Below are 566,876 nucleotides of genomic sequence, written 5' to 3' on the forward strand. Positions count from 1 at the left end.
AGAGAACAGACTTGTGGTTGCCAAGGGGGAGGTGGGTGCGGGAAGGATGGACTGGGGGTTTGGGGTTAGCAGATGCAAACTACTGTATATAAAATATATAAACAACAAGGTCCTACTGTACAGCACAGGGAACTATATTCAATATCCTGGGATAAACCATAATGGAAAAGAACATGAAAAAGCATGTATATATGTATAACTGAATCGCTTTGCCGTACAGCAGAAATTAACACAACACTGTAAATCAACTATGCTTCAATAAATAAAAGGAAAGAAGTTTTCTTACAGAAGTAACTGCTGGGTCCGGGACTTGATTTTGTTCTATTTACAAGCAAATTACTTAGTCTGTTGCTGTTTCATGGATGCCCGCAGGAGAATGAAACCCCTGAGTCAGCGACAATGGGTAACTCAATTTCCAGCGGCACAGCTGGCCGGGGAGCTTCAGCTCACAGGCTGGTTCTCCCCTTCCTGCCTTGCAAATCCATCAGGGGGGACTAGGTGGCGCCCGAGGGACGTCTTCTTGTGGAAAGGAACCTGGAGCTTGGGAAACCCGCATTTTATAGCAAGCAGTAGGAACACCTGCTCTTCTTCCTAGAAGACCTTTACCTCATCCACCAAGGCTGTTCGCTGCAAACAGTGCTGACAATCAGCCTGTGTAAAAAAGCAGTGAGGACTCTGCATTCTTGGCTTAGCTGGCAAAGCCAGCTGGAGAGCAAGAGAACCTTGGGAAAGGAACTCAAATTCTTCTTACTTTCTTGGAGAAAAGGATTTTAAATCAAACAGGCTGAAAAAAATTAAGAAACACACATAGGAAAAAAGTACCTTCCTCCCTCATTATTGTCATTAGTTCCACTCAGCAATTACTCAGCCATAAACATAGTTACTCGAGTGCTTTTACTACTTTAAACAATGCACATTCATAGTTTGGATTCCCAACCTTTAAGACAGGATCTCTTGAGTCCCTCCACTGCGGATGTGGACAGGAGTGTGGGGAAAGGCAGAGTCTCCCGGGCACAGTCTTTCCACTCCTGCATGGCCACAAAAGAGTGAGCCTGGAACATCTCCATAGATGGAGATAAAGAGCCCTCACAGCCTGGGCAAGCCTATATCTTCACTCGGGAATATCTTACCCTGTTCCGGGCTGGGCGTGTGCTTCTTTGTTCTGCTTAATCGCCTGGCCAGTCCCACTGTTCCAGCTGTTCCCAGTGAGGAGGGTTGGAGTCTGTCACCTGCTGCAGTAGAGGGGTGGGTACAGACCATCTCCCACTGGTCATGGGGACCAACGCTCATCACTGAGGCTGGTCTTACTCTGTCTCTTCTTTACATTCCATCCAGAGCCTGTGTGAGTTGTGTTTCTTGGTGACCTCAACACCTGCAAACCTTACAGGGGGTTGACGTCCTGGACCTGGTGCTTCTGGGGATGGGCAACCAGTGTCACACGATCGACAAGTGGACTGACCTTTTCCTCCACCATGCCTTTACCTCTCCTCTCCAGACATTTATCTACTAGTTTTACATTGTCAAGATTTATAAAAATTATAAATTATTCTATAATTAAAGCTCTTCTGTGATAGCTAAAGGCCCTGAAGGCTCAAGTTACACGAGGAAGGGGCCGAATGCTGCGGCCCCCACTCCCGCGACACTGCCTTCTCCTCCCAGCCCGCACCTAAGGCCTCACGGGGAGCTCCCCGAGATGAGCGGCCGAGGAAGAGAAGCCGGGCCTGGGCTCTGCCTGATGTGTGGACACCGCGCCCCCAGTGGACAGGTGTAGAGCCACAGCCCCTCCCTGGACACCCCTGTAGGACAAGGTGACGGAATTTACACCACAGAATTAAGATATGGAGTATCAAGAGAAGTAAACCTCACATAAAGAATGAATACACACACCCCGTAGGTGCTGTGTCTCTAGAGAACCCTAACACACTGGGCAGCAGTAAGCAGTGTGCTTACTGCTCTCCAGGTGACTGTGACATGCTTCCCAGCTTGATAACTCTGATTTATCAAGTTAAAGAATTAACTTAAATTAAACTTTAATTTAAATTTAAACTTTAATTTAATTTAAATTAAAGCATTATTAATTCATATCAAGAGCAATAGGTTTTAGGGCAAAACTCATTGCCTGCACTCTTTTTAGCAGCCGGCAACAAGAAACAATTATCACACACACAAAAAATCACACGAAAACACCAAAAAGTGTTTTGAAAAAGTGCTTGAGAATTTACTGTACAGTTTTTTAACAATTTATTTATATGTTGGCTTCTACATGCTCTTACATTTGTGTAAAACATTTATACATATTCTTTACAATTTGTACATACATTAACTGGCTGTAACATAAACACTGTTCTATGAGATTTTATAAAAGAAAAATCAAGTAGGGAAAATTTCTTATAAAACATTAACAAAAAACCCGTGATATTGAAGAGCAAGAAGTTCTCATATTCCTGTCCATCTGATCTCCTCTGGTATTTATTTTTTGGTTTCACTTTATTTGTGCTGGCCCAAAATTTCCATTTTCTATCATGTAACTATCAGGTCAGAAGAGTGAAAGCAGGTGGAGAGGATGCAGTAAGGCAGCTGTGCAGGACGCCGACATCTGCAGGAGTGAGACCGTGTCTGCGAGTGTCCAGATTTAAAGCTGACGCTTTGCCAAGATCCTGTTTGGCTTTATGCCATTAAGGGAAGTATTAGTGATCAGGAAAATTCTGTCTGAAGTTTAGGGTACAGTCGGGAATAACATCGCTCTGTGCTTTTTCTCAAACGTAAAAGCTCGGGACGACCGCACATTATGCGGGCTGCCACCCTCCTCAGCCCCTAAACTCCTTCCATTTGGGGGGCCGGGAGAGGTTTGCTAACCTGTGCTTTATCTTTTCAGATAATTCCCACTGGCCCGCTAGTCTAAATCAGATCAAGCGGCAAATCTCGCTTTCCCTGGCATGTTTCACGAGGTCTCACCGAACACCTCGAGACTTAAAAACGAGTGGAAAGCTCGGGAGGTATGTCTGCCCACAGGGCCGGCCCTCCCGGGCGCAGGGTCAGCACGGCCGCTCCTTCCCCGGGAGCAGAGGCAGAGGGCGTCCCCAGCTTTCTCAGTGAATTCTTCCAGCCTTACCGGGGCTCGGGAAGAAGCCTGAGGAGGGAGGCGCTCCTCCCAGCAGACGGCACTTTAGGGTAGTGGGCGCAGGGGCTCTGATCCCGGGGTTCGGCCAAGCTTTGTCCTCTGAAGGGACACGTGCATCACAGGCACATGAGGGGCCGCAGCCCCGGGAGTCCCTCTTTGCTTTCTCTCTCCAGGAAATGTAAGCACTTGAGTCACAAATATCTCAGCGAAAGGCAGGTAGATCTTCCTAAACAGACAGGAATCCCAAAGGGCTGAAAACAGTTATAAAAATATACAAACATATATATTTTTTACTCTGGCATATTTCCTATTTTTAAGAAAGCAATTAGTAATTATCTGACATTGGGTAAGAACTGGAAGGTCGTGGGTGACTCATCGATTACATTTTAATGTAAAATATCCTTGGGGAAACCCCCAATTTTCCACTCAAAATTCTGACAAACTTTAAGTACTTTCCAAAAATAGACAATTTCCTTCCATTGGTTTAAATAATGGATGTGGAAGTGAACAAAAGACTATCCCTAAAGAACGGATGCATTTAGGCGCTTAAAGGAAATGCAGTTTTTTCCAACTCTATTTCTTTTTGGTTTTCTTTCTTTCTTTTTGGATGATGGAGGGAGAAAATTAAATTGCGTTGCCCCAAGTCAGAAGGAAGCACTTCGGCGTTTCTTCACGTTCGTTCTGTTCTACATCACCGGGAAGCGACCGAGGGCCTGCCTCAGCTTTTCCGCAATCTGGTGAAAAACAGAACAACTGTGAGACATCCCCCACCGTGACTTCACGGCACTCTATTATTTCCACGTCTTCTGAGTTAAACATGGCAAAAGTTTCAAATCCTTGAACTGGTCGATGCTCCTAGTCTCTCCAGCACCAACCCAGCCTCCGGGCAGTGGAGAGGCCTTCCTAAACCCCGGTCACGGTGGTGCCGGCTTGCAGGAAGCCCCGCTCCTTCCTTCCCACAGCGCAGCTGCTGCCACGCTGTGCAGCATCGTTCCTGGACCATCCGCCTGTCCTCCAGGGATCCGGTCTCCGTGCTGGCCCAGACTCCCCTGCCCTCGCAGACACCTGTGAACTCCTGAGACTCGGCGGACGAGCGGCTCCCCACGGGGCCCAGCTGCTGCTACACAGTGTGGAGACAGGATGCACCTTCAGCTCGTCTCTGAAACCAACTGTTTCCAACACGCAATGGACAATATGCACAGAGCACATCAGCCCCAGCTCCCTTCCAAGAATGACTGTTGGAGAGACACGTGCGGCCGTGTCCGCCCAAAGATAAGATGACGTGTGCATGGATGTGGGCCTGGGGCTTGCCTATCATTACCCCTGAACATACATGAGATGACACCACGGAAACAGTGGAAAACTTAGTAAGAGACATGGCAGCCAACACACGGTCACCGTAAGTTACAGAACTTGTCTTCGATGTCTGAGCTTCCATTTATTCAATACACGCCAGATCTCTGTTTTCTGTACACTCTGGTAAATAACAGAATTGCTATGCTGAGGCACAAAAGTTAACATTTTCATTACTGGTTCCTGAGTGAAAATATCTATGGTTTCACCCTCCCTCTCGTTTTCGTTTTCTTTCTGAGATTCCTCTGGTACACTGCGAAAACCTCACTCACAAACAAAGCCAGTCTGTGCTGTCCTGCAATGGTGCCAGGCTCCTTCCCCAGCTGAGAGCCGGCAGGGACGGCAGGGTGACCTCATCTCATTCACAGTGTTCCCTGTGCACAGAGGGGCTGGAGGGAGGGAAAGGGACCACACAATAAGGGCTTCTTGGGGCCTCACAACCAGCATCCAATAATCTTCTTAAAAAAATAAACTGCCTTTTTACCCAGTGTTATTCAAAGGAAAAGGCGGATTTGACTAAAAGAGATTGGAAAAACCCCTGCCCGATATTTAGCCACCTTTGGTTTATTAGTTAGGGTTAAAAAATACAAGCAGATTAACTTCATAGGGTCAACGTACGTGAGCAGGAGCCCTGCCCTCCCCGTGTGCACAGAGGCCTGGGAGCACAGGGCCGACTCACCGTCTCGTAGAACTGCACCTGCTGCTCCAGGTACAGGCGGATGACGCTGTTGTAGTCATAGATCCGGTTACTGTGGAAGTGATTCATCTCAGCTACAACCAAAACCAAGACATCAGTCAGCGCCCCCCGGACTTCAAACGACCACAACTGGTGTCTCTGCTTGGTTATGATTAATCGTCAACCGATTTAATCCGGTTGGCCCGTGACAGTTCCTGACAAAATGCTAGAAAGAGCCTAGAACAACAATTTGAACAGTTAATGGCAAACAACGCTTTCCAGTAGATGGACAATTACTGTTGATTGGCACGTTAATTAAATCCTATAAAGCCCAATACAGATAATCACCCAAATGGCAGCTACTGTTTGAGCAGGAAACAGACTTGGCGTCACCGTCTACAGATGGCTGCAGCTCAGAACGTCAAGTCTGTTTACAGTGGACCTAGCGAGGCGCCCGCTGGCTGCCATGTCCCCTCCTGCACAGAGACTGCCCAGGCAGGTCTCCTGAGGGACTCTGAAACGCTGGGCGGAGGAGTGAGACGTGAGCAAGGCCCTCTTCAGAGTGGAGCCTGGTGCCGCTGAGCACCAGGGCTGCCAGAACTCAGGCTCTCTCCAGGCAGAGGGTCACACCCCCATCCTTCCTGTTTGCTGAATGTACGATTCAGCAAATGAACCCCGTCTCTAACTTTGCTTCTCAGCACCCTCACCCCATCACCAACTCTGGAGACGCCTCCTTATCAGGGCTCCTGATCGCCTACCCCCCCGCACCCCGCCTTCTCCCTTACTTATACTCCACACCTACAAAGCCAACCGCCTTCATAAATTCCTAGAAAAAGCTCACTGTTCTGAGTTTTATGTTGTTATCTGAAGTTGTACAAAGCCTCTCGTTTATTTATTTGGATAACCCCAAACACAAGTTCAAAACCAACTGCCCCGTTCAAAACCCTTCAAAGCCCAAAGCTTCAGTCAGGCTTCCCTGTTTACTTCTGGATGTCTTTCACACATTCTTCCCTTCTCCCACACCTTCCCTAGCCCCGAAGGATGTCCTTTAGAAAAGCCCGCAAATACCCTTCATTCTCTCCCCTAGCACCTCATCTTCTTCGGGTTCTCAAAATCTCAGACGGCAGGAGTCAGGTCTCTGGTCGGGCTGTCCGACTAACGTCAGCCCCCGATTTGCACACGCCCTCCCCGGCTCACTAGCAAACCCTCTCCCTTGAGCGGTGCTTTTTTGTTTGTTTCATTTTTCCATCAAAACCTTTTAATGGCTTCTTAATGCCCACAGCAAGTCTAGACTCTTCCGCCTGGCTTTCGAGGCCCCACAATCACCAGAATTTTCCCCTAATACTCTCCAAGTGTGTTTCATTCCCAAAGGCCAATGACCTAATCTGGTACCATTATTTTGTGTGCTTTTGTTCATACTGGAACATCCTTCCCCTTCCTCCTTTGCCCATGTATGTTCTACCCATCCACCAAAAGAGGAAAAATCCATTCACTGCTCCTATCTGCTGGAAAACACTCAAAACATTAATATTTTCTCTTTATTTACAGTCAAACTATGCCAAAAATGCTCTGTTCAAACTCCCTTCACATTCTATGGTCTCGGGCCTGGAGGTTACATGCTGCTGAAAGCTGAACGCTGGAATCTAATCTGGATAGGGACTGATATTAAAGGTTATGAAAGGAATCTTCAAGGTCTCCAAGAAATAATAAAAACGTACAGGTTTAATCAAGCTGTCATTCATAGCTATGTCACGTAACTGCGTGAAAAAGTAAATAAATATTACAGCTTTTCATTAACACTGGGATCCTGCAAACAACAGGCTTATGAAGATATTTTGAATCGGTTCTTATTAATTTTTTTTTTTTTTTTTTTGGCGGCATGCGGGCCTCTCACTGCTGTGGCCTCTCCCATTGCGGAGCACAGGCTCCGGACGCGCAGGCCCAGCGGCCATGGCTCACGGGCCCAGCTGCTCCGCAGCATGTGGGACCCTCCCGGACTGGGGTACGAACCCGTGTCCCCTGCATCGGCAGGCGGACTCTCAACCACTGCGCCGCCAGGGAAGCCCAGTTCTTATTAATTTAACTGCTGTTCACATTTGAGTTTCTCTCCAGCAAGGAAGATAGAAAATTTGCTGAGGAAAAAACCTCCACTAGTTAGCCACAGACCTTTCCTTCTTACCTTGCAGAGCATAAGACATTGTCCCAACACGCTTCACCATGTTCTGTTTGTCCTGTGGGGTGATCTTACTGGTTGCAACGAGTTTATCACTTTCTTTCACTTTTTCTATTGCTCCCTGTGAAATACAAAATGCAGTGGCATCAAAAAAACAAATCTAAAAAGATCAATTATTAGTTTAAAATATAACAAAGCTAACATATTCTATAACTGACTTGCTACTGAATAGGAAAATATCCCCACAAAATAAGAACATAAGGTAAGCATCTATATGTAACTTCCTGTAAGTCACTTGGAGACAAAAATGTTGCTATTCTTGCAAAATATAACTTAGCTGAAAGCTACAATTTTATGCTACCACACAGCAGAAAACTAGACAGCGCTCTCTTTCTGTAATACGTATAAACCATTGCCATGATACGACTAGTACGTGATGGGAAAACAGGCACTAGGTTCAGGAAGTCATCCGATCCAGGTGAGTCTAGCATATGCACTGGGGCACTGCGTCTCCGTTACAAAGTAGAATATTTCATAAGCTGGTGCCTAAGTGGGCTGATCATAAGCTTTACTGTGATTTCTGTAAGAGGCACTGAATTAATTTTAAATTAATACTTAGATGGGAACAAGTGTAAAAGTTGCCGAACATTTCCCACGCCAGTCTCATCGCACTGCTTGCTGGCACTGTCTGGAGAGTGTTAATCAGGCTCCCCGCCTAGAATTCGGATGGCAGGCACCAACTCCTACAACTGCTAACTGTTCTCAGATTTTTCCTGAGATTTTCATTTTATCCCCCTTTCCCCCCGCTGTCAGTTTTACTGCAGTATAATTGACAAATAACATTGTATTAGTTTAAGATGTACAGCATAATGAATTTGATACATATTTATAATGCAAAATGATTACTATGGTAAGTATGTTAACATCCATCACCTCACTGAGTCACAAACTTTTTTTTTTTCTTGTGATGAGAATTTTTAAGATCTACTTTCCCTGCAACTCCACTTCTGGGTATACATCCAAAGAAAACAAAATCACTATCTCAAAGAGATATCTTGCACTCCCATGGTCATGGCAGCATTACTCACAATAGCCAAGATATGGGAACAACCTAAGTGTCCGTTGATGAATCAGTGGACAAAGAAGATGTTCTGAGTTCTATACTAAGCTATTTGAAGTTGCACAAAGCTTACTTACCTATGCTACCCCTTCATGATACTTCAATTATAAAGCCAAATGCTAAAATGCCCACTTGCCAGGACTGTTAGGATCACAGACCGGGCCTTTGTAGAGAATCTCTTAATAAACCCAAGTATATCACAATACTCTATAGAGTACTACAGTTGATAAAATACCCACAGTAATGAAGTAGTACACAGATTTTGAAAGAGAAAAATTAACAAGAATCAAAATCTGAGAACACCCCAAACCAATCTTTTATTTAGGTTTAAAAAACCTTTATGATGGGAATTATATAGTTTCCTTTTTATTAATATAAACATATAAAATTGATATTGACCATTTTGATTTTAACTGGGAGACCCTTCGTCAGGCTCGGGGACAGAATAACTTACTTCATCTGGACAGGAAAGGACCTTTGAGGACCTGCCCACCCAGCACACAGGGTCTCACTGATGAGGGAAAGTACCATTCCTGACACTGACTTGAATACCAAACACCACGATGATTATGCTTGATACCTGACCTAAGTATATCCATAAAGGAGTATTTATCATACTTTAGGTTCTCTCAAAATAATCTTTTTACGGAATAAAAGAAACTAAAAAACTATCCATGTATCTAAACGTGTTAGGACCTCACTAGTTATAAACACTCCAAGCCGTTCCAGCTGGTTCAGAGACCAGCTCCTGACTGGGGGGCACTGAAGGGTCAGCCTCAGGCAGGTGGCGGTGCGCCTAGGTTCTGATTCACCCAGGATGTCATCTGTGAACTTCTATGATCAAGTTACCTTGTGAGCGCCAATAATGTCAGGGAAGCAGCCAAGGAAACCTTTGTATTCATGATTACATTCCATCAGGAAATGGAGATCTTTCTTTGGCTGTAACAAGACACAGACTGGTTATTATTGGCGGAGGAATTCAGACAATCAAGGAAGAGAAAACTTATATCTGAGGACTGTATCAGCCAAATCCACCGGGCACTACATTAAGTTACCGAGTGTCAAGCATTCAGCCTAGTTTTCCTATAAGAAAATAATCCCCAAGAACTATACTCTCATCATAGGTTGTGAAGAAAATGATAAAACAGAAAATTTTTAGGTTGGTTGGTAAAATTAGCTATTTTGAGGTGGCCCAAAATACAACACTGTGAGACAAAAAAAAAACTGGTTAATACTGTACGTTTACATACAAGCAAATAAGACCTTATATAGTTTAATGTCTAAATTTTAGCAGAGAATAAAAATAATTATTAAAAATGTAACCATTAAAAGTGGCAACTTTAAATTTTTCTATTTTTCTAGATTTAATTTTTAATAGTTATGGTATGCACAATTCTAAAAATGTATCTTTTGTTTTTACAAGTATCAGGAGAGTAGTTAATGACCACATGAATGTACGTGCATACAAACATATATTTCAAGTCATCATCTGAAAAAAAGGTTTTTAAATTTAGGGATTTGAAACAACTTGGATGGTCATTCCCCTTAAGGAAACTTATTATCTGTTATCGATGAACATAATGGAAATCAGGCTACTAAAAGCTCCAATGAAAGCCATGTGTCTGTAACAAAAACCTGCTCCATACCGGGAACCGCACCAGGGGCTTTCCCTTTATTAGCTGCTGGATCCTGAGATCCTTTCCAGGTAGGTGCTACCATCGCCATTTACCAGACCAGGAAACCAAGGCTCAGACAGGCTGAGCAAGAGTCCAAACAGGGACCTGAGCAAAGCTTTCCTGTACGTTTTAATCCCCTCATGGCCGAGAATGGATTCAAACCATCAACACTGGAAGGTATTTAGGTTTCAGGATGATGAATTTATTCATCACTTTAGCTTGGCCTAAGAAACACTATTACCCAATGTAATTAACAAAGATACACGGGGATAGAAGAGAATAGCCATTTGGAAACTTTGCCTTACAACAAACAGGTTTTAAATTAAATGTGTGGATGAGGTAGCATAAAGTCTTAACTGCAACTGTGGGGTTATGTTAATACCTGCTCCGCCACAAGACTGGCAATTTCTTCGTAAGTCTTTCCTGCTTCTGTTATTGCGTCATTGAGATCCGTTTCACCTGAAAATCATTACAGTTATATGAGTGGTTATAACTTATATTTCCTTTTCATTTATTTTATTTTAAAAATTTATTATGGAAAACTTCAAACTTTTAAAATCTACAGAATAGTATAACGAGCCCCCATTTACCCATCACCCGATGTCCCAATTAACGGCTCACGGCCAAGCTTTTAGTCTCCTCCCTACCTCTCCCTTTCACTGGTCATTTAACACTTCATCCATACATTTTACCTAAAAGATAAGGACTCTTGAAAAAATAAGGACAGGGCTTCCCTGGTGGCGCAGTGGTTGAGCGTCCGCCTGCCGACGCAGGGGACGCGGCTTCGTGCCCCGGTCCGGGAAGATCCCACATGCCGCGGAGCGGCTGGGCCTGCGAGCCATGGCTGCTGAGCCTGCGCGTCCGTAGCCTGTGCTCCGCAACGGGAGAGGCCACAACAGTGAGAGGCCCGCGTACCGCAAAAAAAAAAAAAAAAAAAATAAGGACGATACCAACCTCACACCTAAGAAAAGAAAATTGTTCCTGGTATAAACTGTCCAGCCAGTGTGTAGCTGCTTGGTATCTCCAATCAAGTTGGCTGCTTGAATCAAGATGCAAAGACAGCCCACATGGCATAGAGCGGATGTGTTTCCTACATAAGTTCTTTCTCCTCCATCCTTTTTTCCTGCAAATTTCTTTTCGGGAGGTGTATAAACCAGGTCGTGTACCTTGGTACCACAGTCTGGGTTTTGCTGACTGAGTCTCGGTGGTGGTAACACAATCCTCTGCCCCCTATATTGCTCTTTTATTTTAGTACAGGTCTGCAAACTGGTGCTATTCTACTTCTATCACTCCTTCTTTATTAGTTGAAATACTTCTATAGAGAGAAACTTCCCTTTATCAACTTTTTGGTTACCTTCAGGTATAGCAATAGGAAGAGCAGGTTAAATGCTTTTTCCTCTCTACAGTTTTCAGAATAGTAAGTTGATTCTCTCCTATCCACCAAATGTAACTGAGATTAGCGTTTTAAAAAAGTATTGCAAAGTCTGAATTTAAACATATTTGATATGCTACATTCCACAGCAGTTATTATTTTCACTAATGCTCAAATTTTCTCTTCATTGGACAGCAAGGCTCTTCAAACTGACATCTGAGTTCTTCTGCTAGGAGCTCTTGTTTATTTCAGGGGAACATAGTGTTTAGAAACCGCCATGTGGGTGGTGCTAGGGGTGCTTCTTGTTACTGGATTGGATAATTGTTTCTAAGCCTTTCCAGTGAACACAGCCAAGTGTGTATCTGTTAATCCCAAAGTCCTAATTTATCCCCTCACCTCTCCCCTTTGGTAACCGTAAGTTTGATTTCTGTGTGTGTGAGTCTGTTTCTGTTTTGTGAATAAGTTTGTTTGTATTGCTTTTTTAGATTCCACATATAAGTGATATTTGTCTCTGTCAGACTTGCTTCACTTAGTATGATAATCTCTAGGCCCATCCATGTTGCTGCAAATGGCATTATTTCATTCTTTTTTATGGCTGAGTAATATTCCATTGTATATATGTACCACATCTTCTTTATCCATTCATCTGTCGATGGACACTTAGGTTGTTTCCATGACCTGGCTATTGTAAACAGTGCTGCTATGAACACTGCTGCTATGAACACTGGGGTACATGTATCTTTTTGAACTAGAATTTTCGTCTTTTCTGGATATATGCCCAGGAGTGGGATTGCTGGATCATATGGTAACTCTATTTTTAGTTTTTTAAGGAACCTCCATACTGTTCTCCATAGTGGCTGCAGCAATTTACATTCCCACCAACAGTGCAAGAGGGTTCCCTTTTCTCCACACCCTCTCCAGCATTTATTATTTGTAGACTTTTTGATGATGGCCATTCCGACTGGTGTGAGGTGATACCTCATTGTAGCTTTGATTTGCATTTCTCTAATTAGTGATGTTGAGCATCTTTTCATGTGCCTGTTGGCCACAAGATGCTTATCTTTCCAGGCCTGGGGTTCCTTATCTCGAAAATGAGGGACCAGGCTAACGAATCCTCTAAACTCCCACCCAGAGTAAAAGTTCCGATCATAAGACACAATTCAGCCAGGCCAACAAGAAATATTCATATATGGGAGCCCCAGATCTTACATTTTGGTTAGAGACTAATTTCTTCTTCCTAAAAATACTCAGATACTGACCTCCAAAGACATGCCTTCTCTGGGTATCAGGATAAACACTACGGTGAAAATACTAAGTCTATCATTTCTGTAAGTGATAGGATGCCCTCAAATTGAATAGGTGCCACTCACCTGGCAAATACTTTTACTTCCTATCTGCTCCATAGGCCAAATTAAGAAAGCATAAACCAAAATATAAAAGAAAACAGCTAACTTCTTCTTATAAGTGTTGTCAATGGAAATGCACAATGAACTCAAAATACCACAAGTAAGACATAAGATATGGGATAAGTTGAGAGCAATTATGAGTTATGCAGAAACATAAAGCAACATGAACTTGTTACTCAGTAAAAATTTTTCCTCCAAATACCTTGATAAGATCTGGCTTTTGACAGTCAGACTTGACTTCAGAGTTTGGCAGAGAGACGAAGCAAGGGCAGTGTCACATACCATAGTGGCCTGTTTTACTAAAACACAAGAGCTATCTGAGCCCAAGAAAGGCAAAGAAGCTAGCAAGAAAAAACAAACTATAACAACCCACCACTTTTCTCAAAAGTAGTAAGGTGGGGTTGCACAAGTCCTCAGTGGAGCAGATTAAACTTCACTGACGAGGGTGCTTAACTGCAGTTCTTGTTTGTTTACAAGAGCCTGAGGAGGCCAGTCTGTGTGGATAAGACACTCAAGGCCCAAAGCATAAATAAAGAAAGATGTACCTTGATAACCACTAGAGCTGAAGACTGTTGCTAAACTCTGTAAGGCCTTGCCTATCTTCTGATATTCCTTGGGTAATGCTGAAAGAGAAAAAGGAATAAATCATTAACTAGTCCTCTGAGCGAAATGAAATGGATCCAATTATTTTCTAAAAGTACTATTACAATAAAAGAAATTTGAAACGATTCAAAATAGTCTGTATTCTTAATAAAATATTGATGTAAAATGATTGTTTTTAAAAATTAATGATTGTTTCTTCAACTAATGTTTTTAGTTTTAAATTAATCAATTGTTCAATTAATGGCGGACACTATTATTATGAACACCACCACCACCCACATTCTCATTCACTGAATGAACTCAAAGTGCACCAGGAGCTCACTTTGAAGATGACGTCTAGGTTAGAGTCCTTTCACGTATACCACCCCAACTTGATCGTCACAACAACCCCCTCTACCAATGCAGGTACACCATCTTCATTTCATGGGTTAGGAGAATAAGGGTCATACGGCTAAATGGTGCATCTGGCACTTGTGATTCCTAATCCATTGCTTTTCCCACTCTGCTATGTACGTATGAATGATTATTTGCAAAACAAAAACAAAACTGAAAGCAATGGGGTGTGCAGAAAAATGGCAGTGGCACCTCACAGGATCAGGGAGGAAGGATTTTAGTTTCCTCATCTGTATAATAATAAGATTAACTAAATCATCTCTAAGGCTCCTTCTAGTGCTAAAATTCTAGGCTTCTGGGATCACTTTGGAGAACTTCCTAGAGAAGAGTCTCGTATCTTAGGCTACCTTTTCTGCATCTATACATAGTCCCCTGAAACACATCTGCCGCCTTTCAAAAGAAACCATTACTTTCATTTGAAGACAGTGTTATATTAATAAAGAAAAATGATTCAAATGTTTCTTTAAAAGAATCTAGGCCAGAGAAACTTGACATATAGTCTATAAGCTGTAATAATCAGGAAACACAAATTCAAACTATATTAGCTTAATTTTAATAAATTGTTCACCCTTTTGTAACTCAGTTTTTGCCTCTATACCAGGGTTAAAAAATACTTGTCATGTGCTTCACCATGTGTGTGCTAGAGTTCTTCTTCACCAGAGTGTGTGCTAGATTTCTCACTTCACAGATTAGGAATTTTAAAAAGTTCTTTTGTGAGAAAAAAGAAATTATGCCTGAATCAAATTCTAAACAAAATACTTCAACCCCCTTTCCCCGCAAAAGAGAGCAGCCTAGAGTTACTATTATTTCATAAATTTGGCCCATGGATTTTACAGGACATGGAGCTGACCAGATGTTAGACATAAGGGATTTGATTCTTTAAAAGAAGCCATAATCCCAGATTTTTTGTGATCTCCTTAAAAAATCTTATTGTAATATTTGCACTCACTTAAATTTTTCTTAAAAACAGGGAAACACATTGTAAAGCAATTATACTCCAATAAAGATGTTAAAAAAAAAAGGGAAACAGCTGAGTTTACAGTTAAAATTATTTTAAAAAATTAAATTACTTTATTTACATTTTCGAGAAGTGTCACTCCCCTTTTTGCCCATGAGTTATTCCCTGTGACCAAAGGCTTGAAACGGATTTTGTTTTCTGCTGTTGCATTTGTCTACGTTATGTTTTCAGGCTCAGTTCTATTTTTAGTACTTCTTTGCCTTGGGAAAGGAGCAACTGTTATTACTCCTGGTGTCTGCCCCTCAAGCATGAACAGCTGGTACACGACAAATGGTTCTGTTGACATAAAATGTCATGTGAATGGTATGGAGGGCCATTCAGTGTAAGGCCTGGCTTTATCCTCCGAAGCGCCAGATAGGAAATATTTTAGGCTTTGTCAGGTGGCAGGTTTCTGTTGAAAGTACTCAACTCAGCCACCCTCAACACGACAGTAGCCAAGGCCTGATCCCCACAGCTGGACACTTGACTGTGCTTCTCTCCCGGCCTATCTGACGCCAGGGCGGCGTGGGTTTGGGGAATACAGGAAACCAGTTCAGCAGAATGACGGTCTGCAAACAAAGGGAAGGGAGGGAGGACAGGAAGTTCTTGAGGATGTGGAACAGCAGGCAGAAAGCAAGGGTGACAGTGCCACTTTCTTCTCAGCAGTGTGCGAGTCTGACCCATGTATGCACTTTCTGCTATCACCTACCACTGGTTTTGCCTAAAAATTAGAGCTTTAGTCAAATATACAACTTACTAATATTCATCCATCTTACCAAACGGATGAATATTAAAAACTAAAATCATGAGATTAAAAATAACCACAGGCACTTCCTAAACATGCAGAAAAGATTAATCTTCCACAGATGACAAACCCCAAATAATTGGAAATATTTAAGTGAACGTGGTGTTTTCCACAGGAGCTCTTGAACTGGCTTTGTTTGAGCCAATTTTCTGTCATTTAACGAGGGCTGAGAAGTGAGGTTCCTCCAAGAGCTGTGGGTATGACGTGACTTTGGCTCACTAAGCGCATTTCTGTTTGACGTGGTCAGCTTCCCCAGGGTGACAAAGGCTGTGGCGGAGGCCGCACCACCACCTACAGAAGCCAGCAGCGGCCCAGGATGGCACTTACGTCCCGTGCACCGCTTCCAGTGCTCCTGCCCCACGGTTAGCAGCTCCTTCACGCCATCATCCATGGCTTTGGTGAATTTACCAACAGCATCACACTTCTGTTCTCTGTGGGGCAAAAACATGAGGAGGTGGGTCCTTGACTTCACTATCAAACATCCAAACGGTATGAGGTGTAAGGAGAAAAGTCCATGTGGTCAGGGGAGTTCACACCAAACGTGACCACAGGTACTTGTTTCTTGCTTTATAACAACTGCACTTTAACTAAATTAGTCTTAAAAACAGGCTGGGGCTTCCCTGGTGGCGCAGTGGTTGAGAGTCCGCCTGCCGATGCAGGGGACGCGGGTTCATGCCCCGGTCCGGTAAGATCCCACATGCCGCAGAGCGGCTGGGCCCGTGAGCCGTGGCTGCTGAGCCTGCGTGTCCGGAGCCTGTGCTCCACAACGGGAGAGGCCACAACAGTGAGAGCCCGCGTACCGCAAAAAAAAAAAAAAAAAAAAAAAAAAAAAATAACAGGCTGGATTTGGTTTTTAAAGAACTACTTCAAAATCTGCCATTTATATTTTAACTCTGCTTCCTTCCCCCTTCAATTCCTTGTGAACTTTAACTAAAATTATTCTAAAGTAAATAAAATCATTTCTTGAATATCTTTCTTAGTGAAATTCAATCACTGCAGGTACCACTGAATCTATAAAAACATAGTACAGGTTGCTAATGGTAGTTGTTCATTCATTCCAACAAGTACTTTAATGAGTCAGAGAAAATACCCCAGACGCATAGCATCTAAGTGATACTGAACATACCAGCTACTTAAGGATGTAAAAAGTTTTCACCAACTTGAAAAAATCATCACAATATACTTTTAAATGAAAAAAGCAGATTATAAAAGAGAATGCATAGTGTGAGGTCACTTTCATTTAAACAAAAAATTTTTCTTTCAGATACAAATGAACAGAGGAAGGTTTGGAAGACCACAGACCTAGGTCAACATATTAGCATTGATTTTTCTCTCTGGGTAGTTATAAGACTATCTATATATTTGGTAACACATAAGCAATGATTTTACATTAAGAAAAAAGCTTCTTAAAATTAAAAAAAAAAAGCCTAATATTTCTTATTAGTCTTTACGCAGCAAAGGAACTACTCCAGATTTTCAACCAAGCCTACGTTAAAAAGAAGATGACAAGATTAAAAACAGGATAGGAAAAAACCAGAAAAATCAGGTTTGGGATTGCCCCCTTCAAGGCGGTGTTCAGAGAGATTTCTGTCTCGTGGACCATTCTGTGGGTGCCACCCTGTCTCATCATACTTTATTGGAAATAACTCCTAACCACAATGTCAACTATGAAATCACTGACTTCAAGGTAAAAGGGAAGCAGACTTCAACTGATGTTATGGTTAGAGAGACACTGTTTCATGTACAAACGATGCTCTCCTGTCATCTGACTACAAGCCCCACTCATTTTACACACTCTAGTCTGACGATTGGCCGAGACCTGTAAGCAAAGGAGGCGGACTCAGTTTGGGGAGAAGGGAAGTTTGGCAGCATCTCTTACATTTCTACTAAGTCCAGGTCAGGTGCCTCTGGTTCCATGGTGGAAAATATCATAACTCCCACCAGCTCATCTTTCTCAGCCTTCCTTTTCCCAGTTTTCCATTCCTGTAAATAGGAACATTATAATGTTAAAGTGGAGAGCAGAGCCACACTGGTCTTTCAAACTTCCCTCCTAGAATCGGCTCACTGTCATCTTTATCCTTCTAACTTTCAGGAAGCAGCGCCCACACCACCTCGCTCTGCAAACGCGCCAGGCACCTATACATCTCCAACGTCATCTCATACATAAACAGTGTCACTGCACAGAACGGTCCTTATGAACCCAAGTCCTTCCAGAGTGAGGTGACCCAGCACCTTTCCTTTCCCAAGGCCCACCCATATAAACACATCCACAAATGTGACGAAGTGCCTCAAGCTTTTAGGTTGTTTTTTAAAAAAGATTAAAGCTTTTCTAAAATATAAGATAGGAACCAATATTATAAACTATTAAAAAATTATTACAAGTTACACACACACACTAAAGTACCCAAAGCAGAAATACGCAGTGCAACGAATTCTCACAAAGTGAATTCCTGTGTAACTACCACCAAAGCCAAGAAAGAGAAAAGAGCTAGCATCTCCGAAGCCCCTGTCATGTCCCTTCCCAATCACTACCCCTTCCGTCCCCTACGAGGGTGACCACGATCCACTCCTTTCTGGTTATCCTTTCCTCACTTTATAGAGTTTCACCATCTGAGCCCCTACACCATGGTTTTGCTAGTTTTATTAACTAGCTAAAACCCTACCCTAAGCATTCTTTCGTGTCTGGCCTCTTTTGCTCAGCCTACGCTGAGAAGCTACATTCACACTGTTGTTACACTGTAGTTCATTCATTTCACTGCTGTATAATATTCCATCGAATGACTGTTCCCCGATTTATTTACCCCATTCTACTACTGGTAGCCACCCCCAGTCCTGGCCAAGTTACGGATGAAGCTGCTGTGTACGTGTCTCCTGGTGCATATGTGCATGCGTTTCTGTAGGCATTTACCCAGGAGTGGAAAGTTGTTCAAGTTTAAATAGATAATGCCAAACTGTTTTCCAAGCTGGTCTCATCAGCTTTCACACCCACCAGCAGTGTGCGTGAGTCCCAGAAGCTCCTCATCTCACCAAGAAGACAATTGGTACAGTCAGTCTTTCTAATTTTAGCCTTCTGGCAAGTGTATTCACTGTGGTTTTAATTTGCATTTCTTATCACTCATGAGATCAGGTACTTTTCTATACATTTATTGGTGATTCAGATTCTTTTGTGAGGTACGTTACCAAATCCCCTATTTTTCTACTGTTGTACCTTTCTTATCAGTTTGTATGGGTTTGCCCATCTTCTAAAATCCAGCCCTTTGCTCGTTATACGTGTTCATATCTTTGACTTGTTTTTCTTTTTTAATGACTTACTGTGATAAACAGAAGTTCCTAGTTTTAATGTAGTCTAATTTGTCAGTCTCTTCTTGTACCGTTAGTCAGTTTTGTGCCTTATTTCAGAAATCCTTCCCTACACTAGGGGTATGAAGATTTTCTCCTACGTTACGTTCTAGAAGCTCTATTGTGTTGTCTTTCACATTTAGACTTGTGAACCACCTGGAATTAATTTTTTTTAAACTTAATACAATGGAAACTTTCCAGAAAAAAAAGTAGAAAGAAAAGTACTTTAATAAACCCCTATAGATTCAGCTTCAAAAAGTATCAATTTTTTACCAATCTTGTTTAATCTAGTCTCCCCCATCCTACTTTTTTTTCTTGTTTATTTTAATGGAAATCTCAGATATAATATCATTTTACCTGTAAATACTTCATTATATATCTTTAACAGATAAGGCCATGTTTTAAAAAGATAACCACAATATCAAACCTAACAAAATCAACAGACTGTTGTGAGGGAGTGACCACATTTCATTCTTCCCAGTGATGCCATCCAACTGACTGAGCACCACTGACTCAACAGGCTGACAAAAGAGGCCCGACACGAAAGAATGCTTAGGGAAGGTTTCTTAGCTAGTTCACAAAACTAGCAAAACCATGGTGTAGGGCCTCAGATGGTGAAACTCTATAAAGTGAGGAAATGATAACCAGAAAGGAGGGGATCATGGTCACCCTTGTAGGGGACGGAAGGGGTAGTGATAGGGAAGGGACAGGACAGGGGCTTCGGAAATGCTAGCTCTTTTCTCTTCCCCCATTGTACTCAGCACCATCTTTGTCATAAATCAAGTGTCCATTCTTTTCGGTTCTACTGGTCTGCTTTTAAAATTATTTTAGCTTTATAATGAATCTTAATATCCAAAAAAGTCCTCTTCCCACTTCATCCTTTTTTAAGAGTATCTTGGCTATTCTTGGAGCTTTAATTTTCTACATATGACATCTTTTCAGTTCTTCAATCCATGAAACACAGTATTGGAACACTTATTTTGGTCTTCTTTTATTTCTCTCAACAGTGTTTCATAGTTTTATATGTAGATCTACATTTTCCTGTAGATTCTTTGGGATTTTCTACGTCCAACCATCTATGTGAGCTACCGTTGCCCAGAGAATCACAATTTCTAATAACTTTCTAGTTTTATACTGTCATTTAGCAGATGAGGAAATTGTGGCCCAAAGAAATTAATAGCTTGGGTCAAGGTCACAGAGGTAGTTAGAAGCAAAACCAAGACTAAAACTGAGTGCCCTGGCCCCAAGTTCTTTCTTTCTTCTCTTGTATCAAAAACACCAAAAAAGGTCTAGATTTATTATTTTTAATAATAATATTCTGCATAAAACACAACCTTTAGAAGTGCTTCCTAAATAGAATCCTTGACAAATCAATCAAACAAGCCCTTGTTAAAGTGCTATGGGTAAGCAGTAAGGCACCAACTTGGACAGGGTTCCCCGTAGTTCTTGTAACTCTATTACTTTTTCACATGTGTCATTCACCACGAAATGCAAAAAGACTACAAATGTTTAAGTGGAATGATCTCTAACCTATAAATTACACCAGGCATGACCAAACAAATGATCACATACAGTGGAAGCCTAAGGTGACACACGGCTATTTTCAAAGCAGATAACATCAGTGAGGTGACAAGTAGCCAGTTTCTTGCTGATTTGCAAAAAAGAACAGATAACTGCTGGCAGAATGACTGCCCATGGGGCAGGGGCAGGGGCAGAGGCAGACTTGGACTGGAAAAACAACGTGGCTCTGAGAAAGCTGGGTCAATTCCGAATCTACCTTTCCCTTCATTACACTATTTACACCATAAGGTCAAAATGTGATCATAAGAAATCATTCACACTATTTCCCTGACTTCACGCTGATAATATGCTACACAGTTTGGGGTCTCTCCTATTTTTAAAAGCATCTAGGAAAAAGTCCCTTATTCTATCATATCCTTCAGCCCTGCCTTCACTGGGCTGATTTCCTATTATTTAGAAACAACCAACTAACCAACACAACTTAACTCCTTTTAGACAAAAAATTGGTGTGAATGTGATAATTCTCAATATCCTCTAAGATTATCATAACAAAATGTCCTACCTTTTCATCTCGGAAATTTAGAAATTGCTGGAAAACCTCACTTTCTGAGATTACTGGGTGACGACACATCCTGGTCATCCACGCCTGAAGTCTCTCCATGCGCATCTTGATAAACTCTTCTTCAAAGCGACCTGCAAGAGACATGCCGAGAGTGATGTGCAACTCTGTCAAAGATGAATCACTGTTACCCCAACTGAAAGACTGTTTATGTAGCTACTGGCCACTTGTAGAGAGTTATTCAGTAAAAGATAAATCATGGTAATTTTTCACTAAGCTAAAAACACACAACATAGTGGATGCTCAAAGACCCACAGGAAAGGTGATCAACAAATTTGAAAGAAAATTTTATCTCAATATGAGAACGTTTCTTTCTTATAAACTAACAAGCCAGTGCCTATGTGGCCATATGAAGCCTTATAGGCAAGAAAGGGGTGATAAAAATGGAAATTAATAAGCAATTCTTACAAAGTACGTGAAATCTCTACATTTATAAAAATGTGTCTAAATGCAACATAATCTCAGATATACAAATTTAAATTTAGTATTTCTGAAAAGTAACTCAGAACTGTAGGGTTTTTTTTCCTGTTTTGTTTTTTAAACTACTTAAATGAAAAACAGAAAAAGCAATTTTTCCATGAATGCAAAAACGAAAGTGATCCCAGAACTTAATGACCATCGTAAAAACGGAGCTTAATGGGTGATATTTCTGTTCTAAAAGTGGAAAATCGGCTTAACAAACCTGACATACCAAACATCAAGTGAACAATGAGAATTTTTATAAGCCTAACAAACAAAATCACTATCAGTTAAAAGGCTTCTGGAGGTGGAAATTCTGGCTACAGCTGAGTGCAGAGCAGGGGCAAGACAGGTTCCACCCACTTTCATGAGTTTGATCAAATACTGGACCTACCCAAGGGTAGAGAGAAAAGGCAACTTTCAAAGAGGAGTATATTCGCTACCAAATGTAAAATAGATAGCTAGTGGAAAGCAGCCACACAGCACAGGGAGATCAGCTCGGTGCTTTGTGACCACCTAGAGGGGTGGGATAGGGAGGGTGGGAGGGAGACGCAAGAGGGAGGAGATATGGGGATATATGTATATGTATAGCTGATTCATTTTGTTATACAGCAGAAACTAACACACCATTGTAAAGCAATTATACTCCAATAAATATGTTGAAGAAAAAAAAAGGAGTATATTATTAAATGAGGCGTTTACTACACTCCTTCCTAAGAGCACCAGGTGGGGAACACGTTTTCTAAACTAGATCTAGGAAGTGGAATGTGGAATCAATCCGTCCTCTTCCCCTTAAGGGCTGTCCAATGGTTAATGAATTAAAAGAACGACTAAATGAAAGCAAATCCCACACACACTCCCCTGCCCAAAAAAAAAAGGAAAAAAAAAACACCTAGATATCCCAGATTACTGGACAGAGTGGAACCCAGGAACAGCTTCAACAACCCAAATTAGTCTGTTACAGAGTCATCACAAGCATGCCTTGCTTTTAAACAAAATAATAATAATAATATTTTTGAAACAACAAAACAAAAACTTATTTAGCTAATTGCTAAACCTAGTCCCCAGAAGCAACTATAAAGCTGGACGAAACCCACCAAAAATAAGGGCTCTGGAAATCAACCAAAGGCAAACAGCCACGTGAGAAGTGTTTACGCTCCCAAACCGCTGAACTTCAGGCCAGAACAGTGGGAATCTGTGGCGTTCTGGCCTGGGGCTGCACCCCTCTCCCTCTATTCCATTCTATTCCATTTACAGGAGAACCCTCCCCATGAAATTCTTACATATTAATCTAGGAAAACACGTGCAGAATCTGTATGCTGAAAACTACAAAACCCTATATGAAAATCAAATATGATATATGTATGTTCTTGGATTAGAAGACTACACATTGTTTTCAATTCTCCCAAAATTGGTCTATAGAATCAATGCAACTCCAATAAAAATCCCAGCGTGATTATTAATAGATATCTGACTAGAAATAATCGTGCTGACTCTTAAATTTACATGGAAAGGCAAAAGAAAAAGAACAGTCAAAAACGATTTTGAAATAGAACCAAGTTGGAGGATTTACACTACCTGATTTCAAGACTTACTGTACTATAAAGCTACACTAATCAAGACCATGTGGTACTGGCAAAAGGACGGATACGTACATCAATGGAACAGAGTCCAGAAATAAACCCACACAAATGTGTTCAACTGATTTTTTAACAAAATGCAAAGTAAACTCAATACAGAAAGGATACGCTCTTCAACAGATAGTGCAAGAACCACTAGATAACCAGACGTATTATAATATATACCTCTACCACCTCACATCTTATACAAACCTTAACTCAAAATGTATCATAGACCTAAAACTACAAAACTTTTAGAAGCAAGTATCAGTGTAAACTTGGGTTAGGCAAAGAGGTCTTAATCGTGATACTTAAAGCACAATCCATAAAAGAAACAACTGACACACTGGACTTCATTAAAATTAAAAAGGTGTTGTTATGCAAAAGACACTGTTAAAAGAAAGGCCACACCTGGGACAAATTATTCGCAAATCACATTATTTGTGAGAGGACATGTTTCCAGAACATATAAAGAATCTTGTTTCAAAATTCGATGATAAGAAAACAACCTAATAAAAAAATGGGCAAAAGATTTGAAAAGATACTTTACCAGAGAAAATTTATGGAAAAGAAATAAGCATGCTGTACACCACCAGTCATTAGGGAAATGCAAACTGAGACCATGAGGAGACAACACCGCTAACATTAGACTATCATACTTACTAAAATAAAGAAAAACAGACACTATCAAAAGTGCAAGTAAGGATGTGGAGCCCCTGACAATCCCATCCATTGCTGGTCGGGATCCCAAAGTGGCACAGCCACTCCGGAAAACAGCCTGGCAATTTCTTAAACATTCAATAGCATACACCTACACCAGGACCCAGTCATTCCACTCCTAGGAATTTATCCAAGAGAAAGGAAAACTTATATTTATACAAAAACTTGTATGTAAATGTTTATAGCAGACTTATAAATGGCCAAAACTGGAAACCCAAACATCCTGCAAAGAGTGAGTAGATAAGCAGACTATGGTAGAGCCAATACAGTGAAATACTACTCAGCAGTGAAAAGAAACAAACTATTGATACTCACAACAAGAGATGAATCTCAAAGGCATTATGCTAAGTGAAAGAAGCCAGACTCAAAAGCCCCAAAAGCCCGACGACATACACACTATACGCTTCCATTTATAAGGATATTCTAGACAAGGCAAAATTATAGGGACAAAGAGCTGATCAGTGTTGCCATGGGTTAGGACTAGGGGGAGGGGCTGAATATAAAGGACCAGCACAAGGAAATTTGGGGGAGGTGATGGAACTTTCTGTACCTTGAATGTAGTGATAGGCCTGTGGTGGTACCTGTTAAAACTCTTAGAACTGCACACCAAAAGGAGTGAACTTACTATACATAAGTGACAAAAAAACACAGCCTGGATTTTCCCTTAGAAACTGCAAGTACAAATAAGTACAAGTTTCCTTTAATGAGAAAAGTATTATAAATCCACATAAATCAAAAACTCCTGTGCTTCCCTGGTGGCGCAGTGGTTGAGAGTCCACCTGCCGATGCAGGGGACACGGGTTCGTGCCCCGGTCTGGGAAGATCCCACATGCCGCGGAGCGGCTGGGCCCGTGAGCCATGGCCGCTGAGCCTGCGCGTCCGGAGCCTGTGCTCCGCAACGGGAGAGGCCACGACAGTGAGAGGCCCGCGTACCGCAAAAAAAAAACTCCTAAAAAGTAGCCATTGGACAGTTTCATGGGTCTAGACCCTCCTGTATACTAAAACACTTCAAATTCTACACTTACCAGGGGTAGAGATTAAGCACTACAGAAGCGTAAGCTGTGCAGAAGATGGCCCACCTCATGGACAGAAAAGACCCTGTAAGTCAGCACGGACCTAAGGGCTATACTGAATTCCCCATTATGAGCAAGTAAATTATACCAAGAGTTTATAACCTACTCATTGGTTGGAATTAATTAATTACTGACTCTTACTCCTCCTGAAGTTTTTTCTGACACAGCTGGTTTATTTACAAACTGTGACTTCAGATGTTACCTTGTGCTTGTTAGGAAATTCCTATCAGGTTCCAGAGAATTAAAAAAAGGGAGAGGAGGGGATTTTTCCCTGGTGGTGCAGTGGTTAAGAATCCACCCGCCAGTGCAGGGGACACGGGTTTGAGCCCTGGTCTGGGAAGATGCCACAGAGCAACTAAGCCCGCGAGCCACAACTACTGAAGCCTGTGCGCCTAGAGCCCGTGATCCGCAACAAGAGAAGCCACCGCAGTGAGAAGCCCACGCACCACAAGGAAGAGCAGCCCCTGCTCACTTCAACTAGAGAAAGTCCGCGTGCTGCAACGAAGACCCAATGCAGCCCCCCCAAAAAAAAAAAAAAAAAATCAGTAAAATAAATAAATACATAAAACTAAATAAAAAAGGGAGAAGAGGGATTTCCATCTCCCCATTTTCTAGGACCCTTACTTAGGTTTTCACTAAGTATGGGAATATATCAGTTTGGCAGCCAGAAATAAAACCAGATTCATTCATTATTATTCCACAAAATCTATAAACAAATAAAAAATCTTAGCTGTAAGCTTTTCATGGATGGATTATCAAGTCCACAGAAATGTCATGACATCATCTATTTGGTATTCCTTTTTCTTTTCTCCAGGATTTAAATGAGACAGGAACCTATATAATAATGATCCTGTGGGCATCTCAGGCAGGAGGCAAACAAGAGAAGGGGGAAATAAAGTGGCTCCTGGGCTTTTCAGTCTCCTCGGCACACGTCCCAGTCAGTGAATCAAAGCTCAACTTTCTTCCGACTGAGGAGCTGTTGCTTCCTTGCTTTTCTATGACATCCTCCTGGCTTCAGGCCTGACCTTTTTTTAAAAAAAATACAAACCTTACTGTGGGAGAACTGTGACTCTATGATGCTTTCAGATAGTCTTGGGTTATTTGATTCCGAATAAACAATGTATTAAAACCTAAAAAATAGGAGAAACCTCCACGACTCTAAGACAGCTCATTAATCCATTTATTTAAACACCACGGGGAACGTATTATGCTAATCAAGTTGATAAAGGAGAGCTTAAAATTCAGGAGACAGTCTGAAATTTGAAAATGTGGAGAAAGGCAGAACTTAAGTTTTCATGGAAAGAAATCTAAATTTTTAAAAAGAAAGCTGTGACTTAACAATAAGGATGACAGAAAGGAGGGACAGTGAGTATCTGAACAGAAGCAGGGGTGGCGGTGACACACGAGTGGCAGGAGGCAGCCATCTACGCCAACCAGGCAACCCCGACAGGGCTGCCACTCAGCTGCCCCAGCTCCAAGAGGGACTGCCTGGGAGTCACCCCACCTGAGGGCGAGGATGTGTCTGCCAACCTGGCAACATAGTCCCCACTCTCCGTTCTGCTACGACACTTTGAAAGTTTTGAAAAGTTTTCTCCACAAAATCAAAATCCAAACAAGTTCTTTAAAAACAAAGTTCCCAGGGCTTCCCTGGTGGCGCAGTGGTTGAGAGTCCGCCTGCCAATGCAGGGGACGCGGGTTCGTGCCCCGGTCCCGGGAAGATCCCACATGCCGCGGAGCGGCTGGGCCCGTGAGCCGTGGCCGCTGAGCCTGCGCATCCGGAGCCCGTGCTCCACAACAGGAGAGGCCACAGCAGTGAGAGGCCCGTGTACCGCAAAAAAAAAAAAAAAAAAAGATACATATGTATACAGGAACTCTAACAGAAAATTTTATGACATATTCTTGTTAGGTGTTCAGGTAACTTCCAAATACATGTACAATACATATATACATATGTATATGGCTATCTTTAGCTGCTGTTTCCAAACCCCTACATCTTGTTCCACTAGAGGATGGAACATGCCATTTCTGATTTACATTAGGGTACTCAAACTGGAGTCTTTTTACTTGTCCTGAGTTCAGTGTCGCACACACTCACCTGTGACTTGCTTATCTGGAAGAGAAGGGATTGGAATGGCTGACCCAAACTTTACCAGTAGACGCTCATATAGCCAGTCAAAGTGCTTATACCTGTGGTTTACAGATCGATTAGTGTTCTACAAAATAAGGAAAGAGAAAAACGTTACCAATGCCAACTACAGGAAATGAAAAAAGCAAATTGTTACTAGCGATGCAAGCATGATTCTGCTTTGATAACTTGGATACTTACAGTAGGTGTTAACTGATATTCAATGTAGCTCTTCAGACCGTACATTTTGGAGCCCTTCCTGGGATCTGCTACCACACAGTCAAATGTAGAGGTAGGATAAACCCACATCGGGCCATAATCTCCAACCTACACAACATTGCAGGGAGAGTTAATTTTGTTACATGGAAAAATAGTTAAGTATAATTGATATAAATCATCAAATGATTCTTTTTAGGACTAGAAGTCCCTAGGAGGGTCATTTTTGCTCTTCTTTGAGAAGTTATTTACATAAATGCTCTCTGTTCCTACTAAGGTTATATTTAAAGAAAACACTTAATGGGAGAAGCCCTTCTGCTCCCATGTGGGCATCGCAGGCCACAGAGAGATGCCGATCTGCCTTTCCTCTAGAGAGATGGAACACAATCTCTCTCTAGTCCAGCTGTCTTAGTTATATGTAATGAGGGGCTAGTTTTTAAAAATTTCAAATCTATTGCAGACTAAGAGTTCTGTGAAATATAAAATTACACACTTGGATGTCTCAGCCATGCCAAACTGCCGTCAAACTTCCTCTACACTTACTCTCATTTTCTGTATACGCTAATTCTTTATAAAGGTGAAAGGAGAAAAAAGGGAGGCGAGGTATGAAAGTTCAGAGGCTACTAGGTCAGGATGGTAACTGGGGCCCAGAGAATTTTAATAAGGGACTAAAGATCTCTGACAACAAGTTATTATGATTCTCCAAGAGGGAGCCCAGATCCAGAAAACTCTCTTAAAGCTGCAGAGCAGGAATCTTTAACAGGGGCCTCTTGGGAACCTCCCTTAATGACTGGGACCAAGAGAGGCGACTCTGATCAACTAGGGCCCAATACCCACGGGGTCACATTTTATTAGTGGGTAGGGGACTGCACCTTAAAAGCAAAGGACCAGGTCTCTACTTTCTCTTGGTTTTCTGAAGGCTCAATGGCTTTCCTCAGCTTCCTTTTCCACATAGGAAGCCCACACAGGCAAGCCTGCCTACGGGTCCAGTTTCACCTAAAACGCGTGGGACAACTCAAACACGGGGGTCTTTTAGCTCTGTTCCAGGACTCTCCTGCTTATGACAAAGTCCCCTGTGAGAATCTGAGGGGCAGGGCCATGGGCTCTTAATTCTGTGGAGTTAGAGAAAAAAACTAAAATAATCTCTAACCTAACTACTCAGAAGATAATTATCCCAAGTTTGCTTTGAGGGAAGAAGGATAAAAGGGCTCTGGGTCACAACCCTTCTCTCTGGAGTTTTCTAGGATTTCAAGCTTTTCAAAGAAGTAGGAACAAGTAATATAAAAAATTCAATATCATTCTTGCAATTTTATCGAGTTTCCCAGGATCCAAAGATTATAGAATAAGACCAGATCTTTCCTCCTTGTTTGAGTCCGTGGTGATTATATTCAAGGCTGCTTACCCTCCTGCCCTGCCCCCAACTTACAGTTACAGGATTAAATCAACAGGGTCAGAAGATAGCTATAGTTCTCTTTGCCAGAATTTCATCTGGAAATATACAGCTAGATAACATTTAGATAGAAAATCTATCAGCAATCAACATTTAGGTGAAACCACAGAGCCTGTGTCATGTTATGTAATAAGCTATTCAAAGACAGATATACTTAATGGTGCCATTAACTCCCAGCTTTTACGTACTAGCTCCTTATCACGACTCGACAGCTGGTTTATTGAAAGAAAACTATTACCAACATAGCGGAAAAGGCAACTTATTCTGATAACATGCATGTACTTCGCCAAGGTAGAAACCTAAATATATGAATTGGGTTTTTTAGCTAAATATGTATGGCTAGTAGAAAAACAGCATGTAAAAGATACTTCAAGATACTTTAGAAAAATTATTAAAAATACGTATGTACTATGGGTGTTGTTTGTTCAATTACTAACAGTCTGAAAGGTAAAAGTAAAGAATATCTAAACAATATAATAATGGGCATTAATTCATGCTATTTATTTTTAGTACTCTTAAAATACTAATACACACTGTCAGTTACTTACTTCGAGCATTAAACGTGTTTAAAAATACCTTCCAAAAACAAAAAACTTTCCAAATGACTAATAACCCTCTTAGCTTTAAGGTATTATAAAACAGCTTAATCCGAAACTAAAGCAAAAAAAAAAAAAAAAAAAAAAAAGAACAAACTTACAATGATAGGAATTTTCTCTTTGGGTTTTGCTAGTTGCTTGGCCAACAAATACTGTTCCATTCCAGGTTTTGCAAATCCAGGAAATCTAATCATGAGGATAAATGCTTGTGAGTCTTATGCTTTTCCTTATAAGAATTCTACAGCTCTCATCCACATTTACTTAATACGACAGTTTGAACTTGTTCTGTCTTTCACATGTACTAGAACTAGGAAACTATGGTAAATGAAACCTAATGTAATCAGATTGTTCAATGGCCAATTAGTCATTTAATTAAGCTTTATCTGGTAAGAGGACAGTTTGACTCCAGAAGGTGTGATATTTATGGGCACTCTATTTGCTTGATCTGAGACACTCTATCACCACATGAAGAGTGAAGGGCAGACTAGAAAATGTCCCCCAGGTACAGAGGTAGAAAGTACTGAGCGCATCAATTTGAGATGACCACATGGGGTGAAGGCCACACGCTGGCATTTTTATATTCAAATTAAAGCTGCCTTTCAACATTCTCCCTCGGGAGGCCACAAATATCCCAAAGAAACCGCCACTGTTCATAAGTACTTGTGCCATTTTCTTTGGGAACTGCCTTCAGAACCAGTTTATGAGACACACACAAAAAAACAGTCTCCTCAGTAAAGAGACTCGAAACATAATAAACTTGGCTATTTCCAGAAATCATATCTACATCTGAAGCGAAGTTCTAAAACTGAAGAAAAGCTGGAATAAATGCATGGCCATCCAAAGCGCTACTTCTAAAGAAGACAAGATTAATCTGGGTTTTAGAATTTTTTTTTTTAATAGACGGGGAAAAAATCTTCAGAAAGCAAAATACCTAAAATAGGAAAAGAAATCTTATTTCTACAAAAACCAGCTGTCTTACTTCTGATTTCATTCCTAAACCAATTTAAAGGCCAATGTGATGCTCTCAGGGGCTCATATCTTTTCCTTCATTCTGGACTGACCTCCCTCCATTCTCTTTTCCCTGGACCTGCTTTAAAACACAGCTCCTACAACAGAGTAAAAGGGGTGTCTAGGAGCTTGATGGCCTTGGGTTTGAATTTCAAGTCCAACACTTCATAGCTATGTGACTTTTAGAGCGTGTCTTCTTATGTGAAGAATGGGACCAATACGACCTACCTTTAAGGTGGTAAGGGAATTAAATGAGAAGATTTAAGTAAAGAGTTATCTATATAAATCTGAAGGCCCTAGTACGTACTCAGAAATTAAAATGATTTGTAATGCCGCCATCGGCTCTGTGGAAGTGCTCCCTACAGCCTCAGGTGCAGCCTTCCCTGTGCTGCGTCAGCGTTCCGAGCACACTTCTGCTCTTCAGCTTATGGTGCTGCAACTGCCATCATCCATTTGCACATCACAGCAGACTAGAAGTGCCTTAGAGAAAGCATTTGTATTTCCAGGACCTAGAAGAATTGTGGGAATATACTAAACGCTTAATGAATGAATGGGCTAACCTGGAACACTTTTGTGAAAGAACCTACACTTTTGCTAGAAAACGCTGATGGAGAAATTGGGGCATTGCACGTAGCAACAATTCCTTGACTAGACTGTAAGCTTCCGAGTGCAGAGAGCACACGTCATGTTTCTTTTGGTATCCTGGTGACCACAGCAAAACTCCAGAGCTGACTATGCACACATTTAATACTTACTGAACAGCAGTGCAATTGATTAATTCTTTCAGTATGATCAAGATGTATTCTTGTAATGCTCAAGTATACTTAAGTGTCTGATCTCTGTTTCTAGCATAAGGTTTAGGCTCCATGACTGGAATATAGCTGTCATATAAAATGGATTAACCGCTGAAAAGTGTTAATACTAAAAAAATGTTTACAACTGTTATAAGTAAGTCATTGATACATTAGTCTAGTTAAATAAAAATATGTAGGGTTTAAACGGCTCCCAGCACCACAGAAAGCGAGGGATGCCTCCAAGGTGCAGGTGCATATTAGGACTCCTTCAATTTGGTTTCAACCTAGACTGAAATTTTAGAGCAGAAAGAATTCTTAATTAAAGCCAATCCTTCACTTTAGAGATGAAGAAAGTTGAGTTTGAAACAGGTCATCCAACTTCCCCACGATCATATAGCAAGCCAGAGAGCAAGCATGGAGCAGTGGAAACCACAGGAAAGTGGAGTCAGAGGCCTGGCGCAAGCCAGAACCTCACGAACTAGCTACGAAAATTCAGCTAGCCGTATTTGTCTCACAGGTCCTGCTTCCTCATTTTTAAAATGGGGCTGAGGGATACATTATATTAAAATGGGTTTTAAATATACTTTGTATTTAGGTTTAAAGAACAACTGAGGGTAAGGTACGTCACTACAGACCACACTGAGAACTTCAAATCTCACTTTAAGAAATAGGATACAGTCAATAAGGACTGACTGTACTATGCATGCAACTGAGTATGAAAATACACAATGGAAGAAACTGGACAGAAATGCAGGAGACGTGTGAGCTAAAAGATAACTCATTTAATTACCAGATGGTATTTAAATACTAAATACTAAAGGAGAACTTGCAGGGCTCATTAAACTTATACACATGTACATCGAGACCTAGAAACTTGGTATCTAGATATATATCAAACATGTTTACAATTTTTTTCCAGACATAGATTATCATTCCTTGATATCTGCTTGGAATCATGAACTTGGAACACTGAGAAAAAGTATGAGTAATTTTAGAAAAACTATTTTAAATATAACTGCTGTAAGAAGAGTACTTGAAGATAAATTGTATGGAAGTCACAAACTACATCTCCTTCAAGCTACACTGGTGTAAACTACAGACGCATCCAGAACTCTCTACTAGGGAATTCCATAGGGCTGTGTCCATATTCACCCTTTCCCACATGCTTTCCTGCTAAGCACTGTTTCTACAAGGACCATTCAAAACATTTTTTTAAAAATATATAAGAATAATCTAAGTGAAAACAAAGTCCTAAACACATTAAACATAGTAGTTGAGAGTGTGCTCAGGAAGCTGAGGGACTGGACTGGAATCCCGACTAGATCACTTACCACCTGTGTGAACTTGGGCAGTTACTTAACCTCTCTGGGCTTCATTTTCCCAGAGAAAACAGAGATTATATGTACCACAAAAGGGATATGAGGGTCGCATGAGAGAATACACACAAACTGCTTTGCACAAAGCCTGGCACATGGTAAAAGATCAATAAACAGTAAAACGTTTAAAAGGAAGCTATCAGGATTATTCTTAGCTCTCCTGTGACATCGGCAATAAAAACCTTAATCTGTCATGAGTTAATAAAGGTAAAAAACAGTATTTAGCATATGATTAAATGGAACATATATTTCACTTTAAAATGAAAACAAGTTTTTTAAAAAGAAGCTTCCAAGCTAGGAGCCAAATAAAAAATAAACATGATCAAATCGCACCCCAAGCTTTGTAGATCACTGAAAAGAGAAAAAGCCTCTTTGTATCTTGTATGTTTCCACAGAGTGTTCACGTTGCCCCAACTCCCTTACACCTACTTGTTAAGCGGCAGCTTCATGGAGGAGCTGCCGGCACGGCTGCTTCCTCGCTGGGCACCGCCCGCTTCCGCTGCCTCTGAATCCTTGAAGTAGGGAGAAGACGACTTGGGCTCATCCCAGTCTTCATCCCAGTCATCATCGTCACCAGTTGCTGGAGGTGGGCACAGAAGATCGTCAGTAAAGAAAGACAAAAGAAAGGTGGGATGACTTAATCTTCTGGGGGCGGTCAGGATTAGAATAAAGATGTGAAGAATACAGGCTCTATAGTCAGACAGTTTGGGGGCTTGACGATTCGGCCTTTTAGCGCAAAAGACAAGTTAGAAACAACTTCAAGAGGGCTGTTAGTCCAAGTAACTTCAGATACATGCCAACTATAAAAACACTCTGTGGTATATAGGGAAGGCCTTCTAGAGGCCTATACGTTGATAAATCTAGCTTTATAAACTTGCAACTAAGCAGATCAAATACCCTTTAAGCCAAGAGACTGGGGAGGACAAAAGGGTGATAAGAGTTTTAAAAAGGAATTGTTGGGCTTCCCTGGCGGCACAGTGGTTGAGGGTCCGCCTGCCGATGTAGGGGATGCGGGTTCGTGCCCCGGTCCGGGAGGACCCCACATGCCGCGGAGCGGCTGGGCCCGTGAGCCATGGCCGCTGGGCCTGTGCGACTGGAGCCTGTGCTCCGCAACGGGAGAGGCCACGGCAGTGAGAGGCCCGCGTACCGCAGGAAAAAAAAAAAAAAAAAAAAAAAAAAAAGAGGAATTGTTTAAAACTACTAATAATAAAGGTGAGAGAAGGACAAGGGGGTGGAGGAGAAAGAGAAAGAAACGAGATAAGTAGTAACTGACCAGCATGAGGAGCCTAATATTCTAACAAGCTCTGCGTCAGATGAGGAGCTGCCAGCTTTCCTCCCTCCCTCCTTTATTCTTCCACTGTTCTGTGCCTCTGTCTCCCACCTCTGATGGCCTGAGGAGTCCCTTTAGCATTAGGCAGGAAATTGCCCTGGGATCTCCGCCCTAAGAGTGCCACCACGAGAAGCCCAGAGACAAATGCCAAAACGAAAAAAAGAAGAGAATAGAAAGTATTAGAAGGATCTGGGCCAAGAGTCCTGGAGCCACGCCAAGTTACTACAGAAGCAGAAGTCAGCAGTCTAGTCTCAACATTTCTACCCAGCCCACGACTCCTGGTCCTGCAGCAGCCCAGCTCCTGTCCATGAGTGGGAGCTGGAAACCAGCACCTGTGCCCTTTATGGCTCCTGCATGCAAGTCTCCTGCTGTTTAGCACGTTCAGTTCTTGGCAAAATCTGCTCATCCAGGGATCATTAAAAAATAACGGGTGGATCTCTTAATTTCAGAACAGACATAAATCGCCTTTCTTAATTCCTGAATTGTTTCTCCTTTTAGAAATTCCTCTTTTGCCTCAGTATTTCCATTAAGAAATGGAAACAGGTAGTTAAGGAAAAGACAGAACAGCTACGTTAGAGGTCACAAACCATGTGACCATAGTCAAGGTAGTTAAGGAAAAGACAGAACAGCTACGTTAAAGGTCACAAACCATGTGACCATAAACCACTGAATGTGGCGATGAACCATATTCAATCCATGTGCACATTTTTTGGGCCCAAATGTGTGTTAGTAGCTAAGATTTTAAAGTGGGAAGATGAGATGAAAATCGAGATTTCTACTCTCTCTGGAACTGTGGTGGTCCAGGAACACTAGCTCAGTTCTCCTGCAACGGCATCAACCCGCCGGCTAGAGCAGAGCTGCCCACCTCCGTCTTCCGCAGCCCCGCCCCACAGGGCTGCGCTGCTGTTCTGCTTTATGAACCTGGCCCCTGCAAGCGTTTGCATTTGTGACTCCTTGACAGGTAACTGAGAGTGGACTAAAGACCATAACTAAAAACTACCTACATTTTGACCCAGAAAAATAAGTTTGCTATTAGTGAATAAGAGCACCTGAGAACAGTTCCTTTGATTAAATCTATTTTAACTCCGATGCCCTTTAAGGGTGGGTGGGCTCCATCACCAGCAGAGCCCTCTTCCTCACCTGGTCCCTGGTAGGCCTGGGGATGACCAAAGGCAGTGTCCCAATTGTTGGAGGTGTTTCTTTGGGCTGCAGTCCCCTCGGGCTTGGCTCCCCAGCCATCCGAGCTTTCCCAGTTTCCAGATTTGGAAGCATTCCAGGCTGACCAGGGGTCATTGCCACTGCTGACCTGATGTTAGGGGTAAAAAAGGAGAGAGTATTCGTGACTTCTAGAAAGCATTACTCAATTCAGTAGGAATCACATAACAATTGAATTGGGGTGCTGAAAAAACGGATAGAAATTTAAAACAATTTACAATTTAAATAATAAAATTTTAGAAACACGTAGGAAAGCACAAAAGACAGGATCAACCGAATTTTATTGTTAACAGTTTGCCATATTTGCTTAGGAACTTTACAACAGTAACAAAGAAACTCCCTTTCTTTTTCCTTCCCCCAAGTAACTACTTTTCTGAACCTGCTCTCATTCCTGTGCCTGTTCTTATACTTCCACTGCGTATGTAATGGAACATGTAACGTATTCATAAATAACAAATGCTTTGTATTTTTCAAACTGACCTGAACACCGCTGTACTGCATGTGTCTCTTTGCAAGCTGTCTTTTTCTTTCACTTAACATTATGTTTTTGAGATTATACTTGCTGGTACGAATATGTTTTATTCACTTTAACTGCTTGATAGTAATCAGCTGTATTTTTAACTGTTTTAATTTTTATTTGAAAAGGTAATATGTTCCCGGTAAGAAAAAAATTCAAATAGTATAAGAAGATATGAAATTTAAAAAATATTCCTACCACCTTAAAATGCCAGTCATTCTCTCAGAGATAATGACTCCTAACAAATTCCTTGTATATACTTAAACATGCCATGCAGAGAGAGCCTTTTTGCTTTTAAACATATTATGTGAGCCCAAATTATACTTTCTGCTCTGCACTTTTCTTTTGTTTTTCTATTTAATAGGCTAAAACATTCTCCTAGGTACAGCAGCACATGGATGACATCATCCTTTTACATGACTCCCCAGAATTCCACTGTATTTATTTCCCATCATCTAAAGAGCATATGCTCATTTATCTCGTTTGCCGTATTTTGCTACTGTAAATAATGCTGCAATGCACAATCTTTCCTCACTTGTCCAATAGATGTATGTGAAATTCCCAGAAGAAAAATTGCTGGGCTAATACAAGTGTGCACTTAGAATGGATAGATTCTGTCAAACTGCTTTCCAAGGAGATTGTACAGTCACATTCCTACACTCCTTCTACACGCCACGGGGTGGTGTCTTGCATAAAATGGGGCTACCATACTCCAAAACTATTTTTAAAATATTTTCTCCCATTATTCCTTAGCATAATTTTATAGTTTGATTATTAATATTATAAAAAAATTTTTGGAATGGGCAATACATGGCACCCAATATCAAGGAGTACTGCAATAAGAGTACCTGTAACCCACCTCTCACCCCTGGCTCACCCAGCCCTGAGGCAACCAGTTTTTTTTGTTTCCTTAATTTTTAAATTTTAAATCTTCAATCTATATGGAATTTACTTCAGTATATGAAATAATATAGGAATCCAGCTTAATTTTTTCCTGTAGTCATTCTGTTGTCCTGACATCACTTAATGAACAATCCACTTTCCTCCACTGATCTGAAATTCACCTTTATCGTATACTGGACTTGGGCCTATTTCTGGACTCTATTCTATCCTAGTAATCTATTCATACTAGTACCAAGCTACTCCGGAGTCCACCAGACAGAATACCATTAGTACTTTACCACAACATCTTCTATTGGTTTATTTTTACACGTGAACTTTAGCATCAGCTTCATGTTTTAAAACTAAAACAATCTTTAGTTTTAGCATTAGCATGTTAAGTTTAAAAAATGTGCTGATTTTCATTTGAATCACCTTAAATTTACAGATAAACTCAGGGAAAACAAATAGTGCCTTTAAAATAATTTCAATACTGAATGTATTTATTCAAGAACATGGAATAGCAAATTTTTCTCTTTACTCAAGTCTTCCTTCTCACATAAAAATTTGGGGGTTAGTTAGAGAGAGAGAGAGAGAGACAGAGAGATTGAGATTTGTAAGAAAATTACCCAAACGGCCTCATACACCTCTCTAATGTTTTAGAATGCTATCATGGTTGGTCTTTTTTTCACTCTTCATCAACTGACATACAGGGTGGATAACTGCCTGCCACCTACCAGAAGCATCAAAAACAGTATATGTTTTACAAAAGGAACTATGATTTCATTCTAACATCTCTATACCTTCAAGAAAAATTAATGAAGTTACTAGTGATTCTGCCTGAAGTCAAATATTAATAGCAGAAAGACATTCATCCTTATGACTGTGGATTTCTCGAACATACGGCTGACGGGGAGTTACTATCAAGCCACTCCAGTGCAGACTGGAAATGAAGGCTGCCGTGCTGAGGGCCTGACAATCACGCTTCATTTAAGAGAAGTCCTTCCTTCCATAGTTTTCTTTAAGTAGGGGTGTTTTATTCAGCAATATACACTCTGTGCTCTCCAAACTAAACTATGAGGTTTTGTTTTTAGAATTAAAAACTTCAAAAGGTACAGAAATTTTGGATAGTAAGATGACAGTAAGTACAGGCATTCATTGTCTAGCATTTCTATAAACTACTGAGGAAAAGGAACAGAAGGGTCATAACTAGAACAACAGGATGAGTAAAAGTTCAGCACTGCCATGACAGTAAGATCATGTTAGCAAATTGTCAGAGAAGGTTTTCATCATATTGAGGAAGAAATGGGATGTGGAATTCATCACCAAGTAACCTTAAAAAATTAAAGCTTATTAGGACAGAAACACGTAACATGATAGTTCTTTTAAAAACTACTTTGTTTATACATTGTTTACAATAATTGCTATCTTATTTGGTTACGTGTACGATCTTAGCTCTCTGCCTGGGTTATGAAATCCTTGTTGGCAAATCTAATAACTTTGCTTCTCTCTTGTTTTTTTTCCTGGAACACTCCTTCTACCTTGTTTCCACTTGACTCCTACTGATAAATCTTTCAAACCCTGACGAACTGGCAATCTCTCCAGCTTCTATCATTGACTTTTTACTCACTCTCTCTCTCTCAGGTGACCTCCAGGGTCCCTCCTCTAATATCAATAACTAACAACCAGCTCACAAAGCCTTCATGGTCTGCTTCTCTCTGAACCCACCACCCTTCCTGCACTTCGGCCTCTGGCTCCTTTGCTTTCAACTCCCAATAACCCTTCTGTCCCTTAACTGCAGGCATCTGGTCACACAATAGTCCACGCCTCTTCTCTACTTTCTTCGAGCTTTCCTTCAATGTCTTCATCCTTTTCTTTCCCCTCCTTTCAGGGCACCAAACCCCTCCCGATTCTATCAACCATTTTAATTAAAAACCGTTCATTAGACCTCACTGACCACAGAATAGATTCCAAACTCCTTAGGCCATCAATTAAGATCCTAACTTTTCCTTCCATAACGTTGCCTGTCCTCACTACTTGCCACTAACCCTCACTCTGAGCTTCAGCCCGCAGTTTCCCAGACTTTCCTGTGTCCTTGCCTTTGCTCAGGCTCTGCTCTCCATCTGCATGCAAAGGCTTCTACCTCACCTTCCTAGATTCTGGCCCAGTCCCACCCCATGGAGGGCGCTGGCCTCCGCCTGCTGGCTGACATTCAGTCACATCCTTCCACTTTCTCCCAAAGTTAGCCTTCCGTTAGAGTTATTGGCGTATCGGTTAGTCATTCCCAGTAGCAAGTCACGGGGAAACATCTCCCCTAAAAGATTCTCAAAGGGCCTTACATAAAGTGGCGAAGACTCAAATTTTTTATTTTTCTTAAAGTGGCTAACTGTGATCCTCTTGGTCATTTGTATGAAGTAGGTATTATTCTAATAATAATAGATTATTATATCTATGATTCTTTAGATATGCACCTAACCTTCATAACATTACTATTATTTCACAAAGAGGGAAATCAGATTTTCCTCATGTATACTGACTTGAGTCTCTTCTAGGAAAATAACCACTGTGGACGACCACAGAATAAGTGATTTTCGGCACTGCCATACGCTCTTAAAATAACAGTGCCTTCCCAGTTGTGAAAGCTTATCAGTACCCTGTAGAAAAGCTGCAAGATGCTGACAGGTACAGATGGACAGAGGGACGGACATATGTGTGATGAAGAACAGTAATATGTTAATGGTAAAATCTAGAAGGCGCGTATATGATTATTCGCTATGAAGTTCACTTAACTTTCCTACGCTTTAAGTTTTAGCAAATGTTGGAAAATCCAACAAACAAAACTTGCACATACAAACATCGTCTTCTGAACTCCATAAGGATGCATGCAAGGGACAAGAGAAGGTCTGTGCCCATCAGGCTCACCAGTGATTTCTTGTTGCCTATGAACATGCGGCCTACACGTAGTAAGTGTTTAGTAAATTACTTGCTAAATTAAACCACTCACAAACACTCACGTGTTTGTCTGGATCTCTATTATGAATGGATTTTCACCTGCCTTGCACTGGAACTGGCTGACTATGTCTGACTTGCCCCCTAACTCCCACTCTAACTAAATTAAATACTCCCTAATGCCAGAAGCAATGTAGTCAACACATTTGCTCATTTAGCACTCTAATTTTTTTTTTTACATCTTTATTGGAGTGTAATTGCTTTACGGTGTTTCGTTAAGTTTGTGCTGTATAACAAAGTGAATCAGCCATATGCATACACATGTCCCCATATCCCCTCCCTCTTGCGTTTCCCTCCCACTTTCCCTATCCCAACCCTCTAGGTGGTCACAAAGCGCTATGCGGCTGCTTCCCACTAGCCATCCATTTTACATTTGGTAGCGTATATATGTCAATGCTACTCTCTCACTTCATCCCAGCTTACCCTCCCCCCACCGTGTCCTCAAGTCCATTCTCTACGTCTGGCACTCTAAATTTAAAAGCTATCCTAACCTCATAAGACAAAACAAAGAAATACATTTACATTGTCTTTACATCATGAGACAATCTAAATGTATCCGCTGAAAGGAGCCTGTAGAGCAGAAAGACAGAGAACGGCGTCTGAGTGGCCATGGAGGGGTGGGGAGAGAAGGGTATTCCTGAGATAATCGTAGCAAAGCTATGCATCTTACAAATACATAATATGGGGTAAAAGGGGGCAAGGATAAGAACATTGGTCCACTGGTTGAATTTTAAATCCCTTACGAAACTGTAGAAATTTGACTGACATAAATTTCTCATGGGTGCAACAGTTAAGAGCTGAAGCTCTAGAGGCTGTCTATCTGGGTTTGAATCCCAGCTTTACCACTTACTAGCTGTATGAACTTGGGCAATGTACTCCATCTCTTAGTTTCCACTCTTATAGAACCGATATAACATCATAAACTTCCTCATAAGATTTCTGTAGGAATTCAATGACATAATGCATATAAAGCACCTAACAATATCTGGCACGTGGTATGCGTTCAGTAGTGGTTATCTTACTACACGGGGGCTCATCTAGAGTATACAGAGAAGAATGAAGACTGGTAATCTTTGAGTAAATCCCCATTAGTTTATGCTTTAAAGGAAAAGATCAGTTATATTTCCAAATGGCTTCAATGACAGATCACATTAATAGAGAAACTTTTGATTAAATAAGTGATTATAGGCACTTAGGATACTTTCTATTTTAGCCAAAGATCTGTTTCCTTCAGATACATGAGAGAAAGAGGAAGAAGACAGAACTGTTTTGCCATGAAGTTCCAAAGCAACTCATAATTCTTGGCGGTCTTGGCACATTTTCTGTGTGCTAAATGGTGAGATCTTGCTTTTCTTCAAAGCCTAACCCCCACTGCAACAAACTGAGCTACACAATGATTTGGTTTAATGATCCTTCGGCCTCTGACTTCTTCGCCGTCAATTTCAAGAACCCCTTTTGTCCCTCACCTGCAGACATTTGGTCGCACAATAATGCATTATGTTCCTCCGCTAAGGTTTCAAACTCTGAGGGAGCTCTCCTATCCTCTTCTCCCAGCCCCCACCCCTCCTTTCTACTGAGCAATGTCATCATTCTCTTCTTTCCCCACCTTTTACGGTACCAAAGCCAACCAGACTCTGTAAACTCCGTGATTAAAAGTCCTTCATTAGGGCTTCCCTGGTGGCGCAGTGGTTGAGAGTCTGCCTGCCAATGCAGGGGACACGGGTTCAAGCCCTGGTCTGGGAAGATCCCACGTGCCACGGAGCAGCTGGGCCCGTGAGCTACAAATACTGAGCTCTGCGCGTCTGGAGCCTGTGCTCCGCAGCAAGAGAGGCCGCGACAGTGAGAGGCCCGCGCACCGCGATGAAGAGTGACCCCCGCTTGCCACAACTAGAGAAAGCCCTCGCACAGAAACGAAGACCCAACACAGCCAAAAATAAATAAATGAATAAATAAATTTATAAAAAAAAAAAAAAAAAACATTGTTTAAAAAAAAAAAAAAAAAAAAGTCCTTCATTAGACCTTGCTGTCCATGGAATAAATCCATCAATCGAGTCTCATCAAAAGTCTCCAAAGTATAAATCCCAATTGCCCTTCCAACTCCTACGTGTGCCACATTCTATGTTGCCATGCCCCCAAGAAGAGCTTTAGTAAGATACTTCAGCTGAAACAATCACCTCACTTGGGAAAAAAAGGATTACTTCTAGGGGTTTTAAATGTTTATTTCCTCTTTCATTCAAGTTTGAATTTTACCTTATTTACGGAAGAAGAAGGAGAAGGAGAAGACGAAGAAGGTGGTGATTGGCTGAGACTTTCAATACAACCGATCTGAGCCAAAATATCCACCTTAAAATAAAAAAAGGTGCTCGGTAAACGAAGGGGAAAAAAAGAGTATATACCAAAGCTAACAACAGCAAATGCACAGCAGGGCTAAGTTCACCAGAAAACTCCAGCATGCCACCCATGCACCAAGATTACATGCAAAAAGCAAAGCCCCTACTGTATAGTAGTGGTTTGTCTTCAGTGCATTAGTATATATTCTGAAGACTCTTGCTGTCATAACACAGTGTCACTGAAGCACTAAAAATAATTATAAGCAGCACAGAAGGAATGGAACAAATATCATGCAAGTCATACAGCCAATGAAAAAGACTCCAGAGGAAAAACACAGCCAAGCTTTTAAAAATGTTAGAATGTTGAACCAGGGCTTTCAAAGCCACCAGACATGTGAGATGAGCAAAGCTTCCTGGAACCACAGAGCCACGGAGAACCTACCAAGACCGGCTAAGAGCACAGAACAGCCCACGAGGTTGTGAACTCTGTGTGCTCCTGAGCTGACTGGCTTGGCGTGCAGTGTCAGCATGAGAACAGATAACTGATACACCCTGTGGAGCTAGGCAATGGCCAAAGCAGCATCGCTATTAGGAGGACAACCTTGGAGCCCAATTTCCAGGCTTCGAATCCCAGCTCCACAACTATCTAGTAGGGAAGTCACTACTATTAACATTTATATAGTGTTACGAGAATGCACTTTTCATGTACAACTTTCTTGTGAAGAAAGTTGTACCATTTGTAGATGTAAATAAACTTGTTTTTGGAAATCAACTAGTAATACACAAAGAAGACAATCAAGATGGAGTAACTGGGATCCAGTTTACGTTTCCACTTAAAACTAAAAAAGACAAAATATATGAAGTTGTCTTCAAATCATTAGACGTCAGGCAATAAAGGACCTGACCTCTGCCTAGAGAGACTTTCCAGGCCATGGATCAGGGACGGGGAACCCATGCAGAGACCACTGGTCTCTGTGAATTAAGAAGACAGAGCTGGGAGTCTGGGGCAGAGTACTGAGAAGCAGAAAGCTGCACAGAGACCTCCGGAGATGAGTGGGGGACGGGACGGGACGCCAGGCCTTAGGCTGAGTACTGATCAGTGGATGCACGTGAGGGAGCTGCCATATGAAAGGTTAAGTAACAACCCCTTAGTAGGGTGGTTCTCACCAGCCAGAATGGAAAACTTCATGACTCATAAGGGTGACAGCAGGTACAGCACTGAAAAGGCTTTTGCTTCAACAGAGAGGCAAAAATACCCCTAGACTGAGCATTGCTCTGGTCCCACTCTAAAAAGCTTAAACTGAAAGAATTAAACTGTTTCTAAGTAACTTTCTTTTAAAGAAAAATAAAACAAAACAAAACACTAGTCTGCAACTGCTGACCACAAAAATGATAGGTATGGTTTTGTTATATTTTGCTACTTTGTTGTTACTTTGCTTCTTATACAAATCCTTGGGCCACCAGGATGAGTAAGAATCAAACTCTTACTTCTGACAACAGGCATCAACGAAAATGCAGTAAGACCTGGGCAAGGGCCTGTTTGGAAACAACAGTCAGATCGACTTGATTCACTGGTTTCCCAGTATGTTCTGCTGGTTTCAGGCGAAATAAGTTCTTCTGGTTTCCCAGTTCTTCAAGACATGGTCTAAGAAGAACTTTCACTGCACACGTCATGAGACAACACTGGGAGAGGCTGGGGGCAGATGGAGAGACGGGCAACAGATGCCTTTATTTCTCTCTGTGCCCACTTGAACTAGTTCAGACTTCAAGGGTGATCTAGGTCTGAGAATTAATGAGAAAGATAACTTATATTTCATCAAGGTTGCCTTCTGTTTGGCGTTCTACCAAACCAGCAAACAAGAGCACAAAGAATACATAAAGGTTCAAAAGATACTGATGAGTAGGTAGAGCTCCCGCTGCCCACCTGGTTCCTTACAGAGGATGCCCAAAGTTCAATACAGGTCAACACGGACCATTCGGTTTGACAAGTCTACCAGGTAAGAAGAGCTGCAAATCATGGGCTCACTACCTTGCGTATTATCATCTCGGGGGAAAGGCTCTGGAAGCATCATTCGAGGGCCCACCTTATCACCACACAAGGAAATCCTCAGTCACATACATCTACACCCTATCGGTTATGTTGCTATGGCCGATTACACTGCCATTCCCTAATATATACGCTTGGAAGGAAAGAAGGAGGGAAGGAACTTCCAGAGTAAGACTTTGGCCAGGGATAAACAACAGAAATGAATGGAAAGTTACTGGTTTTGTGAAAGCTGAGGTTATTATGTTTTTGTTTGTTTTTTGAACCTTATCTGCATGACTGAGGCATAACTGTCTTTATCTGACATTTCTCATTCACGAAATGTTTAATAACCATGTGCCAACTGTGTTAGGAAGTGGGACTAGAAAGCCAATAACGTGATTCCTCTATAAACCGAGAACATTTCAATCAGTTTCTGACAAAGGTTTCTCGTTCTCAAAAAGGCCTACAGAAGGTATTAAATTGTCTTATGTGAAAAGCCTAATTATTTCAGCTCAAAATACAGACAGAATTTGTAGAATTTCCTATTTTGTTATTTATAGATCTTTTGCTAAAAGCACATCATCTAATTCTACAGAGGAACCTCTACTGATTTCAAAAAACCCCTTATAGAAATATAAAACGTGTACATTCTTTAAAAAGTAAGGCTCGATCACAACAACAGATTAGATTAATTTGTAGCCAGTCACATCAATACTACTGACTGGAAATTACTTCCCAAAAAGCTTAAATGACTTAACAGATCCTTTATTAATTCACATTCTGAACCCACAGATGACAATTCCAGGTATTTATTTTTTAAATAGAGAAAACTAAAAGAACAAAATTTGCCTTAAAAAATGGAAAATATTTGTACTAGCTTCGAGAATTTACTTATTTTTTCAGCACAAAGTTTTTAAACAGGTAGCTTTATGTGCCAAACAGGCTGATGCTATAAGTAGCAGAAGACAATTTGGTAGATCGGTCTAATAAAGGTCCACGTGAAATGGGCTTTTATAGACATTCCTCTGATGATGGGTTGGGCGTATAACAATGCTGACTGGCCCTTCACCAGGGCAGTTATAAGGTAAAAACAAAACAAACCCTTTGCTTTTGTCATTTGTTTCCTGTTAGATAAAGCCAAATAGCAACAAAACATCCTAAAAAATAAATTTCGCCAGTGTGTATTTTTGAATGGGTCCCAGATGCACAAAGCTGTCTTATGTAAGGCAAGGGTCTGGGATCAGGAAAGCATGGAAGGTTAACATCACCAGCCCAGTTCAGTTTTGAAGGAAAATGTCAACAAGTCCTGTATACAGATGTGCACAACCCTCCTTACAAAGCCCCGTCACTGAGTAAAAGGGGTTCCTGTGTGGCGGGGAGAGGGGGTGGGGAAACGGAGAGAACCTTCGCAACAGGGGCTTCGTAAAGAGAAAGTCTCAGTAAGCAATTAGGAGAAGTCCACAGCATTACAGACCTTATTTGAGATAATGAAATAATAAGCCTTTGTGAAGGTTTCTTTTGCTGATTTATTTATTTTAACATCTTTATTGGGGTACAACTGCCCTACAATGGTGCGTTAGTTTCTGCTCCACAACAAAGTGAATCAGCTACACATACACACACGTTCCCATATGTGCTCCCTCTTGCATCTCCCTCCCTCCCACCCTCCCTATCCCACCCCTCCAGGCGCTCACAAAGCACCGAGCCGATCTCCCTGTGCCATGCGGCTGCTTCCCACTAGCTGTCTACCTTACGTTTGGTAGTGTATATATGTCCATGCCTCTCTCTCGCTTTGTCACAGCTCACCCTTCCCCCTCCGTGTCCTCAAGTCCGTTCTCCAGTAGGTCCGCGTCTTTACTCCTGTCTTACCCCTAGGTTCTTCATGACATTGTTTTTTCTTCAATTCCATATATATGTGTTAGCATACGGTATTTGTCTTTTTCTTTCTGACTTACTTCACTCTGTATGACAGACTCTAGGTCTATCCACCTCATTACAAATAGCTCAATTTCGTTTCTTTTTATGGCTGAGTAATATTCCATTGTATATATGTGCCACATCTTCTGATTTATTTTTAAATGGACTACAAAATGGCCTAAAAATGGACTTTTTTTTGAGAAATGCGAAAGCAAAACGTAGTTCCAACATAAAATTACTATTTCCTTCCTCATTCCTTAATAAATAAAAGTTTCTTCGTAACAAATACCACCACACTGAAAATCTCTACATAATCAAAAAGACGTTATGTCCCTAAATACTCACTTAACTTTGAGCATTTGTTTAATATCCAAACTGTTAAAAATAATTAACCCCCTACTAAGTACCACGTATTGTTCTAAACACTTCAGAACTTTTTTCCATTTACTCTTTCCAACAATTCTTTGAGGTCTTACAGATGAGGAAACTGAGGCACACAGAAGCTAAGAAGCTCACCGTGAGTCACACAGCAAGTATGAGATCTGGGAATAAAATCTAGGCAAGGTCTGGGATTAAAACCGAGCGTTTTCCTGCCCTTACACATCTAAAGGATGCAGGACACTCCTATCAATAACTATGGCTCACAAAGGCACTCAGGGTTTTAAAGTGGAATGAAAAAGAGATCATAGAAAAAAAGCAACCTTTCAGAGAAACAGAAATGGGAAAGTCAGGAAGAGAAACTAGATTTGTGGGGAAATAATGAGTGATTCTGTTCATGCAGAGTCTGAGATACAGAGGAGACAGGCAGATAGCGATGCTGAACAAGAAGCTGGAGACTGAGCAAACTGCAGAGAAAATTCAACACTGGAGAGATATTTCTAAGGGAATCTTCTGCACGGTTAGAGAGGGTAGAAGAAGGAGACAGGTTGGAACAAAAAAGGGTAAGTGGATTGAGATTGTTCCATGGAGAGGGAAGAGGTGAAAAAAGAAGGAAATATTTCTTAAATGTCTTCCGTGAGTCTGACACCACTTTATACCAGTGGCCTGGTCCTCCGATAGTTCAGGAAGCAGCCACGACTCTTACGAAGTGGAGCCAGACTGTCAACCCAGCTCTAACACCAAACGTTACACCAGGCTTCCCACCGCACCAACCCACATGGAGAGGGGGAAGGATGGGATGAGAAACCGTGAAACAGAAGAACAGAGATATAGCCAAGGGCAACTGAGATACAGTGTGATAAAGAAAGCAACAAGAATTTTAACAAAAGGAGAAGCAGCTTATTCCAAGTGTGTACACCTTTCTAGTTTAAAAAGCATAGAAAGGGCTTCCCTGGTGGCGCAGAGGTTGCGAGTCCTCCTTCCAATGCAGGGGACACGGGTTCGTGCCCCGGTCCGGGAAGATCCCACATGCCGCGGAGCGGCTGGGCCCGTGAGCCATGGCCGCTGAGCCTACGCGTCCGGAGCCTGTGCTCCGCAATGGGAGAGGCCACAGCAGTGAGAGGCCCACGTACGGCAAAAAAAAAAAAAAAAAAAAAAGCATAGAAAAATAAATCCCTCAAGTCAAAAACCTTCAGATAAAACATCTAGGTTTATACAACTTTCAATTAATGTTTAAGCCCCATTGTTCTTTTAAAGGTACAAACAAAAACTTCCCATTAATTTCTCAAAAGTAAGTTCTGCAAAGAGGCAGTAATCTAAGAGTCTTTAAAAAGATCTACACTGAGAACCTTTTCATAATCAATGATATAATTTAAACACTAATAGCTGGGAGAAAACCCAAATGAGGACGGCTATTAACACATGTTTGGTAATAATGTCTGAGATTCATTTCCACCAGCGGGTTAATTCATTCTAGCGGCACAGCTACTAACAGGAAATGCTCCTGAAACTGCAAAATATCAGATAAATGACTAATAATGAAACCAGTAATAACCACTAAAAACCATTCTTCTTTTCTAAAGGTACTGCAATAGCTGTCCTCATCCAACTTAAAATCTGTAATAGAAAAAAAAAACAAGAACCTGACTCATTTCTTGGATATCCTTCAATAATTTTTCTACACAATTTGCATCTGTGGTGTGTATATATTTAAACACAATAAAGATAACATTACACATAGTGATATGCCTTTTTAAAAGCCCATTCATCCATATCTGTATATCTGAAGCTACCCTCATTCTTCTAAAAGCAGTCCTGCTTCCTATGGTGTGGCTGTCCTGTAGTCTATCTGACCAGCTCCTACGGATGAGGCACACATTCTACGCTTTGCTGTTATAAGAGTGCTGCAGGAAACCTCTTCTCCTGCCCAGATGGCTGCGTTCGGAGAGTAGAGCTGTAAGATCAACTCAGAGTGCTGGGTCAAAGAGTAGATGCACCTCAAATATTAATATATATTATCAACCTGTCCTCCAAAAAGCTTCATCGATTTATCCTTTACCAGCTTCATACCAGAATGCCTATTTGAACACGCCTTTCTTCACACTAGGAGTGAAAACATTTTGATTCTCTGCTAATTTGATAGAAGAACTTCAAAATGAGCATTTTCCTATGTTTATTGGCTCTTCGTATTTCTTTTCCAATGAAAAATCTGTTCATATCCTTTGCCCACTTCTTCTGAGTTGTTTACCTTTTTCCTACAGATTTACAAGAGTTCTTTGTATATTAACAGAATTAGCTGACATCTCTGGCATGTTAGAAATTTTTTTCCTAGTTGAATATTACTTTTTAAAAAAATTTTTATTTATTTATCTTTGGCTGTGTTGGGTCTTCGTTGCTGCACGCGGGCTTTCTCTAGTTGCGGCGAGTGGGGGCTACTCTTCGTTGCGGTGTATGGGCTTCTCACTGCGGTGGCTTCTCGTTGCAGAGCACAGGCTACAGGCGTGTGGGCTTCAGTAGTTGTGGCACGCAGGCTCAGTAGTTGTGGCTCGCGGGCTCTAGAGTGCAGGCTCAGTAGTTGTGGCGCACAGGCTTAGTTGCTCCGCGGCACGTGGGATCTTCCTGGACCAGGGCCCGAACCCGTGTCCCCTGCACTGGCAGGAGGATTCTTAACCACTGCGCCACCAGGGAAGCCCTTTACTTTTTGACTTAAATATATCAATTCTTTCCTTAATGGCTGCCAGAAATTGTGCTGTGCTTAGAAAGACCTTCTATATTCCAAAGTTAATGAAAGAAAATGTTACCTATATTTTTTCCAAGTACTTAAAAAAATAAAACAGCTCTATCATTTTTCAAATTAAATTGTTCCAACACATTTAAAGAATAGTGCATTATACTCCTTTGACATTTACAGCTCTAGTCTATACCTCAGCCAAGTGGCTGGACTGTGTTTTACAGGTAAAGGGTTCCCTTACATACTAGAAAGGAAAGAAAAAGATCATAATGGGGGTTGGGATGATGCATCAACATTATCTACCTCTACACCAGTCACTGCACTTACCTCTGTGATTGCTCAGTAAGAAGCTAGAACCAGAAGGTACCCCAAGCAACCTGAAATTAGGAGTTTTAAGAAAAACAAAAGGAAGTGCTATTTTACATATTAAGTTATAAATAAATGTATGAACTAATTACTGTGAAATGCAGTATAGCTTAAAAATACAAAGTCAGTGAAGACTCAGACAAATTAAAAAATAACAGGCTCAAAATAAGTTATTCAAGAACATCTGCAGACGGATGTAACCTTTTAGAGAGATCTCTCTAAAAAGATATGGTTTAAAAGATACAACAGTCAGAAAGTTGGATAACCAGTAGCTGAATGTGAGGCTTTAACCTGCCTGTGCAGGAAGAAGGCCAAACTGAAAACAAGTGGTGCTGAGGAGACTCAAGGGATACTGACTAGAGTGTACACAGTGTACCGAGCTGAAGGGGGGCCCTGCCCGCCTGACGGCAGAGAGGAGAGGCCTGGCTCCTCTGACACACTTATCTCCAAATAAAACTGTCCTCTGGGAACTAACACAACGCCAGACTAACTAGAAAGGCCCAAGAGGCATAGCCCTGGAACAAAAATAGTATTTTCTTACTGACATTCAGAAAATGAAATAACGGGCAAACCTGACAGCCACATTTTTAAAAGCTGCCAATTAATAATGGTATTTATAAAACGTACCACAGTTTTGGCCCATTTAAGTTGTTCTCACATCCCGGATAACTGAGAGCACAGACGGCTGCTGAAAATATTTTTATTCAAATGCTTTAATTCATTCATTATGGTCATGCTTTCTGTATTTTGTTACTCCTTGTTTTGGTTCATTTTTTCCTTTGCTTTCAAAGGATCTGATTAGATTTAATGTCAGATTGGATTAGTAAAACCTAACCTTAAAAAAAAGTCGGTTATATTTTCTTCAAAATAACCTGGAAGAAAAAAATTACACTTATGCTGATCAGTTTATACTGTTACATTTAAATACTGAGGAGTCTTCTTCATAACATAAAATTTGAGCCTGACTTTGAATTTGTGTTTATGAGCTAAAGTACTTCAGTCTACCTTGAGATATTTGAAACAGGTCCCCGAATTAAAATAAGATGAATATTCCCATTTTTTGTTTCCTTCACTTATTCTACGATCATCTCATTATAATTCCCCTTTATTGAAATGCCATTTTTACTTAATGCAAACCCTTTCACTGATGTTTTTGTAAAACTCAGTGACTCTCAGCTGGGTTGACTTTGCGCATTTGGCAACAACTGGAGACAATTTTGGTGACTGGAACCAGGGTTGGGGCAGTGGTGGGGGGAGGCGGGGAGAGCGGTGAGTGCAGGCCGGAGACGCAGCTAGTCATCACAGGGAGGGAGCATCAGGCCCCAAACGTTAACAGCTCCCAGGCTCAGAATCCCTGGTAAAACATCAAGTGAGGCTTAACTACTATTTTGTCACCCTTTATCGTAACGGGGGTTGGGATGATGCATCAACATTATCTACCTCTACACCGGTCACTGGCCAATATTCTTAGGTATTACAGATTAACAAAATATAGGAGAATGCTCAACTCTGGTGATAACCTCGCCTCTGAATTTTAAATATCTGAGCCAGACAATGTGTAATTTAGGATGTCCACAAAAGCTATTTAAAAATGTATAAAATCTGCAGTTAACATATGGTAACAGTACTTTGAAAAACTCTCTAAAAGGTTAAGATATAAATATTCTGTAAGCAAATAATCATAAGTGATATGATTATTAGGCTTTACCTAATTTAAAGCCTTTTATGTAGTTAAAAATGTCAAGAAGTAACATCTCCTGAAGCCCATTCATTTCTAAAGATGTAGGAGGCAATAACACTTCCATATCCATCTTCTCAATTTTCTTACAGACACTGGCTCTGGATAATCATTGAGCAATAACCGAACCAGGCAGAGTCACCTAAACTGGTCAAATTCCTTAAAATTACTGTGAACTTGCAGCATAGTTTTCTCAAATTAGCCCACTCTTCTAAGTTTTCTAGAAGCAGTACCATAACGGTACCAACTGCTAGATCTCCAGACACTTTTACATGCACTGAATCTGCAAGGGGGGGCTCGAGCCGAGAGTGCAAGCAATGTGCCAAGGTCACAGAAATCAGGTCCTGTTCCAGCCAGACCGTTGACCCTGACCGCTGCACCTCAGCAGAGGACCCTTTTCCTTCCTTGCCCTCAAGTGAGAGGATATTCGCAATCTATGGGGTCTGCATTCATACCATGCCAGACTTTTACAAGCAACTCTCAATGAACACCCCGCCTTCTGGTTAATCATCAACTCTAAAAACAGTGTTTGTTAAAACCCAGCAAGAAATGCCACACGAATAACACGTGAACAGCTACTTTGTTTATGCTGTCAGGGAATGGCAATAGCTATAATGCAGCACAAGCTCTCACAAACGTGCTTTGCTCTCAGTAAAGCCAGTCGCATCCAGCAGGATGACGGAGTGAGATTTACCTGGTTGTTACTGCTGGCAGCTGATGAACCGGCTTGAGCTGTACTTGCTGAGAGGGAATCGAGGAAGGCTTGGTCAGCCACTGAATTTCCACACGAAAACTGATCTTTTCCATCACTGGGCAAAATCTGAACGTTAGAAAGAACCACAGTTATCTTCATAGAGTTATTTCAGAGTTAGAGCCCCTGAGGGCAAGCAAGAACTGTCAACTAATATGGAAAAGGGATTTCTATTCTTAAAGAGTAAGCAAGCCCAAGAAGATGTCATAATTCCTTTCTGTCAGTATGCAGAATTCTAGAAATGCAACTAACGCCAGTATCAACTTAAATGCTCCCGTTTTCCTCATTCTTGTTAATTTTTAGGATCCTGAATGCACAGTGCACAGAGGTCAAACACGACATAAACATGAGACACGTGGACTGGGTTCAGGGGCCTGGGAACCCTCTGAATCTGTCTGGAAAAGGTGGGGTGTCTGAGATTTCATCAGATTCTCCGGAGTGTTCAAAACTCCCCCAGCCAACTCTCAGGAGCAACAGACAGCCTTCCCATTCTGCAGGCAGTGCCCAGCACACATCCTCCCAGGGCACTATTTCTCTCTACTGGAGGGGAGCTCAAGGCAACTTTGTTCTTGATCTCACTCCGACTTTACTCACAGGGCACCAGACAGCCTTAGTTTCTTTCTATCACCCAGGATGAGAGGCAAGCTCACCACATGCCCAGGACTCAGCTCAGTGATCTCTGGACAACCAGCAGGGGGTGCCAGGAGGCTGACTCAGAGAGGGTTTGTCAGCTGAGGGGGTGTGCCCCAGGCAGGGAGGGCTCATTCAGGGGCTGTGCACTATCCTTGGCATCTATCACAACAGAGCTTAAACCAGGCAATAGCTCACAGCAGCCCATCCAAGACCCTTCGTCCTTGGGAATGGGAGAAGGAACTGAGAGAGATGTCCTAAATTAGCACAGGGAGAAGACAGCTACTTCAAACAGCCTGCTGTTTAAACTTTGTGAATCAATTCTACAGTAAACAGTACTGTAGGCAGCAGCTACTACACAATATTAGCAAAGGGAAAAATAGAGACTTTTATTCAGAGTAATTAAAAGTTGCTATCCTTGGAGGAAGGATCTAAATATTTGGAGTCACTCTTTGGAGCCTAAGTCTACAGGTAATATTTCTTCTTGGTTCTACTTCAATGTATTTTCTACATTTTATATAATCAGCATGTATCACTCTTACAATGGAATTTTTTCATTATCTTCCAGTCCTGTCCTTTAAGTTGACAATTCACAAAAACATATATGACGACCAGATTTAATTAATAAATGACAGTTAAGCCCTTACCTCAACGTAGTCTGTGGGAACAAGCCCTCGTTCTCCTTTGCTGTTTCTTCCTTCCAGCCATCCTCCACCAACATCCTCAAAAAGGTTGAAAAAAAAAAAAAAAAGATTATAGTTGGAATTTCCTGCAGTTTTTTTTTTTTTTTTTGGCGGTACGCGGGTCTCTCACTGTTGCGGCCTCTCTCATTGCGGAGCACAGGCTCCAGACACGCAGGCTCAGCGGCCATGGCTCACGGGCCCAGCCGCTCCGTGGCACGTGGGATCTTCCCGGACCGGCGCACGAACCCGTGTCTCCTGCATCGGCAGGCGGACTCTCAACCACTGCGCCACCAGGGAAGCCCTCCTGCAGATATTTTGCTCTGGGAATTGTTATACATAAAAAAGCAGGGACTTCCCTGGTGGCACAGTGGTTAGGAATCCGCCTGCCAATGCAGGGGACATGGGTTCGAGCCCTGGCCCGGGGGGATCCCACATACCGCGGAGCAACTAGGCCCATGCGCCACAGCTACTGAGCCTGCGCCATAGAGCCCACGTGCCACAACTACTGAAGCCCAGGCGACTGGAGCCCGTGCTCCACAACAAGAGAGGCCAGCACAATGAGAAGCCTGCACACCCCAGTGAGGAGTGGCCCCCACTCGCTGCAACTAGAGGGGGCCCACATGCAGCAACCAAGACCCAACGCAGCCAAAAATAAATAAATACATTTATTTTTTTTAAAAAGGTAATTAACATTAACCTTTTCATTCCTGCAGAGCTAACGTTGTTCAAATTTTTAAATTCTTAAGCCTTCTCTTTACATCAGAAAATGATATAATCTAAAAAGAAAACTCAAACTTGAACAACCGATCAAAGATTGAAAAACAGTCTATTAATAGAATGCCATCATTTTGTAGTTCCTTTCTATTTACTGGTCTGTGGTAGATCACAAAAATGGTTTGCAGCTCTGACTGTCAAGAGGTAGAATGCAAAGGGGTAGAGGCAGAATGCACACCCCTACTTCTAGAATCTGGGCTGTCCTTTGTGACCTCTTTGGCCAACAGAATGAGGCGGAGATAATATGGGGTGAGTTCAGAGCTGGCCTCTAGAAGCTTTGTATACTTCAGCTCGCTCTTCTTTCCAAAAGAGCTACTATGAGGATAAATTTGAGTTGCCAGATGATGACAGAGACAAGGCCCAATCTCCCCGTTGCCCCACCCAAAGCCAGCTAACCCCCAGCAGGAGAAATGCCAGACAGATGGGGCCATGTTGGAGTACTCTGCCCCAGCCCTGCACTGGGTGACTGCAGACCCACGGGCGAGCCCAGGTGAGGAGAACCACCCGCTGACTTGTGGATTCCCGAGCAACAACCATCGATTATTTGTTTAAGCCGCTAAGCTTTGGGATTGCCTGTTGTTTAGGAAAACTAACTGGTCCATACTCCCTTAGCTCTCCTGGATAAGTAATATTAATAAACTAAATATCAATAATAACATACTCTATAACAGGATTCCCAGTTTTCAATGTTACTTCAGCAAAGTCCTACTTTTTCCTCTTAAAATAGTAAGGGTTATCTTAAATTCATAAATCATACCCTAATCAGTTAATACCTACCTGAATCTAGATGACATATTCTTTTTAAAAGTCATTTTAAGCCACAACTTTGTCCATTTCTTGACCACAACAGCAACTTAAATACTATTTTACCAAGAAATGAAGAATGCTTCTTCATTTAAAAAAAAAAAATCAATAGTAGATAAAAGAACCTTTAATCTCTTCTATGATTAAAAATAGAACCTATTTACTTATATATACCTGGCATATTATATAAAACTACATATACTTTTTCTAACCAGTAGTTTTTTTTTTTAATCTAAAACATACAAAATAGGTCTAAAAAAATACTATCAACATTAAGGAACCACAATCCTCTTAGTCATTCCTTGTTCTCCTTCCTTGGTCTCTGTGCTGCCATAGTCCCCACTCCCTCCCACCTGGTGGAACAGGTGCATCCCTTCCTTCCTCTTCCAGAGTCTCCTTGGCCTTCCTGGTACGTTTCTTGACATGCTTGCTCAAAGATGTCCAGGGAGCCGGCCTATCTCCAGCCCTCAGCTCTAGCTCTGCAATTCTATTTCTAAACTGATGCAAAGCTATAGGACAGGGTTGATTATTTATTAGTCTTTAAACTCAACATTAAAAAATAAGCTCTTCTTCCTGACTTACGTACTTTAATAAATTCATTTGCACCATTCTCTTAGGTGTGAAGGCCAAAAACCTCAGGGGGATCCCTGACTATTTCTCACCACTAATATCTAATCAGGCACCAAGTCCTCCTGGTCTGACTCTCCAGAGCCTCCTGCATCCATCTTCTTTCTACTCCTATTGCTACTACCCAAGGTCATGATCCTAGGCTCCAGCCACACCAATTCATTCAATACACCTCTGCTAGATTAATTTCCTTGAAGTGCAGGTCTCATCATGTCACCTCCCTACAACAATATCAACAATAAAACCAAGCAAAACCCTTAAATGAATCCACTGCTTCCCAAATGAAATCCAAGGCTGTAGCCTGGCTTCAGGTCCTGTCTGGTTTGGCTCTAAGAGCCTGTTTTCTCAGCCCGTCTCCTACTGGCATATATATACCTGTACTCCTGGGACACTTGTTTACTTGCAGTGTCCCCTGCAGAAGAGAAAAAGCAGGGCTTAGAGGCCAGTGGATGTGGTTTTGAATCCCGGTTTTGCCACTTACAAGCAGAAGGGTCTTGGTCAAGTTACTTAACCTCTCTAAGGTTCATTACCCTCATTTGTAAAAAGAGATTAAAAATACCTACCTCACACAGTTCACAGAGAAAATACATCAAAAAATATACGCATAGTACTTAGCCAAACACTCGGCTCACAGGCCATGAATAAATGGTAGCTGAGGCTGCTAAACAACACTGGTCACTTTCTGATCTCTATACCTGTGTCCAGCTGGGATCTGTCCCAGATGTCGCTCCAGTTCTGCCTGATGGAGCCCCATCCAGCTATTTTTAGGGGGTCTTAATTGTTCTCAGTGTTTATATAATAGATTATTACTTCAATATTAATACTTCACAAGCAACAGGAAAGAAATTCATGTGGGTCTGAATGATCAACCTGTTAAAAAAAATAAAATCTTAAAAATAAGTCCTTAAGGGACCGATTTAAACCTAACAGTTCTCTTACCAGATTTGTAATTGTGATGATTTCTCCTTCATTAACTGTCAGTTCATTATTTCCAGGTTCAGCAGCAAAATCATACATAACCCGAGCCTATTGGAAGTAGAGAAGAAAAGAGGAAGTTACAAATGTAAACGTAACAGTCAAAAAAGAACCACCTATACCGTTCACTTTGTAAGTGTGCTGGTGTGAACAACACATCATGACCATGATTGCAGTTGTTTTGCAAGAAAGGAAGACATAGTACCAAAATGATTCATCAGCCCTATTTGTGAGGAAGAATGAAACCAATGGTGAGAGCCCTGCTCTGCTTTGGAAACAGGGAAGGTTTCTGGTAGCTGCCCACATTGCATTTAGACATCGGCCCCCAAAGTACTGAAAATAAACCCATTTCATCAAGGAGAAAAGAGCATGGCCTTTCTTTTAGGAGGTAAGAAGTAGAAATACAGATACTGTTCATTCTGGGAACACTCAATCTCAGGGCCTGAGGGATCTCCACAGACACACAAGTATGTACCCACATCAGATTCATAATCTTCAGATTAATCCCTTGCTATGAAACTCTCACTGTTCCTTATCTAGGATAAATTTTGATAGTGCAGCATCCCCTAGCCAACTAAACGTGGAAATTTAAGACGTGGGCAGCAAGATATATCCATACTCTTCTACTAGAATACTTCCTACTATACGACGACTTACCTAGGGCTCTGGTATAGTGGTCAGGTAACCTGAGCAGCTGTGATTTTCACACTTCTCCTTGCAATGGAATCTGAATTTCATAGAAAACAGACTAAAGGGAAGCTGTTCTGGTTGATGTGAGGTGGGGTTGCCCTTTCAGGGTCTTCCTGAAGCGGATCCTTGAGGCACCAACCCAGAGATGTGGGTTCCTTGGAATAACTGCCAGGCACATATTCCAAGAGAGACACAACCACTGTTGTAAAAATACAAATACTTTACATATACTTTTATGATATATAATAAATATATTACATATATTTAATCCATTTCAAGTTCTAAATAACTGTCTTTCATGGACTATCTTATAGAAGCAAGTCCACCTTATAAATTGGAGGCCGCATGAACCTAGCTAACATGGTTTGTTTTAAAAGTAATTGTCCTATGAGGCAAAATGAAGTCTGCCTACAGGGCTAGACAAATTAGCCTAATGGAACTGCATTCCTTTAACAAGTATTTGCTGCACACCGACCATATGGCAAGAACTGTGCTGGCCCTTTTGCTGGCCAGGGCTCTTTCTCCACACCTGCTTAAGGAGTCTGAAATCCTTATAACAGGAATCAAGGATTCACCTCCTGTGATAAAAGATTAGGGGGAAAAAAATCCCCAATACTAATTTATTTTGAAATACATCAAAAATAATAAGATGAACTGATGGAGGAATATGTGATAAAGCAGGTACAGTAAGTAAAATGTTATTTATAGAATCTACAATAGATAGTGGAATTACAGTGCCCAATGGAAAATGAGTTCAACTTTTTGACATGCTTGAAATTTTTCATAATAAAATGTTGGAAGGAAACAAATGGTAGTGTACAGTCTGCCAGTCAAGAAATAGCATCAGGGCTTCCTTGGTGGCGCAGTGGTTGAGAGTCCGCATGCCGATGCAGGGGACACGGGTTCGTGCCCCGGTCCGGGAAGATCCCACATGCCGCGGAGCGGCTGGGCCCGTGAGCCGTGGCCGCTGAGCCTGCGCGTCCGGAGCCTGTGCTCCACACCGGGAGAGGCCACAACAGTGAGAGGCCCGCGTACCGCAAAAAAAAAAAAAAAAAAGAAAGAAAGAAAGAGCATTAGATCCTTTACTGCTATAGGCTGGGAGGCTGGGAAGGGGGACAGAAAGCCAGGCTCAGGGACAGTGAGAATTCTGGAAGCATTCCAGTTTTCCTTAGGTCACTACAAAGGACAAGGACACCAAGCCGAGGTATGTTCGTCACACAGCTGCAAAAGTAGATAGAATTCTGCTTGCCATGTTGGGGACTATTTTTTTAAAACATGCCACACCCACCTCAATCCCTCGTGCAATGAGGGCAGATAGGAGATAAACGCCTGAGGAGGGAGACGGGGGTCCCCAGGCCAGGACTCACCCCCAAGGACAGCGAGATTCCCGGGGAGGGGCGGGGCCTGGCAAGCTGAGGAGAGCCAGATGAGGAACCTGCTTTTTGTTCCTGTTCCTTAAGAATCCTGGTTAACAACTTTTTTGATCCGGTTAAACCCAACTAACCCACAGATAGAGAAAACTAAAGCCTCTTTTTTACTAAAGTTACAACTTGGTGAAACAGAATGTGAAACAAGCCAAAAATAAAAAAAATGGAAACTCCCTTACACATTTAAGTATTACTGAACATTTACCCGTGGAAAATGTCTATAAACACTATAGGTTTATTTAACACGTTGGTTTAAGACTTTTTTTTTTTAACCTAGAGATGCTTCTTAAGAATTGTAACTGAGACTAACTTTGGAGAACAAAAAGATTTAAGGGCTTCCCTGGCGGCTTAGTGGTTGACAGTCCGCCTGCCGATGCAGGGGACACGGGTTCGTGTCCCGGTCCGGGAAGATCCCACATGCCCCGGAGGGGCTGGGCCCGTAAGCCATGGCCGCTGAGCCTGCGCGTCCGGAGCCTGTGCTCCGCAACGGGAGAGGCCACAGTAGTGAGAGGCCCGCACACTGCAAAAAAAAAAGGCACGTCCCCAAATGAGCGTGAATGTCAACAGGAAGGGAAAAAAAAAAGGCCATTCAGCCTATAAGAGTAACTCTTCTTACAAAGTTTAGGCCAGACTGGAAACCTCCGGCACCCTCCTATTATCCACTCCTTCTCTCTCCTGTCCCTCCTTGGCTTCCAGGTCTCCTCACCTTCCTGCCTTCACCGCCACTACAGGACCCACACAGATAAAGATGCTGACCTCGACCTCAACTGCCAATCTGCCCAACTATTTTCTGATGTGGTCTTTGAAAGAAAAGGTCATTTTTCGACACCGCCTTTTCCAACGTTAGCTGTACATTAAAAAATGACTCCAAGTATATTCAAGAGCTAAATTTCCACACAGTAGATAACTTCATACCGTATACTGAATACATACCGTCAACCACAATTAATCTCTTCAAACAGCAATTTCAAAAAGTATTACAGAGGAAGCGAATGGCTGGTAGATAGCAATCCTGTATATAAGTTATTTTATCTAGATATAGTAAGATAAACAGTGGATTCACAGCTTCAAACTAAGTGTTCCAGGAGCTAAGCGTTCCAGAATTCTAAGTGTGCCACACACACCTGTCTGATGTGTGCAGAACCCATCATCTTGAACATACCTCATTCTTTCGGACCCATGCTGTAAACATCTGTTACTTTGCTCCACATCCCTTCCTTTTGGAAACTTCCTGCCTGGCTCCAAATGACTGGTGAGCATGTGAGCCAAACAGGGAAAATCAGAATGCGACAGGGATGCTGGGAGAGTGGGTCTTTTTCTCTGAAAATGTTGCCGGCGGCTACAAGTCTGAAGAATGAAGTGGGGGGAATGCAGAATGGAAGGAGGAAGAGAAACAGTATCCTGATGAGAGCACCTGAAGGACAAGCCCAAAGCCATTTCTCCCCTTGTGGACGGTTCACTCACAGTAACGAGTGCATCTCCTTTTGTCCTTATGAGTTCAGACTGTCAGTTGCAATCTAGAGAGTCCAAGTTGATACAAACCAATAATCCCAAACCAAAGAATTTTTTAAGAAAACATCCTAAATAAAAAAACACTGTACATAAGTTCATTGCTGTATTTCCTATTTTGCAAAACAAAACCTAAAATGTACAATAATAGAGAATTAAACAGTTCCAAATAGCAAAAAAACTGGCAGCAAAAAAATTTCATATGGGGGTTAGAAGACAAGCTCCCTTTCTTACACATCTGCTTCTTTCACATAAATCACAATTAAATCTTGGGAAAAAGCAGTAAGCCTTCAGTGATGCAGCTCTCCCATCTTTAAAGCAGAGACAATCAAAAAATGAGTAAAATATGTAAACCTTCAGAAATTCGGGGACTGAAGGATCCCTTATTAATCTGACACCCTTGAGAACTGAAGTTTTGCATGTAGGTGATATTTCTATAAAATTAATTTATCTTTTTAAATGGCAAGCTTGTTTTACTTAAAGACACTCTTGACACTTTTTATAAAATTTACATATTTAATGACTTCCTATATCTTGTCTCTACCTAATCCACAAGATCATCAGAAGAAACAGAACTCACTCTAACAGACCCTGAGAGCATTATTATACCACTGATATATGTAGATGTATTTGTCTTTTTTATAAGTGGTTAAGGCGTAAATGCTTTTCAGTTTCTATCAATCTGTGATTTCAACAGCCGTTGCTAAATCCTGGCCTGTGCTTGTTCACTTGTTATTTTGAATCAAATAAAGAATCTTAAATTATCCCCATAAAATTTCATCTTGTTAGATTCAGCCCATTGCTCCAACCTATTAAAAGAGTTTTCTGGATTTCTAAACCACCATCCAATTATCCCTTATCCTTTTCTGCTGAGTCATTAGAAAGTCTGATAAGCATGCTTTCCATAGTTTCACCTGTGCCATCAGTAAAACTGTTAAAATATGGCACGGCTGAGGTCCAAGACAGCTGCACATGATCAAAAAAAACTCTTTCCGGGGCTTCCCTGGTGGCGCAGTGGTTGAGAGTCCGCCTGCCGATGCAGGGGACGCGGGTTCGTGCCCCGGTCCGGAAAGATCCCACATGCCGCGGAGCGGCTGGGCCCGTGAGCCATGGCCGCTGAGCCTGTGCGTCCGGAGCCTGTACTCCGCAGCGGGAGAGGCCACAACAGCGAGAGGCCCGCGTACCGCAAAAAAAACAAACAAACAAAAAAACTCTTTCCAAGGAGACATGGATCAATTGATTATGTTTTGGGCATGTTGCTCTTAAAATTTCCAAGTAAGGAAATAAACTTGGTTTGTTTCCTTAACTGTTTACAAGCAATGTGCTTGATAAACTATTCAGGATTAGAGTGAAGATGACTGAGTTCTACCAAGGTTTTATTTTAACAGTTGTTCTAGTAAAAGATCTTCTCCCAGTAGAAGAATTTTCTAAAAATTCTGGTAGCACCCATCGAGAATGGCTGAAAATTAATTTTCTTATGTAAAAATTTCAAGAATAAACTACCAGTAAAATCCGTATGTTCTTTTAAAAATGTTTTTCTTAAAATGGGTTTATATCTGTCATCCTGAAATATGATGCACTTAGAGGAATGTTCTAACTGGTCAACCAGACACGTAGCTTGAGAAACTTCCAAGGCAAACAGAAATGTAAACAGAAATTCACTGAGTGCAGGAATATGTTTCCAAGAAACATTTAGGATAATCTTAAATCTGTGTGTAACAAAGGGCAATTATACAATCGCAAGGGGGAAGAAATCCTGAACACTTAAAGTAAACCAATCAAATTGTACCATCCACTCCCATGCTACTCCTCCCAGCCTCTATTCCACTCATACACAACGATTCTGGGACTACTTGGACCAAGGGAATCCTCTGAACTGAGGCCACGCTGTAACCAAGCAGCTGGAGGTTGGGATGATCTTAAGAAACTTTCTACCCAAACCCACCCAGATCAAAGCTTCTTTATGTGTTTTATATGAGAACAATCAGAAGAAAGCATTAGTTATTTGATGTGGTGGCATCAAACTGGCCATATCACACATCACATCACTATTACCCAAACTCACTAATATATAAAACATGAACTACAAAAGAATCTTTGCAATTCGTATCACAAAGTTTTAATCTTAAAAAGCATCTAGAGCTCAAGAAAAAGATCAGCAACCCATCAGAAAAAATGAGCAGAGGACTACACAGTTCATAGAAAAATATAAATGGCCCTTACATCATTTATGTGTGAAAAAAATGCTCAATTCCACATAAAGGAAGACAAATTAATTTGGTAGATGGAGCCACATTTCCCTCCACTGGGGATTGTACCATTGAAACCTCTGCCAGCAATATATATGAATGTAACGGTTCTCCGCAGTTTCACAAACAATCAATTACCCAACTTTTGCATTTCTGCTCATCTTATAAGTGAGAAATTCTACTTCAATAGAGTTTTCAAGATACATTTACCCTTAGATCCAGAAGTCGCATTTTGCGAATCCATTCTCTAGCTGCACCTGTGCACGTGTGTACAAGGTTATTATTTAGTGCAATATGCAAAAGCAAGGATGATCCTGAAGGACAGTTAATAAATGAAATAAATGAAAAAGGAATAATAGAATTAGAACATCGTTTTTCAATCCTTAATAATTTAATGCATCTAAGCACAGTGCATCCAAAAGACAACCAGACACTACTTGCCTTCTGATGGAATACAATGCCAGTCACATACTTGAAAAAAGAATTCGAATCTTATTGACCCTCTAGATCCTAGTACCAATTTACAAGACATACAAAGGAATATATTACACTCTGCAATGAGGATGCAGTAAGAAAATCCAGATGTAGGAAATCACAGAACCCATTTTCTCTAACAAACAAATCTGAAAGACAAAAACAAGCCCAGGCACAGGGGCAAAGAGGAAGGGAAGTGAAGGAACTTATAAATTGACAGGCTTAGACAATTGATTATGACTGCTATATATACCTCATTTGGATTTTTATTTTTTTAAATCTATTTCTCTTCATCGTACTCGTTTTTTCATTTTTTAAAATTGCAATACAGTTGATTTACAATGTTTCAGGTGTACAGCAAAGTGATTCAGTTATATAGAGAGATTCTTTTTCATATTATTTTCCATTATAGGTTATTACAAGATATTAAATATAGTTCCTTATGTTATACAGTGGGTCCTGTTGTTTATCTTATATGTGGTGTTGTGTATCTGTTGATCCTAAATTCCTAGTTTGTCCCTCCCCACCTTATTTGGATTCTAAGTCCAACAAAATGCAAAAAAGATGATAATATTTGAGACAATTGAAAATTTGAACACTTAAGGGCTCTGAGATATTTTAAAGTAGTCAATTTTCAAGTATCAAAATAGTATTGTGGTTATATTTTTAAAGGACTTTCCATCTTTAGAGATACCCATTAAAATATTTACAGATGAAGTGATAAAAGTATCTGGCATTTCTTCAAACGTAATGCAAGAGCAAAGGAAGCTGATGGGGTCTAGACAAAACAAGGTGAGTCAACAGTTGCCAAAGCTGGGGGACGGGTACAGAGGCTTCATTATACTATCCTACTTTTGAGCATGTTTGACTTTCTCCATAATAAAAAGGATTTTAAGGAAACTATAAAAAGAACCAAAGGAAATCTTAAGTGAGTTTTTAAAATAACCTTGCAGTGGAGGAGGACTTTAAGTACAGAACAAAATCCTGAAGTCCTTAAAAGAGAGAGATGGAGAAACTTCTCTTCTCCCAAAATAACACATACCTGCCTTGCCCGGCAAAAGCCATTGTGAACAAGATAAAAAACAAATGACAAACCAGGAAAAATATTTACAGTTTTTATCACAGACTAAAGGTTGGTTCTCCTACTCTATGAAGGGTAACTACAAATCTGTGAGAAATAAAAGGCTCTTAAAAATGTAAAACCTCTCTTATAAAACAAATATTTCCCATCTATCGGTTGGCAAAAACACAGAAACAAAACTCTGATCACAACACTGCGTGGGTGAGGGTGCAGGTGCAGAGAAACAGGAATTCTTACGTAGTGCTGATGGCAGTGAGAGGCAGCCTGGTAACACCTATCAAAATCACAAACACGCAAACTCTCTTACTCAGAGACTCTACCTCCAGGAATTCTTCCTCTAGAAATACCCACTTGCAAAAGGTTATTCACTGCAGCACTGTTTACAAGAGCAAAGGACCAGGCCCAGCCTGAAAGGTAGGTACTGGTTAGTCAAGTAGGGCACCTCCATGGAATGGAATACCATGTACTCGAACAAAAAAGAAGAAGGGTTTGCTTATTTTTCACATGTGGAATCATCTCTAATGTACATATATTAAGTGAGAAAATAAAGCAAGGTATAACTATTGTGTTAAAAAAAAAAAAAGGAAGAAAATGTACCTGCTTGTGTATGTATAGGATATCTCTGTAAGGATATAGAAGAAATTGATAACACTGCCTCTGAGAAGACAGCTGGCTGAGGGAAGGGAGGAACAGGAGAGGAATTTTCAGTGTTATCCTTTTCATATCAATACCTTTTTAAGTGTGTGTGTTTTCTTAACATGAACTTATTGTTTAGTCAAAAAAAAATTAAAAGCACTGCCTTGTATCTTTACCCAGGAAGCTCAGAATCTTGTTGAAAACACCACACTCTATTTGAGAATGTCTCCCCAGTTACAACAGAACACAAAATGCTCCAGAGTTTAACTCAAAAAAAGGCAATTCGGGCTTCCCTGGTGGCGCAGTGGTTGAGAGTCTGCCTACCAATGCAGGGGACACGGGTTCAAGCCCTGGTCTGGGAAGATCCCACGTGCCACGGAGCAGCTGGGCCCGTGAGCTACAAATACTGAGCTCTGCGCGTCTGGAGCCTGTGCTCCGCAGCAAGAGAGGCCGCGACAGTGAGAGGCCCGCGCACCGCGATGAAGAGTGGCTCCCGCTTGCCACAACTAGAGAAAGCCCTTGCACAGAAACGAAGACCCAACACAGCCAAAAATAAATAAATGAATAAATAAATTTAAAAAAAAAAAAAAAAAAAAAAAAAAGGCAATTCAAGGGCTTCCCTGGTGGTGCAGTGGTTGAGAGTCCACCTGCCAATGCAGGGGACACAGGTTCGTGCCCCGGTCCGGGAGGATCCCACATGCCGCGGAGCGGCTGGGCCCATGAGCCATGGCCGCTGGGCCTGTGCATCTGGAGCCTGTGCTCCGCAACGGGAGAGGCCACAACAGTGAGAGGCCCGCATACCGCAAAAAAAAAAAAAAAAAAAAAAAGGCAATCTGAATCTGTATTAAAATCTACACATTTCTGGAGTTCTCATTCTGAGTACTGTTATTTCACTATATATATAGATACACACACACACACAGGCACTTTTACAACAATAAAAAAATATAATGAAGTTAAAAAAGGAAAAGTTAGAAAATATTCCTCTTCTCCCCAAAGGGCACAAGTGCTAGTAGATTTGAAAGTATCCTTCAAAATGTTCTGCATTTGACATGTGCATTTGCATACACACACACACACACACACACACACACACACACACACACACATACACACACACACACAGAGAGCCCATCAGAATCACAGTACACGTAAGCCTCTATATTTCACGTTTGCCTCTACATTTCATGTTTTATTCAATCTTAGGATTCTTCATATCAGCACATCTACCTTGTTCTTTTTTTTGGTTTTAATTTATTTTTTGGCTGCATTGGGTCTTCGTTGCTGCGCGTGGGCTTTCTCTAGTTGCGGCAAGCGGGGGCTACTCTTTGTTGCAGTGCACAGGCTTCTCATTGTGATGAGTTGTTGCAGAGCACAGGCTCTAGGCGCATGGGCTTCAGCAGTTGTGGCACGAGGGCTCAGCAGTTGTGGCTCACGGGCTCTAGAGCGCAGGCTCAGTACTTGTGGCACGCGAGCTTAGCTGCTCCGCGGCATGTGGGATCTTCCCGAACTAGGGATCGAACCCGTGTCCCCTGCACTGGCAGGCGGATTCTAAACCACTGCGCCACCAAGGAAGTCCCCTACCTTGTTCTTTATCACAGCTGCAAGGTTACCAATCTACTACTCAACCTCCAGGGCAAAGCACAGGAAAACCTACTTAGCTGTGGTTAAGAAAATAACCTCACCCCCACTCCAAATTAAAATAGCTTTACTGTTTCTCCTGATTATAAAATGACATGTGCATTGTAGAAAAAAAGGTAAAAGTTTAACAGCAAACAGTACCCCAAATCCCAAACCTCAGAGACAACAGGTAGGAAACATAAACATTCCCAGGAACTGTGTCTGTCCCTGCCACCCCTGCCCCCCAGCACTGTGTGTTGAAAATGTTTTTCATTTCTCCCCCAAGAGGGGGATGAAATGTAATTATTGGCAACACAGCAATTATGAGCTGGCTCTGGAGCCAGACCACGCGGGTCAACTCCCCACTGTACCGTTTCACCAGCCTTGTAAACTTGGCTCAATTCCTTCAAGTCTCTGTCTCAGACTCCTCAAGAATATGATGAGGCCAACAGCATGTGCCTTGTGACACAAAGGGCTCAATTAATGTTAGCTATCATGACCTTTGGCTTTTTTGATTATATATACATTCTGCGTGTGCTAAAAATTGTTGCCTAACTGTGTCTTCTTTCCAGCCCACCATGGATTCTAGAACTGGCCTGAAAGCTCAAAGGAAAGAGCTGAGTGTTGGGTTACTTTTTCCCACAAAAGGTGGTTCTGGAGTCTGTTACTGCACCAGATTATATGAGAACCAGACCCACCTGAGGGGGGTCAACCAGAAACAGCACCCCCCCACGTGTAATTTGTGTATGAAGGTAGGGGTGATCCAGCAATGCTGACGGTGGTCCACCAGGAATCCCTCAACCCCGAGCATTTGAAAAAATATTAGAATAATGAAATTCAATCAGGAGACCAATTTTAAAATAAAGTGGCAAAAATCAATAGTTTCTCTCTAAATAATAACTTGATTTTTAAAAACATATATATATAAATATATAAATAATTGGGGGTTACTCCCAAGAGCAACCACAACAAAAAAATACAAAGCAGAAGCGATAACCAAAAGCATGAGGAACCTTAGTAAAGAAAATCTTACCAATAAATCGCACCGTGTTCCTGAGAACAAAGGTAAAACACCATAAAGATGTCTGTCTATAAATATAATGCTGTTTCATCTAAAATCCCAAGGGGATATTTTTTCTGAGAAATTGTGTATGAACTTGTCCCAAATGTATTCTGCTCACTTAAAAAAGGGTACCTGAAACATACCATGACCTGAAAAACAAAGAATGACAAAACTTCATTTTCTGCACTTTAAGGCCACAAACAAAAATCAATAGCCAGAGACTGTACGTTAAAGATTTTTAACATTTTTTTTTTTTTTTTTGCGGTACACGGGCCTCTCACTGTTGTGGCCTCTCCCGTTGCGGAGCACAGGCTCCGGATGCGCAGGCTCAGCGGCCACGGCTCACGGGCCCAGCCACTCCACGGCATGTGGGATCTTCCCGGACCGGGGCACGAACCCATGTCTCCTGCATCGGCAGGCGGACTCTCAACCACTGCGCCACCAGGGAAGCCCAGATTTTTAACATTTTCATCCAGCTCTTTAATACAAACTCAGCATAGTTTCCAAAATGGCACAAAGTACCTTACTTATTTTCCTCAATAGGTTGAAAGATTAAACTGTCCCATAAAACAAATTCCTGCTTTAGCTATTAGTCTTTCTCTTATGCTAGTGATCACCAGCAAGTACTACTTAGCCCTTTACTACACTGATTACTTTGTACTGAATATTCCAACAATTCCATTTAGAAAAAAATATACTATCTCATAAAAGTTAAGAGAAATAAGTCCTCACAAAGGAATCTGTCAAAATATTCTATTATACTCAGTGCTTCAAATGCCTTACGTGGACTGAAATTTCCCCTAAATCCATATTTTTCAAATACCGAGTCTCAGAAAGCTTGCTTGTGTGCTGGGGAAAGCACAGCAAGGGGGATCCAAGCTACAGCGCAGTCTTTATTGCTATCTGGAGACCCTGTGGATAAACTGTGAAACGCTGAACATATGCAAAATGGCAAAAAAATAAACTTGTGCCCTAGAACTTCATCATTTTCCTCGTGTAACCTGAATCAACCGAGGGCCTTTTAGGATAAAACTATTAAAAGGAGAGGTTAAAAAGGCTATAGTACAGACCAACTAAAATAAAAAGAGAAGAGAAAAACTAGAACATAAAATGAATAAGTGATATATCAAAATCTAGTAGTGAAAGCAACTAATCAAGGAAACTCCCTGGCGGTCCAGTGGTTAGGACTCCATGCTTTCACTGCCAAGGGCCCAGGCTCAAGCCCTGGTCAGGGAGCTAAGATCCCACAAGCCTCACAGCACAGCCAAAACAACAAAGAAAACAACTAATTAAAATCAAAGAGCAAAAGCCACAATGGGGTAACTGGTATTAGACTTGCTCTGTTACCACATACAGACAAAAATCTCTAGGAAACTGGGAAAAATACACAAAATAACAGGCTCCAGATACTGGGCAACAGGGCCGCACGGGAGAGGGAATGCTGAGAGAAGGGAAGCATGAGATGAGCCCCATGAAGGCTCCAGCTTTCTGCTTGGTGGCACTCTCTGACACAAATGCTGGGAGAAGCAGGGAGCTCCAAGCAGAAAGCATAGGTCCTGCTAAGTTGAAGAGACAGAGACCAGAATTCCAGGAGGCTAAGGCAGCTGAAACCTGAGGACAAACTACCAGAAAGGAGCTACTCAGAGCAAAAGCTCTAGAAACCTGCACAAAGGTCTCCTTGAGTCTGCTGATAAATACTGCACTGCACACAGCTGGACAAACTGCTTTAAGGCTGCGCAAAGAACAACTCCAGGGGGGCTGCAGGCTGAAAAAATTCTCAGAGGTCAGGCAGAACCGCAAGACACTAGAGCTCTGACTGGCCGGAGTGGGGAAATTCCACTGAATACACCCAAAGCATTCAAGGCAGAGACCCCATTCAGGCTGGGGTAGGGCGAAATGTACCTCAGGATAAGGCTACTCGGGACCCATCCTAACAAAACTTAAAAGTAAGCCTTGAAAGAATCAAACTGATTCAAAGGTAACTTAATTGCCTACCAAAACACACTTTAACACCCTTTAAAGGGAGACAGCAAAATCCAGACACTCAGCAACACGCCAACACAATGTCTAGTATCAACAAAAAATTAATAGACAAGCCAATAAATAGAAAAATGTAACGCAGGACAAAAACATCAGTCAATAGAAACAAACCAAGAAATGACAGATGTAAGAAAACCAGCAGACACTTCAGAATAACTATGATAAATATATCCAGGGACTTAAAGGAACACACGATCATAATAAGGAGAAAAATGCATGTTATAAAAAAGAACCAAATGGAATGACCAGAACTGTAAGCCATAATTTCTCAAATGAAAGAATTTTACTGGATGGGCTTAACAGATGATTAGATACTCCATAAGAAATGATCAGTGAACTTGAAGATATAGCAGTTGAAACTATTAGCAGAAAGAAAAGAGGATAAAAACCTGGGCAGTGACCTGTGAGACAACAGAAAGCAGTCTAACATACATGCAACTGCGATGCCAGAGGGGTGGGGAGGCAGAACAGAAGGAAGAAGTACGATGGCAGAACGTTTTCAGTTTCATGAGAACACAACCCACAGACCCAAGAAGCTGAATAAATCCCACAAAACACAACAAAAAACTACACAAAGAGATCTAATGAAATTGCAGAACATCAGCGATAAAGAGAAATATCTTAAAAACAGCCAAAGGTGGGGGCGGGAGCTGGCTACATGAACAAAGATGACTGCAGACTTCTCATCAGAAACAATACAGACAAAATCCACCTTTAAAGTGGTGAAAAACCGCAGAAATATCAACCTAGAATTCTACATCCATCAAAAACATCCTTCAAAACTAAAGGTGACATAAAGACATTTTCAGACAAACAGAAGCTGAGAGAATCTGTCACCAGCAAACGGACACTACCAGAAATGTTAAAGGAAGCTCTTTAACCAGAAGGAAAATTATACTAGATAAAAAACTGAATCTACACGAAAGAAAGAAGAGCATCAGAAATGAAAGTACGTGGGCCATATAAAAAAAAAATGCTTGTTGTTTAATTTCCCTAAAAGATAACTGACTTTAAAAGGATAACTGACTTTTGAAACAAGAATAACAACAGTGTATTGTGGGGTTTATAATATTGAGAAATAAAATGCACAACAAAAAAACAGCACAAAGGACAGGAAAGAGATATATACTGTTACAGAGTTCTTATATGCAAAGTGCTGTAATGTTATTTGAAGTCAGAATGTGTTAAGATAACCAGTTCATTCGATGAACCTCAGGGCACTCATAGGAAGGAAGGAAGGGAGGGAGGGAGGGAGGGAGGGAGGAAAGAAACATGTATGTGTAAGCCAATGGTGACGACAAAAAGGAATACTATTAAGTAACCTAAAAGAAGGCAAGAAAAAAAGGAACAAAGAATAGATGGGGCAGATAAATAAAAAACAAACAGCAAGAGGGTACACTTGAACAAAATCAAATCAACAGTTATATTAAACGTAGTCTGAACACTCGAATTAAAAGAGAGATTGTCAACTTGATAAAAAAACAAGACCCTGCCTATATGTTATCTATGAGAAATGCACTTTAAGTATAAGGAGATAGAAGACTTAAAAGTAAAGGAATGAAAGGCGAGAACAGATGGCAGTACTATTGCTAGGGCTCTAGCTCACATTAGGATACAGCATGGGGCAGCAGAAGGAAGTGGACGCAGACTTCCCACCAGGACTGAACCACCAGCTGGCAGGGTGACTGCCTCAAATACATGCCTAATAGTAGAACCAAGGTTCAGGATGTCTGAACTCCTGTACAGTTGACTCTGGATGTGCGTGGAAGAAGCAGGCAGGTAGGTGTCACTACAAAACTACCCCACACGAGAGACAGGAAAGGGTGAGCAGTGAAGACGGAAGAAGGACACTGGAGCCCTTTTTTTCTGAAGATACGTTGGCCTTTTTCTGGGACCAGTTAACAAAATGTATACACTTCAGGAAGTAGACAAAAATTTCATGATAGATACTGGGCAAAACTTCAGTGTCGAAAAAAAATGGTACACCAGGTATTGGATATCCTCTCCAACTTCAAATGCCTCAGACACTGAGCAAAATCTATGAAACAACAGCTTTCAGGCAATGGACAACAGGCAGCACAGGACAGCGACCCCTGAGAGATGGGGGGAAACCAGGCGAGCCCAAGAACTGCCACAGCTTTCCGGAAGCTCAGGCAAGGGAAACCCAGGCAAAGGCTGTCAACCTCGGCACTGCGGACGCAAAGATGGGAGTGAGGGGAGGCCCAAGAGGTGAGCGCTCACAAGGTAAGAGTGTGGGAGAGGAAAGAGCTGCGCAGACACTGTTCTGGGGATCTGCAGAGGGACCCGCCCTCAGAGTCTCCAACTGAGAACTGATCGGCACGTGCAGCAAATAAACTGGCCAAGGAAGAACCACCAGAAGGAGCAGCGAGGACCACCTCCACGAGTGTAATTAAGAAACATCTGGGATAACATTAGCATTTTGCAAAACAGAGTTTAGTTTATAAATTCAAGAGATTTATGATTGCCTGTAAAATAGTAAGTTTATGTTATATATATTTTACCGTAATTTTTAAAGGTCCATACAAATAAATAGTACAATTGTGGAAAAAGAATAATAATGGTACGCTAACTGCACTGGCTTCCTTCTACGGAATTAGCCTTCTGTGGCTGATGGCACACTCAAACACGTTCACAGCCACCAGCGGCTAGCAGTAATACGGGTTGAAAAGTCAAAGAAACAAAGATATGATCTCAAAAGTGCTCTGCCAGAAGCCTTAAACAAAGTAAAATACTTTAAATATAGACGCCAAGCACACAGAGCAGATGTGATGAGCTTCACACTGTAAAACCACTTTAAATTTTTTGCTTTAGGGCGCTTTTGGGAGTTACATGTAAGCACATGACCTTGGCTCTAACTTCAAAAAACAAAATAGGAACTTCCCTAGCGGTCCAGTGGTTAGGACTCCAAGCTCTCACTGCTGAGGGCGAGGGTCCAATCCCTCGTCGGGGAACTAAGATCCCATCCCGCAAGCTGCAGTGTGGCCAAAACAAAAACAAAACAGAAAAGAGAAAGGAGAAAGGCCAGGAGAAAACTCCCTCAGCAAACTACAAAGATAACCACACCCTACACTGTATACTGGGAGGCTCTCAGCCAGATACACTTTCTAACTACTCCATGATTTTAAACTTCTCTGCTCTTTCCTTCCCATTAGCATTTAAACCACTCATGTCCATCACATCTTTAAAAAGAAAAAATTCCTACCTCAACCCCAAATATTCCTTTGACCAATGCCTTCTCTTAACATCTCTAAGAAATTTGAATTTTTTTATTACTTCAATTTATTTTATTTTTTATTGACATATAGTTGATTTACAATGTTAATTTCTGCTGTACAGCAAAATTCAGTTATACATGATTCAGTTATACATATATATAATTTTTTAATATTCTTTTCCATTATGGCTTATCGCAGGATATTGGATATAGTTCCCTGTGCTCTACAGCAGGACCTTGTCGTTTAGCCATCCTATATGTAAGAGTTTGCATCTGCTAACCCCAAACTCCCAATCCATCCCTCTCCTACCCCTCCACCCCCTTGGCAACCACAAGTCTGTTCTCTCTGTGAGTCTGTTTCTGTTTTGTAGATAAGTTCATTTGTGTCTTATCTTAGATTCCACATATAAGTGATAGCATATGGGCTTTGCCTTTCTCTTTTTGACTGACTTCACTTAGTATGATCATCTCTATCCCGACCATCCATGTTGCTGTAATTGGCATTCTTTCTTTTTCATGGCTGAGTAGTATTCCATTGTATGTATGTACCACATCTTCTTTATCCATTCAAAAGAAAGTTAAATGTTAAGAAGCGCTGTCCGCATTCACTGTGTCGACCTCATCTGCTACTCACTCTTCACCCCACAGTAGCTGAGCTTCGCCCGCGTTACCCTGCTGGAACGGCTCTGTCGAGGCCACTAGCAACCCTCCTGTGGGGGCCAACCCAGTGGACCTACGCGGCCCTCAGCTCACTCCACCTCCTGGCTGCAAAGGACACCGCCATCCACTTCTTGAAACACTCTTCCCTTTGTTTCACCACACGTGACCTCTTCTGGTTTTCTGCCTTCTCTCCTTTCTCAGGCTTCTTTTTGGAGACAGGCCACCCTATAAAAGTTTATGTTCCCCAGGATCCTGTACTCTTCTTACTGGACACACTCTTCCTGCATGATATTCACCCTGACAACTTCCACTTGCCATCTTTACACTGATGAATCCCAGACCTGTACATACCTTCCCTCTTTCTTCACCTGATCAAATCCTATTCATGTTTCATGCCCCTTAATTCACTTAGATTTCACTTGTGGGAAACATTCTGTGACCTCCGACATCCGCCGTGGATCTCTCCTACAGCCTGCCTTTGGGCCTATGTCGTACTTCCCCATCATTGTATTTACACGGTGTTATTTTTGCTTGTTTACCTGTGGTGCATTCTCTACTAAACTGTAAGTTCCTTCTCTATCGTGTTCAGCACAGTGCCTGACACAGCAATCAGTCAAATGCATATTTGTTAAATGAATGAATTATTAATCCATTTACCACATAGTATGGTATCTACTACATACTAGGTGTCTGATGTTCAAGTTAATGAATTCATTGCCATTTCCAAATAAATTTCATCTCACTATTTCAGTTTTGAGATTATAGAAATCATAGTTTTCTTGGGATGAAAAACTTCATTTAGTCTAGGTTTACCGCCCCAGCTTAAGAACAAAAAACCATTTAACAGACAATCATTCATCTCTTAATTTTATAAACTAAACTGTTTTGTAAAATGCCAATGCTTATCCTGAACGTTTCTTAATTATACTTTTCCTAAATCTCTACCATGACTTTGGGGAAGAATTTCCCTCCAGCCTCCTAGGTTTTTCTGCTTAAAGCCATCAGAGGCCATGTTTAGAGTCTGCACTCTCCTGGGATGCTCTGTGGTCGTTAAAGCCGATGGCCGGATACCAGGCCGAAGCTAGGGGGCAGGTACGCATTCATTTTGTCAACAGATACGTAACAGGCAGTTACTACCACCAGGACGCCTACCTTCCCTCAGAAGTGTTTGTTTTAGGAGGAGAAGACAGCCACTCAACACACAAGGTACTTGCAGGTGGTGGCAGGTGCTGGTAAAGAGCTTAGTCAGGTGATGTGATAGAGTAACGGGCTGGTGGAGGTTACTTTAAATGAGGTTGCTGGGGAAGGTCACCTTGAGGAGGCGTCATGTGACCTGAGACCTATGAATGAGGGTGCCAGCTGGTGAAGAACAGGGACCGCGGGAGGACGCAAGGCCAGGTACGATGGGAGGAGCAGCAAGTGCAAAGGCCCCGAGGAAGCACCATGCAAAGCCAAGGGTAAAAATACAAATCAGAGGTCAAATAATACAAAGGTACATTTACAAAGAGTTTTAAAAATTAACGCTTTGTTTTTAGCAGGGCTTCTCTGCTGTGTCTATGTAAATAAACTAGCATTCAGGAGAAAGAAAAGTATATAATTTATATATATATATATATTCATATATATATGAATAAAATATACTGAAAAAGAGTTATAGGAATTAAGCACTACTAAAACCAGAGCAGAAGCCGTGTAGCATTATGTAGGCTTCCCTCCTTCTCCCTGGGCCCTTGGTACAAACGAATAATCTATCAGCACAGTCTGTACAGGGCCTCAGTCCCTCCCAGCAATGTCCTCCTAGCAGCTTCTGCTTGCCATCTCTGTCCTAAAAGTTCAATAATCAAAATGGATAAAATTTAAAAAAAAATTTTTAAGTTAGAAAACTCCTGAAGACTGTATGCCTCGTGGTCCTTCTTTTATGAGTGTGATACATTTTCCTTGTTTTAAAAAGATTAAAAGTATAATTCATTAAGAAAAGTCTTTTCTTAATGACTTTTCTTAATGACTCAGAGTCTCCGTCCTAACCATGTATTATTGGATAAGACAGAAGACACTGGATACTTATTTTCTAGTTTTAGGTCTCACCTTTCACACATGAAAAATGACAGGATAACGTGCAAGTCCCTTTGGGCCTATTTAAAGAATTTAAATTAACTATCTTAATCTATTTAAAGGACACTACTATACTTAAGTGAAATGTACATATCTTTAAAATTAAACTCAAAATGATGCTTCCTCTTAAAGTCATCTACATAAACACACATACAACTGGGTTACAGGAGGAACATGGGTGTCTGCTTTTAACTGACACTTGGATGAAGGCCATTACTCTTAACTATGATTTATTTTCATCAGTGGTTCCTCTTCAGGGCAACTTCTCTTCTAAATTCATACAGCTAATATACAACTCACTACAGAACTACAGCTGGTTTTCATCGGATCACAAGTGTAAAGTTAAAGATACAGTAAAGTGAGACTGCCAAGGAGAATTAAGTTAGGGAGATACAATGTAATTTGAAGAGCTGACAGTGTTTATCACACCAAAAAACGGAAGAATGAATCATACTTAGTCAAATGAAGAGATTTAGACTAAGCAGCGACCAAGAGATGGGAAAAATGCAGAACGAGGGAGTCATCACATGCGAAAATGGAGAGGCCAGAAACCTTCTAACCAGACACCTTCTATGACACAGGAAATGTACCTCCAACCAGGTTTTCGCTAGCATCCTCTTTTCTCTTTCTAGGTGGTCCTTCCTGCAACCTAAAAAACACTACAAAAAGAGAAAACCAGGCAGATGAGAAAGGTGAGGTGGGACTGTTTCGAGGCAGGAGGTACTTCACATATGTCCTTCCTTAATTTTCAAAGCAACCCTCAACGGTGGTATCACTCAGTTCTGCAGGAGAAACAGCAGCTCATACCAATTACATACATCAAGTAACCTGTCTTGAGGTAGAATGCCCGACAAATGGGAGAACTGGAGTTTTAACCCAGCACTCTGCCCTGCGCCTTCTGTGATGTCAGTTACCCTGGAGCAGGTCGGATCCGCCCCTTAACTGATCTTCCCGCCACAGTCTTTCCTCTCAGCCTGTCAATCCTGCCCACCGCTGCCAGAGGCTCTCTCGATAAAACTGGCATCACATCACGTACCAAAAAGTCCCAATGATTTCCTGTTCCCTAGGATCAAGTTCAGATCCATTTCCCTGGCGTTCACCATCCTCCATAATCTAACTCCACCCTAAAAAGCTAACCCTGTCTCCCACTCTGCAACACCAAACCCGTGCCAGTCAACTCTCTTCTCTCACCCAGTAAGACACCGCTGGAATCAGCACGGTGGAATGCTCGCAACATTCACGGCCTCCGCTTCCCTCTTCACTGGGGGGTTAAAAAACCCCTTTTGGGCTTCCCTGGTGGCGCAGTGGTTGAGAGCCCGCCTGCCGATGCAGGGGACACGGGTTCGTGCCCCAGTCCGGGAAGATCCCACATGCCGCAGAGCGGCTGGGCCCGTGAGCCATGGCCACTGAGCCTGCGCGTCCAGAGCCTGTGCTCCGCAGCGGGAGAGGCCTGTGTACTGCAAAAAAAACCCCAGAAAACCCTTTCGTTCAGGTTTTCATCCCTCCCTCTTGTGAGTCAGGTAAGGTAACCCTATGTCTAGCTCTAGGGACTGATCTAGGCCTGATTAGCTGAAGCCAGTGTTTCTCCACAGTGGTACAGTTAGCACTGGGGCAAGGGGAGGACAATTCTTCACATTGGGACTATCCTGCAAGTCATAAAAAGTTTAATATCCCTGCAAGGGATAAGATAGGCTCTGGCATAATTACAGATGAGGAACCATAGCCCGGAATGGTTAATTTGCTTACGGTCACAGAGCCAGAAAATAGCAGAGCTGGGACTGCAACCCAGGACTGTCCTTTCCAGTACACCCTGCAGGCTCCCAGCTCTTACTCAAAAAGTCATCTACTGAATATCCATTACCAATCACTCCATGAGGATATGAAAACAAGCAAGGAAGAGCCACTGCCCTCAAAGGCTAGTCAGAAAGAGCAACAGTTACAACAGCAGCAGTGTGATAAAGAGGACGCACAGGTAGAACAGAAGCACAGCGGGCAGAGAACTCAGCTGTGGGCAGGGAAGGAGGTGTCGGCAGGGAGGCACAGATCCGAGAAAGCCAGGGAGAGGGTATTCTGAGCCTTAAATGATTCGGCCAGTATCTTTTATTTTCCCATTGAGTATGTACACTTGTTTTTTAAAATACTAAAACCACGAGGGCCTCAAGAATAGAAGCTACATTTGTCTTTACTTCTTTCACATCCCCTATGGTAAACCTAGTTACTTTAGTTCCAAATTATAATAAGCACTGAACATCGGCTAAATTGAAATGCAGAGAAAGATCACGTCCCATTACCACCAGCAGAATATATTGGTTCCGAAGGATTAAGTCTTCCCTACTTCTAGGGTAGAAGGAAAGATTAACAAAGAAACTGTAACTTGTAAGTTCTCCATTCTCGTAAGATCCTCTCAATTTAAAGAGTTATGATATTATTTTCTTTTGTAAAATAGAAACTTCAGTAAACTACATTTTGTTATTTTTTAGATAATTGTCTAATATCCACATTCACTGAAAATGTTACAAAAGTACTTCTGATAATTGTTTAAATCGTGATATGGCACTAGGATACTGATTTACTAAAGGCAGCTGACCAAGTTAAAATAGTAAGGAACAAATACTGCCTTCATCACCCACCATCAATTCTCCTCAAAGCCAGATGGGTTCATGAGAACCATACTCTAACCTAAGCAATCCCAGGTAACCAGCCACAAATATCAACAATCTGACTTATTAATAGGAGAGTATCATGCAGCCTGTATTCCACGCAACCCATGTGCCAGGTTTACTGACACGCTCTGTGCTCTGTATAAAACATGCGGCAATGCTGAATGAACTCTTGCACTGAGCAGGCTACTCCCTAATATACAGGGGCAGTGCTGATCCCACCAGTTGCAGCTGTACTTAACTGTTGTAGCTAAGCAACTGAATTTTTACATAAGCCGATGAAACAAGAGTGTGAGAAAAGAGTAATTATCTCTAAGAAAACTAAATTGAATGTTTTGAGGCGCTTTGATAAAAAAATAAGTTGCTAAAAAGCTTACTGTCAAAGTAGGCGCAGCTGAGACAACAGTTGAGACAAATGGGAAGCAACAAGTTTTTTAAATCTAAGATTTTGTATTCACAGTACTTTGAAATTGTTTTTAAATTGTTTAAACTCTTTAAAAGAAATGGAAACCACAGACAACGCATTACAGTATACAAGATGGATCACCCTGAACCAGGTACATACTCAAAGAAAAGACCTTGGCTTCCTATCAAAGGATTGATAAATAAATGTATATTTACATATTTTAAGTTAAAATAAGATGGTTAGTATTTCCTTTTCAATCTTCATTTTCATCAACTTTTTAACCAACTACAGGTACCACCTGGAGGCTAAAGGCCAGGTATGTCCTTCTCACCTCTGATAAATGCGTACGTAACCCCATTCTTCTCAGCACTAGTTCTAAGCGTCCTCCAATTGCCCACACCAACCACACTGCACAGACAGGCTTCAGAAGGGCCTTCTCTGCTGAGGATTTTGGTTAAGTGTGTAGTTGGCAAGAGGAAAGCAACACACACACATACCCTAAAACCTTTAGGTACGTTAGCTGTAGTCGTACTACCTACGGCAAAATTCATCTTAAATCAACACTGGCAGATTCATACAAATGCCGATTATTAACAGTTTTAAATATCATCAACTAAGCATCTAACTAAACTAGATGGCACTGTCTTTACCTTAATGCATATCAAGCCACATAAATACAGCAAACTATTAATTTATGAAAATGTTTACACTGCATACCATCAGACTGGATATTTCAAGATATTAAAGATTTATTCTGAATTTTTAAGTAGGATAACGGGAATTGTTATGTATTGATATTTTAAAAATCTTGTTTTTGGAGATGCATACTGAAATGTTTATCATGAAACAATATGTCTGGAAGGGGAAAATGGGGGAGGAAGGTTAGAGGAAACAAAATTGGCCAGGAGCTGGTCATTGCTGAGGCCGGTGATGGGTACATAGGGGGTTTACTGTACTATTCTTCTTTTGTTTATGTTTGGAATTTTTATAAATAAAAGTTAAAATAAAAAATATTGAATTATGCCAAGCTATCCAGATACTATCTTTAAACCTCCCAGACATGGAGTTTTTAAGCCCAAATAATATGAAATTTCATTAATATATTTCATACCAAAAAAAAATCACAAAAAACAGAAACACTTAATGGAACCAGGAAAAGAATAAAGATTCACTGAATCTCGAAATCCTAGGCCAGGACGATGCCGTTTCTTCTAAGCCCATGAGAACGTTCTGACCCAATTCTCAGCGTACCAGTTGCTTTCTCACACTACTGTTCTCAAAACTGCTGAGGCTTCACAAAGTTTACATGAGAAACTGCTTTAGCAAGCAGTGATTCCTGTTAGAAAAGGAAGGAAGGGCTTCCCTGGTGGCGCAGTGGTTGAGAGAGTCCGCCTGCAGATGCAGGGGACACGGTTTCGTGTCCCGGTCCGGGAGGATCCCACATGCCGCGGAGCGGCTGGGCCCGTGAGCCATGGCCGCTGAGCCTGCGCGTCCGGAGCCTGTGCTCCGCAACGGGAGAGGCCACAACAGTGAGAGGCCCGCGTAGCGCAAAAAAAAAAAAAAAAAAGAAGTTGGCTGTAATTGGTTATGAATATTTTTATACCTGCTTAAAATCTGCCAGTCTGGAGCTATTTTACTTAGTCTCTGGGTGAACACCGGTCAAATCAACAAGATGGTGAAAGCCAAACCAACTGCTTTATAGCCCAAAGGGGCAAATGGTCTGATACGTATATGTATTTAATTTCAGTATAACCAGGAGACAAGATAGAATTGAAAATTCAGTATGCTAGAGATGCTTTAAATTTTATTTAAAAATTATTTTCAAACAACTGGATTGGGATATTCATATATATTTATATATACATATATAAAAGGATAATCTACTGATCCTTTTGTGCACTGATTGGCTTAAGTGGAGCACAGGATTTTCCTAGCATGATTTTAATTAGATAAAAATCAATTAAGCTTCAAAAAGGGATCAAATAAGACTTCAGTCCAATGTAAAAGTGAATAGAGCATTAACTCCCTACAGTTAGCTTTGGCTTAATAAAGGTAAGCTCAACTCAAAAAAAAGAAAAGAAACGAAAGGAAGGAAGGAAGGAAGAGACAGAGAAAGGAAAGAAAAAAGTCAGTTGCTCTTGGTGTGTTGGAAACCCTCCAGTGGTCTCACATCTCGGAATAAATGCCAAAGCCCTCCTCATCAGGCACACTCTGTGAGTGTGGACCTGAGGGTCCTCGCCACTCCCACAGCTCAGCTGGCCTCCATGACCTCACTGACCTCCAGGCACACTCTCCCTGAGGGCAATGCTCTTTCCTCAGAGGTGCAACTTACCAACCTTCCGTCAGGTCTGGACTTGAGGGTCACCTTCTCAGAGGCCTCCTCGGCCACCCCATCTAGCACTGTGTGTGTGAGCACATGCGTGCACACACACATGCACGCACGCACACACACGTGCACGCACCCCTTAGCAAGGTCTCTTCTCCCAGCTGTATTTTTCTCCTTATTTTATTTTTCTCCTTATTGACCTTGTTTACGGCCATCTCCTCCACTAGAATGCAAGGTCCACGAGAGCAGGGATTTTTGTCTGAGTGCAGGGATTTAAAATTATTTTCTTTAATGCTGTATTCCTAATGGTCCAACAGTTTCTGGCCCATGATAGGGGCTCAACGATTTACTGAAGGTAACAAAACAACACAATGATCTACCACATGAGGATCCAATGAGATGTATTATCTGTGACCTCAGTAAACAGATCTGCTAAACACATGTAGTGGTTTTATAACACAGACTTTCCAGCAATGCTAAGGTGCTTTTTAATCTCATTCTTTTGTCTACGCCTCTAACATTCTGCCTTGTTTTTATCTTGTTTTCAGGTATGAAAGGTAATTTACCAGAAAAAACAAGGCACACTGAGGCAACGGCAGAAAAGAATCAAACTCAAATTGCTGGACACCCAGATATGGAAAAGCAGGTTAACAAAGTTTGGGATAAGTAAGAAGCAGATAGAAAGTTCATCACCTCCGCAAGAGTAACTTGAAATTAGAGAAACTTGCTACAACTCCGCAAACACAGTTAAGGTAGACCTTAGATCTTGGGGTCTAACAGATCCCAGTTTATAGTTTATTTTTATAATAATATGAATAACACCATCCAACCATAGCTACTATCCCCTGTTGTAAAGTCAGACACTTGGTAAGCCCTTTACATAAATTTTTACTTACTCCTTGAGATAATCTGGTAGAGATACTATTTTTGAAATGTTATTTTTTCATCTTTAGGGTTATTTTTCCCCTTTTCTCCCACCTCCCCAACCCGAACCAGCAGTGCCCACTGTGTCCACTGTCCCAGGAGAGGTTATGACGTGAGAGAACACTGTAAAGTGTTCCTGGCTGTGAGTTCCAAAGGCCCTGAGAATGGAGAGAACTCTGGGCTCCAGACAGAAAGCATTGGTGAGAAATACTGCAATGGGGAGACACAGCGTGGCCTCTATTTCTCCCACCACCTCCTCCACTCTCAAAGCCTGGACCAGAGGACCTGAGCTGGGGGAAAAGACAGTGGGGAAGTGCAGAGCGGAGACCAGAGGCAATGGCGAGACCTGGAGAGAGCCCTCAGCCCGGTGCCAGAACCCCGGTGAAACAACAAATCGACAGGAGGGGATACAGCTTATACTGCATTAGGATGGAAAGTGTCTGGGCTTTGCAGCTTTGTGTCCCACTAGAGCAGGACAACAGCAAAATGGCTCCGGTTCCCTCAGGCACAGCAAGGGAGTGGGACAGAACTCCCCACCTGAGGGTGCAGGAGAGGCGGCTGCAGGGCAAGACACGACCCTCCGCCCAAGGCATTATGTAAGGATCCCCACCCTCAAGTTATACCTAACCCTGGGCACGAGGAGGAGGCGGTGAGCTACAGGTTATAGCTGACTTTCCCAGTAGGATAAGGACATAATTCGTTGTAAATTGTTACAGAAAAATGAAATTCTGTTCTTTTGCCCTACCTGGATTGTGCAATGGAACTCACACCTGAGTTCCTATTATTACTTGTATTTTACAGATGAGGAAAACGAAGCATTAAGTAACGTTCCAAAGTGATATAGTTGGATTTGATTGGGATTTGAACCCAGACTCCCATTCTCTGTGCTATTCCACCACTACTGCACTGAAATACATAAACTTAATAATCACATAGAACTAATTTTTTCATTCATTGCATCTCTAATAGAAGACATGACAAAATTTCTTTTCCAAATGTAAAATTCAAGGCAAATCAAATAACGGAAATGTAATAGCTTTTATGTAATAGCTAACTTCAATCATAGAATGCCAACAACCTCAAGATCAATTCATTACATACATACATATGTCGCCCCAAAAACAACAGTAAACATATAAAAGTACAATTTATTGAGAAATACTTAATGCCCAAGAGGTACTATGAAGTCATTAGCATTTTGAAATGTACCTGTATTTTATTACTAACAAAATCTACATATATTTTAAAAACAGTATTGCAAATGTGAGGAAGATAAACAGTCTGTAACAATGTTTGCTCATTTAGATTTAAAGATCCCCTGAAAACTCACCAGCTGGGAATCTGTAATCTAGAATAAACTCTAGGTGTTGCAAGCCAGGCACATGAAACACTCCAAATACTTTAACTGAACTGCTAACGAGGAAATCGAAAGGAGCAGATCCATTTTAACCATTCGCAGATGCTGTGTCCAAGGCCACAGGGATTTAGAAGGAGCCACGTCATAGAAACATTATCTGCATGGCACGTGTTGTTCACTGGTTCCCAAAAGTGGCTTAGTGTCTAGTCCCAGATAAAATGTTAGATCACAGCTAGGCATGCTGGAAATGTATGCCTTCTCTGAAATGTACTTTCTGTCCTGCAAGGGCAATCACTATGATAAGGAACTGTTTGAAAGACCTCAAACTAAATGTGCCCTCACTTATGTAATACTACTCCCTCATCTCAAGCAGAGAAATGATCTTCTACACTATGACTGACGTATGTCAGAGTAATTAACTAGTTTTTATTTTTACATAGGTTTTTCAAACTGTGGCCTCTTTACTGACATAAACTCAGTTTTACTCTTAAGTTTCCAATGACAGTAAATGCAGCAAAACAGACGAAAGGGTCTCATTTCCAACCCTAGATTCTGTGCCATCACTGGACATCGCATGTACTTCTACCACAGCAACGAGAACTCTGAATTGAAGAGATTCAAGTGCCTTTTTCCCCCATTAGACTACAAATTCTTTCAGAGTAGAAAAATGCATGCTCTGTTCACTTACAGTATTTATAAGTTCTGGAGAGAGACTGTTGAATGAAAAAACATGCTTTTGATTTTTGGTAGCATACTTAACATTTCCCATAAATAACCCTTGATATTTATGTATAATAATATTCTGATGTTAACGACAGAATGTGAATATCAAATGTATTCCTTCCCTAACAGTGTATGCCATTTATAGATCAACAAAAGGACTCTGAATGGTATAAATGCCAAGAAGGATTTCAAACTATTTTTCTGCACTGTTCATGTACAGACATACATTAATTCTTATTGACAGTGCACAGGCAAGTTACATGAACACAGGCTGTTTTCTAAAGCACACCCCTGCCTTCATACATGAGTCCTAGGTCAACTTAATTATTCAAAGGTAGGTTCTTCTGGTTTAGGGACTATATTCACTGTTTTCTCTGGCTTTAAAAACGTCTGTCATTTTACTTCTTTGAGGCATCTAAGTGGGCAAACAGGGAAGTTTAATCTGGTGAAATTTAAATTCATCGAAATTAAGTATAGGTGCATACCACACAAGTAAGATAAAAAACTGGATTTACACAAATATCATAGATTATCTAAGTTACAAAATAATTAAAAAACAGGATTCTTTTACATAATAATCTTCCCTAATGAATTAAAATTGTTCTCAATGGGCTTCCCTGGTGGCGCAGTGGTTGAGAATCTGCCTGTTCATGCAGGGGACACGGGTTCGAGCCCTGGTCTGGGAGGATCCCACATGTCGCGGAGCAACTAGGCCCGTGAGCCACAACTACTGAGCCTGCGCGTCTGGAGCCTGTGCTCCGCAACAAGAGAGGCCGCGATAGTGAGAGGCCCGTGCACCGCAATGAAGAGTGGCCCCCGCTTGCCACAACTAGAGAAAGCCCTCGCACAGAAACGAAGACCCAACACAGCAAAAATAAATAAATTAATTAACAAACTCCTACCCCCAATATCTTCTTAAAAAAAAAATTGTTCTCATTATACAACCACTTTAGGAACATGTGATACAAAGCACATTAAGTCTGGACTGATTACTGTGAACTATAATGATATTCAAAATTGTAGGGCATGTTTTCTGGCTAACCAAAAAGCAACAGGAAACGTAATAACGAGTCACAGTCACCTCACCACCGTAATAATCAGACTCTACTAGATTAAGCCATTTTGCACGTAACACAAATAACCAATCAATACAACACTGAAAACCACAAGCTGATGAGAAGCTTAACAGTTTTTGAGAATACCAGCTTTTAAAATTTTCGGCATCACTTGAACTCAGTTAGATTAGAATACTTTAAGCAAGAACGAAGTATTCACTGCACACAGTGTGTTAGAGCCCACCCATTTTATAGTCCACAGATTCCAGAGATGAACCTAGGACCGAACCCAGGTTCTTACTTTCTTTTTCAATCTTCTGCAACATTGGTTCTCCAAGCGTGGTCCCTAGACCAGCAGCCTCAGCATCACCTTGAAACTGGCAGAAATGCATGTTCCGGGCCCACCTCCTGAACTAGAAACTCAGAAATCGCACAGCAATTGTGATTTAACGAGCTCTCCAGGCGGGCGACTGTGATGCAGCTGGGGTACCTCAGCTCTACCATTAATGCCTAAACTCAGGAAACATGATCACCACTCATAAAATAGTGATGCACTTTAGTAAGAGTCCAATTTCTCTCTTAGGTGGAAGCTTATTACCATTGCCATCATCTTCTTTATAGCAGAGATTCCTAACGAGTCAGAGAAGAGGGGAGTTTGGGGGAAAATATTTAGTACTCAAATTTTAGAGAACTATCTATCACTTGTTAAATACAAACTACAGGAAAAGCATGAGATGTTTTTACTTATCAAAAAGGGGAATGGGTTTTAAAAAACTATAAATATAGTAGTAAAGACTAGAACCAGAAGTAGCTTTAAATATTAGAATTTTAAAAAACAATCTCCATATTTTTTGGTATCATCATGGCTTTAAATGATTAAGATGCATCAATCTGATGTAACTACAGATCTCAGTAGTCTAAAGCCTATTGATTTCCTAGTTTTGGTTATAAGAAATTGAATATACTTACTGGTAATGGCAATCACGAGACAAAGTAAGCCTGACACATCAACAAAAAGGCTGTAAAATCTTAAATTCAACTCCTGACTTTAAAATCTTATGAAGGTGGGGAAAGTACAAGGGTGATGAAACTGCTGCTGACTCACGAAGGAGTCCCCTGAGCTCCTGTCCTCTGAGCTCCTGAGGGAACGAGTGCAGAGAGGCAGGTAAAACATAAATGTATTTAAAAGAGCAATTTTCAAGAACTCCAGGTTCAGTGCTGGTTATTCAGTAAGTTTTTAGGTATTTTTAAAAGTTTAAGAAGCATACTTTTTCTCCTTTGGAAGAAGAAAATATGGTGCTGAGGGAAGAAAAATAAATTTTAAGTTTCTTTTTGTAATACTGAATGCATTATCATTTTTCTATTAAAGTGCCACTTACTATGTATAAGCATTAATTAAAACCTTTTTTTCATCTTAGCATAATTCAAAGGAAATTAACAGAAGATGGATAAATTTAGGAGTCTGCTTGAGAGGCCTAGCTAATGACAATAAGTTGTTTTGTTTTTTTTTTTGTGGTACGCGGGCCCGTCACTGTTGCGGCCTCTCCCGTTGCGGAGCACAGGCTCTGGACGCGCAGGCTCAGCAGCCATGGCTCACGGGCCCAGCCCCTCCGCGGCATGTGGGATCTTCCCGGACCGGGGCACGAACCCGTGTCCCCTGCATCAGCAGGCGGACTCTCAACCACTGCGCCACCAGGGAAGCCCAATAAGTTTTTAAGTTTAAAAAAAAAGTAACTTGTTTTCTTCCTTATTACAAAAGCAATAAATATTCATTATTCAAAATCTTGAGAATACAAAACAGGCTTAAAGATGAAAAAGAAGTCCCTAAGTATGAGATAGACAACTACTATTAACACACAAATTTACATTTTTAAGTCCTCTTCTGTGAATTTGCATTAGATATACATTAAAAATGGCATTTAACTGGTACATTTTAAATAGCTCATTAATTTTTGAATGTCTACTCTCTTAGGCAAGGATCCAAACCTTAGCCTTACATCCAGCGTAAGAGAAGCACATAGGAACCGCTAAAACTGTCTGCCAAACTGATTATCTGGGATCCTACAAGACAAAGTCTGGACTTGCAGACTGTTAAGATGTACTATTTAAGTATTTTTTAAATGACTGATGTGATTAGATAAGGGTTAAAATTCACTCAACGAATTAAAGAAAAAAATATACATTTCAAGACTCAGCTCCTTGGAAAGCCTTGCTGGCTTGAGAAGCTGTAGCAGGAGGCCCCTGCGCCCTGCAGCAGGCCTACCCTCCGCTAGAACAATAGAGCTTCAGGGTAAGGACAGGCCTTTCAGACTGACACGCCATCGTGGAGCAGAAGACCTGGCACTGAGCTCATTCGATACTCAAATGAAGCAGTCAGTGAATGATGATGGGTAACGCTTCCCAGAACAAAGTCCATTTTTCGCCTAGTTAACTAATGTCTAAAGTCACATGTCCCTTTGACTTATATGTCCCCCGTGACACAAACGGGTGACTTCTGAATCCTGCCTCTGCAGGTAATACTACTTACTCTATGACGCAGTCTTCAGATACTAAAAATAGCTTAGAAAAATTGAGTCATACTGAATAACATCCTCAAGCACTGTCTTTACAACACCTAAAAATGAATAAGATGGGCTAAATCGATCATGTGTTTCTGATAATCAAAGGGGGAGCAAAAATAAAAATACCAATTGGAAACTGAAATGCCCAGCCAGTTATTTTGATGGCTTAAGGTTTGGTTTCAACTAAAATGCTTAACAACTTTGCTTTTCCACCTTTTTCCCTCCAAAAAACAGATTAACACTTTGTGTGCAGATATTCCATTCCTTCACTTTACAGTCTGTTATAAAGATGCTCTGACTGGGATTTTGTTCCAGCACGCATGGTAGGCTGACACCATGAACCACCACCAGACTGAAACACTGAAGTGCTGAATAAAATATTAAAAGCAAAGACACACCCAAGCACACAAACACCTTTTAACACACACTGCTGAGTCAGCACAAAAGGAAAGGCTCTAGAGAGGTCAGAGGATATGAGAGCAGAAACCCTGGAAGGAAAATGTTCTGAGACAGGATTCCACCCCAGGAGTCTCCTCTATGCCCCGGAGAGCCTGAGTTTGGGTCCTGCTCTGCAGGCTGCCCTGGGGAAGGCGGGAGGTGACAGACGAACACTCCCGTATTAAGCTCGAAGCTGGAGCCCAAAAGGACCTCAACATAAGGAAAAAGAACCCATTGTACAGAAGGGAACAGCAAGGAAACCTGTCTCACCTTTGACCCAGAGTAGGGGAATAAGGGAGATTTCCCCTGAGATCCGAGGTCCATATTTATGCTATAGAGTATGGTTGGAAAAACGTTAAGCCAGGAATTAAAGTTACAGTGATCCCAAGGATGTAGTGTCCCCAAGAGACTGGCATAAGCAAGGACAAAGTCTCTGTGGACGAATATAACTCAGTTTTAGGGATCAAAACCCTTAGATGAAGTTCCAAGGAAAATGAGCAACTCACAGAAGAAAATAAAATCACAAAACGCACAAGAAAACAAGGCACCATGAGTGAGAATGAGTGGAGACAACTGCTGAACTAGACCTCAGACATTAGAACTAAGACACAAACAATCAATGTTTAATATGCTTAAAAGAAGCTTAAAGATATGAGCAATTAGAGAAGATAAAGAATGATCAAGCAGATTTGAAACAAAACCAAATAACAATTTCTAAAAATAGAATATAATTGAAAATTAAATGGATCAAAGAACAGATTAGGCCCAACTAAAGAAAGAATAGTAAACTGAAGGTAGGAGTCAAAGAAATTATCTAGAATGCAGCACAAAGAAAACACGGCAGTTGAAAGTTAGGAAGTTAGATGTCTGTTGGACCTTTTCATGCTAATTAGGGTTCCAGAAAGACAGAACAGGCAAGAGGCAATATTCGTGAAATACAATCACTGGGAATCTTCTACAACTGCACTCCCCACTGTGACAGCCAGTAGCCACGTGTGACTATTTAAACTAAAATGAAAAGCACAGTTCCTCAGTCACACTAACCACACTGCAAGTTTTCCTTAGCCATGCGTGGCAGGTGGCTGCCACACGGGACTGCACCGATGTAGGATTATTTCCATTATCACAGGAAGTTTATTTTACGGAACTGCACTGGTACAGAAGTACTGAAACATCCATCCTAAGATCCAAGCTGCCCATAAATCCCAGGCTATAGAAATAAAATCCACACATGAACACACTAAGGTGAAACTGTAAGATACTAAAGACGTGGGGAAGGTCTTAAAAACAGGCAGAGGGAAGTATCAGACTATTCAGGAACAATATTAGATGGCTGACTTCTGAGCAGTAACCCTGAAAGACGGTAGGACACAGGGGAAATAACAGAACTCCATACCTAGAAAACTATCTTTCAAGCACAGGGCAAAACACATTTTCACACATAAGAGATTTACCAACAAAAAACTCTCCTTAATGGAAATTCCAAAGAATTCATTTCAGGCAAAAGAAAAATTATCCCGGAAAGAACTGAAATGTAAAAAGGAATAGGAAGCAAAGATATGGTAAAAGTTGATTAAATCTAAGTAAACATTAACTGTATAAAAAACAAAAATAATGTCTAATTTGTGGTAGAGAAGACAGAATGAAAATCCTGGGCAGTAACTGTGTTGGGAGAGATGACTGGAGCCGAGCTTCTTAAAGTCCCTGTAATCCAGGAGGAGGGTAATGATAGTGAGGACTTTTGGACTTTATCGTACAAATAGTAACATATACGCTTACGACAACCAGTTGAAAAAAGTGACATACAGGCATACCTCCTTTTATTTGCTTTGCATTATTGCACTTTGCAGATACTGCAGTGTTTACAAACTGAAGGTCTGTGGCAACCCTGAGCAGAGCAAGTCCACTGACACACCATTTTTCCAACAGTACCTGCTCACTTCGTGTCTCTGTCACTTTTTGGTAATTCTCCCAATACTACAAACTTTTTCATTATTATTATATGTGTTATGGTGACCAGCGAACTTTGGTGTTACTACTGGGACTCTTAACATTTTTAGCAATAAAGTACTATTTAATCAAGGTATATACATTGTTTTATAGACATAATGCTATTGCACACTTAACAGACTACCATACAGTGTAAACATCACTTTCAAACGCACTGGGGGGCAAAAAGTCCGTGCGATTTGTTTTACTGCAGTAGTCTGGAACCAACCCACAACATCTCCGAGGTATGCCTGTAAGGAACTAAACCTTCTAAAAAGTTGAGGAGCGGGAATCCTCAGTGAATCTATAAGGTGGTAGCCAGAAATCCAAACACATCAATAAACACAAATAAAGCAAACAAAACCCTCTAGCCACAAAGACTGCCAAACAAGACGAAAAGGTAAAATTCAGTTATAGGCTTTTATATACCAGGAAAATATTTACCAAAAGAAAGCTAGTGAAACCACATTAACTTTTAGACAAAACTGTCTTTAAGAAAAAATGCACTATAAAGAGGGTCATTTCATAATGATAAAAAGTTCAGTTCACCTGGAAGATTATACTAATCCTAACCTTAGAGAGATGTTTTAAATTCACCATCTTAACGTCTCTGTCAAGTAGAGCAAAAGACATTAAGATACCACAGATCAAGTAGAATTAGTAAGGATACAGATGGGAACAGCATAGTTAGTAAGTTTATATGGACATATACAGAAAATATATGCATTGATCAGGGAATATATATATTCTTTTTATGCACATTTATAAAAACTGACTATATACTGGGTACAAAGTTAGCCTCAACAAATTTTCAGGTATGGTTATTAGTAACAATCAGACTCCCTGATCATGATGAAATTAAGTTTGAAATCATTAACAAAAGGATAAATAGAAAAACCCTATACTTTTGGAAATTAAACACATTTCTAACAATTCATGGGTTAAAGATAACTCTTTTTATTTATTTATTTAAAATTTATTTATTTATTTTTGGCTGTGTTGGGTCTTCGTTTCTGTGAGAGGGCTTTCTCTAGTTGTGGCAAGCAGGGGCCACTCTTCATCGCAGTGCGGGGGCCTCTCACTGTTGTGGCCTCTCGTTGCGGAGCACAGGCTCCAGACGCACAGGCTCAGTAGTTGTGGCTCACGGGCCCAGCTGCTCCGCGGCATGTGGGATCTTCCCAGACCAGGGCTTGAACCCGTGTCCCCTGCATTGGCAGGCAGATTCTCAACCACTGCGCCACCAGGGAAGCCCAAAGGTAACTTTTTTTAAAATCTCAGAAGCATGAAGTTTTTTCCAATTACCTTGAAACATAACCAATTTCTCAAGTAATAATTAGTAAAACTGATTTATTTAAAAAACATTGCCAATAACTGAGCTGTAGATGTCTATTTTCCATTGTGCATGCACACTTTTAAAAAGTTTTTACTAAAATGCATAATTAAAAGAAACAAGCTTACAGGTGGAGCTAAATAGTTTTAACAGCCACCTATCTCAATGGAAAATCTTTTTGCTTTTTCAAACTGGAGAGGGAGGAATAGGGACAAGAAAATTCAACATTCATTCATGGAATAACAGTTTATCAAGAGCCTGGTCTGTGCCTGTCACAGAAAGATACCCCGAGGAGCAAACACATAGTCCATCCTCCTGGGGCTGACAGCACCCTGAAGGAGACAGCCACTGGGCAGAGAAACACATGTAAAACGGCAGTCTGCACGTATGATGTGACCCTGTAACAGGGGTTGGGGAGATCAGAAAGCTTTCTGTAGGAAGTAATGCTTTGAGCTGAGACATAATGTGTAAAAGAAGGTATGTAGGGGAAAAGGCCAGAGAACAGCATTCCAGAAAAGAGGAACAGCATATGCAAAGTTACAAAGTTTTTGGTGGGCAATCAGAGTAAAAAACTAATTTTCAGATGGTCAACACAGAAGCAGGGTATAGTAGAAAACTTCGCAAAATTTTTATGCTTTCTCATCTATTCTTTCTTTAATAAGAAATCGGTTGACTATCTACTGTCAGTTCGGTTCTAATGTCATAGAATTTTTCTGTGACTACAGAATCGGTTCTACAGGATCGGTTCTACTGTCATAGAATTTTTCTGTGTCTACAGAATCGGTTCTACTGTCATAGAATTTTTCTGTGACTACAGAAATACTGTCTAGATATTCTATTTATGAAGACACTTAAAAATATTACTGTTATGCTGAACTGAATGTTACCATTTTCCATACTGTTAAAAAAAACTATCAAAAACAACTTAATCTTTAAGACGCTTTAGAAAGATATTTCTACTCTTTTCTTCAATAAACCTCTTCAAAAAAGAGGTTTTTGCTCAGGAAAAGACTACAAAGTATGCTCTCTAAACTCTTCTCGCTAATGTATATCATGGAACACTCCTGAGCAACTCACTCTTTTCCTACCGCTAATTTCAACATTCCACACTCACTTCATTCAACCAGACAAGCACTATAACACAAATATACAACTTTAGACATCGGAGATGGAAAGAAAAGTTAAAAAAAAAAAAAAAAAAGCACCAGGGACTCCTAGGATCTGGTTCTAATGATTACTCCTAAAAGTGACTACCTAAGCACAAAAGGATTTAAATTAGTTACCAAAGGTTAACGGTGACATGGAAATTACAGCTAAATTATATAGCTATGGATTAACTTCGTTAACTAGTTCCTTCATGTCCCTTTTGCTATATCTAGCCCCTCCAAAAAAGAATTCCTTTCCCAAGACTTAATAAATAAATAAATAAATAAATAATTCCTAAGTGCACCATATGACTGAGTAAAAATATAACCTGCAGTTCCTATTAGAAGTCAAAGCTACACACTCATATTACCCTTTTGTTGTATTTACTAAATGAGACAAGACTGGGACTCAAAGCGAATTCAGCATTCTCCTGAGTAATGATTAGAAACAAAGAACAGATAATTTCTTTAAAATGTGCGGTTACTGATTAACTTTCTTTGGCAGTGAAGAACTACCTTAATTCATTTTTCTTTCTGGTTAACTCAAAGGGAAACCCAACACTACCTAAAATATCCAGATATTGTATTTATTTCTTATCACTTAATGCTTGTAGCAGGAGCCTGAGTGCCATATGAGTCTTCAATTTAAAAAAAAGTTAAGATGGTATTACTTACTATATGTATATTCTCTCTTACTAAAAAGTACCTACCCGATTAAATTAAAGAAAAAACCCCAAACTACTCAGATGTTGGTAAGGGCAGGGATGGGAAGTGGGGGGTGTGTGTGTAACAAAATAAGGACAAATTTACTCTCTGGGAACAATTAAAAAATGAGACTTTGGTTTGATGTAAGAATCATCAGGAAGTAGGAAAACCAGAGAACTGAGAAAGTTCCTATATAAGTGCTTCTCTGCTCTTCCTTCTTTTAAACCAGAAGTGGTTTGGCACAGTGTAAATAGGGAAAGGAGTACCGTGTGGAATAGTGATTATAAAGGTGAAAGAAACCAAGACTCAGAATTACTGGAATTTGCCTTCGGAGGAGTAGACAATAAAGTAGGAAGTGCGGGCTTCCCTGGTGGCGCAGTGGGTGAGAGTCCGCCTGCCGATTCAGGGGACACGGGTTCGTGCCCCGGTCCGGGAAGATCCCACATGCCGCGGGGCGGCTGGGCCCGTGAGCCATGGCTGCTGATCCTGCGCGTCTGGAGCCTGTGCTCCGCAACGGGAGAGGCCACAACAGTGAGAGGCCTGCGTACCGCAAAAAAAAAAAAAAAAAAAAAAAGTAGGAAGTGCTTACACATGCTTTAAGGTTTGTGCTTAGTGAGGACAGATGCAATTCAAGTTTAGTACAAGACCTATTCTCCTTTCTAATTTTATAGAAAAACTAAGTTCAGGTTTAAGTATCAGATAAAATTTTCATTACATATACCAGCACTAGTTGCTAAGCTGGGTCCCACTTAAAGGACAGTTTATCTAACATGCATCAGTAGATCACGGTGCAAAATACCAAAACACTGACCACCTCTGAATAGGTATCGACCACAAACAGCTTTTAAGGTTGCAAGATGAGTATAAAATAGGATGTGTAACTGGTATTTTCTGGAATGTTTGGCAACAAACCTCAAAATCAAATTTCCTTAGAAATCCCTGGCTTAAGTTTTGTTTTTAAAAATATCAACACAAAATGATATACGTTAAAAAGGTAGCAAGTTCTATCACACCTAATAAAACCAAGGAAGAGCATAGCCAATAATATATTAACAAGAAGGTAATTACTTCAGTAACAGCAGGCAACAGCTTCCCTTAAGAATCTACACTTTAAAAAAAATAAACACTACACCTAGGCCGATACAGAACAAAATTCCACGGACTGAAATATCAATCTGATCTTTCAAAGGGATTTGAAATTTATCAGCTTTCAAAGTTCTCTCTCTACCAAAACCAAAAACCCAACAACAACCTAAGGTTTTCACCAACCCAAGAGAAGCTTCGAGGTTTCAAAAGTAAATATGGTAGAGGGTGCTGATGTTTATAAAGGGGACACTACTAAAACTATTTGCAAAAATCAATCAAATAAAAAAGTCAACTCAAACCCCATCACTGGCTCGTGGAGGGGAGCGTGGCTTTCCCATTACTAGGTGACATCTAGAACTAAAGAAAACGCCCCAGCCCAGGGAGCGGGAGATGGAGGCTCCTGCAGACTCAGGTAGCAACGGGTGACCGCTAATTCCACCGACAATACCTTAAAATAAGCAAATCAGCACTCCTGGCCAATTACCAAGCGCGAGTCAAAGTTCCACCACGTAATTCGGGCCTGGCCCTTTTTTTAAGCAGACACGTAATTGAAAGCAGAGTCATTTCCCTCTTTGCATTTTATTCATGCTGGAAATAACATTCAAACCAAAAAGGTAGCAAAACAAAAGAAAAAAAAACAGGAAAACTGAGGGAAGTGGAGGAGCGGGGCGTTCCACTGTCGTTTTCCCTCCCCGGGAACCCTCGTTCACCGGCCTGGATTTTAAATTCTCAGTCCTCCCCGGCGGGGGTCAGGCCCCCGAAAGCGGCCCGTGGAGCCGGGGTCCCACCCTCTGCGGAAGGAGGGGACGCTGCTCCCGCGGCGGCTGGACGCGCGGGGAGGTGAGGAGCAGACTCCACTCGGGAAAGAGTCGGGGCTCCCGGCTGTCAGGCGGCTCCTCGGAGCGGGCGCCGGGGCTGCGGGAACTTTTCTCTCTCCCGGCGGCCGCGGCCCACGCTCAGGCGCAAACTTTGCAGACGGAGCCGCAAGCGGCCGGGGTCCCGCCCCGCCACCCTCCCGCGCCGCCAGCCGAGCACCCGGGCGCCCGAGCCCCGGCCACCCGCCCGCTCCGCGTAACCCGAGCCCTGCGGGGGCCGGGTGGGCCCCGGCGCGACCTCTCGGCCTCCCCGGCGGCGCCGCCGCCCGTGCCCCCGGGCCCGACCCTCCCGCGCCGCTGCTGGGCCGAGCGGCCGGCCGGGCCTGGGCCGCGCGCCCCTCACCTTGGTGGCCATGGCGGGCGGATCCCTGGCCCGGGACGGCCGGCTACTCTCCCACGCCGCGTCTGTCGGCCCGAGTCGGCCGGACGAGGGCGAAGGCAGCGGCGGCTACGGCTGGGCCCCGGCGCGGCGGCGGCGGCGGCGGCGGCGGCGGCGGCGGCGGCGGCGGCGGCGGCGGCGGCGGCTCCGCCTCGGCCCCGAGTCTCGGCTCTGGGCGACTCCAGCCGCCGCCCGCTCCTCCAGTTCCTGAAACTCCCCGGCTGCGCGGCCCCCGCCCCCGCCGGCCGAGCCTCCCATTTACCGCGGCGTGCGCGGCGCGGCCGGCGGAAGCGCGCCCGGTGCCCTCGGCCGGCCCGGCCTCCTCTCCCACTTTCCGCCCCCGCCCGGAGCCTCCGCCCCGGGCCGCGCCTCCGGGCGCCCTTTGTTACAGCGCAACGGGCCGCGTCCGCGAGTGGCGGCCGGGGCCGGATCACGGCCCCCGGCCGCTCCCCGCCTGGCCGCCCGTGGGGACGGTGAAGGGGACTGGGGACACGCTTTGAGGGAACGCCTGCCCGGGGAGCCGAGTCCCGACCGCCTCCGGCCGTCCACCGTGGCTGAAGTTTCGGTGCGAGATGCACGGGGGTGCGACCAGAGCTCTGCGTCCCCCGGCGGGCACGAGTCACCGACGGGATCTTTGTCCCAGGTCGGGATGGCTGTGGGGCCGGTCGAGCTCTGGGCTGAGTGAAGTGAGTGTTCAATAAACAGCCGGCACGGAGCGGAGCAATGGCTTCCTAGTCCGACTGGCCCTCCGAGGAGGATCTGCCTCCAGCCTGGAGTTGACCGCGGGCTGTGGTCCCGGCTGGGGCTTCTGGGCCCGGACGCTTGGGAATTTCGTTCTGAGGCGCCCCATTAACCTCCTTATGGGCTGTTGATAAATTTAAAAACGTCTCAGGGCCCCAGAGGTTTGGGAGAGACACAACAGGTTTCTCGAAATGGAAACGAGAGGTCTAAAATTTTCCATTTTCTTATCAAAAGGTTTTTCTTCAGAGTTGGATGTATGGGCTTTATTAATAAATGAATGACAAAATGAGCAGCAAGATTTTCACTCAAGTACAAAAGCCATGACTGGAAGACACATCTTGATGGCTATATTAGCACAGTAAATCTTGTTTTTATCATCAGGAATATATATACATATATTTTTTAAATAGGCAACTATCAAAAATCAACTTCAGGCCAGGAAAGCGGTATTTAATGTCAAATTGTGTCCTCTCAAAAATACTCTGACTTCCAGAGATTTCATTGGTTATGTCCAACAATGGGGTTTAAAATGGATATGATACTACAATGTTTTCTGTGAATTTTTGTGTTTTCTGAGCTCAGGGCCACAGCTATAATCACCCTAATATTCATAAATAGTTGTCTTTCTAAGTAAAAGTAAAGTTGCAAGCTGACATTCATTGACAACCTACTTGCTATGTAGTAGGCTTTTAACATGCCTTAATCTCACTTGATCCTTATAGGAAACCTTTGAGAAAGTCGTTGTTGGTCACTATTTACAGACATGAAGAAATCAAGTCTCACTTAAATAACTTGGCTGATTTGGTAATACTTAACAAAATTAGAAATGACCATAACCTTGGAACTAGCAGCTCTACTTCTAGGAATTTATTCTGCCAGCACACTTGTCTAAGTGAGCAAAGGTGCTTTCAGTAAAGCATTGTTCTATAATAACCCCAAACAGAAAGTAACCTATATGTTTGTTAATCTGACTGTTTCAATAAATATGGTATATCCATACAAATGAAATACTAGGAAGTCCATAAAAATGCTAATATTTTAAGAGGTATTAATAAAAGTAAAAAGAACATTAGGTATAGTACAATCCATTTGTGTAAAAACTATGAAAATACATTGTATATGCCTAGGAAATTGCTGAAAAGATTCACCAGAGGCTAATGTCAGAATTTTTGAATATGTATATTGTTACTTTATCTTAAAAAACAAGTTTATATTTTAACAACTAAATAGATATCTTGACTAAGAGTACACAGTGGTACGTGGGAAAGCCAAGATTTGAACTTGGGTAATAGTGTAAGTAATGAATTTTCCTTATTCTTTTAAATTTGAAAGCTGGCTACAGCTCCCTGCCACAGTTCAACAATGCGTATATTTTGATAGGAAGGTGCAAAGTCAGGTTCACTCCTGTGACCTATGCCTTTCTGCATGCAAGTTCTAGACAACCCATCAGCCTAAGCACCCAGCACCAAGAAAGCAGGACCAGGGACATCCCTAGCGGTCCAGTGATTAAAGCTCCATGCTTCCAATGCAGGGGGCCAGGGTTTGATCCCTGGCTGGGAACTACGATCCCACATGCTGCACATGGTGTGGCAAAAAAAAAAAAAGAAAAAAAGAAAAGAAAGAAAGCAGGAGCAGAGTCCAAGCTTTCCCTACTTGAACAATTTCTGTAACCCTGGCTTCATTTTTAGAGGTAACCAGGTTGTAAGTGTCCATCATCGGATGAATGGATAAAGAAGATGTGGCACATATATACAATGGAATATTACTCAGCCATAAAAAGAAACAAAATTGAGCTATTTGTAATGAGGTGGATAGACCTAGAGTCTGTCATACAGAGTGAAGTAAGTGAGAAAGAGAAAGACAAATACCGTATGCTAACACATATATATAGAATTTAAGAAAAAAAAATGTCATGAAGAACCTAGGGGTAAGACAGGAATAAAGACACAGACCTACTAGAGAATGGACTTGAGGATACAGGGAGGGGGAAGGGTAAGCTGTGACAAAGCGAGAGAGTGGCAGGGACATATATACACTACCAAACGTAAGGTAGATAGCTAGTGGGAAGCAGCCGCATGGCACAGGGAGATCAGCTCGGTGCTTTGTGACCGCCTGGAGGGGTGGGATAGGGAGGGTGGGAGGGAGGGAGACGCAAGAGGGAAGAGATATGGGAACATATGTATATGTATAACTGATTCACTTTGTTATAAAGCAGAAACTAACACACCATTGTAAAGCAATTATACTCCAATAAAGATGTAAAAAAAAAAAAAGTAACCAGATTGACATCAAACTCAGAATGACCAATGAAAATTAAGTATTTAAATAAAGGTGAGATCACTACCTGTGTTACTGAGGTGTAGTCACTGACATAATCCTCAAGTGAACCTGATCTCCAGCTCCATCTACTACCACCCTCCCGGGGCTCTGCTCCGACGCATTGGCCTCTCACTTCCTCCTGACTCCTGACCTTCACACTCCCTTCCACGGAGAGGACCAGGACTGGCTTTGGGGCGTGTGACCTGTGCAGTCTCGCAGGGCCCCGTCCTTGCGTTAATGCTCTGCCTGTGCCATCTTTAAATTCTTAATAGTTTTGAACAAGGGGCTTCACATTTTCATTTTGCACTGGGACTCTCAAATTATGTCGCTGATGTTGTTTCTTTGTCTGAAATACCTGCCACCCATCCACCATCCACTCCCCCTCCACCACACCCGCACGCCTTGCTAACCTTCCACTCATCCTTCAGAGCTCCCCAGAACTGTCACAGCAGTTAACATTTGTCAGGGACATCTTCGCTGTCCCAAGTCTAAGTTAAGTTCTGTTGATATAAGTTTTCTGATACAAGTTTTCATGGTACTGGTTTCCTTGCCTTTGGAAACATCTCAGTCTGTAATTCGTTAGAGCGACCATTTGCCCGCCTCCCCCATCAGACTGTAAGTTAAGGAGAGGAGCCCCGGTACCCCTGTCTTGCACCTGCCTCTAGCATCACAGCAAGCTCAGAGTAAGCCCCCACTAATACTATGTGAAATGAACGAATAAATGAATGGATGAGAGGGGTTGCAAATCACAAATAAGCAGTATACCATTTGCCTGCGTTTACTTTCAAACAACTCATAGAATTCTACGAAACATGCTTGAAAACCACCGTCTCTATCATTACCTAAGTTAATGTGAAACATTACACGATACAAGTTTTCTGAAAGTTTTATTACTTGATATCGTGTTTTTTGAAAAAATAGGGCTTCCCTCGTGGCACAGTGGTTAAGAATCCACCTGCCAATGCAGGGGACACGGGTTCGAGCCCTGGTCCGGCAAGATCCCACATGCCACGGAGCAGCTAAGCCCGTGCGCCACAACTACTGAGCCTGCGCTCTAGAGCCCTCATGCCACAACTACTGAGCCTGTGCACTACAACTACTGAAGCCTGCGCGCCTAGAGCCCATGCTCCGCAACAAGAGAAGCCACTGCAATGAGAAGCCCGCACACCGCAACGAAGAGTAGCCCCCGCTCACCACAACTAGAGAAAGCCCATGCGCAGCAATGAAGACCCAACATAGCCAAAAATAAAAATAAATAAATTCATTTAAAAAAAAAAAGAAAAAGAAAAAATACTCTTCAGAAGTGTTAATCCTCTACGACAATGTTTTATGAGGTAATGTTGATTTTGATTGCTATATTTGAAAATGAAAATGCTAAATTAAGTAGTATTCACTGGAGATGGAGTACCCAATTCATTATTTAAAATGAAATAAATAAAGATTAAATTGTATTCAAGATAATACTCTTTAGATACTCTTTAGTGTGACATCATTGAAGAGCACATCTCCTGTGTACTTTCTAGTTATTGCTTGGCATTTGTCTTGGATGTAATTACCACGTACATGAAACGATAAAATGGCAATCCTCTCACTTATGGGTGTAAAAATGCGACCAGGGTGGTTAAATGACTTACCCATGGCCACAAATTAAGTCAGAGTGGAGACAAGAGCCCAATTCTCTTATCACAGGTCTCCAAAACATGTCATTTTCAAATTAAAAATATTTTAGGTCAGAGGTTTGAAGGGCGTTTTGTGACAGTCAAGGCAGTCACTGCTAAAAACAGGACAAGGACTCCTGAGCTGTGGTAGGAGCCACCCACCCACACTAGCAGGACAGAGGAGGTGTGGCATCCTTTCCTCTCATCTCATGGAGCCCAGCCACCCAGTGGGACAGGGGCTTCTCCCTAACTAGAAAGCTGACTGCACTGAGGATCATCATCAAGAGCCCTGGGCCAAGCTGGGAAGTAGGTGGCTTCCTCTTCTGCTTACCTTGATCACCCATTCATACCTCTTTCTTCTCTCCCTTCCTCCTCCCTAGACAGCCTTCCTCAGAGGTGGTGCCTTACATCCTGGCCCTCAGATCCCAGAACCCTGGCGTTGAGCCTGGCACAGGCCAAGTTCAGTAATTTCCTTTACAGCCAAGTTCAGTTATTTCCTTTACTCCTATGGATGAGAACACAATTGATTAGTTAAGAAATTTGACTTGCATCTGCGGACGCTTTCAGTTATAACTCGATTGCACCATCAAAAGAAAAAAGCTGTAGCCAGAGCAACAGAGCTGCTCTGTTTGGGCTTTGCACTCTTTTTATTATGCCCAGGAAAAGGGAGTGACAAGTATTCCTAGGAAGCCTGTGCTAGTGACACAGCTGGTGGCGATGGGTTTGTTCAGTAACGGTTGTATGTTATGACTATACACTTAGGAAGTTAAAGCACTTTGTTTTAACTGCAGAAATTAATATTAATTTCCTTGTGGAAGCTCAGAAACTCTCTAGCCCCAAACTCGTTGCTTTTCACATTGAAAGGATCATTTTTAAAATTCATCTTTCAAGAACTTGAAGTTTCTTAGATACAACTATGATGATTCAGCAAACCACAAGTACAGTCCCCATCCCACTTCCCTTCTCTCTTTTTTCCTTAGGACCCCAGACTTTGGTGTCAACAGATCTGGATTCTGTTACTTATATACCATGTGACCTTAGGTACATTACTTAACTTCTCTCATCCTCAGTTTCCTGAACTATAAAATGGGGGTAATAGTAGTACCTACTGCATGGCTTTGTTGGATGGGTTAAACTAGCTAATGAGCTCATAGGACTTAGCAGAATAAGCTCTCAAGAAATATTAGTTATAATTCTTCTTGTTTCTGTCTTATGTCATAATTAGATTGTCCTTATGTTCCAATAACTCAAAGCCCAATTAAGTCCTAGGTCATGGGGAAAGGGAATGTTGCCTGCCATTCCACTAACCAAGGAATGTTACTGCCATCAAGCCTTCAGCCACTGCAGCTGCCCTCACCCCTCCACGGTGCGCCCTGGTGGGAATTCAGGATGGAGAACAACAGGAAGCATTCTATGCCCTGGATACCGGCCCTAGATAAGACACATATCTAAGGAATGATTTCAACGAATCCACACTCTTGCATCTTCCCATACAAAGAGCACTAAAATCATTAACTTGATTAACAGATGTTAATCATTAACACCTGTTATTTGTGATTAGCAGTAATTTTTCTTTTCAGTAATCTTTTGATTTTTTTTCCCAGCAAAAACTCCTATATATCTTTGTAACCGAACTCAGGTCCAGCTGCTCGCCACTCAAAAATCAATACCTGAGCGACAAATGTTGGTAGAAAGGAAAGTTGCTTTTAATCAGAAAGCCAACAATCTGAGGAGAAGGCAGAATCATGTCCCCCAAAAACCAACTCCGAAGATTCTGCGGAGCCATGAAAGTTTTTAAATGGGAAAGGGGAAGTAATCTCAGTTAATCAGTGAGACGGGGGATTAAACTCCTAGCCATCTCCCACTGCGTGCGACTCCTCATGGTGTTTCTTTAGATGTTATCTTGTTCACACAGTCTGTTCGTGATATTACTGAAGGGGACGCTAGGGAAGAGATCTGGTCATCTGTTAATTACTTATTCTTTATTTCTACTACTTTGATCTACGGAAAGAACCAACAGGTTAGGCAAGGTATTGTGTGATCCTAAGATTTGAAAAGTGTGCTTGGGCCAGAGATGAGCAGAGCACGGTGCGGGGTGGGTTGGGGGCGCCTGGTTTGAGGCTAGTTACAATGTAGCTTTGCTGAAGTGACAAAAAAAGGGGCTTCCTTCTGAGAGCAGTTTCCTGCAAAGAGCTGCTTACAAATCCCGCCCCCCCATCAGCTATCATTCCATTTCTCTGGGATTAGGGATGAAGGTCCATCTTCTGTAACTGCTTCATGCTGAGAAGGAGCTTGGAGGTCTTAGAGTGAGAGATAGAAATGGAATTGAAGCATCTCTTTGCTGACAGTTTTAGTTGCCTGCTTGCTTACAAATACAGGTAGAACAAGCTACAATTATTTTGATGCTCACAAAGAGATTATTACGAGCAATAGTGTTAATCCCATACTTTTTAAAAATAATTAATTAATTTTTTGGCTGTGTTGGTTCTTTGTTGGCGCGCGGGCTTTTCTCTAGTTGCGGCGAGCGGGGGCTACTCTTCGTTGCAGTGCGCGGGCTTCTCACTGCGGTGGCTTCTCTTGTTGCGGGGCACGGGCTCTAGGCGTGCGGGCTTCAGTAGTTGTGGCACGTGGGCTCAACAGTTGTGGCTCACGGACTCAGTAGTTGTGGTGCACGGGCTTAGTTGTTCCACGGCATGTGAGATCTTCCCGGACCAGGGCTCGAACCCGTGTCCCCTGCACTGGCAGGCGGATTCTTAACCACTGCGCCACCAGGGAAGCCCTATCCCATTCTCTTAAGGCCAGTTCTTGGACTTGTGCTACCCATAGACTCAGTCCTGCTCAAGATGGAGCCGCTTATGTCATGGCTGCAGTCTGGTCATCATGCAGTTCGTTTTTTCCCTCTGGTGGCAGTTTCAGTATCTGTAAAACAGTTCAGGAGTGTGCATCAGACACTGAGTCTGGGACTCTATTGTCCTAATCATTAGCTGCTTGAGCCTGCTCCTTTGTGACTCAGGGAGGCCTGGGAGGCTTCAGCTTTTCTACAAACAAGAGGCAGGGGACATGGAGGGCCTTTGTACATGTCGGGGGAGGGGCACAGGGTTCTGCTCAGTTCCGTCCCAGCTCCTCTCTTACCTCTTCGGAGCAGTTCATCAGATCTATCTGAGAGCCTCTCTTCCAGGCTATTGTCCTCAGTAAGGTCCCAAATAAAACTTAACTCACAACTTTCTGGTTGTGCAATTTTCTTCAGCTGACAGTCAAATAATGTGAAACTAATGCGGGAATATGAAACTGTGAAAAGTAATGTGAACAGGATGGTCACCTACTACACATGTTGGAGGATGGGAAGAGTGGAGAATAGTACGGACCGCAGAGTCAGCCTGGGTCTGGCACACGGGTATATCTTCTCCCACTTTGTGAGTTAAATGAGGTTAAAGTGAACCTCAGGGGTGGCCTTGAAAATAAACAGCAGAAAGGGGTGCAACAGGTGCTTTTCCAATCACAATAAATGTTTTAAGCCTTCACCTTGTACCCAGCGTTGGGCACTGTTACAGGTGTTAGAGATAAAAGTCCCTGCTCCCTTAGAACTTACGCTCTGCAGAGGGTCGGGGAAAACAATAAACTACAAGTAAGTATACAACATGTCAGGTGCTTTAGCAAGTCCTTTGAAGAAAAATCAAGCCAGGCAAGGGTATAAAGAGAAGTGGGAGAGGTTATTTTATATTGATAGAAGGCTTTCCTTTGGTGTTAGGATAGCCCAAGGTATGAATAAAAATGTTGGGGTTTTTGTTTTGGCTGGTTGGCTGATTGGTTGGTTTTAATTTTTGTTTCATTTTGACTATATCACTTCTCTCTCTTCACTGTTCGGAAGACTCAATCCATGCTATAATAACGGGACATAGTGTCCAGAACTGAAGATTTAGTGGGAGTCGGATTGCTAAGATATGAGCAGGCAGGAAAGGGCAGGAGGTAATGGCGGGAAGAGGCTGGAGGTCGGTGAGGCTGCACAGATGGCAGGGGTGGCATGGGCAGCCAGGGTTGGGCCTCAGCAGGGACTGTTTGCTCTGGGATCTATAAAAGACTGTTTGCTCAGTTTGGATAGCCCTGATTCCCAGAAGGAAGGTTGGGACAGAAGAATGAAATCAGGGTAGTAATGGTAAGACTGGCGAACCAGTTGGCTTCCCAAATGAGCTCCTAGCCTCCAGGATCAATGGTGTTCCCTAAAACCTTACCCTAAGATGTCGCTTTGATTTTCTGACCTGCTACGGACGGACTCTGGTGTGAGTCCTCAGAAGCAAACTTACACTCAGTGACTGGGCACAAAGTAGACAACAGTGGGAGTAGGAATAGTTGGGTGGCAAAGGACATTTTGCTAGCTCATGTGTCATTGCTCAAGTCACAGGCTACGCAGAGTTACTTTAAAGCTAAAGTCCCACCTAACACACTAGCACACACAAACACAGACTCTTATATCTCTTCTTTGTGAAAGGCAATTCTAGTGACAGTGGTTGTGAGACGCAAGTGCAGGACATTTGCCACTACTACCCGTATTTAGAGTTGGGTACTGTGAATTACAGCCTCCGTCCCTTGGAGTCCTGTTCTCCCGCTGGCCTTTGATCAGAAAGGCCATCGCTGCTGAGTGCTGAATGCTGAGCACATGGCCCTGGACTTGGACAGTCCTTGGCTTGAAGCTCATTTCTGCTGCTCACCAGCTCTGTGAATTTGAGCAGGTTATTTCATCTCGATCCTGAATTTTCTCATGTATACTGTTACTGCCCTGCGGCTTACTTAGCAGATTCCGTGAAATAGTTATCAATACCTGTGCATTTGGTGGTCTTCACTCCTGGGTGTCAATTTCTTATTGTGGTTCTCAGATCTATAACGAATATTCTAATACGCTGACCCACAATGATTACAGCTGTTTTCTTAGTCACATCCAGTACCTGTCTTTGTCGACGCCTATGGCACTTCTGTCTTCTTTGCCTTCCCAGTCACTCTTCTCTTTCTTCATCCTCGCTGTGTTTCATTTAGTCATGTGATATATTTAATCTCTTCCCTAATGCGTCTAGCATCTCTACCCTAGTTTCTCAGAATTTTTACAGGCACCTCAGCAATGTTCTGCTTCTTAAGATCATTAATCTCTGATTAAGTCAGGAAATGTCAAAATGCAAAATATTCTTTTAAGGAAATAAGTGCACAGAAAAACTCACAATTCTTATAAGCTCTGCGTTAGTTTCAAAATAAGTAACCAGTTTTATGTTATACTTTGTAGGAATGGAGACATTCCAAGCTTAATTTTTCTAAGTATTAAATAAAGAATTGTTCGGAAACACGTGTGGTTCTCATAAATAGTCGCTATCTACCAGTCACCCGTCCGTGCCAACATCTGTAAAGTAACGGTGTGGCTTTCAGGGGGCGATTGTCAGGTCGTTGACTGGAGTAATGCACACAAGAGGCCTGGCCCAGTGCATGGCACATGCTAGGTGTTCAAGAAGCAGTGGCTCTTTTTAGAGCTAGTTTGGTCTATTAGCTGCTTTTTATTTCACTCAAAAAATATTTATTGAGAGCTATGTGCAAAGAGCTGCGGTAGATAAACTCAAAGTTATGAAAAATGCATTTTGTGCTCCCCTAGAATTTGAAATACCACAAGGATACACCACAGGAAAGATCACAAGTGCTACCACACTCTGAGGCCCTAACATAGTCCTGGCTCTCTATTCACTCTTACTGGACAAATGTCCTCTGCTCCTTCCTAGAAACAATACTCTCATGTTATTGCCGTGAGAACCACTGGGAGAAATGCCTGTGTTTTAGAGAAGCTGTGGTTTCAGAAGTAAAAAGAGGGGAAAAGTTGTGAAAAGCAGAACAATTTAGGGGAGTCAGTCAAACCACACTGCTCCGACCTCAAACCCTAATACTCTCACTCCAGGGCTGGTGTGCTTTGCAATCATCCCCTGTCTCCCACTGGGACAATGAGAGACAATTTAGCATGTTGTTTTGAAAATGTAATTCTTTTGGGGGAGGATTAAGGAACTATTGGTAACTTGGGTAAAACCAACCTGATAAATATTCAGTAGATAGAATTCATTTAAATGAAGGGGAAGTGAATGATTTTGTAACACGGTTACTAACTCTGCTAGAAATCAGGTATCTGTGCTCTGAGCAGGACTGGGTCACCTGAAACAGGCATCCAAGTTCTCTCTCAGTGGGCACTGTTCATAGGCCTGGCTACATAATTTGCAGGTCCAAGATCAAAAGGAAAATGTTCAAAAATGATTATGAATTTCAAAAGAGGGACTTCCCTGGCAGTCCAGTGGTTAAGACTCTGCACTTCCAATGCAGGGGGCGTGGGTTCAGTCCCTGGTTGGGGAGCTAAAATCCCATAAGCTTTGCGGCATGGCCAAAATAAAATAAAATAAAGAACAGGGACTATATCAAACTGAAAAGCTCTGTACAGCCAAGGAAACTACCAACAAAATGAAAAAGGCAACCTATGAAATGGGAGAAAATATTTGCAAACCATATATATCTGATAAGGGGTTAATATTCAAAATATATAAGGAATTCATGCAACTCAATAGCAAAAAACCAAATAACCTGACTTTAAAATGGACAAAGGGTCTAAGTAGACATTTTTCCAAAGAAGACATACAAGTGGCCAACAGGTATATGCAAAGGTGTTTAGCATTGCTAATCATTGGGTAAATTTAAATAAAAACTGCAATGAGATATCGCCTCAGACTGTTTAGGGTAGCTATTATCAAAAAGATAAGAAATAACAACTGCTGATGAAGGTGTAAAGAAAAGGGAACCCTTGTGCACTATTGATGAGAATGTAAATTGGTTCAGCCATTATGCGTAACAGTATGGAAGCACCTCGAAAAATTAAAATTAGAACTACCATGTGATCCAGCAATCCCACTTCTGAATATACATTCAAAGGAAATGAAATCACGATCCCAAAGAGATATCTGCACTTCCATGTTCATTGTAGCATTATTCTAAATAGGCAAGATATGAAAACAACCCAAATGTTCTTTGACATGTGAAATGTGATGTGAAGGAATATTATTCAGCCATAAAAAAGAAGGAAACCCTGACATGTGCAACAACATGGATGAACTTGGAGGACATTATACTACGCAAAATAAGCCAGACACAGAAAAAAAATACTGTATGATCTCACTTACATGTGGAATCTAACAAAGTTGAGCTCATAGAACCACAGAGTAAAATGGTGGTTGCCAGGGGCTGGGGAGGGGTTGGGAAGGAGAATGAGGAGATGTTTTAGTTATAAGCTGAATGTGTTCTGTTGTGATCTAATGTACAGCATCGTGACTACAGTTAATGAGACTGTATTGTATACTTGAAATTTGCGAATAGAGTAGATCTTAAGTGTTCTTAACACACACACACACAAATGGTAACTGTGTGGGGTGATGAATGTGTTAATTAACTTGATTGCAGCACTAATGCACAATGTATACATATATTAAATCATTATGTTGTACATCCTAAATGTAAATAATTTCTATTTGTCAATTACACCTCAATAAAGCTGGAAAAAAATTTTAATTTAAAAATAAAGCTAAAAAAAAAGAGCAAATGTCTCAACAAAAGCACAGGGTGAACAACATCAGAAAATTCAGGACAGATTTAAAAGAAAAGTGAGATGTGATTAAAAAGGGAGTAGAGAGAATGTAGAAAGCAATTGATATTAGAAGTGAAAATCACAAGCATGGTCCAAATTGATGAAAGACATCAATCCACAGATTCAACTAACTCAGCATCCCCTAAGCAAAGTAAATACACAGGAAACAGTAACGAGCTACAAAAACTATGGTCTAAAAACCGAACATAGCAAGAAAGACTTTAGAAACTACAGAGGGAAAATTAACAAGAAAAAAGCTGATACCTAAGGTCTCAACATAAATAAGACAGCTATCAGTGGAGCGCCATTTTTAAAGTGGCAAAGAAATCGCCTGTTAAAACAGAATTCAATACCCAGCAGCAATACTGTATAGTATAATATTTCCATTTTAACTATTCTTACTTGTTTGATTCAGTGTCATCAATTACATTCACAATGCTGCGCGACCATTACCACTATCTGTTTACAAAACCCTTTCCTAACCCCAAATAGAAACTCTGTACCCATTAAGCAATCTCTCCACATTTTCTTCTCCCCCTCAGTCCCTTGTAAATGCTTATCTACTTTCTGTCTCTATACATTTGCCTATTCTAGATATTTTATATAAGTGCAGTTATTATACAATATTTGTCCTTTTGTGTCTGGTTTATTTCACTCAGCATAATATTTTTAAGGTCTGCCCAAGTTATAGTGCATATCAGAATTTCATTCTTTTTTATGTCTGGATAACATTTTATTGTATGTATATACCACCACATCATTCCATTTTATCTTTAGAATATACAATGGATGTAGTTTCAGAACAATAAATATAGTTCTACAATGATTTTTTTTTTGCCTTTTAAAAATGAGAACCGTGTCAGTATGCAAAAGAGCAAGTATAATATATATGTGCATTTTAATTTAAAATATTTTAAAAACCTAAAGAGTTATAGAAATGGATGGCAGTGGTGGTTGCACAACAAGGTGAATGTGTTTAATAGCACTGAACTGTACAATTAAAAATGGTTAAGACAGCTAATTCTATGTTATGTGTATTTTACCACAATAAAAAAAAGAAAATTAAAAAATGCTTAAAAGCTAACACCACACAGCTTAAGAACAGAGCGTTCCCAGCACTCTGAAGCTATGTGCTTCATCCCAAGTACATCCTCTGCTTTCCCTCTTTGGCGTGACCACTCTCCTCAGTTTTGTAAACATATGTGTGCTTTTTATAGTCTCACTCTATGTAGGTATCTCTAAACAATATATTGTTTAGTTTTGCCTGGTTTTTGTACTTTAAATAAATGAAATATATGTTTTCTAATGTGACTTTATTTTTTTAACATGTTTTTGAAATTCATTCATAGCTATACCTTATTCATTTTCGCTACTATATGCTGTTCCATTGAATATACCACAATGTATTTATTAACTTTACTGTGAATGGACAAGGGTTGTCTCTAGTTTTTGCTGTAATAAACAGTACTATTTTGAACTTTCTTGTACATGTATATACTTAGGCCTGGTACTGTTGGGTTCCAGAATATGCATATTTTCAATTTTACCAGGAAATACCAATTTTTTTCCCCAAAAGGATTGTATGAGTTCTTATTGCCTCTGACACTTAGTATTGTCCAGTTACTTGATTTTTGTCAATGTGATAGGTATAATACTGTATTATAACTTGTGTTTTTCATTTTTCCCTCATACAAATCAGGATAACCATGTTTTTTATTTGTTTATGGGCCATTCATATTTTCTCTTCTGTGAAATTCCTGTTTATATCTTTGGCCCATTTTTCTGCTGGGATATTTGCTTTTTTCTTATTGATTCACACTAGATCTTTTTACTCTGGGAATCATCTCTTAGTCTCATGTGTTACAGATCTCGATCCAAGGTGGGCTTGTTTCTCACTCTATACCTGTGGTTGAATAAAGTTTCTTAATTTTAATGTGCTCCAATTATCTGGCTTTTTCATTTACAGTTTATGATTTCTGTGTCTTGTTTGAGAAATTCTTCCTTACTCTGACGTCATAATTTGTATTTTCTCCTAAAAGCGTTAAAGTTTTGCCTCTCATATTTGTGTTTGTCAGGGTATCCTATGCTCCACTGTAATAAAAAGCCCCAATATTTTAGGCATTTACCACAATAAAAGTTTATGTATTGCTCACCCAAAGCCCAGTGTGAAAGATCCTGATTGGGTAGCTCTCCAAGGCATATCTGCTCAAAGTGTGACTCAGGGACCCAGGCCGCTCTCATATTGGGGTTTGTCCATCTTGTCGCTTTGAGGTCACTCTCATCCATCTATCTGATGGGGAGAACAATTGTTGGGGATGCCCACCAAATGCTCAACCATCTTGTTAGGAGTGACATATTACTTCTGCTCATGTTCCGTTGGCCAGAAATAATTATATGGCCAATCTAATTGCAAGGAAGACTTGGAAAAGTAGATGAGCACACAGATCCTTGTGATCCCTAACAAACAATAGCTGTGCTAACATTTAGGTCATTGTGAGATTGCTTTTGTGCATGGTGGCAGGAATTCATTTTCAATTTCTTAAATATGGTTAATCACCATTCACTGACTAGGAGATCATTTCCTCTCTGATCTGCAGTGCCAGCTCCATCACACTACATGCATGGGTTTGTTTCTGGCTTCTCTATTCCATTCTCTTGGTGTACTTTCTATCTCTATTTCAAGGCCACATTGTCTTAGCTACTCTATTTTTACAATATCATCTCATCTATTGTAGCAAATAACCCCCAAATTTCAGTGGATTAACACAGTTTACTTTCCCCACTCACCAAGATATGGGTTAGTTGGGAGTTTGGGGCACATCTGCTTTGCATAGTCCGTCAGGGACTCAGGCTCTTCTACTGAGTGGTTTTACCATACCCACTGGGTCCTCTGCATCTGCCTGGCATGTAGGGGAGGAGGGAACACATTTACACCCACTTTATATTGGCCAAATTCAAGCACTTGGCCTCCTGTAACTGCAAGCAAGGCTGGACATGCAGCCTTGTGTGCCCAAGGAAAAAGGAAATGGGTTTGGTAAACTCATAGCCTCTGTCATAATCACATACTGGGACCAAAATAGTATATGCCAAAACTGAATACATAACCCATCTTACAAAAATTTCTCCCAATTTTACTCCCCTTTCTCTATTTCCTACCTTGTCCATTCATTGAACACATATTCATGGAGAATCCACTAGACCTCTAAAATAGCCCCCAGTGATCCCCTTCTCCTAGTATTCATTCCCCTGTATAATCCCCTCCCCTTGAATGTGGGCTGAATTTATTGATTTGCTTTTACTAAACAGAAGAGGACCAAAGGGATGGACGCCACCACGACAGTTAGGTTATAAAAAGTCTGTGGCTTTCATCTTGGATGCTCTATAGCTCTCTCTCTCTCTTCTGGATTCCAGCTGCTATGTCTTGAGGATATCCATGTCTGTGGTGAGTCATTTCCTCCTGTGGTTTATAATTTTTGTTTGTGAGTTCATTTCTTTAAGATTCTGTTTCTAAGCATGTCACTTGCATTTTTGACTAAGAAAATATCCCTGGAGAGTAGTTTGTATTTCTTCTTCTAGGCAACTGGAGATTTAACCAGTCTGAGACAATTTTCATACTAAAAGTTTAGTGTGGAAATTCCCACACAATGGAGGTATTGTAAATTCCAGCTCCACACCCCTGCATGGTGTAGCTTTGGAATTTCAATAGTTCATGGGAGGTGTTTTTCCTCCCAGGACCCTGGGCAGGGTACCCTTTATTGTTGCCTTCTTGGGAAAGCAGGGAGAGAATTTTAGGGCCCCTTTTAATGAAAGAACAGCTCATGCAGGACCTTAGTTTATTTAAGGGTCTAGTTCCAGCTTGTTTCCTCATGTGGGCCCAAGACTATATCTCCTGCCCTTGTGTGAGTGTTAAAATCTCACCCTAATCTTCATGGCCTGTATCCAGATCAATTCCTGACTTCACGGTATAGTGAGATCTCAAGTTATAAGTTTCCCACCCACTTTGAAACCTGGAGCTTTTGAACCCATTTATGCATTTTAAACATCAGTACTTTTTTGTTATATTGTCTTTAATGGTTGTATGTGTTTGTGGAAATGAGGTAAGTTAGGAGTGGGGTCTACATCAGCTCAATTTGCCATGTTTCTGGAAACTGAGTTTTAGATCTTTCATCCTTCTGGAATTTACAACTGAAGATTTTAAGCCAGAGAGGGACATGATCAAATTTATTTTACAGTAACTCTGGTAGATCTAAGGATGAATTTTAGAAGAAAGTGATTCATGATAGAGGATCAGTTAGAATGATATTGCAAGAGTCAAGATTTAAAGATGGTGAGGTGTTGCAGGAAGGGGGACTCCTTCCAGGGCCCGAGAGTGGGCTCTTGTCTAACACTCGGAAATGAATTGTCCAAGGAGACATACGTGCTGACAAAGCAAGAGACTTTATGGGGAAGGGGCACCTGAGCAGAGAGCAGTAGGGTCAGGAAACCCAGGAGGGGCCATGTGGGTCGCAGTCTGGGGTTTTACGGTAATGGGGTTGGTTTCCGGGTTGTCTCTGGACAATCATTCTGACTCAGGGTCCTTCCTGGTGGTGCATGCATTGCTCAGCCAAGATGGATTCCAGTGAAAAGGATTCTGGAAAGTTGGTAGTGGGTGGGGGTGTGGGAAGCTATCAGTTATAAGGGCAATTGATTTCAAGTTGGCTCATTAGTTACCAGGGAAACCAGCAGAGAGGAATGCCCCTCACCACCCCTTTGATAAGCTATCATAGTGGACATGCTCTGATCTAAAGCTAGAACAAACATTAGCTGAGGCCTGGGGCAAATATGTGAGGTCAGTCATGTGAGTAGGTATAGTTGAAGTAGGCACTGCTTCGGGCAGGACAGACAGAGAGCAAGAAAACAGCCATCTTGAATAGCCTGACCATACAAGGCAGAAAGCAGGGAGCAGTGGAACGTATTTGGAACAACCGTAAAGGAACCCAATTGGAAAGGCTAGTTAATTCTCTATAGAAATTCTCATTGTTGGTGATTATTAACAGCATTTTTGCAGACATTGTACTAGGCTCTGCCAATGCAGAAGCAAAAAAGGATGCTTTGTTTAGATTAACATATGAAGGCAATTGGGTCCAAAAATTTAGTTGTCCCAATTTTCAGATCATACAAATGTTCTGTTGCCATCACAATCTGAGTTTAAATTTCAGAAAGAAAATAAATGTTTGGCAACTGATTCAAATAACCCACTTCCGACTACATGAAAACAAAGTGTTGGTGTAGTTGCTACCAGCTGCCATTTTTTTTTTTTTTTTTTTTTGCCATACGCGGGCCTCTCACTGTTGTGGCCTCTCCCGTTGCGGAGCACAGGCTCCAGACGCGCAGGCTCAGCGGCCATGGCCCACGGGCCCAAACGCTCCGTGGCATGTGGGATCTTCCCAGACCGGGGCACGAACCCGTGTCCCCTGCATCGGCAGGCGGACTCTCAACCACTGCGCCACCAGGGAAGCCCCCAGCTGCCATTTTTTAAGAATATTTAGTAGAGGGGCTTCCCTGGTGGCACAGTGGTTAAGAATCCGGCTGCCAATGCAGAGGACACGGGTTCAAGCCCTGGTCTGGGAAGATCCCACATGCCACAGAGCAACTAAGTACATGCGCCACAACTACTGAGCCCACATGCCACAACTACTTAAGTCTGCACACCTAGAGTCCGTGCTCCACAACAAGAGAAGCCACCACAATGAGAAGCCTGCACACCACAACGAAGAGTAGTCCCCACTCTCAGCAACTAGGGAAAGCCCGCATGTAGCAACAAAGGCCCAATGCAGCCAAAAATAAATAAATTAAATAGATACAACATTAAACAAATAAAAAATGTAAAAAAAAAAAAAAAAAGAGGGCTTCCCTGTTGGTGCAGTGGTTAAGAGTCTGGCTGCCAATGCAGGGGACACAGGTTCGAGCCCTGGTCCGGGAAGATCCCACATGGCGCAGAGCAACTAAGCCCGTGCGCCACAACTACTGAGCCTGTGCTCTAGAGCCCGAGCTGCGCAACAAGCCACCGCAATAAGCCCGCGCACTGCAGGGAAGGGTGGCCCCCGCTCGCTGCAACTAGAGGGAGCCAGCATGCAGCAAAGAAGACTCAATACAGCCAAAATTAAATAAATAAAATAAAGTTTAAAAAAAGAAACTAACATTGTAAATCGACTACACCTCAACTAAATAAATATTTTTTTAAAAAGAATATTTAGTAGAGAAGGATGTTTGGTTTGCTTTATATTTCCAAAAGGGAGATTGTTGGGTGTCTAGACAGAAACTTTAGGATATTTTCTATATTTTTCTCTCTAAAAGTCACATAGCCAAGATTATACCCATGGAATAATGTTTCACAAATGTGCTTGTCTCCACAATTATCAGATATTTTGGAGAGCTTGAGTAACGGCTACATCTGTTGAAGACAAGTGACTCAGTAACCTAGGGCATATGTAAAAATGGAGAAATGAAAATAAGGAGACAGAAAGAAGCCTACATGATGGATTTACCACACTGAGAAGAAAAGGAAGCCAAGAGAAAGAGACGCCTTTTGTTTTTTTCTTTTGAAAATGATGAATAGTCATAGCGTAGCTCAATTTTAGGCCAACACTGTTTTGGCTGTTTATCTGTCTTAATTGTCAGATGAAAGAGATACACATGCCTTTATTAATTTTGTGTGTGTGGAGTTCCAATAAAATGTTTAAATCACAAATTTCAACTCACAGACTACCAGTGAGCTGGGTGTCTTATTACCGCAGACACTTAATAGTCTTACCCAATACTGATGTATGTTCTTTGAATGATGTTTTCAGGAAGGTATGTGATAGTGTATTTTTTGAGCCTGTGCCTATTTGAGGCCATCTTTGCTACTTTCACGTAGGAATGACAAGCTGGCTTGCTCAGAGACGTGTTCTCAAGCTATTAATAGGAACTCCTAATGGAGGTGAGTCAGACCCTCCCCACTTTTTTTCCAGCCATCCGTTACTGTGCTGGTTTAGAGGACACAGAGGTGTGATTCAAAGGGGTAATTTTCAACCCAACCTCATCCACTCTGAAGATAGTGGAAATTCCCCCACATCTGGCCATGGTTTTCCCTGTTAATGTCCAGTGGTGTTGCCGGTTCACATATTTTTGGGTACATTCAGAAATATTCTAGTGGGAAGTTCAGAAAGGGTCTCACAAGTAAGCACCGGGATCTGCCACCATATTGCCCCCAACTGCTGGCACTGTGTTAGTCAGCTCTTCTGAATTTCTTAGCCTTATTTTCAGAGGCTATTTTAGATTCTTAGACTTTCTTCATCTGTATTAGTCAAGCTTCTTTGGTTGCAGATAACTAAAACTAACTTGACTTAGCATAAACAAAAAAAAAAAAGGAACTAGCATAGAATACAGGAGTTTCATGGAACCCAAGAGTAAAAAGGTAACTGGGTTTTAATACGGAAACGGAGAGTTCTTAGGACTCTCCGTTTCTCAATTCTATTTCTCGATGCAGCTATTCATAATGATTAATAGAAACTGTCGATGTCTACTGATTATTTAGTCTATGCTACAAGAGCCCTTGGAGAAAGCTATTTTTTATCATCTCCACTATACCTATGAGGGAACTGAGACAGAAGTTAAGTAGTCCCATTGGCACCCCATTTGGAGGGTGCAGGCACAGAATCTGGACCTCAGCAGCCTGGTTCCAGAGCTGATACCCCTAACCTGTACCATACTCAGTCATCCAGATTAAGACGACGTCTCAGGGGTCACCCTCGCTATGGCCTCCAGCATCTATGTGAACATCTTCAAATGTGGCTGGAGGGGGAAGATGATCCCATTTGGGTAGCCTTAACTAAGCAAATCATTCTGTATATTGGGCTCAAATCTGCCTCTGACAATTCTCCCACTGGTCAGTCTTCTGTCCCCCGCGGCCACCCTGAGCCCAACTAAACCTCAGTCTGCGCAACTACCTTTGATGTATTTGAGGATCCAATGTTGTGGCTGCTTTGGACTAGGCATCCTCAATTCCCTCAACTGTCCCCCAGTTTTTTAAGTGTCCCCATCATCCTGCTTGCCATCTTAACAATGTGCCTCAGATTGTGTGAGCCATCTTTGATGTGACAATCAGTTATTTATGGTAGAGCACAAAATCTGGTCTTTATCGGACCCAATACCCACCTCCTTCTCACCACAAATGTTTTGTAACACCTCCCCTACTCTCAATAAATAAAGTTCATATATATGTATCTATATATAATATACAGATGTATATATGAATATATATATGCAGCTATCTACACACATAATTAAAACAAATATAATGTCCTACTTAAATTAAGATCGAGGAGGAATAAAAGGAAAGTAATTTATGAAAAAATAACATGCACATGTTCAGGCATAGCTACATTAGAAGACGTAATGAAATGGTTATTTGCACCTCCGTATAATCAGTGTTTGTATTCATAAGGAGTGAGAAGACCCTCTGCAGAACAAGTACGGAAAATGAAAAAGTAAAGGGACAGGAATGCACTAGACAAATAAAGGCCAAAATTAGTAAGAGGGAAAAGCCTTATTTGAAGTCGTGATATGTGGCATAACAAATTATAGATGGGTGAAATTGAGGAAGTATGAGATTCTCACGGGCAAGCTGTGAATTTGCCTGTAAGTGTACTGTCGAAATAAACTCCTGCCTTTTGACATGGGACAGTGAATTGCCAAAAACAAATCTCCTATTTTGACCTCCTTAAATTCACTCTGTAGGACATAGGAAGGAAACTTATAGTTAACAAAGGGGAAAGGAGGCGGGAGGGATAAATTAAGAGCTTGGGATTAACAGATACACACTACTATATATGAAATAGATAAACAAGGTATCCTACTGTATAGCACAGGGATCTATATTCAGTATCTTATAATAACCTGTAATGGAAAAGAAGCTGAAAAAGAATATATATATATATGTAACTGAATCACTTTGCTGTACACCTAAAACTAACACAACATTGTAAATCAATTATACTTCAAAAAAAAATCACTCTGTAGTAACTGAGCCTTGGAGAACTCAGGCTTCAGTAGACGATGGGTAGGGAGACTGGACTGGAAAGAGAAGCAGTAGAGGGGACAGAGAGGCCCTGAGGTAGACCCCTGGGGACAGTGGGAGAGGGAGACTGAAAAATAATGGGCAGCTAAAGAATAAATAATCTCAGTATGCAAATCCACAGTGTGTTTATTATCACTGAGTGAAAATAAAATCAATATACACATGATAAAAATCACTTGAAATATTCTAAAAGAATCCTTTTAGAGAAATTAAACCAGATCTTTGAATTAATGTCTCTAATTTAATAATGCTTTCGTTGTAAGGCAGTTAAAAGGAGACTCAAGACAGCTCAGTGACATAGCTGCATATGAAAATGGCAAAAGCAGAATGATGGAGGTGTGTATATTGGCTACTCCAATACCATGGGCAGGCAGCATTGATATAGGTGACCTCATTTTTCCCAAATAGCAAGCAGCTTCTGGGTAAAGTTTCAAACAAAACATGCACAGTCTTCTCTTAATTTACATGGTGGAAGCATTACTGGAAAATTCAGTGAATGTGGAAACTGTGGGGGAAAAGTACTTTGCGTTTATGTGCAAAATGGAGTTCTAGGCTCAGATATTTACAAAAAGCTTTTTTCCCCTCATGAACACCTGGTGGGACACTTGAGATTCACGGAGGCATGGGGGCAATTCTGTATTTCAGGGTGTGGTCCCCACAGGGCAGGAAGTCTAGCATCTCCAGCCCTCCCTCCTGAATGCCGGTAATGCACCCCTTCCCCAGTAATAGTGACAACAGAAAAACGTGCCCACAAAATTCCAAACAGCCCTCAAGGGTGATGGTGCTCCAAGGATAACAACTATGTAGGGTAATTGATTTAATTCCCTTCTGTAGGACATGGGCAAGCACCAGCGTGAACAAATCCTTACAAACACACACACACACACACACACACACACACGTGCAATTTTGGAGTGGAGGACAAACTAGTTTGCATTGTAGTCTGAGCAACCATTTTAGTCTCTATTTTTCATTTACCATTTTCCTAGCCTTTTAAAAAAATATGATAAAATACATATAACATAAAAATTACCTGTTGTAAGTGTACAGGTCAGTGGCATTAAGGACATTCACGTTGTTGTGCAACCATCACCACCATCCGTCTCTAGCTTTTTTATATATGAAATTTATTTAAATTTAGAGAAAAGTTATAAAAATAGCACAAAGAACTTTTACTCCTGAACCATTTAAGAGTAAGTTGCTGGGCTTCCCTGGTGGCACAGTGGTTGAGAGTCCGCCTGCCGATGCAGGGGACCCGGGTTCGTGCCCCGGTCCGGGAAGATCCCACATGCCGCGGAGCGGCTGGGCCCGTGAGCCATGGCTGCTGATCCTGCGCGTCTGGAGCCTGTGCTCCGCAACGGGAGAGGCCACAACAGTGAGAGGCCCGCGTACCGCAAAAAAAAAAAAAAAAAAAAAAAGGCAAAATTAGATAACAGTAAAACTGATTTTTCGGGGCTTCCCTGGTGGCGCAGTGGTTGAGAATCTGCCTGCTAATGCCGGGGACACGGGTTCGAGCCCTGGTCTGGGAAGATCCCACATGCCACGGAGCAACTGGGCCCGTGAGCCACAACTACTGAGCCTGCACGTCTGGAGCCTGTGCTCCGCAACAAGAGAGGCCGCGAGGGTGAGAGGCCCGCGCACCGCGATGAAGAGTGGCCCCCGCTTGCCACAACTAGAGAAAGCCCTCGCACAGAAACGAAGACCCAACACAGCGATAAATAAATAAAGCAAACTGTCAACAAGTAAAAATAAATAAACACAATTATAAAAAAAACCAAACAAACTGGTTTTTCAGAGTAAAATACAAGAAAAATATTAAGAATTAATTGTAAACAAGTAAGCATAAATTAAAAAAAATATATAATCAAAGTTAAAAAAAAAGCGAGCGCGAGAGAGAAACATATTGTTTGTTTTTAGCAGTCTCTAGAGACAATGTGATAGTCGTAGAAAATAAAATACTGGCAGAGATTTAGAGAGGTAGAAGACCTGGGTTTAGTCCCACCTTTACGATGAACTAATGATTTGAATAAGTACTGTAAGTTCCCTAAGCCATGGTTTCTTTGTAAGGAAGGTTGGCCTAGTTGAGAGACAAGCTGTACAGGTAACATTCTATAATTTCATAATACCAGGTAACTGACAATGAAACCCTTTTGTCCCTCCAACAAATATATCAGGTCTTAGGCTATCCAATGAGGGTTGTCTTCAGAGCAGGCCCTTTGGAGCCATGAAATGTTTTCCCTGATGCTGCCACTCCTCAAGCATTTCTGTAAATATTTTCAGAATCAGTTTGCAAGCCATACAATAAAATAAGCACGACTACCTGGTGGCCATATCTTCTCTTTTATTTAGTGAGCATTATTGCAGATTTGCTGCTTACATGAAGAACTCACCTGGGCGTTGGGGTTGCCAAGGCAGCGTGGGGACTAAGATGAATAAAAGTTCTTGCCTGTTAAGAAACCGGCCATCTGGTTGGAGAGGGGGAAACAAGCACAAAACCATCAAAGGGAATGAATGAAAACTTTGGGGAATGGGAATATCTTCAGCATAGCATTAATATTCCTGAAGCTTGTGGCTTCCCTGGTGGCGCAGTGGTTGAGAGTCCGCCTGCCGATGCAGGGGACACGGGTTCGTGCCCCGGTCCGGGAAGATCCCACATGCCACGGAGCGGCTGGGCCCGTGAGCCATGGCCGCTGAGCCTGCGCGTCCAGAGCCTGTGCTCCGCAACGGAAGAGGCCACAACGGTGAGAGGCCCGCGTACCGCAAAAAAAAGAAAAAAAAAAAAAGAAAAAAAAATATTCCTGAAGCTAAGATACATGGGCTTGAGAAAGGGACCTCTTCGGTGTGAAGACCATAACTCAATATTTTGAGGCTGGTAAGGCAACTCTTTGATGTTAATCAAAAGTGATACTAGTGTCATCAGGCTAGCACCGGGTGGAGATATGAACAATAGCTGGAAGTTAAAAAGTTCAGAGCATCCTCTTGGCAAGGTTGAAGCCAAAACAAACACATGACACACTCAGTAGTTTAAAAAATTAATAAATGCTCTTTTAAGAAGCAGGGACATTGAAGGGTTTGTAGCATTAAGGAATTTTGCTACTTTTGTGCTTTCGGATAATCCAAATTAAATAACCTAGTGTTCAGGTGTCTTCAGCTGGGTTAGAGTTCTGTTGGATTATTTTTTCCCAAGACTTTTGTTAAATGATTCCTTCCCAATCATACCAATAAATATCTCTTATGTTGACCGGAAATTTTAGTAATTAGTTACTTATTGATGTTACATGGTGCTGACTCTCAGCTAAGAAAGTGGAAAGAGAAAAGCCATCACTACCCCATGCGATGCAGGAGCTTGTCCTGCTGGTCATATCAAGTGTCTCCCTGAAGTGGGCTGATAGTTGTGGACTGACTCCCAGCCGTCACCTTACTGATGTATCACCACAGTTTGTGCCAAGAAGAGAGGTGCCACATCGCCAAATGCTGGACGAGTATTTGTTGAGGAAGACAGGCACAGCTTTTCAAAAACATTAATTAGCATAATCGTGATTCTCATTTATTTATTCAAAAAGGTGTTGAAAACCTACTAGGGACCAGGCCTAAGGGCTATGGTTTATGACTATTTCAGGTGTCCTCAGTCAACCCAAACAGGAGACTGAGTGCATAGTCCCAGAGGGGACTGGTTGACATTCAGAGACAGAGACTAAGTTCATTTCTTGCTTCACTACTAGGAAAAGCAATTTCCGTTGCATGTACTAAGACAACAGAGATTTCTTCGCAATAGAACAGACAATAGGAATAGAAGATTGTTATCAGTAATTCAGACTCACTGAATTAATTTAACCTGTACATGCAGTTTGGGAAGGTGAAGAATTATAGTTGATGTCAAAGTAGTTTGGCAGCGTAAGTAAGAACTCATAGATGCTCACTTAAAAAGTCTGTTTGTAAACAAAACAAAATGACAGAGAAAAAAATCTTACTAAAAAACCCACAATCATGGACCTAAAACACATCAAAGTGACTCCAATAAAATTTGTTCTCATCTTATGGTTTCCCAAAGGGATCCAACAATGATTATTGAAAGGATTAGGAGCTAGAACCAACAGAGTTTAAACTGATCTAACTATTCCACCCTTTGAAGCACCTAACTCTGCAAGCTGCTGCTGCTGCCGCCACTTAGGGAGTGGAGAGAGAGCCAGAAAGGCAGAGTTTCCTCCTCACGACCCACCCCCCGCTGCTAGTGGACAGGGACGAGGGGCAGGGCAAGGCGATAGGTGGCACAACTGGCTGGGGGTGTGGTGTGGTTGCAGAGACAAGCCCTGAGTGCACAGTGGAAGCAGAGCTCAGAAGCAGTGTCAGGCCGCCCCTCTGAGATCTAGGCCATTCCCTGGAGTCTCCTTGCCGCAGCCACACCCACTCCTGCTTAGCTACTGCTGCCCTGGGTTAGGTCGGGAAGAGAGGACCTGCAGCTGGGGAGATGCCAATGTCTCGTACTCCTTTGTAAATGGTGACAGAGAAGGAAGGCTGTTGGACGTGATTCCTGGGCCCCAACCCTCCCTGTCAACCTCACAACAAGCAGACCACAAATGAACAAAGTCCAAGAAACCACCTATGTGGCCTTAGTCTGCCTCTTCTCTTCTTTGTCGTGCTCTTCTTGTTTCAAATTTCCCCTTCTCTATCAGCCACCTTTTTACACTGGCGATGAGGAGATTTTGCTCAATTAAGGGGTTTTATTTTATTTTTAATAATCTTTGAATAGATTTATTTATATTTATTTATTTTTGGCTGTGTTGGGTCTTTGTTGCTGTGCATGGGCTTTCTCTAGTTGTGGCGAGCAGGGGCTACTCTTCATTGCAGTGCGCGGGCTTCTCATTGCTGTGGCTTCTCTTGTTGCAGAGCACGGGCTCTAGGCATGCAGGCTTCAGTAGTTGTGGCATGCGGGCTCAGCAGTTGTGGCTTGCGGGCTCTAGAGCACAGGCTCAGTAGTTGTAGCACACGGCCTTAGTTGCTCCACGGCACGTGGGATCCTCCCGGACCAGGAGTTGAACCTGTGTCCCCTGCATTGGCAGGTAGATTCTTAACCACTGAGCCACCAGGGAAGTCGAAGGGTTTTGATTTTAATATAGCAGGTTCTAGAAAGCACTGTTGTGTTAGGGACTGCCGGTTTTCCCTCATACATGTTTTTTCTCCTTAGTACTAGAACTCCCAGGGGAAACCCAGAATAACAACTACAACTCCCAGCACCCCTTGCAGCTCCCTGTGGCCACGTGACTAAGTCCTGGCCAATGGGAAATAAGCAGTGGTGGTGCACGCAACTTCCGGGGAAGTATCTCCAAAGGGAGAGAGCATCCCCTTCCTCCCTGCCCTCCTGCTTCCTGCTGGCGGTAATGTGGAATACGGGCAAGGTGCTAGAACTCAAGCACCAGTGAGACCAGATGTTGAGGCTGGTGAAGCAACAAGCTAGAAGGAGCCTGGGTCCCAGCCAATTGTGGAGCTGCCCTAGCGACCCTGCCATAATTGACCAGAGGGCCAAATAAAGTCTCTCTTATTTCAGCCTTTGTCATTTTGGGTTTTCTGTTACTCAGACCTAATCCTAACCGATATATGTGGTGTAACTGGCTTTAAGTTAACAATTAACATTGTTTGAGCACTTAGTCTGTTCCAGGCAGGGTTTTTATTTTATTTTATTTTTTTGCGGTACGCAGGCCTCTCACTGCTGTGGCCTCTCCCGTTGCGGAGCACAGGCTCCGGACGCGCAGGCTCAGCGGCCATGGCTCACGGGCCCAGCCGCTCCGCGGCACGTGGGATCCTCCCAGACCGGGGCACGAACCCGCGTCCCCTGCATCAGCAGGCGGACTCTCAACCACTGCACCACCAGGGAAGCCCCAGGCAGGGTTTTAAGAGTTTTACGTTTATTAACTCATTTAATACAACAACCCTATGAAGACGCACTATTATTGCTCTCATCTTAATGGATGAGGGAACACAGTGATGCTAAGTCACTTGCTGAAGGTCACACAGCTAGTAAATGGCAAAGTCAGAACTTGAACCAAGGAAGTATGGCTCCCAAGCTTGTGCAGTCTTATCTTCTACAACAGAGGTGGCGAACTTCAGCCTGTGGTCAAATCCAGCCCCATGCCTCTTATTGTAAATATATTTATTGGAACACAGCCACACACCAGACACACACCTCTCACACATTGTGTTACCGTTGAGATAGATATATATACACGTGAACATGAGCCCCAATAATAGATATTTGTGATCTCTTGAAGGCAGGAGCTGACGGTTGTGATGTCTAAATATCATGGCCCTGAGGTGGTGCTACTAAAACACTGTGAACCCTAGGGTCGCCGGATTTAGCCAAAACAAACAAGTAAGTTAATTTAAACAGGATGCCCAGTCGAATTTGAATTTCAGATAAACAGACAATAATTTTTTAGTATAAGTGTTTTGCTTCTCTTACAACTATTGTATGAAGCGTACTTATACTAAAAAAATTGTATGGCATTGACCTGAAATTTAAGTTTACCTGAGGGTCCTGGCAAATTTAACTGGCAACTCCATGGTCTCCATTCAGTGCTGCCAAACAGGACAGAATTCTGGCCCTGTAAAGCCACCCTCATAGGGAAATGGGCCTCCAGTTGGATGTTCACAATCCTATTCTTGCGAGGAAGAAGCACACCCAGCCGGGAGGCCAAGTTCATGAGCAACCCGGAGAGTCACCCCACAGACGCTTAGTCAAGAAAATCTTCCTTCTGAGAGTGCCTATAAAAATAATATTTAGCTTTACCAGGGGCTTTATGTATGAGTGTGCTCGATAATCACTCATTTGTCAATTGCCACAGCACCCTGTTGTGGTTGGTAAATAATTCTACTATCCTCATTTTGCGATGAAGTAAACAGGGACAGAGGGGGAAGCTGACTCACAGGGCAGCCCAGCCAGCCGGGAGAGGCCAGGCAGGAGAGCGCAGGCGGGGCCTGGAGTCTCGTGCTGTGGGTCGTCCGGCAGGCTCACCCACAGCCAGCCCTAGCAACAAGACAGCCCACATAAAAATCAGAGAAGAGGAAGAGAGAAGATGCTCTGAAACCCGTGAAAACTCCACATTCTAAACAGCCCCTTTGCTGTTAAATAAAATAGACCAGAACAAAAAGATGTAGAAAGGGAACTGTTGAAGGCAGATTTTTTTCCCCAGAGGAGGGATCCCTTGCCGACCCTTTGTTTCTCCCCAAGCAACTGTGAATTTTCTTGTCAGTGCCTGGAAAAGGAAGATAATAAGAGAAGCAAAATTGTCCCATCTGTAATAATGAAGAGCATTAACTGAGTATCTCCTATGTCAGGCAGTTTACATGTTTGACGGAATTTAATCCTTGCAACAAGTCTGCATGTACTGACTGTCCCCACTTCATTGATTGCAAGATTTAAGTTCAGAGGGTCCACGAGATTTCGGAGATGCACACTGCTGTTAAGTGGAGGAGGTGAGATTCAAGCGCAGGCTTTGCCAGACTTTAGTGCATGTACCATTTTCTGAGTAGACCTTTCCACCCACATATGGGGAAAAAATCAGCACACTCAAGTCTAATTAAATTATTTGACTTTTCTAATACTATTTACTTTTTATTTTTTTTTAATTAATTAATTTAATTTTGGCTGCGTTGGGTCTTCATTGCTGCGCGTGGGCTTTCTCTAGTTGCGGCGAGCGGGGGCTACTCTTCATTGCGGTGCGCGGGCTTCTCATTGCGGTGGCTTCTCTTTCTTGCTGAGCACGGGCTCTAGGTGCACGGGCTTCAGTGGTTGTGGCTCGCAAGCTCTAGAGTGCAGGCTTAGTAGTTGTAGCGCACGGGCTTAGTTGCTCTGCAGCATGTGGGATCTTCCCGGACCAGGACTTGAACCCGTGTCCCCTGCATTGGCAGGTGGATTCTCAACCACTGCGCCACCAGGAAAGTCCCTCTAATACTATTTAATTTTTGTCTGTTTTGTCTCTTTCGTGAATTCTAAAGCAATCTCAGGGCAAGGGCCACGCACAGCCACCTAGAGAATCTTGCCAAAGCTCCTAGCTCTGTAATAATGCTCCCCAAACATTAGCCTGGCAGGTCTCCCAACAAAACGAGTGAGCAGGTGTCATTATCTTCCTTTGAGAGATAGGAAGTTTATCTGCAGAAAAATTAAGGGATTTGCCTGATGTCACAAGGGCCAGAGATGGGACCAGAACACATCTTTTGACTCTAGCCATGTCCTTGTCAAAAGGTTGAGAAAATTACAGCAATTGTCCCGAATCTGCAATTTGAGTAATGCACATTTTTTCTTCACATATGTTTTCTACGCCCTGTCCCATGACAGTTGGAGATAAGCCCCTGCCAATTCACTTGCAGGGGCTCCCTTGTTCTAGCAACTCCTGGTGTGACATGGAAGCCCCCACCACTGTCCTCTGACCAACCCGTCCATCCTCGTTCCCTACCTTCCCTGCAGGAAGCTCTCATTCAGGCCAGACAGGTGGTGTCCATCCTCTACAAAATGCCCACACAACCCACCTCCACACTTCCACCCCGCTTTCTCCTCCTAGGTGCCTGTACAGTGCAGTGGACCAGGCTTGAAGCCAGATTGCTTTTGTATCAGTCGGACCTGGGTTCCAACTCTCTTTGCCACTGTCCAACTGTGTGACTTTGGGAAAGACACTCTATGTGGAGAATGCATTTTCTAATAGAGTAGAGACAGTGGGGGATTGGAGACCATGCATTTAAAACACCCAGCACAGTGCCTGGTGCAGAGCAGGTGATCAGTAAATGGTTTTATTGTTATGTCCTTAGCCTTATCTCTATTTAATTCCTAACTATACTTCAAAATCCCCTACTCCTTCAACCAGCTCAAGATCATTTCTCCTTTATCTAGATTTAAAATGAATTTTACCCCTGTGGCACCCAGTCCTTGCTTCCTTGCATTCTTTTTCGTAAATACAAGACATATCCACTAGGGAGTGTTGTGGGTTGCATTGTGCCCCCCCCCCCCCCCCCCCGCAAACAAAACATATGTTCAAGTCTAACCCCTGGTACCTGTAAACGTGACCTTATTTGGAAATAGAGCCTTTGCAGATGTAATCAAGTTAAGATGAGGTCATACTGGAATAGATTCTAAGTGGATCCAATGACTGGCATCCTTATAAGAAGAGGAAATTTGGACACAAACACACAGATACACGGGGAGGACACTACGTGATAACAGAGGAAGACACTGGAGGGATGCATCTTCAAGCCAAGGATTGCTGACAACCACCAGAAGATACGGTGAGCCAAGGAAGGAGTCTCCCTTAGAGCCTCCCAAGAGAATGTGACTCTGATGACACCTTGACTTTGGACTTCTGACCCCCAGAACCATGCAAGAGTAAACTTCTGTTGTTTGAAGCCATGGAGGTTGTGGTAATTTGTTACCACAGCAAAAGGAAACGAACACAGGGAGGTGTTTCTTTTATCTCTGCAGCCAGACAACAGGCTCCTTGAGTTGGGTAAGGCCTGGTTTCCCCACCTGTGGTCGGTGGTTAGCACACCTCCGAACTAGGGTGAAACGTGAGCATGACCCTGACGGCTGGGTCCCGAGCTGCCCTGGGAGCCCATCCCACTTCAGGAGGAGACGGGGTGCTGGCCACCGGAGTGCAGACTCAGAGGGGAGCGGGCCCAAGTCTCACAACATCGGCCCTGGCCTGGAGGAGAAAGATAGGCCAGTGCAAGCCTGTTTGGGTCCTGATTTTCAAAAAATTTCAAGGTGCTACGTGAAGAGACAGAGAGAAACACTCACACTGGAAAAGGCTGTGTGACAATGGAGGCCGAGATCGGAGAGATGCATCGACAAGCCAAGAAGCACCAGAGACTGGGGGAGCGACATGGGACAGAGCCTCCCTCAGGGCCTGCAGAAGGAACCAACTCTGCCGCTACCTTGGCTTCAGACTTCTGGCCTCCAGAACTATGGGAGAGTAAATTTCTGCTGTCGTAAGCCCCCTAGTCTGTGGTGCTTTGTTGCAGAAACCCCAAGAAGCAAATACAGATGTGGTACAAAATCACTTTACCTGTGAGATACATTTAGGGAAACACTGGCTTACATCAAAGAAAGGCAAACGCATCTTGGTCCTGAAAGACCCATGGGCAGCCCGCTTCTCTGGATGTGTCCCAGGCCGCTTCCCTGCCCTGAACCCCTCCGGTGACACCAGGTCACTGGCCCCACTCTCCCTCCCCCGTGCCCCGACCTTGGCCCCTCTCTTTACCTCTTCTCTTCTGAGGGACAGACACCAACTCCTTCACCCTCTGTCATAAGCAGAACAGTGCAGCCGATTCCTAGCCTTGCCCCTGCCCTCAGAGTCACTTGAGTGACCTATCAAAGGAATTGAGGCTGTTTTTAAGGAAATACACAGAGGTTCATGCAGATAACTGCATTTAATCATCCATTAGCAGCTATTTTAAAAATACAGCTTAAAATAATACAGGTTGTTGAATGACAACAACACGAAAATTACAAACAGCAAGTAGGAATGACCTCCATTTACATGTGGGGAAACTGAGGCTCGGGCAGGTTAAACAACTTTCCCAAAACAGATCCGAGGTTTAAACCGAAACTATCTGACTTTAAAGCCCTTCCTTTTAAGCACATTACTAACTCAACTTCAGAAGATGTAGCCTTGTAAGTATCTGGAAGGGCTTTGCCAGGTTTCTCCTATTCTTCCTGTAATATTAGTATTTTTTTAGAAATTTGCTGCTGTAAGTGGATATAAGACACCAAAGAAACTCAGAGTGGTGATCTATAGCTCAGTTATTCTTAATAGTTTATTTTCTCATTTAATAGTGAAAGTAGAGACTTCCCTGGTGGCGCAGTTGTTAAGAATCCACCTGCCAATGCAGGGGATGTGGGTTTGATTCCTAGTCCGGGAAGATCCCACATACCTCGAAGCAACTAAGCCCGTGCACCACAACTACTGAGCCCGCGCTCTAGAGCCCGTGAACCACAACTACTGAGCCTGCGTGCCACAACTACTGAAGTCTGCGCACCTAGAGCCCACGCTCCGCAACAAGAGAAGCCACCGCAATGAGAAGCCCGCGCACCGCAACGAGGAGTAGCCCCTGCTTGCTGCAACTAGAGAAAGCCCGCGCGCAGCAACGAAGACCCAACGCAGACAAAAATAAATAAAATTTTAAAAAATAGTGAAAGTAATAATTATTATTTGGTCCACAGCCTATAAACTCTCATAGCAATTCTATCTGTAGATGGTTCCTTGAAAAATCAGTTAAAGGTGTTATACCTTAAATTTTGTAAAGGACTGCCTTTTTCTTTTTCTTGAAGTTCAAGCATAGGAATATTCATAAATTTTCTTTTAAACCCTTACAATAATAATTTTCTTTTAAGTGCAAATTTAGTGTAGCCTGAGACTTTTAGCCAAATAAAATAATAAACCACTCATTTGAAAAACTGTTTTCTGCCAAACGGTATACCCATTTAGCTTTGGCTTGAACGGACAGAATTTTTTAGCTTGCATTACTAAACTAAACGAAACTTGGGTGAGGGAAATTCCTGTTTCACTCAAGCAACAAGCTTGGAGCTCATGTTATTAAGATGCCCTCCGTCTCCTGACTGTCTCCAAGGCTCGTACACAGTGTGCCTTCTGTCTTCTTGCTCTCATGAACTTTAACCAGAGACCTTTCTTGATGTGCTCGCAGACACAAACTGCACTGACTGGGACCCACCGAGCCTTCTTTAGATTCGTGTCCTGCCTGACGGGATAAATCGACAATCTCGATTTATCTTGGATAAATAGCCTTGGATGGAGTCCAAGTAGCATTAGCCAAGTGAAGATTCTGCATACACACGCAGCAGACATTTAGCCCTCTGTAGGACCGGTGATGTGATTTGAAGGCCTGGTGCAAGATGAAAAGGCAGGGCCCCTTGTGTAAAAATGATTGAAGTATTTCAAGACAGTGACAGCAGAGCCTTCGACCAAGCGCTGGGCCCTTCCAAGCACAGGCTTGTGCCACTGCACAGGCCGCATGCCCATGAAGCCAGCCCCGCCTTAGGGGCTGTCCTTCCAGCTTTCAGACCCTTCCTTCTGCAGCCTACCATCTGGGCCCCCTCATCACCATATTTATTCAGTCACCAAGTTCTACTGGTTCTGTCACCTAGATACCTCGCAAACACGCCCATTTCCCCATCTCCCTCTCCAGACTTCTCTTCCCTCCAGTTACCCCCTTCCACACACCCCTGCCCTGCTCTCTGCAGCCCTACCCTGCTCACAGGAGAGGTCCCATCCTGCCCCCACGGACCCGCATGGGGTGGCTTCTCGTTGCTTTTGGTGGAAGCCCCCGTACCAGAACATGGACCTCCAGACCTCACCCATTCTGTCCCTGCTCCTTCCCCAGCATCCGTGGCTCATGCCTCGTTCTCCCTGGCCCTGGGTGTTTTAGTCACCTGGCCCTCTCCCCACTGCCCCTCAAATAGGACGCCCCCACTTCTGGCCTTCCCACGGGCTGCCCCTTCGGCCTGCGTCTTTCCTCCTCTCTGTCTTCACCTGCCTCACTCATAGATGCCATAGAGTCTTGACTTACATATAACATCCTTAGGAAGATTTCCCTGCCTCTCAGACAAGAGTGATCCCCTGGCTACCCACTCGCCCGGCACTCTCTCTGCCAGTTGGCACAATTCATTACACTTGCCCAGTGTATTTTCTGTCCGTGAGGGTGTGGGTCCTCCCCTGCCTTGTTCCCAGGGTACCTGCACCATCGTAGAAACTTTACAAGTATTTGTTGATAGATGGGCTCTCACAAATTCAGCATCCTGGAGGAAGAAGACTGTGTACTGTCATTTAGTAACGGGCTTGCTGTTGCTGCTACCATGTAAAAGGCAGCAGAGAGGAGAATGTTCAGCGCAGCTGGCGGCTCTGTTGAATGACAGTGTGACCCTCCTGAGCAATTCCTGCTCATTGAATACGTCCACTGTTTGTGTTGCTATCCGGCGTGTTTTAAAAGGTGACCTTCTGGGATTATGTGTGCTTTTTTTATTCCTCCTCTGTTTTTTTAGTTTGTGACAATATGCATGTATTCCTTTGACAATCATGGGGAACCAGCCCTCTCCAGCAAATTTTGCTTTAAAAAAAAAAGTATCAGGAAAGAGGAATTTCCTTTGGGGGTTCATGTTCTTTGCAAATCTATTTCCTCTGGTGGGAAAGGGAAGACATCCTTCCGTCTCCGCTCCACACGTCACCAAAGAAAGGGTATGAAGAGGAAGTTAACTCTAGTGTCGATGTTGCCAATTAATATTCTTTTAATAAAGTGATGTAAAAGTAAGAAAGCAAACACAGCCATACATGAGTACTTCTGGTCACCAGGGATGGTGTTTACTGCTTCTGAGGTCCTGAGCTGTGAGAAAATTGAGGGCAAGTCCCTTCTAGTCCAAGGTCATGGCTATATAAGCAATGGTTAATAGCCTCACTGATTATCTGTCCTCAAACACTTTCCCCCTCCTGTTATGTTTGTCTTCTGCTCTACAGATAAGAAAAAATAAGGAAGAAAATTTAAGAAAAGTCTATGGAACAGATTAGTCAGGGATCAGAATGTGCAGGAAGGCTAAAGGGTTAGAGCAGGTCAGAGCAGCCCCTGATGGGGTGACCAACGGTCCTGGTTTGCCCAGGACTGAGGAGTTATATGGTCCCTGGGCTTAAAACTGAGGTGGTCCTGGACAAAGCAGGATGAGTTGATCACCCTACCACCACCTGATGGCCTGTGGTTCTAGCATGCATCTCCCAGGCCCGGCCCACTGTGTGGTGCCTCCACTGTGATGCCACGTGGCTCAGTATACTCCCCAGTCTCCACCTGAGGACCTCACAGCACTGCCACTTTCCAAAGCCATTTTGAGAATCAACTTTGGCCTGAAGTTGGGAACCCAGACCCTAGTTTTATCTTTAGCATGTCACTTGTTTTGTATTTTCTAGAACGAAACCCCTTTAGCTTTGTTCTAAAATGATTTGTGATTAAAGAGAAAACAGGATCCTGGTCTGAACTGAAATTCCAATACATTTGAACTGTCAAAATCGTTCTCTTTAAGTTGCACTGAATGCAAATTTCAGTTCCTAAAAAATCCAAATAATGCAACTCATATTAAGGGAAGGAGGTTTGATTTATCTATTTTCCTAAAATGATGACCTAATAGGAAAATTGCTGAAAAACACGCATGGCTGTCAGAATGATTTTTCTCTTTCTGCTGCTCTAGGTGGAAGATCGGAGGGTTAGGGTAAGTTCTAAGTGAGGACTGTCCTAAAAATAATTTGTGTTGAGTTCCACTTCATACCTACTACCTCCAACGTTTTCAGGACCCCATGGAGTAGATGACATTGTCATTCTGGTTCTACCAAGATAAAACTCAGAAAGTTAAGTGGCCTGAGGACAGGCATCCAGGCCTGGCCGTGTCCAGAGTCAGCAGCATTCCCGCTATGGCCAGGCTGCAGCTCCTCTTCCTGAGAGGGGAAAACATCCATTTCCTTCCTGTTTTCTAGCTCTCGTGCTAGATCAGCCAATCAGAGCTGGGAAGTTATATTGTCAGAGAGCCGAACACCTCTGGCTGAGTAAGAGAGATGTCAGAAACTGCTTTTTATTTCTCAAGAAAGATTCTCTAAGTATACCCTTCCTTTAGGGAATTGTTCTTTGTAGATTATGGAGAACTTTCACATTCGTTGGGAAGAAGGAGAGCAGGAGTAGTAATAACAGAAACAGTAATAATAAAAGTGCCTGTTACATAGGACTTGTCTCACGTCAGGTGCATTTACCTTTTTTTTTTTCCTAAGTTTTAAAACAATCTAATGAAAACACTGAGGCTCTGAGAAGTGACAGAGCTAGGACTTTAACCCGAGAGTCACCTCAAAGCTAAAGATTTTTTTTTTTTTGCGATACGAGGGCCTCTCACTGTTGCGGCCTCTCCCGTTGCGGAGCACAGGCTCCGGACGCGCAGGCTCAGCGGCCATGGCTCACGGGCCCAGCTGCTCCGCGCATGTGGGATCTTCCCGGACCGGGACGCAAACCCGCGTCCCCTGCATTGGCAGGCGGACTCTCAACCACTGCGCCACCAGGGAAGCCCAAAGCTCAAGATTTGTGTGCTTCATCACATTATCAATGTTTAGTTAGTTTTTCTCATTTTATAGGTGTGGAAACTAAGCTGCACTGAGGCTAGAAGACTTGCTGAGTTCACATCCTTAGAATGAACGGGCCCAGAACTCATACCCAAGTTGCCAGAAGCCTCTGCACAGAGAACTCAGAGGCAGTGACTCTGCGATGCTGCAAAAGGCTTTAGATGCAAATCAGCCTGGAGCCCAAAGCCCCATGACACGATGTGATTCCCAGATAGGAATCTGTACCAGCTAGGAATCATTTGGCTGTGTGGGACAGAAATCACCCAGAGTTAAACAAGCAGGGAAAATGTAAGCTTTCAGGAGTGTCAGAGTCAGGAATGAGCTTGCAGCTGGGCCTTGGGGAGGAAGTGGACACAGAGAGAAATCAGGGCTTTCTCTCTGGGTTTTGCAGACCGACTTCCCCTGTTCCTCAGTGCACGGATGGGACATGGTCCCTGGCTGCACCCACGTTTTATACATTCTAAGTACAGCTAATGGGAAAGATTTCTTTGTTCCATTTCATTTTCCAGGAGAAGGGCCAGGGAGTGAGTAAGCCTATGTGGGGTGGGCACCTCTGGTCCACACTGCTGTGGATGGGGACGGGGGACATAGGACAAACAAGACCAGCCCAACCCCTTGGACAGGGATGAGGGTTACAAGAGAACTGGGCATCGCTGTAAACTGGACAGATGATCCAGCATGTGTCCAGGTGTCACAATTCAAACGAAGTTAGGATGAAGCGTTATAATAGCATCTAGACAATCACCGTGGCACAGTTAAGTGGTGCCCGAATTACTGACAAGATACTTAATCAACTATTTCATCCAAATCTTCCAGAAAGTATGTACTATAAATATTGTCTTTATTCTTGCCATGAACTGTTTCTAAATTTCACAAAAGTTTTGTAATGATAATATAGTGGGGAAATGTGCTAACCCAACTCACAATCAGCTACGATGGTGAGCCCAAGACCTTGTGCCAGTTTCTTGGTACAAAGGAGTCTGCCGCGATAGACTTTCCCGGATAAGAGCCGACTTGTTTCCAGAGCTCCCTTGTGAATAAATATTACAGTCTTTTTGCGAGAGAGTCAGGATGCAAGATGAGCAGTTGTGAAATCTTTGTCTCCTGATGGTGGATGCTGCCCAATCTACCCCAGATCCTTTCCCTCCAGGAAATTACCAAACTACATTCAAATGATAAATAAATTAGAAAACGAACACCTCAAAGCTCCCATGGTTGTAGCTGTGCACCTCAGTTCATTTCTGCAATGGTTGGACTGGGAATATGGGCAAAAATACTTGCCCTTAGGGACCTCAGATCTAATTCTCTGTGGAGAGAAGGGTCAGAGTTGGAGGGTCAGCTGTCGTTGAATGGAGCAGATCCTAAAGGGCTTATTAGCCCTTGGCCTGACTCCTGGCCCCTTTTCAGAGAATCTATGTCACAGGTTTTACACTGAGCCTTTGTTACTATTTTGAGTTGGATTATGTCCAAAGTCTCAAAGCATTGGTATCTGTAATTATATTTTGCAAGAGGTTTTAGGCACCGCCAGCATGTTTTACAGGCTTAGGGTTGCAAGGCAGGAGCTGTTGGGTTTTGACACGTGGTTATTTAATTCCATACGGTAGAGAGAAAGAGACTTAGTCACGTTTGGCCTCCACAAGGAGGTGCCAGGGTCATTCCACTCCAGCAACACTACTGCTCCACCAGGCACATTTATTCACATTTCGTATCTGCCATGTGATGGCCCCACTGATGTCAACAAATGATTCATTTTCAGCTTGAAGGGAAAAACAGACTGTGTAGGAAGGTGCCATATGGTTTTTTCTGCTGTCTACCGGGGAACCCTGACCTTATTATCACACGTTCGAGGTGGAAATGTGATGTAACTTAACTGATTTACAAAAGCCACATACAGAAACCAGTGTAATTTTTTTAAGCCTCAGTGTGGTTAAGGTTTACTTCCTCTATACATTCATAGCGAAGGTTTTTGGACACGGCTGGGGGAGAGAGCCAGCTTCTGATAGAAGGTCTGTTTTCTGGTTATTGCTTCTGTAATTTACACTTTCCCCTCAGTATCACCAAGGAAAAGTCCTTCTTAGCCTCAGTTAAATGTGAAGGTTGTGTTTCTCTGCATCCACTGGCCACTCCAACTTTGAAGGCCAATGAGCTCGAGCAAAATAATGGTTTGGAAATAGATTCAGAGAGGGCACAGGGATGGGGAATGCCACAGCACATTATTTCGGATCCAGAATATCAGAATTAAAGCTATCTTGATTCACTGCAGCAACTGGCTCAAAATAGACCCCAAAATGCACACGCAAAGCAAGTGTAAATTTGCATCACATACACACGGAGCTTTAAAGGTAGCCTGGACATGTCAGAGCGCTGGTTTTCAGAAAGACACCAGGGTGAGGTTAATGACCCTTGACACCTGCTTTGTTTTCTTCCTCTGCCGTAAAAATCCTGCCTGGTGAGATTCCGGCATGCTGCATAGATACTATATTTGGAGAACAAGAAGCAGCGTGGCTGGGTTGTTTGGGTAAAACCCACAAGACCGTGCGAGTCTAGATTCGCTAGTAATTAATTGGGGTACTTGGTCATGTTTCTTACCCTGCAAAGTTTGCCAGGATAAAATTTCATACTGGGCTTCCCTGGTGGCGCAGTGGTTGAGAGTCCGCCTGCCGATGCAGGGGACACGGGTTCGTGCCCCAGTAAGGGAGGATCCCGCATGTCGCGGAGCGGCTGGGCCCGTGAGCCGTGGCCGCTGAGCCTGCGCGTCCGGAGCCTGTGCTCCGCAACGGGAGAGGCCACAACAGTGAGAGACCTGCGTACCGCAAAAAAAAAAAAAAAAAAAAAAAAAAAAAAATTTCATACGACCTCACCTCGGTGTTCTGAGGAATTGCCGGTAATACAGATTGTCAGGCCTGTGGGAAATGTAGGCTGTTAACTGGCACGGTGGGCTGGGCTGCTGGAATCAGGCAGGTGGGTAGAGGGGGGTGACTTGTGGAGAAGGCAGGGTTCCACCTGGGAGCGGATCTTATCTGGTGTCTCTCCAGGTAGGAAAAGTGTGTCACTACTGCCGGGGAGAGGAATGTCCCCCTCTGCCCCTCTTGTGGCTGGACTAATAATAAAATTGACACAAGACAGGTTAACAGGAGAAGAAGGAAATAATTTTAATCACATACAAGGGGGTCTCATAGAAATGGGACCTATGGGAATTTCCTGGCGGTCCCCTGGTTAGGACTCTGTGTTTTTACTGCCAGGCCCGGGTTCAATCCCTGGTAAGGGAACTAAGATCCTGCAATCCGTGCAGTGCAGCAGAAAAAAAAGAAAAAAGAAAAACCTAAAAGAAATGGGACCTAAGAAGTAACCACAGAAGGCAGCAGGCAGCTTTTACACTTTTCAGACAAACAATAAATTTGTGAGGAATTGACAGGACAAAGAAACTTAGGTTTTGGGTGCTCAATTAGTCAATAATCTAAACAGAGTTTGGGCTGTGGTAGTAAATTAAAGAAGTAACAGGCTTGTTTATATAGGCTTCTTGGCCTGAATTCCCTATCTTTGGCGATAAGAGTGTCCCTCTACCTCCAGATACAGGGAGAGCACCTTTCACATGAGAGATTTATTTTCTGCTTTCAGGGAGAAAAGAAAGGAAGGTCAGAGTGGCCTTCTTGCATTGGCCATTTCTTAAGTAACTTTAATTCTAAATAATCAATATGCCATTGGGGCATACTTTGGGGCAGCCTGCCCTGGGTCCCAACACTAGATTCACAGCTCTTGGCCTGACCCGCTCCTGGGTCAACCATCTGAAGCCCAGGACCGTCTCAAAGGCTTGTTTCTTCTAATCTGATTTGTCCTGTTCCCTTCTCAGCCTTACCCTGTTTATTAAGCATTAGATAGAAAGGGGAGACCCTTTTCTGTCTTTGCCTTTAGTTATTTAAATTCCACGGAGGAATATTAGAGCTCTACGTGGAAAAGCTCTTTCATGTTGGGAGGGTCTGACCTGGGAGCACTGGGCAGCTTCTCTGGCCCTCCTCCCTCCCTGTCCTATGGCTAAAGACCCCAGCCCCTGCTCAGCATCAAAGTAGGCAGATGGACCACGCCTGGGAGGGGTGACAGTATATCATCCTTCGTCACCGTGCCAACATCAGCACCCTCGGGAAATAACTTTCCATCCCTTTTCAGGTAGTAAAGAAAAAGCCCGTGTTTTACATTGCTGCATATAACCTGTGTAGAGTGAGCTGCAAAGAGGCCACTGGGCATTTTGTTTGTTTTCTTTTCCATTTGATTTGGGAGATTTGGTGGGGTTCATAGGATTTCTACCACCCTCCTTTCTAGAAGAACCATCCACTCTTCAAAAATGCAGCCAAGACAATGAAAAGAGAAGAGGCTTCTGGTTCAAATCAAATCTGCCAGTTGGCAAGTGGTGTTGGGACTGCTGCTCCCAGAGCCGCTTCTAGACCTGACTTTTCCTTCCCGACCAGACATCGCAGATCTGAGCCGGTGCGAGGTGCTGACCTACTACGTGATCACGGCTGCGTGGGGTGAGCCCCACTCCGGGAGAGCCCTGACCTGTCTCCTTTCCCCACTGACCTGTTTTCCCAGTTTCCAAGTTCCAGTTTTCACTCTGATGTCCCCAGACATTTCTGAGCACACTGTATCTGCAGTGGAAATTGAAGTTGCCGATCTAAACCTCATTTGACCTCCTCAGATAGGCTCACTCTGGGCTCCACGCTCCCCCTTCCTGGATCCTGAGGAACTCACGCAGCACCAAGCTTTATGAGGTGCCTCACCCCTTCCTACACCTGGTCTCACCAGCCCCAGGAAGAAGCTAGTCAGGTACTGTTAACCCCATTTTACGAGCAGGAAAACTGAGCCTCAGAGCAATGGAGTAGAATACTTCTAAGGTCACACAGTTGAAATGCAAGAGAACTTGCTTCTAGGTCATCCCTTCCACATCCTGTTTGCTTATGTCTTTTTAAAAAACCATATTTATGCTTAAAACCTCTTTCTGCTCTGCAGGGCACAATGCTAGAGTAATAGGAGACTGGTGAGTCATAACCAACTTCTGACTTATTTTATGGCACATACAAAACAAGGCCATCTCCCGATTCTTCCAAAGACCATATTACATCGTTCTGAACGCCCTTAAACTCCAAGCGTAACTGACAGCTCCTCAGGGACACCTGATATATGTTGGTGTCTGAATGGAAAAACAAGACATGCCTTCAACACTCTAAAAATAAGTGATTCTATGAAACAAACACCGCAAAAAAGGAACTAAAGAAGTATGTGTCAGCTGTTCGAATACAATCAACTGATTACATAGAAGGTTCTCAAAAATACATGTGTGGAGGGTGCGTGGGAGGAGTCTGCCCCAAAGGAGGTGTATTTTATCACTGCCGTTGTTTAGAATTGCCACATCTGGCGATAATAATAAGCAGGCCTATTAGTTGGTTTTCCTCTTATTTGTTAATTCTCTACAGACAGTGCACTCCAGCACCCACGGCTCCCCCCTACCTCCCGGTACACCGCCCAGTGTAACCCGTGATTCATGTTACCCATCAGATGGGATTTTTTTCAGAATTATTTTAATTGGTCTTTTTTCCCCTTAAATAAATCAATCTCACTTCCCCCTGCTTGCTTGCCAGATCCTGCCCTCCCTAGTCTGGTTTCCCCCAGCTGCCCTGAGCCTCCTCCGTCAGCCAGGCCTGAGGCAATGAAAACTGAAAAACCCTCAGGGCTGGGGTCATCTGCACCTGAGCACAGGTGTGGGTGACCAGTTGACCATGCGGGCCTCTGCCCCCACCCTGGGTTTTTTCTGGCCCTGACATCCAGCCCTGAGTGTCAGGACAGTTTCTGGCACCCCAATCCCTGCCACCTACTTCCTCCCTGCCCCCAAATCCTCTGAATCCTCTCTGGCTGGCCCCTATACCAACCTGGAGAGAACTCTCTAGAAAGGTGACACGGGCATCCCCCTGACGCTAAGAACTGTCCTTGTCTAAACACTCTGAGGTCAGCGCCTCCCCTATGCCAGCCTCACCGTGGTGATTGGATCAACGCCACTCCCTGAAGAAGCAGCCCGGGGGCAGGCAGCCGCTGGCCCGGTTTCAGTGGCGTGCTGGTAAATGGCAACAACCAGCTCTCTGGAAGAAAAGAAGCCGGAACTGTAGCATTTGCACCTGGTATAAATACTCCCACCATGGCCAGTCTCAGGCTATCACCATGACATCACTGAATGCGGGGTAGGGAAGGTATGTACAGCAGCACACGGTTATACGGTATTTCTGCCATCCAGATGTCGTAGATGTTAATAACCTTGACAGCTGAGAAAACAGTAAAATGTAAATAATCAGGAAGTGACGAGTTTTCTGTGTTTATAACTTTTGTTTTTAGTATAATTTATTCAATTTTCAGGTTTATATAATTTAGTTTTTAATAATGGCTGTTTAATACCAGCTCTCAGAATTCCTGCGAGTGTAACAGTTGGTTCGCTTGCCCCTGTCCGGGGTCCGCTGCTGCACAGCACTCCCCCGTGCCTGTGGGCCTCACCCTCCCACGGCTCCAGCTGTGCTTCATCTCACCCTGCCAGCAGTCTGCAGAATCTCAGTGTTCCTTCTAGCCAGGGCCATGTGACTTTTGTTCTCCCGGTTGCTAAATTCAAGGCATAAATTCCAGCTGTTATTCTACTTGGCCTTCCAGGGGCCTGTGACACCCCATCCATCTTGAAATTCGACACCATTCTTTCTTGCCATTATTTTTAAAACCTCTTCTGAGGGCTCCTCTTCCTCTGCTGGCCCTTTAAGTGTTGATGCTTCCCGGGGTTCTGACCATGATTCCTTTTGGTCTTCCCCTCTCCTTATTCTGAATGTGAATGTGGATGTTTCCCACATCCATACCTTTGGCCCAGATGTCTCTTTTGAACTCCAGTCTTATAGATGTAAATGTCTGCAGCACATCTTTATCTGACCATCTCATAAGCATCTCACACTCAACAGGTACCATCATTCCAACCCCTCCCCCAGAACTACTTGTTCGTTCTTTATATTCCTCACCCCGGCATTCATGCCATCATTCGTTCTGTAAATATTTACTGAACACCTACCACACGCTAGTCACTGTGCCACCTGCTGAACAAGCCACAGTCCTCGTGGAACTTATTTATCTCCATCCACCCAGTGACCTAGGCCAGAACCCTGGAGTCATCTTTGACCCCTGCCTCTCCCGCATCACTTATTTACTATCATTTGGTCCGTAAATCTAACCTCTTCTTCCTCCTAAACAAGTCTGGAAACTGTCCTCCTCGTCCATTCCCACCATGGCTGTCTTCTCAGGTCCTTACCATTTCTCTCCTGGATTATGCAGGAAGCCCCTGGTCTTTCCATCCAGAGACTTGCTGTATTCGAATCCTTTCTCCATAATGCTGGCCTAACAATACTTCTGAAACCACACTTATGATATGGCCATTGCCCTGTATAACATTCTCCCAAACACCCTCTCAGCCTGCAGAAAAAAGCCTATGCTCCTTGGCATCATGAAAAGGCCATGTGACCTGGGCCCTGTCCACCTCTTGGTCTGCTTGTCCCCGTTCCCCTTGGGACATTTCTCAGACCCTTCCCTGTGCTGGCATCCCTCCACCCACCCATGCCACCCCATCCCCAGTCCCTTCTTTGACGGCCTGCTGTTCCTACTCATCCTTCAAACTTGCTCCGATGCAAGTGTGCCACTATGGCTGTTCCACGGGGCTGCTCCTGTCACCTCGTCCTGGAGGTGTTCGCTGGCCCTCCCAGACTGTGTTTGGTGACTCTTCTCTCTCTCACGTCTGTGTCATGCCATACGGTAATCATCTGTTTACCAGTCTCCGTGCTTCTTTGGAAAACGAGCTCTTGCCGGAGGACGCTGTGTCTTTTATCTCTGAATTCCTGGCAACGGGGAGTGTGCAGGGCCCCAGTAAGCGATCAGTAACCTCTTGTTGAATGAACGAGTGTGACAGGGTTAACCCGGTGAGGTGGCCAAGGGCTCGGGACCCCAAGTGAACCCTGGTGCAGCCTCTCCCGTGTAGAGTGACTGGGGCACAGCGCCCCACAAAGCAGCTACTTCAGACCATGAGTGTGAGGCTTATGAGACAAAAGTGGTTGTCAAGCACTCCGCACGTAGGTAATAAATGGCAACTATTATAACGACTGAATATTTTTAGGCACTTAAGTAGCTTCTGTGTTGTGCTTTTCAGTTTACTTTTATGGACTCCTTTCATCGGCGTGTCTGTCATCATCTTAATCTTCCTGATTTTCACTAGAGAAGTGGCGTAATCCTGATGTTACAGGTAGTTTTAACCGCTGGCTCTTAGGGTGGGGATGGGGTCGGGGTGTGTGTGTGTATGGGGGCGGGGTTGGATGTAAAAGAGCCAAGATTGAGTGTGGTGATGTGTGAGGTAATGTAGCATACACACGACAGCTAAAAGCCAAGGGAAAGGCCGTCAAAGCACCTGAATTATCCCTCTATTCCCAAGCCTTAGGGCATGGAGCCCGGCCTCATTTGCATATTGGCACCACTTCCGCCATTGCTGAGATGCTAGGCTTCATCGTTGCTGCCCTTTGCTGGCTGCAGCCAGACCTCCCCAATGTGTTTGACTATGTTGCCCCCTTATGGATCAGGCCCAAGTTTCAATAAATATTTCCTCGCTGGCCGGACTATCTCCTGTGTGCTGTTAGAAACTGCAGGGGTACCAAAGTGATTCCTACCCTTAAGGTATGATGTCCACGTTCAAGGAGGTAGGAACTTTGATAATCTTGGAAAAGCATAAATCAGAACCGAAAACCAGAAGAACCCCAGCGTACAATTTAGTTATTGTGCCTAGAGGGAGACTGCATGGATCAAAGAATTGTATTTATGTACCACTTTGCAATTAACAGAGAACTGCAGCACACGTTTTCTCATTTAACCCTGTCAACCACACCAGTGAGGATGGTACAGATAAAATATCATAGACCGACATGCTAGCGTCAGATGTGGCTATTGACAACCGTCTTGTCAGTCAGCTGATGTTATATCTCATCGCGAAGGTCACACATGAGACAGTCTAGTTTCAGAGGAAAAAAATCCCATGAATATGACTCACCAGCATTATCTTTCCGTAGCACCTGAGATTTCTACCCTGCCTCACCGGTAACATCTGAGATCAAAGCGTGGGGTATAGATAGATGCAATTACTGGAGAGGTTTCCTGTGGGTGATTTTCAATTTGTGTCTTGCAACCAGGATCCTAGAAATTATGAAAGGGCATTTTCAGGATGAAAGGCATTCAGCTTTGTTTTTTCAAAGGAATGGAAAATCAAAATCATTCCGAAGCGTTTTTTTGGGTTTTTTTTTAAGATGTAATACAACTTTTTTCAAGCAAGTGCTTTTAAATTCCTCACATTCAAGCTTAAATCACAGTTGACATTTGTCACATTATCATCTATTTTAGTGAGTTAAATCGAATAGTGGGGAAAGGTCCTTTTCCTCCTTTAATCTTTTTTTTTTTTTTGTGGTATGCAGGCCTCTCACTGTTGTGGCCTCTCCCATTGCAGAGCACAGGCTCTGGACGCGCAGGCTCAGGGTCCATGGCTCATGAGTTCAGCTGCTCCATGGCATGTGGGATCTTCCCGGACCTGGGCACGAACCCGTGTCCCCTGCATCGGCAGGCGGACTCCCAACCACTGCGCCACCAGGGAAGCCCCTCCTTTAATCTTTGACGAAAACAAGGGCAAACTCCGAAACTGTGCCAGTCTGTCAGTAGTCTCTGTTGCTCCACACATTCAAAGAGAAATCTCCACAAAATCTGAGCTGGTGTTTTTCTATCCCAGATGCATTCTCTTCCCTACCAGGAATGACTAACACTCAGGAACATGGTGCCAAGAGAGGCCGCTAGGAAAGAGAGACAACTGAGAGAGAGAATTTCTCCCTGGAGATTGTGAGATACTCTTTATTTTCAGGAAAGAAAGCGCCTTTCCCAGCAGACCCCCAGCTTCCCTTACATCTCAGTGGTTAGGGCTGGGTCACATGTCTATTTCATGCCTATTGCTAAACCACCCAGTGGCCAGGGGAAATGGGTTACCATGAGTGGATTGGATAATTCTTTTGGGGCAGAATGGATATTGGGGAGTTAACCACCATTTTAGATACTGTATCTGGAAACACTGGTAGCCAGACCAGAAGTTTGTTTGGTTTTAGGCAGATCAGAGAGCTTTCCACTTCTTATTGAAGGTCTTTGGTGATTAAATGAAAGCCAAAAAAGAGACACAATTACATTCGTACTCCAGATTTGAAGAGCAGGACATATCCTTTATATGCATGTGGACAATTTATGGTCTCATGGGGAAAATCTTCAATTCCAGGAGCCCTCTGGACAACAAGCAGGAGAGGGAATGCTTGCTGGGTTTCTCGCCATGACATGACTCTCCGTAACAGTGGAAAGATCCTCTCAGGGCATCTGGGCAGCCCCTGGGGCTAGTAATGATATTGCCCAAATAATCAACCTAGATTTCAGCTTTCAGCCCAAATCAAAGTCCTCTGATGTGGGATCAGAAGAACGTTCTAAGTAAAATGAACCTTTTGACCTTACTTTCCAAGGGGCAGCCGCCGAACGCAGGACAATTAGCGTTTGTTTTCTCCGGGATCCATCTGCCTGGCGAGACAAGCGAGGTCCCTGCGGTTCAGAAGAATCAGGCGCGGGGCAGCACTTCCTTTCCCTGAGACTCTTACTCTTTCCGGAAATGCCTTCGCCTCCTGAACTAATTTCCCGGAAGGAAGCTGTAACTGGAGAACAGTCAGACCAGTGGAGATGTTTAACGCTGGGCAGAAGTGAGGCTTGTCGGGAGCCCAGTTGGGAGCTGGGGAAGAAATTCCCTGAGTCTTGCCTCTGGGTCGGTCCTTCCAGTTCTGGTGGTCTGGGGCTTCAGTCTACCAAGGGACGAGCCTTTAAAACAGGCCCCTAGCAGTATGTCTACCTTCTCGGATGGCTGCATGTCCCCTTGTCCCCTTGCACTCGTATTCTGACTACAGCATTTGAAGCTTTGAGGTTCTGATAGCTGTAGAGTTACGAGGCAGGGTTCTTATTCAGAAATTTTGCTATAGATACTCAAATGCATAGAGCAGAGTTATGCCCATTTCACATAACATTTCACATTTCATGCTATGTATGTATAGGCCCCGTTTCAAGAAAGCACTTTTATGTTTCAAGTCAGAGTAGGCACCTGTTAAGTGCAGACATTGTTAGTAAGTAGCCTACCCAACTGCCAACTCTATCTCTTCTTTGCTAAGAGAACCCTGGTTGTGCCCAGGTCTCTGTCTGGTGTTTCCCATTTCCAGCCACAGAAGTAGAATCTTTATGACTCTGGGACAATTACAGCAATCCCAGTGACTGGGTTAGAGTGAATATATGACCAGTTCTGGCCAGTGAGACATGGGGGAAAATCTGGAGGCTTCTGGGAAGGTTAAGAAACAAAGGTTTCTTTGTTTCTTAAAAAACAGACATAGAAAGAGAGAAACTCTCATCCTCCTCTGGACTTTGTCATACCTATTTTATTTGTAATCTTAGGATGCGACAATCACCTTGTGAAGATGAAGGGAACCAGCCCGAGGGCAAAACAGACCTATTGACTATGGCAGACTAGAGAAATGGAAATTACTTGCATCCTTGAGAATTCTGAGTTGCCGAATCAATCTACCGGCTCTGAACTTCTTGTCATACGAGACTAAATATCCTTGTTGAGACCGTACTGAGTTAAATCTGAAAGCTTCCTAAATAATCCATAATTAGCTCTTGTCTCTATTCATAGGTGGCTGGATCCCTCTGCCCCTATACCATTTATTCTACCCTCCAACACAGCAGTTTTTCTAAGATGTAGGGGTTCTCCACGCCTGAAGCCCACTTGGAAGAACAGAAATACACATGAGCACCACTGTCACCACTAATGGTAACTACTCCCATTTCTTCAGCATATCCTCGGTATGAGACCAGCGCTAAGCCCTTTGCATATACTATCTTAGTTAATTATCGAAAAGACCCCATGAGGTAGGGACTATATATTCCCATTTGATAGACGAGGAAACTGAAGGTCATAAAAGTTAAGTAATTTTCCCAAGGTCTCAAAGCTAGTAAGTGACGGAGCTAAGGGTCAAACCAGACTGGCCACACCCTTGTCCATTACCCTGAACTCTCCCGACTCACTAATTGTGGGAACACTAGGCCGGCTTGGGGCAGAGGCCCCTTCACCCAGTGGCTTCCCAGACTCAATACACAAGTTCCCCGGGAGATGTGAAATCTAATTAGACTCTAAAGGTAATTAGAGTATATAAACTTCATAGGTCCACATGAATTCTCTTGTGAGTTTTATCGACCCTCTCTGTACTTTAGAGCCTCTATCTGTGAGGCTGTGACAAAGAGACTTTCCACGGCCTACTTCCTCAGGATATGAGAAGATAAATGTGATAAAATTTATCTAAAAGCGTTTTGTAATATTGAGAGGAAAAGTACTACAGAAAGCCAGGCCACTGTTAATGTGATTTTAATAACTCCTCCCAACTCTTAGGCTGTTCATAGTGTAATGGAACATCTTAATTTGTTGAAAAATTTCCATACGGCTCTTTAAACGCTCAGGAGGAAAGGCTCTGTGAAAATGAGAATGAGAAAACAGATGAATTTTCCGCTACCGGCCAAAAGTTCTTTAATGCACAAGATTTTGCACTGGACAGAAGACAAGGCTGTGTGAAGTAAGGGGCCATTGTTCCTACTGTACAGAGGCGTTTGTAAAACGTGTAAAGGATGGACCCTTTCTTAAAGTAAATATTTCTTACAGATATCCTGTGTCAACACAAATTAGTTTTTATTAGGTTACTTAAATATGAACAAACTAAACCTAGGTACAGAGTCCTTATATAGGAAGGTCTAGTATAATTATAAAACTGAGATAAACTTACAAATTCGGTAAAAATGAAATGACCAAACCAATAAAATTTGGACTACTAACATTAATTTAATATGATAGATGATGCTGTTTTGTTGAAATAAAAGTTTGACAGAGGAAAACTCTTGTTTGACTCTAGAAGTTTTAGAGTTCCAGTTCTAGACTCAGACTGGGTTAAACTCTCAACTCTGTCTCTTACCAGCTATGTGACTGTGGGCAAGTTATTTAATCTGAGATTCTGTTGTTTTTTTTTTTTTAACAGGAAAATGGAGATAATAATAGCAGTCATCGAAGAAAGTTCTAGTGAAGATTAAAGATGATAATGTTGGAGAGGGGCAAATTTCCCTCTCTCTCCCTCTTGAGCTCTGTGGCTGGACTAATAATAAAAATAGACACCAGATGAACAGGAGGAAAAAAAAATGTTTAATTCGTGCCCACAGAGGTATCATAGAAATGGGACCTAAGAAGTGGCTAAAGCAGGCAGCTTTCATACTTTTTAGACAAAGAAACAATAAATTTGAGAGGAACCGACAAGACAAAGAAATTGAGGTTTGGGTGATTAGGTGCTTAATTAGTAAAGAATTTAAGCAAAGTTTGGGCTTGGGTAATAAATTAGTGAAGAATCAACAAGGTTTGTTTGTAACAAGGATGTCTTTCTACCTCCTAGTACAGGGAGGGCAGCTTTCCCATGGGAGAAAAATAAGCCATTGAGGCATATTTTGGGGGCACCTGCCCTGGGCCCTAACAGTAAAATCTATCAACTACTTAGCACAGCGTCTAGTACATAATAGGGGCTCAATAAATGTTAGTTATTACTAATGTTATCTGTCTCATTTCATTAATGCTAATTGAGAAGATTCCTATTTTCCATAAGTGTGCTTTGTATGGAATTAATAATCTCAATACTTTGTTTTCAAATTCAAGATGGTCAACCCTGATATTTAAGCAAACTCTGTTAGCAAATGATCCTTGGGTGCAAATGTTGATGAGGTATCCCTCAGTAACAGTGTAAAACAGCCTTGTCTTTTGAAAATAAGCTAAACTTGCAGCAGTATTAAAATTTGCCCTCACTCGAGTAGTTAATACAATTATTGCTGGAATTAATGAAAGAATAACTTTTCATTACCTATTTACTCTTGTACTTAGTGCAAACTGATAAAATGAAGATGGAACAACAGAAAAAACAACCCTGGCTGCTTTCAAGGTCAGGGGCACCGACCACCGAATTCTACCCTGTCTGCTTGTGAAGGCGCAATTTGTTGACCACTTTTTTAAAAATGTGGAATTGCGATAAGGCGTTATTTGGTCAGGTGTGGCTAAGAAACAGACTGTTTTTGTTCAGTAAAAATGATGTGTGTGTGTTCGTTTTTTGTGTGTGTATGTGGTATGCGGGCCTCTCACTGTTGTGGCCTCTCCCGTTGCGGAGCACAGGCTCCGGACGCGCGGGCTCAGCGGCCATGGCTCACGGGCCCAGCCGCTCCACGGCATGTGGGATCTTCCCGGGCCGGGGCATGAACCCGTGTCCCCTGCATCGACAGGCGGACCCTGAACCACTGCGCCACCAGGGAAGCCCTATGTGTTCGTTTTGACCAGTTCCCTCAGACCCTTTTCTGTTCTGTGCTAGGACATTACTGTCTTGTAGGTTGGCCTTTATTTTGTGTTTTGGAGAATATGCTTTCTCAGAGTTCAAATGTCAAATAACAGTCTGTATTAATCTAATCACCAAGAAGCCTCCGGCTCCCTCCAAAAACTCTGCAGAAATGTCTGCCACTGTTACGGGTCCACCCGGAAAGGCTCCCCACTCTCCTGCTTGCCAGCCTCCTCTTCACTCTGAGTCTCACCCCGGGCCGAGGATGGGAGGGTGTTTTGTTGTTCTCCATTTGGTAGGAAGAGTAACTTCCTGAAAACAGATTACCCCAACGGGCAGAAACACTGCCCCTTGATACTCAGTATTTGAGGATAATATGAAGCACTGTGCCTGGAGACAGAAGCCCAGGAGGGTGACTGTTAACTGCTTATGCCAGCATTCCGTACTCTCCTTGACTACCACAAACCACCTGTTTTATATATTTGAATTTTTAATGTTTTTTTTTTTTAAGAAAGAGAAACAACTTGTGCCATAAATATTATATACAAGCGCAATCTCAGAATACTTCAGCTTTTAGGTGAAATGCGCCTCACAGGTTTCAGGGTTTTACAGGTTTATGTAAAAAAAAAAAAAAAGAAAGATATGTAATTGCAAATTAAAAAGTAACTCCCAGGGCTTCCCTGGTGGCGCAGTGGTTGAGAGTCCGCCTGCCGATGCAGGGGACACAGGTTCGTGCCCCGGTCCGGGAGGATCCCACATGCCGCAGAGCGCCTGGGCCCGTGAGCCATGGCCGCTGAGCCTGCGCGTCCAGAACCTGTGCTCCGCAACGGGAGAGGCCACAACAGTGAGAGGCCCGCGTATCGCAAAAAAAAAAAAAAGTAACTCCCAGTACACTTGATTTCCAGATCCCATTCGTTAATTCCGATATTTGGTGCATTTTTATTGACTCCTGTTTGGGATTTTATATCTGTCTCTCCAGGACCTTGCTTTTTCACTTATACATTAACACTTGGCAATCATTCCACATTAGTACACGTGAATCTCCCCTAAAAAAAATTTGTTCTAAAGTATGTTTTTGTTTGGGTGTGCCATAAGTTGTTTATCTAGTCCCCTAATGATGCATATATTTAGTTGTTCCCAATCTTTTATTATTAAAAATATATAATATCAATGGATTTACGTGTTTTCGATTTTGATAGATATTGCCAATTGCAACACCACTGCAATCACTTCTATCCTGATGGCCAGATCTCAATCATAGAGCAACATTTAGCTGTAATAGAAGCTTGGAAATGCAGCCTTTATTCCGGGGGGTGACGTGCCTTGTTGAAAAACTTAATTGCAACGGAAGAAAAGAGAACAGATATTGAGGGTAAGAAACGATCCTCCTGTAAAGGTTAACTTCCTTGACTTTAAAAAAACATTCTGTCCTTGTTCTCCTACTTTCTGAGCAAGTCTCTTGATTCTTCTTTGAGGAAGGGTCCTCTGCTTCTATCCTGTCCTTACTGAGATGCCGGGGTTTCCAGGGCTTGATCTTCACTTCTCATGGTCCATGCTCCCCCTGGGCAGTCCAGGCATCCCCACTGACTTAACTGCCAACTGACTTTACGTCCCAACACACCCTGCCCCCACCAAATCTCATCTTTTTCACTGTCCTTAAATTTCCTTCTCAACTCTCAGATGCTGGCTGGCCCATCTCTGCTTTGAAATCAAACTTAATAAGAATATAACTAAATGCCTGAAAAATATAACATTAATTTTTTTAAAAAATATTTATTTATTATTTAGGCTGCAATGGGTCTTAGTTGTGGCACGCGGGATCTTTATTATTTTTTAAATTATTTATTTTTGGCTGTGTTGGGTCTTCATGGCTGCACACGGGCTTTCTCTAGTTGTGGTGAGTGGAGGCTACTCTTTGTTGTAGCGCGCCAACTTCTCATTGTGGTGGCTTCTCTTGTTGCAGAGCACGGGCTCTAGGCACATGGGCTTCAGTAGTTGTGGCACGTGGGCTCAGTAGTTGTGGCTTGTGGGCTCTAGAGTGCAGGCTCAGTAGTTGTGGCACGCAGGCTCAGTAGTTGTGGCTTGCGGGCTCTAGAGCGCAGGCTCAGTAGTTGTAGCACACGGGCTTAGTTGCTCCACACCATGTGGGATCTTCCCGAACCAGGGCTTGAACCAGTGTCTCCTGCATTGGCAGGCGGATTCTTAACGACTGCACTGCCAGGTAAGCCCTAGATTAACTTTTTTAGTAAAGTTTAGTGTTTTTGAAACTCTCAGTACATTAGAAAATTAGTTGTGGGTTAAATTTTTTTTTTTTTTTACTTTGCAGAAGTTCCTGAGTATCTAGATGATCTCCAAGAAATGACTGCTGACCCTAAATTAAATAACTTGAGCAAAACAAAATCTTTCAAAGTAATATGATAAAATTCTACTTAAAGTGGGATGTGGGTACATTTCAGTATGTGATGTGGGAAGCTCCAAAACTCAGAGTCTGACGACCCAGGGTGATCTTAAAATGTCTGGAGCTGTGAGGATTAAGGGCTTCACGTATGTGATAAGTGAATTGTAGAAAAATGCATTAACTACTTGGAAAGATCTACAGAAGAAATGCCATTGACCCCAAAGGCCACCAGCCAGGAACCTCTGGGAACCACGAAATCAGTGGTTCCCAAATCTACCTGATCATTGAAATTGCTGGGGAAGAGAGTCAGGGTGGTGCCTGGGAATGGGTATTTTAACCAGCACTCCGAATGATTCTAACAGACGAGATTTGGCAATCACAGGACTTTAACCAGAGCTCCTCCCCTTCTCATTTCATTTCATTTTGTCCTTGGTTCGCCCTTTTGGAAAAGAACAGCTGAATAAATGTCATTTCTTCATGAACTTGACTGCTGCCAAGTCTTTCTCAGCCAGGTAGGGCAAGCCCAATGGCATTCATAACACAGTCAGACATGGCTTGGTCTCCAGCCCTTTCCTTCTCAAGCCCTCCCAATCCCTAAGAATTTACGTCCCAACACGCCCTTCCCCACCAAATCTTTTGCACTGTCCTTAAATTTCCTGCTCAACTCTCAGATGCTGGCTGGCCCGTCTCTGCTCTTGCCTGCTCTTTTGTTCCAAGTCACAGCTTCTGCAATATGTTTTCTATTCTCGTTTTGCAATAACGGGCAGTAGCAGGGATTTCGGGGTAAGAGCTCTATACTTGCTGGAGGTCAAGAGACTGGAAATAGGAAATAAGCAGTGTTATATCCTGAGACCATCAGCAGAGCCAAAGTTGTTGGGGGTGGAGGGAAGGGAAGAGGGGGAGGGAGAGGTTCGCCTGTGCTCTTCCAGATACTTTACCCTTTCCTGGGCAGGAAGTGAACTGGATGACAGAATTTTAGAGGCAGGTGGGGCCCGACTCTTTACTACTCCAGACCGGAGTTTGGAAGGAGGTTGTCTGCCGGAAATGTGATGCTTGGTAATTTTAGTAAGAGTTTTATTTTGGCTGCAAAGGTCGAGGTGACTGCCTTTCTCCCCTGGGAGAGGACTTCCGCCCTCGAGGTCCTTGTGCTCGGTTGATTTGTGCAAGGAGAATGACTCCGGAATTATTCAGCCTTCACCAACAGGCCCGTGGCATACCTCAAAAACTGCAGATTTAATTATTTTTAATGGGATGCAGCTAATGTAATGGAATTTAGGTAGATAATTAAAATTAAGATGAATTTTCTTATTGCGTGAACTACTCAGCATGCTCAGATTTCGCCTTATAACTGCACAAATAACACCACCGGCAGTAATGTGCTGTGCGCCAGTGATTTCTAGTGTCTGAAAATTGTCAAAACCCATGTCTAAGGCTGTGGCTGGCCCAGAAGAACATTTTGATGCCCCTCCCCCTTTTTGCTTTAAAAAGAATAAGGGATGTGGGTTTGTAAAAAGAAAAAAAAAACTATATATATATGGATATGTAGAGAGAAAAATATCCCCTGTTGATCATTTTTAAAAGGCTCCAAATAGGGTATCCAAATTTTAAGATTAATGAGGGAATCGTGGGAGGGAAAAACACTTACTACAACAATGCAGATTTTATAAATGTGCAATAAAAGTATTTGTTTAAAAAAAAAATACATCAGAATCCCCTGGGGTGGTTGTTGAAGATGTAGATTACGGGGCTCAGGTGCCCCTGGAATGTCTGGGGTGTGAGGCCCAGGAACCTGCATGCTTAGCTAGACTCTCAGGTGACTCTTAAGAATTCCAAAGAGTCCTTGACTGAGGACCTATTATGTGCTAGAGACATTATCTTACTAGAACAAAATTTCCACAACAAGCTTATGAAGTAGATATTATCATCTCCCCTTTCCAACTAAAGCTTAGAGAAGGTGAATAACATTTCGGAGGTCGCATAGCTAGGAAGTGGGAAAGCTAGGAGTCAAATCCACGTCCACCTAATTCTAAAGCCTGTGCCCTTTCCATATTGCCCCCGCATTCCCGCAGAGGTCCTACGTCCGCCAGGCCATTGAAGTGGCCCGTGACATTTGTGGTCACAGAGACAGCATGGAATGGGGGCGGGAGAGCCCCTTCTAACTTTGTGGGAGGTGGATGGCAGTTGTGACCTCTCTTCTCCGTATTTTTTTCAGTATTTATTCTCCTTTTAACCGTGGGGGGCTCACACCTCCCAGGAGTCCATGCTCCCTACTGGACGGGGTGCTTTAGCTGACCCAGGACGCCCACCTTTCTCGGAAACTCTGATGATTAGAAGCAGACTGTGCAGATGCTATTGGGAACCCATCCAACCCCCATCTGCTCCCCTCCCAGTGTCGGGTGACCGTGTGCTTCACGGAGGGACAGGGTCCCACCACAGCCCTGGCGCGTCACTCCTAATTAGCTAAATTACACTGGGAATTCCATCCTGCTTGCCAGTGATTCAGCAGTGGGCAAGTGACCCAGTTCTTGTCAGTGAGAGAGAGAGAAAGTCTGCCGGGAGGTTTCTGAGAGGGATTTCTGTCGGCTCCCTTGCCAAAAGCCGTTCGAGCTGCTCCATAGGAAGAGGCTGGGCTACTAGGTTGCACAACGCTAGGGGGCGCCAGCACACGAGATTCTATGTGGACAGAGCCCCTTGGGATTGCACGAGGGATACTGCTCAGCCCGAAAGCAAGGCGAAGGGCGCCCCCCCCGGAGTTGGGCAGCTTGGCTGTGCGTGGAGAGAGGGTTTCCCTGAAACTTGCATCTCCTGGTATTTCCAATCCCAGGTTTACATGTTAACGTCAACTGAATGAAGATTTGAAAACACAGACTGCGTAGGCATGGTAAGTAGGCCTTCTGGTTCAGCTGTGTTGCTCTCTATGTAACAACTGCCGAATTCTGGAGTCTCCTACAGTTACCCTGAAGCTACTCAGTTTACCCTGAAGCTTTCCTGAGACGATAAACATGTTGCCTTTGGAATCTTTGGGAGGATCAGGCGGGACCCTGGCTGCCCAGCACGGAGCAGTTCCAGGCAGCAAGGCCCAGAAGGGAGCAGCTGGGCCCTGGCCGACCGGTCCAGCCTCTGCGGGCAGCGAGCTCAGCTTCCGCCCCAGACTTGCAAAGCCCCGGCTCTCCGCTTTCCTCATTTCCCCTTGGCCTTTAATTGTTGGCTTCCTTAAGACGTTCATCTTGAAAAGCCAGCTTCCTTGTCAGGGCGGGAGGTCTGCGAATCTCTGTGCCGCCACGGAGAGAACCTTCCCTGACCCCCACCCGACCCTCCGCTTCCTGGCAGGCCTCTGCCAGACTGCTGTAGTTTCTCAGCCTGAATCCAGGTTAGAAATTCTTCTGAAAGATGCTGACTGCTTTCCTTGAACATAATACAATGTAGCAAACGATTTTTAAAATGTTTTTTAAAAATACAAATTTCCTCTCCCATTCGTGCCAGTATACATGCTTAATGCAGAGAATGAGTAAACCATCAAAGAGGACCCACATGCGAAGGGAATCCCAGCCCAAAGTAATCCTGATACCCGGAGGGGACGACTGCTGAGTAGTTCCTCGTTTATTTTCCGTCTCCTCGGTTTAATATTTTATCACCATTAAAATTGGACTATTATTGTCACTCATCATTATTTTCATTATGGTTCTTGTCGTAGATAATTAATGGGGTGGTTGTTATACAACATTAGGTAGAGTTTCTCTGTGCAGAAATGGTACCCGATTTAACAAAGGTGATTAGGAGGCTTCCCCTAAGGCATAGCTACGCATCACGGGTCCCTGTCTGTCACTGTCCCAACTGGTGTTCTCTTTGAAGGCTGAGACTCCTGAAATATTCCAGGTTCCTCTGGAGACGGGCCACCTCATGCGTGCAGAAGAGACTTGGGATGCTGTGGCCCTTCCTGAGCCTATGGGAAAACTTAGAAGCCCCCTCCCCTCATGATCCTAGCAACTGTATTGTCAAACAAAACAAAACAAAACAAAAAGGCCCCCAAATGGCATCACTTGTGCTAAAACCCATGATACAAAACCTAGATTTAATAACCTAACTGCAGTTTTGACCTTCACCGGAAATGTAATCTTATCTAAAAAAGAGTGGATAGGTATAACTGACTCACTTTACTGTACAGCAGGGATTAATACAACATTGCAGATCAACTATACTCCAAAATAAATACACAAATAAATAAATAAAACCAATTTCAAAACACAGAAGAAAGAAAGAAATGTAACCTTAATCAGCCAGTCTGGAATTTTCTGGTCGGCACCAATAGAGGAAGAAGAGGCATCTCCATGATAAAATCCTTGCTGCCCGGCGCCCCTACCCTCTGCCCACCCCACACCCCAACCTAAAAACAATTCTTTTCTTTCCCTAACAGCTCCCGTGCCCCTCCCTTCTTCCTGTAAAAACCTTCCACTCTGCATAATCCCTTGGAGTACCTTCCAGTTGCCAGATGGGATGATGCCCAATTGTTTCATGAATCACCTAAGAAAGACAATTAGCTCTTCAAATTTACTCGGTTGAACTTTTTTGTTCGCTTGTATTAAACAGAGTGTGTAGGCCTACAAGCCAAAGAGAGGGCCTCCTAGGACAAATCTTTCCAACACAAAATTCCTAAGTCCACTTGGGGCCCAGGAACTGCTCCTGCAGGTTTGGAGGGGTCGTGAATGGTCCCCTTGGCCCTCCTGAGATTCTGCAGTTTTTCTAAATAAGCTTCGAGGCAAAGGAACTGCTCTTTATTACCTGGAATAAAGAATATTACCTACCACCAGCGCCTCCAAATATTTTTCTAAGTCAACTTGGAAGCCTGGGAGCAGCCATTGCCCACAAACGTGCACATTGGGTGTCTGTTCTAGGACAGCCTGAGTCTTAGGAAACTTTCTAAGTCCCCTCAGGGGGTCAGACAGGGTTGGAGCTGTACTGCAAGACACAGGGAGGGCACTGCCCACTTGACCAACCTCAGAACTTTTTAAGTCCTGGAATTTTTTATTTTTAAAATTGTATTTATGTTGGGCTGTGCTGGGTCTTCGTTGCTGTGTGCGGGCTTTCTCTAGTTGCGGCGAGCGGGGGCTACTCTTGGTCGCAGTGCGCGGGCTTCTCATTGCGGTGGCTTCTCTTGTTGAGGAGCACGGGCTCTAGGTGCGCGGGCTTCAGTAGTTGTGGCACGCGCGCTCTAGAGCTCAGGCTCAGTAGTTGTGGCGCACGGGCTTAGTTGCTCCGCAGCATGTGGGATCTTCCCAGACCTGGGCTCAAACCCGTGTCCCCTACATTGGCAGGCGGATTCTTAACCACTGCGCAACCAGGGAAGTCCCAAGTCCTGGAATTTTTAAAGGAAAACCTGGAACAAATGATGGCCGGGAAACACCAAGGACCATTCCCTCCAGCAGCCCGGGGCGGAGACTGGGGAACCAAGAGATCCCTACCAGGAGAGGCCCAAGAAGACCAGATGGCAGCAAGATTTTATTTCAAAAAAGGTTTGTTTTAGAACAGAAGAGCAGTTTCTTCAGCCTCTATAGTGAACACTTCTCTTTTCTTGTTTAACCAGCAACGACTGCCCCTTCTTTTGGAAACAGCACCCCAGGTCCCTTTTGGGCAGCAAGACCCCGACCCCCTCTCGGAATTAACAGCCTCAGCTGGACAGGCAGCCCAGCCTCAGTCCCTGAGGATGCTGTAAACACAGTGCAGTATAGAATCTTCGAAGGTGCTAAGTGCTACGAGAACTGCTTTGTGAAGTCCTATATTCCTGCTGAAAGGAACTGGTGACATTCAGCTGCTGAATATGTGGTGTTTTTGTAGCAATCTGCAACCTGACCTCAGTGCTGGAACTTCTAAGCGGCCTCCCTCCCTCCCTGCCTCCAGGCTCACCTGACACCAATCCATCTCTCTATCCAGGAGTCAAGATGGTCTTTTCAAACATAAACAGGACGTCTCTCCTTGAAACCCTTCAGTAGGGCCCTTCTAGCCTAGCTGACAAAGGACAAGGTACACATGTTCACCTTGGCACTCGTGGTGATTGGTGATTGGGTTCCTTCTGTATCTCCACCACACTGTGAGTTCAAGGTCAAGGATCACAGCTGATTAGATTTCCATCCATAGGACTGAGATTTCCATTAGGAAACCTAGTCGGGCTCCCAGCTGGAAGGGCCCAGTTAAACACAGGACACGGGAAGCATATCTCTGAGAGGGAAGGATATCCTTTCTAGAATTTCACAATAGATGTCGCAAAACCTAACATTTAGAAGACGGGTTAAATATAATCCGTGGGATTTAAACTGAACAGGGATCATCCCTAAGTCTAACCACTTGATCTGACCACCAGGTGCATCCGCGGAGGTCCCACTTACACTCCTTATGAGTAGTAACTTATTCTGAGCAAACAGCTTCTTACAACATCTCGTAAACTGAACATGGAAATCACTCTAGTTGCATGTAAGAACCATGTTCTTTACATGCTTAAAGAAGCATGTTCTTCAACAAAACGAGAAGGTCGTCCTCGGAACCATGAGCACACTCGGATCAAATTCCCACTTCTTGCTTCTTAGGAAAAGAAACCACCTTCCCTCTCCCCCCCCCCTCTTTCCCTCCCTCCCAATTAACACCTCTCTATTACAGAAAAATTTTGAAAATACTGATAAGTAAAAGGAAAATGAAACTCATCCATAGTCCTTTACCCAGAGGTAACCACTACTGATAATTTGGTTTATATCCCACCATTAAAAAGAGTTTAATTGGGATATAATTCATGTACGATGTGGTTGACATTTAAAATGTATAATTCAAATGCTTTTAGTGTATTCAAGAGTTGTGCACCCGTCACCACAATCAAATTTAGAATATTTTCGTTACTGCAAAAAGAAACCCTGCACCCCTTAGGCCTCACCTCCCAACTCCCCACTCCCATCCAATTCTAGGCAAACCATAATCCACTTTCTGTCTCTATAGATTTGCCTATTCTGGACATTTCCTGTCAAAAATACATGATGTGCTCCTTTATGACTGTCTTCTCTCACTTAGCTTCATGTGTTTGAGGTTCATCCATATTGTAGCATTGGGGTGGGGTAGTTAGGTTATGCCTAGAAAGGCCTTCCTCATTCTCAGTTTATTAAAAGAAGCTATTACATTTTCCTCTAATCCTTTCACTGTTTAATTTTTAGTGTTTAAACCTTTGTTTGACTTAGGCATGCAACTTTGTTTTGATCCATGTAAATATCCATTTTCCTAACACCTTTGATTCTTTTGTTTTTAAAATTTATTGATTTTTATTTATTTTTGGCTGCGTTGGGTCTTTGTTGCTGCACTAAGGCTTTCTCTAGTTGCGGTGAGCAGGGGCTACTCTTTGTTGCAGTGTGCGGGCTTCTCTTGTTGCGGAGCACAGGCTGTAGGCGTGCAGGCTTCCGTAGTTGTGGCACACAGGCTCAGTAGTTGTGGAGCACGGGCTTAGTTGCTCCACAGCATGTGGGATCTTCCTTGACCAGGGCTCGAACCCATGTTCCCTGCACTGGCAGGCGGATTTTTAACCACTGCACCACCAGGGAAGCCCCTGAAGTCACTGAAAATTTTAACCTCAGGCTTCTAATAGAACATTTTAAAGCAATCACCTTTGGAAGGGGTGCAAAAATTAGTAGGCAAGAGGAAGTAGCCTCAACGTCCCTCATCTTCACCAGGAAAAACAACCAAGGGCACAGTTGAAACTTTGTTGCTAGGATCACTGATTAACAGGCAGGAAGACCTTTAAAACCTGCTTGAAGCCCAGCGTCAGCTGTGCCTTCCTTAGAACGCTAAGGGGCTGTGGGGAAGACAAGGAAGGTCCCTTTTAGAAGAAACCATTCTGCCTCCTGTAAATAGCAACGCAACATTCTAAACAAATCTCAGTGAATCCAAGACTCCTACTGGAGTGAGGAATCACAGGAACAATCTAACCATGAGGGAGAAAAGATAATATTGCTGAGCAGGTGTCATATTTGCCGTGCAGAACAGATAACATCATGAATTTATATACTGCAAACGCTAAAAAACATTCTCAGGGTAGATGCAAAGGCAAAGGTAGAAGTGTCATTCAGATACAGATTAAGGCAGCCAAACCATGTCAGAGCGACAGATGCTCTCTGATCTCCCACCGCTCATTGTTGAGGCCACTAATTTGACAATTAATTATGTTTAACCTACAGGTCAACTGGAGATGGCTTTATGCTTAAAGTTTTGAGTGACATTGACTTGTACCTCCATCCCGAGTGTAGCTGGAGACCTAGTATCCCTTTCAGGCTTTTTGAGGAATTCATAGGGTTAGGGCTGTAAGTATTACATTTCCCCTGGTCACCCACAGCTTTGAAATCCCAATTCCACAAAATCAATTCAGTTTATGAAACATCTCTTCATCCCAGCTTGCACCTCACTGCCCTAACTGGCCGTGATTTGGGTAATTTTGTTTTCCAAAATGCCGTCGACCAAGGCCGTGTATGTAGCTGAATTTTGCTGACAGTTTGAGGTCATTGAGAGATTTATATCAGCATTGAGAGTTTTATATCAGCATCTCAGTCTAAATCTGAAGTCAAATCTAAATTAAATCTAGAACTGAATATCAGACATCCCAGATCTGGTATTTTGTCCATTTCATCAAGAGTTCTATGGGCTGTCTCACCACCCATATTTCTCCCCACTTCGGTGCCGTCACCCTTCCCTGACCTTCTCCCCTTGCTGAATTCACTTCTCTCCACTTTACCCACAAGTCTCCTAACCTCTTACGCAGAGCACTTTGGCTCTGTTTTTTTCACTGCCTCTTCCAGACGAACAACTGAAGCCTCACTTCCCACCTAGAGTAAACTATCAAGGTACTTTTGAAAACAAAGGTACTTAACATTAAAACTATCAAGGTACTTAATTGAAAACTATCAATTCATAGATGCAAGAATTTCAACAAACCTCGAGCACAAAAAAAAAAAGAAAATAAGACACACCATAATCAAATTGCTCAAAACCTGTGATAAAGAGAAAATCCTAAAAGCAGCCAGAGAAAAAGACACACTATGTCCAGAGAAGCAACGATAAGATAAAAGTAGATTTCTTGTCAGAAACAATGCAAGCGAGGAGTAAATAGGGCAACATCTAAAGTATTAAATGAAAAAAAAAATCTGTCAACCAGAAATCCTATACCCAGTGAAATACCTTTCAAAAAGGCAGGCAAAACAAAGATTCTTCCAAAGACACAAAAGCTAACAGAACTCATCACCAGTGTACCTGCGCTGTGTCAAAGGAAATCCTCCAGACAGAAGGGAAAAAAAATACCAGAGGGAAATAGGAACCTACACAAGAATAAAAGTGTAGGTTCTGGGAATGGGATCTATGTGACAGAACATAGGGATGGCTCGTCTCTGCTCCATGATGTCTGGGATCTCAGTATGGAAAACTCAAATGGCTGGGGGCTGGGAATGCTTCTTCACTCATGTCTTACACCTGAGCTGGGAACGCAGAGTCTTGGCTCAGGTGGGGCTGTTGGCTGGAATACCTGCATGTGGCTTCTCACGTGGGTCCTCACAGCCCGGCAGCTGGGGTTCCCAAAGGAAGCATCCCTAACGGAAGGGTGCTGACAGCAAGCATTCTAAGAGAACGAAGGAGAAGCTGCATAGCTGCTTGTACACTAGCCTTGGAAATAATATAATACTTCCGGGGACTCCATTGGTTGAAACAGTCAAAAGTCTACTCAGATTCAAGGCATATAGACCCCACCTCTAATGGGAAGAGTGTCAAATACTTTTTTTTTGTGGTACGCGGGCCTCTCACTGCCGTGGCCTCTCCCGCTGCGGAGCACAGGCTCCGGACGCGCAGGCCCAGCGGCCATGGCTCACGGGCCCAGCCGCTCCGCAGCATGTGGGATCCGCCCGGACCGGGGCACGAACCCATGTCCCCTGCATCGGCAGGCGGACTCTCAACCACTGTGCCACCAGGGAAGCCCTGTCAAATACTTTTGAAGCCATATTCTATCACTGCCACACAACCCCAAACCCACTGTCTTAAAATAACAACTGTTCGTTTCACTAATGATTCTGCTGGGCAGTTTGTGTGGTCTGAGCTGGGCTTGGCAGATGTTGGCTGGACTCACCTATGCATCTCTGCTCAGCCGGCAGGTTGACTGGGGGTTCGCTGGTGTCTGGTGGCCTCGGTAGGATGGCTGGCATGAGTGGGGCTAGTCTCCAGCAGACTCTCCTCGCCTCAGAGGTCCAAGACAGCAAGAGGGCAAGCTGCGGTGGGAAAGTGCTTTTCAAGTCTCTGCTTGCTCTTTATTGCTGTCATCCTATTGGCCAGAGTAAGTCATGTGGCCGGATCCGGAGTCAATGTGGGAGGGTCTGACAAAGGAGGCGCAGGGAGAAGAATCTGTGGTCGTTTTCGCAACCTACTGCAATTCGGTACTGTGATTACCCTCATTTTACAGGGAAGGAAACAGTAGCAGGTTAAATAACTTGCCCAAGATTGCACAGCTAGTAACTGCGGGAGAGAGGATTTAACCCAGGCAATCTGGCTCCAGAGTCTGTGTTTATAATGATTATGCTGAACAAGGGGGTGCGTGCATGTGAAGCTTGGGGAGTGTCAACTCAGGCCACTTAGAAGAAGAGGTGTGGGATGACCTGGAACGCTGACTACTGGGGAAATGTATCAAAGATGTTTATCTCTTACTGAGTATCTGTGTACTCGGGTCAATGACTGTGTAGAATCAACCTGTCTCTAGCATCAGGAAATCTATCAACTGTGGTACCATTTATAGATATAAAAGATTAAAAAAAGGACACAAACTAAAAATTTGGTTATACTGTGGAAAAGCAATACCAATTATAGTGATATAAGAGAACCAATGACTACGTCTGCTCAGGACCACGATGACTTTTCTGGCAAAGACATATTGAGCATGTGCTGTTCGCCAGGTGCCAGGCACTTTGCCGTGAATGATAAAGGGAAGAATCTTGTCTTCAGGAAGCTTATAGTCCAGCAGGACCAGACGCATAATAATGATTACACAATCACAAGACTGCATCATTAAAGTTTTGATTATAACAAGCTCTGATCGAATGTGCTCCAACTTCTTTCACCCCTGTCGTATGATTATACAATTACTGATTGAAAAATTCAAGGCAATCCTGTTGAGAGTTGATGGGACGTAATGAGTGTGGCGCCTACCACCAGCTGGAGACGGTCAGCATCCTGGAAGGCTTCAGCCCTGGGCTCTGACCGTCAGGCAGGGACCTAGCCTCTGTTCCCAAGGTGGGGGGTGCCCCACGGGTACTTGTCCTAGATGCAGTTTGAACCTCCTGAAGGCTACACATGTGATTGTCACTGGGTTGTATTGGGAGTGAGATCTCCTTTCTCCTTCGACGTTCAGTCCTTGTGCTCAGTTTATGCAGGGTGCTCAGAGGTTTTGTATAAAATATTCATTCGAACCAAAACAGGGAAAGCCTGCCAGGCTGTGAGCAGCCTCTGGAATGCTGGTTTCCTTGGTGCCTGGAGGACACCTCCGAGGCTGAGCCCGAATGATGGATCTGGTACAGGAGACGCAAATCCAGAGTCCGAGGAAATTAAATGACAAGAAACCGAGTTTGCCACATAGCAGACCTGAAGTTATTAGTTCACAGGGAGACTTTAGCTCTCCCAGGGGTTTTTAAACAACATGATTCTGAACCACTCTTTTAAGAGAATGTGGTTTCATAAGATTAAGAAAACTTTTTTTTTTTTTTTTGCGCGGTACGCGGGCCTCTCACTGCCGCGGCCTCTCCCGCTGCGGAGCACAGGCTCCGGACGTGCAGGCTCGGCGGCCGTGGCTCACGGGCCCAGCCGCCCCGCGGCACGTGGGATCCTCCCGGACCGGGGCACGAACCCGTGTCCCCTGCATCGGCAGGCGGACTCTCGACCACTGCGCCACCAGGGAAGCCCTTAAAAGGGTTTTTGAGGTGGCTTAAAATATTAAAGCATGTATAAAGTAGGGCAGTGAAAACAGAGATAAGGAGCAGCTCAGAAGTCAGGGGCTAAGGGTGAGGTGGAAGAGTTTAGTGCTCGTTCCAGGAGTTACTAATTCAGGACATAAAGGTGTTCGTGACAGATTGTGCAGTTCATATAGCCTGATGAGAGGAAACCTTCTAGAGAGATGAATATTTTCCAGGTACTGAATTTTCTGAGGTTTTTGGGGGGTCTTATTCCTCATATGAGGGGCATTGGAGAGTAGCTTGAATAATGTCATTGCAGCCACTTGGTAAAAGGTATAAAAACTTAAAAAAAGAATAGACAAAGAAAACTTGAGCAAGCCTTGGTGTTGATTTGCAAGAGGAACGGATTCTTTCCTTCTCTGAGCTTTTGTTCATTCACCCCTGCCAATCTCACAAGGCAAAGAGAAATCCTTTGCTAAAATTGCTGGATGAGAACAACAAAAAAAGGGCTGCAGGAGGAGCTGATAGTAATCCTTGGAGTTAAGAGAACAAGGAGAGAAAAGTGAATTTGTGACAAGTCATTATAGAGGATGTGAAGCCCTGTTACTCCCGGAATACAGATTTAAGATGGTGACCACAGACTCAGGCAAAACTTAAAAGTTTTTTGTCTAGAGAGCTGACACTGATTCCTCTAAAGGAATCCTGGTTAGGGAGCTCATTAGCCAACGGAGGTAACACAAATGGTTTTACCTTCACTTACACCAGCCGGGAAAAAGGAGGTAATAGATTTGACCTCTGGATAACTGAAAGTACAAGAAAAAATTGACCCTTTGCAGCTCAGGTTATAGGAAGAAAACATCACAATACTTTACCTCTTCAGTCTCAAGCATCATCAGATTCGATGGTTGTAAAGGATTTCCACCAGTGCCCTGTTCCCTGCAGGTGAGCCTTTGAAACTGTGGGCTCGCAGGCACTGCTTCCGGGAAGAGGCTGCAAATTTCAGTGCCTGGATTCACAGCCGTAATTGGGGAGAGCTGATCTGTCCTCCTGGAGAACTTGGAAAGGCTCCACTGAACAGGGCAGGGACCACTTTGATCTCTGAAGTTGGGTATTCCAGGATTTCTGCCGCTGCCTCGGTCTTTGCATTCCTAGGATTCGTTAATTCAATCAGCACATGTGTTTTGAGTATCTCTCTGTGACCAGGCATCGTGCGAGGGGCTCACACCACCAGGAATGAGAACAGACACATCCCTGCTCACTGTCACCACACTGAAGAGCCAAGAGAAGCACTAGGAAGCGCAAGAACGGGGTCCACCGAGTCCTACAGCACAGGAGCCGGAACTGCTGGGGTTGGGCGGGAGGCTGGGGTCCATGGGCAGAACGCCCTGGGGGTGAGGCGCTCCGGCAGGAGGGCTGCTGTAGCGTCAAGGGGAGGTAATGGTGGGAGGGACCGCATTCCCGGCCGAGCGTTCGCAAAGCCCACGGGGAGGATGGAGAGGATAGACTCCCCACAAGGCTTTATGGCTTCATCCCAAGAGTAATGGGACACCGTGGCAGTGTTGCAAGCAGGGGAGGGTATGATCGGATCAGGGTGTTGGAAAGATCACTTTGGCTAAAGTTTGAAGAATGAATTAGAGAAGGGCCTGAATCGGGTTACTTTATTCCTCTGAATACCTCTGATTTTACTTCTTCAAGCTTAAGTGATTTATTTGGATAATGCTATGGTTTTTATCAGTTAGGGTTAGAGTGACCCTGCATCCCAGTTTGCCTACTGCAGTCCCCGTTTAGATCTGTGATCCTGGTATGAAGGTTAAGAGTGCCTCTTCTAGTCTCAAAAGTGGCTGAGTTTGGGCAATGGATTATATGCTCGCTCTTGGTAGAATGTTTCTAATCGCTGTTACGGAACACCGAACAGACCAGCTTGCCGCCGGCAAGGGCGATTCCTGGCTCTCCTTCCGAGACAGCCAGGGAGAGGGCAGCCGCAGGGTTGGCTGTAACCTGGCCCCACGGTGTCTTCACCATCCTGTGTCTCTACTCTGCCTCGCAGAGGGTGCGCACTGCCCACAGCCTGGCTTCCCTCCGGCTGACGACGCTGTCACAGCTGTCTCAGAGTCCCATCCACGCAACACACCATCCAGAAAGACGGTCTCTTCCAGCAAATCTCTGCTCGTGTCTCATTAGACCAAACTGGGTCACCGGCCACTGCTGAACCAATGCCATGGTTGTCTGAATGCCACTCTCTGTGCCTGAACCCACAACTGCAGGGCATGAGATAGAATTGTCCCATTCTCTGTCTTAGACTAATCAGGGCCCTCCTGATTTGGGGGTCCACCTTTCCCAAAGTCCCTGGGCTGCATGAGGTAGGGGAGGCTACCTGGATGAAAATCTGAATTCCCTTAGCAAAAGCAAAAGGGGAGGACGGATTCCAGATGCGATCAACAAAGGTGGCCCACACAAGACATTAGGACAGGAGGACTCTTCTATCGTTGAGGAGTTTGGAGGAGCTTGTTTGGAGGTCCTAGCATCTACCCTGGACAGAGGACGGCCCCTCTCTTTCGGCGAAGGTCATCCTCTTTGACTGAGTGCCTCAGGAAGAAGCACGCGGAGCAGGGGGGGAGGGAAGGGACACCTGCAGGCCAGCCAGATCAGCTGAATCAACCCTGGCGACCAACAGGGTGACAGATGTTGCGGCCAGATTGCCCTCACGTCTACTGTAGTGTTTTGGAAGAGGAGAGCTCTTTAAAGGACAACAAAATTCCTCATGATATATCTCATTAGCAAATCTGTGTGAACAGACACACTCAAGAATATTCAAGAACACTCAAGAACCAGGAGACTTAAGTATCGACTCAGATTCATTTTGGAAGCTGAAATTCACTTCTGCGTTTTTCTTTCTATTGTCTCGGCATCACTGAGCTCCTGACATTGTATATATTTTAGCCCTAATAGTGACTCTGCCTTCACAACGTTATCTTCAATGAATTTTCTTCTCTCAGTCCCAGGAGACACTGAGACTGGGTCAGGAAAAGACAAACCTGAATCAGTATCTAAATGTGTTTGCCTCTGACTTTGAATCCTTGACTTAATTCCAAAATAAAACGTAAGTGCTTTAGGACTGACCATGATTTTGTATCTTCTGACTTTTGGCCCTTGTGCATTAATACAACAGCTATAACCTCATAATCTGGGGGGAGGAATTAGACAGCTTTACCCTGAGCTTGGAAAAGGTTGAAGGCAATGCTTTCTTCTTGATCCCAGAGCCACTTCTGGAAAATCTTGCCTTATTATCCTTCTAGCTGTGCCCACCTGACATGAACGGCCAGAGGAGGAGAGGTCAACGCTGGGCTCTCTGCTCTCCAGCCAACAGGTGAGCATTTTTGTTGGGTCAAGGGACAACTGGGAGGCAGCCAGACTGGAGCCCTTTTGCTGTTGCCGTGGAAGCAGAAGGCTGCAGGATGTGCCCTGGGGGCAAGGCCTGGGGGGTGGTCCCCAGTGGGCCAAGCCGGGGCGGGGGTGAGAAGGCCCCGCAGGACTTCAGAGGAAGCACCACCACGCAGCAGCCCCGACAGCCAAGGGGGGTTACGATGGCACCTCTGCCTCTTTCCTCACTTCACAGCCGTTGGAAGAAGACAGGCAAGGCGGCAGGATGGGGAGAGAGCCAGCACTGCCCATCCTCACACCGGATCTCTGAAGCAAGGGCCTTGTCATTACTGGCAAGAAGGAGATGCAGATGTGAAACAGAAGTGGATTAACTTGGGTCGGACAAGGGAATTCCCTGGTGGTCCAGTGGTTAGGACTCTGTGCTCCCAATACTGGGGGCCGGGGTTCGATCCCTGGATCTCACAAGCCCCCACCCCCACCAAAAACAAAAACAAAAGAAACATGGGTTGGACAAGAGTTGTGTTTTTTAAAATAACCCTGTATTGGGACTTCCCTGGTGGCACAGTGGTTAAGAATCTGCCCACCAGTGCAGGGGACAGGGGTTCGAGCCCTGGTCTGGGAAGATCCCACATGCCGCGGGGCAACTAAGCCCGTGCGCCACAACTACTGAGCCTGCGTTCTAGAGCCCACGAGCCACAACTAACGAGCCTGCGTGCCGCAACTACTGAAGCCCGCGTGCCTAGAGCCTGTGCTCCACAAGAAGAGAAGCCACCGCAATAAGAAGCCCGTGCACCGCAATGACGAGTAGCCCCTGCTCACCGCACCGAGAGAAAGCCTGCACGCAGCAACAAAGACCCAACGCAGCCAAAAATAAATTAAAAATAAATAAATAAATAAATAAAATAACCCTGTGTCATCAGAGATATAAGGAATCAGAATAGTATCATTAAAGGACCAGAAATGTATGAGAAAAATAAAGCAATTCAATTTCATATTTGTTTAGTGTTCAATACTAAGTTAAGCTTGTTCAATGAAACAGTTAGCTACCCATGCCTAGTACGAGTGATGCCAAACCTGTCTAACTTTTATCGGAAACAGGATTTGAGTTCAAAGAGGCCCGTGACAAACTCAAGTGGCATCTCTGTAGCTAAGGCACACAGCTCCATCCCACTCAGCCTCAATTACTTGCATGTGACCTGTTTTGTTTTTTTTTAATTAATTAATTATATTTTTGGCTTCGTTGGGTCTTCGTTGCTGCGTGCGGGCTTTTCTCTAGTTGTGGTGAGCGGGGGCTACTCTTCGTTGCGGTGCGCGGGCTTCTCATTGCGGTGGCTTCTCTTATTGCAGAGCACAGGCTTTAGGTGCATAGGCTTCAGTAGTTGTGGCTCACGGGCTCTAGAGCGCAGGCTCAGTAGTTGTGGCACATGGGCTTAGTTGCTCCACAGCATGTGGGATCTTCCCAGACCAGGGCTCGAACCCGTGTCCTCTGCACTGGCAGGCGGATTCTTAACCACTGCGCCACCAGGGAAGCCCTGACCTGTTGTTTAACAAAACGTTTCTGGAGCACCTACTGTGTGCAAGGCTTCACGCCAGGCACGACTGTTCCTTGCAAACCTGCTGCCTTCTGGGTGTTCCCCATCTAGGGAGCGCCAGGCAGCAAATGGAATGACAGTGCAAGGATGGAGCGACCACTGAGTCTGTCAGGGGGACAGGGGAGGTGTGGAAGGGGAGAGAAGTGTGTTTCTCCCTCCCCAGGCTGCTGACGGAGAGGAGGGCAGGGCATGCATTTGGACTTAAGGAAGGCCTGCCCTGCAGAGCACAAGCTGCTTTCGCCAAATGAGTAGGAATGATAAAGAGTAACTCCGCTACTCTGCCTGCCACAACGGGGCTTCAATCCCCTAAGCTCTCCTCTCGTGAACTCAAGAAAGTGGGCGTTAGTGGATGGACCCCGGCTCGAGCCCTCCGGTTGACCATGTACGTGATGCCTCAGCTATTACTGTTCAGTCAGTGAAATGCCGAGATGGGCCATGTGGGTGTTGGGCAAGATTCACAAAGACATTGGACATCGAATTCTTTGTGTTGATATTTTTTTCCTTCCTTCCAAAAAGAGGCAATAATGGAAGCATAGCATAAATCACTTACTGGCAGAAGGAGACAAATTTGTAAAACGGGCTGCGGCATGCAACCCATTTCACACCGAAAGCCGCTCCTCCTAAATGCTGAAAAGCTATAAATCAACAAGCCGAATGGATTTGTCCCGTCTATTCGATATCTTCTAGGGCATTGAATTTAGAATGTAAGGCATCAGCAGGGGGAAATCCCTCCAGCAAAGTGCACAAGCTTTGAACATTTTTGAAGTAAAATCCTCCAAGCTGAGAGCTCTCCATCCTCCTTGTTAGGAGGCCTTGACCACTTGTCTGCTGGCTGGCCTCTCCATCATCAGGCTCAGAGCTCACCTACAGGACAGCGGAAAGGACACGGCCGCCTTGCAGTGACCCGGCTCTGTCTTTGAGCCACAGTTTTCTCATCCAATGGACCAATAAAGGGCAATTGTGATTATGATAAACGTGATAAATGAGAAAAGCTTACAAAGGACTTAAGACAGCCCTTTCCTGAAAACATGGTAGCCATCATGATGGTTGTTTTTAAATTTAGGTCCCCTGCTCCCTTACCCACTTCTTCCTCTTGTCTGGCTGAGAGAACAGGGGCAGCCATTGTTGCCTTATTCTTACCTTGCCTTCCCTCCTTTCTATGAGAGGGACAAAACCCACGAAGGAATGTCTCTGCTTCATTAAATAACAAAACACATGATGACTTCCTGTCATTTGCGGAGATATTCCCAGTGGGGAGGGGTCCACCCTGCTCTGGTTTCAGTTACCTTTGGACAGGGGATGGGTTCCCAGCATCCCAGTCTCCTTTTTTGGGAATGGCGGCCTATTCCCTTTGCTGGGTGGGGCTATTTTCCAGGCCGAAACAGCAGAGGTCCGCCCTTGATGCTCAGAGCCCAGGGTTCTCTGTGCAGGGCCTGGCCAGTTTGGTCATGAGGGTGGTTCTAACTCACTGTTTGGTACTCTCAGCTGTGGAAAACAAAGCTGTGTTGCAAGATGTCTTCATTCCTTGGTCACACACTATCGAGTTACTCATGGACTTACTGTAACTGGAGTTTTTCTCACAGATGAGTCACACGGCAGAAACAGAAGAGCTGACCAAAACCAGACAGGATGCTTACTTTTCAGACTTCATCTTGATGTTTTTCTTCTGTTTATGGGTCATTTATCCCATAGTCTTGACAAAAGAGAATAATAAAAGCAGATACAGATAGGGTTTTTTTTTTTTTTTTTTATGGCAGTTGTACCCTAAGGCTTAGAAAGAGGTTTAATGCAGAAAAGCATTCTTTGTTTGTATTTGTTTTTGTTTTTTTTGCAGTACGCGGGCCTCTCCCCACTGTGGCCTCTTCCTTTGCGGAGCGCAGGCTCAGTGGCCATGGCTCACTGGCCTAGCCGCTCCGCGGCATGTGGGATCTTCCCGGACCGGGGCACGAACCCGTGTCCCCTGCATCGGCATGCGGACTCTCAACCACTGCGCCACCAGGGAAGCCCCAGAAAAGCATTCTTGATACAGACATTGGGCATGAGAAAAGCGTAATATGGAGAGAACATTTATTCACTGTCACAGTTCCTTCAGTCTTGGCAAGGGCGGTTTCAATGGAAGCCTCTATCCAGCTGGGATATGAGCACCTATTTCCTTTGGCTTAGAATGTACAGTGGAGGCCCATTGAAGGTAGCAGGCTAGACCAGGCATATCAAGTTCATGGTATATGCCTTGTTCCTATGCTTTGCTCATGGCAGACATTGCAAATGGCACACAGCACTCTTTCTGGTGCAGCCTCAGAATCCTTCCCAACCCAATCCCTTGGCTAGTCATCAACAGTCCTTCAGTGTAGACATCAGGGATGAATTTCAGTCACTACCCTGAAGGCCAGACCATCATGTGAGCCTGGATTGCTGAGATGTTATCAGCTACCTTGGGGTACAGAATGACCTATTCCCTTCTAATACACAAACCGTCAGCTGCTCTCACATAGCAGTTGACCCAGAAAACCATTTTAGAGAGATGAGTTGATGAAATTGTTTTCTGAAGTCATGCATTCCCAATCAGGCCACTACAATTCCAAAGATAATACAGGCCAATCAAAGCAAAGCTCATTCAGGTAGGAAGCAGGCATCTGCTATCATTTGGGATGACGGTGTTGAGGGGCACTCTGTCCTCTGGCACCGTTTTTAGATTGAGGCTGATATGGTGGAGCCCTTGGCAGGCAGAACTTCTCTCCCAGGGCTGAGCTTTCACAAGCAATCAGAGGTGAATGGAAGTGTGAATGGGGGGACTACAGGATGAGAGACAGGGAGAGGCGAGCAGGTCCAGGCACAGCTGATTCCTTGCCCCTCCTGGCACAGCAGGAATTGTGCACAGCACAGAAGCTATGGGTGATGATGATGGGCTTAGTCCCAGGAGTCTGCCAGACCAGTCCCTGACCCTGACATTGCATTCCCTGCCATGAGTGCAAATAACCTGGTCCCAGCGGCACTTCTCCTAGGTACAGACCACCCTGCACGAGAGGTCTCTTCTGGTCATCACAAGCCCCTGCCCAGTGACAGGTAAGTCCCTTCAGCTTTGAGGCGGCTTCCATGATTGGGCAGCAGACACTGTCAGTCACCTGCCCAACAACCATGCTCCCTCCCTCCTTCCTAACAGAATCCAGTCTCAGAAGAGGATTCTGATAAACCTAACCAATCATGGTAACTCCATGCTGCTTGTCGGTGATTGGTCCATCAATCCAGGCTAGCCAATCAGGGTGCATGCAGCATCCAGTGAGATGCTCCTCTAGGGAAGGGATGTTTTGGGGTGAGCTATTTTGAGCAAGGTTTCCCCACTATGCCTCATACTTGCTTTGTCTTTCTTTCCCCCTCCACCAGTGAACAAGAAATGGGCACTAGACAACCTCTTTCTGGTTATCATGGCGTGGGCAGTGTCCGCCGTAACCTAGTCTCAAGGTCTCAGAGGCTCCTTTAGTCTTTTATTTTTTTTAAGTTTTATTTTTATTTATTTATCATTTTTGGCTGCATTGGGTCTTCGTTGCTGCGCGCGGGCTTTCTCTAGTTGCGGCGAGCGGGAGCTACTCTTCGTTGCGGTGTGCGGGCTTCTCATTGCGGTGGCTTCTCTTGTCGTGGAGCACAGGCTCTAGGCGTGCGGGCTTCAGTATTTGTGGCACGTGGGCTCAGTATTTGTGGCACGTGGCTCAGTAATTGTGGCTCGTGGGCTCTAGAGTGCAGGCTCAGTAGTTGTGGTGCACGGGCTTCGTTGCTCCATGGCATGTGGGATCTTCCCAGACCAAGGCTTGAACCCATGTCCCCTGCGTTGAGAGGCGGGTTCTTAACCACTGCACCACCAGGGAAGCACCTCCTTTAGTCTTTTAAATCTGCAGGAGTTAAGGAAACGTTGGGGAGCCCAGCAGAGTTCAGGAAGGAATGAGTAAGAGAAATACCTCCTCCTTCCCCTGGTTACCTCATGTACAAGTGATTGCTCTCCAGTGAGGAACCAACAAAGAGTGTTTGAAATGCAAGAAATGCATGAAGCTGGAGAAGCAGGACTTACATGTTGTCTTAGTTTCAATTACATAACAAACTGTCCCAAAACTTAGTGGCATAAAATAACTATGGTTCATTATATTTCATAATTCTGTGGGTTGGTTGGGCTCATAAGGCAGGTTCTTCTGCTCCATGTGGTGCTGACTGCCTATAGCTGGGGCCTCAGGTGGAACTGAAACACCTAAATGGCCTCACTCATGTGTCTGGTACCTTGGCTGGGGGCCGGATTGCTGGGGCTTACTGTGCCTCTCTCTCCATCAGGAAGTCAGTCTCCCACACGGTGGCTCAGGGCTCCAAGAGAACAAAAGCAGAGCTGCCAGCCCTCCGAAGTTCAAGGTCTGGAATGGGGCAGTGTCCATTTGGGTGCCTTATGTTGGTTAAAGCAAGTCACAGGGTCAGCTCAGACTCAAGGGGAGGTGTGGAAGACCGTGCCTCTTCTTGGGGGAGCTGCTCATGTCAACAGAGGGGAGGGAATGTTCATAGACAATCCCACACAAATGTCACCCTAAGGAGTTTGGAATTTTCCCTGTAGATGCCATGGGGAGCCAGTGAAGGGTTTTAGAAGGGGAGGAACATGGTCAGATTTGTGTTCTATGAAATCCATTCTGGCTGTAGTTTGAAGACTAGATTGGAGAGAATAAGATTGTGACGAGAAAGGGCCATGAGGAGGTTGCCATCTATGATTTAGGCAGGAGGTGATGCTGTGAGTTGAATTGTGTCCCTCTAAGATATACTGAAGTCCTAACCTCTGGTTCCTGTAAACGTGACCTTATTTGGAAACAGGGTCTTTGCAGATAATTAGAATCAGGGCTTTAGGATGGGCCCTCATCCAACCTGAATGGTGTCCTTATAAGAAGAGGAAGATGCCATGTGAGTATACAGGCACACAGGGGAGCACCGAGGGACAACAGAGGCAGAGTCTGGAGTGATACAGCTGCAAGCCAAGGAAGGTCAAGGACTGATGGCCCCACCAGAAGCTGGAAGAGCCAAAAGGATTCTACCCAGTGTCTCGGAGGGACACGGCCCTGCTGGCACCTTGGTTGTGGACTTCTAGCCTCCAGAACTGTGAGCGTAAATCTCTGTCGTCTCGAGCCTCCAGAACTGTGAGCGTAAATCTCTGTCGTCTCGAGCCTCCAGAACTGTGAGCGTAAATCTCTGTCGTCTCGAGCCTCCAGAACTGTGAGCGTAAATCTCTGTCGTCTCGAGCCTCCAGAACTGTGAGCGTAAATCTCTGTCGTCTCGAGCCTCCAGAACTGTGAGCGTAAATCTCTGTCGTCTCGAGCCTCCAGAACTGTGAGCGTAAATCTCTGTCGTCTCGAGCCTCCAGAACTGTGAGCGTAAATCTCTGTCGTCTCGAGCCTCTAGAACTGTGGCACTCAGTCACAGCAGCCCTAGGAAACGGATACAGGTGACGAAGGGCTGATTCGGCAGTGGGGGCGGGGGGGGGGGCGGGAGGGGATGGAGATGGAAGGACGGACAGCAGAGTTATTTCCGAGGCTGAAAGAGCTCCGTGGCTGACCGAGTGTGAGGGTCAGGGAGGTCGGTGATGATGCCGGGTTTGGGGCTTGGCTGTCCTGCAGGCTCCTGTTCTTTATTCAGCCCCAGTGTCAGTCTTTGCTAGTCCAAGTTAGATTGGTTAAGCGGTGGCATCACTGAAGTTTTCTACTCACTAGTATCGCAGCTGTACATAAGGGAGCGCAGGGGACCACTGCTGTTTTGTCTGCCCCACAGGCAGGGCACCTTGACTTTGCTTTGCTGAACCACTCCGAGAGATGGAAAGAGAAAGGTTGAGAAATCAAGTCTTTATGATGTCAAGCGGGCCCTCCGCTCAAACTGGTCTGACGCTAGATTATCCCTGTGAAGCAGTAAATCCTTTGACTTTGCTTAAGCCACTCTGCCTTGGGTTTCTCTCAGTTGCAACCGATAAACCTTAACTTACGTCCTGGCTAATGTGCTCACCTTGCTCCTAAGTGGAGGGAGGCCGTGGGGCTCCAAACTGCTCTTCCGGGTTCTTTTCCATCTCTCTAGTTATATCTTCTGCAGGTCCTTGGGGAGGGAGGGGCTCACCCGGAGGAATCTGCTAGAATCACAGTTCACCTTGTAAAGGCCTTGTTTCTTCATCACGATTTTTCTGTTACTCTACGCAACCATTTTATCTTCTTTTGAAGTCAGAGACACTGGATTAGAAATTGAGGCACACAGAATGAACGTCCGTCCACACTCGTGGGTGGTGGTGGACGCACGCAGGGCGGGACCCCCGGTGCTTGAGCCCCACTCGCTCTAAGCGTGGTCTTTTCATGCTGTTGTGGCCTCTGAGAAGCAGGGACTTTCAGGACACGACGGGGGAAGCACAGCACTGGAGGACGTCTTACTCCCTTGCTAGGGATTTAGGAAAATGGAGTCATTTGTAGAAGAGCGTGTATTTCTGTACTACGAAGTTTCTAGAAAAACTGTTCTAAGGAGGCATAAGTTGCAAAGGGGCAGGAAGGCCCTCACTTCCTCGCGGTCTTTGGAGGTCATCACACACAGAGGCGGGAAGCCTCGGCTCAGTTACTTCTTCCTCTTGGAGCAATAGAGTCGTTACATTTTCCAAACACATTTCCTCTTAAGATGCCCTGAAGTCCTGCTACATCAGGCAGCTGGATGTACACAAGGCTAAATGGAGCTTTTACTCCGCAAAGGAAACCAAGCGCCGGAGGGTGAGCCTAAAATAGCCTCAACGCGGGAAGCCCTGAGCCAGTTTTCCTGCCTGCTCGCTTATGCGGTGAACGTGTGCAGCTCCCCAGAGAGACATCCCATCCACCAGCCCATCTTCAGACAGGAGCTAGGTACTAGCCAGGGCGGGGAGATGGGGCCAGTCCGTGGGAAACAGAGCCTCTTGGTGCTACTAAGGGCCTGACGCAGGACCGAGGCCGTCTGATGGGACACTCGTACCTGCTGTGACTTTGCGTGGAGAGACACTCGGGAATGTCCTTTGCTGGCTTCGTGATTTATCCACTATGTATATATTTGCTTTGATCATTAACAGCCTATCATTAATTTCTTGAAGATGTGGCCAGTGTTCGTCTTTTTGTCGGTTTTTGGTTTTTAATTGCTAGACTTTAATTTTTAGAGCAGTTTTCAATTCATAGCACAATGAGCAGAAAGTACAGAGGTTTTCCGTATCCCTCTGCCCCGACCTCCCCAGCCTCCTCCACTATCAACTTCCGGCCCCAAGTGGTACATTTGTTACAACAGATGAACCTGTGCAGACACGTTAGTGACATCCAAAGTCCATAGTTACCTTAGGGTTCACTCTTTATGTTGTATATCCTATGGGTTTGGACAAACGTATAATGCCATGTATCCATCATTATAATATTGTAGAGTATTTTCACTGCCCTAAGATTCCTCTGTGCTCTATTTATCCCTCCCTCCCCTCAGCCCTTGGGAATCACTGATTCTTTTACTGTCTCCATAGTTTTGCCTTTTCCGGAATGTCATATAACTGAAATCATACAGTATGTAGCCCTTTCCGATTGTCTTCTTTCACTTGGTACTGTGCATTTAAGTTTCCTCTTTGTCTTTTCACGGCTTGAAAGCGCCTTTCTTTTCAGGGCCAAATAATATTCTGGCAACTGTGAGTAAAAATGCTATAAACATATGTGTACAGGTTTTTCCATGGACATAAGTTTAAAATTCATTTGGGTAAATACCAAGGAGCGTAACTGATGAACCCTATGGTAAGGGTATGTTTCGTTTTGTGAGAAATCACCAAACTCTTTTCCAGAGCGGCTGTACAATCTTGCCTTCCCACCAACAATGCTAAGCGTTCCCGTTGTTCCACATCCTTTCCAGCCTTTGCTGCTGTCAGCGTCCTAATAGGTATGAAGAGGAGGCCAGCGTTTCCTCTTAATTACATTTTGGGCAATATTTCAGGTTCTGACTTTGGATACTGCAGTGGGACCATCTTGAATAAAGTGTAAGAGAACTAACTCAGACGTTCATCATCCATTGACTATTCAAATATGGTTTTGAGTGACCTGGCACTGGGGATGCTCAGATAAAGGATGCTTTCTGTGTCCTCAAGCAGCTCACAGCCCAGTGGGGGAGAAGGACCAGAATGGAGTGACAATTAGCACCTAAGGGGTATGTGGCAGGGGAGTGCTGTACTCCCGGAGGGGAGGGAAGCCTCAAAAAGGTGCTATAATCCGAGAAGAGGGGAGGGGACAGGGCGGGCCTGGCAGGAGGCAGCCCAGAGCCTCTGAGGGAGGTTAGCGGCTAGAGGCTGGAGGTTGCTTTTTCAGGCCTGTTGGAGTTTCCGGTTCGAGGATGCAGAAGCAAGGATTCAAACAGGGAAAGGACGTGGCTGGGTTTGTTTTTCCGGAGCAAGCAGGCAGGGAGCTGTAGGTGTGGAGGGTGGGATCTGCAGATCCACAGGCCCAGCGTTCCTTATCCAAATGCTTACGAAGCACTAGTCCCTGCCCTGGGAGGGCCTCTGGTCTAGCAGCAGATTATACAAACTCTGGCTTCAGGGACAATTTAGACCTCTTCTCTTTACTCTCAGAGCTTGGCCAAGATCTGCTGACAAGCTATTTCTAAGGGGCTGGGTTCGGGTTATTGATTCCACTCTCCTTGACTCACGCTCTGGTGGAGGGTCAATGAGTCGTGAAATGGCCATAAACAGACGTCACGAGGGACCACACGGGGATGATGGCGGGGAGCTTCATCCTGCCTTAGGATGGGAGATGGCCCCCACTGCCTGCTTGTTTTTGTTTTTTCAACTCAAACTAGCAGCATTTACATACCATTAGGCCCAGCACTTATGATGACTGTGCTAAAAATCCACAAAGGAGAGAAATGTAAAATCTTCCCCCCAGATGCAGGATATTGTATTTCTCAAACTCTCCTGCAGTCAGTCGGGAACTTATACATTGACGGGCCTTCTGAGGTCAGAGCCGAGGGCAGCGGGACAAACACAGTGAGCGCAGCCTCCGAAGGATGGGCTCTGGGGTCTGTGCTCTTGTGGCTGTGATGTGGCGTTTCCTCTACGTGAAGGCCTTTCAGCCATTTAGAAACACTGAGCGCCTACTACGTGTCAGGCATTGCTGTGGGTACTGGGAATACAGTAGTGGGCAAGACACAGGCCCTGTTTTTATGGAAGTTATGTTCTATCGGGGGAAACAGGATATAAATCACTTCAATATCATACATAACATAACGTCGGGAAGCAAAAACTGCTATGAAAAATTTAAACAGCAAGGTAAGGGGCTGGTGATTGATGGGGTGGGTCTTTTAGCGACGGTGATTTGAGTTGAGGGAGTGGGGTCCCAAGCCCAGGGACCAAGGAGGAGAGGCTGGTGTCACCAGAACAAGGCCAGGAGGCAGGGGGTTTGGGCAGGGAGCCAATTCGTCCCTGGGTTGCCCTGCAGCTAGTGAGGCAGAACCTCCATGTGGGTGGGAACCAAGCCCCTCTCTGTGGCAGGTACGGATGCCATAGTCACACACCGGGGTGTAAGACAGCGAATTTCCAACTTTGAGCCCACAGCGATCACACTAAAAGTACCTGGGGCTCCTCTAGCATCTGCGTGGTGTTAGTCGCGGTGACCTTGGGAACAAGCCTCTGGTCCTGGATCATGTCTCTGCAGAGATGTGACCCCCCCCAACCCACGAGGTGTCTCTGGCGTCTCCAGCAAGCAGCAGTGAGGCTGTGGCCCCTACCTCTGGCTGTATCGACTCGCGGTCGCCCCATCTGACCACGGGGAGGGCCACTGCCACCCTAGTGTCACGGTCACACCATAAACCTTACAGATCTGTGTGTTTGCTCAGAAGAATCTGTGGCATATGGCAGTAAAACGCTGTCTTCTTGCAAAACCCAGGTTATCAGGAATTTGCCCAACAGATGGAAGAAATGGGTCTTGAAGGCACATTTCCTGATCTATGCATAGATGCTCCACCTGGCTGGGGGCACAGGACACACCCAGCTGCTTTGCTGAGCTCCAGTGGGGCCTTGGAGTGAGGGCACGGGGCTCCCTCGGTGTCTCTGCTTTTGAGGACCTTCTGCGATTTCCGCTAGCTGCTCTTATGCTGACCGGTCTCCTTAGAGCTGACCCATGGAGCGAGGTCCCAGTCCCCTCTGCCCTCAGATTCCCCCCAAAGCCATGGACAGGGGCAGCTTCCTGCGCTAAGACCCCACCAAGGGTTGCCCTCCACTGCTCAAAAATCTCCTTCCTTCAGTCCAGACAGAATTCTAAACTCTTTTCCTTGTGGTGGAGAAAACTGGCCAGTTGGTATACTCCTAAACCTTTGTTTATACCTGGACTCAGTGGGTCTTTTTCTTCAAGTTTTTGTCTCTGCCTGGCCTTATGAAAGTCTGTGTAGAAGCTCCAGGATAAGAACTGACTTCTGGGGACTTCCCTGGTGGTCCAGTGGTTAAGACTCCGCGCTTCCACGGCAGGAGACGCGGGGTTGATCCCTGGTCAGGGAACTAAGATCCCACATGCTGCGCACAAGGCGTGGCCAAGAGAAAGAAAACAAAAGAATTGACTTCTGTCTTCTGGGCTGTGCCAGGATCCCCTGGAGGGACCATGGACACAATGAGTGGAGGGCGCTGGCATGACAAAGAATTGAGAAGAAAACACTTTGTTTTGCACCCTGTAGATCATCTTTGATCTTGCTGTGAATTCTTCCAGGGATGAGTGGGGCACAAAGACATGACTGGTAAATGTAAGTCCTGCTCGCCCAGCACTTGTTGACACCCGATTCATGACGACACAATCTCAGCACCCTGGCCGACACCTGGGTGGAAGCTGTGCTGGTGGTAGGTTTAAGTGGCTTTGGAGTCCATCCCCTTTGCTCTCCTCTCTCCCGTGGACTCTTCATTGCTCTGATTCCTGGCATCCCTCACCCCTTCCCCAGAAACAGACCGACCAGCCAGACTTCAGCGTAGTGGTTCTCAAAGTGTCGTCCAGAGCCACGGCATTCACATCACCTGGAAACTTACTAGAAATGCACATCCTCAGGCTGCACGCCAGACCCACTGAGTCAGAAACCCTGCAGGTGGGCCTAGCAGTCTGTGTTCTATCCAGCTCTCCAGGGGATTCTGGTGCCCCCCGGAAATTTGAGAGGTGCTGCTGTAAAGGACTGTGGCAGCATCTCCGGCTCGGCTCACTGCCATCAGAGTCGGGCAGAGGGGAGACAGGAAGTGGTTATACAGAACCAGACTGAGGGAGGTCACTCCCTCTCCATCACAGGGAGTTCTGAAAATGCCCCGTGCACTCCCGCCTCACCTGCCTTTACCCTCCGTTTCTTGTCGTTGGTGCGTGACCTTCACAACAGAAGTTTTCAGTTCCCGAAGGAGACCCTTGGAATTAGAAGCGGTTCCCTATGCGAGCGGACTATACAGGTGACACACAGGTCTTCCCCGTGTGCGTCCTGCAAGGTTCTGAGGCGTCATCCAATGAGTGTGGCCCGGCCATCAGTTTACAGCCAAGCAAGCTGCCATGTTTCAGAGCAACAAGAGGAAGACAGGTGTGGTTTTCAAAAAGTGGCATCAAGGGAACCGACGTGTGGCCCCGGACTCACGGCTGTGGGCCCACCTTCCTCTACCCAAGCTCGGGATCTGCCCGGACGCAGGCCCCTCTGCTCTTTCCTCTCAGCTGACATCTTAAAACGCTAAGGCCTGCAACACCTCTTTACAATTTCAACAATTTATTTTTATAAAGAGGATTTTATCATTTTCCCTAGAAAACTGGGAGGAAAAACCCCAAACAACTGCCTTTATTCCCCCTACTCTTTTATATTTCTAAATATGTTAAACTTGACAGTTGTTAAGGACAAACCAAGGTACATGCAATGTTTTCATGTGGTTTTTTTTTTTTTTTTTTGCGGTACGTGAGCCTCTCACTGTTGTGGCCTCTCCCATTGCGAAGCACAGGCTCAGGACGCGCAGGCTCAGTGGCCATGGCTCACGGGCCCAGCCGCTCCGCGGCATGTGGGATCTTCCCGGACTGGGGCACGAACCCGTGTCCCCCGCATCAGCAGGCAGACTCTCAACCACTGCGCCACCAGGGAAGCCCTTCATGTGTTTTTTTTTTAAGCTAACAAATTAGTCTAGGTGTATAAAGGTTTTTAGGGTCAGCATTATGTTTATTTACATTTGCTCTGGGTTTATTTTTTTAATGTTTTTCTTCTCAAAACTCCCAAATTTCTAAAGTCTTACACCTCCAAAAAGCTTATCCTGCCAGGCCCTCATTTTCCTACTAAAACCTATTTGCCCTCTGCATCTTACTCTTTGCCAGTTAATATAATTTAATAAAACGTTTGCTAAAATATTTGTGACCCCTGTCATGGTCAGATAACATATCTGCTCCATGAGAGAGGACATCAGTGTCTGCAACACGGAATTTTAGGTGCTATGGCCTGTGTGCGGGGAGATGTGGTAGATTTTTGGAGTCATTATGGTGAGAAAAATATCTATATCGATGTACAGGTCCAGTACATGGCTTGTTCTTGTTACAGGCAAAGCAATTTGACACTTCCAGGTCTAATCTTTCTAGTCTCATCCATTCCACCTAAAAAAAATGTGAGTCTGGATCTGTTACTGGACCAGGTTCGTTTTGCCCCACGCACAGCAAGCCCAACTGCTGAGATGCCGAAGTTTGCAGCAGAGAAATTTTATTCAAAAGGCAGCCAAGTGCAGAGACAGGGAACATATCTCAGATTCACGTCTCTGAACGCAAAGGGGATTGGGATATTTATGGGATGAAGAACAAAGCAGCAGGGAGATCTGAGGTGTGTGGGGTGCGGGGAGCATGGGGAGTGCAGGAAAAGGTGATTAGAAAAAGGTGCAATAATTGTTATTCTGCGCAGGTGTAACTAAGCTACGGTGGGGGTGGGGGCTCTGACGTCAAAAGGTCACCAAGAGGACACTCGCGCATGCCCAGTTGGAGGGTCAGTGGTCCCAACCAGTCTTAACCAGCTCAGCGTGAACTAGATGCAGCTGACTCCAAGTTCCTGGGAAAGGACTCAGGCAAACATCTTATTGTTTCGGCCACTTGCTGCTTGGAGGGCATGCAAATCTTTGGTAGCAACATTTAAAGGGACCTTGATTAGTGCAGGCAGGTTACAGGTGAAATCAATTTACCTGATGCTTACCCACGGTTGCAGAACCACTAAACTGATTCAGTGACCTGCTCATGGAACCCAACCTGAGGTGGGAAACACTGCCTTAGGTGGTCTTTAAAGTGACTTCCTGCCACCACAGGGCCCTTGAACAAGACTCCCCCGTGTCTGAGCTTGGGGCCAAGTGAGCCGAGACGCGGGAAATGGCTTTCTTGGGGCTGGCTGGGAGAGCTCTGAGGACTAAGACGCTCATAGCTGCTCAGCTCTCTATGACCACACTGCATGGGAATCTTATTCCTTTATGCCTTAGAACAAAAATTAAAAACCCAACCTACCTCAACATAATAAAAGCCATATATGACAAACCCACAGCCAACATCATTCTCAGTGGTGAAAAACTGAAAGCATTTCCTCTAAGACCAGGAAGAAGACAAGGGTGCCCACTCTCACCGCTATTATTCAACATAGTTTTGGAAGTTTTAGCCATGGCAATCAGAGAAGAAAAGGAAATAAAAGGAATCCAAATAGGAAAAGAAGAAGTAGAACTTTCACTGTTTGCAGATGACATGATACCATACACAGAAAATCCTAAAGATGCCACCAGAAAACTACTAGAGCTAATCAATGAATTTGGTAAAGTAGCAGGATACAAAATTAATACACAGAAGTCTCTTGCATTCCTATACAACAAAAAATCAGAAGGAGGAACTAGGGAAACACTCCCATTTACTACTGCAACAAAAAGAATAAAATACCTAGGAATAAACCTACTTAAGGAGCCAAAAGACCTGTATGCAGAAAACTATGACACTGATGAAAGAAATCAAAGACGAAGGGCTTCCCTGGTGGCACAGTGGTTGAGAGTCCACCTGCCGATGCAGGGGACACGGGTTCGTGCCCCGGTCCGGGAAGATCCCACATGCCGTGGAGCGGCTGGGCCCATGAGCCATGGCCACTGAGCCTGCACGTCTGCAACGGGAGAGGCCACAACAGTGAGAGGCCCATGTAACGCAAAAAAAAAAAAAAAAAAAAGAAATCAAAGAGACGATACAAACAGATGGAGAGACATACCATGTTCTTGGATTGGAAGAATCAACATTGTGAAAATGACTATACTACCCAAAGCAATCTACAGATTCAGTGCAGTCCCTCTCAAATTACCAATGGCATTTTCCACAGAATTAGAACAAAAAATGTTACAATTTGTATGGAAACATGAAAGACGCCAAATAGCCAAAGCAATCTTGAGAAAGAAGAACGGAGCTGGAGGAATCAGGCTCTCTGACTTCAGACGACACTACAAAGCTACAGTAATCAAGACAGTATGGTAGGGACTTCCCTGGTGGTGCAGTGGTTAAGAATCCACCTGCCTATAAGCAGCTCATGCAGCTCAATAATAAATAAAAAACAACCCAATCCAAATATGGGCAGAAGACCTAAATAGACATTTCTCCAAAGAAGATATACAGACTGCCAACAAACACATGAAAGAATGCTCAACTTCATTAATCATTAGAGAAATGCAAATCAAAACTACAATGAGATATCATCTCACACCAGTCAGAATGGCCATCATCAAAAAATCTAGAAACAATAAATGCTGGAGAGGGTGTGGAGAAAAGGAACCCTCTTGCACTGTTGGTGGGAATGTAAATTGATACAGCCACTGTGGAGAACAGTATGGAGGTTCCTTAAAAAACTACAAATAGAACTACCATATGACCCAGCAATCCCACTACTGGGCATATACCCTGAGAAAATCATAGTTCAAAAAGAGTCATGTACCAAAATGTTCACTGCTGCTCTATTTACAATAGCCCATAGATGGAAACAACCTAAGTGTCCATCATCGGATGAATGGATAAAGAAGATGTGGCACATATATAAAATGGAATATTACTCAGCCATAAAAAGAAACAAAATTGAGCTATTTGTAATGAGGTGGATAGACCTAGAGTCTGTCATACAGAGTGAAGTAAGTCAGAAAGAGAAAGACAAATACCATATGCTAACACATATATATGGAATTTAAGAAAAAAAAATGTCATGAAGAACCTAGGGGTAAGACAGGAATAAAGACACAGACCTACTAGAGAATGGACTTGAGGATATGGGGAGGGGGAAGGGTAAGCTGTGACAAAGCGAGAGAGAGGCATGGACATATATACACTACAAAACGTAAGGTAGATAGCTAGTGGGAAGCAGCCGCATAGCACAGGGAGATCAGCTCGGTGCTTTGTGACCACCTGGAGGGGTGGGATAGGGAGGGTGGGAGTGGGGGAGACGCAAGAGGGAAGAGATATGGGAACATATGTATACGTATAACTGATTCACTTTGTTATAAAGCAGAAACTAACACACCATTGTAAAGCAATTATACTCCAATAAAGATGTAAAAAAAAGAATCCACCTGCCAATGCAGGGGACACAGGCTTGATCCCTGGTCTGGGAAGATCCCACATGCCGTGGAGCAACTACGCCCGTGCACCACAACTACTGAGCCTGTGCTCTAGAGCCTGTGAGCCACAACTACTGAACCTGTGTGCCACAACTACTGAAGCCCGCATGCCTAGATCCCGTGCTCTGCAACAAGAGAAGCCACCACAATGAGAAGCCCGTGCACCACAACAAAGAGTAGTCCCTGCTCTCCACAACTAGAGAAAGCCTGCACGCAGTAACGAAGACCCAATGCAGCCAAAAATAAATAAACAAATAAATAAATTAATTAATTTAAAAAAACATGATCATCTCAATAGATGCAGAAAAAGCTTTAAAAAAATAAAAAAGAGAGTATGGTACAGATCTACAGAATCTGAGAGTATGGTACAGATCTACAGAGTATAATCTACAGAAACATAGATCAATGGAACAGGATAGAAAGCCCAGAGATAAACCCATGCACATACGGTCACCTTATCTTTGACAAAGGAGGCAAGAATATACAATGGAGAAAAGACAGCCTCTTCAATAAGTGGTGCTGGGAAAACTGGACAGCTACATATAAAAGAATGAAATTAGAACACTCCCTAACACCATACACAAAAATGAACTCAAAATGGATTAAAGACCTAAATGTAAGGCCAGATACTATAAAACTCTTAGAGGAAAACATAGACAGAACACTCTATGGCATAAATCACAGCAAGATCCTTTTTGACCCACTTCCTAGAGTAATGGAAATAAAAACAAAAATAAACAAATGGGACCTAATGAAATGGAAAAGCTTTTGCACAGCAAGGGAAACCATAAACAAGACGAAAAGACAACCCTCAGAATGGGAGAAAATATTTGCAAACGAAGCAACAGACAAAGGTTTAATCTCCAAAATATATAAGCAGCCCATGCAGCTCAATATCAAAAAAACAAACAACCCAATCCAAAAATGGGCAGAAGACCTAAATAGACATTTCTCCAAAGAAGATGTACAGATTTCCAACATGAAAAGATACTCAGCATCACTAATCATTAGAGAAATGCTAATCAAAACTACAATGAGGTATCACCTCACCTGGTCAGAATGGCCATCATCAAAAAAATCTAGAAACAATAAATGCTGGAGAGGGTGTGGAGAAAAGGGAACCCTCTTGCACCGTTGATGGGAATGTAAATTGATACAGCCACTATGGAGAACAGTATGGAGGTTCCTTAAAAAACTAAAAATAGAACCACCATATGACCCAGCAATCCCACTACTGGCATATACCCTGAGAAAACCATAATTCAAACAGTCATGTAACACAATGTTCATTGCAGCTCTATTTACAATAGTCAGGACATGGAAGCAACCTAAATGCCCATTGACAGATGAATGGATAAAGAAGATGTGGCACATATATATACAGTGGAATATTACTCAGCTATAGAAAGGAACAAAATTCAGTTATTTGTAATGAGGTGGATGGACCTAGAGTCTGTCACACAGAGTGAAGTAAGTCAGAAAGACAGAGACAAATACCATATGCTAACACATATATATGGAACCTAAAAACATGGTACAGATGAACCTAGTGGCAGGGCAGAAATAAAGACACAGATGTAGAGAATGGACTTGAGGACACAAGAGGGGAAGGGGAAGCTTGGATGAAGTGAGAGTAGCATTGACACATATACACTACCAAATGGAAAATAGATAGCTAGTGGGAAGCAGCCGCATAGCACAGGGAGATCAGCTCAGTGCTTTGTCACCACCTAGAGGGGTGGGATAGGGAGGGTGGGAGGGAGACACAAGATGGAGGGGATATGGGGACATACGTATACATATGGCTGATTCACTTTGTTATACAGCAGAAACTAACACATTATAAAGCAATTATACTCCAATAAAGATGAAAAAAAAAAACCCAAGATATTCATGTGAGATCTTCACTGCTCATCACCACTGTGTGTGTGTCAGTGACGTCTCAGGTCTGTGAATTGAGAAAAATTATCAACACTTGATTCTCTCCAAGTGTGCACCTGAGTCTTACTAAGAAAGGTGTTTTCCACTTGGGATGACTTGAGGGCCTCATCCTTGATTTGTGGCTAACCTAGTCCCCTCAAATGCATTTTCTTCCCTTCTCACCACTGCAAATCATCTCAGAATGGAGTCTATTGTCAAATAGCTGTTGAAGCTTCTTGTGGATTACCTGTATACTCAATGGCTTTTCTATAAAACACTGAGAACTGACGCAAGCCTAGCAATGGCTTGGGAAGATTAATTTGCCTGGGTCTTATGGGATGGACAAGCAAAGGAAAAGATTTAAGAGTAGGAGACCTCTTGGCAGCCATCGTAACATTCTGGGGGTAGTCAGCGAAGGTAGAAATGCAGTGGGAAAGAAAATAGATTTGATGGATATTGTAAAGGAAGAGCTGACGGGACTTGATACCTGATTGCATATGGAGAGTACGGAAGAGTCAAAGGCCACTCCAGCGTTTTTAGCCGTGGACCCTACTAGGAAAGGAGCAACTAAACTAAGGACTGGTTCGGGGCAAAGACGTTGAATTCAGTTTTAGGCATTCTGGATTTGGGGTGATGATGAGACACTAAGTGGGCACTGAGCCAACAATAGCATGGCGACGCAGAAGCAGCTCATTTACAGATCTGAAAACTAGGCTCAGAGGCTCTACCCCTTGCCCAAGGTTGCAGAGCTAGTTGTAGACAAGCTGGAGCCAGAATCGCGTCTGAAACTCTCTCTCCTACCAGGCAGCTAGATCAGATGCGGGGCCAGTGCTCCGGGGGAGGCGAGATGGAGATGGGGAGTTTGGAATCCACAGCAGAGGCGAGAGCAGAGGCGAGAGCAGAGGCGAGAGCAAATGGCATGGCGGCGGGGAAGTCCCTGCAGGGGAATGACGGGAGAAGGGCAAAGGGGAGAGGGCGGGGACCAAGCCTGCCACGTGTCCTCGTTTAGGGGGCATGAGAAGAAAGCAGAGAGCAAGGAGATGCCAACTGGAATAAAGACAGTCCTGTCACCGAGCCAAAGGGCGGGAGCCCCGTGGAGAGGCACAGAGGGCTTGCGTGAGAAGGAGCCTTGAGATCCTCCCACCGTGTGCTTGCCTTCCCCATGTGGTTCACCCCACTGATGCTGCGCTGAGGTTCAGGGGCCTGGGAGATGTTAGAGAACGCAGACCGAGGCCACTGGGTTTGTCCACTGGAGACCACATCTCAGAAGTGTGCCATGCAGGGAAGTTGTGCATGAGGGTCAAGGAAGAGGTTCTTGGGTGTTTTTTTGGTTTTTGTTTATTTGTTTTAAAATAAGAGATGATTTGGTGGCGTAGAAAAAGCAACTAATAGAAAGAAATTGAAGATGCAAGAGAGAAGGGGCTGGATCCTAGAAGTCATGGAAGAGAGGGGTCAAGCCTACTTCATCAAGCAGGAACTCTCTCTAAAGGGAGAGCAAAGTGGATGAAGACAGAGCTCTTTTTGGTGGAGAAGCATTGAGAGAGCTCAAGCTGGAGGGGGAAGCAAGGTTATCTATTGTGATTATGTAGCAAATACTCATTTCCTCTTCTTCCTTACTAACAGAACCCCAATATTATTTGGGGCAGCAATGTGCCCAGCTGAAAAACCACGTTTCCCAGCCTCTTTTGCAGCCGGGGGTGGTCATGTGACTCAACTTTGGCCATGGGGAAATCAGAGTGGGTTTCTAGTAAAGTTCATTAAAGGGAGCTATCTGAAGTCTCATGTGCCCATTTCGTTCTGCTCCCTCTCTTCTTCTTTCCTTCCTGGAATACGGCTTTGATGGCTGGAGCTGCAGCAGAAATTCTGTGACCACGAGGTGACCTTGAGGCTGAAAGCCAGTGCTAAGAATGGCAAGACAGAAAGAGAAATAAGTCAGGACACTGATGATCTTGTGGAGCCATTACTCTGACCCTGCACTGCCTACCTCTGGACTTATTTTGCATGACAGGAAAGACATCCTTTTGTCTAAGCCACTGTTATTTGGGGGGTTTTGTTCCTAAGAGCCAAACACGATTCCTATATGGTGAGTTTGAAAGTTGGTGTATGTGTGTGTGTTAGAAGGTGGAACATTGAACAAGTGGATAAGGGGGTTTGAAGTTTGCATCGTTCTAAAGTCATTAGTAAATATAAAAATTTGAGAATCACAGCAGTAGGAAACCAATCTGGATATCCATGATCAGAAAACCCCATTACATGTATTATCCAGATGGGTGTCTACACAGTGCAAATTCATTAGTGCAAGTCAATCCTCCTCTCCCATACACCTTGTTGAATTACCCAGTGTTTATCCTATGAAGACGGAGGTTTACATTTGATGCCATTAGCAGTTTTTATTGAAGGAGGAAATACTTTCTTAATTCATTTCAGGTTTAAGATCAATTCTGCAAACATTGATTAAAACATGAAAGGCATTTAAATAGGCATAATTATCTCTGAAAACATGCAATGTTATGTGTTATGTTGTGTTCAACATTGTTTAGATCTAGGGCTTTGAATCCACTAGAGTTTAAAATGCTTTTTTTTTTTTTTCTTCCATGCCAAAATGTTTGACTACTGTGAAATACTAACCCAGAATGCCCTGGGCAAATGATTAGCAAGGCTTCAACTTTTTTTTTTTAAACTGCAGGCTAAAACCATCTCCATTTATATAGAACCCAGAAAACATGTCTCTTTAGATATGCCATACAGCCTCCTGATTTAACAATCCATCTTAAAATATCAAGGGCAATTAGAGTTTTTCACTCATATCTTCATAAGCAATACCAAGTACCTTTTAAAAAGTCAACAATTGATGGAAGAAAAGTCTTTGCATGAGCACAAGATGCTCACTTTCCAATCCATTCTGTAGGTAACTCCTGGGGTTTACGAGATTGAAAAAATAAAATAATACCAGTTGAAGCCATTTATCTAGTTGTGTGGCAGCTGCAAATTCGGTCGCTCCAGAAACAATCCAGTCTCCAACCTCCCAGTTATTTTTAATCGCTGGATTAATGTACTAACCACTTGTATTTGAAAATCCATCTTGGCTGTATTATCAGGACCACGTACAATGGGCAAGTAGACAGGATTTACCGATTTACGAAACTGTTAGTATCTTTGACATTTTTTTGCAAGAAAACAATGCTTCAGCTTATTTGATATTCCAATGACAACTTATTCTTATAAGACTGAGAGAGACACACATTTCAAGAGAACAAGTGAGAGGCAGTTTTTTTTTAACAAGGTAACATGGAAAACAACACACAATGCCATACACATGCCTCCGGGGCAGGTGTAGGGGGACCAGCAGAATTAAGAATTCTTTTGAAAGGCTCTCTCATTTGGACACGAACATGCAAGACTCACAGGAACTTAATAAAAAATGTAAACATCGATTTGATTTAGGCTCAGCTTCAAAACACTTGTTAAGGCATTAATTAGAAAACTATATTTAACATTTATTCCCTTTACTCTCTTCTCTTACCTGATCAAGAACTAAACGGGCTAACCAGTGTAGATAAATAAAAGGCAACTGACTTTAGTATATTCCTTATACTATTAGCTCAAACCCCTGACGCCTTTCAGCTAACTCAAAAACAATAAGGCAAGACGGAGAAGCACGGGCTGCCGGTGAAGAGTATGGTTTGTGGGCTGAGCTCTGGGAGGGAGCAGTTAAGTTACAGAGAAGTGTTTGCCGGGTGGGGCTCTGGGAGGCTCTGAGACCCACAGGGCAGCCCGTCACCACCGCTGCACCCACCAAAGGGCTGCGCCAGGGACCCCACACAGCTCGGGTTCCAGTATTTCCCCGCAGATACCACCACAAGCCCCAGCGCCAAGGACACCACTGCCAATTTTGGCAAACCCATTTCTCTTGCTGTTAAATCAGAAGACCCAGGCCCAGGGCATGAAGCGCTAAGTGCTTTCAAAGCCACAGAAAGGGCCTGACCCTTTCAGCTCTCAGTAGGAACACGGCTCATAATATGGGCTTTGCTTCTCGTTTTGAACCCTGGTCGACATCCTAAACACAACAGGGGAAGATCACAGTGCACTTAGAGGGGTCGGGCAGTGCTCCGAAAAGATCCGGGACCAGAACAGGTATTGGGCATTTTGTTGGCACAGTGTGAAAATGTCCCATCATTCTCACGGGCTGAAATAATTAAATCTGAAAGCTGGAATGAGCATTTTTCGAGTGAGCACAGCACAAATGCTGGGCCGAGTGTCCCGAAGCACAGAGTAATATGTCATTACGCCCTTTCAGATGCAGGCTCTCAGCTGCCCTGATGCTCCATCCCACAGCCTTTCTAGGGACCAGGGCATTCAGGCTAAATCCAGCCTTCAAGTGCCCGAGCACTCCCAGGAGGTTGGAAGCAGATGAATTTTTAAACAACAAAATGAGTGTGTTTGATAACGGTCCAAGCTTTAATAGCATGGTAAAATACCCTGTTTTTTCTTATGGCTAGCATGCAATCAATCCGTAACACACTGACAGGATTTAGGAAGATCAAGGTTTATTCAGACACAACTAGATGGAACCACTCAGTATTAAATATATTTATATATAAGCAGTTTATGGGAAATGCAGACCCATCACTGGGCAAGTCAGTCTCCTAAGATCAACACTCCATCCATTGGGAAGAAGGAAGATCCTGGGAGCACGACTGTTCAACCTGTAGACTCTCCACTCTTTTTCAAGCCACAGAGGAAAGGGCTATGGGTATCTCTCTGGTTTGGGGTTTTAAGAGGTTAATTGTCTTAGCAAATTGGCCCATTCAAATTAATCTTCCTCTTGGACCCTGAATAGCTTTGATTGGTGTCACCAATATCCCTAATCCCCTCTTTGATAAATGACATCAAGTGTGTACAGGGGACGGAGTTGAAGATGGGATGGAGGATTGACAATAAATATTAAGAAAATATTCATTATGTAAAGACAAATGAGTGAGGAGCCTTGCTTCTTGGATTTTTTTCACAATGAGGTGGGAAAAGGGCTGGTCATGGGAAATTGCAGTTATTGAATTAGAGAGTGTTAGAGATGGAAAGGCCACTGACTTTGTCCTCCAGGTGAAGAAGCCAGGAATGGATGTGGCCACATAGGTAGCAGTGAGAATTGAGCCACCTTTCTCTTCACACCAGGCCCATTTCTCTCCTTGGGCCCCTGGGGAGCAGATGCAAGGAGGCAAAGTGCAGAGAGAATTTGGGAAGTTGTGGAAGGCACACTGTGGGGCTGTCACTTTTTGCTCACAGGCACTGCCTGCAAGGAGAATCCCTACGTGTTGATGACCGTGAGCCTGCATGTGTGTGGTCATGTAAGGAGCTCTGTCCCCTTTAGTATAAGTTCCAAGTGGGTACAAGTACTTAGGAGGTCCAGAAAATCAAAAATGGCTGCGCATAATTTACCTTTCCCATTTTCTATTCACATATACAGAATGAAACATAAGGATGATTCAAAAATACCATGATGCAAGACTTCCGCAGTTATTTCCAGCACAAATTATTTTTTTACCTACGAAGAATTGGCCTTATTCCAAATAGACTTGAAATTGTGCTTTTCTATTTCTTTTATATAAAATGGCAACTCTTTCCCACGAGAAACAGCCTTTTTCTTTAAATGCAAATCATCCAGGGCTTCTGGTATCACCGATCAGTGTATCCTGCCTTTCATATGGCTGTGAGGAACAGAGCATGATTTCAAACATAAGTCGGTTTGGCTGTTGGGTTTATCATCTGGAAAGAAGGACAGAAGCCAGCTGAGTTCCGGCCGTTGCCTCCAAAGTGACTTACTCCCTAAGTACAGAGCCAGTGAGTTCCCTTCTAGATGATACATGAACACGGATGAAGCGGTAATTTTCTAAATTCCATTCTGATTAGTGGCTAGGTAAGAATGACAATCTACGTGATCTCTGCCTAAAATAAGCTGGTTTCTCCTCCTCTTTTCTGATACCTTTACTGGGACCTCGTTACCCTTGAGCTTTGGCAACACTCAAACACAACGCAGAGCAGAGCAGACGCTCCAGAGCCCAGCTTCTCCCTGAGCCCTCTCCCTACAACCCGCCGTAGATTCGCTGCCATGGGCCAATCTGTAAACGGGGAGTAAATTTCACAAACACCGTGTCGAAAAGAGATAACTAAAGAAAAGAAAAAAAAAACTGATGGAAATCTGCTCTTTTACCTAAGAAATCATCCCATCGTTCCCCCACAATTCAAAGATTTGACGTTTTGACTGTTTGGGGACCATTCCTCCCTAGGGATACTTCAATAAAACTGAACTCCCCTCAGGCCATCTGGGTGACGGTGTTGTCATTTCGGCTGTTAAGGATAACTGTACACAGATCCACAATAACAGAGGACGTCCTTTTATTGGCTGTCCACAGGAGTTTGGTCACACAAGGAGGTGAAGACTGTGGCAGGTGTGGTACAACACAACACCTCGGCTAACTACTAAACAGAAGGTTAACTGATGCTTGATGGGATAAAACTCCGGCAGCCCTCCGCAGCCCAGGCGCGCCACCTACCCTTGTAGAATTAAGCTGAAGAAGCTGGCGACGGATGGCGTGGTCCATTAGTCTTGGTTTGTTGCACTGTCTTCCCATGAAACAGCACTTGAGAAGTCACAAAATTAAAGAAAAAAAAAAAGAAGAAGAAAGAAAGCAGCAGTTGTCTTTCAATACCATCACCACCGTGAACAGACTGCAGCGTGGCATGCAAGTCCACATCTGGTCATTGTTTCCCTTTAGGTTTTTCTTAAATTAACAAATGGAATGCCATGTCTGTTTCAAATATTAGTAGCATAACACTTAAGTGCAATTTCAGTCCGGCCACAAGTGTCATAAACCTTCCGTGTATCTGTCCCAGAACAGCAAGAGGAACGCCCAGGCAGCCTCCTCTCCGCCCAGACTCCGACTGGGGGCCCCCGGAGGCTCCTCCCTCCCCACGCCCACCCTCCATATTCCGAACACCTGAAAACAGCTATGTCTCTGTTTCCACCGTTATCAGAATGGTCAGGGTGGGGCAGAAAATTCAAATGGAACCAAGCTGCCAGCCTTTGGGTCCTGCCCGCCTCTGCCATCAGAGGGGGATCCGATTTTTCTCCCAGGGCTCTTCCTGCCTCAGGACCTGGAGTCGTCGTGGCCACCCCGGCACTGGGTCGCCGGAAGTCGCGGTGGGGCCGTCCGTCCGTCGCTCCTGCTGTCTGCAGCCCCCGGGCCGGGGCCCCGCGGTCACACGGAGCTGAGCTTCACTAGGCCGCGCACCGAATCCTCGTGCAGAGAGTCCTGGCTGGCGAGGCCCAGGACGTGCATGGTGCGACTGTGCGCCAGCGGGCTGCCCGCCAACATCCCGGGCGGCGAGGGCGCTTCCTCCGGGGTCAGGAACTGGTGGCCCACGTGCTCCTCTTTCAGGGGCAGTATGTCTGTGAGCGCGGCCTCGGCGGCGAGGTTGGGCATGGAGGAGGGCGGCGTGGGCTGCCCCAGCGTCAGGCTGGCGCAGGGCGTGCCCAGGCCCGGCTTCCCGGGCAGGTGCAGCTCATCGCTGGCTAGGCTGGGCTCGCTCTGCAGCAGGGGCGTGGCCGCGGCCTGCAAAACGAATTTGGTGCTCTGAATGCACTGGTCTTGGTCGCACTGGAGAGCGGGAGGGAGCCAGCAAAGAGGAGGCGAGAGGAGTTGGCAAGGGGTGGGGAGGGAAGGGGGCACAGGGGGCAGGGAGGGGCGGGATACAAGAGAGAGAGAAACCCGTTAGTGACACCTGGGTCAGGGAGGGCAGAGAGGGTGCACCGTAGCTCAGTTCCATTTGGAGACACCTGGCTCCTGAACAGCTGCTCAAACTAACAGTCACCCACAGGTGTCCTGGGAGTACCACGCAGCCGCAGGCTTGACGCCCCGGCCCCTGTTCGCAGACAGGACCTAATTTAAAAACACTCCCGTGGACAGAGGCACGGGCCTTGCCACCTGCAGTGGCCTGAGGCCAGTGCTACTTCTATGCTGAAAACCACTTTTACCACATTGTTTTAAAAGTACAGGGGCCTGTCCACCCATTTCCCAGCGGCATTATTCGCAATAGCTAAAAGGTGGAAGCAAGCGTCCATCGACAGATGGACGGAGAAACAAGATGTGGTCTGTACAGACATGGAGTATTATTCAGCTGTAAAAAGGAAGGCTATTGGGCTTCCCTGGTGGCGCAGTGGTTGAGAGTCCGCCTGCCGATGAAGGGGGCGCGGGTTCGTGCTCCGGTCCGGGAAGATCCCACATGCCGCGGGGCGGCTGGGCCCGTGAGCCATGGCCGCTGAGCCTGTGCTCCGCAACGGGAGAGGCCGCGGCAGTGAGAGGCCCGCGTACCGCAAAAAAAAAAAAAAAAAAAAAAGGAAGGATATTCTGACACGTGCTGTGGCATGGATGAACCTCGAAGACATCATGCTTAGTGAAATAAGCCAGATACAAAGGAAAAATACTATATGATTCCACTTATATGCGTTACCTAGAGGAGTCAAACTCAAAGAAGGTAGAATGGTGGCTGCCAGGGTCTAGGGGGAGGGGTTGGGGAGTTACCCTTTAATGTATGGAGTTTCACTTTGCAAGAAGAAAAGAGTTCTGGAGATGAATAGTAGTGAGGGTTGGATAACTGTGAATGTGCTTAACGCCATTGAACTGTACACTTAAAAATGGCTAAAGTGGTACATTTTATATGTATTGTGCCACTCACACACACAAAAAGAAAAAGACACGGTCAACGGGAGCCCCTGAGGGCCTGATCAGACTATTGGTAAAAGCCTTAGAATTCCTCGCTGCTAAGTTTTCAGCAGCTTCGAGAACCATTAATTGAGCTGTGGTTTTTTTAATCTGTGAAAGAGAATGTCAACATTTTACAAAATATTTCCTTTTCTTCGAAGTGTTCCTAAATCTTAATCTCGTGTCCTTTGTTTCACTTTACCCGCTGGGCAAAGGAAATAGTGGAAACACATTTTTCTAGCTGGGGGAATTTGGGTCTCTGATACTGTTGAAACCCTTCCCTTGAGCTGCGGGCAAGTTTCCGAATAACTCGGAGATCCTGAACTCGAGTCTGTGCGGTGACTTGTTACCGAGTTTCAGGGGCAGGTGTGGCTATTAGGGGAGCTTATCCTGACTACGTCTGAGCAATAAGCGAGGCGCTCCACTGTTTCTGAAGAAGTTCTTAGAACAAACACGTCTCCCTTCTTTACGGATGCATGTCGTATGGGTGGGTGCCTTGCTCAAGACCTTACAGATAAAAGTAGGGGATGGATCTGGGGTTTGGGACCGGGATCGTCTGACGGCAAACCCCTTTTCACCACCGCATATTCGACAGCTAGTAGGTGCTTAAGAAATGTGACTTGTCCATTATCCCCACTCTCTTTTTCCTGAACTCTAGAGTTACCACTGAACCACGTACTCATAGCTTTGTGATGGAGGGACCTTGCCATCTTCCTGCCCAGACGCACACCTAGAACTTCCAGCACTCACCCGCCTCCAGGCACAGAAGCAAACCAAACCATGCAACGCAGCCTTCAGGGGAAAAGAGAGTTTTCCCGAAGTCACACTTCTTTCACTTCTTCTGCTTCAGTGTGTGTGTCCTTCCTAGCCACATGGGTTTCTTTCTAAAATCATGAGTGGTGGGCCATCCCCCAGCCGGCCCCCAATCCTCCATGAGGAGGTGGAAGAGACACCGTCTCTAAGGAATTTGCGGGTTTTAGAAGTTCAAAGACCTTGGTTTCAGACAAGAGTAAAGCTCATGACGGAGCTTTAAAAAGGGAAAGCAAATCCTGGCTTTTCTCTGATGGCTTCATTCCAGCCAAGGGAACTTCAGGACGCTGAGAAGCTAGGAGAAGGGTGGGAAAGGGCTGGGGGGTGGGTGGAGGGCTACTCGGATGAGACAAAAATGCCATTAAAAAGTGCTTGAAAGGGGCTGATTGTTAGGCATTGACAGTCATTTAGTGTCTGCATTTTCCCAATCGTCACCCGAATCTTTTGCCACACCAGTACTTATCCACTGGGCAACTGCGTAGCCATCTCTGCTCTTGCAGGGAGTTTCGGCTCGGGGCAGGGACCCTTGCTGCTGTGGGACAGCACAGCTGTCGGAGCTGCAGACAGCTCGGGTCCACTCACGCTCTCCAATGCTGTCAGTTCCGTTCAGCACATCGGCTCAGTCTTGACAGAGCAGAGGCGGAGAAGAGCAACCTTCCTGATTAAACATGCATCTTCTGGAAAGTCTCCCAGGGCTCTGGATATACTGTGCTTTGCAAAGAACATTTTATGAAAATCACCATTTATTGCTCTGGCGTTGCCTCCATTTTCTGTAGCTCAGTGCAGCCTCTGAGCCGCCGCCCCCTGCCCGTGACCCCAGGGCTGAGATGCTGCCCCAGCCAGAGAGCTCCTGCTCTCAAGCCAGGCCCCTTCCTGGATGATGGAATCTTGTTCTCAACTCTTCCTTCTGGAGCCCTCACTCATCCTAATACCTCGGTCCACACAACACGCCCAGCTCTGGGGAAAGATGAAATTGCAAACTAGATTTGCTGGTCTCTGTTGACAAGAAGAAAGCCTTTTTTTTCTTAAATTGAGAACTGATTGATTGGCAAATTCTATTGCCAATAGATAGATTGCCAAGGGATCAGCCCAAGTAATTCTGACTGGCTGGCTCCAGACTCACAGGAAAATACTGGGGCTGGCCAAAAAGTTCATTCGGGGTTTTCTGTAACATCTTACAGAAAACCCCAAATGAATTTTTTGACCAACTCAATAGATTAGAGGTCAGAGCTGGAGGAGATTCCCAAGGTCAGGTGGCACAAGCATACGGGGGAGAGGCGGGCTCCCCACTCTCTTTATCTCTTTCTCTCTCTGTCTCTCCGGTCAAGTGTCCTTTCCCCTTCCCTGGTCACGCCTCTCCAGCCATGCCCTGCAGCAGAGCTCACGGGCACCCAGCAGAAAACCCTGGGACAAGAGGGCTGCCAACAGTGGTCTGTTAAGTTCCTTAGAGCTCACGTTCACCGGGAGGTCGATGTGGAGTTTGAGGGGCCCGCTGAGATTTTGCACTAAAGCATCCCTGCGCTGACTTAAACGAGACACCTGTGAAACAGCACAGCATAAACTGGTTTTGCCTCCTTAAATAGGTTGTTGATTAATCAAACAAGTTATTTACGGAGACAGCACTGCGCGTGTGCAAGATGGGACCCCCATGTCTTCAGGATGAACCTGGAACCGGGAATTTTTCACTTTATGGAACTCAGAGAAGTTTGTGGAACTCAAAGTGTTGCCACTGGAGCCCTTTTGGAAGTGAGAAGTCTTTCAGTAAGGAAAACCTGGCTCCCAGCAGCACGAGGAGCTTGTACGGACTGACTCAAGACTAGCCAACCAGCTTCCAAGTTTGAAATTCCCCGAACCCCTTAAAGTTCGCCTGAAACCTGGATGGAGGAGACAGATTTGAGTCCTGCCTCCTGTCTCCTTGAGAGTCAACCTTGCAATAAAGCTCTTTCTTTCTTCAAAAGCTGGTGCCATAGTCTTGGCTTCTATGCACATTGGGCAGTGAGTGAGCCCTTGCTAGGTAGCACCTGGAGGTGGGTTTACTCTGAAGCTATGAGCTTAAGTCCAGGGCCTATTGTTTGCTTGCTTTCTAAGGCCTTGCTTGTTGTTTTGTCTTGCATATTCTTTTCTTTTCTTTTTTTCTTTTATATAAATTAACTTATTTATTTTTGGCTGTGTTGGGTCTTCGTTGCTGAGCGCAGGCTTTCTCTAGTTGCGGCGAGCAGGGGCCACTCTTCATTGCAGTGCACGGGCTTCTCATTGCGGTGGCTTCTCTTGTTGTGGAGCACGGGCTCTAGGTGCGTGGGCTTCAGTAGTTGTGTTAGACGGGCTCAGTAGTTGTGGCTTGCGGGCTCTAGAGCACAGGCTCAGTAGTTGTGGCACACGGGCTTAGTTGCTCCGCGGCATGTGGGATCTTCCTGGACCAGGGCTCGAACCCATGTCCCCTGCATTGGCAGGCGGATTCTTAACCACTGCACCACCAGGGAAGTGTCTCTTTTCCTTAAAAAGGGCTCCAAATTGCATGACTCAGGCCCCTCCAAACCTGGGTCCACTCCTGCACACACCTATTGGTGCTTTCCTGCAGCCAAACCCACAACACGTTAAAACTGTAGCAAATCCGTCCTCAGCCTCATGGCCAGGACCCTGTTGAAAATGTGCTCCAGTTTCCCAGGAGTAAAGCTTAAGGACTTAACTATGTGAAAGAAAACATTTAGCCTAAACCATTTAATTTTTTTAAAAATCAAAACGTCACAAATCTTTTCAAAATGACTATTTTGAACAGTGACTTGTGTTATCTGACTTTAAGCACCTGTTCTACAGGGATTTGTTTAAATATTTTAAAAGATGACTGTCTGAGTATAGTTGTGGATATTTCCATTGTTATAGGGACTGCTTTCATATTAATAATGAACCTACTCTGTCCCCTCCTCCAGTTTACCTTGCGGCAAGATTGTATCAGTGAGAAGGTTGCCGGGACCACCATGAACCTAAGTGTCTAAATCCTGCTGTAACCCATAGCTTTGAAAATAGTTTGCCACATTTAAACTGATTTTTATTTAGAAGACCATTCCCATTTGGGGTGCCCAGGGACCAGGCTTTCTTCCACAGGATACTGTGTTATAATCTTCCTACTGGTTCATAACAGGACACTAAAATGGGTTCCAATCAAGGAAAGGGCAATTAATTCCACTCTACCCAGTGGAATTTATAATTCTCATGATATTAAATTTGCATGTTTTGGACATCTTTTTAGAAGAAACTCAATGACTAGGGGATATCTGATTTAAAAAAAAAAAAGTCCAGCCTCTTCCTCATTTTGCACACTGCCAAAATTCCAAGGAGGATGGGCTAATAAACCATCATTGGTTGCAATTCCCATATGAGACCTTCAAGGGACAAAATAGCCAATATTTTCAGGGTTACTGTGAAGATGACCCATGAAAAAATGTCCTTACACCTTATTTGCCCATTCTAATCCTTATTTGCCCATTTCTTCTTGATTTTTCTACTTAATTTTTTCTCTCTGGCCTCACTAATTCTCTTCTCCTAACTTCCCTCTCCATCTTTTCCTTCATTGATTTCCTTCCCTCTTATCCTTTTTCCCTCTTCTCTCTTTCTTCTTCTCCTCCTTTTCTTCCCCGCCCCTCTTTTCTCTCTGACCTTTTTACGCCACCAACCCGCCTTCCTGGCTGTTCATTCAAGGACTCATATCTTCAACCAGTAGAGGGAGACATCACTGCTCACTTTTTTCTCTCACAACTTGGAACAGGGCTTATATTCCAGCACTAACACCAAGAAGCCATGAGGTATATTTCAATGTATCTAACCAGTTATATAATCTTAAAGAGAAACAAGCAAGCAGCCAGAGATTGGACAGTGACAATCCATCACTATGAAGAGGAAATTGAGAAACTCACTGTTTTCATTCCAAAACAACACTTTAACGGTTCATATTTATCAAATATTAGATTGAACCATATGAAATTGCCATTTTTTAGGCCAAAAGTCATCCAAGTGCTGACTACTAATAGAACAGAAACATGACTGCATTTAAGAATGTCTATGGACAGACCCTTCTGTTGGCAGTATAAAACTAATACTGTCTGGAGTGCTGGAGCGTTTGCTGTGGTTGCAGTAAGTCACTGACAGGGGGCTGACTTACTGCCCAAATGAAGCGCTGGCGTTTAACTTGCAAAGAAGCTTATGGTTTCAGATGTTTGGATGTCACACACATTATCACCTAATGTTACAGTTTAAAAATACCATAGAGATAAGTTATTTTTGTTTCTGCAGGTTTTCAAATAAAATTGCTCATGTTGGAATACATTTTATTTTACTCTAGCTGACTTCTTGTTTGAAATAATCCTAGCATACAGATTAAAGGCTGCCAAAACTAAAGCTAGGTGTTTTCTAGATGGTCTTATATACAAATTAAGAATAAATAAAATTATTTACTTCTTTTGCTCCAATTCTTTCAAAAGTATTAGCATTGGGCATCGGTTATTTCTGCTTGGCTGTGAAGCTATGTTCTGGGGTCTTATGAATGCTCATTTACTTTAATAAAAACACTATAAATTTCTAAAATCCACCTAAAATATAGGTTAGGAGGAGTGCTTCCTCTTTATTCTTTTTTAAAACATTATCATTTAAGTTTGCTCAAGTTATTTTTTCTATTATATTTGATTTTTCAGACTATGCATGGAGAGTCCTTCTGTGAAACTAGTTTAATAAATCATGCAACTGCTAGGTTTAATCTTGTTTTGATATTGGATTAAGAGGATTTAAAATGAGGTTAAGTAAATATAGCAAATGATTAAAAAAAAAATCCAACAATTATGTACTATGTTAGGGTTAGGGTTAGGGTTAGACTATCTTTGTGTTTAGCAAGTGACCCCAAAGGATCACAAGTGCCGGCTTTAAACAAACTATGATCCTGATGTCATACAGAACTTAAATTATTTGACAATCACATGAGATATGCACACTAAAAAAGTGGACCATACCTGAATGTCATGACTGTGCATAGACACATTGTCATGGAAAGACCTTCAGTATAAGGTAATAATAAAAGCCAATAATGAGGAAAACAGGAATAACTAAAACATGGTCTTCAGTTGGCACTGGGGTTATGTGCACAAAATTCCAGTGTGGATCCTCAGAATTTCATGGGTGTTCAGATGACAAGGGCTATACTGGGGTCACATGCACTATTTAAATACTTTAGATGTCACTTCATTACTTCTCTAACGTTTTCTTTCTTGGGAATCTGTAGTAGAGGGAAGATCACTTAGTTACTAAATAACCATCCCCATCCCCCAATTATGTGAGATGGTAAGTTAACAGTGAATTTTCCCATTTTTCTGATAATAAGACCTCTATGGGTACTTTGCTGCCAGCTATCAATATTTACATAATTTTTCTGCCCTGCAATTATCAGTTTGTTTATCTAAGGCTACAGCCTTTACTTTTATTTCTAAAATAGTGCAATTTCCCTAGGAGCACTTTTCCTATCATTCGGGAAATGCCTTTCTGATCTAGACTTTAATAATAAAATAATAGGCAAAAATCTGGCCCAAGATACCTAGAATCTCTTTCCCTCCAGCCTTTCCTTTCTCTGCAAATGAACATGCCAAGTCTGGTGCTAAATATAAAGTCTCCAAATGCTCCTCCTTTGAGGTGAGCACTAGAAACACTCCTAGGTCAGAGGAGTCACGTTCCACGGCTAAGTCAGTATTTACTGCTAGTAGAGCGGGTAGCAAAAATGGGGGAATACGGCAATGTTGGCTGCAAAATGTCCTTTAATCACAGAGATAAGGCTTCTATTCCCAGGAATGGTGGATAACCTATACTGGACTACTACTGCCTCTGTGTACAAGGAAGTATATAAAACTGGCCAACATATGTGAAGCAAACAGTTTCCAATAGTGCACAACAGACAATGCAAGGTTGCAATCCCCGAGAGGAGGGAAACCCACAGGTGAGCCCCACAGTCAACCAGCCCTTTCCTTGGGAAGAATTTCCCAACCATGGTATAGGCTGAACAGAGCAGAGAAGTTCTTCTGAGTAGAGGAAGCAGAGGTCAGAGGGTAAGGAAGCTTAAGTGGCTGGATCCGTATGGCAGGGCATTGCAGAAAAGGATGCTGTGCAGAGAAGGGGGTCAGAAACGCTAGTAGGGGTTTCCCACACAAGTCTATAGCTGTGCTGTGTATGTGCAGGAAGAGTCCCTTCCCCCTTCCCCCCCCCCCCCCACCCCAGGCTTATGAGACAACAGCTATAATGGGGCTGAGAGAGGCGTAGAGATACTAGAAGTTGAGAAAAGTAGTGCTGGGGGACATTGATCTCATTAAAACCCCCAATACCTTGTTAACATGCCTGGCATCCAGCTATCACATTAGGAAGGCTATACCTTAGGAGTAAGAATCATACCCTAAACTAAGACCCTAGACTGGCCCTAACAATGGCTAAATCAAACCCTGACAAGACCTTTGAGGGAGACAGAATTTGGAGGTTGAGCTCCTTCAAATTAGAGGGGCATGAGAAGCATCTCGGACTTTCCATAAATCTGTACTAACAAAATATAATACAAGCCTACACAAGTTCAAGATGATTAGCCACTAATTGAACTGCCTGCTAAAACAAGGATCAACACTTCAGAAGATAAGAAAATCGTCTCTACAAATATATTACCCAAAATATAACCAATAAAATATCAATATACATACAAATAAATAGAAAAATGTAACCTAGAGTTAAGAAAAAAAGTGGTGAAAAGGCACCAAACCCAAGACAGCCCAAATATACTTAGCAGATAAAGACTTTAAGTAACATAATAATGTTCAAATATTATAGAAAAATATGGCTTCAATGAGTAAATAGATAGGGAATCTTAGTAGAGAAATGAAACTCAGCAGAGAAATTAAACAAACCAAATGAAAATTCTAGAACTAAAAAGTATAATAACCAAAGTGAAAAATTCTCTGGATTCATTTCACAGTAGATTGGAGAGGGCAGAAGAAAGAATCAGTGAACATGAAGACAGATCAGAAGAAATTATCCAATTTCTGGACCTAGAGTCTGTTATACAGAGTGAAGTAAGTCAGAAAGAGGAAAACAAATACTATATGCTGACACATATATATGGAATCTAAAAAAAAAACAACAAGGTTCTGATGAACCTAGGGGCAGGAAGGAATAAAGACACAGACGTAGAGAATGGACTTGAGGACATGGGGAGGGGGAAGGGTAAGCTGGGATGAAGTGAGAGAGTAACATTGAAATATACACTACCAAGTGTAAAATAGATAGCTAGTGGGAAGCAGCTGCATAGCACAGCGAGATCAGCTCAGTGCTTTGTGACCACCTAGAGGGCTGGGATAGGGAGGGTGGGAGGGAGACTCAAGAGGGAGGAGATATGGGGATATACGTAGCATATAGCTGATTTACTTTGTTATACAGCAGAAACTAACACACCATTGTAAAGCAATTATACTCCAATAAAAATGTTTAAAAAAAAAGAAATTATCCAATTTGAAGAGCTGAGAAAGAAACCTTGAAGAAAAATGCACAGAGCCTCAGGGACTTACCCTCTGGGGCAATATCAAATGGTTTAACATATGAGTAATTGGAGTCCCAGGAGGAGAGAAAATGAGATGAGGCCCCCCCCACAAAAAATTGAAGACATAATAGCCAAAATGTCCCAATTTGATGAAAAATGATAACTTTCAGATCCAAGAAACTGAGTGAACTCTGAGGAGTTTAATAGTGGAGATCACCCTTGGACTAGGTCAATAATTTACTTGGGTACTGATGTTTCCACCTGGACAAACCTTTAACACAGACTAAAGTGCCGCAAAATGGTTTGGGCTTAGGGGAAGCAAGTGAAGAGAAAAAAAGAAGAGTTAATGTGTCATTGGTTAACACTGTCATTTGTCACAGAGCAGAAACTGAAGTTTCATAGATATTTGCTTGGTCCAATTGTAGGTTAGATTATGGAGTGGTTACATTCAGTTCCACAGCTGGTTTTGAGACTGACCATAGCAGATTAATCATCATTCTGCATGGAAGCCCTGGGTGATGTGATTTCACAGCCCTGGGAGGAGGCTTCATGCCACTCTGCTCCGTAAGACCTTCCCACCTGGGAAACTTTTGGTATATGGTTAAGAAGAGCACTTTCCTGAGAGTCAGACTGCTAAGGACGAAAACTCAGCTCAGCCACTGGTTAGCTACGTCACAAACTTAGCTTCCCTGAATCTCAGTCTCCTCAAAGGGGCAATTAGAATACCCACGTCAGGTGGTTCTGTGAGGATGAAATGAGATGATAATGTAGCCCAGTGCCTGGCACATAGTCAATTTCTCTCTCTTTCTCTCTTTCCCTCTCTCATTGAACCAACACTCACCGAGACCAACTACCATAGGAACTAGCCTAGACAATAGGGATATAGTGCTGAACAAACAGCATTAGACATTCAGTTATGATTTTATTATTGCCTGAAATGTTTTTAATAGAGGGTAAAAACTTTCATTCACAATTAAAATTCATATATCCTGAAATTCGGCTTAAATTCCCTTTAACGTATAGATGATTGATAACAGATCTTTTGCAAAGAGCAGATTTTGACAGGAGAGAGAGGGTGAGGATAACGGGCTGTGGCAACTGAAAGCATATGGGAGGGAGTCACTCTACACACAGTCAGTATTCACGGCTACAGCGCAGCAAAGTGTAGGGTTGACAGCAGGGACTGTTGGGGTCAAAGTGTGAAGCTGGAATTGGCCAAATTCACTGAAGTTCTCTGTGCCCGTTTTATTAATCTGTAAAATGGGGATAAAATTAGTAGCAGCCTCACAGGGTCAGCGTGAGTTATCCACGTGACAGCCTTGGAAGGGCATGTGGTATGCTACGTGCCGGTAAGCTGTGGGATCTGGTAAACACTACACAGTGGGAGCATGAATGAACTGGAGAGAGGGGCTGGGGCGGAGACACGTCCGGCTTCACGGTCTGCTTAGTGCCAGCCCTGCCCGTGCAGGACTGTCTCCTCCCCCTGCACTCCTGTTAATATGGTACTTATACCACCGAAGCCATAAAGAACCACGGAAACAACGAAAAGGCTCACGCTCTAGGTGCCTGAATGCAGGCTCTGAGTTGGAAGGAACCCTGAGGGTCAATGTCCAGCCCTCCCGCCAGTGCTGACTCCTCTGTGGCCACGTTGCTGGGGGTGCCACCTCCCCCAGCCTGAACACCTCTGCGGCAGGGGCTCCTGTCTGCCATGAGCTCTGGGTGTTGGGCATTCCCCTCTTGGATTGAGTACCATCTGCCTGCCGGGCTCACCTTCCGGTCCCAGTTCTGGCTTGTGGGACCATGAAGAACATATCTCATCTTACTTCCCCAAACAGCTTTCAGCTCCTGCCTCTCCTGAACACGTTCTGACGTACTGGGGGCACTCCCAGCAGTGGGTAGGCGCCTTGGGACCAAAAAGAGTTCCCCCAGCCTTAAGCCCAGTGGAAACCTGGGTTTCCCCTAACACAGGCAGCACGGCAAGACAGGAAGCGCAGGGCGCCCCAGGCAGTTAGCTTTTAAGCTGATGTGTCTACAAGCAACTCACTACTTTATAATTGGTAATGATTTCTCCGTAATCACATGTGTGCTGGGGAACTCTTATGAAGTGAGCAAAACCCAACCTACAAATCATTTCTAAGATGTAATGAAATTCTGATGAAAGCTAAATTTAACAATTAATGAAGCTGACATATTCATGGGTCTCATAGACATTAAACATTTATTAATTTTGATTTTGCTGTTTTCTTTTCATGTTTCAGAGCTCGTAATTTTTTTTCAGGCCTTACAATTTTTCATAGTCCCCAGAAAAGCACACAGGTGCTTTGCCTGTGGTGTCTAGTGGGTAGAATGGCCATGTCCTGTCTCTTGGCCCATGGGTTAATTTGATCCTACCAAGGCCATCACTTCATGAAGCCATGTTGCCACGTCACTGCACCAAAGGGAACTCGTTCCCTCTAGTTCCTAGTTCCACATTCAAGGTGGAGCCTTTTGCAGATGTGACAAAATTGGAGGAAGAAAGGAATGAGGAAAGGAAGACAGGAACAAACTAATATTTGTTCAGAACTCCCCTTGAGCAAGCCCCTGTGAGGGGAACTTTCAAATACATTCAGTTGAAAGTTTAACCAGCACCTACTATGTGCCAGGCCCTTTGTTATAAAGTGGTGATGGGAGGGAGGTGAACATCATTATCCCCTTCTTCATTTTACAGTTTAGGAACTTAAGACTCTCGGGATGAAGTGACTTGCCAAGGTCACCCAGCCCTGAGTCAGTCACTGCAAGCCCAGACTCTCTGATCCCACATCCCAGCTCTCTGCCTTTCCCTGCTGTGTTCGGTTGTACTTAAATCTGTCCATTTGCAAAGCTTTTCCTTCCATTGTCTTTCATAATTATCCTTTTCTATTATCCTCACTAGTAGTATCCAATTAGATAAAGAAACTTGACCTGATGGGGGCAGAATTGGCAGGCATGGGTGGAGAGAAAGTTAGCAAAAGATAATAAATGCTGATTTCAAAAAATAATCTTCCAGGGGCTTCCCTGGTGGCTCAGTGGTTGGGAGTCTGCCTGCCGATGCAGGGGACACGGGTTCGTGCCCCGGTCTGGGAAGATCCCACATGCCACGGAGCGGCTGGGCCCGTGAGCCATGGCCGCTGAGCCTGCGCGTCCGGAGCCTGTGCTCTGCAACAGGAGAGGCCACAACAGTGAGAGGCCCGCGTACCGCAAAAAAAAAAAAAATCTTCCAGCATGTGGGATGAAATCAGATTAATATCTCAGATGACAAACAGGAGCACGTCTTATAGTTTCTTTTTAAATGCTAGATCGACTGGATTCTAGGATAACTAATAAAATTGATTCACATCTCCAGTATTTCAAAGTGAATTTCTATCAACCATGTCATTCCTTCCTAAGTATGGCGAAGCAAACCTTCCCCGAGCTTTCTATATAGCAACCTGCAGGGCACCTCCCCCTATCCCCAGGCATCCGAGGGTACCCCATTTCTACATATTGAAATCAGCTTCCCCCTAACTGGCACCTCCTTTTATATTTCCTGTTGGTGATGTGTATGGTCATCTTGTCACCAAGCTGAAAGGCAGGAGGCACCTCTGGCTCCCTGCTCCCAGATTTCCACATCAGCTCCATCTCCAAGTCCTGGACTGTCAAAGCCTCTTTTCTGAACCCACTCTGCTGTCCTGGCCTGTTTGTCATGGACTCTGTTGTGGGTGATTCAGGTCTATAGAGAGCAAACAGTGGGCCACAAGACTGGGTCCCTTTCAGAAACACTTCTTTAGGGGAATTTGTTCCTGATAAAGAGAGGCCACTGACTTACAGACCACTGAAGAATTTTAAGGCACTGATGGTCGGGGCCAGCCAGACTGTGAGCTCAGGTGCTCATGGAAAGACTCCGTCCCTGCCCCGTCTCCCAGGTGCAGAGTGAAAACAAAGCATCCGTCCCACACCTCCACAGAAGCATGACCCAGGGACCTCTTTGGAGAGGCACCAGTCAGTTTTTGCTGTCAATGAATGAACAGCTTGTCTGATTCTTTGCACTAAGGTGTGCATGGCTGATCTAAGGTTTTGGCTGAAGGTGGGGAGACCTGGCAGCTGAGTCCACTGCACATTTAAAGAGGGGCTGAGGGAGCGGGTGCAGACTGAGGCAAAGGGACAGCACGGGACTCGGGGACTCTCCACACAGCCAGCCCTGCTTGGGGCAGCTCTCGCCCACCCCAGACAGCAGCCCGGTTCTGTGTGAGGGGCTTTCCAGAGCAAGCTGCCTCAAGTTGTTTCTGGAAGAGATGTTGTGTAGCTCCCCGACACAACCCCGAACAAACTGACCACCTGTTGGGCGGGGGGCGTAAGCCTTTGGCGGATATCGCCTTAATTTAACGCTTCCTTGCCCTCTCTGAGCCTGCCAGCCCAGGGGTGCCCCGGGAAGCTTTCTAGGTGACTGACTGTTACAGGTCAGTGAACACAGATGTGGGAGAGAAGCCTCTGTGGGGTGCTGCAGGTCCTACCGTATCGCTCTGTGACTGTGTGGCCCCGTACGCGGCCATCCCGTTGGAGGGTGCGGCTGGCCGTGGGGTGTCAGGCTGGATGTACCCTCTTCTGTCAATGAGGCTGCAAGAGAAAACAGAACAATGCAGGGGTCAGAGAGCAAATGAAAAGCCCAAAACACCGACAACGCTCTCTTAATTTCCATCTCGGGGGTCCGTTTTCTGTGACGGGCCCCCAAGGCACTTCAGAATACACCTCTGCTCGCCTTCATGTGTGGTCAGGCTCCAGAGTCTACCACTTCTGCCCTTAGAAACGCCTGGAGCATCTGTTCCCTCCCTGCCACCTGCTGCAGGCCCCGCACTCCCCCCCCCGCCCCACGCCATCCTGATCACGTCACCCCTCCTGCCTGCACAGCCTCCATCACCTGCCATCGGAGCCCAGACCCCCTTGCTCGGCCTTCAGGCCTCACACTACCTGTCCCCAACCTTCCTCGCCGGCCTCAAATCCACATCTTGTCACACATGGCATTCACAGCTTCATTCCGTCAACAAGCGTGTCTGAGCGCCTACTGTGTGCCAGTGCTCTGCCCGGGAGCAGAAGCCACATACCCGCTGTGCGTTCTCTGCTTTGTCGTCTCTATTTCTGTCCAGGCTGTGGCTTTTAATTGCCCGAAGTCACTTTCCTTTCCCGCCCACTGTCCATTCTTCTCGGCCTCCAGCCCCTGCTCTTGGCCCTATATCCGCTTTCTTCCCTCATCTGGCTTCTCTTAGCCCTGCCTGGGATCCTTCTGATGGCACATGCCACTGCTGGCCTGATGTCACAGTGATCTATACGAGTGACTTCTCTGTGGAGCAGCCCGCAGGCTCCCGAGAGCTTCATCTCGTCTCCCCCACGGCACCCGTCCCGGAGGATCTGGCCCCTCTGTCCCGCCCTCGGAGCGCCGTGGGCGCCGTATCACATCACGCTGGCTCCACGTGTTTCCGTGTGCGCCTGTCATGAAGCGTAGGCACCACGAGGGCAGAAACGGGGTCTTCTTAATCATCATTATCTCCACAGCTGCCCCCCAGCGGGTGCTGAGCAAACGCTTCTGACTGAGCGAGTAAAAACGGGTCCTCGGTCTCCCACCGACAAGTTTCCTGAACAATGTTTCTGTGTTTACTCTATGGCACTGTTGCCCAGGTAGGAGGTGAGGGTGAAGCTTCCTTTGCCATCCAAAGGGTTTTTGCCTATTTCCTGAGTGAAGACTCCGTGTTGACCTCGGGTCTAAGGACAGAACTGCAAACGGCAACAGGAGGTTCAGCCACTAAGTGGGGCTCCCGCCCTGGCCTCCCGTGGGGTGGGGCTGGGCCTCTGAGGGACGCCCCGAGCACATCCACGTGCCCACACGCTCCTCCTCCTGGGGGCGGGGCCCGGGCGGCTGAAGGCTGTTCCACGTGTCAGCTTGGCTTTCAGAAGATACGGGTTATCATCACAGCTACCACCTCAGGTCTTCCAGTGACAGACTAACAAGCCATTAAAAAATACTTATGACAGGATCTGGAAGTGGGACTCTGCTTCAGTTTCAGTCAAATCCCCTGAGGTTTAGAAAAAACAAGAGGGGGCTTCCCTGGTGGCGCAGTGGTTGAGAGTCCGCCTGCCGGTGCAGGGGACACGGGTTCGTGCCCCGGTCTGGGAGGATCCCACATGCCGCGGAGCGGCTGGGCCCGTGAGCCATGGCCGCTGAGCCTGCGCGTCCGCAGCCTGTGCTCCGCAACGGGAGAGGCCGCAGCAGTGAGAGGCCCGCGTACCGCAAAAAAAAAAAAAAAAAAAAAAAAAGAAAAAACAAGAGGCTACAAGAACCTCCATCCTCCAAAGGGGAGGTGTTGGATCCCTATGCAGGACCGTCAAAGGGATTCTCAGACCAAGTCCGAAGGAAAGGGCAAAGAAGGATGTCTTGGGGAGAGGGGTCACCCGCTCCTGCCAATGATGAGATCCAGGGGTGGGGCCAGGCTCAGTCCCTGGGAGACAGCTGGTGTGCAGCTGGCTCAAAGGGGCATGCCGGGGGTCAAATTGTTTGCTCCCAAAGGTATGCTGAAATCCCAGCCCTGGTAGGGATGAAGGGGTGGAAAATGTTAACTTACACTGAACTTTGAAGTTCTGGTTCACTGAAATGACACTATTTTGGTGGAAATGAAAGTGCCCCGAGTCTTTTTTTTTTCCAGCTGACAGGAGAAATTAAGAGACTCGCAGGGGATTTCATCCAGGAGCAGAAAAAGAACTAGGTCATCAAAAGAGTGGGGACAGCAGGGATTATAGAAAAAGTTGTTCTCGGCCTGCTTCCCATGCGTTCAGCCTGTTTAAAGTACCAGCCACGCACCCAAGACTGTGACACTCGGGCCCGAGTCTCTTTCTGGCCCTCAGAATGGCCCTTGAGCCCCTCCTAAGCTCACCTCATCTCTTGCCTTGCCCCCCGGGACCCCCCTCACTCCCCCAGTTCCTCCTCTGACAAGCCGGGCTCTCCTCTCACCTCTGGGCCTTTGCACATGCTGTCCCTTCTCTCCTCCCACAATTCCTTTTCCCCAGTTCCTCCTGATCCTTTAGAATGGTTCATACCTTACAGCCCCCTCCTCTGGGAAGCCCTGCCAGGTGTCCATGGCACCTGCACCCCGACCCCATCCCAGCCCCTCCCCCTGTGCAGACCTGCCCTGGACAGACCTGTATTGTTGACGTTCTCTCAGGCGCATCCCTGGACCCCAGCACACAGCACGTGCTCAGTGACAGCGGCCAAGTGAATTCTTACGACTGGCTGACCCACAGCACCAGCCCGTAGGGCCGGACCCTGACCACACCTTGGGACTTTCTGTCTTTCCAATCTTCCATTCCTCCTGCCAGACTTGTTATGAGGACCCCCTCCCAAACCTGGCTGTTCCCACCCTGCTGCCCCCCCCAACTCTGGGGACACTGCAGGGAATGGGACACGGGTCTTTGCCCCCGTGCTCCATGGCTCTCATGGGGAATCTTGAAGACACCCTCTCCCTCCCTCATGAGTACATCGTTACACTAAGAATGCTTTAGAGGCATCCCAGGCACATGGCGCTGGGCACACAGGTGGTGCTTAGTCCCTGTCTGAGGCGAGGGACACTGCTCATTCTTCAGGCCCGTCTGGGATGCCCGTGCAAGGCCCTGGTGCTCTTTTAGTGCACAGGGGTTGGGTGAGGCAGGGCAGAGACAGCAGAGGGCGAGGAAGGTGACAGGAGGGAAGAGCGAAGACAGACACCATGCCCCTGCCCACTTCTGCCCAGGCCAGCTCTGGGAACCTGTGGGCAAGCGAGAGAGGGCAGCGCCCCATCTTCCTGCACAAACCGTCCAGTGGTCAAGCTCTTCCGAGGGGAGGGCCATCCCTGAGAAATGCTCCATCCAGAGGGACTTGGATTTTGGAAAGAATACAGCCTCAACTTAGCCAAACCAGCAAATTTAATCCAGTTGTGGAAGAAATAATTTCGCTATGACAAGACTTGATCTATAAACAACACAGAATGGCACCAAATGCAAATCAAAGACTTGGGAACGGGAAAAGAGATTCGGGCAAAACGTGAGACTTCTACATTCCTTTCCTAGATTCAGGTGTCTATTCCAGAGACGGGGTAAGGTGCTTGTTCATGTCTCTTTTGCCTCTTCTACTCTGTGCTTCATGGTCTGTCCCCACTATCCACAAATAAACACACACCAGGAGGAAACACAAAGCTAAACTGTGAAAAAACAAGCATTTCCAGAGGGTTTTTCTGGCCTAAAGAGCCCCAAGAGGGACTACTGGGTGAGTCTGGAGCTCTCTTGGGGGAGGGGCACCCTCCAGGCATGACGGACGCCCTGGCCTGAGGCAGCCCTTCCGTCCAGAGCCCTTGGCTGTCCCTTCCTGCTGTCCCTCCTCAGAGGAGGCCTGGGAGGGGCAGGTCAGGGGCCCCCGAGGGCCCCAAATTCAGGACGAGTGGCACACTGGGCTCCCAACTTTCTAGACCCAAACTGGAAAATGATCAATTTCTAATTACCCAGTGGCACCAGGAACTATAATCCAGTACCAATTAATAAATGGCCTTGGAATATGTGTTTGATATTTTGGGGGGGCGGGGTGGGGGAGGGAATCACTCTTCCTTCCCTAACGAAGCTTCACTGAGGCTGATGATCAAACCCAGTTTGTGTTCCATGAGCACAAGTCAGTGATGACTGACCGTGCAGCTCTAAGTGCACAGCGGGGCTGCTGTGGACACAAGCCAGTAGCTTTTGTGGTTTCTCTCCATGTACACAGTTAGAGGCCAAAAGCGAGGAAGGCTTGGAAACTCATTCTAGAAACCTGGAAAACTTGCTTAGCAAATAATGTTTGATTTGGCTAATCTGTTGGAAATATTCTACAAGAGTATAGGTATAGATAGTATAGTATAAATATAGAATATTTATATTCTATAAATATTCATAAATAATCAAGACTTGGAGGAAGCTTCTACCATTGACACACACAGGTTCTGACGTCAGACGCCTGGGTTTGTGTCCTGACCAGGCAGCATTTCCACCTGTGTGATCTTGAGCACGTTATTTAACCTCTCTGTGTCTTGGTTTCCTCTCCCATATAATGGGATATAACAGTACCGACCTCATAGGTACAGAGTGAGGTTTTAAAAGTTAATCCACGTAAAGCACTTAAAACAGAGCCTAACACTATCCAGTAAATGTCAGCCACGGCCATTATTAACAGGACTGCTGTCTTATCATCACCACAATCTCCACTGCTTCAGCCCACACGGATCTCTCCCCCTGAACTATTTTAGCATTTCTATTCTGCACAACTCAGCTCTTAGCACTTACGTCTACAGGCTTTCTAATCGCTTCCTACCTTGTGTCCTGCTCCCTCATGACAGCTGGTTGTTCAACAGCATCTAATGATTCATGGGGTCACCTGACTCAGTGTCCCTGTTTTGATCCTGAGGGGATTTTCCCCAAACTTGACACAAATTCAGTAGAAAGTTATGCCAAGCATAACACAAGCCAGATCTCTACATCGTTAAGGCCACGCCTCCGCAGCACAGAGCGGAGTGCTGACCTGGCTGGCGGTCATTGCCGCCGGCCAGGTCACTGCTGCCCGAGGCCTGCGCTAACACACTAGGGTGTGTGCTTCCCAGGTCTGTTATCGGGCATTGTGCCGTCTGAATCTTACCTTGGAGAAATGGGCCCACACAGGGCAACACAGCAATTTGTAAAGATATTTCCGTAGCTGTAGGGGTTGTAATTCTCTTTCCCTCTTTTATTTGACCAAGATCCTTTAATCTGAAAAAAAACAGGATAGTCAATGACACAGTATCCATCTCACCAATGTCACAGTTCGGGCCGATCAGAAGAAGCCTGTAAAGAATGCAATGATCATGACTCATTTCTTCAGCAGAAGAAACTGAGGTACTCTTCTCAAGGAAAACTGGCATTAACCCCAAACTTGGAAATATCCCCAAACAGCAGGTGAGATCGGGGAGAAACAACATTCTCTGGGGAAAATAATCTCTTATTTCTACTACATGGTACTTAAAAGGCAGCTCACATAAGCCAGTGGAGATTTCTTGATGCTACATTTGGTGTTAAATAGTAAAGAAATGAATGGTAGCGGAGAGGGGTAACACACCTCCCCTAATGGCCCATTTTTTTAAAAAAGATTTTTTGATGTGGACTATTTGTTTTTTAGTCTTTATTGAATTTGTTACAGCATTGCTTCTGCTTTATATTTTGGGTTTTTTGGCCACGAGGCATGTGGGATCTTAGCTCCCCGACCAGGGATTGATCATGCACCCCTTGCACTGGGAGGTGAAGCCTTACCTATTGGACTGCCAGCAAAGTCCTTAATTGCCCATTTATAGCCTGAATTCAGCCATATTGCAAAATAATTCTGCAGGGTATTTCTAGTGTTCTCAGTTAGCATACACAAATAACTGTCTTAATATCCTCGGAACTCATCTATCTCATCAGCACTGATTTTTCTCAAGCCTCTGAGGCAACCTAATTCTGAGACATTTAATTCATGTACTGATAGAGGCTTCTGTCAGAATCCAAATATTCAGAGCAAAAAGGACCAGGCTCACGAAGAAACATTTTCCAGCATTACGTTTTCTGGTTTTGTATTTCCTCTCCATCTGCATTAAGTACAGGCAGATAATCCTGGATAAAAAGTTAAACTTTGGGTCAGTGCGATTGCCTCCCAAAATGAAATGGAGCCGTTATCTGAGAGAGGCCAGCCTGTGAGGTCTCTCTTTATCGGGGCAGGGTGACAAGTTGCTGATAGAATTATTGCAAAGGAACAGAACAGAATCCCTCCTCGGGCCTTGGAATTGGGGGTCACTCGGCCGATCTTAGTATCCAAGTGACGTGGTCAGAGAGCAGGACAGTTCGGAGATTCGCAATAGAGAAATTGAAGACTGATGTCGGAAAATGCTTCCCGTGCAGGCTCTTTGCTCCCAGGGGCTCCCATCTGGAAAGGGAGCCTGGGCCCCTCACCTCTTCTTTCTCTATTTCCCACGAAAGAACATGCCCACGTCCCACCCCACCAGGAACTTACGTCTTCATTTGTGGTCTGGTTGGAGCTGATCAGGTACGTGTGGAAACCCGAGAGCCCCACGATGGACCAGACGGAGAAGAAGCAGACCACAGCCTCCAGCACGGTACCCGGAGTCAAGGAGGTGAACCAGTAGGACCGTGACGTTCTTAGGGCCCCAGGGAGCTGGATGACTGAGATTTGGACAGAAACCGCCCCCAGGCCCTCACTCAGGCCCTTGCGTCCACTTAGCCTGGCATCAGTGGTCTTGTAGCCACAGGAGACCCTCGGGGGCAGGCACGAGGTCACATTCTCCTTCACGGCACAGCGTTTGTGCTCAGTTAAGTGATCGGTGGGCTCCCTGAACAGGTCTCGTTCCTTTCTCATGGCTGACAGTTCCTCTGACTGTCCTTCCCACCCGAGCTTGGCCCTTTCCTCGTGACCCACTGTGTAGCCAAAGGTGGCGGCAGCAAAACCAGGAAGCACGCTGGCTGGAGCTGGCAGCGGCCCAGGCTTTTGACGAATGGACCCAGTACTGAACATCACTTCAATCACAGGCTCTACCTGTGGCTTCTGAAAGCTGGGACTGTAGCACTGACAGGTTTCCCTCTCGACCTGATTTGAGGCTGTGACAGGCATTTGCAGGGCTGACCTCGGGCGGCTGAGACCAGGCAGGGTTTATCTTCCTGGCTTTCTCTCTCCCTGGATGGCCCTTCCACCCACTGGCTGCCTGCCCCCGCTGTGGATGGGCTTCTGACCCGGTGGGGCCATTTCTCGGTGTGGCATCAGGGTGAGCGGTATTTTTTCTTAGGGGACCTTTTCCCAGCCCCTCAGCCCACCCCGACACACATGACTGTCCTCAGCTATTGACAGGCAACTAGAAAACCTGGCTCCACACCAGACTGTGAGTGATGGGGAGTCTCGAGTTCCACAAGATGCACTAAAACCAAAGGAGAAAAAGCCTGGCATTCTTCAACAGACGAGATAAATCAGCCAGGAGTGTGGCAATTTGAAAAGACTAGAGAATATTCCTGTCCCACAAATACTTATAAAATTCTATTTACAAGATAAAGATGTTTCTCAGGAAAAAATAATTCATCATAGGTCTGGGAGTTTAAATATCCATCATGCATCCTCCATTGATAAATTACAGGCCAGAGAAAGTAAATACTCATGCTTTCCTAATGCTTCCAGGGATGGAAGCCATAGATCATGCTGTAATACATCACCATTGATTTTTTTTTCAGGACTGGATATCATTTATCTTCAGAGCAGAGAAATGAATGTATCAGCCGGTGCAACGCCATCATTTGCCACGTCATGATTAACAAATGCCACTGTCCGGCATGTGGGGCTGCACACAAAACAGGGGGAACAAATGCGCTTCCTGCTTGTTAACTGACTTTCAGCATCGGGATACACCACTGGGTCTGCTCTTGGAAAAGTGGGAAAATGCTGTATTTTTCTTTCTAAGGTTTAAATTTCTAGAAACTGCAAGGCCTCAGAAAAGCCCCGCCCAGAAATTAAAAGGACATCTCAAGAGGAGGACGCCCAGCTGGCCAAGGTGAAGACAGCGCAGAGCAGCGGGATCTTGTGGATCCAACACAGGGTGCCCCTGGGGGGTGGGAGTGCTGCCCGGTCCTCTCGGAGGAAAGAGGTGAACGGGCTGCAGGAGGAGCTGCACCTACCAAGAAAAGGAAGACTAAGGTGGATTCTGGAAAAGGGGATAAGTACGGAGGGGTGGGGAGGAGATGCAGAGAAGCAGGCCCCTCCCCAGGGCTGCCACCAGCCCTTCTTTTCTGCCAGGGTTACCCAGGGGGACAAACGGTTATGGCAGAGGCCTCGCTGCACGTGGGGACACAGGGATGGTGGCCCAGGTAGCAAAGATCTCATTCTCAACCGCCTCCTGACAGGTCGGGGCTCACAGACGCCCCCCCTCCCAGCCTCATCTCCCCACCCAAGAGGACACAGATGGGGGAGCAGCCACGTGGGAGCCCTGCCTGCAATGGCTTGAAAGCAGAGAAGTGGAGCCCAGGGAAAATGATGAGGAAGTAGTGGGAAGCCTGCGTCGGGAGAACCACGTTGTATAAAAGGGGATGACACTGGCAGTGACTTTGCACAGGCTGGAAGGAAAAGACAAGAGGCAGAAAGGTCAAAGAGGAGGTGACAAATGGAATGGAAACAAGGGTAGAAAAGAGAGAATGAAGAACGAACCAAAAGATTTATTTCCTGACTAATACACGAAGAGCCAGACTTCGGTCTTGGAAATACTTAGATGTCAACGACAGTTTACAATCCAGGCAGAATGACGGTCATGTCAAAACACATGTAACATCCACACGTGTGAACCAGGTAAAAGCTGGCACGTGAAAGTGGAGGAGGTCACGGCATCTAACGTGGCTACGTCTCCCTCTGCAGCTCCTGTTCCTTTTGTGGCTGCTGTTCCCTTTGTGATGCCACTTACACGATTACCTCCAAAAGGAGGCGTTGTTACCAGTGGATGTGGAGTTTTAAATGTTTATAGCAACCCCCCAAATTCGCAGTGTTCTATATTAATATCTCGTGCTTGGTAACATTTTATAAATAGCAGAATGCAGTTTCACTGTTAGCTCACAGCTGTGTCCAAATGAGGAATTCAAGGTAGGATGCAAGATGCAGCCCCCTCTGCCTCTCCCCTTACAGCTGCCACTTCGCCCACAGGACGTCTGAAGGAATAATCATCATCATTCATAACAATGGCTGGCATCACTGGCTGTGTGTCAGGTCCTCTTCCAAAGGCTTCACGTGTGATGAACTGGGAGATTGGGATTGACATATATACACTAACATGTATAAAATGGATAACTAGTAAGAACCTGCTGTATAAAAAAAATAAAATAAAATTCAAACAAAACAAAACAAGAGCTTCATGTGGATTAATTCACTTAATCCTCAGAGCAACCAGTGAGAAGTGTGATTCCCACTTAACCAACAGGGAAACCGAGGCAGGAAGCAGTTAAGTAATTTGTTTAAGAAATAGCAGAGCAGGGATTTGAAGCTTGGAAGTCTGGCTCTGCCAGTAGGACAGACAAGCCATGGGCCGATTCCTTTCTGAATTCTTGCTAAGGGACACGTGGCTCTAGGCTGACCCCAACCTCTGCTGGGGGAGATCGGGACCCTCCTTGTCAGGGTTTCTTGAACCTATGGCACCTTAAGGAGTCCATCCCCTTGAAATTCACTCTCAGACAGAGGTACGAATATCTGAACAACACATCTTCTCACTGACCCGATAGCTTGACGTTGAAAATATCTATGCCATAGTAAGTTCAGAAACATAAATTTCTTTTCATAAATTTCTTTTCAATGTATCAAAACCCACTTACTGATTTTTTTTTTTAAAAAGAGACATGAGTGGAAACAGGCCAACTCCAGTAGGAGCCAATTTAGTAAGCAGCTGGATGTTATTGCATCAGAGATGGGTTCCACATCACAGCCATTACCACTGCCAGCCTCCATGTCTCCTCCCCAGCCCCCCAAAAAGAAAGGGAGCCCCTTCTGTGGCCAAGAGTATGGCTTTAGATTCCCTGCAGCCGCTAGCTCAAAATGCTGCACACTGAGGTACTCGCTCGATGACTATGGAATTGAAAAAGACTGAAAAATGCCGGCGGGCAGGCGCCCCTCCCTTGGGTTTCCACGCAATCCCAGAAGTGCCTGCTCTGTGCCTTTCTAGGCACCTGGCCTGGCACTCCGGACAGCAGACGGTGGGGGAAGGTAAGCTTCCCATCCTCAGGGTACAGGGGTCTGCTTGCCTGTGGGAAGGTAAGCAAGGGGAGACGACCTTGCAGGGACATGGAAATAGTATTGGGCAGAATGGTGAGGGCACCTCAGTATTTGGAGAATCGTAAAAGGTGAGAGGTAAGGAACCAAAGGTTTTTAACCTTATTGGGTTCCTATGCTTTTCTCAGAAAAAATGCACATAAACACATTTTTTTCCTTATAATTTCAGGAGGCTTAAAAACGCCCCTGATGCCTCTGCATGGATACACATAGACCCTAAGTTAAAATGTCCTGATTTATTCTAATCCCTTCATTTTACAAATAGGTAAAATTTTATGTAAAATGAAGGGCTAAGGCCCAGAGTAGTCAAGCCACTTATAAAAACTCACATCGTACTTCATGGCAGAATAGAACTGGAACTTGGTCTGCAGACTTCTAGGACAGAAAGAACCCTTCCCAAGGCTCCAAGCTACGGAGTGTCACATGACAGGCCTAACTTTGGAGCCTCAAAGCTCACAACGGCAAGGCTGAGGCTGCCCGTGACATGCAACCTTGTTCATCAGTCCCACGGCCTTAGAGTCACCCCTGGGTGAAGAACTTGTCTCTGTTAATATGTCATCACCCATCTCCCCACATTCCAGCAATCAGGCTGGCGACAGACTTTTTTGCCAAGTGCCAAATCTAGATTACAGTTTATTTTAAAAAGTCTGTATTTCATGTGGGTTTCCTCGTTGACCAAAATTCCCAGATTCCAGAATGGCCAGGGAATGCCAAAGTCCAAGGCTCTGGCTCGGGTGCTTTCCGCTCTGAGCACTGGGCGTATGTGGCCAGGGTGCTGGTCACACCGCATGGTGCTGAGGGGCCTTTCTCTGTGGGCACCAGCCAGGCACCCCTGGGTCCTCCTGCATCGTATTCTGCTTTAGGTCTCTGTCTGGGGTTCTGACGTTGAAAATATAAGAAACAGATGTTGTTGGTAATCATCTCTCTTTCTTTCTTTTTCTTCCCCCTAAAAGTTACAGTAAGATAGGCAATGCTCACTTACAGGAAGAGCTTTGATGGAAGGGCAGATCTCAGTGATAGACCCTTTGTCCTCTAGATTGAGGGTCTAAATCAGCATTTAATGCTTTTAGATATTTAGGTTCGGGAACTTATCAGTATATTTTCCTCATCATTAGATGACCCTATAATCCTTAGACGGAGATAAGAAACTACAGCTTGTGCCCCTGTCATTAGAGGGTCCACCACTGTGTCTGGGGTGGAGGCTGCTGACTTCCCGATGATTTACATGACAGGACACTTTGAAAATCAAGTTTCTGGGACCTTTCAGACTGGATCATGGGACCATCATCCTTCAGTCTCTCAAATCCTTTCTCCTAAATGCTTATGTACTGGGAGATAGAGGTGTGTAGTTGTCCCAAATTAAACCTATGAAGTCACTAGAACTCCAATCAAAATTCCAACTGGAATTTTTAAAATGGAATTTGACAAAAGGACTCTCAAATTCATCAGGAAGAGGAAATGTATAAGAACAGGTGAGGAATTTTGAAAAACAACATCAGGGAGGCAGGAGCAGGAGAAGACTTTTCTTGTAAACAAAACAAGGTGAGAACAGTCTAAATAGGCCGTGGGCATGTGGGGTAAAGAAGGCATTTCAAATCAGTGGTGAAGGAATAGACCGGTGGTTCTCAAAGTGTGGCCTGTGGAACCTTAGGGTCCCCAAGATCCTTGCAGGGTATCCTACAGGTCAGAACTATTTTCCTATCATCACCAAAACATTATTTCCCAGCTTCACTCTCATCCTACCACGTGGTGGCTTCTTCTGGAGGCTGTGTGATGCGAGATGATGTCCTCATTCACTCTTATGCATTCTTGTGTTTTAAACATTTCTCAGTTTTAATTTTAAACACGGTATATAGAAATAGATATAATCTACATGAACAGAGGCTCTCTGGGGTCCTCAATAATTTTTGTTTGTTTGTTTGTTTGTTTTTGCGGTACGTGGGCCTCTCACTGTTGTGGACTCTCCCGTTGCGGAGCACAGGCTCCGGACGCGCAGGCTCAGCGGCCATGGCTCACGGGCCCAGCCGCTCCGCGGCATGCGGGATCCTCCCAGACCGGTGCACGAACCCACGTCCCCCACATCGGCAGGGGGACTCCCAACCACTGCGCCACCAGGGAAGCCCCTCAATAATTTTTAAGACTGCAAAAGAGTTCTGAGACCAAAAAGTTTGAGAACTGCCAGAATAGATTAGTAAGTGGTATCGGGACACTTCACTAAACATTTGGGAAAAATGAAGTTAGAACTTTAGCTCACAACCCACACACAAAATTCTATTACAGATCAATTACTGCGCCAAACTTAAGAAACAACATAGAAAGGTATTAGAAGAAAATAAAGGAAATATTTGCATCATTTCGGGGTGAGGATGTACGGCACAAAACCTAGGAGCCATGTAGGATGAGATTTACAGATTGAATTTGTTAATAAATTACACTTTTTTGTATAAAAAGGTCAAGTTAAAAGGTAAGTGATAGGTTGGGAGAAAAATATTGGAAAAAGATAGTTATAAGATTATTATTAAGACTATATAAAGAACATGCTAATAGGAAAAGAAGAAACAGCCCAATTGAAAAATGGACAAAGAGTTTGAACTGGCACATTGAGGTGAGAAAAAACAAGGCTAACAGTCACGAAAATACGTGCAAACTGAATATCGTCCAGAAAATGGAAATTAAAACCGATTTTTCTCCCCATCAAATCAGCAAAAATCACAGCACTGACAACTCCAGTGTGGATGAAGGTGGGGAGAAATGGAGCAGGAATTGGTATAATATCTTTAGGGGACAATATGGTACATTATATTTAAACTACACTTAGCTTTTAACTCAGTGACTCCACATCTAGTTGTCAATCCTAGAGAAATGCTTACACTTGTACACAAAGAGAGACACACAAGAAAGTCCACTACCTCAGTTTCTGAGCAGTAATAAAAGAAGTCTAGATATCCATCAATAGAAGAATACACTATGGTTCATCTATACTCTGGAATTCTTTAAAACAGTTGAAAAGAGGATGATGTACATCTATGTGTTGACACGGAAACGTCTTCAGGAAATATCTAAAAATCAAATTGTAGAACAATCCAAAGAGCAGGTATGATCCCTTTAGGTAAAGCAGCCCCCCCAACTGTACATGTGTGCGTGTGTGTGTACACACACGCACACATGTATGTATTTAAACTCTGAGAGGATCGTCTGTAAAGACTCACAAAACCCGACAAGAACTCCTACAGAACGATGACGAGTCAAGAGCAACGCTTCCTTTTTACCCCGACGTTTCTATTTGAAATTTGTTACCATGAGAATACGTTCTCGTATCACTTGGGTGATTTTAAAAACCAAAAACCTCCTCTCCCACTCTGTGATCTTCTGAGATCTAACCTATGCTTTTTCTTCACAGAACTCCCGCAACCCACCTGGCCAGGGGCAGCGGGGAAGACTCTCGATTCCCTGGGTGGAGGGGTTGGGTTCTAGCTCTGGAAACGTCAGTGCGTCATTGAGCGTGAATCGGGGTCACTTAACCTCTCGGTGAGGTCCTGCTGTGAGACCTCGGGCACTTGTCCCACCTGTTTCCTGGGGGCTCCCTGAGCACCAGCGGACACCAGGATGGACAGGCCTTGAAAGCTGGGCTAGTGAAGGCCTGTCCTGCCCCCATGGATTTTCCATCGGCCCCCAGTGCCCCCTTTCTGACAGCACCCGGGCTGACTCCAAGCCTTCTACCAAATTCCACTAAAACAGAACGATGCCCACGAGGCTGGGGGTGCCTGTCGACGGTGCCTTGAAATAAGCGCAAACTGGGGGCAAAAAAGGCGTTCTGCCAAAAGCCTCCACCATGTAGAATCGGTGACCGTTTGAGGTACCAGTCGTCCTTCTCGTTCTGGGAGAGCTAAACGATGCCATAATTAGAGATGAGTGTAACCCTTTGAAATGGACGTTAATGCTGCTACACTGCAGTGACCGTTAGTGGGCAGGCGTCCCTCCCCCTGCTGGCCCTGTTCCTGAGGGGCTTCAGCTCCCTGAACCCCAGAAGTCTGCGAGGCGGGCCCGGCCATGTGGCTTCCCTGACTCTGTGTGACCAGTGACATTTCCTAAGAGGCTGGAACATTTCACTTCAGGCTCCCGGTTTTTTTCCTGCTTCCATATTTCACACAATAACCACAGAGGACCCTAAAGACAGTCCAGGCTGACGTGGAGGTTCCATGTGCGACCTCCTAGATTCTGTTTGTAAATGTAGCTCAGATCAAGCTCATTTCTCCCCAAACCAATGCTAGCTGTCTCCCTTTTCTGCTGTGCCCCTTTCCCCGGGTCACCTAGGTTTCGGACCCCCCTTCCTCCCCCTCTCCTCCCGGGTCCTATCTGACTGCAGATCTCCCCGCAGATCTGTCCCCTTGTCACCGATTTCAATTTCGGGGTCCTTCCTTTGCAAACATCTCCTCACTACCTCACTCCATTGTGTTCCATAACACAATGAGTATGCTTAAAAACAAAACAAGAACGAAAAGCAGCTTGATTATGTCATTCACCTGCCAAAAATCATGGCTGGTTCCCCGGTGTCCAGGGGGAGAAGGCCCCTCGCTCTTTCACTGGTATTCAGTGCTGTTGGGAACTGCTTCCTGGGGGCGATTGGTCGTGACCTCCAGCCCCAGTCAGGGCTCAGCCATCACAGCACCCTCCCCCATCCCCACCGTGTGTGTGTGTGTGTGTGTGTGTGTGTGTGTGTGTGTGTGTGTGTGTGTCTGTAAGAGTATCCGGGTGCTGACAACATTAGGGCTCCCAGCGCCCACCCTGCTAACCTTGCAGAGTGAAAGAGTGAACACAAGCCTGGCTCCAGCCCTCCAGACGGCCTGCTCTCCCCTACACACCATACACACCCGCCACGCCTCTCCCCTCCGTGTCCCTGTTAGAACTCCACCTTTCCAGGCCCTGTTCAAATGCCACCTGCCGCCTGTGGAAGCCTCCTGACTTCCCTGCAGGAGATGCAGCCTCCTTTTGGACCCTACTCCTACCTCCAGTGCATGCTATGGCATTTTTATGTCACTTAAGACTTATTCTGCTTGTAGGAACCAGAGTCAGAGCTCAGATCCTGGCATCCACAGATGCTCGTTGAGAAGAGTGAGTCACCCCGTCCTTCATTGCTCCTCTGGCCTCTGGTTGATGTGCTTTGAAGCTCAAGGCTGACGGATCGTTCTAGACTTTGTAACCCTGGCACGTTTTGGGCAGGTGGTGGGCATTCAGTATAATGATTTTGAAGGAAGCAGAGGCTGAGTGGACCTCCTTCTTTGGACCTGCCTGGCTGGGTGGACTGAAGACCCAGTGCCACCCTTTTTGGAGAAGATTCTCCTTTTGTCTCTTTCCCCGGGGAAGGCCAGGGGGGCCTTTGAAAGCCCGGGCAGCCACCCCACTTCTCACTGAACCCCAGAAGCCCGCACCCCGCTGCCCGTGCTTCTCTGATGCAGAGATGAAAGGAAAGAAATGGCCACAGTCACGGGGAGCCAGCCCAGGAAACGGGAGGTGGAGAGGGGGCAGGAAGAAGAGGATGAAGGATGGTCCAGGGGCTCTGAGGCTGGACGTGCTCTTGCCAAGGGTGACCCTGGTGGTCGAACGTCCTTCCTCTTCCCCACCACAGCCCAGGAAGGGCCTGCTCAGTGCCCACAAGTGAGCCAGAGCTAGTCGTTCTACCCACAGCCAATTATGACGTTTCCCGCCGCCCCTGCCCGCTCCTTCTCACCTGTGTCTCCTTCCCACCTCCTCCCGGAAAGTCAGTAGAAGGGAAGACATCATAAAGATCAGGGCAGAGGGCTTCCCTGGTGGCGCAGTGGTTGAGGATCCGCCTGCTGATTCAGGGGACACAGGTTCGTGCCCCGGTCTGGGAAGATCCCACATGCCGCAGAGCGGCTGGGCCCATGAGCCATGGCCGCTGAGCCTGCGCGTCTGGAGCCTGTTCTCCACGATGGGAGAGGCCACAACAGTGAGAGCCCGCGTACCGCAAAAAAAAAAAAAAAAAAAAAAAAAGATCAGAGCAGAAATAAAAGAAATAGAAATGAAGAAAACAATGGCAAAGATCAATGAAGCTAAAAGCTGGTTCTTTGAGAAGATAAACAAAATTGATAACCCTTTAGCCAGACTCATCAAGAACAAAAGGGAGAGGACTCAGATCAATAAAATTAGAAACGAAAAAGAAGTTCTAACCGACACCGCAGGAATACAAAAGATCATGAGAGACTACTACAAGCAGCTCTATGCCAATGAAATGGACAACCTGGGAGAAATGGACAAATTCTTAGAAAGGTACAACCTTCTAAGACTGAACCAGGAAGACATAGAAAATATGAACAGACCAATCACAATTAATGAAATTGAAACTGTGATTAAAAATCTTCCAACAAACAGAAGTCCAGGACCAGATGGCTGGTCACAGGCGAATTGTATCAAACATTTAGAGAAGAGCTAACACTCAATCCTCCTCAAATTCTTCCACGCTGGAACTAGACACCATCCCCTGGACACCTGGCTCACTTCCTGAATGAGCTGGTTGATGCCTTTCTCCTATAAAGTCCTGCTGGTTGCATGTGGGCCTGATGAAGAGCTTTTTACTTTAGCAATGTTCCCATCATTCATGGCAGTATTTCTGATAAGGAGTCCTGGCTAATTAGGCATTTTTGTTTCTAATCTCTCTCATTTCATCAACAACACCTTTTTGAGTTGGATATTTTGCAGATTAAATCCACGGTGAGAAACCTTTGCCTGTGCCCCCATTTGTCATCAAAATATTTTTGTATTATTGTCAGGAGATCAGATTGGAGGCTACTGAAGCATTTTAAATATATTTTCTTGCTCGAGAACACTCCGCAGGGGTCACTTGCAAAGGCTGCCCTGGACTTTCCTGGGCTTGGGCAATTCAGCCAGAAAACCTCCTCTTGTTTTAAGAACTTGGTACTTTGCAGATTCTTGCACAGACTGCAGGTCCGGAGCGGACGAGCCGTGGGCAGCACTGCCATCATCAGAGGATGGCTCCTGTGAGTGTGAAACGTCACACATCAGTCTCATCCATCATAAATCGACCACCTCAAAAGCGACTCCCAAACTCTTAGGGCCTCAGCAGCGCAAGGGAGCTTAGAGCTACCGAGTTTAATATTTATCTGATGCTAGAATCTCCTACCATCCTGACCAGCAGGATGCATCCTCTTTCGGAGTGCCACTGTCCCTGTGACCTGTCCTCCCCAGGCCATACCATTCCTGAGCAGCCCCCGTGGTTAGCGCACCTATCTCGGGAGCTAAAAGCCACCCCTTAGAAGTTTCCACCCGGCTATCTCCATGGAGCCTCCAAAGCCACACAGGCGTCCAGAGGAAAAGCAGGAGCCAGAAATAGCAGCCTGATGGGACCCAACCTTACTTATCACGCATATGTTATCCCTTGTAACCAGAACTCATTGTTTCAAAAATATATCACAACCCAGTAGAAACTAAAGCATACTTTTTCTTCTGGAATATGAATTTATGATAAAGCATCAGAACTCAGCACTTCTTAATAGACTCACTCAATAAGAGGGCATCTTCCCCAAAGCATGTATTTAAACAGAAAACACATGGCCAGAACAGACTGCCTTAGGTCTTCACACCATTGACTGGGGAGAGGCACACACAAAATGTTTCTGTGCTTTGTAATTAAAAACCCAGCACTGGGCTTCCCTGGTGGCGCAGTGGTTGAGAGTCCGCCTGCCGATGCAGGGGACACGGGTTCGTGCCCCGGTCCGGGAAGATCCCACATGCGGCGGAGCGGCTGGGCCCGTGAGCCATGGCCGCTGAGCCTGCGCGTCCGGAGCCTGTGCTCCGCAACGGGAGAGGCCACAACAGTGAGAGGCCCGCATACCGCAAAAAACAACAACAACAAAAAAACCCCCAGCACTTTGCTTTCCTACAGGTGTGTCTGGCATTCCTGAAATTCTCCACTACTTCCAAAAAAAAATAAAGAAGATCCGGGTTGGGAGCGTCGCTCCTCCCTCCCTATCGGCAGCTTTTCTTCACGTTCCTCCCGCACCTTGCTCTTGGTTCTGCTTTTTTCCGAGAGAGAAATGGAGTGGTTTTATCAGAGGGTCTCTATGTTGCTGGGCAGCTCCTCGGGATATTTTGGCTTCAGCTTTAGGTCACCTTTTTCCAGGCAGGAGCCCAGCCTGACACTGGATCAGGAGGTGCCACAAAACTAAGTGGGGACCCAGTCAGCAGGAGTGAAGTTAGATAATAACTTCATCTATTAAATTGTGAAGGGTTGGCTAATTCAACAAGGACCTCATGGGGCATTCTGTTAGCATTTTCAACCTGAACTCAGGGCAGGAGATATATGTGTGTGTGCATGTATTCTTCTATATGTGTATGTATACACACACACATATATACATATATGTGCATACATGTATGTATATATACACATACACACATATACATATATATGTATATGTATATTTATGTGTATGTGTATATATATTATATATACACATATATTTTAAAGCCCATCCATTTTTGTCTCCCATCCCCTCTCTCCTAGATTAACAGAAAGGGCAGAAAGGGAAGGGAGGGAATTCACAGTCAACTCAAGAAGTGACCTGGTGACGTCTAGTGAGCTTCCTGGATGGGTTCAGAGAGAGATCCTCTCAAACCCACCTGCACCTCAGTGCCTGATTCCTGGGTACATCCTACCTGAAGGCCTGTGGGGTTGACAGGACAATGGCCTCCCCAAAGATGCCCTAATCCCTAGCAGCTGTGAATACATTATCCACATGGCAAAGGGGAGTCTGTAGATTGAAGGTCATTGGTCTTGAGATGGGGAGATTTTCCTGAATGGTCTGGATGCGGCCACTCTTCAAAAGCAGAGAGGCTTTCTGGCCGAGGGCAGAGAGATGAGCGTTAGAGGCAGGGGGGACTCAGAGCCTGAGAGGGATTTGATCCCCTGTTGCTGGCCTTGAAGAGAAAGGGAGGAGTCAGGGAACGGAGCAAGTAGAGGGGCCCTCAGCCCTACACCCCATGAGTTTAGTCAACTACCTGAATGAGCCGGAAGGGGATACTCCCCTGAGACTTCAGATAAGAATCCAGGCTGGCGACACCTTGGTTTCAGCCTGGGACCCAGCGAAGAAATCAGCCGAGCCTACTGGACTTCTGACCTACAGAACCGGGTGATAATAAATGTATGTTGCTTTAAGCCTCGTTTTTTGTGGCTATTTGTTACGACAGCCACAGGAAGCTAATAGAGCCGGCACGTGCCAGAGCAGTGCTGGGGAAGGCCCTGGCCCGGATGTGCCAGGGTGCCCTGCAGCCGTGTCTGGAGGCTGTAAGGGGCCTGACATGCGCTCAGAGCAGGTTGTGTTGCCACAGCTGCAGCTGCCAAGCTTCTGAATGTGGAGGACATGCCTGGGTAACACCTGTAAAAGGGAAAAATGCCTGGCTGTTTGTTGAGAGGCTCAGCCCTGGATATGGCAGCACTGTTTGGAAAGGCAGTGGCTGAGATTCTTAGGAGCTTTCAAGAACCGCGCCATAGGAGAAACTACGCGGGCCTCTCACTGTTGCGGCCTCTCCCGCCATGGAGCACAGGCTCCGGACGCGCAGGCTCAGCGGCCACGGCTCACGGGCCCAGCCGCTCCGCGGCATGTGGGATCTTCCCGGACCGGGGCACGAACCCGTGTCCCCTGCATCGGCAGGCGGACTCTCAACCACTGCGCCACCAGGGAAGCCCAGGAGAAACTCTTTACCTCTACCTGAGAATGATATTTCAAGGGAAGATAAGTTAACATTTGCTCTGAACCAAGTAAGAGCATTTCTCTCCTTCGTCCGCTTTCCACACGAACAGCACAGTTTGCACACTGCTGAAACACACTGTCGCTCCTTCTCTCAGCAGCGTCTGTCTACTCCCCTTACTGGGGAGCGCAATGCTATTGATTACACAGACTATAAGCACAGCCAAGCCAGGTGCACAAGCAGACGCGTGCTCTAGAGGACGTTCTGGCAGAGCTGCCCGTCGCGTACATTGCCACACATCGTCCAGCACGGGCCCATGGCCTCAGGAAAGGCACAGGTGCCTGGGACCGGGGAGGGGAGATGGCTAAGCCTGCCACACTCTTGAGGCTTCAGAAAGCATTCCAGCTGGCAGCCCAGACCTCAGTGCCGGTTCTGAGCTGCATTCATAAAACTTAACAAGACTAGCATGTTTTCATGATGGAACTGATTTCCTGAAAGACTTAGACGAGCCTCTTCTTCAGGGAAGAAAAGACAAGGCTTGGCTGTAAGCTATGCCAAAGCAACACGCCTTGAAAACCGAAGGACACAGAGAAGCGATGATGGTGGAGGATGGTTACCCCTGGCAGGGTTGGGGAGGGAAACGAAGGAGGCATTTCCCATGGGACCTGCTTTTGGCAGCCACCGATGCTGAGAATTTCATTCCCAGCACAACCTTTCCTTCTGGCCAACTTCTAGCTAACTCTAGCTTCCCAGATCATTAACAGAAGACAGGACATACCTGTGAAATGTACTCTCCAAGAGCCTCTGTACATCTTCATCTGTCCCTGTCCCCGTTTTAAGAGATTAGCAGCTGACTACAGAATCTGTAGTAGCCGCCAAAATTCTGTGCTGCCCATGAACACAGAGGGTCTGAGGATCCCCATGTGGTGACTGCACCAAGACGGGACCCACACAGGGGCGTCTGTAAATATTCAGTGGGACCACCCACTGATCAAAATGTAGTCAGCTGGAACTCAGCCTGACTTCTCCCCAGACCAACCTGATGTAACGCAAATCCGTGTGGGTTTCTGGGGGTGGGCAAGAATTCACACTTAGTTTTCTAGTGAAAGAGCACTTCAATTTAAACAAGGCTAAATGAGTCACTTGGACGTTCAAGCATTCAGAGGCTGTTACTCACACAAGTGAGTATTCGGGAGTTCTTTGGATACTTTACAGAAGAAAAGGGAACACGGTTTATGAAAAGGAAAGAAAGCCAAGGCACCAGATGAAGAGGTTATTGAGTAGACGGCCAGTCCAATACTTAACACGTTAGCATTGTAAAAAACAACAGCCGGAAAGGATATCTTGCAGGACTGTCCTTAAGAGCATTTAGGAATCCTGCTTGCTGTGAACCTGTGGGAATGAAAGCAGAATTTAGTATTCAAACATCACCTCCAGAAAACAGCCTTCAGGCTGAAAGCTCTCTCATCTACCTAAAAATAATGGGTGTCTAAAGAGCAATTGAATAATTACATTTTGTCGTTCTGTAGAACCCAGTGCACTGATCAGAGACTGAGATTCCACTGAAGTTATTCAACGAGAAAGTGGCAGATTCATAAGCAGAGCCAACATCTGCAGGATATTTCTTCAATAAAAGCAGATGGATGTCTGCATACTTTCCCGTAAGTTATAGTTCTGATTACTCCTTTGTTTTCCTCCTTTTAATGGGAAAACAGAATACTGTATGCTATTTTTTTCTCTTCTTTTATGAAACACTGTTTTCCCAAAGTTTGTTAACTTTTGACCCTGGGCATCTTGTAAACCAGGCTACGCATAAAAGATGTCTTTCTCTGCATCCCAGAGTAAACAAACTCACAAAGCTGAAGTTTATGACTGATTCCTTCTGGGTTTGAGACATATTAATATGTACTGTCTGCACAAGAAAACATTTCTTCAGGGCCTGAGTAAAGATGCATCTGACAGGAAGCGATTTGTATTTTATGTATTGGTGTTAAACGCTTTTTAAAAAGAAAAGCCCCCATGGAGGAGCTCTTGGTGGTCCCACCTTGGGGTGGCGAGGCTGGGTCCACGTGTTCTGGGGACATAATCTGGCCCTGGGATGGCTGTGAGATAAGCAGGGAGGACGGATGCCATGGGACCGGTTCTAGAGCATTCCGTGGCCTTGTCTGCTGGTCCTCGAGCTCCCATCCCCTCTGTGCCCACTGGCCACCGCGGGAGCACGAGGATGTACCGTTTGCTAGGATGCCAACCGGTGGGAGAGCTAACGAGGAAGGGTGTTCTTTTCCATCCCTGCTAGGCCAGGAGGGTGAAGCCAGCACGTGGACAGATCTTAGAGCAGACATAATCTTGAGGCAAAAGGAGGGACGAAAAGAAATGATTTCTCTTTCCCTACTGAACCCAAATTGCATCGCTTTCCCAGACTCTGCTTCCAGATGTCACCTTCCCAGCCATCTCTGTGACCGCGGGCTTCCTCCCCAGCCACCCCTCGCTGTCCTGTGTCCCCTCTCAGAGCCCGCTTCCCAGCAGGGAGGACTCAGGGGACAGTCCCCCCGCTGCTCTCTGCCTTTGCCAAGGCTTCCAGAATCTTAGAGGGATCACGGAGCCTCGTAAAACCTCTTGCCCTTCCCGAGAGCAAATGGGGGGTCAGGCGGGCTTGTTCAGTGGGGGCTGTAGTGAGGATGCAGAAGCAGGGGAGAGGAAAACCTTTATCTGCTTCCGTCCGAAACAGTCGGGTCACTTGCAGGCAGGTAAGTTCAGAATGCTATTTTGTGGAAGACCGGATTACCGGTACATCAGCATAAACTACAACAAGCTCCATTTTGCCGAAACCAGGGTGAGTAAAACTTTAGAGGAGATGAAAAATGCCACTGTGGTGGCAGGCGTCGCTGTGTGTGCCTCTGTGTGTGCGTGTGCGTGTGTGCGCGTGTGTTTGTGTTCCCAGAGCTTATGTGCGAGGCTGAGCAAGTGAAAACTGCTTGATATCCGGAATGTAGGGGCAAGGCCAAAAATGAATGTGACTATAGACAGATAGGTAGATAGGCATTTTGAAGTCGCTAAAGATGCTATAAGATGTAATGTTAAATATACATATATATTTAAGATATAAGATGTTAAAGACTATTTTTCAGTGCCATAAATATGCTGGAGTATCAGTACTTCTGTCTTCTTCTACAGTCTATTAACACATACACAGGACCCTAGTTACACTTTTGCCGTTTTGAGACTCTGAAAATAGAACAGGTGCCTCGGCAGAGCTGCGGCATCCTTCCCAGGTGGTGTGGAAGGGGTCTCTAATCAACGTTAATCCTCTTCTCCCCATCCCACCAAGTTATGGCTCTCAATCACGTATTACAAATTTGTGTCACATTCAGATAAAAGGACTTCAGTCAGAAAGAATGGGAACAAGGATTTTAAATGCCTAAGAAAATTTGGGATAGGCCATTCATGTCCAAAATTGACCAATATTTAAAAAGAACTAATGTTAAACTTTCCATACCCTCCGCTTCCCCCAGCCCCCGTACAAACCCCACCAAGAGAGCAGCGGGGAGAATGTGCGTGTCTAAGTTCAGCCTTAGCACACTGTGGTTTCAGCACTGCTGCAGGGAAGCAAGTGAGGTGTGTGTCCAGATACTTCCGGAAACATTCCAGAGAGAGGCTCTGTACTTGCTAATGGGTGGGTGTACTTCAGGAATGTGGACAGAGGCCATGCTGGTCTTTAACGTTGCTAATGGAACTGTAATGGAAGTTTAAGGCTCACGTTTATAGGTCAAAGCCAAGTGGCTTCCTTCTCATCACTCCCTATTACAGGAAAGTGAGAGGCCAGGAAATGGAAGAAATTCAAAATTATGACCTTAGGAAGGGTAATGAAAAATGCCATTTGCTCAGGCAAATATATATTAAAGTCATGTATATCTACACTTCATTTTTAATAAAGTCGCTTCCTTCATATGCCAGGGGTAGCTTGCCAATGTTCTGGCAGGTAATTAAACATCTTATCAAACATACATCTTTAACATTTATAGATATGTGTGTAAGAAAGCTCAGTCTTTATCCCCATTTTTTCTTTTTTAGGGAGGGTGACTATTCCTGCTTAAGTAGATATCACGTTAAAAAAAAATTGTTCAATTTTTTTTTGTTGTTTTGTTGTTGTTGTTTTTTCTGTTGTCCAATGGGTATCATTACAGCACATTATCCTTTGTGAAAACATGGGAGTAATTTTTCCCGGGGATCCATTAGCAGAAGAGAAAGTGAAGTCATGAGGGTGGAATAGGGACCATGTATCAAGGAGAAGGTCTTCTAAGTGAAAGAGTCTGATCCAGGGGTGCCCCTGGCAGCTGCTGTGGGAAGGATGGGGATGGGGGGTGGGAGGGAGAGAGGCAGGGTGACAAGGCTGGGAGGGAGGTGAGAAACAAAAGGCAGGCTGGAAGCGAGGAGGGGGCTAGGGAGAAGGGGAAAGAGAAGAAAGAGAGAGCCCGGAATGACCAAAATATTAAATCAAAATTAAATCAGAAAACTAAAGTCAGGCAAATGGTTACATACGTAATCTGATTTCGCCAGCATACTTACGAAGAATGACGTGGGTGATAACGAATGCAAATATAAAGACTGTCAGAAAAGACAGAGATAAAATAAACATATAAAAAAATCTGTAGTTTCTTTTCCCCACACAGTTGCCTACCCAGGGACAATGGTGATCAAATCGTTCTGAAATGAGAGGCAGAAAAAAGAAAATGGAAATCAATTAATAAAATGTCTTTTTACTTGAGGGAGCTCCCCCCCATATTCTAATAATATAACAAAATGGTATCATTGTATGTACGTACTTCCAAATTCACCACTCAGAGAAATGCTTACCGTTAAGACATTTCAAGAACATAATTATTCTTTCAACAGGGCTTAGCTGTTTTGAAAAAACAAAACGTGTGCATTCTATTCTCATTACAATAGAAAAGCAAAGATTTCCCTCTTTTGTACGAAAAAGCTCTTTGGTTCACAGAACAATCTTCCTTTAAGATGGTACCAACACTCTTGATGGTAATTGCTGGTCTGGGCTGGGCTGGTCTGGGCTGGGCTGGGGCTCAGTCTTTCATGGGTGTGTGGTACTGATTGACCATCTTTCATGGTAAGTGGCCAAGACAGAGGCCACTAGGAGCCTGGGACAGGACAGAGGGACAGTCTCTTGTTCTCCCATCCCAGTTATAGCCGTTTTCTAAAAAATGTCTCTGCTATTTCAATAGTCGTAGGAGAATTGATAGCATTTTAAAAATGATCTATGATCTTCAAATAATGTAATACACCTGATCTTTTAGTTCACAATTCTCAGCTTCCTTACCTGTAAGACAAGGATATTGTATAGTCTTGTGGGGTTAAATACCATCTGGGAAAGTATTTAAAAAAAAACAGTACGTGGTGCTTTAAGGTTTGTCAAGAGATGTCAGGTACATCAATACATTTGGCCCCGAAACATTCCTATGAGGAAAATGATGCTGCTGCCCTATTTTACAGATGAGCAAACTGAGGCCTAGAAGGGAGACTGCCTGCAGGGACCATACAGCTCAGGGGCAGTGGAACTAGCATTGAGGCCAGGTCTTTCTTGGGGCTGATTCTGTCTTCCCAACGCACAGGCTGCCTTGAGCACTTGGTAAATGACTGAGCACTGGCTTTGGGCATTTTTATACTGTTATCCCAAACCTGTGTCGCCTCACCTTGGGGATTTCACACAAAGTCTGCAGGACATTTGTTCTTCCCCTTGCAAGCAATAGCTAAGTGCTTCTCTACTCTTCAGCTGATCTATTCAGAAGGCCTATAGAGACTGTCGTTCTAACACACCCACTCATAGCAGACTGCCTGCCGCAGGTCGGGGAGGAAAATGCCACCCTTTTTCACTTGGGCTCTTATCCAAGCTCAGCTTTTACCCAATTTTCACATCTTATCTGTCTACATGTGCTTTGAAAACACACAGAGAGGCCTCTGTGAGGTGTGACCCTGGAAACAAAACATCATAAAGTTATGCAAGGCAGTGTTTCCTTTCTTTCTGGTCACCTATCACACACCACTCATCTCATATTTTATGTCTAGTGCAAGCTTATTTCTTGAAAAGGGCACGAGGACGCCTGGAGACAGTGGTGGCAGAGGAACTGTAAGATCCACCGTTGTCTGCAAATGACATCAACCAGCAGCAGCCAGTCTGAGCAGAGGACAGCCAGAGAGACATTTCAGAGCTCACCAGCCTGGTGACAACCTGATGGCCTATAAGATGCTGACATTCAAAGGAAAGCAACTCCCATTGGCGTGTCTGTGTGAGTGACACGTTAACATGTGTTACCAACCCCACACAGCTGGAAAAGTTAATCCCTGCGCAAAAACAACCTCATTTCCCCAAGTCACTGATCTACACAGGCTGTATAATGGAGAGGTCTACATGAAACAGGCAAAAATAAAAAAGAAATCAGAATCAGCGGAATTTTCCAAAGACTTTGAGGCTGTCGAGAAACCTCTTTTCTTAACACACGCCTGTGGAAAGTGAGAATGACAAGTGGAGGCTGGGGAAGCCCAGGTTAGGTTGGCACCTCTGGTTCCAGCTGTGAAAGCTGATCTCCAGATGCCAAGCACGTGGTGGACTGAGCCTCCTAATTAAAGTGAGACTCGCCCACTAGCAGAGGAGACATCAGGGCTTGGGAGGCAGAATTAACACTGCGGATCCCCCCCCAGGCCAAGTACCAAGGTCTTTATGGCTCCCGGTAATCATTTCTATGGGGGCAGGTGGTAGCTGTATTTTTAGCTTAGAAAGTTTACTATTAGCTAAGCTGAGATAACGTGCTTTCCTGAGCTGCTAAGGAATGAAAGCAACAGATGGGGCACATGAGACCCTTGGGCACGGGGTCTGGGGGGGCTTCGGAGAAAACCAGTGCTGTCTCAGAATGGGTGCGAACACCTGGCTCTCTGGCAGCCCTGAGCTGGAAGCAGTTTCCATTGGGAAATTTGTCTTACTGAAAACTTTTTCTTGGCTGACGAAATTCCCACTAACGACGTAGGCTTGCGGAGAAATGCTTCCATGTAACGGTTTTCACGCTCTCCTTTGTGATTGTTGTACACGCGTTGGTCAATGAGCCTGAGAGCTGGGTGCGCATCTCTGTGGAAGAAGGAAGCTCAGAGCCCAGGGCCGCCTCCCGGACCCCGGTACCCACCTCCCTCCTCCCTGACTTCCGGGGTGTCGGGGCGGGAGAGGGGCTGCACCCGGGCTGGGCCTGCGCCTCTTCTCTGCGAACTCTCTCTCACCCAGTAATCTCCTCCCCCGCGGGGTTCAAATGCCAACTCTACACTGATGACGCCCAAATGGCCGCCGCCGCCTTCATCCACCTTCTGGAAAATCATCTGATTTATTTTTACTTGCTTTTACCTGCCAGCTCCACTAAGCCTTTAATAAATGTTTGTCAAGGACTGAATAAACCCTCATGCTACCACGACGACGTCCCGTGAGCAAGCACGTTGCCCAAGGCCGCACGGCTAACGGCAGCCAGGCCGGCCCGGTTCTAGGGGCTTCCAGAACTCTCGCCCACCAAACGCCCCGCCAGCCGGGGTGAGCGTCCCCGTGAGCCCCGCGCTGTGTCAAGCGCTGGGACCACTAAGAAGAGAAACAGCGGCGTAACGAACCCTCCACGGCCTCCAGCAATTCCCTGTCTCGTTGGCGATGGCACTATTTTCACAATCCAGAATATTCCTCAGAACCAAAGAATGAGCCTCTAACAGAGGAAAACCGAATTTAGCGAGAAAACCAGTCTGTTCTCTGACGATGCTGGCAGCACACAGCACCCTCCCTGATGGGTCGAGGAGAGGATCGGGGCGAGGGGCGCTCGCCCGGCCCTCACTGGCTCCATTACGGAGCCGTCGAGGCCGCTGCGAACAGGGAGGCCTGTGTTACTGTTTCCAGGAGGGACAGCAGACAAGCGCCGGGCGCCAGCGGGCACACGGGTGGCTCCCTGGGGATGAGTGAGGCAGTGACTGGCCGGAGGGAGAACACCTGGGCCCGGGCCACAGCTGGCAACGTGGCCGCATGCAGCCGTACCATCTGAGATGCTTCAAACAACTGTTACCGGAGGGCAGACTGCGTATGTTCCGTGTGGAAAAACTGGAGGGTGTCCTACGCAACAGGGGGTGCGAGAGGGGTGTGTGTGATAGCGGTTCTTTAAAAAACCGCCTCGGACTTGCTGCTAAATCCCTCAACTCTGAAGTCTGGATCCTGCCAGAAAGGCGTGGTTTCTACACTGCAGCCTCTCTGGAGGGTTCCTTTAATCAAATGAGGAGCCGTTCCCTACACCAGGCTGCTGGGTATCTGTGCTCAGCTGTGCTAAGCAGAGGGACAGAGCCTCGGGGGAAGGGAATGGAACATGGGGGGCGGGGATTGGGGGTGATAACCTAGAAATTTCTCTAAAATAATGAGAGGTCTGAGTTCGCCAGCTGGGGTGCCCTGCCCACACCCCAGTTAGCATCACGCTGCCCTGGCATGGCTTATGGACTTATTTTCCTCTCCTTCCCCAGGTGAGGCCTTGCGGTGAGAAATCATCTACAGTCACCTAATAGCCCTGGCACCTAAGTGCCTGGCATGTAGCACACACTCGAAAATATACACTAAGCAAAGGAAAAAATGCCATTAATTGCCTTGGGTAGTTTTCCGAGTGATCCCTGCTCCTGGCTGCCAGGTGGAGAGACTGGAAAATGCTGATGAAAAGATGAGATTTCAGGCATGCCGACTACAGGAAAGGGCAGGGGTCCATGAAATTTGAATATGTGCAGAGAAGGTTGAGGGTTGGAAGATGCGGATAGAGGCTGAAAGAGCTGATGGGACATCTGTTAGTGTGAATCAGCTCACGGAGAAGCAGCCTCTGGCCTGTCTCACTAATGGTGGGAAGCAGAGGTGGTTTTATTGAAAGCTCCATAGGGTGCCATTGGGAGAGCCCGAGGCTTCAAGTGGAATTCAAGTCAGGGGGAATTCCAGGCAACTTCAAAGTCACCAGATTCTAAGCGGGGAAAGAAGGTTCCATTAAGATGGCCAGTGGGAACACAGTTTAGGCGAAGGAGTTATGATCCTATTTTGTTAACCCCAAACTCTAAATACTAATGAAAAGAATATTATCAATGATGATTAACGCTACCATTCACTGAGTGCCTCTTCCATCGTTATCTCATTTATCCTTGACCACAGCCCCATGAGGTAGGTGCTATCCCCACACTTTTCAGACGAGGGTGCCACTGAGCCAGGTGAGGTACCACAGGTGCTGAGCTGAGGGATTAGGCCACTCCTCTGATTAAAGGAAGATTTGACTTCCTGGAGAGATAGAGTATGAAAAAGAGGCCTTAAAAATAAGTAGAAATGGAGACGTATTAAAATTGGGCAGGGAGAGAAAAATCCACTGAAATATTAAGGGAAATACTAATGGAAACGTATTTGCAAAAGTTGTGTTTGAAGGTTGCCAGAAAAGGAATAAAAGCATTTGAAAATGTTAAGAATTTGAAATCTCCCAGAAGTCAGGCCCTCAAGAGATAAATAAAATCATATCCTCTGGCCAAGTAATTCTGAGTTCTCCATACAGTGGTCCTGGGCTCTGTGGCCTGCATCTCCTCTCTGCAAGGGTGTCTCGAGAATCCTGTGAAAACTGCTATGTGAAACTTCTCATTTAAATGTTAATTACATTTAAATTAAGGTAAATGTTTTTAAAGGCATGAAGGGGAAAATTGCTTTTTCTTTAAACCTAGGACTTTTTTACCTCCAAAATTAGAAAAATGTTGCCTCATGAGGTCTCTTCTGCCTCTTCAGAATGATGAATGTTGAGATATAGTGGTACGTGTGTTATTACGTGGCCTTTACGGTTCCCACGTAATTGAAAAAGTTATGTAATAGGAACATTTAAATATGAAACTAGCTCAAGTATCAGAGGACCATATTCTTAGACACTAAATAATTCATGCTGTTCTATATCTTTTGGTAAAATCTAATTATAGCATTGCCACCGTGTTTAATGATTTCTGGAGAGCAACCTCACCTGCTAACTCCACTCCTTTTCTCACTTTTAACCAAACTTTATTGAGTCCTTGCTATGTGCCAGGCACTGTGCTAAGTACTTCACATGAATTGCGTCACGTAATTCTCACGAAACCTTGTGAGGTTGATGTTATTATGCCCATTTTACAGAAGAGGAACGTGCAGACAGAGGAGTTGGCGTTGGAGCCCAGGTGTTAACCTGTACTCTTTTTTGTAAAAAATTAATTAATTAATTAAATTTCACTGTGTTGGGTCTTCATTTCTGTGCGAGGGCTTTCTCTAGTTGCAGCGAGCGGGGGCCACTCTTCATCGCGGTGCTCGGGCCTCTCGCTGTTGCAACCTCTCTTGTTGCAGAGCACAGGCTCCAGACGCGCAGGCTCAGTAGTTGTGGCTCACGGGCCCAGTCGCTCTGCGGCATGTGGGATCTTCCCGGACCAGGGCTCAAACCCGTGTCCCCTGCATTAGCAGGCAGACTCCCAACCACTGCGCCACCAGGGAAGCCCCCTAACCTGTACTCTTAACCACCACCTGTTCCCGCCTCCCACCACCTGTTCCCGCCTCCCGTGCCAGTTCCCTGCTGGTCACTGTTCCAGGTGGGCCCTGAGGACCCGGGCCCTCCCTCCTGGGGAAGCACACTTGGGCACCCACAGCTCCAGGCACAGCACATCAGCGGGAATGGGAACAAGAGTGGACCATGGCCACACCGGGACAGGCAGTTCTGTCGGTGGCCCCTTGGGCTTCTTCTGGTTCAGGGCATCTACCCTCTGGGGGATGTGGAGAAGACCTAGCTCATGTCTGGGTGCCCACCCTCAATCAAGAAGTAATCTAACCTGTGAAAAGATGGCCTCATTCTCAGCAAAGTGAACATCAGAAGAAGCGAACTTGGGCTTCCCTGGTGGCGCAGTGGTTGGGAGTCCGTGTTCGTGCCCCGGTCCGGGAAGATCCCACATGCCGCGGAGCGGCTAGGCCCGTGAGCCATGGCCGCTGGGCCTGCACATCTGGAGCCTGTGCTCCGCAAGGGAGAGGCCACAACAAGTGAGAGGCCCGTGAACCGCAAAAAAAAAAAAAAAAAAAAAAAAGAAGAAGCGAACTTCTTATGGAGACATACAGATTGGACAAACCTGTTTGCCAAACACTATTTATTGAGACTGTGTGGCTTGGGGGTTATGTGGGGCAAACGGATGTATCAGGGAAGGTTTCTTATGCCCCCCCCCCCCGCCCCAACATATCTTTGCTCCTTTTCTGAAAATGATTTCTATCTGTTTAATTTTATGGTGCAACAAAATCAAGAAATCATATTAACTAACTCTGTGGCCTTAAAGTATTAATACATCTCTTCTACACGGGGACTTAGTTTCTTTACATGTAAAAAGTTGGATTAAATAAGCTCCAAGACACTTTTGAGATGTAAAATTAAATGTAAAGCAACTCTGTGTTTTATTAACACCCGTAGGGATTCTTCTGGTCTTGAGTCCTTGCCAGTGTCCCATAAATTAAGATTCTGCAGCTTCTAGCTCCTTTTCTTACAAAATCTAAAAGTTTTCAATGTAAAACCAATTAGTAAATGTAGAATCGTTGTAACCTTTACACTACAATTTAACATAACCTTGGACCATACCCCCTACCCCACCCGCATGCTCTCATTTGCCTCTGCCCTGGCTTTGCCACTACCCGGCACAGTGCCGAGTCTCTTTGGGCATCAAATGAGGGGGCTTGACTAACGGCCAACTAAGGTCCCTTCAGCCCCTCAAAGGGGCAACTTAATATATTTCTGTTTCCTCTAATTTTCTAGGGTTGTTTACCATTTGCTTTTAACTCCTGTTTCCAATGTTGGGGAAATTCTGTGCTTCTAGGAGGAGAGACAAGCGTGCATGGGAGATGCATTTTGAAGCAACTTATACCATGAGGTAGACATGCTGATTAGAAACAAAGATGAAGCTGTTGAGAAAAGGAGTGGGGGGAAAGGTTTTTACAGGAAGCAAAGAGAAATAGTTGCTATTTCTAAGAAAGTGAGGGAGAAGGGAGAAAAGGTTTAGTTTGTGATATAAATAATTTTTGAAAGGAGATATAAGAAAGTGAATAGAAATGAGATTATTTTAAAAAGTGAATCAGCCTGTTGTGGTGCAGAAGGAAACCCTACAATTCCCAGGAGGGTCATCAAATGAAGAGTAAATTCTAAGGAGGCGGGAGAATTACCTTCCCTTGTCTCCTCCAGCCCCTCCCAGAGCTCTCTGTCTTTATCAGACTCAGAATTAGAGCCCCAGCACTGAGGTCTTTGAGCTTTCTGGAATTTAGTTGCTGGATTAGGGCTCTGCGTCATTATGATAAAATCAGTAATATAAGTTCCAATTTGTACATCCTCAGGAAAACAGTCTTGGTACATTGGTGGTCCTCAGTAGTTCTCCAGCTGTAACTTGCTAAGTTGTGAAACTCTAAAATAAGCTCCACTATAAGCAGGGCTTGAATGCTAGCGAGTCTCCTTCTGGGGCGGCCACTCCCTGACCCCTCTGGGCCCCTCTCAGCATCTGCTCCACTCCGTCTCTGGGTTTGCAGGGCCAGAAACTATGCCTGCAAGGTCTCCTTAATTCTCCACAGAATAAAACAATTATCTTCTGAATCTGAAAAACAAGCTCATGCTATCGACCAACACCCCGCTTTCTCTAGAATTCTCTAGTCTCCATTCCTCTCTAGAAATTCCAAGCCTTGACATCAGTATCCACACCACCCTACATCACAATGGCTTAAACACCTGTAGGGCTTTCTGGTTTTCAATACCTGTTCACATTCTTTACCTCACATGCCCCATACCGAACCTCTGACGTGGGCAGCACAGATTCCCAGGAACAGGTGACACAGAAAGTGAATCTCACACCAAATGCAACGGCCACAGGCCCAGGGCTCCTCCAAGCTACGTCTGGGTCTAGAGCTGCTTCTAATGTCTACTCCCTGCTTCTCCCACTTCCCCACACTCTTTGGGCAGGTGTTCTTTCATGGCCAGTTACTATGTTTTTTGAAGCCAATTTATCCTCAAAGTGAAGGTTTCAGAACTGACTTATGGGTACATTATACACGTAAAGCTAGCAGTGCTAAGGCTCTTCAAAACCTTTTGACTACAATACACAATTGAAAAATTATATTCCAGATGGGCGCTTTTCCAAAGTAAGCCTGCTTATGTGGTCTTGCAGCAAAGGACCTACATCATCTAAGGTGCGGAGAGCTGTGTCTATGAGCAGGTACAGCAGCCTAATGGAATTGATGATGCTTCCCTTGAAAAGCAAACTGTGATATGTCCAAAGTAGTTCTCTTAAAAAAACGGATCCAGAATGAGACCTCTTTGCAAAGCTTCTGAGACACTTCATTTTTCTTAAGTTGAAACTGTAGACCCAACTTCATTATTAAAATATAAGGCGAGCTCAAGGAAAGAAACACAGCTATGCGTTGTGCCTTTTACAGTTACAAGTGTCATTTCTCATCTGGTAATATAATTATATACGTATTGTGTGTTACAAGATTACGTAGTCAGATGTTGGATGGGAGCGTGAGAGGGGCACACCCTCCCCCTCTAACCCTTCTTCAGTATATGTTCTGACAGTCACCTGGAGGGCTTATTTCTATGAGGGTGATATTCACGTTTACAATGTTCATAATGGTCCTCAGTTTCCCGTTTCTAAAAGGTGGGCGTGGCCAGAAGACCCTCAGGCGCCCTCCCGGTCCAGCCCTCCCAGAGTCAGGAGTTCCTGTGGCTCAGGCCCGCTCTCTGCGAACAAGTCCTGGCTGCCCCTTTGTTGGTACAGAATAGAAGCAGAGCTGAACTCATGAGCAGGAGGGGTGTTTGATGCTCAGAAGTCATCTGTAGGGCTTTCCAAAATCCGCACTGCACACTGACTCTGCCCAGACGTTCAGCCCCCTGGAGTACCTGCTTCTCCAGCTGCCTGGGTGGCATTTTAGGGCATGTGCCCAAGATTCCACAATCCTGTGTCCCTTCGGCTCAGGGTTTGGTGATCTACTACAAACATCCAGGCTTGGGAGGGTGCCATTGGGAGTGGATAAGCCCAGTCATTCCTCTCGAGCACAAGGGTTAGCTTGTGCACCCTTGGGCTTTTTTTTTTGCAGTATGCGGGCCTCTCACTGCTGTGGCCTCTCCCGTTGCGGAGCACAGGCTCCAGACGCGCAGGCTGAGCGGCCATGGCTCACGGGCCCAGCCGCTCTGCGGCATGTGGGATCTTCCTGGACCGGGGCACGAACCCGTGTCCCCTGCATCGGCAAGCGGACCCTCAACCACTGTGCCACCAGGGAAGCCCCACCCTTGGGCTTTTATGCTTCTCATCGATGTATTTTCCTCGGGTGAGTTCATGCCATCTTTCCACTGCCTGCTAGACGTTTCCACCTAACTGTCCCATAGCCACGGCTCATTCAGCGGGTCCTGAGCTGTGTTTATTATGCTCCCTTGTCCTCACTCCTCACTAACCTGCCTTTTCTTAGTAAATGGCACCCCCATGCATCTAGTTGCCCAAGGGAGAAAATGCATTCATTTCTGCCTTTGGCTCTCACCCCTCTCATCCAGCTGGTCAACAGGATTGTTCATTGTATTAATCCTGCTATCTTTTCTATGCTTCTGCTCCCTGTCTCTGAAGGCCACTGCAGCAACCCCGTGACCTCTTTCATGAACCACCGTGAAACCTTCCTGGTTTCCTCACGCTGCTGCTAGAGGCACCACCAAAGCAAATAAGACCATGGCAGCCCTTTGCTTGTATTCCCTGGGCAGCTCCTATGACCGCAGCCTTGATGTCTGCAGAGCTAATGCATTTCCAAATTGAGCTCCTTGGGTGCTGGAAGGCCCACCTTTCCTTCCCCTTCAACTAGAGCAGTCAGATCTATATCTGTTTTCTATATTGGTTTCCTCACTATATTCTTTTTCTACAATGGTCCACTGTTTACAACCACCAGAAAAAAATTACGATCGGCTAGTAAATGTTCACTGTAATTGTTCTGAGCAGTCCCAAGTTAAGTTTCAAATATGTGATATTGCTCTGTTGGTGGTGAATTGTTGAAAGTACATTGGATTCTTAAGTTAAAGGCCCTGAAGTCCTCATCCTAAATGCCTATTTTGTGTTGTAACCTAGGCAGGTTTCTGGGCCCCAGCAGTTGGATATGTCATTAAGGTTTCTTTCCCACTCAAATATTAGGATTGTATGGCTAAATAAAACTTTTCAAGAATTGAAGTCCATTGCGTCCACTCTATACAAAATTAGGAAGTGCTGGCAGGCCTCCGCAGTAGAAACTCTATAAATAACTGATAAGAGCTAGCTCTCTTATAGACCCAGGTTAGACCCGGAGCTAACTGGTGGCCCTACGGAGACTACTAAGTAGTACATCAATACTCCCACCACCAGAATCAGGTCAGCAGACTTCTTAGACTCTAAATATAGTGTGTTGTTTTCTTGTTTGTTGCTGTTGTTTGTACAAACCATGCCAGCACTTCACAGAGTTACCACAGTCTAGTCAGCGGATTGTTAATTACTTTTCTAAACACAGACACTCAAAAGAACAGGCCAAAGATTCTATCTAACAGTCAGGACTGGCTATGTACTCTGCGGGGCCCACTGCACAAGGAAACTATAGAGCATCATATTCAAAAATTACTCAGAATTTCAAGATGGCAAGAGCAGAGCATTAAATCAGCCTTGGTTCCTACATACCCACTGAGCTGCCCTGTTAACTGTTCACGGCCCGGGAATGTGGTTTTCTGATTTGTGGCAGATTAATGTCTAGAGATTCTATTGCGTTGTCTGAAAGGATTTACAGAGAGCTGCTAAGATCAAAGTATAGTGAGGAAATTACAATTATCTAAGAGTTAAGCTTAACAGTAGGCCAAAATACCCATTCCATATGGAGAGCCTTGGGGCAAGTAGCAAAACCCTCCTGGCTGACACTTGCTAGAGCTACGGAGCTCCATCCCGGGCAGGGCCGGGAGAGGCTCTCACGGTTGCACTGGCCTGGGTGAGGTGCGATGGGATGAGGGTGATGGAGGAGGACCATGTGATGGGGGACATCTGAGGCAAAGGCAGCAAACGCTAACACTGCACGCCCTCTCATCTACTGTCTTCCACGAATATCAGAAGCTCTGTTTTTTAACCTCTAGAGTACTGATTCTTAATATTTTATTTCCCAATGCTTTGAAAATCCAATGAAAATGACAGTCCCTCCCACCCTCACGCACTCACACCCAGCCTTTACATACAGCTTCCTGCAGCCTGTTCTTAGTTAACAACGGTTGACCTATTGGTTTAGTTTGCTGAAACTGAAGTAACCAATTTCAACAACTAATTTTCAAGTTGAGTTGTTCTAAGAAGGCAGAAAGGCAGGCGCCTACCTTTGATTGGCTTGCTAAATGTGCCCTCTCCTCGGGACCCGAAGGTACACACCCCAAACCCTAGCCCCGCTTGAGGCTGGCACTCTGCTCACCCAGCATAACTGCCAGTCATTGACCACAGGTCGGGAGCTGCTTTACATACAGGAAGGGCCTATGTTTTATTCAGGGTTTTCCAAGCTAAGGGCTGTGATCAAGTAGTGAGTCATAAAACTAGTTTAGTTGGTTGTGCCCAACATTAAAAAAAAAAAGAATAAAATAGAAAATATCAAGGCATCTCATATACTCAAGTACGGCTGCATGAAACTTTGAGTATCTGTGTAAACTGAGTCCCAATATAAAATGCATTTCTTACTGTGAGTTGCAGGGGGGAAAAATTTGAAAGCTACTGCTTTATTCAAATTGGCAGCTGGTACATGATAGGCCCTCAAATACTTGCTGAGTGAATAAATATATGTATAAATTATATCTGTAATAGGCCTAAACACATTATGAGTCATTTGAAATTGTCATTTCCATCCTCCCAGAACTGTATCAGGGTTACCAGTTCCTTATCAGACTTAATTTAAAAAATTATCATTTCTCTTGGAGTCTAAAAATTTTCAATTGTACTGCTGGGAGGTCTGAGGGTGTGAGTGGTGAGTTTTGTTTAGACTGGGGGAAGGAAACTTTTTTGTTCCGGTTGAGAACAGTAACCTAGTCACTGAGAGAAAGGTACCCCGGAAAGATGAAGCAGATACAGGTAGAGGAGTATCCAATTCTCTTTTTCTCCTTCCTCCCTCCCTTCCGTCCTTCCCTCCCTCCTTCAGCAAATGTTAACTGAGCAGCTGCAGGCCAGGGAGGTGCAGGTTGCTGAGAACACTTGGTGAGGGACAGACAGAGCTGCTCTCTTGGAGCTTACACGTCCACCAGGCAGAGGCTTTCATCAAATAACCGGCCAGAGCTGTGAAGGCCGAGCACAGAAAACCCAGGGAGGAGTGTGCTTCCCTAGGAACCAGCCCACAGCCCTCCGTGAGAGGACTTCACAGAGAAGATGTGCCTTTTTCCAGGAACTGAGAGGAGACCCTCAGGGCTGGAGTCCAGGCAGCAAGGCGTGAGGTACCACAGAGCTGGAGAGGGGCAGGGCACAGATCTGGTGGACCAGGTGAAGGATGTGGGCCTCCTTCCTATGAGCCATCAGCAGGAAAGCACACTTAAGGAGAGAGGTGGTGTGCTCAGATTCTGTTTGGGATGGTAGCGGGTGGACTGGATGGTCGGGGTCCACTAGGAGACCCCCGCCCAGGCAAGGTGAGAGATGACGGTAGCTTGCAGTTGGCCATGCTAGTGTAAGGGGACGGAAATGCACCCACCTAGTAAGAAAAAGTACAGGGCCTGGTGGTGTTTAGGGAAGGATGGGAGGGGAAGAAGCCAAATATGAAACATTTGGTGTTTGCCTTGTGCAACCGATGGACGGCGTTGGCACTCCACGAGGTGGGGGTCCCGGGGAATGCTGACTTGGGATGTCTCTGGGCTCTCCAAGTGGAGATGCCCAGAAAGCAGATGCATCTGCCAAGTCTGGAGCTCTGAGGAGAGGCCTGAGCTGGAGACATAAACTTGAGAGACAGAGACAGACTTCGGGAAGGCAAAAGGCAGCGAGACCAGAGATGAGCACACTCACTCCCCAGAGACGCGAAGCCAGGAGCCACAGACAAATCAGGGGAGACAGAGCGAGCCAAAGAGGTTCACGTGCCGCGAGAGCAAGGCAAACAGAAACTGACTTTCACGAAGTAGTTGCCTGTGGCTTTCTTGGGTGTCGAAGAAGTGTTTTTAAAACAGACCTGCCGTTGGACAATTACAGGCGGAAATGAGGTGAGCACTTCTTGGTCAGCTAAAAATAAAACCACGGTCAAAGATCACTTTTCTCTGGATTAGGTCCAATTTACCTTTGCATTAGAAGTGGGCATGTGTGCAGTGCATGGACCTGTGGTTGATTTCATGGCAGCAATCCAGGACCGGCTGAAAATGTGCCCGGATGCCCCAGAGGTCCTGTGGTTGAGACCCTTCCTGTTGGTGAGGGATGCACTTTCCAAAATATAGCACCAGACAGACAGTCTCTTTCTTTTGTTGAAAACAGTTTTTAAATACATAAATGCACAGAATAAGAAAAGATGTATGTTTTAAAATTGACTTTAAATGCATTGTTTTAAACTATTAGAGTCTTCTAACAAAGCATTTTTCTGAAGTATACATGTAGACGGCTCCTGGTCTTACACGAGAATATCTGCCCCAAGTATCCCGAAAGCCGCCCCAGGGCTGGCTATGCACGTTCTGCTTCCCATGATGGTTATATTTCTCATTCTACGATTATAACTTAGCCTTCTGACTATGAATTGGCTGCCCAAGTAGTTGGACCAGTCATAGAGTCATTTGCTGAAGATGAACACGTCAGCATCCTGGCTTTGCTGGTTCCGTGTGAGAGCTCAGCTAACAGGGCCTGTCCCAAAGGGTGGCTCTGAACTCGACAGGCCAGCAAGCCAGGACCCAAACCTGCAAAGAGCAGGGCTGCTCTGAGGGGGCTCTGGGGGTAGGCCTGCTTCCCAGGGTGTGAGCCAACCTTGCCTGCCATTCCTCATTTATGTGTGTGAACGCTCCCTCCACCCCTGCCTCCCAAGGCTGTGGGAAGGCTTCCACGGATGTGAACAGGATTAAGCTCACTGAACCTTCACGGGGGCGGGCAGTTTACTTGATTGTTCTCACTCTAGGTCCAGATTCTTGACTCAGGTAGGATCTATCCAGTTCAGCCGCCTGTGGATAACGATACTTAAGGGAGGTGGGGTCATCCCTTGGGCCTCTATGATGCCAGCGAAGGACTCTGTTGGGAATGTCTGAGGCTCCCTGAGGACTCACCCTACAAAGCCATGGGCAGAAGTTCTACAAATGCACGTTATGATGTTATCTCTGAGTTTTCCTCTCCAAGGAAATGCTGAAGACTTTCAGCCAGCAAGTCTAGGAGGCTGGACCGGTCCAGCCAGATGCACCTCTGGGGTCCCCTTGCTGTTCCCTGACACTTTGAGGCAAGGCTCTCCTTCCCCCACACTCGGGAAGGCACTCGCCCCGAGTCCAGCCTTTGTCCGTGGACGGTCCCTTGTTATCTGCGGCTTCTCGCAGGATTTGCTTTCTCCTCTCGGCACTGTCTCCACCTCCTCTGTTCTCTGTTCTGAGGCCCCAGGAGAGGGGAAAGACACTTTCTGTTTAGGGCAGGATTGAAAGTGGACTCCTTGTTAGCAGCAGCGCGAAACATTTTTGGCTAAAGACCATTCAACAGACCACCTCACTCACCACGAAGCTCTCAGTGTTCTTCGTGATGTCACTTTGTAAACAGCTGGACAGCAGGGAGGAGGGGTCATGCTGGTGGTGGGGAAGGTTCTGGATAGGGGGCTGCCCTGTGGGCACAGCTGGCGTTCTGAGCAGCTGCGGGGCAGCCCCGAGCCAGGTGAGACGCGTCTCCCCCCAGCTCTGTTTCCTCTCAGCCCCAACGGCTCTGACCCAGCACCTTTGCTGCCACTTCCATCTCACTACCTCTCACTTCCTCTCCACGTTCGCCTTTCTTGCTCCCTCCCTTCTGTATTTCTTTTCCTACTATTTTCTAGCACTTCTTTCCTCCCCTTCCCCCCTTTTTTCTTCACTGTCTCTGACCTCAGACACCAGCCAACCACTCACAGCTGGACACACGTGGTACCCAGTTCCTTGAAGCTGACGTCACTGTCTCTGGGTCCTCATGTTTAAGTTGCTGCAGATCCAGTTCTGGACCAAGAGCCAGACGGTTCCGGTGGTTACACTGAGTTATGTACTTTATAGGCTCAGGTCATTGCGTCATGACTGACGGAAAATATGTGAACTTGATTTTTCTTTAAAAGCATTAATTTCCTAATATGGGGAAATAATCATGCACTCAGGAGACAGAGGGATCAAAAACTCACTCTTCTTTGCCCCAAGTCCACGAATTTAATGAAGCACTTAGTTCCATGGCTTCTTCCTCTGGAGGATTTCTGGGATCCATCCACACCGTCTTTCCATCTCCACGGCTACTTCCCTAGTTATAGGGTAGCTGCAGCCCTCCTACCCATCTCCTTGGCCCTGTCTTATCACCACCAGTCACCCTCTGCAATGCAGACAGAGAGCACTTTCTGAAACACACGGCTGATGAGGCCACTCCATGTCCCTTGCCCTTGGGATAAGACTGAAGGCCCTCAGCGCGGCTTGGAAGGCGTCTTTCCTCTGGCTGCAGCCCTCTCTGCCTGCAGTCTCCACTTTCTCTAGTCCCATGGGTCTGCCCGCCTCCCGCTGCCCTGTGCCTCCGCACAGGTCATCCTCCTATGACCTGTGCATCCATTGGTGTCAGATGGGATGCTCCTTCCTCTGGGTTAGGAACCTCTCCCATACGCTCCCACATGACCCTGTACCACAGGAGTCTGTGAATCTACCTGAGTTCCTCGGTAGGGAAGCTCTGCGGGCAGGGCTGTGCTGTTCACTGTCACCATCGTCTCCCCAGTGCCTGCCTAGCACAGAGCCTGACACACCAGCAACAGTCAGAGGATATTCCTTAAACAGGTGAGCCAGTGAAGTGCTGACATGGCCATGTGCATAGCCCTAAAGGATTATTAGCCTAGAGGCTCCCCGCTTCCCTGAGCACAGCATTTTAATAGCCCCAGGCACACATGCTGGTGATTTCCTGTCCTATTCAGCATGATCAAAGATGAAAACAATGCATTTGGGGCTCAATTTATTGGACTGAAAAACAAACCCATAAATCAGTAATAGGCAATGGTTTTTCAGGCACAAACAGCTTGATAGAGAACTGGTTACTTCTATTACATGATAAATGGCAGACCACCCTACTGTGATGTTGTGAATTGGATGTGTAAGAGCCTACACTCTGTAACACTATCTTGTTTTTGCTAACTTTCAGTGAAAAGGTATGTGATACAAACCATTAGAAAACCCATGTGGGGCTTGGAAACAATCTTGGCTTCAAATTTAAGATAATATGGTATTATTTTTTGAGGGAAAATTTAAATTTCTTTATACCAAGGGCTCTTATCTTCCCAATATTTCTCAGTAGCATAAACCGCCTGAGGCAAGAACAACGGGAAGGAGTAAATTCTCAGCAATTTTTAAGAAGGGCCCTATTTACCCAAGAACACAGAGCTGGGGAGGAGGCTGGGAAAGGCCAGCGGCACAGTCCTCGTCCTGCCCCTGAGCTTTCTGTTCTCTCCTTTGTAATGAAAGGGTGACACAGATGCTCCCAGAAAACAACCAAGAATCTGTAGCAGGCTGGACACCAGGTTGGCAAGCACCCCGGGTGGGTGGGTGGCCCAGGCCTGACTGCCCAGTGCAGGAAGCTGTTGTGTCTGTGTGTGTGTGTGTGTGTGTGTGTGAGAGAGAGAGAGAGAGAGAGAGAGTGTGTGTGTGTGTGTGTGTGTGTGGGCGCTCTGCACACCTGTGTTTGGGTTAAGAGCGAAAGAGGAAGAAAGAGAGGAAGGAAGAACAAGCCCAGTAAACTTTTTCTTTTTTTAAAAAAGCAGCTTTTAAAAATGGCATTCTTGAAATAAACGTTACTGCCTATTACTCAGAAAAAATCAACACCAACCCTCTGGTGGGGTGGAGAGATGTTACCTGTCATCCTAAGGAGTCTATTTTCCAACAACTGCAGAGTCTAAACAAGATTTAACCAGACTTTTAACTTGGTTTGTGTGCCATGAACCCTGTTAGCAGTCTCATGAAGCCATGCACCCTTCCACCTTATTAATGTTGAAATCAGTAATAAATGTCATTTTCAAAATAGTTTAAACTAGTTTCAAAGTTGTGACACAGTAGGATACAAGCTTATTTATTCATATGCCAAATAAGAAGAGCTACAGTTTATCAACTACTGTGGTTTTGAAACAGCAAATGTAAATGATCTATTTTCAGTGTCTGTAATGTCATATGAAAACGTCTGTGGTTTCCAGTGGTGACGAATGCAACCAATGTGGTTTGTTGCCTGTGTTCATAATTGAACGAAATATTAAATTTCATTTAGAGGTTAGTGAGATTGAAGATGTTAGAGTTTTCCATCCAAGCTCTTGGACCCCCTGAATCCCATCCATGGTGCCCAGGGCAGGAACCCCTGCACTAAGCAACGCTGAGAAGCAAGGGTCTCAGCCCCTGGTCAGGCCTGTGGTTGGAGGGAGTCGGGCCCAGGGAGTAGGCTGCAGTTCGGCAGTAGGGCCACAGTCCTGCTGTGTGTCCTCGCGGCATCTCATTTCTCGCTCTGGGCCTTTTGGGGAACCTGCTCTGTCCAGGCCATGTGGTCAGTGACTTTCCTCAGGTTTGGGGCTCACTGCTTCCACTCAAGTTGCGGTGTCCCATCAGCTTTCCGGAAGCTGCTGATCCATTAAACTCTCCCCTGGGATCTTAAAGCCTAACAGGAATGCTGGGGAGGAGAAGGCCTGATCCAAGGTACAGAGAGCCTCTGTTATACAAAAACTAGGATGCTCAGGCAATATAATTTCAGGAGGGCAATATAATCTTCATATGCATCTATGAGAGACTTTTTTAAATTTAAAGTACTTATACATATATCTTGTCGTGTTAACCTGGTAATCCTGGGGAATAACTAGCAAGTTGAGCTTACTTATGACTTTGCTTGGGCCCGACCAGGTCATGCCAGACACTTACCTTCCCCACCCCCCCTGCAGCTTTTATAAGACTTTAAAGGCTGGTGGCCGTGTGTGATTCAACTTCCTGCTCTCTCTGCACGCTGCACCCCAGCCTGGGCCGGCACAGAGCCTCACTCATGGCGGACACGAACTGGTGGATGATCAGCGTTTCTCCCAGGCTGGAGTAGAAATTATTACATTTTCTCATGTGTTTAGGTCTTCCTTGTCCACCTGCTGTTGACTTTCAGGCCCAGCTGGGTTTCTCTCTGCTCTAAGTCTGTGGTTTATGAACTTTCACACAGTGGTTAGGAGGGTGCCTTCTGCTTCCAGCTGCTAGAGTCTTGCTGTGTGACCATGGACAGTTCCTGCCCTCTCTGAATTTGAGTTCTGTAGCACATGGGGGTGATACTCTCTACCTCGACTAATGCCCAGGCTGGTTGTGAGCAGCAAATGAGATAACATACACAGAACTACCTCCAAAAGTCAGAAGCCATATGCAAATATATGATGGCATCATAAAATGAAAGTTATTTTAGTATAAATTGCTTCTATGTATCCATTTCACTTCTTTTATCAAAAAAGATGATAATTACATTTTCATAGGTACTAGGTTCTTATATAAGTGATTCTTCTTCCTTTATTCCCATTTCCATTAGTCCTTTATTTAAAATACTTCTCAACCTTTTAAAAATAAGATAAAATTTAATCTGTTCCAACAAACCGAATTATTTTTATAGCTTTTTAAAAACAATGTCCAAACGTGTATTAAGCTTTCAAAACTAAAGCATACAGGTTATTTTTCACTATTCAAGTTTCCAACCTTTAACAGCTCAGTCCTGCCCAACTCCTACAAACAGTGGGTGGAATTTGGTGAAACATTTATTGTTTAACACCCAACAGAGAACAGCTGGATGGGCTGATACAGTCACAAATATCTTGGAAGAAGAAACTCTGGGGCTGGTAAAGTATGTTGCATCCTTAGCCCTCCCTAGTTCCCAAATCCATTGCTGGAGCCCAGTTTCAATTCTCGGCAACTCAAGTAAACAACTGAGTGTCGGGCATCTTCTCTAAGGCGCCATCTGCTTTAAAGAGATGAATGACACACACAACTGCTTCTTAGAAAGTAACCGATCTTTGGCCTTCGAGTCTCCCTGCATGTGACAGATTGGTGTATTTCAGCAAATACTCACTACTCCTCTTCTTGAGGGGGCAGTATCCTTCCCTGCCCCACTGACAGGTCCTGCCCATGGTCATGTGCCTTGGTTGGCTCATGGAGTCTAAGCAGATGTGCCGTAAGCAGAGGCTGTAAGAGATACTGCATATTTTGGCCCCCATCATGCGGTCCAGTGACCGCCCCCCACCGGCCCCAGTGAGGAGAACATGCCTGGCAGTTGCTGTCCCTTCCGCCAGGGTCCCAGAATCAAATGTGAGAAGTCTGAGCCTGAGCGATGCCCGGAGCCAAACCCAGAGCTGCCCCAGGAGACCCACAGGCCCATGAGGAAAAGAAAGGCTGTTTGTTCAAAGCCACTGAGATTCTGGAGGGTGTCTGTCATACTGCATCACTGGCCAAGAGCTAACTAAGACATCTCATCAATTCACTTTACACTGATGTGTGAGATCAGACCATCTCAGGTTCCACTAGTGGCTGAGTCTAGTTCCTCTTTCTCGACAGGCACCCAAGGGCTTCAGTGTGACTGCTACTGAATTTTTCCAGCCTTTCCTCCCATTTCTCCTTTTCATGGGAATTGGTCTAAGATGACCCTCCTAAGATCAGACTAGATATCCTGAGTGCTACAACCTGGTCAAACAGTTTTTTTTTTTCTTTTTTTGGCTGCGCCGTGTGGCTTGTGGGAGCTCAGTTCCCCGACCAGGGATTGAAACTGGGCCACGGCAGTGAAAGCCTGGAATCCTAACCACTAGGCCACCAGGGAACTCCCTAAAATATTTCTTTATGATGTTAGTTCACTTTTCATGAGTCGGCAGAAAACTTGTCAAAGGCAGGAAGCCCATCTTAACACTTCTTTGCATTCTACTTGCATATATCAGCCAATGAAGAAATACTTTTGGATGAGTGGTGAACGCCTGCTTTACAGAGCTCTCTACAGATATGGCCTGATTTCTCCTCTTGACTCTCAACACCCCGCCCCCCGGGCCCTGGCCCAGCCACTCAGCTTGGTGGACTTCACTCGTGTTGTCAGGCCATGTCAACGTCCACCTCAGACACCCAGAGGGACTATGGCCCTAAGGTGAGTTACAGAAGAAGTACTAATACTGATGAACTTCCATTTGCAAAATGATACTTGCAATGCATGGCTTCTAACAGGCTCCGAAGATGGTAGCTATTTTACTAATATTAATTTTTTAAGGGTGCAAATCACCATAGTAGTGCTCTTCTGGAAGTGGCCACCTCCCATAGGAGGCCTCACTGTTGGCCGCTGCTCTCCACGAGAGATGAGCAATCCCCAACACCCCCAGATGGCTTGACCTCAGTGATGGATCCCGGAGAGGGTCACAGAAAGTCTGTTCCCATGGCTCTCAACCTTGACCGTGCATAACCCCCACCTTCTTTTACTTTGCTACAATGCAGACTCCCAGGCCTGGGTACTCCATCTTGAGGAAGTCACATCTACTTACATATACTTACACCTATGACAAACATGTTATGAAGGAAATTCTTCTGAAAGTTGAGAGACTTTGTAGAATTTTATTTTATTTTGGTTATTGCCTCCAAAGCACCTTTAGACTTTCTTGATTTTAATTTTTTGGGAAGAAACTCTTGGTGGCAGAACACAGGGGCTCAAATTGTGGGGAGGACATGTTGAGAAAGAGAAGGGACCAGCTTATCTGGCTGAAACAAAAGGGTGTCTCCAGCTACAGCATAAAGAATCCATGGAGGATGAGGGAGGCCAAGAGAAGAGCTGGGGGATGACCAAGAAGAGGTTACAGAAGAACCAACAGAAGAACTATTGGCTCCCAGGAGCCGGGAACCAATAGTGAAATCCAGGAAATGTGAACTGGTAGGAAGAGACAGAAAAAAGAACGTACTGACAACCAGGAAAGGTTTCAATTTGACATAAGAGAAGATGAAAGTCTTCCAGGAAAGAATGACATTTTATGGTCAAATGAGCAGGAAGGTTACTTGGAATTCTGCCATCTGTCACTTGAGCTAATAACAACGAATCATTGATAACTAGAGACTTAATTAAAACTCCCATCACTTTCTGAAAAGGACTTGAGTTGCTTATAAGAAAACCGGGAATAAGTTAGTGCCAAAAATACACGCCCCAAAGTCTTTACATTGTTTAGAGGCTGCTACATTTGGCTCTGAGTGTCTTCATATCAATGAATAAAACCTTTTATGAACAGTCTTCCGCACAGACGTGAAATGAATTCCGGCTCTCTCCACAATCTCGCACAGTGTGAGTTACATGACAATGACAGTAATATGCCTTGAAGTTATCTGTCATTTTGCAAGTTTCATTAACCCCTTGGTGCACTACAATAGATTATCTGTGGAAAGAAAAACCTCCCAGTTTGTTTTCAGCTAAAAGATCCCACGTCTGTATTTATTCATTTCAAGTTGGAGCTGGAGACACAATTACTGCTGGTCTAAGGCAAACAGAAACTCTCCAGAGAGGTCAGTGAATGGGAGAGAGTGGAAACATGATCAATGTCTTGAATCCAAAAGCATTAATTAGGTTGTTTGATATATTTTTTAGTTACAAGACCTGTTGCTTAAACCAAAAAGGATAAAACTCCAGACACTAAGAAAAAAACTAAAACAAAGATTAACACAAAGGGGCTGGAAGCCCTCAGGAGCAGAAGAACCCAGCCTGTGCGCCACCACGGAAAGCTTAGGGGCAGCCCTCACATGAACAGTAAACAGTTTCCAAAAATCCAATAATTTTCCCAAAATGGTATTGGTAGTCAAACTGTACATTTTTAATCTTGTCTCCTGCCTCAAATTGCATTAAGTTTATACGTAAGTTTGTGGAGAGAATGTCTCACTTGAATCTGCTATTTCTACTTTGTTATTTTCTCTCCTTTGGTCTCACCAGAAGTTTATCTTTTTGTTGCTTACTTGCCAAAGAATTAGATTGGTATCATATTTAGCTTTCCGTTTTCTAGGTTACTAATGGTTTTCTTCCTGTTTTTCTAAAGTTTATTTTGCTATTCTTTTTTCTATCTTCTTGAGATGGCTGCTCTGTTCCTCTAGTTGCTTCTAAATTCGGTTTTGTTTTTTGTACTAGACTTCCGAAAACTTCTAATTTCACTGGCCATCCACCATCCAAGTAAGCTTCCTGTTTGTGGAGAATCCCAAAATAGGTGGGAGGTAGGCCCCGCCCTCCACCCGTTACAGAAGCTGAAAGTGGGGTAGCTACCTACCCCCGCCCAGCAAGCTGGCCGCTTGGGTGTGGAAATGACACAGGCCCAGGGGCTCCCACCCCGCAGATCTCTGAATCCAGAGCCCATGGTCCTTGCAGACAGAGTCACAGTTCCAAGCTGATGGTAGCCGCAGAGTCAGAACTCAGTGGTGGCGTCACAAACGCGCCTCCTGGGACATCCTACTGCAGGAGCCTCCCCCGGCTCTTCCAGGCTGCCGAGCCTGGTTCTGCAGCCTCCTCCTTCCTTTCTATGAGCTACCTGATAGTTTTCCAGATAACTCCTTTCCTGCCTAGGTGAACTATTTTGTGCGGTTAGAATTTAGAATTCTGACTGGCATGAAGTTTTATTTTGCACTGTTCTTATTGTCATTTTCTAACTATTCCACAAGTGCAATTTTGAAGTCCCTGCCACCCAAGAGTTGATGAAAAGGTTCTTAAAAAACATTATAATTGGTTAGGTTTGTGTATTTATATTTTTGTGATTGATTTCTAGTTTTATTGTTATGTCATCAGGTGACACAGTCTGTGTAATATCTGCTTTTAGGAAGTTAGGAATTTCTGTGCAGCTAGTATGATTCATTTTGCTAGTGTTCCACAATCAGTTCAAAAAGGTAAGTACACTTTGCAGAAACAAAGTTCAGCATATATTAATTATATATTCATTATCTTTTATTTTCTTACTTTTATTTTGTTTACCTGAGCCAACAAAACCAGAGGTATATTATTGTTTCTCACTAGCATTATGTTATACCAAATTATCCGTGCGTTTTCTAACAATTTTTACTTTACGCATTTTGATGCAATGTTATTTGATGCATATATGTTGATGACTGAATTTTTAAATGTACTCTTTACTAACATAAAATTACTCTTTTTTTGATCCATGTAATATGATAAATACAATGCTTTCTGGCCTTGAATTCTCTTTGGTCTGTTCTTAAGAATCATTCTTGGGGACTGTATTTTATTTTGATGCATCTAGATGCTAGCACAGTGCCTGGCATACAGGTGCTCATTAAATGTCAGTAAAAAGCAAGGATACTGGAAACTAGGAGGGGCACAGTAAATCCCTTGGTTTTTTGGGTCCCTGGGAGGCTATAAATGCCAGCTTGCTCCATTCCCTTCAAATGATATGCTTCCCTATGTAAAACTAATACCCTTCTCACCATACCCAAATCATTTCAAAGAAATGCCAACGTGCTACCCCACACCAGAAGGCAGCTGTGATTCTAAATCTCAGATATTTCAGACCTCTTAATATTGAGTACAACTGTGAAGCAGTAGCGGGGCTCAGCAGAGGGTACGCAACAGACAAGACATCTGCAGTCTCTGCTCAGAAACCAATATCTCAGAGGAAGCAGCTGGATGGGTGGGGGCGGGGAGGGGGAGACACTGTGGGGTGGAAGGGAGACCGCAGTACAGTGCCCAGGAGAGGGAGGGCGAGCTTTTGAAGACGACCATGAAGCTCTCCCAAAACCAAGAGTTAAGTGGGCACTGAGTCCCTGCAGAGGGTGTCTGGAGGTTCTTTGCGCCATCCACATCAGAAATGACAGAAGGGGACAGGTGAAAATGGGGCCAGGGCACCCCCCCACCCCCCCTCCCCCCAACGAGGGAGGAGGCTGGTGCCGCTGAGAGCTCTGCAGCGGCTGACACAGCTCGAGGGCTCCGTGCACCACCTTCTCTGTCCTCACAGCACCTCCAGACATGGCATGGTGGAAGCAGAGATGGACCAGGCAGCAGGTCTGGGACCCAGGTGCTGCTGCCTCTGGGCTGGTCCATGTCAGACAGACTCCCGTGGAGCAGGCTTGCAAACGCTTGCAGGGCTCCTTTTCAGTGTTTAGCAAACTTAGTTTAGCTCACAGTGCAGTGCATGCATAAATTACTTTCAAGTAAATCACATTTTATTACGGGTTTCGGTTGTGTTAAAAATACCCAATGCCAGGGAAAGCTGCTGGCTGTTCTGACACTGGGCCAGAGCCCCCCAAAGGACAGACTTCCCTGAAAGGGTCCACCCTGGTTGGGGTGATGTGGAAGGGGCTCAGCTGGGGCTGGAACATACTTAGTGAGTCTGAGAAGACCTCACAAGGGTATGTTTTGCTTTCCAGCTCCTTCTGTTACTCTTCCTTTAATGACCTGAGGGATCCTAAGGGTCTGAGCGAGCAGAGGTGGCTCCTTGGCCCCAGCTGTCAGTTGTGTAAAAATATTTTATAACGTCAAAAATTGCCTGGAAACACAGACCTACTGGAGAATGGGCTTGAGGATATGGGGAGGGGGAAGGGTGAGCTGTGACAAAGCGAGAGAGAGGCATGGACATATATACACTACCAAACGTAAGGTAGATAGCTAGTGGGAAGCAGCTGCATGGCACAGGGAGATCAGCTCGGTGCTTTGTGACCGCCTGGAGGGGTGGGATAGGGAGGGTGGGAGGGAGGGAGACGCAAGAGGGAAGAGATATGGGAACATATGTATAACTGATTCACTTTGTTATAAAGCAGAAACTAACACACCATTGTAAACCAATTATACTCCAATAAAGATGTAAAAAAAAAAAAAAGCCTGGAAGAACAAACAACCCCCAATACTCTGTTTCAATGTGCAGAAGCGATTTGATGGCAACATAGAGAGACAATGAGAGAGAAACAGAGATAAAAAAAAGACAAAGAGACAAAGAGAGAGAGAGGATATAGTCATTCCTGCAGCTGCCGATCACCCAAAGCCTCCCAGATTACAGGAAAACAAGGGGACTCCCATCATTCTGTGAAGACGTTTGTTCTACGCAGTTTCCTGGGAGCACCTCGGCAGCTCTTCTCCTGTTACGCACGATAACATCACTGGCAAGCCCTTTGTGAGCCCTTGGTGTGCACCAGGTCTGTGCTTGCTCGGCACTATCTCACTTCATCCGTAAAAGAAACCTATGAGGCAGTACTAGGATCACCCCATTTTACAGATGTGGAAACCCTGTGGGGGTGGTCAGATAACCTGCCCAGGTTCCAATATTATCCAAGGACAGTACCAGGATTCAGTTCTGGGTCTGTCCCTATAGCCATGTCCCAACCGCCTGGCTTTGCTAACCTGTTCTATGTTAGCAACAGAGTTTGCTCCCCAAGAAAGCTTTTCCCTTAGTCCTCAACTCCAATTACACAGCCCCTACAATTTTGCTCTCATTTCAAACTTATTTAACAAAGAAAAATATGCTTCTGAACTGCCTGGTAAGCTGCATTTTCCTCACCCCCTCCCAGTGCAAAGTGACATTTATTTGTGTGCCTAGGAAGGACCAACCCAAACCCATTCATTACAAGGGAAGGGAAGCCACATGTGTAGACCCTGGCTTTCAGCACATCATTGTATTCTTTTTTTCCCGTGGCTGCAAAAAGTAGAATTCTTTCAATAAAAGCTTTCTATCTAAAAATAAAATAGTGGCAAACTCTGCAGTTATACTTCTCAGTTGGAGACATTTGCTTTCCACTCTCTTTTCCCAAATGCACAAGGTCCAATTCGTTGGTCAGTTAATGGGTCACACCAAAGGCCCAAATGTAGTCTAATGAACTGGAAAACCAAAACTATGTAGGTTTGAATCATTGTGTGGTTGTTCCCCGAGTGCAGTGAGTAGCTTTATTTTACATCAACTGTATGCTATTTATCTCACCTGTCCTCCACACAGCGGGGCCCTGGATCAGGGTTTGCCAACCTCCAGCGCTAGGGCCGTCAAATGGTGCTTGGAGGCAGCTGTTGTCAATGCGCTCTTCATCCAGTCTCCTCCTCTGAGCCCACCCCAACCTCCCCGCTTCCTCTCCTTTCCCTTTGCTGTTCTGCATCTCCCCATGCTTGCTTGTGGAGTTCTGGATTAGCATGTGACTTGGATTTGTCAGAAAGGTTGCTCAGAACCTATCAGAAGGGTTCCTGGATATTATAGACTGATGGCTCTTATTTTCTCAGCTGGTAGTTTCTATAAGAAAGGGTACTATCTTATACAGTTATACTATAGGAGAAGTACACCATTAACTACATATATAATTCTGGTAAGATGATTTTACATCTAATTCATCAGGGTTCTTTAAGGAACATGTAAACCTATGTTTACCTATGGGTGATGGAGGGGACACATGAGGGAATTAGACGAACTTTCAGAAAGTGTTTTACAGGATGATCCGAAGAGAATTTTAAAACACTATGAGATAGAGAGGAACGTTTTATCATGATTAGGAATCTAGCCTAGAGACAGAAGACAGAAGATTGAGACCAACTGACAGTCAGGTGTCTAGTAATGAGTAAACATTTTTATAAATGATAAAGAGAAGGAGATGCCCCGTAAACCCTTCAGGTTTGTAGGAAACAACTCCCTTCCTATAAATGCCAACTGGAACAAGTCATTAGATCTCCAGGAGAAGACATGCAGAAGATTTTATGTGAATGAAAAAATATATATATATTCCATCATATAATATTTCATCATATAATATCAAAATTACAACCCAAGAAAGGGTCCTCTGAATCCCTAGATTATTCCCCTGAAGACATTTAGGCCACGGTGCTGCTCTGGCTTAAAAGTATGCTCGAGAAGGGCATGGGATGGCCACTGGGGCTGAAGTCATCAGGAAGGGTATCACACAAAGGCTGTCATGTGTCCTTGTAGAAACCCTGGTGTGTGTCCTCACATAGAGGACCAGGTATAGTTTTGGTTGCCATACCTGTAGAGGGATACAGTAGATCAAGAAACTGGCCAGAGAAAGCCAATCAAAAATGTCAAGGGAGCAGTAGTAATAAAAGAGCAGCTAACAATCACAGAGCATTTGCCCAAAGCCAGGCACCGGTCTAAGTGCTCTACATGCGTTAAGTCATTTACTCTGTTAACCATCCCATGAGGTAGGCACTCCTATTGACACCATTGTAGAGATGAGAAAACCAAGGCATAGAGAGTTGAGGTTGCTTGTCTAAGTCATGAAGCTAGTATTCGTGCCCAGGCCACTGGGTACCAGATTCCAGGCTCTTAACTGGTTCTTACTACTTGGGAAAGACAACAAAATTCCATGCTGTTTTGCTATGGAGGCAAAGCCCAAAAGTAATTTTTCCAAGTGAATAAAACGGAAAAAAAGGCCTGAGAGGGAAAACATGGGCTTTCTACCAAACTGTAGATTATTAAAGTGAGGATAAAGTAAATTTCAGACAAATAAAAGGAAAATGGCTTTGCACAGCAGGAAACATTATATAACCTTTTTTTTTTTCTGAAGAAGAATTGAGACTACAAATTCTAATAGGCTCGAAAAGGGTTGGCAAATTGATAATGTGTTACTAAGGGAAACAAGGTTTGTTCTGAGGCGTTCTATCCTTTCAGGTGTGAGGTTAACAGGATTTCCATGTCTATTCGCCCGGGAAAATCCCTGGTTATTTCTTTTAGCGGCAGGCTATGGGACTGAAGAACCGGGGGTTTTCCCCCGTGTGGCAAAGCCTCAGTCCACTTCTCACTACCCTTCCTGTCACTTGGGGCTTCCACCAGCTCCTTGCCAAACTCATCTCTGAGAAGCTCCATCCCAGGGGAGAAGATGGTCTGTGGGTGTGGGTAGTAGCGCTCAGTCTGAAGTGACAGGAAGTGCTGCCCAAGTAATTACAAGGGGCTGGCACCCGCATCAGCAGTAAAAATCCTGCGCTGGGGTGGTGGCAGCCTAACAGTAGGGCCAAGTCTTACATTTGAGGCCCTCTGTGCTAGACGGTGTTCCCTCTGCCTGTTTCCTAGCCTGTTACGATCCTGACTGTAGGCCCAGAAGTCTCTTGGCTGCTCCCCTTTTCCTCTCCTTGGGCTTCAGATGCCTCCGGCTACCCAAGCACAGTGCTCCTCTGAGGAGCTGGGAGAGTCTGGCTATGCATGCAGCCAGCTCCTCGGGCAATGGAGGATCTAGGTGTGAAGTGGTTTTATTTTAAGTGTCTGCCAACCCGGCAGCTCCAGGGCACAAAGAACGCCCCCTCTGGTCTTCTGTACCCAGGAGGAGAAGGCCTAGGACATTCTGCTGTCCTCGTGGTGTTGCAGGATGTAAAAAGAAAAAAGATTCGGCAACGCTAGGTTTGGTGAACGGGATCAGGGGCAGGAGGCAATACGGTTGAAATATTAACTATTATCGAGCTGTTTAGTTCTGAAGGATTAAAGAGAGACACATGCTGACTCTCTTTAGCACAGGTCTATTCACAGGAAATCTCTACTCCATCAGCTACAGACATTTTAGCACAAACATTAGAGGTGGGACAGAGGCAATTTCTGTTTCTACTCACCTACGCAGTTATCGCAAAGGCTACAATGAGAGGCACGAGGGGGCCGGAAAATCTTGCAGGTGAAACAATATTTAAGTTTCACAGTCTGGCCATTGATGATGACTTCCTTGGTTCTGGGAGGTGGGCGGTACCCCCCTGAACTGGTGCCGTTTGCGATATCTGTGGAGAAAAGAAGACAAGAGCACAGGGGCTTAACATAGCACTTAAGCTCTGCAGGCTCCCGCACCTAGTAGGCCTGGAATCTGCATTTCCAAGTGCAGGGCCCACAGCCATCGCCTTGCTGGGAGGCACCTGACCCCTAGACACCCGAATGCGGTAGGACACCGAAGGCTGGCCGTCCCGCAACCTTCGTGCTCCTCGAGGGCTTGGGGCTGCTCCTCGAGGGCTTGGGGCTGCGCTGACAATTCCACACACGCCGCAGTGGCCACGTGACTGAGCTCTGCCCAATGGGGTGCAAGTACACGTGGCCCCGCCCAGATGGTGGGAGCCTCCCCTGAACCCCACCCACTGTTTCCCCCCTTCCGCAGGCCACCTTGGAGACATACGCTGGGGCCCCCTGAATGACTATGCCCACATGCACGGGGATCCTACACCAGCTAGCACTGTCCTAATTAATACAGGGGGTGATATTTACATCAGGAACATTTCGCTTCTCCGACGCCGGCTCTAGAATCTCCCCACTTTGCACATTGGCCTCCTCAAAAATACCAGATATTGGGGGGGGTATACAGATTTAAATATATATTTAAATAAATCATTACATGTATATTTAAAAAAACAATTGCTATATTTTATTGTCTGAACACAGCATCTTTTATTTTTTAGAACCAGTCTTTTCTTAATGTTGAAGAAAATACAAATACATATTTTTTTTGGTTCAAGTTTAATTTTATCTTATAACCTGGCTCTCATCCCTGAGTTCACATTAGAATCACCCAGGGAGCTTTTCAAACTCCCCTAGTGCAGGGACCCTGCCCCAGACCCGATACATCAGAATCGGCCAGGGTGATTCTAATGTCCTGTAGGGTTGAGGACCCCTGCTCTACAGGAAGATAAAACATTTTCTTCTCATCTAGACCCCTCACAGCCACAAAGAATTGAGGTCACAAGCTGTGCCACAGGAACAGAAGGCCACGGGTAAATGGGGAACAGCAAGAATATCTGTGAGGGCTTCAGCTGGGACTCTGAGGCTGATAAACAGGTGCAACAGAGCCTGGTGGCTGGAGGAACTCTTGCGAAACTTCACGGTGTTCTTTTAAAACAGAGCTGGTAACATTTAATTCGTTTTAATTCATACACTATCAGATGGCGACAGCTGCAACATACTTTCGGTAAATTTCCAAAGTGATAGGAATGAGTCCCATCCTCCACTCAGCTCCCCCCACCCCCTCCCAGCCACGAACTCAACCTGGGCGAGAATTACGTGGAGAGCTTTCAAAACTACTGATGCTACTGTCCCGCTCTCAGATATTCTGATTTCATTGGTGGGGTGCAGCCCGGCATCAGACGTTTTAAAAGCTCCCCAGGTATGGGAATCAGGGCCTTGTCACTGTGGTCCATGCAGCATCTGAGAGCTTGTCAGAGAAGCACATTCTCTCTCAGTCCCGCCCCAGAGCTCCCGAATCAGAATCTGCATTTACTGAGACCACCAGCCCCCTCCACTCCAGGGGGTGTCGTGCACCTTAAAGTTTGAGAACCCTGCTCCCGGATGCCTGTAAACGCTGCCCATCCACACGTCACATGCACCTCTTACTCTCACGTTCCTCTTTGTTGTGTACCCAGATACACTCACATGTATGACAGAGAGCTAAACTTAGAGAACACAGAAACTTGGAGAAACTTTGCACACAGGAAGGGGCCGCTTCACAAATCACAACCAGCCTCCCAAGCATTTTCACGTGGAGAACCTGGTGATCAGGGACAGCCAATGGAATCTGCAGAGCTGCAGCCTCTGTCCCCCCAGGACTGCTCTCACTCACAGAATTCACAGCTCACAAGTCATGATTTCAGGAGGTGCCCCCTTTACCCCAATGTTCTTTTTTTTTTAATTTTTTTTTGCGGTATGCAGGCCTCTCAGCGTTGTGGCCTCTCCCGTTGCGGAGCACAGGCTCCGGACGCGCAGGCTCAGCGGCCATGGCTCACGGGCCCAGCCGCTCCGCGGCATGTGGGATCTTCCCGGACCAGGGCACGAACCCGTATCCCCTGCATCGGCAGGCGGACTCTCAATCACTGCGCCACCAGGGAAGCCCCCCAATGTTCTTTAAGAGGCTCTCTGAGGCCTGAAATCTGCCCATAGCCCTTTAGCCTAAGGCTTTGATATGTGTGAAGATACCAACCCCACTGGTGGGGCAAACATTTTGAGTGGTTCCAAGCCATTTACTCTTCATGGAAAATTAAAGTTCCAGAAGGAGGTTGTAGAAGGAGAGGTCAGAGTTCCGGAACACCTGAGGGTGAGAAGGCAGTACGGAGCAGGGACACGGAGAGTAAGGAGCAGCCCTTCTGCTCTACTGAGGACAGTCATTCCACCTGAGTAATTAAACCGCTGTGGCGCCATCCCAAGGACTCTGGGTGGCCTTGCCAAGCAGGACACCCTCTCTTGGCATGTCCCCCATCTGCCTGGCACCCCAAGTGGCTGCCCTATTAAACAGTGCTAAGTTCAGCAGGCATCTGGAGAGGGACCAGCTTCCAAAGCACATACACTGGAAAGAGGGCAGCATCTCAACTGATTCTGTGATAAGAAAACAAAGAGACGAAGTGGCTGCGCACTTCCTGAAGCATCCGGGTAAAAATAACTGGCTTTGAACACATCAAAGATAAGGTCACAACTCTTCCAGTGCCAACCGGATGCCGCGGAGGCCTAAATTAATTATGACTTGGTGCCTCGCTAGCCTTATGTCAGCTGTGAAACCCACTGTATCTATTTAGCTCTCGAAAACATGCGTAGGAAAACGAGAAAGTCAGATAGAGGTTTAAAAAGAACAATAACCCAATCAATAATAGTTGTGTTACTTTATCCAGAAAAGTTTAAAAAATGATTTGTCCAGAAAAACATTTGAAGAAGCAGGAATGACAAACTTATCCACTAGAGCAACTCCTAAAAGAAGCCTGGTTCTGAGTAACGATGACTTTAAAGTGTTTACCCGCACTCCTGAAGACCAACTCTAGTGATCTTACAGTTCTAAAGTACATTTTTGAAAGATGCAATCATTGATAAAAATTTGAGCTGAAGCTGGAATTCAACAGACATGGTACACCGAAGCTTAAGAATTAAACCCAAACCAAAAACTTTTTGACGAAATATTTGGAGAGCTCTTTATGTAAAAGAATGGAAGAATCAGAGGACCTGGAATCAGGGCCCACCTAGGCCCTGAAGGGACTGAAGGACCACAGAACTAAGGGAAAAAAAAAAAAAAAAAATCAACCGATATTTATGCATTATTTACTTTATGCAAAATACTGCACCGGAGGCAGTGGAGGACCCAGAAATGAACAGAGATGTCGCGTGGGGAGTGGTCAGCAAGGGGTCCTGCCGGGCTGTTTGATGAACCCTGGGTGCCCTGACACCCCTGGTCTGCTCTCCTCCTGGCCTTCAGAGCCTGCTTCCTAAGTGCAAGTCTGGCGAAGGAGAAACCCTGGCCTCTGGTGAGGTGCCCCAGGTCGTCCATGTGCCCGGCTGTACAATCTTACCCAGCCCGAGCCTGAGGCAGTGGCCTCCTTGCGGCCCCGGAGCAGGCACCGCTGTTCACGCTTCCAGGCACCTCTTCTCCGCTCCCCTCCCTGCCCTCCAGATACTCAACCTAGAAGGTCCGGTTCAAGCTTCTCCTGTGGAAATGCCTTGAAAGCTGTGTCACTTCCTTCCTCTCTTGGGCTCTCGCTGCACCTAGCTCGTGCATGTATCTAGTCAATAGATCTGTGCTGGGCTCGTAGGTGCCAGCCCTGTGCTGGCAGCTGCGGATGCAACAGGAACTAAACAGACTTGTCCTCTGCTGGTGGGGTTCACAGGCCCGAGGGACAACCTGGGTCCTCTGCCGGCGTGGTGCCCACGAGGATTTAGCGCCATGTCTTTCCCCAGACGCCGCAGCGCCAGGGCAGGGACCACGCCCTACTGCTTTCATGTTTCCCCTGTCCTGCAGAGGGCCTACACACAGTAGGTCCCCAGGAACTGCTTGCTGAATGGAAGGTCAGTTCTGGCAGGTAGGGAGGAATGATGCTGGGAAGCGCAGGACCGTTGTCCCTGCTTCTCCATGCCCACCGGTCAGCCCGGTGACTCGCCCTTCCCCAGGAACACCTCTCACAAGGTCCTTCTGAAGCTGTTGCTCCTCTTTACGTGTCCTCTTTACAGCCTTTGCTGGTCCAAAGACCCATCTCGCAAAGCTAGTCAGTGCCACCGGGGAGGGCCAGGCAATATGGGTAGCTGCCTACCTCAAGGTACCCCCAAATTGTCGCTTCTTTCATAAAATACGTTCAACAGCCGCCCCAGACCAAAGGCTTTCTGGAATGCCCGCATCCAGGGCAGATGGGAACAATGGAGCCTTGAAACCCAAGGCTTCACACCCACACCTGAGGACAAAAGAAATGCCTCTTCGACATTCAGACTGGCACCAATGGCCGGTCGTGAAAGGCTTCTCATCCCCGAGGGTGACAAGCACCCGTGGCCTGCGTCCCGGGGCCCAGAAGGTGGTGTTCCCATCCTAATCCTCAATTACTCTGTGGTTTGAGTTTTGGCTTTTGTTGTTGGCAACAATGGTGTCTCTGCTTCTTAGGGCTGCCCTTTGTCGTTTCAAATACAGCTCCTGAAAAAGAATAATCAGAGTCTGCAACAGCTAATGGATAAAGAACACTAGAATTGAGGGAGGAAAACCTCTTAACAGTTCTGCAAGCTTACATGAGTCAGTATTTTTCAAGGACATTTTTATACACTAACGTTTTGAAAGAAAACTTAAAAGGTTGAAGTGACCTTCTTCTTCATAAAGTCTCTCCACCTCGCCCCCTCCAAATTGCTGGGAGTTGTTAGCACAGGGGCGGAAACAGTCACAGAATCTCCGTCTAGTATTAACCTCACAGTCAGCCTACGGGCAAAGAATTAGGAGAGCTGGGGAGAGGGGAAGGGCAGCTGTTCCGTGCAAGTTCAGGGACACAAAACTGCCCGCTCACTAAGTTTTTCACTCAAAGAGAAATCCTGGGCTTGTCAGAGTCTCAGGTAAGTTGTTCGTTAATGTATGCACATTTCAGAGCCACTCTCCAACACACAAGTCACCTTTTCCTGGGAGGAATCACAGAGTGCTAACATTCTGAGAGACCCATTTGTCCGCCCCTGATTTAATCCTGCCCCAAATTCAGGGACAAAATTGATGAATTTTAACAACTGCTGAAATTCACCATATAAAGTAATGGAACTCTGCTCTTTTCAAATGCAAAGGGAAAAAAAAATCCCAATTTACAAAAGATGTAGATTAAGATTCTTTTCCTTTATCAGAAGGATGCAGAACAGTGTCATTCCCTGGTGCACTGGTGTTTCACAGACCATTCACCAGCTGACAGCACACCTGCCAGAACGGGAGGAAACTCTACTAATAGGCATTTAGCCGGAAGGAAGACAAAGCATCTCTGCATTAGGATATAAGTCACAGGGAAATTGTGATTTGCTTTATACCCAAGCCTTCATGACTATAGGGACTGCATGTGCTGGAGGACAGCTGTTGGATCCAACGAATCTGAAATTTTCATAAGGTTCATTTCATTGAGGCTCTGAGGCATCTGGGACACAAACTACCCAACCTTGGAACGGTTGATCTATCGCAAAGGAAGATGGTTATTTTTAGAGCCATTTAAGACAATCTCTTAGCTTACAGTTTGTAAACTTCCAAGTTTATAGGAAAATACTAACGATGACTAAATGTCAGACAAGTCAACTTCTATTATTTTAAGTGTTTGCCGCAAAAGGTACAGCAAATTCTGGTCTGCAGATGCTGGTGATTTCCACTCAAGACAGTAAAAATGTGAGTATTGTCTCACGAATATATTGGGCGGCAGTAGCTTTGCCTCCACAAATGCTTACATACAAAAATGCAGATGAGGGCTCATGCAGGGGGGGACAGTCCCCTCCAGTTAAAAGCTTTGCCCAGTCACTGTGTCTTCAGTGCTTACCTTCAAGGACTGAAGCTGACGCCTCAGGTGAGGCTCAGGCAGGCAGAGTTTCAAACCTGAGCCACGAGGTGGGTAGACAGGGGGTCTCCTCTGCTTAGGGGAGCTGATCCCAAGGTGGAGCAGAGAGCGTCTGCAAGGCCACAGCAAGGGAAGCTGACGCGGGGGGAGCCCCAGGCGAGGGCAGGCCGTACGTTGCTGGGACGAGTCCTACGAGGACTGGATGACAGACCGCATTCAAGGCCCAGGTACTATTCCAAATCGTTCGTTCACTCTCTCAACACCTATGAGAGTTGGAGGCACCCTGGTGGGCAACACAGACCTTCGAGGAGACCTGGCCCCTGCCTTCAACGATTTACAGTCTAGTGGCGGAGACAGACACGAGGGAAATAATCGCACAGCTACGTGCATCATTACGCAGTGTTGCTGCGAGTCAGAGAGCAGGGGAGGCTGCCTCTTCTGAACCTGAAGGATGACTGAGGAGGGCTCCCCTAGGCAACGTGCGTGGGAGCTCCTGCTTGTGTGTGTGTGAGTGCGCACGCACGCCGGGAGTGGGAAGCAGGGCATCTCGGGCAGAGGGAGCAACTTCTGTACTGCTCTCGGGACAGCAGGCAGCTGGCATATCCAGGACCGATGGGAGGCCAGTGTGGCCAGGATACAGAGTGAACGGGAGACAGGCAGGGAGGAGGAGGGCAGGGGCTAGAGCGCTCAGAGCCCTGGAGTCAGGTTTGGGATGTTGGCCTTCAGTCTAAGTGCAAAAGGAAGCTTGATCATTAGTTTCATGTCAACTTGGCTATGCTCTGTGCCCAGACGTTAGTCAAACACCAGTCTAGCTGTCGCTTCGAAGGTATGTTTAGGTGAGATTAGCACTGAAATCAGCAGACTTTGAGTAAAGCAGATTCCCTCCTTAACATAGGAGGGCCTCGGCCAATCTGTTGCACGCCTTAAAACAAAGATTGAGGTTCCCCGAAGTAGAAGAAATTCTCCTCCAGACTGCAATCTAAGAAACCCCGCCTGGGTGTCCAGCCTGCTGCCCTGAGTAACTGGGACTCAAGACTGTGACATCAACTCTTGCCTGACTTTCCAGCTTACCCAACAAATTTCAAACTTGCCAGCCCCACCAGTGCATGAGCCAGCTCCTTAAAAATAAGGATCTTTTTTTTTTTTTTTTTTTTTTTGCGTTACGCGGGCCTCTCACTGCTGTGGCCTCTCCCGTCACGGAGCACAGGCTCCAGACGCGCAGGCTCAGCGGCCATGGCTCACGGGCCCAGCTGCTCCGTGGCATGTGGGATCTTCCCGGACCGGGGCACGAACCCGTGTCCCCTGCATTGGCAGGCGGACTCTCAACCACTGCGCCACCAGGGAAGCCCAAAAATAAGGATCTTAAAATAAAATAAATTTCTTTCTATAATTTCTGTTACCTATAGCTCCTGTTGGTTCTTTTTCTCCAGACAGAGAACCCTAACATAGAAGCCAAGAAGAGTTCCATGCTGTGTAGGAATTAAAAAATAGCACATTGACTGCAATCTCAAAGATGGATTGGGGGAAGGAAGGGGAAGCAAGATGGATTTAGGGCACGTTAGGAGAGGTTTGGAATACAAGCTAGAGCTGATGTCAGCCTGAAACATGGCGGTGGCTGTGATGATGGAGAGAAGTAGATACGTTCCAGAAACATTAAAATGGTAACATCAATTATTGACAGAAGTGGTAAATGAGAGGCAGGTGGGTAAGCAGGATGAGCCTTGGGCTCCGGCTGGTGGCAAGGGAGCACGGTGGCGGCATCACCCCAGGCAGGGAGCACTGCCTGTTTCGGGGAAGGTGCACTGGGGACAGGAGGAGGTCACCTGCTGGTATTGAGTGGGAGGAAACATCACACAGGCAGCTGCGCATACAGAACGGGACCTCAGAGGAAGGGCCAAGGCTGGAGATACAGGTCCGGCAATGACATGGGGAGAGAAGGTAACGTCAGAAGGTGCTGCAAGGCGAGAAGGCCAAGGGCTGAGCCTTGAGGTGCTCACTCCTACGTTTAAAAGCAAGGAGTGCCTGAGAGGTGGAAGGAGGGGACGGTGTGGCTGAGTCCCTTAGTGTGTGTCAAACACACCTGGGAAAACCCGAATACTGGATTCCCTCCAGGACACTGACTGAGCACCAGCACAGCGAAGGTGCTGGAAAGGAAACCCAGGGTTTCCCTAGTGTGCTTAGCTCTCCCGCCATCCAAGGATACGCCCATCCTGTGGGACAAGGAGCGTTGTGTGGCACGCCAGCAGGGAAAATGTTGATGTAAGAGGTGGGAGCTGGTGGGGACATCAGGACCAAGGGGGTGACGCTGTGACAGAGTGGATGCCGGGGTGGAACAGGAAGGAACCGTTCCCTTTGGGCTGAACCGAGAGCACTGGAAACAAAGCCAGGACTGGTGGCTGGTGAGAGGGATCCACCCATCATGCCCAGGATGCTTGGACCACCTGTGTAGAGACGGCAAGAGCATGGGGCCGGCGACCGTGAGAGACCACAGATCTGCCCTCAAACGGGTAGAATCACCTAAGGATGCAGAGAGGTAGAGAGGGATCCTCATGCAGGGATGGGGGAACCTGCTACAAATTCCTGGCGATGGGGGTCTGCAAGGGGACCCGGCATCTTCCATGTAAACAGACTGGCCTGCCTGCCCCTGCTGGAGGCGTGGGTGGTGGTGGCGGTGTTGGGTACCAGCTTTTTTCCACCAAGGCTCAAACCCGCTCTGGTGGTCCCACCTTCATGAGCACAGCAGGGCAAGCAAGGACGGCCATGGGGACCGCGGCTGCCTGTGAAGTCCTCAGGGAGAGGAACTGGATGGGCTGGCACGATGCTTTCTAGCCCTGAGAGGAAGTGACAAGAAGAGGTGAATGGTGCTGATGGCGTCCTGACCCACAGACGTGCCCCCAAGCCCTTCACCAGCATATGAAGAAGTTAGAAGGGGTGGGAATGCTTACAGCGGGGGCTCTGACAGGCACAGAAGGGGGACATGATGAGTGTAAAGGGCAAACCCACGTTTCACAAAGTGGCTCGGGCTTGGCCTTGCCCCCCGCGTGTGGTTTCGAGTTGCAGAAGGTAATTTCACTTAGAAACCACAGAGGACTGGGGCTTATTCTAGACTTGGTCATCAAAGGGCTTGTGGGATGCATCTCCTTTTGGAGAGAACTTTGTCAGGAAAAAGCATTTGTCAGATGAGAACTCTAATAGGCACTTCTTAGCCTCACGAGAACCTGACTACTTAGGACTCTAACAAGGAATTGAGAAAAACACAACCAAAGTATGTGTAGAGAATTGGGCAAAGCAACCTTTTTCTGTCTCCTTAATAGAAAATGGAAAAGGGAGCCTCAAAGAGTGAGCTTCAGGTGCAGCTCAGTGCTGGTTTCCTTCATTCACTCATTTGAATATGTATTAGGTACCTACTATATGCTAAACAGTCTCCCAGGTGCTATGGATACGGTGGTGAATAAGATCAGTCCTCTGTCCTTTTGTGGCTTATACTCTAGGGAGGGCTGATAAACCCAGAGTACGGATTTTTAATAATTTAAGTGTACAAACAAATCTTTTTTTTGCGGTACGCAGCCCTCTCACTGTTGTGGCCTTTCCCGTTGCGGAGCACAGGCTCCGGACGTGCAGGCTCAGCGGCCATGGCTCACGGGCCCAGCTGCTCTGCGGCATGTGGGATCTTCCAGGACCGGGGCACGAACCCGTGTCCCTTGCATCAGCAGGCGGACTCTCAACCACTGCGCCACTAGGGAAGCCCAAAACAAATCATTTTTAATAATAGATCTTAAACTTGGCTGATGATCAAGATCACCTAGGGCAGTGATTCTCAACCTATTTGTGCTGTGGTTCCAGGTGGCACAGATAGAAAAATACCATGACAGACAATAGCTATGGTCTGGAGTGGAAGCCAAGTTCAGGTAAGAAAGGACAATTAAATTAAATTTCATTAAAGGGGAGATTTCATCCTCCTTTGTGTGTTCTCCTACAGTTAAGGAGATGGCTACGAGGATGAATTTTAACTGTGACTACGGAGTGGTAAACATCAACCTTCATACTGTTGCAAAAATAATTCCATGACTATAAATCCAATATTCTTCAGAATAATTCTGGGGGCTTCCCTGGCGGTCCAGTGGTTAAGACTCCACGCTTCCAACGCAGGGGGCGCAGGTTTGATCCCTGGTCAGGAAATTAAGATCCCACGTGCCACGTGGTGCAGGCAAAACAAACAAAAATAAATAATTCTGCAAGCCTACATTCCAGAAAAAAGGAACATCGAATGGCACTGACGAAGAGAGTGATTTTTTTTGATCCAGTGGAGAAAATAGGCCTCAGTTTCTCCACATTTAAACTATGATAATTTACCTGTAGTTCAAGGGCATTGTAGTTCATGGAAACACCTTGAACTGTCAAATGCTATGATATTGATAATTATCAAAATTTCTTTTTGGGAGGCCTGTCCAGATCCTATAGGGCAAAATCTATCTATCTGTCTGTCTATCTATCATCTATCTATCTGCATATATATATTATTCATTAATGCAATTAAAGGCAGAAGAAAAAGAGAGTGCTTAGCAGCTATGACCTTTTTAGTTTAACTGAGTTAATCTGAAACATGCTTAAAGAAAAATGAAAATTAATGACTACCTTATTTTTTGCCACAATGTTTTTTTTCCACATGAATGCCAAAGCCTTGTCCTTAAACATAAACAAAATAAAGGTGGCTCTGTCCTTGCAAAGTTTTAATTTCCCTCAAATTTGGTCCGAGTTCTCTGAACACGCACACAAAAAACTGCTGTGCTGCATAAATGAAAATCCATTCTTCTACTGAAGGCCAGAGCGAGAAACATTTGTGTGTGTTTCTGCTCCACGGGGCACAGTTCCTGCAGTGTCCGAAGCTACTAAATATTGTACAAGGATAGAGATCAATTTGGGTTGTCAGTGTTTGCAACGTTGTAAGACAAGGAGATGAGAACAAAGGTAAAAACTGGGCACTAGAAATCATGCGAGGGCAGGGCGGTGCTTCACCATTATCACCAGGAAAATCTGATGGGCTTTTATTGAAATCTGAGTGGCATTAATACGAGGGCAGTAGCCGGGACCTGAATGCAAGGACTGGCTTATAGCTCATTCTGTATCAGCTGTTATAAGATTTTATCTTTAGCACTGAGGAAAAGAAAATTAAGGATGCCAGTGTAGAACAAGTGGATACTATTTATAACTACACTATAATGAAAAAAAAATGCCCATCTATCATGATCCTATACTCTTCTCTCTTTAGTCAACATAGACTGGTTAAAATGAATGAGAATCTTGAGTAAGTTGGCTATTATAAATCTATCTATCTGTCTATAAATTTCAGAAGTTTTAAAATATATATTGGCAGTAACCATTTGGAAACTATAAGGGGGTAAAATCCCATTTACAACGGAAAAAATAATCACAAAATTCTAGGAATTAACCCAAAAAAAGGTAGGTAGGTCTCATATGAAGACAACTATAAAACAATATAGAGAATTTAAGGGGATTTTGAAAAACATGGAGAGACATTCTCTATCCTAGAGCGGAAGATCCTGTATTTTAAATACATCAGTTCTTCCTACATGACTTTATGTATCTATTACAGTGCTAATCAAAGTCCCAGTATGATTTGGGGAAATTTTGACAACGTGGAAAAAAATGATTCTAAGCTTCATCTGGAAGAATACACAGGTGACAATATTTGCAAAAGTAAAATAATGAGGGGAAATAATTGTCCTGGGTGGGGGACAAATGAACCATCGAAACAAAATAGAACAATCCCGAATAAATGCAAATTCTCTGGTTCTGTATTTGATAAACATGGAATTTCAAATCAGTAGGGGAAGCTTGGATTATCCAATAAATGGAATTAGGGTAAACAGTTAATCTTTTAGGGGGAAAAAATCTAAAGTTGGAGCCATACCTCAAATCTTATACCAAAGATTTAAATGTAAAAAATAAAAAGGTACAGAACTAGAAAAATATACATAAACTTAAGATTTGGGGGTTGGGGAAGCCTTTTCTAAATATATGACAAGGCAGCATACATAAAGAAAAGATGGATAGTTCTGAATAGGTAATATTTTTAAACCTGTATGTCAAAATTCGAGCCCTGGTCCAGGAAGATCCCACATGCCGCAGAGCAACTAAGCCCGTGTGCCACAACTACTGAGCCTGCGCTGTAGAGCCCACGAGCCACAACTACTGAGCCCACGAGCCACAACTACTGAAGCCCGCGCGCCTAGAGCCTGTGCTCCGCAACAAGGGAAGCCACCGCCATGAGAAGCTCGCGCACCATAACGAAGAGTAGCCCCTGCTCGCCACAACTAGAGAAAGCCCGCGCACAGCAACGAAGACCCAACGTAGCCACCAAAAAAAAAAAAAAAAAACTATTTTTTTTATGCTTTTCAAAGTTTCTGCAATCAACATATATCACTTTGTAAAGAACAAAAATGTTACTTTTAAAACAGAGTTGGGAAAGAGGCATAAAACATTTGTAAAGGGGTTGAGATGGCTTTGGCTCCCTTTCATAAACTGAGATGTTGATGGAATTATGGATGTTGCTGCTTTGAAAAAGTTATGAATTCATAGGTTTCATCAATAATTTTTAAAGGATGTCCTTTCTACCTCTCCTAAAGACGGGTTGTAAGACATTTTTCAGATTTTTTTCATTCCTGAAACTCTATGAGAATGAGGTTATTTGACTCATCAGGGGCCACTGCAGCTCTTAGAATTTTAATTCTCCCCCTGGTCTCTGGCAGCAGACTGCTATATGGGGCCAAGTCACAAAATTAGCTCAGTTAGCACAGATTATCTCAGTGTAACAGTTATCTCTAGGAAAAGTGCTTTTCATGCTACTGGGCATTGCATTCTTTCATCTGCCATAATAATTGTCCAGATTTGCGCCATGAGGAAGCAAGGGGAAAAGTGCTTTTTCCTGGGAGTCAGGAGACCAAGTTATATTGTCCACGCCCTGCCATCCCCAAGCGGCTTAACTTCCCTAGGTTACCCAGATCTGTATAACGGGGCTGGAGAGATGACCAGTGAGGTTCCTAACTGTTTTGAGGTGTAGGGCTCAAAGTTGTTCCCCAACTTTCTGATTCCACTTTGCTTTGTGCTGACATGTGTGTGACCGCGTTTGAATAACACTGAATAACTTGCCTGTGTTCTCCATGAACTCATTTTCTGTATTTCTGCTTTAGTCCCAGAAGCGGATGGTAAATGGGTTGAAGGCACACTGTAGGTAAGCACTTAATAAATGCTTGTTAACCTGAATCTAGCCCACCATGAAACCAATAACCTCAATGCAACACCTTTCCACTTACAGCAATTAAAATAAAACTATTCAACTACTCTTTCTCTGGGTTGCATCCTTGAGGACATGACGTGATCCCTTTACCAGTAGGAGCAGCACCAAGAGCTTGCCCACAGAGCGCCAGCATCTCGCTTCTGCTTGGCCTCGATGAGCCCAGAGCAGCCCTCAAAGGCCCATACCTACGAGCTCTCCAGAGCCAGGTCTGAAAAAAGGCCAAGCCCACGGCAAGTCAGGCAAGAAGATTGCCCCTAAGATTGGCAGTAGTGATTTTGCCCCTAAGATTGGCAGTAATGATTTTGCCCTTACTGGTGCTCAATGGTACTTTAATAAAGGACTGTAAATACCGTGAAATAAAAACGTGTAAGAGTGGAACAGAATTCAGGCAAATTAGCTATGAGCAAGCACCTTGTGATCAATGGTAGCATAGTCTAGATTTTGACAAAACGAAAACAAACACTGTCATTTTTCTGTGTGTTCTCTCCAGTGCTTACAAGGTGACTTGCAGCGAAAGTCAACAGCTCACTAAACGTCTGTTGGATTGGATTGGATGAGAAGGAAATTGAGCATCCAGTTTTAAAGATTAGCACGTAATGGTCACCAGCTTGTATATATTTTGAAAAATACATACGCATAATATAAAAGACAATTCTTAAAGGCCTACAGTTCTCTCTCCAGCCACAGACATATCAATACCTCTGAATGTGGCTATGTTTTTTTTCTCCCTTCTAGCAAATCAAGTGACTCGCTCAGGGCCCAAGCTTGGTTGGCATGAAGAGTGAGTTAGAGTCTGACTCTATGCCTTTTGCCTCTGATTATCCAAGGGAAGCCCAGCCCCCACTAGCCGACAGTCAGCTGAGGCCAGCTGAGACCACCGCAAAAGAACAGTTTTAACTGTCAAGAATGTGATGTTTGATTTTTATTTTTTAAATTATCTGGTCAGCGGGGTAGCAGTTTCTCAATTCTTTTGTCAATTAGAAAAAAATATGACTGAGAAATTCTTCGAGGTTCCAGCCCAGTTTCATCCCTGCAAGGGCCCTGATAGTCTCAGAGAGAAGCACAGCGGGCTTTTCTGTTCAGTGGCCTTGAGCTGACCTGCACACTAACGACTTCTCCGCTGGACAGAGCTGCTCAGAAGGGCCCCTCAGGGGTAACTGGACGCCTGAAGCCCCTTAGCCAACCAGAGTACCTTGTGTTTCACTTTCATTCAGGCTTCTAGAAAAGTCCCAGTATTGCGGCACAGCCCCACAAACTGGACTAGCCCAGAAGTTGGGCTTTCAGAGGCCCTCAGCTGCTTGTTTTTGAAACAGAGTGGGTGACCGGTGGTAGACAATCCCCCCATCTGCTGCCCATGCCCCTCCCTGGCATCTGGGCCACAGCATCGGGCTGAGCCTCTGTTCTTCCTCAGCACTCAGTTCTGGACAGGCCGGCCAGGCTGCCCCTGCTGGCGGAAGGCAGGTCCAACCCACACTCCCATCTGTTTTTGCATCCAATGGAAAGAAATGAATTGCCAAATTCGTTCTGGACATGTACAGTGTTAATAGATGGAGCTGCCTGGCCTGGGCAATTCCTTACTGGGTGTCTGTCTTATAAGCGTCTCTCAAGAACCAGGAACTGGACATAAGGCAAGAGCACATGCTCTCCCTTTACACAGAAGAAATTCTGCTGGGGGGCGGGGACACGCCCACCCACATGGTCAGAGCAGGGCAATGCAAGAACCTGCCACTCATGGGTGATCTCCTGTCACCCAGACCTGCCCTGGCTCCTCTTCCAGTTTGGAGTCAGGGATGAGGCTGGTTCTTTCCCAGCCCAGGCTGAGCTAGGGGAGGGTATTCCCAGGAAGTACTCCCAGATGCTGCCGCGTTGTTCCTTGGGGGGCAGGGGTTCCTCCATCCAGGCCTGGGTCAGCTCTCTGCCTTCCCCTCTAGACTCCAGGCTGGTAGCCGGGGCGAGGACTCTGCGCTATCCTCCTAGCAATCCCAGGGTCTAGCCCAGCACTCTGACACCTGGGAGACACTCAGTGGTCTTTGTAGAGCTAGTGGGTCCTGAGACCATGTTTCCTTATATCCGAGTGGTCCAGGCGTCTGCCTGCCTGCCTCATTCTCTTTCACCTCCTGGGCAGCCACCTGCCAGGAATGGAGGAGCTCCTGAGGCGAGCTCAGCCCTTATCCTGACTTGAGGAGTGTGGTGTGTATGAGGAGGTGGGAGCGGGCAGGAGACAACGGATGGGGTTCTCACTTGATGGCCTCCTAGCTGATATGACCTCCATCCTCTGAGGGGGCATCAAATCCCCAGAGCTGTCTGAGCCTCACACGTGTAAGATGCTCTATGTGTGTTGATGAAAGGCAATGAATCTCAAGTATTACTGTGGAAAAGGCTCACCTGGGGAATGTGCTAGAAGCAGACTCCCAGGCCATAATCTCCTAGATGCTCTGATCCTTGGGTTCAGGATGAGCCCTGTCAATCTGCATTTCAACGAGCAGCTTAGGTGACTGACCCAGGGGCTCAGCAGACCTCGCGGGGGCAGACAGCAGCTCAAAGACTCCTCTCCTGCTGTGTGTGAGCAGAACAGCTTCCACGGACCCTCTCAGGGGAGCCCCCAGCCCACGTCTCTCTAGAGACACTGCACGGAGAGCCTTAGCAGCAGCTGCTGCTGGACCCCCGCCCCCCAGGCCCCTAACAGAAAAGCGGGAGCCAGTGCAGTGTGGGCGAAGGCGGGCCTCTCCCTGGAAGAGCTGCCGGCCGGGCAGTTAGGGGTCGGGCCTGGGAGCTGTGCTGGCCCTTCTCACAGCTCTCAGGGCGAGGGGAGCCTGGACCCCGCTTCCTTCCCTCGCTGCCCAGACCTCAGGTCTCAGCATCAGTGGTGGATCCGCAGGCCCTTTGGTGTGCCCCGCCGCGCGATTCAGTCTGCAGGTGCGTCATCTGAGGGCCCACGCACCTCTTTTGGACCCCTTCAGACTGAACCTTCTATCCCTTCCCAGCGAAAAGTCCTCTGAGCTGAGGGACTGAGACTGTTTTGTTTGGTAAATTATAAGCACCCAGGTTTTTCTCACTTAACCCACAAAACCCTCAGGCGCTAAGAGAAATTCCAAGAACCTCTATACATGAAGCATTTACATTATGCATTTACATTTATGCTTTTATGTCCAACTCAACAGTTCGAGAGCTGTGTGTAAGAGCACCTACACTGTGCCAGGTGCATATGTATGGTTTATGTCCCTTAGATTATAAACCGAGGGTAGCTGCTTGGTCATCTGTGTCCCCTATGGTTTTCCTAGTGTAGGATAGTGGGTCTCACATTTGAGACTTTAAGACCTTCATCTGCCTTGTGGGGAACCCAACTGGTGAGTCCGAATGTCCAGGGGAAGGTGTTCACGTGTGTACAAATACATTTTATTATCAAAAAGGAAGACAGAGAATAAAGAAATAGCATGTAAAATTGTAAAACCTCTATGGGGATTCTAATCTAAACCCTTAGCCCAGCCAAGTCCCGGCTCGGCAGGTACCGATGAAAACTCAGGTAGTAAAGCCTTCAGGACTTTCTCTCCTTGCCGCCCGCCCCCCCCCCGCCCCCAATCCATCCAGGGCATGCCTCCCCCGCCCACCCCCCTTCCATCTGTGCCATGCTTCTCGTACGCACAGGCATGTTGTTGTGAGAAGCAGAGCAAACATCAATTCAGGAGCTCAGGAGCAGCTGCAAGACAGAACGGACTCCGAAGCCATTTCCTATAAGGGACCATCCTCACGGCACGCGGCTAACACACCCAAGGCCCCGAGGACCTGGCCCACCCGAATGTCTTCCTGCTGTGCGCATTCAAGTGCCGGCCATTTTTCAGCTTTCGTTTCTCATGGGTTTTGATTCTAAACCTGTCATTATAGCCTTGTTCAGTTTCTTACTTCGTATGTTCTAGCGGATCTGCAATTAGACGCAGTATCCAACACAAAGCTTCATGTTATGCTTGTATACGCAGCTGGCTGTTCTCACAGGCTCTCAGGTCAATGCATCCTTTCCTCATAATGCTTCTGTGAGTCAGGCAAGGCCACTGGGTCTCGTTCCCGGATGAGGAAATGAAGCCCCAACAGAAGATCCGTGATTTGCCAAGGTCAGGCAACTAGTCTTAGTAAATGTTTGTTCAACTAGTCTTAGTAAATGTTGCAAGAACACCGACTAGAGTTTATGTGATGACATTTATTTTTTTTTCTGATTATAAAAGTAATATATGCTCATCATAGAGAATTTGGAATATCAGAAATACATGAAGAAAAAAATGAAAACTTAATTAAAAATTTGTGGTCAACCCAACTGCAGAACTGCAGATATGTTTACATATCTTTCCAGTCATTTTGCTATGCGTACGTACATATTAACATTACAGGGGACATACAATTTTATATTTTGCATATTTTAATTTGACATTGTATCAAGATCATTTTCATAAGTCATTATATATTTTTGAAATCAATGTTTTAATGACTTCATAAAAGTCATCATAGAAGCATTACAATAATTCATTTATCCATTTTGCTACTATTGTACATTTAAGGTGCTCCTAATTCTTTACACTGGTATAAATAACACTACAATGAGCATCTTCATATTTATTTTTCAAGTAAGGTTTAAATTTTGCTCACTGAAACTCCGTGAAGTGGGTCCTAGTTCAATTGCCTTTCAGATTGGGTTTCTTCCATCCTCTTACTATTTTGAATTTATTTATTTATTTATTTATTTTTGGCTATGTTGGGTCTTCGTTTCTGTGCGAGGGCTTTCTCTAGTTGTGGCAAGCGGGGGCCATTCTTCATCTCGGTGTGCGAGCCACTCACTATCGTGGCCTCTCTTGTTGCGGAGCACAGGCTCCAGACGCGCAGGCTCAGTAGTTGTGGCTCATGGGCCTAGTTGCTCTACGGCATGTGGTATCCTCCCAGACCAGGACTCGAACCCGTGTCCCCTGCATTGGCAGGCAGAGTCTCAAGCACTGCACCACCAGGGAAGCCCCCCAACATCTTACTATTTTGGTTCGCACACTCAACTCTAAAACTTTTTACAATGTGGAAAGACACCTCCCTGTGCTCCTCCTACGAATTCCAGGCCTTTAAAAACTTTTCTTCCAGACTCTTTCCCAGGCAAAACTTTTATAGCCAGTATGCTACCAAATAGTATTCATGACAACCTGGACCTTGACATGAGGGAACACAAAAGAGTGAAATAAGTGGTTTGAATATGACTTTAACTGAAAAATGAGAAGTGTCCAGGAAACACCAACAGCACTTTTCTTCCAAGAAGGTGCCCTCTCTGATGCAGGGGGTCCAGCTCTCTCCGACAGACCAAGGAAAGGGGATCTGTCAGATTCCTCCCCCCAGCACAGGCAGGAACGGCTGCCAAAGCAGCTCGGAATTCAGCGGCCAGTCGCAGCCACAGAAAGAGCTAAGTGGCTGAGTGGGGCTTTCAGTGCTCTTGCTGGGGAGCGAAGCTGTCTTGGCGAAGAGAGCCTCCAAGGGCAAGGCAGCCAACCTCGCCGCATCAGCTGCTCTACACCAACAGCCACTGCACACCTGCTTCAGGAGGTGGCCGGACAGCCAGGTGCCGGGGCTGAAACCCACGTGTTGCTTTTGACGGCCAACTGCGTCCCGTGAATCACCTCTGCAATCTGCTTCTGTAATCGTCATCAGACTCTCTGTGTCCATAATTGCCAAAACGTGCAAATAGTTATTAAAATACTGATGAAAGAAAACCAACAACCATTTATCATCCTGGAAAAGCAGTTGTTCACTGCTTCGATCTCGGGAGAGCTTCGTGGGAAGCCCGAGAACCTCTCAATCATCACACTCTAGGTTTTGAGCTGTACTAATTCTGAAGTACGATTAGACTCAGAAGTGCTCACTCTCCTTTCTCTCGGAGAGCCGGAGGGGAAATCCAGCCTCTGGAGGCTGGGAGCTGGGCCGCCCTCCCTGCAGGTCACATTTCCAGATGTTCTCTCCTGTAGCAAGCTCCCGCCTCTCTGTGCGTTTGGCCAGGAAAGAAAAAGGAGCCTCCAGCAGGGAAGAGAAATCCCCATTCCACATTCTTTGAACTCTGTTATATTGTTTTATACCCCCAGAGTTCACTTGGTGATTTTTGCAAAATGTCAACCCAATAATTATTATTTTAGCATTGACGCCCTTAGAACCACCCTGTGCGCTGTCAAGTGGAAAAATGGAATCGGAAGGACCTGAAATGAGGATCTCAGGCAGAAGAAATAAAACCAAAGACACAATTCGGAGTCTTTCATTGCTTTAGTTTGAAAACCATCTTTCTTTATGGATGGGCTGTTGCCTTTCTTATATTTGAAATTCCTTCTCACAAACTTGCGTTCCATTTTGGCCCCGAAGTTATTAGTTTTGTTTTTCTCTGAAGTTAGTAACGGCTGGATGTCAGCCCTCTGGATGGGCTGCTCTTGTCACTAAATAGCCCATCTGGGGCTCTCAAGGTGATGGATGGTTCGTAAACTCTTTCCCTCTGGCAATGCAAACTAGATGAGGTGGGAAATGAACCACAGACCTGCATTCTTATCCACAGGCATCAGTCAAATGGGAACCAGGGTGATGTGGGTGTCACCAAGCTCAGAGTAATTACCAGCCTTTTTCTGGAAAGGCAGCCTTGCAGTTGGGGAATTTGCACCTCTGCTGTACAGCACGGTGGCCTCTGCCACTGTGACTCTTAAGCACTAACAATGTGGCTTTTCTCACTGAGATGTGTAAAGTACACACTTGATTGGAAAGATTTAGTAAGAAGGCAAGAATGTAAAACATCTCAATGCTCTCTAAATATTGATTACATGTTCAAACGATAATACTGTGAAGAACTGGCTGAAATACAATATCTTATTAAAATTAATCTCACCCGTTTCTTTTTACTACTATAAAGTGGCTACCAGAAAATTTTAAATGACACGTGTGGCTTGCATTTGCAGCTCAGAGTATATTTCTATTGGACAGCGCTGGTTTAGGCAGTTAAAACATTCATTGGAAATCAGTGAAAAAGCTCTATTTACATTATTTATTAGGGTGGCGATGGGGAGGGCAGTTCCTGATACTCTGCCCAGGTTTGCACAGCACGAGGCTTCACGCTGGCGCGTTGCCTTCAGTCTGTATGCCCTCAGAGTCATCTGTTGTTCGCGCTTTTCTCAGCGGTGAGGGAATGAAATTGGGAAGTTTGCGGATGGAGGTGTGCCCAGCTCACAAGAGGCACCACAAACCCTTTAAGTGTCTGGATGCTGAAGTTATTTTTAGAGCTAAATTCACAAATAAGAACAAAGTCCCGCCCTTAGAATAAAAATTTGCTTTTATCTCATTCTTCAACCTAACACGATACTGGACAACATCTAACCACGCACCGCCACCAAATGTGAAAATCAGCTGTTCAGCCCTGATGCTCAATTTCTGTCCATTTAGATAGAGACTGTTATGTACTGGATGACCCACTGGAGAAAAAAATCCCAACATGGCAAAAAATCACGTTTCATTACTCTCTTATCAGAGTGGCACCGGCGAACTGTAACGGCGCCACGGTTCTCTCTCCCAGAGCCCCTGTCCCGAGCAGACCCTCATCCCGTTACTGCCATCGATGGTGTCCTCGCGTTGGTTTGGCTCCAACTTCTTCCTCTCCAGCTGACCTCATCACCGTTAGGGCATCTCCCTCTGCTGGACTAGGCCTCACGTGTAGAGCATCTCGTTTAACTGTTCCAATAACCCGCGAGACAGGTTCCAGAGACGTGGGCCCCCAGGCTGGAGGGCTGAGCAAGGGGCCTAGATCACAGCCGTGAATGGAGGAGCCAGGGTCCAGGCCCACGGCCTTTCCACCACGTGGCCTGTCTCATGGAGCCATCCCTCCACACCCAAGTTCCCCGACACAGGCCCAGCCTCATCTCCAATTCCAGCCTCCTTCTCCCCCCAACCTTCCTTCTAGTTACCCCCGCCTCTTGCTGGCTTCACCATCAGAGTCCAGATTCTTCTTCAGCTCACCTGGAACCTACCTGGGACCCACCTTAGCCCGCCCGCACTCCGTGGCAGCCTTGTCTGCCCATCACCCTCCCCCCAGCCCAGGCCTCACCTGTCCTCTCCTGCTCAAAGCCCCGGCTCCAAGGTTCACCTTACTCTCCCTGTCCCGATTCCTGGGCTAATGGACCTGAGCTATCCACTCGACTCTGCTTCCCTTGCTTTCCTCTACAATCTGAGCATCTATGTGACCCTTCCAACAAATTCCTGACGTTTCTGAAAACTAGGGTAGGGTTTTTTTATTCCTTTCAAACCTTGCTTGACCACCTGGGTTCCAGACCCATTCCTGCTGCCTGGTGAGAACTGCATCACCCAGGAACCACCTGGACTAACCCCTGTCCCAGTGCCATGGGTGAGAGCATGGGCTTGGCGACCGGACGGGGCATAAACTGGGGCTCTGCTATTTACCGGCTGAGATTTTTGGAAGTTACTCATCCTTTCCATGCCTCAGTTTCTCCAGCTGTAAAGTAGGAACGGTAATAGCAGCTGCCTCCTAGGGCTGCTGAGAGGATTAAATTAACATCAATAAGACAGTGCTCGGTGTGCAGTGTATGCTATAAAGCCTGAGTCATTCTCATTCCTTCCTGGTTCTATTTTCTTGCCTTTTGAAACCTGTATTGAGCAGCTATTACCCACCACAAACACCAGCCAGATTCATTCATTATTGCCCCTTACTCTTATGTACCACCCATGCTGGCCAAAGAAATCTTGTTTGGGTTCCTATATGCCCTTTTCAGTCACTACTTTCTAAAATGTCTCCCTTCTTCTATTCTCTGCCCACCTCCACCCCAGGGACCATGGACTCAGGCAATTCTTATCCTCTTGTCTTTTGAGATCCAGCTCAGATCTGCCCTTAATGATGTTCCTTTGTTTGCTTGTTTGTTTTAAAAAGCCTTCTTGGCCATCAGGCAAGCTGAGGACAAGAGGCCTCAGGAGAAACCAAACCAGCCGACACATTGATCTGGGACTTCCAGCCTCCAGAACTGCGAGAAAATAAATTTCTGTTGTTTAAAAAAAGAAGCCTCGGTGTTTTCACTCTGTATGCTAGCCTCCAGCTAGATTTTTGATTCTTCCATAGTTCTTAAGATAGTGTGTCCTTAAAATAGATTAACTGATAATGATTCATTTTCTAACTAAACAACCAGCCGGGAATACTTTTCATTAAGTGTCTGGGATATGTCATCACAAGATAAAAAAGAATCACATAAATGTTTGAAGCATTCTGTGCTCGTTCGGAGAAAAATGCAGTCGTCTCTCTGTAGTCACCCAGCAAAAGTTTGTCCAACTACAGACAGCTTCCTCTCAACACTGGCCACAATCACACACCCACGTGACCTGTTCTCCACCGCTTTCATTTCTGGGTTCTTTTCTTAGAACTTGACGTTTTTGTTGGTATTCATGGGATTAATATCATATATGACAGCAAAACCTTCTCATCCGTATCTAAGAGAAAAATGTGTCCTTCTTTTTTCTAGAATGGCAGAGGCGATGAGGAAGGTGCCTCAGTGCTAAAATTGATGTAGAGCGGATTAAGGCACAGGTGAACAGCATGCAGGGAAGTGCAACACCCAGCCACTGTCTCCTGGTCTGAAAAGATGGTAACAGGGAAGAAAAGACTATCACTCGCACATCGGTCGGAAGCACCTGTAACTGGATGGGGGTTTATACAGAGCACAAGTGAGCGAGCCCTTAACCTACTCCTGCCCAGGTGAGGAAGCTGAGGAAAGCAGGCAACCACATGTCTTGTGTAGCTGCTCTTAATAACCTCTCTCTGCAGAGCGGTGACCAGGAGAACAGAGGGGCAGCCCTGTCCCAAATGCCCATGCTTCACTCACTGGCTTGAAAAGCCTAGAATCCCAGTCCATCAAAGAGTCATGCATATGCTGTGGAATTTATAATAATAATTAGATAAAAAGTCTTGGCGAGAGTGTTACGTTGTCCTTTTAGATGAGGCTCATATGACATTCATGTTCAATAAGATGGGCCTGAGCCATGGTGAAACTGCACAAACTAAAAACAAACTAATTGGGACTTCCCCGGTGGTCCAGTGGATCACCTTCCAATGCAGGGAGTGTGGGTTTGATCCCTGGTTGGGGAGCTAAGAGCCCACAGGCCTCGCGGTCAAAACACCAAAAACATAAGACAGGAGCAATACTGTAACAAATTTAATAAAGACTTTACAAATCTTAAAAAAACCCAACTAATTAAGGATCAGAAGCCACCTTTCAAGTGGGCCTCTTCTCCAAGTAACTTCAAACTTCAAATCAACCATATGACATAAGGAGTGTTACCAGGATCCAATCTGAAAGTTCTGGCCTCACTGACACTTGCGATGGCCCAACTCTCGCCCTCCCAAATGAATCCATTATACCTGAGTGAGAGCAGAAGAGCTGCATCTCGTAAAATAATATATGCCCCACGTGTCCTCCTGCTGGGAGCTTTGGCTTTGGAGCAACCCTTGACAACACACACACACACACACACCACACGGGGAGGACAGTCCCAACAGCGAGACAACAGCTCCAGCTGGCTTTAGATAATCAGCAATCCTTTGATAGGAAGTGAAAGACAAACTTCTCCCATGAGGCACCAGAAGTAAACTTTTCAACAGCCTTCTGCTTGTAGGCGGTACTCAGAGGCTTTGATAACCCTGGGATACTCTCACCCCAGCCCATGGGTGAGCTCGGGAATCTGTGACAACTGTTAAATGACAGCTCCCCAGTCCTGAGGATCCATGCAGAGAGGGCTTAGCTTGGCCATGACCTGTGACACTGGTCCCCAAAGCATAAACACGGCATGCTTCCCTTAGATGAGTCCATACCAGATCATTCAGTCCCCGGGTATTGTTCTTAAATTTCCCATTTGAGTCACGATATTTGTATCTTAGGAAACAGACCACGGGAAAGCAAGCCACCCATTGCCCGACTAATTCCTTTGAGACGCATGAGTTCTGTGGTTCAACTCTCCAGAGATGCTTGACTCTGCCTTCAGGTATGTATTATGGAATACATGACAGGCGGAGGATCTCAAAGGAGGAATCCAGTGGTTATTCAAATGATCCCAAAACAAGATAAACAATACCAAGAACTCTGAGAGATTCCAATAACTATTTAGGCCCAATGCTTTGTTCTGTATGTTCATGTTGTCCAACATGGCAGCCACTAGCCACGTGTATCTACTGAGCAGGTGGAATGTGGCACATCGGAATTGCTATGTGCTGTAAGTGCGAGATACACACTGAAAGGACTTCATACCAAAAAACCCACCAAAATGTAAGGGATTTTGTTGGTACTTTTTTATATTGAATACATGTCGAAATGATACTATTCTGGATATACGGGGCTAAATAAAATATACTATTAAAATTAATTTCACCTATCCCTCTTCACTTTAATGTCACTAGAAAATTTGCAATTACACATGTGGTTTGCATTATATTTCTATTGAACTCAGCATCGCTCCAAGCGTGTTCCATTTAGTTTTGTGAGGGCCACAGGAGTTTTTAGCCTATTTCTGTTCTATTGATTTCTATTGAGTGCAAGGAGTAACCCATCCATTCACTCACTCAAGGACCCCTGGACTTCAAGTTTCTACCCTTAAAGGAAGAGAAAGAGATTTTGTCAAGTACACACTCCAGATTCTGATGGTATGAAGTATGGCATTCATCCACTTGGATTTCTGTTTTCTCTTAGAAAGTGTTAATCTACAGTTTCCAAATAAATGGTCTTCACTTCTGTCCACCTACATAAGCCAACTTTTTCCTACAGGAGCCTTGGAAGATAAATCTGGATACATGAAAAATGTTAGGAATTTTTTCTGTACCAAACATGGTGGGAGGAAGAGCCCCACCATTCTTCCAGATAGAACCACCTCAAGCCTTCCCTGTCCTCTTTCATGTACCTTCCAGCCTCTGAGTGCTAATGCCCCTCACAAGCTTGGACAACACAGCTGATGTTAGTCTACTTATATTCTTAGGCAATGAGTCTTAGCCTCAGAACTTATCTACAAGAAACACAACAGTTGAGCTGTCTCCCACAACTTAGATTTGAGTTTTCTAGGACACAGGAGGGAAGGGAGATATAGCATGCCCCAGCCCCCCCAAACCAGCTGTAAATCCCTACACTGCAGCATTAAACTCCAAAGAAGGAGGAAGAAAGTTCACTTGGAAAACAACGGTGAGTTGGTTGGATTACATCAAAGTTTCAGAGGGTGATTATTATGACACAGTTTCACTGATATCACAGACCCCAAAGGTAACATGTCAATGAAGTTACACATTCACAGAGTATGCGAGTGCATAAATGACACACGGGCATCTGACAGGTGAGGGATAAGGATAAGCAGAGACACTAACGAATGGGCTGCTTGGCAAGAGGCTCTCACTTAAATTGGATTCCTAAATTTAGACTCCAGCCACAAAACGTGCAGGTGTTTGTTACAAAGCAGTATGTGGGATGACTCCCCGGGCTGTTAAAAGAAAAAAAAAAAAGCTCTTCCCAAGAAAACGGCAAGGCAGACCTATTGCTTCTCTGACCACAGCACTCCTTCCTTAAATCATCTCTGCTGCTCAGCGTGGCAGGTAATCCTTTCCTGGACCTGCACCTGCTCAGCCTCTCCCGGCTCCTCCCAGCTGAGCCCCGCCCCACCTCCTTGCCACTCCATTTCCTCTCTCCTCCCAGAGTCCTTTGTTTCCTTTTATTCCTGAGCTGCCTTTCATGCTACTCTACACTTGTCAGAAGAAAATGCCTCCCACTTCCCAGCACAAAGAGCCTGTTCACTCTTCTGATTAACCCTCTCCGGGGGGACTTCTCTCCTGAGAGGCCATTCTCGCCTCCCTCCCCATCCCGCCCAGCGCACACACCTGCGGCAGCGTGACCAGATCCCATTTTGCCCAACAGGCCCTGCCTGGATAAATGCCTTAGCTTTGACTTCCCTCTAAAACCTACTGACTGGCTGACTCATTCCCTCACTCAGAGAGCTAGTTTCATCATCCTACTTTACCCTCCCAAGCATACCAGTTAAAGTAATAACGATAGTAATATTCCAGCAAGTCATTTAAATATCTCGCTTATTTCGCAGCAACTACAGTTTACTTGTTGAATTTACATGGGTGTGCGTATAGCTTTGCATTCTAAAATTATTAACGGAATATGTCACTCCTGTTTCAGTAGCTGAATAGGCTTAATAACCTTCTAAAGCGTTTAGGTTGCCAGATTTTCATGGTCAAGCAAAGGAGGAAGAAGGACTTATTTCTAGAATCACAGAATAACAACACTAGAGCGGATCTTTGCACTTAGTGGATCTATTTTATATGCATCAAAATCAAGGCCCAGAGAAGTTCAAACACTTCTCAGGATTATACAGCGAGTGGAACAGTTGGGATGCAGGCTCAGTCAACTTATTGACAGAGTCGGCACTCATAGCCACATACTTTACTGATGATGAAAACACAGATGGACTTTGAACTCTGCAAAGCACTATCTAAAGAGAAAATATTTACTGACACAGTTGTTTTCATAAGTAGTAATAGAGAATGGGAAGCGCCTGCTCAGATTTGCTACAGGAAGTTGTTACACTGAATGCTCAAAGTAACTGAAGTTGTAGTGCGCCAAACTCCTGAAAATATCATGGTCCCGAGAGCTTAAGAGGAGAGGAAGCAAATACTGACCGCTGGAGAGGACGGTCATAGGTTTGGGCCCCCGTCGCAGGGAGGGAGGTGGAAGGGCTTTAGGGCTGCGCTTCTCAGCTTTCATGTGGATCACCTGCGTCTGGTTTAAACGACAGGTGCTGATTCAGCAGGTGGGCTGGAGGCTGAGGTCCTGCAGGTCTACTCAGTTCCCAGGTGATTTTTTAAATATTTATTTATTGGCTGCGCTGGGTCTTCGTTGCTGCGCGCAGGCTTTCTCTAGTTGCGGCGGGCGGGGGCTACTCTTTGTTGCGGTGCAGGGGCCACTCGGCTTCTCATTGCGGTGGCTTCTCTTGTTGCAGAGCACGGGCTCTAGGCGCACGGGCTTCAGTAGTTGCAGCATTTGGGCTCAGTAGTTGTGGCTCGCGGGCTCTAGAGCGCAGGCTCAGTAGTTGTGGCGCACGGGCTTAGTGCTCCGCACCATGTGGGATCTTCCTGGACCAGGGCTTGAACCCGTGTCCCCTGCATTGGCAGGCGGATTCTTAACCACTAGCACCACCAGGGAAGCCCCTCCCAGGTGATGTTGATGTTGCTTTTTCACGGACCTCACTTTGATTTAGGATTTAGGGATTCAGTTTCAGAAGCAAAAAAGTCAAAGGAGAGGTATAGTACCTGCACGTGGCGTCAGGACCCCAGGGCTGGAGTCTCAGGTCTGTCTCAGATTCGCTCTGTGTGAGCATTGGCGGATTTGTACCTGTCTCTCTTTGAGACTTGGTTTACTCATCTGTAAACTAAGGGAGTTGTCCAGGACAGACTCCATGATTGCTGAGGTCCCTTTAAACTGGGACTTCCTATGACTCAGAGCATTGCAATGAACCAGCCTACCTGCAGTCGGGGAGGTGAGCTGAGAAAGCTCTTGTATTGCAGCCAGGAGATCCGTGAGTCAGCAGTCTTCTTAGTGCCCCCAGCTGGGTGAGGATGGGCCTCTAATTTCCATTAACAAGCTCCAGACTCTTGCTCTTTCCTTTGGCCATATTCTTGAACCATGTGGTCCCAATTTTCCCATCCCTTTCATGCCACTTGATCCTTTACTTCCCCTCCTTGCAGCACCTGGCTTCCGCCGTTCCCTTGAAGTTGACATCTTCCTTACCCTGCTTCTTTCATCATCTTTCCCCTTTTTGTGGCCTTGTATATGAGAAATGATTACAATTACAGTACTTTTTATTTTTAAAGTAAATGCATCAGAAACTGGCCTCAGTTCCAGCACACAGTACATTCCCAAAAGTTTGGACTTCTACAGGAAGAAGAAATAACATAGGCTTCAATGAGCATCCTGGATGAAACACACCCATTCTTCCAAATCCTTCAGTAAAACAAAATCTCCAGCTCCTTCCACCCCTCAGAACTAGACCCTTCGGAACCTTGTGGTATTTCCCCAAATACCATAATTCTGAACTGTGACATCTGGTTTCCAGCTCTCCCAGGGTGGGATTTTTTTAAAAAGAGACAATCAGGGAGTTTGACATTCTAAGCAACCACTCTGCATTTCTATAGGAGACTCACTACCCTTCCCTGGCATCAGTACACACTAGATGATTCTGGCATTTTCTCCTAAACAAGGAAATGCCTCTTCTAGAAGGTATTTCAGATATGGTAGGACACCCTGCCCCCCCTTCCCTTAACTCCTTCACAAGCATCAGGGAACATCAGCGAGGCAGCCCCAACAGGGCCGTCAGGTTGTCTGGAGTTTCCCTGTAGTTCTTCTTCTCCACCCACTTGGGCTCAGGATTTGAGAACCAGGCCCGCTAGCCACAGTGTGCTGGACACGGCTCTCTATTTCTGACCGTGGCTACGACAGGGAGACCCAGCCAATGGGCCAGGGAAGTTGGAGGACCAGATGATGCTGACAATCTGGGGCGGGGAGAGAGAATAGAACTTACGGGCAAAGGGAAGTGCTACCTGCTCCAGGGGTCCCAGAAATTTCCCCTTGGGGCAACAAGAGGGTGGGCAGTGGCAGGCGGTGGTTAATAGCACAGGGTGTCATGGCAGACCGACCTGTATGTGACTGCCAGCTCTGGTCAGATGACCTTCAGCAAATCTGAGCACCAGCTTTCTCTTACATAAAATAGGAACATTAATAGCGTCTAAACGTCATGGAGTGGCTGTTGTGAGTCTTAAATGAGATCATACATGGAAAGAGGTTAGCATAATGCCGGGCACAAGAGAAGTACTTAATAAAAATAGCTATTAATACTATTCTACCTTTTCATCATGGACCAATAAACCAATTACTTTACAGGAAAAGGGCAGGGAATATTTTATTTCAGTGGACACAGGTAAATGCTTAAGCTGGTGCATGAAAGAGAAAGTCTAAAAGCTAATGAAGTGCATCATAATAATGCTGGAAAGAACAGGGTAGAGAACAGGCAGCGGGGGGGGGGGGAGGGGTGAATGGTAAAGGCAGGAAGGAGTCCCAGAGAGGCAGGTGCAGTTCAACTCTACACAAAGTTCCTGGTCTAGCAGAATGTTCATGAGGTCCTGAAATGACCACACTGCAAATAAAAATTACACAAAGGATTAACTGCGGTAATTTTGGAGATGAGTAGGGAGGTGCAAATAAGAATAGGAGAAATGGACAGAAAATGTCACCTTCTGAAAGGAAAACTGGCAAAAATCAATCAAATGAACCATCTTTGATGCCTGCCTTTTTTCTTTTCTTCTTGCATATTCAAGTGTGGCTATCTAGTATACAGCATACAACATGACTGCAAAATGTATGGGAAGAGGTCATCACAGATCAATCACAGCCAATAGACTACTTATAAGGCAAAAAATAAATGAAACCATCAATTTTAAAAGCAATTTTATGGTGAATATTACCAGTAGAAATAACTAACACAAAAAGAAGTCAATTATGGCTTAAAAAATTCACACAGTAAAAAATTAAATCACGAGGAAAATTTGTTGTAGTAGAAATAACAGTTCTATAAGAAAATCTGGGACTTCCCTGGCAGTCCAGTGGTTAAGACACTGCACTTCCAGTGCAGGGGGAGTGGGTTCGATCCCTGGTCAGGGAACTAAGATCCCACATGCTGTGGGATGCAACCAAAAATTGAAAAAAATTGGAAAAAAAAAAAAAAGAAAATTCATAATGGCAGCTTTCATAATATTAAAAAAAAATCTTAGTTATAAATTTTACACAGAAAAGAAATCACTCCAATAAAAATAATTTGGGTACAATAAAAATGGCAATGAGAAAAAATTGGAAATAGTGTAGCTTTACAATAGAGAAAATTAAGGCCTTAAATTCGCTTAAGAATGTTCTCCTCAGAAAGCATTTTCTTCAACAAAACTGAATCAGTGTTATTAAAATTCCAATGAAAATGTTTCTACTCTTAAACGTAGAATTAAGATGTCTTTGGGGAGAAAACTAACAAGTCAGATGGGTGGTGAACACATCCTGTTTCCACAGAGCCCTTGCAGGAATTGCACTCTCTGGGACAGTGTAGACCTGAGCTGCTGACAAGGCCAGTGCCTCCGTGGAGGCAGGAAGCTGACTGCCTGCTTCCTAGACGGCTCCTCTAGAGGATACCCAGCCCAAGGACGGCTTTAGGAGGCAATGAAAGAGAAACTCCAGTGTTAGAAATGGTGACTGGTTCCGGGTACTACAAGGAAAATTCCTGGATGATGAGAATTTGACCAAAAGAGTATGGGAGAGAGAGAGAAAGAAGAAGACAGGAGGAGGGAGGAGAGGAGAGAAGGCGGGGGAGAAGGGGGAGGAGAGGAAGAGGAGGGAGGGGAGAGGGGGTCAGAGCAGAGGGAAGGGAGGCGCAAACATGGGCACTGTCCAGCAGAGTGGTACTCTAGCCAGCCAGTAAAAGGCTCAGAGTGGACACAATAATTCTTCAGATTCTGCCATAGCACAGGTGAATTTTTTAAAGGCCACCTGGCTTCCTTTAATCTGATTCCATCCTCATCAAGCAGCCATTAGATCACTTGTTTGGGGTCGGGATTACCGTGACACAGGGAGAGAGCTTCCTAAATAACTAGCCTTGCTTTTGGAGCCCAACAGGCTGAGTGCATATTTCAGCTCACAGTTGCCGTCCCTGTCTTGGCAACCTCAGGATGGGAAGAGATGCACACGGAACAGAAGGAAGGAGGGAGACCCGCCTCTTTCCCCTATTTTGATCCCTGGAAAGGTCTATCCCTAATTGAAATGAAATGCTTGGAGCCCGTGAATGTGGTATCGTAATTTTTTCTAAGCCCAAATCAGTTGCTTAGTATCTGGTCGTCCCCGAGTGAACTGAAAGAACTGAGTTTCCAAAACTAAGAAGTTTCCAAGCAGGACTCCAATGACCCCAGCAGGACCTCCCTGGACTCCTGTTGGCATTCTTGGCTGTCTTTTTAGCTGCAACATGAGTTATTGGGAAGGCTCTTTCAGAAGAAAGAAGTGTAGGGCGTTTCCAGAGACTTGGAACAGACTCTGAGACACACAGCCTCCTCTTCACCACCCACTCCTCTCCAGAAATCTGAAGACGGGGTAGCTGGTCAGATGCTTGGCAAATCTTCAATCAGCTCCTCAGATGGATGGTTTCAAGTGGCAGTTCTGGGCTTCTACACGCAGAGAAATACAATGGATAATTGGAATCAACAGCCCTAATAATAAAAAGTTTCCAAATCGCATTTTTCATTTTTCCTTCTTTAGAGAGCATGAAATAAATGTGGTAGGATTTCATTGAAACATCGTCTTATTTTCCACAGCCAAGTGATATACGGGAGAACTCCTTATAAAGCATTAGACCAGCTCTGCTGTTTATTTCCATCACAAACCGGGTCACTTTTTATGAGAATCTGTGTTTATAGAAGGTGAAGAGAGAACCAAGTGGGAAAAGAGGAAAATTTTTCTTAAAAATTTCTACAATTTACTGAGCTAATCCTGACAAGAACCTCACAGGCTCTGGGTCCTTATTCCCATGTTGAAGTTAAGAACATGGTGGGATGAGGTTTAGAAAGTGGACAACTAGCCTAAAATCCCACAACCAGAGGACAGGAGAGCCTTCTTCCTTCTCCTCCATCCTCCTCCTCTCTCCTTTCCTCTTCCTCCTTTTTATTTTGGACAGCTTTATTGTGGTGTAAGTTACATTACGTAACAGTTATCCATTGTAAGTGCCCAATACAATGATTTTAGTAAATGTATTAGATTATGCAAGCATCACCACAATCCATTTGACACCATTTTTATCCCTCCAACAAGTTCTCTCACGTCCATGTGTGGTCAGCCCTCAGTCCTAGCCCCAGCCTGGGCAATCCCTGATTTGCTCTCTTTTCTGAAAGTTTGCCCTTTCTGGACATTTCATATAAATGGAACCACACAGTATTTAGTCTTCTGATTTGGCTTCTTTCAACCTGTGTCAACACTTTGCTCCATTTTACTGCTTAACAGTATTCCATTGTGTGGACTGACCACATACTGTACATCAGTTCACCCACCGATGGACATTTGGGCTGTTTCCAGTTTTTGGTTATTAGGTATAACACACATACAAGCATGTGTATTTTCACTTCTCTTGGATATATACGGAGGCGTAGAATTGCTGGGTCATATGGTAACTTTAACCTCTTGAGGACTTTTGAGAAGAGTTTTCCAAAGTGGCTGCACCATTTTACGTTCCCACCTGTAACGCATGAGGGTTCCAATTTGTCCACATCCTCATCAACACCGTCCGTCTTTCTGGTTGGAGCCATTTTAGTGGGTGTCAAGTGGTACTGCACTATGGTTTTGATTTGCATTTCCCTAACAACTAATGATGTTGAGCATCTTTTCATGTGCTTATTGGCCATTCATATATATGCTTTGAAAAAAATGTTCAATTCTTTGCCCATCTTTTAATTGGGTTGTTTGTCTTATTATTGACTTGTAAGAGATCTTAATATGTTCTAGATACAAGTACGAAATGTTTTATCAGATGTTCGATTTGTGAATATTTTCTCCCAGTCTGGGGTTTGTCTTTTCATTTTCTTAAATGGTATCTTTTGAAGCACAAAAGTTTTTAATTTGATGAAATTCAATTTATCATCTTTTTCTTTTACAGATCACGTTTTTGGTGTCATATCTAAGAACTCTGCCTAACACAAGGTCATGAAAATTTTCTCTATGTTTCCTTCAGAAGTTTTATCATTTTCGCTCTTATACATAGGTCTGTGATTCATTTAAAATTTGTGTATGGTGTGAGGTAAGGGTTCAAATTCATCTTTCTAATATGGACAACCAGTTTCTTTACTTGCTATGTGTTTTTTCAGATTTTTTATTTCTTCCTGAGTCGTTCTTTTTGGTAATTGTGGCTTTCTAAGAATTTGTTTATTTGTCTAAGTTGTCTAATTTGTAGCATATAGTTAAAATCCTATGGTGATGCCCCTGCTTTTATTCCTGATTTTGGTAATTCACATCTTCTCTCTTTTTCTCTGTCTTTTTTTGGAGTGGAGGGTCAGGGGAGTATAGTCACAGGTTTGTCAATTTTGTTGACCTTATCTAAGGACTAACTTTTGGGCTCACTGATATTCTCTGTTGTTTTCCGTATTCTATTTCATTGATTTCCAATGTCATCTTTAATATCTCCTTACTCCTCCTTGCTTTGAGTTCAGTTTGCTCTTCTTTGTCCAGTTTCTTAAGGTGAAAGTTTCAGTTTCTGGTTTTTTCCATGCTCCACTCCAAATCAAGTCAGCCCCTCAGACATAGATGCTGCTGGTTTTCGGGGCTTGTCCTGTCCAGGTAGAACTTCCCCACCTCTGAACGCAGGTTAGCGATTAGAGCAGCCCCAGGACAGAATGCCACAGCCTCCCACTGTTCTTACCCAGAGTTCGTCAGTTTTTCATGAATAACCACTCCTCAAATTCCAGAGCCATGAAATGATTGTTTCTGACTATTCTGTCTAGGCTCATCATTGCCTTTCAGGGAAGGATGTGCCAGGCTACTACTAATTACTGCCATGCCAAAGCCCTGTCTCTACAGCCCCTTTTCTCTCCTGCACAGGAAACAAAATTTGGTTTTATCCTTTACCCCATCTAGTTCTCTCACAGAATCTGTGTCTCTGGGGGGCGGAGACATGGGGGCAGAGCTGGTTTTTAAAAATTGCTTATGTTGAAAAATACTGCTCTGAGGTTATCAACTTTAAGGAAAAAAGAAAAAACTAAACAAAACAACAAAAAACTTGCACTTCCGTGAATCATTCAACTTCCTCAATGTTAATGATGGAAAGTCTGTGCCTCTTAGAATCTGCATTCATAATAGAGAATTCCAATGGCGCGCTTTATTATCCACTTTGTAAGGAAGGCAAAAAAACCCCCAGTTCCTGATCTTGCCAATTCTGCGGATGCTCCTAGCACTAACAGGGAAGTGGGAGGGAAAATAGGATCACAGCAGGAAAATGCTTAATGGCCAGTGTGGGGAGCTGGGCTGTCTGCACACTGCTTGAGTAGGAGTTTCGAGCTTGTGCCAGTTTGACATGGGCATAGACTACGCAGTTTCTAGAGGCCCCATTCTATTCCTTGAAGGAAACTGGGCCTTCAGGAACAAGAACATCCCTAAAGAACAACGGATGAGACCCAGGAGACCTGGGTTGAAGGCTCTGGCTCTGCCACTTTCTCCCATTTAACCACTTTGGGGCTTCGTTTTCTTATTTGTAAAACGGGTGTAATAATAAAGTCTTCCTCACAAACTTGCTGAGATGTGATCAAATTCAATGACCGTCATGGATGGCCTTTACAGTTTATTAACAAGCTATAAATGTAGGCTTTAGATTATGAAATAATACCCTGTGTTCAAATCTCAATATGTGGTGTCAAAGAGACTGTCTCCCCACTTCCCTACCTCAGGACACAAGGAGGCTGCAGCCCAGCAGACAACTCACACACACTCCCATAATCAACTCCTTTACTGCTCCCCTCCCAGGTGACAGGGATGGAGGATGGAAGCAGATGCTCAGAGAAGGACATGGCTGTGCTTCAGCACTTGGGGAGGTGGACCAGAGCAGATGGTGCCTATCAAGACCCACACTTGTACCTCTTTATACTGTGGAAAGTGGGGGTCTTTCATCTGAGTGGGCTGTGAACGGAAGCCCACTGGGAGAGAACTATTTCTGTCAAATGATTTTTCATGCCTAAACTTCATGTTCACACTGAGTCATCACAGCCCCCTGCCACGCTTGTCAAATTATCACTGTACCACAGCAAAGCTACACATTCACAAAGGGAAACTTTTAAGAGGAAGCTCTCTTTTTAATTAAAAAAAGGACTTTAAGGGTTCTTTGTATGAGGGATTAGGATTGGTTTTAATATCTTTAAAATGGATTGCTGGAAATTTTTAATCCTAGGATTTCCAATATCTAAGGAAAAATAAAGCCATTCATCTCAATATAAACCAGAAATATACATATTTGTTATGCCTTAATAAAGGAAATGCTGGATCCTAGGGTGGATAAATAGGACAGCAGTCTAAGATGTTAACATTTCCAGGTTTACATCATGGAAACCAGAGTTCAGCTATGATGATAATAAAAGGGAATGAAGAGCAGCCACCAGGAACTACAGCTTTCACAACAGAGGCTCCTTCTCGGAGGGGACTCGGACGCTCGGGTTTCAAAGAGCTCGGTGGCAGCGGCCTGCCTGATGGCACCGCCAGCTTGTCTCCAGTGCACCGGTCCCTCAGCCTTACCTCCGACCACTTTCCATCCCACCTCCTACTCAGGTCATCCTCAGGCCAAGTGAATGAAAACTTCGGGACTCCTCCCCGGGGACTTGGCACTGTCCAGCACCCAGCCCCTCCTGCACGGGCTCCTCGTTTGTCCTCCCGCACTGGGGCTGAGCACAGGTGGGCAGTGACCAGAGGCTAAGGGCGGACCTTCAGAGTTACCTATTTGCCTTTCCAGGTCGGCGGCTTCATCAGGTGTGGCTCGCGGAAGGACGCCAGGGTCGCTGAAGCTGGTGCGCAGCAGGGTCCCCATCACAAAGAAGAACAGAATGCCACCGACCACGGGGATAGCAGGAGTGATTTTCACTGCTAGATACGGACAGCTGCCAGCAGGTTGGGAAGGCGGTGGGGGAGGGGAGAAAGAAAGGAAATACAATGTCAGTAATCAACAGTGATCACTCTGTATTTTCCAAGAAACTAACGGCTTTTTTGGAGAAGCAAAATTGATTTCCATTAAAAATTCATCTATGTTTTAAGCATTTACATTTGGGGAGGTCTGCAATTCTCTCTTGCGGACAATTTAACTCCCCTTCTCAGCTACAATAATCCTCTGCTCCCACCGTGGTACTCAGGAAAGACACTGGCAGAAAAATTTTAAAAATCCTGCTTGTACAATCCATGTAAGATGCACAGAGCTTGCACCCTTTGTACTGTAAACACAGCACACGATTTATGTGACTCTCCACCCATCCCTGGAATTGCATAACATAGGACAACACCAGCTTGGAGCTGTCTTCATCACACCCGGCCTTTCCTCCCTGGGTCAGACAACTCAGGGCACGGAACGCAGAGAACCACAAGCCACCCTCAAAAGGCAAGAAATCACTTTTTCAATATTTTGGAGCTAATCTATGCAAAAGAGGTTAATGAGCTATGGAAATGTACTTGCAGGCCGTTTCCGAAGAGGATTAAAAGGATTTAGGCAGCTGGAATATAATAGTCTCATGCTCTTCAAGAAGGCATTTGAGCTACCAACGGATGAACACAGCACATCTCGATTCTATGAAACCCCTTCACTGTCCTGCAGTGAATGAACTGACTCGCAGCAGGGACTGTGATGAGTCAGGGAGAGATGCCCTTGGGACAGACTGACATCTATGCCAGCTGGCTCCAGGGATCCAGGAACCAGGTTTAAGCACCACCCTGGTCCACTGTCATTGCTCCCTGACTCTGCAGAGGCGGTGAGAGGCAGAGTGAAAATTAGCTTGGTGCCTGGAGCTGGGTGAAGGACGGCCCTGCAATGACTGCGGTCAGTGTATTGTCATCACATTCAGTAACCTCATGGGCATCGAGGGTCACGACACAGAATCATAGAATTGTCACATCCACAGTGGAAAGCACCTCCCAGATGGTCTGCCTCACGAGGGGATACTCTTCCAGATACTCAAGGCCGCACAAAGAGAGGGAGCTGGAGAAGAAAGGGTTGGAAAGCTTTGCTCAAGAGGTGAGCCAGGGGGCTCATTCCTGGGGTGTTGGGGACAGCACCCCACTCCTGTGCAGTACTTGCAGGGAGGTGGCAAGGTCTCTGATGGGATGGCAAGGGGATGCTGGCAAGCATCCAGGCCTCGGGGACCACAGGCCATGGTCCCCTTTGCTGAGACCAACATCAGGCAAGTTAGAGCATCTAGTTTTCGAGCGGCTGGTGACTCAGGTCTATGTGGAGTGGTTACTGTGAACTAAAGACCAAGGGCCTGTCCTGAATCCCCTGCTCTGCAGAAACCAGAAACCAGAGACTTTCCAGCCACTTTAAGATGGAAGAGCAACCCCAAACATGACTAGGTAAGATTTCCCACCAGACAAGTGGACTGCGGTCTCCAAGAGAATCACCTGATTTAGCGACACAAAATATGTGACATTTCTAACTTGTTTCATCTTTCCCACACCAGCTCCCCTGCAGAAACAGAACAGAATGAACGACAGAAAGTATCAGATCTCACTTGGGCTGGATTGCCTGTTGTGACTTCTCTTCACAGGATTCATGGGAAACCATAAAAAACTATTAGTTGTCTGTCCTGCATCAACGTCCCGGCCCAAACTCCCAGGCACTTAGAGCCTTTTTGAACATCGTCAGAGATTCTCATAGAAAAGTGAATTCGGCAACGAGGACAAGAAGATATACAGAGATTGCTGTGGAAAAAAGGAATACAAGAGTGTCTAAGCTGAAGAAATACCCTCTGTGAAAGCATTCACTTTAATTATGGAAAGGACTTTTTTAATCCAATGGATTTTGTTGCGTAAAAAAGAGGCACTGCTTTTCCTAGAGTGTTTTCAGACAAACACTAACATAACTAAACTCTTCAGTGGGTTTCCAGTTTTCTTAAAAATTTGATTTTATAATTTTAGGTACTGAAAAGCTTCAAATGAAACACTTTCCTGCAACAGAGATCCACTAGTTCTTAAAATGAGAAAGAAAACATTTAAAAGATGGTGCTGCTTGGGGTGCCTCCTGTTTTCGTTTTTGTTTTGCCTTTGGGAGCCCTTCTTTTATTGGGAAATAAATACAGAGTCAAACAGGTGGGCCAGCCCTACAGCCTAACACAGAACTTGCATTTCAACTTGACACATGTAGAGAATAAAAGTCTTGTCAGGAAATGACCATCCTCCCTTTAAAGATTCAGTATAAAGTGACAATCAAAACGCCATTTAATACTGCCCTGAAATGTTCACATGGCTGCATCCCAGCTCTAGGGTACAGTGCAGTGCCAGGGGCTACAGAAATAGATACCTTTCCAAGGCATGTCTATTACGTTAAATGGAGCATGTTTGGACTGTGACATGGAGCTTTTATGAAGAGCTGGAGATAAATATCAGTTGCTGCAAGTCTATTGATTAAGTCTCTGACTGTGATATCAATCAAGTCAATATCAAGGAACTCAAACTCCAAAGAACATTAGAAAGTATCTGTGTCATAAAATATGACATTATCTTTGTTACTCTTATTGTCATATAAAAAGCAACCTGAAATTGTATTAAGCCTTGAAAATGTGTACCACAATCAGAAATAAACACAGTCCATATTAGAGGCACAAAACAGGTGTTTTGATACTAATTGACCCTGATACTAATAAACTTCAATTTATATAGATTAGCCTTAAAATTTTGTTTTAGTCCAAAAGAATCTACTCTAGGTGGACCTCTTTTTTTTTTTTTTTTAACAAAATGGTTAGGAAAATGATCGATTGTGTAGAGGAGAATTTTTCCAGAACTGAAATTCATAATTCAACAGAAGAATGCCTGTTTGAACAAAGGCGGAGAATACAACAGGCCAACTTTTTCCTTTCTCATTATTAATGAGTTTCAATAAGAAACAACTGGAACAGTTGTCAAGCAGCTGCACCCAGGTCACAGCTGGACAATATTACCTGGAGAGACCAGCCAGTAGGATGTGATCTACCTTGGGTGTTTAGGGGTGGAATTTATTTAGCTCCATTTGGCTTCTCCAGAGATGGATACTTCAGTGCTGTTGGAACCTTCCTGTGCAGTTGACTTAGTAGATCTTAGGTTATAGCGTATTTGTTTTTCCCTTTTGATTCTGAAATGTGACTTGGTTGACCTCAAGAGTTTGCCTGCTCACAGCAAGATGTCGTTAATGAGTAAGCCATGTCCTAAACGGTTTCTTGTTGTCCCAAGTGCACTGTATGTAAAGCTACCCACTGCTCCAGGCTGCTGGCTCTGGAGGACTCCCACCACCTCCACCCGCCTCTCCCCACCTCCCGCCGAGGACGTCTGCTGCCCTTGCCAATATCTGATATTCAGGATTAGAGATCAACGTCTTTAACTTTCCTGTCCCCTGGTACATTCTCATGGAGGAGACAAGACCCTGTGATTTAAGTTGTTTGCACTTGAGTGTCAATTAATCTATTCAGCCCTAGTCCGGGAAAGGAGGAAGATGAAGAATCTAGTTGATGGGTAAATGCCTACCACCCTGTGAAAAACTCAGATGGATCCTGACTTTTCTGCTCATGAGATGAAGGTAACAGAAAGTGCTTCAGTCACTTTAAGTGACAGACAGTCTCATTAACCATTTCAAAGTGTAACAATCCCAATTACCAGTGGAAATTTCTAACTTGGTTTTGTGTTAAACCTCCTCCCCCTCCCCAGCTGGCCAAGTGCCGTTTCTGGCCCCTCTGTGGCTGGAGAAGAAAGGACACGGGGGTAGGAAGGGGGCCGGGATTTGGAAGGCCCGGCCAAAATTTGGAAGGCGCTGATTTGGAAGCTCTGTTACAAGGCGGCTTTGTGTTCTCTGGGTCTACCAGATGTTTAAACCTGTCCCGCTGGAGTCTGAGTCCTTCAGAAACCCCCTGGAAGCCTAAGGGTGCTGCCCCGGGGGTACCCGTCTCCTCTCTCCCTCTTCTTGGGTAGAAAGGAGACAGCCTTCCTCCCGCCCTAAGGCCCATCCTTCCACCGCACTGTGGCCCCAGTCCCTGCCTCTCATGAACCCCAGGGGTACTGCCCTGAATTCCCTGGCTCTCTGCTTCTCGCCTGGGGGACAGCAGAACATCCATCTCAGCCCTCTGCCTGCCCCACTTCAGGTTACCCCAAACACACCGACACATCTCTGTTCCAAGCCTGCAATGACTCCTCTATTCCTGCCAAATCAACTTCAAGCTCCTTCTCTGGCGCCCATACCCCATGGTGCCTAGTCTCCGGTCTCCCCTTCTCATCTCCTGCTCTACCCCCCTTTTCACACATACGGGGACAGCAACCCTGACCCCTGGCCTTCCCAGAAAGGCGCCTGCCACCCAGTCCTGGTGCCTGGAACACCCTCACCCCTAACTCAGCTTGTTAAAGCTGCCCCAACTTTCAAGTTCGCATAAGGACTTGGTGAAAAGATTTTCTGGGCTCCACCCCCAAGCTAAAGTGCTGGCTTCTTTTCCTAAAGCTCCGTAATATTTTTGTTTGCTTCTCTTGATGGTACTTGTGGCTGTTTGTGGACATTCCTCATGAAACTCACTGGACTGGAAGTCCTGGAGAGTGAGACTGGGCCCTGGTCAGCATGTGTCCTTCACAGCACCGGGCGCAATGCCTCACACAGGGTAGCTATTTGACAAGTACTTGCTGAGCAATTGAATGAATGAGACCTATTCACTGAATTTTACAGTAACACAGAAAAGAGCAGGAAAGTCAAATCAGCCGTATTCTCAACATTGACAATGTACCCTGTGTCTAGAACTTGCTTCTCTAACTTCTAAGCTTGCTGGGTCTTGTAATGTCCTTCAAACAGGTGCTAAGGATCTGGCCCGTTCAGGATGCTTCCGCCACTGAGAAAAGGTGGGATTGCACACACTGAGTTTAATGTGTGCCACACACTCAAGTTCTAGCAGATGAAGCACCGTGTGTTGGTACAACTTTGCGCAATACTAGGTGCTCTGTGACAGTTACCCATCCTACCAGCCTCTGTATTTCAAAGGACAATGTTGAGTTGCTCACTGAAGTCTTGGGCATCGCTCTCTATAAAAGCAGCAGAATTCAGGCCCCCAGGCAAACAATAAGATCAGCGCTGCACAGACACATTCAAACTGCTGCTCAGAAAAAGCCAAGAGCGTCTGCAGTCCCGCTGGTAAAGACAAAGCAGACGCGGCCCATGACGGCGATAACGAGACCTCCGTAAGGAAGCGAGACTGACGGAAAAATCTCAGCCAGCCCCCAGCAACTGGCACGACGTAATAGCTGAAGCGCTGCTAGGGGCAAAGAAAATGCCTAGCCCGAGCTCAGACAACTTGAAAACGTTTCCTTCACGTTTCTGAGCAACCGCGTACGGGCGTTCCAATTCTGAGTGCCGTCTGTGATGAGGAAGACTCCTTCCCCCGAGGGCCTGGATGTGATACAAGATGATGATGCGACTGCCAAAGACATAAACCCCAAATGAAGTCCTCTTTCGGTCTGAAGAACTGTGACCTATAGACAAGCCAGGGCCGAGTGGATAATAGGCTACCAGAACCTTAGTCTTCATAAAGCTCAATGGGAAAATGACAGGAGGAAAAAAAAGAATCTGAAAGCACGCATTTTCATACCATAAAAGAAATGAGCTAATTTAGCACCAGATGCAACAAATGCTATCGTGATGAAAGCCTGTACAGTAATCCCCTTCCTATCATATACATCAGTGAGGTGTTTGTCTTTATATATGATGATTAAGTGCCTACTACTGACTGTCATCTCACTGTACATTAGAGGTAAAGAAAGGTCCTTCCGGGTAATAATTAGAAAATGCAGCATTGCCAAAAGATTACAGGGAATTTTTTCAGTTCTAATAGTAATCTTCTCAAAACTTTAGGAAAAATAATTATTTGTATTTTGCTGTTTATACATGAAGGGTGGAAACATTTTCTGGGTGCTATATTATCTGAGACTATGCAATTAGTGTATTATGTCATTATTTATGACAAAATTATTTTACCATCAGATACTGACATTCCAGAATCAGCACTCCCATTAATTCTGTATTTCTATGTAGAAACTGGCTCGCAGGTTAGAATTTACTCTCAGTAGAATTGATTCCCTGGATGAAAGTCCTGCGGCTAAACTAATATCTTAAACATTTCAAATAGGAAATCTGGATTTCATTATTGGGTAGCTAAGTCTCTCTTTTTCTCTACAGGACATTCTTTGGGAGAAGATTAACTTGACTTGAAAACCAAACCAAAACAAAACATTAAGAAGATGTAGCAGAGACATTAAGACCAAGTGCCCTTTCGAACAAAAAGTAAAGAATCTTTTGCCATTGATAACAGATGTGTAATCTACCTGCCCACAGGCCATGACCGACCCTTTGAAATGTAGGAAGGTGAGCAGAAAGACATAGCAAACATGTAAGAGTAATAATATTACATAACAACAATAACAAAAGTAGAGAATCTTTTCCCATAGCAAAACAATTTGAGTCATCTTTTAATATTTTGCCCGCAAATGGATATGCATAGGAAAAAAATCCCGTTAATTGTAGCTCATGACCTCTGGCTACAACATGACCTATGTTTGACATTTTTGTTCTGTCCTATATATATGAAAGCATAAACATGAGACTAACTATTCTTTATACATAGAAATGAGGTACGCAATTAAAGTTGATACTGAGGGGGCACGGCCTTGCTTTATCGATGCCACACTCCAACGAAGGAGGTTTCTATATTTCAGAAATCACAAAGTTCGCCTATTATTATAAACGTCAGAGTCTTGATTGCAATGCATTTCAATAATAAATAGTTAAGGCAAACGATCATAAAATGAAATAATCTGAGCCAATGACTCACACGTCTGAAATAATAACAGAGTAGCACTGTGAGAGTAGTAATAATAATGATCTGTTTCCTTTTCATCTGAGTTGCTGTAAAATAAATGTATTCTTCATTTATAGGCAGGAACATAAACACCATTGCTTTTATGATTTGTTCCTTAATCAAATATTTAGAAATAAATGTACCACTACAGGGCAAAGATAAGCACAATACTTGGAGACAAATAGAGAAAAAAGTGGACTCGGAAATAACATCCACGCACAACCGTGGAACGGGAAAACCAGACGATTTCATAGAGTGCTACCCCCGCCAGACACCGCGCAGCAGCGCCCAGCGCTTGAAAAGCCCCTTCTTAGCAATCGCACAGAGTGATGAATCTACCAATGTAGAAGGAGGGAGTTTAAATAAATGGACACGGGGACCAAAGGGTAAGAATATAACAAAAGGACACTGGAAGGAAAAGCTCAAACCCAGAGAGAAAGGACGGGGAGAAGAGAACTCCACGTAGGAATGTGTGGACCATGAAGAAGACTCACGGTGTCATCAGAGGCTCCACAGTTCATCTTTTCACCAGGCTACGGCTACTTTCTCATCGAGAGCAGTAGCCTTCGGGCTTACAAAGGGAAGAAGGCTGGTGAAGCTCTCCCTACCCAGGAAAGGACAGTAGCTAAGGACTCCGCTTTCTCCCCGCAGGCCTCCTGGCTAGATGTGGTTACAGCAGGGATGTCTGCACACAGCACAGTCTCGCCTGAAGCCCGTGGAGCTCCTATGTGACAAAATCAGTGTCATTATTCTTAATTCAGGGCCTCCCAGACCACCCAGACAGGTCCAGCTATAGACACAGAACCTGGAAAGCTACAGTTTAAAAACACAGGCTTCAAATCACAGTGTGTAAACAGCCTCATTTCCCCATCTACTATTGAGAACGTGCAAGGGTTTGTTAGGGAAAATTGTGGTGTTTCAAACTTTTTTGTCCAAGTGATTTTGAGTTTGATTTAAAATTCCAGAAGGTCCCATGGTAAAGCAATTATACTCCAATAAAGATGTTAAAATAAAATAAAATAAAATTCCAGGAGGCCAAAGACTTCTGGCCAGTGTGTGGATCACGGAGAGGAAAGCCAGCATTTCTCTGCCCCCAAACTGGCTCTTTAATGACCTAACGGGATTACGTAGGCATGGCAACCATACATCCACTATCCATGTATGTCCATGGATGTACACACCATACATCCATGGCAACCATACAAACAATAACTCACATGATTGTGTCATTTTCAGGAGTACGGCTGCCGAACTAATTGGCCATAGTAACTCCATCACCTTGATTTCAGTGCATCCTGGACCCATAAGAAATTAGCAGGGCAAGACTTCCGAGAAGACGGCGTAAGAGTAAGACGCGGAGATCACCTTCCTCCTCACAGATACACCAGAAATACATCTACACGTGGAACACCTCCTACAGAACACCTACTGAACGCTGGCAGAAGACCTCAGACCTCCCAAAAGGCAAGAAACCCGCCACGTACCTGGGTAGGGCAAAAGAAAAAAGAATAAACAGAGACAAAAGGATAGGGACGGGACCTGCACCAGTGGGAGGGAGCCGTGAAGGAGGAATGGTTTCCACACACTAGGAAGCCCCTTCGTGGGCGGAGGCTGCGGGTGGCGGAGGGGAAAAGCTTCGGAGCCGCGGAGGAGAGCACAGCAACAGGGGTGCGGAGCGCAAAGCGGAGAGATTCCCGCACAGAGGATCAGGGCCGACCGGCACTCACCAGGCCGAAAGGCTTGTCTGCTCACCCGCCGGGGCGGGCGGGGCTCGGAGCTGAGGCTCGGGCTTTGGTCGGAGCGCAGGGAGAGGACAGACAGCGTGAACACAGCCTGCAGGGGGTTAGTGCGCCACGGCTGTCCGGGCGGGAGTCCGGGGAAAAGTCTGAAGCTGCCGAAGAGGCAAGAGACTTTTAATTCCCTCTGTTTCCTGGTGCGCGAAGAGAGGGGATTAAGAGCGCCGCTTAAAGGAGCTCCAGAGACGGGCACGAGCCGCGGCTAAAAGCGCGGACCCCAGAGACAGGCATGAGACGCTAAGGCTGCTGCTGCCGCCACCAAGAAGCCTGTGTGCGAGCACAGGTCACTCTCCACACCCCCCTTCCAGGAACCTGTGCAGCCCGCCACTGCCAGGGTCCTGGGATCCAGGGACAACTTCCCTGGGAGAACGCACGGCAGGCCTCAGGCTGGTGCAACGTCACGCCGGCCTCTGCCGCCGCAGGCTCGCCCCGCACTCCGTGCCCCTCCCTCCCCCGGGCCTGAGTGAGCCAGAGCGCCCGAATCAGCGGCTCCTTTAACCCCGTCCTGTCTGAGCGAAGAACAGACGCCCTCCTGCGACCTACACGCAGAGGTGGGGCCAAATCCAAAGCTGAGCCCCCGGGAGCTGTGCGAACAAATAAGAGAAAGGGAAATCTCTCCCAGCAGCCTCAGGAGCAGCGGATTAAAGCTCCACAATCACGTTGATGTACCTGCATCTGTGGAATACAGGAATAGACAACCAATCACCCCAAATTGAGGAGGTGGACTTTGACAGCAAGATTTATGATTTTTTTCCCCTTTTCCTCTTTTTGTGAGTGTGTATGTGTATGCTTCTGTGTGAGATTTTGTCTGTATAGATTTGCTTCCACCATTTGTCCCAGGATTCTATCCGTCCGTTTCTTTCTCTTAATAATTATTTTTTTATTTCAATAACTTTATTATATTTTATCTTACTTTATTTTATTTTACTTTATCTTCTTTCTTTCTTTTTTTCCTTCCTTCCCCCCTTCCTCCCTCCCTCCCTCCCTTTTCTTTCTTTCTACTAATACTAATTCTTTCTTTCTACTTTTTCTCCCTTTTCTTCTGAGCCATGTGGATGAAAGGCTCTTGGTGCTGCAGCCAGGAGTCAGTGCTGTGCCTCTGAGGTGGGAGAGCCAACTTCAGGACACTGGTCCACAAGAGACCTCCCAGCTCCACATAATATCAAATGGCGAAAATCTCCCAGAGATCTCCATCTCAACACCAGCACCCAGCTTCACTCAACGACCAGCAAGCTACAGTGCTGGACATCCTATGACAAACAACTAGCAAGACAGGAACACAACCCCACCCATTAGCAGAGAGGCTGCCCAAAATCATAATAAGTCCACAGACACCCCAAAACACACCACCAGACGTGGACCTGCCCACCAGAAAGACAAGACCCAGCCTCATCCACCAGAACACAGGCACTAGTCCCCTCCACCAGGAAACCTACACAACCCACTGAACCAACCTTAGCCACTGGGGACAGACACCAAAAACAACGGGAACTATGAACCTGCAGCCTGCAAAAAGGAGACCCCAAACACAGTAAGATAAGCAAAATGAGAAGACAGAAAAACACACAGCAGATGAAGGAGCAAGATGAAAACCCACCAGACCTAACAAATGAAGAGGAAATAGGCAGTCTACCTGAAAAAGAATTCAGAATAATGATAGTAAAGATGATCCAAAATCTTGGAAATAGAATAGACAAAATGCAAGAAACATTTAACAAGGACCTAGAAGAACTAAAGATGAAACAAACAATGATGAACAACACAATAAATGAAATGAAAAATACTCTAGATGGGATCAATAGCAGAATAACTGAGGCAGAAGAACAGATAAGTGACCTGGAAGATAAAATAGTGGAAATAACTACTGCAGAGCAGAGCAAAGAAAAAAGAATGAAAAGAACTGAGGACAGTCTCAGAGACCTCTGGGACAACATTAAATGCACCAGCATTCGAATTATAGGGGTTCTAGACGAAGAAGAGAAAAAGGAAGGGACTGAGAAAGTATTTGAAGAGATTATAGTTGAAAACTTCCCTAATATGGGAAAGGAAATAGTTAATCAAGTCCAGGAAGCACAGAGAGTCCCATACAGGATAAATCCAAGGAGAAATACGCCAAGACACATATTAATCAAACTGTCAAAAATTAAATACAAAGAAAACATATTAAAAGCAGCAAGGGAAAAACAACAAATAACACACAAGGGAATCCCCATAAGGTTAACAGCTGATCTTTCAGCAGAAACTCTGCAAGCCAGAAGGGACTGGCAGGACGTATTTAAATTGATGAAGGAGAAAAACCTGCAATCAAGATTACTCTACCCAGCAAGGATCTCATTCAGATTTGATGGAGAAATTAAAACCTTTACAGACAAGCAAAAGCTGAGAGAGTTCAGCACCACCAAACCAGCTCTACAACAACTGCTAAAGGAACTTCTCTAGGCGAGAAACACAAGAGAAGGAAAAGACCTACAATAACGAACCCAAAACAATTAAGAAAATGAGAACAGGAACATACATATCGATAATTACCTTAAATGTAAATGGACTAAATGCTCCCACTAAAAGACACAGATTGGCTGAATGGATACAAAAATAAGACCCATATATTTGCTGTCTACAAGAGACCCACTTCAGACCTAGAGACACATACAGACTGAAAGTAAGGGGATGGAAAAAGATATTTCATGCAAATGGAAACCAAAAGAAAGCTGGAGTAGCAATTCTCATATCAGACAAAATAGATTTTAAAATAAAGACTATTAGAAGAGACAAAGAAGGACACTACATAATGATCAAGGGATCGATCCAAGAAGAAGACATAACATTTGTAAATATTTATGTACCCAACATAGGAGCACCTCAATACATAAGGCAAATACTAACAGCCATAAAAGGGGAAATCGACAGTAACACATTCATAGTAGGGGACTTTAACACCCCACTTTCACCAATGGACAGATCATCCAAAATGAAAATAAATAAGGAAACACAAGCTTTAAATGATACATTAAACAAGATGGACTTAATTGATGTTTCTAGGACATTCCATCCAAAAACAACAGAATACACGTTTTTCTCTAGTGCTCATGGAACATTCTCCAGGATAGATCATATCTTGGGTCACAAATCAAGCCTTGGTAAATTTAAGAAAATTGAAATTGTATCAAGTATCTTTTCTGACCACAATGCTATGAGACTAGATATCAATTACAGGAAAAGATCTGTAAAAAATACAAACACATGGAGGCTAAACAATACACTAATAACGAAGTGATCACTGAAGAAATCAAAGAGGAAATTAAAAAATACCTAGAAACAAATGACAGTGGAGACACGACAACCCAAAATCTATGGGATGAAGCAAAAGCAGTTCTAAGAGGGAAGTTTATAGCAATACAATCCTACCTTAAGAAACAGGAAACATCTCAAATAAACAACCTAACCCTGCACCTAAAGCAATTAGAGAAAGAAGAACAAAAAAACCCCGAAGTTAGCAGAAGGAAAGACATCATAAAAATCAGATCAGAAATAAATGAAAAAGAATTGAAGGAAACGATAGCAAAGATCAATAACACTAAAAGCTGGTTCTTTGAGAAGATAAACAAAATTGATAAACCATTAGCCAGACTCATCAAGAAAAAAAGGGAGAAGACTCAAATCAATAGAATTAGAAATGAAAAAGGAGAAGTAACAACTGACACTGCAGAAATACAAAAGATCATGAGAGATTACTACAAGCAACTCTATGCCAATAAAATGGACAACCTGGAAGAAATGGACAAATTCTTAGAAAGGCACAACCTGCCAAGACCGAATCAAGAAGAAATAGAAAATATGAACAGACCAATCACAAGCACTGAAAGTGAAACTGATTAAAAATCTTCCAACAAACAAAAGCCCAGGACCAGATGGCTTCACAGGCAAATTCTATCAAACATTTAGAGAAGAGCTAACACCTATCCTTCTCAAACTCTTCCAACATATAGCAGAGGGAGGAACACTCCCAAACTCATTCTGCGGGGCCACCATCACCCTGATACCAAAACCAGACAAGGATGTCACAAAGAAAGAAAACTACAGGCCAATATCACTGATGAACATAGACGCAAAAATCCTCAACAAAATACTAGCAAACAGAATCCAACAGCACATTAAACGGATCATACACCATGATCAAGTGGGCTTTATTCCAGGAATGCAAGGATTCTTCAATATACGCAAATCAATCAACATGATACACCGTATTAACAAATTGAAGGAGAAAAACCATATGATCATCTCAATAGATGCAGAGAAAGCTTTTGACAAAAATCAACACCCATTTATGGTAAAAACCCTGCAGAAAGTAGGCATAGAGGGAACTTTCCTCAACATAATAAAGACCATATATGACAAACCCACAGCCAACATTGTCCTCAATGGTGAAAAACTGAAAGCATTTCCACTAAGATCAGGAACAAGACAAGATTGCCCACTCTCACCACTCTTATTCAACATAGTTTTGGAAGTTTTAGCCACAGCAATCAGAGAAGAAAAGCAAATAAAAGGAATCCAAATTGGAAAAGAAGAAGTAAAGCTGTCACTATTTGCAGATGACATGATACTATACATAGAGAATCCTAAAGATGCTACCAGAAAACTACTAGAGCTAATCAATGAATTTGGTAAAGTAGCAGGATACAAAATTAATGCACAGAAATCTCTGGCATTCCTATACACTAATGAGAAAAAATCTGAAAGTGAAATCAAGAAAACACTCCCATTTACCACTGCAACAAAAAGAACAAAATACCTAGGAATAAACCTACCTAAGGAGACAAAAGACCTGTATGCAGAAAACTATAAGACACTGATGAAAGAAATTAAAGATGATACAAACAGATGGAGAGATATACCATGTTCTTGGATTGGAAGAATCAACATTGTGAGAATGACTCTACTACCCAAAGGAATCTACAGATTCAATGCAATCCCTATCAAAGTACCACTGGCATTTTTCACAGAAGTAGAATAAAAAATTTCACAATTTGTATGGAAACACAAAAGACCCTGAATAGCCAAAGCAATCTTGAGAACGAAAAACGGAGCTGGAGGAATCAGGCTCCCTGAATTCAGACTATACTACAAAGCTACAGTAATCAAGACAGTATGGTACTGGCACAAAAACAGAAAGATAGATCAATGGAACAGGATAGGAAGCCCAGAGATAAACCCACGCACATATGGTCACCTTATCTTTGATAAAAGAGGCAGGAATATACAGTGGAGAAAGGACAGCCTCTTCAATAAGTGGTGCTGGTATAACTGGACAGGTACATGTAAAAGTATGAGATTAGATCACTCCCTAACACCATACACAAAAATAAGCTCAAAATGGATTAAAGACCTAAATGTAAGGCCAGAAACTATCAAACTCTTAGCGGAAAACATAGGCAGGACACTCTATGACATAAATCACAGCAAGATCCTTTTTGACCCACCTCCTAGAGAAATGGAAATAAAAACAAAAATAAACTAATGGGACCTAATGAAACTTCAAAGCTTTTGCACAGCAAAGGAAACCATAAAGAAGACCAAAAGACAACCCTCAGAATGGGAGAAAATATTTGCAAATGAAGCAACTGACAAAGGATTATTCTCCAAAATTTATAAGCAGCACATGCAGCTTAATAACAAAAAAACAAACAACCCAATCCAAAAATGGGCAGAAGACCTAAATAGACATTTCTCCAAAGAAGATATACAGACTGCCAACAAACACATGGAAGAATGCTGAACATCGCTAATCATTAGAGAAATGTAAATCAAAACTACAATGAGATATCATCTCACACCAGTCAGAATGGCCATCATCAAAAAATCTAGAAACAATAAATGCTGGAGAGGGTGTGGAGAAAAGGGAACCCTCTTGCACTGTTGGTGGGAATGTAAATTGATACAGCCGCTGTGGAGAACAGTATGGAGGTTCCTTAAAAAACTACAAATAGAACTACCATATGACCCAGCAATCCCACTGCTGGGCATATACCCTGAGAAAACCATAATTCAACAAGAGTCATGTACCAAAATGTTCATTGCAGCTCTATTTACAATAGCCCGGAGATGGAAGCAACCTAAGTGTCCATCATCGGATGAATGGATAAAGAATATGTGGCACATATATACAATGGAATATTACTCAGCCATAAAAAGAACCGAAATTGAGCTATTTGTAATGAGGTGGATAGACCTAGAGTCTGTCATACAGAGTGAAGTAAGTCAGAAAGAGAGAGACAAATACCGTATGCTAACACATATATATAGAATTTAAGAAAAAAAATGTCATTAAGAACCTAGGGGTAAAACAGGAATAAAGACACAGACCTACTGGAGAATGGACTTGAGGACACAGGGAGGGGGAAGGGTAAGCTGTGACAAAGCGAGAGAGAGGCATGGACATATATACACTTCCAAACGTAAGGTAGATAGCTAGTGGGAAGCCGCCGCATAGCACAGGGAGATCAGATCGGTGCTTTGTGACTGCCTGGAGGGGTGGGATAGGGAGGGTGGGAGGGAGGGAAACGCAAGAGGGAAGAGATATGGGAACATATGTATATATATAACTGATTCATTTTGTTGTAAAGCCGAAACTAGCACACCATTGTAAAGCAATTATACTCCAGTAAAGATGTTAAAATAAAATAAAATTCCAGGAGGCCAAAGACTTCTGGCTAGTGTGTGGATCACGGGGAGAAAAGCCAGCATTTCTCTGCCCCCAATCTGGCTCTTTAATGACCTAATGGGATTACGTAGGCATGGCAACCATACATCCACTATCCATGTACGTCCATGGATGTACACGGCATACATCCATAGCAACCATACAAACAATAATTCACATGATTGTTTGTGTCATTTTCAGGAGTACGGCTGCCGAACTAATTGGCCACAGTAACTCCATCACCTTGCTTTCAGTGCATCCTGGACCCATAAGAAATTAGCAGGGCAGGAGAGGTCCCTGCGGAAAGTTCCCTGCCTCGCGGCACGCTAGGAGTGTGTGCTGGGCGAGGCCTCTATACAGAAGGGCCAGAGGAGAAAGCCGGGATTTGCTCCAGCTGTCAACAGAATTCCAAGGTATGGTTGCTTCTGACCCCGTTTTACACCTGAAAGAGTGTCCACTCTCCTTCCATTTTTGACAACTCTGTACAGGAAAGTCTCAGCGGGACCTCAGCTCTATTCATAATTCCTGATTTCATCAAATCTAAGGTAGCCCAACTTGAAGATGTACCATTAAGGAAGAGTGTACCAAATAAGACAACATGCTCTAATCACTGGGAATCTTTATTTTATACTTATCGAAAGAGCTATTTTAGATTGATCTAGACAGCAATTTTGAAATCATACACCGATGGTGCACATATATTTTTTTAAATGTGAATGAAATAAATTGGTCAAAGGATCCCTAAAACATCTTCATCGTTTTCTGAATCGGTCTTTGACTCAGCAGGTGTCACGGTCTGAGGTTTCTGGCATAGCACCACTCTGACGGATCCAGAGCCATAGCTTCCTGACTCTCCTCCTTGCCTCCAGTCCTGCCCCACAGCCCATCCCATCCCTCATCTTCTACTCCACCTCTCACCCATTCGTCCCTCCTCACGTCTCTCTGTGGCTCTTGGAACGTTCCAGGTAGCCTCTGCTCAGGTCTTCCGTCTGTGCTGTGCCCTCTGCCTAGAATGCCGTTCCTGAAAAGCCACAAAGCTCCCCCACCTCCTGCAAGTCTCCGCTCAAATAGCACTTTCCCTGTAGAGCCTTCTCTGACCTCGTTTTGTAAAATCACAGCCCTCCTCACCAGCACTCCCTGCCCCCTGGGTCCCCTTCAGGGCTTTCCTTTTCCTCCCATCACTTACCCTACCTGGCAGAATGTATACACACTCACCTTCATACTGTCTGACTCTCCCACTAGAAAAAAAAAACGAACCCTCCAAGCAATGAGGAGTTCTGTCCACTTGGTTCAAAGATGTAACCGTGGTGCCTGGAATTGGGGCCGGCACATAGCGGCCTTTGATAGACATCTGCTGAATGAACTGAAAACACAGGATACAAAGTAGACTCGGGATGATCCCATTTTTGTTTCAAACACACATTTATATTCATAACTGGAAGAATGTGCCCTAAAGTATTACCTCATTTTCCATGATGAAAGGTGTGAGGGTGATTTTGTGCATATGTGCTTTGTGATCGTTTCCAAACTTCTTAATCAGATGTGGCTTATTTTTGCAGTGGAAAAATATATGATTAAAAATAAGCGCATAAATATTCATTAAACTGAAAAAAGTGGGTATTGCCAAAATATTAAAATCTCTCTGTGCTTTTCAAAAATCAATGATCAATAAAAAAGATGCTTGACCATAATTCATGCTCTGGGTTAGATCAAAACCTCAGAAGGCTAAAGCCCTTGATTTCTGAAGGTTGCCCCCATCAGATGGGTGTGTTTTGAGGTATGGAGTATCATACATTCAAGGATACAAAACTCAAGTTACCTCTCATCTCAGCTTGAGTCTATACACAATTTCTTACAGGAATGTGACTGGAGGAAGTTCTTCTGCCATCATTGTGGATTTCTACCTTAAACTGGACATTTATAGATTAAAGGCAGAGACAGCTATACCCTGTTGTCCCTATGTCACAGTGAAAAACAAAAAAGAACCCCAAAAAGCCAGACACAGGCTCCCAGCAACCCTTCTGGAGATCCAGAGCCTCAGACTCACTGAAGTTTCCCTTTTCTTTTCGTTGGGTCAGGGGTGAGTCCAAGGGTAGCAGGAAGGGGAAGGGGATCTTTAGGAATGAGAAGGGATGAAAAGCTACACAATTTCAACCCCTAAACACTGGCAATGTTCTTGGAGTTGAACCCGAAGGCTAGATATCTCAGTTACAAGCATAGTGGGGGAATGGATTATTCAACCCAGAGACATTTTCAACTAAATACAAATTAGTTTGGTCATTATGTGTTTGAGAAAACCTTTATGGGATGAAGATGCCCTGTCCTGTTTTAGACTGCTCCGTGAACATCAGTGAGCCTTCTCCTGTCCTGAGACCCTCGGGGCATCAGGCTCTCTGCTGGGATGCGGCCCAGGGACACCTCGGGTGTGGTGCTGGCTGGTATCACTCAGCATATAATTGTTGTTTGTGCGGCCTGTTTCCTCCTCCCTCCTGCTAGCTGTTATTCCCCGTGCTCCAGCTCTCAGCAGCTCCCCACCCCTCACCCAGGGCTTCAGTCGCCCTCCCAAGTTTGGTAAAGCAGTGAACAAGGTTTTACACATTACTGAGGCCTCTGCCATGCAGCGTGCCCCAGCCCTAACCATCACACTGGGCCATGTCCTCCCCTGCCAGTGTCCAGAAGTTACTGTGAAAAGTGGTCTTGGGTATTATGAAGAAGCATGAACTCAGAACATTTTGGTCTTTGGGTGAGTTCTGGAAAGTTTCTACAAAGATAGAGAGCAAGTACAGTGGATACTGTGGATACCCCATGTTGCTGAACATCTTTCATTCCTTCACTCAATCGCTCCACACACTTTTCTTGAGGACCTACCACACACCAACACACTGGACCAAATGCTCGGGACGGATACAAGATGAAGACAAGATCGTTGCTCTCAAGCTACTCAGAGTCCAGTAGGAGAGACAGACCCCAAGTCAGTAAACTACAAACAAAACAGCACGTTAGGTGACAGAGATAAACACAGTGTACTGAGGGAAGAGTGAAGGGGATCAGCTCAGTGGGCCTGGATGGAATCAGAGAAGGTTTTCTGGATAGGGTGTTGATGGCTAAGCAGGAGTTAGACCAACAAAGAGGACGGGCATCAGCAAGGACATGGAGCCCCAAAACCCTTCACTGTATTTACTGTTTCCAGACCTTCCAATGCTTGACCAACAAGGGGTAAGATGGAGCCTTATCAGACCTACCTGGACTGGACCCCACTGCAGGGGCAATTCAGCAGGAGGGGTCTTTGCAGGTTGTCTAGTCACTGCTGTATCCCCAGCCCCCAGACATTTCCTACGGCAGAGTAGGCCCTCTGCAAACATTTGCTGAGCTGAATTTGATATAATCATCAGAGCAGACCTGAGAGACCTGGGTCCATGGTGTGGGTGGTGAACTGCAAGGTGATTTGTAGCAAAGATGGTCGTGCAGTTGAAAAAATTAAAGAAAGCATATATGGAGATGAGCAGACACTCATTTCCGTGCATTCCCCACTCCTGCCGACAGTTCCCTCCTGCTCTGCTAAAGCTCTCCTCACCCAAGTGTCATGGTTCATTTCCCCCAATCCCTGGAAGGGAAAGAGGGGGCACCTTCTTCCTTTTGCAAAGGAAGAAGAATTACTAAGTAAGTTTTTCCTTTATAATATTTCCCTAAGACTGCAGAGGAACTGAAGAGTGGTTTTTAACATACCCATCATCACAAGCCTCTTAGAAGCAGATAACAGAGGATAAATACAGGTTAGAAAGAGCCAATCATTTAGACAGAGATGCATGTGAGTTTGGATGGTTAAGCTATTTCACTCATAAGCTCATAAAACAATCCCTTTTTCAATAGTAGACAAACCATAATTTGAAACATAGTACATGATACTTATATAAAATGGAAATACGGTACTTTTGACTAGAGAAGAAAAGTGCTACGTATGCAATTAAAAAAAAAAGTTTTTCCCTAAAGGAGAGAAATGAACACAAAGTAAGGTGAACAGATTAACAAGCCCATGGACATTCTGACACCAAGGTGGAGGCCAGTGGGTGGAGACAGCTTCAGGAGCACATATTTGGTAGGAAAGTGAACAACATGAAGTTCACCAGGAGTTGTGGGCTGCTGGGTTATTGCTGGGGGCTGCAGGTTTATTCTTACCCTTGTCTAAAGGGGCAGATGACTCACTAACAGATGATTCCTGATTCCCCACCAAAACGCTGCCCATGGAATGAAATATTTTCCTTTGTAAAGAAAGTGCCTTTGCACTAAAAAATGCATTCATCTTGCCCAGTGGTGGGGAGGACTCCTACCATGTAATTATCCAGCCCATTAGAAGGCAAGGTCAGAACAGACAGACACAGAGGGAAGGTCCACCCTTGCCAGACACACAGATGTGGTCACACGGTTTCTAAAGTAACAGGCAGCTGGGCAGGGAGACTGCAGGGAAAGGATGAAAATTTCCCGTTTTTGATCGAGTACCTGTGATTTCAAATAGTTTCACATATCGTATTTCATGTATTCTTTGCAAAAAGTCTATGACCTTGGTATTTTTGAGACCATTTTACAGATGAGGAAACTAAGCCCTTAAGAGGCTCACTAAGTTGACTGAGGCCATCCAGCTAGTAAATTTCAGGACCGTGTGGCTGTCTTCTAATCCCACGCGCCACGGCACATAATCTCAATTATACCCCAGTGAGGTCTGCATTTCCGATTTGCACCCTCTACATTTTCTTGGTAGAATACAGGTTTTAAAAGATTCTACCCTTTTATAATGATCTCAGTTACCCTCATTATATACAATTAAAATGCCTAGAAAACCTGAAACTTGATTTAGCTTGAAGGTGCCTCACCCAATTTGGGGTGAATGAAGGCTCTGGAGTCATGGGTGATGGCACCTCTCAATGATGGATTGCCAGCAGATGGACAAGAAAGGAAACGATTCGTTGTCCTGCCAAAAAGACAGCTAAGCACGGGATCCTGACTGCCGTGAGCAGGAGCTGGAGCCCGTCCAAGGAACGGGGTGGGGCAGCTGTGAGGGGTGGAGAGCCATGGCCACTCATGTGTGGGACACAGGATACCTTTTGGTTTCTGCATCTCCAGGGACACACAGGATCTTACACTGTTCAGGACGCTCCCTGAGCTTCAGAGAAACTAATGAGGGAGTAACACCTTAGCGCTCCAAGGTCAAGATCGTTTCTTTTGGGCTGCTTCCCAATTCCAGTTGCTAAATAACCAGCTCCATAGTTTCTATGTAGAACAGAGCTTGTATTCCCAGAGTCCCTGTTAACCAGGCTTTAACACTAAATGCTGAAGACTGCTCCTGTTATTTCAAAACACCCTTATGCCACACAAAGGTAGTACTGGTTAGTTTTGCTTCAACATTGCGGGGTGGGGGGCAGGGGGCGGGGGCATGGATTCTGATGGATATAACGCCAAAGCTAAGTTTTCATTTATGGAAAAAGAGAAGTTTTCTAAAACCGCCAAGTTATGCTCAAGAAGTAACTTGCTTCCTGTGAGAAGAGGGTGGGGTGCAGAAAGTCCAAAGCCCCCCACTTCCAAAAAGCCAGTGTGGAACTTGACATACTGTGATATGTACTCCTGTCAAGCAGGTGAGATGAAGAACCTCAGAAAAATATAGGCGGTGGGTGCCAGGTAACACCTGGAAGTCTGAGTATTTTTACTGGATACTACTAAGTACAATGATACACTTTTGATGAAACTCTTTGAACTCACTGGATAAAGACAAAAACACAAACAGAAAAATACCACGTTGCTGTTGGCCAGTTAGTGCCTTAACCACCCTGCTCACCAAATTGCGCTTTTCCAACAATATTCTTCTGTGATTAAACTTTCATGTTGTCTCTTGTTTTCTTTTAAGCCACACACTTCTGAGATAAAAATCTGTTCAGTTCATTTTAAAATAGAACAGGTTCCTGAGGACTGCCCAGTGGCAAACATGACTATTAGTTAATTTTTAAAAAGAGGAGGTCAAAAGGCAGAATAACGTTCATGAGTTCTGCAGAAAATCGTGGAGACAACCTTAAGGGATCTAGTGGAGCCACATCTGGGAAAACCATATCTTATGAGAGATTCCCCAGCAGGGATTCAGGCAAAGGAAATCATGCCTGGCTCTTCCGATGGAACTTTTGGAAGATGTTACTATCATGAAAGGTACAATAAATTGAGTGACGGTGGCCGCATTCCTTGAATTTTGCCCAGCAGGTTGCAAGGCTGGAGAATCAACCGCGAAGCCGGAGAGGGATACAGTGGAGAGGGGAAAAGATCAGAAGGCGTCATCTCCCACGGGACTAACTCCTCATTCATCCAGGGCTTGTGCCACACATCGTCCAGCTGGTTTAAACAGTCAGTAGAATTAGCAGAGCCCCAAAGAGCTGTCAAGTTCTGAGGATGGTCTTTTAGATTTCCAGAGACACCCGCCTGAGAAAGCTGTCACTTGGCTGCCAGAAAGCCATCACTTCATGCCTTAAGCCCCTGTGAGACTTAACGATGTCAGATAGCAGAGCCCACCAAGGAAAGCCCCGGAAAACAGGGCTCTAAACGCTCCAGCTGTGCCTACGTGCTCAGGGGCAAAACCTCCCAGCTGTAATGCTACTCTGGTCATTTTCTTGAAGACTTTTTCAACCAGAAGTTTCCGTCAGTTTGGCTTTTGCCTCCTCTCCTTCCCTGAGTGGAATGTGTACAGCTGCACACATGGAAGGATTTTAATGTTGTCTAAATACAACACAGGCTTTGCAAAGACACTGTTTTTGAAGAGAAGCGCTCTCGAACAGGATGTCTGGGTTGCAACTAGGAAAAAAGGGAAACTGAGCAAAGGAATATCAATGGTGGCTGTTCCACAAACGAGCTGAGAGCTCAGCCCCTCCTTCAGAGGAAGCAGGAGGAGCCGCTGGTCTGGGAGGAGGTGGGGACGCCCAGGCAGCAGCCCCGGTGACGGCGACCGGCTCTCAGCCGAGGCTTCAGCACGGCAGAAGAGGCCGAGCCTGACTCAGGCCATGTCCTGACCCGGAGCTTATGGGCTTCACAGTCTGCAGGGAGAAGAGGCGTGGATTCTCCAAGGGGTTTGTGACCCCCAAAGCTCCTGTTACGGAGGGAGGTAGGCGTGTACCCATCTACCTGTACAGGAGTGCTGAAGATCCTGTCGGGGAGCCTTAGCGTCCCCAGCCTCCGCTCGCTGCCCGAGCCCCTCCCGCACGCACCGGGGGCCTCTCCACGTCCAGCAAAGGAAGCTAACGTCTGCCACGTTGGAGGCCTCCAGCAGTTGTTGAATAACTTGGCCGACAGCTCTGCCTGTAGGTCTTAGGAGTGGAACCAGCCTCCCCAGTGAAGCCTTGGTGCACACTCAGGGGTCCAACCAAAGGCGGGTTCACACAGTCCTGAAGTAAGGGCAGGAGTGAAGCCCCTTCCTCATCCATAAGCCTGGGGGTGGGCAAGACACCGAAATGCTGAAACGACTTGTGTGAAGAAGAAAAAGAGCCCAAGGCGAACCTGAGAATGTGAAGAAGGTTCTGGAAGAAACTGAGGAGAGCACCACCCCACCCCCAGGCTTGCCTGGAGTCTGAGAACTTCACCTTGGTGAGACCGGGTAGACTGACAGTTAAGACAAGAACCTGATCCACTTCCACACCAGAACGAGGGGGTGGGTCCAGAGGCCCACCAGGAAAAGTTCCATGGTGGGAACTTTTGTGGGAAGGCCTTGGGCCCGGAATCAGACTGACTGGCCTCTGCTCTTCAATCTGGCAGTAATTCTGTCAACTTGACAAAGTGACTTATTCTCCTGAGTCTCAGTTTCCTCACGGGCTTAAACTAGAATCATGTACATTACAGGTGATGACAGCCCCACTGCAGTTTTGGTTTGAGAGCTGATGAGTTACTGTGTGGAAGACATTTAGCAGAGCCTCTGCGTTTCCATTAGATCCTCCCTAAATATTATCCCCTTCCTCCTGTGAGAGCTAGTCTTGCACTTGTGTGGATCTCTGGTAATTTTCCACACTTCCCTGCTGTTCCTCATTTTGGTTTAGTCCAGCTGGCTTCCCAGCAGTTTACAGTAAAAGCCTCTGAGAGCTGTATATTTGCTTCAGAGGCCGTGAGGCTGGGAAGAAGTTGGGCTTCCAAGCTCAGAGAGGAATTCAAGCAGAAAAGCGACTGGTAGCCACTGGAAAAGGGGGTGAGTGGGCCAATTCCCGAGAAGTCTGTGAGAGAGAGAAGTGTGTGGGGAAAGGGGGAGCAGCTTGAGACCAGTCACCTGCCCTGTGGGTTTAGCAGGCAGGAAACTCCATTCCCCACAGCCACTAAACAGTGGTGGGACTAAAAGGGGTAATATTTTCATGCCTTCTGATGCCCAGAATCGTTATAATTGAAACTCCATGGAAAAAAGTCCTTACACAGCATGGCAGGTAGCCTCTTGGATGGCTCCAGTGATCCCTGCCTCCTGGTATTCACACTCCCGTTGAGTGGGGGTGGCCCTAGAGACTTCTAGAAAATAACAAATGTGATGGGGCATCACTTCCAAGATGAGGTTACAAGATTGCAACTTCCCCCTTGCTCAATGTCTCTCGCTGCTCTCTCTGAGGGAGGCCTGATATCACGCTGTGAGCCGTCCCATGGTGAGGCTCATGGGGCTAAGCTCATGAGGGTGGCCACTGGCCAACAGGCACATGAGTGAGCCTAGAAGCAGACACTCCCCCAGGCAAGCATTAAGATGACAGCAGTCCCAGCCCCATCATGATTTAACCCTGTGGGAACCCTGAGCCAGAGGACACAACTAAGCTGCTCTGGATTTCTGACCCAGAAACTGTACGTAATAAATGTTTGCCATTTTAAGCTACTAAATTCTGGGGTCATTTGTTACACAGCAATAGCTCACTAACACACATGGCTCTAACAGGCACAAACTAGATTTGGAAATGACATATCCCAAATAAAATGGAATAGTCTTCTTTTTACAGTGAGAGAGCAGAATCAGTGAATGAAATAAATCCTGAGCATCCTTTCTACCTGTGATTTCCTCTGACTAGCCAAATGGTATACAGGGATTCTTCCAGATGTAAGGAAAACTTCTACATTATTCATTTGGGTTCTGTCATTAATTAACTGAAGTTTCAGTTACCTCTCCATGGTCTAATGGTTGTGCTCAAGGAGATATGAGAATTTTACAGAAACAACGACCAAGAAAATTTGACTTCTTAATATGTAAAAAAAAGATACATATGAGGAACTAATATGGAAACAGAAAACACGCTTATGCACAACCATACGCCACAGAAAAGACCTTTAAGGAGCAAAAAACTGCTGCCTATTAAAAGACTGCGAATAGAAGTGAAGCTAATAATAGAGTGAACACCAATAAACCATTCTGGCGTTTCCTACAGATACTCTTAAATCTCTTTATTTACCCACAGTAGTTCTTTAATCCTGTGCTAGATACCACCAAACATCTGATTTCCTCCCCTCTTTTTATTTCCATCTTTTGTACCAAAAAGTAAGAGAGAAACATTTACCAGTGAATCTTTGTTTTTTAATGAGTTAAAAGAATAGTCTTTCTGGAATCAGGCAATGCCAACTTTTATGCCCCAGTGGTTTGAGATTATTGTGAGTGGCATAAAAGAAAAGAAGAAGAAGAAAAAAAAAGTCAAGAGTCTTTGTGGTGGGGAATGCCCAGCGGGTGACTACACAAGTCTGATACCCCTCCGCCCAGCCTCCCACCAGAACCCTCATGATGACACAGAAAGGACAAAATGTCAATAGCAATGAAGGCTGAAGATAAGAGCACACCACAGGCCAAAGTCCAGGGGGTTTCCATTAATGCCCTGTTGATGGTGGAGGGGGGCTGAGAAGGGCATTTTTGGATCACACATCTCAAAGTCCATAAACCGTAAAGCAACAAAGCAGATGCCTGCCAAAGGGCAGGAGAGGACCTTAACTCAGAAGCAGAAATTAAAATGGCCATCAACCTCCCTAGCAAACAAAGAAAGGGAAATTAAAAATACCGCTTGTAGATTTACAATGACAGATGCCCCTAAGGCTTCAGGGTGGGGCATGGGGGTGGTGTCCTCCCTCCTGCATGGCACTGTGGTCGGTCAAGCAGGCTTTTTAGAAAACAGTATGGAAATCAGTGCCCAGAGCCCGACAGTTTAAGGCCTCTTCTTTTTTAAACCTTTTCAGTGTGGCAAGAAGGAAGGGGGTGGGAGGATGGTGGAGGGAAAGAGAAAAAAAAAATATTATAGTGAGCAGACTTCTAAAAAACCATTTAAAAATTACTTTTTAAATAATAAAAAATTATTTTTAAAATGGTTTTGGTAGCCTTGTGAGAGCAGAAAAGAAATAATTTCCTCAAAATGCATACCATCAAAATTTAGACTACTGGGCTTCCCTGGTGGCACAGTGGTTGAGAGTCCGCCTGCCAATGCAGGGGATGCGGGTTCGTGCCCCGGTCCGGGAAGATCCCACATGCCGCGGAGCGGCTGGGCCCGTGAGGCATGGCTGCTGAGCCTGCGCGTCCGGAGCCTGTGCTCCACAACGTGAGAGGCCACAACAGTGAGAGGCCCGCGTACCGCAAAAAAAAAAAGAAAAAATTAGACTACTGAACTTCCTTTTCTAAGCTGATATTTCCCATGTTCGTTATTTCTCTAAGATCACAGAAGCAGAAGAAAACAACACAACAGGGCCCCAAACAAGATCACACCCCTCACACATAATGAAAGAGCTGATGTGAAAACCAGTGACATGGTGTCAGATCTCTTCCTGTTTGTGAACAGATTTACCAGTTTCTCACTAACATCTGAATTTAATTTGAGATTAGGCATCAAGTCTAAACGCTAATTATCTGATGGTAGAATTTCTTATTTTTAGTTGTTAAAGCCATTTCATCTGTTTGGCTTTTGACAAAATATTTGTTTTTATAAAGGCAGGATCTAATATTTTTAATGAATAGGTCCAGGGACCTGAAACAAAGACTGCACTTAATTGTCACAACAATCCTATGAGTAGGTGTTGTGATCAATGATGAAACAGTCCCTAAGCAAACTATCAAAGGTCATCTAGGTGGTAAGTGAAAAGGGCAAATCCAGGACCAACTCATGTCACAGATGGGTATCCTTGTGCAGCCCAGCTTTGTGACTTTTCAAAAAAAACAATTTTTTACATACTCTAGAATTTTCAGGTTAATTAGGTTAATGCAACCATCTCAAATGTTTCCCCTTTACGATGTGGCCTTCCAGTTTCTAAAGCAAAGCATTTCTTGCTATGGATTGGGAGCATTGATCAGTCAGTCATCGATGGAGGAATGACAGCTCTCCCTGGCTCCCAGTAGGGGAGACCTGTGGCAGAGAAACCAACGGCCCAACCAGGGATTTCAGGTCAGCACCTTCCTTACCCTGTCGTTCCAGGAACCAGAGGAGGCTTTTCTCACACCTAAGATGCCTCCTGCTCTAAATGTAAGGTTCAGAGTGGAAACCACAGGAGTCCCTTACCCGAGGTTTCTCTCCAGAATTTCCTGAGCCTATATTCCAGGATGGGCACGGCACTGGATTACTATGACTTCAAACTTTGCTAAAATGCCTGACTCCAAACCATGAAGCAAAATGAAAAAGATCTGACTCACTGTGTGGGATCTTGACTCTACCTCCCTGGGTGTCCACTTCTTCATCTGTAAATGAAGTTGGACTGACTGCCCCCCACCGTGAGCCCTTGAATTTGAACATTCTATGGCTTCAAATATACATCTGCATGTACATTTTGTCTTTCCTTTCTTCTCTAATTCACTTACATGCTGGTAAACAGAGTGCAGGTACATTTTATGTGGATTTAAACTGATGTGAATTTGAAAGGTGTATGTTTATAAAGGTGTTAATAAAGCTTCATTTGATGTGCAAAAATCCAAATCCCTCTAAATTCAAAAAATTATCAAGAGCCATTATCATTTCAAGGTTGGCAGGAAGTGAACTGTCAACTATGTTACACTACCGCCCCCTTTTAAGTACTCCTGTTAGCCAGACCAGGACAGGGCTGTGATGGAACTCCCGGAAACCCGACACCTCAATCAGACTCAACCTTTCAGATCCAAAGCGACCTTGTTCTGCAAATGCCCTTCCCTTCAACTCAGCTGAAATGTCACCCACTCCAAGAAGTCTTTCCTAAGCAACACTCCCAGCTCCTTAGTGCCCACCCCGGGCCATCAACATCCCCACTGCACTGTAACTGCTGATTTTCTCATTTCCCTTTCTCATCAGGACTCTGTGAGTTCCCTGGGGGCAGGGACCAGTTGGTTAGTTTTTCATCCCCAGGACCTAGCAAAGCGACATGTTCGAGTGGGCACCCTGTAGACTCCTGTCTGATCGATCAAACAGCTGAATCCTTTCCTTTTACAGAGAAAGATCTGAGAGAAGGGCCTTCCCCGGACCACACGGCTCCCAGGGACCAGAGCTGAGACCAGAACCCATGCGTCCTGGCTCCGAGGCCTTCACCTGCTGGTCACCTGGGACACGGATGGTTCTGAACCTTCACTCGATCAGTTTAAGTCACCTCCAGAATCGATGTAAAGGCAATTAATGTCTCTAGAACAACCAAGACAGTGCCTTTGAGAAAATTATCTCTTACCCACGAGCTCATCCCTCTGGACAAGCAGATGAAAGCTGCTCAGCACATACTCACTGAGCATCTTAAGATAAGGACTCAAATAAGCAAAGTCTCACTTTTTTCCTTGCAATGTCCTACTTGCCTTGGTGTTTATTAAAATCAGATATTGTTTCCTACGATTGTTTCAAAGCAAAATTTGTCTCTTTGCTTCTAGCTTGAAGTAAAGACATTATCAAAGTTTTAATATCAGGAATGGAAAAATACAATGTAGAAAATAGGACTGAAACTTAGTTGCTACTTTCCCACACTGCAGGGAAAACAACAACAACTCTGCCTCCACCCATGTGTCTGAGATGTTGCTAGCTCCTGTTGCCTAGCAGAACAGCTTCGTGGTGAGTCAGCCAACAGAACACTAGTTAACACAGGGGAGATGTGGGTGCTGGAGGCCTCAACAGGGAACAACAGGAGTGATGCTCAGGTAGGTCCCCATCACCTGAACAGACCTGCTCACACCGGCTGCTGTGCAGCTTGCGAGCTCTCCTCTTGCTCTGTGTCCCCCACCACCGCCTGGGGAAGGGGAGGGCCCCAAACCACGGTGTAAACCCTGTGTTGATCTCAGAGCACTGTGATGAATTCACGGTGGAAATCATCACTGGGACCAGGAGGTGGGGGGCAGGACGGGGGTCCACAAACGCAAGGGCTGTCTGCTTAAATCCAGGTTCCAGGAGATGCATTTTGAGATGGAGTCTAAAAACCAAAGCAGCCATGTTGGAAAAGACTGAGAACGCGCAAAGGTTTCGGGACTGGGAACGGTCTGGGAACAGGGCTGTGTCAGCTGTGGGCCAGGGGCTCTGATGTGACTTACACACAGAAGCAACTGGGGGGTATTTCATCCCCTTTATGTCTTCTGTGAATTGTAACTCATTCCTCATCACAGCTTTCCAGGCCTCTACTCTACAAGCACGGAGCCCAGCACCACCTTGGTTTAGGTTGGTTGTGACATGCCCCCCCCCACCCCCAGCTACCCGGAGGAGCTGGACGGCCACACACAGGGCCCATAAGTGACCACCGTTAGGTACCACTTGCTTGAATCCCAAGTGTAACTACTAGCGGCAAACCCGTCAGCTCGACTCAAGGAAGATCCAGCGGGAGCCAGTTCTTTACACTGAAGCAGGACAAGATTCTGGGCTGCAGTGAGATAAAAAGGGAAAGAAAAGCAATGGCAGGTGGGTGGTCTTCGTTCTAGCAGGCCTCCCACGCAGGCCAGGGAACCTCAAACTCCAGGAAGATAAACAAAGCTGCAAGTGGCCTGCTGTGTGTACAGAAGCCAACAAGGTCACTGACCCCTGCCTCCCCCCAGCCTCCTGCAGAGGGTGGGTCCGCATCCATGAGTGCTAGGGTGTGTGTGCGTGCACACACACGTGCACACGCACAGACACCTTTTCAAGCTGTCCACAGGTGATGACTCTTCCTACTGATCGGTTTGTTGTCAGTTGCCAGCTCAAGGCCAGTATGGGGGCTTTGATGACGAACACAGGCGTTGCCTACAGCAGCACGTTAAAAAAAAAAATCTGTCCTCTCTAGGTGATGACATTATCTTCTTGAAAAATAAAAAAGGCAAAGCAAATGCCAGCACTGTTTCTGAAATGCAATAAGTGCTGAGACGGTAAGCGGCTGTGTGGATGAAGGATGCAGTGTGAAGTAGGGCAGGTACCTCCCAATGGACCCTCCGTTCAGGGCTGAGCCTGGCTGATTTCCTCAGGCTCAGAGGTCACTGCTTTGGGTGTAGGTGACAGAGTTTCAAGACGCACTGTGTGGGTGACTGCTTGGGGGGTACTTTAGGGGAGATGGCTCTTTGGGGTGCAAGCCTCCCCCATCACACCGCCTAGGAAGCAGCCAGTCCCACTAGGAAAGACAGTTCCCCGCTTTCGGGGAACTGTTTTCGGCCCATGATTTCCTGAGGAAGGGCTCAGTGACACAGTGATCGAGGCAACAAAGGTGACAAGAAGCCCTGGCCTGCACCCCACGTTCACTCCAGTGCCACTGCCAGATGCCCAGGGACGCCTGCTCCCTGGGTGCAAATAACCCCTTTGCCCTCCACTCGGGACTCTCAGTACTCACTCACGACATTGCGGCAGCTTTCAGAAAGGAAAGATAAAAGAGACCCCGCTGTCTCCTTTCCTCCCCAGACACCACCATGTTGTGGTGTCCGTGTACGGCAGATGGGATGGGTGCGTGGGGACAGGTTTCTTCTGGAAGACAACAGTTGCACCTGCAGTGGTTTGGGTATTTATTAACTCGTTAACTCGATGCATCTCACTGTGTCTGGTGACTCACACGCTCCCAGGAAGGCGCATAGAGCCTCCGCATCTGCTAGCAATTTCAATTCTCTTGCTTTGTTGCACCTCAAACCTGATCTTCTTTCTCCTTGATTCAGCCTTCCTTGCACAATTCCTCTAGCGTGGTGGGACGTGGCAATAGTAAAACAGAAATTAGCAGCCTTAATTTTCATTTTTCATTGCAGCCCAATATTTTAGGTCCCATTCCCTCATCAAAACATTCATTCAACTAATAATTATAGATTACTTAGTACAGGGGTCCCCAACCCCCGGGCCGCGGACCGCTACTGGTCCACAGCCTGTTAGGAACCGGGCCGCACAGCAGGAGGGGAGCAGCGAGTGGACAAGCGAGCGAAGCTTCGTCTGCCTCTCCCCATTACTCGTATTACCACCTGAACCAACCCCACCCCCACCCCACCCCCCCGAAAAACTGTCTTCCATGAAACCGGTCCCTGGTGCCAAACAGGTTGGGGACCGTCTGGCAGGAGAAGATCGGCCAGGTCCACAAATGGCACCTTGGTGTGGCAGTAAGAGCACTGAGAAAGGGCACTTGAGGTCTTGTAGCCTGTCCCCGGGGGTGACAGGAACATACTCCCAGAACTCTGAGACAAAATTACTTTAAGAGCAAACTTAGATAGATTCAAAATATAGTTGCTTTTCCCCAACGACATATACGAGATGTTCATAGCAACACTATAAGCACATCAATAGTAGGAGGTATTCATAAATTATTATAATATAATGAATATTATATTCATATAGTATTCTGTATAATAATGAATATGATACAGCAATGATACCAATGTACTAGTTCCAACAACGCACACATATCTTACAAATATAACGTTGAGCAAAAAGAGTCCACTGTGAGTTTCATTTACATAAAGCTCAAAACGATCAAAATTACACCTATGGTTTATTAGAGGGGAGGACAGCAGTTCCTCTTGAGAAGGCAGTGGCTTAGGGGGACAGGAAGGGGACTCGTGGGGTGCTGACTGCTGGTTCTATGATGCCAATAACTTTTACTGAGCTGTACTCAGAATCTGTACACTTTTCTGTATGTATATTCTATATCAATAGAATGTTTACTTAATATACGTACACATATACGCGTATTTGCAGTCAGTGCGTATAGTAGGCAGCTTTGGAAGTAACACGAGAGACTGAAAATGCGCCGCTACAGAAGCCTGGGATGTTCCCCGTTCATCATGCATGATCTGGCACAAGCTCAGAAAAGAAGGCCTAGCTGTGATTATAATCATGCCAGCGGGAGTGCAATCAGTTACGCTGGCTCCGCTCAAACAACAGTGAAAAAGATTTGGAGACGAAGTTTGCAGTGTCTGTCCCTCACTGGAGGAGGGCAGGAATATTCTGGTCAGTAGAGATATGCTCAATGGAGGGGGTCATCAGGTCTCGCCATTCTCGGATGACGTGTCATTTAAGGTCACCTCTTCCTTCGCTCTCATTGCCCACTTGCCAACCGCCTTCCAACAACACATTCGATGTCCCCAGCCTGGCACACACTGGAGAGGTGAGAATATTCTGTAGCTAAAATGGCCGCACTGGGCTTCCCCGGTGGCGCAGTGGTTGAGAATCTGCCTGCCAATGCAGGGGACACGGGTTTGAGTCCTGGTCTGGGAAGATCCCACATGCCGTGGAGCAACTGGGCCCGTGAGCCACAACTACTGAGCCTGCGCATCTGGAGCCTGTGCTCCGCAACAAGACAGGCCGCGATAGTGAGAGGCCCGCGCACCGTGATGAAGAGTGGCCCCCGCATGCCACAACTAGAGAAAGCCCTCGTACAGAAACGAAGACCCAACACAGCAAAAATTAATTAACTAATAAACTCCTACCCCCGAAATCTTCTAAAACAAAAAATAATAAAATAAAATGGCCACACTAAATCGATTGGCATCCTTTTGATACCACAGACACCTGAGAGGCTCCTGATGCAAACACTTCTGAAAACAATGACAAAATGGAGCTCCCGGACCTGCCGGGTCAAGATCCAGACCTTGGACGATGGAGATGCCACCAAAGCGTGGCTCCCCTGAGCCCTCGCCCCAGACACTCCCATCCTCTTGGAACTGGTTACTCAAGGCGTGTTTTCTGTGCTTGTATCATAGGTGGCCACTCCCCACTGCCCTGAAGGAACAGAGGCTGGTCAACCTTCCCAAGGTCAAGGTCAGCGAGACTTTAGTGGTTAAGAGGCTTCAGGGCTCAGACAGCCAGAGTCAGGGATCTGTCCCTTGCCTCAGGGGTTCCTTCAAGTTGTGTGGCATTTGTCATAAATCACTCCTCTCTGTCCCGATGCCCACTAATAAACAGAGAAACTAAGTCCTACATTGGGAATCCCGGGCACCCTTTCCAGTCCGACTTCTCGCTGAGATCCGAATATTAAACAACAACAATCTCATCTGAGGATACTTTTTGCTGCACTGTCCCCTAAAGCAGAGTCCTCCGTCCCTGCCCCTCTACAGGAAGCCCAAAGCCATGGCAGCCACAGGCGGGCATCGGGGTCTGCTCTTTGCACAGCTGACCGTGAGCACAGGTGAAAGTGACCAGGGGCGTGGAAAGAGGAGAGTTACACCCTGACAGCCTTCTGACCACGGAGATGGAAATCCCCACAGAGGAGACGGCAGGCGGGACCACCCTGTACAGTGGCAGCGACTCCATCCTGGACCCTGAGAGGGCAGGGCAGCCTCAGTCAGTGCCGGCCTAACAGCCATGAGCTTGCTTGTTTGCTTATTTCCAAAGGAGCTAGACAGCCCAGAATCCATTCATACCCGCTTGCCTTCAATATGTCACATCCCAGCTGTCTTTTAACCTCTGAATCTACATTTCTCACACTTGCTAATGAAAACTCAACTCATTTTGTTCCTATCGAAAGAGCCAATTCTGGTGAGGCAGATTCATTCAGGAAGACTGATGTGAGTGATCAGCCACCGTCAGAGAAAGGGTGAGGGCTGTGACGTCAAGTGTCACAGTGGGAAGAGCGTGGGGGTCTGAGACCTCCGATACGAGTGAGACCTTGGCCATGCCACTCTTCTCTGAGCCACGACTGCTCGTCCATAAAATGAGGGGCTGGAAATCCATGCCTCTAAGTTCTCCTCCAGATGCATGATGGATGGTAAGGAGCCTCATCTTCCGGTTATAAAAGACCTGGATTCTGAGCTCTGATTCCATCACCAGTTGTGTGACTCAGTCAAGTTACCTAAATTCTCTGAAGCTCAGTTTCTTAATTTGTGAAACAAAAGCAATAATAATCATATATAATGATAACATAGTATATAATATACAAATACTATAATGCTATAATAGTAATAACAAAGACTAGATGAAGTAAATATGTATGACATTTAGTGAGGTGCCCTGTACAGTGTAAATAATAAACAGCAAAAGGCAAAAAGAGCCGTGAGCCTGTGTTTCCATTGACAGAATCTCAAATGGGACACAGATGGTAACTGGTAGCAATAACAGCTAAAGTAATGGTGTGAATGTTCAGAAATGGTTGAATTACCATCAGATCGGACCCTGACTCTTTTTTTTTTGCGGTACGCGGGCCTCTCACCGCTGTGGCCTCTCCCACTGCGGAGCACAGGCTCCGGACGCGCAGGCTCAGCGGTCATGGCTCACGGGCCCAGCTGCTCCGCGGCATGCGGGATCCTCCCGGAATGGGGCACGAACCCGTGTCCCCTGCATCGGCAGGCGGACTCTCAACCACTGCCCCACCAGGGAAGCCTGACCCTGACTCTTTAAGAGACTGACACTAGCTTTACTTGCAGCTGTGAAACATCTTTTTTATAGGCAATTCCTGAGATTTTAGTGCACATTTATGGAAGCTAATGACACCAAGAGAAGGAGAATTGTGCTGAATAGTCAATTTGTTTTCATCTTACAGAGAACAGTAAGCTATTAAGAGCAGTCTGTGCTTAACTGCAAGATGTAACAAACAAGCTGGGCCATCTCTCCTGGTGTCCTCGGCTCAAGAATCTTCTTAAGAATAACAGCGTCAACTATGCCTTATTTAGAAGTGGATACACTATTTAATGATGTACCGGTATAAGCTTTATTTTGGAACACTGATATGACAGTTATACACATGCCTTGGTCAATGTGCCAAATACTAGGATTTTGTTTCTTTTCTGGGTTCTTTTGAACTTTTTGTCATTGACAATGAAATACTAATTGTATACAAAGGCAGAAACACAGGCATTTCCTGAGGTTAGGAGAAATATTTAACGGTAATATGTAAAATATGTAACTCCTCAATAATGATGATAAGGATGCTTTAAGAATATTTAGTGTAGTTAAATCCTATATTCTGATAAGCACAGAAATTAGAAAATACAGATGCTGAGAGACAGATATATTTTGGTCTGTTCCAACAAGTTCACCCACTTCAAAATAAGCAATTTATTTATTATTGCTCTCTTTCCCAAAAGCAGCCCATGGTGTGTGTCTGAATGTGTTTTGAACCACAGACTGTGTTCTACATGGTGCAGAAATGTCAAGCCAAGGTGAATTGTAAAAATCTTGAGGAAATGGCCAAATCCAGAACAGAGCTGCCGATACTCCACAGGGATATGCAGCCACGAGCTAAGGAGGGGCTCTCTGGTGGGCAAGTGAGTGTGGCAGGGAGCCCGCTGGTGTCTGGGTGGCCAGGGGCATGGACCCTGTGTCAGGGTAACTGTGTTAAAGTCCTGGCTCCACGCTTACTTGCTACGTGACTTCAAGTTACCTAACTTCCATCTGCTTGAGTTTCCTCAACTCTAAAATGAAGATAATAATCGAACCTATGCAGGAGGGAACTGTGTATTACTCAACACGAATAATGTACTTAAGGTAGCGCTGGTCACTGTCTTCCTCAATGTAGGTTATCATTACCTTTGAAACATTCTAGTTCATTGTCTAATAAATCAAGACCACTAACAGGTACAACCTACACCTTCTCTACCAGTTTTCATGAATATGATCAACCACATAGGCGTTATTAAAATACCATTTGTTTCTGACATTGTTCTAGTTGCTGCATTAAACACACATACATGGGTCCTTTAGAAATTCACAACACGTAAAGAAATAAGGGCACTCAACACACGCACTAAACAAACATGGAAACTAAATCTGCAGGACATTTACAATATTTGCAAGTGGATGTACTATTATATACAAGTTTTCTTCTCTACTCGTTAACCACTAATTCCACTCCACTCCAAGCAGAATGATTAGCTATGTTTTCTAGAAAATGACACCAGGAATCAAATATATTAAGAAAGAAATATCTGGCCCAGGGTGCCTCCTCTTCTTGCTTTACACCTTAAAATTCCATCTGACCCCAGCAGTAAGTGGAACCACCATCCAGGTAGAAATGTGAGGTGAGTAATCCAGGCCATTTTGCCCCACAGTGTGATCTGAATCTTAGAAGCAAATTCAGACAACACTGTATTAAACAGGTAACAGGCCCCGGCTCTGAGGTGAAGCCTGGAGTTGGTGAGGGTGGAGCTGGGGATAGTTACTTTCCATGATTTGACCACAAAGGTCAATTTTGATTAATTTTTTAAATCATTTATATCGTTCATTTTTGTAATACTAAAAGAAGAAAAAAAAATTGAAAGGAAATGGCAAAAACATAGGCAGCACGCATAAAGCTGAAACTACTGAGTGCCAGTGGTTTCCGAGGAAGCGAGACACTGGTGGAAACCGGGGGCCTGGGGCCGTACCTGGCCCACGTTGAGCACGGCTGCCGGGCGGGGTGCTGGTCAACACGGTGGACGTGACGCACGTGCCGTGCCCACTGCTGTCGGCACAGGCCCATCGTCCCCCGTTGACCCTCTGCTTCCTGCAACACCCGTCTGAGTCTGCACGTGCTTCTCCTTTCGTAGTCCTGCAGAGCAGGCCAGTGGCAGAGCCCCGAAAACAGCAAACAGGCCAAGAAAGAAAAGTGACCATGAAAGAGTAGTCGGAAAGTAGGAGGAGAATCCAAGGGAACGGCAGCAGCACAAAGCCAGGAGGAGAGGATCTCAGGAGGAGAGAGCTCAGGAGAGAGCTCAGGAGGAGAAGAGCTCAGGAAAGAGGCCACGCTGTCAAGTGCTCAGGGTTAAGTAACGTGTGGGTGAGGGAAGACAGCTCACCAGAAAACCAACACACACCGTGTGTGTAACCATGCCCCTCAAGCCTGCGGGACTTCAGACCACCGGGATTGAGAACCTTTTAGGAGCAGGAAGCTCAGGGCAAACCAGACCTCTGGTGTCCTAGGTACCACTTCTCAAGGGCCTCATTCCCATCTGGGTCTAACAGACACATATGTTTGGGGAGCTTTGCGGGAAGCAACAGTGGTATCTACTACTACCCGATATCCAGACAGGTTGTTTTCCTTTGGCTACAGACAATGGTGCCACACTGACATTTCTCCTGGGCCCGAATACAGCTCATCTATTGATAAGTTTTTGCGTAATTGAGCACATGAAGACTCACTAAAATTGAATGGGCTTTTTCACACCCCATCTAAGTTCTATATCTAAAATACTCTGGAAAGACCCTGGAAAGGTCTAGGTGTCATCGCTAAGCTTACTGTCATTGCGTGGTTCAGGGAGAAGTACCTGGAATGTGACTAAAACGAATGAGAAATGTTCGCAGGGACTTCCAGGGGTCTGTGTTATCTGAAGCACAAATGGCAGTGACAGAACAAGTAAGGTGAGCCTCGTACTGACTCTGGGAGGGGTGGGGTGGGACACGTGTCCCTTGACAAAGAGATTCCCAGAGTCACAGAAGCTTGGATTTCAAAGTGACCTCAGAACTCATCCAGTTCGGGCGTTTCTCAGTTTTTCTGGGTCTCTCCATGTATACACGTTATTAAACTTTGATTCTTCTCCTGTTTAAAAAAAAAAGGAAATCATCTAGTTCAAGCCTTTTCTTTTACTCAAGGGGACATTGAGGGAGAGGCTGTCAAAATCACACTTGTCCAATGTAGTCACTTGTGGTTAGACAGTGACTTGAACACGGGCTCAGTCTAGACTTTACGTTGAGAGAGACATGGAAAGTTTCTAGAGGGACGTGGAAAGATTGTGCCAAATGACATCAGAAGGCCCACCTTCGTGAGACACAGAACTTGTTATTTAACCATTGAGAGAGTCTAGGATAGAATATTCTATGAGAGGCTAAGTTGGCAAAAGCCCTTTACCACATGAGCGACAGTGTTTTCCCACCAAGCATCAATGCCTGGGGGGAACTGAACAAGAAATGGAAACCACACCCAGGTGTGCCAGCTACACGAACGCTCACCTGCCCTATTTCTGAGCCAGACGGGCCCTGCTCTCGAGCTTAAAGCTCACCTGCTCAGGGTTTCACCAGGCTGCACTCAGCGCACCCTCTCACCGTGGGATTCTCCTGCCTGTGCATTGCTCTCCCAAATCATTCACTAAAAGTATCCTATACAGCAAATACTGACTGGCCACCACCGAGACGAAAAGCTTACACTTCTAGAGGAAGGCTCGTTTACTCGTCTTTTTTAAAAACTCACTTATTTACTTTTTACTTCTGATCCCTGTCTCCCTATCTGTGGGGAAACGTATGTTTCCCCATACGCATCATCGCCAACACTTCATATTCTCAGACTTCTTAATTTTTGCCAGTTTAGTGGGAGCATAATAGTATGTCACTGTGATCCTAATTTACATTTCCCTGAGTGCTAATGAAGCTGAGCACGCTTTGATGTTTTTAGATTGTCTACCACCTGGCTCCTAATAATTTTAGGCAATTCATTTTGTAGCCCTGCATATAAACTATTCATTAGTGCAAAATCTTGCCTGGGAGGATGGATAAGACGACACATACAGAAAACACTGGTGGCTCTGAGTCTTCGTGTAATGGACCTTGTTGATGTTGCAATCATTCAGCTCCGCCCCTAGTAAGCAGCTGTCTGTGGCTTGGGGATTTGAGCTCAGCTCGAAAGGTAGCCATGCATGATCTAAGGGAATCTCACCCTTCTAGCCATTAGTTGGTTCAGGAATGGAGACATGAAATAAGTCTGTCTAAGGAGATACAAAGAGAGGACTACTGGAGGCTTCTGGGAAAATACTTCCTTACACTTGCAAGCAGCAATGGGAAGCCAGGATCTAGCTGACACTAGATGTGAAACAGGAGGCATGTGAACCCACCTGCTTCCAGCAGCCACCCTGTGCCCAGAAGGCTAACCAATCATAGAATAAAGTTGTCTATATGGAAGCAGAGCAGACAGGTGCAAACAAACTGAGTCCTTGATCCCACTGCTGAACTGCCAGATGAATCAACACAGAATCACTCTATCTCTGGGTGCCAACTTATACAAACCAATATGTTTCCCTATTGCTTAAGCTAATTTGAAACTGGCTTTCTATTACTTCAACCAGAAGCATCTTGAAACACGTGATGTAGTTTAAAAACAAACAAAACCAACACAAAACTATGAGCCATGAACGGCATTTCTGACACTGGTAGAGAACTGGCCAATGAAAAGGTGGACTGATGCCCCACTATTGTCACCATGTTGGTGGACCGGTGGCTGATGGGAGGTGGGGATCTGGTGCAGGGATGATTTTCAGAAACCTGGGATTGCAGAGCACAAGCTTTATTACCAAGGCAGGCTTTGAAACCTCCTGCAAAAGCTCATTCAGGATAGTTGTTATTAAGTAAATTCCACTCAAGGTAGCTCCTCGAAGAGCTGACTAATGCCCCCAAAGTCTGACTGCTGTCTTATCCACTCTCTCTCAGCACTTATGTGAAGCAGGCAGCTCATACTCAGTCATGGTGTTCTTGCTTATATAGACTTGTCTTCTGGGTCTTCCCTTCTAGGGTTTATATATCCTAAAGGAAAGCATTATGCTGTCTTCCACTTCGCTCCTACTTTGCTCTACTTCCTCCCTTCTACCCACCGTGGACATTGGTCCTGCTGGCAACTCCCTTGGGCCCTAAGAGAGCCATTTACTCTCTCTGAGTTTCATCTTCTTTCTCTGTCACAGAGCAACATTGCAAGAATGTTGGGTGGATTTGCAACAATACATACTAAGTGGTCAATAAATGGGAGCCACTGTTGTTAATGACTGATGTGTAAGCGCCCAATGTTCATGGTGGCCATGTGTGGTCAAAAGCTGAGTTTTAGCCTCAGAATCCCTTCCAGCCCAGAACAGAGTCCTGTGTCCTAAAGAGTCTGGAAATGTTTTTCCTCTTTGGGAGAAGGAAAACCTTATTAAATTATCAATAAAGGAGAATCTGAGCAACATATACGTCAGCCGAAGAATGATGATCTTGTTATCAAATCAGATTCATCATAAAACCAACCACTGATACTCTGTTGCGGGCAAAGCTACCAGCGCCATGAACCAGTAAATGGCTAAATCCATGATCTGTGCATGAGGAAACCAGTCACAGGGGGCTGGTCTTGTCTGTGCATCCCCAAATAAAACAACATTGGCTTTGGCCACCCAGGAGCACTCTGAACATGAATGCACTCTTTCTAACTTCATGTGTTCATGGATATAAAACAAGAGCTGACACAGTTTTAATATCAACATTTAAGTACTGCATTTCATTCAGTGCAATTAAATGTATCTAATAGCAGGCTATAAATGGAATCTTAAAGAACAAAAGAATACTCAGCTAATTTAGAGTTGAACAGATTCCTGGGATGATTATCTATTCAGAAAAAGATCAAGAAATGCTTAACACCCCCCAAATCACATTATTTCAATTTTGCACATTTTTTTTTACAGAAGTATCCTAAAGCAATAGTATAGTTGTCTTAGAAAAATTTAGAAACCATATAATGTATGTTGAATTATTTTTTGCAGGGGAAAAATCTGATAATCAGCCATGGAGGAAGGAAGGAATAATAACAGAACAAAAGGAAAGGAAACGGGAAATCCAAAATGAGTCCACCCAACACTGAGTTGAGATTTAAAATTTCACATGCCAGAACTGAGGAAAGAAAAATCGGAATTTTCATTATTTCCTTTCTTTTCACCATTAACCGTCCTGATTCTGTCTAGGATTCTTATCCAGCAGAAGAAACTGTAAATTAAATTCAGTCTTTCCAATACACTAAATAATGAACTTCTTAATGAGTCCACCATAATGGGTCTCTTCTTCCTGGAAATTGCAATTTACTTTCTTTTTCTAAGGAACATCTGTTGTGGTTTTGAAAGGTTGCTAAGGAAAGGTTTTTTAAAAGGCGATACAAAGCAAGCAAAATCTTTATTCTATTCTTCACCAAAAACCTACCATATTTAAAAATTAAACTTTTATTTAAAACTTCGAAAGCCACTTAAGGCTTTGATCATTCTTCATCTTCATAAAGGGGCTATGGACTCAGCTACCATGGATCACATTCACTCTGGGGCAATGGGGTGGGGTGGGGAGGGGTTAGTGACTGTGGCCCGTGGGCATCACTAACTGGAGAATAAGAGTAAAACTGTTCCCCTGGTAACCACATCCCACATTCGCCCACCAACAAATCACGTCAACCATCAAAGTACTCCTCACTCCCACTGCTTCTGTGTCCTCCATCACCAGCCCCAGTCAAGTCCACCCTCATCTCTCCTCTGGAATCTTGCAATAGTTTCTGCACTTCCCTGTCTCCTCTCGTGCTCCCCTATACTCCACTCTCCATACAGCTGCTAGAGTGATTTTTTTTTAGTGACTTCCCATTATACTTAGAACAGAATCGGAATTACCCTCACCGTGGTCTATAGGGCCCTCCCTGAACTGGCCTCTGGCTATGGCTCTGGCCTCATCTTTATCACTTTCTCCTTCATTCAATGCACTCCAGTCACAATGACCTTCTTACCATTCCCCAAACAGGTCAACTTCATCCCACTCAGGGCCTTTGCACTTGCTGCCCCCTCTCCCTAGAATGCCCTTCCCCAACATATTCAAAAGTCTGAATCCCCACTTCTTTCATATTAGTGAAAGAAGTTTCAGCTCAGTGTTACCTCTTCAAAGATGCCTTCCCCAACTATTCCATCTGGAACAGCCTAATCTCCCCACGTCATTGTCTATTTTCTTACCCTTCGTAATTTCCACTAACAGTCATCATTATCATGCGATATCACATTACACATCTATTCTATGGACTTGCTGTTACCCATATTAGAACGTAAGCCCACTGAAAGTGGAGACTTTGTCTCCTTCATTGCTAGCACATGGTCCTAGAACAATGTCCAGTCCTCACTAAATATTTGTCAAACGAATGAATCTATTGGTCTCCTAAAAGCTGCAGACCTAAGAGTTGCAAAATGCAAATAAAATCTCTACTTCTAAAATATTATATTATACCATAATTGTAAGCAGGTGGCCACTTGTATGCTTAGGGTGATCCACGTAGCAAAAACCAGTCAATCATGCGACACGGCACACAGCCTTCATGCCACTCTCATCCCATGAACCTCCCGTAAAGACGTCCTTAAGGAATGCCAGTAACTGAAGCCTCTGGTGAGCTCAGTCTGGACTGATGGGGTCAGACCAAATGCTGCTCTTTGGCAAAGGACCCCACAGCAGTGCCCATACACCAAAAGTGTTCTCTGATCCCCAGGGGAAGTTTAACAGCAAGAGTTTTATGAGCTGTAGGAGGCGAATGGGATTAAAACTGGGCAGGTTGTCAGCATTTTCCATTTTTTTTTTCAAGTTTTCAGAACTGAATACATCATCTAACCACAAACAAAAACAGTGTCAAACACAGTTCCACTTTACCAAAGCTATTAAGAACCCATGCGAATCGAATTAACATTGAATGGGGTCAAAATCTGCTTGGCTATCCCTGTATAACAGCCATTGAAGTCAACGCAAAGTAAACTCAGATAAAAGCAATGGGTAGCTTTAATCTATGAATAAAGTCCCAAGTTTAAATTAACAGACGTTTGGGCACTATTCTTTGCATATACTACCATCTTTATTTGAATCTTCCACTTTTTATTTTTACGTTTTATATATGCAAAAGAAATAAATAAGGACAAGAGGGAGGATGAATAAAGTGCTAACATCTGTTACAGTAAAATGCTTTTTCTTACTGCTCAGTGGGGCAGACATTTGTCAAGAGATTCCAGAGATTATGTGCCTTAAAGACCTTTCATAAATAAAAAATAATCATCTGCGCAATGATGGTATCTACAATGGTGCTTTTCTGCCCCAAGTCCCTCGAGTCACTTTGACTTGGACTTGACCTCAAATATTGGCTGGAAGAAGCACAGTAACTCCCCATCCCAGCCAAACTGTCAACTGATCAAAACACTCCCCAATTCACACTTTCCCAACTCTGCTCGTGGTCTTTTGTCCTGGACACCCCTCCTCAGCCACAAATGCTTCCTGTCAAAATTATACCCATGACAGGGCTTCCCTGGTGGCGCAGTGGTTGAGAGTCCGCCTGCCGATGCAGGGGACACAGGTTCGTGCCCCGGTCCGGAAAGATCCCACATGCCGTGGAGCGGCTGGGCCCGTGAGCCATGGCCGCTGAGTCTGCGCGTCCAGAGCCTGTGCTCCACAACGGGAGAGGCCACAACAGTGAGAGGCCCGTGTACCGCAAAAAAAAAAAAAATTATACCCATTACAAAGGCTGCAATCTGCCTCTTCAAGTCTACACCAGTTCCTCACTTCTCTGAATCCCTTACTGCTAATAATATTTCTCCAGTAATAGTGCATTTTATAGCTTTCAAAGCTTTTTCTTATCACTAGTGCAGGAGACAAGACAAATATCATGATTCCAGGATATAGATGGGAAAAAGACAAGTTTTCTGAGTCTTCTGGTATAAGGGATCGACAGAAGGCCCTCTTGCCTCTGTTGCCCTACTGTCCTCATCAAACAAACTCTGGGAGATTGGCTTTGCCCCTTTGATGAGGTTATAGGCTATGAAAAGAAGAAAGTTATATCTCACAGTGCTGGCCACACGGTAATTACTTTAAAATGTTTGTTGACTGGGATGGTAGAAAGAGCCATGAAAATTGGATTCTGGTTCTGACTATTATAACTGGCGGCAAGTCACCGAGATTCAGATTCCTCATCTGCCGAAATGACGGGGAAAGCTGAAGGCTGGCACTAACTCTCTGATCCCATAATTCATGAGCAGTACGCTCACACACTGTTTCTCCTTGGTTCATGCCTTCTGGCAGTACCATCATGAGATCTTCACAAATCTCAAACGGTCAAATCCCCAAATTCAAGAACTCCTAAAAAAAAAAAAAAAAATCTCCTGTAAATGTGACGGAGGTTCAGGGCTGCCATGGGCCCACTGGAATCTAATCCTCTGACTCCTTCCTTTTGGGATTCACATCATGAATGACGCCCATAATTCTGACCACACCACATATGAGGGGGTGTTTTTAGACCCATCACCACTTAGTATAGATATGGCCCTTGGGGAATACTCACAGGAAAGTAAAAAACTCTTAACCCTAATCCATGAATGCCAAAATCCCATCATCTTTTCAAATAATTGTATATACCTTTCAAGCTCTCTATAACTACTGAACTTCGAGAGACTTGAAAACTCCACCTTTTCCAAGTCCTGAAGTTAATAGTATTGGCAGTGGAACCCACAACTGTTCCTAAAATGGAAATTCCTTCCCACTTTTCTCATTACCGTCATCATACTCACTCTCCAGGGCAAGGAATAATTTTCAAAACTAGAGAGCCTTGAAGTTCAAAGTCATGAAGTTATTCTGTATTTGGGCCTCAGTCTCCTTCCTTATCCGACTCTACTCTGAGCAGACTCTTGGCTTCTTTCCATGCCACTCCCACCCGGCCCCACACCCTCCGAGGCCCCTGGTGCCTGGTCCCCACTGTGGCAGCACGTTTCCAGCAACTCTCCTCCACTTTCCCTAGTCCATCCTACCCACAGCAGAGAGAATAACTCCGGGATTTCTGCTTTGCTACACCGTCCTGCCTCTACACCCACAAAATGTTTTATGTCACTGTGTTCACAAGAAGGGCAGATAAGAAGAAGAGATAAAGAGGAAGTGGTAAAGGAAATAATGAGTCTGGTGTCTGTGATCTGTGTCAAAGGAAGCCCTTTGAAGGCTTATACACGTTGGCAGGTATGCTTCCTAGGGCTGCCATAACGAAGTACAACAAACTGGGTGACTTGAAACATCAGAACCTTATTGTGACAGTTCCGGAGGCCAGTAGTCTGAAATTAAGGTGTCGGCAGGGCTGTGCTCTCGCTGAAGGCTCTAGGGGAGAACAGTTCCTTGCCTCTTCTAGCTTCTGGTGTTTGCCAGCGATCCTTGGGGTTGCTTGGCTTGTAGATGTATCACTCTTAGCCACATGGCCATCTTCTCCCTGTGTCTTAGTCGATTCAAGCTGCTATAAAAATATTCCACCAACTGGGTAGCTTGTAAACAATAAATTTATTTCTCACAGTTCTGGAGGCTGGGAAGTCCAAGACCAAGGCACCAGCATGGTCACATTCTGGTAGGAGCCCCCCTTCCTGGTTCATAGCCAGTCCCTTCGTCCCTTCTCACTGTGTCCTCACGTGGTGGAAGGAATTAGGGACTCTCTGAAGCCTCTCTTATATGGGCACTAATCCTGTTCATGAAGGCTCCACCCTCTTGACCTACACACCTCCCAAAGGCCCCACCTTCTAATACCATCACACTGGGCAAGAGAATTTCAATATATGAATTTGGGGGAGGGGTCACATTCAGACTATAGCACCCTGTATGCCTTCAGCTGGTCTTCCCTCTGTGAATGTCTGTGTCCAAATTTCCCCTTTTTATAAAGATACCAGTCATTATGGATTGGGGCCCAACCTAATGACCTCATTTTAACTTGATTACCTCTGTAAAAAACCTTATTTCCAAATAAGATCATGTTCGAAGGATTAGGACTTCAATTTATCTTTTTGGGAGGACACAATACAACCCTGACAGCACTGGGGAAGGCAACTTACTCTCCAGCGTGGGAGTGGACCAGCCCTTGATGGTCCTTAACTCCTCCGCCCACATACCCTATGAGCCACACACGATCTACCTACATAGGCCCAGGGACAGTCCTGGGTGAGCTTGGCTTGACCTTCCTTCCCTCAGTATGACACTAGGGAGACAGAGCTGGAGTCCCGGAAGTTGTGGGGTACTGTTCTGTGATTCTTGGCTCCAAGAAAGAATACAGCAGGAAGAGAAGTCAGTTTTCCCAGGAGAACAGGCATTCCTGCCCATGAAAGGTACAGGCTTGATACAATGGATACAAAGAGATGTGCTGTAGGAGCAAGAAGACTCCAGATGCTTTTTCGTATGGCCTTGTCTTTGGTCTGGTAGAAGCGTTTGCTGGTGCCTTCTTACTAAAGCAGCCCCTTCTGGACTATACCAGCTCCGATTCAGTAGGCATCGTGGTGATCTGTGCGGCTTCTTCCCTTTCACAGGCATTCTGTCGTGAGTGGGAATGTTTAAAACACCCTCCACCCACACGCTGCCTGACGGGTGAGGAACCATCAAAATGGCATTTCGTTCTTTTATCTTTTACTGAGAGACAGAGAGAAAAAAAGAGGCAAGATGAAAGCCCCAAGCTTGTTTTGTCTTCTCAAAGTGCAGCCTTTACGGGCATAAGAATATTACAGATGTTAAATAGTAAGAATGTTAGTTACTTTATTTGCTGAGTTCATGCAAGTTTGCTGAATAATGCTAATAAATGCAATTTGTCCTTAAAGCAAATCTCGTATTAAGACAGTAAACATTTATTGCACACTCAAATAAAAATGAAGCCACGTAAACACTGGTGGGTTCACTACAGAACGTTTATAACAATAATGCAAACTTAGAGCTCACTCTGAGAAAAACATTTTTAAAAGGTCTCTGATCCCTCCTTAAAAAAAACAAAACAGTGGAAAGAAACATAAGCTTATACTTGTCTCAGGACTTTGTCCAGAGTTCCACACACAGCAGCGATACACAAAATGTTGACTTGCTGAAAGCGTGTCTATAAAAATGACTATAGAACTTGAGCATTTTAAATTTAATTCAAAATGTATTTTGAGATTTAGAATGAGAAAATGTTAAAGTCTAGCTCATCGTCATTAGATACATTTTTGAATACATGGTTCATAATGAATAGCAAGGATTCAGGCTTCTCTTTTGTCAGTGTTTTATGTTGAAATCTCCTTTTTTTTTTTTTTTCCTAGTGAACACACTGCTTTAAAATTTTAGAATGCTGTTTTTCAGAAAAGCTTGTCTAGTCTAGCAATCCGTAAGCCCATCCACCACCTAACACACTACAGACTGCTTATCTACCGGCCCTCGAAGTTCATGTGCTGAAACGCAACCCCCAGTGTGATGGTATTTGGATGCAGTTCCTTTGGGAGGTGCTTAGGTCATGGGGGTGGAGCCCTCATGAATGGGGTTACTGCCCTTTGAACAGAGACCCCAGACAGCTCTCATCTCTTTAGCCGTGTGAGGACAGAGCAAAAAGAACCAGAAAGTGGACGCTGCCCACACCAAATCTTCTGTAGCCTTGATCTTGTGCTTCCCAGCCTCCAGAACTGGGAGAAACATATTTCTCTTGTTTGTAAGCCCACATTCTGTGGTATTTTTGTTATAGCAGCCTGAACAGACTAAGACACAACTTAAGGAGGACGATGCTAGAAGACAGCACCCTGGGAGGCGCTCCCCGTCCAGCCCGGGCTCCCAGAGCCTCCAGGCTGCCTGCACCCCCCACCATTGATATGCCACGCCTTGAATCAGAGGAGAGCCCAAAGCAACACCGTGAGCTGAGTGCCCACGTGGGCAAGCGTGGAGGCAGAGGCCAGCAGCCCAAAGGCAGTGCAGAGGTGGTCCCTGTCCTAGAAGGCCCATGGGTTAGTGAACACATGGCTGCTGTCTACAGCCTTGGGTCTGCGTGCTCGACCAGGCCTGCGCCCTGCAGTGACCCCACGTTGCCTCCTCAACCCCTCAGAGCCTTGCAGCTCCCCATCCTGTCCCGTGCTCTCCTTGTCCACATTTCCCCTCTGTTATCTCATCTCTTCTCAACCACACTCCTGGTTACCTAACCTCAGCAGCCCCTTATAGCTGGTTCAGCTGAGTCCCACAGACCCCTCTTCCTCTCCCTTGGGGCTGGTCCCAGCAGCAGAAAACCCATGGCCCAGGTGAGGTTAGGGCTTCAGAACCAAATCTCTCTCACTGATGTTGATTGTTATTCCCCTATTATTTCAAACCCTCCAACTGCTCCCCGCTGCCAGGTAAGGCACAGACTCCTTGGCTTTCCTTACACACCAACCTGCTTTCCAGTATTACCCCAGTTAACAACAGCTATTAATCCAGACTTCTCAACACTTCCCCCAAATGCTGGCACTGTCCTCCCTCTATACTTTTATTAATGTCATTCTTTTCTGCTTCCTCCTCTTGATAAAATCCTGTGTCGCTCCAGAGGGCATCTCCACTATGCCTCCTTCTCTGAACACTTCAGGGCTCATTCAGCAGAAATATTTGTTAAACAAATGAAACAGGAGAAATTTTCTATTCTAATTTTAGGCTGCTTTAAAAAAAAAATCTCATAGTTACCTATGACAACAAAATCAGAGCTTATTTAAATACTTCAAAATATATAGGTTTGCACTTTGGTGCTCGGCAAGAAATCTACAAGTGGAAGCTTTGGACAGGGTGGCGGGATGTTTGTGAAAACTCCCCATCTCTTGGGGTATACTTTTCTCAAATCCATTTTAAAAGGAAAGAAAAACAAACCCAAAGAGGCACTCTAGGAGGCCCTAACCCCATTTAATAGTGTAACACAGCTATAGAGAAAAGCTGAGATACCAATTCCAAGTTATGTTATTTCTAGGGAAACATGAAATAGGAAAATACAGTCTTTTTGTGGCCAGGAAGACGAGAAGAAACTTTCAGGTTGTCAATGAGCATATTATCATTTGTCGATTGGTTTGGCTGTTCCTGGTATTATTTAAATGCAGGATATGTATTCAGGATATAAAATGCATTTGAAATTACGCACTTAGGAAATGAAACAGATTTGAGATCTTACTGCTTACAAAATGCAATTTAACATTTTCTCTCTTCAAATTTATTGGATTTTTAAAAAAGTTATTTCCTTTTGAACTTCCTGAATGAAACAAAACAAACTGCTTTGCCACAAATGACTTGATGGGAGTGAGTGTTCTCAAAGGGGCCCCAACCCGTAAGGAAAATGTTACGTTCCTCTTTATAAAAATCTGCCTACAGTTTTGGGCCTCTTGCGTGGATTTGCAAAGAACTTCAGGAGCCCGGGATTCCAGTCCACGTGTTGCTTCCTGGCTGCCCTCTCTAATCCCCAGATCATCATCTTTCAAATGAAAGAATAACAAACTCCTGGCCTGCCCCTCCAGGCTGAAAGATTCAGAGAGGACAGACCCACATTATCGTTGTCACAGCCATTGGATGGCTATACAGAGGCCTGCAGAGCCTCCAAGGAGGGTGGGGGCAGAGGAGGGGGGCAGGGGGCCCAGGAGAGGCCAAAGAAGGGAGAGGCATCCGGGGACCCTGTGTCTCTTCTGTGGACCAGCTGGAGGACAGGGCCTGGCGCTTCACAAAGACCATGAGGGTGACCTCCCACGGACCCTGGCCTTTTAAAAATTTAAGGACTTTAAGGTACCTTAGAAATGATTGGGTCCAACCCACTTGTTTTAGAGCTGAAGCAACTGAGGAAATGTCCACAGCCGCCGGAGAGTCAGCACCCTGCCAGGATCCTGCGGGGAGCACACATCTTTACAAAGGTCCACAGAACCATGTGAAAACCCACTGCCTGATTCTGCTCTTTTCAGGCATTAAAGCTTTGATACCTAAGTATGCTGCTGCCGTGGTTTGACGATTAGAACTGCGCTCGGACAAGAGGAGCCGCTGTAGTCGCCCGCGGACGAGACAACTTCCCAAGGCTGGCCAGCTCGAGGACGGGGCGTCTCCCTGTGTGGCAGACTACCGCCCACACCCAACGGCCAGACCTGGAGCTGCAGACACCGTGGGGCCGCCTCCCAGGAGAGGCTCCTGCATCCCAAATGCCCAGGACTCCCAGGATGGCATCCCTGAACTGGGAGGGAAGCCGCCTGGCAGAACTCCACGAATTTCCAGAGCCGCAGACTCGGAACTCCTCCCGGCGGTGGCCCCGGCCCCAGGGTCACATCCACAGCTCAAGCTTTTCTGTCGTCTCTCACAGCAGTAGGTCCACCAGGGGGAGGACTTTTATTTGGGTGGCTGTTCTCCCTAGAAAATATGTTTGATCAGCACGCTCTGGGGAGTTTTGAATCCCCCAGCTGCGGGAGAGGATGGTATCGCTAAGGCACCCGGAACAAAGCTCCCTCCTGATGGCCTGATGGCCACTGCAGAGCCCCAGCCGGGGTCACGGGCCTGACTTCCATTCTCTCTTGACCTGAGCAGGGCCCTGTGGGGTAAAGCGCCAGCCCCACCCTGCCCTCTGGTCCACGGGGGATGCGGTTCCTCTGCCGCAGGGCCTGGCACCCGCCTCTTGTGGGGTGACCTACACTGTGGGACTGTAACCCCCGCCCTGACCCTGAGCTTCCTGCCGGCCTGCCACCTTCTGTGGGACCCTCGATGGACAGCGGTGTCCATTTCCCCCCAGCTGGGGTGCGGTTGGGCCTGCCCCGGGGGAGGAGAAAGAAGAGAGGCCTCAGGAAGGCTGCCCTCTGTCCTCTACCTACATGGCGGCTGCTCGGAGAGAGGCAAGCAAAGGGAATGGAAGTTTCCATGCGTATGTCCGAAACCCAAACACAGCTGGAAGGTCTAATTTAAGCTACAACCCTGATGGAACACAGAACGCACTTGGCAGATTTCCTAAAAGAAGGGAGCAATCACACGTCACGGGGTGACATAGGAAAACAAACACTTCATCAGGAGGTTTTTCCTGTGTTCCAGAAAGTACCGTGGTGGATGGGGGGGGGGAGATGAAAAGGGAGGGAGGGACAGTGGGAGAGAAGAGGGGAAAAGGTAGGGGAGACAGAGAGCAGCACGCACATCTGTGAGAGGACTGGAAGTGACGGGCGAAGACAAACTCGCACCTGCACTTGGAAATCCCACTGCTCCTGCTGCCCCGAAGCCATCCCGGGTGGGTGTGCGGCGAGAGCTCCTGGGGTGAAGAGCGCTGTCCAAAGACACTCACCGCCCACGAGATGTGGGCACGTTTCTTAACCTCTCATTCTTAAGTCTCATTCATCTATTCATTCATTCAAGCGTTTGTTGCAAACCTGCTATGTGCCGAACACTGTGCCAGGCTGTGCAGGTATAAAGGCCAACACTGAAGGAGGAGGGGGATGGAGAAGGGGAGGCAGCAGCTTAGCTATGACGCAGCTCAGTTTGATGAGAGAGACTTAGCAGTCACCCTAATTAACATAAGCAAATACTGACTTTAAGTGCCCTGAAGAAAGGGATGTTTCTTTCAGTGTGAAACCAAGAGTGACCCAGACTGGAGGCGCAGGGCACTGGGGGCCGAGCATGTTCCCTAAGGAGGCACGCTTCAGGGGTGAAAGATCACAGGGAAAGGCACAGAGTAAAATACCCCGTTGGATCCCCAGCGATCTGCAGCTCCTCTCATCCTTGACTCCACTCCCACACCACATCCCATCCCTCGGCAAGCCTGCGGCTCCACCTCAATCGCACCTTGTGCGGGTCGGCCTGCGCCAGACTCGGCCCGGCCAGGGCTCCGTCACCTTTGCCTGGACTGTTGCAACAGCACCTCAATAGATCCCTTGCTTCTGCCCTTTCAAGGGCCCAGGGAAAAACTTTAAAATCCTCCGATGGCTTCCCATCCCGCTTGAATAAAACCCCAACTCTTAACTGACCCACAGGACTCTACCCTGCCATAATGTCCTTAGGCCCCTTTCACTGGCCCCCTCCCACCATCTTCTGCTCTGAGAATATGCCAGGCCTTTGCCTTTTGTGCATTCTTTTATTTAAATATCAGAAAAATGCAGTGTTCTTCTTCCATTTGCTTAAGTCAAATACGTAATTAAGGCATTCTTTTTTTTTAATTCAGATTATAATCGACATACGATATGGTGTAAGTTTAAGGGGTACATGTATTTGATTTGACACATTTATATGTTGGCAATATGATTCCCACTGGAGGGGTTAGCTAACGTCTCTGTCACCTCACATAATTATCATTTCTTTTTGTGGTGAGGATATTTCAGATCCAGTCTCTTAGCACCTTTGAAGTTTATAATACAGTATTGTCTGTAATCACCAAGCTGTGCTTTAGATCCTCAGAACTTACTTATCTGCTAGTTGTAAGTCTGTACCCTTAAATAACATTCCCCCATGTCCTCACTGCCAGACCCCTGGTAACCACCATTCTACTCTCTGTTTCTCTGAGTTTGGCTTTTTAAGGTTCCACATATAAATGATCTCATACAATATTTGCCTTTCTCTGTCTGGCTTATCCCAGCACAATGTCCTCAAGATCCAACCATGTTGTCACAATGGCAGGATTTCCTTCTTTCTCACGGCTGAATAATATTCCATTATATATATATATATTTATATCATTATATATGATAAATATATATCACATCTTCTTTATCCATTCATCCACTGACGAACACTCAGCTTGTACTGCAATAAATATTGGGGTACAGATAGCTCTTTGATATTTTCATTTCTTTTGGATATATACCCAGAAGTGGGATTGATGGATTATATGGTAGTTCTCTTTTTAATTTTTAAAAGACCCTCCATACTGTTTTCCACAGTGGCAGAACCAACTTACATTCCCACTAACAGTGCATAAAGGTTCCCTTTTTTCCAAAGCCTCTCCAACATTTGTTATTTCTCGTCTTCTTTTTTTTTTTTAACATCTTTATGGGAGTATAATTGCTTTACAATGGTGTGTTAGTTTCTGCTTTATAACAAAGTGAATCAGTTATACATATACATATGTTCCCATATCCAGGCCTTTGCTTTTAACCACGGGCCCCACCCAGAGCATTCCCTCATTCCACACAGGTCCCTACGTAAGGCCTCCTCCACGCCTTTTCATGGCCACCCTGGCTGAAACGCCCCTCTCCTGACCCCCTACTCGAAAGCACCCCACCGGCTTTAATTTCTTTCACTCAGCTCCTGCCTGTCCTGTCCTGAATTTCTCTGTTGTCCCAGATTGTAAGGTGCGCAAGATTGGGGTCTTTGTTGGGTTCACTGTAATAGTCCCAGCAGCTACAGCAGTGTGTCATATCACAGACACTCAGCACATGAATTAAATGGGTGAAGAACGGTGCTTCCTTTTATGTATCAGCTGCCCAATCCACACAAGAGCAGACTCTGCCCCCAAGGCTCACTCCCCCACTTCTAGAACTGGCTGCGCCTCCCCCCCCCCCACCCCCCCCCCCCCCGGGAAGGGAGAGCTCCTGGCAGGGAACAGGCATACAGGCAGTCAAAGCCCCAAGGCGAGAAGCAGCAGCAAAGCTTCTAGAATAAGAGAAGGGCAGGAACTCAGAGTGAGGGCAGGGGAGGCAGGCCAAGGCAGAGGAGATGGCCCAGACGGGACCCAGCACCTCTCACGAAGGAGCCACTGCAGGTTCTGAGCAGGGCGGTAACACATGGGGCTTGACTATGGAAAGGACCCACCCTGGCTCAAGAGTGGAGGTGGGCGGACCTGTGCTTAGGAGGGAGGTGCTGGTGGTTTTAGACGAAGGTGCTGGGAGAGGAGATACATGAGGGGCTGTTTTTCTTCCCCTGTGAGGGAGGGCCTGCCTGGAGGGCTGCGGCCCGGAATAAACGAGGTGACACTTAGCCCACTGGCTCAGTCACGGCCAGTGGTTGATATTAGAGTTAAGGGGAAGGTGGTACCAGCAGGGAGGTGTGCCCTGGCTTCTGCGAGCGCGCCCCCACGCCACGGTAGAAACTGAGGAGCCCCTGCAGTTGCAAAGTGGGTGAGCTGTGAGCGCTTCTGAAAGTGGCAAATCAGCACGAGAGATAATTCGATAATGAAAATAATGAATCCTCAGGATTACAACCGAGATGCTTGCCACTTACAGACGCTGTCATTACAATCACTCTCCGCCTAGCCCACGTCCGTATCCAATTCCCTTTTATTTGCCCATTTATGGAGCCAGCGCTGTTAGTGGGGTGACAGCCAAGGGTACTTGTCAATAAGCGCCCGCCTGTTTCTAAACTTGAGCCAGATGGAGGGGGCCCAAGGCCTGGGGACTCCCCAACAAAACGGCTGATTTGCGCCTTTGATTTCTGAGTTGAAAAAATTACATTTTAATATAGAAATTCACATTCAGCTCAGTCACAGAAGTTGATTTAAAAAAGTAAAAGAGGAAACCTATATGATTTCATTATAAATGTATTCATCAAGTCCCACGGTTTTTCCATTTATGAAGCCTTACCATCCTCTCCTTTCTTTCCGTTTTCAGGGACACTGACCTAGTCCAATCAATCACCCCATAAATATTTATTGAGTACCCACTGCATGCAAACCAGTGCGCCAGGTGCTGGGGCCAGGGGCGGGAGAGAATGAATGTGGTTCCTGCCCTCGACTCTGAGAAGAATACAGAAAGAGCTCCAAATGTGGGCTCTACCTTCACCAAAAGATAAAACCTCACCAGAAGAGAACGTGATGGGACCTTCTGCACGCCTGGCCTTGCTTAGCACAAGCCTCCTCTCATGTGCACGTCCCCCCTGCAGGTGGGCACACACCCCCGAGTGCGGTGGTGTAGCACAAGGTGACAACTCATCGGGACCACAACTGTGGCCGCTGCACCTCAGACCCTCAGGGGAGGCCCTGTCCCCTCTCTGGTCCTCCTCCCTCACCCACTTCCCCCAGCTCTAACCACTCACAGACCTATTGACCCCACGCATCCCTGATTTCTGCCACCCCATCCATCTTTTCACACGGAACAAGGCAGTTCAGGGAGAAAGTGGTAAAAGACTTTCTGGGAGCGGGCCGTCGCTGTAGGGTGATAAAATAGGGCAGGTTCTAGGGAGGTGGATGTGGGGAAATCGAGGTGGAGCGGGGAGGGTGGGCGCTGCAGACAGGCCAGTAGCATGAACACAGTTTCAGGGCAGCAGGCTACACTCTGACTGGCACTGAAGGGCCCGGCCAAAGCAGGGTTTGCTCAAGTGACATCACAGAGCAGTACCGCGTGCAGGCTCCCTACTGGGGGCTGAGTAGCGGAGGGCGGACACAACTGTGCAGGCACCAGGCAGACCCGGTGAGAAACGCTGGATGAAACCAAGAAGAGGGTCACACTGTCAGTACTGCATTGGAACCTGCAATTTAAATGCTGGACAGGCATTTGGCTTTCTCTAGTTGCAGCGAGCGGGGGCTACTCCTCTTTGTGGTGTGCAGGCTTCTCATTGCCAGGGCTTCTCTTGCTGTGAAGCACGGGCTCTAGGTGCCCGGGCTTCAGTAGGTGTGGCACACGGGCTTAGTTGCTCTGTGGCATTTGGGATCTTCCCGGAGCAGGGATCAAACCCGTGTCCTCTGCATTGGCAGACGGATTCTTAACCACTGCACCACCAGGGAAGTCCCTGGGCATTTCTATTATAAACAATACTTCAGCGAAACGCCTCGTCCATATCTCATTGCTCACTTGAATTACAGTATTTTCTTAGGATAAATTTCTAGAATGGGACGTTTGGGTCAAGGATATGCTTTTTTGTCTTTTTACTTTTGATGGACATTGTTGAATGCTCACCAAAACACCTGCACCAATGAATCTACCCAGGAGCAGTGCACATTTCCCCACACTCTCAACACTGGTTGCGATTATATGGTCACCTGTTAACCTTTATTTGATTATTAATAAGGTTAAACAGTTTCTCTCATGTTTAGTAGTCATTTGTATTTCTTTTTTGTGTGTGTGAACTGGCCCATACATATTCATACATACCTGTTTTTCTACTAAGTGCATGTTTTTGTCTTATTGGTCTCAGGATATTAATCTTTTGTGTAACAAGTATCTTGCAAATACTTTTCCATCTTTGTTGTCCTTAAACTTAACAAGGTCAGTTTCTACACAAATTTTAAACTTCCTGTAGTAAAATTTACCAAACTTTTTTGGCTTTCACGTAATACTTGCCTTTTTCACACCCAATATTGTACAGTCGCTGCTGTTTTTCTACTGTTTTTATATATGTTCTCACTTATTTAAATTAAAATTTTAATCTATCTAGATTTGATGTAAAGTTTTTCATCAACCTATGTGAGGTTATAACAAACTAAATTCTTACATATTCTGTCAATAACTTTTCTGTCTCTCCTGGAAACAGAACCACACAGCTTTAATCACTATTAAACTAATAACCTAATCATTTTTAAACAAAAATGCCCCCATCCTCCCATTCCTCATTACTTACCTTTCAGAGTTATTCCAAATATGCTCATAGTTTTTTTTCTTTCAGATGAACCCAAGAATTATTTTAAAAACGCGCCCTGCCCCACCACAAAATATCATGCTGTAATTCAACTGGAATTCTGTTAAATGTATAGATTAATTTTGGGGAGAATTGACATCTTTGCTATATTTAATATTCTATCTAAATACCTAATATAATTCTCCACTTATTCAAATCTGCATTTATATCCCTCATTAGGTTTTATACTTTTTTTTTTTTCCCTAGGAGTACTGAACATTTCTTTAAAGATTTTCCTAGGTTTAAATTACTTAGGTATTGGGTTAAATTTTCAAATGATTTTTATTATATTTTTCATTAGTCATATATTAAGGAAGCAGTTTTTAAACGTCTATATAGGGCTTCCCTGGTGGCGCAGCGGTTGAGAGTCCGCCTGCTGATGCAGGGGACACGGGTTCGTGCCCCGGTCCGGGAAGATCCCACATGCTGCAGAGCGGCTGGGCCCGTGAGCCATGGCCGCTGAGCCTGCGCGTCCGGAGCCTGTGCTCCGCAACGTGAGAGGCCCGCGTACCGCAAAAAAAAAAAAGTCTATATAACTAGCCATCGAGGTATCTCTTATATCATCTCTAACAGTTTTGGTTCTCTTGAGTTTTCATTCTCTTCCTGGAAAAAAGACAATCACATCTTTGGCAAATAATGATAATTTTGCCCCTTTCTTTCCACCACATTATATCTTTTATTTCCTTTTCTAATTGAATTGGCAATCTCTTCCACAACAACTTTAAGTGACAGCACTCAAGGGACCATCCTTGTCTTGCCCTTAACTTCACTGAGAATGTTTCGACATTCTATGATCACCTGTGCGATCTTCCAGCCTGTATTGTCACCACTGTATCTACATGAATGTTATTGGCCACAGGATTATTGTTTTATTGTGCTGCTTTAGGAACTGGAAGTTTTTGAATTACTCACTGAATTAACTCCAAACTCAAATCTCCTCAAACTAGCCCTTAGGGAGCTCCAGCGATGGACCTGCTGCCCCTTCCTTGTGCAAGGGTACCATCTTCATCTCTTCCTGCAGTTTCCACCACAGCCCCTCTTCTCATCAGCAAGAAGTGAAATCACAAAGGAGTAAGGCTAGAGCCCTTGCTGTACAAATCATCAGTTACCTGACGCTGGATGATTTATTTCTCCTTGTTTTTCTTATGTGTGAAAGACAGACACATCTTGCAGTCGTACTTTAAGATTTAAATGAGATAATGGTTGCACTGCTCCCACCAAAGTGTTGGTGTTCATGGGCATTCACTAACTGGCAGTTATTCCTATCATTCTCATCACAGCTTCTCTCAAATCTGCTTGTCTCCCTCTCTAAGGCTTTTTTTTTTTGGCTGCGCAGCATGGCTTGCAGGATCTCAGTTTCCCAACCAGGAATTGAAGCCAGGCCATGGCAGTGAGAGCCCGGAATCCTAACCACTAGGCTACCAGGGAACTCCCTCTGTGGCTTCATTCATGCATTTTCTCTCCCCTCCACACCCCTCACCCAAGTATCTTAACTTTCTTGTCCTCCACATGAGGCAATAGTCAACGCTTCCTTCAAAGTACAACTCATGACCCAACTGCCCCAGAGCCCCTTCTTGACTTAATGAATGTGCCCAAAACTCTTCTGTGTGTGTGTTCTCTCAACATTTTATATACAATCCATCCTACATTATGTACTTGATTATCTGCTGCCTTTAGAATTTTCTAGATAATTATAAGTGGCTATTACTTGTTGGTTTCATGTAGCTACACCTTGTCTTTCTAATTAGATTAAAAGTTTTTTAAGGCCAGGATCACATCTGTTGCTTCTTGATTGCCCACAGACCTTGGTGCCTTGAATGGTGCCGTAGAATACATGCTTGCTTAATTACTTTTTACATTTATTAAGTGGGTAAAAGGACCCAAGTGATTTTCCTAATTCAAATGTAAGCATGTAAAACAGAATTGGAGAACTGTGAATACACAATGACTCTATCTGCAGAGAGACACGGAACGTAATTTTTGAGATCCCATAAATCTTCATCTCCCCCAGTGCCACCCATCAAAGATCTGTTTCTGCTCCTCCAACTTCCCCATTTCAGTAAATGGCATAACCATCCACTGTGTTTCTCTGTCTAGAAACCTACGGGTCACCACTGATCCCTGCCTTTCTTTCACTTCCCCATCCATCCCACTGACATCAGTAGACAGATTCTACCTCCTGGGTCCGTCCACTCCTATTCTTTCACCTCCCCCGCCAGCATCCCGGTAGGTCAACGTCACCTCTCCCGTGACGGCTGCAGCAGCCTTGCAACGTCCCCTGCAGCCCCTCTTCCCATCCAACCCACTCCTCACTCAACAGCCAGAGTGAGCTTTCGAAACCACACGTCTGACCCTACCACTTCCCCACAGAAATCCTTCAGTGGCTTGCCATCCTCCTGGGAGGAAAACCCACATTCCCGAGTTCTGTACTCTGGCTCCAGCCCCGCCTCCTGTGCTCTCTCAGCTGCCACCACACTGCCACCTACCAGCCATCACCTTGCAGCTGCTCCTCCTTCAGGCCTTTCCTGTTGATTATCTGAGGTCATTCCCTATTCCCCCACCCCCACCACCCCGCGCCCAATATCTGTCTCTATGTCAACGCCATGTGAAGGTTCCTTCTCTCATCGTGTTGTCTTCCTCACTCTCACTCTGTTTCTCACTGGACTGTAAGCTCCATGAGGGAGTGGATCACGGGGGTCTTGCTCCTACTACCCCCCCAGGAGGCAGTCAGTAAATCTCTGGTGAGTGTACGAAGATGCTCAAGCTGTGAAAGCTCGTTCTCATGGAGCGGGGAGCCTTGCAGGGCATTTGGACAGCGGGCTCCTCAGGCTGGGACAGGCCCACTTTCTTTACAGGCGTAGTTCCTGGCACATAAAATGCTCAGAGAACGTTTGTGGAATGCATGTAAGAGCACCAGTGCATCCAAGCCTTGTAACGGACCAGTCTTGGAGGTTTGAGAAAGCCAGTTGGCCTCTTCGAGCCGGAGATTCAGCGCATACAAACAGAGAATACCTGCTCTGACCACCTCGCCAAGGATGTCGTAAGGGCTGAGCAATAACTGTTCATGACAATGTTCTGAAATACACGTGGCTTTAAACAAGAAGGTGTTCTGTCCTGATCCTGAGCATTTTCAGACTTGCCCCCATGTGCCTGGCTGGGCCTGCTGTAGTCAGGCAGTGCTTTGGGTTCTAGATTTACCAAATCCAGCCCCTTTCCCAAGAATAACCACCACCCCCATTTCAAAAGCCAGATGCCACCAACACTGGAATGCCTCAGCAAGATTTACATTCTGCCCTTAACACGCTTTTAAAATTTAAAAGTCTAAGAAATGAGAACAATATTACAACATTTTTAAGCCATTCAATGAAAACAGTTAAAAAAAAAAAAGGTGTTTAAAAACACTTGTCCATTTTTGTCTTGCAAATTTCAAAAAACTAACACTTCTTGTCAGGGGATTTTCTTTGGTGCTACTTTAGGCTATTACAACTTTTACAAAGGAAGCAGCTACAACATGAGTTTGTTTTGTATATCAGGTTAACGTTACAACTTAAGTCTCCAGCAACTTTTTTATTTTCTAAAAATTTCAACTCTAAATAGTTTTTCTTGAGAAAAGCAAGAATAAAAGTAAAATGAGCAATCTGAGATTCCCTCTAAGTTTTCAGAATTAGTTGTGAACTGGATGATGAGGGCTGCTCACAGCCTCAACCTGTAAACATCTTTACTCTTCTGGGCAGAGCTCTGCTGAGAGCTCTCCCACCCCATGGGCGTGTACCAAACACCAGCAAGCGATGATAGCAAACAAACACAGCATAGTGTCAGGTTAGCCTGTAAATCCATGAAAACGAGTAACAATTCTTCCTCGTGCTCACAAGACACACATACTCAATTAATTTATGGAAATTAAGTAGGTGGCATGACTGCTGCTCAGAATGCAAACTCCTGGGAGGGGAGAGGCTGCTCTGGGCTTAGCAGATACGACCATCCAGGCAAATGCATGTACTATTTTTAAAGCACAACCTACATAATGAAAGAAACTCCAAGATGTTTTACCAGGTCCAATCAGCCTTGTGGACAGCCATGCTCTACCTACCTGAAGACAGATAACTACTACGTGGTAGTGAATACTGAAATGACACGGTGTGACCCGGGGACCCTTCACAGAAGGAGGGCCAAGGAGGAAGGGGTTCTCCCCCTGCAAAGCCAGGCTACACACTGCAACGAAAGAAGTGACTACTTGGGATTTGGCAAGTAAGCTCTTAAATACCCCGAAAGGGTATGCTATTCAGACATCTTGAGTTAAACTTTCTGGCTTTCTCTACAAGATGATAGCGCCTATTAAATAAACATGAGCTCCACACCCTCTCCTAGAACCTACCCCAATTCAGGGTTTTGGGGGCCACAGGGGAAATGGATTTCAGATGCAAAGACCCCCGAGAGAGTGTGCCCTGAAATCTCTGAGCTCAAGTCAAGGAGCAGCCTGGCTCCATGGGCTCCAAGGTGGGAGGCTCCTGGGTCTGAAACCCAGTCACAGAGTGGAGAAAAGAAGAGCAGCAAACACTTCCTCCAAACCAAACCCTCTTTCACACTCCTGCCCCTAGAGATGAAGTAGCAAGTCAGGTGCCAAAGGCCCGGTGAGGACTGACTGGAAAGAGGGAACTGGGTGCTGAGGAGGCCCAGGAGGTGGCGGGGGGTGTGTGGCAGGGACTGGCGGCCGTCCCCCTGGGAAGGGACCGTGTGGACCTCAGATCCCACGAGGACTGCAAGTGGGGATGGTCCTCTGGTGCATGGCCCCCAGCCCAAGGCATCTTGTAGCTGGATAGGCAGAGGAAATGCCTGAGGGAGCCTCTGAGGCCCGGAGGGAGGGGGAGAAAGCAGCCCTGGTGCACCTGCCTGGGGTGGGCGATGCTCCAGGGGAAGAGAAAATCCTTGGCTGGCCGTCCCGAGGCTGCTAGCCTGGGTTCTGCCATCTTCCTTCAGTTCCTGCCTGGCTCTCAGCCTCTGTCTAATAATACTGAGTAATAATAAACAACTGTAATCATACTGATAGAAGCGCTAACTCCCAACCATGCACCAGGCCCCATGCTTCTAGAAGGCGGTGGGCATAGAGGTTAAAAGCTCTGATCCGGGTTGAGTCCCAGCTCCACCATTCACAAACTGTGTGGTCACAGGCAAGTTAGTGTCTGTACATTGGGGATGTTCACTGTTTCTACCTCACAGAGTTGAGAGGATTAATTGGCATAATACCAGCAAAGGCATGTAGTAAAGGCTCAATAACTACAAGTTGATGTTACTTTTTTCTTTCCTTTGGATTTTCTTTCATCCTCACTGTTCTGCCAAGAAACTGAGGTCTGAGGTCACAAGAAAGGCTAATGCTGACGGGAGACAGAAGACCAGGTCTGTGGGACCCTAAATGCCACTCACGCTCTCTCCAGGGCACTGCTGAAACTGAGTCCACCCCAGCAGAACAGACCAGCTGACCCAGATCACTTGCCCTTTTCCCACCAACCTTCCTACCTAATTGTGTCACCGTCCTCCTTCCCGAAGTCCTTCTGAGATCCACCCCATCACCTCCAGGTAAAACCCACATTCCCAGCAAGGCAGCCAGGGCCAGGGTGCAAAGGGGTGTTTCTGCATCCCACATCAGAGACAGACAGAGACACAGAGACAGATAGAAACAGAGAGAGAGGGAGGGAGGAAGGGACAGAGAGAAGTCTGCATGGAGGAAAGAGCTTGAGGATTGGTCTCACAAGACCCAAGTTCAAATTCTGCTCTTTTAACTACTACTTATGTGTCCTTCTGGAAGTTACTCAACCTTTCTAAGTCTCAACATCTTCACGTGCAAAATGACACTCACCCAGATTATTTAACTCAGCTGAGGCATGCAGTAAACAGCAGCCACTGTAATCCTGATGTCCCAGCCCCACTCCTGCCATTCTCCCACGGTCACCTCATCCTGACGTGGAGGGGCAGCACCCCAGCGCATGTCCTGTCCCCTGAGCCCGACCCGTCCTTTCCACCCCAGCCCTACTTCTCTACCTGATTCAACTGTATTTCTCTTTCAGGATTCCCCTCCAGCATGACCTCCTCTGGGAAGGGTTTCCCTCCAGCTCCCTGAGCGTCCCAGGGAGTCAGCCTCACGCTGCTCTCTGGACTGACTGCACTCCCCCATTCCAGAGGCTGGTTTTGTTCCTGTCTTCTCCACTGGACGTGTTCCTTGAGACCACAGCTGCCATCTCCTGCTTCTGGACCCCAGTTCCTAGCACTCTCTGCATGCTTGTGGACGTGAGAATGAAAATTTATATAAATGGTTCAAGTGCTTCCCTCGTGGCGCAGTGGTTAAGGATCCGCCTGCCGATGCAGGGGACACGGGTTCGAGCCCTGGTCTGGGAAGATCCCACGTGCCGCAGAGCAACTAAGCGGCTGTGCCAGAACGACTGAGCCTGCGCTCTAGAGCCTGCGAGCCACAACTGCTGAAGCCCGCACTCCGCAACAAGAGAAGCCACCGCAATGAGAAGCCCGCACACCGCAACGAAGAGTAGCCCCCGCTCGCCGCAACTAGAGAAAGCCCGCGTGCATCAACGAAGATCCAGCGCAGACGATACAAAAATTAAAAAAAAAAAAAAGGTTCAAGATGTCACCTGGAGAATTAAAGCACACGAAGAACAAGAATCAGAACTGTAGAATCTCACAGCTGGAGGGGATATGCACACTCATCCTGTCCGTCGCCTTCATCTTATGGGAGGATTTGCCAGCTGTGCAACATAATACAGATAGGAGGTGCTCGGCCTGGCGAGTTTAACCAGGACACAGAGCCCTCCAGGGACAGCTGAGCTTCATCGTGTGGCCAGGCTCAGGAGGACACGCTTAGTGACGTCATTGGCTATAACGACTGACGGCTCTTACACAAGAGAGGAGTCACCAAGAACACACTAGGAGTCAGCAATGCAGCGACCCAGGCCACTCATGTAACTGACAGCGTCAAACAATAAATACCACTGGCTGGAAAACAGATACGGTCACCTCATTTCCTAGGTGGCAAAATAGAAAAAGAAATCAAAAATAGGGGAGAGGGTATGGATTTGAAATTATAAGTTGTGAAAGCTTATTTTTTTAAGATGTAGTCACTGGAGCTGTGCACATCACGGACAGAGACACAAAATCGGTGTGGGAAAAGCATGTTTTTCAGCCCAGGACAGGCCAGGGAGAGCCAGAAAAGCAGAACAAAAAACAAAAACAAAAACCTAACCACATAAATAAATGAGAATAATCTAAAGAAATAACATTTTGGCTAAGGCTCGGGAAGAAACATTTTAAATACAAGAAAAGATACCAGTAGGACAAGGGAAATTATATTCTAAACTTTCCTTTTTTAAAAATTTATTTATTTATTTTTGGCTGCGTCGGGTCTTCGTTGCTGCGCACAGGCTTTCTCTAGCTGCGGAGAGTGGGGGCTACTCTTCGTTGCCCCAAAGGAACCAAATCTTCCCACTACTGTCAGCTTCACTATCCCTGATTATAATGTGGTGAATTTTCAAAGGGAAGGTTCCTGGCCACAGTTTTGTTCCGTTGTGTCTGTGCCCCTTAGATCCTTGGGTGCCTTTGCATTTTTCATTGCACAGAAAGATTTTTAGCAGATAATAGAAATAAAGAGAACACTAAGACAGCATCTCAAAGGCCTCCAAATAAAGCAGCCTGGGCTCCTCGTGGAGCAAGTGGGTCTACACACACAGCAGGGAAGCGAAGTGGGGTGCACAGCCTCCCTTCCTGACCAGCTCCTCTTAGACGTACTTCCAGCAGGAACAGTAATCATCGCCCTCCCAGCAGATGGGATTCTAGGACTGGCCGGTAATGAGCATGAAATGGTTAAACGGTGGTACTACATCTCAGTCGAGGACCATCGTTATTATTATTCCTGTGAGCCCACAGTCACTTGGACATCTTCCCACCGCGATTCTGTATAAAAGAAAGCAACTCGCCAGTTCAGAAAAAAAAAAAAAAGTTTGAAGAACACATTTCATCCAATTTTAAGGGTTGTTCTCTTATGAAGATGAACTTCATGGACAAATAATGCATGGCCCGAGGCTCCCAGTGAGATGCCGTGTATGAGAACTGCTGTTTTGTTAGGCATAACCTCCTGCAAAGAACAAGGCTTGCCCTGAAATGCTTAACAGAACATCAGCAGGTAGGGAGCCAATATTTCTAAAAAGGAGTTGATTAAGGAAGGGCTAGGATGGCGGGATTTGCTTTGCTTTTGTGCAAAAACACACTATTTCTGGACAGTCTGGATGCCCTGCAAGAGGAGCGGGCTGGAAGGGCTGCCAGAGTGCATGAAGAATGTGATTACAAATGCAATCTGCGTCCTTGCGGCAGCCCAGCTACGGGCTTACGCTCACACCCTGCTTCATCCTGCCTGGATGCACTTTGAGAATCCTTAGATGTCATCAAATCTAGACTTGAGAATGGAGCACACTGTTCACACTGAGAGCAACAATTCAGGCCAATTAAGCCGGGGTGCTGACAGGCTGTGAAGAGAGTGTTGATTAGCTTGAACATAGGTAGATTATTTTAGGGGAGAAACAGCGCATGAAATACAGATGTTAGAATATTCTACACGCTCGTTAGGTGTTCTCACTCTGCTTCAGGCATTCAAGCCAAACATTTCCAGTTGGCTACTATCAGAAGCTAAGTTTGTATTTTGGCATAATTTCCCAGAAAACCCTAACTCGCAGAATATAAAGATCGTGAAATCACTTTTTTGTGAGTGTCCTCTATGGGAAGTAGTATCCGTGGGAATGTCACATGCCAAGAACTGATCAAGGTATGAAAAAAAAAAAGGTTGCCTTGCTTAATCTGTTCGTTGAGACTCATCCTCTGAACTCCGATCTTCTCTGCCCGCGCACATCCTAATACCAGATTCAGGGACCTTGGTGATGATGTGGTGAAAAGGGAGTAGTCACTGTTAGGTGCAGTTTCCATGACACCTCTCTACAATGCCCTCCCTGGCCAGCACCCTCAGTGGGACCAAAACATGAGCATTACAGAAAACAGTCGGGCAACCCCCATTAGGAAGATGCTTCATGGCCAACTCATGTATACATTCAGTCTATTAGTATTTATCGAGCCCCAGCCATGTCCCAGGCACAGTTCTAAGGGCTGGCATTGAAGCAACGAATAAGACAGATAAGGTCCTTGCTCTCACAGGCTCCAAGAAATGAGCAGTGAACCCAGATTCATTGGACTAGTTCAATTATAATGATGGAGATTATTGGGAATAACCAATGTCTGCAGGGTGAAATTTGAAAGGCAGGAAGAGAACACCATGACACGGCCAGTCTAACCTGTACAAGCTGCCCAAACCTTAGGCAGAGCTTATAAACATAATTCTTTTCACCACTCTAATTTCTAAACAATGAGATAAATTAAAAGCAACTTAAATAGCACCATCTAAAGAATACTGTGTTGAAAGACACATCAACATAACAACGAGCTTCAAGGTCATGCAGAGGTGTATGGTACGTTAGGGAACTGTGGCACCGAGCTCAAGGGCGGAGAACTCCCAAAATGGTTCAGCATAAGAGGAGGAGGTGTTTTGCCTGGAATGCAAGGTCAGGAAACTAAAGAAAGTGCCAAAGTCCCACTGCCTGTCCTGGAGAGACAGTCACCTCCGTGCTGGCGGCTACTGTCATTACCCAGCCAGCCACAATCAACCTTCACAATGTACCCTAAACCCAACTTCTCTCCGCGCATCTCCACTGTCCCTACCCAGCCCCAAACTGCCAACATCTCCCACCTGGGATACTGCAGCAGCCTCCTACTTGATTTCCTTTCTGCCACTCCTGTCCCCTCTATGGGTCAGGGACCCAAGGGGAAGCATCTGGCACTCAAAAAGGGGTGCTGGGGACAGTTTAACGAAGGGGCTCTTAATTAACGTGTAGGTAGACTTAAGGGACCAAATAGAGAAGGTGAGGGGCCCAGGGCTGGCAATAACGAGAAGCCATTCTAAGCCCCGGGCCAGAGGGGGAACAGAGGACAGGCGCTCAGGGACTCAGGGACTGGAGGCACAGGGGAGGCCACCTGCCCGGCTGTGGCCTGGGGCAGACATTCAACTATCGCCCAGCTGCTGCCCACAGGGAGAGACGCAGGAATAACTCCCCCGACTTCTCTTTCTTCCTGCGTCCAGTCTACTAGCGGTGCTTCCCACTGGTCCATCCCACTGAAGAAGCCACAGGACCAGTAGCCCTGGTGACATAGTCACAGAGGCCAGCACAATGGACCGGGTCGGTGTGACTCGGGAGAGGCAGACAGACAACAGCTCGCACGCCCACCTATAGATTTGTTCTCCACACACTAGCCACAATGATCCTTTCAAAACCGTGAGATGGCTTTTCATCCTACTTAAGATAAAATCCAGACTCCCGAGCACAGCCCACAAGGCCTTCCCTCATGGGCATCTTCTCCCACGGCCACCACAGGGCTCCGTGCTCCAGCCATGGTCCTCTCATCCCCGTCTGTCCCGGGGGCATGCAGCCACCCACCCCTACCTGGAACACCCCCAGCTCCACACATAGCCCCTCTCCTCCTTCACACCCACTTTAAATGACATCACCTCTCCAGGAGGACTTCAGGGACTCTGGAGCCCAGCCCCCCGGATGTTCTCTTTAGCATCTTGTTACACTTCCTAGTGACTCTTCTCTCGGGTTTTAATTACAGCCCGGCCTCCTCGGTTGTTCAGTGACCGCCCCTCTGACCGTGTGGCTGGGAACCCTGGCCCCTCGCACAGTATTTGGCCTCTTGAAGGGCCTCGATCTTTCTGGACCACACCCGTGATCACACCTTTGGTAAAACTGCTCTGCTCTAGGAAGACCCACAGCAGGTGCCAGTGGAAGAGGAAACACTCCAGGCATCCTCTGGTCCAGTTGCTTTGAACCGGCACCCCTGAACACACATGCACAACCTGCCCTGGGGCTTGTAGAGCCTGCCAAGCTCCCCCCGGCTCTCAGAGCTCAGGGTCACAGGGGGGGCTCCCGACAGGAGGGAGCCAGAGACTCCACCTGTGGAGGACAGGGCCCCCTGGACTTGCTCAAGGGATGGCGGGGGACCGCATCTTACCCAACCTAGGCCATACTGTGGATGAAAATAAATGAATAACCAAGCAAGCAGGAGAGAAGCAACAGGAATGAAAACTGTTTCCTAACTGATGGGTTCACGGGGACTTATTACACTCCTCCTTCTACTTCCGTGTATGTTTGAAATTTTCCATAATAAAAAAATAAAAAAAAAAACGATCTATAAAGATGTTCTTTGCAGTACTATTTATAGTAATAATAAAAAAGGAGATAATAAACTTAAGAATTCCAAATTAATAGAATATTTAACACAATGGAATAGCGTGCAGCCAGAAAACAAAAAAAGAAAAAAAGAAATGAGACTGATCTTTATGTAATGATGAGGAGAGATTTCCAAACTTACTAAGTAACACAAGGTAGGTGCAGAATAATGTATATAGTATACACGCTATATATGTGAGGAAAAATGAGTGCACAAAATAACATACAGATAAGCTTATCTATATATGTATATATGTGTATGTTGAGATATGCCCGAAATACAGCTGAAAAAATAAAAACCGTAAGAAACTAAAAAAACAAAAACAAACACTGTTTCTTCCTTGACAAGCTGGCTCAGGGCTGTACCTGCAACCTGAGGACTAGTCAGGTATCACGGTGATGAGCGGCCACAGTCAACGGGGCCTAAGACACATCTCAGAAATGAACGTGCTCATCCAGCTGAACAAACGTAATAATGGAACTGAGACCGGCTGGGCTCCCGCCGGCTACCAGGAACCGTGCTCGGGGCTATGCAGCCGTGGGCTCTTGAGCTCTTGAAAGCCCAGCTTCCCGGGAGGGCAAACGGCTAGACGCCAAGGCCTCGGCCAGGACCCCAGGCCCTCGCCCAGGGCAGAAGGAACCCCCCTGGTAGCTGTGGCTGAGAGGCAGGCCCATGGGCGGAGGGGTGCCCTTGCTGGCGTGAAGGGGAGCCCCCAACACCCTGAGCCGCCCCAAGTGAAAAGCCACTGAGGTTGACACTGACTGGGGATGCCCCAGTCACCCTGGCTCCTTCCTCACACCTGTCTGTGTGCGGCTCCCAACACAGCCTGGCTGGTCCCACGCCCTGTGTGGCCTGCGGGTTCCGCCTGCCTGTCCCCCAGGGTTGCTGCAGACTCTGGTGCTTTTACCTGGGATTGTAAACCAGAGCAACTCTCTCAAGACCCTCAGACTGGACGCCTGCCTTGGGGCACAGTCCAGTCCCAGCTCCACACCCTCTGACCTCAGCCCCACTCCTGAATCAAGGGCATCTCTCTTCAGGACCAAGCCGTGTACCTCGAGTCGCTTATGATTTAATGAGAGAGAGAGAGAGAGAGATGATTGACAGATGATAGATAGTTGATGGATGACTGATAGATAGCTAATTGATAGATAGATGAGATACACAGATGAAGACAGATGACAGGTTGAACAGCAATTCCAAGCATTGGGTACTATCAACACTAGAGATGGTGCAAAAGTAGGTAATAATGGAGTATCAAGAATTAATACTCGCTTCAATTTGTAGTGAGCAGGGAGGACTTCCTGGAGGAAGTGACAGTTGTGTTAGGTATAATTACTAGAGGGAAATTTCTACAAGTACATGTGGTATGGTTTGGGCAGGAAGGGAAAAGGGAAGTAATGGGGGAAACAATTCTAGGTGTAGGACAATGTGAACTATGTGGGAAGGTGTCGGTGTTCACAGCTTGATGACTAGAAGAACTCCTTAGAGCAGAGGGTCTGCAGAGTACAGGGGGTGAGGCCAGGAAGGTGGGCAGGGCCTGCTGTTGACTAGCACTTCACTGTACAACTGGTTACCCCATGTGTGGAGACAATCCACTTATGACCCCTCAAACTCTCTCTCGTTAACTGTCCATTTTCTGTGTAGATTTTAAAGAAAAGGAAGAAAAAGTAAGATAAAAACACTACCTTAAGAGACACAAGTTGCTCATCTACATAAAGTATTATCTCACATTTCCAGAGATTATTTAGATGAAACACAATAAAAATATCAACTCTCTACATTTTACATGGGAAAAAATGGTGGGAGTGTTGAAACATGTACGTATACACAGAATGTCAGAGCTGAGAGGGCTCTGTAGCTGACAGAGGTTAGCTCCAGGCTAGAATAGAAAATCATGTTTTCAGTGAACAGTCCATTGTCAGGGCTGTTCACCAGCCTGTTTCAACCTACACAGACAATTTTATGATTCTCTCTCCTAACAAAATAACATAAAAATAAACAATGCAAAACAAATTTTATTTCAAACTCCTATAAAATTTTTATGTTCAAGGCTGGAGAATAAGGAATGTATAATACTTACACCTTTCTTCTTGTAATACGAAAATTGTCTATTTTATCACATAAAAATGATGAGGAAGCCTGTTCAAACATGTGACTTCTGCATCTGAGCACCTGACGCAGAATTAGGAACACCAAGTGGGTGCTATTTACACTCGCAAGAGGGCTAATGTAGCCCAAGCTACCCTCGGAGGGGGCTTTTCCTAAAACCACTTTCCTCAGAGGGCCCTTCAAGAGCATCTGATCCAGAGAAACCTGGGGTACCAGAGTGGGGACGGGCGGCCTGGTGCAGCCATAAGCAGGTTCACCGTCCGAAAGGAATCTAAGGTCAATCCTGAAGCCGACTGAAAGCCTCTGCTGGCTGGCACTGCCACAGGCAGGCGATTTGAAACAGTAGCCGTGACAAAACTCTCCCAAAGCCCACACTTGGGACACCATGGAACCCAACAGCCCGTCGCTCTTAAAACAGTTCATCTGCTCTTCCAGCAGCCGGTGCCAGAGGCAGAGAAGGAATCACCAGATGAACCCCCTATGAATGAAGCATCAGCTGCAAAATGCTTCCTCTGGATCCCAAAGCAAGTCCCTGCCCTGACTTTTCACTCCACGGGGCTGCCTCTCTGAGGTCAAGAGAAGCTGAGCTCCCGGGAGCGAGGGGACCAGCAGCCTCCGCGCGCACTTCTGGAGGCCGTCCCTCTGCCACCTCTCCTTGCTCCTCCGCCCCTGGGAGCCACGCTGCTTCTGTGCAGGTGGCCCTCCCCCAGCTGCCGGCAAACCAAGCCCCCTCGCTCCCTGGAGAAGGCTGGCCGCTTCTCCTTTTTTCTCCTCCTTTCCTGAGCACAGTCTAACTTGATAAGGGCCTGTCTACTTGGACTCACAGATGTAGAAAGCCCTTCAAGAAAGAAAAGCAAACCTCCTGTGAGCTCAGAAGTCTCAGGCAAAGCAGTGGCTAAAAATCTATTTAAACTCTGAGAGATTCTTCTGTGAATGGGCCTGGGGGAAACTTAGAAGGGGCCAAGGAAGAAGGGAACAAATGCCAACCCCTGGAGTCTGGCAGGAGGGCGCTCCCAGGGCCCTGCGAGAGGCCACCTGGGGTGCCTGAGAGGAAGATCCCCTCCACCCCTGCGGCTGGGCTGTGTGAGGGAGCAATTTCCCAAAGATGGTGACAGCCAACTAAAAATATGAACACCGTAAAAAATCCTCGTTCGGCACATAAAGTAATAGCAAAGCCTGACACTGCACTTAAGATGTGTCAGTCACAGTTCCAAGAGCTTTACCTAACTGTACTCATTTAATCCCCAAAACACCCCTATGAGTATGTGCTACAGCCCCAGCTCCCACGAGAGGCAACGGGCACAAGGAGGTTAAGTAACTTACTCAAGATGACACAGCTGGTTAGCAACTAGGCCAAGACCTGAACCCAGGACGTTGGACTCCAGGGTCCATGCTCTTAACCCCAACGCCACGCTGCCTCTCTGACGGACGGACTATAGAGAGATTACAGAAGGAGAGGTCTCCAACCCAACGCAGTCTCCCCACAGACTACCCCTTGGTGCCACCGGGTTGAAAGAGTCATGGATTGGACTACTTGTACACCCTTCATAATTCACAGTTTATAAAAACAGATATATGCAGTATATACATTTGACTTCACAGGCCCAAACTGACCTTAAATGAAATGGTATTGAAAAGGTCCTCTACTTAAATTTTTTCTATGAGCATTTATTAAATTATTAAATATAATGGGCATTTGCTGAGCCTTTACTAAGCCCCAGGCACTATTCTAATGTTAGGGATACAAAGATAAATTTTCTAGTGCATCTGATACTCAGAGAGTTACTAACAGCAGATTTAAGAAACAGGAACTTCACTACAATCTGGACAAATAGTGTGCTACACGGAAACTGGCCAGAAATAGGGCACCATTCTTTGTCCGCCTTGTGTGTGTACAAAGCTAGTAAAAACCAGTGATCTAGGCGTATATCATCCACTTCATGGAAAGTCATCTTCAGCAAAATGATTCAGAAGGAGAAGTGAAAAGAAGTCTCAGATCTGAATCTACAATTACCTTCTTTAAAAAAAATAAAATAAAATTAGCCTTGTGTTTAACTCTGGGGAAAGGTAAGACTCTAAGGTTGTGAGATTGTTGTAAGAGAAGCACAGCCTGTTGGTAAATTTCTAGTTCTTAGAGCAGACGGTAGATTTGACGGTAGATTTATGAGTGTTCATTTTATTACTTTGCCTCGTAACTTACATATATGCTATCAAATAATACATGGTAATACAAAACTCCGTGATTGTCCGACTTTTCTGAATCATGACTGCTACTGACGACTTAATATATTGCAAACTCCTGAGCAAAGTTCTCCAAGTTTCATGCAAAGTTGTCCAACAATGTGCTCCTAAATTAGAACCTTTTCATTAATCCATGATGTGGCACTGAACTGTTTTAATTACCTAGGAGCTCTGTGTTAAAGTCAAATTAATGTAAATAGACAGATATATTAACTGAACAGCAAAGGGTATTTAATTAAAGTCTAGTAGGATAAACATCACAGCACCAAAACACAATAGGAATTGCTAATTATTTTGCCTATGTCAAAAGAAAGTTAACATCGATTGTACGACAGTATGATAAAACTCCTAGTACATTAATGAAGAGTGGGAAAAGCCCTTCTTCCTTTTTTGTTGCAGCAACATAAATAAATGACAAAGATCCTAGAGCCACAAGACAGTATTATAAAATTCCTAAATGTAAATAAACATGACAGCTATGTGATCCAGAGTTATGCTGTGGTTCCATATAGGCCTAAAATAGAGAAAAAAATTCAAACAATTATTTGGAATTTTATCTTTACTGGAATCCATCTTTGCTGACATCTGCCTAATATGGACTGGTCAGCCAAAACAGTTTTTTCTTATAAGTTTAAAAGAAAAAAATATGTATGTAATGAAAAAATATAAGAAATTTCCCCAACATAGGCCAAGGAAAACAAAACACAAATGGTCTGGGGGAACTGCTACATTTATGGATTCCTGGGAATATATTCAGAAATCAAAAATGAATACAAATCTTAAAATGAGCCATAGATTTTCAAAAGCACCAATCATCTTGTTACCTTTGCTTTTTCAAAGCACAAAATATTGATTCAGAAAAGCAACACAGCATGACACGGTCCAGCACAGCACCTCCGATCAACGCTGCCAGCTATAAACTTGGCACTTGTTTTGTCTGCACCTAGTTCAATAAATGCTGGAAAACTTGAAAAATTCCTAAGAGCAAAGCCGCCATTTTATACACCTGTAAGGACCAAGTAAGTGCCTCTCCCATTAGTCCCTTCATCACTTTTCTGTAGCAAGTTTGTGAAATGCGGTACTGCCAGAACATGTGTTTCCAATTGTCTTTCCTAGAAAAGTATCATCAAGCAAAGAGGCGGGAATAACAAAAAGAGAAAACCACCTCTAGATTGATTTTTTTAAAAATTCACACAGTAAATGTAGATTCTGGCATTAAAACCGTGTTTTCTACCCCCAGAAGCAAGCCTCCACTCCACTTATTTGCTGGGTCAAGTGGGATAGTCTGAGGTCAAAGCAGGAATCGCAGCTCTCGGTCCTAAAGACACACACAATAATTTAATAAACACTTACCACTCTGTGTAAGGCCCGTCACGGCCCCAGATGGATGCTCTACATGCCCAGTTGACGTTATGCTGGTTTTAAGCCTATATTAACTGCCCCAGGTCTCCTTCCAGGCTGACGGACCAGCGGCCGTGGGGCATACACTTCTGTCCCGTGTCCTCTGCCACACTTCAGCCCCTACCAGTTAGAGGGCTCGGGGGCCCCTCTACCCCTCCAGCCAGCTGCAGACAGGAGCCGCCCTGACTAGAGGCTCCTTTGCTGGTGGCAGAGTGGGCGAGGCAGCGATGGGAGTGCTCTTTCTATGTCTGGGGAGACTGTCTGCAACTTCAGGAATCCCACCTGTGTTTGCTAATTAGAAAAATAACAGCGGCATGGTAAGCTTTGTCTACAGCATTACATTTGACCCACAAGGGTGGCACCCTGATAAAGCCCATGTTACTGATGAGGAAACAGACACAGAGGGGCTCTGAGCATCTTCGAGATCAGCTCTCCTGTGTCCAACCACAAAATGTGCACGGCGCTGGCTCCGAGGGGTCATTTTCCAAGGCTGAAATAATTAAACTTTTGTTTCCTTCCCTCTTCTACGACTTCCAAGACGGTCTTCTCTCCCCGGGTGCTTTACAGCCACTATGCTCAGCAAAACAGGTTCAGCTTCCTGCACAAAAGCAGCCATTTCCCCAGCTATTTCGAGCCCTCAAACTCTTAATTTTAAATAGCTCCCTCCTGGGATAATCTCCCCCTTCTCATATGAGACCGATTTAACCAGCGCAAACACACTTCTGTGCGTCTGCTGGAATCCCTTCGTGGGGGCCAGTTGTGCAGTGTAAACCCCGTGTCCCCAGGGAGCCCCGTGCGTCTGGGGGGCCAGGTCTTAGGAGGGGGAGGCTTGGAGGCCAGAGGTCCAGCACAGAGAAATCACCAGGAAAATGCAAGAACCAGAGACTAGCAGACAGCGTTCAGAGCTAAATTCCTCACAAGTCTTATTAGTTTGTTCATCTTGCAAATATATCTCGGAGGCCTTCCTGCTGAGCGCAAGCTACAGAGCATCGAAGCAGATTCCTGGACCTCCCTCCAGACTTTCCGAGTCTAAGTGCTGGGTGTGGGGATGCATAAATCTGAGCTCTAAATTAGCTCTACATGTGAGGAGCACAGAGCTACCCTGTGTCAGGTCCTGGAACAGACCCAAGCATAACAGAAATGAAAAGGACACATTCCTCACACAAAAGGCCTTCATGTCTCTGGGGGAGGCCCACATGGCAACCCACCAATAATTTCCAAAGGCAGGTGATGCCTGTTAACTCAGCTCTCCAGGCAAGGTCTGAAGAGCTTTCCTTGCAAAGAATTTTTCAGGTTGCAAAACTTTACTAGCCTTACTCACAATTGGAAGTCATCATAATCTGTGTGTGCACACCCTTTACTGCCCAAAGATGATGCTCTATTATTTTTGCCTTCTACAACATTTTATTTTATCTCTGGCCCAATTTCTGCCACTGGGTTTGTTAATAGGAGATAACCTATATAGCACAAGTCTACTGTGGTCTCAATGTATCTAACTTTAAATTTTCTTAGTAATTTCTCAGTGGATCAATAAATGCATTTAGGATACTCTTCTGAAATTTTTCTGTCTGTAAAAGCCACTGCACAGCTCCCACCAATTATTGCCCCTCAGGCCCAGTGTTGCCAGGTTTTCAGATTTTTTTCAGGAAAAGCCAGAACACTTGAGTTTTAGCTGAAATTTTCCTACTTCGGTTTTCATAACTAGTTCAATATTTTTAAAAACCACAGATGTGACTTCTGCCCTTTACCGCTTAGTCAGCAAATACTGCCTGGATGGCTACCGTGTGCTAGGCACAGGCCCAGTCCGGGGATGCACCTGGGATGGGGCCTCAAGGAACAGGCTCTCTTTTTATGTGGACAATGCTATCATGGAACAGATGGCACTGGGCAGTATGCACTGAGCTGTCCCAAGAGTGTGGCATGGCAAACTGAGGCCCTGGGTTGCCACGGGAACCAGTGTTGCTGGCAGAGAGGTTCACACAGGCAGATGGGAGCCAGCAGCCCGGAGGCTGCAGAGACCTCTGACCAGCTCTCCCTCAAAGAGGTGTGAGTGGGCTCAGAGGTAGCTGTGGACCAGGCCAGGGCAGAACAAGCCTAAATGCCTAACTCAGGCTTTTGCAGAAAGACCTGCCCTGGGAGATAGAATATCTTAAGCACGTTGCATTTTTTTTTTTTTTTTTTTTTTTTTTTGCGCGGTACGCGGGCCTCTCACTGTTGTGGCCTCTCCCGTTGCGGAGCACAGGCTCCGGACGCGCACGCTCAGCGGCCATGGCTCACAGGCCCAGCTGCTCCGCGGCATGTGGGATCTTCCCGGACCGGGGCACGATCCCGTGTCCCCTGCATTGGCAGGTGGAACTCTCAACCACTGTGCCACCAGGGAAGCCCAAGTATGTTGCATTTTAACGACAGCCTCAGAACACCTCGTGAAAGACCAACCTTGGGAGATTTCTATTTTTCTTACCCTCTCTTGCTAACTAGAACGATGCTAACTCTCCGGATATCGTGGTTCAAAGCAGTTGCTCCCAGAAAGAAGGGCTCTGACTAGGCTGTTTTATTTCATTTCACAATGTTCACGGGGGAAATGTGTGATTATGGGGGTGGTTACTGTCTTGATGGGTTTGGACATTTTTACTGCATTCTGCTCCCTAGAAGTTCTGTTCTCAAGGAGGAAATTCTCAGAAAGGTTCTCATGAATAACAGTGAGTCAGGACCTCAGAACTGATGTGCTGGTATTAGTTTCAAAGCAGGCACCTAAATGTACTCTATTGGGCTTATGACAGGTTAGATATAATCTAAAAATGCCATAATCTAAAATTTAATGGTGCAATGGGAGAAGTGAACATGTGTGTACTTTTCTAAAACAAACAAAAAGTCTCTCTTCATTAATTGGTCCAACCCAATAAGCAAACATTAAAATGTTTTTTTTAAAATGCTACTTTTCACCATGTCATGTGATAGATTAAAGATGGCTACATTCTTTGCTGCCCCTGCCACTGAGGGATAAAGTGTAACCACTCTCCCCATGAATCTGGGGCCATTTTACTGACTTGCTTGACTAAGAAAATGTGACAGAAGTGCTGATCTGGGATTTCCAAGGCTAATTCATAAGAAGTCTTGCTGCTTCGGCCTTCGTTTCTTAGAATGCTGCCTCTGGAGTCTGACTACCCAAGACCACCAATCTGTAAGGAAGCCAAGGCTAGCCACGTGGAGAGGCCACGTGGAAACAGAGCCTCCCACTGTTCCAGTCATATCCACACAGGAGTCACACACACACACACACACACACACACACACACACACACACAGACACACACACACGAAGAAGCCATGGGCTTCCAGCCCAGTCAATTTCAGACTGAAACTGCATGAAACATCCTAACCCCAAAGCAGAATCTGGTCAACCAAAAGAGCCACGAGGTAGTATGACAAAATTTGTTTTGGGCTACTAAGTTTCGGAGTGGTTTATTAAACAACAGTAGATAATTTGAATAGGCAGGAAAAGAGAATGTGATTATTTTTCATAAATCTTCCTTCACGGTCAGAGGAAAAAATAGTGGATTTGGACAAATAATAGTTTCACATACATTCACATTCATTTTATGAAGTAAAATCTACTTCATAAGTTATAAATGTAATTTGAAGAGTAGAAGTAATCATTAAATCAGTCAATAATATTTATTGAACACCACTATGTACAAACTGAAAAGTGGAATATCTAATCTGAAGGAAATTTTAACAATTCCTGGTCTAAATGAACTATCAATATATGTAGTCATAGAAGTAGAAGAGGGTAAAGAAATGAATTATTTGAAAGGTGAGAGGAATTACTCAGTATATATATTTAAAGAAAAGGTTACAAAAGTACATGTGTTAAAATATACATACAAACTGAATATTCCAGGTTGCAGTCTTATCAAGAGCTGGGAATGATTCTAATCAATCTCTAGAAACTTCAGAACTTCCAGATGAAAGAAAGATTTGCAACATATGTTTGTGACTGTAATGATGAAATATTTAAGCATGGACTAAATTTCTATTACTGCTTTGAAAAGATCTTTGTTTACTGTGATTTTTAATGGTTTATCATTAGTGGGTTTTTTTTATCTGATCAATAATAGTTGTGGAGGGTGAAGGGGAGTGAGACAAAGCTCCAGCAACATCTCCTTGGCTTGAGAATTATTTTACAACTAAGAGCATATCAATCCAAATGGCCATCTTCACCTAGAAGAATCTAGAGTGGGAAAGCTGGATGGATCCATTGGATTATTTCCTTTCTGGATGATTCTCTCTCTAGGATCAATAACTATTTTCTTCTGGTGAGGTGTTGGGTGTGGAGTAGGAAAGCAGTTTAATAAAACATCACTATTAATATTCAATAGTATAAGATCAAGGTTGTGGGTTTGGGAAACAATTTTCAGTGGTCAACATCCCTACTTACACCATATTCCAAACACCAAAGAGACAACCGTGAGCTGTGACATTTTGTTTTCATATTGTCTCAGGTATCCACATTACAAACTAAGCATTTCCCACTGAAGGCTCTAGTTTCCAGCCATTTCACACGCTCTTGTGCGTGTCTGCATATCTAATGACTAATATAATAATTAATGTTCTCTCATATAATGTGCATCTACCTACTTGAACTCAGCTGCCACAAGACTCACTCTGGAAAAGACACTGCTACCCAGCATCACTTATCTTCATGGGATTTCAGGAAATTTCGTTAGTAAGGAAATTGAACCATTTTCTTCTTAGTAATTGTGTGAGGGTCACAATTAAACTAAGACAGCACCAACTAATCTGTACTGCACGACACACATCTGGCACCTCACAGTGGGTGACTCCAGCTCAAATCTGGGAGCTGACCCCTCCAAAGCACAGCAAAGCTACAGGATACCCAGCCAGGAACTTCAAACAGCAGACATGTAGAGGTAGATTTATAAACACAATCAATTGTTGTTTCTGAGAATTATATTGTACAGCAAAGCAAGAATATGCTTAATCTTCCAAAGAGGTTCTCAAAGAGGGCTTTAGAAGCCAGAGTATATACAAAACTACAATGAGGTATAACCTCACACTGGTCGGAATGGCCATTATCAAGAAGTCTACAAATAATAAATGCTGGAGAGGGTGTGGAGAAAAAGGAACCCTCTCGCACTGCTGGTGAGAATGTAAATTGCTGCAGCCACTATGGAGAACAGTATGGAGGTTCCTTAAAAAACTGAAAATAGAGGCACCATATGATCCTGCAATCCCACTCCTGGGCATATATCCGGAAAATACAAAAAACTCTAATTCAAAAAGATTCATGCACCCCAATGTTCATAGCAGCACTATTTACAATGGCCAAGACATGGAAGCAACCTAAGTGTCCATCGACAAATGAATGGATAAAGAAGATGTGATACACACACACACACACACACACACACACACACACACACACAGGAATATTACTCAGCCGTTAAAAAAGAATGAAATAATGCCATTTGCAGCAACACGATGAACTTAGAGAACAACATACTAAGTGAAGTAAGCCAGACAGAGAAAGACAAATATCATATGACATCACTTATATGTGGAATCTAAAAAAAATACAAATGAATTTATTTACAAAACAGAAAGACTCCCAGACATAGAAAAACGGTTACCAAAAGGGAAAGGCAGGGAGGGATAAATTAGGAGTATGGGATTAACAGATACACATTACTATATATAAAAATGATAAACAACAAGGATTTACTGTATAGCACAGGGAAGCATATTCAATATCTTGTATTAACCTACAATGGAAAATAATCTGAAAAAATATATATAACTGAATTGCCTTGCTATACACCTGAAACTAATAAAATATTATAAATCAACTATACTTCAATAAAAAAACTAAAAAAGAAAGAAGAGAGAATATAAAACTTCTTTCCCTAACCAAAAAGAGTCAGACATTTATAAAAAGTCCTGGGAGTCTGCACCTTGTCAGTAAAAACTCGGAGAACAAAAGACTGCCCTGCTTCATTTCCCTGATGTGGTAGAAGACTGAGTAACAGCAACAAAGAGAAAGAAAAATAAGACTTCCTTATAAGTCAGAACATAATACAGGCTTATGGCTTTGAGGTAATTTTGCTGTTGAAATTCTCAAAGGATCCACAACTGTGCACGTAACATTAGAGGTCATCTCATGGAAAGCTACAGTCAACACCAGTAGAAAATATGGTAGGAAAAGCATAGAAAGGGTGAACAGGGCATGCCCACCACCTCTGAAATCACAGAGCTAAGGAGACCACTTTGAAGTGAAGGAGGTAAATTTAAGATAAATAAGAGAAAGAGGGCTTCCCTGGTGGCGCAGTGGTTGAGAGCCCGCCTGCCGATGCAGGGGACGCCGGTCCGTGCCCCGGTCCGGGAGGATCCCACGTGCCGTGGAGCGGCTGGGCCCGTGAGCCATGGCCGCTGAGCCTGCGCGTTCGGAGCCTGTGCTCTGCAGCGGAAGAGGCCACGACAGTGAGAGGCCCGCGTACCACAAAAAAAAAAGAGAAAGAGCTGACTTTACATGGTGGTGGAAAAGCCAAGAAACTCATTGCATAGGAGACTGAAGAGGCAGACACTATACATAAGCTCAGAGAAAATTTAAAATCAGGGATCAGACTTCCCTGTTGGTCCAGTGTAAGGACTCGGAGCTTTCACTGCAGTGGCCCAGGTTCAGTCCCTGGTCAGGGAACTAAGATCCCACAAGCCACCTGGTGCGGCAAGAAAGAAAAAGAAAAATAAAAAAAAATCATGGATCTACAGTGAGTTGTACCTTTTTAACTTGCTTTTTTTTTTTTGAGTTTTGCTATTTTTTTTAAAACTGTGGTAAGAATGCTAACATGAGACCTATTCTCTTAACACATTTTAAGTGTATAATACAGTATTGTTAACCACAGCCCAATGTTGTTTAGCAGATCTCTAGAATTTTTTCATCTTGCATAACTGAAACTTTATACCCATTGAACAGCAATGGGTGTAAAGTTTTATGCCCATTTCCCCCTCCTCCCAGCCCCTGGCAACCACCATTCTACTCTCTGCTTCTATGAGTTTGACTATTTGAGATTCCTCATATAATCGGTATCCTGCAGTGTTTGTCCTTCTGCTATAGCGAGCAGGGCTGTGATGTAGGTGGGGATCATATCAAGGGAAACCAGGCTGCTGATGGGCACCCCCCTCCAAAGCTGTCTTTGGTGCCATGTCACCTGCTGGACCAGGATCTAACACAACAAGGCTTTTTTTTTTTTTTTTTTTGCGGTACGCAGGCCTCTCACCGCTGTGGCCTCTCCCGTTGCAGAGCATAGGCTCCAGACATGCAGGCTCAGCGGCCATGGCTCACGGGCCCAGCCGCTCCGTGGCATGTGGGATCTTCCTGGACCGGGGCACGAACCCGTGTCCCCTGCATCGGCAGGCGGGCTGTCAACCACTGTGCCACCAGGGAAGCCCCCACAACAAGGCTTTTAAAATTTTTTCTAAAGCATGAAAATTTTCCTAAATTATCCTAATTATCCTAAATTATCCCAAATTATCCTTCTGCCTCTGCCCTCTTTACCTATCTTTCACAGCAGGGAGGTATCCAGCTGTGGTCAACAGCTCCCTGCCATGCCCTCAGATCCTGGAGAAGCACTGCCATTGGTACGCACATTCCCAAACTACAACAGGTAATCCCGTATTTTTATTTCATATCCAGAAAGAAAATGTGTCTGTAAGGGTGGGAATGGGGGCCTCCAATTTAAAGACCCTAACTCAAAATATAGCTGCTTTTACAGAAATAACTAGAAACTAGGAGGCATGACTAGGGAGCATGCTTTTAACCAATCCAAATGCCTTTGCCTTTGGGGATGCCATGAGCCATGGAACTGGGGCCGGTAATAAACTGCACATATCATGAGTTCAGGAAAGCAAAGTTTCAAAACCCACAGTGATCTGCCTGACTCCTATGTCTTGCTACAGCTGTATCCTAACGTCCCTCTTAGGGCTATTTTTAGTAACAGTCATTATTCGACAAGGAGGAAGAGAAATTTATATCAAATATATTCACAGAGGCCCAGGAGACTAGGCCCGCAGGTGGCATCCTTCCCCAGATAGATCCCATACGTTAGAAGCCTGAACCCCCTACAACAGCTTAATGAGATTCAGTGAGATAGTGTTTATGGTGGAGGCCACCTGGGACTTTCCCAGGCCCCTGGAATGCGTGTGTTATTTCAGACTCCGAAAACCGCCAAAGTGCACGGCAATGACATCAGATTCTCCACTACAAACTGCATGTGCCTTTTAGCCAGCCCTTAACTTGGCTTCTTGCTAAGCCAATCACTGTGGCTGGTAGTCAGGAAAGGGAGCTTTCTCGAGCACATGCACATTTTATTCATTGTCCAAACAGGAAAAAATAGATCCAGGAATTACTCACCTACCTCCTGTTGTTACCAACCTCTGCTAACAGAGAAACATAACTGAGCAGAAAACCATGGTCCAAAGGTGCATGGCCAGTACTCCGTGCTGCACTGTGCACACTGGCCATGCTCCTTTGAAACCCTTCCCCGCTCAGTTTTCCTAATGCCTCCCCACTCATAAGCAAATGGAATACGCTTATATACGGGCCCAGTTTTAGTCACGTTATTTTCTGCCTCTGTGTGACTCAAGTGTGCGAGTAACAACTGGCGCTCTTGATTCCAGTTGATCCAGAGCTCTTGATTCCAGACTTCTAGGTAAGACTCCAGACTTCTAGGAAGATTCCAGACTTCTAGGAAGGCTTTCCATAGAAGGATTTCTGCACAGGGTGGGAAACTGGATTGAATGACATCTAAATGACTCCCTTCTGATTCAGAGTTTGTATTTTTATTCCTCAAGCGGCAAGCTTCTTCAAAACTCCTCGTCATAGGAATTTAAGAATTGCTCTGTGGGTGTCAACAGGGACCTTTGGAGAAGCAGACACAGGAAGACATCTTTTTAAAAGACGTCACAGCTCTATGTTGATGGATTGACCTGCAGGAATGAAGAAGTGGAGGCCTTGCCCATTAACTGTGCCCCTCTCCTTGCCACCTCTGCACCCGATTTAGGGACGCATAGGCCACCCTCCCCTGCCAGGCTCTCTAGGCTTACTCATTCTGGAGATTCCAATCCCAAGGTTCCCTCCGGTTGCCTCTGCCTCAAGCTCCCCAGAAACCCCAACCTTTCCCGCATCAGCTGATGGGCAGCATTCATTAGCGAGTGACTCCCAGCCATGGCAAAAGTCTGGTCAACCTTCCCTGTCAAAGGATGGAAGGTGTCTTATTCTTCTGTAACTCCCATTGCCCCTTCAACAAAGTTTCCACACTTCCAGTCACCACCAGAGAAACAAGGAACTGTCCCCCCCTAACACTTGGGAAAATCTTAAAAGCTGCTAGGGAAGGGGATCCAGGGAGAAGCCAAAGAGAGACTAACTCATTCTGCTTATAAGGCTTGGGGCCACCATCAAACAGTAATCCAGAGTGCTGTCATTTAGAAACAGCAGGAGCTGTACGGCACATTTTCTACATTATAAGAAACGTCAATATGTTTTCCGGAAAGTTCTTTCCATAGACAGTTTTGGAGAATTCTTTTATCCTACATATCTGTAGGTTTAGATATGGATCAATACTACTCTGGTAAATAGTTCAGAATAGTGGTTCCTGACCATTTCAAGGATAGAAACTGTTTTTTAATGTTAAAAGATTATGTATCTCCCTATGGTAGTAGCTGTATTTTATATCTTTTGATTATTGAGAAAATACATAATTATAGAAGGTGACCATGAATTCACTAATGCTTCTAAGTTGAATTGTTTTATTAGTCACAATGGGATCTACACGCACTTGAAAAAATGTAATGGCACACACACATCCATAGGTATCTAATTACTGTTTACAGACAACGCTGGATTCTTTTCCCCTTGCAGTAACCCCACCTCCACCAGCCTCCCCCAGGCTAAGGCCCAGAGACTGAGAACCTCTGTGGTCTATGTACTTTTGAATTGAATTGAAGTGAAGTGAATTCCCAAACCCAGCATTTCACTAGGTTATCCCAAAGGAATCTGGATTCACATTTTCAAGAGGAAAACAAGCAAAATCATTTACTGTTAATTTTGTTTCCTTTCATGGTGCCCTTATATTCGTGTTATGATATTAAGCAACGTAACAGATATCAACAGAATAGATTTGCTACCATTTTATGTAACTGTCAACAAATATTAAATAAAAGAAGATACTTACAAATCACAACACTCTCTGCTCCCAGGGACTATTAGAATCTAATTAAAACCCACAAGATCAATGCTACACTGAACGAAAAAAATCACCATGGGAACAACGAAGGAAAGAAGACTTTTGTTAGCAATCACACAGAATTACCCTGAGTAACACTCCTTCCCTTTACCCCCCTGCAAAAACACTCCTCTAGGCTTAAATATAAATAAATGTCAATAACCAGACTCTCATAAACACTGACTGCAGAAAGAGGAAAAAGAGCCCCAAGTATATGAGGTGGGAGGTGGAGAGACAGACACCAGCTGTTTCGTCATCTTTCCTGCAAAATCAGTCTAAGCAGATGTACTCACGAGTGTTTTACGAGTTGGTTTCTTTGGTCTTGTGTTTTAACTTGTCCAAATTTGCTCTTTATCACCAGGATGGAGACAACCTCAGGCCCCCAACTGTAAAAGCTCAGCATGGAGGTTCAGGCTCTGTCACTGCGCTCCCTCCCTCAAAGGTGCGTTGGGCTGGGAGGGAGGAGGAGGGGCTAGGCAGCGACCACTGGATGAGACCCCTCAGAATACCTAAAACCGAAAGCACAGACTCTATGTGGAATCAGATCCCAAAGAGATCCCAGGGCCAAGGGCAATCCACTTCCAAGCATAATCTTTGACATGAATATCACCTACTAGCAGTCAACAGAAAAATCACATTTCTATAATTTCAGATTTATAAAAAAAAAAAAAAGAAGAAGCAAAGATATAGCACGTAAATGATTGGTAAGGATTCCAGTGAATATCTTTACTTAATTCCATGTACTCCTGCTTGCTGGCAAAGGCTGAAGGGAGAAGAGTGCAAGTTTTATTTCCATTTTAAAACATTATAGGATAGTTCTCCTCTAGAATTCTTAGAGCAAAGCACCAATTTCATATTCCAGTTACAGAAAATATCATTCCCAAATGACCTTGACCAACTCAATGTACAAAACAGATTTTATGACACCAACTAATATTCTTGCTCTGAGCTCCAGAAATGGCCCTGGACTCCCTTTATGTTCCATGTGGTTAAAGACGCCCAGGGCCCATCACCTTGACCACTGGACACCTCGACCACTGAGTCCCCACCTATGGTCAACTCAGCCACCAACCAAGTGTCGATGACAACTCAGTCTTTTTACTAGCGTAACAGAATTACTCATGACAACGTTATTTCACAATAATTTAAAGCACAGGTGGACAGAACCAAAATGGTTAAGTGGACTCTCCAAATAATTGTAAAACTCTTCTTAACCCTCCTCCTTCCTTGGCAAATTTTCAAACTTAAAAAAAAAAAAGTGATTAAATAGAAGAATGACTGGATGGATTCCTTCCTCTACCCATACCTGTACTCTGAAGAAGTACAGACGGCCAAGGTGGGGGTGACAATGCTTTGCCTTTCTTTAATTCTTTTTTTTATATATTTATTTAGTTAGTTAGTTTTGGCTGCATTGGGTTTTCACTGCTGCGCACGGCCTTTCTCTAGTTGCGGCGAGCGGGCGCTACTCTTTGTGGCGGTGCACGGGCTTCTCATTGTGGTGGCTTCTCTTGTTGTGGAGCACAGGGTCTAGGGGCGTGGGCTTCAGTAGTTGTGGCTCGCAGGCTCTAGAGCACAGGCTCAGTAGTTGTGGTGCACGGGCTTAGCTGCTCCGTGGCATGTGGGATCTTCCAGGACCAGGGCTTGAACCCCTGTCCCCTGCCTTGGCAGGCAGATTCTTAACCACTGCGCCACCAGGGATTCTTGATGGTTTTAAAGTGGTCTCAACTAAATTACATCATGGCACGTGCTTAGCTACTCTGGGTGCTACACTGAGCAGATGCCATCCTTTCCATTTTGTAGAAACCAAGTTTCACACAGTAGGGGACTCACCCACAGTTACATGGCACTGACTCCGGAGAACCAGGCCACCGGCTGGGCCTCCATACTCCATCCAGTGCTCTTTCAAATACAGGATGAGCAAGGGGAAGGCCGCATGGACCACGAACTACAAAATTGGCACCTGCATTAAAGTGAGTCAACTGAAAGTATCAAGAGTATTTTTAGGCCCTTGAGATCGACTTCAAAATCAGAAGGCTAACAGAATCGACACACGACTGGACTGGTCTTTGCTCAAGCCCTAACCCAGCACCTCCGTTCAGAATGAAGGGCCACAGGCCTGCGAGGCTTCCTCAGGAAGCAGAAATCAGGAAAAGCTGCCCGCCAGCAGCAGGCCTCCTCCTGAAGCAGAAGAGGATGTGTTTTCACAACAGTGGCAGCCATCTGCAAACATCAGTGAACTCTAACGAAACCAAGGCATCACCAATACAGCGAAACTCCCATTTCCTCTGTTCCTTCTCTGATGCCAACCTTCTCCCATTGCCTTGGTTTCTTCTCTTCTTTTCCCCAAGGGTCAGATTAAGGGGGTGGGGACTGGTACGTGGTAGCTACCAAAGAATGTCATTTGACACTGAGATAAATGCTGGGGAGAGCTCCGCTCAGACACACAATGGGCCAATGTGTTTCTCTGATTCCCCATCTAAAACTAACTGCTTTATCTGAGGGAAAAGGCTGTGTTCCGCAGTCATTTTCTTTCTAACAAGAGCTGCTTGTATCCCCAGCTGACTGTAAGAAAGATTACATTCTGTTACTCATGAAGCAAATCACAATGGCCCCTACATGGCCCAAGCCCTGCAGAAAAGAGCAGCGGACGAGTGGAGAAGCCACGAGCTCTGACACCCCTGCCCAGGAGCCTGGCACCCTAGCTGCGCCTCTGGGAGCTAGAAAACACAACAAAAACAAACGAAAAGCCAGCATCATCGGGGCCTCCGGACTTGAGAAATAGCCTTTGAGAAAAATCAGTCTCTACAAGAAGCCTAGTGGGGATTTCACATGTGATTCACCTGCTTCATTTGGGGGGTGCAGGGCGGTGATAAAAAGGGACGACAGCTCAACATGAACCCCTCATGCCACCATGACCCTTCAAGGCCCAGATGCTTTCTTTCGCTGCTTTTGTCCTTTTTCCTTCCTGAATCCTCCTCCCCTAAGACGCACTCACGGATCACTCTGCCCTCTTTACGGCGTCTCTGGCACACTTCTGCTGCCCTTATAGACGATGCATCTTCAGGAAGATCAAGGCTGTCTGCATCAAGTGGCCGTCAGAACCCCTGTGGTCCTCCTGCGGCCTGCCAGTGCAGACTGGGAACTGCTTTGAGAACTTAGGAAGAAAGTGATACTGCAGTAAATACCCAGCTCAGTTCGCTTCTAAAAGCTTTCTGCTGCCTTTCAAAGTGGCCTGTCAGCACCTCCCAGGAAACATTAGGCCACGGACGTGCAGCGAGAAAGACGGCATGGACAAAACTCTTCAATCTGCAATAAATAAGATTGTTAAGATGGTGACACCTAAACTAAGGCCTGTTTTCAGCTCAAAGTAACCAAGGGCATCGTTCCCAGGGCCGTCAAAGGCACTCACAAAAGGATGTTTTCTGGTCCGACTGAAATCAATACTGTGCTTTTGCTGTGGGTTAGAGAGCATTTAAACCTGATGTCAGTATCAAATACAGCATTAGCAAAAGAAAACACCAGCTTGGCCTGCAGGTGACATCAAATAACTCCTGCGTTAATATGCAGAAAATTACCAAAACTTTCAGAGACATTTTAACATGCTGGAAGAAAAATGGGAGCATTTATTTCTGTGTTTGCTTTTAATTTTGTTAGTTTGTGTTTAAAGATACATTAGAAGCATTTTAAAAATTAGTAATATTATGTTGCATTTTTCTTCTTTCTTTTTTGGATAAACATATCTTATATCTAAGGATCTTCTGGAGTTAAAGAGGGTGACCTGTTACCACAGAGTATTTACAGAAATGACAGAGAATTACTCTGTGATATTAGAAGAAAAGAACATTCATAAGTAACAAAGATTGAGAACATGACAGGAAAAATAAGTAGACAGTGCTTTAAAAATGGCTAATGCATATATTTTAACCTTATTTCTTTGACCCGTAACCTTTTGGGTGGCTGAAATGCAGATGTGATGGCTGGAGCTGGAGCAGCCGTCTTGGACTACAAGGAAACCTTGGGAATGTAGGCCAGCTACAGCTAGCAACAACAAGGAGTCTGTGGCCTTGAGGACTTTGCAAAGTAAGTGACATTTTCCTATTGCTCACAAACCTCAAGCTAAGTTATACATCCCATATTAAAACCCTTGAGATAAGGATAAGGTTTGGAACAACAGCTGTCAACTAATAAGCAGGGCTATTTTCAGAGCCAGAATTGAAAAGAATGCATCGGCCACCAAAAGTAAGTAGTAAATATGTGGGTCAACCATGGTCCAAAAACAAAATAAGACAGAACAACAAAAAAAATGGCCTTAGCATGAATGAAATCTAATAGAAGTTCAAGTGGGCCGGCTAGTCACCCATCTGGTCTTTGAAGGAAAGACGCTGTACCTCTACTACCTAATACTGTGTCTGGGACACAGTAGGTGCTCAATAAATACCTACTGAATGAATGAAGTTGAAGTCAAGGATAGCTAGTCAATCTAAAATCCAAGCCCAGGGGACCAGTTATTAGAAGATCCCTTTCAGAACAGAGCAAAATAATAAAATGTCAAACTCTCAACTTTGTGTGAAAATGTGTCTTAGAATCAAAGCCCTTTGATGGTTCAAGAGTCACCACAGTGGCAGGAGAGAATAGAAGTTAACAGTTCGTGAGAATTTAAAGCTTTATTCTGAGGGATCTGAGAAGACTGAATCTACAATTGTCAAGGTTTCTGCGTATGGACAGCCTGAAATTCTGATTTCATAAAGCTTAAAAATAAAAGAGCAACACCCAGTGTCTGTCTGAATTGAAAGAACACAGATGAAAAGCAGAGATCCCTTTGGAATTCCTGCCTGAAGAAAATGCCCCTTAGAACCTGGAGATACCAAGATCAACAACACCTGCTGTTATCCTAAATAAACCCAGCTCATAAGAGAAGCTCCGTAGAACAGGAGATTTCTACCATGTAAAAAACTAAATATAACAGATAACTGGGGAGGGGCAGGAGAACAAAGATACTGAAGTTATTACCCTCCTCTAAGGACCAACTGCAGTTTCTTTATTAAAAAGAACACTTCCTACGTTTTAGCGATCTTTTATGAGATTTGTCAAACATCTTGATTTCTTATTTAGGTTATAAAATCTAAGCCCATTTCCTTGACAGTACAGAAAATTGAGAAATCACAAATTCTATCAAAAGCAAAGACTGAAATTATAGCATTTAGAAAATGGGGGGTACTGTATTTTAAAATTAGCATGAGACCCTGAACCTTTAAACAAAAATAAAATCCATAATTGTGTTGAGCAATTTCCATAGGAGATCATATACAACACACACACAGACAAATACTCTTCCAAAAAAAAAAATCCTACATCAGAGATATTACTGCTTAGAGACAGAGGAGTTCTGGCAAAAGTGGGATATTTCAGGTTGTAGACTAGTAAGCCAGTGTTTCCCGAAGGGTGACTCCTAAAGCAGATGGTTTTAAGTGATTCATGGACAAAGTCCTTAAGTCCTTGCAAGTGAGTCCGTTTGTAGGGAAATACTAAGCGTGTTAGGAAATTAGTAGTACAGGTCGTAGGTAGGCAGTTTACAAATACCAGTAAAATATAAGTCAGAGGCTGGAAATCTGTCCAGTCCAAGGTCAGGTCTGGGTGGAGGGAGGGGCTCATGGGGCACCCCGACCTCAGCCTCAGAACGCGCTGACCAGGTGTCAATACGGTGCTAAGTCGGCCATAGCACTGGGGCCATCCAACCTTCTGGATGACTCACAAGAGATCACAGGACCCCAGGACCGTCAGCAACCTCTGTGGTCCCCGCAGTTCCGGGGACCCCATTCACCCTGGGGATCCCAGCAGGCACCTTCTGTTCCCTTACTCTGCTGTTTCGTCTCCCCTTAAAAGTATGTGCCATCTTCAATAACGAATAGCCAAGAAACAAGGCTTCCAAAAAATAATCTGAGATTTAAAAATTTTCTCTCAAATGCTTCTTCTATTATGCTAAAGAAATGAATTTGGTTTAACCTGAACCAAATGCTCCCTTAAATAATCTTTTTGACTGTAGTCCAGCAATAGATAAATCTATTAGTTCATTATTCCATGTATTCATTTATTAGTAAATGCTCACTGAATGAAGACGTATTTATTAAAACAATAGAGAGCCTACTATGTGCCGGGCACGGTTGCCAGGACCTGGGGATACACTGCCCTTGTGGAGCTCACAGTCCAACTCATAGAATGACTCTGCTTTCTAGTTCAGGTGCGGGTCTGGACTTCAGCTTTCTCCGTCCAGACAACACGCTGCAGGGAAAACGGACAAAGTCTTTGTTCTTCCACTGGTCACTTCTCCAAATACCTCAAAAATTGTTCTTATTTCTGATATCGATTTGTGCTAATTTTATCAAAGGAAGATGCACCAAGGATTAGCATTTGTAAGCTCTGATGAAGGTCAAGATCACAGCAAAGGTTAATTGGTTTCTTTTAAAATCATAAGCATAGGCATTCTAGTTCATCATCTCAACATTCCACCCTGACGGGAGGTCAGATCACACCCAGAACGAAGGGCGCAATCAGTCTCTGCAGGCATGCACAAACAGAAGACCAGATTTTTGACATCAAAGTTTCTCCCACAATCGAGAAAAATTATGAAATAAAAGCACTGGTACGTTTTTGCATGTAGGGATCCATAATATGGTAAGTTAAAATCTGGTAGAATCAAGTGCTGATCACGGATATGTGCCTCGAGGAAATCTGACTCAAGAATCTCTGTGGATAATATTTATGAGAAGCACAGGTGCCTTCTACTTTATTGCTATTCGCACACCTGCATTAGCTGACCCGAGTCAGAGGCGAGGAGGGGTGTTGAAATCCAATTGTCAAGAGGTACAAATAGACTTGCAGTAAATATATGACTTTTTCAGAAGCTGGTTTGGTTTTTTTTTTATTTATCTCTTGAAGTAATAAGGTTGATCTATTCACGGGCTGGTTAGTTCCAGGCCCTTCAGTTTGCAAAGAAAATAGTCTACAAAAGAAGAAAGGAGGAGAATATTGAGTGCTTGGGAATTCCTGAAGTTCATGAAACAAGTTGGTGATTTACTTCTTTCTTTAGTTCTTAACTCAAGTGTATTTCATGGACTCGGAACTATTCTTCTTCAAATACATTTATTTGCTAACATTTATAAATATTTACTGGGGTTGTTACCGTGTGTCTCGAAAGCATCATCACATAAGGGTCACGATCTGTTATGGAAAAATCTGCAAATTTGTTTGGCTTGAGAAATACTATAAATGGGTCATTTCCTTAATGACTCATCAGAGGCCTCCAATTAGAAAGGAGATATCAAGGCTGTGTCGAAATAATCGTTGTTATGTGTTAATTCTTATGATGTGCCACCTTCTGCTAAGTGCTTTACCTGTGAAATCTCATTTGGTTCTCAAAACAATCCTCTGTGGTATATACTATTGTTATCCCCATTTAAGAGGTGAGAACACCAGGGCCCAGAGAAACTAAACCTGCTCAAGATCACATGGTTACAAAGTGGAAAAGCTGCAATTTAAACCAAAAATCTGCCTGATGACAAAGCCCATCAATGCACATGGGAAAATTCAGGGTAGTGGTTTGCCTGAATTTTCCCGTGAATTCGGGAGTGAATTTTCCCGTCCATGAGAAGTCAGGAGGCATGTGGAGCCTTCTGATTCCACTGGAGAGCAAAGCGTAGTTCATGTGCCCCGAGGACTAAGAGACTAAACGTAAAAACAATTAAAAGTGGGCTCAAAGTAAGTAAAAGAAGCCAGACACAAAAGACCACATCTGCTATGATTCCATTTTCATGGCATTCTAGAAAAGGAAAACTAGAGTGATATAGTGAATCTGTGCTCACCAGGGGCCGACGGAGGGACTGACTTCAAAGGAGCCCAAGAGACGACAGACAGATGAGTTTTCATTACACCTGTGGGGACGTTTTCACGATTGAACGTATTTGTCCAACTCATCCAGCTGCACACTTCAAATGGGTGAATTTTATTTTATGTAATTTTTACCAATATGATTATGTTAAAGTGGGCTTAAAAGGAAATTGGATAATAGTCATATAATATACAATGTATATTCTTTCTATTCCTTTTTAATCTAACTTTCAAGTAAACCTACCTTTGGTGGGAAACTCTTGAATATATTTGAAGAACCAAAATCTTTCATGGTTTGAAGCTTCCTAATTCTTTATGAACCTAACCTCACTGCACAGGAAATTTACCTTTCTCTGACAAATGTTTATGATTATTTATGATAAGACTGTGGTCCTGCATGTGGTCCTGCATGATTGTGGAGAGGCAAGGTACGTGAAAAGAGGCCTACACTCAAAGTCAGATGACTTTCACTCTTGGCCTGGCCCCCTGAGTCATAGCTGTGTGACCTTGGGCAAGTCACTAAACCTCCCTGAGCCTAAATTTTCTCTTTTATAAAATGGGGATAATAGTGTCTCCCTTTAAGGGTTTATGAGAATGAAACGGGCTAATTATAAATAAAAGCACTTTCATTCTATTATTTTAATATGTTAATAAGTTCTCACATAAAAAAATAGGAAAATAATCTCTTCAAGAAACTGACAGTCCACTATAGTACCAATAGTTGAAGCCCTAAAATCTAAAGTTTTATTAAATTTCTTATTTGTCTTTCGTTGATCCAAGCACACAACTAGAATCTGAGCAGGGACCTCGTGTATTGTTCACTGGGCCTGACCACGTGCTCAGCACGCTTAATAACAACTCCTGGGTAATTAACAATAAAAGATGAGAATCGGAGGGGAGATGGTAGGATCAGTATACGTAAGTAGAGGGGAATGCACTGTAGATGGAAAGAAATAGTTTCTGTTGAAATTAAGTGCATGTGGAGCAAAATTTCTTTTTATTATTTGTGCGGTTGCAGTATTCAATGTAGTCATTTAACAGATACAGTGAATTTTATCCCCCTACCACACATACTCCAGACAGGAAAAAATACTCATTTGGTAGAAAAATAAGCTTCATGGTAGAACAAAGTTTCGCTCTGCAATTATCCCAAGCGGTGCCTTTCAGTTACTTGAAGGCAGAACTTAGCACCACAATTAAAAGAAATTTAAAAATATTTTTAAACACTGCTGGAAAAAGCTTCTAAGTGTTGTTGGGGAGAAAAGCTCCAACATCTGTGGTGTCTATACAAGAGGCCCACTCGCCCTATGCCTAAAATGCAAACATTACAAAGCAAGGTTAAAACTCAAATGAAATGGCTGCAGCCTCCTTTCTTGACAAATGTTCTCCACGTGGACCTGGAAGGCCAAGTTCCGATTTAGGATTCTTGGACTCCCAGGCACTTCTAGCCCAGCTCCCAGCCCTGGCCTCCCTCCCCTCCCCCCCCTTGTAGCCCCATTCCCCATCCCTTGCGTGGGGACAGCCCAGCCTGCACGTCCAAGCGCTGTTCCCCCGACCCACCCACCCCAAGAGCTACCCTGACCCCCAAGGTCCTGCAGTGACACCCCTGAGCACGGGGAAGAGCCTGCACAGTCTCTGAAAGTGGTGTTCGAGACCATTTGGATGAGGAATTCCGGGTCCTGAGTACCCAGAGCACGGTCTACAAGAAGGGGGAGGTGTGTCTATCTGGCCCCTCGGGCTCCTGACCCCATGGGGAAACACAGAGCAACAGGAGGGCCTGAGCAGAGACCCCTAAAGCCAGGACAGAGGCCTCTCTTGCCCACACTGGAGACTAAATACACAAATAAAACCTTCAGCAGATGAAACAGTATTTTATTCAGACAATATATATTTATAAATGTATATATGTATGTGTATATTATACATGTGTGTTTTATATGCACATACATAATTATATCATGTATATCAAGTATATGATCCGGATATAGCAAGTCACGTGATGCAGACAATACAACAAGGAGTTACAAAATGAAGTGATATCTGCCAACCGAACGGTCAAGAAAGACACTTCGGATGAGACAGGGATTAAGCTGGGTTTAGGAATGGATAGAATCTGGCTGTGGACAAGGCTTGAGGTGGATAAACGGTAACTGCAAAGCTGAGTATGAACGCAGCGTGTGCGTTAGGTAATAAAGGATGAGTTTCTGGAGATGGTCATCTAGATAAGAGGGTACCCAGATCCAGGTAAAAACTCAGACAGACGCCACGTATTCCTAACATAATGAATACCACCACATTCAGACTTGGTTGCAGCAAGTAAAAGGGAAGTATGGCCACTCCAAATTCTTTTTGGAATAAGGTTATAAACAGAGGCGTATGATCAAATTAAAAGGTAATCACTAAAACCTACAGTCAGGGGCTTCCCTGGTGGCACAGTGGTTGAGAGTCCGCCTGCCGATGCAGGGGACACAGTTCGTGCCCCGGTCCGGGAAGATCCCACATGCCGAGGAGCGGCTGGGCCCGTGAGCCATGGCCGCTGAGCCTGCGCGTCCGGAGCCTGTGCTCCGCAACAGGAGAGGCCACGGCAGTGAGAGGCCCCCGTACCGCAAAACACACACACACACACACACACACACACACCACAAACCAACCTGCAGTCACCCTCACGCACTCCATGCCACCCACTGACCCAGTCTTCTGGGTCAGCACTGTGTGTGGACACGGAGCTGGTGAAGGGGCACTGGCCCCAGAGGTGGCTTCGCGCCGGAGCAATTGCTGGGAGAAGGGGATCAAGTCCGATGTCTTGGTTTCATAACTACTAAACTCTAGGCATTTGGAAGCTTTTAGTCTCACACCCTAACCCCACCCCCCTCTCAATCAGGCTTTTTCCAGACTGAAACCATCTTGCCTCCGTTAATTTTTTTTCCGCATCTAAATATAGTTTTTAAAAAACAACAACATTAAAGGCCTGGGATCAAAATGTGGAAGAGGGATGTTTCACTTTCAGACCAGGCTCTATTTTAATAGACTTCCCAAATAACGTCTCCAGGACATTGGGCGTAAAAGGACTCGTCTCCGCCCCACACCTGGTGCCCTGCACTCATGCGGCCCGTTCTCCACCCCAAGATGGCAGAAGCCGTGAGGGGACACTGGGCCAAAGCCGGGTGCTGCACCCCGGGCACACCCGCGCTGGCCTCTCTAACCCAAGCCTGGAAGCATCCTTTGTTGTTTTAAAAATAGAAACCGTTTTGGCCAGACAGCCGCATGAAACGGAGATGTAACAGGAAGACAGGGGCAAGACAAATGAAGCAAGGTTTCATCTCTTTCCAGCCCAACCTGCTCTTGTTTATTTTTAATAAACTGTGATGGCCTTCTCTAATCAAAAATGCTGCAAGAAGCTGGCACAGGCAAAAGTAGCTCTTAGAATCCCTCATCCCTCTGGGTTATTTATCCCCGTGAATTCGGAGCTATTGTTTTCAACAGTTTTATACGAACTACAGAAATAAACTCTCTGTGTCTGTATGTGTGCGCGCCCTTTGTAGGAGTCACTGGAAGTGTCTCCTTCGCCCTGTCCCAGGCTCCACCTCTGTCGACCTGCTCAGAATCGCTGCCCTAAACCCGTTTCCACGGGGACTCTTCCCCTGGGGGCCCTTATTCCCTCTGTGTTGAACCCAGCTCCTGCCTCCGTGTTCCCTTCGGACTTTGCCTTGATCGCTGCACTGATCCTCCTGCCTGGCCCTTCTCTGACCACCAGCTCCTCCAACACCTGCTTTGGTCTCATCCTTGTAGGATCGACCAGGCGCTGAAGGGACCCTCAATGGGGAAACGATGGCCCGTGAAGGCCTTTTTACCAAAGGCTGCCCATAAAATGTCTTCTGCGGCTGAGATGGGAAAATTTTCACGGACTCTCCTGGATTTAGCAAGAAGAAATACATCCTCTTACTGGAGTGTTATCTCAGAGCCTTTTTCATTCTCAGAATTGCTTGACTCAACACTGGTTTCCTGGTGCCCACAACCAAATCTCCCATCCCGTTACAGGAGTGGAAACAGAGACTAGTGCCCTGAGATTCTGCTGTCAGCCAGGTCGTGCTCACTAATGGTGGTTCCATTGTGGATGTAGAGACTGTCCATGATAATATTCTGGAAGCGTGGAACTTGGAATCAGAGAGACAAATTAAAACTTTCACTCTGCCACTTATTCACTGTTTTGACTTTGGACCAGTTCCCTGACCTCCTGGTCCTCATTTTCTTCACTTATAAAAAATAAAGCTCCTGAGGGCTTCCCCGGTGGCGCAGTGGTTCAGAGTCCGCCTGCCGATGCAGGGGACGCGGGTTCGTGCCCCGGTCCGGGAGGATCCCACATGCCGCGGAGCGGCTGGGCCCGTGAGCCGTGGCCGCTGAGCCTGCGCGTCCGGAGCCTGTGCTCCGCCACGGGAGAGGCCGCAGCAGTGAGAAGCCCGCGTACCGCCAAAAAAAAAAAAAGAAAAACGTTAGCTGACTCTGAAAAATAATAAAATAACATGTATTTATTCATGCATGCACGTATGCAGTCATTCAGTGCATACAATACGCCAGGCACTGTTCTAAAAGTTTTCCTTTTTAATTAACTTTTTAATTAAAAGTTAAGACATTTAATTTCAAACATAACGCTAAAAGGCAGATATCTGCACTTTACAGAAGAGAAAAACTAAGGCCCAGAGAGGTCAGGGTGCTACCCAAAGTCACACAGCTAGTAAGAACATTAAGTGGCATTCTAACACTAGCAATCTCGGCAGAGCGTTATCAGATCAATAGGAGCCATACATATCCACAAGCAGCTAATCCATCTTGGCTTGCTGGGCTGGAAAAGTCTCTCAATCATTCATGGTAAAGCTGGATGTGTGTGGATTCTCTTCATGTGGATGGGTTTCGCCATCATTGAGAGCAGCCACGGTGGGTCAGTGAATAGTCCTGGTGGTTCCCTGGCTGCTGTTTTGGTCTTGTTCAAAGCCCACAACCTGGTTTCTTTTAAGTCCGTGTTCCTCTCGCTGGAATGTACGCTGAGGTTGGGACACGAGGGGCTAGAGCAGAGCAGAGGGGGTGGGGTTACGGGCAGGATCTGCAGGGCTCTCCCTCGCTCTGGCGGTGGGACCCTAATCCGAGTGACCTGTGGACAGTTACCTAAGTTGGCCTCAAACTAGTAACAGAGGAAATGACTCCCTCACTTTTGCCCAATGATGTTTTTTGACCAAGTTCTGGATAAATCCTCCTTGAAAAAGTCTTAGAATTGTTGCTTTAAAAAAAAAAAAAAAAAAACCACCAGGAGCCTTGCCAGGGGCAGCGGATGCCTCTAAGAGGGCACCTGTTGAGGACCATCCAGAAAGAGGGGAGTGAAGTCTTCCTCAGGGAGTACCTGACTGAAGGGTCTCAGACTGGGGCGATTGCAGGCTTCTTCTGCAGGGGCAACAAAGCATATTATTTGGTGCCCTCCAGGAAATGCTTTCTACATCAGGATAAAAGAGCCCTGGGCAAAATGCCAGGAAAATGATGTATTGCAAACATTTTTTTTTTCTCTTTAGTTAATGGAAATAATATTTACTTGCTCATGGACAAACAGGCGACCAGGAGAAAGGGGCGTAGGAACATGTGAGGAGTTTTGAAGGCAGCGGAAAGAGGGCTCTTGTACTCCCTCCCTCTCTAATCTACTCATCTTTCTTCTACCAAACTAAGTTTTGATAACAGCCATAGTTCCTGCGTCAGTAATGAATGTAGCATGTGGACGTTTTCAAGTAACTTCATGCAATTATGCGTGCCTTCAACAGAGCACTGCTTCTACTGTTCTGAGGCTGGATAGTAAGTATCACTTCATCAGTTTTACAGTTGCTAAAGCTGAGGCACCAAGAGGATGAAGGATTTGAATCGTGAGTTAACCGTAACGCTAATGTTAAACGTGAACACTCTCAGTGCCTGGACGGACACTGCCCCTTTTTATAAACTTTGTCTTCTTACATTATTTAACTGGAGAGCAAAGACTTATTTATATTGGCACAAAATACTTTTCCTATAGTATATTGAGTAATAAAATCTTCGTACTGAGAAACCAACAGGTTCAGATGTAACACCTGTTGGAGGATCCAACAGGATGTGTGCAGCACAATTCACTTGTAATGTAATTTTTATTAACTCCAGTGCCCTGACTGTGCTTCCCTCCTGGCCAGCACCCAATGAGTCCTTTCAACCCACCGCTGCCTCCCTTCCCAGGCTCTAGCTCTCTTAGTCCAGGGCCACGTAATGCCTCAGCATGTTGTGAGCACACAGTCATCCAAAAACTTGGGCCCCAAGTAGTCTGAAAGTCATGGTCACATGTCTCAAGTCAAGACAGTTCTCAGCGCTTCTTATACCAGAGACTGGAGAATCCATCACTTCGCCGTTTCCTACAGTTCCTGAAGCAGCTCCCAAAGCGAGTTCAGATACTGAAAGTGAGGGCAAGGAACTGTGAACTCAGTTGCACTGAGCGTATTTGCAAATCAAGATCAAATATCTAAACCACGGTGGTGACATCGTGCAGACCTCCCCCCCTGATGCGGGCAAAGACAAGGTGCAGACTGGCAGCTTCTCCGGGATAGACCACGCCTTCCACTGTCCCCATCCCCAGGAAGACTGCACACCACATACCCTTGTCACTCGACCTGCAATGCGTCCTGGTAGCCAGAGTATACCTCCAGCCCCACTGTCCAGACCAGCCATGGAACTTGTTTTGGCCAACAGAATGCAAACAAATGTGACACTGGCCACCTCAGAAGAGAAGCTTTAAATTCAGTGCTGTGGTTCTGTGTGGCACCCTGCTTCTGCCTCGTGCCATGAGAACAATCTATCCAGACAAATGCTACTCCTGGAATGAGAAAACCCATGTGGGGACCTGCAACCCGAAGGGCAGCTCTGAGTTATGGGAGCAAGAAATAAACATTCACTCTTGAAAACCACTGGACTTCTGGAACTGTGTGTTACAGTAGCAAAGCTAATACATTGGCCTAAGTCATCAGAGTCACATAACTAGTGGGTTTGATCTTCACCTTCCTTGCACATGTCCTGCTATGTGGCTCGCTGGAAGGGCCCAGGGGACCAACAGTGACACTCAACATGCTTGAACTACTTTCAATCACACAAAAAACTGGATGGTCACCAGGACTAATGATTATCAATAATTGATGGCATTTATTATTAAACAGTTGGATCTGAAATATTCTTTAAACAGGTGCACTGCTGGATTATTTGGACCAGTTTGTGCTGAGTAGAACTGAATTATCTGAGCTTCGTTTCCAGCTTAATCTGGACATTCTGGTATTCACCATTATCAAAGCTTGTTCATGAAAAAATTCATTCCATAAGTATTTACTAGGCACCACTGCATGCCAGGAACTGTAGTAGGCTAATCTGTTGCTGTAAGCTATGTAAATTTCACTGTAATCAAAGGTTATTTCCATTTTTTGCAAAGTAAATGGTACTCTAGCTGTGTGTGTTTAGGTGTATAGAGTGGTGAAGCAGGCCAGGGACGAGAGGTGATAAATGCAAAATACTTTCCACATCACTACATGTCTTTTCCCTACATACTGGGGAAGCAGCGTAGTGCAGTAAGTACGAACACAGCCTCTAAAGTCAGACAGCCAGCTATGAACACGTAGTGCTACTACTCAGTGGCTGTATGACCTTGAACAAAGACCTCTCCAAGGGACTTTCCTGGTGGCGCAGTGGCTAAGAATCCGCCTGCCAATGCAGGGGTCATGGGCTCCAGCCTTGGTCCGGGAAGATCCCACATGCCGCGGAGCAACTAAGCCCATGCGCCACAACTACTGAGCCTGTGCTCTAGAGCCCGCAAGCCACAACTACTGAGCCCACATGCCACAACTACTGAAGCCTGCAGGCCTAGAGCCCATGCTCCACAACAAGAGAAGCCACTGCAATGAGAAGCCTGTGCACCACAACGAAGAGGAGCCCCCGCTTGCCACAACTAGAGAAAGCCCGCGTGCAGCAATGAAGACCGGACGCAGACAAAAAATAAATAATTAAAAAAAAAAAAAAACACCTCTCCAAGCCTCAGTTTCTACATCAGTAAGAGCATCTACCTCACTGGCTTTCCACGAGGAATAAACGAGAAAAGCACATAGAGCTCCAGGCACAGATCCTGGCATTGAGTATGAATTCAACATATATTATTGACTATTATTAGTTCTGTACCCATGGTCCTCAAGTAGAGCTACTTCATCTTATTTTTCATTTAACAATTTTACTTCTCCCAATGTTCTACATTAATAAACTACTGTGGTTGAGATACTGAGGGACCTTATATCCTAATTAAATCCTACGTATGAGGGAGAAGGAGATAAAGTGCATACGTGTTTTGAACATAGATTTCCATGAAACATGGGGACTTTTCTGTATGGAAATAACACACACACATACACACACACACACAAGAATGGAAACGTGTTTTTCTTCTTTTACGCTTTACTTTTTTATACAGGAGGCTGTGTCTAGATTTGCACGTGTGCTTGTCAGAGAGAAATTAACACAGGGACCCCCCCCCCCCCGCTTCCTCCCCTGCTGAAAAGCCAGAAAGATCCGAGCCCTACGTGATCCTTCCAGACAAAATGCTGCATCTATTTTCCACCTCTGCCATGATCTCCACCTTGTAAAAGTTTTGCTAGGCCCCTCTTTCCAACTTCCACTAGCAACTTACTCGAAGACACAAAACTATTCCAGACACACACAAAAAGGGGCAGAAACAGAAACCTAGGGACTGTGTGTTAGGTTCACTCTGGGTTGGCACTGAAATGGTCAAAGACCCTGGAACCAGAAAAGACTCCAATAAGTCAATGGCCCGGTTCTCTCCCTGCGAGCAGGTCAACTTCCCAACCTGGAGACTCTTTGCCCTGTTTGCAGGTACCAAATATTCATTGAGGACATACTGCATGCCAGGCAGAGTGCCAGCTTCTGCAGGAGATACAAAAATGGGTGCATCTCATTAACCATTCATGAAGCTGCCCTCAGGGGACTTATACTGATTATGAACAATATTACTAATCATTTACTCAACAAATATTTATTGAGCACCCACTGCATTGAGGTCCCATTCTTGATACTGAAGATTCAGTCGAGAATAAGAGAGATTTTTAAACTTCTGCCCTTGAGAAGCATACATTTTAATGGAAAGAGGTAATAAGATTAAAAAGTAAGGCATATATTATATTAGTGATCAGAAGAAAGGATTCAAAATAAGTAGGGAAAGGGCTAGGAAGTGTAGGGGGATCTCCACTTCAGGCAGGGCAGCCAAGGGGTGGAGATGCAACAGGAGGTGACATTTGACTAAACCCCTGAAGGAAGACAGGGAATAAGCCGTGTGTACAGCGCTGGGGAAAAGACTTCCCAATGAAGGGAAAAGTAAGTGCCCGGACCCCGAGGAAGGGTGGCTGGGTGCTGGGGAGCAGCTGGGAAGCCAGGGTGGCTGGAGCAAATGGGAATGGGAGGGGGTGGGGGGCTGAGGCCACCTGGGGCAACTCCGTCACATAAGCTCACACAGAACTCCCAGCCACCGTAAGGGCTCTGATGATTCTGAGCAGAGGCACGACATGATCTGACTTCTGTTTTAAAAGATCGCTCTCGTCGCTGTGCTGAGAACGGGGCTGGAGATGGGGTCGGGGGAGCGGGGAGACCCATCAGGAGGTAATGATGATAGGGGCCTGGATGCAAGGCAGCCATGGAGGCTGTGATGATGTCCAGTCGCATTCACACGCACGTTCTCTAGTGTAGGATGAAGTAGAGTGAACGCAACAGGGGGAATGCCAAGGGCCATCACTCCCCAGAGTTGGGAATGGAGGACGTCTCAGTGTTAAATCACTGGAAGACAGTGTGGAGAAGGGGGGCCCATCTGGAGTGCACCTGAGAACCCATTTCCACATTTATAAAGCAGGTACAATAATAATAATAGTGATCAGACCTGACGATGACCATGGGCATTGGTGAACACCACAGGGGCTACTAGAGATGACTCTCTAAGACGACCCAGGCCCTCTACACACAGAACAGCCTGGTCAACTGCTGAGAAACAAGAAGGCTCTTTCTGAGCCCAAACTTCAAGGTGACTGTAACTCAGCAATAAGATGCTCTTTAAAGAAAAGTTCAAGCCACTAATTGGAAAAGAAGAAACCCTCACACACCTCGAGGAAGAGCAAGCCCGCGGGTCACTGTCTTTTAGGTTCCCCGATGCCATGGCTACAACAGCCTCCGCAATCACTTTTACTGCTCTGCTCTGGACAATTTCATGTCACCTTTGAAACTGAATAACAAAACCGAACATAATATTCTGATAAGAGCCTGATAATGGCCACAGGGAAGATAACTCCCCGATCTGGCCTTGTCACGCTGCTATTAATATACTGAGTACATTTGTTTCAAGGAAACCCCACAGTACTTCATTGGCATCCAGCAAGATGGCCCGACCCCTCGGAGCATATCTGTGACTGTGCCAGTCTCTCCCCATCCCGTGTAGCAGTTGTACTTGAACTAGTCTCGGTCAAGCCTCTGCTGTTTTGATTAATAATTTCTAATACATAGTTTTCAAGGCCATTTTGAACTCTACTCTCATCTTTCACGATACTAACAAATCCACCATGGTGTTATATGTAAATGTTATAAACATGCTCACCTTTATTTCATCCAGGTTACCAAAAATGTATTAAGTATCACCAGCCATGAGTGCACATTCAAATCCTAGGTCATGTAAAAGGGTTCTCTTCTCCTGCGTGAACTACAAACGAAAGAGGCGCACACAGCTCCTGATATCGAGGGCTTCACCGCCATCAGAAGACAGGAGGGGCTCTGGGAGAGGCACACAGTACAGTGGAAGATGCCTGGGTTCCGCGGCCGACCACCAGCTCCACGACTCATGTCAGGGTGACCTTGGAAGTGGTCCAAGGGAAGTGGCCCACTCTTCCCTTCACTCAGATTCCCTATCTGCAAAATGGGGGTAACCCCAGGACCTGCACATAGGGGTGTCCTGAGGATGAAATGAGTTAACACGTAGAAGATGTTTAGCAGAGTACATCTGAACCCGATAAATGTATACGCACACTGAATAAGTTTCTTAGCACTTGTGGACCAAGAACAATGCTAAGTTTTTTGCATGCTTTTCTATTTTTTTAAACTTTTTATTTCCAAATAATTATAGATTCACAGGAAGTTGCAAAAATAGTCCAGGGAGGTCCTGTGAACTCTTCACCCAGTTTCCCCCAATGGTAACTTCTTACAGAAGCTTCATCTTTTTTTAATCATCACATTTTATGAGGTTAACATAATTATCAGCCCACTGCACAGAAAAGGAAACTAAGTCTTAGAGAAGTTAGATAACTTGCCCTGGGTCACACATCTGTCAATCAGGATAATGCTAGAAACCAGACTCTCGCTCACCCAGCACATCACACCGTGTGCAGAGAGGGATAGAGGGAGGAAGAAGGGCACCGTCTCCCTTACTCTGATGCAGACTGCCTGCTCAGATACTCCTTCCTTTGTGCAAATCTGAGGCATGAGGAAATATTCCTCAAGAAATAAAATAACCAATATTTGGCAAATGCGGCATTTGGGGGAGTGAACACTCTATAAATACTCGTGTTGAAATTTCACCAACCCGTGTCCCCTGCATCGGCAGGCGGACTCTCAACCACTGCGCCACCAGGGAAGCCCATGAAGTCAGGATTTCTTGATGAACATGATGAGGTTACAAAATAATTATAATTATAGCAAATATTTACGTGTTACACACTGTGACCAGGGCACTTTACATTTATTACCTGATTTAATTCTTCAGCATCCCTCTTAGGTGCGTTCTATTTTTATCTGCATTGAGGTACGCGGTTCACCTGAGGTCACACAGCTGGTAAATGGTAGGGCTGGGATTTGAACCCAGGCAGCCTGGATGGAGAACTCGGGCTCCTGACCACTGCTCCTCTGTCCTCTCTGAAAACTAAAAGGACCACGTGAACCCCAAGGAGATGGCTGCTACTCCCCTTCCCACATGGCTCTGTTGGATCCCAAGGGATTTAGCTTTCGTTATGCTACTGGTCATGCACGACTACTTTGTCTTCTTGTAGGCTCTATGTGGGACGAGGAAAGAATCCTGCTTTCACTTTCCTGTCCCTTCCGCAGGGCTTAGTCCAGTGAGGAGCATTTTCTGAGTGGGGAAGCTCCACGTGCCTCTCCTACGGAGACACTGGGTTAGGCTGGTACCTTCACCTCTTCCTGGAGTCCGGGTGGTAAGTCTCAGGCTCCCGTGTGCAGATGGCTTACTTATGTAACTTGATGCCTTCCCCAATAAAGTTAGACCATAAATCAATACCCATGGGGAGTTCTCCTTTTCTTTTGAGAAAGAGATACCTTAGAATCAGTCCCTCTCCAATCTTACAAATCTTCTCATATCTCCTACCAATTCTTAAAAATAATTTCTAGTGCTCTGCAATTGTAGTTGCCGTTTTCTTAAGGGCCCTAAGATGTTTTGCAAATGAAGAAAGGAAAAATTTAGCAGGAACTAAGAGGTGTAAATGGCTCCACTTAAATGGGGCGAATGAGAAAGTTTCTTTACACGTGGAACTGTACCAACCCTAAGTGATAGGGTGCTTCCGTGGCCCTCGTAATTCACTGCAGCGAAGACTCTCTGTTGGCAATACGATTCTTTGAGAGGTGAAGCAGCTAACTCAGCATGAATGCCCAGTTCTAGATGAATTCAGCTCCTGGAACTCACTACTGTCGGGACACTATCTTGAATTTATCACTTATAAAATATATTTGGCCAATGCATCCCCTACTCTCCCCCTTAGCCAAATACATCCATAAATCCCATAACTTTGGCTCAAACTGCTTTTGGAAATAGTATTCCAACTTCCTGATACCAACACCAGTATTTTGGCTGCTTCTAATATGACATCCAGACTTTTGGATTTCAAAAACAATGCCTGGGATAAGGGAGGAATACCCTGTGGTAGAGCAGAAGGGAAAATATCATTTTACTCGCTGAGAAAGGCCTTTCATAAAGGCACAAGCATCTTTTACTAACAATGTTAGAATGTAAAGTTTAATATAGATGTTACTGTGGTGATCCTCACATTTGCAAATTCACACGGGATTTTAGCATTGTGCTGTACTGTGGATAAACGTGAAGATAATTTGTTTACTTCAGCTGATGAAAAATACAGAGATTTCTCTACAGCTGACATATGTTTTCAAGAGTTTCACTGATTTTCCATACTTCCAAATGCAACTCAAAGCCCAGATTTTAATCCTACAATCTCATGCTCTTCACTTGGCTACCTTAGAGACTTCCTTACTTCTCTGGTTAAAAAAAAAAAAAAAAAAAAAAAAATTCATTCCATACAAAAAAACTAATCCTATTTCTAGAATCTTTGAGAACTTCCCATAAGCATTCTTATCTTAATTACTTGCTTTCCTCTTGCCCAGGGAAGCCCAAATTTGTGACATCTTAGCATTCAGTTCAAGAAGTATATTTTTCCGGGTAAATACATTCTTATACTCTTTCCACTTTCTCATATCTTTTTGAAGATTTAGAAATTTTTCACAATAGAATTAATTAAAACCATATGCAATCCTTAATGTCACTGAACTGTACACTTTAAACTGGTTGAAATGGTAAATTTTATGTTACATATATTTTACTTTAATAAAAATTATACAATAGTTCAGTACACATAACTTTTAACTAGCTTAATCCCTATTTAGAAAATCAAATAATTTATAAAGTAAAGAGAAATTAGACCTGGCTGTATTTTTTTACTGTACCATCCCGGAGAAACACTGAGGTCTATTAATGCAGTCAACCTGTGCTTTCCTTCTCCCACAAAAATCTGGCCTACGTGACCCCGTAATTTCATATGGGGAAGAATGAATCATAGCATTCACAGGACTATTTTTCCCAGTTTCCAATATACAAATTTATTACCCCACTCTAATCAACTCTATAATTGTCTAGAAGAGCTAGTAGCCTACAATAATGCATATTTGAATGTATCTTACCCTGACATAGAAGGTCATCCTACTAGTGCCAATGAAATGCTGAGACTGAGTCTTTAAGGGAAAGATTCTTAAACTGGGGTCTTCAGGGGCTCCATGAGCCCACTGGATTGACCCAAGCACTGTATATAGGCACAAACAGGAATTTTTCTGGGAGGGGGGACTCATTAACTCCTTTTCAAAATATTAAGAACCTAAATCTCACTGCAAAGACAAACCCATTCAAGGCTGGGGCGAGAACAGAATGCAGGCCTGTCCAGGAGGCCCGTGAGCATTGCTCAGCGCACAGAACGCCTCTATAAAGAGAATCTAAGTATCCTCTTGAGGGACATGGCCTCCTTAAGAAAGGAAGAACACATCCATTAGCCTAATTCGGTGTCCCGCATTGTCTGTGTGGATGCCATCTGAAAGTGAAAATGTGCTGTCCAGTGTAAAGCTTTGTGTGACCAGAAAACAATGACCCTTCAGCAAAAGGCACTTAGTGGGGTTCCTGATGCAGCGCCCCAGGCTCCCCAGCCCTCCCGTAGGCCACACTAATTATGGGAAAGGCCTGGGTTGCATTGGGAAGACCAGTGGTCATCGGTCGGGGCCACATAAGCAGGGTCAGTTGTTGTCACCATGTCACAGGCGCAACCACATCCCTCTGCCCTTTCTCAGCCTCTCCTGCTCCCCCGTCCCTGCCACCTGCCACTCCAGCCCCTTCTCAGGAGCTCAGACCTGTCCTCAGCATCCCCCCCTCCACTGGCTCTGTGCACGTGATTTCCCTGTGGACTCACCTGCCCGACCCTCCCTCCAGAGTTCTAGAATGGCACCTACTAACTCGCTGGAACCTCTAGATCTGCAAAGTCCACAGGCACCACGGAACCAACACAACCCACACGGAACACATCACCTGTCCAAAGCAAACCTGTCTCGCTCCCCTCTTGCCATGAATAGATTGTTATTCCCCTAGGGACTCAGATTCCAACCTTCACCCTTTCCTTTGGTGAGTCACCAAGTCCTGTAGACTCAGCCTCCATGAGGTCTCGGGCACCTGTACCCACCACTACATTCTTCCCAGAACCCCCAGTTCAAGTCCTCGTGATTCCTCACCTGGGCGGGCCACTCCAGTGCCTAGGAACTCATCTTTGCATCCCTGTGGGGTCTCTGCCTCTACTCCAAACCAACCTACTGCTGCCAGATTTATTTACCTAAAAGCTCAGCCCCAATCACATCGCTTCCCCAAAGAAAGCAACACTTTCTCTATGGCTAGTGAATTAAGAACAGCAGTAATAGCGAACTGCTGTCAAGCACACACCTTACTGTGAGTCAGGTCTTGTGTTACTTAATCTTCCAAACAATCTCAAGAGGTTGTCCTTCATTATCTCCATTTGACGACTAAGGAAGAAGCGGAGGATTTCTTCCACTGCTAACCAACCCCTGGCAGGACTCTGAGGACCAGCCTCTAGAGACACTTGAACCCTTGCCCTGCCTCATCGGCTACTCCTTGTACCCTCTCCTTGTACCCTCTCCTTGCCCAAGATACCAGGAAGAATAAACCAGACTCTGTCCCGTTCTTCACACCTGTGCTACTCTCCCTGCCTAAGACACCCTTCATGTCTACATCCATGCCAACTGCCCATTCACACGTGGGCCGCACACCCGCATGCGCCAGGCTCTCTGCCACACCATCTGGCCCTTGGGATACGGCACAGAGAGGGAAAAATGGAATGGGACAGGGGGACTGCCTACTGAGCTCACGGTCTAATGCCAGAGTCAGACACTGGCCAAGAAAGCACATACCTGTCTAGGCCCTTGCCTCTCCCCACGGTTCACCCCAATGTCGCCTACCCCGTGAAAGCTTCTGAAACACCCCCTTCTCTCCCTCTCTCACTCACATCTCCACATGAGCTAGCATCTTCCCCGATTTACATACTTACCTAATCTCCCTGGATTAGGAGGCAAGCTTCCCACGAACAAGGGGTATGTAGTCACATCCTAGACCTACCTCTTGCTACCTAAGGTGACTTTACAGATCCTTAGCTCCCCCATCTGCAAAGTTCTTAAAAGCAGTATGAGAATTAAGAGGGATAAATATATAGACCACCTGGAAGACTTGATACGGCAACTCCTTCCCGGGTGAGCACGAACTTTACAAGCACCAGGGCAGAGATCCTCTGTTCAGTGATAATGCAGAACAACTTGCATTATGTCTTTGTGTGAAGGTCAAAACAAATAAGCCTCTGGAGAAACCCGGGAAGCTCATGCTCTAAAGGCTTTGCTGGCAGCCCAGGAATGGAAACTCCGAGTAGGTCCCCTCTCCCAAGACTGCAGCCAACCCTGCAGGCCTCTTACGAAACATGTCACAAGGATTCTCTCTGCTGTGGAGCAGGTCCAGTTTCATCAAGCACATGGCTCCAGGGAACTATAAATGAAGGGAGGAGGCCGGAGCCCTTTTTTTTTGGTAACCTGGCTCTTCCCTATATCATGTAAAGCTTGTTGAATGTATATCTTCATGTGGCCTGATCCACATGGACCAAAATTTGATAAACTGAATAAAACTGGGTGAAAGATCCATTTTGAAAGTACCCAGGGGATAGTAAAAGAAAGCCCTACTGCAGCTATTACTGTAGGTTAAATGATTCATAGAAGTGTGCTTTCAGTGACCCACATACAATGTTTAAGGGCACCTAAGAGCAACACAAAGGGAGCTAACAGGAAGTGGCCACCAAGCTGAAATCATTTTATCAGATAAAGTCTTCACAGGGACTTAGGGAACAGAAGAAAGAGGAACGCTAGGGCCACTCTGGCCGTGGTTTAGGCTGATATGAAACACCAGCCAGCCCAGCGTAAGCAGGCCTCAGCTCCCGGGGGCCCTCGCCTGGCTTTGCGGGGTGGGGAATGGCGGGGGGATCAGCCATGCTCTGACTCCACACTCCCCCCACCTCAGTCTATTCAGAGCATCAGAACAGCTCCGCGACCCTGAACTCAAAATATAACAAAGCTATCGTATATAAATACACATTTCATAAGCTAGCCTCTCTTACTTTTAAATGATCGGCAAATAATCATATGTTAGATACAATACTGTTTTCCTTTCCTAGTTTCTTTTTGTTGTTGGAGGTTGTCTAATCTCGGAGGCGGGTTTTTCCAAAATCCTTTAGCACATCTGTGGACAGCGCTGAAAACCGCATCCCCAGGCACTGTCTCTGGCATCACACGGGCCTGAAGCTATTTACGACGCGTGCACTTGGCTCAGTCACAGACTGATACAATTGCCGGGAACAAAGTGCTAGCGTGGAGGGGAGCGCGGACCTTTTCTTTTTCCCCAGTCGCTGCTATTTCCTGTACCCACAAGTCCAGTGCTCCCTCGGGAAAGATGCAAGCCGGCCAACTGGAAGATATCAAAGCATCCTCCATTTTCACAGCACATGTCATGTCACAGCTTGTTAATGTCTCCCTCTGAAGGGACACTTGTCAAGGTCACTGAGGACCACCAGCTGTGCTCTGAATCATGAACGGGTGCGTCTGTGCACGTGTCTGCACATGCCACTCTGCCCAGCTGCTGTTACCAAAACCTGCCCTTCCTGCAAGCACAGTCATGCAACCAGAGAGTCTTTAGAGCCGAAGAGGCCCTGGGTCCACTCCCCGCACTGTAACCCGGACAAAATAGTGCCGTGGAGGTTAAGTGGCTTGCCCAGAAGTTAGCTGTAGTTAGACAGCTGTTCTCGAATATCTCACCCCAGGCCAGCCTCTGAGAGCCCTAAGTCTCTGGCTTTGTCTTAGTCACTACTTCTGCAACCTCTTCCTTCCATTATTTACAGAACATCTGTGAGTTTCTGCATTTAGGCAAATAAAAAGCATTATTCAAGAGGGTGCTATGGGCTTCCCTGGTGGCGCAGTGGTTGAGAGTCCGCCTGCCGATGCAGGGGACATGGGTTCGTGCCCCGGTCCGGGAAGATCCCGCATGCCGTGGAGCGACTGGGCCCGTGAGCCATGGCCGCTGAGCCTGCGCATCCGGAGCCTGTGCTCCGCAACGGGAGAGGCCACAGCAGTGAGAGGCCCGCGTACCGCAAAAAAAAAAAAAAAAAAAAGAGGGGGCTATAATTACTCAAAGAAAACTACCCTCTTTTCATGCTCAGGAAAGACACACAATGGTATTTGGCATTTCGCTTGCAAACGTGTGCCCACATGAAATTAAAATAATTAGGTATAAGGGCCAACTTAATTCAATTATAAATTCTTATTACCCAAATAAGTCTCAAGAAATAGAGTGATCGTGCCAGCAGTGTGCTAGATTTCATGCCCAAATGCAAACTTGCCATCTGCTAAGGCACATGACAGGGTTTTCAAAGAAAAGTGACCTCAGGCCATTTAAAATCTTCATTAGAAACAGACACACTGCATGTTGGAGGTGAGATGCTACAGCCCCATGACAACAACAGTAGGACTGCCCTCCAAAGTAGATTTTAATGCAGAAGGAAACCTTTTTCTTTACTTCCCACTTGATCAGCAGGGACAGTGCTCCTTTTGGAACAACCATCTGGATTCAAAAACATGAAAATGGTCCCGAGAAACCGCACATGCTTAAATGTCAAGAGTATATGGCAACTTTAAGAAGCGTGGAAAAGATGCTTTTCCTACTACATTTTTCTACATTACTTTATTAGTCACCATGGGTTGAAACGCTTGGCTCGTGTCAGTGGCTTAAGTGGCATGAAAGCCATTTTGTCATTCATAAAATCACGTGGAAATAGCTTTAGTTAGATTTCTAGTACAAAATAGGCCTGCCTCCATGCAATCTTAACACCTTTTATTCTACCTCACAGGAATTCAAATTTTAATTAAATTATAGGGACTTCCCTGGTGGTCCAGTGGGTAGGACTCTGTGCTCCCAATGCAGGGGGCCCAGGTCTGATCCCTGGTCGGGGGACTAGATCCCGCATGCATGCTGCAACTAAGAGTCCGCATGCCGCAACTAAGAGTCCGCATGCCGCAACTAAGAAGTCCACATGCCGCAGTGAAGATCCCACAACTAAGATCCAGCGCAGCCCAAATAAATACATATTTTTTTAATAAATTAAATTATCCAAGAAACCAGCAAAAGCTACCAGACAAAGAAAATAACTTGTTCAGGAAAGCAGTAACGCAGGTAAATTTCAGTTGACTTATAAACTCTTTCTTAAGCTTTCCACCTCCTATGCAACCACTCACATCCCTAGAAAAAGCACTGGGCAAATACAGCTGCGAGACAGGAAGCTCCTCGAAGTAAGGGCTCTACGCTGTTCTCTTCTGTCCCCCACAGCCTCTTACTCAAATGCTATTTTATTACTAAAGGAACGAATAATGTGATTATTCACGCAACACAGTTGTCGAGCATCCACTCTGTCAAGTACTGGAGATACAAAGATGAGTAGGCCAAGGTTCTTCTGTTTGCCTGAAATGTTTTCATTTTAAAAATCAAATATATACAGCACAAGAAGCCTCAAACTCAAATTTCACCACAAACAGAAAGAAACTTCAAGTGAACTCTGCTTCTTCCCATGGCTTCCTACAAAGCCAACTTGTGAGCCCTTTCAGTAGATTGTTACTGGCTGAGCATTTCCAAGAGTCCAAGGGTGAAAAATTAAAGGAACATTTCTTTCCTTTCCTTTCTTCCTTTCTTCTTTTTTTTTTTTTTTTTTTGTGTTTTTTTTTTTTTGTTTGCACCACATGGCATGGAGGATCTTAGTTCCCTGACCAGGGATCAAACCCAGGCTCCCTGCAGTCTTAACCACTGGACCACCAGGGAAGTCCCCAAAGGAATATTTCTTTAAAAAGCCAAAGGGATAGCTGATTTATTTTGCTGTACAGTAGAAACTAACACAACTTTGTAAAGCAACTTATACTCCAATAAAAATTAATTAAAAAAAAAAGCCAAAGGGAAAACGTCAAGTAACTTGTTTGGTTTATTGTGACCACCAGTTCAGACTAAATTTCCTAAGGAGTTGAAATAACCCTGGATACCCTCAACAGTTAAGAGATTTCAACATAACCCATACTAGTAATAATGTCGAAACTTGCTCCTTAATCCCCATAAAATCTCTTAGGGTCACTGATCCTCAGTCATCAAAACAGAATTCTCATCCACAGAGCAGCTCCTTCACCCTTTCCCATCACTGACACACTACCTTGCATTGGATATAGATGCTGGCACTATCATCCCCTCTATGGAGGTAGGAAACCTGAGTACACAGTTGACCCAACGAAGAAACATTCCCGTCCAGGGCTAGGAGCCTGGGATTCATCTCCCCTCTCTGTGGTTCCCAAGAGGAGAACTGTAGGGCTGGAACCCAGGCCCTGCCACTGAGACCAGTTGAGTCATCTACTGGATGAATTACTAGTCCCCCCGAGCCTTGCTTGCCTCTTCTCTAAATAGGGACAGTAATGGCACCAACCTCAGACAGCTGTCCTGAAGATTAAATTCAAATAACACTGCTCAGAGCCTGAGGCAGGCACTCAGTTACTACTACCCATACTCACACCCCTTTCACCCTGTGTTCCACACACAATCTGGCAGATGGGAGTAGGTGAGCCAGATGAAGAGAGCTGCTATTTACAATCAACTTCACTGAGTAGATCAGCAATACTATGACAGCTTTGCAAAGTACCACACAAGAGCATCCCACAACCCGGCTGTACAATTAACCCAGCCAAGCCAGCTGTCAGACCAGCCTTTCCCCTGGGACAACTACCCTGCTCTGTATGAATGGAACTATTTATCACATCCGTGAGATGCTCATGGCACATATGCCCAGCCTGACTGTACTCCACATAAATACAAAAGCTTTGGCACGGGCCACCAATGATGGGCAATCTTAGAATGAACCATATGTGGTAGGCAGAATGCTGGCCCCTACAAGATCATGTCAACATCCTAATGCCTGGAACCTGTAAATATGTTAGATTACATGGCAAAGGGGGATTAAGATTGCAGATGGAATAAAGGTTGCTAATCAGCTGATAGGGAGATTATCCCATCTAGTTATATCCTAGATGTAACCTCTGGGGCCTTTAAAGTGGAAGAGAACATTGGAAAAGAAAACCAGAGAGAAGGCAGCAAGAGAAGGACTCAGTCTGGTATTGCTGGCTTTGAAAACAGAGGAAGGGGGGACTTCCTTGGTGGTCCAGTGGTTAAGAATTGGTCTTGCAATGCAGGGGACACCAGTTCGATTCCTGGTCGGGGAACTAAAATCCCACCTGCTGCGGGGCAACTAAGCCTGTGAGCCGCAACTACTGAGCCCATGAGCCACAACTAGGGAGTCTGTGTGCCGCAACTACTGAGCTCGCAAACTCTGGAGCCTGCACACCACAACTAGAGAGAAGGTTGCGCACCATAACAAAGAGCCCGCATGCCGCAACTAAGACCTGATGCAGCCAAATAAAATAGAGGAAGGGGCCACAAGCCAAGGAATGTGGTAGCCTCCAGATGCTGGAAAAAGCAAGAAAAAGATTCTCCCTTAGGGGTTCCAGGAGGAATGCAGCCTGCCGACATCTTGATTTTAGCCCAGTAAGACCTATTTTGGACTTCTGACTTCTAGAACTGTAAGATAATAAACATGTGCTGTTTTAAGCCACTACATTTGTGGAAATTTGTTAAAGTAGCAATAGGAACTTAATACACTGTATTCCCCAATCAAGATCTCTTCAGCAGAGATTACATACCCCTCAGCAAGAGCATCTTCTCAGACACTTCCTTTGCCCCTGATGATCCTCTGCTATCCTGATCTTTGGCTGTTTGGCTTGGAGCTGCTTACCCCTACCCATCCTTATGGAGTCTTCATTGAGTCACTTTCCAGATCACTCAGGAAGTTGTTTTGAATACGGAAGAGAAGAGAGATGGTTGCTGACATCCTGGCATGAGCTTGAGGAATGAAGTATGATCCCCCGACCTGCCTTATTCCAGCCCTTCAGGTCTACGAAATCAGAGTTTTCTCCCTTTCCTCCTTATTCCTTCCTCTTCCTTCCTTTCTTCCTTTCTTTTTTTTTTTTTTTTTTTGAATTTTTGAATTTTATTTTATTTTTTTATACAGCAGGTTCTTATTAGTTATCCATTTTATACGTATTAGTGTATATATGTCAATCCTAATCTCCCAATTCATCACACCACCACCCCTGTCACTTGCCCCCCCTTGGTGTCTATACATTTGTTCTCTACATCTGTGTCTCTATTTCTGCCCTGCAAACTGGTTCATCTGTACCATTTTTCTAGGTTCCACATACATGCATTAATATACGATATTTGTTTTTCTCTTTCTGACTTACTTCACTCTGTATGACAGTCTCTAGATCCATCCCCGTCTCTACAAATGACCCAATTTTGTTCCTTTTTATGGCTGAGTAATATTCCATTGTATCCTTTCTTCCTTTTTCTTCTCTTTCCTGCTTTCCTTCCCTTCTTTCGTCCACAAATAGCCATCTATCAATACCTAAGTACTTAACATATGCTACATATAGCTAGAGGCAAGGGAATACAAAAATGAATAAATAATCCTCAATCCTTATCCAAAGAGCTCATTAAAAACAACAATTCAGGGGCTTCCCTGGTGGCGCAGTGGTTGAGAGTCCGCCTGCCGATGCAGGGGACGGGGGTTCGTGCCCCGGTCTGGGAGGATCCCACGTGCCGCAGAGCGGCTGGGCCCGTGAGCCATGGCTGCTGAGCCTGCGCGTCCGGAGCCTGTGCTCCGCAATGGGAGAGGCCACAACAGTGAGAGGCCCGTGTACAAAAAAAAAAAAAAAAAAAACAACAATTCATCTAGAGCAGTGGTCTTCAAACTTTGGGGACCATTAACCATAGCAATAAATGCATTTTTACATCACAGTCTAAAACACACACACACACACACACACACACACACACACACACACAACTGAAACAAAATTTTACGAAACAATACTTAACCTTTACCAAAGGAGATGTACTGTATTTTTTTTTAAGATTTTTTTGATGTGGATCATTTTTAAAGTCTTTATTGAATTTGTTACAACATTGCTTCTGTTTTATGTTTTGGTTTTTTGGCCCCGAGGCATGTGGGATCTTAGCTCCCCGACCAGGGATTGAACCCACACCACCTGCATTGGAAGGCGAAGTCTTAACCACTGGACTGCCAGGGAAGTCCCTCTATTTTCTATCCTTTTCTATTCTATTCTATTCTATTCCAGTCTTAATTCTGACCAGCAACTTATTAAATTGATTTCATGACCCAGTTTTGGATTCCACTTCTCAGTTGGAAAAATGTGACCCAGAAGTCTTGATAGCAGTGTCTAGGTGTTCATTATCCAGACCCAAGGAAGGCAGCCTCAGAAACCTCCTCAAGGTCTTAGTCAACCCCAGCCCATTCCTTCCCTGCCTACCACCATCCACGCAGCGTGAGATGACTCAGACTCATTTAGATTCCAGTCATTCGACTGAAGCTGTCACCCACCTCTCCCCTCCCCGCTCTCAGGCACACACACACAATCTCATCACCCCTTGAAGGGAAGGAATTAAAGGTACCAGATGTGGGAAACCGTGACTCACTGTTCCTGTCACCCAGGTACACGACTATGAACGTCACTCGAGCACAATGGAAGCCAGAGGCCAGAACAATGAATAACAGCTCCTGGAAAACAAGTGCTGGGCGTGGAGACCTCTGACTGTTGAGACCCAACCAAGGTCAGGACGCAACTAAGGTCAGGAGATGAGACTTGATGTAGGGAGACACACAGAACATTTGCCAGAACAAATGACTAAAAGGTGCTATGATTAACTTCAGGAAGCACCCAGCACCGACGGAAAGGTCACTAGTGAACACGCACCAGACCTGCCCTCCGTCCTCCTCCTGGGCAAGCCTGGGCTGAAGGCGGCAAGCGAGGCAGAGGGGCCTCTCCCCGTGCTCACCCACTGGGTACCTCTGGCCCGCAGCTTCAGGGTCCCGCTGTAAAGAGCAGCTGAGAAAGTCCCCCCGCCCTTTTCTTTTATGTAAGAGGCCTGATTTGTACAGAGATTTTTTTTTTAATGAGAAATTTCCCTCTCAATTACCTGTCATTCCACCTAATGACACATATTAAAGCTTATCTTTTCACAGGATAATTTTAGACTGATACCAGTTCACAGATCACTGGTTTTACCCTGCTCTGCAAACCCAGTCCACTCTCCCTGGCAGCTTCCTACCACAGAAGAGCTGGCCAGGCCGGGCCCACCAGAGAGTGGGAGCAGGCCTGGGCTGTGTGGTGGGCGTGCAGCCCTCTCCCCTTCTGCTCTGTCGCCCACACGGGGGGAGAAGCCAACCCCACTGTGGCTCTCTCAGTGTCTGGCCACGTTGGAACATCGCCCTTGCAGAGGTCTCTTAGTCTTACCAACAGCTGTCTTGGGAAGGCGCTGAAAACAGTGCACATCAATGACAGAGCAAGACCCTGGAAAGAACCCAGGATTCCTCTAATCACATTTCCCCCCTTCCCGGCAGTGTCTTATTAGATTCACCATTTATGCTATTACTGAGAAAAGGTGGAAGACTAGAGCACCCCCTCCACGCGTTGTCCTCAGGGCCTTTAACAGGATAAACAGGATCTTGATTAAAAGATGTTTCCGGGCTTCCCTGGTGGTGCAGTGGTTAAGAATCCGCCTGCCAATGCAGGGGACACGGGTTCGAGCCCTGGTCCGGGAAGATCCCACATCCCGTGGAGCAACTAAGCCCGTGCGCCACAACTACTGAAGCCCACGCCTAGAGCCCGTCTCCGTAACAGGAGAAGCCACTGCAATGAGAAGTCCGCGCACGACAACGAAGAGTAGCCCCTGCTCACGGCAACTAGAGAAAGCCCACACGCAGCAACAAAGACCCAACGCAGCCAAAAATAAAATAAATGAAATAAATAAATTTAAAAAAAAAAGATGTTTCCACATTCTAATGGGAGGTGGGTCAATTTCATATCACATTTCTGGTTCTCACTCCTGCAGGATTGATAACCCTGGCACATCTGCTCTCTCTGAAGTACACTCCAATTTGGCTCTCATTCTGGTATCTCAACATACCCACTCCCCAGGCCTGTGGACCCCTCTATTCTCCTCACCTCCCTCTGCCGGCCCAGACCACACGCTTCATCCCTTTGGTTTCTCTCTAGCCATTGTCTTTGGCTTTCCAGCCTCCCGGTCCTGCATTTTCTCTGCTAAATAGTCCATCCCTGAATGAATTGAGCCAACCATCCCCATCTACACAACTCCATGCTCCTAGCCCCTGCTGGGGAAAACCAGAGCAGGGAGCAGATTCCCCAAAACGTGAATGGTCTCCAATCCCAGAGGCCCAGGAATCCTGCCATGCCTTTGGAAAATTCCCTCCTTATTTCATTAAGGGACACTTCCAAACGTGGAACCCTCAACCCTCACAGCTCTTCTCACTTGGCCTCTGACAACACCAAGAAAGTCAGGGCCATGAGGTGAGAACACCCTCAGCTGCCCTTCCACCATCCTCTCTCCTGTCTCCCTTTCCTCCTGTCTCCGCGCAGGGGTGGCCCTCCCCAGACAAGGCCAATACTCCCCACCTCCTGCATTGGACGCCTTCCTCCCCTCCCTGCATCCTCCCTGGGGCCCCTGCTGTCCAGCTCTTCCCTCCTTCACCCACTTGTTCCAGCTTTTCCTCTACACTGACTCTGCTACCTTCTCCTCGGGATGCTGTCTGAACCTCCTCCTGCCGTCGGATGAGTAGGACCTGCAGCGCCCACCCCCCACCCCTCAGCCCCCAGCTGTTACTCTTCACCCCTACAAGGACGTCCCCACTTCCACTGAAAATGCTCTTGCTGAGGGTACCGGTGACCTCCCAGCTGCCAGCACAGTGACCCTTCCGCCCCTTTCCTTGCTCACCCCTCTGTAGGACTTGACTCTGGGCTCCACTTCCCGTTCCGTGGAACGCCCTCCTCCTGGTTCCCAGGTCCCCATCCCCTTCGTTTTCCTCTTCTCTCATCATCATTCCTTCCAGGCTCCTTTGCAGGCTCTGCTCCTCCCTCACATGAAAAGTTGTTTTCCTCCAAAATTCTCTGATTGGCTCTTTGACATGCTCTTTGGGTTCTCCCCATCCTAACCCACAGCAGATGGCTCCCCAGCCAAGCCCTCCCCCCAGCTCCAGACCCACAGACCCAGTGACACATCTTACTCCTCCCCGCCTCGGGTGCCCTACAGGTCCCCCCAACTCAGCAGGTCCACAGCTCCGTGTCTGTCATGTCACATTGAAAACTGAGAGCCTGGCACAGTGCCTGGCACACCAAAGCTGTTCCGTAAATGCTTGCTGGATGAATGTCCAATCCCCATCTCAGCGCATGGCATCAGATCACGCAAGAGGTGACCTCAGGGCACCCCTAGATGTCCCTTTCCTGTCCCCACCTCTGCCTCCATTCAGTGGTCGAGCCGTAAGCCCCTACCTCCACACCGTCTCTCACGTCTGTTCCCTCCTTCCCACCCCCGGGACCATCACCTGACGTCCAGGTCTCATTATTAGAACGTGAACCCGCGTGATGGCCTCCTCCTGACCTTCTACCCCTGGTCTGGCCACCTGGGACTCACCGCCCGAGGCACCTCATGACCTGACTCTGTCTGGCTCTCCAGGAAGGGGGCAGGGCACTAGGGGGACAACCACTCTGGCTGAGGAATCAAGGAGGCTTCCCTGGGAGAGTGACTGCTGAGACGAGCTCAGAAAGATCATAGGAGCTGTTCAGGCAAAGACATTTGGGGTGAGAGAGGCAGAGCAGTGAGCCTTACGGGCAGAAGAAACAGGTGTCCAGGGGTCCTAAGTTTGGAAGGGGCAAGGCATTCTCTAGAAGCATCTGGCTAGATGAGGCTGAGGGGCACCAGGCCCTTGGGACACAGGTGAGAATAGTTTCCTCCTCGGAGCAATAAAAAGCAGGGGAGTGACATAATCAGGTCGGAATTTTTAAAACCACCCTGTAAAAATGCTTCATTAATGAAGTAATGATGGATACTTCCCTAACATGATAAAATATAGCTATCTTGACCTGAAAATCCTCATTTAGAATGGGAACACTAGTAGCATTTCAATACTCAGGAATAAGACAGAATGTCCACTATCACTGGTCTCTGAGAAGCTGGCCAACGTACCTGAGTGGGAGAAAGAAATCAGAGATTTAAAAAATCAGGAAAAGAGAGGTAAGACTGTCACTATTTGCATGTGATATTCTCATACAGCTAAAAACCCCGAAGAATCCACTAAGAAACTATTCAAACCGTAAGACAGTTCAGTAAGATGGCAGGAGCAAAAACTTGATTGTATACAAACAATGACCAGCTAGAAGAGGTACTGGAAGCAAAGGCCTCCATTTATAATAGGAACAACAGAGTGAAAATCTTAAGAATAAATGTAACAAGAATTGGACAAGATCCATATGAATAGAATTTAAATTAAGCTGGAAGACACAAAAGAAGACTTGAAAAGTCTATTCCTGGACAGGAAGATTCAACAACACAACTATGTTGATTCTTCCTAAATCAATCTATAAATGTAACGTAATCCCAATAAAAATAATGGCTTCTTTTTTTTAATTAAGAACAATGTGATTTCAGAGTTCATATGAAAAGATCCCTCTAGCTATAGTGTGGCTAGACCTTAAAGAGTGAAGTGGATGGGGTTGGTGGGGACAGAAGGGGGTGAGCTAGACTTTGCAGTGGTCCCAGCGAGAGCTGAAGAAAGCTGGGCCTGGGCCCATGAAATGCAGAGAAAGGGTGTATGTGACAGATATTTACTTGGTGAAATTCACAGGACATGGTGATTGACTGGACATGGGAGGTTCACAAGAGATGGCCAATGATGACTACTGGTTTAGGGTTTGCATATTTAATAATTAATCAAATCTCCTACAAATATATCCCCTCTTTACTAAAAATCGCTGCTTGTGGTGTTATTTCTGGGCCTTGGGCCTAGAACAGATTTAACAAGGTCCTGCATAAAGGCTTTGTAACTAGCTGTTTGTCCACAGAAGAAATAAAGCACCAGTTTTGCTTTCTGACTCTGTTAATTAGGTGTTCCGCACAGATCTTGGGTGGACAGAATGGGTCAGCCTCAGAAAGGCTGCTCACCCTGTTCTTTCCCTGTCTGCCTTTTCTTTTCCCTTGTAATTCAAAATTGTGCTAGAAGAAAATAGGGCAGTGATTATGCTTCAGTTTGACCTCGTTGGACCCAATGTTTACTTTCGCTGGGGCTGGATAACATCTCCACCATATCTTTACCCTTCCTACCTAATAAACAGATAAATCCTTAATGTTCAACAAAAATCCTCACCTCCACTGTCTGTCATTCTGTCAGCGGCAGTCTCCCTTGAAGGTTTGCTTTTTTCCCCTGTTCAGAACTCTTTACAACATATTTTCAGCAGAACAAAGTGAGTTTAAATATATCACACAGCGGTTGCCTCTCAAACATCTACAGAAATTACTTCAGTGAATGTGTTGTTTGATATGAAGAAGTGGATTTGTTTTCAGCAAAAGACATGTGTCTGTTAAAACTCAGGTGAAAGAAGCCAGTGCCTTGGATGGGACAAGTTCAGACCCAGCTTACCTCAAAGGTCTGCCAGGTTGGGCTCGAGGTGCCCGGGCTGGTGCTCTGAAACCTGACCTGCATGGAGATTGCTGGACCTGCACGCAGATGGCTGGGGGTCTTAGTAAGTGCAGATTTCGAGTCTGTACGTCAGGGTGGGGCCTGAGATTCTGCATTTCGAATGAGCTCCTAGGTGATGCCATCCTGCAAATCCACAGATGGCACTCGGAATACCTAGAGTTTAGACAGGCTCAGCAACTTAGAAGCTGTATTTCTCAAAAGTTAACCTGCAGATCGGAAGTCATTCTCCTGATTTACAAAACGGAGACTTTGCCACTGTCCTATGTCAAAGAACCTCAGACAACAAGTGAATGCTTTAAAGTCTCTTCAGACGTGCACCAATATTTGAAAGTCAGAATACTCCATCCCAATCTAACCTAGATGTTATATTTGCTAAAAAGAATCATATCTAGGGAACCCTGCAATACTCAGTAAAGCCTCACCCATTTGAATTAAATAAAAGGGAAGCTTTAATTATGTATTTTAAAAATACAATCAGGCTTATTACTTTCAATTTCAGAGGGGAAGCAAACTTCAGGAGTTTGAAAAACAGTTTGCCCTTTTAAATATTTCCTATACTTCCCTATGGATCATGTTTGTCCTATTTCACTTACAATCTACAAAAAAATGAAATGTCTCAGTCTTCCCAGGCCCCACAAGAATTATCACAAATTCTAAATAAAGGAAATGGAATTGCAAAAGTCCTCCTGCATGTAAAACAAATAGTCTCTAACACTTAATTATCAGTGTCAGTTCCTTCATTAGAAACCGTTCCTGTCAGCTGGCTTCATTTAACCCGTTTTTGAGGTGGAAAAACTAAGGCCTACAGTCACAGGAGAGGTCAGTAGAATTCAAGGCCAATGCCATTTTCAGGACCTTATTAAGCTAAGGAATGTCAATGGCAATAAATTCTACACCCACTCAAGTACCAGCTGCCTTGAGGGAAGGTATGTGTGCCTCTTGACAAACACATAATCCCATAGCCTAGTTGTTTGGCCTTGAAAAGCATTTCCTTATCAACTGAAAAGAGGAATGCATAAGAAAGTAAATTAACTGCTTTTTAAAAAGAGGGAGGTAAAGTAAGTGCACTGCACACATTTAAGTTTGTTTTTCCTAAAAGTACACAGTTCCGTGCTCCTGCGTACAAAAGGCCACCAGGGTACTCAGATTATGGAAAGAGCTACTCTGTTTTACAAGGAAATGTGCAAAAGAGGGACTAAAAAAGGTACAAAATAAAAGAATACAAAATAAAAATACAAAAAAGCACTGAATAGGTCTATGAAATGCCTTATACATACTATTACTATCTTTTCCTCTTCCTGGTTACCATGAATAGTTTATCCTGCCCTCTCTGATAATGGGGGGTGGGGTGGGGTGGGGTGGGGGGAATCTTAAAACATGAAACATCTTTAAAAATCATTAAATGAAAATAGACCACATAGTATGCTCAAATAATAATGAGAGAAGTTTTTAATTAACTTGGGTTTTATTAAGACTAGTAACCTTCCACTGAACATCTTCCCACCATATAGTCAGATCTAATTGCCTCCCTGGGTAACATGACACCAGAGGCTAGGTGAGATTAACTCCGCAAGAGTGAACTGGCCTCCTACTATTCATTTAAATCTGGGATGGGTGGGATGGAGGTGCAAAATCCAGAAACGGAGATGCAGTTTAAAAATAAAAATCCTGGAACATGCATTAGACAGGTATGGGAAACGTCTGGCAAAGAAAAATAGTTTGTAGTGCTTCCCCGACGGTAATGCTTGGACGGATATCCACATTCATCTTAACAACGTGGAGAGTTTTCTGAGGTTCCAACCTCAACCCACCCTCCTGTGCTACTGTTATCCCTTTAATTAAGAAGGCTGAGCTAAGAGCATCCCGAGAAGGGTCTCTAGCTGCCTGAAAAACAGCTTTTCCCACCAGGTTGCAGTGTGGCCTGCTGGAAAGGGCTCTGTACTGAGAACCAGACGCATGGGTTCGAGTTACCCCTCGCGCTCATCCATTTTCTCACCTCCACGGTGGAGATACATTACCTCCCCCTGAGAGTTGTTATAAGGCTCCTGAAACCTAGAAGGGGTTCAGTAAATGCTGAATGAATGAATGGTCAGATGAGACAATTATGTCAAACACAACCCAAACGTCAGTTATTATTGTTCTTTTAAGACTTTTCCGTCAAGCTCTCAAAGCACATAATAGTCCATTAATTCACAGTCTACTGAGCAAGCAGTTTGCTGGTACCTTGGTTTATAGAAAACTTTTAGACTCCAAGTTCTTTGTACAAAGTCTTCCTAACTTCTATTCCAGGCTCTACAATACCAGTAGCACTGATGATAGATTGATATTAAATTGAAGGTGCTCAAACATTGGAACATTATGCATTTGTCAAAACCCATACAACACTTCAACAGAAAGAGTGACCCGTAATATAAACTATGTACTTCGGTTAATAATAATGTATCAAAATAGGTTGATCACTTGATCAACTGTAACAAATGTACCACACTGTCATCACAGACTAAAAATTGGAGGGACAACCCAGGAGGAAGAAGCCAGAAAATTTAAGCTCCTTATTTTTGCCCACCGGGGAAGCCCACCGCCCCGAGAGCAAAGAAACCCTTGAATTTCCAGGCCTATTCCAAGCCTGCAGCTCCACAAAATGGGCTCCAAGCTCTTGAGAGCATTTTAAATTTAGCACAAGGACGACACTATGTATGGCAGCCTAGAATTTTAGAGTTCAATCACTCAAAGTCCTCAATAGCCCAATGCAGTGATCTAATCACTAAAGCATCCCCCCACCCCCTCCCAGGACCCCCTACTCAATTCAGTGCTCTTATCTTCGACCACATGTGTGGGGCTCTGACTGGCACAGAAACATACACCTGGCGAATTATTCAAAGTGGATATCTTTGAAGAACTCACTAAAATGCTTCTGGAATACTGAGTGGAGATGGGGAGAGGGGAGGAGAGCAGGACGGGCATTGTAGTCTGTTTTTCACTGTGCAGTAAAAAGGCACTCAAAGTCATGGAGTATTTTGTATATCAATAATTTAAAGGCCTCTTTCTGCCCTTGAACAAGTCTTGTCCACCCACATGTCCTGTCCTACAGTTTTTAACCTGTCATTTTTCCCCACTGCTTTGGCCATCCTTTCTAAATAAAGGGCATCCACCCCGATAATGAACAGTTAAATAAAAACATGTCAGGTTTCATAGACATGCTACAAAAAGCAAAGTGCAACACTCTCGGATCTATAAATCACTTCCTGAACAACTGCCTAACCCTGATTTATGCCTAAGGAAGTATAAACTGGGGCCACATCTTCATAAGGCAGTTTGGGAATATACTGCAAAATTTTCAATTTAGCATTAAAATTGCTGAACCCGTAATCCCACTTGTGGGACTTTATCCTTTCAGAGAGTATGAAAGTTGACCTCTCAACATACATTCTCCCGGTGGTTGGTGAGCGGTATAAGAATGGGTAATGGGACCGACTAGGCATCTTCTAGGAAAGGCTTCCCCACCCTGGGACGGACATGCTGGTATCGACGGTCTCACCGCTCCCCTGGATGTGTCCCCTGGAATCAGTGTGGCTATCCTGGCACCACGCAGAAAGTGAGTGCAGAGGAGGAAAGAGCCCGCGCCCTTGAGACATCACGGAGCTTATGGACAAAGACGCCCTGGAGCCTGCCTGACCTCGACTTCTTCTTGTGGAGGTAACAGATTTCTTTATCACATAAGCCAATGCAAGGCATCATTTTCTGTAACTTGCAGCTGGAGTCATCTGATACAGTCGTATCGATAAAGTCACACCTATGTGCCAATGTGTATATACAAGAATGTTTACTGCAGCCTAGTTAATAATAGCTTTAAAAACTTGGAAACCTAGAAGTCCTTTCTGGCTAAGTAAATTATGGTCTATCCCTACTAGAGAATGCTATGCAGCCCCTAAAAAGAGAGAGGGGCTCTATATATGGTGAGGGGAAAGATACCCAAAATATATTAGTTGACAAAAAACAAGGTACAGAACAGTATATATGGTATGATCTCATTTGCACAGTATATATATATGTATATACATACATACACATATGCTTTTACATACGTGCACACACATACACACACTTGCATGCACACTTCTGGAAGGACACTATAAAACTGCTAATGGTTACAAACGGGGGAGAAGCAGCAAAGGCAAAGTGAACTAGTTTTCATTTGATAGCCTCTGGGTTGTTTGAATTTTTTACCATAGCAGGTACTACTCGTAATTTCTTAAATCAAGATGAAAAGTGCTTTCAAAAAGACCGAAGGACTCAATCAGACAATCCACAGAAATTCACATGGAAAATATACATATAAAAAATCAGTGCCTAGAAGTTCATCCAAATCAGACGTTACGTACGCTTTCTAAGGTTAGCCACAGAAAAATGTTCATTTTTTTAGCCCTTTTACTACCTGTCCTCAAAAACCTTATAATCTTTCTAGCTACCTGCTGTCAGTATGAATCAGGGAACTATGAACTAATTTTCACATAGCCTACGCAAAATAAAACTTAAAAGATACAGTCCAAATGCCCACAAAGTCCAAGGCCAAATATAACTTTTATCAATGATCCACACCACCGTTACCCTCCGAGAAACGAGAGTGGTCTATAATACTGATGTTAAGACAATCCAGGTTTTACTTGGTTTTCCATATTCACTCTTAGAGCCCGGCTTATACATGGGACACTTATAACTACCTTTACTCGCACAGATACCAATTTTGAATTATGCTCCAGTGGAGTCATTATAAAGAAACAGTGGCTCAGCTCACCACCACGAAAAGTAGCCCTGCCCCAATGCATAGTAACAGTCAGCGGGGTGGGGGGCTCTGGTCTCCACTTTGCAGGCAGCTTTCCTGACTGAAGCTTCCTCATCAGCTTTCTCATGAGAATTTCCCTCTCTCCTCTGACCGCATGCCTTTCCCTGGGCGTCACCTTCTCCCAGGAGCCTCTCCCCGCCCCCATCTCCAGTCTAGCTGTCTCTAGTTCTGCGCTGTTCGTTTGTCTGCACCTCCCTCCCCTCCTCGACCACCGCACGGCTCCACTGGGAGCCAGGGCTTGTCCTGTTCCCTGGGGTGTCCCTGGAACCCGGCACGGTGTCTGGCACTTTGCAGAGAGACAAATCTGCGACGGATTCTGAGCCCACCCCTCACAAGCCCAAGTGACTCCGGATGAGCTCCTTGGTGACTCTGTGCCAGGGTGTCCTCATGTGCCAGAAGGAAGTAATCGTATATTGTTCACAGTGGGTCCCGGGGGTGATGGTAGTAGTAGTAAAGGTAATAATGAAGATAATGACAGCTGCCCACTGAATAAACTCATCTGAATAGCCTTGAAGCTCATACAGTTGGGCTCAACTATCCCGCTTCAGCCAGCAGGTCCATCACGTCAACAGGAAGCTCAGTCTAAAGATTCCTTAAACAGATGGTCCCGGCCACATGAAAGTAACTGACTCACTGTCCAGCCACACTGAAGGGTATGTAACACGTGGATCTTCCTGCAGAGCTCTGGTCTCAGCCCTCCAAAGCAGTGTGACCTCTTCAACAGTTTTTGGTTTTTCTTTCATTGGTTTTATACTTAAAATCCCGGCTGGCAAGAGCTGCTTCTCTAGCCGTCGTCGAAGAATGGTGCGTGGGCCTTAAGGAAGCTCTTTTGAAAGCCGAAAGGCATCTTTCCCCCAAACCCCTCCCCTTTCCTACCACACCATCTCCCATCGAAGTGAAATTATTTAATGTATAGGATCTTTAGGAACAGAAGGAACAACCCTTAAGAACTCCACGTGTGTCCTTCTGAATCAATTACTTCCATAGTGGAGAAGAGGTAAGGCAGAGCTGTACCCTATATACAAGCGTGACCTACTTTACGGCTTTATATAGGTTCACTGTACAAAGAGCTGACCTGCCTCCTCACAGTACCTTTCAGTGATCCGAAAAAATAAACAGTTTTGAAAAGTTGAAAACGTGTGCCTGCAAAAGAAAAAAATCTCCCAAGGAAACAAGACTGATCTGAATGTTAAAGAGGGGAAGAGGAATTGAAGAGTGAAAGGAAATAGCAAAATGCAATTTCTTTTTTTTAACCACAATGTCATCCACTTTGATGAGGCCTAGAATTTCAGACCCTGCACTCACGGCTTCATGAACCACAGAGGCAAGCTCCCTGAAGCCCAGGGCTCCCTCCTGTCCTGCCATGCCATCGGAATCAACAAGGGACTGAATACCTTGTCTTTGGTATTTTTCAGGTTAGAAAATTACACCTCCCTTGGAGTCCTTTTGGCCACCAGCTTTTACTCCATCCTTCTAAAGCCATCCAGGATTTTAAAAAATGGACATCAGATTTCTGGCAAGTTCTTTTCTGCTAAGTTTTCTCTCATGAAGCATATCCCACCTGTTCTATAAAAGTCTTAATATGACCCAGTTACCATTCTTTATTCAATAAGTATGTTGGAAGGGTCTGTTCATTCTTTATTTACCACTCCCCTTCCCTTTCTGCCTCTATCAATTCACCTGAGAGTGGTGGTTTTTTTAATACTTTCCTATCCCTTGCAAAGCTCTTTGATAAACAGGCAATAAAGGCAGTATCAAGAAACTGTTTTGACAATAGTAGAGGCCATTCAGGCATTTTACAGATCAAGAAAGAAAAGCCCAGAGAGGGAAAGGGAGCTGGCCACGGGCACACAGGTGGGCAGCGACAGGGCCAGGACTGGAACCCAGTGGTGTCTCAAGTGTCTGAAGTCGCTTTAGGTTTTATTCTTAAAGAAACAGGCCAAACACTCAATGCTCCCTGCCCAGTGCCTGATGTCCCAACTTACGAAGCAATCTCTAGACCTGCTCGCTTACTTGTTTTTTTAATTGAAGTATAGTTGATCTGCAATGTTGTACTAACTTCTGCTGTACAGCAGTGACTCAGTTATACACGTATATATACTCTTTTTCATATTCTTTTCCATTATGGTTTATCCAAGGAGGTTGGATATAGTTCCCTGTGCTATACAGAAGGACCTTGTTGTTTATCCATTCTAAATGTAATAGTTTGCATCTACTAACCCCAAACTCCCAGTCCATCCCTCTCCCTCCGCCCATCCCCCTTGGGAACCACAAGTCTGTTCTCTACTATGTCTGTGTCTGTTTCTGTCTTGCAGCAACATGGATGCAACTAGAGATTATCGTATTCCTTTACTTTTGAAAGAAGGACAAGAAGCATAGCTCAGAGTTCTGTCACGTTGACAAGCCCAGGTCTTTGGTTCCTGGAAATTGATGGGCTGATCAAGGTGGTTGAAGTTTCTATCCCAGGTGATGACTTTTCCTCACAGTCAAGTCAGCCCAGGCAAACAAGACAAGCAGCTCAGTTTCCACCAAGAAGGCCCTCACCCAAGGCAGATGGGGGTGCCTGGATGCCTCTCTGCAGAACCCGCACGGAATTGATTCACCACAGAACCTTCCAGCAGGTATAAGGGCAATTCAGCCTCAGCCCCAGGTTCATTTCAAGCTCAACAGTGGGGCTTCCCTGGTGGCGCAGTGGTTAAGAATCCGCCTGCCAATGCAGGGGGCATGGGTTTGAGCCCTGGTCCAGGAAGATCCCACATGCCGTGGAGCAACTAAGCCCGTGTGCCACAACTACTGAGCCCACGAGCCACAACTACTGAGCATGCATGCCTAGAGCCCGTGCTCTGCTACAAGAGAAGCCACGGCAATGAGAAGCCCGTGCACCGCAACGAAGAGTAGCCCCGGCTCGCTGCAACTAGAGAAAGTCAGCATGCAGCAACGAAGGCCCAACGCAGCCAAAAATAAATAAATAAAATAAATTTAAAAAATAATAATTAAAAAAAAAGCTCAACAGTGACCCCCACCCCACCACCTGAAACCAGGCTGGTGGGCAGAAGAACAATTGGGTGACAGTGGATGTCTGTATGCGTGTTTATGCTCTCTGTTCTGGTCAGTCTGAAATGGTCCACCACATTCCTTTTCTTCTCCTTCTTTTTTTACTCCCCTTTCCTTGGTAAACACTATTAACATTTAGTATTTAAAGGTATAGCTGTAGAGTTTAATTTTGTCCAATGCATCCTCACCGATGTTAAAAGCTGCAGGAAATACTGCCCCAAAAAGCACAGGATCATTTCCTCATATGCAGTTGGGTCTATGCACTAAATATGAAACACTGTTATCATCATTCAGGCTAAAGTCCAAGGTAAATGGACCAGGTCAGAGAGGGCATATGAGAACGTCACGGGAATTTTAAAGTAAACCTTTGAACACTGTCAGCTCCATATTTGGAATCTGTCTTCCCCCGAGTCTTCTCTGGCTACACGGAGAAGTGCCTCTCTTCCCAAGGCCAAGCCCTCCACCTGGGCTTTGGGCCCCACCCCACTCCTGTCCTCTCAGGAACCCCGCACTGCCAAATAAAACGACTCTTGCTCAGAGTCAACTGGATCCTTGTAAATGTACTTCAGTCTCTGCTGTTTAAAAAAGAAAAAAAAAAAAAAAGGCCTTTCTCACCTTCTGAGATGGCCCACACTCTGTGGAGTGTATTTCTCTTTAAATAAATCCACTTCTTACCTATCACTCTGTCTCTCACTGAATTTGTTCTGCGATGAGACATCAAGAAGCTGAGCTTCATCAAGTCCTGAAACCAGGTGCTGACCGTTTATTCCCAACTTACAGCTAGACCAACTCCACCGTCAACACCACTGGGGACGTCTTCTGTGCCGTTTCTTTGCGAGAACCTTTTGGGCACTAACACCTGGTCGGGAGACTATCTTGGGACAGATAGCATCTAAAATCATACCGAAACCCCTGCCAGGTGGGAGAAGTTAACTGCATGCTGCCCACAAGCACGCAGACCCCAGACCGGCTGGAACCAGAAGGCTGATGGTGCTGACGCCCACTTACCTCCCCACCAACCAATCAGAAGAAAGGTCCACCAGCCGATCACGCCCACCTCTCTGAACCATTACTATAAAACTCCTCACTACCCCCTCCGTGTTGGAACACACAGTTTTGAGGGCGTGAGCCTGCTGTGGCCCCCTTTGCCTGGCAAAGAAATAAAGCTGTTCTTTTCTACTTCACCCCACCCCGCCCCCCGCCCCAAAAAAGCCTCTCAGCCTCATCCCCCTTCCAGCTGCAGACCTATTGCTATTCCTCCCTTCATGGCCAAACTCTTAAAGAGCTGGTTGCTCCCACTAATTCCTCAGCCCACTCCAATCTAGTATCCCCATGCTTGTTCCACCAAAACAGCCCTTACGAAGGTCACCGCCATGCTATCCAAGCCGGCAGTCCTTTCCAGCACAGCACTCAGTTCTGCTGACCACCCCTCCTGGAAACATTCCCTTCCCCCATCCGTGTCCTACAGCAGCCCCGCCTTCCCCTCCGCCTCCCTCTCTGCCACTTCTCAGTATCTGCGACATCCTCCTCTGCTCAACCTCTCACATCCCAGGGGGCCTCGCCCACATTTGAAACTCTCTCCTTAGATGCATCACTTCCTGCAAGACACAGATAACTCACAGGTTAGACAAAAGCATCTCAAGCTCAACAGGTCCAAATGCTTGCTCTCTCTCACGTGTGCTCTCCCTTTCTCTCCCTCTCCCGGCCCCTACCACCGCCACCATCCATCCAGTGCTGCAAAGCTACAACCTGGGAGTCACCCCTGACCCCCAGCCCCATATCCAATCTCAGCACAGTCCACTCTCCCTTCTCCAAGAGGTCATCACCCCTCTCCATCTCCTCTGCCCCACCTGGTCCATGCCCACCTGGTTTTCCTCGACAGCCTCCTAATTCTCTCTCCCACCCCCTCCCCACTCCTCTCCTCTAATCAGCTCCCACACTTAGACCAGAGTCATCACTGCAAAGTGCCACAAGGAGAGCGCTCCTCCCTCCCCAGTTTTCCTAGTTAACACCTCTGCATTCTTCAGACCTCAGCTTCCCGGGGGAAGCCTGCCCTGGCCCCGCCCGCTCTCCCCATCCCCCATTCCTCCCCCACCCCACCCCCACAAGTTAGATAGACCCAGGGCACTCTCCTAACACTGGATGCTTCTAACTAACACTGTGTGCTTGGCTTTTGTTGGAGTTCACTGCAGCTCTAATTTTACATTTTTTCATGTGTTTTTTTTTTCATTAATATCTGCCTGTCCCATGGCAGCCTTGAGAAGGCACTTCCCACACAGGGAGCATAATGGACTGAGGAGAGCCCCAGCTGCTGCCCTTGGAAGTCCAACTGGGTGTGGGCAGGCTGGGGGCCCAGCTCCTAGGGCGCCGTCCAGTGAATGACCGAGAGCAGCGAAAAATACTAAGACACACCACATCCTGGGAGACCTGGCACCCCCTGTCCCCTGACTTTGCCTCAAAGACTCTCCGACAGCTTTGCCAAACCTCCCTAGACCACACAGGATGCTTCTACGCAAGCCTCTCCCCCTCTTGCCTTCACTGGGGTCAGACCTACAGGTCCAAAGACTCTCCCATGTTTCTGGCTCCTTCCTCATTTTCTCCCGTTAGGGCATTTTCCCTAATAAAATCCTTACACTTTTGATCCCTTTGCCTCTGCTTCTCCAAGGACGCAGACTAACACAACCCTCAAACTCTAAGCCCCATGAGAGCAAGGACCTTGCCTGTTCTGGTTGCTAGCTGACTTCCAGTGCCTCTTGCAAATAACAGCACACGCGTACTTGTGGAGGCTCCTAGAATACCAACACCCAACACCTCCTGTTGACTTTATGCCTTTACTTAGCGCCACAGGTATCTACACAGAACACTGAGCAAACGTGCAAGGCAGTCACTGAGTGAGGGCAAGTTCCCAAGTCACTGGCAGGGAGTCACAGTGGAACCTAATCTGCCTGCCGCACTACGATGGGAGCGGTGCATTCGTTTCTAGGAACAGTAGACAAGCACAGAAGGAAACGCATCGGGTCACCTTCACGGTGTCCTCCACACCGCCAGCACGCCCTTGCCTTTCCTGAGGGCAAGGAACACGGTGGCATTTAATAGACAGAAAACTTGTGACCCACAGCAAGCGGAGCGTCCATGAGAAACCACCACTGGTGGAACCCTGAGTACAGGCACAACATTTCTGGAGAAAGAAAAGAATGATTTGGGGGTAGAGAAGAGTTTTGAGGTTCCACGGAGACAGAAAAAGACATTTCAGAAAAAGCATTGTAGAAAGCTCTCCATCACCCACATCCTTCCCACTAAGTATCAGAATGTGAGAAGTTTTTGGCTGCCTTCTGACTTGAAAAAAAAACGCCCTAAAAGAGATACCTTAAAAAGAATTTTTAAAAACATCATTCTGAAAGAACATTGCCTGCTGTTTCAGGTAATTTTAAAGCTATGAAATAAGAGTTCCCCCTCCTGAGGCAAGGTGTCTAAGGCAGTGACATCATACCTTTGAGTAGTGGTAAAACCAAATCAGAGAAACTGTAAGCACCCACGAGATAAAAATGTTGGGATGTGAAGAGGGGGTGTCCGTCAGCTCTCTCTCTGCACACAGATCTTTGGTAGCATCTCATGACCAAACCTCTGTATTTTAGAGAGGTGTCGTCCAGGGGTTGGATGCAGTGAACACGAAGTCTCGACCTGATAGGCAGGACAATTACCGGGCTGCCCCTCCCCTCCCAGCAGGACCCCATAACCATTGCTTCTACAAAGATTTAGTGAGTCTCACTCTATACGAGGCACTGCTCTTGGCATTTTAAACATTTCCAAAAAAGAGGATTCTCTCCCTCCCTCGTTCACTCTCACTTCACTTCTAAAACTTTATTCCCTGAAGCCTCACTTTAATGTCTCTCAGAAGCGTCATCTAATCTCTTTCACTTTGGTGACAATCCCAAACAGCTAACCCACTGGGCCTCTAAAACACACAGATTTGGGAGCTGTTACGTCTGTAGCCTTTGGGGCAAAAAGGACTCAATTCCATACCCTTTTTCCTTTGCTAGGGACCTCCCTTTGCAAGTCTTCATGCTCACTGGACTGGCTGCAGGGCTGGCCGTCCTTCAGAGTGACTCCCAGAGCTGCATGTCTAAACCTGACATGGGGCTCTGCTCGGATTCCAACCAGTTGGGCTCTTTCCACTCTGAGCTCTTCTTCTTCTTATGACCCTTCATTCTCCAGTCGACCTAAGTCACTTTAGTTGTACCATCATTTTCACCTGAACTTCAAGGGTCATGATCACTCCGAGCTAAGACAATTCCCACTGCAAAGCATATTCCATTACACAGCCGTTGGTAACATATCCAACAAACTTCAGATCCAAGACTCATCTCCCTGCCTGGGGCGCCCCTGCACTTCCACACTAATCCACCCATAGCCACCAAGGGCACACACATCCGGTGGCTGTGGGCTCTAAACCAGGGTTGCACATCAGAGGCACCTGCAAAGTTCTTAACTTTTTATTCTGAAATAATTATAGACTCACAAGAAGTTGTAAAAATACTGCATAGTACTCAGCCTCTTCATTTCTCTCTTCTTCCTCTTCTTGTTTCCCTTAACCTTCTTTTCTCAGATATTATTTTCTGTGTAAAAATGTACCCATCACTCAACCTGCCCTGACAGTTACATCTGACAGAACTAAAGGAAGGCGGTCGGCACAGTACTATGAACTGGACTACAGACTCTACTCAGTTTGCGCCATTTTTGCATGCATTCGTTTATTTCATGTGCCTTTGCATATAATTTGATGACATTTTATCACATGTACAGATTAATCAAGATACAGAACAGTCCTGGAGACACAAAGGAACTCGTCCTGCTGCCCTTCACAGTCACAGCCTCCCTCCCCATCCCTAACCACCTGTCTCTTCATCTCTATAATGCTGTCATTTTAAGAAAGCTGTGGGCTTCCCTGGTGGCGCAGTGGTTGAGAGTCCGCCTGCCGATGCAGGGGACACAGGTTCGTGCCCCGGTCCCGGAAGATCCCACATGCCGCGGAGCGGCTGGGCCCGTGAGCCATGGCTGCTGAGCCTGTGCGTCGGAGCCTGTGCTCTGCAACGGGAGAGGCCACAACAGTGAGAGGCCCGCATACCGCAAAAAAAAAAAAAGAATACTATATAAATGGCATCATACAGTATATAACATTTTGAGACTTTGGAAATAATTTTTGATAGCTTTTAATAAATAGCATCTCCTGAGTTTTATCACTACTCTCACTATGCCAACCCAAGGCCCAGGATTCTGATTCACTAGGTCTAAGGTGGGACCCAAAAGATGGCATTTTTAAAAGCTTCCCATATACACACTACTATATATAAAATAGATAACTAATAAGGACCTACTGTATAACACAGGGAACTCCACTCAATACTCTGTAATGACCTACATGGGAAAAGAATCTTTAAAAAAGTGGATATATGTGTATGTATAACTGATTCACTTCACTGTACAGTAGAAACTAACATAACACTGTAAATCAACTACAGTCCAATAAAAATTAATTTTAAAAAAAAGTTCTGCTCACATTTCCATGGTCAAAGCAAGTCACAAGTTCTGACTTCTGAGGGGTCGAGAAGTATAATCCTCTCCCAGGAGGGAAAGCAGATATTTGGTAAATAAAAATGAAATTTACCTGGATTGCCAAGTCAGAATCTAAGAGAACATAAACATTTAAGTTGTTCTTGGAAAAAGGAGTATCTCTGAAGAAAGCTGAACAGGAGTGGACAAAAATGTAAGTGGAAAACACAGGGAAAAAACAAAAATCTTCCCAGGAATCTTTATCAACTGTGGTGTATGAGCCACTGCCCTGGGCCATTTCCCTAGCTAATGATGTTGAAGATGGAGTCAAGTATCTTGCTAAAACGCAGACAACATTACATCCATCGCTTCCTTCACCTGCCACACCACACAGCGCTTCCAAGAGAAATGGACTCGTCTGGTGCACTACTTCCTTACTAGCTATTACTTCAGTGCCTGTTCTTTTTCTTTTTTGATTTGAAAGTGGACCATTTTTTTGTAAAGTCTTTATTGAATTTGTTACAATATTGCTTCTGTTTTTTATGTTTTGGTTTTTTGGCCACGAGGCATGTGGGATCTTAGCTCCCCAACCAGGGATCGAACCCACACCCGCAGGTAGGCAAACCCACATTGGAAGGCGAAGTCTTAACCACTGGACCGCCAGGGAAATCCCCAGAGCCTGTTCTTTCTAAGCTGCCTCATAATTGGGTTTGTGATAAGGGCTTTTTTAAAATTGTTTTTAGCTCGAAGGTCTGCAAACTTTTATACATAAATTCTTACTTTTTCACTCAGAAATCATTTTTTTGAATGCCTTGTAACAAATCCAGCCAATTTTACTAGACAAGTAAGTATCACCATGTCTGAATAGCACTAAAACGATGTGGCACGTTCTACCCTTACTTCTTTTCCCACCTTCGGTGGAAGATGATTACAAAGCAAGCACAACACATTTCTTGAGTGCAGTTTGGCTGACATTTGGGATCTAGAGGATCCCAAACCAGAAATGAAAAACAGATGCCCTAAGACCAGGCAGTCTCCCGGCCACAAAGAGAAGCCTCCAGTGAAGTGCTGACAAGCCAGGCTTGCTCCAGGGAGGCACTGGCACCTCTTAGGACAGCAGCCAGGAGGAGAGAAACCCTCTCCACGGGGCAGCCACCGTGCCCTTAGAGGAAACAGGGAACCACGGAGAAATGCTTTCATGGGATGATGGTGGAGGTGAAAAGAAGGAAGAAATGAGAAAGCTGAGGGCAATTCATTCGCTCCTTTACTTCCCTGGATTCTGGAGCCTCCCCAGTGGGATGTGAGCTCCATGGCAGAGGCGTGGTGTCTTCTGTCACCTGCTGTGCTCTAGTGCTGGACTTACGTAGTTGCTTAGCATCCATGGAGGAAGGCATTTACTACAGGAGTGGCTGGGCACCCCTCAAACGCCTCGCCGGAAGAGAAAAGGTCACCTCAGAGAACAGGACCTGCACTGATTCTGCTGAGAAGAGCGAAGGGGAGCAGTTTCCTGCACCAACCACAGTGGAGGGTAACCTGCTACTGCCTGGTCTCTGGAAGGTGGGATCCAATCAGAGCTTCCCAAACCAGATGCCTGGCTGGGACTTGGGGTAGGTTCTCTTAATGCCGTGCGGCTGACAGGGTCTGGGTGCTCCGGCCGGGTGTCAGGCCTGAGCCTCTGAGGTGGGAGAGCCGAGTTCAGGACATTGGTCCACCAGAGACCTCCCGGCCCCATATAATATCAATTGGCGAGAGGTCTCCCAGAGATCTCCATCTCAACGCTAAGACCCAGCTCCACCCAACGGCCAGCAAGCTCCAGTGCTGGACACCCCATGCCAAACAACTAGCAAGACAGGAACACAACCCCACCCGTTAGCAGAGAGGCTGCCTAAAATCATACTAAGTTTACAGACACCCCAAAACACATCACCGGACGTGGTCCTGCCCACCAGAAAGACAAGACCCAGCCCCACCCACCGGAACACAGGCACTAGTCCCCTCCACCAGGAAGCCTACACAAGCCACTGAACCAACCTCACCCACTGGGGACAGACACCAAAAACAATGGGAACTACGAACCTGCAGCCTGTGCAAAGGAGACCCCAAACACAGTAAGTTAAACAAAATGAGAAGACAGAGAAATACACAGCAGATGAAGGAGCAAGGTAAAAACCCACCAGACCTAACAAATGAAGAGCAAATAGGCAGTCTACCTGAAAAAGAATTCAGAGTAATGATAGTAAAGATGATCCAAAATCTTGGAGATACAATGGAGAAAATATAAGAAACATTTAATAAGGACCTAGAAGAATTAAGAGCAAACAAACAATGATGAACAACACAATAAATGAAATTAAAAATTCTCTAGAACTGAGGCAGGAGAATGAATAAGTGACCTGGAAGATAAAATAGTGGAAATAACTACCACAGAGAAGAATAAAGAAAAAAGAAGAAAAAGAATTGAGGACAGTCTCAGAGACTTCTGGGACAACATTAAACACACCAACATTCAAATTGTAGGGGTCCCAGAAGAAGAAGAGAAAAAGAAAGGGTCTGAGAAAATATTTGAAGAGATTACAGTTGAAAACTTCCCTAACGTGGGAAAGGAAATAGTCAGTCAAGTCCAGCAAGCACAGAGAGTCCCATACAGGATAAATCCAAGGAGAAACATGCCAAGACACATATTAATCAAACTATCAAAAATTAAATACAAAGAAAAAATATTAAAAGCAGCAAGGGAAAAGCAACAAGTAACATACCAGGGAATCCCCAAAAGGTTAACAGCTGACCTTTCAGCAGAAACTCCGCAAGCCAGAAGGGTGTGGCAGGACATACTTAAAGTGATGAAAGGCAAAAACCTACAACCAAGATTGCTCTACCCAGCAAAGATCTCATTCAGATTCGACAGAGAAATTAAAACCTTTACAGACAAGCAAAAGTTAGCACCACCAAACCAGCTTTACAACAAATATGAAAGGAACTTCTCTAGGCAGGAAACACAGGAGAAGGAAAAAACCTACAATAACAAACCCCAAACAATTAAGATAATGGTAATAGTCACATACATACCCATCATCACCTTAAATGTAAATGCATTAAATGCTCCAACCAAAAGACATAGACTGGCTGAATGGATACAAAAACAAGACCCGTATATATGCTGTCTACAAGAGACCCACTTCACACTTAGGGACACATACAGACTGAACATGAGGGGATGGAAAAAGACAGTCCATGCAAATGGAAATCAAAAGAAAGCTGGAGTAGCAATTCTGATATCAGAAAAAATAGACTTTAAAATAAAGACTATTACAAGAGACAAAGAAGGACACTACATAATGATCAAGGGATCAATCCAAGAAGAAGACATAACAACTGTAAATATTTATGCACCCAACATAGGAGCACCTCAGTACATAAGGCAAAGGCTAACAGCCATAAAAGGGGAAATCGACAGTAACACAATCATAGCAGGGGACTTTAACACCCCACTTTCACCAATGGACAGATCATCCAAAATGAAAATAAATAAGGAAACACAAGTTTTAAATGATACATTAAACAAGATGGACTTAATTGATAGATAGGACATTCCATCCAAAAACAACAGAATACATGTTCTTCTCAAGTGCTCATGGAACATTCTCCAGGATAGATCATATCTTGGGTCACAAATCAAGCCTTGGTAAATTTAAGAAAACTGAAATCGTATCAAGTATCTTTTCTGACCACAACGCTATGAGACTAGATATCAATTACAGGAAAAAAACTGTAAAAAATACAAACACATGGAGGCTAAACAATACGCTACTAAATAACCAAGAGATTACTGAAGAAATCAAAGAGGAAATCAAAAAATACCTAGAAATAAATGACAATGAAAACATGACAACCCAAAACCTATGGGATGTAGCAAAAGCAGTTCTAAGAGGGAAGTTTATAGCAATACAATCCTACCTCAAGAAAGAAGAAAAATCGCAAATAAACAACCTAAGCTTACACCTAAAGCAATTAGAGAAAGAAGAACAAAAAAAAACCCGAAATTAGCAGAAGGAAAGAAATCATAAAGATCAGATCAGAAATAAATGAAAAAGAAATGAAGGAAACAATAGCAAAGATCAATAAAACTAAAAGCTGGTTCTTTGAGAAGATAAATAAAATTGATAAACCATTAGCCAGACTCATCAAGAAGAAAAGGGAGAAGACTCAAATCAACAGAATTAGAAATGAAAAAGGAGAAATAACAACTGACACTGCAGAAATACAAAGGATCATGAGAGATTACTACAAGCAACTCTATGCCAATAAAATGGACAACCTGGAAGAAATGGACCAATTCTTAGAAAAGCACAACCTTCCGAGACTGAACCGGGAAGAAATAGAAAATATAAACAGACCAATCACAAGCACTGAAATTGAAAATGTGATTAAAAATCTTCCAACAAACAAAAGCCCAGACTCAGATGCCTTCACAGGCGAATTCTATCAAACATTTGGAGAAAGTCTAACACCTATCCTTCTCAAACTCTTCTGAAATATAGCAGGGGGAGGAACACTCCCAAACTCACTCTATGAGGCCACCATCACCATGATACCAAAAACAGACATAGATGTCACAAAGAAAGAAAACTACCAGCCAATATCACTGATGAACATAGATGCAAAAATCCTCAACAAAATACTAGCAAACAGAATCCAACAGCACATTAAAAGGATCATACACCATGATCAAGTGGGGCTCAACCCAGGAATGCAAAGATCCTTCAATATATGCAAATCAATCAATGTGACACACCATATTAACAAACTGAACGATAAAAATCATATGATAATCTCAAAAGATGCAGAAAAAGCTTTCAACACCCATTTATGACACTCTCCAGAAAGCAGGCATAGAGGAAACCTACGTCAAGATAATAAAGGCCATATATGACAAACCTACAGCAAACATCATTCTCAATGGTGAAAAACTGAAACCATTTCCACTAAGATCAGGAACAAGACAAGGTTGCCCACTCTTACTGCTATTATTCAACATAATTTTGGAAGTTTTAGCCACAGCAATCAGAGAAGAAAAAGAAATAAAATGAATCCAAATCAGAAAAGAAGTAAAACTGTCACTGTTTGCAGATGACATGATACTATACATTGAGAATCCTAAAGATGCCACCAGAAAACTACTAGAGCTCATCAATGAATTTGGTAAAGTAGCAGGATACAAAATTAATGCACAGAAATCTCTGGCATTCCTATACACTAATGATGAAAAATCTGAAAGAGAAATTAAGGAAACACTCCCATTTACTATTGCAACAAAAAGAATAAAATACCTAGGAACAAACCTACCTAAGGAGACAAAAGACCTGTATGCAGAAAACTATAAGACACTGATGAAAGAAATTAAAGATGATACAAACAGATGGAGAGATATACCATGTTCTTGGATTGGAAGAATCAATATTGTGAAAATGACTAGACTACCCAAAGCAATCTACAGATTCAATGCAATCCCTATCAAACTACCAACGGCATTTTTCACAGAACCAGAACAAAAAATTTCACAATTTGTATGGAAACACAAAAGACCCCAAATAGCCAAAGCAATCTTGAGAAAGAAAAATGGAGTTGGAGGAATCATGCTGTCTGACTTCAGACTATACTACAAAGCTACAGTAATCAAGACAATATGGTACTGGCACCAAAACAGAAATACAGATCAATGGAACAGGATAGAAAGCCCAGAGATAAACCCAAGTACATATGGTCACTTTATTTTTGTTAAAGGAGGCAAGAATATACAGTGGAGAAAAGACAGCCTCTTCAATAAGTGGTGCTGGGAAAACTGGACAGCTACATGAAAAAGAATGAAATTAGAACACTTCCTAACACTATACAGAAAAATAAACTCAAAATGGGTTAAAGACCTAAATGTTAGACCAGACACTATAAAAGTCTCAGAGGAAAACATAGGAAGAACACTCTTTGACATAAATCACAGCAAGATCCTTTCTGACCCACCTCCTAGAGAAATGGTAATAAAAACAAAAATAAACAAATGGGACCTAATGAAACTTCAAAGCTTTTGCACAGCAAAGGAAACCATAAACAAGACGAAATGACAACCCTCAGAATGAGAGATAGTATTTGCAAACGAAGCAATGGACAAAGGATTAATCTCCAAAATATACAAGCAGCTCATGCAGCTCAGTATCAAAAAACAAACAACCCAATCAAAAAGTGGGCAGAAGACCTAAATAGACATTTCTCCAAAGAAGACATACAGATTGCCAACAAGCACATGAAAGGATGCTCAACATCACTAATCATTACAGAAATGCATATCTAAACTACAGTGAGGTATCACTTCACACCAGTCAGAACGGCCATCATCAAAAAATCTAGAAATGATAAATGCTGGAGAGGGTGTAGAAAAAAAGGAACCCTCAGGGGCTTCCCTGGTGGTGCAGTGGTTGGGAGTCCACCTGCCGATGCAGGAGACACGGGTTCGTGCCCCAGTCCAGGAGGATCCCACGTGCCGTGGAGTGGCTAGGCCCGTGAGCCATGGCCACTGAGACTGTGCGTCTGGAGCCTGTGCTCCGCAACGGGAGAGGCCACAACAGTGAGAGGCCCGCGTACTGCAAAGAAAAAAAAAAAAAGGAACCCTCTTGCACTTTTGGTGGTAATGTAAATTGATACAGCCACTATGGAGAACAGAGGTTCCTTAAAAAACTAAAAATAGAACTACCATACGACCCAGCAATCCCACTACTGGGCATATATCCTGAGAAAACCATAATTCAAAAAGATTCATGTACCACAATGTTCATTACAGCACTATTTACAATAGCCTGGACATGGAAGCAACCTAAGTGTCCATCAACAGATGAATGGATAAAGAAGATGTGGCACATATACACAATGGAATATTACTCAGCCATAAAAAGAAACGAAATTGAGTTATGTGTAGTGAGGTGAATGGACCTAGAGTCTGTCATACACAGTGAAAAAAGTCAGAAAGAGAAAAACAAATACCATATGCTAACACACACACACACACACACACACACACACACACACACACACACACATATATGGACTTTGAAAAAAAAAGGTTCTGATGAACCTAGGGTCAGGACAGGAATAATGACACAGATGTAGAGAATGGACTTGAGGACACAGGGAGGGGGAAGGGTAAGCTGGGACGAAGGGAGAGAGTAGCATTGACGTATATACACTACCAAATGTAAAATAGATAGCTAGTGGGAAGCAGCTGCATAGCACAGGGAGATCAGCTCGGTGTTTTGTGACCACCTAGAGGGGTGGGATAGGGAGGGTGGGAGGGAGACGCAAGAGAGAGGGGATAGGGGGATATCTGTATACATATAGCTGATTCACTGTGTTATACAGCAGAAACTAACAACATCGTAAAGCAATTACACTCCAATAAAGATGTTAAAAAAAGAAAAAGAATGAAAAAAAAAAACAGATGACTGAGGAGCTGTCACATTAATGCCACAGAGGGCCCACCTCATGTCTCACCCGGCCCAGTTTCAGAAGGTGCCACCCACTGCCACCTTGTGAATTCAACACAGCCACTTCCCAGGACCCAGAGGCAGGAAGACTGGTTGTTCTTCAGCATCGGTTTGCCTCTTCTTCCCCAGTAACAGGAGGTTGAGCAGGGCACACAGAAGCTCAGAACAGACTTGTTTCCCAATTGCCTTTGCAGTTAGGTAGGACCAGGGACCAGGACCCAGCAAATGGGATATGCATGGGGAGGCCACAGAGCAGCTCTAAAGGAGGCAGCTGGGGGTTCCTCTTTGCCCCTTCTTCTTCTCTTTTCCATCCTGGCGCCTGGAACTCAGATGCAATAGCTGGAGTTCTGGCTGTCATCTTGGTCACAGGAACAAGGGTCACATCCCAATGAATAAGGAAAGGATGAGAGGAAGGAGCTCGGATCTCCGTAGACCTTGTGGGACAGAGCTGCTTGGCCAGCCTGCACTGCCGACCTCTGACATTTTACATGGGAGAAAAATAAACTTTCATCTTGATTAAGTCAGTTATTTGGTGTGTTTTCTATTATCCACAGCAAACCTAATCCTAGCTAAAACTGATGTATAAAACAGACATATACCCTACATATCAGATGCTGCCAATGAAATGACTTCTTAAAGATTTAACATCATTAATATATCTGACTCCTTCTTGGGCCTAGTTCCACATTTGGCCCTTATCATTTTTTGAGGAAAGACTCTCAGATTTCGTAGCAACATGACAATACTTACAAGAGCATATAGGACTCACATAAAAACAGCCTGCTTCCTGATTATTTGATCTCTGAGAAGCAGATGGTGAGCTTACTTAGCCAGGGGACCCACGCAATCAAAGTTTATTTACTTCTAAGTTCACATGCCATCCTAATCAACCTGAAATAAATAAGGAACACGGAGCCAGGCAAACAAGAAGTGTTTGTTCCACCAGATGAATTAAATGAACATATAAGCACCCGGGTCTGCCTTTCTTGAGGATGAAAGTATACCAATTTTATTATAATCATGGGGCCAAAGCCCCCAAAGTTCACCTTTTTTTTTTGCTTTTACTTTAGGGCTGAGACAGCTACTGTGTTCTCAGATGAAAAGTGGCTTGGTCTGGGCAGCCTAAAACAATTATCTGGAGAATTTAATTTCATAATGAGAAGAACACTACGAGTTAGTTTTCCTTCTAAGGGATTGCTGGGAAGTTTTCCTGCATCCAATAAATTTTGGCTTAACAAAGGGAAATCAGGCCAGCAAAACCTAGGAAGAATATGAAATGTCTGGGACCTTTACCCAAGTGATGACTGTAGGGTGGAGGGTTCCCTATCCAGAGATGACCTCTGGGATGCAGCCTGTACTCACTGGCGATGCAGGAAAGGGGGAGGCAAGGCATTACCCTGGTCCCAGAAGTGGGACCGCAGGGCAGCCCAGCCTTGGAGAGTTGGCACAGGGTGGGGCAGGCGGAGTGAAGTTGACAAGGAATGAGAGCAGGTCTGCAGCCCCATGGCCTAAACCCACATCCTAGCTCTGCCACTTATTAGATGGGTGTCTCTGAGCTAATTGCCCACCCTCTCTGAGCCACGGGAACTGCCTGCATTGCAGGGCCACTTGTTGGAAGGATTAGTGATATGTATCCAAATTCCTGGCTCATAATGGGTGCCTGTTACACTTATGGAAATATTATTATATATCCAGGGCATTTCTAATCCAAGGTTTGAGAATGATGGTGCTTAAATGAAAAGCCAGTACGCATATTAATGACTGACACCTGGGTATTTGACCAGCCGGTATTTCCTTCTCCCAGCCTCCCTTTCTGACTTGCAGACAGGCACAGGCTTTTCTGCACTTCAGGCTGTTAGGTCAGCGGGGACTCAGCATTGCCAAAGAAATGGAGAAAGAGGAAGACTGGAGAAAAATGGAGAAGGGCCACATGTCCAGTTGCACAGTTCGTGCAATGAACAAAAGCATTACAATTAAGAGGCACTATTTACACTGCAGATATAACAGAATTCTATCTTTATTTTGATAACTTTCCAGCACAGAAATATCTTTGTTTTAATAAAAATATTAATGTAATTATAATTTCCTGACAGCTGGAAATAAATCACCTTGAAGGAATGACTTTCTCAAGTTTACACAAAAGTACCATATAAGTTAGTGATGGAGCAATCAGGATGCTGCTGGGGAACTTCTGGCTTAAACAGATATTCCTTCTGAGTCTGGGAATATGCCATGCCCTCCACTCACTCAGCAAGTCAAATTCCAACCAACTCTTGGAGCTAACTTTTTCTGAAATCATATTCAACTAAAGGCATATGAATTCAATGTCCTAGTCTACCAGTATCATAAACTCAACGTGGTAACCATGATCCCACTTATAACAAAACCTGGGACCCATCGTAGGGTCAGGAATGGCAAAACAGACACATGGGTTCCTTTGACTCTGGAATCCTTTCCCCCTTCTTCCTCTTTCCTATATACCTCTCAGCGCCCTTCCCTCCCTAATTAATCTCTGCACCATCCCTCACCATCCCCCAAAGCAGCTTCCTATTTAGAGCCTCAGACCTGGTGAGAAAGTGATAAGCTAACACACACTCTGGAGCTGGCATGATACAAACTCAATGTATTACCTCTCCCATTGGGAATTAATATTTAAAGGAGCGTGCCCTCGAAAGGCCAAGGCTTAACTCAACAAATGATGCCAAGGGTGGCATATTCCAAATAGAAAAGGGAACAAAGAGGAAAAGGTTGGGGTCAGAGTGTGGATGGGACTGGGGAGTAATTACCCAGAATTCTCAACGGATACCCCATCTAAGACTTACTCTTCATGTAGCAGTCCACGCCCACCTTCATGACACTGAATTATTACAAAATCATGATAAAATGTCTTTGTACAGTGCTTTATTTTTCAGGTCGATCATTATGTCTAAGCACTGAACCACAGCCCCATTTGTAAAGTGAAAGCACTGCTAGGCTGTTATAATAAAAAAAAAAATCATTTCTATTTGAGTAAATCGTGGCTCAAAATTCAGTTCCTTATGCAAATCTGTAGTGTAGTTATTAACAACACAACCTACTTTCTAAATCATTACCATCATCCATATAGACTCTTGGTCAGGTTTACTGGCCAAATTTCCACACCCCAAGTGAGGAAAGAACATTAAAAAACAACATTTTTGAGCCTACTTGGGGAAGGTTTTGCACGGGATCTTGGCGATGCAAAAATGTTTCCAGATGGGTTTCTCTCCTTGTTTCACATTTCTGGATTCAGACTCTAGGATAAAATATTCCTGAGCTACTTCGAATATATTTTTTCAATTAGCCAAGAAAATAAATAAATGAAACAGAGGAGATTCAGCTTTGTTGCTCTTCTCACTCCAAGTTTGAACTCCACCACCTCTGAAGGCGTATGGGTAAGAATGCACTGCATGGACTGACTTGGGAGAATTGTCTTTTTCACCCACCGCTTCTAATTTACTTGTATATATCTTTTTTCCTGAAATGCCAGTAGTGCATAAAGAATTCATTGATGAGCTCTTAACTCCTGATGAGAAAAATCTATCAATGTCTAAAGAGCATGTGAAAAAGAGGCGAAATATGAACAAGCAAACTGAAAAGTTACTTATTTTCACAATTTTTCTGTAAACCTAAAAATATACTAAAATTAAAAGTTTATTTAAAAACCAGTCATCTGTGTCTGTGAGTTAAACACAGTGTTAAATGCTCCAGAAACATTTTCTCCACCAATCGCTGCTAGGAAGCTGCCAGAGGCTACTGTTATTCCATTTTTAGAGGAGAAAACTGAGGGCCAGACAGCTGCGCTTTTGAGAGAAATGGGAAAGACTCTCAATAAACCAACTCAGTACCTACTAAGCCTTCTGTCGACACTGGGGCGTCTTAAGAAAGCAAAGAATATTGAATAATGGCACTGCTGATTAGTATAGAAGGACACCAACATCCCCCCCCAAAAAAGAAACATCCACCTGCCACTTTCAGCAAATACGATTTTTATGGACAACAGGCTCTAATGATCTGTGACTTAATCTGTTTTCTCATCTGTAAAATGGGACTGATTTAACAGTACCTACTGTCGAGGTTGTGTGAGGATTAAGTAAGATAATGCACGAAAGCCCTTGGCAGGCACCTGGCACTTACAGGCAGGCCCAGTGGGAATCATCCCCAGGCTATGCCTTTGCGCTGGGCAGCGGTCTGGGCGCAGGCTGGCGCTGGTCTGGCAGGAGCCCAGGATCTGCAGCCCCGCAGCACGCGAGCCACCTTCCTTGGCCGCCTCTCATTCTCCCTGACCCAGTAAGGTGGTTGAGAGTGTGCGTGTTATGCTGTCACTTTAGCTAATGAGATCATACTGGCTAAACGAAGCTAAGCTAATGAGCTCTGCTTAGCTCATCAGCTCCTAAGAAATGAGCTTTCTTTTCTGGTGAACAGACAGTCCCCAAAGTTAATTCCCACGTTGGCTGTCTGAAAGTGGGAATGTGTTTTCCCACAGAAACAATGTGATAAATGAAGGCAGAGTTCTCAGGCCAGTCCCACGCCCTTTTGAATCCTTAAGGCAGGGAACAATAGTGCAGGAGTTCTGGGTCCTAGGAGCCATGGGTCTGTGGGGCAGGGAAGAAAGAAACAGACTCTTTCACAGGTTGGGTAAGGGTGAAAAAATGGAAGAAAAAAAGAAAGAAACATCAACGACTATTTCATTCCAACCCAACTAAATGACCACAAATTTCACAAAATGTATTCTTTGGTTCATCACCTAGAAGGTTATTTACTTTCCTCACAGCTTGTGAAACATCAAAATGGTATCTGCTGGAAGGACAACACAAAGAAATTTTGTTAAAACCCCTTTCCCATCCAAGAGTGCGTATCAGGAATTGCATTTGTGTTTTCTTGTATGTGCTTAGACTTTAATGAAAGCAGGTGCTCTAAAATAAAGCCAAATCTATGAACTCAGGTGAAGATGAACATAATTTTTTACTGTGCAATGCAACAAATCCAGTTCAGAAAGCAACAGTATGTACGCATCACCAGTCTGAGAATATTAATACCTTCAAATGAGGGATGAAATATGGCTCACTCATCACTTTTCTCAAGGAAGACATGCAAGCTTAAAATGAGAAATTCTCAAAAGAATTTCACGTTGAAGATAAGATCTGTTGATAGTTATGAGGCGGGAGACGATCACACTCCCTTTCACTACCTTCCTTAAGTCAAGAGCAAGGGAGCCCCAGACTGGCAATCAGCGTACGTTTCCACCCTGCCTTTGCTGTTAGGCCTCTGTGTTACCCTGCATGAGTCATGTAGCCTCATGGGCCTTAGTTTTCTCATCTGCAAAATGGGGGGATTTTTACCAGTTTTGCCATTATATGATCGGAAGTAAAAGAAAAGGATTCCTGGATATAGCTAGTAAAATTCTAGAACACAGTTTGCCAAGAAATTGACCAGAGTCAACATTAATCATGAAAAAAGCATTATTTTGAAAAGCACCTATGTTTACATATTTCTGTGCTTCTAAAAAAATTTTTTTTAAGTCCATTATTTGAAACACCCACGTTTCTATGTCTTTGACCTCTATGTCTAAACGTTGGGTTACTGGTTAGAGTTACTGCAATGCCTCTTGAGAAAAGGCTTTAGCATCTGACCCATAAATAATGAAGGAGGTTAATGCAAACACTCCATGCCTGGACGGGAACTTGGAAATGGATGTAGGAAGATTGGAAGGCAGGTTTCTGTTGGCTCCTCCAGGCAAGGACATTATTGCTTTAATGCAGTTACGCAAGCACTGATTTAGTACCTACTGTGTGCAATCCACTAGTCCAGATGCGTGGGAACAGAAGAGCAGTGGGACAGGCAGTGGGACAGCTGTGCGCTCAGCGAGCTCACAGCCCGAGGAGAGGAAGGCATGCACTGCGCCCCTCCAGACACGCGGGAAGAGTCACTGTTTGGGACGTCAGGAAGGCTTCGGGAAACACGCAGGCTTGAGTTATAGCAGGGAAGATGGGCTGTGCACGGCCTCACGGGTGCAAGGTTGGAAGTGGGAGGCACAGCGCGGGTGAAGACAGGAGGCTTGGGGGTCACGGCAGCCGCTGCATGTGAAGGGTGCGAGACTGTGGTGCAGTGTTTCTCAGTGTGCGGGCTGTGGGTCATGAAATCAATTCAGTGGGTCAAGAAGCATTTTTAAGTGAAATATTCTAGAATAAAACAACAGAGTAGAATAGAATAGAGCTCACTGCACATGCTCAGAGAAGCGCTGCTTTGTAAAATTTTCATCTCTGTTTGTGAGTTTGTGTGTGTGTGTGTGTGTGTGTGTCCTGGATCTCAATGATGTACTGCTGGGTATAGGTCACTCCCTTAAGGTTTGAAAAACCTGCAGTTCGGGGTGTTGGGTGCACCCTCATCACCGCCTTCTGGGTCGGAGTGCAGTGGTGGCAGGAGCACTGAAGCCCAGGAAAGTCCTGCAGTGCTGGCCCCTGGCTCCACCCTGGCAACTCTCCACAGTGAGACCTCCACCAGGTTACCTCGAGGGCAGACCACACAATGGTTTGGGAAGTCCATGGGACAAGGGAGTAAAAAATGAGAAAAGTTCAGCTTCAGTGAACTTCCTCAGAATTTTGGAATTGGAAAAATATGTTTTTGTGTCTTACAATTTATTTTGGCATATACATTACTTTTGGTGGTGGGAAAGGGGGTTGGCCACATAAACTTCTTAGTGTTTCTGGCTTTTGAAAGCCTTTAATCCAGCCCTGATGGTGACAACACAATTGATTCTGAGCAAAACTCTCCTTGCACCAAATATCACCATCCCGTGTCCCTTTTCAAAGTAATCTGACTAGTGTTTGTGGGGAGCCCGCCCTGGGCCTGAGCCTACAGTGGGCACAGTGTGTGACGTCAGGATCAGGGCAATGCAGCCAGCCTGTTCCCTGGGAAGGGGTCCATGGAGAAGGGGTAAGATGAGGCATGGCCTCCTGCAAAGGAATGAGCCTGTGGGAGACCCCTGGTCTGGGTCAGGGTCAGCCGGGCAGAGAAGTCCACACCAGTGGTGGAAAGTATACAGAAGACAAAAGATGCTGGTTCCAGATCTTTCTTCATCACAAACCCATTAACCTTCTGGGGGAGTCTGCTTTCTTCATGAGTGACAATAACAACTGCCTTTGTACCTTTGAAACAAGAATCTTAAGAGAGAAAAGGCACAAATGCATGAGAAGAGGTCTAAGCCTAGCTGAAGAAACGACATATACAATCGTCCCTGGACATCCATGGGGGATTGGTTCCAGGACCCCCAAGGATACCAAAATCCCGGGATGCTCAAGTCCCTTATATAAAATGGTGTTGTATTTGCATATAAGCTGTACACATCCTCCTGTATCCTTTAAATCGCCTCTAGATTACTTATAATACCCAATACAATGTAACTGCTAGGTAAATATTTGCCAGTGTGTGGCAAATTCAAGTTTTGCTTTTTGGAACTTTCTGGAATTTGTTTTCTAATATTTTCTATCTGCAGTTGGTTGAATCCATGGATGTGGAATCTATAAATATGTATGGAGGACCTACTGTACATACAACTGCACATGGAAGATGATGCAAACACCTTTATTTCTTATCTCATGGCATGGTGCTTATTCAAGATACTGGAATATGGTATTTCTGTATTCTAAATATAGAAAATACTAACCTTGGCCCTGACAACAGATAACAGCACCCTAATTTACCTATATATATGTCTTATATATATCTCCAACACATGGCTCCTTGTAATTGGCATGCAATAAATACACAAATATGTCTTGAGTAAAGAGACAAAGAAATACTAGCAAAAGTAAGAGGGAAATATTCATGAAGAAAGATATGAAAAAATAGGTGGCCTGAAGGAATGGAAATGAGGCTCCTATTAAGAGGGATGATTTTATCTATTTGCCTAAGTGCTGTAATCAGGAAAGTAAGGTCTGGGCTTCCCTGGTGGCGCGGTGGTTGAGAATCCATCTGCCAGTGCAGGGGACATGGGTTCGAGCCCTGGTCCAGGAAGATCCCACAGGCCGCGTAGCAACTAAGCCCATGAGCCACAACTACTGAGCCTGTACTCTAGAGCCCGTGAGCCACGACTACTGAGCCCGCGTGCCACAACTACTGAAGCCTGCGGGCCTAGAGCCCGTGCTCCGCAACAAGAGAAGCCACGGCAATGAGAAGCCCACACACCGCAACGAAGAGTAGCCCCCGCTCACCACAACTAGAGAAAAACCCGCAGGCAGCAACGAAGACCCAATGCAGCCAAAAATAAATAAATAAATGTGTTAAAAAAAGAAAAAGGAAAGCAAGGTCTGATCAAAGAGATCTGGCAAAGAGAAAAACCTTAGGTTCCCTCCAGAAAAATCACATAGGTTCATAAATGTCTTCATTATGTTGATTAATGTATTAGGTCAGACACTTCAAGTAAAACCATTTTTCTTTGGAGCCTGAATTAACCTGTGGACATTGAGAGAGTAAGCAAGCTATTTGCCAAACCTGCACTTTATGTTTATCGCACAGATACGTAGTCAGAACTTTTCCTCTTCCCTTGTGCCGGTCAATGTAGATGCAAAGTGCAGCCTTATTGACAGTGGAGTCATTATAACTACAGAATGCCTTTCTCTAGCCAAAACATGTAAAATAAATAACAACGGCGATATCTGTTCTAAAGTGAAGAAGAAATAGTTTCATTTGATACAATGTACTGTGTTCCTATAAAATATTTCCACAGCCTTCCTCACTCAGAAGAGAAAGTTCTTTTTCAAGTCTTTTTCTAGAGCATCACTAATTACTCCCATTATCCTGTCTAAGGTAGAAAGAGGGGAGGAAAACAATGAAATATTTAAAACCCTTCTTTGGGGAGACAAGTCTATCATACACTGAGAAAGAAATGTAGTTACATGCCAAGTTCAGCCTGGTTTCTAGCCTCATGTTCCTTTTCTACCCCAAACTCAGCAGGCCCTTAGATGCAGCCCCAGAGGGCACAGAGCGGCAGCAGCCCACCATCAGGGGCTCTCCCCTCTGCCAGCCGACTGCCCCTCCACCCTGACACTGTGTCCGGTCCTAGGACTACATCCCCGCCCTGGGCTCGTCAGGTTCCCTGTGCTTGAGGCCCTGATCTACGGTGCTCCAGAACCGGAGCCTCACCTGGCACTTATGCCCCACCAGCCCCATCCCCACCCGCCAGGAACAAAACTTCTCGCTGAACCTCAGTCTTGGGCCTGAGACCCTGCCCTCCACTGACACACCTCCCTGTCTCCAAACTCCACAAGATTAAATCACTGGGCCACCCCGATCCCATCGGCTGCCTGCCAGGCTGGATTCCCTCTTACCCCTGCAATTGGTTTGTCCCCCAAAGCCTGGGTCATCCGACTGGGCAGCTGACCCATCTGCAACATTCAGTTGTGCCTAACTGTAGTGGATGCTGTCGTCAGGCAGACGGATAGCCACCCCCAACCCCTGACCGCACCCCACCACCTATTCTTTCAGGACAGAAGCACCCACTCCCCCAGCTGCGGGGAACGTTGGTATCTACCAGCTTTCAGCCGAGTCTCTCTCAGAAAACTGCCTGCAGCTGGAGAGAGTGGTCTCACCGGAGATCTCGCCTCCTTCCTGGGGCAGCTGACATCTAACGCTGGTTAACGCAGGGCTATAAAGACCCGATTCCTTGGCTGGCAAAATCGGCGGAGACTTTATAGTGACTTGTCTGCCCGGTGCTTCTCCCTTTGTCCCCCACAGGTGTTGCTCCCCCGTAGGTGTAGCTCCCTGCAAAATGTTCTACAGGTAAACCTGTAGAGTCGGCTTCCCTGGGGACCCTACCTGTGACATTAATCAGGTGAGTCAAGTTCAGTCCATCCCTGAGATACTCTGCCTCATCTCATTTGGAATTCCTCGGAATTCTGCAAATAATCAAGGGGTCCGTTTCATGCACCCACTTTATGATGTCTGATTAACAAGCCCTTCTCTCCAGGGTGTATCAAAGTCTTCAGCATTTCAAGTCCAGCTTAACATGGAAACTACAAGGACTTGGGGTATAGCAGACAGAATAATGGACACCCAAAGACATCCGTGTCCTAACCCCTGGTATTTGTGAATGTGTCACCTTACATTGTAAAAGGGGCTTTGCATCTGTGATTAAATTAAAGGCCTTGAGATGGGGGGGTTACCCTGGGTGATCTGGGTGGGCCCAATCTAATCACATGGGCTCTTAAAAGTGGAGGGCCTTTTCTGGCCGTCGGCAGAGGGAGGTGTGATTACAGAAGGAAGGCACCCAGAGAGGGACTGTGGCTGGCTTTGAAGGCAGAGAGAGGGGCCACAGGTCAGCTCTAGAAGCTGGAGAAAGCAAGGGGATGGATTTCCCTTAGAGCTGCCAGAGGAGGACACCCTGCTGACACCTGGATTTTAGTCCACGGAGACCTGTGGTGGACTTCTAACCTACAGAATGGTCGGATGATAAATCGGTATCATTTTAAGCCACTAAGTGTGTGGTAATTTGCTATGACAGCAATAGAAAACTTACGTGCGGGAAAGGGAATGAGGTGAAAGGAATGCGAGTCTTCACTTATTTCCACACTTGAACTCTCCCCTTTTATGCTTATTCGGGGCTCCCACTCAGGAAAGCTTAAGATCTTTCTTGAAAACAACTAGGGTCAACTCTGGGTGATAGGAACAAACTCACACAACACTGTGAAATCAATAATTTCACACCTTCTTTAGAATGAAGAAGAATATTAATCTCACGTTCTAGGAGATGACATTTTCCCGATCAATCGTAACCATCCACAGCCAAGAGGCGGAAGAGTTTAGTTACAAATGAGTGGGACTCTGTTTGGCTGCCACTTCAACTTCTAAAGGAAAAATAGAACGGAAATAGTTTCCTACTTCAATAAAGGCATATAGCTTTAAAATAATACTTTTTACCCTTTTTTAAATTTTGAGCCAAAGAAGAAATAATTTCTTTTTATACAATGTTAATCCTGACTAAATAATAATGCTGTGATGAAGAGTTCTCTGACTTTCAGTATCTATTTATTTTTAAAAAAGCAAGAGCATACCTTTTGAAATATCTGTGTAAAATATGCTTAAAGCTAATGGAATAGGAAGAGAAACACAAACTCAGTAGGTCTTCTAAACAGAGTAGAAATCATCATTTATATGTGTGTGTTGGGACCATTGTGGAATTTAATTTGCATAAGTTGCTGTCTTAAAAAGAAGCAGGAAAATTTAGGGTTTCCCTGGTGGCGCAGTGGTTGGGAGTCTGCCTGCCGATGCAGGGGACACGGGTTCGTGCCCCAGTCTGGGAAGATCCCACATGCCGCAGAGCGGTTGGGCCCGTGAGCCATGGCCGCTGAGCCTGCGCGTCCGGAGCCTGTGCTCCGCAGCGGGAGAGGCCACAACAGTGAAAGCCCCGCGTACAGAAAAAAAAAAAGAAGCAGGAAAATTTATATCAAGTTGGTAAGTATGAGATAATCTGGGTAAAGAATTCTTCTCCCTGGTTATAAAGACAAATAGACTATATATAGCTGCAGGATTTAACTTGACTTTGGCTTATATGTTCAAATATGCCCTTATCTGTTATCAAGAATGTGTATATGGGAAATTCATGGCATTAAAAGACCCCAAAATAGTACCATTCAAGATGATAAATGGCATCGATTATATAAATCTGAAAGATCAGATCGCTGGGAGTCACTGGTTGTCTAGTGCCCACTTCTGGGGCAGCACAGCTCTGCAGATACAAGGTCACCACAGGCCGTTATTGGGAAGGCCTCAGTAGGTCAGAAGCATGACAGGCAGGCGAGCCAGGTCCCTGGCCTTCTCAATAACAGGGAAGAGCGGACATCCAGCTCACAACAGTGTCAGGGAGGCATCCCTATCGGGGCCGTGTTTCCACATTCAACCCTCTCCAAAATAAACAGACAGGACTGCTCAACACAGAGCTCTTAGAGAATAGAGGTTCTCATCTATACTCAATAAAGCGGGAGAAATCCAGAAAGTCCTTGAACACCACTTTTTAAGTTTTGTGTGGATTTACTTTTCCACATAATGGGCATGTGAGTCTATCACTATAAATGCAACGAACACACCATGGAAGGGAACCTGAGAAAGAAAGCCGAGAGTGGCCCGGGGTGATGAGGGCCTAGACCACTGGGACTAAACTACTTTCCCACCAGGACACATGCGACAAAGGACACCTCTCCCAAGGGAGATCTGGGGTCGGCACGCTTTGGGATGCCTTATCTAGCTGCAACTCCTTTCTCTCCTGCTCAAGGCCACGTTGGAATGGAGGTAAGTGAGAGGAACTGGCCTTGAATCCACTGTAATTAAAAACAAATTCTCTAACTCCAGCACTGAGTGTTGTCACACACGGATTGCTGCATGCTCCAACCCAGCCTCAACACTTCATCTGAGAAACTCTGGGGGTGAAGTTTTCCAGTTACTGTGGCTGTCTAATAAACCTCCCCAAAGCATACTGGCTTGAAACATTATTTTGTTCACGAATCTGCAGTGTGGGCAGAGCTGGGCAGGGATAGCTCATGTCTGCTCCTTTCAGCTTCGACCAGGGTGGCTCAGAGACTGACTGGGGAGGCATGGAATGGAACCATGTGAAGGCTCACACGCTCACATACCTAGCCTCTGAGCCATAAAGACTCCAACAGCCAGAGGCTAGAACAGCTGGGCATCCGTGGGCACCTCTGTCTCTATATGGCCTGGGGTCTCTCCTCATGGTCTCTGTATTATATAGCTAGACTCCTTACATAGCAGCTCAGGGCTCTAAGGTACATGTCCCCAGTACGAGAGAGCAAGAGAGAGAGAGAGATGGCCCATGCACCAGGTGGAAGCGTTACCACATTTTCTAACCTAGCCTCAGAAATCACACAGCATCACTTCTGCCATGTTCTGTTCTTTAGAACTGAGTCTCTAAGGCTGGACCATATTTGAGGGGTGAATTACACTCCATCTTTTTTTTTGATGGGAAGAGGGTTAAAGATTTTGTGAATATGTTTGAAACCTACTACATAAGTATGGTAACAGGAAGAATACATCCTAAGAGACATTAAAGCAAAAGATTAGTAGAGTGTGGTAACTGAAAGTATATGAGGAAGGTGAAAAGAGAGAACACTTCCAGGATGAACTCTGGCGAGGAGGAGTGTTTTCTTTAATGAGAATGGTGGAGCCATGAACAATGCATTTGGTTTTCAATACCTTGCTTTCTGGGCATCAGAGGACATCTGGGTAAAGGTCTCCACAGGCAAGAGGAAATGCAAGACAGGAGGGCAGGTGCTCTAAGCAGGGGACAAGAGACAGATGAAGTCACATTGGAAGAGGTAAGAGTGTCACCATGATGGCTCAGACTCGCTTGAGAAAGTAAGAAAGGCAGACAGGAAATGGACAAAGGTAATTAAGGGCAAGGAGGACACAGCAGATATAATACAGGGAAAAAAGAAGTAACTACAGGTAAGTAGAAGATGAACATCCTAAAAGCTAAAGAAAGAAAAAGTTTCCAAAAAAAACGTACTCACAGGCTCTTATACCACTGAGGGAAAAGGAAAAAGAAAAACGGAAAAAAAGGGACACTGGATTTTGTCAAGGAAGACAAAATCTACTATCTGTACAAGAAGAGACAGTAATTTCCCATCACAGTAAGTAGGACTCATGCCTCTAACAGACTCCAGCGTTCTGTGTTAAAATAAGCTGTTTCATGAGAAGCGCCTGAAAACCATCAAAAGATAGCAGACTATAAAACTTAAACTCTTTCCCAAGTGAGTTAGACAGCCAGCCGTTCCTCCACCGATAAGACTATCTCCAGGCCAACCACATCCACCCTAGGGGGCCGTTGGCTACACGCTCCTCCATCAGCCACCTTGCACAGCCTTGTTGCATTCCAATGGCTCTCAACAGCAAGACCGGCCCCCGTGGTCTCTGAAGTCAGAAGTTTTGAAAGCCCAGTTTGAAGATGTATGGAAATTCACATTTCTTAACTGTTTGTTCTCTCCAAATACACTTAAAATGTTCTGAAATAAAATAGTCTCCTTATAGTTGAAAGCCAGTCTACTTCAAAAATCTCTGGGGGAGGTGGGGGAACAAGGAAGTCTATTCTAATGGTATGACAGCTCTCAGCTGAAGGGTCAAGGAGGTAGGGGCCGAAACAGGCCAAAATTAAGGATAGGACAACCTCTACAAATTGGAGAAATGGAGTCGAGGGAAAGAGACACACACACACACACACACACACACACACACACACACAGCCATCACATTTCTCTTCATCCTGGGCCTGATCCTGGCAGGGGAAGAGATTTTTCTCTCTCAAGTAGAGCAGGGAGACTGACGAGTCTATAAGAGAACAGCGCTGGCTGGTTCAATCAGAAATCCTTCTATCAGGACTGTCAACGAAAACCAGCTACATGAGAAGAGGCTGGTAACAGAATCTTAATTACAGGTACTCTGAGGGGCTGTATCTAAGTTACACATGAGATGAGAGAAGAGTTTCCAAACCCAAAGCATTACAAGTGAGGGGAAAAAAGTTAAAGTTTTCTCTTAAAATCAATGAAAAACTAATGCCAAATTAACCTATGAAGATGAAGGTGAAATTTGTGATAAAGTACCTCACTCATCATAAGGATATATATTTCTTTAAACCTTGCTCTTAATTGTATACAACTTCAATGACGAGTTGATAGTCATGATTTATCATTTTGATAAATATTTTATCATGTAAAAGCGTAACAGATTGCATCCCATGCTAAACTCTCTCAGTTACCCAGGCCTAAGCATTTGGGTCTAGACACCATAGTCATTGCCAGGACATCCTTAAGAAGAAATCAAAACCTATGCAGAGGCAGCCTTGCATATTCTACCCTATAAAGTGATAGTAAATGCCAAGAATCAGTGAGAAGTCAAAGAAAGAAACATTAGAAAGAGTATAAGGAATACATTGAGCATATTTAAACAAACCAAATATTATAGCAATAAAAACTAATTACATATATATGCAACAGCATAAATGAATCTGAGAAACACACCATTAAGCTAAAAAAATCACAAGTTGAAAATTGTAAGAGCAATCCCTCCCACTCTAACAATGAGAACAAGCCAGATTAGCTACAAAGCACAGTTTTAAAAATATATCAGGGAGCTGAGGATGCAAAGAAGCCTAAATGTGTCAGGCCATTCCCAGCTTTCATTCCTAGCGAAGTGGCAGGAGGAACAGGAATCCACCATAGACAGGAAAAAGGAGAAACCGGCAAATTTTTAATTAGGTTAATGGCTACAAGTGGACTGCTCTATGGATTAGAATTCCAAGAAGACACAGCCACAAGGTAGGGCTACGCCACCAGCCAACTCTTCCCCGTGGATCTTCACCAAACACATAGCAAGAATACACCAAAGGCTTAGATAGGGCAGGAGTGTTGAGAGACGTCCGCCCTGACACCTATGGGACTGTCCCCAAGGGTAAGGCAGGGGTGAGAGCATAAAAATATAAGAAAATCTCTCAGGCACTTCAGGCCGTCACTCAGGCCACTCTGCAGTGATCCAAAAGCGGAGACTGAACAGCCGGTCAAAAAGAGATGTCCTAGGTATAGAGAGCTGGGGCAAGACTGCAAAGAAAACTCTCCAGCAACCCAAAAAGCTGGCAGTCTCGCTGAACAACAAATCTTCCCCAGTAAGCTGGTGCTGGGCTGTGAAGCATGAAGAGTTTTGCCGGGGATAAGATCCCAATCCCCGCTAAAGGGAAAGTCCTGATTCTTCCCTCAAAACATCTAAAGTCAGGGATGAAATGAATCTAACTAAAGAGTCACCAGCGCACACACCCATCTCAATTACAAATGAGACTGACTCAGCACACACTTTACTGGCCTGAAAGAAGGCCATGCCCTTTTAAATTACTGAAGGGTCAACAATTCTTTTACACACACTATCTAGCACGTAATCAAAAATTACAAGAAATACAAAGAAGGAAGAAACTGTAAGCCACAGTCAAGAGAAGAAATAGGCAAAAGCAGCAGATCCAGAGATGACAGATGCCGGCACCATTAGGCAAGGACGCCAAAATAACTACAAAAAATATGTTAAAGTATCCAGTAGAAAATATGGACATAAAGAGACTGGTTCAAGATGGCGGAGTAGAAGGACGTGCTCTCACTCCCTCTTGCGAGAGCACTGGAATCACAACTAACTGCTGAACAAGCATCGACAGGAAGACACTGGAATCACCAGAAAAGATACCCCACATCCAAAGACAAAGGAGAAGCCACAATGAGATGTTAGGAGGGGCGCAACCACAATAAAATCAAATCCCATAACTGCTGGGTGGGGGACTCACCAACTGGAGAACACTTATACCACAGAAGTCCACCCACTGGAGTGAAGGTTCTGAGCCCCACATCAGGCTTCCCAAGCTGGGGGTCCGGCAATGGGAGGAGGAATTCCTACAGAATCAGACTTTGAAGGCTAGTGGGATTTGATTGCAGGACTTTGACAGGACTGGGGGAAACAGAGACTCCACTCTTGTAGGGCACACACAAAGTAGCGTGCACATCGGGATCCAGGGAAAGGAGCAGTGACCCCATATAAGATTAAACCAGACCCACCTGCTAGTGTTGGAGGGTCTCCTGTAGAGGTGGCGACGGGGGCGGGGGGTTGGCTGTGTGTCACCATGAGGACAAGGACACTGGCAGCAGAAGTTCTGGGAAGTACTCCTTGGCGTGAGCCCTCCCAGAGTCTGCTATTAGCCCCACCAAACAGCCCAGGTAGGCTCCAGTGTTGGGTTGCCTCAGGCCAAACAACCAACAGGGAGGGAACCCAGCCCCACCCATCAGCAGTCAAGCAGATTAAAGTTTTACTGAGCTCTGCCCACCAGAGCAACACCCACCTCTAACCACCACCAGTCCCTCCCATCAGGAAACTTGCATAAGCCTGTTAGATAACCTCATCCACCAGAGGGCAGACAGCAGAAGCAAGAAAAACTACAATCCTGCAGCCTGTGGAACAAAAACCACGTTCACAGAAAGATAGATAAGATGAAAAGGCAGAGGGCTATGTACCAGATGAAGGAACAAGATAAAACCCCAGAAAAACAACTAAATCAAGCGGAGATAGGCAACCTACCAGAAAAAGAATTCAGAATAATGATAGTGAAGATGATCCAGGACCTCGGAAAAAGAATGGAGGCAAAGATCGAGAAGATGCAAGGAATGTTTAACAAAGACCTAGAAGAATTAAAGAACAAACAAACAGAGATGAACAATACAATAACTGAAATGAAAAATACACTAGAAGGAACCAATAGCAGAATAACTAAGGCAGATGAATGGATAAGTGACCTGGAAGACAGAATGGTGGAATTCACTGCTGCAGAACAGAATAAAGAAAAAAGAATGAAGAGAAATGAAGACAGCCTAAGAGACCTCTGGGACAACATTAAACGCAAAAACATTTGCATTATAGGGGTCCCAGAAGGAGAAGAGAGAGAGAAAGGACCTGAGAAAATATTTGAAGAGATTATAGTCAAAAACTTCCCTAACATGGGAAAGGAAATAGACACACAAGTCCAAGAAGTGCAGAGAGTCCCATACAGGATAAATCCAAGGAGAAACACACCGAGACACACAGTAATCAAATTGGCAAAAATTAAAGACAAAGAAAAATTATTGACAGCAGCAAGAGAAAAATGACAAACAACATACAAGGGAGCTTCCATAAGGTTAACAGCTGATTTGTCAGCAGAAACTCCACAAGCCAGAAGGGAGTGGCATGACATATTCAAAGTGATGAAAGTGAAGAAACTACAACCAAGATTATTCTACCCTGCAAGGATCTCATTCAGATTCGATGGAGAAATCAAAAGCTTTACAGATGAGAAAAGCTAAGAGAATTCAGCACCACCAAACCAGCTCTACAACATATGCTAAAGGAACTTCTTTAAGTGGGAAACACAAGAGAAGAAAAGGACCTACAAAAACAATTAAGATAATGGTAATAGGCACATACATATTGATAATTACCTAAAACATGAATGGATTAAAGGCTCCAACCAAAAGACACAGGCTCGCGGAATGGATAAAAAAACAAGACCCATCTGTATGCTGTCTAAAAGAGATCCACTTCAGACCTAGGGACACAAACAGACTGAAAGTGAGGGGATGGAAAAAGATATTCCATGCAAATGAAAATCAACAGAAAGCTGCAGTAGCAATACTCATATCAGATAAAATAGACTTTATTTTTTGTTTTTGTTTTTGTTTTTTTTTTTTTTTTTTTAGCGGTACGCGGGCCTCTCACTGTTGTGGCCCCTCCCTTTGCGGAGCACAGGCTCCAGACGCGCAGGCTCAGCAGCCATGGCTCACGGGCCCAGCCGCTCCACGGCATGTGGGATCTTCCCGGACTGGGGCACGAACCCGTGTCCCCTGCATCGGCAGGCGGACTCTCAACCACTGCGCCACCAGGGAAGCCCAAAATAGACTTTAAAATAAAGTATGTTACAAGAGACAAGGAAGGACACTACACAATGATCAATGGATGAATCCAAGAAGAAGGTATAAAAATTATAAATATATATGCACCCAACATAGGAGCACCTCAATATGTAAGGCAGCTGCTAACAGCTATAAAAGAGGAAATTGACAGTAACACAATAACAGTGGGGGACTTTAACACCTCACTTCCACTAATGGACAGATCACCCAAACAGAAAATTAATAAGGAAACACAAGCTGTAAATGACAAAACAGACCAGATAGATTTAATTGATATTTAAAGGACATTCCATCCTAAAAGAGCAGATCACACTTTCTTCTCAAGTGCACACACAACATTCTCCAGGACAGATCACATCTTGGGTCACAAATCAAGCCTCAGTAAATTTAGGAAAACTGAAATCATATCAAGTATCTTTTCTGACCACAACGCTTAAGAGATTAGAAATCAATTACAGGGAAAAAAAACGTAAAAAACTCACACTCACGGAGGCTAAACAATACATTACTAAATAACCAAGAGATCATTGAAGAAATCAAAGAGGAAATTAAAAAATACCTAGAGACAAATGACAATGAAAACACAACAATCCAAAACCTATGGGATGCAGCAAAAGCAGTTCTAAAAGGGAAGTTGATAGCAATACAAGTCTACCTCAAGAAACAAGAAACATCTCAAGTGAACAACCTAACCTTACACCTAAGGAACTAGAGAAAGAAGAGCAAACAAAACCCAAAGTTAGCAGAATGAAAGAAATCATAAAGATCAGAGCAGAAATAAATGAAATAGAAACAAAGAAAACAATAGCAAAGATCAATAAAACTAAAAGCTGGATATTTGAGAAGATAAACAAAATTGATAAACCATTAGCCAAACTCATCAAGAAAAAGAAGGAGGGACTCAAATCAATAAAATTAGAAATGAAAAAGGCGATGTTACAACAGAGACCACAGAAATACAAAGCATCCTAAGAGACTACTACAAGCAACTCTATGCCAATAAAATGGACAACCTGGAAGAAATGGACAAATTCTTAGAAAGAGGTAACCTTCCAAGACTGAACCAGGAAGAAATAGAAAATATGAACAGACCAATCACAAGTAATGGAATTGAAATCGTGATTAAATATCTTCCAACAAACAAAAGTGCAGGACCAGATGGCTTCACAGGTGAATTCTATCAAACATTCAGAGAAGTACTAACACCCATCCTTCTCAAACTCTTCCAAAAAACTGCAGAGGAAGGAACACTCCCAAGCTCATTCTATGAGGCCACCATCACCCTGACACCAATACCAGACAAAGATACTACAAAAAAGAAAATTACGGACCAATAACACCGATGAATATGGATGCAAAAATCCTCAACAGAATACTAGCAAACAGAATCCAACAGCACATTAGAAGGATCATACACCATGATCAAGTGGGGTTTATCCCAGGGATGCAAGGATTCTTCAGTATATGCAAATCAATCAGTGTGATACACCATATTGACAAATTGAAGAATAAAAACCATATGATCATCTCAACAGATGCAGAAAAAGCTTTTGACAAAATTCAACACCCATTTATTATAAAAACTCTCCAGAAAGTGAGCATAGAGGGAACCTACCTCAACATAATAAAGGCTATATATGACAAACCCACAGCAAACATCATCCTCAATGGTGAAAAACTGAAAGCACTTCCTCTAAGATCAGGAAGAAGACAAGGATGTCCACTCTCACCACTATTATTTAACATAGTTCTGGAAGTAATAGCCACGGCAATCAGAGAAAAAAAAGAAATAAAAGGAATACAAATTGGAAAAGAAGAAGTAAAACTCTCACTCTTTGCAGATGACATGATACTATACATAGAGAATCCTAAAGATGCCACCAGAAAACTACTAGAGCTAATCAATTAATTACGTAAAGTGGCAGAATACAAAATTAATGCACAGAAATCTCTTGCATTCCTATACACTAATGATGAAAAATTTGAAAGAGAAATTAAGGAAACAGTCCCATTTACCATTGCAACAAAAAGAATAAAATACCTAGGAATAAACCTACCTTGGGAGACAAAAGACCTATATGCAGAAAACTATAAGACACTGATGAAAGCAATTAAACATGATACAAACAGATGGAGAGATATACCATGTTCTTGGATTGGAAGAATCAATATTGTGAAAATGACTATACTACCCAGAGCAATCTACAGACTCAATGCAATCCCTATCAAATTACTAATGGCATTTTTTACAGAACTAGAACAAAAAATCTTAAATTTGTATGGAAACACAAAAGACCCTGAATAGCCAAAGCAATCTTGAGGGAAAAAAACAGAGCTGGAGGAATCAGACTCCCTGACTTCAGACTATAATACAAAGCTACAGTAATCAAGACAATATGGTACTGGCACAAAAGCAGAAATACAGATCAATGGAAAAGGATAGAAAGCCCAGAGATAAACCCATGCACCTATGGTCAACTAATCTAAGACAAAGGAGGCAAGGATATACAATGGAGAAAGGACAGTCCCTTCAATAAGTGGTGCTGAGAAGACTGGATAGCTTGAAATTAGAACACTTCCTAACACCATACACAAAAATAAACTCAAAATGGGTAAGAGACCTAAATGTAAGACCAGACACTATAAAACTCTAGAGGAAAACATAGGAAGAACACTCTTTGACATAAATCACAGCAAGATCTTTTTTGATCCACCTCCTAGAGTAATGGAAATAAAAACAAAAATAAACAAATGGGACCTAATCAAAAACTTAAAAGCTTTTGCACATCAAAGGAAACTAAACAAGATGGAAGAATGGAATAAAATATTTACAAATGAATGGAAGAAAATATTTACAGAATGGAAGAAAATATTTACAAATGAATGGAAGAAAATATTTACAAATGAATGGAAGAAAATATTTACAGAATGGAAGAAAATATTTACAAATGAATCAATGGACAAAGGATTAATCTCCAAACTATATATTAATATATATTAATCTCCAAAATATATATGCAGTTCAATATTAAAGAAACAAACAACCCAATCAAAAAATGGGCAGAAGCCCTAAATAGACATTTCTCCAAAGAAGACATACAGATGGCCAAGAAGCACATGAAAAGCTGCTCAACATCACTAATTATTAGAGAAATGCAAATCAAAAGTACAATGAGGGGTTTACCTGGTGGCGCAGTGGTTGAGAGTCCGCCTGCCGATGCAGGGGACAGGGGTTCGTGCCCCGGTCTGGGAAGATCCCACATGCCGCGGAGCGGCTAGGCTCGTGAGCCATGGCCTGCGCGTCCAGAGCCTGTGCTCCGCAACGGGAGAGGCCACAACAGTGAGAGGCCCACGTACCACAAAAAAAAAGTACAATGAGGTATCATCTCACACCAGTCAGAATGGGCACCATCAGAAAATCTACAAACAACTAATGCTGGAGAGGGTGTGGAGAAAAGGGAACCCTCTTGCACTGTTGGTGGGAATGTAAATTGATATAGCCACTATGGAGAACAGTATGGAGGTTCCTTAAAAAACTAAAAATAGAATTACCATATGACCCAGCAATCCCACTACTGGGCATATACCCAGAGAAACCCATAATTCAAGAAGACACATGCACCGCAATGTTCATTGCAGCACTATTTACAATAGACAGGTCATGGAAACAACCTAAATGCCCATTGGCAGACAAATGGATAAAGAAGATGAGGCACATATATACAACGGAATATTACTCAGCCATAAAAAGGAACGAAATTGGGTCATTTTTAGAGACATGGATGAATCTAGAGACTGTCATACAGAGTGAAGAAAGTCAAAAAGAGAAAAACAAATATCATATATTTACACATATATGTGGAACCTAAAAAAGTGGTACAGATGAACTGGTTTGCAGGGCAGAAATTGAAACACAGATGTAGAGAACAAACGTATGGACACCAAGGGGGCAAAGTGGCGGGGGGTGGTGGTGTGATGAATAGGGAGATTGGGAATGACATGTATACACTAATATGTGTAAAATGGATAATTAATAAGAACCTGCTATATAAAAAAATAAAATAAAATTCAAAAAAATTAAAAAATAAAAGTAAAAAGATACATGCAAATAAAAAGAAAATATGGACATAAACAGATAATTTCAGGAGAAGAATGGAAATTATTTTTTTAAACTAATGTTAGAAAAACTAGTTTTTCAAATACAGAAATGCTCAAAATAAAAAATAAGGTATCAAAGAGGCCTCATCATAGACAGGACACAGGAGAGAAAAAGATCAGTAAACTTGAAGACAGACCAACTGGAATTAGTCAAACTGAAACACAGAGATAAAAGAAAAACACAGAAAAAAATTTTTAAAAATCCAAGATGTAAGGAACTATATAAAATGGTATCATGTATAAATAAATGGAGTTCCAGGAGAAGAGGGAGAACAAGACAAAAAAATTTTTGAAGAAATAATGGATGAAAATTTTCCAAAACTTCAACATATCAATCCACAGATCCCCAAAGCTTTAGTAAACCTGAAGCAGGATCCATATAAAGAAAACCACACCTCAGTTATATCCTCATTCAGCTGCTGAAACCAAAAAACAGAAGATAAAGAGAACATCAGCCTGGGAAAAAGTTCACCAGTTACATACAGGAGGAAATGCAAAAAATAAGAGCTAACTTCTCACTGGAAACAAAAGAAGCCAGAAGACAATGGGCCAACATCCTCAAAGTTCTGATAGAAAAAAACTGTCAAACTAGAGTTCTATATCCAGTGAAAATATGAAGGCAAAATAAACATTGAAGGCAAAATAAAAATGAAGGCAAAATAAACACTGTCAAAACAAAAACTAAGAGAACTTGTCACCGGCAGACCTGCATACAAGAAACACTGAAAGAAGTACTTTAGGTCATAGGGAAATAATACAGATGAAAGAAATAAAGAGTAACAGAAATAGTAAACATGTGAGGATAAATACAAAATTCTATTTAAAATTATCTCTATTTCATATAGGTACAAATGTATATGTGTCTTAGATTTTATATGTTTGTATAGGTTTTATTTTAAAGTATATTTATTTTATATATGTATATACATTTATGTTTCTTTTAAATACTGACTGCTTTTAAATAATAACATTACTGGACTTGTATCATACACAGATATAAAATATATGACAATAAGAGTTCAAAGGGTGGGAGAAGTGGAATTATAACATTATAGGTTTCTTCATTATTTCTGAAGTACAATATTACTATTTGGAGGTAGACTACTAAAGAGTAAAGATGCATATTCTAATCTCTTAAGCAACTACTAAAAATATACAAAGAAACATAGCCCACATTTTTTTAAAGGAAATAAAATGGAATACTAAAAATAGGCAATTCACCTAAAGGAAGGCAAGAAGGAAGAAAAGAGACAAAACATATTAGATAAATAGAAAACAAATACCAAGATGATAAACTTTAACCCACCAGTATTGGGACAAAGGCAAAATTTGAATGTGGATTATTGTATCCATGTTAAATTTCCTGAAATTGATGCTAATACTGTGTTTGTATAAGAGAACACCCTTTTTCTTAAGAATTACATGCTGAAAAATATAGATATAAAAGAGCATGACATCTGCAACTTACTCTTCAATGGGTCAGAGAGGGAGAGAGGAGGAAGAGAGAGTTTTTTTAAATAAAAGATTTTCATTATTTTTTTATATATAGAAGAAAATTTTCTTTATATTTTTTATATAGAAAAATAAGCCAAACTAAACAACCTATTGTTTGGGAATGCATACATTCAACAATCTTGAGGAAAACAGGGCAAGGCATTAATAATGACTAGCTCAGGTAGCAATGACTTCAGGGAGGGGCAGGAAGATGGGACAGGGCTGAAACCCAAAGGATATAAGTAGATTCAAAAGTCCTGGTATTTTTTTTTTTTTCAAAAGCCCTGGTATTGATATGGTTCTTGAGTGAGTGGTAGTTTCATGGGGGCTCTTTATACTCATGAAAAGTATTTTATTTCAAAATTGCATGTGTGTTGTTATATATAATCTTCTATATCAATCTAATATTATATTTTTTAAATGGGGGGGGAATTGGAGAAATACTAGAAGATTATCCAGTTTATAAAAATTAGTTTAAATTAGGACCAACTTTTATATTTAGTGAAGAACTAAACAAAAGCATTAAGAAAGTCCCCAACTCTTACTTGAACCAACTGACATTTTATCAGATCCATATTTCTGGGTGTATCTAATTATAAGCATCTATTGACCACCACAGTTTTCCCTTTCCTAACAACCTGAGCTACAAAACAATGAACATGCTTCCTTGAAACCCTTAATTTCTCTTGCTAAGACATAATAACTCTGCCTTGAATAAATTATGTGTAGCATTGTACTGCAAAAGAAAAATCTCCAGGTTATGTAGATATAGCCCAATAAATAATTGATCATCATTACCCTGTTATAGGAACCTACAAGAGTCCTTTCTGCATAATTTGATGTCAGTTCCCACTAGCTGAGAGAAGACAGTGAAATACAAGTAGTCAATAGAATCCTTAAAAGTCCTACTATATAAATTCAAGTATCCAAACACAAGAACCTATAAGATACAAAACTACTCTACATGTTGGTGGTTGTTGGGTAACCTTCATATATACCACAGAGTGCTTTATCTGTTTAAAGTGTTTAGTTACAAAATAAAGGAAGGGCTTCCCTGGTGGCGCAGTGGTTGAGAGTCCGCTTGCCGATGCAAGGGACACGGGTTCGTGCCCCGGTCCGGGAAGATCCCACATACCGCGGAGCGGCTGGACCCATGACCCGTGGCCGCTGAGCCTGCACGTCCGGAGCCTGTGCTCCGCAACAGGAGAGGCCACAACAGTGAGAGGCCCGCGTACCGCAAAAGAAAAAAAAAAAAAGTGGGCTATATGTGTGTGTAAGTCAGAGAGGAAGAAATTGATAATGTTCACTGATCTTTTCAAATGGCAATTCTGGGGTGTGTGAGAATGAGGACATTGTAGGGAGTGTTTGATGAGCCAGCCCCTCAGTAAGTGCAAGGAGCAGTGAGATGTCTCCACAGCACTGCAGCCAACTTCCACCCTTCCCTCTTAAACACAGCCATGTAATGCTGTCACTTTGGACCAGTACTACATACGTTGAATAAAAGACATCTAAAGATAAATAGCCCCGCCCTACTTGACAAAGACTGGAGAGTTGCTTCAGGTTTCTTCTAGTTGCTTTATTACTGTCTTCTCGATTCTGAGATGGCAGCTCCAAGGACGGAAATGAGATGTAGTCCCTGCTTCTTGTAGGCTTGCTTACTGCTCTCGCTCAGGGTCTGGATGAAAGGCGCAAGAGCAAAGCTGCCCCTCAGACTCACGCCAAGGTCTCTGTTCAACCGCAGACTACACAGTTCCACATTTTTTCCGCCCTAATATGCTATCACTGTCATGCTTGCTTCTTAATCCACATACTCCGCCCTTCACAGGTTCTCAGAAAGGGGTGACCAGAGTCCTTGGGAGGCTATTTCTAAGTTCTGCTCTAATAACATGTACCATTTAATGAGTACTATGTATCAGACACTGTACTAAATACACTTCATTTAATCTTCACAACGTTTAAAGGTAGATATTATTAATCCCATTTAACAGACTGGGAAACCAAGGCTTAGAAAAGTCAACTAATTTGTCTAAGGTCATACTTCTGGGAAGAATTTTGGGATCTGTCCTTCCGAAAGGCATACATGCCTGTAGCCACTATTATATACTTGGGGGAGGAGCAGCACAGAGCATCAGAAAGGTCACAGGCTTTCCAGCCAGAAGCCTGGCCACTAATTACTGTGTGATCTTAGGTGATTATTTAACCTCTCCAAGCCTCTACCACTTCATCTTCAAGGTGAGAAAAATCATTCTACCCTGCCTTTCTTCCACGGTTGAAGACAGTATCAACACCTGTTGCTGCATTCCAAGAGGTCCACTTCTCTTGAACAAAGTTCCCTGTCCATCTCTTCAAGGTCAGGAAGGAGAGGTGGGGTGGAGAAGAGTTGCAGGAAAGGGAGGTCTAAAACTAAGTTTAGAAGTTATATGTCTTATTTTCAAATTTCATATTTGCCTTTGTGTTACAGTATGGAGAAACATGGACCCTCGTGTTTAAAAACAAATTCTGCTAATATTAAAGTTATCTAGACATGAAATTAATCAAAATAGGCAACCACATAGTATATGCTCAATAAATAACTGAAGGAAAAAAAAAAAATAACTGAAGGAATGGCAGAAGGAAGGCAGACAGATAACAGACAAAACTGGCATTCTCTCGATCTCTCCTAGCCTGTTGGCATTTCACTTCCCGTGCATGGGACTAATTGGGGCTCTGAGTCTCTATCAAATTAATTTGGTCAAAGTTATTTAATTTCACTCTGGCATTAGCAATGGTAAAGAACTTAAAAGCAATACAGTGACAAATATTCTTGCTAAAGCGTAACATTCTATGATTTGAGCAGCCCTATGATTTTCTGTGACTGAGGCATCATGTTACGATGAGCCTATTTTCTTGAAATTTCAAATTGGCCAACTGAAGCAACACTCCTGGACACCAAAGACACACATACATGTAGAGCCGATCTAAAACTGAAGCTGCCGACAGTAGCTAATAAAATCCCAGTGCACATGTTTATCCCTACAGCCCTCCGTTAACACAACGCTGACACAGGAAGATCCCTAACAACCTGCTAGTGATCCTTTGGGGAACTCTTGGAAGAAACACACAGAGATGAGGTGAAAATGAACTTATGATGGTTTGGTTAAAAGCAGTGTTTGAAAGAAGAAAGTAAAAGAAAGTAAAAATAGAGTAAAAGTAATAACTGCAGGGGACCCCTAACCATACAGTGGGGATTTGGGTGTCTAGAGAAAATGAAATAGTCGCGATCCTAAATGAAACACACTTGTGGCTGAAGCTCTGCAACACAATCACAAAATGAATCCATTTTATCCACTCTTAACACTGCTAAAAAAGCGCAGAGATGCCAGTATAGATCCATTCGAAACTGTTAACATGAGGAACATAGTGAATATGCTCTACCTAGGGGAACACCTGTAATGAAGCCACCACCGGAAGGATGGCATTTCTGTTCTACCGTATGACATCACCATGTCAGTGCCGGGATTTATTATGACTCAGACTGCAAAATCACCCAGAACCTCTGGCCCCTTCCCCCAGTTCCCCAGGTCTGTAAGGACAAGAGGGTGGCTCTGGATGGGGGCAGGGGAGCAGCAGCAGGAACGACACGGCATTTCTGCCATCATTCTGAAAGCCTCTCCATACCCCTACCCTCCCGTTACCAAGTCCCCAGACAGACTCCACCAACTAGTCTCAAATGTGCACCAAAGTTAACCTTCTAGAAGAGACCTGGAAATTTTACATAGTCAGAAATGGAGGTGTTGTCTGTAAGAAAGGCTGGGGGAGTTAAGGAGCTTATATCCGAGATCTCTCTCCTCACCTGTTCTCACTCAATCCCATTAAAATTGTTCATCACGGCACAATGTTCAGACACAAAATGTTTCCCCTCAGAGTCACAGGGCTTTAAGTGAAAAGTATTACATTGTCAAGGGATCATCCATTTCTGACTGAGACAGCATTTGGAATATCAAACACCAGGCACAAAGTCAGAACCTATTAATACTTACCACAGACAAAGTAAACATACACAAAAGCTTTTAATTAACCCTATCCAACAGAAGCAGAAAGAGTATCATGCCCCATAATAGCTAGGAAAAGCAAAGAACTCCCAAAAAATATATTGCTTTTTTTTCAATGGGAGGGGGTAGTAGCTACAAGTTTCATTGAGCATAAGATACCAGGAATTACACAAGAAGCTGCAATGCAAATGTTGGACCAGATAAGAGCAATTGAAGTGGATTCTGAAATGTGGTTAAACGACTTTATCTAATACTATTAACAAACAAGAAGATCTTTAGTTAGTTGGCAGGAAGATAGTTGCTATCAGCCAATTTGATTTTCCTGAATGGAGAAGACGTGCATGCACTTTTTTCCCCGATAAAAGCCCTAAAGTCCCAAAGTTTTGTTTCTGGAATCATAAGTTACCATGCAGTGTCATACTCTTCCTGACAGGCCTACAGTCTCCTTTTACCTGTTCCCCAATATTGGGAGGGGAGGGGAAAGTGTTTGCTTGGAGCATTTTTTTTTTACTGAAACCTGTTTTTAAAGTGAATCGTTTAGAAACCTGATAGTAAATCAGAAATTGATCAAGAGTGAACATCTAAGGAGAACGAAACATGAAATTATCCTTCCAAGCCACATGGAGTGGCCAACACTCTGAGACCTAAAATAACCAAGATTTCTCATTAGTCAGGGAGGGTATGTAGAAGATTTAGTCAACTGAGCTTCACAAGATGCACTACAGCTCGTGAGCACGAAAGGAAGTCGATTCTGTTTATCCCTGACTTAAGGATCTTCCTCATCCCCGCTTCCCACAGAAGGCTACATCTGGGCTGATTTGCTAGTCTCCAAACTCAGTAGGGCCCGCGCCAAGAATCAGTCACCTGCGAGGTGCCACTCAACCCTTGGGTGCAACAAGGCCGGCACACCTTCCAAGTGTCCTCTCTCCCTTCTCCTCCACTCCCAGAGCCCGACCCAGAACTGCATTATCTCCGGGGACAGAAAAGCAAACAGACCTTTTAAAGAAAAAGAGGGAGTGCGGGGTCTGTATTATCTAACAATATACAATAGATAAGGCTTCTAGAAAACGAAAGTAGCGAGGGGAGAGGGACATGGATCGGGGAGGCGAGGGGTGCCAGGCGTCGGGGAGCTTTCGCCACCACTTACTCGAAGGCGAAGAAGAGTCCGCTAGTGACCAGGATGAGGATGAGAGTCAGGTAGAAGACGCCCGTCTGCCGGGCCATCATGATCCTCCCGTTGCAGAAGAACTTGTTTCTTCCCGGGAAAACCTCCCATTTCCTCCGGGCCGCGATTTTCTTCTTCTTGTGGGGCGACTCCATGGGGGAGGAGCTGTGGGTGCTGATCTGACTGTACTCGCAGTCTTTCATGGGCCCGCCGCCGCCGGGAGGCATCCACGAGGGCAGCCGGCTGGGGGCGCACACCCCCAGCAGCCCCCCGGCCGCGCGACCCCCGCCGAGCCACGACCGCCGCCGGCCGCCCGGCCGCCCCCAGAGCCTCGGCGCCGCGGCCCCTACGCGGGCTCCCGGCTCGGCGACAACTTTGCCGAGGACACCCAGGTTAACCCTTTGGGGAGCCCAGCTGTCATAGCCGGATCCCCTGCCTAGAGGGACGGTGCTCGCCCGCAGCCCGCGGCGGCGGTCCTCAGTCGCTTCCAGCCCGCGTGCTGGGGCTCCGGGACCCCGCGGGGCGCGGGGGGCTGCCCAGTCGCCCCCGTGCTTGCCGTGCGCCCTCCCCCTCGCACAGCCGCTCGCTCGGCCTCGCAGCCCCCGGCCCTCCGGCCGCGCCTCGGCTCTGGCCCGCCGACCCCCGAGCGCTGCGCCCAGAGGCGACACGAGGCGGCGGCCCCAGCGCCGGCTTCCTCAGGAGCCACTTCTGCGCCTCGGTCAGGTTTATTCTAATCCTTCCTCCCGGCGGCGGATCCTCCCCAGGAGAGAGCGATGGAAACTGGGAGGCAGCTTGCGGCCCCAGCAACCCCTCCCAGGGGTGGGGAAACCAAGCACGTTATTCTGTCAGGAGCAGGCTCGGCGACAGCCCGAGCGCTGCTCGCGCGGCGACCCCGCGCCGGCGCGCCTGGCAGCCGAGCCGAGTCCGCGGCCCCCGCGCTGAGCTGCCAGGGTCGCCTGGGCTGAGGGTCGCGGCGGCGGCTCGCGGGCTGCGCGGCCAGGGGCTCCCTGGTTCCCTCCGGCCCCATAGGAGCCAGGCCCGGCGCAAGGAGGGCCGCCGGGAGCGGCGGAGCGCGTCTCTGGGCCGCGGGGCGAACGCCACAGACACTTGTTTGCGAGGATGAGTCCCGGCGCGCGCGCCTCGCTCCGAGCTGGTCCGCCTCCTCCCGGCCCGGTGGGCGGCGGCCGGCGCCTCGCCCGCCGGGCTCCTCCTCCGGCTCCTCCTTCTCTCGGGCGAAGCCCGCACGGGCTCTGAAGGGTCCCCGCCCCCGTGCCCACCAGCAGGGCAGGCGAGGCCCCGGGGCGGGCGCTGGACTCCCTCCGGCATCGCCCAAGGGCCTCTCCGGCCGGGCACCCGATGCCCCGCCGCGCGCGTTCCCACAGACTTCTGTCCGCTTCCCGGCTTCTCCCGGTTTATTCCCGGCGGCCGCTGCCGCCTCGGGACACACATTTACGCAGCAACACGCAAACCCATTCTGGCGACTCCTGGGGACCCGAGGAACCGGCGCGGAGTGGTGACCCTCCCCTGCCCGCCCCGACTCTCCCTCTCCCTCCCCCAGCGGGGCGCGTGCTCGAGTGGCGGGGGCTCTGCTGCTGCCCGGGAGTGGGTTGGGGGTGCCCCGGCGACAGGATGGGGAGGCGCTGCACGAGGCGGGCCGGACTCCGGGATGGGGGCTGCGGGCGGGAGTCTCCGTGCCCGGCCAGCTTCCAGGCTTCCCGCGGAGAGGCGGGGACAGCGAAGCGCCCTGGGTCCCTCCCGGACGACAAGCCCCGTGGCAGCCAGGCTCTGCGTGCGTTGCTGCTTCCCCTGCCCTTTCTCACTTCTCCTACACGGGCGCTCACAATTTGCTCGCTTTATTTCTCTCCTTTCCCCCCGCGAGCTCCCACGGCGGCAGAGGGGCCACCCGCTGTGCTCTCCCGCCCCGCCCGACTGTCCCCAAGGCTCTGCTCGTGCGCTCGGCCCTGGCTTTGCAGCGGGGTCTGAACCCTCCCGCCGTGGGCACAGCCGGTGGGCCGCGAGAGCGAAGACGGGGCGGGGACGATCGGTTTTCCGCGCCCCAATTTCCTTTCACGGCCTATTGGGACGTGTAGTTCTTCCTCTCGCCATCCGGCTCCGAGAGGAAACGCAACTAGGGGACCAAAAAACTACAAATCCCTGCATCCTCCGCAACGAGGGCGGGAGAGGCGTGGTGCTGAGCGTTCTGGTGCTGTTTGGTTGGAGATGGAAACCAACAAAGGGAAAGGCTAGGGTTCTGCTGCGCCTTTTCGGTGCTGGGCGCTTCACGCGTTACGCACGTTCTTTATCTAATCTTCACGACAACCCTGCGAGGCACTATTGTATCCAGCCGACTAGTTGCCAGAGATCACAAACCGCCCGGGTGGTCGAGATGGGATTGAACCCAGAGCCCTGAGAATTTCACTTATTAAGCGCTGCCTAGGTGAGCGGTGTCAAAGGGAGATGAGATTGGTTTATCCAAGAGAGGAAAAAACTAGGGCCGGTTGGGAAGAGCTTCCTGTAGTAAGGAAAAAGTGGTGGGAATGGCAATTCGAGAAGGACATGAAATTATAAGGAGTTATGAATAAAAATGGTATTTACCAGGATCCATCATAAAGCAGGTTAGGGGCATGGGTAGGACCTTAGTTAGAAATGGGTCCGAATGGTTTTAAGATATTGCATGACCAATGAGCACATTGTAGGGACAATTCAGTACTCTGCGGCTGTACTGATTTTTAAAAAAACAACTGGCAAACCTCAGACAATTCAAATGAAAACTCTCCCATGCTCTCCTATCCTTTAGCTCATGGGATCAACAGGATGTTATTTGATTTATTTCAAGCACCTTTTCTCCAGGTGTCCAATTAATATACTAAATACATTGACTTGGTTGCTTGAAAAAAAGACTCCTATTCTTGTTCTCAATTAAGCCCTTAATTTTTCTGGCATCGTGGTTATGCTTTTTAATAGTCCTTCTCTATTAGAGAAACATACAAAAATATCTGCATGTGCTTTAAAATAGTCCAGCCCATCCACCCCCAAAAAACATGAGGATATAGATATTGGCAAACTTGAAAATTGTTAATGTTGGGTGATAGATATATCTTTATTAGTTATCTGTGGCAGCAAATTATCACAAACCTAGAAGCTTAAAACAACACAGATTTATTATCTCAGTTTCTGTGGGTCAGGTGTCCAGGCACTTGGGTCATCTGCTTAGGGTCTCACACCTGCCATCAAGGTGTTGGCTAGGCTGCATTCTCATCTGGAGGCTCAACTGGAAAAGAAACAGCTTCCGTGTTCACTTGGGTCACTGGCAGAATTCATTTCCTTGCAGCTGTAGGACTGAAGACCTTGGCTCTTGCTGGCTGTCCACTGGAGACTACCCTCAATTCCTAGGTGACACCTGGCATTCATGGGCCAGCACGGCCACTTACTTCATCAAGTCAGCAAGGAGAGTCACCAGAGCAAACCTGCTAGCAAGATGGAATCTCATATAACACAAGGTAATCACACAGGGGTGACATCAAATGCGCCATACTCTATCCGTTAGAAAGCAAGTCACAGGGGAAGGGATATTACAAGGGTGTGAATACTAGGATGAGCGGCTACCCTAGGGTTTGTCCACCACCGTGCACAAGAGAGTCCATGTTTATGTTTGAAATTTTCCATAATAAAAAGAAATGAATTACATCTTTAAAAATTATCTCTAAATTTCCCACTGCCAGCAAGTTTCTAGATAAGCTGATATGATTGTTTGCAGTTGTCTTCCTAAGAATTCCTTGTTTTTTCCTACTCCATGTTTACTCAGACCTATGGCAATTAGCTTAGGACATATACTTAAATTCACTAGAACCTGGCATGACAGCCATGGATTTTAACTCACCACCTAAAAACTACTCTGTAAGGTGTGGTAGAGTTTATTCAGTCATTTCTCAATTATTTAGGGGTGTAGTTTGTGCAAAGTATTTTTTTTTTTTGCAGCAGGAATATAAAAGGATCCAAGATAGAAGTTTATATTTGGGGGCTAGAGGGAGAGGTGGAGAGAGAAAACAATAAATGCAAATAAAATGCACACCAAAAAAGGGAAATAAATGACTAAATGATAAGACAATTTCAGAGAGACGTGACATGAACAAAAAAACAGAGCAGGGTTGTTGGATAGAGAGACTGGGGTGGGGTGAGAGACCTCCGCGGAGGAGACGCTTGAGCAGAGAACCAAATGGTAAGAAACAGCAAGTACAAAGACCTCAAGGCAGATCAAGCTTGGAAAGTTCTAGGGGTGCAAAGTAAACACAGTCTGGCTGGAATGGAGTGAGGGACAGGATGAAAGCTAGAGGAAAGGCTGGGTGAGGCATCTGGACTCTATTCTCCGTGCACTGGGAAGTCACTTAATCTGTGACCACCATTATAGTAAGTGTGGAAGGGTCAGGAGGAGAGTAACACACAGTGCTTGCCCTCAGGAATATATAGCTTCCAAACTTTAATGCTAGCAGGACTTCGGTGCATCTAGATTTATAGACCAAAACATTTGTTTTTTATATGGGAAAATTTGAGGCCCAGAAAAGGAGTTACCTGCAAAAAATTCCTTGAGAATGCCTCACAATAACAAGTAATTCATAAGTGAACCTTGAATTGAAAGAGCGCATCCTCTGATTTAAAGCTTTAGAAAACTGATAACTAATGATTATTTAGTGCCCGTCATGTGCAAGGCATTGTGGTAAAGAAGTTGAATATGGCAGAGAAGCTACAGTCTAGTTGGGAAAACAAGATGGAGACACATAAGAAAGTAAGTAATGGAAGAAAATTATGTAATAAAAATCACTATCATTTCTGGAATATCTTCTTGTATCAGGCAATATCCTGATTCTTCACACATTTAGCTTATTACATCAAAAGGACAACCTGACAAGGTAAGGACTGTTACCTTTCTTGCACAGAGGAGAAAACTGAAGATCAGAGAGGTTAGGTGATTTGCCCAAGGTTTCATAGCTGGTAAGTAACGGAGTCAGGATTGGTGGCCAGGTGTGCATGTCTGATTCCACTACACAGTGGAGGAGTATACCGTGTCTGACTCACTGCCACCTGAGTAGGGAAGAGTATCTTGATTTCAGCGGAAAGGGGAATCTATGAGGCCTAGACTGTAGCAAAGTGAGATCCAGGACTCTGACAATATGATAGGCAGGACAAGAGGGGTTAGGATCTCAAGGAGATGGGAAGGGTGGGAAAACACATGATGTTTCCAGTTACCGTGGAATTGACAAGGATTCAAGAGCAAATACTTGGGAGAGGATTCCTTAAAACACTGCTGAGACAGGAAGTGAGCTAGGGAGGGGTGAGCCTATAAAGCTTGCATGGAGAAGCTGCCACTGTGGGCGGCTGGAGCTCAGACCCTCCAGGCAACTGTGGGAAGTGGTACAGACCCTGCCTCACAGTTTCCCCACCTGAAGGGCGAGTTTGCTGAACTTTGTCCACCAAGCCATCTGTTGTTAGCTGGGAGCCCCTTATGGGAGCACTAACTCTTCATCTTCTTTACATTGGGCCACACTCCTAAAGCTACCACAGCCGTGAACCCTAAGAGCACCAAGCTGGCCCTCCCTTGAGTGTTGGTGGTATCTTCGATTCCAGCGCATCGTTCCTTGTCCTCATCTGCCTCAGTGGGTTTACCGACAACAGGGGTTACATTATTAACAAAATTAGAGCTTTGTTCCTTTCATCTGAGCATTCCACAAACCCACCTCGGTCATTCTCAGAATACCTCCAAGCAGCCAGGAGAAAGTACGGTCTTATCCACGGTGAAGGGGGAAGACATTCAGATCCCAAGACAGATGATTTGTATACCTTTCGAGGCCAAGATGTGCACCTGTGTGGTCAAAGTACGTAAGTCAAAGGGACCCAGTGCTAGAAGGAGAACTTTGAAAATGCCAGAAGGGGATTTCTTTTGAGAGTTCAGGGCTGGTAATTCAGGAATTAGCTCAGGAAATAATTGCCAAAGCTCCCATAACAGACAAAATTCCTCAGTAAATCAGGCACCCTAATTCCTTCCAACCCAGAGAGTTTGCTCCAAGTTTTACATGTGCTCAGCACATCTGGGAACATCTTGTGTCAAAACACGTAAGATGTTTAAAGTAATAAACTCAGCACTGCAAGGAAAAAATTGGATGAGGCAGAAAAAATGTAATCCAAAATGTACTTATAATGTCCCCAGTGACTTTTTCTTGGCTCTTTTAACACCAAAAAGTTACTTTTTAGGATTTTAATAAAAATAATTCATGTGCATTGAAACCACTGTATTACAAAAAATTTTCTTACACATAAATATGAAAAATGTAAAAGTTCAAATTCCCATTACCTTAAGATGACAGTCATTAACATTTTGTTGACCATCTGTTATGTAATTCATTTTATCCACACACATATCATGTTTTTTATATATAAATTTATTTTATTTATTTATTTTTGGCTGCGTTGGGTCTTTGTTGCTGTGCACAGGCTTTCTCTGGTTGCAGTGAGCGGGGGCTACTCTTCGTTGCAGCACATGGGCTTCTCATTGCGGTGGCTTCTCTTGTTGTGGAGCACAGGCTCTAGGCGCACAGGCTCAGTAGTTATGGCTCGCGGGCTCTAGAGCACAGGCTCAGTAGTTGTGGTACACGAGCTTAGTTGCTCCGCGGCATATGGGATCTTCCCGGACCAGGGCTCGAACCCGTGTCCCCTGCCTTGGCAGGCAGATTCTTTTTTTAAAAAATAGATTTATTTTATTTATTTATTTTTTGGCTGCGTTGGGTCTTCATTGCTGTGTGCGGGCGAGCGGGGGCTACTCTTCGTTGTGGTGCATGGGCTTCTCATTGTGGTGGCTTCTCTTGTTGCGGAGCACGAGCTCTAGGCCCGCAGGCTTCAGTAGTTGTGGCATGCGGGCTCAGTAGTCGTGGCTCACGGGCTCTAGAGCGCAGTCTCAGTAGTTGTGGCACACGGGCTTAGTTGCTCTGCGGCACGTGGGATCTTCCCGGACCAGGGCTCGAACCCGTGTCCCCTGCATTGGCAGGCGGATTCTTAACCACTGCACCACCAGGGAAGTCCACACACACTTATCATTTAATAAAAATGGAATCGTGTCATGAGTCCTGTTCATCCTGTATGCTTTTTTAAAGTGTCATCCCTAACCCCTACTATTTCCCAAGTAACCAATGTAAACAATTTAGTATATATCCTTCTCCAGGCTCATATAATTATAGGCAAACTATATATACATATATATGCAGTTCATAATCCAATTTCATCAATTGTCTGAATAATGTACTTTATAATTAATCTTTCCTAGTTCACGATCCAGCCCAGGTTTCATACCTAGCACTTACTCTTTCAATATGGAACAGTTCTACCTCCTTTCTTTTAGTTTCTTGATCTTGACATTTTAGAAGAGTTTAGGCCACTTATTTTGTACAGTGTCACTCCATTTGGGTTCGACTGGCATTTCTTCACAGTGTAATCCACAATGGGGCTCTCATCAGGTTTCAGCCACAGGCATGAAGGCTACGTTGCTGAAACTACAAGATACCTGTGTGGGTCACACCTGCTGCTGCCTCTGGGCCTGCAGTTCCTCACAGGATTTCGAAGAAGCATGTCCATACTGCTTCCAGCTGCAGGTGCTGGATAAAGCTGGAATGTATCTCCAGCCCAAGGCTAAACTGACACCCCAAAGTACAGATACTTATTAACTGAGAAGCAAAATAAATATGCACTCAGGTTTAAAGAAGCAAAAATTATGAAGAAGTAGAAAGGCTCCAAAACTGTTTTGTTGATTACTTGTAAAATATGCATCAGAACACTAACTGGTAGAATAACGGGAAAAGGAGAAGCATCCTATGGACGATGAGAAGCAATTCTACCACTCCTCAGATTTAACCCTTGCAGGAAGACACAGAGACTAAAGTTCTGAGTTCTGCAAGTCTGGTTCCAATGGCGAGAGCCCAGCCTGGTTTTCAAAACACCTACATCTGGACAGTCAATACCCATTTGCTCCTCAAAGGACATGAGCAAAACAAAGAAACACTTCTCTTAACTAAAAATGCAGCTTAGTCAGAAAGAATTCCAAAAGAATCCAAAGTGGATTTCAGAAATTTCTTGTCTCCTCTGTAAAGAATGGATTTTGAGAAATGTGTAATGCCATTTCGGAACTAAAGCTAGTCAGTAAAAAACTTGTTTGACTTTTATTTATTTTCTGAATACATGGAAACCAAATCCAAGAACAAACTTTCCTTGACATCCTTGGCATTTGTGGGAAATAAAAACCTCACTGGAATGAATAACTGAAACCTACCCACCTCAAGTGTTGGTTGTGAGATCAAAACAATATGTGAAAGTGCTTGTCAGTAGTAAACTCATAAGCAGGTATTACTGGTACTCTTATTATTTTCCCTTTTCTCATCAGTTTTCACCATTTATATCATTCTCTTTCAAAAGGAGATTGAGACCTTTATAAGCGTGTCTACTCAGAAGGACTTCATCGGGGGGTCAATAGCCTGACTGCTAATTCAGAAAACTGGTGTGTCCTTTTTCTCCTACAAACATCTGCATAACTGTACATTAGTGAAACCTGAAGATTATCCCTATTTGGGGTATAAAAATATCCGGGATATTCTTAATTATAGATGATCTAATAAGATAAAGATACAAATATATTTTACAGAAATTTTCATTTTTATAACTTTCTGTTGTTCCTGTAGTAATATTTCACCTTAAGAGACAGTTTAATTTGTTCTAGTACAGACTTATTTCTGGGTTTAAAATTATTTCAAAATGTCAACTTTTACTTTAACTATCTTACATCTTTTCTGGAACAACATAGGTACAATTTGTTTTTTGTTAATAAGCTAAGATTGTTTTCCACCTTTCTATTTAGCTCATTTAGATATGTTGAAGAAAAATCAGGTTTTGCATTTTTGGTGGGAAGTGATGTGTCTTTCTTGGCATCAGGTCCAAAGGTCCATGGTGCTGGTTTGTCCCAATATGCATGATATTCATTTTGATTACTAGGGTAAGGAGGTTCCACTAGGTTTTTCCAATATAAAGTTGTTATTTTCCTTTGTAGTTAATAAATACAAAGACTGCAAATGTCTTGTTCTTCATCAAACTCTCACCTACTAATTTTAGTATCTATTGATTTCTCGATTCTATTTCCTTCCCTTTCCTCCCTTCCTTCCTTCTTCCTTTCCTTTATCTTTCTCTCTCCCCCCTACCCACTTTTGTTGGCATAAGAAAGACCTTTCTTTTCTTCCCCATTTATTTATTGATTCACTGGTTTATTTATATCAGTATGGCCTCATAGATACTTTTATTATTCAATGGGATATAATCTATTGTTTTTTGTTTTTAATTAATTTATTTATTTTTGGCTGTGTTGGGTCTTCGTTTCTGTGCGAGGGCTTTCTCTAGTTGCGGCGAGCGAGGGCCATTCTTCATCACGGTGCATGGGCCTCTCACTATCGCGGCCTCTCTTGTTGCGGAGCACAGGCTCCAGACGCGCAGGCTCAGTAGCTGTGGCTCACAGGCCCAGTTGCTCCGCAGCATGTGGCATCTTCCCAGACCAGGGCTCGAACCCGTGTCCCCTGCATTGGCAGGCAGATTCTCAACCACTGCACCACCAGGGAAGCCCTAATCTGTTGTTTAGTTATAAATAACTACAACTATGATCTGTCAGTAGTTATTTTGACATTCAAACTGTTCTCGATTTGGCTAGCATGAGCCCCTTCATGCTAACTCCTGTGAAATTTGACATGACCCAGTCACTCCTTGAGCACTTGCTTCCCTAACTGCCTCAATCAGATGTTCCAGGGTCCCCCTGTACTTTTCCTGTCCCAGCCCTGCAATCTGTCATTTCTCCAAGGGGTCCTAGTTCCTTTTAGTGGAAAACACATATATGTTTATATATCTCTGTCTATTTATATATCTATTAAAACATAGGCACAGATATTTATTTTTCTCAATGCTAAAAACCATGTTTTCAAACTGATAACATGCACTTCCAATCAAAAACTACAAGCTGTAATGCATGCTTCTCACTTTCCATACTTGTAGCTCATTCCTTCCATTATTCTCAATGTATTTGTTCATTTCTTCAAGTCTAGAGTACAAAAAAGTTTTGGAACTGCTAACCCGTGCCACCATGAAAAGCAAACCAGCAAACTAGAGTTAATTAATTATTTACAGTTCTTTTGTTTTGTTTTAGAAAAAAAAAAAGTGTACATCCTTGCATGTTCCCAATGTTGGGGGAAAAGCAACAACTATGTCATCATTAAGTATGATGTTACCTTTGGGATTTTTATAGATGCCTTTATCAGGTTGAGGAGGTTTCCCTCTACTACTGGTTTGCTGAGAGTTCTTATATATATGGATGCTGAATTTTGTAAGATATTCTTTCTGCACCTATTGAGATGATTCATTTTCTCCTTTATTCTGTTAATATGATGTATTACACTGATTGATAATTGAATGCTAAAATTTACATTTCTAACATAATCCTCATTTGGTCGAAATGCATTGTCCTTTTCATATATTATTGGATTTGGATTACTAATATTTTGTGAAAAAACTTACATCTATGTTAATGAGAGTTATTGGCTACTGATTTTTTTTTTTTTTTTGCGGGGGTCAGGGGAGGTCATGTCTTTGTCAAGTTTGATTTCAGGATTCTCATGACCTCATAAAAACAAGATGGGAATTGTTTCTTCATCTATTTTTTTGAGAAGGTTTGGTAGGGTTGGTATTGTTTACTTATTAAATGTTTGATAGAATTCACCAGCTAATTATTTGGTTCTGGAGTTCTACTTGAGGAAAAAGTTATGATATCAAGCTCAATGTCTTCAAAAGATATAGAACTACTCTTATTTTTTAGTTCATCTTGTGTCAGTTTGGGTAAGTTATACTGTTAAAGAAATTTTTCTATTTCATTTAAGTTGTTGGATATATTGGCATAAATTTGTTCATAATATTCTGTCATTATTTATTTAATGTCCATAAGATCATTTATTGTAGATACTGGCAATTTTCTTAATCAGTCTTGCTAAGGGTTTATCAATTTTATTATTTTTTTTCAGAAAACCAAATTTTTGCCTTGTTAATTTAAGCTATTGTTTATTTTCTATTTCATTTATGTCTGTTCTTACCTTTATAATTACCTTCCGTCTATTTACTTTGGGTTTAATTTGCTCATATTCTTCTAGATTCTTAAGGTAGAACCTTAGATTGATTGTAAACCTTTTTTCTTTTCTAATATAAATATTTAAAACTATAAATTTCCCTCCAAGAATCTCCTTAGCTACATCCCACAAAATTTGATGTGTTGTATCTTTATTATCATAATTCAAAGTATCTTCTAATTGTCCTTGTGATTTCTTCTTTTATGCATGGTTTATTTAGAACTGAGTTGTTAAATTTCTAAGTATCTTAGAGTTAGTGACTTCTAATTTAATAATTTTGAGATCAGAGAATGGGCTCTAAGATTTCAATCCTTTTAAATTTATTGAAACTCGTTTTATTTTCAAGCATATGGTCAGCCTGTTACGATTCCAGGTGCACTTGGAAAGAATGTGTTTCTGCCATTCTTATGTGTGGTGTTCTTTAAATGTCAACTGGTTCAAGATGGTTGATAATTTTGCCAGGTCTTTTATACCCTTACTGTTTTCTCTGGTTGTCCTAACAGTTACTGAGAGGTAGGTGTTAAAATCTCCAGCAATGTTTTTTCTACTTTCCCTTTAGTTCTGTCAGTTTTTGCTTCATGTTTTTGAAGCCTTGTAATTAGGAGCATATACATTTATAATTGTTTAACTGTTATATATTCCCAATGAATTGGCCATTTTGTTGTTATAAGTGTTCTTCTTTTCTCTGGTTATATTCCTTGTCTTGAAGTAATTTTTTATAGTATTAATTTGCCAGCTCAGTTCTCTTATGTGTACTGTTTGCACGGTACATATTTTTCCATTATTTGACTTTCAACTCCTCTGAAACTTTGCATAAAGGTAATTATTTTAAACAGCGTGTACTTAGGTCTTGCTTTTTTACCTCGTCTGACAGTCTCTGTTTTTAATGGGAGTGTTTAGTACATTTATATTTAATGTAATTACTGATATAGTTGGATTTAGGTCTACCATTTTTATTTGTTTTCTATTTGTCTGATCTGATATTTTGATTCTTTGTTACTACTTTTGGTTTTATCAAAAAAAATTCAATATTCCATTTTAACTCATCGATGGGCTTTTAACCTATTCCTCTTTGCCTTATTTTTTAGTAGTTTCTCTAGGGATTAAAATATGCATACTTGTCACAGTCTTTATGTAAATAATCATGATGAAAAACCACGATTGAAACAATACCACTGCTGGTGAGGAAGTGAAACAATGGAATTCTCATATACTGCCTCCATCTAGGCCTTTAGTACTATTAGGAGGAAGACAGGTACAAGAGCATTCACTGAAGCGTTGTTGTTGTTTATTTTTATTTTCTTATAAAGCTTACCTTTTAAAATATTTTTATTTATTTATTTATTTTTGGCTGCATTGGGTCTTCATTGCTGCATGCAGGCTTTCTCCAGTTGCAGTGAGCAGGGGCTATTTTTCATTGCGGTGCACGGGCTTCTCATTGCGGTGGCTTCTCTTGTTGCAGAGCACAGGCTCTAGGCACTCGGGCTTCAGTAGTTGTGGTTCGCGGGCTCTGGAGTGCAGGCTCAGTAGTTGTGGCGTATGGGCTTAGTTGCTCCGTGACATGTGGATCTTCCTGGACCAGGGATCAAACCCGTGTCCCCTGCATTGGCAGGTGGATTCCTAACCACTGCACCACCAGGGATGTCCTGTTGTTGTTTTTTAAATAGTAAAAAAAAATTAAAACTTGAAATAGCCTATATGTCCATTAATAGGGGATTAGATAAATAAATTCTGAGCTATTTATTCAATAGAATATTACATAGAGTGAAATGGAATAATTAAAACTATAATAATAAGCATAAATTTCAAAAAATATATTGAATGAAAAGAGAAATTTGCTGAAGGTCACAAAAATATATCTTTTCTATGAATTATAACAGGATATACTGTTTATGATTATATACATATATAAGTATATACTAAAATTCCCCCCAAAACCCTAAGGCATGCTAAACACAAAATTCAGGGTATTCTTTTTGTAAGAGAAGGAGGGAGGAAAGGAGAAAACGAGGATCAGGAGTCCAAGCTGCATGGCTGATAGGAGGGAGTTTTTATATCTTTATTGTATCATTATCTAAACTTTTTTATATTCCTGCAGTATTTCTTAATATTTTTTGGAAGAACAGGATTACCTTTTTATCTCCATATCCCAGTTTATTTCGAAATGAATAAAAGAATTTCCAAACAATATATTTTTCTCAGTTAAAAATCTATCTGGAAACCACCAAATGTAAGGGACTTTCTCTTTTGACATTTCCTATTCTATAATTAGTGAGAATTCATTATAATTCTCACTTTGTGGCTTTGTCCTCTGTTGATGAGAGACATCCACATACTCAGAACAGCACTTTATTAGCAAGGTTGATTGTTGAGGTTTAGGCAAAATGTGGGCATTATCAAGCACAGGTAAGAAGAAATGGAATACCTGGAGCAGAAGACATGTTTAATTTACTAGAAAAATGTAAATAGGTTAAAGTGCTAAGTTACACATCAGTATTGTCGAGGCCCCATGATGGATGGCTCTGTCTACATGTAAATCCATCATCACAAGGAAAACTTACCATGATCTCAATCAACTTTTCTCTGGTAAATGATTATCATCCTCCTGGCAAAAGGGAAAGTAAGTAATAAAATGTCCATTTTTTTAGCTTTGGTATCTTAATAGTGAAACAAATCTAACTATCTAGATTAACACAGATGTTCAGTGAGCTTGAGGCAAAGCTTTGAAAAATCTCTTGTAGGCTGAAAAAAAGACTGTAGAAGAGGAGATGGGGAAGAAAAAAGACAAGAGGAGTCTAAATGATATGAAAATTTTAAGGTTTGAACCTTAAAAGCTTTGGGCACCCAAGATAAATTTGAGTAATATTGATGAACTATATCTTATCCATCTATCCTCAGAGTCCCAGGCACGTGCAGAGACGGGTAAGAACTAGTCTCTGATTTTTTTTTTTTTTTTTTTGCGGTACGCGGGCCTCTCACCATTGTGGCCTCTCCCGCTGCGGAGCACAGGCTCCGGACGCGCAGGCTCACCGGCCATGGCTCACGGGCCCAGCCGCTCTGCAGCATGTGGGATGTTCCCAGACGGGGGCACGAACCCGTGTCCCCTGCATCGGCAGGCGGACTCTCAACCACTGCGCCACCAGGGAAGCCCTCTGATATTAAATGTAGCATCCAGAAGGTAACTAAAGACACTCCCATAAGGCAGACAATTGCCACAATGATGGTACACACAATAGAGCAAGGGGTCACAGATAAAGGAATACTGTAACTAATGTGGAATCTGACATTTGGTCTGGACCTTTATTCATCCTTAATCAAAGGCAAGAAAGGAAAATTCCAAGGCCAAGGAAGAAAGACAACTCTCATGGCATTGTTTAAATATTTTGGAAAAAAACGGTATGAATGAAGAATTATTTTTTAAAATATATGTGCTATGGGCTGACGTGTGTCCCCTCACACCCAATTTCATATGTTGAAATCCTAATCCCCAGTACCTCAGAATATGACTGTATTTGGAGATATGGCCTTTAAAGATGCTGGGCCCTAATCCATTTTCATAGGCGTATGTACACAGAGGAAGATCATGTGAAGGCACAGAGAGAAGACGGTCGTCTACAAGCCAACGAGAGAGACCTCAGAAGAAACCAACCCTGCTGACACCCTGATCTCAGACTTCTAGCTTCCGAATTGGTGGAAAAATAAATTTCTATTGTTTAAGCCACTCAGTCTGTGATACTTTGTTATGTCAGCCCTAGCAAAGAACAAATACACTTAAATGTGGTCCACTTAAAGTGATGGCAAAAATCCTGTGTTGACCTACAGTATTCAAACCGTATTATCGATTTAAACACAAGTATAGAATGATCCAATTTTTTGTTTGTTTGTTTGTTTGTTTTTTGCGGTATGCGGGCCTCTCACTGTTGTGGCCTCTCCCGTTGCAGAGTACAGGCTCCAGACGTGCAGGCTCAGCGGCCATGGCTGACAGGTCTAGCCGCTCTGTGGCATGTGGGATTTTCCCGGACCGGGGCACGAACCCGTGTCCCCTGCATCGGCAGGCGGACTCTCAACCACTGCGCCACCAGGGAAGCCCCTGGAATGATCCACTTTTGATAAAATCGTGCAACTATGTGCATAAATACAGACAGACGATAAATGTCACCTTTAATGTTTTGTGTGATTTTTTTTTTTACTTTCTCCGTTAGGCTTTTCTATATTGGTCCATTATTTTAATAAGCATGTGAGTGGATGGATTCAAGTGGGAATAAATATATAGAGCAAGGAAAGAATGTAGCTCAGGGCATAACCTTGGGGAATGCTGATATTTAAGGGACAGAAGGTGGGAGTGAGCAAAGGCAACAAAGGAGGATTGTCCAGAGAGGAAAAAGACCTGGAGTATTATTCCGAAGAAGCCAACGAAGGGCAAACTTTTAGAAGGAACAGGGCATTACCCAGTGTGAAACATCGCAGAGAAGGTCTGCACGGAGTCTAGCAGCAGGGGATGTTGCACTTGGAAATGAGGAGGTCATGCTGTCTTCTGAGAACAGTTTGAAGGAGTGGTGAGGCCAGTTTTTAGGGGTTTGTGGAAAGGATGGGCAGTGTGGAAGGAATGCAGCAAAGTCATGAAGAGTGACAAAAATTACCGATCTTCAGGTACAGCCGCAGACTGTCATCATCATACTAGGAATAGCCTGAATACAAACCTGGGCATGTCAAGATGCCTATTACCCTAGAAACCCAGGGAAGAGTACCTTAGCAACGTGTACCAGAGCTGCATGGCGCCTGAGATGTTTCTGGACCCATTCTAGTGTGTGATGTCAATTAGCCTGTAGTCTTTGATTAATGGCAAAGATGTTTCTATAAACCAAAGGCCTTGACAATGAGATCACTTCGTAGCCCCTCTAGAACAGCACAGGGAATGACAGCAGCCAGCAAGTTTTGTTATTAGAAAGGCTCCCAATGTCGCAAGAAAATGTTTATAAGCTTATTTGACTACTAGGGAACATGCTTTCTTGTCTAGTTTCCCTATCTCTTAGCCAGGTTCCCTTGGGATGAGGACACAAAAAAACCTAAACAGACAAAAAGAAGGAGAGAGAGAGGGAGAGGTATGTGTTTAGAGTATGTCAGGCACTGCTCTTTCCTCTTTCACCGTAGCCAGGTGGCCCTGGAATGGCATATCATCAGTGTATGGCAATCTCATATATATGATTATATATTAAATGTGTGTGTATATATATATACATATGTAAAACAATACATGTATTGGAGTATCATGTACCAAGCAGCATACTACACACTTTACTTAATTTTTTATTTAATTTTTATATAATCCCCAAATCCCAGTTAGGGGAGTATTTTTGTTTGTTTTGTTTTTTTGTGTGTTTTTTTGCGGTACGCGGGCCTCTCACTGTTGTGGCCTCTACCGTTGCGGAGCACAGGCTCCGGACACGCAGGCTCAGCGGCCATGGCTCACGGGCTCAGCCGCTCCGCGGCACGTGGGATCCTCCCGGACCGGGGCTCGAACCCGCGCCCCCCGCATCGGCAGGCGGACTCTCAACCACCGCGCCACCAGGGAAGCCCAGGGGAGTATTTAATATTCCTTTTTTATTGAGGAAACTGAGGCACAGAAGAGTTACATTATTTGCTTGAGATCACACAAGTTATTTGATTTAAGGTCATTTCTGGATCTACAGAGGGCACAAAGTAACTTTAGACATTATATCTCCCCCTGAGGAACCTGCACCCTGGTAAAACAAATTAGGCACACAGAGAGTTATCAACACCTAACTGCAGCACATAAATGCTATATGAGAGGGTCCAGGTGTTCACTCCTAGCTGGGGCAACCAGAAGTTGTCTGAAAGGAGGTAGTTTTAAACTTTAGCTTTGAGGGGGTAGGAAGAATTTTAATAAGTGGAGATTCTTTTCACCACAAAATCAAAATAACAGCTGTTTTCCACCTTCGTTTCTTTGTGTTATTCCTTCCAGCTCTTTTCAGAGCTATCTCTAAACAGCAAAGCATCACCAGCACCAACCTCTTTTTATTCCCATCATCTCGTATTTCCCTCAGGGCACTGAAATTCTTTAGCAATAGCAGACACAGCTGGGCGTGCACAGATGCTCAGATGCCAAAGCAGGTTTTGATTGCCGAACAGCTGTGGCAAGGACAATAGCCCACTTCCCTTTGGACAGGTATCTCTGAGTGCTGTTTTGACCAGCTTCTAGGAGAGGCATTGTCTGAGGCAACCAGAATTCACCCTGGAGTCATTTCTGAGCACATCTCTGTCCCATGATGGAGGTGTTATTTGAATTCACCTTCAATTGTTGTCTCTTAAATAAAATCATAAAATTCTTTGTCTCTTTAAAGTTGGAGGATAGAGAGATTGAGTGGTCAATTTCACACCTGTGATTGGGTGACATGAGCATTGATGAGAAAGTTCATTCGTCCGTACATTCTTCCAGGACTCTCTAGCTCCCATATTTGACCCTGCTTCCTCTAAACCTGTCTCTAATTCCTCCACCAGAAAGCAGAAAGTAATCGTTAAAGTAAATCAGTTTTTAAAGTATTAGCAAGGCTTTTCACATTGCTCATAATCGGATGTCCGTAATTCTGTGATCAGAAGGGAGAGGACATGTTTTTAGAATAGTTCTTTAAGCAGAGGGTAATTTCTGGATACCTGTAGAAAACAAGTCAAAAATATTGAAGAAAAATTGGAGTCATTTGCTCTTATCAAAAACAAGTTATTTCTTTTGAGAAGAAAATCTCATGACTGTTGGTTGATAACTCAGCCAGCTGATAGAAACCTCAACAACTTAAGAAAACCTTTCAATAGACAAAAGGTTGAAACATTTGATTTCAGCGTCAGTTTCATATTTTTGACCTATAGGAAAGGCTGAAGATATTTCAACACCTTTTTCAAGCACATGCACGTTACAAGGAACTACCTCTCCTCCATCTCTTCAGAAGAGGAGTTTAATTATAAGAACAGTGAAGATTACATAATTTGAAAAAAACCCTTATCTCTAAATTATGATCATAAAATAAGATACTAAAATGATTGCAACTTTAATTGTTCCTAAGAGTAGGGTGGACTACCACGCACTCACACCCCTTATTTCCAACCTCCCCACAATGCATTACATGAACACTGGAGTACGATCCACCTTGTGGTTCCAGGTAATGTAATCTAAAGAATACAGCAAGGAGGCTGTAAAATCAAAATATAGCTGAATCTTCAAACATTTCCTCTGTTACTCTGTGTTATTTTAAAATCTGGATACCAAAGTGTCATTTCTTCTCAGTTTAAAAATAATGCTATTTTTATTGTTGTTTCCTATGGAAACAATTTCCCTAGGCACAGCAACGGCCATAGCTTAACAGGGAATTATTTATTTAAGCCAGTTGCCCTTGTTGCGTTTTGGATGACACAAACCCGTATTTTATCCCAGTGGAGTCTGCAAGGGGAATCCCTGCCCGCTCTTGGAGGATCATCTATCGCTCCATAGCCACACTCCCAAGCAGCCACAGAAACCATTCTGTTCCCTAGAGATTAGATTGAGGAACTTCAGGTCCCCAGCGACTAATGGAACGTCACAAAAGCTGTGACCAAGTTGTCAGAACTCTCCAGGTCTGCCTGAGGTCAAATGACAAATAAAGCAGTGAGGCTCAGAAGACACATAAGCATCTCAAGAATCCTTGCACAGGAACAAAAGAATTGAGTGACGCTTGCACAAGAGCAAAAGAACTTTCCCTTTGCATAATACATATTTCTGACAACACAATATTCTTCTTTAAACATTAAGGAATGGGAAATTTCTATCACACCTATAAATAAGTAGCTTGTATCAGACTAACTCTCCCACAAAAACAGCTATAAAAACACTCCCGGGGCTTCCCTGGTGGCGCAGTGGTTGAGAGTCTGCCTGCCGATGCAGGGGACACGGGTTCGAGCCCTAGTCTGGGAAGATCCATGTGCCGCGGAGCAACTAGGCCTGTGAGCCACAACTACTGAGCCTGCGCGTCTGGAGCTTGTGCTCCACAAGAGAGGCCGCGACAGTGAGAGGGCCCCGCACCGTGATGAAGAGCGGCCCCCGCTCGCCGCAACTAGAGAAAGCCCTCGCACAGAAACGAAGGCCCAACACAGCCAAAAATAAATAAATAAATAAATATTTTTTAAAAACCACTCCCTCCAAATAAAACAGCTATTAAAACAACAGAGAGTAACCAAAGCAGCCCAGACTGAAGGGGTCAAGATCCTGGAGAGGAAAAAAAATGCACTGTGGTGAGCCAGATAGTTGCCACTGCTATTTTCCCCAGGGAATTTGCTGAGGTGTAGAGGATAGATAGATAGATGGATGGATGATCTAGTGTTGCAGGAGTCTTACTGGGCTGCAGAGACACAAAGTGGAAGTCAGGGCTATCACACTGAAAGGATTTGAGGAGCCAGCCCATTTTCCCTGTGCGATTTTCCCTCAAGGCATTGACATATTCCTAAACTAAGCAGGCAGAGTCCAAGAGGAAGAAACCAAGCAACCACCCAACAGAGAGCTTCTCAGGCTAAAAGGGTCACCATGGTCTTAGTGGTCTCCTGGTACTAGGAAGACAAAACTTGGAGTTCAGGACCCTCCAAAAATGAAGGGCCCTGGCACAGAATCTAAACTTTCAATTGAGACCCCTGAAAGGTCCCACCCTGCGAGGAAGGGTGTGATAACTCAGAGATAAAACAGCCCTTACAAAATCTGAAACTCACCTCCAGTCAGCTGAACTCCTGATTGGACCAAGTTGTCAATATAAAGTAAATCTTCTCTGTGGGAAGGTAATCGTCATTTAGAGTCTCTATAATTGTTTATATACAATGTGCATCATTAAATCCAAACTACCAGGCATGCCAGAAAATATGACCCATGACCAAAATTCAAGAGAAAAAGAAAGCCAAAACAATGGAAAGAGTGATCCAGACATTGAGGTTCTCAGACTCACACTTTAAAATAACTATGATTGACATGGTCATGGAAATAGATAAAAATGCGGAGAATTTCGCCAAGAACTGGAGTCTATTAAAAAAGTATTAAATGGCAGTTCAAGAACTGAAAAATATAACTGAATTGAGAATTCAAAAGCTAGATTTAATTATAGATTAAAAGCAGAAGAGAGAATTAACAAACTGGAAGATAGGTCAGTTCACAAAGCCAAATTGAAGCACAGAGAAGGAAAAAAGAAAAATAGAGAAAAAAGTGAAAGAGACACATGGGACATGGTGGAAAATTCTAACATATGTGTAATTAAAATTCCAGGAGAGGAGAAAGAATGGGGCAGAAACTATTTCCCCAAACTGACAAAAGACATCAAGCCACAGATTCAAGAAGTTCTATGACCTCTAAGCAAGAAAATACAAAAGCAAGCCACACTTAGGCACATCATATTAAGACTGCTGAAAACTGGAGTTAAAGGGGAAAAATCCCAATAGTAAATAAATAAAAAAAATATTACCCTCAAGAGGCAACAAGACAGTTCTGAAACAAACACTCTATTTCTTTATGATGAAAAAAAAAGGGGGGGGGGGAATTTAAAAGACAATACCATTTACAATAACAGCAAAAATCATCAAATGGATAGGAATAAATCAAACGCACAAGGTCTCTTCACTGAATACTACAAAACATTCCTGAGAGTATTTTAAATAGACCTAAATAAATGAAAGAATATACCAAGTTCAAAGACCAGAAGACCCAAAATTTTAAGGGTTAATTCTATCCAAAACAATCAATAGATTCAATGCAACCCCCCCAAAAAATGCCTGTAGGTCACTGACAAGTTGGAAATTGACAAATTGATTTTAAAATTCATATGGAAATGCAAAGGGCCAAGACAAGTGAAAACAATCTTGATGAAGAAAAAAAACTTGGAAGACTTCCATTACCAGATATCAAGATTTATTAGAAAGCTAAATTCAATAACTGTGGTATTGGTGAAAGGATATAAAATAAATCACTGGAATATACTAGAGAGTTCAGGAAAAAAATGTAGTCTTTTCAATAAATGGTGGTGGATCAATATGGGAAAAAATTAACCTTAATCCTCTACCTACACCCCAAAATCAATTCCAGATGGATCATAGATCTAGCTGTGAAAGGTAAAATAATACAGCTTCTAGAAGTTAATAATATCTTCATCACCTGGGGTAGGCAAAGAGTTCCTAAATAGGACACAAAAAACACTAAATGTAAAGTAGAAGATGAGAACTAGACTTCATTAAAATTGAGAACTTCTATTTATCAGAAGTACCATTAAAATAATGAAAATAATGAAAAGGCAAGCAACAAGCTGTGAGAATACATAAATAATGAATATATATGTGTATATATGTGTGTATCCTATAAATAATTGAGAAGGCAGATAATTCAATTAAAATTGGACAAAGGCTTGAATAGGCTCTTCCAAAAAAGTATATTCAAAGAGATAATCAACACATGAAGGGTGTTTGATAGCATTAGTCACCAGGAAAATGAAAATTAACAGCACAACAAAATGCTACCACTCACCCAACAGAATGTCTAAAATGAAAAGGACCAGTAATACCAAGTATTGGTGAGGACATGAGCAACTGACCTCTCATCACTGCTGGTAGGAGCGTAAATTGGAACATATACTGCGGCAGATTTTAAAATGGCCACGAGTTCTTCCTATCTGTGTGTGCATTTGCAACTGACACATATGATTTGCAGCTGACTTTGCAGTTTCTCCCTCCAAAAGGTCTATGGAGATTCCTTGAAACGGGGCTTGGCCGTGTGACATGCTTTGGATGATGGGACATTAGCAAATGTGATACCAGAAGAGGCCTTGAGAAGAGCTGGTATGTTGGAGTTTGCTCTCATTTTCGGCTCTTGGCAACCCTGCTACCACCACCAAGTGAATGAGCCCAGGCTGGCTTGCCAGAGTGATTCGTTGTCCGGTTAGCTCCATCTCTCCTACAGACAACCAGCCAGCTGCCAGAGAGGTGGATGAGGCCCCCAGCCACCAGCTGACTGCTAATGCAGGACTGAGCCCAGCCCAAACACACGGAGCACAAACAAACCGTCCCGGATGAGTTCAGTCCACTCGGCTGACCCAAAGAATAGTGAGTGAGTTACTGTTTTAAGTCACTACATCTCCAGGTGGTTTGTGATGCAGCAAAAGTTAACCGAAAAAACCACTTTGGAAAATCGTCTGGCAGAATCTGTTAAACACATACCCTGTTCCCCAACACTTCCACTCCTAGTTATGCACCCAACAGAAATGCATCAAAAGACATGTGCAAGGGGCTTCCCTGGTGGCGCAGTGGTTGAGAGTCTGCCTGCCGATGCAGGGGACACGGGTTCATGCCCCGGTCCGGGAAGATCCCACATGCCGCGGGGCGGCTGGGCCCGTGAGCCATGGCCGCTGAGGCTGCGCATCCGGAGCCTGTGCTCCGCGGCGGGGGAGGCCACAACAGTGAGAGGCACGCGTACCGCAAAAAAAAAAAAAAAAAAAAGACACGTGCAAGAAGAATGTTCTTTGTAACACTGTTCATAATACCCCAAACTAAAAATAACGCAAATGCGCATCAAGAGTAGAATACATAAATATAATGTGGGATAGGCACGCAATGGAATACTATATAAAAATACTATAAAACACTATAAAAATGAGCAAACTATTGGTAGATGCTCAGCATGGGGGAAACTCACAAATACCATGTTAAGTTTAAAAACAAAAAACCCAAATGCAGATACAAAAGAATACATACTGCACGACTTCATTTATAAAATTCAGAAACTAGGAAGAATCAGCAGTGATGGCAACCAGAGTAATGATTACCTTTGGAAGGGTTTTTGGCTGGCAGGAAGCATAAGGAAAGTTTCTGGGTGACAGTAATGTTTTAGATCTTTATCCAACTGTGTTTACTCTGTAAAAATTCATTGAATTGAGTATCGAAGATGTGTGCCCTTTACTGTATGTTATACTTCTGTTGTAAGCAAACTTTTTTTTTTTGGCCGTGCCACGTGTCTTGCGGGATCACAGTTCCCCGACCAGAGATCGAACCCGGGCCCCAGCAGTGAAAGCACTGAGTCCTAACCACTGAACCACCAGGGGATTCCCTATTTTAGAAGTATAAAAATATAAAATAATAAGGAATTATTCTCAGTTCTTTTCTTTGCAGTGTTTTCTTCAAGGAATTTATCTAACCCCACACACTTTTAGTTACTAGATTTTTGCTGATGACTTAAATCTCTGTCCTCAGGCCCTGTCACTCTCCAGTGCTTCCATAGCCATTTGTCCTTACATGATCCATGTAACATGGAGAATGCAGAGTCTAAAACTGAACAAACCTCACCTCCCCCACGTATTTGGGTTCACGGTGCTCCTCATTTCCAAGTACCTTCTCGGGCACCTCTCACTGCCTTGTCTCCACATCATAATGTCAAGTCCTCTCATTACTTCCTTTGGATTTTCTTTCAACTGTCTCCCTTTCTCATTTCCACTGTGTCAGAGTTCAGAGCCAGGAAAAAACCACTTTATCTTAAGCAGAAAGAGATTCAATACAGCGAACTCAGGCTTAAAGAATTATTGAGAGGCTAGAGTTGCCTTCTTCAGGCTGACCTCTGGGAATGACCCCCCAAAGCAAGACCACCAAAGTGGATCTCCTGGGGGGTTCTACCTCTGCCATAACCAAGCAGGTGGACTGTCACTGGAAGTGTTGAGTTCAAAAACACCTCCCGTCCCGGCTGCAATTCAGATGTCAGGGAACCAGCCAGCCATCTCACCAAGGCACTCAAAACTGGTAATGCTAGCGACTGGATGCTTGAGAATAAACCCAGAATACGCACGACCCTGCTTGTCAGCAGTAACAACCAACACGGGAAAGATGGCCCCCATCTCACTTCCCACTCCAGGAAAGTGCATCTAATTGGTAGATGAAAAAGATGGTCTTACTAAAAGATTTTTTTTTTTTTTTTACTGTCGAGTACATTTTTTTAAAATTAAGTAACCATTGGAAATCCTTAGATTGCCTTCGAAAATTACAGACACGTTTCCTATCAGTTATAGCAAGGTAGTGCTCCTCATGGATGTGAGTGCATTTTGGAAAGTCTGTTCAGATACATATCAATTATACCACGCCAATTTGGGGTCTAAAATAAATTATACTGTCCATGGGGGAAAACATCTTTTACTCAGTCCCTGTCCCATTTAATTGGAATCCACATGATTTAGGTTTTATCTTTGCTCAACTTAACTAAAATCACTACGTGGAGGGCATTGTGCTTGCTTCATCATAAGCAGCTTTGAGACACCAGATGTAACCCCTTGTGTCCAAGCACGTCACAGGTTCTTACTGGGTACCTCCCACATTGATGGCACACTTGTCCTGACTTGTGGTGCATGCTTGGAGATGCTGCTTGTAGTTTATTTATCCAGGTGTGAGTGTAGCTGGAGATTCCAGTAGATAACTGAGATATAACTGGTGTGTCATTCTTACAGTACTGACTCTTCCTTTGGGGGGCTGTTTAATTCCTTGGCTCAAAATGTGTCACTCCGTTTCTAATTACTGCCAGCCAGATGAGTGTACCTTCTGTTATGTCCTGTCAGGCCCCAGATCTGTGCATTATTAAAAGCTGAGTAATGCTCATTGTCTTTAAAATACAAATTATAATTCCTTTAGACCAGCTACCATATGAACTGAAGGCAGAGTTAAGTGGTGATGGTGTCTAGACAAATAGCAACAGCTAATATTACTCTAGGGCCAGAGTTCTGACCTAGGCAAAAGCGTAAAGGGGGCAAGTTTGTGGGTGAGGGTGATGTATCTTGGGCTCTCTCAGGCGTAGTCTGGTTTTATCCAATACTGGCCCCTGTCTCTGAGGATATTTCTTTTTAGATAGAGTATGTGTGGCTTTCTTGAGTTCACCTGCCCCAGAGGCAGAGCCAGATCTCCTTTTGACCTTGTAAGCAGTGTAAGTCCCTGATCCCTTCTAGAGAGTTGGTGGCACATCTCACTGCCTGTCACCAAGACCTCGTGGGCAGCCCCTCCACTGATTTCATAAAGCCACAGGGACCCCTGAGCCTCTTGGGCAAAGATGTTAGGGAACTGGAAAGGAGGAAGCCATGCCAGATTTTCAAACAGTTTTCCTTGCACCTCCAAGTTCAAATTACAACTCAGTCCATTTATACATGTAGTAAAACAAGAATAATTAATTTCACTTTTTCTTTCATTAATGACCAATTATATCAATTACACAGACTAAAACTCCTTTAAAAAATCACTCCCATTTACATCTTGGTTAATTAAATTCCCTCAGATATGTAAAACTGCAGTTATAAATTTAATGTGTTCAGTTTTCTTTTGAACTACTTCAAATGCCTATCCTAAGCAGTAAAGCCTGTCCAACTACTTAAACCACTGTAATCAATCTAACAAATTAAACCTATAAATACTGTGATTCTCAGTTCACTTAAACATTCCAATACTGTTTATAAATTTAATCAAATTTTTGTACTTAATTTAAATCACAAGTCTAAAATCAATTACTTAATGACACATTTAAAACTGAAATCACAAGCCTAGTCTGTCTTTGTGCTAATACATCCAATTCCTTCATGACAAACAGTGAAATCTAAACACACCCAGAGTTCCTCAATGATTTCAAATGTATTTCTGAACTACACAAAAGTATGAATATGATGGTTTGATTTACTTAAACAGCTCCATGCCTAATTCTAAACTTTCCTAGGACTAGAAATATAGCTCACCCATTGAAGGAACGATTTCATCATCCCCCGAAACCTGGGTTGTCTTTCTCAAGGTGTTGGAATCACTTATTGGCCAGGCAGCGTGTCCCAGAGGAACTGCGTTTGTCAGAGCCTGCGTTTGCCCCAGACAATCCTGCCTGCAGCCCTGGTGGACCTGTGAGCTTTTGTAGTCAGACACCGAGGGACTTCAAGTCCTCACCTTACAGAGAGTGTTAGTCTTGAAGCCCTGGCTGCCTGGGTTCAAGTGGAAGCATGACCTAATCTTCCAAATCTTCTTTCAACGTTACTGCCTGATGGGGTGTGATGGAAACCAGCACCCCCCATTAAGGTTTCAGTTAACCTTCTCTAACCCCTCACTGCATGCCGGAATTTGAATTCTTTTGATCTTCCTTATGGCCAGGCCACAACTCTTACAGACATTTAAATGACATCCGGTTGGTTCTGCATGTGTCATGCCTCCATCTGGCTCTGTCGTCATGCTAATGACGCTGGCCCCGCTACACAGCGCCCTGGCAGAGCCGTCTAGTGGGCTACTAACCTTAGTCATCCAGGCCAGAAGTGACAACCTTTCTCTGTGTTCAACTGCACCTCCAAACCACTGATCTAAAGACATTTAGCTAGGCTTCCCGATGATGAGAGGGAGCACGAGGTGACTGGGCGAAAGAATGTAAGTTACAAACATCAGTTCTATCAGCTGCCAGTCATGTATTTACTTGTGTGCCAGGGAGCATGGAGACAGGGATGGACGAGACCCGCCGTGTTCCTACTGTCACCCCAGAGAGAGAAACCAGATGATAACAAGCAAACCACTGGGTGCCTCAGTGGTCTCTCAGATCCACACAGCCCTCCTGTGGCTGAGGACCCCAACACCCACCCCAGTAGCCTGGGCATTAGCACGGTGGGGCACACTGTTTCTTGGCAGCACTGCACCAGTTCCAGCAGTCTGCCTTCCAGTGATAGAAGCTTCCACTCCAGTGACAGAAGCTGCCCTCCAGGGATAGAAGCTTCCACTCTGGCTGGCTACGTGATCTGGAGCAAGACAGGAAGAATTCCTTGGACAACAGTTTCCTCCTATGTCAAATGGTGCGGAGATTAAATGCGCTCGTTCAGGTAAAGCACGTGGCAGTGCCTGGCACCGAACATGTGCTTGATAAACGATAGCTACTACTGTCTTCAGTAGATGCATTTTTAATTTTAGGTATGTGTCTTAGTCAGCTCTGGCTACTGTGATAGAATACCATGGCTTAACAACAGTAATTTATTTCTCATAGTTCTGGGGACTTGGAAGTCTGAGGTCAAGGTGCCAGCATGGTCGGGTTCTGATGCGGGCTCGCTTCCTGGCTTGCAGACAGCCACCCTCTCACTGTGTCCTCACATGGTGGAGAGAGAGAGCAAGCTTCGGTTTCTTACTCTCCTTACAAGGACAGTAGTCCCATCAGGAGGGTCCTGTCCTCATGATCTTGTCCAAACCTAATTACCTCCCAAAGGCCTCCCCTCCAAATAGCATCACACTGGGAAGTTAGGGTTCCAACCTATGAATCTGTGGGGCACACAAACATTCAGTTCATAGCAGTGTATTTCTCTGAGACTCCAGTGGGCTTGATGTTTTTTTATTATCTCTGGAAAATGATACATTTCTGAAAACATACTTAGATAAAACTTGAGGATGCATAGCTGAGCATTGCCAAAGTTGTCCTCGATGTGTTATCTCCTTTCAAAGAACAAAACAGGGCTTGCCTGGTGGCACAGTGGTTGAGAGTCCACCTGCCTATGCAGCGGATATGGGTTCATGTCCCAGTCCAGGAAGATCCCACATGCCGCGGAGTGGCTGGGCCTGTGAGCCATGGCCGCTGAGCCTGCGCGTCCGGAGCCTGTGCTCCGCAACGAGAGAGGCACAACAGTGAGAGGCCTGCGTACTGAAAAAAAAAAAAAAAAAAAGAACAAAATATCCCTTCAGGGAGGGAGATGGTCATTCTCCACTTGTGCCCTCAGATCCATTCATCATGCTTCCTGCCTTTCTCCATGCTCCGAAGAGCTCTTGAGGGGTCCCTTTTGGCTGGTTTCTGATAGGATTTGGCAGTGGGAGGCACTGGAGGACACTGGATGCAGGAAGCAGAGCAGTTTTTCCCTGTTCCCTTCATGCTTTGGTGCCTGGCTCAGCAAGTGGCAACATCTCTCCATGACACTCCTTCTGCCAGGGTGAGGACCTCCTGCCTGAGTCCAGATCTCGCCGGGCCCCCCGTTTCCCTTCAGGCCAGGGTCTATAACAGCTTCCCACTGTTTTCATGTCTGGTGCCTTGACCTCTCTTAACCCTGCCCACTCCTCTGTAGAGTCCCTTCATTAAGGAATCTTCTGTTGAACCACCTGAGAGGTTTTCTATGTCCTTCTGGGACCCTGGTTGATAGATGTAATTATAATAAATTTTAATATTTTCCCATGCAACCTACTTCCCTATCAGTCATGCTGTTAGTTTAATAACATATTTTCCATCATTAAAAAAGAAATTCTGGAGAATTTCCAACTGGCACATGCAAGGTCATGATTATAACTGCCTTAAGGGAAATAGTCATTTTTAGTATTGCTTGGAAATGAGATTGGGAAATACAGTCTTTGCTCATGGCTTGAGGTATTAAGAAATATGCTAAATGGGAAATTAGAAGTCAGCACAGGAGTTCACAGGCTCGAGTTATCAAAAGATCATTTTGTGATCTCTCATTTGCTTTCCCACTGTAAGGCAGAGTCCTAATTTTCTTTCTATAGGAATCCAACACCTTCCCCTCAGCCAATATTTAGGCATGACAATGAGGCATACCCTCATCTCCCCCCAGAAGCTTGGAAATCAGATTACTTTCAGAAAGTTCAACTTTAAATCACTTGGACTGGATCAGAACAAAGAAATGCAGTTACCTTAAAAGCAGAAGGACCCTTAGAACTGTAAGGGTTGACTTTAACTGGCCTGAAAACATTAAACGATCTAAAGCAAACATATGTCTGTCAGAACAGGCCAGCCGAAGGAGAATCACAGAAACAGACATCAGCTGTGTTCAACGAATTATCTTGCAGAGGAACAAGCTTGAGTAACTCAGAATGTTCTGGTAGCCTTATAATGAGACAAACACCTCAGCTTATCTTGGCCAGATACTATTAAATAATCAATCCTAATTCCCTGTGTTTCAACTCCATGTTCACCAAGGAATATTCTTACAGTAATGAGTTTCTTATTTCAAAAGCAATACATGTTTATTACAGAAATAATCAGAAAATGTGGGCCAGGCCCAGAGATAATGTTAATGTCTCGATACGTTTTCTTCCAGGCTGTTTTTCACACACATAAATACACAAACATACGTATTGACAAAAATAGAAATCTTTCATCCTTACTGAAGTGCTTTGCAACTTACTCTTCACTTAATGATGAATAAGGAACATCTTTGTGTGTCAACAAATATGCCTCTACTACAGCAGGTTAATGGATACATTGTTTAAGGTGGGCAATCCTATAGATTTACTTAACCAGAGCTGTATTATTGCACATCTCTGCCATTTGCATCATTTTGCAATTACCAACAGAACCGCAGGAGACATCCTTGGAGCAAACCTTTGGACCTCTTTAACCATTTCTCTGCACAGATTCCCAAAGAGCATGGACATTCCAAGACATTTGAATTATTTTGCCAGATTGCTTTCCAGAAAATATCATAATGGTTCCAGTGTTTGACAATTTTTATAGGTGCTAAATCATTAGGTTATTATTTTAACTTAAATTTTTCTGAGTACTAGTGAAGCTGAAATTTTTTCACGAACTTATTAGACATTTGAACTTTTTAATGTTCCTATTCATATTCTTTTCCATTTTTCATTCATCTATCTCTTATTTATTATAGAGCTCTTTACATCAGTAGGGTTATTAACTTTTATGACATATTTTGCAAATATTTTTCCCAGTTTGTTATTTGCCTTTTATTGAAACATGGTATTTTGCCTTAAGCTCAGACTCTATTAGGAATGAATTTTAAGTAGCAGAGCCAACTCCACTGGCTTAAACAAAGAGGACTTATTATTTCACATAACAAGCACCTCATAGAGAGGAAGTTGTTGGAACTGGTTCAAAGAGTTGACAATGTGAGGGCTCACATCTCTGCCCTCTCTTGGCCTCCTCCTGCGTGTCATCTTAAGGTCACTAAATGGCTGCTGTAGCACTAGCCATCAGGTCTCTGTTCTAGGCAGAGGAGGAAGAGACAATACCAGCTGACTCTTACTTATGCCCATTGGACAGAACTGGTCACATGGCTACTCCCAACAGCAAGTGAGGGGCAGGCAAGGGTGAAGGGGAGATGGGGCGGTTAAGTGAGAAATTTGCACCGTCTACTGTAGAGCAGTTTTAAGTTGTATATAGTCAAATTGGTCTATATCTATTTCTTTGGTTTCATGCTTAGAAAGTTCTTCTCCAGCTCAAGGATGTATTCCAGTAGATAGTCATCTATATTTTCTTTCATTACTTTTATGGTTTCAGTGTAACATGAGATAGAAATTAAACTTTTTTTCCAGATAACCAGCCAATTGTCCCAAAACCATTTTTGGACTTTCTCCACTGATTTGAAATATCTTAATTGTTTACTAAGCTATTAGATACACTTCTATTCTGTTCTACGGATCTAGTTAGCTATTCCTGTTATGGTTAGTACTTTAATTAATGTAATTTACCATGCATTTTATCATTTCAGGGCAAGTCCCCCTTCATGGTACTGCTTTTTCAAAAATTTCTTGACCTTTCTTGAATGTTTATTATTCAGATGAATTTTGAATCATCTTGTCAAGTTTTTTAAATGATCCTATTTGGATTTCAACAGGAAATACATTAAATTTATAAACTGAGAAGAATCGACAACTTGTACAGGTAAGTTTTCTGAACCAGAGACGTGGTATATTCAAGTCTTCTCTCATACGTCAGTAAAGTTTTGTGACCAACACATAGTAGGATCTTTTTTCTCTGTTTTGTACTTTAATCAGTTATAGCTAATATACAGGAAAGCTAAAGATTTTTATAAGATTGATTTTACAGCCAGCCACCCTAGTGAACCCTCAATTCATTCTAGAAGTTTTCCTTACTCGTTATTTGTGTCCTTGATCTGCCGGAGCCTGCAGGAGTAGGGTGTCACACTTCACCTCCTGGCTGTTACCTGGCTTCCTGTCATGGTTCTTACCGTATTTCTCGTTACGTAGTATTAAACTGGCATTCAGACTCATGAGCCTGATTAACGTGATTCTTCCCTGAGGGATCAATCGGTTCTTGCTCTGCCGGCAAAACCAAGTTTCAGAGATGGCAGAGCTGAGTTGGCCCATGTCCTGTGACATAAGCCTTCTTGCAAGTTCTAACCTGTCACGAGGGCAGGAATTTCTTCTAGCTCGTCTCCATCAGATATTAATCCGGCTTCTGTTCAGAAAGTCCTAGGGATAGGAGACAGTATAATTCAAGGTTCCTAATTCCATCTGGGGGACATTTCAGAGGCTCTTATTTATCGTGACGAAATCTACCTAGTCTAGCTTCTCCCTGTGTCTCTGGGAGATTCTACTTCCTCCTTTAACACTTTCTCTGATCTATTTCTTCTTCGATGACATGGTTAAGATTTCCCTCCACCCCAGTCACCACCCCCGTAAATGGGGCTCCTGTTTGGCAGAGTTGCTGACCTACAGATAACAGCCTTTGGGTCTGGTGGTGATCCTGGTCCGATGTGCTTTGGCCAGGGCAACTGGGTCATGTGATCATGTGACATGAAGCCTCTGCGAGTGGAACTCCTTTGGCCATTTTCCCCAGAAGCTGAGGCTGTGATCGGCATACAGCACACCACTGGGTTTCTCCAGTATGTGCTACACTCATAACCACAGCTCACGGCATTCCTTTAAGAGAAATTATGTATAATGTAGAAGAATGTGCCTAAGCTAACTGGTTACCTTACAATCAGGAGTCAAGATGGACCTGCTGCTGAATCTGTATTTAGGAGAATCTGCGTGAAATCCTTCCTGGATACAAGATGATCTGCTACATGACCTCTTAAGGTCACTCCTATTTCCACAGTCATGCAACTCTGTTAAAAGCAACCAAATAAGGATAAATATATAGCAGGGCTTGAAATAGTAAATCTAATTCTACCATAAGTCAGTCTATTTTGGTTTCTCAACTCTACCAATTCAGAATGTGCTTTGGTGACTGCATTTTTCTTCCTAATTGATTGGAATGAGTAGATTATTCATGACCCTTTTGGCTTCCCCCCTTTAGCCCCCAATAAATAGCCCTTTTTCTTCTCTCTTAGAATGGGAAGGATAGCTCTAAATTTGACTTGGGAAAGTGAGATGTTATTTTTGGCTCAAGTAGAATTAGAACTTAGACCCCTGAGTGAAATCTGGTCTTCACTAATCCAGCCACCCTTTGTGTTCAGACTAACTGCTGGGTGGAGACATTAAATTTTAGATCTGACCTTGAGCTGTAAGAAGGGTAGGCATTGCTCTCTGCCCCCTAAATGAAATAGCCTCATTTCTCCAAACTTAGCTAGCATCATAGAGTTGGGGGGGAGGGGACGGATGGTAGAAACACTCCTAGTGAGCAGCTGGTTCAGAATTTCTCAAACTATAAAGTATACACTATGCTCCTAAACAAAGGGTTCCATGCTCAGATTCCCTGCAGAATCATTGCTTACTGTGTCCTCCTCTTGAAGACTCTGGGAAGCCCTACAGCAAAGCAACCTGCTATATCTCGTTTGCCAAACTTCTTTGAACACACCACCACCACCCCCCGCCTTTTTTTCCAGGTAGCACCTAACAGCTCTGGAACTGACATGCCATGAAACACATTTTGAAGAGTGCTGATCTATTCACTCCACTCATTTTACGGAGGAGGACAGTGAAGCTCCTATTAAGAGATGTGGAGACAATCATTCCCCACGCCTGGCAGGGCTGGGAACTTGACCCTGGCTTCCAGACAACCTGTCCAGGCTCTTTCTCTCACCTTGAAAGAGGAGTCATTAATGGTGGCAGCTTTGAGGTGTCCCCTAGCACATTTTCATTGTCTGGAATTTGAGGTTGTACTTATTTATAGTTCACTCAGCAATGAATCCATCAAATGCTCTGAATGTTTCTAAAAGGGCATTGGGCCCTGTGCAGCTGACCTAAATAAAACACTCTCTTTTAAATTGCATGTAATTTACTATATAGTGAAATATTTTATCATGCTATGTCATACCATTCTAAGAGGTTATTATTTTTATATGAAAAAGTAAATCAAAAGCATCAAATCTCAGTAAAATATGTCACTAAGGTGAAACTGTATGGCCCAGTGAGAAGTAACCATAGACACGTCTTTTAAACACAGAGCACAATAGTTGGTGAGTCAAAATTATAAAAAGTTGTCCAAAGACCACGTGTATATTTTTTCAAATTGTGTAAAGTCAAGTAGTTTTAGCATGCTAGCACTCTTTGGAAGTAACATTTTTCTGACTTATTCTCTGAATTTCAAAGGCACTTTGAATCTATATGCGTTTTAGCACTTCTTCAGCCATACAATTGTTTATGAGACTCTAGTCCTGGATACTTTGAAATCTTTCTCAAGATTTATTTTCTGCCTGAATACACTTAAGGTAAGAGATATACTCCCATCAGCTGGGATATTTTAAATTGGCTTCTAGCTTCTGAAAATCAAGTTTCCAAATATGTTTCCAAAGCTAGTACTGACCCATGTGATACCTTTTTGTGAATGAGAAAAAGTGCCCCTTCCTGGGGGCATTTGCAGCTCTGCACTAGGGCACAAGTTCTGGTGAGCAGACTGCAGGCTGGATTCCAGTCCCACCTGTCCCCCCAGTTGGAGGCCCTCGTGCAAATGAACAAGTCGCACAAATAAAGCAGGGGTCCTGTCTGCTTCCCTCCCTCTCCTCCAGCCCTCCATGCCCGTAGGGCTGAAGACCTGATCAGGCTCTATTTACGGACCTTGGGCCTCTCACCTCATCTTGCTGACTCAGCCCGGAGTCCTGCTGACTCTCGGTGCTCCGGATCTGATAACTGGGCTCCTGGCCGTGGTCTCTTTTTTGGTACCCTTGCTATTTTAACTGGGTTTGTGCCTTGCAGTGACCAGTTACCATCTCTGGGTCTTCAGTTCTGCCCAAGGACCTATTATCCGTGAACAAATCTCTTGGTAATGCCAGCCTTCCTGCCTGAAGTTCTGAACTCTCTCCCCTGCCCTGGATCTCATGATGTCATGGTCATGATTGAGAAATCCTCCCACTTCATTTCACAACTAGACCACCTGAAGTGAAGACCTCTCTTGCAGTGACCCCTTAGGCATGTGCTTTGTCCCCCAGAATAAGCCCACTTGCTTCTGAGTCATTTGTTGGGGTCTCAGTTGCTGATCCTACTTCTGGGAACTAGCCACTTACTCACATGCCCCGCTCTGAATTCCAAGATCCCACAGTCCAGATTCAGTACAAGTGCTGACCCATCTCCTAGGCTCTCTATATCCACATGTGCAATAATAGTTAACATTCAGAGGGGTGACCTTGAGCAGTGTAGATTTCAAAAGCAAGAAATTAAAATGTTGCTTCTGTCCATATTTTACTTTTGAAGGCAGAAAGTAGAAGAAATATAGGTAGAAAGAATATCAACCACAAAAGTTGAAACAAAAAAATGCCTTGATGAAATTCTTACTTAGAAAATTGAGGGCCATGGAACTATATGCTCCAAAAAACCAAGAGCTGTGCCTCTTGACTTCACCACAGTAAAGCCAGGGCCAAGACCATAACAGGTGCTCAGTTAATACTTGCTGAATGAATGAAACTAAAACCTATCTAAACATAGTATTTAGTCAAGAAAGTTTTCTTGTTCTAGTTCATATAGTCACTCTTCTATCATACATGTGATAGAACCTGTCTTTTTAGTCATTTTGTAGTTTATGATCTTTAATACATCAGAATAAGAGGGGATAATTAATAAAAATAAACACGCTACACATAATAAGCACTAATGACACTAGTGGTTGATATCATGGATCTCAGTAAACGTGAGTGAAATGTGGGGCTGTATACGAAATACTGGCAAAGTGATAATACTGGCATAAGTGGAAAGATATTTCACTTTTGGCAGTGTTAAAGGGTTTTCTATGACTGGGATACACACACAGGACTAAAAATAATCATGCTTTATGTTGCCAGAATACTTGACAATTTACAAAATACTTGAACAAATGTGATCATATTAGATCCTCACAAGAAAGTTGAGGAACATAGTTAAAAGAAATTATGTGCATCACTTTTTTTAAAGAAAATATCTAGTAGTTGATGAAATATAACACCTTTCAAAAAGATTTCTGGTCTATCACCAACAATAACAACTCAACTGATAATGTAGAAAAAATTAAAAAGATACTCTAATAAAGAAAAAACGAAAGGAAGGAACCTGTAATGGCAAATTTCATTTACTGTGATGAAGATAGACTTATATTATTCAACCTGGGAGTTACAGACTTCAATTCTAAGAGATAAGGAATGAAATGCTGGACGTGAGTAATGAGACTCAAGCTTTGGAAATCTAGTTTCAGCTCACTGAAGAGGAATTATTACCATACTTACCATTTATATTACATGATATTTATTGTTGTGCACTTCAGAATAGCTATAACTTTGGGAATCCAGAGCAGATATTGGGAAGCATTCAAGAGGCTCTGGTAGTCCACCAGGGGATGCAAATACCATGCAGGGCTCTCAGCCAGCCTGGAGTCTCTCCTTCTGACACGTGCTTGTCACTCTTGCTTCCTTGCTTTCCAAGAGTGTTGTCCCTGGATATCCTGCTGGAGAGTCTGGTGAGTAACTCTGGAAACCTACATAATATTTCTACTTAGACAGAAAAATCTATCTTTTAAATAATAAGGTGTTATATTTTAAAGTATTTTTATTGTTTTCTTTCCTTTTTTTCCCCCTTTTCATAAAAGTAACAAGTCCTTTGTTAAAAATGATTCAAACATTATAGATACGTAAAAATGTTGCTCTGGTCACCATTTTACTTATTAAGGTAGAAAGTAGAAGAGATACAAATAGAAAATTTCACCTCCCCCTTTGCTCAAGGTAACCTCCATTGATAAATCAGTATAAGATCCAGTGGATCTTTTCTTCTGTGCACACACTTAATTAGGCAATACTTTTTAATCTCTGCACTACATTTTGGACAGCTATCTTATATCAGGAAGTAGTGAGAAGAATGATCTTACTAAGGATGCTATGTGATCCTTGTGAGATTTTAAAAAGAATTCAACCTCATACTTCAAACAGGGAGAAACTGAATCTCTCAAGAAGTATCTTTAAAAACTAGTTGGGGAAAAAAGCCCATCAGTGTTTGGAATTAGCTAGAGCTAGGGCTACCCAAATTCTGGGAACTGCAATGCTAACAGGTTTCTAGCTTTCACAATTTGAAATAGAATCTACAGGGGCCAAAAGGTTTGAAATAAGAATGTGGTCAGAGGCATCACTGGTATGGACTTTGAGCTGACTAAAACAAACACCAAAATAGCAACAGAGGCTGTCTCAGATGAACTTGCTTTCCCAGGCTGTTCTTTTGCTTGTGAGACAGTTCTATTACATTTTTCTAAAAGGGACTCGTGCTTCCGTTGAAAAGGCAGTCCTGCTCGTATCGCACGGGGCACCGTTTAGGAACTGATAACTGGTTTCCACTTGGAATGCTCTGTCTGGCTGTTTTAGAAATAGTGTCAATGTCTTGCAAAGACACTGTGCTCCAAATGTTTGCAAGTCTCCTGTTTGGAGCTTGCATCCTGCATTTCCATAGAAACCAGTCTAGGTGAGATTTCAGGGTTCCTAGCACAGACCAGCTAATCAGATTGCACCTGAAATACCTAATTGTGTGCACTATAGAAATACGAGTGACATTGTCTTTAAAATATGTTTTCTTTAAGTATTCTAACTTGGGATGCCTGGAATGTGGTTCTAATCTCCGGGCCAGGGACTCTCCATCCTTGTACCAGGGGTGTTTCCCAGGCCTTGAAATCACCATCCCCCAGGACCTGGGAGAGAACAAGGCACAGTAGGCTGGGGGATGGTGATGTAATCCCCCCACAAGCTCGCCTTGTCCAAGGAGCTCTCAGTCCCTCCTCGCCAAAGTGTGTGTCTGACAAGGATCCTCAACATGTAAATTGCTTGCTAAGGCAAAGATTACCCATTGGTTTGCTTTAGTTGCCTCTCTGCCCTCTGTTTACCGGGAAAGGAAGCTTTCGTGTAGGAAGCAGGAAAGCTGTCCTTTACTCTGGGGAGTTAGAAAGAAGGCGGAAGTTCGTGAACCACATGCTCAGAAACAAAAACAGACAGGTGTCCAACAGGGTGTGTAGTCACTGTCTCAAAATGGAGACAGGCTCCAGAGTCCAGGACACTGTAACTTTCCTCAATTTAAGGATGTTTTATCTCTCTTCTGTTTCTAACAGTAAATAGTAATATAATCCTTAAAATCAAAAATTTCTGTGCTTTTGGGGGGGGGAACAGCAAAGAATGGGGAGAGTCGAGGAGTCAGCACTTTTTCTCTCTAAACCGTCTTGAGAGAACAGAATTCCAAATGTTGAAACGGTCCTGGACTTTGTTTGTTGGGAGTTTTTGAATGATTGATTTTATTTCAGTACTGCTCATTGGCCTGTTCATATGGATTTTAAAGGTGTAAACTGTGAGTAAGACGGAGAGAAGATGGTCTCCAAGTGGAACCTGAAGCATCAACATCACTCGGAAACTTGTTAGACATGCATGTTCTCAAAACCCACCCTAGCCCTACCGAATCAAAAACTCTAGGATTGGAGACCAGCAATCTGTGGTCAACAAGTCCTTGCAGATGAGTCCAATTACCAAGCTCAAGCTTGAGGACCCCTCGGGGGCGGATAAGGACTTGATGGAGCTGCTTTTAAATACTGGCTCTGCTACTTCACAGCTGTGTGCATTGAGCAAGTTAGTTTCTCAGAGTTTATGGTGTTGACTGAAAACGCATGACCTAAAAGCTTTATTTGAAGACCTTACTTAGCACTATAGCCTGGGAATCAGCCTCTCAGATAGCTCTGAGGAACTGTTCCAAAGAGGTAAGGGAGGAGCCAGGATATTTAGGAGTTTTTGCTAAAAAAACAAAAATGTAGTCGAGCATCAAAAGATTACTGCTAATCACAAAAACCAGACATCTCAAGTTAATGATTTTAGTGCTTTTCTAAGTATGGGAAGATGCAAGAGTCTGGGCTCATTGAATTTATTCCTTTGAGATGCACCTTAACTAACTAGGGCCCGTATCCTGTTTTTCTGCAGCCTGAATTGCCCTCAGGCAGCGCCGCGGGGGTGGCTGCAGTGCCTGATGGCTTGATGGAGGGCAACATTCATTGTTTACTGGGATGGCAGGCAACAGTTTTTTTGTTGTTTTTGTTTTGTTTTGTTTTTGGTCCACAATGGAGAAGACGAAATGAGATAATTTATTTGAAGCATTTAGGGTAATGCCAGACACACAGAAAACACTCAATAAATGTTAGCTGCTATGGTCACCATTGTGTATAGGGGGAAGGTTAAGTCTCGGGACCTTCGACAAATTAGCACAGCATTTGCCAGCTTAAAGGGCTCTTTCAGATTCTGACACTGTGCTTCCAAAGAATCCAAAGTTAAATAAATTCTTTGTGATTTCTCCCACACAGAAATTTGAACAGAGCAGTAGTGCTCAACCTGGCTCATTATAAGAAGCTCAATGGAGCTTTTAAACCGCCCTGCCTGGACCTTCAGAGCTGTCAACTCCAGTGGTAGGCCCTGGGCATCTATAATTTAAAAAAATCTCTATAGGCAATGCTGCAAAACAGCTACTGGAATCGAAGGGGATAATAACTAGAGCTAAGATGCACTAAGTGTTTGTGCCAGGCACTATGCTAACTCCTTTACCTACACTGCTTCACTTCATTCTTACGGCAATACTATGAGGTGGGTTCTATCAGTTTCTGTATTTTGCAGGTGAGGAAACTGAGGTAAGTGAGCCTAATAACCTAATCAAGTTCACATAGCTGAGAAATGGTTTAGGACCAGAGCCCAGGTTTGGGCTATTAACTGCATTTTAACTGATGCATTCATTTACTCTTTCATCCAACATTTATTTATTATACATGACCAGGTAACACCGTGAGAGCCAGGACGTATAAAAATGAATAAAGATCTCCATTCCCATCTCAAGAAGTTCATGGCTTTTGCTGTTGTCGTTCAGACTGAACAAGAATGACAGATTGCCTCATTTTAAAAGATGATGTCATGTGTCTGTCTTTGAGAGGCTGAAAAGATTTTCTATGACTACCAGCCGCCTCCTCTCAATGGCCGCTTACTGAATCCACCACCTTTTGCAAATTAGCCTACCAGTCTGTGAAGACTGGGTCTGTCTGTTGGCCGCTGGCGCTGAGCCGCTCTGGGGCAGCCTTGAAGCTCCGTGTTAGCAACCCCTTAGGGTGCTCCTTTGCTCTCCCGTCTGCGGTTGTGCCATTCACTTCAGTTCAGCATGCTAGCCATCCAGTCCCTTCGGCTGGACAATCAATCAAACCGTGGGGTAGGAAGCGCATCACCACACAGCTCATAGGCTGGCAGTCTTCCAGGGATAAAGCCTGTCACTTACACCTAAAGCGACAACTGTTACGAAATTTCCCAGCAAAATACAGAGAAAAGGCCGAGGCCTACTTTTTAGAATCGTGAAATGTTAACGCCGGCCAAATCCTCAGACATAGTGTACGGCTCACCGGGAAACTGAGCTGCAGGGTCTCTAAACAGGCTGGGACTGGGCTCCTGGCGCAATCTGCGACCCCTCACTGCCCCCTAGAGTCAAAGCTGAGCGGTGTTTCAAATAGACACAATATTAAAGTGCAGCGATCATCACCTTGGAGCAGGCAAATGATCCTCCCTGGTTGACAGCCTTGGAACACACCGCCCCCGGGGTGCAGCCACAGCAGCTTCCCCGCTCGCGCGCGGGGGAGGACAGAAGTTTTGGGGCAAAGGTCGTTCTCCGGACCGGTATTCAGGTTGCACAGATGGAGGGGGCAGCGGAACCTTTCTCCTCCGCCTAGCTCTCGCTTCCACCCGGTCCCAGTTGGCGCCGGACGCAGTAGTGGAGGCTTATAAACATGGAGACAGAGGATACTGGGACTGGAGAGCCGTCTTCTCGTCTGGGGGCTCCGGCGTCCACTAATGACCGGCTTTTCGTGGTTAAAGGTGTGGTGTGGTGGGGTGCGGGTGTCGGGGTAACCTCACCCGGGGCCCTAGCCTGCGCTGGAGCTGGCATTCCCACTCACACCCCGCCCAGGGAGACCTTCGCTTGGGTGCCCTGAGTTTAGTCCGTGGGCTGGTCCCGCGAGCTGTTCTGTATGTGCTGCATTTCCCCCATTCCCTCTGCAGTTTCTTTCGTGTCCTCCCTTTTCTAACTCCCACTCTCCCTTTTGACGCAGTTGTCCCCGGGAAGAGGGGAAGAGACCCTGCGCCTATCTTCTACCTTAGCATGGCCTCAGGAACCAGAGGTCGTGTGGTCACGCAGGTTTCCCAGCCGCTGTCATTTACCTTTGCCAAGAGCTGCTTAGCCATCGTTTCTCGAAATTCAAAAGTGATTTTTAAATAGTATCTGAAACTTACTTGTGTCCATCTTTTTAACGTAAGGGTTTTTTTTGTTTGTTTGTTTTTGCCTCTCCCCACCCTCCATGCCCTACCCCCAAAACTCTTGACAGGTGGAATTTTCCTTGGTACTGTTGCTGCAGCGGGAATGCTGGCTGGATTTGTTACAACGCTATCATTGGCTAAAAAGAGAAGTCCTGAATGGTTCCATAAGGTTTGTGACACCGAAATCCATTCATAGCATTATTGTTGTTTACAAATCAATGGCAGCTGTTTTGACTAGGAAACGTAAAGAAAGTGTTGGTGGCCTTTCACATTACTTTAAGAAGTAAACCAGTGTGCACCTCATAGATTCAGGAAGTGTACAAATTAATTAACTGTCTGTATTTTCGTTTAAAAAGAAGTAATTATGCGCTTTTTAAACTTTTAGCAGAACACGTCTTTGAAAGCTCATCCAGTACATTTCCTATTCACAACATGACATTAAATCTAAATCTAGGTAAATCATTCTCAGTTGTGAGAGGTCCCAATATTGTATGTACCGCTAAAAAAGAAAAAAAATGCCAGTTAAATTCTTGAGATAGCACTGCAAGAGGCTTTTCTCAGAGATGTTAAAATGATGAAATACAGTGCGTCTTAGTACAGATGAAAAACATAGGTCAGCTCCTTGAACCCAGAAACCATGCATGCTTGTGCAGTGCAGCAGCCCCACTCCCTAGAAAATTGCCTGGCACATAGTAGGTGCTCAGTAAATTTTGGTTGAATGACTATAACCCACGGAGGGCAGAAAATCCTTTTTCCATGAGCAAAATTGAGCAGTCATGCTGTCAATGAAGGTGTACTTCATTTTCCCAGTTGAGAAATTTTCTTCCCCTGTGGTGGTTCTTCTGTTTCGTTCTGTTTCTGCCCTACCCGCCTCATAAGGTTTATTTATCCATTAATTAATTGCTTCAACAAATGTTTATTTTGGATCTTTTATGTGCAGGCACTGTGCTAGCTAGGTGCAAGAGATACAAAAATGAACAAAACACATGTACCCCTCAAAAAGCTAAGTCTGGTGTGGGAGACAGATGGTAAACAAATAATCACACAAATAACAATCCAATTACAGTTTGATATTTGCTTTGGAATACAGTGTTATGTGAAAAGTCATAAACCAGTTCAATTCCCTTCTGACTTGTATTTATCTTTAATAATCTGATAATCATATTTAAGCCTTAAGAATGGCAAGAGACCACATTTCAAGTGCATTTGGATTCCCCTCTGAATACTCAGAGTTCCTATGGAGTTTCCCAAATAACTGTTATGAGCTCATGGTCATTTTCCCCCTATGTCACAGAATATTTTCAGCGCAGAAATATATATTTTGTGAAAGAAATCAGTGAAACCTGACTGATAGTGGTGTTTTAATAGTGGAGTTTTGGTTGATTTCTAAATCCAAGTTAACATGATAACCTTTGGGTCACAGATCTTTTTTGAGAATCTGATGAAAGCTAGCAATTCTCTCTCAGGAAAAAAAAAAGCACATATACATGTTCACAACTTTGCATTCTATTTTGTGGTTCTGAGATTTGATATCACACATGGCCTTTATAGTCTAACGTGGTGGTTTTCAAACTGTGGTCCACAGAACCCTGGGGATCCTTGAGACCCGTTGGGCGTCTGTAAAGTCAGTTATTTTCATAATACTGCTAAGATACCTGCACTAATGATACAGAAACAACAGAGGGTAAAACTGCTGGTGCCTTGCTGTAGTCGAGGCAGTGGCCCCAAACTATACTAGCAGGCATTGTTTTCTTCCTTCCTGTGCACCCGAGGTTAAACCCATCATTGCATAAGAGTATCCTTGATGAAGAAGTAAAATTATTTATTTTAAATATCTTGACCCTTGAACTTAACTTCTTCAATATTCTGTGTGAAGAAATGGGAAGTACACATAAAGCGCTTCTGCTTTATACCAAAGTAATATGTTTTTCTCAAGAAAAAGCAGTTGTGTGAGATACACACTGAACTAGCCACTTTTTTTCATGGCATATTATTTTCACTTGTAAGAGCAACAGACAAATTGTAGTTATTCAGAAGTGAGTATTTGGTAGACATTTTCTTGAAAATGAACAAAATGAACCTGTCTCTTCAAGCAAGCAATTGTTAGTATTTGTTGCCAGTGATAAAATTCCAGTTTTTGAGTAAAAATTAGATTTTAAAAAACGTGTGTCTGCCATTGTGAGCTTGCCATCTGCTCAAACACTTAAAAGGCTTTTCTTTTTTTTTAAGATTTATTTAGTTAGTTATTTATCTAATTTATTTTTGGCTGCTGTTGGGTCTTAGTTGTGGCACGTGGGATCTTCATTGCGTCACATGGGCTCTTCGCTGTGGTGCACGGGCTTCTCTCTAGTTGTGGTGTGCAGGCTCCAGGGCGCATGGGCTCTGTAGTTGTGGTGTGTGTGTTCTGTAGTTGTGGCGTGTGGGTTCTGTAGTTGTGGCATGTGGGTTCCCGAGCGCATAGGCTCTGTAGTTGTGGCACGCGGGCTCTCTAGTTGAGGTGCATGAGCTCTGTAGTTATGGCACGTGGGCTTAGTTGCCCCACGACATGTGGGATCTTAGTTCCCTGACCAGGGATCGAACCCACATCACATGCATTATAAGGTGAGATTGGTAGGGATATGAATGATGTAATTTTTTGGTATTTAATAAATAAATGATGTCAACAGTTGAAAGATAACTGTTAGCTTGGCAAATCATTATTTTCTGAATGATCATGATGCCTGGATAAAAGTTCCATTCAAAAATGCAGATTAGACTAATGGGTTTTAATGTAATAAAGTACAAAAATTCATTGATACGATTTTATATTCCATATTGCAGATAATTTTTAAGAAACTATTTGTTGAGTTTGGGTATAGTATCAAAGAAGGGAGGCTATTAAAATACTCCTCCCTTTTCCAACCACATATCTGTATGAGGAGAGATTTTATTCATATACTTCAACCAATAAACATATTGCAACAGATTGAATATAGACACGTATATGAAAATTCAGCTGTCTTTATTAAACCAGACATTTAAAAAATTAGCAAAAATGTAAAACGTTGCCTATCTTTGCACTAAATGTTTTGTTTTGTAAGATGGTTATTTTAATTCACATAATCAGAAATCTTTGGGATCAAAGTATAAATGGATCCTGAGACCAGGAAGTTTGAGAACCCCTGTTTTGGAGGTTAAATATCCTTCAAATAACAGTTATTTCAAGACCCATTTAGGTAATGAACAGACCATAAGGATGAGTCATCATCTTTCTGATATAGTTACAACTTATGAGAAATTATAAAAATAAATCTTTAAAAAATATATATTGTTTATGTTACAACAACGCGGCTGTTTCTGTGATGTAAAGAATATAGCAAAACGTATCAGGTAGGAAGGCTCTGTAGAGGAAATAGCTAGATTGAGCATTCTTTTTAAATATCAGTTTGATTTATGTCAAATTCAGCCCAGGATTAAACTGAAAAAAAAAAAAAACTAAACTAAAAACATGAGCCTGATTCTTTAGGTAAGCAGTTAACTTTCTGAAAAGCTGAACAATTCGTTCTTGATAGGTCCTGCACGTGTGAATAATAGATTAATTCTTGTTAAAGTAGATACAAGATAAGGGGCACCCATGTCTTTAAGCACAAGAGGTATTATAAACACAAAAGAATGGAAAATAATTTTTTTGTTTTATCTTGGATATTAAATATCATAACTGCATTGTGATTTGTTAAATTCAAACTTCCATATGCACATGGCTTCATTTTAATTTAAATGAAAAAAATAAACAATGTGGTAGTGAAGAAAAAGGTAGCTTTCATTTATATAGATGTGACTAGCATATGTGGTTATATGTAAAGATCTTTTAAAGCAACATTATTTTTTGGCAAGTCAGTCTTTCCCTGCAACCAGTCAGTGTTCATTTTGAAAATTCTGAGCAGGCTATATGAAGGTCATGTGATGTATAACTCCAGCGGATAAAGCTTGTGACTAGACTTTTAAAAACTTAATAAGGGCAGATCAATTTTTTAACATCATTTCCACTAAAATTCATTTTTGGAAGTATGTAGACAGTAACTGATAATAACTCACTTCCTTTCACAATCAATTTCTGAGACTGATATACAAATACAGCATGTACCTTTTTTTTTTTTTTTTAATCTGAAAGTTTGGCAAACCTAAGATTTTATTTGGAGTATTGCTGTGTTATTAAGGGTTATTTTTATACATAGTTACCTTTTTTACTTAGCAAAACAAATGTGGGTTTGTGTAGACTTTTAAAAATTTATGTATATCTGTAATACATATATAATTTCTTCTTAGGGAAGTAAAAGATTTTTAATTTAAGTTTCTAAAATAAAATTTAAGCCAAAGCACTTAAACTGACCCTGGTGTAATAATATTTGGTTAATGATACTGCTTCTGGATGAAAATGCAAGCCAATTAGAAATTAGTGCATTTGTGTGAGATCTGTTGCTGAAATTATAGCGACATGAGAAGAAGGAACAAGATTAGAGAGTAGTATATTGTTTTCATCATAGAAAATGGCTAAAGAAAAATCTCTTGAAAATCTGGTCAGGACCAGGATATATCTACAAAAAGTATGTCATTAGATAAGATCTGCTAGGTCTAGGCATGGGGATACAGATAAAGTGTTTCTATGTACTATGAATAACATTCACAATCACAAATGCATGCATAAAAAAACCTTTATTAAGAAATGGGTTGAGCAATATAAAGAAAATTCTTAAAAAAAAAAAGACTTGAGTAAATGGGAATATATTTCCCGATGAAAGACAGGATGTTATAAATTTGCTGTCTCTTGCCAGTTAGCTAATGTTTGATGTCATTCTAATGAAAATGCTAATGAATGGGAATTGGAGAACTTGACAAAACGTTTCAGGGTTTTTCTGGAAGAATTAATAGATTAAAATGGTAAAGAAATGTTTGATAAAAAGTAATGAGTATGGGCTTTCTTGGTGGCGCAGTGGTTGAGAGTCCGCCTGCCGATGCAGGGGACACGGGTTCGTTCCCTGGTCCGGGAAGATCCCACATGCCACGGAGTGGCTGGGCCCGTGAGCCATGGCCGCTGAACCTGCGCGTCCGGAGCCTGTGCTTTGCAACGGGAGAGGCCACATCAGTGAGAGGCCCACGTACTGCAAAAAAAATAATAAATAAGTAATGAGTATGATATACTTTCTGGATATTAAGACTTTAGTGATTCTATAATTAAATCTGTGTGATTCTGTTATTTAAAAAAATCAGTTCACATTACGAAAATAGCTTAGAAACAAACCTCTCTATCTAATTTTCTAAATAAGTTGGGAGAAGGATTAATCTATAGAGTGGTGCTGGGGCAGATGCTAAGCTATTGGGGGAGTAAACTCCCTTTAGTTATCAGCTTCCATTAAAACTAAAGTAAATACCAGCTGAACTAAAAAGTTAAGGGGTAAAAGTTTTTTTTTAAAAAATACAGCTAGAAGGAAAGAGAAATGACTGTGACTTGAATGAGGGAAGGTTTTTTTTTTTTGTTCACTTTGTGTCTCTGTGTTACATTTTGGTAATTCCCTCAGTATTTCAAGCTTTTCTTTATTTGTTACAGTGATCTATGATCAGTGATCTCTGATGTGACTATGATAAAAAGAGTACTGACTTGCCAAGGGCACCAATGATGGTTAGCTTTTTTTGTAGCAATAAGATGTTTTTTTAAATTGTCATGTACATTGTTTATTTATTTATTTTAATCTCTTCATGTCTTCTATTACTTAAATAGTTTTTTTAATTAGTTATCTATTTTATACGTATTAGTATATATATATATATATATATATATATATATATATATATATACTGTCAATCCCAATCTCCCAATTCATCCCACTACCACCCCTCCCCGCTTTCCCCCCTTGGTGGCCATACGTTTGTTCTGTACATCTGTGTCTCTGCTTCTGCCTTGCAGACCGGTTCATCTGTACCATTTTTCTAGGTGCCACATATATGCGTTAATATATGATATTTGTTTTTCTCTTTCTGACTTAACTTCACTCTGTATGACAGTCTCTAGGTCCATCCGCGTCTCTGCAAATGACTCAGTTTCGTTCCTTTTTATGAATGAGTAATATTCCATTGTATATATGTACCACATCTTCTTTATCCATTTGTCTGTCAGTGGGCATTTAAGTTGCTTCAATGACCTGGCTATTGTAAATAGAGCTGCAGTGAACATTGGGGTGCATGTGTCTTTTTGATTTATGGTTTTCTCTGGGTATATGCCCAGTAGTGGGATTGCTGGGTCATATGGTAATTCTGTTTTTAGTTTTTTAAGGAAGCTCCATACTGTTCTCCACAGTGACTGGATCAATTTACATTCCCACCAACAATGCAGGAGGGTTCGCTTTTCTCCACACCCTCTCCAGCATTTGTTGTTTGTAGATTTTCTGATGATGCCCATTCTAACTGGTGTGAGGTGATACCTCATTGTAGTTTTGATTTGCATTTCTCTAATAATTAGTGATGTTGAGCAGCTTTTCATGTGTTTCTTGGCCATCTGTATGTCTTCTTTGGAGAAATGTCTATTTAGGTCTTCTGCCCATTTTTTGATTGGGTTGTTTGTTTTTTTAATATTGAGCTGCATGAGCTGTTTATATATTTTGGAGTTTAATCCTTTGTCTGTTGATTCGTTTGCAAATATTTTCTCCCATTCTGAGGGTTGTCTTTTCATCTTGTTCATGGTTTCCTTTGCTGTGCAAAAGCTTTCAAGTTTCATTAGGTCCCATTTGTTTATTTTTGTTTTTATTTCCATCACTCTAGGAGGTGGGTCAAAAAAGATCTTGCTGTGATTTATGTCAAAGAGTGTTCTTCTTATGTTTTCCTCTAAGAGTTTTATAGTGTCTGGTCTTACATTTAGGTCTTTAATCCATTTTGAGTTTATTTTTGTGTATGGTGTTAGGAGTGTTCTAATTTCATTCTCTACATGTAGCTGTCCAGTTTTCCCAGCACCACTTATTGAAGAGACTGTATTTTCTCCATTGTATATCCTTGCCTCCTTTGTCATAGATTAGTTGACCAAAGGTGCGTGGGTTTATCTCTGGGCTTTCTACCCTGTTCCATTGATCTGTGTTTCTGTTTTTATGCCAGTACCATATTGTCTTGATTACTGTAGCTTTGTAGTAGAGTGTGAAGTCAGGGAGCCCGATTCCTCCAGCTCTGTTTTTTTCCCTCAAGATTGCTTTGGCTATTCAGGGTCTTTTATGTCTCCATAAAAATTTTAAGATTTTTTGTTCTAGTTCTGTAAAAATTTGCCTTTGGTAATTTGATAGGAATTGCATTGAATCTGTAGATTGCTTTGGGTAGTATAGTCATTTTCGCAGTGTTGATTCTTCCAATCCAAGAACGTGGTATATCTCTCCATCTGTTTGTGTCATCTTTGATTTCTTTCATCAGTGTCTTAATAGTTTTCTGAGTACAGGTCTTTTACCTTCTTAGGTAGGTTTATTCTTAGGTATTTTATTCCTTTTGTTGCAGTGGTGTATGGAATTGTTTCCTTAATTTCTCTTTCTGATCTTTCGTTGTTAGTGTATACGAATGCAAGAGATTTCTGTGCATTAATTTTGTATCCTGCCACTTTACCAAATTCATTGATTAGCTCTAGTAGTTTTCTGGTGGCATCTTTAGGATTCTCTATGTATAGTATCATGTCATATGCAAACAGTGACAGTTTTACTTCTTTTCCAATTTGCATTCCTTTTATTTCTTTTTCTTCTCTGGTTGCCGTGGCTAGGACTTCCAGAACTATGTTGAATAATAGTGGTGAGAGTGGACTTCCTTGTATTGTTCCTGATCTTAGAGGCAGTGCTTTCAGTTTTTCACCATTGAGAATGATGTTTGCTGTGGGCTTGTCGTATATGGCCTTTAGTATGTTGAGGTAGGTTCCCTCTGTGCCCACTTTCTGGAGAGTTTTTATAATAAATGGGTGTTGAATTTTGTCAAAAGCTTTTTCTGCATCTGTTGAGATGATCATATGGTTTTTATTCTTCAATTTGTTAATATGGTGTATCACATTGATTGATTTGCATATACTGAAGAATCCTTGCATCCCTGGGATAAACCCCACTTGATTATGGTGTATGACCCTTCTAATGTGCTGTTGGATTCTGTTTGCTAGTATTTTGTTGAGGATTTTTACATCTATATTCATTAGTGTTATTGGTCTGTAGTTTTCTTTTTTGTAGTATCTTTGTCTGGTTCTGGTATCAGGGTTGTGGCCTTGTAGAATGAGTTTAGGAGTGTTTCTCCCTCTGCAATTTTTTGGAAGAGTTTGAGAAGGATAGGTGTTAGCTCTTGTCTAAATGTTTGCTAGAATTCACCTGTGAAGCCATCTTGTCCTGAACTTTTGTTTGCTGGAAGATTTTTAATCACAGTTTCAGTTTCATTACTTGTGATTGGTCTGTTCATATTTTCTATTTCTTCCTGGTTCAGTCTTGGAAGGTTACCTCTTTCTAAGAATTTGTCCATTTCTTCCAGGTTGTCCATTTTATTGGCATAGAGTTGCTTGTAGTAGTCTCTTAGGATGCTTTGTATTTCTGTGGTGTCTGTTGTAACTTCTCCTTTTTCATTACTAATTTTATTGAATTGAGTCCTCTCCCTCTTTCCCTTGATGAGTCTGACTAAAGGTTTATCAATTTTGTTTATCTTCTCAAAGAACCCGCTTTTAGTTTTATTGATCTTTGCTATTGTTTTCTTTCTATTTCATTTATTTCTGCTCTGATCTTTATGATTTCTTTCCTTCTACTAACTTTGGGTTTTGTTTGTTCTTCTTTCTCTCGTTTCTTTAGGTGTAAGTTTAGATTGTTCATTTGAGATGTTTCTTGTTTCTTGAGGTAGGTTTGTATTGCTATCAACTTCCCTTTTAGAACTGCTTTTGCTGCATCCAGTAGGCTTTAGATTGTTGTGTTTTCATCCTCATTTGTCTCTAGGAATTTTTTGATTTCCTCAGTGATCTCTTGGCTATTTAGTAACGTGTTGTTTAGCCTCTATGTGTTTGTGTTCTTTACGTTTTTTTCCCTGTAATTGATTTGTAATCTCATAGCGTTGTGGTCAGAAAAGATACCTGATACCTGATATGATTTCAGAAAAGATACCTGATACCTGATATGATTTCAGTTTTCTTAAATTTACTGAGGCTTGATTTGTGATCAGGATGTGACCTGTCCTGGGGAATGTTCTGTTGAGAAGAAGGTGTAATCTGCTGTTTTCGGATGGAATGTCCTATAAATATCAGATCTATCTGGTCTACTGTGTGATTTAAAGCTTGTGTTTCCTTGTTAATTTTCAGTCTGGATGATCTGTCCATTGGTGTAACTGAGATGTGAAAGTCCCCCACTATTACTGTCGATTTTCTCTTTTATAGCTGTTAGCATTTGCCTTATGTATTGAGGTGCTCCTATGTTGGGTGCATAAATATTTATAATTGTTATATTTTCTTCCTGGATTGATCCCTTGATCATTATGTAGTGTCTTTCCTTGTCTCTTGTAACATTCTTTATTTTAAAGTCTATTTTATCTACTGTGACTATTGCTACTCCAGCTTTCTTTTGATTTCCATTTGCATGGAATATCTTTTTCCATCCCTTCACTTTCAGTCTGTATGTGTCCCTGGGTCTGAAGTGGGTCTCTTGTAGGCAGCATATATATGGATCTTATTGTTGTATCCATTCAGCAAGCCTTTGTCTTTTGGTTGGAGCATTTAATGCATTCACATTCAAGGTAATTATCGATATGTATGTTCCTATTACCATTATCTTAATTGTTTTGGGTTTGTTTTTGTAGGCCCTTTTCTTCTCTTGTGTTTCCCACTTAGAGAAGTTCCTTTAGTATTTGTTGTAGAGCTGGTTTGGTGGTGCCGAATTCTCTTAGCTTTTGCTTGTCTGTAAAGCTTTTGATATCTCTGTTGAATCTGAATGAGATCCTTGCTGGGTAGAGTAATCTTGGTTGTAGGTTCTTCCCTTTCATCACTTTAAATGTATTATGCCACTCCCTCTGGCTTGTGGAGTTTCTGCTGAGAAATCAGCTCTTAACCTTATGGGAGTTCCCTTGTATCTTATTTGTCATTTTCTGCTTGTTGCTTTAAATAATTTTTCTTTTTGTCTTTAATTTTTGTCAATTTGATTACTATGTGTCTTGGTGTGTTTCTCCTTGGGTTTATCCTGCCTGGGACTCTCCGTGCTTCCTGGACTGGGTGTCTATTTCCTTTCCCATGTTAGGGAAGTTTTCAACTATAATCTCTTCAAATATTTTCTCAGGTCCTTTCTCTCTTCTCCTTCTGGGACCCCTATAATGCAAATGTTGTTGCATTTAATGTTGGCCCAGAGGTCTCTTAGGCTGTCTTCATTTCTTTTCATTCTTTTTTCTTTGTTCCGTTCCATGGCAGTGAGTTCCACCATTCTGTCTTCCAGGTCACTTATCCGTTTTGCCTCGGTTATTCTGCTATTGATTCCTTGTAGTGTACTTTTCCTTTTAGTTATTGTATTGTTCATCTCTGTTTGTTTTTTCTTTAATTCTTTTAGGTCTTTGTTAAATATTTCTTGCATCTTCTCGATCTTTGCCTCCATTCTTTTTCCGAGGTCCTGGATCATCTTCACTATTATTCTGAATTCTTTTTCTGGAAGGTTGCCTATCTCCACTTCATTTAGTTGTTTTTCTGGGGTTTTATCTTGTTCCTTCATCTGGTACATAATCCTCTGCCTTCTCATTTTGTCTGTTTTTATGTGAATGTGATTTCGTTCCACAGGGTACAGGATTGTAGTTCTTTTTGCTTCTGCTCTCTGCCCTCTGGTGGATGAGGCTATCTAAGAGGCTTGTGAAAGTTTCCTGATGGGAGGGACTGGTGGTGGGTAGAGCTGGGTGTTGCTCTGGTAGGCAGGGCTCAGTAAAACTTTAAAACTGCTGATGGGTGGGGCTGAGTTCCCTCCCTGTTGGTTGTTTGGCCTGAGGTGACCCAGCACTGGAGCCTACAGGCTCTTTGGTGGGTCCATTGGTGTACTCTGAGAGGGGTCACGCCAATGAGTACCTCCCAGAACTTCTACTGGCAGTGTCCTTGTCCCTGTGGTGAGCCACAGCAGGCCCCCGCCTCTGCAGGAGACCCTGCAACATTAGCAGGTAGGTCTGCTTCAGTCTCCTATGGGAGACTGCTCCTTCCTCTCGATCCCGAAGTGCACGCTACTTTGTGTGTGCCCTCCAAGAGTGGAGTCTCTGTTTCCCCCAGTCCTGTCGAAGTCCGGCAGTCAGATCCCGCTAGCCTTCAAAGTCTGATTCTCTGGGAATTCCTCCTCCTGTTGCTGGACCCCCAGCTTGGGAAGCCTGATGTGTGGCCCAGAACCTTCACTCCAGTGGGTGGACTTCTGTGGTGTATGTGTTCTCCAGTTGGTGAGTCACCCACGCAGCAGTTATGGGATTTGATTTTATTGTGGTTGCGCCCCTCCTAATGTCTCATTGTGGCTTCTCCTTTGTTTTTGGATGTGGGGTATCTTTTCTGGTGATTCCAGTGTCTTCCTGTCGATGACTGTTCAGCAGTTAGTTGTGATTCAGGTGCTCTCGCAAGAGGGAGTGAGCGCATGTCCTTCTACTCTGCCATCTTGAACCAATTTCCAGATGAGGGAAATTTTAGTAAGTTTAAAAGCATTAGAATGCATTTTTAACCAAAAACAAACAAACAATAAGCAAAATAAAAGGATAAAAGCAAACCAAACTAGGGAAATATGATAGCACGTATGATAGGTATAAGGGCTTCAAAGAACGTTAATATAGAAAGAATATACAAATCAGAAAACTTTAAATGGACAAAAAACATGAATATGCAATTCAAAAGATGTGAACATTGGCTTATAATAACTTGGACAAATACTCATTCTCAGTAACAATAGAAATGTAAGTTATACATAGTCTTATAGGGCTTCCCTGGTGGCACAATGGTTGAGAGTCCGCCTGCCGATGCAGGGGACACGGGTTCGTGCCCCGGTCCGGGAGGATCCCACATGCCGCGGAGCGGCTGGGCCCCGTGAGCCATGGCCGCTGAGCCTGCGCGTCCGGAGCCTGTGCTCTGCAACGGGAGAGGCCACAACAGTGAGAGTCCCGTGTACCGCAAAGAAAATAAATAGTCTTATATAAATTTCAAAGGTTTCTTTTTTTGTGTTTTTATTTTTACTGAGACCATCTAATGCAGGCCAACTTGAAATGGTCCTCATAAAACAGCATTGTAACTTAGAACAACCTTTTGAAAAACAGTTTATAGTGTTTATCAGCTTATAAAATATTCATGCTCCTCCACTTAATAATTCTACTTTGAGGAATTTTCCACAAGGACTTAATCAGAAATGCAAGTCAGTGTTTAGGCAAAAAGAAGTTTTTAATATAAAAAAGTGAAACTAGCGTACATTAATAACAAATGGCTAAGTAAATTATGATAAATCAGTGCCGTGTAACCAGTAAAAATATTTGAGTTTTTGACACAATGAGAGGATGAAAGTTGAAGATTAAGAACATTTTAATGGCGTTAAGTTGTTTTTAAAATGTCCACAATCAGAAGGAGGGAGAATGTGTCAAAATGTCTAACATGGTTTTTACTGAATAATAAAAGGGAGGTTTTTTCCATTCATTCTTATGCTTTCTCATACATACCAAATTTTCCACGATGATATATAATCAGAAAAAATAAGATACAACTTTTGAGGAAGTTCAAGTTTTTATTGTTTCTGACTATTTTTGTTCGTTGATGTTTAGTGTGTTTTAGCAGACAGGCTCACAGGGAAAAATAATAAATTCTTAATATTTCCTAAATTCTGCAGTCTCCTTTAAAAAAATTTTTGAAGATAAATTACATTTCATATTCATGTCAAACTATGGAAATAAGTGAATGCCCCTTGGTTACATTTCAAGTAGGCCTGTAAGTATTATCACTTCCTTCTCTACTTCCAGTAGTGTAAATACTTGAATTATCCTAAGTAATGATGTTTTTATTCTAATTTACACTATGATTGTTTCCACTTAAAAAGAGACTTTCATTTACATTTTGTATTGTGTTGTATTTAGAATCAGAAGTGATAAATGACTGAATGGCAAATTCCACTTAGTCCGTAAAGCCAGGCTGCTGAAGTGCTCTAGCTTTTATAAGCATGAAACCTTGAACAAGTTATTTAATCTCTCTCTACTTTAGTTGGTCTTTAGTAAAATGAGGATAATAGTACATGTCTCACAGAGTAAGGTGAAGTAAAATGCTTAATGAATTACTATATGCAAAATGCTTTGAACAGTGCTTGTCATATAGTAAGGGAGCAATATATATATAATTATGTGCATATATATATATATAATTATTAACTGTGATATAGTATTTGGAAATACAGGATCCCTGGGAGATTGCAGTCCTGCAATCTTATTTAAAAATTAATCTCATTAAAAAATAAGATTAATGGTCCTTTAACAGTATAAGGAAAAATGTGGCTTTGGTCCTTCTGATCAATGTAATTTAATCGTTAGTATCAATAGTAAAAAGAAACATTTAGCATATGAATGCCACTTGTGCAGTTTTATTCACGAAACAATAGATATGGAAAAAGAGCTCACCACATCCATAGAATCACCATATTTTACAAAAAATTAAATTAGCTCCCTTCATGTCGGAGCTTTACTGTTTTGTTGTTTTCTTATTATGAGCTCCTTCTAACCTAAATTAGTAGACACTAACCCTAGATATTGTCCTCCAATGAGTGTCTGACCAGTGTAGTGGAGGAGTATCTTTTTTATTTCAGAGTTTAAATCTTTAAATAAAAATACACTGTCAACTTACATTTTAAACATGGGGCTTCCCTAGTGGCGCAGTGGTTAAGAATCTGCCCACCAGTGCAGGGGACATGGGTTCGAGCCCTGCTCCGGGAGGATCCCACATGCCGCGGAGCAACTAAGCCCGTGCACCACAGCTACTGAGCCTGCACTCTAGAGCCCACGAGCCACAACTACTGAGCCCACACACCACATCTACTGAAGCCTGCATGCTCTAGAGCCTGTGCTTGGCAACAAGAGAAGCCCATGCACCACAACGAAGAGTAGCCCCCGCTCGCCGCAACTAGAGAAAGCCTGCACGCAGCGTCGAAGACCCAACACAGCCAAAAATAATAAATAAATAAAAATAAATAAATTCATAAATTACTAAGTCATGGAATTTGAAGGGACTTTAGAAATTAGTACACCATTCCTCCCAGTATCTCTTTTGACAGTGCACCCACCCCTCCCCCAACCCCAGCACATTTCGTAATGGGGGCAGTTATTCTTTTTTTTTTTTTCCTTTGGCCTCGCCTGCAGGATCCCACTTCCATAATCGCAGGCCACAGCCATGAAAGCCTGGAATTCTAACCACTAGGCCACCAGGGATCTCCCTCGGTTATTCCTTTTTGAAGTGCTCGTTGCATTCTCATTCTTCTCTAGTCAAGTTCGTTATGCTGATAGTCCGAAAGTTGTTCAATTAGTATAATTGTAGATTTTTACCTTAATATTATATCTTGAAACTTGGGAGGAGGGTTACTGTTGTTTTTCTGGTTTCTTATTAATAGTTGCCAGGAGCTGGATTTCTACGATATGTCAGGCATTTTGCATAAATATTTAGAAGTCCTCACAATGAGTTATATCACAAGTCTTTTCTCAAATTTAGATTTAGCACACCTCTCCCAGGAAGCTTTCCTTTAAAACTTCCCCTTCTTGCAAGTCGATCAGGTGTCCTCCTTCTCTGGGTACACAGTGCCCTGTATGTATATGCAGTTCTGTCGTTGCCCTTTCCATTTAGATCATAATTTACTTCTAGTTGTCTGTGTTTCCCCCCTCCCTCACCAGGTCTTACGTGTTCTGTCAGAAAGAAGTTGCTCTGTGTACCTGGCGCGGATCTTGGCACGGTGCCTTGCACACTCAAATATTTGTCAGAGCAGTTGTGCCTTAAGTCATGCAGTTATTAAGTGCATGAACTTGGGTTGGTCTGGCTTCCTAGTATCATGGTGCTGACACAGAGAGTCATTAATTTCAAACACTTTCCAAATATTTTTTCTTTCAGAATGATGATTTTTACCAGAACCTTTGTGTCTTCATTGCAGGGAAGTGTGGCCACAGCTGCCTTACCGGAGAGCGGGTCTTCCCTTGCCTTGCGAGCCCTGGGGTGGGGCTCACTTTACGCCTGGTGTGGGGTTGGTGTGATCAGCTTCGCAGTCTGGAAGGCCTTAGGAGTTCACAGTGTAAGTAACTGCGTCCTGTAATTGCTATCTGGAATGTTTATTCTACTCTGTGCGTCTAAATCTTCCAGATTTTCAAATTTGCATACAGTTTATTCACTATCTTGTGAAGTGATGACAGAGAATTGACTAAATTTTTACTAATAACTAGGCAGCTTCTCATTACTAGTAAATCATATAAATAATTTAAATATATAAGGGTGGTGAAACTTCAAATATAATTAATGACTAATGCATAGCAAATGTTCGTTCTGTATAAATTTGTGGGAGCTACTTGTTCAGTAAAATAATTTGGAACAACTTTCTGTGCTGTTTGACATCCATATATATAAACGTCGTTTAAAATAAAGCATTTTAAAATTATTATTTAAATTATTAATGTGTTTACACATTATTGGAAAAAGAGCCTAGTACCTGTGTGTGTGTAACTTATACTCCAAGGTAAAAAGCTGTACATTCGGAATATTTGGCTTCTTTTTATTTAAACTATTGGTAGGAAGTTCTGTGGACCAGGCTCTTTGTGACAGGTGAGAATTGGTGGTGGTTTAGAATGGGTGGCAGAAGTAGAGTTGATGAAAAGAGGTTCTGGATATATTTCGAAGGTAGGGGCAACAAGGACTTGTTATAAACTGAATGTGGGAGGTGAGAGAAAAAGCCAAGTCAAGGATGTCTCCAGGCTTTTGGTCTGAACGACTGGAAAATGGATGGGACCAGTGTGAAAGGAGCAGATATTAGGGGATCATGTCAGGGGCTCAGTCTGGGACTTATGAGTTTGAGGTAGATTTTAGATAGCCAAGTGGAGAGTCAAGCAAGCAGTTAGATATAGAAGTTGGAATTCAGGGAACAGGTCAAGGTGAAGATCTAAATCAGTATGTGGATAGTATTTAAACCATGAGATCAGATGAGCTCTCAGAGACAGTGAATGTAGAGAGAAAAGAGAAGAGGTCTGAGGAAGGAGCCCTTGGTTTAGGAGCTCCTAAGGTTTAGAGGTTGAGGAATGAGGAGGTTTCCCTGCTGAAGAAGCAGGGGAAACCAGGAGAATGGTGACCTGGACGCCAGGTGAAAAGACATCTTTCAAGGAGGAGGATGCTGGGTATAAGTCATGTAGGAGGAGAACTGGTAGTTCACTGAGATGTGGTGATCATTGGTGGGTAAAGCCTGAGTGAAGTGGATCTGAAGGAGAATGGAGGAGAGAGCTCGGAGGCAGTGTGTATGGGCAAGTCTTGAGCTTTGCTGTAAAGAGAAAGAAAGAAATGGGGTCGTAGCTAGAAGGGGGAATGGGATCAAGAGAGGGTTTTTTTGTTTTTTTTTTAAAGTTGGGAGAATTAACAGCATGTGTGCGTGCTGATAGGAGTGATTCAGTGGAGGGGGGAATTGATGCAAGGGAGAGGGAATTGCTGGAGTAATAGGTATTATTATTATTGAATTTTTCACACTTAGTTTGATAATAACTACATAGGCATTATTGTACTTTTCACTTAAAATATACTGATAGACAAACAGATGTTGCTTTTTTCCTAGTCTGAGTAACCTTTATTTTTTAAGTAACTGCCTGCTACTCATTGTTTGTAATAATAAAGTAGGGATTACTTGAAAAAAGTTAGAAAACCCATGACTGAAGATTTTTGATGATTTTTATTGTTACCTCAATTTTGCTTTGACCAATATAAAATCTCTTCTTCCATTTCAGGCATTGTGCCAGACATTTTAGACATAGCAGATTATTTAATCCTCACAACAACTATGAAGTAGGTGTTAATATCCCCCATCCTGTAAATGAGGAAATAGGGACTCAGGTTAAGTCACACAGCTTGTAATTGGCAGAGTCAAGATTTGAAGCTAAGTCTGATGGTCTGCAGAACCTGGTTCGTTTTCAATTTTACCTCCCTTAGCTAAGGTGGGAAATAAAGGAGTAGGTGGAAGGGGCAAGGGGAAGGAGGTAGTGAATCTGGTTTTGACTGTGGAATGATCCACACAGTCTTGATCATTTGACAGGTTTTACTGGGTATCTTCAGTGTGGACCTCCCAACATCACAATTGACTTCATTCTTGTATAGGACCAGCCATTCTTTTTTCATATGAGAGCAATTATTTGAAAACAAATGGAAAAGATTGGGAGGAAATATGTTTGGTGATAATATGTGAAAGAATTACGGGCGTGTGGGTGAGTTTTGTATTTTACTTTTCTGTGTAATTCTTAAATATGTATTGCTTTGACAATAATACTGCTTTTTAAAAAATAGTCCTAGATTTTATTTTTATTAATTTATGCTGACTATAAAGCACAACTGCCTAGGAGTACACAAAACTTCCTTGACTACCTATGAAATCTGCTTTGGGGGAGGGGCATGCAAATAATAATAAAGTTATTAAGCTTTTGGTTTCTATTAAAATGATGGTCTGTTAGTACTTCACAGTGAGTGCATGGAATTGATAGGTAATGTTTCTAGAGTTTAGTAATGTAGGTCATAAATTGAGTAGTAAAGTTTTAAGGTATTTGAAATATGAACAGTCTTTGATTTAGAAGAGTCATAATGAATCAATCCAAATTTTCATAGACCAACAAAATTAGGTTATTTAAATTATATGCTTGAGAACTTGGGCTTTATGGGCTAGACTGTGCCATTTTAGTTTCTAGAATGTGAAAGTGTTTGTATTATGGCACTGATAAGAGGATTATTACCTAAATAAAATATTTGGGGGTGGGATTCTTTTCTGATTGGCACCATTGAATGTATGGAGACTTGGAATCCTTTTATATTGCATCTTCACGGCTTTAACCAAAAAGAGAGAATGCAGATAACCTCTCCCTGCTGGTGAGTCATTAGGCACATCGGTTTGATTTCCACATCTGAGAAGTCTCACAGAAAAATGAACCCACTGATACTTTTTTAGGACACATCTTTTAAAAGCAGTCGTGTTTATTAATTTGTTTATTCAAAAGACATTTGTGGGCCTACCCTGAGACTGGCACTGAACTAAGACAGCGCTCCCCAGTGGACTGTTAGTATGTAAGGCATAGGTTTTTAAGCGTTATGGGTGACTTTCGAAGGAAATTCTTATTATATGACCCTGCCCTGAGGCTTGTGGAGAGCAATGTGGTATATTTTGGTTCTGCATTTAGAGGTTTTTATTTTTTTTATTTTTGGCTGTGTTGGGTCTTTGTTGCTGCGTGTGGGCTTTCTCTAGTGGTGGTGAGCGGGGGCTACTCTTCGTTGCAGTGCACGGGCTTATCATTGTCATGGCTTCTCTTGTTGCGGAGCACGGGCTCTAGGCGTGTGGGCTTCAGTAGTTGTGACACGTGGGCTCAGTAGTTGTGGCTTGTGGGCTCTAGAGCACAGGCTCAGTAGTTGTGGCGCACGGGCTTAGTTGCTCCGCAGCATGCAGGATCTTCCCAGACCAGGGCTCGAACCCGTGTCCCCTGCATTGGCAGGTGGATTCTTAACCACTGTGCCACCAGGGAAGCCCTGCATGTAGAGAGTTTTGATGAGGTAGCCCTGATTCCAGTGATGAACTTTTTTTTTTTTTTTTTGTGGTACGCGGGCCTCTCACTGTTGTGGCCTCTCCCGTTGCGGAGCACAGGCTCCGGACGCGCAGGCTCAGCGGCCATGGCTCACGGGCCCAGCCCCTCCGCGGCATGTGGAATCTTCCCGGACCGGCGCACGAACCCGCGTCCCCTGCATCGGCAGGCGGACTCTCAACCACTGCGCCACCAGAGAAGCCCCCAGTGATGAACTTTTATCGCTGTTTACTTCCTCTCATTAGGAAATGTCATGTGTCTATGAGGAATGAAAAGTTTTAGTCAAAAAATGTTGCGCAAAAATGGTTGCGGTCTGTGCACTCATTAAGTAATTGAGATGATCATTCTAGATAAATGCATGTAAATCAGAATCAATCCAGTGTCAAAATAGTTGAATTGTATTAAATCTCCAGTGTAAACCAGTTCCATAGAAAAGGGTGCCATCTAGTGGCTGACCAAGAGCAGCTTGCATTCCCTATTTTAATTCACAGCTACATCTGCTGGCTGAAAAGGCTTAAAGCAAAGCTCTTCAGTTTATTAGAAATATTTTGGATTTACTCTTTGTTTATTCATAATTAGTGCAGAATTTCATTAACATGGAACATGTTTAATACATCAGATATAAATAAAAATTTTTAATTTACACAATGGTAGATCATTTAATCAGAGGTTCCAAAAAAGGAGAGCTATTGGAAGCTATCCTGTCAGCCAACTGTAGCAGATCAGGCTGCCCAGGATTTAAAGTGGCACCCTGCCTGCCTTAGCGTAGGAATCAGTGCAGGTCCAGCCTGGCATCGCCACACCAGCTCCACCCTGCTGACCAGCCATGGGCATGGCCTGATTGCTCAGAATGGGTTCATCACTTACTTTGAATTATGGTATTTTATCATGTGTTTATGATCGAGGCAGCATTAATTTTATAACAGGAACTGAATTGTGAAAAGAATGAACATTCACTATGGGTTCATGGTTCCCTATTGCAGCTGTGCACATGATCCTGGTGCATTCGGGCCATGTGAGTGCACAACATGGTGATGTGATTAGATTGTTTATTAGGGCAGATGTTTTAAGTTTAGAGAATAGTGGAGATAAATGCTCTTCAGGCAGTAAGGGCATTATGGATACTAACTGGTAATCCCCCAGTTGTCAAGAGAAAAAACCATGCCACCTATAGTTATTTACATGTTAAAACTTTTTTACCTTTTATTATTTATAGTAGGTATTGAGCACATTTATGGTTAGGCTGTCTTGTTTTTTTTTTTCTTCCCTTTGAAGGAAAAACATTAGGTGTATAAAAAAATTCCTGATAGATATGATTGGAATCGCTATAGCTTTTTATGCTTAATGGACCCGTGTTCTGCATTTGTTTGAAGTTATCTCAAAATACTGGTCAGAATCACCCACTGCTGACATTTACTGTGGTTGTGTTAGAATATATTCATGATACCTGGCGTAGTTAAATTTGCATGTCATTTATAGTTGTCTTCACAGGAGCTAAAACATCGATAGAAATAAAACCATGAACGGAAACATTCTCAGTTATTGTAAAATACTTTAAATTGTCCAGAGATTTAAATTTTAAAATTAACTCTTATAAATGGAGTTTTTTTTTAACCATGGGATAAGAGGTATTTGTTTTTATTTACATATATTGGTGTTTATTTTCAAAGAAAAAATATATTTAGGACCTACTTTTTTTAAACAAAAATGGGTTTTTAAATAAATTTATTTATTTATTTATTTGTTTGTTGGCTGCATTGGGTCTTCGTTGCTGCGCGGGCTTTCTCTACTTGCGGCGAGCAGGGGCTACTCTTCGTTGCGGTGTGCGGGCTTCTCATCGCGATGGCTTCTCTTGTTACAGAGCAGAGGCTCTAGGCTCATGGACTTCAGTAGCTGTGACTCGTGCGCTCTAGAGTGCAGGCTCAGTAGTTGTGGCACACGGGCTTAGCTGCTTGGCCGTATGTGGGATCTTCCCGGACCAGGGCTTGAACCCGTGTCCCCTGCATTGGTAGGTGGATTCTTAACCACTGTGCCATCAGGGAAGCCCATGGCTTTTTTTTAATAAAAAATATATATATATGTACTCATTGTATGAAAAGAAAAAATCAGTGTAGAAAAGGTCAAAAACAAAAATCACCAAAGTTCTCCCTGAATTGTAATCACTTATTATAGTAGGAACATCCTTGTAGAGCTTCTATAGGCATGCTCATATAATCATATATAAATACTGTTTTACTGTACTACTATGGAACTCTTTTTCACTGAATACTCATAAGAACATCTTTGCACAGTGGAGTATATGAATCTCCATCACTTTTAATGGCTACATGGTACTCAATTGTATGTTATAATTTACTTAATCGGTCTCCAGCCAACAGCATTTAGATTGTAATTTTTCACTATCAAACACCATGTGAACCTCTATAGGCATACATCTTTTTGTACTCTTCTTTGTCAAGAAATGTGTTCTAAAGACAGAAGATGCTATTGTTGAATCAAAGTGTATTTTTAAAATGTTTTTGATATTTGTTGCTAAGTGGCCTTCCAGGAAAGTTTATACCGTTTAGAAGATACCAGCAATGTATACAAGTTTCCTAGCACCCTTGCCATTAGTAGCTTTTATTACTCTGAAATTTTTGCCAATCTGATACATGGAAAATTTCTTCCTTTATTGTGTCTCTCTGAAGACCTTGCTGCTGTAAAGGCTTTTATGGAAATAATCTGTGACTGGAGTCACGAATACTCTCCAGCCCCAGTCTTGCCTCCTCATCTAGTATAGGTTGCTTTTTTCTCAAAAGGCCAGACCTTTTTCTTTAAAAAAATAAAACATGTTAAAACATACATATTTTAAATATTTCTCTAAAAAGTGTCATTTGACTTTCCTCTTCAAAGAAAGATTTTTTAAAAATTCTTCTCCCTTATGGTTCATCACAGGATGTTGACTAGAGCTCCCTGTGCTGTACAGCAGGACCTCGTGGCTTATGCATTCTCTGTGTAATAGTTTGCGCTTGCTACTCCCATACTCCCGGTCCCTCCCTCCCCCACAACTGCAAGGCTGTTCTCTGTCTGTGAGTCTGTTTCTGTTTCGTAGACAAGTTCATTTGTGTCATTTTAGATTCCACATGTAAGTGATAGCGTATGGTATTTGTCTTTCTCTTTCTGACTTTGCTTAGTATGATCATCTCTAGGTCCATCCATGTTGCTGCACATGGCATTATTTCATTCTTCTTTATGGCTGAGTAATACTCCATTGTACATATATATACATCTTATTTATTTATTTATTTATTTATTTATTTATTTATGGCTGTGTTGGGTCTTCGTTTCTGTGCATGGGCTTTCTCTAGTTGTGGCAAGCAGGGGCCACTCTTCATCGCGGTGCACGGGCCTCTCACTATCGCGGCCCCTGTTGTTGCGGAGCACAGGCTCTAGACGCGCAGGCTCAGTAATTGTGGCTCACGGGCCCAGTTGTTCTGCGGCATGTGGGATCTTCCCAGACCAGGGCTTGAACCCGTGTCCCCTGCATTGGCAGGCAGATTCTCAACCACTGCGCCACTAGGGAAGCCCTATATACATCTTCTTTATCCATTCATCTGTTGATGGACGTTTAGGTTGTTTCCATGTCTTGGCTACTGTAAATAGTACTGCTGTGAACATAGGGGTACATATATCTTTTTGAATTACAGTTTTGTCCTGATATATTCCCAGGAGTGGGATTGCTGGATCATATGCCAACTCTATTTTTAGTTTTTTGTGGAACTTCCATACATTTCTCCATAGTGGCTGCACCAATTTACATTCCCACCAGCAGTGCAAGAGGCTTCCCTTTTCTCCACACCCTCTCCAGCATTTATTATTTGTGGACTTCTTGATGATGGCCATTCTGACTGGTGTGAGGTGATACCTCATTGTAGTTTTGATTTTCATTTCTCTAATACTTAGCAATGTTGAGCATCTTTTCATGTGCCTATTGGCCATCTGTATGTATTATAAGAAAGATCTTTTAAAAGAAGTAATATTATACCTTATCTCTGAGACAATGGTGAATGCACTCTAATAAAATTTATTTTCTCCAGCTCTTTTTTGTAGCTGTTGCTAGGCATACTTTTATATTAATATTTAGGCTCACTTCTTAATTACCTTATGACCAGCTTGAGGGCTTTTGCTAATTATAGTCAAATTTCTTTTACTTTTTGCTAATTTCAGTTTTACCAACATTCTGGTGTATCTCACATTAAATACATTTATTCTTACACTGTGTTTACTTATTTCAAATGAAAGCAGCATTGAACCCCACATGTAAAATAAAACTATGGAAAAGCTTAAAAGTTTTTAACTTCTAAGATATCTAAGAAGGAAATAAACTTCATGCTGTATACTTTTCATTGGTTTAGGTCAAAGATTAAAAACAAATTCGAGTCTCCTGGCAAATTGTTTAATGGTAGCCACTTCTGAGTGGTCTGCAGGGGAAGTCTGAAACACGGCTGAAACATTTCCCTCTGTGTCCTCGCCTAATCTAATTTCAGTGCTTCCAAAGATTTCTACCAGCTCCGCCCCCAGGAAGAAAGCTTCAGTTTCTTATTCTGACTGCCTTATGTCAGCAGCCGCCGCCTTGCTTCCTCTTCCTGATGGTACTTCCTAGACCGCCCAGAACGCAGTCGTCATGATCTTGCAGAGATAGCTCCATCTGTCAAGCCCTTGGGCCTTCAAACAGCTTAAGCATTGAGGAATATTTTTCCTGGAATCATTTTTAAATTAATTGGAAGTGGCAATGTGCATCAGTTAAACGCAGGTCTGAGGTGACGAGGACATCTCTGTACTCCTTATTTCCCATTCCATTGCAGCTCTGACGGGCTTGGCATGCCGGTGGTGAGAGGTACTCTGTGTGAATGTCAGGGAGCAATTTGGTGACAGAGAGACCGAATCAAAGGGACTTGCTCAGTTTAAAATGGGACGTAGTGACTGATGTACTGTCCCTTTTTTTTTTTTTTTTTTTTGCCAAGGGTTGGGGGAAATCAGCCGTTTTGGCGTATTGCCAAGATTCCTCTTTAAAAACCTACCAGTCTCCTTTTACAAGTAAAATAGGGCCCCAAGCATCTTATAAAGCATTTTATAAAGTAAGAATGTGCAACACTTACCAGGAAAGATAAGCTCTGCCATAAAAGCCTTCTTGTTGCAGGCCTGACACAAACCAGGCTTAATCACCTCAAGAATGTTCCCAGTCTCACTCCACTGGAGGGAAGGTAGCCTTGATTTCACTTGGGTTTTCTTACTGAGCATAGAAAATTGGTCTCACATGAGCAGATCTCTAACCAAAGCATTGTGGAGTGCAGACCTGATAGCGCACGCTTTCCCCTTAAGCTTTTAGTATTTCCTGACTGAAATACTTCTAACAATTTTAAGAAGAAATCTTTTTTTTTAATGTGCTGTATATCTTTCCACAACGCAGATTGTGTTGAACGTAATTTCACTTTTTCTTGATGACTCAGCTATATCAGTTACTATTTGCTTCTGTGCTAACAGATTCTGGGCTTTCATAGTTCTTATTCTTTCTGTACTTCTTCCTGATCCTACTTTGGCTCTTGTTTTTCACCTCCCACCATCCTGTTGACTTTAGGTTCCTCCTTTGCCCTGGTATTTTCTCCATGGTTCTGTCCATTCCAGTGGCTTCATCCACATGCAGACAACTGCCAGGACCGCGTCTTCAGCCAGACCCCTGAGCTCCTAGCTCACAGGCCCGTTTGACTGGACACTGATGCTTGGATGTCCCACTGGTGTTACGTGTGTTTCCACTTGAACTGTCATTTACACCCCCCCATTTCGCCCCCCAACCTACTGCCGGGTCACCCACCGTGAATGGCAGTGTCATCCATCATCTAGCAATGCTGCCTGGACTGAAAAGCTGGACTTTATCCTGACCGCACTCTCTCTCACCCCAGTATCTGATCAGTCACCAAGTCTTGCTCCTCCCCCACCCTCACAGCCACTGTAGCTGGGGCACCTTCCTGCCCCAAGGTGCTTATCACAGCTAAGGTCCCTTCTCCCTGCCTGCCACCTTGCCCCGTCACAGCCCTTTCCCCACACTACCGCAAGGATGCACTGGCCTTCCTCTTCCCCACACCTCTGCCTTTCTACCATGGGCGGAATATCCATGCTGCGGCCAAAGCCCCACACGCATGAGGGCATCCACCCGCCTCCCACCCCCATCTACCCAAGGACCTCACTCCCATAATTATCCCCAGCCTTTAACGGTGATCAGTTTTCCCTCTGCTGCAGTGTGTGGAGACGTGTTCTAGTTTCTCCCACCTCTAAAAGTCTTCTCTCGGTGTTCCTCGTCCTCCTCCAGGTACCAGCCCATGTGCCTGCTTCCCGTCATAGGAGAGGTTTCTTGAAAAGAGTTGGTTGTGATCACTGTCTCCACTTCCTCTCCTTTTTCTCCTCAGTCCAGCTTCTTTCCCAGCACACCCAAAACTGCTAGTGTGGGTCGCCAGTGCCGTCCTTGTTGCCAGGTCCAGGTCTTGTCGTCATCCTTCTCTTACTTGACCTCTCAGCAACACTTGACACGAGGGAGCATTCTCCCCTCTCTTGGCTTCTACCCCTTCCACCTCACTGGCCATTTTTGTTCATCTCCTTTTCTGGCTCCTCCTCTGCAGACTTGGAAGTGTTGGAGTGTCCAGTGGCTTCATACTTGCACTCTTCTGTTCTCCATCTGTCCTCAGTCCTTGGTGCTCTTGCCTAGTCCCTGGCATTAAACACAATCTATACAATCTGATAATGTCCAAATACATAGCTCCAGCCTGACCTTCACATTTGCCTTGAAACCGCACGTGGTCCATCTCATCTCACAGGCATGTCAAAGCCCCACGTCCCAACCAGAAGTTGTGGTTTCCTCTCCTCCTCCCTAACTTGCTCCTCCCTCAGTCTCCCCCATTTCAGTGAGTGCCACTCCCATCCCCCCAGTCGTTCAAGCCAAAAACCCAGCCAAGAATCATGGTAGATTTTCTCATTTCCTGTCATTCCCTTCACCTAAGCTGTGAGCACCTGCTTGTTAGCCCAGCTGCTAAACAGAGCCTGGCTCTTTCATCTCTCTCCACCTCCATTCATCTTTTGCCTGGTGTATTGAAACAGTTTCCTGTCTAGTATCTCGGCCTCTCCTTTACTTCCCCTAGAATTTTTTTTCCCACGTTGATATTTTTTAAATGTAGGTCAAATCATGTCACTCCTTTATTTAAAAACCCTTCAGCATCTCCTGTTGAGGAAGTCTCACAGGATGTAGCCCCACCTACCTCACTGACCTCATCTTGAGCCACCACCATCACCTCTCCCATCCCATGCCCACCTCGCCCTGCCAGGCCCTGGGCCTTCTTGTTCCTTCAGCACTCCAGCCTTATGCGTAGGGCCTTTCTAGCTTTGCCCAGGAAACTCCTTCCCTGGGTCTTTGCAGGGCTGGCTCTGTGTTGCCATCCAGGGTTTCAACACAGATTTACTTCACCCCCTCAGAGAAGCTTCCCCAGACCGTCTAATTAAAATACAGTAGCCTCTTCATTCCCACCACTCAGTTCCTCTCTGATGTTATCCTGTTTTGTTTTCTTCACGACACTTGTTGCAAAATGAAGTTATATTGACCATTTTAAAATGTTAATCTGTTTTTGCTAAAAGAACATAAATTCTAAGAGAGTGGAGTGTACCTTGTTCATTGTTGTATCCTCAGCACCTGCACCATGCCTACTAGCGCAGAGGAGGTACTTAGTGAACTCTGTTGGATGAAATCTGATCACACTGCCGCTGTCACTTCAGTGGCGCCCTCTTGCCTTGAGAATACATTCCAGGGTGCTTGAAGACGTTTGTAAGTTCCTGTGTGATCCGGCCCCTGCTTATTCTTTAACCCATTGCTTCTCGACCAGGGCTGGGGAGGTGTGTGCGGCAAATTTGCTATGTCCCATCCGCCCACCTCCACCCACGACGGAGATTTGGCAGTGTCTGGAGGTACTGTCTGGGCCATCATAACTACAGGAGAGCTACTGGCATCTAATGGGTAGAGGCCAGGGAAGCTGCTGCACATCCTACAGTGCGTAGGACAGGCCCACAAAGAATGACCTGGTCCAGAATGTCAGGAGTGCTGCGGTTGAGAGTCTAGCTGTGCCTCTAATAAGCCTCTGTCACCGTCAGAGGTCTAGCCGTGCTGAAAGGCAGTGTGCTTTCTAGCCTCAGAGCCTTGTCCTTGCTGCTCCCCCACCTGGAACACCCCTTTCTTTCTTCACTATTCCCAATGCTGCTGACCCTCTTTGTTGCCCAGATAGAGTCTGGAGGCAAATTAGTTTTTAAACTGTATAACGTGGAGTTAATCTGTTTTGGCAGTTTGGAGTTTATAAAGGTAACTTAAGGTTACCTCAAACTGAAAGTAACTTCCATACACAAAAACATCCTTTGTGTCCTTTTTTTTTTAGATGGTAAGGCTGCTGTTACTGAGGACTAGAGTAGTATTTCTATTAAGCCAATCGCAGAGAATAAATGAGCTGAATTAGGTTTTGGGTTTTTTTTTTTTGTGGTACGCGGGCCTCTCTCTGTTGTGGCCTCTCCCGTTGCGGAGCACAGGCTCCGGACGCGCAGGCTCAGCAGCCATGGCTCACGGACCCAGCCACTCTGCAGCATGTGGGAACATCCCGGACCGGAGCACGAACCCATGTCCCCTGCATCGTCAGGCGGACTCTCAACCAGTGCACCACCAGGGAAGCCCCAAATGAGCTGAATTAGTATAACAGCACTTAGTGCAGTCAGAGCCTAAGCCATAAAATTAAACTCTCACTTTTTAGATATGATTTAGGATGTTTAAACACATACTAATGAATATTAATTTCTTTGTTTTTCATGTTTTGTGCCACATTAAAATAATTCCTTTTTAATGATTCACACAAGCAGCTTTTTTACATTGCATTAAAAATTATGTGTAAGATGATGCCTTTAAAGAACAAAAGTGAGATCTGGGTAACTTACCAGAAGAGCTTGCCAATTCATGTTATAGTATTTGAATACCATGAATAGGAAGTTGGTGCCACGGTTGCTTTTTGAATGGACATTCTACCTTTATTCTACTCAGTAGACAAAGCTTTGTGGCCCTGCTTTTGTCCTGCCCCCAGCGTTCCCAGTACTGCTGACGAAAGAAAATACTTGGAGGTACTGCGATTTGTAAATTACGGAGTTAGGTAGATTTTAGTATCTATGAGCAACAGAATCACAGCCCACTGATTTTTTTTAAAAAACTACAATTTGCATTTTATGAGTTTCAAATCACAAGACTTTTAAAATAATTGCGTTTATATAATGTTCTACTTGCATGCTGGTGAGTTTATAGCTTACAGTATTAACACTGCTTTCATTGCATCTTGTTTGTTTGTGTTTTCAAATCAAGGGTTTTGTGCACGGATTATTTTCTTAAAAGTTTTCCATAGAACAAAACATTTTAAATAACTTCAAAGGATAAAAATATTCCTTCTGCCTCTGCATATTTATTTTACTGTGTTTCTAGCACTGTAGAATTTTTTTTTAATTTGTATGTTGTAAGGTGGTAAAGGTGGGCATTAGCTTTGAAAGTAATTAAGAAATCTTTTAGTTTATTCATAGCTTTATCTGAAATTTATGCATCAACCTTGCTAAGAAACCCCAGACAGGCACCATTTTACTTACCCCTTTATGCAGAACTCCAGCACCAGGTGGATCTCCAGCCCTGCCTTTCCATCTCACTCACATTTTAGCCCTCTAGCCTTACTTGGCTCAGTTCTGTGGTTATTTCCTCATTCTTTTCTACCATAAACATTTACTGAATCCCTATTCATAGACCAAGCTCTGTTCTGGAGGATAGGGATATGCTGTTAAATAAAAGGTGATCCCTTTTGGAGTGACAAATTCATAAGTAATTACATTTAACTGTGTGTGATAAATCCTGTAATGGAGAGAGGTACACAGTACAGTGGTGGCGGATTTTTAAAAAGTCAATTCTCCTTGGGAGATTGTAGAAGACTTAGGAGAGCGTGGAATATTTGAGCTGGACTCCTAGATGGAAAAAGGGCAGGGGGAGCTGGGGATGAGAGTCCAGGTGGAAGGAATAGAGTGACTTAGTTTACAACCATCCTTGGTCCAGACGCTTGCTAGTCATCTTTATTTCCTGATTCCTCCCTCCTAAGTGGTGTAACCAAAAGTATTATGGCATAATCCTGCCATCAGCCATAATATTATACTGAACATAGAATAGATAATTTGAATTAGATTTTCCATTCAAAAGGAGTAATGAGCCACCTAAGACAGAAGGTCATTAGGGAGCTGGCTAGCTAGAGTTGGCTTTCCACATCTTTGGGTAGACCTGTCATCTGTTCATCTGTTTTAGTTCTTTCCTTCTTATCTCAAGACTTACTGTAAATAAAAGGCTGCTTTGTTTGAGATATTTTTATTTTGGAGAGTGTTATTTTTCTCAAAATTGATTTAGTGTGGCTAAGGGGAAAAACTGAAGAGGCAGCTGTCATAGTGATGGTATTTCTGAAGAGGTTCAAACTCTAGAAAGAAAATTACTGTAGAAAAAGGCCGTCTAACTAAGAGTCTTTATGTCCTTGAATTTCATCCTCAAGAACACTTATAAGAAAAATGACTGGTCAAAGGAATCATTGTAGGAAAAAGTGAGAACAGGCATCAGGTTAAAACATTTCAAGCTATGACTGGGATAAAAGAAAGAATAAGATGTCAGCCACCATTAAATAAAGATCATTTAAATATTCTCCTTTTTAATTTGACAAATGGTGACCATAAATCTGACCACCGGGGTGGAGAGAACGCATGTATGTGGTGCTCTTACCATTTTGTGTGACACGGAGCTTGTACTGTACCATCTAAACAGGGTGCCACCAAGTCACACTGAAACAGGATTGCAGGATCTCCACTGTTGCCACACTTTTCTCACCTCTCACCAACTCCTTTGCTTACTGTTGCTCTCTTCCTGGACTGCAGCTCGGTGGCAGAAAGAATGAGAATAGCTTTTCAAGTCCTGAATGTGAAATATTCATTTTGTCAAGATTTGGTATTCTAAAATGGAATATATATGTGTACACACACACACACACATATATATATACATATACAATTTTTTTTCCTGCCTGTGAGGAGGCGGCATGTACCAAGAGCTCCGTTAGGGGAGAACATACTGCTTTCTTGGAATGAGAGGAAAGCTTTGAGGAATCATTACATGGTCAGAATTCTGTTTATATAAGTGAGGAGAAAGTACTGTTATTTTTGTTTGGACTTTTATAGTTTATTGGGTTTAAGGGTATATGTGTGTGTGTGTGTGTGTGTGTGTGTGTGTGTGTGTATATATATATATATAACATATATGTGTCAGATGTAAAGTTTTTATTTCCTTAGAAATTTGAAAGGACATTCATAATACTGACCAGAAGAACTCAGAGGAAAGTAAGGTACACTGGTGCCATATTGCACTAGCTAATATTTTAGTCCTTTAATCAATAATCTGGTTTGTGCAGTTGGCCAAAATTTGCCATTTTAAGGACGTAGAAGATATATCTTCATGCTGATATCAGGCTACATCATCACCATCTTTCTACTCGGGAAGTCGTTTTCGATCAGGACTCTCAATTAGGAGCTTTCCTTTGTCGCGACTGTTTGACTAGCTCACGGTCGGCTCCTGCCCCTTGTCGTCAGGATCCTACGACTTCCGCAGTCACGGTCGTGACTGACATAAAGGCAGCGGAAGCCTTTCCAAGCGTAAGGTTCTCGAACTGGATACAACGGGAAACAGGAGTCCCAGTTTTCCAACGGATGCAGGGAAATGGTGCAGGAGGCCATTGGGAGACAAAGGATACGCACCTGGTTATTCCTGGCAGGGATACAGTTAAGAAAATTTAACCTTATTTTCATCTGTACTGAATGGAAATGTTTTTACTTGGCATATGTAGTGAAAACAGAAAATCAGTAATCCCAAGGATCTGGGTTGTCTCATTATACATGCTAAGTAGTGGAGAGAATTCGAGTTCTTAAAATTTTAACTCCAGAATTCATTTGCGAGAGGAGCCCTTCCGTGTCGTCGTCGTCCCCCTCCCCGCAATCAGATCAGACCTGAAGTACTTTGCGGAGGCCCGTTTGAGGCCACGAGAGCTGGGCTCGCCTTGCGCAGCCGCAGTAGCAGGCCGCGTCCAAAGGTCCCGGCCTTGCGCAGCCGCAGTAACGGGCTGAGCAAACGGCCAACGGTCACAGCTCTCTGCTTTTGAGCTTGTAAGGCTGCCTGCTGCTTTCTTCCTATCTCTCTTCCTTCACCTCTCGAGTGAGTAGCCATGAGCTGGGCTGTGGGAATGCAGCGGGCCAGCCAGAGAGTGGGCGCTGTGAGAGCAAATTGCCTGTGCCCGGGAATGGTGTTGAGTCCCTGCCAGCCGGCAGGCATCGCCCACAGGGGCACCTGGCCCATCGCCCCCGCGTCCAAGATGGCTACGGTCAAGTGTGAGCTTATGAAGAATTTCCCCTCAGAGGAGCCCGTTCGTTGCAATAAGATCTCCATTGTAGGAACTGGATCGGTTGGCATGGCCTGTGCTATCAGCATCCTGTTAAAAGGCTTGAGTGATGAACTTGCCTTGGTGGATGTTGATGGAGGCAGACTGAAGGGTGAGACAGTGGATCTTCAGCATGGCAGCCCTTTTGTGAAAATGCCCAATATTATTTCCAGCAAAGATTACCTTGTCACTGCAAACTCCAACCTCGTGATTAGCACAGCAGGTGCACGCCAGGAAAAAGGAGAAACACGCCTTAATTTAGTCCAGCGAAATTTGGCCATCTTTAAGTTAATGATTTCCAGTATTGTTCAGTACAGTCCTCGCTGCAAGCTGATTGTTGTTTCCAATCCAGTGGATATCTTAACTTACGTAGCCTGGAAGTTGAGTGGATTTCCCCAAAACCGTATTATTGGAAGTGGTTGTAATCTGGACACTGCCCGTTTCCGTTTCTTGATCGGGCAGAGGCTTGGTATCCATTCTGAAAGCTGTCATGGGTGGATCCTTGGAGAGCATGGAGACTCAAGTGTTCCTGTGTGGAGTGGAGTGAACATCGCTGGTGTCCCTCTGAAGGATCTGAACGTAGATATAGGAACTGATAAAGATCCTGAGCAGTGGAAAAGTGTGCACAAAGACGTGGTTGCTAGTGCCTATGAGATTATCAGAATGAAAGGTGGTACTTCTTGGGCCGCTGGCCTGTCTGTAGCTGACTTAACAGAGTATCGTGAAGAACCTTAGGAGAGTGCATCCGGTTTCCACCAGAATTAAGGGTCTCTAAGGGATAAATGAAGTATTCCTCAGTGTTCCTTGTATCCTGGGAGGGAGTGGTATTACCAACCTTATAAAAAGTAAAGTTGGCCCCTGAAGAAGAGACCCATCTGCAGAAGAGTGCAAAAACACTTTGGGAAATTCAAAAGGAGCTTAAGTTTTAAAGTTGTTTAAAACTACCATTCTGAAGTTATTGAAGAAAAGAGAGTAGTTATGGAGTTGTGTATGTCCAGTTTTTGAATAAACTTGAATTCCTAAAAGTTGGAAACAGGGAAGGGGGTAGAGTGACTCCCCTATTTATTTAGACCTCCCCCCCAGCTCTTTTATTTAGCATCCAGATGCTGAATTATACTTTTTTTTTAAAACAATTCCTAAGTGACTGCATCAAAGAAGGTGTTTTCGTACCACTGGTGTACCGGTCCTCACCCTGTGTATGTGTGTGTGTGTGTGTGTGTGTGTGTGTGTATAGTTGCCACTTGTCCAAAAAAATGGAGGATGTGGGTGTTTGTTGTGTTACAGAAATTCTGATTCTTTTCATTAAGTACAGGTTCATTCTTTTGTTCTGGGTGACTTATACCTGTGTTCATTTATATACTATGTTTTTGATGTTGTAACTTCCTGTACAATGTGAAAATAAACGTATACACAGAAGCATTTTCTGTAATGGAGCCATCAGCTGTCTTCATTGCCCTATGACAGCCTATCAGCCAGGCTTTCAAAAAGGCATCGTAAAATGGGAGCTGGAAGCCGGTCCTGTGTGTGCATACTCATGTATATGTACCAGTGAAGCAGGATCATTAAGTAAAAAATGAAAATAATAGTGATTTAGTTGGTAGCTATTATAAAGTATTTAAGGCAGTAAAATATAAAGCTTCAGAAAGAGGCCTGAGAGAGGTGGTAGCAGTTACTAAAAATAAAGTCTGACTGAAATAATTTTAGAACTGCCTCTGAGAACCTGACCTGTTAGCACATTAAATCAAGAAGCACATTATAAATTGTTCTTCTTGGGCTGAGTCTTACCTGCAGAGTGTGCCCTGGCCCTAAGACACTCCAGGGTCATCTCTGTTGCTCAGTTTACTTCACATTAACGGAAAGATTTTGCTTTTGAATTGTGCCCTGTTGTTAGTCACTGTCATAAAATTTGGCCATTTTAATGAGTACTTCAGGGATTGTATTTCTCAGAAAGTTACATGTTCGCTTTTTATTCCTAGATCAGTTGACTTTACTACAGATTCTATACTGTATGGATGTGATACATTGAAGGTTTAGGAGAAAGTAAAGATGCTCGTCTGACCTTTACCTAAATAATGGTACTAATAACTTAGGAAATGAGAATCTTAGCCTTCCTATTCAATTGAATATTAAATAAATGATATGGTATGTTCAAACATATCTCAGGTTTGATGTGGATATCAATAGGCCTAATCAAAATTGAAACGTACTAGTATCTGCTTTCTTTTTTTTTTTTGGCTGCATCGGGTATTTGTTGCGCGTGGGCTTTTCTCTAGTTGCTGCAAGCAGGGGCTACTCTCCATTGTGGTGCACAGGCGTCTCATTGCGGTGGCTTCTCTTGTTGCAGAGCACGGGCTCTAGGTGTGCGGCCTTCAGTAGTTGTGGCACATGGGCTTAGTAGTTGTGGTTCGCGGGCTCTAGAGCGCAGCCTCCATAGCTGTGGCGCACGGGCTTAGCTGCTCCGCGGCATGTGGGATCTTCCCGGACCAGGGCTTGAACCCGTGTCCCCTGCATTGGCAGGCGGATTCTTAACCACTGCGCCACCAGGGAAGCCCCTAGCATCTGCTTTCTAAATTAAGCCAGTCCTGCTTATTTAGTTTTATCAAATAGACATAGGACAGTGGTCTACCCCCCAAAACTGACCCTTTACTTAACTGTGCTGATCAGAGCTCCCCTATTATTTCATTGAACCATACTATTTCATTGAAAATATCAAAATGTTCTGATTACCCAGGAAGCTGTGTCATATTATGGGATTAATCGATGTGCTGAGCTCCCTGAAGGTGGCAAAAGTGGTGCTTTGATTGTTCCAGGTGGTTCTAAAACCTTTTTAAGCTTAATTGCACCAAGTTTCTCTTCCCCTTTGTCCAGCCCTTGAATTTTTATTCAGCCATGTTTCAGCCAAATTTAATGTAATATTGAAGGAGATCAGAGCCTGCCTTATGTCTGTTTTGTAATTCTCTTCACCAGCTACTTCAGTCAGGATAGGCTGGGTTATACTATAGTAAAAAATAATCTCCAGCTGTGTGGCTTAAAATAAGAAAAGTTTGGGCTTCCCTGGTGGTGCAGTGGTTGAGAGTCCGCCTGCCGATGCAGGGGACACGGGTTTGTGTCCCGGTCCGGGAGGATCCCACATGCCGCGGAGAGGCTGGGCCCATGAGCCATGGCCGCTGAGCCTGCGCGTCCGGAGCCTGTGCTCCACAACGGGAGAGGCCACAGCGATGAGAGGCCCGCGTACCGCAAAAAAAAATAATAATAACAAAGGTTTATTTCTCTCCTAAAATTCACTGGGTTTACACAACTTTCTAGGGAAGCTGCCCTCCACAGGCTGGCCTCATACCTCAAGTTTCTTTGATCTTGAGGCGCCACTGCAGCAACACAGGTTTCCATGATTGCTGTGGAAAGGGAAGAGAGGCCTGGAGAATTGAACACTTGCAGTAATGTGCTTCCACCTTGGAAGTGACACACATCTCTCTTCCTCATGTTTCATTAGCCAGAATTAGTTAGATGGTTACCTAACTTCAAGAGGGTAGAGAAGTATAGCCCCCTGTATCCAGAAGCAGATGAGTACTGGCCATCGGTGAGTACTGGTAACAGTCTGCCATTCAGCATTCTCAGTAACACGGTCACCATCACAAGAGACACACACTATAGGCTTTTTAAGTCATTTGTATTGAAAGCTGGCACAGGCGTAGAGCTTGTAGAGGTGCCCTGTCTTTCCAGGTCACAGAACCAGGGTGGTTGTGGGGAAAGAGCCTGGATATCAGTCAGGCCATCTTACTCGTAAACCAGATCACCGTGGGTGGGCTAACCTCTCTGACCTCTGGTTTCTCATATGTGAAGTGGTGGTCCTCATTTCTGCCACACAGAATCGTGAAGACTGAATAAAAGCCTACTGCTTGGTGTAGTGTCCGGCACATAGGTGATCTCAAATGGCAGACACTGTTATTCCTGTTCAGGGAACATTTATAGTCTTATTCTGTTTTATGAAGAAGCTGAATTTCCTGGTTCTTCAAAATGACCGTTGGCACTGTAATTATTGACAGGTCCAAAGGCTTTCTCATCAGTTGGTCCTATAAAGCTTTCATTATTCTAACCTCAGCACCGAGGCTGGCAGCAGTCCTGTACCTGCAAGTGAGAAAACTGAAGCTAAGTGAGCTAGTCAATGGCAAAGACGTTTTAAAACTTCAAGCTTTTTTTTTTTTTTTTTTTTTTTTTTTGCGGTACACGGGCCTCTCACTGTCGTGGCCTCTCCCGTTGCGGAGCACAGGCTCCAGATGCACAGGCCCAGCGGCCATGGCTCACGGGCCCAGCCGCTCCGCGGCATGTGGGATCTTCCCGGACCGGGGCACGAACCCACGTCCCCTGCATCGACAGGCAGACTCTCAACCACTGCACCACCGGGGAAGCCCTAAAACTTGAAGCGTTTAATTCCAATAGCTGTCTATTTATTAGAATAAATGCTGTAAGGGTTTTCTCAAATTAAATTGGGGGCATAGCCTCAGCTTTTAAGTAATTTTTCAGCACACTATATATTAGACCAGAAGTTTTCGTGTTGTTTTTTTCCTTGCCAAGACATGCATGGTAAATGTATAGCATATCCCATGTTTCACTCCTGGCATACCGGCTAAATCGCCCTTTAAAAAGCTGTTGAGGTGTGAATGAGAGTAGTAAACATTATTGGAGACATGATCTTGAATCTATTTTAATATCTAAAAAGTCAATCAGAATGTCCATGTTAGTGACAAATTACTTGTAATACATTTTCCAATTGTCATAACACTCTTTGAGAACTGCTGCCTTGGAGAGTGGTAGTTTCTGATAATATTACAACCCAGCACTGTTGGACACAAACATTGGGACTTAAGGATGCGGTTCTTGGAACAGTGGGCTCATTGCCTAGGGAGTGCCATTCGTGTCTTATTTTTTGTGGAGAGCAGCCCCTGGAGTTGTGCAGTACAGAGTGGCCCTGTTTAGAAAGGTAGGTTTGTGGTCCATAATCATGGAAAAATTCTCCCTGGTCAGAGATGAAAGAGGAAAGAGGAGGACTGCAGAGAGGAGGTCCCAGAATTTGGAAAATGCTTCAGAGTAAAGCTGAGTTGCTAGATGGAGACTCAGGTTCCCAGCATGCCCCATCTTCACCAAACTTTTGGGGTTTTAGGTTAGGGGGATGGTTCTGTGGCAATAGCTGTAATTATTATTGTGGAATTCAGTACATTTATTTTATAATGATTTTTGCTTAAATGTACTCAATCCCTAAATCTTTTGTCACACACATTTTTAAGCAGGGGAATGTTCTGTTGGCCTGTACTAGAGTATCACTGATAAGACCGGCACTTCTGATCTGCATATCAGCAATTGAAACAGGTGGAAAAAACTGAAGGTTTTCGTTTACTATACATATACTACAAATAGTACAAGCTTAAAAACTTTCTATGAGCCCTACTGTTGAAAGCAACTTGAGGCCCTGTTTATAAGTAGGGTATAAGTAAAGACTGGGTTTCCATTCCCACAGGTGTAAAATTAAAAAATTTTTTTTCATTGAAGTGTAGTTGATGTACAATGTTATGTAAGTAACAGGCATACAATATAATGATTCAAAAATCTTCAAGGTTGTACTCCGTTTACAGTTCTAAAATATTGGCCATATACCCTGTGTTGTAGAATATATCCTTGTAGCTTATTTTATACATAATAGTTTGCACCTCTTAATCCCCTACCCTTACGTTGCTCCTCCACCCTTCCCTCTCCCCAGTGGTAACCACTGGTTTCTGTATCTGAGTCTGTTTTCTTTTTTGTTATATTCACTAGTTTGTTGTATTTTTTAGATTCCACATATAAGTGATATCATACAGTATTTGTCTTTCTCTGTTGGACTTACTTCACTTAGCATAATACCCTCCAAGTCCATCCATGTTGTTGCAAATGGCAAAACTTCATTCCTTTTTATGACTGATTAGTATTACATTGTACATATATATATACCACATCATGTTTATCCAGTCATCTGTTGATGGACACTTAGGTCGCTTCCATATCTTGGCAGTTATAAATAATGCTGCTGTGAACATTGGCGTGCATGTATCTTTTCGAATTAATGTTTTTGTTTTTTTCAGGTATATGCCCAGGAATGGAATTGCTGGGTTATATGATTCTTCTATTTTCAGTTTTTTGAGAAACCGCCATCCTTTTTTGCACAGTGGCTACACCAATTTACATTCTCACCAACAGAGTACAAGGGTTCCCTTTTCTCCGCATCCTCACCAACATTTGTTATTTGTGTCCTTTTTGAGGATAGCCATTCTGACAGGGGTGAAGTGATATCTCATTGTAGTTTTGATTTGCATTTCCTTGATGATTAGGGATGTTGAGCATCTTTTCATGTGCCTGTTGGCCATCTGCATGTCCTTTTGAAAAAATGTCTATTCAGTTCTTCTGCCCATTTTTAAATTGGGTTTTAAATTTTGAATTGTATGAGCTGTTGATATTTGTTGGATATTAACCCTGTATCGGTCATATTATTTGCAAATATCTTCTCCCATTCAGTAGGTTGTCTTTTCGTTTTGTTGATTGTTTCCTTTGTTGTACAAAACCTTTTAAGTTTAACTAGGTCTCATTTGTTTATTTTTGCCTTCATTTCCTTTGCTTCAGGAGACAGCTATGTCAAAGAATTTTCTGCCTGTGTTTGCCTCTAGGAGTTTTATAGTTTCCAGTCTTACACTTAGGTCTTTAATCCATTTAAAAATTTTTGTGTATGGTGTTAGAGAATGTTCTAATTTCATTCTTTTACTTGTGGCTGTCCAATTTTCCCAGCATCACTTATTGAAGAGGCTGCCTTTTCTCCAATGTATATTTTTCCTCCTTTGTTATAGATTAATTGACCATAGGTGCATGGGTTTATTTCTGGGCTCTCTGTTCCATTGATCTATGTGTCTGTTTTTGTGTCAGTACCATACTGTTTTAATTACTGTAGCTTTGTAGTATAGTCTGAAGACAGGGAGTGCGATTCCTCCAGCTCTGTTCTTCTTTCTCAAGATTGCTTTGGCTATCTGGGATCTTTTGTGTTTCCATACAAATTTTGAAGTTATTTGTTCAAGTTCTGTGAAAAAATGCCATGGCTATCTTGATAGGGATTGCATTGAGTCTGTAGATTGCCTTGTGTAGTATGGTCATTTTAACAATATTAACTCTTCCAACCCATGAACATGGTATATCTTTCCATCTGTTGGTGTTGTCTTCGGTTTCTTTCCTCACTGCCATAGTTTTCCAAGTACAGGTCTACCTTCTTAGGTAGGTTTATTCATTGGCATTTTATTCTTTTTGATGCAGTGGTAAATGGGATTGTTTCCTCAATTTCTCTTATAGTTCATTGTTAGTGTACAGAAATGCAACAGATTTCTGTATATTAATTTTGTATCCTGCAACTTTACTAAATTCATTGATGAGTTCTAGTAGTTTTCTGGTGGCATCTGTAGGATTTTTTTTATGTATAGTATCATCTACAAACAGTGACAGTTTTACTTCTTCCTTTCCGATTTGTATTCTTTTTATTTCTTTTTCCTCTCTGATTGCTGTGGCTAGGACTTCCAGTACTATGTTGAATAAAAGTGGTGAGAGTGGACATCCTTGTCTTGTTCCTGATCTTAGAGGAAATACTGTCAGCTTTTTCCCTGGGGTTTTTTGTTTGATTTTTGTTTTGGCTCTATTTCATTTATTTCTGCTCTGATCTTTATGATTTATTTCCTTCTACTAACTTTGGGTTTTGTTTGTTCTTCTTTCTCTAGTTCCTTTTGGTGTAAGGTTAGGTTGTTTATTTGATATTTTTCTTGTTTCCTAAGGTAAGCTATATCACTGTAAACTTCCCTCTTAGAACTACATTTGCTGCATCCCATAGGTTTGGGATCATTGTGTTTTAGTATTCATTTGTGTCTAGATATTTTTTAATTTACTTTTGATTTCTTCAGTGATCCATTGGTTGTTTAGTGTTTGGTTGTTTAGTAGTATATTGTTTGGCCTCCACGTGTTTTTGTTTTCTGCAGTTTTTGTAGTTGATTTCTAGTATCATAGTGTTCATATCGGAAAAGATGATTGACATCATTTCAACTTTCTTAAATTTACCAGGGCTTGTTTTGTGGAAACGTGATCTATCCCGATCCATGTGCACTTTAAAGGAATATGTATTCTGCTGCTTTTGGATGGAATGTTCTGTGTATATCAATTAAGTTCATCTGGTCTAATGTATCATTTAAGGCTAGTGTTTCCTTATTGATTTTCTGTCTAGATGATGTGTCCATTGATGTAAATGGGGTGTTAAAGTCCCCTACTATTATTGTGTTACTCTCAGTTTCTCCCTTTATGTCCGTTAATATTTGCTTTATGTGTTTCAGTGCTCCTATGTTGGGTGCATATATATTTACAATTGTTATATCTTTTTCTTGGACTGATCCCTTGATCATTATGCAGTGCCCTTGTTTCTTGTAACAGCCTTTATTTCAAAGTCTATTTTGTCTGATATAAGTATTGCTACCTTGGTTTTCTTTTGATTTCTATTTGCATGGAATATCTTTTTTCATCCCCTCACCTTCAGTCTGTGTGTCTTCAGATCTCGTGTAGGCAGCACATATATGGGTCTTGTTTTTGTATCCGTTCAGGCACTCTGATTTTTAATTGGAACACTTCCATTTACATTTAAGGTAATTATTGATATGTACTTTTGACATTTTGTCAATTATTTGTAAGTTGTTTTTGTAAGTCATCAAGTCACAAAAGAAAAGAAGGGAAAAAAAAGACCATCTTTAGTGTTATGTTTGAATTCCTTTTTGTGTATGTGTATATCTATTATAGATAATTTGGTTTTTGGTTACCATGAGGTTTTTATATAGTGAGATACATATATATATACATAGTTTTATATACATATATATGTATATATATAGTTTTATATATATATGAATTACATATATATTTGTTTTAAGTTGCTGATCTCTTAATTTCAAATGCATTTTGATAACCCTGCATTTCTACTCTCCTCCCCTCACAATTACTGTTTTTGACATCATATTTTACATCTAATTGTTTTGTGTATCCCTTAACTGCTTATTGTGAATATAGATGATTTTACTACTTCTGTTTTTTAACCTTCCTACTAGCTTTGTGTGCGGATGACTTCCTGTCTTTACGGCGTGTTTGCCTTTATACCATTGAGCTTTTCAGTTTGTAATTTTCATGTTTCTAGTTATGGCATTTTCTTTATCGCTTAGAAAAGTTACTTTAACATTTCCTGTAAAACTGGTTTGGTGGTGCTGAACTCTTAGCTTTTGCTTGTCTGTAAAGCTTTTGATCTATCAAATCTACACAAGAGTTGCTGGGTAGAGTATTCTTGGTTGTAGGTTTTTCCCTTTCATCACTTTAAATATATGGTGTCACTCTTTTCTGGCCTGCAGAGTTTCTGCTGAAAAGTCAGCTGATAGCCTTATGGGAGTTCCCTTGTATGTTATTTGTTGCTTTTCCCTTGCTGTTTTTAATATTCTCTCTTTACCTTTAATTTTTGCCATTTTAATTGTGTGTCTTGGTGTGTTTCTCTTCGGGTTAATCCTTTATGGGACTCTCTGGATGTCTATGGCTGTTTACTTTCCCAGGTCAGGGAAGTTCTCAGCTATTATGTCTTCAAATATGTTCTCAGCCCCTTTCTCCCTCTTTTCCTTCAGGGACCCCTATAATGTGAATATTAGTGTGTGACCAGGGGATTTCTGCAGAAACTAATGCCTGTGGCCAGCAATTTTTATTTTGGCTGGCCAAAAAGTAATTGTTATTATTTCACTAACACTTTGCAGGTTATTACATTCAGTAGTTAAATCTGTCACACCTGTAAAGTCTTCTAATCTTCATGAAATGTTGTCTTCAATCCACTCTTTTGTAGTAGCAAAGGAGCATTCTCCAGCACTGTGAGTTCTGTTTTCACTTTCTGTATCAGAGTCAATCACTAAGGTTTTTTGTCTTTATTTGGTCTTATATTCACATCATCTGAATCAGAAGTGTATTCTGAAGAGCTATCATCTGCTGAGACACCAGTTGGCATATGTTGCTCAGACAGAGAAAATATCTGCATAAAATTCACCAAAAACTTATTCTTCACTCAAAATTTCATGATGCATCATTTTTGAAAATTTTACGTTTGTAATATACACAGGGTTGGCACAAAAACCTAATGGAGCAAAATGTAAATGATAACAACAATCATAAGTTGTATAATGAACGCTTGATCAGTTTTAAGCTCTAACAGCTTCACGCAGTGATGTTAATTGTATCACTCTCTAAAAACATACTGATAACGTCTCTGGTCAGAGACGTTAAACTGCCTTCATTTCTTTTCATTCTTTTTTGTGTTCAGCATCAGTCATTTCCACTATGTCTTTTCTGTCTTCCAGCTCACTGATCTGTTCCTCTGTATCATTCAGTCAGCTGTTGATTCCTTCTAGTATATTTTTTATTTCAGTCGTTGTAGTCTTCATCTCTGGTTGTTCTTTATTTTCTAACTCTGTTAAAAACTTCTGACTTCTTGCTCTATGCATCCATTCTTCTCCCGAGTTCTTTGTTCACCTCCACGATCACTACCCTGAACACTTTCTTGGGTAGATTGCCCGTCTCCATTCTTCTTCTGAGGTTTTACCTTGTTCCTTTGTCTGGAGCATGTTCCTCTGTCACCTCATTTTGCCTGTTTTTTGTTTTGTTTTGTTGTTTTAACGTATATGGTAGGTTAGTTACGTTTCCAGACCTTGGAGAAGTGGCCTTCTGTAGGAGACACCCTGTGTCCCAGCAACACAATTCCCTCTTATCACCCAAGCCGTATGCTCTAGGAGTTCCCCCTATGGTTGGTCCTTCTCTTGTGACAGGCTGACTGTGTGGGTGGTCTGGTAGGTTTGGTTGGCCCCCAGTCCAGTTGGGTGCCAGACCCTGCCTTGTGTGGAAGCTGCCAACTGCTGGTTGACAGGGCCGGGTCACGAGGCAGCTGACTGCAGAACCTCAGGGGGCCCTGGGGCTAGTGCTGGCTCACTGGTGTGTGGAGTCAGGGTACAGAAGATTCTGGGGCTGTTGTCTGCCCCCTGGTGGATGAAGCCAGGTCCTGGCGTTAGTGCTAGACTACTGGTAGGCAGAGCCTGGTCCTGGAGGCTGGTGACAGGGCCCAAGGGTCTTAGAGCTGGTGTCAGATGGCTGGTTGGGTGGGGGGTGTTCCTGACACAGTTGGGTACAGGGTCCAGGGTGTCCCAAAGCTTGTGTTGGCCTGCTGGTGGGGAGGCTGGTCCAGAGGCTAGAGCAGGCTTCCTGGAGGGCTGGGGCAGGCCCAGGAGATACTGGAGCTGGTGCCTTCCCACTGGTAGGTGGGGCTGGGTCTTGGACCCTGTGGTGGACAGGGCCATGTCTAAAGGCAGCTGGGCTCACGAGGTCTTAAGGCAGCTGTCTGCTGATGGATGGGGCTGTGTCCCCAGCCCAGTTAGTTGCTTGGCCTGAGGCATCCCAGCACTGGGTCAGGTCTTGGCACTAATGAGCTAGAGGGAGGATTCCACAATGGCACCCACCAGCACCAGTGTCCAAGTGGTAGGAGGAGCTCCCAAGAATGGCTGCCACCAGTGTCTGTGTCCCCAAGGTGAGCTGCAGTTGCATCCTGCCTCTCCAGGAGACTCTGCAAGACCGGCAGGTAGGTCTGGCCCAGGCTCCTACCAAATTACTGCCTTTGTCCTGGGTCCCAAAACATGCGCGATGTTGTGTGTGCCCTTTAAGAGTGAAGTCTCTATTTCCCTAGTCCTCTGGGACTCCTGAAATTAAGCCCCACTGACATTTAAAGCCAAATTCTCTGGGGGCTCGTCTTCCCAGTGCAGGACACCCCAGGCTAGGGAGCCCGACATGGGCCTCAGAACTCTGACTTCTGTGGGAGAACCTATGCAATGTAATTATTCTCTAGTCTGTGGGTCACCCACTTGGGGATATGGGACTTAACTGTATTACCAGGCCACCATTCCTACCCCTCTCCTTCTGGTTCCTTCTTTACGTCTTTTGTTGTAGAAGATCTTTTCATCCATGGTGGTTTTGCACTTAGTTGTGGTTTTGGTGTGCTCGTGAGAGGAGGTGAGCTCAAGGTCCTTCTTCTCTGCCATGTTGACTGAACTCCTCCACAGCTGTACAGTTAAAGAGGACTAAATGGCGTTCTTTATCCCACTTGTCGCTCTTCCTTCACCTTGCTCTGAAGCCTGTCTGTTCCTAGTTGGCTATTTTTCAGATATGATTCCTTCTAGTGGTTCAGTTACTCACTTATGACCCTGGGAAACAAGTAAATAATACTTAGGAAATTAGAGGAAAGAAAAAAAATGGGGCCAAGAGGAGGAAATGGGAACAGCAGCCCCCGTGCTGAAGTGGAGCAGCCACTCGGCACTCTCCTACCCAGGCCTCATCTGAGTGTCCCAGCCTCTGCCTTCTCAGCGACTGACCTTGTTCCAGATTCCTGAGAAGGTGGGATGGTAAATGATTCTGTTCATGCCCTGGCTGTCTGATACCCCACTGGAAAACTCTGTCATTAGGCTCAGTTGTAACAGGTGTTCAACCAGAAAGGTGAAGGGAAAGAACCAAGCAGCTCGTTGCAGATCCTGGCCAGAGATGTCTTTCAACTGAGAAAGCCCATGCAAGATTCTTCCAGGGGGGCACTCTTGGGATTTTGGACAAAGCAGTTCTTTTTGTTGGCCACCCTAGACATTTAGCACCACCCCACGTCCCCACACACCCCCAATGCAAACAGTAATCCCCTGCGATTGTGACAGCCAAATTGTCAGGAGTCTCTACTCGAGAACCGCTATTTAGAACTACATTTCCAGTCAGATACAGTACTGCCTTTAGTTGAAAACCTTTCATCACACTACAAACTAGAGAGCTGCATGGAAGAGGGGGTTAGGGAGAGACACACATGTCGTGGATATGTGTGTGTGTGTGTGTGTGTGTGTGTGTGTGTGTCTTCAAGACTGGTGTCTGAGACCCAAACAAAGAGATAGTGGGCATGGACCTCCTCCAGACTACATATGATGGATAACCTTCTATGTCTTCCAGTATCAGAATATTTAAACCAAAATGATATAACTATAAATTAGTGCTTTTGACAAACACACCACAATACTTATATCCACACGAGCTTTGTTCTTGGAACACAGTACGTTGTGATGATGCTGTAGTGACACTAGCTAATATATATTGAGTACTACCCTCTGTAAGCAGGTAATTATCTCCATTCTGCACACATGGAGACTACCCCTTAAAATAAGCAGATTTCCCAAGCAGTGGAGTTGGGCTTTGAACAGAGAGGTGCACCTGATAGCAGGGCCTGTGCTAAAATGGTGCTACAATGACTGGAATAAATGACTAGGAACTTACAGGTCCCCACAGGGTGCACCACCTGAATTTGGAAACACTACAAGGATTCAGCTTCGAGGTGAAATAAGTAAGCATCAAGATAAAAAAAAAAAATACTAGCCGACTCTCAAAAATCACTCCAAGAATGACTTACATTTTGCTGTGAGTTCAGGGTGCGTCACAAATCTGACTGAGGAGATCTGGATCCTTGGGAAGTAATGGTTGGGATATGGCTGATGAGAACACTGCAGTGCTGTGCTGTAGCGCTTCTGAAACACCATCTTCAGAACAGGACCATCTCAGTGAAAAGAATGAATCAAAGAGTGTGGATCTAGTATTATCTAAGGTAAAGATTATCCACCTCCCATAAATTAGTGTTCCCCTCGCTCAGGGCGGTGCGCACTTAGGTGGACTGACACTGCGTGTCAGGATCTTCCAACCTCCTGCTCTGACTCTTGGATTCCAAATCACCCTCTGCTGAGAAAACCTCTACATAGATTTTTCAACACTGGCACATAAAAACATGCTACTCTATCTGCCATTGATTCCTTCTTTATTTACCCCCTACTAAGTTACTTCTCCCCACTCCTTCCCTCTGGCCCCCAAATTCTTTAAGTTTGAATGGCTTCAGTATGTTTATTTAGATAGAAATCCCATTCTCAGCTGCATCTTTATATATGAAGGCCAACAACACATACCATTCTCCTGGTAGGAAATAAATGTCATTGAGGGCTGACGATTTAGAGCCTGTTGCTTTCCAGATTTAGAGTGGAGTTTTATGTTATTTAAGGCCCAATAGACTTATACTTGGAAAAAGACAAGAGGTATGTCTCATTGTCTTTCAAGGCAGCGAGAACAGTCTTTACCTTTTGTTGGTCTTCCTTCGCCCGGTATCCACAGCAACGATGTATCAGTCGGTCAGCAACGGGGTACGTCTCTCATTGCTTTGGCTCTTTATCCCATCTTTTAACATCTGATGACTGATTTTTTTTTCATCTTTCAGATAAAAGACTTTCGAAGTAAAATGCAATCAATATTTCCAGCAATTCCCAAGAACTCTGAATCGGCTGTTGAATGGGAGGAAGCATTGAAATCCAAATGAGATGAGCATGGTGGGTGAAGTCCAGAACGCTTGTTACAGGAAAAGCTGGCTTTGGAGATGTCACAACAGCAAAGGGACTCGACGGATTTCTCCTCAGGAACACATGCAGACTGTTGAGTGAGCCTGTGGGCTGGATGGCACTCAGTGTCCCCATAGGAGGCCGACAGTCATCTCTGTGTGCTGTACTTCATTACAACTGATTTGGTTATGCTCATATGGGGGTGGGGGGGTGTTGGAGGGAGGGCGGAAGACTATTTAAAAATAATTATATGGGTACCTTCTCTATGTGGAGGAAATCCCAGGGGAAATACTTCTATGACTGTAACAGTTGAAACCAAGTTTTTTACCTGAAACACAAAATTATAACGTATGATGGAAAATCTTTATACACAGACTAACAGCAGTAGTACCTCTAAGTCTAATTAAATAAGTTTCAGCAGCCTTTCTTGTCCGTATGTGGCTGTCAGAACTCGGAGGACTTGCTCCTGTTAGGCAGACTCCAAAGTGACGGGTTAATGGATGAATCCTGTCCATCAGGCAGTGGGTGTGTCTCTCTTGTCCTGAACACAGTCTTTGATTTGTATATGCCAGTCATTTACCTGACAGCCTCACCTTAGGCCCTGTAAATTCTTAGACAAGAAGCCAGTAACAGATTATGATAACTTGAAAGGATAATCATGTGAAAATAACGATATTATGGGTATAAAATGTACTTTTTTGACAAGTTGGTTCTGGGTCCCGAAACACTGACTGTTTATAGCTTTATTTCAGTTGTCAATATAAAAGTAGTCCAGTTATCACCTATCTTAACAAATATTTTTAACCAAAAAGATACCTGAGAACTGAGTCTCAGGTAAATTAAAATTTTAAGAAAAGTATTTTAACATGTCAGTATGACCAGAAAATTAACCTCTGGTTGAATATCATTGGTGTATTTTCTTTATAATTGCTTAGGCTCTAATTAACAATCAGTTTAAAAAAGTACATTTGAAATTTATCTGTTAAAATGAAACCTTTTAGTTTTAAGAAAAAATTTTAAATGAAATGTCAACTGCCTAATGTAACATTTTTCTCTGGACTGTGTTACCCTGTTAAAATTGCTGTATTGTTAATTAAACAGGTGTATTCAGCACCTGGGATTCCTATGTAACCTGTTTAAAATCCAAGACTAAAAGAAAAGGATTGTGAAATTTATCTCAGGGTATGTGGAGTAGCAAAATAACTTCACCCACCTTTCATTTTTAACTAAATCTCTGCTAACAAAATAGCTCTAGTCTTCAAATGCAATGAAGGAAGGAAATTGGGAGGAAAACTGAACAGGTTTTTGTCCCTATTATGAGTCTGAGTCTAGGTGGGTGGTGGGTGTGCCACCACCCACCTGGAAGCCTAAAGGAAGGAATGTTTGTGTGACATGCCTAAGGTTTACAAAACCCTTCCCATATGCGTCTGTTGTCCTTAAGGGATGGGGGGGTGGGGGGACGGACACGATGACGACTCCCATAATAATGATGGTGAATCACCTGCTGAGGAAAGGTTGATGGGGACAGATTCCCTAGAACCGGTACCAAGCATAGGCTCCAGTTGCATTTTAAAAGCCAAAATGAAGTAACAAAGATGAAAGTTAAAAGAAAAACAAGCAATATGACTGACTAAAGTGATTTTTTTCTACAGTCAGAACTCAGATATCAGAAGATGTCATTTGTCTATTCCTTTTATACCAGAGGCATACTATTAAACTGGTTAATGGAAAGGAAAAGTGTTTAACAGATAATGTTACTCTTTATGTGAAGTACCATCTGTGTACTGAGTTCTGAATGTTCCTGGATATGGAAGAGGGGAAATGTTATGGAATCTCAAGTTTGCCTCCTTCGCTGTCTTCATCTTGGGTAGAGCATGACAAACATAATCGCATTTATCTCCTGGACCATAAAGAGTTTTAATCACCCTATCAACCAGGATGACATTTTTCACAGACTTAAAAAGGAGCAGAGCAGACATCATCTTGCCATAAGCAGTCCATTTCATGGAGGCTGAGCACTAGAAATTGTTTAGAGGGTGGGCAGCACGTCGTTCCCACTTCACGCGTAAGCCGCCATTAAGGCGGCTCCCGTAAGAACGCCGCTTACGCTGGCTCAGCGTTAAGCTTTAGAGTCTCGGCGCCAAGCTGTTGGAGAAAGCAGCGTGGAGTATGTAGAGAGGCCGTGGTGGGCAGGGGGCGACTTCCAGGGCCTCAGGATTCATTCAAGGGGAAAAACAAACGCCTATTCTGGTAGGTTCTTGCTGCCCTGTAAAAACGTATCCATGGGCGGCTGCTGTTTTCAGACTTAAGAAAATACAGTTTCTGAACAAACTGGGAATGAAAAATAGGGCACAAGATGCCCTGCGGCCTGTCTCTACAAGAAACAAGGATCCTAATGACGGGAGAGACAGCGAGCCGCTGCCCAGGCCCCGCAGAGCCGAGGTGTGACCGCAGGTGACCCTCCCTCCATCGCACTGACACAGGCTGACGCTGGAAAAAACCTGCCTCAGCTGCTCGGTCAAAAGGGGGCACCTCATCACCTCGCCTGTCGTACATTCTGCTTAGTCTCACGGATAGTGTGGGACTCAGCTTGCAAATTAATCCTTGTAACCTAAGAGGAACGTAAAAGAAATGAAGTGGGGGTGGGGAAAGCCCATGGGGACAAAGGTAATTAAAATCCACTGAATTTAGCAATTTCACTTGGGGCAAAATTTAATCTCTCCTAGGTTTGGTTCTGTATCTTCTTTAAAACAAACATTTAGGTACAAATGAAAATCAGCCAGGGAAAATATAAAATTTCTCCAAATAGTTAAATTTCTCATGAAAGTTAGCAAAATACACATTTTTATGGAATTTTATCAAGTGCAAGTGAGATGTTTTTCCTTTCTGCCGAGTCACTGAGTTATATGTCAAGGATCTGGGTTTCTGTGTTGGTGTTATCAGGAGTAATTATCAAAGGCTGTGCTTTTGCGAGTCTAGAAGAGGAAAGGAAGCATCTCCCGCAAGCAGTGACATTAATCTCGTAACAATGAGTGAGGCTGTTAGCAGATTTTGTCTGACGGCAGATTACTCAGTTTTGGAGAAAATTATAGTAGCACAGTTATCAAGAAGTACGCAGCGTTCAACTTTTCTGCCCAAGTACTAGTGGAGTGATTCAGGACCTTAATTTATGTTTCTTACATAAGCTAGGTGAGGCCTTTTGCCTTTGGTGAGGCAAGATCACTTACTAAAAAAGAAAACAAAACCATAGTAAAAAACAAAAAAAAACAAGATTCCATATAAATGTTAATGACAGAAGCGTACGAGCCATTCTTAATGGACTCCCCTAAGAATCTAAATTAGGCAAACCAAGGAAGCTTGGCACATTTATAGAACACCTTCTACCTGCTTACCTGAAAATGCTCCAGAAATTCATCCTCACACTGCCCCTGACGCCCCGGGCTTAGAGTGGGAGTGTAGGTCTGCAGCCCAACAGAAAACACCACAGGACACAGCCAGGGGGCTGCCTGGAACTCCAGCACGAGGGCCCGCTGCCTGCAAAGAGCAAGTGGACAAAGCTGAGCGTAAAAGCTCGCATTTGACGCTCTCTATGGAGCTGTGCTAAGCTCTGCAGAGTCCCTTGGCTCTGCCAACCGGGGTGATTGCAGGGTGTGTATTTTTACTTTATTACTACTGGTTGTCTTCTCCAACTGTCCCTGTTGGAGGCTGTGTTTCCTTTCGCTTCCTACTGTGAGCGAAGCCCAAAAGGTAGACGTCCTCATCTGGACGAGCTGGGCACTTACCAGGGGCGGACGGTCACGGTCCCCGTCACCGCCACCACCTTTACCTGTATCCTTCCACCTCCCTTCAGTCCACAGTGGCCACAGCTAGCTACAGATCCTTCAGCTGGGACAGAGTTTACAAAACTAAGGAAGCGCTAGTAGTAAATCTCACACAAAGCTAAAATAAGACCTTGTTAAAAAATAAGAACGATTGAGGAAACCCTTTGCTCTGAGCTTGCTCTTACGCCAGCCCTGGTTCTCTTTTCATAGATTCTTATTACGCATGACTGTAGTAAAGTATCTGTGGAAACAGCACTTTATCAAGTCTTCCAACTCCCTGTTTAAAGGGAGACTTTTCTTCGACATAGTAAGTGATGAGACAGGCTCTACTATGGTGGCCAAGAATGCAGGGAGATGGGTTCCCTGTGCCTTATTCAGGCTCATGCAGAGTTGGAGGTGGATGGCACTTCAACCTGCAGGATGGGGCTCCAACCCAACAAATCCCAGTTTTCCCTGTGCCTCTTCAATTCCCATGGTGTCCAAATTTGACGTCTCTGATATGTCTACGAATACTGAGTTGGGGGTGGAATCCAGATTCTTCTCAGGAGTGCATTTGCTTTAACTTTTCAATATTACTGAAGGAGCAGGGAAGGGCTGGGTTAAAACACAGGGTCAGGTGATGCCTTAGAGAAACACCTGCATCCCTGACAGGAAAGCAGATATTCATCCTCGTGTAGTTTCTTCAGGTTCAGGATTAAGCCCTTAGTAAATATAGGGAGGGAGGGAAGGAGGAAGTGAGAAAGAGGGAGAAAGGAAAAGAAGGAGATGGGAGGGAATGGGAAGGGATGGAGAGAAAGAAGGAAGGGAGGGAGGAAAGGGAGGGGGAGGGAGGGCAGAGGGAGGACCAGATGGAGAAGGGAGAGAAGGAAGTGGGGGCAGGGGCTTCCTCACTGGGAAGAGGGTCCACAAGTCCAGGACCACACATCCAGCTCCTGGAGAAACTGACACTTGCCTTCTCATCCATGCAGACCACATCTACCTCAGCCACCAACACACGGGAGAATAAAAGCACATCAGAATGATAAAAATTAGTTTCTGAAGTGAGCCCTGGGCCCCTGCTGGGGTTTCTAACTCCCAGTCCTATGACTAGATAGTCCAAAAATTAAAAATTTAAAGCAAGATCCTAATGCATTCACCAACTCTGAGTTGCCAAGCAGGAACAGAGAAGATCCGGAAGAACAAGTATTACTCGGGGTGACCTCATGTCTGGCCAATTCTCGCTGTGTAGCACCTGGTCGGGGACCCAGAGGTATGAATGGGAAGCATTCTCCCTGCAAACAAATGACCTCAAAAAAAAAAAAAAAAATCCCTGCCACTTCTCACTTCACTTCAGAAAGCTCACTCTCTTCCCATTGGTTGGCAATGCCATCTAGAAATAAGGCTCCTTCCTCCTCTCTGGGCTGGAGGTTTATTTTGTAGCCAGAGCCCCTGAGTTGAAGTTCTCAGAGCACTGAGAGCAGGACGGGCACAGAACACCTTGGGCTCGGTCCCCCGGGCGCAGCGCCGTTCACTGAAGAAGTCAGGCAGAGACCAACCCACCACCCACTTCCCTGTGGACCTAATATGCTCTGGAAAGAAGCCCAATAATTCTACCTAATCTACCCAATTTGTGCCTTTGATGTAAGCTTCGGCAGTACATCTGACTCTTTGGCTAGTCGCTAAATCGTTTTGAGCACAAGTTAATTACCCAGCATGACAAAGGCGCGGGTCGGCTGGTTTTCCTGGGCTGTGTGTGCCGGGAGGCGCAGGAGTTATTAGAAAAGCTCGGGCCGGCGGGTTAATATCATCCCTTCCGGCATCCATGTGTAATGCCACACCCCGTGCCTGGGCTTTAAGAACTGAAGTTAAAAACAGCTCTCTCAAATACACGACAGGCTGACAGTCTTAATGGCCCTGAACTGTCCTGACCGGGGGCAATGACTCTCCTCTGCGGCTCCAAACTTCTAAATCACCCGCTCATAGTAGCTGCTCAGCAGCCCAAGAGCTACGCCAACCACGTCACATCCAGTGGTGGTCAGTGACAGGGCGGGCCAGAGACAGCGCCTTCTCTAGACGGCAGCATCCCTGAGCTAAGTGGCGTCCCGGGAGGTGGGGAGCTCTGAGTGCCGCGTGTGTTTGGTCTGCCCCGGAAAGCATTCCTAAAATCACCTGGCAACTAACTTCAGGTGCATCCGCTAAACGCGAAGCGCCTCCAGTCCAGCAGCAGCCGTTGCTGCAGGGCAGCCCACGCGCTCCCCCTGAGCCGCCCCCTCCTCTCCATGTCCCTCTCTGCTTTCTTCCGTGGTGGCCAGAAGATGCTGGCACACCGCCCTCTCGGCCTCGGTCTTCTGACTTGCCTACACTTTCTCCAGCTGCTTGTCTTCCGATTCTCCTCCAACACCCGGAGAAACAAGATCCTGTTCCTAAGCAGAGGAACATCTAGGCCAACCCGGGGGACGTCCTCCCAATCTCCTGGCTGGCAGAAGGTCAAGGCTGGGCGTCCCAGTCCTGGGGCTTTCGAGGACTTCCCTTGTTTCTCTGGGCGCTCTGCGCCTGGACCTGCCCCGAGCTCTCCAGGGGAGACTGAGTGAGCAGCATGTCGGCAGGCGCACCGGCCCCGGCCTTTACTTTTTCTCTCTCGGAACAAAGGCCTGTGGACGAGCGATGCTGCGACACTGTGTGTCCCGCTCGGTTCCGTTGCCTCTTCGTAGGTGGTGCCAGCAGTCTGGCAGCCGCCTCCCTCTTCCCTCTGAAGATGACTTGTTCTCAACGGCTGGTCTGCTCTTGGGAGGCCCGTGTTCTGCCCAGCGCCCCTGCTTCCTGGCCTGGGTAGTCAGGCCCCAAACCTCGTCCTTGTTCCCGGTCAGCCCCCAAGAGTCTCTTCAGCACCACCCGTTATGCGCCGATAAACATTTTCTCCGCAGCTAAAACTCCTTTATGACAAGCCCCGTGGTCAGCCCTTAAAGCTTTCTTCACAGTCACACGGCGCCCGGGTAGGCGGGCTGTCCTCTGGGAAGGGGTTTCCAGGGGCCGCTGGTGGCAGGAGGGGAGATCTGAGTCCCTTCGCTTCCTGCTCCATCCCACCGGACCCCCCCCTCCCCAGGCTCCTCCAGCCTCCCGGCCTCAACCCCAAACCTAGCCCCTCCGCTTCCAGCAGGGACGACTTCGGGCAAATCACCCACGCAGGCCCGCTGTCTCCGTCTCTAAAATGGGCACAAGAACTCCCCAGTCCGCTGCTGGGAGGGTGAAATGCTGGACGCGGCAGCCAGCTCCCGAGACCCCCGGCCCGTGCTGCAGGCGCAGTGGATTTCCTCTAGTGAGCCCTGACTCGCTCGCGTGTACGCCGCCCTACTCACCCCGCCGCCGCCGCCGCCGCCTCCGCCGCGCAGGCTCCTCCCAGGGCCTGGGCCTCCAGCTCCTGCGCACCTTCTACCCGCCACCCAGCGGGTGGGAGGCCCACGGGCCTGGGCTTCAGAGGCCACACCTGCGGGTGAGCCAGATACTGCGGGGACGGGCCCCCTTCCACCCCAGCGCAGCCCTGAGAGCTCAGGCCACTGGGCATCTAAGGGGGGGACAGAGGGCGCCTCGGTGGCCCAGGTGAGGGCGCACAGGGCCTGTAGGTTCACCCCAGTGGGGAAAGGAGCGCTTCTGCACCTCGCTGCTCTGCCGAGACCCTGGTTCTCAAACAGCAATCAGCCCGAATGAGAACCACCCGCATCACTTGAGAAAACACAGGTCCCGGCCCCACCCACGGCTTCGAGTCAGCGGTCTGGGGCGGGGCCCGAGAATCTGCCTTTCTACCGAGTTCCCCGGGGTCGCTGACGCCGCAGGTGCAGGGACCACAGGCTGAGAACCGCGGCCCTATTCCGTGTCTACCTCCGGTGATGGCGCTCGGGACAAAAGGTGTCACAGGACAGCATCTCTGTTAAACAACCTTCTCAGGCTTCTGTGAAAGCCAGAGTTCCACACTTCCTGATTCTGCGTTCTCCCGAGTTTGAGAAATACGCCCGTCCCCTGGGCTGTCACCCTCCAAGGCCCACTCGCCACCCTCCCCTCTCTCGTCACCGCCAGTTCACTTACCCAGGCAGGACCCCTTACTCTTGTCCAGGCAGCCAGGAGGAAGGCGCACCTCCACTCCCTGACCTCGCGGAGGGGCACACGAACCCCAGAAGCGCACAGAGCCCCGCACAGGGGTTCGTTCAGAAATGAGCAGTGGGCACTGGACGCGTCTGACCCGGCTCAGTCCCCAAGCTGTTTCCTGGGCAGGGAGACAAGGTGACAGTAAACGTCAGCTTGACGAGAGTTCTTCCCCTCAGACCTGAGAGAACGGCCCGGGAGGGGCAGAGGGGAGAGCCTGCGGAGCTGGGTGGAGAGGAGCCGGGGAAGGAGGGCTCCTAGGAGGCCTGGCAGAGAGGGAAGGGAGTCTTCGTAGAAAGCCTTGGCTGACCCGTGAGAAGCTGGGATTTTACCTCTAAGCAATGGCAAGTCCATGGAGGTTTCTGAGCTGGTGACATTATGAAACTGGCATATCCTTTTTATTTTCAAGATTTATTTAGTATTTATTTATTTCTGGCTGTGTTGGGTCTTAGTTGCGGCATGTGGGATCCTTCTTTGCCGCGCGGGCTTCTCTCTGGTTGTGGCGTGCGGGTTTTCATTCTAGTTGTGGCACGAGGGCTCTGTAGTTGAGGCACACAAGCTCAGTAGTTGTGATGTGCGGGTTTAGTTGCCCCGAGGCATGTGGGATCTTAGTTCCCTGACCAGGAATGAACCTGCCTGCGTCCCCTGCATTGGAAGGCGGATTCTTTACCACTGGACCACTAGGGACGTCCCGGCATTTCCTTTCAATCATTCATTCATTTGAAGCACAATCATTAAGTGCCTGGTAGCTGCTGGGGGGACACGATGGTGATTAGAGAGCCCCTCCCTGAAGCACTGACAGTTTGCTGGGGACGCGGGGGCGGGGGGGAGGTTCTTTTGACCGTGAAGGATGCACTGGAGGGAGAGCCCGTGGCCTGACCCAGGGTGGCCTTTGCTCTCCCTCAGACTGGGCCCTACCCTGCACTGCCAGGACCTTGCTTGCACACACGTGTGGACGACCAGCTGACACCCGGTGTCCCACTAGCCGCCCCTCGCTGCTCCTCGGGCCCAGGGGTGTGAACCCCAGCAGGGCAGGCCTCTCTCGAGAAGACAGACCCTGGGAGGAGGCCAGGGCCAGGTGGGTCCCCTTTTGCAGTCCAGGTCCCCCCATCCAAGCCAGGTCCTCTTGCAGCCGTGCACTGAACCTGCCCCTCTACCCTCAGGCTGCAGAGCTGGACCCTCCTGTCACCTTCCCTCAGAGGCCCTCGTCATTGAGCTGCCGGGACGCTTGGCACTAAGTTTAACCTTGAGTTACAGTAGGTTTATCTCCTCTTCACATCCTCCTCCTCCTGAATGAGTCTCCAACTTTCTAGTCCCATTTTAGCAACCCTGTTGTGCACATGTCTTTCACTGGAAGTGGCCTAAAACCCTTTTCAGAAGCGGACCGGGTATAAATTATAAAAATTAATACCGCTGAAATCTTCCCATTGTCACTCTCTTATTTCTGGGCTTATCCGAAGTCCTGACTTGGAGTCTGTGATAAATTCAACAAAAACATTTTATGCATGGAGACATTTTAAAATTTCTATTTCTGTGAAAGACCCTGGGCTGCTATAATCCTGGACTCACAACTGAGAACTTTTCCAGGGAAATCGGCTTGTAAACATTATACTTCGCATAATGACTGCTTGCACCACCTCACCTAAATCTGAACAGGTATTGCTTAAAATTGGGGGACTATTTTTAGCTAGCTGAGGACATTCCCGCCTTCTCTGGGCCCTTTGCACTTGAGGTGTGACCCCTCCCTCAGCCACCGTCTGGTTCTTCTGGCGATGACCCTGGTTATTCACCCTGGTTGGGTCTCCTGCCTCTCCCTGTGGCCTCCCCCCAAGCCCACCTGGGCTCACCTGGGGAGACGGGACTTGCCTCATCTTCTGGGCCACATGAGCAAGGCAACTGCCACTTGCAGAGGCAACACTGATCCTAATTGTGGGTCAAATTTTGAGCTAAGAATAGCCGCCTTAAAAAGAATCTACATAACTAAATTTATAAAGTGCTGGCAAAAGTCACAGCTCCAGAGAGGGTGGCTGTGTGGCGTGATTCTCACCGTGAACAGCATCATCACAACCATTTACATATATATGAATCTATTTACATGCAGTTATCACTGGCTGCTGAGGTTCCTGTGATTTTGATAATCTTCTTTACACTATTCTGCACGGATTTTTTTTTTTTTTAAGTGACCATGGATCGCTCTTTGAACTAGAAAAAAAACAGAGCTTTTAAAATAATTTTGAGAATAAGAAAACATTGCCTACTGTATATTGGTTGATCTAAACCCCCAGACAGTCCTCAAGTCCAGTTCCCAGGAGGGGAAGCAGAAATGCCCCGACTCCCTCTCCAGAATCACAGCCCCACTTCCTGAAGCCTGTCTCCATCCTGGCTCCTGCCTGCCTGGCGCCTCTCAGATTAGATTAGGTCATCAGGATCTCTCCACATTCTCTCTGCCTCTGGAGTGAAGCCCAAGCTCCCCTCTGGACTTTCCCGCCCACACCCCAACATGAGTGATACGGGTTGAATCATGTACAGCCCCCCAAGGCACGCCCAAGTCCTAAGCCAATACCTGAGAAGGTGCCTTTATTTGGAAATAGGGACTCTGTAGACCTCATCAGATCGACTGGTGTCCTTATAAGAGGAGGAGAAGGCACGCAGGCATGTGGAGGAAGACAGCCAGGTGACCAGATGGGAAGCAGAGACTGGAGTCATGTGTCTACAAGTCGAGGGCCGCCGAGGATTTCAGGGAACCCCAGAACTTAAGAGAAAGGCCACGGACAGATTCTCCCCTGGAGCCTTCCGAGGGACTGGAGTGACCCTCTCGACACCTGGATTTTGGACTTTTGGCCTCCAGAATAAATTTCTCTGAGAGAATAAATTTCCTTTGTTCAAAGCCAACCCAGGACACTGATAGAACACCCTTGTGTGCCCCACACTCACATGAGTCCTGCAGCCTGCTCTGAAGCCACCTGCACCGCCAGCCCCCATCCCACTGGGCTGCACGTGGCCCTACCGCTTGCCTGGCCGTCCCTCTCCTGATGTGCCGGTTCCTGAGGAGCTGGGCCCACGCCCTGCTCCCCTGCCAACCATGGCCCCCATGCAGCCAGCACTGTGCACGCGGTAGATGCAGGGCAAATGTCCCCATCTCGGGGACCCGGTGGGACGCAGAGGGCAGCCTCTCCCGCTCTCCCCTGATGCACCACGACGGCCTTTCCTTCTAAGATCGGTCTACACTCCCACCACGTGCCCCTTTCCCAGTCTTCCCACGTTCGCGTTCTCAAGGACTCAGCGGCGTCGATTTCCGGCTGGACGGGACGGTGGGGCCCAACCTGAGGCTGCGCTTCTCGCTTCTCCCAGCAGAGGGCAGCCGAGCCCGGGCCCGGCGGCCGCCGCGTGTCGCGGTCTGTGCCGGGCCGGGAGCGGGGACAGGCCGCGGGGACACCCCGGCGCCGTCGGCGGGCGACGGCGCGGGGCTCGGCCCTTCCGGTGGCCAGGGCCGGCCCGCGCAGGGTGGGGCGGAGGAGCTACGACCGTCACCTCGGGACACGGCGACCGCGGCTCGGGCTTGTCTCATCCGGGCGGTGGGCGCCCAGCCCAGCTCGCGTCCCCGAGCCTCGCTCGCTCAGTCCCGGAGCGCTGCTTCCTTTCCTCCTTCTGCCTCCACTCCCTGACCCCGGGCCATCGGGGCTCCGGGGCCCACGCGGCACACCTCGGACCCCGCGTCCTAGAGGCGCGGCCTCAGCCACGTGGTCACGCGCGTCTCCCCTCCCCGCCCCCCCCCCCCGCGAGGCTGACAGACCCCGACGATGGCGACGGTCCTCAACGTCGTGCAGGGTCTGCGTCCCCAGGACCAGGCCCCCGGCTGCACCCAGACCCGGTCCACCCCGGCGCGCTCCGATTCCTTACTTGCAGGCTCCCTCTCTGGCCCCCTCCTCCGACAGGCAGCACTGCGGGCGACCCCTACCCACACATCGCGGGCGCCAAGGCTGGAGGTCGGCAGACCTGCCCTCTCACTGCCTTTTTGTGACCCCAGCAGTGTTTCTGGCGACGTGGGTTTGACGTGACTTTGCCCAAGTGTTTGCCTCTTCTCTACTTTTTTGAGTGACTTTTTCCCCCCTTGCTGCCAGTAACTACAATGTTCAAGGTACAAAACTGAGAAAACAGACAAGCAAATAAGTGAAAACCTGAAATCCCAGCCTCGGTCATAACCACATTAACATCTTGGTGTCGGTACGGCCACGTCGTGCCCTCTGCGCGCTGACAGATCTGTATTATTTTTCCCCAGTGGGGATCACACCCTCTCGGGACCTCTGTAACCTGCTCTTCCACTCAGCGACCCACAAGAGCATCTCACCACGAAGGCCGCAGCTGAAAACGCACCCGGGGGTCCCGAAGCCGGCGAGGGCTCCCTCCGGGGACCTCTGGGGGGCAGGAGCGTCACAGGCACCTGTCCCCAAGGCTGGCACTGCCCTGGATAGGTAAGGTCTCTACTGGGAGGCAGCGGCCTGGGGTTTCGGTTCCTCCTTTTGAAGAGACACACCCCTCCCATGCCCACCCCTTTTCTCCAGCTCCGCCCACCTTTGAGTGGAAACAATTCTGCGCTTTTTGAGCACCTCTTCTCTCTCCTGTGACTATATTCGAGAAACACAAAACTAATCCATATCCACACACGAAAGAACATCATTCTTTCTGCATCTGGGCTGTGAAGGATGGGCCTCCAGATCAGTGGTTCTCAACGAGGGGTGAGGGGTGAGGGGAGACGATTCTGACCCCAGGGGACGTTTGGCAACGCCTGGAGACGTCTTTGTCATGACCTCGGGGGCTGCTGCTGGCACCTAGTGGATAGAGGCCAGAGATGCTGCTGAACAGCCCACAAAGCACAGGACAGCCCCCAGAAGTGAAGAATTAGCCACCCCAAAGGTCAACAGTGCCAAGCTCCGGACCAGAGGGTCCTCAACGCTCTCCTTGGGGCCCAAGAGCCTGGCAGCCTTGGTCGGCCTGTAGCCCCACCCAAGGGGCCATGGCCTTGACTGGTCACTGCTAGGCCCTGTCCATTCGGCCAGGACATGAAAGGGCTGCTGACAAAGAAGGCAAGAGGTTAAAGTCTCCTGAGTGAGCAGACGGAGCAGTGAGGTGGGGGAGGGTCGGGTGCAGGGGAAGGTAATTTGGTAGCCCTGCTTTTCTCATTGTCATGGTTCTCGTGATGTCCCCAGAGCTATTCGGGACCACCTGCAATTCAACCCTCTTGACTGCAGACTCCCAGGGTGTTAGAGCTCAAGGGAACCTGAGACGTTTCTAATCTGACCGCCTCGTTTTCCAGGTGGGACACGGGGCCCCATCTGAGGTGCACTCAAAGCCTCGCGCCCCAGTTTCTGCACTTACAAAGAGCAGCATCTCCCTGTGTCAGGCACCAGCTGTGCCTGGGGCTCTTTCACGCACCTCTGCACCACTCACGAGCCTGTGACGGAAGAGTCACCCCACCTCACAGGTGAGCACTCTTGAGGCTCTCAGACTCCAGGTGATTTACCTGAAGCCACAAAGCCAACAGGGGGAGAAGGACATCCACCCAGGTTCCTCCCACCCTAAACCAGACCAGGCCGCTGGCTCTCAAACTTCAGTGCTCAACAGAATCACCCAGGGCGTTTGGAAAATGCTGATGCCCAGGTCACGCCCCAGAGATCCTGATTTAACTGGTTTGGGGGGCGTCTGGGCACTGAGACTTTCAAACGTTCCCCAGGAGTGTCCAACTGCAGCAGAGTTAGAGAGCCCTCGGGACACACGCCCTCTGACCCGCACCCCAAGACCGACGTTAATGTCAGGGTGTGGTGGGGCAGGGGAGGAGCTGTTGCAAGAAATCATGAGATCCTTGAATGGCTTCTTGGGAACAAGCCCATATTTTGTGTCTAGAAGCCTTAGGATTGGCTTCAAATGGGCTTCCTTTCCACCTGAATGTTGAGGTTCCGAAACCTGGTCAATTTGAGGCCTGTATTTTCTGGCTTCTTCTTCCTCCTTGGATGTTCGGAGAATTGAAATAACAGCTTCATATATTCCCTGTGGTCCAGGGGCGAGGTTCACCAGCCGTCCCAGCGCCAGGAGGGAGCAGACCTGGGAGCTGCTGCCTGGGGGTTTAAGAGCTTCAAGGGTGCCACTCCCAGGGATATTTGCATTTTTAGCAGAGACTCTGGAAAATGGAGAATCCTTCCTACTAACAACATAGGAGAAGGCGGCATTCCAGACATCAAGAGGCGGGACGGGAGATGACTCGGCCTGGGGTGGCGGCTGGTGTTTCACCCCTGACCCCAGCCCTCCCAACACCTTCTTTTTCCAAATTCATCTGTTCACTCCTTTTTAAAAAACGAGTCTCAGGTCTGACACAAGTGAACAAACATTACTTAAAACTTTAAGCCGTCTCTTCTTCCCTTGAGTTGGATATAGCATCTGCATTTTTGTCTTTTAGTGGTGAGAGCATTTTACACATACAGAGCACGTGAGCACGTAGAATCTCATTTAACCCTCACAACCATCCTGCCGAACGCAGCTGATTATCGGCATTTTGTAGACGAGGCTGCCAGAATCTCAGGGGGCTCCGCCGGTGCTGGTGGGCAAGAGGCTTCTGACTTGGGGCCTCGCCTCCCATGGCCTCAGCGGGCGGCCTCCTTCCTGGGGGCATTTGTTGAGTCCGGAAACAGGCGCAGGCCACAGGCATATTGTAGCGCTGCTCCCTGGCTGCTCCTGGAGCGCCCCACTCCTCACGGCCCCTCTTTGCTGGAGCAGGAACTCCTCTCAGGCCCTCGCTGCTCCGGGGTCAGCTCAGCCACCTTTAGCCTCCCTGTGCCAGCTGTTCTTCAATTGCTGTGTCGGCCGCCCCCAACCTAGGGTAAGTTATGTTACTTTTACCTCAAGACTTCATATTTTCTATGTAAGTTCCCGCATCCACATCTCTGGGCCAATCGTATTATAACAGTACTTCTCTCAGCTGGTTGGGTGACCTTAATATGTCTTTAGCTCTCCACGGTATTTTATTTTTATTCACATTCTTCAAGCTCTACATAGGACAGGAATATCTACATAGAAAGGGCTGATGCATTCTGCAAGTTTGTGTTTGTGAGGGGTGTGTGTGTGTGTGTGTGTGTGTGCGCGCGCGTGCCATAACAGGCGTGGGTGTGTTTTCACCTACTGGACTGATTCTCAAGCGTGGTTGCAGAACTGCAGCAGCCGCGGTATCGCTGGGAACCTGTGCGAAATGCAGATCACAGAGCCGCGCCCCAGGCCTGCTGACTGGGAGACTCAGAGTCTACGTCTGAACAAGCCCTCTGGGTGATTCTCTTGCTTGGTAAGGTTTGAGAACCACTTATCTTCAGGATAAATCAGTTTTTTATAATCTGCTCCCTAAGATGGAAACTTAGGATTTGCTCTGTTAAGATCGAAACGTAAACAATGAGCCCTGACATTGTTGCAGAGACATCAGTAGCCGTTTTCTTTTTTCAAACTTTTAACTGGTAAGACATGCTTATGCGTGCACGCACACACACACACGCACACACACACGCACACGCACACTCATCTTCCAGCCCTCCTATTCTGAGAGACCTCCTCTTGGCATCTGGCTCATACTCCTGGGGACATTCAGTCATTGAGAAAAGCAGGTCTGAGCCTCACTATTTCACACTAATGTAATTCAAAGAGAATGGCTGAAGAAAGCAAATGATTAAGCCAAAGAAATAAAGCTGCGACGGTGGAATTTTAGGCACCTGGGTGAGGGGTGGTGGTGATAGTGGTGGAAATGGAGGTGAAGATGGTGGTAGTGAGGGGGTATTAGTTTTGG

General features: G+C 44.6%; 4 protein-coding genes, 2 long non-coding RNA genes and 1 pseudogene across 9 annotated transcripts; 4 read left to right on the top strand and 3 right to left on the bottom strand.

Annotated features, from left to right (window-relative positions):
- Positions 1-2,193: 2,193 nt before the first annotated feature.
- On the bottom strand, positions 2,194-95,162 carry SNX9 (sorting nexin 9). 2 transcript variants are annotated; one of them, XM_032651463.1, is made up of 18 exons: positions 95,010-95,162; positions 56,255-56,341; positions 53,075-53,149; positions 51,741-51,866; positions 35,081-35,246; positions 33,040-33,190; positions 29,534-29,618; positions 27,372-27,497; positions 27,141-27,258; positions 21,118-21,248; positions 17,575-17,678; positions 16,023-16,126; positions 13,443-13,520; positions 10,502-10,578; positions 9,293-9,382; positions 7,330-7,444; positions 5,154-5,245; positions 2,194-3,855 (listed from the first exon to the last, which is right to left on the bottom strand). In XM_032651463.1, exons 1-18 carry the CDS (start codon positions 95,019-95,021, stop codon positions 3,808-3,810), a joined length of 1,785 nt encoding a protein of 594 aa, XP_032507354.1. In that variant the 5' UTR covers positions 95,022-95,162; the 3' UTR covers positions 2,194-3,807. The 2 variants fall into 2 exon arrangements, with proteins under 2 accessions (XP_032507354.1, XP_032507355.1); XM_032651464.1 differs by lacking the exon at positions 95,010-95,162 and adding an exon at positions 56,948-57,103.
- Positions 95,163-189,389: 94,227 nt separating this feature from the next.
- On the bottom strand, positions 189,390-465,729 carry ZDHHC14 (zinc finger DHHC-type palmitoyltransferase 14). 2 transcript variants are annotated; one of them, XM_032651904.1, is made up of 9 exons: positions 464,650-465,729; positions 294,492-294,652; positions 258,441-258,599; positions 229,272-229,409; positions 226,049-226,097; positions 211,188-211,290; positions 209,805-209,914; positions 204,640-204,742; positions 189,390-190,623 (listed from the first exon to the last, which is right to left on the bottom strand). In XM_032651904.1, the coding sequence occupies exons 1-9, from the start codon at positions 464,892-464,894 to the stop codon at positions 190,270-190,272; spliced, it is 1,422 nt and encodes a 473-aa protein (XP_032507795.1). In that variant the 5' UTR covers positions 464,895-465,729; the 3' UTR covers positions 189,390-190,269. The 2 variants fall into 2 exon arrangements, with proteins under 2 accessions (XP_032507795.1, XP_032507794.1); XM_032651903.1 differs by having other exon boundaries at positions 189,390-190,668; positions 464,650-464,894.
- A 712-nt stretch (positions 465,730-466,441) lies between these two features.
- Positions 466,442-479,527, top strand: LOC116763564. Its single transcript, XR_004352554.1, has 3 exons — positions 466,442-467,104; positions 467,999-468,167; positions 479,417-479,527. It is a non-coding gene; the product is annotated as an uncharacterized LOC116763564 (long non-coding RNA).
- On the top strand, positions 471,781-472,797 carry LOC116763563 (annotated as a pseudogene).
- A 25,189-nt stretch (positions 479,528-504,716) lies between the features above and the next one.
- Positions 504,717-552,295, top strand: TMEM242 (transmembrane protein 242). Of its 2 annotated transcripts, none has more exons than XM_032651683.1 (4): positions 504,717-504,856; positions 505,363-505,463; positions 520,411-520,548; positions 551,003-552,295. In XM_032651683.1, exons 1-4 carry the CDS (start codon positions 504,769-504,771, stop codon positions 551,099-551,101), a joined length of 426 nt encoding a protein of 141 aa, XP_032507574.1. In that variant the 5' UTR covers positions 504,717-504,768; the 3' UTR covers positions 551,102-552,295. The 2 variants fall into 2 exon arrangements, with proteins under 2 accessions (XP_032507574.1, XP_032507575.1); XM_032651684.1 differs by lacking the exon at positions 551,003-552,295 and adding an exon at positions 522,541-522,844.
- On the top strand, positions 536,389-537,934 carry LOC116763652 (L-lactate dehydrogenase A-like 6B). Its single transcript, XM_032651682.1, is given in 4 exon segments — positions 536,389-536,786; positions 536,961-537,320; positions 537,322-537,451; positions 537,453-537,934. Coding segments are annotated over 4 exon segments (966 nt in total). The 5' UTR covers positions 536,389-536,397; the 3' UTR covers positions 537,540-537,934.
- LOC116763654 lies at positions 540,263-550,994 on the bottom strand. Its single transcript, XR_004352594.1, has 3 exons — positions 550,866-550,994; positions 550,154-550,297; positions 540,263-540,735 (listed from the first exon to the last, which is right to left on the bottom strand). It is a non-coding gene; the product is annotated as an uncharacterized LOC116763654 (long non-coding RNA).
- Positions 552,296-566,876: the final 14,581 nt, after the last annotated feature.

Source organism: Phocoena sinus, chromosome 12, assembly GCF_008692025.1.
Source record: "Phocoena sinus isolate mPhoSin1 chromosome 12, mPhoSin1.pri, whole genome shotgun sequence".
NCBI lineage: Eukaryota > Metazoa > Chordata > Mammalia > Artiodactyla > Phocoenidae > Phocoena > Phocoena sinus.

What these genes read in the sequence shown, in the direction of transcription:
- SNX9 (XM_032651463.1), bottom strand. An exon ending in CCAGGCCTACCAGGGACCAG is followed by an intron (nt 33,191 to 35,080) that starts GTGAGGAAGAGG and finishes GCCCACCTCCAG; the next exon opens with CAACTGGTGACGATGATGAC. An exon ending in TCCAGATAAGCAAGTCACAG is followed by an intron (nt 21,249 to 27,140) that starts GTGAGTGTGTGC and finishes TGTCTCTTGCAG; the next exon opens with GTCGCTTTGAAGAAGAGTTT.
- ZDHHC14 (XM_032651903.1), bottom strand. Translation starts at nt 464,894, where the DNA reads ATGCCTCCCGGCGGCGGCGGGCCCATGAAAGACTGCGAGTACAGTCAG. An exon ending in GGACTCTTCTTCGCCTTCGA is followed by an intron (nt 294,653 to 464,649) that starts GTAAGTGGTGGC and finishes ACCTGCTGGCAG; the next exon opens with CTGTCCGTATCTAGCAGTGA. An exon ending in CCTTTGCGATAACTGCGTAG is followed by an intron (nt 229,410 to 258,440) that starts GTGAGTAGAAAC and finishes CTCTCATTTCAG; the next exon opens with AACGATTTGATCACCATTGT.
- TMEM242 (XM_032651683.1), top strand. Translation starts at nt 504,769, where the DNA reads ATGGAGACAGAGGATACTGGGACTGGAGAGCCGTCTTCTCGTCTGGGG. An exon ending in CCGGCTTTTCGTGGTTAAAG is followed by an intron (nt 504,857 to 505,362) that starts GTGTGGTGTGGT and finishes AACTCTTGACAG; the next exon opens with GTGGAATTTTCCTTGGTACT. An exon ending in GTCCTGAATGGTTCCATAAG is followed by an intron (nt 505,464 to 520,410) that starts GTTTGTGACACC and finishes TCTTCATTGCAG; the next exon opens with GGAAGTGTGGCCACAGCTGC.